This window comes from Lepidochelys olivacea, assembly GCF_965140295.1.
Source record: "Lepidochelys olivacea isolate rLepOli2 genome assembly, chromosome: 8".
Taxonomy (NCBI): domain Eukaryota; kingdom Metazoa; phylum Chordata; order Testudines; family Cheloniidae; genus Lepidochelys; species Lepidochelys olivacea.
The window spans coordinates 15,384,860-15,925,708 of NC_140418.1; the positions used below are offsets into that span (position 1 = coordinate 15,384,860).

Sequence of the window (540,849 nt, forward strand, 5' to 3'; positions counted from 1 at the left end):
GCTCTTTGGTGAATTCAGCTTGTAGTAGGGGAGCCTCAGTGCTGGTGCACTGTTAGCCCAAAGTGAGCTCAGCACCTGTAACTAGACTTCTAATGAAATCAAAATTAGCTCTGATATTCCACAGTGGAGAGAGGAGGAAGTGAATTAGCATGTAAGGCCCTCACCAAGGGGCCCATGCCACCAAGTATTAATACTTGTCCCCAGCCTCTCTCAATTCACAGTTTTGGAACCCATGACCCTTGCCTAGCGAGTGCCACTTAGTTGATGGTGAGTCCCCTCCACCATAACAAAAGGCCAAGTACAGTTCCAAGCACAGTTCCCATAATCAGGGTAATAACAATTTATTCTTCCTGCCCCAATAACAGAGACACCTGGGATCCCACAGCAGCCAAAGTGACCATTTGGGCAGCTATGGCCTCATTCTAGGCGGGGTGGGTGTGCCTATGCAAATGAGATCGGCCCCTGAAGTTCTTTTCCACAACTTGCCACACCTCACCACCAGATGTCAGGGTGGAGCTCATCCTGACACTGCTTACATCCATATGACAGGTGTTAGTCACAACACAGATGCTACTGTGATGAGCACAGTATGATACCTTATCTAGAATAGAACAGGGACTGGAACATGCTCAGTGCAGGCAGAATCTCTAGAGAATTTAGCTGTCAAACTCTAACAAACTATTGGGCATAGAGGAAATTAGTTCTTTCAGAAACTCAAAGCTCGGCCAAATTTGGGTGAATTTTCATTAGGATGACTAAAAGCACATCCCTGACACCAGTGTGACTCCCTTGCCAACTTCTGAGTGCTTGACTTTGCAACCTCAATAACATTATTTGAACCTTTTTTTGTGTGTAATAGCCCATCCTGCCACAATCTATTAGAAAATGTAATATGCCTTAACTGATTTCTAATTGGTATAGCTAGATTAGTATTTATTTATTACTGTGCAACGCATAATCTGGAACCCACTGAAATGCAAACCTATTTCAAGAACAAAACTGCTGACTGTAGCCATTTGCTACCTGTCACAGGGGAAAGTAATATAGCCAGAATCCCCTTAGGTGTATGCCTATCAAAGGAAAGGTCAGCTTCCTGTGAAGCAAATGATAAAATGCAGCCATAATGTAACTGCATGAAATAAAAACCTGTAACAATACGTTTTACCTTGTACCGTAATTATGCACATTCATTACTGTAGGAGTGAATCACTCCCAAATCAGTTACTGGCAAAAGTATATGTTTTTTCAAAGAAAAATATTTCCCATGGATTTCCCCTTGGAAAGTATTTGTTGGGGTTTGTTCATGCATATATACATGCACGCACATATAAAGATATATAATATGGGGAGAGGCGCACGCAGGACTGGGCTTCTTCTAGCCATGCCTTTTTTCTTTTGGCAGCACGCACTTTTGTGGAGTGCTGCTACAGGGTGCTCTCTTCATTGCAATGCACCAGCCTGGAGCAGCAAAGAGAGACGATGCTGCTAATTTAGCCTAAATGTCCCCTATTATTCTGTGTACCAGCTGAGCTCACATTTGTGTCATTCCTTGTGATGTTCTGTCAGGAAAGGACAATCAGGTTGTTTCCTAGTTAGAAATGTATAAGTAGGGGCAGAGCGAGCAGATCGAGGGATGTGATCGTCCCCCTCTATTCGACATTGGTGAGGCCTCATCTGGAGTACTGTGTCCAGTTTTGGGCCCCACACTACAAGAAGGATGTGGAGAAATTGGAAAGAGTCCAGCGAAGGGCAACAAAAATGATTAGGGGTCTGGAACACATGAGTTATGAGGAGAGGCTGAGGGAACTGGGATTGTTTAGTCTGCAGAAGAGAAGAATGAGGGGGGATTTGATAGCTGCTTTCAACTACCTGAGAGGTGGTTCCAGAGAGGATGGTTCTAGACTATTCTCAGTGGTAGAAGAGGACAGGACAAGGAGTAATGGTCTCAAGTTGCAGTGGGGGAGGTTTAGGTTGGATATTAGGAAAAACTTTTTCACTAGGAGGGTGGTGAAACACTGGAATGCGTTGTCTAGGGAGGTGGTGGAATCTCCTTCCTTAGAAGTTTTTAAGGTCAGGCTTGATAAAGCCCTGGCTGGGATGATTTAATTGGGGATTGGTCCTGCTTTTGAGCAGGGGGTTGGACTAGATGACCTCCTGAGGTCCCTTCCAACCCTGATATTCTATGATTCTATGGCTTTTTGCCATGTTGAGGTGCAATGAGGAAGGATCTGAGAATTTTCCCCCTTAAATATCATTTTCTTTTGAACTAATTTCTTATGCTTGTGTGACCGGGGTCTCAGTGGGGCCAGCTGAGGTCACTCAGTTAGGATGAACTGCAAAGAGTGGGGCAGACAAACCCCAAAGCTGGTGGATATTCCAATACTTAGATTTACCAAGCCAGCATAAAACAGCTTCTTTACTACCTCGGGTTTCAGAGTAACAGCCATGTTAGTCTGTATTCGCAAAAAGAAAAGGAGTACTTGTGGCACCCACAAGTACTCCTTTTCTTTTTACTACCTCACCGGTTGCCCAAAAACCAACACGACAGTTCCCTTAAAAAAGTGACCCAGTCTCAGGGTCTCAGGCCTGCATCCAGGTACCCAAGTCAAATATGATGAAGATTTCTGAAAATCATATATCATATAAAATAAAAGGTTCTACCAATCCCAAAGGATCGGACACATTACCTCCCAGGTTAGTGAATATTCCAGTTCTTACCCAAATACATGCATACAGCCAATTCTTATTAACTAAACTAAAATTTATTAAAAAAACAAAAGAGAGAGTATAGGCTAAAAGATCAATATACGTATGGACATGAGTTCAGTTCTTGAGGTTTAGATTCACAGCAGAGATGGAGAGCTTTGTACCTACTAATTCAGAGATCAAAAGAGAATATTAACATTTAGATGAGTCTTGGGTGAAGTAATGTCATTGAGTTTTGTAGTTGCAAAGAGATCTTACAGAAATAGTTCATAGGTTATAGTCCAATGTCCAATATCATTGCAGTGTGTTCCAGCTTAGGACTGGGATATTAGTCCTTATGGCTTATACTTCCCTCGTATGAAGCCTCAAGCAGATCTGAGATGACAGAATCAGGACCCAAGGGTCTTTTTGTAGTGACCCATCCACTCCCAGTCTTTATTCAGGGCTAATTTGATGGTGTCCAGTTTGCAAATTAATTCCAGTTCTGCAGTTTCTCATTGGAGTCTGTTTCTGAAGGTTTTTTGTTGAAGAATTGCCACTTTTAAGTCTGTTATTGAGTGTCCAGGGAGATTGAAGTGTTCTCCTACTGGTTTTTGAATGTTACAATTCTTGATGTCTACTTTGTGTCCATTTATTCTTTTGTGTAGATGAAGTGGATTTTAGCCCATGAAAGTTTATGCCCAAATACATTTGTTAGTCTCTAAGGTGCCGCAAGGACTCCTGGTCTGTTTTTGCAGACTAACACGGCTACCGCTCTGAAATGTATTGTTTATTCACCCAACAGGCTACACTACTCCATTCTCCCTTCCAGCACCTGCTGCCTGCTCCCAACTTCCTCTTAAAAGGGTTTTAATGATTTTATGTCCATTTGACCCTAGGCTCTGGCCTTGGGAAAACAAATCTGCTTAATTGGCTGGAACCAGTTAGGTGGGCGTTTCCCAATTAATAGTCCTCCATTGTTCTCCTAAGGACCCTTGGTATTCTCTGTGGAGGAATCTGATCTCTGTCATTGTTTTGTTTCATGTGTGTTTTTTCCCAAACAGTCTTCTTTGATTTAACTCCATGCATTCATACAGAATAATATCAAGCAGATAAACTGATGTGCAGATAATAATCATAAGAATATTGTAGAGATCTCCCTCATTCTCCGCTATTGGCTTTCTACATATCATAGGCAAATGGTAATTCTGGTAATGTTAAATGGCTGCTGTCTGATAATCACATTTCCTTGAAAATTCTAGTGACACATAAGATAACTGAAAGATGGTAATGAAAACGCCCTTTTTTTCCAGTGTTCTGTGTGGTGTTTTGTTTTTTAAACTCTGTGCAGTTTCTGGGTAGTCAGTGTTATTGGGTTCCCGTATATTGTCTCTCTCTTGCTGAGAAGACCCTTATAAATATCACCAGAGCCGGAATAATCTGTATAAAAACTGTTTTTAAATAATTAAAAAATATACATATACTGAAAACAGACTGATCCAAATTCAGCAAAGTACTGAATGAGGTGCCTAACTTAAATGACTGTAGTGGGACCACTTACATTCTTTAGGTTAGGTTAGGTATATGCTTAAGGAATTTGTTGAATCAGGGCCACCATTTGAACAGTGCTCAAACAGGAACTGCAATGTTTTAAATGAGTCCATTTAAAAAAAGTCAAGTTGACACTGCCCTTTTGACTTTGCCCCATAATAGTTTTGTTCCAACTCTCCAAATCCATTTGATTATTTAAGTGATAAGGCTCAACTTCAACTTACTAGCCCTGTATCCACCTGCTAAAGATTGACAGAGATGGTTAAATACCCCAGAAGTAATGGTGGCAGTGTTTGTTTTAATAGGTTTTTGCAAATGTGTTTTCAACTGACTTAGGTACTTCAGGCTGAAAGACGAGCACTTGAAATGTTTATTTAAGCATGCCCTTGAAGTATCCCATTGACATAAGGTTACTTCCGATCAGTTTATCTGATCTCTAGAGATGATTGTGAAATAATCAGTGGATTTAAACAGCTCTGGTATGGTTTTGGATCTACTGACAAGTTTAACAAATATCACCCCTTTGACCTGCCCCTTCCATAGGGTTTAGATACCATGGCACCTTAGAAGCATCCAAGCTAGATTTACCTATGCCTTTTAGCACAAGCGTCTCTTGCAGTTGTATTCTTGCCACCATGAATCACTGACTAGGGGTAAAAATGTTAAAAGTGGCTAAGTGACCTAGGTTCCTAAATGCTTCAATCACTTGTCAAAATGGAATGTAGGCTCCTAAGGGCCAGATTTTCAAAGGTATTTAGATGCCTGAAGATGCAGATAGAGGCCTAGTGGGACATAAACATCAGAAACACATAAGCAGGTTAGGTGACTAAGTCCTATTTGAACCTGTCCAAAGTTTAGGGATATTTGGTTCAGTGCAGTGTCTGGGATTTTTCTTTCTTTGTATATTGTGCATAGAGATGCGGGAAAAGTATTCCCACTGAGTCATTATTACTGATAGACTTTAATTAGAATGTTGTCTGATTCTGCGCCTTTCCCTGACAATGGCATCTTCTGCCTTGAGTATACTATACTTCATAATAGCAATGCCTCAGAGTGGTAGGAGACTCGCACAACTAAATCACATAGCAAGAGTAATTCAGCTCTCTTTAAGGAAGAAGATAGATCATCATATGACCAGAACATAAAAAGAAGTGGACCAAAGCTAACCCAGAAGAGAGAGGATAATCGAGGATTTGCTGTGTCCAGATTCAAGGAGAGTATTGGGAATCTATTACCTCTTGGGTGAAACAAATAAAAGGATCTAATCAAATCATTTCTACAGAAAAGCATGCATGTTGAATTCTGAACCATTCTGGTAGTAATGTTTATGAGGGTGGCCATTTGTGGCCAGGCATAGAAAGTACATACAGAAAATTAAACATGTTTTTGCAATTCTGCATGAACATGATATTTAAAAATCAAGCCCTGCTTATCCTAAACCATGCTCTGATGGCCTTTGGTGTGGTCTTTTAGAGATGTCAGAGCTGTACACCAACTCCCAGCCAAATTCAAACCACAAAAAGAAATAAACTAAGACATATTGATTATGAGTTTGTTACTTAACTTCCAACAACACAACACTCCCCTGCTGTTTTCCAATCTCCTTTCGTAGGGCTATTTTGTGCTACAAAGCAGTAACGTGATAGAGTGGCTCATAGGAGCACTGCATTAAGCTTCTACCACTCAGTCCTTCTTTGGTGGACTTCAACCCCTCTCTGGATGCTGCTTAGTTATCTATGCCAGAGACAACTCACCGCTGGGTCTCCTAAGAATCCTGCAAAAATTTTGCCCTTGGAATTGACCAGATTGCACAAAGTGGCAGGGATTTTTCCAAACTTTTCTCAGAGGGAGTGGATCCTCTGAATTCCCCACATGTTCTTTATCCCTGTCCCAAACTTCCAGCTACACAAGTTGGATGCTTGTCAAAATTTACCAACAAACTCAGTACAGCTCTCAGGGACGCACTGAAGCTATTTCCAGGAGTTTGTTACCCAGTGGTGCAGCCTCTTGCCTTATTGTGGGTGTAAGAAAGCATTTTTCTTTAAATAAATGAATGGACTCTCTAGTCTTCACTCCTTTCTGCAGCATCTGCCAACCTGATACATAGCATATACTGAAGGCTACATTCAAGGATTTGTTTAGGAGACTAGCAGGGTGCCATCCCTGAGCCTGGCCCCTTGTGGCACAGCATGGCCCTGCAGCCACCCCACCCTCAGCTCCCCCGTGGTTGTTGCAATAATTTGCTCACAAGCCAAAATACTTCCAGAGAGGGGTTGAAGCCAGGATTTAGGTGGGAAGGCTATGACAGATACAGAGGCAGCAGTGGGAGTGACCCATGTAGTGGAAGACACAATGAAGATGACTGGATGTGGAAGCTGTGGTATGTACATGATCCTGGAGGGGGTATCTGGTAAGAGTTTTGTCTGCATGAAATGCCGTCTGATAGAGCTGATGGAGGAAAAGATCCAAGGATTGGAGATGCAGGTGGAAAGTCTGGTTGAGTTTAGAAGGGGGTTCGAGCAGATTATGGAGTAAAGACATGAGGTAGCTGAAAGGAAAAGCTCAGATTTGCAGATGGAAGCAGGACTGAGGAATTCTGAGGAGAGACTGCTGGGTGAGGAAAATGGACAGTGGAAGCATGTGACTAAAAGAACCAGGCAGAGGAAAAGACGGGCTAGTGAAGGAGAAATAGAGCTCAAGAATAGGTTTGCAGAGTTGGAAAATGAAGGGGCTCAGCAGGTGGTCACTGAAGGTGGAAGGGCAAGGGAGAAGAGAAGAGCAGCTAGTCCTATAGGAAAACGGGAAGAGTCAATGGAGACTACACCAAATATGAGTCCCAGAAGGATATAGGATGGGTTGAAGAGGATTACAAGGGAGAATAGGAATAGAAAGAACTTGGGAACAGGGGATAGACTGGAGAATAGCAGCATCACCAGCAAAAGACAGGTCTACGTGATCGGGGACTCTTTACTGAGAAGAATAGACAGGCCTGTAACCAGAGCTGATCCAGAGAATAGAAGGATGTGCTGTCTTCCAGGTGCTAAGATACGGGATGTAGACCTGAGGTTGAAAAGGATCCTAAAGGGAGCGGGAAAGAATCCCCTAATTATCCTTCATGTGGGAACAAATGATACCGGTAGATTCTCGCTGGAACGTATCAAGGGAGACTATGTTAGGCTGGGGAAGACGCTTAAGGAAATCGGGGCTCAGGTGATCTTTAGTGGGATTCTGCCTGTTCCTAGAGAAGGGCAAAAAAGGTGTGACAAGATTATGACTATCAACAGATGGCTCAGGCAGTGGTGGTATAAGGAGGGCTTTGGTATGTATGGCCACTGGGGGGCATTCATGGACAGAGGACAGTTCTCTCAGGATGGACTTCATCTGAGTAGGGAAGAAAATAGATTTCTAGGATGGAGGTTGGCACAACTGATTAAGAGAGCTTTAAACTAGGAATTTGGGGGAGATGGTTGGGATATGTCCAGGTAATCTCCACGCCGGATTTTAGCATTGAGAGGGAAGAAAACAAAGTAAGAAAGGATACAGCTGTGGGTAGGAGAATGGACATAAGGAGGAAGGGCAGTGTGGATACTAGTCTAATAGGTCATACTGGCTGTAGAATGACCATGCCTAATCGGGTACAGAATGTGAACGAGGCCAAACAGCAAAAATTAAGATGTTGGTACGCCAATGCGAGGAGCCTACGTAACAAAATGGAGGAACTAGAGATACTGGTGCAGGAAGTGAAACCAGATATTATAGGGATAACAGAAACATGGTGGAATAGTAGTCATGACTGGATAACAGGTATTGAAGGGTACGTGCTGTTTAGGAAAGACAGAAATAAAGGTAAAGGTGATGGAGTAGCATTGTATATCAATGATGAGGTAGAATGTAAAGAAATAAGAAGCGATGGAATGGATAAGACAGAGTCCGTCTGGGCAAAAATCACATAGGGGAAGAAAACTACTAGAGCCTCCCCTGGGATAGTGCTTGAGGTGTGCTATAGACTGCCAAGATCTAATTTAGATGTGGATAGAGTCCTCCTTAATGTTTTTAATGAAGTAAATACTAATGGAAACTGCGTGATCATGGGAGACTTTAACTTCCCAGATATAGACTGGAGGACGAGTGCTAGTAATAATAATAGGGCTCAGATTTTCCTAGGTGCGATAGCTGATGGATTCCTTCATTAAGTAGTTGCTGAACCGACTAGAGGGGATGCCATTTTAGATTTGGTTTTGGTGAGTAGTGAGGACCTCTTAGAAGAAATGGTTGTAGGGGACAATCTTGGTTCAAGTGATCATAGAATATCAGGGTTGGAAGGGACCTCAGGAGGTCATCTAGTCCAACCCCCTGCTCAAAGCAGGACCAATCCCCAATTGTTGCCCCAGATCCCTAAATGGCCCCCTCAAGGATTGAACTCACAACCCTGGGTTTAGCAGGCCAATGCTCAAACCACTGAGCTATCCCTCCCCGCCCCATGAGCTAATTCAGTTCAATCTGAACAGAAAGATAAACAAAAATAAATCTGCAACTAGGGTTTTTGATTTCAAAAGGGCTGACTTGCAAAAATTAAGGACATTAGTTGGGGAAGTGGATTGGACTGAAGAACTTATGGATCTAAAGGCAGAGGAGGCCTGGGATTACTTTAAGTCAAAGCTGCAGAAGCTATCGGAAGCCTGCATCACAAGAAAGGGGAAAAAATTCATAGGCAGGAGTTGTAGACCAAGTTGGATGAGCAAGCATCTCAGAGAGGTGATTAGGAAAAAGCAGAAAGCGTATAGGGAGTGGAAGATGGGAGGGATCAGCAAGAAAAGCTACCTTATTGAGGTCAGAACATGTAGGGCTAAAGTGAGACAGGCTAAAAGTCAAGTAGAGTTGGACCTTGCAAAGGGAATTAAAACCAATAGTAAAAGGTTCTATAGCCATATAAATAAGAAGAAAACAAAGAAAGAAGAAGTGGGACTGCTAAACACTGAGGATGGAGTGGAGGTTAAGGATAATCTAGACATGGCCCAATATCTAAACAAATACCTTGCCTCAGTCTTTAATAAGGCTAATGAGGATCTTAGGGATAATGGTAGCATGATAAATGGGAATGAAGATATGAAGGTAGATATTACCATATCTGAGGTAGAAGCGAAATTTGAACAGCTTAATGGGACTAAATCAGGGAGCCCAGATGATCTTCATCCAAGAATATTAAAGGAATTGGCACATGAAATTGCAAGCCCATTAGCAAGAATTTTTAATGAATCTGTAAACTCAGGGGTTGTACCGTATGAATGGAGAATTGCTAACATAGTTCCTATTTTTAAGAAAGGGAAAAAAAGTGATCCAGGTAACTACGGGCCTGTTAATTTGACACCTGTAGAATGTAAGGTCTTGGAAAAAATTTTGAAGGAGTAAGTAGTTAAGGACATTGAGGTCAATGGTAAATGGGACAAAATACAACATGGTTTTACAAAAGGTAGATCGTGCCAAACCAACTTGATCTCCTTCTTTGAGAAAGTAACAGATTTTTTAGACAAAGGAAACGCAGTGGATCTAATTTACCTAGATTTCAGTAAGGCGTTTGATACCGTGCCACATGGGGAATTATTAGTTAAATTGAAAAGATGGGGATCAATATGAAAATTGAAAGGTGGATAAGGAATTGGTTAACAGGGAGGCTTCAGCAGGTCATACTGAAAGGTGAACTGTCAGGCTGGAGGGAGGTTACCAGTGGAGTTCCTCAGCGTTCCTAAGATTTGGGACCAATCTTATTTAATATTTTCATTACTGACCTCAGCACAAAAAGTGGGAGTGTGCTAATAAAGTTTGTGGATGATACAAAGCTGGGAGGTATTGCCAATTTAGAGAAAGACCGGGATATCATACAGGAAGATCTGGATGACCTTGTAAACTGGAGTAATAGTAATAGGATGAAATTTAATAGTGAGAAGTGTAAGGTCATGCATTTAGGGATTAATAACAAGAATTTTAGTTATAAGCTGGGGACACATCAATTAGAGGTAACGGAGGAGGAGGACCTTGGAGTATTGGTTGATCACAGGATGACTATGAGCCACCAATGTGATATGGCCATGAAAAAAGCTAATGCGGTCTTGGGATGCATCAGGCGAGGTATTTCCAGTAGAGATAAGGAGGTTTTAGTACCATTATACAAGGCACTGGTGAGATCTCACCTGGAATACTGTGTGCAGTTCTGGTCTCCCGTGTTTAAGAAGGATGAATTCAAACTGGAACAGGTACAGAGAAGGGCAACTAGGATGATCCGAGGAATGGAAAACTTGTCTTATGAAAGGAGACTCAAGGAGCTTGGCTTGTTTAGCCTAACCAAAAGAAGGTTGAGGGGAGATATGATTGCTCTCTATAAATATATCAGAGGGATAAATACCTGGGAGGGAGAGGAATTATTTAAGCTCAGTACCAATGTGGACACAAGAACAAATGGATATAAACTGGTCATCGGGAAGTTTAGACTTGAAATTAGATGAAGGTTGCTAACCATCAGAGGAGCGAAGTTTTGGAATAGCCTTCCAAGGGAAGCAGTGGGGGCAAAAGACCTATCTGGCTTTAAGATTAAACTCGATAAGTTTATGGAGGAGATGGTATGACGGGATAACATGATTTTGACAATTAATTGATCTTTAAATATTCATGATAAATAGGCCCAATGGCCTGTGATGGGATGTTAGATGGGGTGGGATCTGAGTTACTACAGAGAAGTCTTTCCTGGGTATCTAGCTGGTGAATCTTGCCCATATGCTCAGGGTTCAGCTGATCGCCGTATTTGGGGTCGGGAAGGAATTTTCCTCCAGGGCAGATTGGAAGAGGCCCTGGAGGTTTTTCACCTTCCTCTGTAGCATGGGTCACTTGCTGAAGGATTCTCTGCTCCTTGAAGTCTTTAAACCATGATTTGAGGACTTCAATAGCTCAGACACAGGTGAGAGGTTTATCACAGGAGCGGGTGGGTGAGATTCTGTGGCCTGCATTGTGCAGGAGGTCGGACTAGACGATCATACTGGTCGCTTCTGACCTTAATATCTATGAATCTACTTAAAGTAAGTTCCCCCTTTATGAGGTCTTATTTGCTAAGTCTTTTCAGAATACAGACTCTTTGGCCCCTCAGTCCCAAGGTACCTTCTCCATGCTTCTGGGGCCCCAAAGACCTCCTTCTTGAGGCCTGTGCTGTGATTCTGCAAGATTTTGCTCCTTGGTTCAGAGCCCTGACAGCCTTCCTTCTTGCAGTCTCCTTTCTTTGTCTTCCAGGAGGCTTCTCATTTGTCTCCAGGGTGGACTGATTTAACCACATGACCTTCCTGTCAGGTGACTACACTAATTTTCCCTATCTGGGGAGGAGAGATGAAAGAGTCATGTGCAGGGATGGACCCATTACCTCTTAAAGAAGCCAATCACTCTTTGACAGAGACCTTCGTTAAAATATTGGCAGTTCTTGAGTTTGAGGGTGGGCATATAACAGCGGGGCTGTTGGCTTTTACCTGTTCCAAAAGGCCTGAAATTTTATCACTGTATGGAGGCACATCTTGTAGCAGGATTGTCATGTGGATCACTTCCCCTCCCACTTTAAGAGCCGGAAAGGACGAGGAAAAGGAGTCAGCAACATGTGACTAGCCAGGTCTCCATGGCTCATCAACAAATGTTCATGTTTTGTAGGCCACCAGTGGAGAACCTCTGATCTCTTGGATGGCTCTGCTAAGTGCAGTTATGGGCTATTGCTACTGGTATGTCTGCAGGCAGTTTCTCTCCTGCCTCACAATGCACTCAAGGCAGGCACCATAGTGTACATCCTGTTGTTGCCTATTGCTTAATCTGTGCCTCCCTAAAAACTGACTCTAGCAACAACTTGACCCATGCTTCTCAAAAACCAAGAGTCTAATACACAAAAGTGATTTGGCAATTGCTAAACATGAACACGTACAGAAACAAATTTGTTGAGAGGCAGAACAATTTTATTCACAATTTAAAAAATAAAATATAGAATAAATACTTATCCACAAAATACATATACCGGTAAAATGTAATATAATTAAGTTAACTTCACAAAAGAAGTTTCTCTTATCTGAGTGAGCTGAGCACACATATTATTTCATATTATCATAGGAAAATACATAAATTTTCAAAGTGATTTAATGCTTATGAAAGTTGTTGAGCTGATGGCTTAGGAGACTGAAGTCCTCCATTTCCCCATAGAATCGGTGGAGTGCAAGCTTTCCCCCATCCAGCTTCGGCGTTCCATCTCTTTCCTGGAAGACCTCCTCTGGTGTGGAGGAGGGAGTTCAGTCCTGATGGCTCATTCAGTCCCTGGCTTCTCTGCAGAGACTTCTGCCAATAGTTGGTCCAGAGGTGGTAAGTTTTATAACGTGGCAGGTGTACTTTAACACAGTCTGTACCTAATCTCCATCAATGGATGCTGTTGCACCACCTTCAACATCTAATGTAGTCAAATCTTCTTGATAAGATGCTGCAACAAGCTGAGCACTGTCTACACCAATACCTAAATCATTGCTAACCGCTGTGATTTTTTACTCTTTGCTGATCATTGTACAAAATAAGCTCTACAGCCAAGTCTAGAGAGACCACCAAACAAATAGCAGGTGAAAATGAATTTTGCTAGCTATCCTAAGTTCATTTCAAACCAGTGACTAAGGCCAAATCTACAGTAGAAAAGTTTTGCCAGTGTAGCCATGCCGACTAACCCTCCTAATGTAGACACAGCTTGTATCAGCAAAAGAGTGCTTTAACCAGTATAGCTTATGCCAGTTCCCTGAGCAAAATAAGTTATACCAGAAAAAGCACTTTTACGCTGGTATAACTTCATCTTTATTTTTGGGCTTCTTGCTTTCCTTGCTTTACCACTGTCCATGACTTTTACAGGTAAGCTGTCTATCAAAGATGTTTAAAGAGAGGAGCTTGGTGGTATTATATAGTCATATAGCAATGCCACCTGTGAAAAGATTACTTTGAATCTGGTTTATGACACAAGTGTACCTGATTTTAGTGATGTCACCAAATATGGTTGTCCACGTCATACACTATATACTTGTCATTACATCTGTTTGTCCACATCATAAAACCACCACAGAGCTTGCTATGGTTGTTGATATCTGCTTCGGCGATTCCTTGAGTTGGCATGGGGTGTGCCGGTCATTGTCAAAGCAGGTTGGCAGAGTTATGTGGGAAAAGCACACTGAATAGGATAGTCAGACTCATGATAAATTCCATCCCTTCCACTATTATTTTTCACCCTGTAAGCTTCTGGGGTGATATCCAGGCTTCAGATGCACGACTACAGCAGCCATGTATATGGGGAATCAGGAATTCTGGCCTTCTAATCCCAGTTCTGACAACGACTCCTTCTGTAGTTTTGGACAAACCACCTAACCTTTTTTCCTAAATTTCTCCATGTATGAAATGTGGCTCTTTTAATTTTCTTATCTACCACACAGCAGTGTCAGAAAACTTAATGGCAAAATACTGCTGACCTTACCCATTTGGCAATCCTATTGACTCCAATGGGATTATTCATATGACTCAAGCAGGATTTGGCCCAGTTATTGGAACCTGAGTTGAAGATAAAAAGCACCAAATAAGTGCTAAAATAATACTAATACTTTAATAAATAGCAAGAAATAGGTACAAAGGCAGTTTCGCCCAGAACTTGCATCCTGAATAAAAGACATTGTGCAAGTCATTGAATTGCTTGTGAACAAAATAGAGGGCACTGTACAGTATAGTTGTGGATTGGTCCTGCTTTGAGCAAGGGGTTGAACTAGATGACCTCCTGAGGTCCCTTCCAACCCTGGTATTCTATGATTCTATGATCTTCATTTGGGGTTTTGTTGATATAAAAATATTGCAAAAAATCACACCCCTAACTGACATTGCTATACAGCAGTGGTGGGCAACCTGCGGCCCATGGACTGCACGCAGGTTTGTTTACATTGACCCTCTGCAGGCACAGCTGCCCGCAGCTCCTAGTGGCCATGGTTTGCTGTTCCCAGCCAGGGGGAGCGGCGGGAAGCAGCGAAGCCCGTACGGACGTGCTGGCTGCCGCTTCCCACAAGTTGCTCACCACTACTATACAGGCACAGGTTGCCCACCACTACTATAGTGGCACATGTTTCTCATGTAGGCTTGGCCTTAAACTTGAAAGGTTCACCATCCCCTCCATTCGGTCCCCTCATGGAACATATCCCCATAAATAGATAATCTTTGCAAGATTAAAATGCAAAGGAAGTATATTTATACCACATCTTATCATCATCGTCACTGTATATGACTCAAACTTTATACCTTAGTTTACATAACACGAGTTCATGCAGTAGTTCTCATAAGAAGATAAGTCATATAAATATAATTCGTCTGTGAATGTGTATATAATATTCAAACATACTTTATACTGCATTTGTGGACACCTCTAAGCCACTTTTACACCAGTTACATTATTGTTTCTGTCCTGACGAATGCTCTTCAAAATACCAGAAAGCAAAAATACGTTAGACACAGTAGTCCAAATTCATCCTTTGTGTATCTGTGCTGAAATCACAGTTATACCAAGGTGAGTTTGACCCATTAAATGAGATAAAACAGGTATTCTGAGCTGGGACATGGGAATATACCACACTGGCATTTCTGTTTCTGCAGCATTAAAATTCCATTTAAAAACAAAAATTACGTTCTTGGTCCCGATGGTTGCAAAGGTAATATTCCAAACACAAATCAGTACAGTGCCTGAGGAGGCGATAATATACACGTCTCCTACGTCTTCAGACAGAGAAAGAATAACTCTACAAGAAATATAAATGTCCCCTGTTCATTTAAATTTGTGTTGACTGTAGAATCTAATAACATCACTCTCAATGTTTTGCTGTTAGGTATTGTGTTTTGATGAAATGTTCTAGTTGGTTTATGAATTTACTCACAGTCACATTTTCTGTATCACAACTTTCCTGCAAAATGAACCAAAAATTGGAAATTACCTAATAAATACTTAACAGTTATAGTTCTTTATATCTTGAAAACATTGGACAAACATTCACGAGTCCTTGCAGACCCCGCAGTCATGTACGTACGCGCATAAGTACAGCAGAGCCCCGTTTATTCGATCTAATTGGGACAGGGGCCAGATTAGATCATCAAAAATTTGGATAACCTGGAGAATGGGCAAAAAGCTTTCTAGTTGTTATTTTAAGGTGCAGAGTTGCTTTTAAACTAGTTGACTCCTCCCAGAAAAACATTAAAACATAATTACAGTATTTATTTATTTACAGTATGCATGAACCAGTACTCCTAGTAAAGAGTACAGTACCAGTTTTTAAAAATGCAGCAATGATCATTTTAACTTGCAACAACAGCAATCCTGTACTGTTTTTGAGTTGCTTGAGTTTATCATTGCTGCATTTTTAAAAACTGGTACTGTAGATGTAATAGTTCATATACGCTGTAAGTGAAGGGGGGGTGCGCTAGGTTTTATTGCTTTGTAACGATCCCGTGTATGCACTTTGTTAATACAGGGAGCCGGATAATGGCTAGTCGGATAAACGTGGCTCTTCTATTCTGTACTATGATCCCTTTCTGCGGAGGGGTCAAACTGAGATGTAGAAAAAGGGGGACAGAAACACAGTCAGACAGAGTAGCAGAAAGAGAGAACTGGAATTCATGAACTGCTTTAAACTTTCAGTAGAAAGAGATAAAGAACAGATAAAAGAGAAAAGACAACTAAATATTTGGTCTGACTACAACAAACTACATTGAGATCAGCTGAAGGTGGAGTCATGAGATGTTTAGTGGCTTGTCCATGCTACAGCAATCACAATGCAGAGTCAAAATTTGCCATCTCATTTTAAGCAGAAGTCCCCATTCAACACAACTTAAAAAACAATGGTATGGTATGACCCCTAGAAGTTCCTGATCAATCCATTAAATTATGCTGCCTATGAAGAATGTGTGATCTCTGGAAGAATAAACATAGCGAGGAAATAAAAAGCTACCTGTGTTTTCATGTTCTTTTGAAGTGATGTTTTTAGCATTTTGAGGTTGAGAAAAAGATTTGAGAATTTTTGCATTCCAGGATGTTTTTCCAGGCAGTCTATCCCTTCAAAGATTGTGCTGACACAATCTGCAATCTGAGAAAAAAAAGTTAAAGGAAAAGGATGTTTATTCCAAATGAGATTGAAGAATTGTCAGCTGTTAAATGGAAATGTGTGGTTAAAAAAATATTGACTTAGGTTTCACACAGCAGGGTGGCAAATGGATTGTGAAACTGGCTCTGATATTTAATGGCCTGATTTTCAAGTAATTTAGGCAACCAATTGTATACCTATACCTAATTGTATACCTTATATGTATATGTACCAAGACTGCAGGCACACATTAAGTACAATGTGCAAATGGCTGATCTGGCATGCATGATTTTTTGTAATTTCTTAAGCAAATTAGGTGCATGATTGCTTGAAAACAGGGTCCTCACTGCGTTAAGGTCAGATGAAATAAAGCAGCTACCTCGGTTTCCACCACAGGAGGTTATGGCCTTGTGGCTGCAGTTTCAGTGTAAGGCTCTTCACATATTTGCAATTGAAACTGACTGATAAAATATTACATTGAGTGAGAGAGAAATTAAATTCTCTTGAAATTAATCAGTACTATGGAAGTAACAACATTACATACAGAAAACTTTTTAGGAACATTTCACAAATGTGTTTAAACCAAATGTCTACTACTTGGGGGAAAATGTTAATATCTAATAAGCATACACCCTAATATCTCATTTTTTTTTACAATTACTTTATTAAACACTCTCATGGATGTCACTATAACACTAGCTAAACAGTATTAAAACTACACTAAACATTTTGAGGCTCTGTCGTTTTGTGAATTTTACCGAGAATGTATTTGTGTGTGCAGAACATATACACATATGTAGGAAATGCAGAACATATACACATATGTAGGAAATGTGCTGACATTTTAATCCTTATTTCCCTTTTTGTTTGCCTTTTACTGTGATAAGTATTTTATAATGTGGTTGACATCTTGGACCTGGATTAAAGCATCGACTCATTTAAACATGTCACTTCAGAAAATCAATTCTATACAAAATGTGTGTATGTATATATAAAATATAAAAACAAACTGTTCACTGTCCTTGCTTTCTTTTCATATCACAAAATATTTTCTTTGAATTAATGTTTATTCAAGGTTTATTTGGAGCAAGTGCTTTTTAATTTCATGGTAACTAATATAATAACTGCCTTAAAAAGGCAAATATTCATTTGAAAATTAAATTGAAAGAACAATCCATTTTTCTAAACTACTGGCTGCACAATTTTAGGACATTACAACTTAGTAATGTGTACTCTTCTAATATCATGAAGCTCGTTTTAATCAAATTTTTACTTACATTTTGGTGAACTGGGGTTGGTATCCTGACACTCTGAAAGAGAAAATAGCAATTAAAGTCTTCAAATACTGTTTTCATAACACTTATAAAAGATGTGGCATAGTATTATTAAGTTGGTTAACATCTTCACATCTCAGTAAAAAGTAAATACAACACGGATAAAAATGACTACATGTATCAATTCTCAGAAAGGTTTAAGTTGACAGTTACCTGATCTTCTTTCATTAAATTTTTAATCATTTTTGTTGATTTCAGAATTTCTCGAACTGTAATAGAGTCAGGAGCAGCATAGATACTCAAAGCTAGCAAAAGAAAATATACATTCAACGTCATTGTTCTGAAATGCTCAAAGAGGGTCTGAAAACGCATACTCCTGGACTTATATACACTACCATTTTATGGTTTCTCTTTAAGGAAATGAATAATTTCTCTTGATTTTTGAGGTTGATAAAACAATCATTGTGTGGGACTTTTTAGAACAAAATATTTCCAGTAAATTTTTTTCACCTTCATGTTCACTCCTTACTCAAGTAAAACCTCCAAGGAAGTGAGTAACAAAAAATGTCAGGAGCTGGATCTTTGTTCTACATATTATCATTTAAATAAATAATGACTTGACCTGTTGTTGAACTGCTGCCACTCTGATTAATTTCCCAAAACACAAAGCCAGCCCATTCAGTAATGAGCGGAAGAACACAATAGTTTTGATATGTAAAGAGGCTGTGGTAAAAAGGAGTTTTATGCAAAACACGTGGAATGTTGCCCAGAAAAAAAAAGTAAGGTGGCAAAAGCCATTTGTGAGAGTTTTGCAAAATTCTATTAGAATATCAAAAAATCCACAAAATCTCACATTATTTTACAAAAATTAACTTACAGCCCAGAAGTTGGAAGGGGCAGGAAAATATGAAAACTCCAAGAGGCTGCACTCTATGTGGTGAAGAAGCAAAGTGAAATTCAGATATATAGTGCTTTCCATCTCAGGACTGATCTGTCTCCTTCATAAATCTCCAGCAACTCTACTACCTAGGCCAACTGGACATTCTCCCAGTGTAGGGCAATCCCCAAGGTGATGGTAATTCAACAGATGCAGCTTTGTGCTCTGCCCATTCTCTTTGCTCCAGTGTATTTATCTATCTTAGGTACTTATGTGGCCACTACCACAATATATTTAATGTTGTTACCCTCACAACACCTTTGTGAGGTAAGGCAGTGTTGTTATTCCCACTATACAGATGGGAAACTAAGGCACAGAGAGGATAAGTGATTTGCCCAAGGTCACACAAGAAGCTTGTGGAAGAGCATGGATTTGAACCCTGATCTCCCTAGGCCTGTGTCCTAACCACTGGACTGTCCTTCTCTAGGGAATATGTAGAGGGTACTCCTTCAGCCCAATCCTTTTCACCAGCCACACTCCTGCCAAGCACCCTGCTCCTCTATTGGAAGGGGTGTGGCTCAAGGACTGTTGGGTTCTGGCAATCCTGAGTTTGTGGAACCACCCCTTTGGGGTCATAACCAAGTAGTCCAACTTGTAGCAGAGCTCGGGTAACTACAGCGCTATGTCTACACTGCAGTCATTGGGTGTGATCACAGCGCATGCAAATATCCCTGAGCTAGCTTTAATCCAGCTAGCTCAGGTACAGGAGTAGTGAAGCTGTAGCAGAATCAAATTTCACTTAATTACCCAGGGTCCCAAGTGGGTTTGTCGAGCCCATGTTGCCGCAGCTTCGCTGCTATCAGCTGCAATCAGGGTGCAGCTTCTGCAGACACATCTGAGTTGTGCTAAGAGGCAAAGCAACTGTTAATTGTCCCCAGGACCCAGAGTACAGAAAGCTGGTTTACAGCCACCTTTGCGCCCATTTCCTCAGCTCTGCCAAGCACAACTTGGGTACAGTTGAGGCTTCATCTCAGGACATTAAGCTTCAGCATTGTCTTGGTTGGACAGTGGTCTTGGCGCCACCATTGCTTGGTGGGGTGGTTGGGATGGAAAAACTGCAGTGGTGCTCTGGAGACATGAATTTATCCTCGCAACACCCCAGAGAGGAAAGGAATTATTTTAATTGGGATCCCCATCTATTTGAACCTGAGGGCTGTTGCAGTGGCTGGTTTGGTGATCCCTTGTTCTGGAGGAGGAGCAGTGTATTTTATTTACTCCTGCTTTGAGCTGGGGTCCAGGATTTGGCCCTTCTTCTTCATCAGAAGTGGCTTTGAAAGGAGCAGAATGTAAAGAAGCAAGGCCACTGGTTTGTAACTGTAACGTCACCTAAAGCAGAAAGAGCTCTTATGCAGGAGAGCAGTGAGCAGCATTTGGAAGGTAAATAGACGTTCAATGGAGAATGGACTCCACTCTCACTGCTAGAGGTGCTGCTTTCCAGGCATATTGGCAGGGGCAGCTGAGCTGGGTCTGTACTAATTTAAGTCCAGCACACATTGTGGATCAAAAGTATGAATCTCAAATCTTGTGTTGTTGGTGTCCGAAAGAATCCCCTGCTCCTCAGACAGCCAACCCCCCACCTCGCTGACTTCTTATTGTGATATGTTGAGTTGCAAATCACTGTTCGCACGTCAGAACATCGTCCAGAAGGCAAGAGTGCAATGCTTAGACATAGATATAGACAAAAACAACAGTGCAATACAAGCAAGTGTAGACCCTGGTCTGGCCAACACTTACGCATGTAAGTGAATTTAAGCATGGAGACAGTCCCGTTGAGCTCAGTGGTGTGTAAAGCTACTCAGATGTGTACATGTCGGTAGGGTCAGGGTCTTAAGCACCAGCACCACTAGAAATAGGAAGCAAAAAGAAATGTTTCCAAGTTGAAAGGCAGAAAAGGGGGATACATTCTAGATACCGGTGGAGGCTGGCATTTTGGCCCTTGGTGAGCCAAAGAAAATGTTGATTGAACAGTGATATTATATAAGCTAGTGAATTAATCAGTGACCTTTGAAACTGGTATCAAATGGAAAAGGTCACAACTGGTAAAACATCTATTCTGGGGCTGGTGAGTGATTTCCACAGCTGATAAAACTGTCTGACATAAAGGAAGAAATCAGATAATGATCTGAATAAAAAAATGAAACAGGGTTGAAAGTATTCAAAATGCCAGCTAAATGCACATGATGCCAGCTGTATGGGCACCTGTGGCAAACTGCTGTGCGAAGTCTTGGATACAGCACTGAATCACACAATAGATATTCAGCGGAAGTACATCAAAGAAGTTTGATGTACTTTGTATAATTGAAATAAGAAAATACTTAGCAGTCAATTAATTAAAATCTGACACTCTGTTTTATTTCCTAAGTCTCCCTAACTATAAAGACAAGACAACTAAAAGTAAAGGGCCCAATCTTGCTAGCATTAAAGGTAGGGCCATTTGGCTTAAATAGAAATATGGTTGGTCCCCTAACACATTGGTCTGACCCTTTAAGTCTCTGTTGCCTAGGGCAGCATGGTGTGCAAGTTTCTTGAAAATCTAACACCAGTGTGTGTGGAAGCTACAAGTGTCATATTTTCAAAAAAATATATCAGGACAGTTTTGTGATAACATTTTTTGGAGTCATGAAATACTCAAGTGCTCCTCATTCTAGATCCTTACTTTGAAAGCTCCACCCAAGTCATCAGTTCATTCGAACTCTATTGCAATGTTGCCACCTGGCACATTATGACAAGCTTTGGCTTTGAGCAATGGTTGACATGAAACGGGCTTGCTACATGACAAGAATGAAACAGGGCATATGAAACATAAGCACTTCCGATGAAGTGAGCTATAGTTCACGAAAGCTTATGCTCAAATAAATTTGTTAGTCTCTAAGGTGCCACAAGTACTCCTTTTCTTTTTGCGAATACAGACTAATACGGCTGCTACTCTGAAACCTGTCATAACCAGTATGTCTCCAACACATCTTTTGTACAGTAGAACCTCAGAGTTATGAACAACAGAGCTATGAACTGACCGGTCAACCACACACCTCATTTGGAACTAGAAGTTCACAATCAGGTAGCAGAAACAAAAAATTCAAGTACTGTACAGTACAGTGCTGTGTTAAACATAAACTACTAAAAAAAATGGGAAAGTTTGAAAAAAAACCAAAAGATTTGACAAGGTAAGGAAACTGTTTCTGTGCTTGTTTCATTTAAATTAAGATGGTTAAAAGCAGCATTTTTCTTCTGCATAGTAAAGTTTCAAAGCTATATTAAGTCACTGTTTCAGTTGTAAACTTTTGAAAGAACAACCATAAAGTTTTGGTCAGAGTTACAAACAACCTCCATTCCCGAGGTGTTCGTAACTCTGAGGTTCTACTGTACTCATAAAACCCCTCAAACCCTGAATGCTTTGACTGATGAACTGAAATACCAGGACATTGCAGGCATTCAGAAGGAAGTTCTTGGGACCTTGGGGCATCATGTGGAAAACAGGACTGGTCTGATAAAATCATGACACACAGTTTCTTTATCCAGGCAGATACAATTAAGGCTAAATGTTAGGTGTAGTCAGTAGGCCGTGGAAAGTCTCTGCTCACCGTTGCCTTGCTACTTTACTCTCCAATGACCAGGTGTACGTTTGAAGCTCATCATGCTAATGAAGTGCTTAGCTAAGTGTTCACCTCTTAAGCTTCACTCCTGCTACTGGGCAGCCACCAGCAGCATCCTCATTGATGCAGGGCCTGGGTCCTTTCTGTTTTTTCCCTTGCTGATCACTTTTTATCCTTTGTGCCTACACATTCTGCACTCTGGTCTTGCAGAACGCAGAATCAAGCCCCTTTAATTGTTAAAAGCGCAGTTAAGGATGTTGAAGAATGACCTGATAGTTACTAATTTTGGACTATACAAAGGGGATGAAAGTAAAATTATTTACGGGAACTGCTGTCAGGCTACCATGCACTATGTAAACACTAAAACCTGTAGCTGGAATCATTACATGAAAATTGCAACTGTCTGCAATGGCAGTTTTTGCTCATTTCATCTAGATAACCTTAGAGTTATGTAGATAAGATAAAGTGTATTCACTGATAAAAAAAAACCCACTTACTTAACAGACAGTTAAGATTGCCCAGGGATATCTTGTGCCTTACAGAATATTGATTTCAGCACAACTCAAGCCTCTGAAAACCAGGAAATAAGGTTGCAGAACATGCCAATGCAAACTTATTTCTGACCCCCACAAAGCTGCTATTACCACTGGCAATCATCTTCATGCACTCCAGCAACATCAGTGTGTTAGATGTAGCTGTATTGAGTGGTGGAGGGATTAATTGGAGAAGCTTGGCAGAGCTGTGACTGTGATATGAGGTGACATGGGGTGGGGGCCTGCCTCTCAGGGGAGGAGGATCTGAGTGCCTCTGTCTGCCCTTCACCCTATGTGTGTAATGAAAGGAAACAGATGCATGTGTACTCTGAGGGATGCAGTTTGCCTTATTTCAATGCTGAGTTGTGCAGTGTGTGTCAGTAGTGGTATCCAGGAATTTCCTTCCTGTGGGGGATTGTCAGCCGTGAGATGGGGTATGAGAGTGGTGTGAGGACATTATGATGGGTGAGGAAAAGTGCTGTTATGGAAGCCTGTGTGTAAGGGTGACGTTGTTAGCACGGGCTAAGGTATTGTGCAACATAGTAGGTGTGGGGGTTTGTGGAACAGCTTCAGTGTCTATGCGAATGGCAGCTGTGGGTAGCTCCTGCTCAGAACACCGAGACGCAAGTTTTGCTTTAGCAAAACGAAGGCTTTAGACTGTTCTCCAGTCATCATGCTCCCCATTCCCAGGCAAAGGCAGAGTGCAAGGATGTTTTTTTATGGATGTATTGGGTGGAGTTAAGGTTATGTCAGCATGCACCTGACTTCTTTATTTTCTACTTCTCTGAGGTTTGGTTTTGCTGAACTTGATGTTCCAGAAGAGCACACGATTCTCAGGGCAACCTTAATTCTGTGTCAACAAAATTTAATGTCAGTGAATTGCCTAATTTTCTTTTTGTTTGTGTTTTTTACCAGAAAGAAAAATGTGTTTTGTAGAAGTTGGTAGTCATTTAGGAAGTTGTAGTTCACATAGGTTTCAGTAGAAGTGTTGGTGAAGCTAGCTAAAGAAAGGATGCTATGTGACTTCTCCCCCCATCCTATACACTCTGTTATGGTGGAATGGTGGTAAGGGTCATGCTTTGAAATGTTTGGAGGGGGGATTGGCCAAGAAATCCAGAGAGAGAAACCACAACATGGTCCATCTGCTGGTTGCAATAATATTAAGCATGTGAGTGAAGACTAGGGTGTCTGTCTCCTTCTCCATTCCCTTCTCCTACCATACCCACAATATAGTTTCCCCTCCCCGCCAACATTTTCAGCTAATTCTCCCTTCCTGTCCTAGTGTTGTCAACTTGGGATTTTTCTCATGAGTTATGGAAATTCAGCTGGGGCTGGACCTGGTCTTGATGTGACACAAGATGCTCCAACCCCACACAGCAATGTCGGGGCTGCCTTGGGGGGAAATCCTTCTGATTGGCTGTCTTCCCCACTTGCCCACCCCTGGGCAGTACTTTCTCTCTCTCCCTTTGGGAGCTGACACTATTCTTACAAGAGATGGGGAAGGAGGGAGCAGAAAGCCCAGGAGTTCAGAACAACTCTGCACCCAGCCCCCCTCCCCTTCCTATGAGTAACAGCAGGCTCCTCCCTGCTTCACCCCCTCCCATTTCCCTTCCTGAAACACCCATCCCAGGAAGGGGGAGAAGAAATCCCTGCTGCATCTGCCCCCACCCAAGCTTGGGGGGATAGAACTGATGTGGGAACTGGAGGACAGGATAGATTTGGAGACTATGGCAAAGAACTAATTGCTGGGCAGGCAGGGGATGGGTAGATGTGGGAGTGAGAGTTCCTGCAGCGAGGCTGTGGTGACCACCATTTCAAAATGCAAAAATGGGACACATGCAGGCCCCATGGCCAGCCTCCTGCTCCTCCTAGTCCCCCCTGAGGCCCTGCCCCCTGGCCGGGCTGGAAGCCTTAACTGGGCAGTGGTAAGAACCACCCAAGGAGTCTGGGCTGCTGTGGGGAACCCTGGACCCTCCACCGGCCTTGGGCAAAGGGTCAGGTGGCCAAAAGTAGCCCCCAGCCCATATCCCTGCCCCCCAGGGCATGCTGCCCTTGGTAGGTTGAGGGTACAGGACACCCGGGCTCCCTGGGGGACTCTTACTACTGCCCGGCTTAGGCTTCCGGCCTGGCCAGGGGTGGAGGCTTGGGGGGAAGAGGAGGAGAAGGAGGTGGAGCCTCATGGCAAGGGGGGCTATGGCCCACCTCAGCCCCCACCGGGAAGAAGCTGGTGCTGCCCCTGAGCCTTGGGCAGACGCAGAGCAGCACCACAGGGAATCTAGGATGAATGCTGTCCCAGAGTATTTCAACTTTGGACCAGGACTTGAAGTGTACATTCTGAGACTGTCCTGCCCAATTAGGGATGGGTGGTCACCCTAAGCAAGGCCCAAAATGGCCTTTCCCACTAAATTTGAGTGAGTGGGCAATACTAATTGTGACACACATGCATGCCCTGGAGAGGAGCAGGATGAGTTCCAAAATCAAACAACAGATCAAAAAATACCATAATATAATCTTAAAAAAAGAATATAACCACTCATGATTTTGGGGCCAATCTTATTGTTTTTGAGGTCTGACTCTTGAGGTTTGACCCTTTGGGGTTAACAGTGCTGAGGTCCCTTTAAGCCCTTAGCACTTGAGAAGCCCACTAGCTAGGATGTAAAAAGCTGCTTCTTCGTATCTGGGGCTCTCTGAGGCTACAAACTCCTCTTAGAGGCAGCTGGTTACTGGAGGAGGCTCACATAGTTCCTTGGTAACATAGGTCAAACTGTGCACCAAGAGAGACCCTGCAGCTCCATGATGCTCCTCCACTTCAGCTGGGCGCCCCGTCCCCCCACTCTGGCCTGGCCTCCCAAGCTATCGAATCATTGTAAGGTAGGGCTGGAGGGGAACTCGAGAACTAGTCTAGCACCCTGTGCTGACGCAGGACCAAGTAGATCTAGACCATCTCTGACAGGTGTTTGTCTAACTTGTTTTTAAAATCCTCCAATGATGTGGCTTCTACAACCTGCCTTGGAAGCCTATTCTAGTGATTAACTATCCAGATAGTTAAAAAGATTTGCCTAATATCTAACCTACATCTGCTTTCTGCAGATTAAACTGATTATTCTTCATCCTATCTTCAGTAGACATGGAGAATAATTGATCACTGTCCTCTGTGTACCAACCCATAAGATATTTGAAGACTGCGATCAGGTCCCCCTTCAGTTTTCTTTTCTCAAGACTAACCGTGCCCATTTTTTTAAAACCTTTCCTCATAGTTCAGGTTTCCTAAACCTTTAATCATTTTTGTCACTATTCTCTGGACTCTCTCCAATTTGTCCACATCTTTCTTAAAGTGTGGCACCCAGAACTGGACACAGTACTCCAGCTGAGGCCTCACCAGTGTCCCACTCCCATGTCTGACATACAACACTCGTGTTAATATCCCCCAGAATGATATTAGCCTTTTTTGCAGCTACATCACATTGTTGACTCATATTCAGTTAGTGATCACTATAATCCCCAGATCCTTTTCAGCAGTACTATCACCTAGCCAGTTATTCCCCATTTTTATTTGTGCATTTGATTTGTCCTTCCCAAGTGTAGTACTTTGCACTTGGCTTTATTCAATTTCATCTTGTTGATTTCAGACCAATTCCTTAATTTATCAAGGTCATTGTGAATTCTAATGTTCTCCAAAGTGCTACCAACCCCTCCCAGCTTTGTGTCATCTGTACATTTTATAAATATACTTGCTACTCCATTATCCAACCTATTAATGAAATTATTGAATAGTACCTGACCCAGGACAGACCCCTGAGGGACACCACTAGATATGCCTTCCCAGTTTGTTAGCAAACCACTGATAACTATTCTTTGAGTGTGAACTTTTAATCAGCTATGTCCATTTTACAGTAATTTCTTCTAAACCACATTTCCTGAGTTTGCTTATGAAAATGTCATGTGTTAAAAGCTGTGTTAAAAGCCTTACTAAAACTGATATATCACATCTATCTTGACTTTAGAAAGGTTTTTGACATAGTCTCCATAACCCTGGCCCACCCAATTTGCGCCCCTTCTCCAAGCAGGCCCCATCACCTCCCACTCCAGCTAGCCCTCCTCCTGCCATGACTTGTGGGGTTGGCATGTACTTTGACTTTGTATTTTCTGATTTTCAAAGGCTTAAATTTGTGAAGCCTTAACTCTACATTTTCTGTTTTTTGTCAGTCTAAATTTAGCCTCTCTCTACATTATGGAAGGACACTAGAAACCACTAGACAACTTTAGCTCTGTGTTAACTACATTTTTAGGCCTTTAATTTGCATGGTTTTTAAAAAGCACCCTCATTTACCACAACCTAGTTGTCTCCCTCCACGGCCTTTGGCTCTTTAGCAATGATTACCCTGGACACAGAATGCACTGGCTGCATGATAGTCCCTTCACTGCGTCTGCATCATCTCCTGTTTGTCTTGATGTCCATATAGTCTGGTTCTCCTTTCCTAGCCATCTTCTCCACTGAGTGGGAGGTGTCAGCCTGGGAACCACAGGCTGAGGAACTGGTGAGAGGATGCAGGGACTAGAGTGGAGTCAGAGGAGACAAGGGAAGGATAGGCCAGTGGTTAGGATCAGGGACCTGGGAGACCTGGGTTCAAATTAATGCTCTGTGACAAACTTCCTGTGTGACCCTAGGCTAGTTATTAAGTCTCTCTGTGCCTGAGAGCCCCATCTTTAAAATGGGGATAATAGTACTGCCTTAATTCTTAGGGTGTTGTGAGGATAAATACATTACAGATTGAGAGGTGCTCAGATACTACAGTGATAGGGTGTCATTTAAGAACTTATAATTGATTGATGGGTATGGGGTTTTTGGAATGACAGAGCTGAAGCCCCCAACATCCACCACTGCACAGTCCTGACTCCCTGCTTTCCACCCCATTCTTTCCTGCACTGTTCCAACACTTCCCTCATTGCTCCAACCCCAATATCCACCCAACTGTTCTAGGCAATGTCCCCATTCCACAATCAGTGTTTTAACCTTCTAATTTCCTGAGAAGTGACCCGTGAGCAATTTATTAGTAAACTTCCCTCGTCTTTTTGCTTTTCTGTCTGACAGGTCTTTTCTGAATCTTCCACCTTTTCCTCTTTGCAGTTGGTGAATGGGATCGGCATATGGGGAATGCGGCTTCTGAAATCTACCTCCGAAATTCTTCCCACCTAAGTCCTCCTGCACCATATCTAGGGGTGCTCCAAGGTGCTCGGATTTTAATTCATGTCCTTGTGTTTACTGTTGAGGATTTGGACCACATTCACTATGGCGCGCTTCCATGATGTCTTTTACTCCCAATCTGAGTGGGAGCCTGCAGCCTTTCACTGGATCCCAGGCAGGCTCTTTAAGAATATCCTTAGAGAGTGACTTCAGGCTTTTCCTTCATCCCGTGGTTATAGTCCGCATCCTGGCATCATGTACTTGCTGAGAGGTTCCATTCAATATTTTCAGCAAGCTATTTGCCATTACAAGTGGCTACCTACCTCTTGTGTGCCTTGGGCCAGGTCTACACTAGGAACTTTTGACAGCTTCATTTAGGAGTGTGCCTATTTTTTTCTGGCAACATTTCTATACCGGTAAAAGCGCTAGCATAGGCACAGTTATACCAACGTACTTTTGCCAGTACAGCTTATTTTCCTTGCTAAATCAGTATAAACTAAACTTGCAAAAACACTTTATTGCCAGTATAAGCGGCGTTTACACTAGGAGGGTTTGCTGATAGCTGTACTGATATAGTAAACCAGCAAACATTTTTTTAGTGTAAACTTCATCTTGAATCAGTTCAGCATAAAGAGGTCTTTCTTGGCATTTTGGAAGAATTGAAATGGAATGCTGAATGAATAATGAAACGAATAATGAAACATTTCGGTTTGAATTAGTTCAGCATTTAACTGCATCTGCTACAGTGCCTCATGGAAGCTGTCATTCAAGTGTCTCATGCCCCTTTTCTCCTCTATCGGGCAGACTATGTGGCTGGACTGTGTCTCCCATGGTGCCCTGCAGTCTCCTCTGGCTGAGCCATCACAGTACACCATGCCACCACAGCACTTAAGGAAGATGCAGTTTAATGATGAGCAAACTCAAAATGAAACATTTTGACTAGGGCTGTCAAACGATTAAAAAATGTATCACGATTAATCATGAGAGAAAAAAAATCATGATTGATCACAGTTTTAATCACACTGTTAAACAATACTAGAATACCATTTATTTAAAAATTTTTGATGTTTTCTACATTTTCAAATATATTTATTTCAATTACAAGACAGAATACAAAGTGTACAGTGCTCACTTTATATTATTAGTTTTGATTAAAAATATTTACACTGTAAAAAGAAAAACAAAAGAAATAGTATTTTTCAGTTCACCTCGTAAAAGTAATATAGTGCAATCTCTTTATTGTGAAAGTGCAATTTACAAATGTAGAATTTTTTTTACATAACTCAACTCAAAAATAAAACTAGATAAAACTTTAGAGCCTACAAGTCCACTTAGTCCTTCTTCTTGTTCAGCCAACCGCTAAGACAAACAAGTTTGTTTACATTTACGGGAGATAATGCTGCCCGCATCTTATTTACAATGTCACTTGAAAGTGAAAACAGGTGTTTGCATGACACTGTTGTAGCCAGTAATGCAAGGTATTTATGTGCCAGATATGCTAGACATTTGTATGCCCCTTCATGCTTCGTCAGCATGGAAGCATGTCCTCTGGAATGGTGGCCAAAGCATGAAGGGGCATACAAATGTTTAGCATAATTGAAATCAATATATTTGAAAATGTTGAAAAACATCCAAAAATATTTAGAATAAATTTAAATGGGTATTCTGTTGTTGTTGAACAGTGCAATTAAAACTGCGATTAATCGTGATTAATTTTTTTAATCAAGTTAATTTGTCTTGAGTTAACTGTGATTAATTGACAGCCCTAATTTTGACACTTCTAAATTGAATTTTTTGGGCACTTTTTGTTCTATGAAACGTTTCAGTGTTTTGACAAGTTTCAGTATCTTGATTCTCAGCAAGTACTACAGCCAAATCTTCCTGAATGATGAATAGCAAATCATCTCAAACTGATAATTAGGGAGCAATGAATAAGAACTCTGCAGATAATATGGTAGACTGTAGTAATGAAGGGACAAAGAATAATATGTGGGATATTTTGATGGTTGCAATATAAACTGATAGTACTCATTCACCTGGCAGAATCAGAAAGGGAAACAAAAACAGGATGGAATGGTGTGGGGTTTCTTCATAACAAGGAGCAATCTTAAAAGAGTAACATTTACTTCAGAAAGGCTTGAATGAAAAATAAATAATACATATGGTAAAGGTCAGCTGAATGCCCTTGCTCTTTCCCCTGGTACTAGACCAAGAAGATGTTAGATGAAAAGACAAAGATTTAAAAAGATAAAAGGAAATAGGTTTTTTTGTGCAAAGTTTAATTAACACACGAAACTCATTACCACCTGATATTTATTTTATGTATCTATTTGTCCGGGTTACTTACACTATACATAACACTGAAGTATCAGAACACTTTTATGCTCAGTTTAAAACTAGAGGATATTAGAGTATGAGTTATCCAGACAGGATGTTTGTTCGGTACAAAATCTGTCTGTTTTATATTTCAGCAATAAGCAGGTAAAAATAAGGCAAGGGGTATTTGTAATCCAACACATCATACTTTCAAGTGCACACAGTAGTCTTACCAAACTGCAGGTGACATAACACTTCTCAAAAAACTTGCCCTGTGCTGCAACACGCACAACACAATTCAGTGCGCCTAACACCCTCAACCCTCCTGCTCTGTGTCTATCTTATGTTTTCCTAGCAAAATACTGGAGCTGGCCTCTCCAGCTGTCCAGCCACCTCCTTGTCCACAGAATCCTTGATCCATTCCATTCTGGTTTCCATTTCTTCCACAGCACTGAACCACCTTCCTCTACTCTGCTGCTTCTGGTTCTTTCATATTACTTATCCTCCAGGTGTTCACTGAAGCATCTGGACCACACCTTAAATGCTTTGCAACTTCCTAAATGCTTTAAAGTTTCAACACTACTCTGGTCTTGATGGCTCTCTCCTCATTTGGGGTTGTTCCCTTCTCTCCACCTCTACCTTTGTCTCTAGTTGCAACCTCACCATGGACAGTAAACTGCTCCTTAGTGGAACTGTCCCAAGTTTTTGCATTCCTCCTTCACATTTCTTCCCATGTGGGCCTAACATTTTACAATTCAACTCCAACTGCCACTTTTATTCTAATGGGACAACTCTCTCTTTCTCTTCAATTCTCCATTGACTTCCCTCAAATCTGTCTTCACCAAAACACCTGTCTCCAGCTTAGCTTTCTTCAGCTGAAAGTCCCAAGATGGACATCCTCAGCTCTGATCTTCATTTTGCCTATCTGTAATCTTGGAGTCATTTTCAAATCTGAGCTTTCCTTTTCTCCTCACATTGCTGCACTCTGCATGTCTGCCTATTATGATCTTTCCAACACAGCCTGAGTCAGCCAACACCTTGATCCTTACTCTGCCAAGTCACTTATTTACGCATTTGTTACTTTTTGCCTTTCTTATAGTCTCTCCTCTATGGCATCCCAAAATCACACCTATCCCAAGTCCATCCTGCTTAGAACTCTGCAGATGCCCTTTCATCCATTCATACGAATGTCACATCATGCCCAACCTGAAAGACTTCCACTAGCTCCCTAATCACTACAAAAATTAATTTAATTGTACCAAGACTCTGCATTGCAATACTCCATTTACCTCTGTGAATCCAATTGCTTTCTTTGCTCTACTAGTTGTGACAACCTTTCAGACCTCAGGTCCTGCTTTTGGCAGAGGTGGTTCCTTTTCTGTTGCTTCACAGGTTATTTGGAACACAAAGTCCACCTCCTTTCCTACCCCAGTTCTAGTCTCCACCTTTTCTCAAAATGCAACTCAGAGCCTCCTATTCTGTATTACCAACATCTGAGTAGCTATTGGTCAGTTCCATCATGCCAGTACTTAGTATTACCCATGACTGGCGTAAGAAAATCTGAAGCAGTCTGCAAACCTTTTTGATTTAACCCTCCAGATGCAACATGCTTTCTCCAGCTCTTTCCCTCCCTCTATTTCAACCCCAGTTCCTGAGCCAGTTGGAGGGAGAAAAGGGATCAGGTGCAGCATGGCATGGGGAACAAATAACATATAGAAAACTGATGTGTGTTTGCAGAGTTTTAGGGGAATCTGACTCTCATTGTTGCTGCCTATGGCACACTCACCTGCTTCTGGCAGTTTTCTTGGTTAACAATCTGATCAGCAGAACTGATGGCCTAAAATTATTTTGATTTGTCAAAAATTGGAGGCCACTTACCCAATGTACCTCATGAAAGAAATTAATACAATTTTTCTAAAACTAGATGGATCAGTTTGATAGGGTGCTATCCCTTTAAGAGGAAGGGGGTGCTGGGAACCCTATCCAACATATAAAATGAGAGAATTAACAGATTGGAGGGAGTCTGGGTCAAGGTCTGGTAAAATATGAAGGCACTGCAGTATGGGATGCAGGCCTCTGTGAAGGGAGCCTGGTCTGGAGGCGCAGGTTATATCTAAGTTGTTGGGTTTTTAAATTGTTGCTATTAAACTGGGATTTGCTCTTCTATTTCTTGAGTCCTTCCATTTCTTATTCTGGGATGCATGTGACCCTACATCACAATTATTAATCGGTGACCTATGTGGAAGAAATTTCAAAGTTCAAATTTCAGATTTTTTTCTGTATTCAGCAGCCCTGAATTAACAAGTATACTAAATATCCAGACTCTAGCCAAAGGGTCTTTAATTGATTAAAATCATGTAAGACTGATTACCTTTTGATGATCCTTTTGCTGGAAAGGATGAAATTGAAATTTGAGATCATTTTATTGGTACTCATTGGCTCTGTCTGGAGTGGTTCACAACTATGAGTGACAACCTCAGGGCAAACACCTCAAACTGTTGATATGTTCTATAAGTAGATTTCATCAACCCAGCAACAAACGTTAATTCGTGAAGCACTATAACAGACTGACCATGGAGTCACAGACTCCAGTGTACCTTGCCACCCAGGCAAGCTGGACTTAGTGATAAATGGTCATTTACACCAAAGATCACAAAATATTCAGGTTGCTTCAAGTCCCAAGTGACCAATCTCTTACCTCAGGTCAATTTGTACTTTTGATCTCACCCCAAAGAAAACTATGAGTGATAACCTCAGGCCAGACTGTAGCTGAACCTGTAGTAAACTAACGAAAGGTTTATTAAGTAGGAAAAAGCAATGAGAGTTATTTACAGGTTGAAGCTGGCAACCATCTATGGTTCCAAAAGGTGACAGAGATGTAATCTGTCAGCACTGAATGTCTTTTAGGGCTAATCCAGGTTGACCACAGGGATCTCTTCTTTTTTTTCCTAGCCCCAGCCCTATCAGAATTCATACAGTAAAGACAGAAGAATTCTCATGTCAGAGATCTTTATTTCCTTCTTCCAGAATTTAGGTTGATGGGAGAAGCTTCCTTACACATAGCACCTTTACGGGTGTGAGAAGGCCATTAGCCCATCTTTTTATCATGATTCTTCACATTGGCCCACTTAGTTTTGATAGTCCTCCTTCAGGGGCGGGAGAACCACTCCTCTTGCCTGAGTTCGCAAGTTCAGAGCAGGCATTTTTACAGTTATAAAGCAAAACGTACATATTACCTTATTGCTTGGGATAGATACATTACAAGTAAGATTAATATATGCAGCAACTTACAAGCATTTTATAGAGTCTAAACACACCCTTACAATGCCAAAAAAATTCTCTAGATTAATGAGTGTGAAAAATACCTTTGCCTTTGATTTCAGAAATATTCTCTAGTATGTAAAATGTGGTAAATTTATTTTTATTTTTAGAGTATCATTTTTAATTATGATTAGAGAAAAAAATCCACAGATTATTCATCTCACACTGTAGTTAGTGTATGTAAAGCAATATCTTTATTTATGAAAATAAATCATGAATACAGAATTCATTTTATAAAAATACTAACTCAAAACTATTCCAAACAAAATTTTAGATAAAACTAGTACATCCAAATTAAACATTAAATTTATATAATTATTTATTATTATTCTAATATAATATTTATATTGTAGTAGTGCGAAGACTTAAGATCAGAGCTCCATTATGCTAGTTTCTCTACAAACAGATACGAAGGCATAGTCCCTGTCCGAAGAGTTTACAATCTAACATAGTTTGACAATAAATATTAGTCTGGAATTATATAAAATATGAACATTCTGTTTCCACAATAAATATGTTGACATAAATATACAGTTGTTGACATAAATATACTGTAACAGTGGTTTTCAGCCTTGGGTCTAAGATTTCCAAAGGGGTCTACACCTCAATTCGAAATTTTTTAGAGGTCCGCAAATGAAAAAAGATTGAAAACCACTGTGCTATGACATTGATACAATAAATATACTGAGCCGTAATGGGTGCCATAGAAATGCATTTGGGCCTTGATTCAGGAAAGTACATTGACAGCTGTGGAAGTGAAAGGTAAGTATTTTCTGAAGTGCTTTTGTGATTTGAGGCTGTAATGATTAGGCCAGTTTTTATTATCTGTTTTCAAAGATGTCAACAGACAGAACTCTGAATTCTACCATCTAATATGCATTTTAAATAATTTTCATTTACAGGATTTAATTTTGACCATTTAAAAAGATACTAAATACTAAAATACCTCATGAAAGAATAAGATGGAATTCATTATTTTAGTTGCCCCTTTCATTCTGTAACATAGTTTGAATGCTATGGCTTTATATAAGTATAAAGGCACCCTCTAAAATTAAATAAATAAATAAATAAATAAATAAATGCACTATAAATTTAAGTTACAAACATTTGGTATGTTTTAAATATTCACGTTAACGTTGTGTATGTCTTTATGTATTTCCATGGTAATTTTGCAATATTTTCTTAATACTTAATGTTACCTAAAACATACATCCAACTAGAATGGGTTGCTCGTCTCAGTTCACTGGGATTTAATGCAATTAAATTCATTCAGTCTTTCAAAGAACTTTTTATAGAAATGCAATGCCCTCTTCAGTCCTGCTTCTTTTGTCTCACAGCTTTTAGATGGAACCTAGAAAAATTAAAGAGTTAATATTTTGCTTGCTATAAACAGTCAACATTTTTTAAAAAAAGAAACATTGGTTGAAACAAAAAAGCAGCACAAATTAAGAATGACATTTTGTTCAATGTAAATTTTTCAGGAAGGAGAGAGAAATCATCTACATAAGTAAACAAAGAAAATAAGACCTTGGAAAAACAGGAATGTTTCTTTTTGGGTTATTTTGTGTGTCCATTTAATGGGTTTTAGTTGACCTTCACATGTCGTTTTGGTCTTTTAGCTAATCTCAAGTGCACCTTTAGTTTAAAATCTAATACATCTTTTAGGGGACTAAGAGTGTGATCCAAACCCCATTAACTTCTATGGGATTATTCACATGCCTAAAGATAAAAATGGGCAAAAGTGCTTTGCTGGATGGGAAACAGAGCACTCAGTAGGATCGAGCCCTTAAGAGTTTACAATGATAGTTGAGGACAAGATGGAACAGGTAGGCGAAACAAACACATGGGGGTGAGAGATGAATCTGGTCAAACAATGATATAAATATGATTTTGTATAGACTAGCTGTCTGCACAATTTGTAGGTACAGAGGATAAAATTCTGTCCCTTTGTAGTCAACGGGAATTTTTCCATTGAGTTCAAAGGGGCCAGGATTTTGTCCAGGCTTGTTTTGGATTTGTTAATGCAAATAAGCAGACCTGTAGTAGTAATCTCAGGTTTCCACCTGTGTAACCATTATCAGAAACATACCAATAAACTTACTTTATCTCCTTTCTCTAATCTATACATCAGATTCTTCATATTGAATTGCATCAGATAAAGATGTTCCTTCGCCTTTGGCTCATCGTTAAATTTTTCTGTTAATTTTTCCAGATGTTTCTCAGTATTACTAAGGTAATCACGAGCACATTTGCACTATAATATAAAACAATGACAAAATTATACTCTACTCAAACAAATTAAATATTAATCACTCACACACAACTCAGTAACCAACTATATGCACTGCAGTTCACATGCTAGACAGACTAAAGCCCCAAATCTGCAAAGATTTACCACGTGCGCTTAACTTTATGCACATGAGTGTTATGTTGGATCATATTAAAGAAGTTCTGTATTAAAATCACAAATGAGTTTCATTCCCCATAGTTTAAATTCCAGGGTATTACTAATTAAGAGGTCTCTTGGGTTTTGGTCTCTTATTTTTTACTGTTTCTCTCCCTCTCTGTGTGAAACTTGCAAGCTGCTAATTGTGTTAGTACATCCTAAGACAGAGTCTGTTCTCAAAGCAATACTTTGTAACAACTACTATCACACAGAGGGAGACTCAAAGCGATACTTTGTAACAACAGAAACAGCACCCAGAGACTCCCCGCCCTTTTGCTGTATTTATTTCGCTTTGTTAACAATTGTGACTAAAATAGAGATAGAGGATGTATGTGGATGGATGCTTGGTGTGGATAATAAATGAATAATCAGGGAGGTGCCAGCCTAGGAGTTCAGTATTGATCGGCCGATGAATGCGCAGAGTGGAGACAACGAGATGACCCCCGGAGGGCAGACTGGAATCCACCCAACAGCCTCAAGGATGGGAGAACCGAAGAACAAGATAACATCTGGCAGCACGGAGCCATCAGGAATGTGCCATCTGCTGATTGAGTCAGCAACAGCATGTTGAAGCAATTCCCATAGACTGGCATAGGAATAAATTCCTATAAAAATGGACTCTAGAAACTGAGAACTTTGGGGTCTGATTCTGCAAACCAACTTCCAGGAGCATCAGATGCTCATCTGACAAGGCCTTGCTCCCTCCTCGTGTCCAGGCCACCTGTCCAGTGTCTTAGCATGCGCAGCTCTAAGGCTGGTAACTATGATAACAACCTTGCAGAACCTGTGTGTGTGTGTGTGTGAATGAATGTGTGAATAAATATGAAATTGAATGAAATGTTATAGCTATAACTAACTGCTTACTATGATTCTTTCTGTATTCACAATAAATGTGGCATTTTGCCTTATTCCCTTTAATAAGATCCTGCTGGTGCTTATTTTATTGGTATAACATGAGAAGTTCCATTAAATTCAATGAAACTACTCACATGCAGAAAGTTAGGCCAATGAGTAAATATTAAAAGGATCAGGGCTTTTGAGGCTCAGTCTTGCTCCTACTGAAGTGAATGTCAAAACTCTTATTGATTTCAGTGGTAATAGGATCAGATTTTTCATGGCATTGTTTAATAATTTACTGTCCTCAACATTATTGGAAGTCTACAACCATTCAATTAAAATGTAACAGAATTAATAATAATAACAATAATAATAATAATAATAAATGGAAAATTTAAAATATACTTGTATCTCAGATCATAATTAAACCTTTCAAATATATAAACTGCATTTAATCTACAGTAGTCTATATTAATATAATTTTTCTACTAAACTACAGTACATATCTGCTACTTTCACTGAGTTATCTTCTTTTTAACAGTGTGTTACAGATAAATATCAATAATTTGCATTAGGTGGATGTCCATAATATGAAATAATTATAACAATAAAAAAACTTTTAAAAAAATTCTTACCTCACAATTCTTTAGTATTGGAAGAAATATCTAAATTTTAAAAAAAAGGAATATTGTAAACCGATGCTTTTAAACATACATTGCCATTGTTCATTATCTCTAGCTTCATATCATCTTCATCTACATTTCTATTTCTGAACTTCCTTTGGGTAAGCAATTGCCGCACTGACTTCAGAAAAGGATTCAACACACAGTACCTTGAACATTCAATTGTAATAAACAAGAAACCATGTCTGTAAACCAGAGTTGAAAGTGGCGAACTTTATGCTACAATGCAAAAAAGCGAAAGAAAATGAAGGGGAAAAGTTAATGGCCCACCTGCTTTTTTGTCAAATTCACAAAAGCTTCCAAGTTTTCTTTAAATTCTTCTATCTCGTTGCCCACAGAGAGTGATAGGCAACAACTCAACAAGAACAAATAGAGAAACAGCATTTTCACTTCTAGGAAAGCTTATATTTGATTCATGCATTTTTGACATCAGAACCTGTTTATATATATACTCACCTACACCTTGCATATTAAATTAACTGTGTATCATAAAGGGAAAATTTTCTCATGTAGGAAAAGGTATAAGTACAGAGTCGTAATTATTTTACATATTGTGGGAGGCCTCACTGTGGGAGACGGGGGTTTCCTTTCACTCTGACATCAAAAAGGGAAAAATACCTTTGCAGATAAGATTTGTCATTTTGCTACATGATACCAAAAACTTTTACAAAGGAAATGGGAGTATTCCTCATGCTGTTAAATATAGATGTGTGATTCTGCTCATGCTTTCACATCACAGACGTCACATTGGAAACCTGGACACCTGGGGAACTCTTGTGTTTGGTTTATTTTAGATGAGATCCTCCATTCAATGGAAGATTTGATTGCCGGATCAGTTGTAAAGCTGGTATTCTTCCTTGTAAATAATAATAGCTCATTTTAAAAGCCCAAAGAATCTCTGAGCATTTTATAAACTTTACTTTGTTAACTCTCATTATCCTTTGTGAAATGTACTAGGTATTATTAACCTTACAGATGGAGAAACCAAAGCACAGAAAGGGTTAGCTGACCAAAGTCAACTAGCTAATCCACGATAGAAATTAGAGTAGAAACTAGCAACGAAAGCTCCCACTAGCCCTAAAATGTGTGTACAGAGAAGTCTTTCAGTTTTTCAAGGGAAGGTGCATGTGCTGAAAAATCGGTGGAGTCTGCATAAAGAACAAAAACTACCATAATATGTTTGCCAAGTGCTTATAAGAAGACAAAAATTGGTCATAAAAAACTTGCTAAAAAAGATTAAACACATACCTCTGAACAACAGGATAGAAGAGTCACCCTGTTTCTGTACTACAGAAGGTACTCTGAACTTTTTCCTACTTTATAGATTCCTTTTAAAGGCAACAGAAGACGTATGTCACATAAACAAGTCAGCCGAGGCAGAACTTATTTTCTGGATAACGTACTAATTTTATGAATATGAATAGATACTGCTTTGTCTTGCAGAATATGGTGGCTAAAAATATTTCAACTGAAAAGCTATGTTTCTGACTCCCATGATTAATTCTGAAATTCAGCAAAATAAAGATTCACTGAAGCACAGAAACTCATTAATTGAATGAAAAGACCTTTTGGAATTCTTAAATATAGGAGTTATTGCCTACACCATTGTCCACCAACAGGATATCCTAGGCTCAGCTAGAGGGCAGCAGTAGGTTTGAGCTACTGGCAAGGAAGACCAAGATCAAAAACATTTTTTCTGGTTAGAAGATATTTCCTTTTCCCACAGTGTAGAGCTGAAACAGGAACTGGTGTTAATTATTTGTTTTAATATTACAATTAAAATAAAATGTTTCTTCTAGACAGATGGGGAACACGTGCTATGTCACATTTGATTATTATTTACCATCGTCTTCTCGATTCCAGTGGCATCTACAATGTGCTAAGCACTTTCCAGACATTTAAGGTGCTTGCCCCAATTTGCTTACAATCTAAGATGACTAGCATTATATGCGGCTTTTGGGAGAGGGATAAAATGTGCAATATTTTTTTAATAGATATAAACTAGCCTTCTATCTACCCATCATCAGTTGGCAGTTTCTTGTCGGCATCATGATAACAATGGGTCTTGAAAAGGAATTTGAAAGAAAAGAGGGTTGTGGCATTATGGGTTCATAATGAGATGGTGTGGAAAAAATATGCAAAGACAGCTGTTGAACATGAGTTTCTGTGGACCTCTTCTCCCATTATGATGTCTCTAGCCTATAGAGAAAAAATCCATATCTAAGCCTTTAATTGTCCATATTATTTACTGCAAATGTATTATTGTTATGGCTTTTAGGCCATACTCATCATTGTGGCAGTCTGAAATTAGGGGGCACAACTCCACATTAATATCTTGATATGACTATAAATCTCTTCAGCTTTTTAAACTAAAAACCATTTCTGGAAATCTGAACTCTGTTCTGAGTGCCAGCCAAAGGAGACTGCTCAAGAATAATGCAATGCACTCCTACTATCTCATCCCTCAATGACTCCTATACTGAGTTAGGTACTAAGCTTCATGTTAATTGGGAGATAATATATTGTCATTCAGAACAACAGAAAATGCTAGAATGAATAAAGTCTCTCATGAAAGAAACCTTGGTAGGAGATTATTAAAAACAGACCATCACAAAAAGCAATGTGGAAGAACTGTACCCCTGGAGAAAACAGAGAGACAGCAGAGTTGTCCAGCTATACCAAAAGGAGGACAGGAGAGATTTGATATGGGTTTAATCAGGCTGCAACTTTATTATTAGATATCTGGGACTACCAGGCAGATAAAAATGTACAATGGAGGTGACTCCACTTAAAGGTGTGGTGCAGGTAATGGCATTGCGTTGTGTAGCAACCAGATCATGATCAGACAGTAATGACAAATAAGCACAAGGGTGTTCTGTGTGTGCTGTTCCTGCCCTTGACAGCTAATGGGTCTGACTTTTACTTACACTTGGCTTGGCAGAATTCAATTTTTATTTTTAAGCATTTTTTATATTTTTATCAATTTAAGTGTTCATAGCTGTATGAAATTATGGAGTGGTCAGACAGTGAGGGCAGTCAGAAAATAATTATTTAATGACAGTAGATGTTGAAATTCAAAAAGTTTAAGCTTTATAATCATTAAAACACAAACTGTCATCACATGTCAAAATATACAAAGTATGGTAAATATCCTTAAATCAAACTCTAAGAAGTTCTCAAGCAGTATTTTTCTTACTTTGCCTGTCTGTGAATTTTGATTATTATCACTGGAAATATTTTTCATTGTTTTGTGTGTGTATGGTGAAATAGACATTTGCCAATAAAAGTCTAATACTTCAAAGCCTATTCAAACTCCATGAATACCTTTTCACTATCACTCACAATGATTTCATCAGTGGAGTTATCACGGGACTAGGCTCATAGTCATTGCCTGAATTATCAGCTACAAAACTAGTCTCAGGTCAGAACTCATGATGAAGTCTAAACCAACTTCATCTGTCATTTATCTGTCAATCACTTAAACCAGAGATGAGTCTGATGGAAAGTACAGATTCAGAAAGTTTGGGGATGTTTAAATGTAAAAGGTTGGTCCTCCCATTGTAGAAATAAGGACCAGTTGCAAAACTCAGATCCATCTTAAGATTTCAAACCTTAAAGGATGTTGAGATCCAGGATTTTAGTTCAGGTCCATCTCTAGAACAGACTCAAAGTATATTAAATGTATGTAACAAACTATATTCATGAAATGTTAAGGTTACAAGTTCAAACACCAAAAAGTCAGCAAATGCAAAAGCTAAAGTTTTCAGAGGTACCCAGAAAACCACAGGAGGGGTCTAGGGACTTTTAGCCACCCAGGAAGTGGGTGAAGCTCCTTGCAATGGAGCTGGAGGTGGCATCTCTTCTTTTTCTCCCCATTGTGAGCAGGGTCAGATCTGAAAGTTATGATAGTGACTTGAACTCTTCGTTCTTTATCCCAGCAACCGTTGACAGGAACCAGCTGCCTCACTGCTTCAGTATCTGTCACTGTATCCAAAGATTGACAAATACATTAGCAGATTGTTACTGTTACGACTTCTCCAGGTGTAGCTCCTACTTTGTGTTTTATAAATATCTGTTTATTTACTAAAAGTGGAATCCAAATTATTCAATATGTCTTAGTTATGACAGTCCAATACAGACTGCTGCTCATATGGAGAGTTCACTGTTGTTATTTCTTGATTTGTTCTGTGCATGTGAGATAAATAATTCAGACTGAAAGTATCTGTTAGCTGTTTGTGTACAGGAAAACATCTTAGATTCAGCTGCAAAATTCTATGGGAGGGATGAATTTTGTGGCAATAGAATTACATAGGGTCTAGCAATTCCCCATTGGATAAATCAGGGAGCAACTTTTAATTGTTTCTAATTTTCTTATAATTTAGTTGGGTGTGTGCTTGTTTTCCAAATAAATAAATATACTAGTTTTTTAGTGACAACTAGAAGTTTTTTGTTTTGTGAAGACTAGAAGTGATTTTGTTCAGTGATGAGCAACAGAAATCTTAATTTTTTTCAGTGGAAAAAGTTGTTGAGGTGTTTTTGTTTTATTTCCTTCTCCAATAACCCAAACATAGCTCCACCTTTTTTTAAAACATGAAAAAATTCAGCCCACAAGAAGACTTTCAGAAAGTTATGAACAACTAAAAACAGGGATTTGTAATGGAAATGTTATTGCAACCAAAATTATAGTGTTTAGGAACATAAAGATTGCCATACTGGATCAGACCAATGGACTCTCAAGTCTGGTATCCTATTCCCAACAGTGGCTGATACTAGCATCTTCAGAGGAAGGTGTAAAATCTGCATAATAGACAATTATACAATAGTGTGCCTATGGGGAAAATAGTTTCCTACTTGAGGTGGTTAAGAAAAGGCTATATATCTAGGTTTTCATACTGCAGTAGTGGTATTTTAGCACCTAAATAATGCAGTGATTAGTGTTAAATAAGAATGTAAGAGACAGATATTTGTACTAAAACATGAGGGTTTAGAGCCCTTATAATTATTTATCCTATGTAACGTAACTGGAGGTATTCTTAAATCCATCTTGTTTAGGTTCTTATGCCATGCCCACCACCATGACATTACTCATCTAAATGTCTGATCCTTTTTTGAATCCTATTAAATCCTTAGCTTCAATAACACCTCATGGCACTGAGATTAATAAATTAATTGCACTACACTAATCTCTAAACACTATTTATTTTCCAGGTAGATTTAAAGGACAGGTTGTTTTTGTCCCCAAAATTAAATTTTAAAATAATAATCCTACAGCAAGATACATTGCCATATTGTATTCTAATCCTACAATAAGCACTAATATTTTTAATGGGATTTTTGTGGTTTTTATATGAATTTATAGACTTCTCATTCAAGTTCATAAATCGCCAACTCCTATAATACTGTTTAGACTACAACCTGTAACCATTTCCTGGCTCAAGGTTGTCACTGAGGGAGAGCAGCTGCATGGCTTACACTGACATCAGCGTCATGGTACAACCACTGCTCTGCCACGGATGTGCAAGCCCAGGCCATGAATGTAGAAAAAAGTCCCCTCAAACACACACAATTACCAAGAATATGGTTGGGATTATTTTGCCATGTGAGGTGCATAGCTCAGCTCTGATGCCACTCTTACCCACCGACCTGGAACATCATTTATTTTAGGTTTTAATCGGAATAATTATCTTGCCAGTATTGAAGTGCTGAACAGAGTAAGTGGGTTTAAAAATAAAAATAAAAGTGTGTTCTTACTCCTCTTTGGTTTGATCACTTGTACTATGTATATATAATTATCAGCATACAACCTCCTAGTTTAGTTAGACTTTCACGAAAAGGAGGGACTGTGCTGGATTCTGAAACTGGACAGATTAGAGCATATTCTGATCTCTAATGTGTTCCATAACCTAGGGCCAAATGCAGATAACATCTAGCCTTCATTTCTTTAGTGAGGGAAAAGTGCTCTGGTATCGCTGATGTGTGAGGTAGTCTTGGAGAGTGGGGGTTGTACATGATAAAATAATCTAGTTTCAGCCTATTAAGGTCTTTAAAGATTTAGACCAAAAAAATGAATATCAACCAACACAGAGTGCAGAGCACTTGTCCAACGTGTTCCTTGTGCCTCACCTGACTCAGAAGGCTGGCTGCTGTGTTTTGGACAACCCAAAGCTTTTGCCTGGCCTTGGTTGCTAAAGCCAAAGTAGTGAGAGTTCAAGCCCTGAGGTGATTTGACATCAGGGAGGCAGCATGTACTGATCTAAAATAATAATTAGTTATGTAGACAGCTTTAACACACCTATTCTCAGATCTTCAGAGTTGGATTAAATAACTTCTTTCAATAAAGAGCACCCGCAGCCCGGTCAGCCCCTATCAGTAACCCAAGGCTGGCCCTGAGACAGGTGACCAAACTGCTGTAGAAAGCTAGTTAAGAAATTGTAGTTTTTATGGGAAAAAATATTTTTCACAATTTCTCATTATTTTTTTCTGTTGTTCTTTCCTCTCCCCTTTCTCTTCTTCCCTCCCATCCCCCATATCCATTGGTGATATGAAAAAAGGAAAAAAGGGGGAAAGAAGGGAATGAAGGAAAGAGGGAGAGAAGGGAGATGGGGACTGACTGAACAAATGGACAATTCAGAGAACAACAAAAATATGGACATGCGGGGTGTGAGGTGGGTAGAGTGGGGGGTTGCTATGGGCATGGGAAGATGCAGGGGGTGTGAGGAGGGTAGAGTGGGGGTTGATATAGGAATGGGGAAGAGGCGGGGGGTATGAGAGGGCAGAATGGGGGGTTGATATGGGAATGGGGAAGATGCAGGGGATGTGAGGTGGTTATAGTAGGGGTTGATATGGGCATGGGGAAGATGTGGGGGGTGTGAGGTGGGTAGAGTGGGGGGGTTGATATGGGCATGGGAAGATGCGGGGGTGTGAGGAGGGCAGAGTGGGGGGTTGATATGGAATGGGGAACATGCGGGGGGGTGCGAGACGGGTAGAGTAGGGGGTTGATATGGGAATGGGGAAGATGCGGGGGGGGTGAGGAGGGCAGAGTGGGGGGTTGATATGGGCATGGGGAAGATGCGGGGGGGTGCGAGGACGGTAGAGTGGGGGGTTGATATGGGAATGGGGAAGATGCGGGGGGTGTGAGATGGGTAGAGTGGGGGGGTTGAGATGGGCATGGGGAAGATGTGGGGGCTGTGAGGAGGGCAGAGTGGGGGGTTGATATGGGAATGGGGAAGATGCGGGGGGTGTGAGATGGGTAGAGTGGGGGGGTTGATATGGGAATGGGGAAGATGCGGGGGGTGTGAGATGGGTAGAGTGGGGGGGTTGAGATGAGCATGGGGAAGATGCGGGTGGTGTGAGGAGGGTAGAGTGGGGGATTGATATGGGAATGGGGAAGATGCGGGGGGGTGAGATGGGCATTGGGAAGATGCGGGGGTGTGAGGAGGGTAGAGTGGGGGGTTGAGATGGGAATGGGGAAGATGCGGGTGGTGTGAGGAGGGTAGAGTGGGGGGGTTGAAATGGGAATGGGGAAGATGCGGGGGTGTGAGGAGGGTAGAGTGGGGGGTTGAGATGGGAATGGGGAAGATGCGGGGGTGTGAGGAGGGTAGAGTGGGGGGGTTGAGATGGGAATGGGGAAGATGCGGGGGTGTGAGGAGGGTAGAGTGGGGGGTTGAGATGGGAATGGGGAAGATGCGGGGGTGTGAGGAGGGTAGAGTGGGGGGGTTGAGATGGGCATGGGGAAGATGCGGGGGTGTGAGGAGGGTAGAGTGGGGGGGTTGAGATGGGAATGGGGAAGATGCGGGGGGTGTGAGATGGGTAGAGTGGGGGGTTGATATGGGAATGGGGAAGATGCGGGGGTGTGAGGAGGGCAGAGTGGGGGGTTGATATGGGAATGGGGAAGATGCGGGGGGTGTGAGGAGGGTAGAGTGGGGGGTTGATATGGGAATGGGGAAGATGCGGGGGGTGTGAGGAGGGTAGAGTGGGGGGGTTGAGATGGGAATGGGGAAGATGCGGGGGTGTGAGGAGGGTAGAGTGGGGGGTTGAGATGGGAATGGGGAAGATGCGGGGGTGTGAGGAGGGTAGAGTGGGGGGGTTGAGATGGGAATGGGGAAGATGCGGGGGTGTGAGGAGGGTAGAGTGGGGGGTTGAGATGGGAATGGGGAAGATACGGGGGTGTGAGGAGGCTAGAGTGGGGGGGTTGAGATGGGCATGGGGAAGATGCGGGGGTGTGAGGAGGGTAGAGTGCGGGGGTTGAGATGGGAATGGGGAAGATGCGGGGGGTGTGAGATGGGTAGAGTGGGGGGTTGATATGGGAAAGGGGAAGATGCGGGGGTGTGAGGAGGGCAGAGTGGGGGGTTGATATGGGAATGGGGAAGATGCGGGGGGTGTGAGGAGGGTAGAGTGGGGGGTTGATATGGGAATGGGGAAGATGCGGGGGGTGTGAGGAGGGTAGAGTGGGGGGGTTGAGATGGGAATGGGGAAGACGCAGGGGTGTGAGGAGGGCAGAGTGGGGGGTTGATATGGGAATGGGGAAGATGCGGGGGGTGTGAGGAGGGCAGAGTGGGGGGGTTGAGATGGGAATGGGGAAGATGCGGGGGTGTGAGGAGGGTAGAGTGGGGGTTGAGATGGGCATGGGGAAGATGCGGGGGTGTGAGGAGGGTAGAGTGGGGGGTTGAGATGGGCATGGGGAAGATGCGGGGGTGTGAGGAGGGTAGAGTGGGGGGGTTGAGATGGGAATGAGGAAGATGCGGGGGGTGTGAGATGGGTAGAGTGGGGGGGTTGATATGGGCATGGGGAAGATGCGGGGGTGTGAGGAGGGTAGAGTGGGGGGGTTGAGATGGGCATGGGGAAGATGCGGGGGTGTGAGGAGGGTAGAGTGGGGGGGTTGAGATGGGCATGGGGAAGATGCGGGGGGTGTGAGATGGGTGGGGGGGGTTGAGATGGGAATGGGGAAGATGCGGGGGTGTGAGGAGGGTAGAGTGGGGGGTTGATATGGGCATGGGGAAGATGCGGGGTGTGTGAGATGGGTAGAGTGGGGGGGTTGATATGGGCATGGGGAAGATGCGGGGGTGTGAGATGGGTAGAGTGGGGGGGTTGATATGGGCATGGGGAAGACGCGGGGGTGTGAGGAGGGCAGAGTGGGGGCGTTGATATGGGCATAGGGAAGATGCGGGGGTGTAAGGAGGGTAGAGTGGGGGGTTGATATGGGCATGGGGAAGATGCGGGGGTGTGAGGAGGGTAGAGTGGGGGGGTTGAGATGGGTATGGGGAAGATGCAGGGGTGTGAGGAGGGCAGAGTGGGGGGGTTGAGATGGGCATGGGGAAGATGCGGGGGTGTGAGGAGGGTAGAGTGGGGGGGTTGAGATGGGCATGGGGAAGAAGCGGGGGTGTGAGGAGGGTAGAGTGGGGGGGTTGAGATGGGCATGGGGAAGACGCGGGGGTGTGAGGAGGGTAGAGTGGGGGGGTTGAGATGGGCATGGGGAAGATGCGGGGGTGTGAGGAGGGCAGAGTGGGGGCGTTGATATGGGCATAGGGAAGATGCGGGGGTGTAAGGAGGGCAGAGTGGGGGCGTTGATATGGGCATGGGGAAGATGCGGGGGTGTGAGGAGGGTAGAGTGGGGGGTTGATATGGGCATGGGGAAGATGCGGGGGTGTGAGGAGGGTAGAGTGGGGGGGTTGAGATGGGCATGGGGAAGATGCGGGGGGTGTGAGGAGGGTAGAGTGGGGGGGTTGAGATGGGCATGGGGAAGATGCGGGGGGTGTGAGGAGGGTAGAGTGGGGGGGTTGAGATGGGCCTGGGGAAGATGCGGGGGGTGTGAGGAGGGTAGAGTGGGGGGGTTGAGATGGGCATGGGGAAGATGCGGGGGTGTGAGGAGGGTAGAGTGGGGGGGTTGAAATGGGAATGGGGAAGATGCGGGGGGTGTGAGGAGGGCAGAGTGGGGGGGTTGAGATGGGCATTGGGAAGATGCGGGGGTTTGAGGAGTGTAGAGTGGGGGGGTGAGATGGGCATGGGGAAGATGCGGGGGTGTGAGGAGGGTAGAGTGGGGGGGTTGAGATGGGCATGGGGAAGATGCGGGGGGTGTGAGGAGGGCAGAGTGGGGGGGTTGATATGGGCATGGGGAAGATGCGGGGGTGTGAGGAGGGTAGAGTGGGGGGGTTGAGATGGGCATGGGGAAGATGCGGGGGGTGTGAGGAGGGTAGAGTGGGGGGGTTGAGATGGGCATGGGGAAGATGCGGGGGGTGTGAGGAGGGTAGAGTGGGGGGTTGAGATGGGCATGGGGAAGATGCGGGGGTGTGAGGAGGGTAGAGTGGGGGGGTGAGATGGGCATGGGGAAGATGCGGGGGTGTGAGGAGGGTAGAGTGGGGGGGTGAGATGGGCATGGGGAAGATGCGGGGGTGTGAGGAGGGTAGAGTGGGGGGGTTGAGATGGGCATGGGGAAGATGCGGGGATGTGAGGAGGGTAGAGTGGGGTGTGAGATGGGCATGGGGAAGATGCGGGGGTGTGAGGAGGGTAGAGTGGGGGGGTTGAGATGGGCATGGGGAAGATGCGGGGGTGTGAGGAGGGTAGAGTGGGGGGGTGAGATGGGAATGGGGAAGATGCGGGGGTGTGAGGAGGGTAGAGTGGGGGGGTTGAGATGGGCATGGGGAAGACGCGGGGGTGTGAGGAGGGTAGAGTGGGGGGGTGAGATGGGCATGGGGAAGATGCGGGGGTGTGAGGAGGGTAGAGTGGGGGGGTTGAGATGGGCATGGGGAAGATGCGGGGGGTGTGAGGAGGGTAGAGTGGGGGGGTTGAGATGGGCATGGGGAAGATGCGGGGGTGTGAGGAGGGTAGAGTGGGGGGGTTGAAATGGGAATGGGGAAGATGCGGGGGGTGTGAGGAGGGCAGAGTGGGGGGGTTGAGATGGGCATTGGGAAGATGCGGGGGTGTGAGGAGGGTAGAGTGGGGGGGTTGAGATGGGCATGGGGAAGATTCGGGGGGTGTGAGGAGGGTAGAGTGGGGGGGTTGAGATGGGCATGGGGAAGATGCGGGGGTGTGAGGAGGGTAGAGTGGGGGGGTTGAGATGGGCATGGGGAAGATGCGGGGGGTGTATATGGGCATGGGGAAGATGCGGGGGTGTGAGGAGGGTAGAGTGGGGGGGTGAGATGGGCATGGGGAAGATGCGGGGGTGTGAGGAGGGTAGAGTGGGGGGGTGAGATGGGCATGGGGAAGATGCGGGGGGTGTGAGGAGGGTAGAGTGGGGGGGTTGATATGGGCATGGGGAAGATGCGGGGGTGTGAGGAGGGTAGAGTGGGGGGGTTGAGATGGGCATGGGGAAGATGCGGGGGTGTGAGGAGGGTAGAGTGGGGGGGTGAGATGGGAATGGGGAAGATGCGGGGGTGTGAGGAGGGTAGAGTGGGGGGTTGAGATGGGAATGGGGAAGATGCGGGGGTGTGAGGAGGGTAGAGTGGGGGGGTGAGATGGGCATGGGGAAGATGCGGGGGGTGTGAGGAGGGTAGAGTGGGGGGGTTGAGATGGGCATGGGGAAGATGCGGGGGTGTGAGGAGGGTAGAGTGGGGGGGTGAGATGGGCATGGGGAAGATGCGGGGGTGTGAGGAGGGTAGAGTGGGGGGGTTGAGATGGGCATGGGGAAGATGCGGGGGGTGTGAGGAGGGTAGAGTGGGGGGGTTGATATGGGCATGGGGAAGATGCGAGGGTGTGAGGAGGGTAGAGTGGGGGGGTTGAGATGGGCATGGGGAAGATGCGGGGGTGTGAGGAGGGTAGAGTGGGGGGGTTGAGATGGGAATGGGGAAGATGCGGGGGTGTGAGGAGGGTAGAGTGGGGGGGTGAGATGGGCATGGGGAAGATGCGGGGGGTGTGAGGAGGGCAGAGTGGGGGGGGGGGAGATGGGAATGGGGAAGATGCGGGGGTGTGAGGAGGGTAGAGTGGGGGGGTGAGATGGGAATGGGGAAGATGCGCGGGGTCTGCGGTGGGTCTACTGGAGGCTGATGTAAGTTTCGGGGTTGCAGGTGGGAGAGGGTCTGAGATCCGTGTGGGAACCATTGGTGCCTGGCTAGGCTCCTGGCCACGACCGTTCGCACCGGGCCCGGGTGGCCGCTCTGTGGGGCGCGTGACCGGACAGAGCTGGGCGGAGGCCGCGCGCTCAGGCCGGACACAGGCAGCTCAGCTGGGCGGGCTCCCTTCTTGAATTGGGCGGGGCCGAGCTCGCTCGCGCTGGAGGCCGGGCGTCAGAGGGCGGGCAATCACCAGCCTGAGCGGCGTTGCGGCCTGTTGTGAGGTGACCTGGGGCGCGTGCCAGGCGGGGGTCTCTGCTGTGGGGGGCGCCGTGCCCTACCCGGGCTGCGGCTGTTTCCTGAGGGAATGGGGGCCACTGGGAAAGGCAGGTGAAGGGGAGCGTTGGGCGGCCGCCCCCCGCCACGGCGCTAGCTAGGCGCCGGGCTGGGGTATAATGTGTTTGGAAAGGTGCTCTGGACTCCCCGCCCCCGGTCACCGCCACCCCTGGAAATGCCCCGGGCCCACCCCCTGGAACCAGCCACCCTTGGAAATGCCCCGGGCCCACCCCCTAAAACTAATCTCCCCCCCGGAAATGACCCGGGTCCATCCCCCCAAAACGTGCTACCCCCTGGGAATGCCCCGTCCCCACCTGCCATCCCAAGAAATGCCCCGTGCCCAGCCCCAACCTGCCACCCCGGGAATGCCCCGTGCCCCCTCCCAACCCGCCATGCCCACTCTCCTGCCCCTAGAAATGCCCTATGCCCACTCCCAACCCACCACCCCCAGAAAGGTCCCTTGCCCACCCCCCAAGCTGCCACCCCGGAAATGCCCCATGCCCACCCCCTAACCTGCCATCTCCAGAAATGCCCTGTGCCCATGCCTCTAACCCACCATCCCTAGAAAAAGAAAAGGAGGACTTGTGGCACCTTAGAGATGAACAAATTTATTTGAGCATAAGCTTTCGTGAGCTACAGCTGCTACTCTGAAACTCATCCCTGGAACATGTCCTGTGCCCCCCACTATGCTCCCAACACACCATTCCTAGAAGATTCCCCCTGTCAGCCCCCACCTTGGTAACTTGGCATCCCTGGAAATTACCCCACCGACTAACCTGCCATCCTGGAAAATTCTCTGTGCCTACCCCTCCCCAACTCACCATCAGTAGAAAATATCACATACCAACTCCTATCCTGGTAATGTACCATGTCTGGAAAATGCATTGTGCTCCCACTTACCCTGATAACCTGCTTTCTCTGGAAAATGCCTAATGCCCCCACTCACCCTGGTAATCTGCCATCTTGGCAAAATATCCTGCACCCACTGCCGGTGTCCTAATCTGCTATGGCTGGAAAATTTTCACCCCCACCGTGGAAATGTGCCATGTTAGGGAAATTCCTTTCGCCCACTACTATTTTGGTGTCTTGCTATCTCCAGGAAATTTCCTGTGCCCACTCCCACCAGAGTAACGTTCTAGAGGATACGGCATTGGACTGGGTTTGAGGAAACCTATGTCCTGTGTGTGACTCAACCATTGTCCTGTACTGTACTGTGATCTTGGGCAAGTCACTTCACTTTTCTGTGCTGCAGTTTCACCTCACATTTGATCTATCTTGTCTAGACTGAGAACTGTTGCAGCAAAAATTGTTTCTCGCTATGTGTTTTTTCAGTGCCTAGCACAATGAAGCCCTGATTTTAGTTGGGGTTTCTAGCAGCTACTGTAGTATAGATAATCGTGGAATTGAATAATAATAACCTGTGGCATCAGGAGCGATCTGTTATTGCTGAGAAATGTCTTTTTTTCTACTCCCCGTCTGTTGCTGCAGTAAATTGCTTGTCATGGGAAATAACCTTTCATTCTCAAAAAATATCATGCTGCAGTGATCACTGACAGGGAATGATGCACAGGGCAAACTGCTCCATGCCTCACCTAATGAAATAATAGCCAAACAACTAAAATGCACATCTTGGTTTCATCCAACAACTCCTTTCTCTGTGTTCATTATCAATAATCCCTTTACTCTCCATCTGTAGCTCACGAAAGCCTATGCTCAAATAAATTTATTAGTCTCTAAGGTGCCACAAATACTCCTTTTCTTTTTGCGGATACAGACTAACACGGCTGCTACTCTACATGGGCTGCGACCCTGCTGCCTGTACTGAGTTCCACTGATTTCAGTGAACTCCATATGGCTGCCAGGGCCAGCCTGCATGATTGTAGGTCTAGGCCTGTAAATCTATCAAAGATGAAAACATCTTATAGCAGTAGGACCTTATGTGAATTAAAATGTTAGATTGTGGGGAAGGGGGTTGGGGAGGGAGATTACTGTAGAAAAACCTGAAAGCCAGTCCATATGTGCTTGAGTTTTGATACTGTGTTTGTAGTGCAACAGCAAATTTTGAAATTTTTCAAGAAAAAGTGTTAATTTCTATAACTTTTTCTTATTGACACGTTTTGAGCAAAAGCTCATAAAATTCAGTTATAGTTTTTACTATAGTTAATTCAGGATATTTCTTTTACTAAACACTCAGGAAATGTTAAACATTTTTAGGCTGACCATAGTTGTTTAGTTGTAATGGGGAATAAGTAAAGAATGGTAAGTTTCTTAACTTACCAATCTATATTTTGTTTGGTTTTTCACTGTAAAAGAGAAAATCTCTAAACCAAAAATAAGATTTTAATTACAAAATAATTTAAAGGAGTGTCTGTAATCCACACCTTCAACCATTATCAAAGAATCTTTGCTCTGCTTTCTTAAATTACACATAACATACTTTTTTTTGATAGTACAAGATTTTTTGGGAGAATGAGATAATGTTTGGTACCTAAATCATCACGAAATTTAACTGTTTATTTTGTAGGATTTTGAAAATTAATTTTTGGGATTCAGAAAAGAAGAATATTCTACAGAAATGTCTAAGATTGATAAGATGAGCATCCTTGGAGTGAGGAGTTTTGGGGTAGAGGACAAAGACAAACAAGTTATCACTTTCTTTAGTCCTTTAACCATTTTGGTGGGGCCAAATGGTGCAGGAAAAACGGTAAGACTTTTGTACAGTGCAAACAGGCTTCATGTCATTATAAATAATTACAAACTCATACAAACAAGAGTGATTGTTTATATGAATTTATAATTAATGAAATTATAAAACCTTAAACAGTTCGCATTTTGTGACACTTGCATAATTTGGGCTCCACTTTCAGGCTTGCATTCTGCAACGAGCTTTGCATAGGCACAGGATTCTGCCTGCATGGTGCTCATTGCAAGGTCAGAGCCTTAGTTGTTTTACAAATACCTGTTTATGCACTAGGTATTAGAACCATATAAATTAGAGATGGGAAAGATCTGTTTAGTGTTTCTCAATGACCAGTCAGTCTGTGGACCGGCACCAATCCCTGAGAACTTCCTGACACAGTTTAGGAAGGCAGCAAACCAGTCCCTGGTATCCAAAAGGTTGAGAAACTGCATTAGATCATCTAATTGATCTCCTTGCCAATGCAGAATTATGTCATATTGTACATTTACTAGTGTTTTGTCCAATCTAATTTTAATCCACTATTGATTGGAATATCTCCACCTGAAGGTCTATTCCACAAGGTAATTAGAGCTATTGCCCTGAAGTTTTTCCCAATACTCAGAACACTTATCTTAATTTCATCCCATTATGTTTCTCCTTTCTTGGTTCTCAGGTATTTAAAGACAGTTACTCTCTTGCCTCTTTAGTCCAGCTTTTTACTTGCTCTAAATTGATATTACTGATACCTATTTATTTCCATTTTTGTAGACTATCATTGAATGCCTTAAATATATTTCCACTGGAGATTTCCCTCCAGGCACCAAAGGACACTCATTTGTTCATGATCCAAAGGTAGGAGTCATGATGGCTAGCTTGTATGTCTAACTGGTAGTAGATATGACAAAATATTTAATGAACATTGGATTGTGCCACAAATGGGGGGAATCCAATAAGAGTTAATTATTTAAATCACCCATTTTAATGTAATACAAAAGCATGGATTGAAGTTGGGAGGGAGAAATTACAAGAAATGAGTTGTCAACCTTAAATTTCTTGGTTGTCTTTTTTCTCACAATCTTAACATTACAAACTAGATTGTTTTGCAGTTAAATTTACCTTTTAATTTACTTTATGAAAGATTTCCACATGTGTATATACAACATCTAAGATGTTAAATTGTTTAAATCTTGTTTAAAAATGCTAAATTCATGTTTGCAACAGTATTTAGTTTCAGTGTGAGAATATCTGTTTCATTATTCTCTGGCTATGTTTTATAAGTTTTAGTTCCCAGAAAATACTTATACAAGAATAGGTAACATGTGACCTGATCACTTTTTAAAATGTCTTTTGGTACAAAATGTCTGTCAAATAGTTGTTTGGTATTTGGTATTTTCTTAGTCAGTATTGGTAAATGGATGGTTTTAACTAAAATGTTTTGAACATGGACTATTCCTTCCCAGTTACTGATATTAAATAAATAAGATTTTATGGGAATATAATGTGGACACGTTGCATATGAGCTAACCTACAGTATTAGAGATCTGCTCTCTGCATGATTTAGGCCCGGATCCTACCATGACTTGCACACTATGAGTAGTCCCATTGACAGAAATGAATGTTTGGTGTCTGACTTGGAGGAGGTTATTTTTCTGTTCTTTTTACTTAAGGGAAGGCCCTCTGATGATAACTGTTTATCAGATGGGTGTGGGGGAGTGTTTGCATTTTAGGATATAAGAATAGCTAAAGTGCAAGGTATGCATAAGAATCCTGGATAACCTCTAGGCCAAAAAATGATTTTGAGTGAAATCCTGGCCTCATTGAAGTCAATAGCAAAACTCCTATTGATTTCAGTGGAGCCAAGATTTCACTTACGGCTTTGGAACAGATGCTTGGATGACCACAAAAGTTTTCTTTGTTAAATAAGTTTTCATATTTTTTTTCCTGCCAAAGGTTGCTAATGAAACAGATGTCAGAGCTCAGATTCGACTGCAGTTTCGTGATGTTAATGGAGAGCTTACAGCTGTTCAGCGATCCATGGTTTGTACTCAGAAAGGCAAGAAAACAGAGTTTAAAACTCTTGAAGGTATCATTACCAGAACAAAGTAAGTTGTAGGTTTTTTAAACATTGCCTCTTAGTTTGAGTGTCCATTTGCTTTGTCTGTATCTTTTCATGTAAGAAAAGAGATAAGTGGATAATTTATTCATTCAAACCTTCACCTATTCTTTCCGATTAAATTAAGTCTAACAAAAAGTTACATGTAGTCCCACTGCATTGTCTATTTGTTTTATGTGTTACAAGAAATCCCTAGATTTAATGGGTAAAACTTTCAAAATGGCCAAAGTCTCTTTGGTTTTCCATGGACATAGGCGCCTAAGTCACTCAGTGATAGTTTAGTTCTGAAGGTGGTGTTTATGCACTACATTCACTTTATGTCCTGTTGGCACTGCAGAAGTAAATTAAAGTAATTTTGTGGGGAAATAGTTCCGTTCCAACTCATTCCAAGTACCTATCTGTTTGTTTGACTCTCATCTCTGACATTTTTTTAAAAAGATCATTTGTTTTGCACTGATCACTATGTTTTTTGCTCCCTCTGCTGGCTATGCAGTCATAGTTAGCAAACTGGTGCTATATACATGGCTAACATGACATTAAGTTACAGAAAGATAGCTTGAAATCAAAGGAGTGCTGTATCAAAATCCATTTAGTTGAAAATGAGGTATTCAGGGTTAAAAATGGAAAAAGTGAGAGAAGAATGAGGGGCAAAAAACATTTACCATTGTAAAAGTAATTATTTGTGACTTAGCATCAAAACAGGATGGGTTAGAATGTTGAAATTATACAGAATGTTATTTATTTTAGAAAAAAATCATAACTGTACAGCAACCAGTAGTCATCTTATTGTTATGCACTTTCTTAATCTATGTACACAGGCATGGGGAAAAGGTCAGTCTCAGTTCCAAGTGTGCAGAAATTGACCGAGAGATGATCAGCGCTCTTGGTGTTTCCAAATCTGTGATTAACAATGTCATTTTCTGTCATCAAGAAGAATCCAACTGGCCCTTAAGTGAGGGAAGGGCCCTGAAACAAAAATTTGATGAGATCTTCTCAGCAACAAGGTTTACTTCTTTCCATAACTAACATAATTACAGTAAAGTACTCCTTCCATTTAATTATAATTGTTTAAATGCTCACTAAAAATGCTCATTCGTAAAGCTGCATGTGCCAATAGAATTTGAAATTTACACATGGTTTTCTTTTTGAAAGGTATATTAAAGCATTGGAAACTCTTCGTCAGGTACGTCAGAAGCAAAGCTTGCGGGTAAAAGAGTGTCAGACTGAACTGAAATATCTAAAACAGAATAAAGAAAAAGCACGTGAAATTCAAGATCATCTTAGTAATAGGGAAGCTCAACTGGCTGCTTCTAAGGAAAATGTAAAATCTATTGAGAATCGACTTGATCCTCTAAAGGTAATTTTATTTGTATGATCATGTAATTCAAGATTTTATTGTAATACTGTACATATTCACTAGGGGAGAGAGAGTAAAGGTTGCTTGCTATGGGAATTTCCTGACTTCTTTGTGATTAAAATCTCTCCAGTTTAATGTTGTATTATCAGGGGGATTTTTTTTGCCATTTAACCATAAAATTCAGAGCAGAACTTAAGGCCATTTTCATCATGACAAATAATGAAATTGTATGAGTAGAATTTATATTCAAAGATGTGGTGGAAATGATCTGTTCTTATCTTTACACCATCTTGGACCAGTTTATTTGTTCTTATATTTAAATTAATTTACATCCATTTGGAGATTTTCAGGCCAAATCTTGAAAGCAACATGTATCTTTCCTTTCTTAAGCTGTCTGGTTTAGTTACAAAACTTTTGGGAAAATGCAATTTTCAATATTTACTCAAGCACCTCAACAGCTGATTTTGGAAGATTGATTATACAACCTGCATAGTTTCACAGGGTGGCATATTTTCATATCTATTACCTTCCCCTCAAATAATATATTAGTACTTGAATATACTGTCAGCACAGGGTAGAAAAGCATCTGTGCAAAACCCTCTCCCTGCCTCTAAGTAAATGATACCTTGAGCCTGTATTTCCCATGATGTCATGACACATTCCATAGCTACAACCAATGTAGATAAATTATAGCAATTCTTGTCTCAGTAACTCTTCCATTAGTAGTACTGTGCATGTTTTTCTGGGATACCCTAGTGCAGCAGTTTTTAACCACGGTATGCAGAGAACTGAGTGTTAGCTATCTTTAAAAGAAGTTAAAATACATTAAATACATTGCTTTTATATTGTGTTGCATCTACATAGACAGTCACGTCAAGTGTGTTTAAGATGCTTAGATAACCATGCAATAGGTGAGGTCATTATTTTTTTACACATATCCATGAGGGAACAAGGTATCCCTTGCTGATGGGTGCAGCCTGTAAGTATGTGGCCTACATATTCTAACTGGCCACAGCAGGAAAGGAGGGAGTTACAGAAGCCTACTTATTGTCATTAGCAGCACATTTGATCACTCCACATCTAAAGTGATTGAGCTTCATCCAAAGATGGTGTAGAAGGTCAAAACCAGAGGGCTGGACTGTTGGATGTGTTATAAGATAGTCATTGGCTATGTTTGAAGCTTGTTCTTACCCCCTAGTATGCCACCTGGGAGTGATATTGAGGATCCTTAGGGGAATTGTCCAAGCGCAGTGCCATGAGCTGAGATGTTGGCTTGGTGGATTAAACAAATCTTTAAATGGGTAGATATGGAATGTCTTGCACCTTAGGGAGCAGATTCTGCAAGGCTACTTGTTGCCTGAAGTCAGGAGGGACAGTGTTGTCTCATGGGGCTTGTTATATGCATGGTTTCATTCAGCTGAGTGTCTAGGAGTCCTGTGTGAAGTGAGATGAGACACACCAGGGAGCAATACTCCGTTACAGAATAGCACAAGGTAAGCCCAGGGTTTCTTAGTGTTTTACTCCTGGGGGAATTCTGCACCAAAAAATGTAAAATTCTGCATATTTTATTTGTCAAAATAATGCAATATAATCACACCAGTTTCACTTATTTTGGTAATTTATTTAAACTATCATACAGAAAAAATCACAATAACTGTTCAGTATTTCCTAAACACGTGAAAGTTAAATTACAAATACTTGGTAACCAATACCCTGCATTCCAGTTGTAATCCTGGATTTTCATTTAAATTACATTACTTTTATTTTGGTGTTTGGTGTTCTGTAAAATAGAATGTTGCTTTAAATTGTTCACTTTCACACATGAAAGTCATACAGTTTTGCTAATCACTGTTGTGCATTTTTTTTAAATGGAAAAGTAAAATAGATCCTGAGCTGTAACCTTACCCCATTCATTGTGCCTCTCTGGAACAGGAAAAGCGAGAAAGCCCATACTCCTTCCTAGCTGAGGACTCTATAAGGCTCCTTTACACCACTCTAGCAAGGTAAAGGAGCCTTAATTGACTAAGAATGGGAACAATCAACTAACAATGGGAACATTAGCAGCCTGCCTGCTTAGGGCTTGTCTACACTGGCAATTTACAGTGCTGCAACTTTGCCGCCCTCCCCTTCCGCCCCCCCCCCCCCCCCCCCAGCACAACAAGTTTCAGCGCTGTAAAGCGCCAGTGTAGACAGTGCACCAGTGCTGGGAGCCACACCCGTTGTGGAGGTGGTTTTTTTAGAACACTAGGAGAGCTCTCTTCCAGTGCTCTGCCGTGACCACACAAGCCACATTAAAGCGCTGCCAGTGTAGAGTAGCCCTTAGTTGTTACATTTATGCTCTGCCTCAGGGACAGAGCCTGCTTCGCACAGCCCTACACCTCCAAGCCCAGGACGCAGCAACGGTGAGCGAGAGGGACAGAGTGAGTCTCTCTTACTCTTTCGCATGCAGGCACCTGCCCAGTCCCACCCCCATAACGTCTCTGCCGAATGCACGCAAGCCCAGCCTCCCTCCTTCCCCTCCACGATGATCTGCTGGCTTCTCCCAGCAGACGCGCCTGGGCTGCCGCAGAAGGGACGTGTGTTCCCCACAGACTTTTTTGCTCCCACATTTTTCTGTGAGGGAGTCAAGAAATCTGCAGACAGTATGAATTCTGCGCCCCTCCAGGAGTAGTGTTTGTGCTTTGGCTTCCCAGGTAGAACCAGCTGATTTGCTGATCAGGCTGTTGTCTTTATTTTCAGCATCGTTTTGGAAAGGTATTCCTTGAAAATCAGTGTACAGCCCTGTGTAACTGCTAGATATACAGGCTTTGGGTCATGGTCCAGCCTTTGTCCATTCAGGAGGCTGTTGAGCAGTTTGTAGGCTTTTATGTGGTGTAGATGGAAGGAGCTGGAAACTGTCTTTTTGGTATTAGGTTTAAGTCTCCATCTTTTACGATAGTAGGCCATCTCTTTCACGTCAACATTCAACACTTCTAGGTGACTGGAATCCTGGTACTGTACTACCAGACAGATGTCATGACATAGATAAAATGCTTGGCAGTGGTATTGGGAAGGTCATTGTGAAGAGACTGAAAAGTGTTAGTGTTAAAATTGAGCTATAAGGTAAACCATTGTTTTGGGACCTCTAGGAGCTGGGATGTATTTTTTTTGTCCAAGCAAAATTTTAAATTAGCAACTTCTCAACAACAGTTCAACAGCCATGACAACCTGCTTCAGTGGGACCTGTGACAGTTTGTATAATAGGCCTGTATACGAGATCATGTCATACTCAACAGTAAGGCCTAGGAATACTGCACCTGTCTTCTGCCTGTTCTGAAGGCCATTCTCAGTGTGGGTGGTGAGTGCCAGCACTTGATCACTGAGGTTATCATCAATGGTGGGGGAAATTCTCTGAAGAATAAGCTTTCAAATAATTTGTTAATATTACTTTTCCATTTAAGTAATGACTGTAGTTGCTGCAGGGATGCTGTCTAATCAGGAAGGGGAGGTGATCCACAAGATGATGTCTTGATTAACATGTGGGGCAAGGTCTGAAAAGATTTGAGAACCCTTGTCTTAGTGTCTAAAACTCCTTATAAACTTGTAGGTGCTGGAAATGACCCATTTTTAAAATGCAATATATTTAAATAGAAAATTTGATTATAAAATCCATAAACTGTAGTGAAGCCAATTTACTTTAGCAATCCTCTCTTCTCTTTTTTTTCTTTTCTTTTCTTTTCTTTTCTTTTCTTTTCTTTTCTTTTCTTTTCTTTTCTTTTCTTTTCTTTTCTTTTCTTTTCTTTTCTTTTCTTTTCTTTTCTTTTCTTTTCTTTTCTTTTCTTTTCTTTTCTTTCAGAACCGTCTCGCAGAAATTGAACAGAATCTTGCAAAAGTAGTGAGACTTGACAATGAGATTAAAGCTCTGGACAGCAGGAAAAGGCAGATGGAAAAAGATAACCAAGATTTGCAACAGAAGATGGAGAAGGTTTGCTTTATAAATCCTGTGTGTCACCATCCTTCATCTTAAAAAATCAGAAGCAATCATGTATTACAGAATGAATAGTACATTTACTATAGAATGAACCATAAATTTTACAAAACTTGTGTACCCATAGCCAGAACAGTGTTTTGTTCCGTTGGTTTTATTTTCCAAGCATTTTTGGTCACAATTGTTGTAAAACTGAATACAGAAAGGTGTGAATGTTTTTAGTGTACTCAACGGAGTATTCTTCAGTAAATATATAAATAAATATTATTTTTTTTTAAATCCCCCCACTAGTAAAGTCTCAGTCCAGGAAAACACTTAAAAATACAAACAGTCCCATTCAGTTCAGTGGGACTACTCACATGCTTAAGTGTTTTTCTGGATCGGGGGCAAAGTTTATAAAAACTCAGTAAAAAAAAGTACAAAGAAACTATGAAAGGTGGTGGCTGTGGTTTTAAAATATACAGTTTGCTAAGAGTATTAAGCAGTTAAGTGTGGCTGACCCTCCTAATCAGTACTGTTTTTATTATCAGTCACCAGCATTGTTGATGTTTTCAAGCAGGCAAGATGCAATAGGTTGTTGTATAATGTAGTTAGGTAGTAATACAGATATCAATAAATATTATTCTGCATGTATGATTTCTGAGCAATTTACGACATTACAAAGTGAATTTTCAGTATGCTGTGGCTCTCAGAGTGAAGAGCAACCAGACAGCCACGAGTGGCCACCATCAACAAAAGTGACCCCTAAAATAAATGGTTTAAATATAGCAAGTAGCTGTTAGAATACGTCATGAAGATGTGTTTTATTGATTTAGTAGGGAGATGGGGATTAAAACTGTTATTATTACCTTTCCCTCCAAGATCTACAGAGTAGAATGAACTGCTCAGTGTGATGAACAATGGGGTGAGCAATTTTATAGAGTAGTAATGACTTGTCATGACCATATGTAAATGGCATTAACTGGCAGTGGACAGCAGAGCAACCCAAACTTGACCTACAAGTACAAGGACATCCCTTCTCATTAACATCACAAATATTCCTGTTTTCTCTCCCCTTTAAAATAGCCAGTGAAAAAGTTAGTGGTCTTTTATTATGTTTGTGCTAATTATCTGAAATTATTTTGACAACTAGAAAGAATTTGTCCAAGAGCATGTATCACAAAAAATATGTATCATATTGTTTTATCAATATGAAAAAAGGAGAATCCCTGTATTGGACCCAGATAATTTTACTTAGTTCTTGTGGCTTACTCCTGCAGTAAGAAGTTTATTAAAGCTAACTCAAAATACCTTTTAGCACTGCAGTTTGAGTAGTCTTATGGTAAAAATTACAAATCGGGTAATATTTTATCTTTTTATTTTGTGTTTAACCTTTGGAAAATGTATTATATAGTTTATAAGCATGTGCAAAGTATTTTGTTACAAATCAGTTTAAAAAGCTAACTTTTTAATACTGCAGTATACTCTGACTGCATAGGTTTTTCAAGGAACAGATGACCAACTAAGGGATATGTACCAGAACCATCAGAGAACAGTAAAAGAGAAGGAAAGGAGATTAACAGACTGTCAACGTGAGCTGGATAGAGCAAGCAAAGAGTGTCAGAGATTTAACAGAGAGAAATCAGAATTACTTGTTGAACAAGGTATAATAGGCTAATTTAAAAAAAAATAATGCAGAAATTATCTAATATAATATAGACACTTGTAAAAGGATGAGTGACAGAATTTCCATGTTTGAGCCAATGAGAATCTTGAAATGTGGTATACTTATTCAGTATTGGCTGCTTAGTACAGGGGGTCAAAGTTCAAATTTGAGACTTTGATCTTCACTGTCAGAGATAACCAAAAGGTCATTAGTCTTCTCCATGGGATTTCAATTGTACACGTGCCCTTTTGATCAATAATGTTGACGTTGATGCACTCATTCATTTATGGACTTTTTGTGGAAAAGGAGCCATTTTGGGCATTTCTGTTCTAGGTCACCAAGAAGTCATCAGTCTAACAATTTACAAAGCATATGTTTGGTCTGTGAGCTGGTTGCGTTAGCATGAGTCCTCCAGTTTGGAGGAATTGAGATCTGTCACCAATTGTAGTTAATGGATTTTAGCCAAGAAAATTGTTGGGAGGGAAGCGAGTGCACCATACATACCCAAAGGGTTGACTTCAGGCAAGTTGTATTTCATGTGGTTTCTTTAAAAATCCCTAAATACCATGCATCATGTTCTGTATAGCTTATTAATTATTTCAAGATACATACATTAATTACAAGTTTTACGAAAATATCTATAAACAGAAAGTGTTGTCATAACTACAGTTATAATAATATCAATATTTGATAGTATAGTTAATAATGATCTTTGGAAGGACTATAAATGGAACAGGATTACTAGGTTAGTAAGAGCATAACCTTTAAACGGTGGACATTCCTTCTTGGTGTTGTGGTAATTAACCCCTTAGGTCCTGTGTTCTTGATTCAGACAATTACCAAAATTCTTTAAAAGGACAAATTAACTTAATACACATGGTATGGAGGGAGGTTATTGCTTTTCTACTTAAAACAATTTTAAAACCTATATACTGAATTTTATGTGGATTTAGAAAGAGAAGAAATTAATATGAGCTGGCAATTTTAGTGCAATTTTCATAATTACGTAATTTGAATGACTGAGGCCACAAAATAGGCACTTAGAAAAGAAAAAATTATCTTAAATATTGGTGGCAGCTTATCTCCTGCTGATCTGCCACTGCATTTCTTTGCCCCACCTACTAACATTCCTGCATTAGAATAAATGGGTTTTTGTTGAATTGGTCAAAGAAAAACATTTTGCTTTTAGGGTTTTTTTTTTAAATCTGTACAAAATACAGACTGAGAACTCCAATGCCTTGTTTCATTGCAAAGCAAGTAAAAGCTGTGATCTGCTGTTAAGATTTACTAGTGCAAACTCTTCTGCCTTCATGGAGTCTAAATGTAGGTCTTGTTGAAGACAAATGGAGCCTAAAATAGGGGAATAATAAAATGTTGCAAAATGTGGGAAAAACGGCAATGCCAATAGACCTTAAAAGGGCATTTTTGGGTAGTTTAGATCAGTGATTCTCAAACTTTTGTATTGGTGACCCCTTACATACAGCAAGCCTCTTTTTACATTTAACACTATTACAAATGCTGGAGGCGAAGTGGGGTTTTGGATGCTGCCAGCTTTTGATCCCCCCGTGTAATAATTTTGTGACCCCCTGATGAGTCACGACCCCCAGTTTGAGAACCCCCTGGTTTAGACACAAAATTCAATTTTAATGTCCTTTTTTAAAAAAGGAATTTACAAGACTGTAGAAGTGTTTTCATGATTTTTTAAAAGTCAGTTAATATTTTTATTTATTTTAGAAAAATAACATGAGACTTGAAATCTAGTCTTTAAAAAAAGAAAAGTTAAATGTTGTTTTGAATACTGCACGAGACAGACATCCCACTTTCCTGGGATCACAGCAATTACATTTTCCTATTTTAAAAAATTGGAAGTGGAAGGGAATTCTCCCCTGCTGCTGTGTAAAAGGCCCACACAGACTGTGAAAACTGAGTAAAGGTTCAATGCTGCAAACACACTCACAAGTAAATGAGGATAGTCCCACTGAACTCAGTTGACAGGTTCAGCCTTATTGACTACATGGGGGGGAAGTGACAAAATGCTGTGAGATGTACAAAGTAAAAAACAGGGGAAAAAAATTTCTCTAATGTCTGTCAGTTCTAGAAATCATATAAGTTACTTGAAACAATAGTAGGTAAAAATAAATTTTCCAACAGAAGTGAGTTGGGTTTCTTGTTTGTTTTTGGATTGTTGTTTGGTTTTCTCCCCCTTAGGACTTGTTTGTATACAGAAGTTACATTGGTTTAACATAAATCAGTTAAAAAAACAATTTAGGTAAACTGTTGCAACCCACTGTGTGGGCATACCTGCGTTGATTTAAACCTGGTTGTATTTTGTAGCTTGTTTCTGTCAATTTACCAATGAAGGCTAAACCAATAAAAGTCATGTTTAAATTATTTTAGCATCCATACACAAAGTGGCCCTGATAAAATCAGTTTAGCAGCACACCTTTAGTGTGAAACTATGTGGGCACAGCAGACCTGACTAAAAATAAAAGTTACCCTAATTAGCGTATGTTCGTTGTCCAAGTTAAGGGAAGTTCAAAAGTAAATAGCTAGCATAAATAGTGATAAGTAAGCTAAACTGTTTGTGTTAATAAATCTAAAGTGGCATCAGTAACATAAGAAATGAAACATATTTCTTTAAAAAAAGACTTTTTAAGAGTCTCTTCAACTATAGAAACTGCTAAAATTCAGTTATTGATGCATGCGATTTAAAAAAATTCAGTAGAAACATCCCTTCCAAGTGATTTGCATATTGAACATAATCAGATATAAGCAACATATGTTCTTGATGTATACACTTCTAAATGTGAACCTTATTTTTTTTGTGTGTGTGTGCGCGCATGTGTGTACAAACATATATGTGAAGGTCGTCTTCAGCTACAAGCAGATCGTCACCAGCAGGACATCCGAACCAGGGATTCGTTAATCCAGACTTTGGCAGCACTGTTGGAATTAGATGGTTTTGAACGAACACCTTTTAATGAAAGGCAAATTAACAGTTTTCACAAGCTTGTGAAAGAGAGACAAGAAAGAGAAGCAGAAACTGCCAGTCAGTTAATGGTAAGATTTTTGTCACCTTTCTTTATGCATTCTCATAATTAATTCTCATAATATCTGTTTTCATGATGCATGTGACTTGATAGCAGTAGAGTCATCAGAAGTCATGTTCTTTATTTCCTAGTCAAATGTTCACAAGGGACCTACATTACCATTACATTAATCCTTATCTCACAATTAGAATAATAGAATATCAGGGTTGGAAGGGACCTTAGGAGGTCATCTAGTCCAGCCCCCTGCTCAAAGTAGGACCAATCCCCAACTAAATCACCCCAGCCAGGGCCTTGTCAAGGCTGACCTTAAAAATCTCTAAGGAAGGAGATTCCACCACCTCCCTAGGTAACCCATTCCAGTGCTTCACCACCCTCCTAGTGAAAAAGTTTTTCCTAATATCCCACCTAACCCTCCCCACCCCCCACTGCAACTTGAGACCATTACTCCTTGTTCTGTCATCTGCTACCACTGAGAACAGCCTAGATCAATCCTCTTTGGAACCCCATTTCAGGTAGTTGAAAGCAGCTATCAAATCTCCCCTTTTTCTTCTATTCTGAAGGCTAAATAATCCCAGTTCCCTCAGCCTCTCCTCATAAGTCATGTGCTCCAGCCCCCTAATCATTTTTCTTGCCCTCCGCTGGACTCTTTCCAATTTTTCCAATTCTAGTATTATACACACAGTTGTCAACCGTTTTTAGAGTATGCTTGGTATTAGAAGATGCTTCTGCCAGGAAGACCTTGCAAGGACACCTTATATTGTTCAGGTGCTGTTGTTTTTTTAAATTTACACGCAGTGTAACTTATCATAAGCTCTAATGTAGTGAAAAAACATTTAATACTTGGATTGTAAGTTCCCTGGGGAAGGCACCATCTTTTTGTTCTGTGTTTGTACTGTGCCTAGCACAGTGGTGTTCTTACCCATGACTGGGGCTCGTAGGTAGCACAGCCGCCAACTTTTCATTGTGCTGGTGGGTGCTTAACCCCTGGCTCTGCCCCAGGCCCTACCCCCACTCCACCCCTTCCATCATTGCCACAGCCCCGCCTCTTCCTGCCCCTGTTCCGTCCCCAAGGCTGCCCCCTTTCCCCTCTCTCCCCAGCCTCCTGCACGCCACAAAACAGCTGATTGCTGTGGATGGGAGGGATGCGGAGGTGCTGATTGGCGGGGCCTGCTGGCAGGCAGGAGGATCGGGGGGAGGGGGAAGTGCTGATAGGGGGCTGCTTAGGACCCACCATTTTTTTCCCACCCACGGAGTCAGCACCTATGTTAGGTAGTATGGTAATACAAATAATATTCTGCTTAACATGAATGTCTAGAATTGGCTGGAAAAAATCCTCCTTGCCTATGCAAAATTTTGAATTTTGGAAAAAAAACTTGTCCCACATCAGGAGAATCGAAATGGAATTTTTCAGTTTGTTCAGAGGACTGCCCGACTCCTGCTAGGATGGCTGACTCCCCAAACACATGGTTCTTTGGGCTGCTCAGCTTAGAAGCTTGCTGCCCAGGCATTCAGGCATCCCCAGCTCCCAAGCTCTCTGCCAGGTGAACTGCTGAGAAGCGAGGGAAGTGGGTAGATGAGCTGGTGGGAAACCAGGCAAGTTTTTGTTGGAAACCTGCCTGGTGTCTGTCAAAAGATTTGTCAAAATCAACGCTTTCTTGCAAAATGATTTGATTTCAACGACTCGGTATTTTCCAACAGAAAAACATTTTTGTGGAAAATTTCCAACCAGCTCTATTACTGTTCCAAAATATTTCAGTGTGTTGCATTAGACAGGTGCCAATATGGTCATAGTGATCTACTTATAGAAAAAAGTCTGTAGGGGGCTTTGTATAAAATAATTCAGCTGTAGATAATTGCTTAGTAACTGTTTTGGATGGCTTCTTTGTTCAGAGAGAATTTGCAGAAAAAGAAACAATGAAACAAAAACAGATAGATGAAATAAGAGATAAGAAAACTGGACTGGAAAAAATCATTGACCTGAAGTCAGACATTCAAAATAACAAACAGCTTGAACTGAAGAATGTGAAATATGAACTGAATCAGTTGGAGGAGTCTTCAGACAGGATTCTGGAACTGGATCAGGAACTCATCAAGGCTGTAAGATTTTCTATTTGAATAATTTAAATAAATACACACCAGAAAGCATATTTGGTTGTCTTGTTGCTTTTGGTCACATCAAGTATTGCAGATGCGGACAGCAGTGATATAATGAAAGAACCTGATCACCTCTGCCATCCCCAAAACCGTGAAATCTATATCATGTTCTTTGAGAGTAACCTAGATTTTACTTGTTGGAATCAGTCATGATTGTTCTTGGACCCTGAAAAGAACATGGTGCCATGATTTTCACAGTTATAAACTTATAACAAGCCATCCCTATTCAAAGGCAAGTTGTCTAATTGCTGCCTCCTTACTTGTGCCTTTTTAGCCAAATGTTTGTACTTGTTTGCTTATAGCTGAAGAATTTAATGCATCATGGAATTTCTCCACATAGTCTTTCCCTTAAGTAAAACTCTTAAGTGTACTTTATCATTCAATGGATGCCAAAAAGCAAAGACCGAACAGGATGTGGATGAGGCACATTGAAGCTATATTCTATCTATCTAGCACCTTAACAGAGGAATGAAAACTCATTTTTCTTCTTACGTTAGCATCCATCAGGGTAGTAGATGAGCAGTTGGGGAGGCTGTACAACCTTTTTGGAGTCTTAACATCCATGTCCTCTTTTCTTTGTTTTACATCCCTTACTTACAGCCCCATTTCATAGCCTTCATCCTTCTGTCTGGAGTCCTTTCCGATCATGTAATTGTCCTTCCTTTATCCATCAGAGTTATTACTGTTGAGTAATGAAAATCCCTTCCTCTTGTCTCATTATCAGTCTGACTTCATTAGTCTTGTTTGAATTGGCATAATTATAAATCACATTTTAAAAATAAATCTTTGGTTGATTTTATTTTTCTGTTTAGGAATGTGAACTAGATAAGGCTGAGAAGAACAGCAATGTGGAAGCTCTTGAATTGGAGGTACATAAACTTCAGAATGAGAAAGCAAACCTGGACAAGGTCCTTCGGAAATTGGATCAAGAGATGGAACAGCTAAACTTGCATACCACGACAATCACTCAAATGGATATGTTGACGAAAGACAAAGTAGCGTATTTTTTTTTATTTTCCTAGTATCTTCCTTATTAAGAAATGTACATGAAGTTAATATCTTTCATTGAGGCTTTATGAGGAGCAGTTATTTATCAGAATCTTACATCATTAATTGCATAAAAAATTGTGCATTTGAAAAAAGATGTAACTTTATAAGTACACTGAATAAAATAACAGTTTGTGAATATAGAAAAGTATATTTTAAGTGTATTTTGTTCCCCAAGGTGGACAAAGAGGAGCAGATCAGAAAAATAAAATCTAGACATATTGATGAATTGACCTCATTGCTGGGATATTTTCCTAACAAAAAACAGCTTGAAGATTGGCTTCATGCTAAAACTAGAGAGATTAATCAGACAAGAGACAAGCTTGCCCAACTTAAGTAAGTATTCATTTGCTTGATTCTGGCTTCAGAATTTAATTTCTGAAGTTAGTTCATTTTGAAGATGGAGATTTTAATCCATTGTTTCTGTTACCTTACTACAGATATGTCTTGTTTGATTTATTATTGTTTGTTGCATCTTAAAATTAATGCGTATATAAGGTCAGAAGGGACCGTTATGCTAATCTAGTCTGACCTTCTGCATAACACAGGCTAAAAAACCTCACCCAGGAATCTCTATATCAAGCCCATAATTTCAGTTTGTAAAATTATTGAGTCCCAGTCCTGCAGTGGGATACATATTGACAGACCCCCTTGCAGAATCCAGTTGAAGTTCATGAGACTCCATATAGATCTGGTTATAAGATTTGAGACTCAATGATACTGCAAAGTTCAGAATCATGAAATATAATGATCAGTCAAGAAATATACTTTTCTTGAAGAATAGAATGACAATTTGGTTTGGGTTTCATCCCCTTATGGTTGTAGAATAATGTTTTATTCAATAATATAAGTCTGATTTTTTTTTTTATATTGGAAATATCCACGTACCAGGTACGTTCTGTAATGGACTTTGTTTATAACTGTTAGGAAGCAGTCTAATTTTAGAATTTCTAACAAATATATTTTTGCATATGTAACTTAGCCCCCTTTCACAAGGATACTTAAGCCAAAAGCCAGTTCAAAATATTTTTAGAAAATGGGTTAGTATTAGGGCTGTCAATTAATTGCAGTTAACTCATGGAATGAACTCAAAAAAATTAATCGTGATTAAAAAAGTTAACCACGATTAATCGCACTGTTAGACAATAGAATACCAATTGAAATTTATTAAATATTTGTGGATGTTTTCTACATTTTCAAATGTAATTGAAATCAGTATAACACAGAATACAAAGTGTACAGTGCTCACTTTATTTTTTTATTACAACTATTTGCACTGTAAAAAACAAAAGAAATAGTATTTTTCAAATCACCTAATACAAGTACTGTAGTGCAATCTTTTTATTATGAAAGTTGAACTTGCAAATGTAAAATTATGTACAAAAATAACTTCATTCAAAAATAAAACAATGTAAAACTTTAGAGACTATACGTCCACTCAGTTCTACTTCAGCCAGTCGCTCGGACAAACAAGTTTGGTGTTACAATTTGCAGGAGATAATGCTGTCTGCTTCTTGTTTACAATGTGACCTGAAAGCGAGAACAGGCGTTCGCATGGCACTTCTGTAGCCAGCGTTGCAAGGTATTTACATGCCAGATATGCTAAATATTGGTATGCCCTTCGTTGTTCAGCCGCCATTCCAGAGGACATGCTTCCATGCTGATGATGCTCATTAAAAAAATAACACGTTAACTAATTTTTTGACTGAACTCCTTGGGGGAGAATTGTATGTCTCCTGTTCTGTTTTACCCGCATTCTGCCATATATTTCATGTTATAGCAGTCTCAGATGATGACCCAGCACATGTTCGCTTTAAGAACACTTTCACTGTAGATTTCACAAAACGCAAAAAAGGTACCAATGTCAGACTTCTAACCAACCCAAGGTTTAGGAATCTGAAGTGCCTTCCAAAACGTGAGAGGGATGACGTATGGAGAATGCTTTCAGAAAACTTAGAAGAGCAGCACTCAGATGCGGAAACTATAGAACCAGAACCACCAAAAAGAGAAAATCAACCTTCTGCTGGTGGCATCTGACTCAGATGATGAAAATGAACATGTGTCAGTCCGCACTGCTTTGGATCGTTATCGAGCAGAACCCATCATCAGCGTGGATGCATGTCCTCTGGAATGGTGGTTGAAGCATGAAGGGACATATGAATCTTTAGCACATCTGGCACGTAAATATCTTGCGGCGCTGACTACAACAGTGCCATGCGAACGCCTGTTCTCGCTATAGTATTCCTTATAGATTAGGTTTTCAGCCAAAACTAGCAGGAATTTGTCCAATGTGAATTTGAGATTCAAGCTAACCTAATAGTTTCTGGGCTATAATGGTTTGTAAGCTTGTTTCAGTGCCCTTCTTTAATATAAGAATTCACACATTCCTGTTTCAGTAAAGAACTAGCTTCAGCAGAACAAAATAAAAATCATACCAGTATTGAGTTAAGAAAAAAAGAAGAGCAGTTGTCCAATTATGAAGACAAACTTTTTGATGTTTGTGGAAGCCAAGATTTTGATAGCGATCTGTACAAACTTCAGGATGAAATTGAAAAGACTTCAAAGCAGCGAGGTAAGTTTAGGTATTTCTTCACTTTCTTCTAAGCTCTTTTTAAATTTAAATTCCAAATCTTAAGACAGTAATACTGCCTGTTATATGGAGTAGTGGGTCCTTATCTTTATTTGTGAGATGAGCAATAGTTAATATAAAATTTTATATAAGGCCCAACCTGAAGGTGCCACATTTAAGAATAAAATTAAAATCAGTTTTCCTTAGTTTTATTCTTTTACTTCTATATTGCATGTAAACAGCCACGAAAACATTTTCGTTATCTCAGTGAATTTGCTACCTTATTACTTTATTCTTATAAATTTACTAATAACTACTTTGACGTAGTAAATATGTAGGTCCTGATCCTGGATTGTGTCAAAGCTGGGAGAATATTCCACTACCTGGATCTGCCAGCTATACAAACAGTGCAAACTAGCAGCTGCTGTTTGGCCATAGACTTGGCTCGTCGTGCCTAATGTTAGCAGAAGAGTCTAGTAGTATTCAAAGAAAATTACAGTCACTTTCACAATTCATTTATAAGAGAGAGCAATTTAAGCTAAAATATTCCATTGTTCTGTTAATTTCACAGGTTTCAACTTTGTTTCCTTTTATAGTGCTACAAATTATTGTTGCAGATTTGGTTATTCACTGCTTTAATTGACAAACTTTAATTTATTCTTTTAAAAACAGCTATGCTTGCTGGAGCCACAGCAGTTTATTCACAGTTTATTACACAGCTGACAGATGAGAACCAGTCATGTTGTCCAGTTTGTCAGAGGGTCTTTCAAACAGAATCAGAACTGGAAGATGTAATTAGCGATCTGCAGTCCAAGTTACGTCTTGCTCCAGATAAACTGAAGTCAACAGAGTCTGAGCTTAAAAGAAGAGAAAAGAAGCGTGATGAAATGATGGGGCTTAAACCAATAAGGTAAGGTACCATGCAAAGTATACTGCACCTCTTGTTACACACTTTTAAAAGGAATCATATTATTCCAAATGATGATAGTTTCTGTGCGTTACAAAGAACAAGGATAAACGTGAGGAAAATATTTTGAAGTAGATAATTCAACTCTCAAAACACTAACCCTCGAAAGTGTCATTACATCAATATATAATAACCAAGAGCTTTGTCCTCTACTCCGTTTAGACTGTACTATATGTTTGACAATTCCAGTACTTTCACATTTCTGTTGAGGGTTAGGCAGAGGAATTGGTTAAGTGTTGCTTCTTCAGAGGTCATGTCCAGTATAAAAAATCCTTCATTTTTTTTTTCACTTTTTAACATCTATATAATTAAAATGGTGAAATTATTTATGCTGTCACTAAAATGTCTTCATTCTACTTCATGTTAAATATGTTTGCCATAAGTGCTGAAGCAGAGGCTATGTTGCTGAAAACAAACTGTGAATCAAGCTCACCATTTTACAAACATTTTGTTACAGGAGATATAAATCAATTATTTTTATTAATCTTTCTGTTTCTGAGAAGGTTTTGTGAATTCAGACCTTCTGGAGCAGAAGTTCTGAACTTAGGATCTGCGGGGACATCCTAGTGGGTCCCCAGTACCTCCTCTGTATTGCTGAGGTTCAAGTGTGTGTGTGTGTTTTCCTGCCTTTTTTGGAATCCATCCTTGTATCCATATACTGCTAATCCAGGGGTTCTCAGACTTTTGTACTGGTGACCCCTTTCACACAGCAAGCTTCTGAGTGCAACCCCCCTTATATATATAAAAAAAGTGTTTTTAATGTATATTTCGCACCATTATAAATGCTGGAGACAAAGTGGGGTTTGGGGTGGAGGCTGACAGCTCGTGACCCCCCATGTAATTACCTCATGACCCCCTGAGGGGTCCCGACCACCAGTTTGAGAACCCCATCCCTGCATGGATTGAATTTTATCCCTTGACATTAGATATTTCTAAGGAGCAGTTTAATTGTTGTTGTCTTTGAAATTTACCAGATGGCACCAGATAGCAGTTAATGTTGAAAAAAAATCACCAGATGGATTCCTGCAGATCTCTCTACAAAGATTAATTCTCCTTGCTTCAAAATTGTCTGCATCTTTTCAACTGGGAAAAATGTATCACACAGGGCACTTTGAATTACTCTCCTTTTCTTCTCTCCCAACTCTCCCAAAACAAAACTGAAAAAAAGTTTAGCATTCATGTCAGTACCAACAAGATTTGGGGTTGGGGTGGAAAACGCATGAATTTTGCAGAGGTGAAGGATCTCCAAGCTCAGGAAATGTTGGGAGCCAGTTTTCTAGTAGAGTCTGGTTAGCTCAGGGTTGCATGTGACTTAGTGTGTAAGGGCAGGGGCCGGGGGGGAATACACAATATAAAAAGCTGAGATGCTTTTTCTTCACAAGGTGGTAGTATTGTATAGTGGTTTTCTGTAAGATCTGAGACTAGCATGAGCACATTGCTTTGATAAGGTTTCTTGGCTTTGAACTGATCTTAGCTGACTGAAAGGATAGGATCTGTTACCATAGGTTGATGAATGAGATAACCAGATAGGCAGGTTTCAGTAAGTGACAATTTCTGTAAAATAGTTCCATCTGCTCCAATTCTAAATCATAGCACAAATTACACATTATATTGAACTTAAGCTACTATTTTTAAATGGGCAATTGTTATTATAGATTTATATTTTATATTAAGGCAGACCATAGCTGAACTTAAAGAAAAGGACATACCAGACTTAAGAAACAAGCTACAGAATGTAAACCGAGATATTCAGCGCCTAAAGAATGATGTAGAAGAACAGGAAACTCTCTTAGGTACAGTTATGCCTGAGGAGGAAAGTGCCAAAGCATGTTTACAAGATATAACACTTATGGAAAGGTATCAGGTAAGTTTACTAGATTTATTAATGAATAAAATAACACTCCCTTAGTGCTACCTTGGTATGCAGTCCATCACGGTGCCTCTAAATGTTGAAGAATCTCAAAGCCAATAGAGGAAAAAAAGGATTTAAAAAAAATAATACCAAACTTATCATATGTTTTGGGTGATGATAATATTATATACTTGTATAGTGCCCTTAATTTCAGAGGATACTAAAGTGCTTTACAAACAATTCACAAGCATCACTGGGTTTGTAGAACTCCATGGTGGAAGTAGGTGAAAGATCTTTTTCCTGTGTTCTCCAAGTGGGAACACAATCGCTTTGGAAGCAACTCCTAATTAGTAACTGAACTGTCCTTTACACCCCTAACCTTCTGCCACTCTATTCCAACTCTTCCTGCATCTGGGCTTCATACTATGTGACTCTCCAAATATTGCCCATTTGCTATAGCTCCATCCACATACATGTGGGGGCAGCATTTGCCTCATAATTAAGTGAAAATATTCATGCAGCACTGAATAAGAGAAGATAAATTCAAGAATGTTCCTAACTCTGACTGATTTTTAAAAAAAACAATACAATAGCTGACATAGTTTCAGCTGTGTCAAACCGTGGCACAGTGTTTAAAGGTGTCAAATGGGCAGGAAATAAAGTCCTATACTTCTGCACCCTGTATGATTTGAAGTAAGTCATGTTGATCATACTGATTTAAAATTCCCTTAGTTCTGAATGCATCATTATATATTTATTACTCTGGCTACATTTTTCCTTTCTTTGTTTCAACAGACCTTAAGTGTAAGCTTTTACAATTGTGCCTAATTTAATAAAATGGACTACAAAATTACATCATCTATTTTACACACTGAATTTTTCAGATAGAAACCTTTGTGTGAATGCTATTTTCCCGTGCACATCTGAAGTTCTGAATTTGAGAATATTTAGGTGTTCAAAATAAATTATGCAATTTTGGAATCTGCGTTAAGAACTCTTTGCAAATTTTGTCTATAGTATAAACTCATTTTCTAATAACCTCGTCCATTTGTACATTTGTTTTAAAAATAAATAGTACATTTTAGATTAAAACACATTTTTTAGTATAAGCTGCTCTGAATTTGAAGTAGTATAAGTGCAAGATTGTTTTCTTAAAGTTATTAAATACAGCAGTCAACAGTACAAAAATCTTAACGTTTTTTCCTGTTATTTTCAGACTGATCTCAGGGATGTTGAACGAAAAATTGCACAGCAGGCCAATAAGCTGCAAGGGGTAGACTTAGGTCGAACTGTTATACAAGTAAGCCAGGAAAAACAAGAAAAAAAACACCTGTGGGATACAGGTAAATCATAGAATTAAACTGTTAGTTTCCCAGCCACTATGCATTTTGAATATTGAAAGTAACTTTTTAAAACTCTGTATTTTAAAGTATATGCTTATTTATATTTTTAATGTTTTAAAGCAATAGTTGATGATTATTTAAGATCTTTTAATGAAATCTTATGTCAGGCATACTGCTTCTCATTTTTCATTGGAATGTTTTGTGTGTTATGATCTGTCATCTGATACTAAGAGTAAGATTTCAGTTAGTGCAGAGTAAAAGGTGTTTTGGTTAATGTAAGGTTGATTAAATGTGTTTTTTTTTTTTTTAATTTATTTTTCTACAGTTACTGGTAAAATTGAGTTAAATCAAAAACTTAAACAGGACCAGCAGACTCAGATCCAGCAGCTAAAGAGTACAGTGAATGAACTTAAAGCAGAGAAGCTACAAATTTCCAGTAATATGCAGCGTCGACAACAACTGGAAGATCAGACTGTAGAATTGTCCACTGGGGTTCAGTCTTTGTACAGAGAGATCAAAGTAAGAAAATCCAATAGTAATTTATTTACTTTTGCGGAAATACTGTTAAATATTTAATTTAACTGGGGTACGCTAGGATTAACTTTATCCTATTTTAACATTATCAGTTATCATGGAAATTAAGATTTTTTTTTTTTAAATTTCTCATCTTTATTTTGCCACCATATAAATTTGGGGACCTATAGCACTTGCTTTATCGGCATATTCACAATTTCATTAACCCTGAAAAAATAAACATACTTCCTTAAAAAAACATTCCAGGTCACAGAAAAACCATGTCTGTTCACATTCGTGCATGTTTTTTTTTTTTTCACAATTTTAGAAGCAATAACATGAAACAATCTCTAAGGCATTGAGAAGATAAGGATGGATTTCTAATGGAAATTAAGCATCTTGGCCTTTTTTCCCCCAGGAGGCGAAGGATCAGCTATTTCCTTTGGAAGCAACTTTAGAAAAACTTCAGCGGGAGAGAGTAGATCTAATCAACAAAAAGAACACAAGTAACAAAATAACACAAGAGAAGGTTAGACTACTTATCACATGTTAGTAAAATATATTTTGCTTGTTGGGATAGTAGAAATTCAGTCAATTAAAATTACACACTCTTTTAGACAAAGGTGCAGGGCCTTTGTCATCAGGAAGTTTGCCTTGTTGAGAATTGTGGTGGATTTACATAGTAGAAGATTAATGTGAAGCAACCTATCAAATGTGTGAGATTGTTTAGCATTTATATTGGTACTCATTGCCAAAGCACCTGGCTACTTTACATTTCTGACAGCAATTAATTAAAAATCAATAAAATGTAGTAATATAATAAATAGCCTTGTTAGGGGAAAAAAGCTCTGTGTAACAACAGTCATAAAAAATAACTATGCATCTATCTGCTAGAAAATATAACATTTTAATGTGTTTTGAAAAATATGGTAATGTGAGAGAAACTGGATAATACTTGGCTTTTAAAAACTAAATGGTTTCACAGCAAAGTAAACTTTAGCTATGATAATGATCTGCACTTTGAAAATGTTCTGTACTTAAAGTTTATGCAGTTCTGTGAAGTATATATATTTCTTAGACCTAAACCTATATTTCATTAGATACTTTTCTCCACAGATAAATGAGATCAAAGAGAAAGTTAAAAATATCCATGACTATGTGAAAGAAATTGAGAAATATATTCAGGGAGGAAAAGAAGACTATAAAAAGGTAATTTTATAATAAAGAGAATAAAAATACTCTTAAACTTTATTTTTTGTTAAACTAACAAAATTTCCTTTTTGTGTAGCAAAAAGAGTCTGAACTTGATGAAGTAAAAACTCAACTAGCTGACTGTGAGAAACAGAAAGAAAAAATAAATAAAGAAATGGGAACAATTAGACAAGACATTGATACTCAGAAGGTAGGTTCCGATTCGTCTTGGTTTATGATAGAGCATATACTGAATGGTTAGGCCTTGATCCTGTAGGTGGGTCCAGGCAGGTGGTCCCTAGCACCCAGGCAGAACTGCGGTGACTCAGGAGTGACCTTCGCTGGCACAGGGTCTTCCCACATAGATCAATTTGCCTGATCAGGACCTTAGTGAGAATAATTACCATGTATCAGCCCAAAAAATTGCAAGATTTACACATTCTAAAGTAGATGCATTCTTGAAAAGCGGGGTCTGTAATGTTCAGTTTACGTGGTAGTCCAAAAGAGATAAGTATATAGTGTAATTAACAGCCTACATTTGCAGAAGTGACTAGTAATTTTGTGTCTAGAGCCTTCTGGGTAGGAGGGCCCTTTAAGGATACCCAGAAATCAAGGCATCAGAAGCAACTAGTCACTCTTGAACATGTTTATTAGCTTGTACCTGTGCTCTTTCAATACTTGAAATTCTTTGATGGTGTATTTAACAAATACTACGTATATTCTCAAGCATGAGATTGGATTTATCTCATTTTTTTCACTATGCTATGTGTTTAATCAGAATGAAGTATTATTGTGACACCTAAATTTTATTTATTTGCAAGCAAAAATCCCACTGGCATGTCTGATATTTTATTATTAATAATATTCGTTGTAATGCCTAAAGGCATTTTGAGGCATACATGGTTCATGGAAAATTTCATCTCCGATGACTTATCTGTCAGAGCCATTGATTAAAATAATCAAAAGCTTTCATTTAGTTGTGGAAAGTCATGTTTTTTGTAAAAACATGGAATTTGAAAAATGCATTAATCTGTTAAACCACTTGACTTTATTTGACTTTAGATCCAGGAAAGATGGCTAGAGGATAACCTTACATTAAGAAAAAGAAATGAAGAGCTAAAAGAAGTTGAAGAAGAACGAAAGCAAAATTTGAAGGAGATGGGGGAAATGAAAGTTCCACAGCTGAAAAAGTAGGGGTATCTTATCTTTTTTAAAAAAAAATAGCATCTTAAATGTTAAGCGGGCATTTTCAAGAAGTTGATCACATCTTAACAGAGAATTGTTTCATGGACAACCTTTCCTCCACTCACACAGACCACTTCCCCTCCAAGTTCATGCTTGCGTAAAATCCCTGTGTCAACTATAGCATAAGCTAATTGCTTAAATTAAAAAGTGGTGCTAATTAAAAGTACATTAAATATTTTCCTGTCTTTTTGTGTGTCATTTAGTAGTAGGAATTAAGAGGAAGGCCAGCAAATATTCCAGAAACCATAGTTTTGAGGACTGCTGCTTTACAAAATCTCCAAAGGTCCAATCCTACAAACACTTCTTACATGAGTGAAGTTACGCGCATGCATAAGTCCATTTGATGTTTGTGGGACTCCTCATATGAGTAGTCACTCACGTGTGTTTGCATGATCTAACCCAATGTAATCATATATGCTTTGTGACTACTGTGGCAACCAATCCTGCAAGTAGCATTTCAGATAGAATTATAAAATAACAATACCACCACTTTTATATAACACGTCTAATACAGCTTAATATTTTATGAGCAGTGTATCTTTTCCGATAGTTTTGTAATATGAAATTTAAAATGTCATGTATGATTGTCTCATTTTAAAAAATGTTGCTAGGGAGAGTATCTTTGCCCTCTTTCTTGTTGCTGCACGTTGAATGGTTTCAATGATTTTTCCATTATAATTCCAATCAATGGGTGGGGAATTAATTCACTTCTCCAGACAAGTATATCTTGTCTTCATGTCTTTTTTTTCATGCTCAATCCTGCTTGCATTAAAGTCAATGGCAGATCTTCCATTGATTTCAGCAATTTTGGTATTAATCCCTTGGGATTGTATATTCTTTGGGGCAGTAGCTATTTTTTATATTTGTTAGTACAGTGCCAAATGCAGTATTGGCACCTAACAAATTATCAAAATAATAATCTTGTTGCTGAGCAGCAGCATGAATAATTAGGTCCATAATGTCAGACTAGTTATTTTATATATTTCTAGCATTCCAGCCTCCAACATTGGTCATTTGTTTTCTCTAACTAGATAGTGGCTTTAAATTTATTCTGTAAACAAATTTTATCAAAAATGTTTTCTCACTTTTTGCCAATATTAAATGTACTTCCATAGTACGCTTCCAACTTTCAGACCAATAAATATACCTTAGGCCTGGTGGATTAATTTCTAGTACTTAAGTTTGTATACAAAATGTTACTTTCTGGCATAAATAGGGAAGTAGGGCTGTTTTTTAAAGACTTCTTTGTATATGAAGCCTTAAATGCTGAACACATAATATACCTTGATTCCTCTCTTATTTGACAGTGAACGACAACGTCTGGAGGAAAAAATAGAGGATTTGAAAAGAAATCACAGTTTGGCATTAGGTCGGCAGCATGGATTTGAGGAAGAGATCATTCGGTTTAAGAAAGAGCTTCGAGAATCTCAGTTCAAAGATGCGGAGGAAAAATACAGAGAAATGATGATTGTTATGAGAACAACAGAGCTGGTAAACAGGGACCTAGACATGTACTACAAGGCACTTGATAAGTGAGTATTTTAATATGATGACACTCCCTAAACGTTTAGAGACTGTTTTACACTTAGAAACATCACACACCTCTCTCATGAGCCTAAAACTAAAATAATTTTTGAAATGCAATATTATCTTTTGCAGTGCAAACTATGCCACTAAAGCTGACTTATCATGTGTAGCTACTGGGGAAAAAAAAGTCTGATCAATATTCTTTTCTCCTGAGATGTAATTTTAAAAAGACATTGTCAAGCCCAAGGTTGACTGGGTCAAAATTGGTTAGGTTTTGATCAAAGCAAATTCTTCAATTTAATAAAAATAAATTATTCATATAGTACACTTAGGAACAACCGTGTATAACAAACCATTGGTGAACACAACAGGAAAGGGAAGAGTTTTGGTATGGAAACAGCTTTCAATTTCAAGCTTTCTAGGATAAATTCAAAATAGTGAGTAAATTAATTCTTAAAAATTCTTGACATTCTTGAAAAATACCATGATTCTTTCCCTGATATAAAATCAGTTATTTAAGTTTAAAGTTCCTATAGAAATATGAGGTATTTCTTTTTCAATGGTTCTATAATATTTATCCTGAAAACTTGCAACCGGAACTTCTTTATAGCTAGAAGATAGGATGAAGATAGCTGCATTTTCTTAAAACAAATTTTATTAATGAAGAAAATAATTCAGCACATTGCACAAGATTGGAACCATTAAAATGTCCCCAGAAATTAAGGTATATCTGTCATCATGTCATCCACTCCATTTTCATGTATGCAATCCAGCTGAACCAGTTAAGTCATAACAAAGTTGTCTTCCTAACCCTCTCAGACCCATTTCATTCCCAGTTCTTTAGAGAAACTCTTTGGGTCTGGATGTACATGTTAGGAGGTATGGGAGAAGATTCATATCATTATATTCATTCACTGGACAGTTTTGCTGAACCTAAACGATAATGCAGGATCATTCTGTTGGCCTTTTGTGTAGAACTCTCTCCGTGCTATGAAACCCACTTTCATGGGGCTCCCCAGGGAAGCTAAAGGCAGAGGTAACCCAGGCAGCACTGTTCCCTAGCAGCAGAGTTGTCTGGGAACCAGAGGAGGATCCAAAGGTGGTGTGGAAACACAGGATCTCCATGCAGATTGTCCTGTTCTCCTATAGATCCTTTCCCACATAAAGGAATTTTTTAGGAAACTGTATAAGGAGAGTCACACAGAAGTTTCATTTTCTTATCACTCCCTCTGATCATTGGCACGCCTCATACCGTTTTTTTTTACAGGGGGAATGGGGAGGGAGTAAACTTTCGACTCAATAAAGATACACAAGGTATAACTGTTATGGATAATCAGGGATGTTTTTCTCTCATTTAGCCCAAAAAGTCAAAAATAACAGTTATGAGCACGGTGGAATTTGGTTATCACACCCATTTTTTCCTCTTCTTTTCTATATAAGTTCTTGTACTACCTTCATTACCATAGTATCTTAGTACCTTCTAGTCACGCACTAAGCAATATGATTAGCATTTGTCACAAGTGCTTTCCTCTTTCTAACTCTCTCTCATACCAAGTGGAGAATTATGTGTGCAGTGTAGTGTTTTGACTTGGAGGGGTTTGAGGGTTTTTTAATGTATGTGCTGTGTTTTCTGTTAGAGAAGAAAAGATTGAACAAGTGCTCCTTAGAGTAGAGTGTGGTGAGGTTTGTGATGGTCCTTACTTCCTGTGGGAGTCCTTACGTCCTGTCATTCAAGTCTCAGATTGACCTCATCAAGAAAGACTTTTCTCTTGCACAGAAGATCTTTCTCTTCTGGTAGAAAGCTCCATTGTCCCCAAGAAGCAGAACTGTTGATCGCAGTCTTCAATCCAGAGCTTTAGTTGATCTTTTTGATACGCTCAGCTGGCCTAGGCTATTGAGTACCTTGCAGATAAGGATTGAGAACTTGGTGTTGATATTCTATGGGAAACCAGCATAGAGAGTGGAGAACAGGTTACATGTGCCTGTGGTAGCCCGTACTCCTAAAGAGATGTGATGAAGCATTCTGTACTAGTTGGAGTTTCCTAAGGGCTTATGGCTTCATGCCCAGGGCCTATGTTAAATGAATGTAAAGATAAAGCAAGCTGTTGGGGACTGTTTTTCCTCCATAATTTTTTTTTAAAAGCAATAAACTAGTTTTCCTTTCTACTGGGCTTACAATTTTTCATCAGTAAAGGTATTCTACATGTTTGTTTTACAATGGAATTTAAACTACAACAAATATTCTTTAGTGTTTTCTGTATTTTACAAAGATTTAGAGACACAGAGAGCACAGTTTGGGGCTAATGTTATGATACTAACATATTATAGTAAATTATCACAATTATATTAGTCTTTTATGGATGCACTGCGGATGTATAAAGGTTAGTCCTCCATTGATAATGACTTAACCAGAGATGGTTATATATTGTGATGAACAAGAATTAAAATTTAAATTTATTACAGTTCTATTCAGTACATATTACCTCGTGTTTTTTCTGCGGTGTTCAAAGGTTGATTTTCAGTGAAAGTATACTTTCTTTACATGTAAATTTTTTCAGAATATGAAATTAGTGTAATAGAAGTAATTTTATTACTACAAAAATTAATTTCAGTTAGATTTGTTAATATTCCACTATAAGCCTCTCCAAAATTCATTAAATAGTGAATGTTGAAATTTAGTGTGCAACCTTGCACACTAAATTTTTACCTTGCAACCTAAATGGACATGCTCTCCAGGAATTCCCCTGCAGGTTTCCCTTTTAGAGTTCAGAACTCACTTGCATAGTATAGATTCTATTGTGTGTCTGTTTAAGGCAATACAGGAAATCCAGTCATGTAATTTCAAGAAAAAACAGATAAGCATCACTTATTGGTAATCTACAATAATCAGTGAGAAGAAATGTTGCCTCTAATGGTCAGAGTTTGAAATCTCTACATGTAGGCTGGGAAGGTTTTATGTGCACTTTTGTGTTGTCAAGTTTTCGCTGTAAGATTTTACATAGTTTTATTGTTTTGAAATTTGAAGATTGGTAATAAATATTGATGAGTAACAAATTCCTAAGTCCTTGAGAATGTTTTGAAGTTTTTTCCTACATTCGTGCTTAGCAATTCCTATTAATGGCATTGGGAATTTTGTATATCCCAACAAGAGGTAGAGAATGTTTCTGTTGATGGGCAGGTGGGAAAAATAGTTTTTTAAAATAGTACATTTTATTGCCCCAGTTTAAAAAAGGAAAAAAGAAACATTCATGCAAATGACGTGAGCCAGCAATCTACTTCTATTTCCATGTTCTTATCTGATATTATAGCAAAGCACCAGGTTGAGCACTGCTTTCTGTTTAAAGGTCAACTCAAAAATGCATCTTTCCTTCAGTGCTTACTTCTTACAGGTCTTTGGTTCAATGTCAAAAAAAGAAATGATTCAACATAAAAAATATACGTTTGATATTATTAGGTGGGGGATTCAAATGAAATATAGGATTAATAAAGTTCTTATGTCAGTTTTACTACTGTAGAACAAGGTGGGTGGAATTTATTAGTAGAATTAAGCATTTCCAAATGATTGAAACAGTATTCTTGGTAGAGCCAGAAGGGAGGAAAGAGTCCTCTGCACTCTGTAATCAAGAAGATACTACTCTATGTCCCCCTCAATACCTGCTACCTGCAAAGCCCAACATATTATTGACTTGACTTCTTGACTGCAGAGTGAGTGCCTGAGTTGACTTTTGAAGCCTAACCCCTTCAAAATACTAAAGGGGCAAAAATGTTTCTTTTTCTAGCTAAAAGGGAGAAAAAGAGCACACATTCCTATATACATGTCAACCAAAGACCCAAGTTTATTTTTTATCCTTTTTGACTGTTAATACAAAAAGCCTTCCCACCATAAGAATGATGCTCACTAATCTGACGTTCCCTTCCACCGAATAAACTCCTACCAACAATAATAATAAAAAGGAAACTGCTAATATCTAAAAAACCAAAGGAAAAAACCCATCCACCTACCCCAAGCAGAGGTTTTGCCTTGAAAAGGGAAACATGTCAGAGATTACATTAAATCTGCTATTGACTTCACCTTTGCCATTGGTTTTACTTTGTAGGTACTCAGATACTATGCTGATGGGCAACAGTATATAACACCAAGATAGATAGATACTCGCAAAATCTCTGAAATTACTTCAGGTTTTAAAATACACTATAAGACAAGACAAAGATGAGAACAAATAAATAATAGTGTGAATTAAGAAATCCTTGACAGAAAAGATTGTTGTTTGGTCAAAAGAGTTGCCACAGGGAAGTATTGTACTATAACTTTTCTCTGTGAGGAAAATTATTAGAATTTATAAGGGACTGTACATTAAAAATACTGTTTAGTTTAGGGGAAGGTTCAGTGCTCTGGGAGCCAAAAGATCAGGAGTTCAGATCTCACCTCTTCCATTCCCTGCTATTTAAATATCTGGGCATTCCATAGCCTTACTAATAACATCAGACTAGATTATCATAATGGTCCAACATGGCCTTAAAATTTATGAATGTATGAAACATATATCTAAATTGAACCTCTGTTTTTTTTAAAAAAATGTTCTGCCAAGCTTTGCTTCTCCATCCTTATGAGATAGAAACCAAAACAATCAAATATCTGTCCAGTTTTAAATATTTTTCTTTGCCCTCTAACATTAGTGATTTTCCAGTCTTGTCCAAAAGAATGAGAATTTGTCAAAATAAAAGGAGATGACTGAGTTAAAAAAATTTTCTTCTATTGCAACCATGTTTTCATTTTTATTTTAATTTGCATGTTTTTATCATTTTTAATATACACTTCGGCTGGGCTAAGAGGCAGGGATGGTGAACCATCGTGTGTTGGTATAGGGTTGCTTGCTCATTCCGCTGTAGTCAGTGCCTACAAGTTTGCCTAGTGACTGATCCATAATTTTAAACTCTACAGTGCATACTGAATGTAGCCCAAGCTTCAGATGTTCTTTGATTGTGGTATGTTATATGATGTTCATTAGTCTCTTGCCAGATCTCGTTCACTTCTAAAAGGATTTTATTTTATTTGTGTTTTTAAAAATGAAGGCATATTTGTGCTTTTAAATTCGATAAAGATGGACATTTTTAGTGAAGGAAGACAAAATTATTACAAGGTTCACTTGCAAGACTGAAAAATCCCTAAATGTGACTTAAAATACCATCCTGTTTGCACATGGTGTCATTCCCCACTCTGCTAGTCTGCTTTATTTTTGTATACAGGCAAGCTGTATACAATAAATATTTGAGTGCTTCAAAAGTAGGACTTTGGTAAATTTCAGTACCTGCAATAAATGGATAGAATGGGGCAGGAGGTATAACGACATGTATATGCACACTCTGTCACATGCATATATATGTGTGCCTGCGAAGCAAGACATGGCTGAGAAGTCTTTCTGGGATTTTCTAAGCCCACCATCCTTGATGATATCCCTTTGCCTTCCTGTTGTGCCTAAGTATTGGATGGTTTCCAAATCAGTACATAAGAATTACCTGTATGCTTCAATATTTAGAAATGCTGGTTGAGATTTTCAAAATCTAGGATACTTAACCACACATCTCTGTTCATTTTAAATGAATAGCTAAATTCCCTGCATTTCTTTGAAAATCTGAACCATTATGTAGAATCAGTCATAAAGGTGAAAGGCGGTGCTATTTTGTTTCTGTACTGTCAACATTCTGTTCCTTTCATAAAAAAAGTAAATAAAAACTAAATGTTAGCAACATACTAAAAGAACAAAAGAGTTTCTGTTTAATAAAATTGTAATTAGCACCATCCTTTTAAAAAATTACCCCTCTAAGAATCTGAGCTGTAGACATGGTATGTCTGCCAGAATGACAGACATCAAGCACTATAACCAAAAGGTAATGTAACTAGAAATTTAGAATAGAAAGTTTCTTTCAGATCTCTGTTTATGGTAGTTGTGATCTCATTTTTCTGAAGGAGAAACCAAAAAAGACGAATTTTGCAAACATGTATGCATTTGAGTAACTTCATATATTGAACTCAGTGAGGGTACTTACATATGTAAAGATAGTCACCAGCATAAGAGTTTCCAGGGTCAGGGCCTAAGTCTATATAGCTCATAACTTTCGGAATCTTAAACAGGTGTCATTTTTGTGAAAGTTAACTGAAATTTTTTTAAAAATGTGGTGCACCCATAACTTTGAATTTATTTTTGCCACTTTAATGCTAACCATAACTTACTAACCCTAATGTAACTTAATCACAGTTGCTTTGTAGTCACTGCAGGTTTGGGGAACCTTTAATTTTTTTGGTAAAGATTTGAAATGTAGATTTTACATGTGAATTATGATTATATTACAAGTTGTTAGTAGTCCTGTTCTTCAGTGAATGAATGCACATGTAAGAGTTTGCCTACATGGGAAGTTACTGCACTTCAAGTGAGGATGTCAAGCTATAGTATTACTAGTTTGCCATGTGGTACCATCTCATGTGAACACAGCCACAGCGCAGTAAAAGTCCCAGAATGTGGTGGCTTAATATACTGCTGCGTGGCAAGCTGGTGTGCTGTAGATTCACATCCTGGATTGCTGTGCAGTAAATTGCCATGTAGACAAGCCCTAAGAAGAGTAGTCAAACAATTTTGCTTCCATTGCTCCAATGTCTCTCAAGATGAAAATATATTAACATTAAAAAAATAAGAGGTTGCGTAAGAGAGGGATTATTTACTTGTTTGTAATGTATTTATTGTATAGATATTTCTGCTACACTCACGACTATAAATTACTATTTTAAAGAGCATTTGAGTACCAACTATTTGCTTAGAAGACATAGAAGGAAAAGTGGTTCTTGCTCCAAGGAGCTTGCAGTCAGCCGCAGTGCACAGTTACACCCAAAGCAAATAGACTGTTTTTTTCACCCTTTCTTAGAGCAATAATGACATTTCACAGCATGAAAATGGAAGAAATCAACAAAATCATTCGTGATCTTTGGCGAAGCACCTACAGAGGGCAAGGTACCTACATTATTTTTTGTAGTTTCAGTTTATCGATATCAGTCTTCAGGTGCTGTCTAGTAGGTATAGAATGTTCTATAATAAAAACTGTGTACTCAAAATATAAAAAGCTAAGATATCAAAATAGAGAAGGTGCCATTCTTCAGAATCTGCATCTGTCCCCCTTTAGACTGTGAGCAGATTGTAGTAGTAATAAAGAATTATGTGGTTAACCATGGTTTGGTTTAATCAGAAGTAATTCATTCTCTTCACATATTTTCCAAAGTTCAGACATCCTTCCAAAGAAAAAACTTTTGCTGGTTAAGCATGCTTCTTTAGTTTTGCCTGTTTGTATAAATTAACCTGCTAATGTCAGATTCATCTGATGGCACGAGTGTTCTGAATATTCTTTGTATAATTATATTGCCTACAGTAACACTCTCTCTCCTTCCCAACTCTGTTTAACTATTGCACATTTTACCACCTCACTGTCTCAATCCATTGTTTTAAAACATGTTTTTATAATGAAATTGCATTTTCTTCTCATATTAGATATCGAATATATAGAAATTCGTTCTGATGCAGATGAAAATGTTTCAGCATCTGATAAAAGGAGGAGCTACAATTATAGAGTAGTCATGATAAAAGGAGATACTGCTTTGGACATGCGAGGGAGATGCAGTGCTGGGCAAAAGGTATATTACGGCATTTTATTTAAATGCACATTCGAGGAACAAGCAGTCTGTGGGAGGTTTGGATGTTTGGGAGAATAGGCGTATTCTGGATCTTTAGAAGCGAAGATAAGGAAAGGGGAACAAATGGCCTAAAATTAAAATGAGTGATTCAAAATATGTCTAGCTGCTCCATGGCACTCATGCATTGACAGGATATTCTATGAAAAGATGCATACAGTTATCAAGCTAGTGTGGGGAATGCCCTCAAATTAATCTCTTGCTGAAAGCAATTCTGTCCCTTTTTTTTTTTTTTTTTAATAAAAATTCCACATGTTATGTTTTGAGGAAAATCTAAGACTTGCCAGACAGCAGTGTAAAGATAAAACTAAAAATACTGTTGCAGTAGCCTAGGATGTTCCATGAGAGCCCTTTGTAAATGAGTGGAATGTGTTCATTTCTTTTTCTCCTTAGGCATTTTCTGAGAACTAGTTCATCAGGAAATATGCCTACATCTGTGGTCACTGGAAAGCATCCTTTAGTAGAGTATACCCCTGCTACAATTCCCATTGTGTCTTTATAATTTTTACTTGGTCATAAGGTCACATGAGAACCTAATCAATCAGGTTTAGTAACATAGTATCAGCCTGAGTAGTGGCAATTCAAGTGTCTCAACTTCAGAAAAATAATTCAGTGGTTCAGTTGCCCAAAAAGGGACCAGGTCCACTAAGATATACAAACAGATCTCAACCATCCAGTGTCAAAAGGTGTGAGAATGGATCAAAATAAGTGTGATCACCTAATTAAAGACTGTATCTTAATGCATTCTTACATACACATGGAATTAAGTTTCCTGAGATATACTTAATTCTGTTATTTCCTAAGTTTTAGGTACTCCACTTTCCAACCTTCACAACATTCTTTTAGCATAGCTTTTTTGAATTAATTGTTTAATTTAGATTAGAATTTTTTCATTTTGTTCTGTCTGTTAACAGTGAATGAATCTGTTAATGGACATTTACAAACATCTGGCATGTTGTCTTTTAACTCTAAGGCCTGCTGCTGGTTTTTCTTGGTGTTATAAATTGAACAGTTATGTACATCAGTGCTTTCTAATAACATACTGAAGAGTGAGTTTTTATTTTCTTTCAGGTGCTTGCTTCCCTCATTATTCGTCTTGCTCTGGCAGAAACATTCTGCCTCAACTGTGGCATTCTTGCACTGGATGAACCTACCACCAATCTTGATCGAGAGAACATTGAGTCTCTTGCACATGCTCTGGTGGAGTAAGTGACTTCAGCTTTCATTGGGAGTCTTTTGGGATGGATGTCTTCTGAGTTTTAATAGACTTGAGCAAGGTGGATTCTTTGTTATAAATAGATTTGGTTTTACACTACTGTGTCTTCATTGACCTATAGAGTTTTAAGTAAGAACAGAATCAGGTCCAGCATTTGCAGTAGTTTTGCCACTGGTTAGAATTTTTTTTTTTTTTAAATCTTGCCCAATGGCTTGCTAATTCTGTACACCTCTTACCATATTTTGGGCAGGAAAAGCTTTAGATTCCTGCTTCTTTGTTTGGAAGAGAAGAGAAGAATTGTTTCAGTTTTCCTTCATTTTACACATAGCCAAGAAGTAACATGAACGTTAGCTGTTAGATTGTTTGACAGTTTATGCTCCTTGTCTTGGTGCATCCACATTAGGGCTACCACAGGAACAATGAAGAGCTTTTTAGTCATGCAGTTAATATGGGTCACAGCTCTTTATTCTTTTATCTTTGCTAAGAGTTCACTACATCCTTGATACTCAGAGCCTAAGAGTATGAACTGTGAAGCATTTTACTAATGGGCAGATTCATTAGATGACAGGAGGAGAGCCTGCATTTGTTTCCAATAGATTCCTGTTTTTGCCCAAATCGTTAATCACATTTTCTTATATATGAAAAATTAAATTAAAAATGAAGAGATAATAATTAGGATGATACCTTTTTTATTGAATACAGTATTGATTAGAATACTGCATTAATGTTGTTTTAGAGTTTTTTATTTTGTGTATTTGCAAGTTATGTAAAGTTAGCATGCAACTTCCTTAAAAGTGTCCTAAACTTCAACTCTTTCATAGGATAATAAAAAGCCGCTCGCAACAGCGCAACTTTCAGCTTCTTGTCATAACACATGATGAAGATTTTGTGGAGCTTTTGGGCCGTTCTGAATATGTGGAGAAATTCTACAGGATAAAAAAGAACATTGACCAGTGTTCTGAGATTGTGAAGTGCAGTATCAGTTCCTTAGGTTCCTATGTTCATTAGAACTTTGAAGTAATTTTATATTGTAGGATGACTCAGTAACACAGCAAAAGTTAAGTTACTGGATATGAAGAAAGGAACTATATTTTCTGACACTGAAAAAATATATAGCTTAATGTTTAAATTCTAGTTAAGTAGTGTCAAACTATTGTACTGTTAAACTCTGCATCTTTAAAAAAAATCTAAAATATACACATTTCTGTGCTTGTTTTAAATGTAAATACAAAAATATGGAGGATTTTGAATTATTACAAAATGCTTAGAAAGCACTATAAATGTACCTGGTGCTTTAAAAATATAAATAAAGACATGTTCTTCAAGTATGTGTCAGCATGGATTCCTCTAAAGGTGCACATGTCTCATGCATGCAAGGTCAGATTCTTTTGAATAGCAGTGTCTTTTAGGGCTGTGTACGTGCCCTGTGCCGCATAAAGGGCAGAGTGTCCCACCATCCCTCAATTCCTTCTAACTGCCTATGATAGCAAGATGGAACCCAGCAAGATTCCAATTTTCTACTTTTCAGAGCTTCAAACTTGTCTTTTTTCAGTTAAATTGATGAAGAAAATTTATCTTCGCCCTTCTTCCATGTTTTCTTTGATTGGATGTCCCCCATTCCTCCCCAAAAGGAGGGACGGGCAGATGGACACACCCACCTACCCACCCTTAAATAGGAGGGCAAGATACTGTATGCCAACATGGTTGACACTAAACCATCAGAGTTCAAATCCTGCCTATCCTGCGATGGACTCATCCCCGCTCAGTCATTGATACAACCTGTGACTCTTCTGCCTGGAGAGAGCCATATCCTGGACAGGTGTTTTGTGTGCAGGTTGTTTTTCTCCAGAACCTTCACATTAGGGACATTCAACTCAAGTTACACGTGCTCAAGGAACCAATGTGGGCATGCTTGAGCAGTTGTCCACTTCAGACCCAAAGTAAATGTCAACCAAGGTGGAACCAAAAGAGCAGATTGGCAGAGGCCCTGGGGGGTTTTCACTTTCCTCTGCAGCGTGGGGCATGGGTCACTTGCTGGAGGATTCTCTGCACCTTGAAGTCTTTAAATTATGAGTTGAAGACTTCAGTAGCTTAGACGTAGGTCAGGGGTTTTACAGGAGTGTGTGGGTGAGATTCTGTGGCCTGCGTTGTGCAGGAGGTCAGACTAGATGATCATAATGGTCCCTTCTGACCTTAAAGTCTATGAGCAAGCATCAGTCAGTACTCCCCCAAGCAGACACCATATCCCGGGATCAGGCAGTGAAAGTAAGGAAATAAAGAGGACATAGTTAACACCTGCACAATCAGTATCAACCCTGACAACCTCGGCACCAGTGTCCTAATCACTAACAACCTTGACACAGACTACCTCAATAATGGACCTGGCACCTATGCCACTGATACGGAAAGGCAGTGCGAGAGACAAACCTGCACAGACCATAAAGGTAGCTCCAAACAGCACGTGGGATCATCCCACAAGGAAGATGTAAAAAATAACTCCTTCAAGGACTGAGCCTCCCAAGTCCTCTAGCAAGGAGAGTATGGCACAGGATGAAGGAGGCCTGGCACTGATATTAGTGCTGATGACTGAGCCAATTACAGGCTCAGTTACTTCCCTCAGAGACTCCAGCATCCCCCACTCCAGAGTGGCAACCAGCTCCAGAATTGGTGCAGATGCCACATTATGGCTGTCATTTGAAGTGATTTATTTGTCCTCACTCTTGCTAGCTTACTCCTTCCTTGCATTGAGCAGGGATGCCTTTCCCCTCCCTTCAGAGAGCAACCCCAAGGACAGTGCCACAAGTCCTTAATAAGATCTCTGTGCCAGGCAGGGCATAAGTGACACTGGGCCAAGCAGCCTCAAGCAAATCAGTACCCCATGTCACCTTAGCTATAACTGACTTAACTGGGGACCATCATTGCATGTGCCCTGGAGCAGATGCCCCTTTCACGCATCCAGGAAGAGGAGGAGATCCCATTCTCCAACAGCAGGCCTCATCTGATGAGGCAGTGACAACAGCTCCTCCCCTAGGAGCTGGTGACTTCAAAGCATTCTTCTGTCTGACATTGCAGATACTCTGGGCATTGAAATAGTAGTAATATGAGAGAAGTCCCATGTGCTTTTGGGGATGGTTTTTAAGTTTGATAACTGCAGCCAGGATTTCCCTCCCCATAGTGTGGCATACTGGAGCCAGCTAAGGGACTCTGTCAGAATTCATCCACTCTCTTCCTCTATCTAAACAGGTGGGGAAAAATTACCAGATGTCTCCGAAGGGCTTTGAACTTTTGTACATCCACCAACTCCAGGATCTTCAGTGGTGTTCACAGTCCAATAGAAAATACATGTCATCACAAGATACACCTACGGACAAAGTCGCAAAGAAATTAGATCTGTGTGGGTACAAAGAGTGCACTTCTGCCTGACTCCAGCTCCAGGGATAGAACTATCAAGCCCTGTTTGCAAAATATAACATTTCTCACCTGGGAGAGGGTTACTCCCTTCCTGTTAGAGATCTCTGACAGGAGAACAACAGGGAGGAGTTGCAAGAAATCATAAGAGTGCCAAATGGTTGCTAGAATGTCACTGTGGGTGGCCATGGACACACCCAGCACAGTTGATGGCTGTGGCCATCATGATGAGATGAATCTCTTAGTTGTTAGCATCTGAGTTACTCAAAGAGATACAAGTCACCTGCCCTTTGAGAAGTTGGAGCTCTTTAGCAAAAGAACCGATGGTGCTCTCCATTCTCTGAAGGTCTCGAGGAGTATGTTACTGTTAGGGATTTTCATACCCTGCCTTCCAGAAACCATAAAGGTATCAACCTTGGCAGAGGATGCCATTTTGCTCACAAGGCTGACAACACTGGAGCCAACCCAAAGCCTGCCACTACCTTTGGGAGCTGCCTTTCCCATTTCAGCCAACCTTGATCCATTGTCCTATTGGATAAATGGGTGTTAGCATGGCCATGCTATTCATTTCCACCAATTGAGCTGCAGAGAAAAGAAAAAGTACCTTCCTCCCCAAACCTTTTCCCCATTTCCAGTGGTAACAAGGTCTCTAATATTCACTCAGGTTCTTAAGTAAGCATTAACCTCTGTGAAGGAAGCACGCAGTCCCTACCCACCTTGCTCTACAACCTCCTGTAATAGTTTGACCTAAGTCCTGTTCAAGAGTTCCTTGCATCTCCTCTCCAAGACCCTTGTGGACAGAGAAGAAGGGGGAATGCCTTATAAGCTCTAAAGAGAGTTTCTCATAATGAAAAAGCAGTAGTGTCACCCACAAATCTAAAGGTGTTTGGGGAAAAAACAACAGAAAACCCAACAAAAACAACTCCCCAAACATACAAACACAAGGAAAATGTCCTTGGCAGGGTGTGGCAGGGTGCAGAGAGTCTGGGCCATAGTCGCTGACTCTGTGGGTGCTCCAGGGCTCAAGCACCCACATAAAAAAAAACAGTGGGTGCTCAGCACACACCAGCCACAGCTGTTTGACTGTGCCTCAGGGAAAACTAAGAGTCAGCCCCTGTTGTCAGGACCCCTGGCATAAGTTAGAATATGTAGAGATCACCAGTAGCAGTGCATCATGCTCAAGCTCTGCTACCTTCCCACCCTCCCCCTCACAATACGCACATCCTATGTCTCCAGAAAAGGCAAGTGGGTGCCGTTAAAACCAGAACAACTAGCCATCCCCAGGATACTTTTGTGTTGGAGCTACTTGTCAGATTTCCCCTACGATTTCATGTCTTGACACAGGGAGCTCAGGACTGTCTGATCCAAAAAGAACAGTGTTTGTCTCAGGCCACTAGACAGTTCATTTCTACAACCCAACATCTCTGTGATGTATGTACTGCTCCCCTTCTCTGCATTTCTGGAGATGGTTCAGTGCTGCAGCATAGTCTGTCTTATTGGGATCCAGGCTTTGCCCGCCCACTGCTAAAGGATCCCCCCCCTAGCCTAAGAGGGAAAACCAAATAATTACAGGGGACAACTAATGAACAAGGACAGAAGTGCGGTCAAAGGGTCAAACGAAGGGAACCGGATGGGGACACTGAGCAGAGAACCCTGGACAGCGCCCACTGCTCCTCAAAGGCGTCAAGGGAGTCAGTGGATGCAGCCCAGAGGAACTCTCCCCAGAGGCATGAACGGACGGTGGATCGGAAATAGGCCCCACAGTCACAGGAGACTCCATCGGCCAACCTCCTCACCCTGGTTTTATAGATGGCCACTTTAGCCAGGGCCAGGAGGAGGTTGACCAGGAGGTCCTGTGACTTAGTGGGGCCACGGACAGGGAGCGACTAGAGAAGGAGGTGAGGGGAAAAGTGCAACCAAAATCTTAACAAAATATTCGTGAGGAGCTGGAATAGGGCTGCAGCCTGGCGCACTCCAGGCAGACGTGTGCCAGGGTTTTCCTCATGCCGCAAAAGGGGCAGGTGTCCAGGATTGGGGTGAACCGCGCCAAGTACACGCCCATGCTCACGGCCCTGTGAAGGAGCCGCCAACTGATATCCCCAGCGGGCCTCGGGACCAAGATGGAATATAGGCCAGCCCACTGGGGCTCTTCACTCTCTAGAGGTGGCAGGAGGTCCTGCCACTTTGTGTCGGAGCGGGACACAAGGGTGAGGATGTGAAGGGTGTGGAGCACAAGCATGTATAGATGTTTCCTTGGCACGGTCTGGAAACGGACCAGCTGCAGCTCGTGTAGCCTGCAGCATAGTCTGTGCTGGGCACATCCCTTTCTCCAGCTTCCCTCCAGAACTTCTGCCTCTAGGGCAGCAGTTAGTGGCAGTTTTCTTTGCTCCCAACCATTTCCTATGGCAACGTTTAGTTTTTAGGCATTAGCAAGCAATTTATAACTTTTTTTTCTTCCTTTTCTCCTGGATTGGGTAATTGGCAGTGTGGTGGCCTCATCCACCTGCATTTGCCACTCTTCTGCCTCCCACTCCCCTCAGGCAATAGCAGAGCCAGAGCACCAAACAGATGCCACATTTGGTTCTGGCCTTGGACTGCAGAGGCCCACTCCAGACAGCTTTTCTCCTCATTCATTACTAACGGCAATGCCCTCCACATGTGGGATCTGGAGCCAGTCCAGTGTCATTGTTTGAGACTGCAGATACTAAGCCTTACTTTTCAGCTCAGGCCAACAGAAGAGTTCTTCCAAAACTGTCAGAACACTCTAACACCTCATTAAGATAGCTTAATGATATGATATATTAATTAACCTTAATGCAATTAGAGATTAATAAATTACAAGGCTAGAAGGGATCGTTGTGATCATCTAGTCTGACTTCCTGATAACACAGGCTATAGGAGTTCCCTGAATTAAATCCTGTTTGAACTTGAGAATATTGTTTAGAAAAACATCCAATCTTGATTTAAATTTCCAGTGATGGAGAATCCACCACAACCTTCACTAAATTATTCCAATGTTAATTACCCTCACTGTTAAAAATTTGCACCTTATTTCTAGTCAAAATTTGTCTAGCTTTAGCTTCCAGCTACTGGATCACATTGTATGTTTGTCTGCAAGATTGAAGAGCCTTCTACTATCATATTTCCATTCCCCACTTATGGGACTATGATCAAGTCACCCCTTTAATCTTCTAAATATAATTTCCCCAATACTAATTTCCCCCTACTGTTGCTCACACCTTCTTGTCAACTGTCTGAAATGGGCCACTCTCATTACCATTTCAAAAGTTATTTTTCCTCCCTTGGTATCCTGCTGTCAATTGAATTGTCTCATTAGACTGACCTCACGCTTGGTAAGGCAACTCTTATCTTTTCATGTATTTATACCTGCTCCTGTATTTTCCACTCCATGCAGCTGATGATGTTGGTTCTAACCTACGAAAGCTTATGCCCAAATAAATTTGTTAGTCTCTAAGGTGCCACAAGGACTCCTCGTTTTTGCTGATACAGATTAACACCACTACCACTCTGAAACCTAAATAGATTGAATTATTCAAGACCTTCACTATAAAGCATGTTTTCCAATGTCTCAGTCAATTTTATGGCTCTTCTCTGAACCCTCTCTAATTTTTCAACATCCTTCAGAATTGGACACGGTATTCTAGTGGTAGTTGTACCAGTGCCAAAATACAGGTAAAATTATCTCTCTATTCCTACTTGAGATCCCCTTGTTTATGCATCCCAGGATCACATTAGTCCTTTTGGCCTCAACATCTCACTGGGAGCTCATGTTTATAGGATTATCCACCGTGACAGTCTTTTTCAGAGTCGCAGCTTCCCAGGATAAAGTCCTCCATCCTGACCTGCATTTCATGTTCCTACGTATATAACTTTACATTTGGCCTTACTGAAATGCATGTTGTTTGCTTGCACCCATTTTATCAAGTGACCCAGACCACTCTGTATCCGTGACCTCTCCTCTTTATTATTTACCACTCCCCCAATCTTTGTGTCATACACAGACTTTATCAGTAATGATTTTATGTTTTCTTCCAGGTCACTGATAAATCTTAAATAGTGTAGGACCAAGAACTGAACCCCCTGGAACTCCATCTGTTTGATGATATTTCCCCATTTATGATGACATTTTGAGACCTCTTAGTTCGCCTGGTTTTATTACATTTATGTTTGATGTTGATTTTGTATTGTTCTAATTTCTTAATCATAATATCATGCAGTACCAAATCTAATGCTTTGCAGAAATCTAAGTATATTACATCAGCACTCTACGTTATCACCCAAACTTGTAATCTCATCAAAAATGTCCAGTTACTGTGACAAGACCTGTTTCTATAAACTTGTGTTGATTGACATTAATTGTATTCGCAAAAAGAAAAGGAGTACTTGTGGCACCTTAGAGACTAACCAATTTATTTGAGCATAAGCTTTCGTGAGCTACAGCTCACTTCATCGGATGCATACCGTGGAAACTGCAGCAGACTTTATATATACACAGAGAATATGAAACAAAACCTCCTCCCACCCCACTGTCCTGCTGGTAATAGCTTATCTAAAGTGATCATTAGGTGGGCCATTTCCAGCACAAATCCAGGTTTTCTCACCCTCCACCCCCCCACACAAACTCACTCTCCTGCTGGTAATAGCTCATCCAAACTGACCACTCTTCAAGTTTAAATCCAAGTTAAACCAGAACATCTGGGGGGGGGGGTAGGAAAAAACAAGAGGAAACAGGCTACCTTGCATAATGACTTAGCCACTCCCAGTCTCTATTTAAGCCTAAATTAATAGTATCCAATTTGCAAATGAATTCCAATTCAGCAGTTACCAGCAGGACAGTGGGGTGGGAGGAGGTTTTGTTTCATATTCTCTGTGTATATATAAAGTCTGCTGCAGTTTCCACGGTATGCATCCAATGAAGTGAGCTGTAGCTCACGAAAGCTTATGCTCAAATCAATTGGTTAGTCTCTAAGGTGCCACAAGTACTCCTTTTCTTTTTGCGAATACAGGCTAACACGGCTGTTACTCTGAAACCTGTCATTAATTGTATTACCCATCTTTAATTCTTTATTAATTGAATGATATATTAGTTGTTCGTTATTTTGCCCAGGATCATTGTCAAGCTGAGTCCATTAATTTTTTTAAAATATTGGCACATTAACTTTGTTCCAGTTCTTTGGAACTTCTCTGGTGTTCCAGACTTACTGAAACTCATTAATGGTCCAGAGAGCTCCTCTGCTAGCTCTCTTAAAATTCTTGGATGGACATTATCAAGAGCTGCTTATTTTAAAGTGTCTAACTCAGTGGTTTTCAACCTGTGGTCCACAGACTCCTGGTCTAACTTTAATAGTTGCTGTTTAATAGCCTCCTGAGTTACTGTTGGAATGGAAAGTGTTTCTTCATCATCATCATGATATGAATAAATCATCTGTTTTCCCCCCAACTACGGAACAGAAATATTTATTTAACGCTTCTTCCTTTTCTGCATTATTATTGACGATTCTACCATTTCCAAATAGTAATGAACCAATTCCATTGTTGAGATTTCTTTAGTTCTTAATATACTTTAAAAACTTCCTCATTATCCTTAACTCTGCTATTCATAGATTTTTTTTCCTCATGCCTTTTTCTTTCCCATATCAATTTCTACAGTTCCTAGTTTCTAATTTATATCCATTGCTATCAATTTTCCCCTTTTTCCATTTGTTACATATTGTTTGATTTTTTTTTTTTTGTAGCTGTTTTCACTTCTCCTCTAAGCCAGGTTGGGTTTATAATCAGTGAAGTCTTCTTTCTCAGTTGTGTTATTGTGGCTCTTTGGTCATAATTGTTTTCAGGTTTTGAGAAATTTGCTCTTTTAAAGCGTTAAGTGTATGTATTGCTGGTTTGGGCTTTTTCCTGTTTGCACATAACAAATGTGATCAAGTCACGATCACTTACATGTAAGTAACCATGTATGCAGTGTTGTTATAGCTTTGTTGGTCCCAGGATAATAGAGAGATGAGGTGGGTGAGGTAATCTATTTTATTGGACCAATTTCCGTTGGTCAGAGAGGCAAGCTTTTAAACCATACAGAGCTCTTCTTACAGTCTATGTGGCTTGAAAGCTTGTCTCTTTCACCAACAGAAAGTGGTCCAATAAAAGATATTATCTTGTCTCTCACATAAGTAACCACTCATTTTAATTCTTTGATTAATTCCCATCTATCAGTCAGAATAAGGTCTAGTGTAGAATTTCCCCATATTGAAGGCAATGCTCTTTCAGTGAGGAAATTATCATCTATAATTTTTAGAAATTCCAAGGTTGTTTTAATACTGGCAGCATGAGACTGTCAGTATATGTTAGATTGAAGTCCCCTAAGATAACACAGCTTTTTTCCCTACATATTATAGAAAGATGCCTAAGAAGCTGGTCATCTTGTCCTCTCATGATTTGATGATCTGTCGCAGACACCAACTAGTCCTTCATCTTGTGCTTTATCTGTTAAAATGTTAAAAAATCTGTTAAATCTCCCTTTAGAGAAAATCGTCAATTTGTTACAGATTGTGTTCTGGTTGTGTAAACTACCTCGTTTACTAGTATTTGAGGTTTAGGATTTCCTTTGATACTAGCCATGGGAAAAGTAAACCATTCTAGCTTGGATGGAGCCAGATTGATAGTTTCACGTGGCCAAGGAAAGAATGGTTTTTAGACCTGGCAGACTTGGTGTTGAAATCCTCACTGCATCTAACAGTGAGCCTTGACATCCTTCACTGACATCCGAAGGATCCTGGAATTCCAGCTGTTCTGATTTCTCTTTAGGATGGTACAAGCAAGGGACTTCAGCCCAGTACCATAGTGCATCAGATGTTGGTCACAGGATAGTCCCTGCCTATCTTACAAGTAGGGTCCTTGGGAGTTTTAGGCAAAATACTTAAGTCTCAAGATTTCTCAGCTTGCTCAAACTGGCTAGACTTATAATCAGACCAATCTTTCCAAAGTGGGATCTACCACTGGTACTAGCAGCTCTGACCACCCACCCCTTTGAACCTTTAACAATGGTCACACCATTCTATCTATCTATCAATCAACACCTGCTACTTGGTCACAATCACATCTGCTAGACAAGTCTTGGAATTAGCAGCTCTATCCATGCAAGAACCCTATTGTAGGTTCTGTGATGACAAGATGGTTCTTAAGGACTCCAGAATTTTTCTTACCAAAGATAACAGTGGTCCTCCCATTGTTCTGTCCAAATTCACAGCATCCTATTGAAAATATATCACATGGTCTGGATGTATGTATTAAAGATCTACCTCAAGCACACTGAATTGATTAGAGGATCTGGCTCCTTGTTTGAGTCCTTTCACCCAAAGTGCCCAGGTTTTCAGGCATCCAAACTATGCTGGCCAGATGGATTAAGTTGTGCATTGTGGAGGCACACAAATCATCAAGTGAACCTATTCTTGAAGGTATTGAGGTGCATTCTACATGACCGCTGGTGACTTGGGCAGAAGGACCTTGTGCTGCAACTGAGGAAATCTGCAGTGCAGCAGCTTGGTGCTCTATCAACACCTTTTATTAAACGTTACAAGGTGGATTTTCTATCTTCTACACCAGCTTACTTCGGAAGGAAGGCGATGCCACCACTGATCCAAAAATAACTGCCAAATCAGGCATTTACTTTCAAGGAAAGTCTTCTCTATTTGTCTGTTTCAGTCTCCATCCCTATTTAATGTTGAGTGCTTTTGCTACTTCCCACATATCACAGAACTGTGGCATCTGGGCTGCAGAGTGGGAAATTTCTTATTCGATAATTTCCTTTCTGCTAGCAGCGTCTCCCACAATTCTTCCCTCCCTGGTGTGGCTTCGTTAGCCAAGGGACATTTTAATTTTTTATGTCTACAGTATGTGGGCCAGCTGCATAATTTCACTGATTAGCATTGAGGTTATTGATTCCAATCATATTCTCGGAGCTCTGGAATAATGCTTCTGATGGGAAGGTAGAGCAGGAGACATGGCAAGCATGGGCTTCACTACAACACAACCCCCTCCAGAACTGCAGAGAAGAATGAAAACAGCTTTTATGCCACAGAATTGTGAGAGATGCTACTAGCAAAAAAGGTAAATATTAGGTAAGAAATTTCCCATTTCCTTGGCTCAAGGAGCTCAGGGCTTTCTTTTAACAGTGTTGTTAGCTCTCCTGATGTTATCATGAGTCTTGTGGTATTTGGTATTTTACTTAAAGCTACCGCTGCTGGAACCAACAGATTGCATGAGAATCTCAGGGTTTGCTTGTGTTTTTTGTCTTGTTTTAAGTAAGTTTCTAGCCCTCATATTGGCAGAGAAAAGCTGGAAACCAGAAGGGAAATAAAAAAAATCAAAATATATTATTTTTTAAAATATCCAGGGATTTTTAAGCCAATGTCATGATTTTGGGGGTCCTGACACGTAGTTTTTTAACACTTGACTTTGGCAATACTGTTAGTTACATAGACTCATACTTCCAGGCCAGAAAGACCATCATGATCATCTAGTCTGACTCCTGCATGTTACGGAAGTCCCCAAATCATGATTTAAAGATTTCATGTTACAGAGAGTCCACCATTTACTCGAATTTAAACCTGCAAGTGACCTATGTCCCGTGCTGCAGAAAAAAGCAAAAAACTCCCAGGGTCCCTGCCAATCTGACCTGGTAGAAAATTCCTTCCCGACCCCAAATATGGAGGTCAGTTAGTCCTGGTCTACACTACGGAGTTAGGTCAAATTTAGCCACGTTAGGTCGATTTTAAAATAAATACGTCTACACAACCAACCCCGTTCCATCAACCTAAAGGGCTCTTAAAACTGACTTCTGTAATTCTCCCCGGCGAGGAGAGTAGCGCTAAAATCGACCCTGCTGGGTCGAATTTGGTGTATTACAGACGCAATTCAATGATATTGGCCTCCGGGAGCTATCCCAGAGTGCTCCAGTGTGACCGCTCTGGACAGCACTTTGAACTCCGATGCACTAGCCAGGTACACAGGAAAAGCCCTGGGAAATTTTGAATTTAATTTCCTGTTTGGTCAGTGTGGCGAGCTCAGCAGAACAGGAGACCATACAGTCCCCCAGAATCGCAAACAAGCTCCAGCATGGACCAAAAGGGAGACACTGGATCTGATTGCTGTATGGGGAGAAGAATCTGTGCAGGCTGAACTCCAATCAAAAAGAAGAAATGCTAATATATATGCCAAAATCGCACAGGGCATGGTGGAGAGAGGCTACAGCGGGGACACACAGCAGTGCCGTGTGAAAGTTAAGGAGCTCAGGCAAGCCTACCAAAAGACAAAGGAGGCAAACAGTCGCTCCGGGTCAGAGCCCCATACATGCCGCTTCTATGATCAGCTGCATGCAATTCTAGGTGGGGGGACCCTACCACTACCCACATGTGATGAAGGCGGAGGAAGTCAACCCTGCATACCAAAAGGCTTACCATGGCTGCCTGGAAACTGAAATCTGTTGCTCAGCTGTGTGTGATGTGTCACCATACCAGCAGGCGCTCCTTACTACTGTCCAGGCTGCCTGTGTATGGCTTCATGAGCTATGGGAGCAAGGGGTAGGCTGGGTCGCCAAGGATAACTATTGGCATTTCAACATCCCCAATGGTAATTTTCTGGTCTGGGAAGTAAGTCCCTTCTTGCAACTGCTCAAACAGCCCTGAGTTCCTTAAGATGCGAGCGTCATGCACCTTTCCCGGCCATCCCACGTTGATGTTGGTGAAACGTTCCTTGTGATCCACCAATGCTTGCAGCACTGTTGAGAAGTACCCCTTGCAGTTTATATTCTGGTTGGCAAGGCGGTCCAGTGCCAAGATAGGGATATGTGTTCCGTCTATCACCCCACCACAGTTAGGGAACCCCATTGCAGCAAACCCATCCAACATGACCTGCACATTTTCCAGAGTCACTAGCCTTGATAGCAGAACATCAGTGATTGCATTGGCTACTTGTATCACAGCAGTCCCCACAGTAGACTTGTCCACTCCAAATTGACTCCCGACTGACCGGTAGCAGTCAGGTGTTACAAGCTTCCACAGGGCTATCGCCACTCGCTTTTCAACTGTCAGGGCAGCTCTTATCATGGTATTCCTGCACTTCAGGGAGGGGGAAAGCAACTCACAAAGTTCAAGGAAAGTGGTCTTACGCATGCGAAAGTTTCGCAGCTACTGGGAATCATTCCAGACCCGCAACACTATGCGGTCCCACCAGTCTGTGCTTGTTTGCCAGGCCCAGAATTGGCGTTCCACTGTATCAACCTGCCCCACTGCCACCATGATGTCCCAATTGCTACAGCCCGTGCTTTCAGGAACGTCTGTGTCCATGTCCTCATCACAATCATCCTCGTGCTGGCATCTTAGCTCGGTTCTGCACATACTCCAGGATAATGCGCGAGGTGTTTACAATGCTCACAACAGCAGTGGTGAGCTGAGCGAGCTCCATGTTTGCTATGGTATGGTGTCTGCACGGGTAACCCAGGAAAAAAGCTGCAAAACAATTGTCTGCTGTTGCTTTCGTGGAGGGAGGGAGGGGCAACTGACCACATGTACCCAAAACCACCCACGATAATGTTTTTGCCCCATCAGGCATTGGGAGCTTAACCCAGAATTCCAATGGGCAGTGGAGACTGCGGGAACTGTGGGACACCTACCCACAGTGCACTGCTCCAGAAGTCAATGCTAGCCACGGTATGGAAGACACAGTCCACCGACTTAATGCGCTTGGTGGGGACATACACAATCAACTGTATAAAATTGATTTCTAAAAATCGACTTCTATAAAATCGACCTAATTTCTTAGTGTAGACATACGCTGAGACCCTGAACATATCAGCAAGACCCACCAGCCGAACACATTGGGAAAGAATTCTCTGTAATAACTCAGAGCCCTCCTCATCTAGTGACCCATCACCAGCCATTGGGGATATGTGCTACTAGCAGTCACAAATCTAGTACATTGCATTGTAGGCAGTGTCATCGTACCATCCTCTCCAGAAACATTTCACACCTCAATCATGAAGCCAGTTAGGTTTTTTCCCCCACTGCTCCCCTTGGAAGGCTGTTCCAGAATTTCACTCCTCTAATCGTTAGAAACCTTCATCTAATTTCAAGCCTCAACTTGGCCAGTTTTATTTCCATTTGTTCTTGTGTCAACACTGGCGCTTAACTTAAAGAACTCCTCTCTCACATTCATTAGGCATTTCTGTGTTTCTCTCAGTAACATTGTGGGGTTAATTGGCTCTCCTCCCCCATTCTTTGGTGGCAGGTTTCCCTCCAATTTTCCTTTGGCCTTTTCTCTGCTGGACAGGCTGTCACAACAGAGGACACTCTAGAGAGGTCCCTATGGCCTGCAATCTCCTATAGGGCCTACTATGTCTGTTGGGCTCTTTTATTGCAGCGATGTGACTGTCTCTCAGGACATCTTGGTTCCCTTTCTGGTTCCATTTCAATGCCTACGAACTGCCAGCTGTCCAATCAGACTTGTATTCTCTTTCCCTCCTGAAGAGGGAATACTACTTGTGAGAACAAGGGAAACATATACATCAGGTATCATGCTCTAAAACTGGCTTGTTTCCATTATATCCATCATTTATGTTTTCTCAAATATTAATGATTTGTGGGTGCTACTTGTGCTATGCCCTATGTCTACATGAAGTCTCCACGTGTAATAAACAAGGTGCAACTCTGGTACTACAGTAACGAATGCTATAGAAATGCCAATAAATAAATTGAATACATTCACACTAAATAGTAAAATAAGTAACAGTATTCCCCTACTAATGCAAAACCAACACAAGTCATGACTAATTTTATTATTTATTATGGAGCAAAAATAGTGTGCTAAGCACTTTCAGACAGATATGAAGACAAGGTCCTCGCTCAGAAGAGATTTCAATCTTTATTTTAGAGTTCTTCAGTTAGGGAAGTTGGAAATTCTCCCTTTGCTCCCAAAACTCTGTTCCCTGACTCTTGAAATAAAATAATGACTTAAGGAAAAGAAAAAATCCCAATGGTTCTTCTAGGAACAAATACTCAGCATAGTCTCTAACTTGAAAGTTCAGTTTTTTTCATGCATAATTATAGCCACTAAAGTTTTTTCATGCCCTAAAACTAAGAATTTCATATTCAAATAAGGTAATTAGATGGCTAAAGTACTCCATTTGTGTGTGAGCAAAAGCAACTTTGCAAAAACTCAGTCACAACCCAAAACTTGGATACATAAATATAGATGATGCTTTTAAATGTTTAACCTTTTAATATCTCCTTGTAACTGTGGAACAGTTTATTATTTAAACAACATTTAAATATCTGACCTAATCTATTTCAGTATGACAATTCTGTGCTAACTACTTGGCCAACATGTATCTAACCAATATTTTATCATCTATTTGTACATGAGAACTGAAAGGTTCAACTTTGGCTAACTTGATACAATTTACAATTCTACTTAGTCTCTCATTCCATCAAAATTGACCTATCTAAAATAATAAATACCTATTTGGATTTTTCTGTACCAATCATTTACATTTGCTTATGTAGCCAAATGATTTGCTTACTAAAAATGTTACTGTGGTATACTGCCAATATACTTATCAAAACGGCATATAAAATCAACCACTGATTAAGAGATACTACACATGCTGACATGAGATATATTGTGACTCATGTTTGGTGCTATTCAGGTTATAAAAAAATTCATTTAACTCCTGCATCATCTCCTAAAAGTAAAGATCAGTGCAACAATCAAGAACTCTAGAAAAATTCTTCCTTCTGTAAGGATCTATACTCTCTGAGGGCTTGTCAACACAGGAAAGTTATACTTGTATTGCATACTCAGAAAAGTCATAAAATAACATTATTAAAATTACAAAATCAAGCACTCAAAAGTTATGGAATGATGTATGCATTCATAGATTCCAAGGCCAAAAGGGACCACTGTGATCATCTAGCCGATCTTCTGTATTACAGAGGCCATAATATTTCCCCAAAATAATTCCTTTTGAACTAGAGCAGCTCTTTTAGAAAAAATTTCAGTCTTGGATTTAACAATTGCCAGTGATGAGAATCCTCCACAACCCTTGGTAAATTGTTCCAATGGTTCACGACCCTCACTGTTAAAAATTTACACTTTATTTTGTGTCTGAATTGTCTAGCTTCATCTTCCAGCCATTGGACTGTGTTATACCTTTGTCTGCTGGATTGAAGAGCACATTTCTAAATATTGTTCCCCATGTAAGGATGTATAGATGGTAACCAAGTCACCCCTTAACCTTCTCTTTGTTAAGCTGCATAGATGGAGGTCCTGGAGCAGTGGTCGCACCAATGCCAAATATAGAGGTAAATAACCCCTCTACTCCTACTCAAGATTCCCCTGTTTATGCATCCAAGGATTTTATTAGCCCTTTTGGCTACAGCATCGTACTGGAAGCTCATGATCATTATGATAGAGTCTTTAACTACATGATCGCATGCTATTTCTTCCAAAAGACCTCATTCAGTGCCCAGAATGGACAGTACTCAGTGAGTCAATATTTTGTTTTATCTTCATTGTTCAATATGTGGACACATGACTTATTTGCTATAACTTAGTCAAAACCTGCAATGAAGATAGAATTATTAATTTCCTCGTGGGCTTCACCAACAGTAATTAATATTTCTTCACATAACCCCTGTGAGGTGAAAAACATTTCACATGAAAATTTCACCCAGCTTAAGTTCTAGGTGCTCTGAACTTCTGGAAGCCGTGACCCAGGCTCTCAGGTGGGGGCACCCAGAAAATGAGGAACATACAGTTAGTGATCACCCAAAAGGGCTTGCTCAGCATCTCATAGTAACACTGTAGCAGAGACAGGGATAGAATACAGTTCTCCAGGGAAGCACTGATCTGCCTTTATCATGGGACTCCCTTATCTCTTCCTGAAGTCCCCTGCCTCATTCAATACACATGTTCCAACTTCTGTTGGGGGTCATACAGACAACAGCCTCTTTTACTATATTACTCTGATTCATGACCAGAGTAGAGGGAGCTCTCACTCACCTTCATGTCCAAGCTCAGTGTTTCCCTCAGCCCCACTCGAACTGGCTTCCAGTCCCGCCATCATTTCCATCACCATCTTCCAATCTCTGTTTCCCTGACTCCCACTTCTAGCCTCTCTGCCCAACTGGTGCCACGCTTCCCCTCCCAGTTCCAGTTTCTCTCCCTCCACACTCCGGTTCCAGTGTCACCAGACTCCTTGTCCTAGTCTATTCCTTTCCCTACCCACTGATCCAGATTTTGTCCTCTCTGCATTCAAATCAAACAGCTTCATCTTCCCAGTGGACACGTGGCTGGGTGGGGGTCATCTAAAGGAGAGACAATCTGGCCCAGAGCAGCAGTTACAGAGAAAGTCCTGAGCCCCTGTAGCCCTGGGTTTGGCACATGCTTGGTTGCTCTGTGGGGATCGCTAAAGGTGCAGGCTGGTCACACATAGGAGCTGTGAGAGTATAGTTCAATCAGTCTGGGCCAGTGTGTGCAGTATCCAGCTACACACAGGCACTCTGAAGAGATGGATCATGTACAGTCCAATCAGTGCTAGGAGTGTGAGAACGTAGCAGGCTCAGGGAGGACAGTTTTTTGGAGATTTTAGTTGTTAAGCTCTAGCAAATCTCCACTGAGCAAATGCAAATTTTAAAAGGCTTGGAATAGGGCCAGATTTGGGGATGGCAAAAGGCACATCCCTGAAACAAAGGTCAACCCCTTGCCAAAGTTCAGGTTCCTCCACCGAGGTATAGGAGCACAAAAGCATTTCAAAGAAAATGTCTCAAGAATTTTTTAATATGAACCCAAGAACATACGTTTCCTTAGCTTCATTCTCCAAAATGACTGACTTGTTCTGGCTGAAATTTTTAGAAATAATTTCAGTCTGAGGCAGATATCCAGCATGGAAAACTTCAGCCCAAATGTTTGAAGTTTGGCAAAGTTGTAAACAGAGTCTTATATTGGGAAGTGGTGAGCAACCTTACAATAATAAGGTGGTATGTGAAGTTATGTTGATATAACTCCCCATGTGGGCACACTTATTCTGATTCCAGTAGGAGTCCTTTTTCCAGGCTTAGTTTATAAGTATCCACACTGGGAGTTATACTTGTATATTTATAGTGCTTTAACTACACCTGTGTCATTATATTGGTATAACTGGAAAATTTTCCTATGTAGACAACCCCTGATATAAAAAAAGAGTCATGGAAAGAAGTTCATGGAAGAAGCAAGTCTTCATCAATCACTGGGGAAGAGGAGGATTACTAGTGAGGTGGTAAGTGACAGCACTGTAAAACTTTGACTATTATGCAGAAGGAAAACCAAAGCTTACTAACAGTGTAATTGTTTAACACATCCAGCTTCCTTGTGCCAGCTTTCCATATACTGTACCGTAACTTAAGCAATAAGATATGGCTCTGGGTTATTTAAACAGTAAAGGCTCATTTCAAGATAGTTTCATTGCTGTAAGGTTGTCTCGTGTGCTCAGGGGGAAGTGAGGAGTTGTCTCTCATCAGTCGGAATGGAGACCTTATTAGGCATTCAAAGCTATCCCTTTATTTTCAAGAGTGTCACCATCCAGAAGCACAAAGAGCCTTAATTGGGAGCCCCCAAAGGCTCTGTGTGCAAATTTGTAGGGTACAGAGCGGCTTCAGCTTCAACTTTAGTGCTACGCACCTTTCAAAAGGCCTTCGCTGTAGGTACAGTTTAATTTTCCAGTCTCTTTCAATGGGGCTTCATGCCCTCGCAAGCAGCTGCCTCTCTTGGGCAGAGAAAAACGGGAAAAGTTCGTCAATGTTATTAATTATTAAGCACTGACACTGTGCTTGGCACTATGCAGGACACAAACCAAGACAGTGTGTCCCAGAAGAACAGACAATCTAAAACAACAAATTATCTGATATTTGTTACTGGGCGGAGAGAACCACAGCAGTTTTGCACCACTTCATAACAGGAGTTTTGGCTTATTACAGGCAATGCTGCTCTCAGGGTGAATCCTTAGTCCTTCTGACATATCACAGTTGGTCACTGTGAATTGAGGGACAATGATGCCTTGCAGTTGGGAAAAAGCAAGAGCATGTGTCCACTTCAGAAGCAAAGATCCTGTTTTCACATAAATGTGTTTAGGAGTAAAGAGGAAATGAAATATACGTCACATTGGTAGATACGGTTCTGAACAGCACGCTAAATTGAATGCTTTCTTGCGCTTTCCAGAGCCACTTTTAATGGACTTGAGCTCCCAAGTTTGGATCCAGATCAGAACCCCTTCAAAGTGCAGGCGCGGTTGGATTTTGGCTCAACCCATTGTAGAGATTCAGCATGGACCAGTCCTGAAGTTTAATCAAGCTTCCCATTTTCCCCAGATTTGGGGGTTATATTGGTTTGGACCTTATCTCTGCTTTTAAAAAAATAAGCTAATTTTTTTGCACTGATTTAAATTAAATTGATCATGCTCTCACCCACCTACTTCCAGCAGCAACAGAAAGCAAATGTTTTCTTTCTGACCCTTCCTCCCTGTTAGTGAACATGGCCTAAGTTTTGGGTTTTTTTTTCATGAAAGCCAAATCCATGTGAAATTTGCTTAGTTTCATTTCAAAAGTTTTTCACCCACTCTGTAATGAGCAAAAACCCAGATCTACCATCCAAGGCCATATTTCAACAGGAAAGAGCACATCTGCGTGCACGTAAATGCACATGCATTCGTGCACTTATGTTTGCTTGCACAAATTGCTGTTTAATGTTTCAATACCTAAATTTGCATGAAAAGCCTGGGAAGGGAAGCTTGGAATGAAGACGGACCTCAGTTCCCCTTCGCTGGAAGTGACTCTCTGTGGCATTCCCAGGATAGCATAACATAGAGTCCAAGGTGGAAGCAAAAAGAATCGACACTTCTCCATCAAACAAAAATAGAATTGTAAATTGTTGCACAAATTCAAGATGGGTGGGGGGAGACGATGCTTTACCATTTTCTTTGGGGATATGGCTATACTGCAGTCAGTATTGGAGCAGTGAAGCTGTACAGGATGGTCTTCAGTTCAGACTAGCAACCCAAGTAATTACCCCGGGTTAGAGGCAGCTTTGTACCGGCCATGCCAAGGCCTATGCTGCCATGGCTTCACTGCTCGAGCACCTGAAGTAGCTAGATTAAATTACACCCCATGATTGCAGTGTAGACATACCCTTAGTTGCTGAATTTGCTTTAGTACTTTCAGTAATCAGAGACTGATCTGTAGAACGAAGTTTTGTCTTCCTTTTCCCCCCATCACACCACCATACTGGGTCAACTGATAAGCCCGCTTTTCTTCCACCTTGAGTATTTTGGTAACTAAACCTATAGATTAGTGCTGTTTCTTAGAATCTCTCTCCGCAGGCTCCCCTGTTGCATTCCACCCACACTGGCTGAACTGACATAAGTATGGTAGGCTTTCCCCAGCTCTTTAACTGTTACAGTATCTAGAATCGGATTCTGTCATCTGTCTGGTAAAAGATTTTATCTCCCTCCTGGGTGATAGACCCATATTTACCACAGTTAGTTGTTGTGCTTTTAGTACTCCAAACTCTTTGGAGACATTCTCCTAACAACCCCAAATCACTCACTTTCCAGTCACAAATGTGGACAAATATGACAGGCACCTTTCCAGAGTTGGCACCATCAAACTCCCATGGAATTTCTGCATTCTTACATCAGGCTTGGGCAGTAGGTTTTTAGATTGTAAACTCCTTGCATCAAGAACTACCTACGTCTCTTCTGTGCCATTGCAATCACTGTGCAGGGATTTCACTAATAAGAATAATATTGGAACAAGACTCCTTTGGACGTCTTGAACAGCACGGGGGAACAGAGACTGACTTTGACCACTTAACTGGAGAAATCTCCAGAATGGGGAGTCTCTGGTAGGCATACACCTAACCTAGTCAATTTCTAAATCTCTAGCCCTGTGACCTCTGGCTGAGAAGGTGGGGTGGGCAGGTAGAGGAGTGACCCAATGCTTGGCTGGGTCTGAGCTAGAGCTGGGTGGGAAGTGGATTTTCCATTTTGCGGGCAATTCCACAGTAGTTTTTAATTTTTTTCCATTCCAAAATGGAACAAAAACAGAAAATTCTCAATTTCCCACAAAACATCATTCCAGTAATAATTTAGTTTTGGGTCAATCGAAACACTGGACAAAAATCAAAATGTTTCATTCCAATTTTGACTTTATTTTATACAATGCAATTAATATACAGACATTAACTAACAGCTGTTTCAAAATGGCAAATCAAACCATTGCATTCCTAAAAGGTCAAAACAGAACATTTCAGTGTTAATAAAATGCCTTTTTTTCAATCTTTTTCCAATACAACATTTCATCAAAACCGACCTGTTTCCACAAAGCATTTAATTTACACCAATGCAGCGTTTTCTGACAGCAGAACATTTTGTCAGATAGTTTCCAACCAGCACTATGATCTTTAGGGCAGCTTCCACACTCTAATCTGGGCTTCAGGCTAGGGCTGGGCAAAGAACTAGGTAATATAATTAGCTCCAGAACCCACAATCCTCCTTTTTTATATGCCTAACATTAAGCCAGATGCGGTAGAGGATATGCCATAATGAAGGCTATGATTATGTCATGGAATCCGTGACTGCCAGAGATCTCTGTGACATTTTCTGCCTGGGGCTGGAGCTGTCAGCTGACAGGCTGCACAGCTTTCAGCCGCTGCTGGCGGCAGGCCCCCAGCAGCTCCTAGCCCCTGGGCAGCAGGGGAACCCCGCAGCTCTCACCTGCTGAGGGTGATGAAGGACCACCCATTGCTCCAGCCACCACAGCTGGTGAGGGGACCCCCCCAGAGCGGCCAGGGGAGCCCCCTTCCTCCCCATTTGGCCAGGGATATTTTTAGTAAATATCACAGACAGCACAGGCTGCTGTGAATTTTTGTTTATTGCCCTTGACCTGTCCATGATATTGACTAAAAATATCCCTGACCAAGTCTGAGCCTTAGCCATAATGCCCAGGTGTAAAAATGAAGCCAGAGTTCTTAGTAAGTAACAAAGCACATGTGCCTTTGGAGACTTGTTTTTCTAAAACTGTGTTAGAAAGCATGTAATGACTTACGTCTGTTCCTGAAAAAGTTTCGTACCATGGAATACCTTGACTTCTCTTAGAATAATGTGTCCACCAAATACTAGTCTATAATATTCAAAGTTCAGGCTGAAAGGGAAATACCATTCTCCAACTTAAAACTATTACATATTAGCCAACACAGAACTCGGGCCGCTGAAAAGAGTTGTGGATGCCCCTGGTTTAGCTGTTGCAGATATTGTGATAGACTTGTATTCTGTGTCCAGGTCACAGAATATAGAACAATTTAAAAAAAAAAAACAACACTTCATGTGTTAGACCAATTTCTAGGTCATTGCAGATGTTTAACGTCTTGATAAGTATTGAGGGTTTCTTTCAAATCCAATTTAGGCTTTAAAAATAAAAAGCATAGCTTGTAGCCACCTGCATTAAAACAATGCAGCTGTTTAAATATGTTTCATATACTAGACAGATAAAACTGCACCTTTTAAGCATTAGAAATGCTTGGGAAGGAATTTAAAATTAATTGGAACTGTTCGTTAAGTCTTCAGAAGTGATTATGTAACCCCCTAGTGAGTGTATGTTATAAGTCCCCCTGTGTGCCCAGGCCACAGAAGTTATAAGTCTGTTACAGTCCCAGCTAGAAAGCTAAGTTCAAGCTATAGCAGTGCATGCTTTTAAGTCGCAAGGTCCCCAGTTTAATCCATGGGGTGTTGGCCAAGACAACAGCTGTCACACATTGAGGAAATATAAATGAAATAAAATTTGATTAAAGTCATTGTAACAATCTCACAAGAACCATTTCAATATATTCTCTTGATAGAGGCATTTTCAAAGCCAGTCATCAATTTTTTTTTACATTTTCAAAGCCAGTCTCCCTCACTGGTCCCACTTTTGGGGATGTGCAAGATGACATTACTGTCATACTAGGCTGAAGCCATCCAGAGGGAATTAACACAGCATTATCAGCAGTAGGTAGAGCCCCAGGTGAAATAACACAAAATAAAATGGAAAAACAATGTATAAATCAAAAAAACTGACCCTGCAGCAGTAGCTCCTGCAACTCTTGGCTGGCAAGGTTGGGCCAGTTCCCTGCTCTAGTTGTTGCAACTTCACACTTGAGGTCGTAAGGCTGTTCAGGTTTGGCCTGGCTGCCCATTGCACATGATGGTGGAAAGGCGGCAGGCCAAACCTGAGCAGCCCTGTGACCCAGGCACCAGGTTGCAACACCACTTACTGAGATGTGGCCCAGCCACCCCCCTCCCCAGTCATAAGGATAACCAATATCACTATAAAGGTTTTAGTAGTGTCTGTACAAGCCTTAACATTTTTGTTACAAAGTAATAAAATTCTAACATCAAACAATCACAAAAGCCTATCTTCGAAGTGCCTAGCTGCCGTTTTGCTCTGCAAAGTGACTTGGGAGGGTTCTATTAGCCAGACAAGGTGAGTGACATAATATCTCTTATTGGACCAACTTCTGTTGGTGAGAGAGACGAGCTTTCAAACTGAGCTCTTTCGGGACCATGCCTCATCGCCAGTAATAAAGATTACAGCTGTGCCAATAACCGATTTTTTGGTGTGCTGGCAATATCGAAAAAAAAAATTCAGTCAAGCCAAAATAAGCTGGGAAAAATTGGTTACATTTTGATTTTGAACAGTTTTTAATGTTTTGTGTTGCTTTTCAAATACAAATCAAAGAAACTCTGACCCAAAAGTCATTTTGAACCTAAAAATAAAAATGTTTAATTTCATAAATGTCAAAATGAATTTTTTTTTAACCAAAACTGTGTGTTTTAACCAAATCAGCCTGAATTCACAAAATATTTCAGCATTATCAGCTCTTTATTTTTTTGTTTAAAAAAAAAAAAGTTTTGGCTAAAATTTCCCACCCGGCTCTAATAAAGATTCTTCTTTGGATCTCCTATAATAAGCTTGCAGGAGACCTGAAGAAGCGCTCTGTGAAGCTCAAAAGCATGTCTCTTGCACCAAAAAAAGCTGGTCCAATAAAAGATTTTACCTCACCCACCTTGTCTCTTTCATTTGACACTTGAACAGATGCCTTAATAATGCTCTACCCTGAGGAAAAAAGCTGACATCCTCATCTCAAGGACTAAACTGGTAGAAATGTTGGAAAATAAAGAACAAAAGTTTGAAATAGTGAAATTCTAGTGACATGGACTAAATGGGAGAAATACTTATAGCATTTGTAATTTGTTTTGTGTGCATGTATTTTAAGAGGGTGGTTATGTTTTCATTATATTTGTTTTTATTTTGCTGTGCACTTTGGAGGGAATCTTTTCTGTAGTTAAGATTATTATAAATAATACAACAGAGTATATGCATATTAATAATAGACTATATTGCTGTATAGTAATGCATTTGGTTTTTAAGCCATCTAACATATAAAAGTAAGGTATGTATTATATGTATATTAATAATGGGTGTGATCCACAGCTTTTGGTCACTGGCAATTTATTGTGTGCATGCAATTTAAGAGGTTGGGGTTTTATTAAATATTATTTGTTTTTATTTAATGGGGGATGATACATAAAATTATTTTAAACAATAAAAAATCAAGGATTTGTGTGTTGCTAAGAGTATATTATTACATACAATAATGGACATGGTTTGTCAGATAATGTTTGCTATATGTAGGCTGTATTTTATATGCATGTTGCTATGCATATTAATAGATATGTATACTATATCACAGAGTCTAAGTTTACAGCCAGAAATAATTATTCACTAGATCTGATAAAAGCAAAAATGATTTTGTGGTTCGGAAGTGGACACAGAGCAAATATGCCAAATCATGAGTTCCCCATCAAGGTCTACCTGGTAGATGGTTTGGAAAAAATGATTAAGAGGAAAACACTTTTTTTACATGTAAATACGTGTAACAAATAGCAAACTATTGTTTTCACTTAGTATGCAGTGATGTTGTAACCGTGTTGTGATGTTTAACTCCTTATCAGATCAAGTGACATGGGTTTGTTTAAAAATAAATCTCTTTGTGTGTCATCAAAATCCATACAGCAGAATAGTTAGTTTACGTCATCATCGTTTCCTCTTATACACTATAAAATAATTTGCTTGCAAGGTGCATAAACGTTGAGAGCGCTTCAAACGGTTCTAACCAGGCAATACAAAGAGTTGTGACCAGGCAATCCAAGATGTTCAGTTTGTTAAAGGCAACTTTTGCTCTTTTCTGTCTGATAGATCATATTTCTTCCCGACCAATGATTAGTACCTCTATCAAGTCTGCTCGCCAGGAAACCAGCATGAAAGAGATGGTCAAGAGAATCACCAACCTAAGTTCAGGAGCTCAGGTAAATATGTCTAAATAATGTTTTTCGTTAATGATACCTAAGGAAACGTATCAGCATTTTGTAATTATTGGTTTCCAGTGCATAATATATACTTGATAATTATAGGCCAGATTCTGCCACATATTTTCTTCCTTGGAGCTGTTAACAGAAGGCCTCATTCTTGCAAACATCTACGCTTTACTGCAAGCACATAAGTAGAGCCATTGATCTCAGTGGGATGACTAGTTTCCTTCCAGTTAAGTACGTGCCTAAATATTTGGGCCGAAGGCATTATTCATTGTGAATACAGGCAGCAGAATTTGTCTGTCTCACCTTTGTAATTACACAGCTGATACTTTGTGTTCTGTTTAGATACATTTTTCTCTTTTGCTCTAGCAAACAGTAATAACAACTGTTACAATATTAACCTATGCATATGTAGTATCTATATTTTGAAAATGGGCAGGATTGAAGGAGTAATCTGATTGGCTAATCAAGGTTGTGATGATATCCTGAAATACAGTTTCGATCTTTTGCCTGCTAGCTCCTTTTTGCTTGTTTGTTTGATCACGCAAAGTCAAAATCGAGGTGAAGTCACACACTCCAATAAGGAGAGAGGTGTTTAAATTTACCACACTTGGGTCACTCTTCTGCTTTGAAGTCAGACGCCCGAGGCGTGTTCTTATCCCACAGCAACTGCAGCCCGTGCTTTGCACTGCTGGAACATTTGAAAATTCCATCCTTAATGCTTAACATCGAGGAGTTAATTTTAGATCCACTTGAGTCCATGGGAGCGACACCTGTATGACTGAGGACAGGACTTGCCTCATAGCAATAATATCAAACCGCTATGAGGCTAGAACAACTAACTGGTGGTGTAAGAAATAACACACAACAGGATATGGTATTTTGTGTGCTAGGCAAGGTGCCAGAGATCCCGAGCACCTGGCACCCAAGAAGTCTGTTGGACTCGGAACAACTACACTGCCCAGATCACTAACTGAGGCCAAATGGAGATGTGACTAATTAGACAATAGATGAGAACTTTGTGATGTTTATGTGAAGTTGAAAAATATTCAGTTTATTTAAGACTCTAGTTTTAACTTATTTCTTTGGTTTGGTTTTTTTTCTCCCAAAGGAAATAATAGGGAAATACTTTACACATAGATTGTTCACAAAGCTTTGCTTGATTGTACTGGGGGTGGGGTTACACTAAAAGCAGAAGTCTGCTGAAAACTGCCAGACACACACACTGTTTTGCTTTGAATCACTCTAAATTCTTATTCTGATGGCTATCATTTGTATTGCTTTTCCAGATACCCTGCAATAATACCAGAGTGATGAGGGTCAAATTCACTGATCCAAAGGTAAGAGATGATATATATGTATACAGAAAAAATATTTAAGACACAGACAGAAATAACTAAAGATTTAATTGTATATATAAACAGTATTTGTATTCGTTAGCGAACAGAAATTAAACAAGTACCACTAGCTTTTCGTCACACAGACTTGCACTGTTTTACTAATTTGGTTTAAAAATACAACGTTAGTGAAATGTCGACACAGAAATCTGCAGCAAAGACTTGTTTTACATGAGCCAAAATGGAGACCTCAGTGATTAACATGTCTAAAAGATATACCAGTTGGTAGATGGTGCGCAATTTCCGCTAAGTTTTCTTTCATATAGCACAGGGATGACTTAAACACAGGCCATGTTTAAAACAATACCCAGGCCTGACCATTCATAAATGCTCATCAAAAGCATCTTGTTATCGTCTGATAACTGCCTAGCGTAGCCACTTCATGTCAATGGAACTGCTCTGTGGCTACATACGGTCCTATAAAGACTACACCGAATATATGTGCATAACCAAGGTCATTTATCATATAGAAAGGATTTAGATGAGATTAAAGAGACTCTGTAAAGGGTAACTAAAGGGATTCTGGTTTAGGGAGTCAATGGCTAATTTCCCATTGATTTCAATGGGAGGAGATATCCAGAAACCATTAGCTGGGTGTGACCATTTATAGCAATTGCAAAGGTTTTAATCATTTTTCCTGCTGTCTTGTGTTTTATAGGTGCCTGAGTCTGAAAAGTTGTGCCAAGCCTTAGAGGCTCTGAAGAGCGTCACTAAATGTAAAGATTATTACGAACCAATCCTAAGCAATTTGCTCAGTCTGCATGAAAGAAACGTAAGTATCTGTTGAAAGCCCATAATATAGTTCAGAATGTGTTGGCCAGGCATTTCTGATTATACTCTCATTTCTGATTATAGTCTCATGCCTCAGCTCTATTTGTTATACAGCCAATTTTTATTTTAAACCTGTTCTTTTTTTGCAATTTAATTGCACTCGGAGTCGGAAAGTGAACCTCAAACATTCTCACAACAAGCTAGTCCAGATCTTAAGAATCAGTTTCAGGCACATACAAGATTTTATGAGGATGGTAATAATCATGAATGCATAGCAAATCCGGTGCTGTTAGTGTCATGGACATAAATGTTGCTCAGAGCATTCAAAGAAAGGTTTCTACCTATCTTAGAATGGCTCAGATTTGTGATAGTTGTGAGCCATTCAGTAATGGATTAGAAACGTGTCCTCTTAATGCAAGTAAAGTAATGAAATAATATTCTGCTTCCTTCCCCAAAACACAGATAAAAACAACCTTTGAATCTTTATCAGATTGCGGAAAAACATATTCAGTAGCCTATAAAGGGCAGGCCCTTTACTATCAGTAAAGCACTTGGCACATTGGGGATGTTATATAAATGCTAATGCTAACCCTAATATAATAAATAGGATAGGGGCTCCCTTGTTTCTGAACTTGAAGGTCTTCTCTCATCATCCTTTCCTAGAAAGGCAAAATTCCTGAACTGCAGGTTCGTAGTAAACCCCTCTTTTAATTGAACAGAACATACTAGTATTATTTATTATCTGTAAAGCTCTGTAGATCTACTGGTATCTTATTGACATACAGAGAAAGTCCGTGACCTGGAGAGCTTAACGTTTACATTCCAAGTTCCAGTCATTGTCTCCACAGTCAGTAGGGGCAGGCGGTTATTTCGCAGAACTGATTTTGCTTACGTATTTGGCTCATAAAGCAAACAAATGGCCATTTGTTTTTTAAGTGATTTGAAAATTGCTGGTAGCTTTGTCTAACCATTTCTGACCTGGTTTCTTTAGCAGAACTGCTCCTTGGAAAACGGAGATGAGATTTATCTGAGAAACTTCTTGCCTCAGCTGGGAAACTACACCCAAGGACTCATCAGAAACTTAAGAGTCAACTAAATTAAACCAACATTTGATCAGGCTGCTGGCTGCAGATGACGTTTTAAAACCAACTGCCCATTAATCTCTGTTCTAATTGCTCTTAAAATAGGTTGTAACGCTGATAAATGCAACATGCTCTTCCTCAGCCTTGGACAGGTGAGTGTCCATTGATTGGTATGCTAACCCGCCCAATGCCAATGCGCCATTGAATTGTAAAGGGGCCAGCACTAAAATTAATTTGCGCTGTCTGTCAAACGTGAAGCTGCCTCTTCCGCACTTGTGCCTCAATTCAACAAGGTACTTCGCATATCATGCCTAACTGTAAGCATGTGACTTGTTCCATTGACTTTAGTGAAACTGCTCACGTGCTCAGGGTCAGGCACGTTCTTAAGTACCTTGTTGAATGGGGATCATACAAGTGGCGTAATTGTGGGCCTATTCCTCAAGGTACACTGGCATGGTTAGTTTTGTCACTCTATGCCCGGAGACATTCTGCTGAGGCACAGTGTGTGTGTGTGTGTATAATATATGTGTGTGTGTGTGTGTCTCTGTGTGTACCTAAAATAAATAACTAAAAGCTCAGTGGCAGGAGGGAGCATCAGTCCCTCCTTGCCCTTGGGATTTCTATACCACTGGAGCCAATAGCCTCCTCCTGACCTCAGCATCCCGTCAGCCTACAATGGGCAGGCTTGGAGCTCCTACATGGCCACTCCATTGTCAAGGCCACACAGGGGGCTTTCTGTGTGACCTCTGCACTTGGGTATATGTCATCTCTATTTCATAAAAATGCTTTTATTGCCATACTAAATTGGTTGGCGGTATTCCCCTGGAGGAGAAGGTGAGCTGTGATAGGGGAGAGCAGACTACAGAGCATAGGACCTGATTCAAGAAACTGTCCTCCTTCAGAAAGGCACTTATTCACATACTTAATTTAAGAAAAAAGAAAAGGAGTACTTGTGGCACCTTAGAGACTAACCAATTGATTTGAGCATGAGCTTTCATGAGCTACAGCTCACTTCATCGGATGTATTCACTGAATTTGTTAGTCTGTAAGGTGCCACAAGTCCTCCTTTTCTTTTTGAGAATACAGACTAACACGGCTGCTACTCTGAAACTTAATTTAAGGACATGCTTAAGTGCTTTCCTGAAACAGAGCCATAATGGGTAGGGATGTCATTTATTTGTCTGATTTTTGGAGGCAGAGGGTGGTTGTAGCTGCTTGTTATTCCCTTTGATAAAGTCAGCGCATGTCACCATCTTCACAAAGGGACCAAAACTACAAAAAAAAAAAAAAAATCAGAAAGTCCAATAGAAATATTTTCAAGACATGTTTTTAAAAACACAACCTATGAAAGCATTTCACTGGGGTTTAAATGTTTCCTCTACAGTGCCCTGTTGAGCTCAAGTTTGTGCCATGCATGAGACTGTCTTAGATCCCAAGGAGACAGCTCTTATTAGAAATACCTGTTATGCTGATGGGAAAGCTAAAACTAGAAAGTGAAATTGATTATAATCAGACCATTTTAGTTTCATTCTCTAAGCTGAGAAAAGTGGAAGTGTTGAACAAAATAACAAACAATCAAGGGGTGGGAATTCTTTCAGATGTAATAATCCAAGTATTGTTAGTACAAAAGGTAAATATTTTTTAATATATGACTTTAATATTGATAGTGTCCTTTTAAATCATTAATAGTAAAAATCCAGGATTCTGTACAATTTTGACAGTTTATTGGACTGCTTTGATGCTTTTAGTAGTTCAGCGGTACAATATAGTTTGATTTTATTTATTATTGTATTTTATTTAAAGGTAACTTATTTTATAGTGTATGTTCTAAAAATGATTTGATCAAGACCAAAGTCCTGATTTAGGAACACATATGCTTAAATTTAACAGCGACCTACAATAAGAGGCCAGTGCTTAGAATTTGCATTTTACATTTTAACTTATATATTTGTATTCTGTGTATTTAAAATCCTGCTACCTCATTCTCAGGGCATTATTTTCCAGTTGCCTTCTCAAGACAGCAAGTGAGCCTGTGCTGAGCCATAATTTATTCTTCTTCCCTATATTTAAACTATTTGTATTACAAAAGAGTTGTTAATATATTCAAACTGTCATATATAATTGTATTTTATTTTTTTATGACAAGTTGCTACTGACAATATAAAATATCTTGGTTTCCAAACAAGCAATAAAAGATTGAACAAAACATTCTGCAAATGACTGACTGTATTTGATATTATTCTTCACGGTATTTTATTAAGTAGCTAGGTTAAAATGTGGCAAAAAAGCAGCAACTGCCACATATGTGTGAATGTAAACCTCAGACAGAGGAATGGAAGGGGCCGATCCTGCAATTTCCATATACTGTTTCCAATTAAGTCATGTGATTAAGGGCTGTTGGGCTTGACCTTATTATAATGAATGTTTGAGCCAAACTGAAGACAATATACTGTGTAACAAGGCAAAACAAAGTGCAAAACAATGAAGTCTCTGGGCTCCAACTTCTTACTTGTATGGATTAGTACATAAGAAAGCTAATTTTGTGCACCAAACCCTTAAGCAGTGCTTAATTTGTAATGAAAGGGCGGCTGGAGCCCAAGCCATTTGTTGCTGGGGCTTAAGCAATATTTTTGCTTTCATAACTGATGCGGTAAACCCAAAGGTTCTGGGGCTCAGAACTGCCAAGCCTAGAGGTGCCCGGGGTTCAGCCTTGGTAAGCTCTGGCAAAAATTAAACACTGCCCTTAGCATGCAAGTTGATATCACTATTGACTTCAAAGTCCCCTGGAAGGACCACTGAGGGGATACAGGAAGGTGTCAGGCAGGACTATAGGGTTGTGTAATGGAGACAACCAGACAGAGAAAGCATGTAAGGGTTATACTTATATTGTAAGGTCTCTGGGGCAGGGACCACCTTTTTGTATCGTGTTTGTACAATGCCTCACATGATGGGGTCCTGGTCTGTGACTGGGGCTCCTAGGTGATACAGATAATACAAAAAAGAAAGGGGGCAGCTTTTAGCAATTTTAAAGTTGTCTTGAGTGGCAGAGATCTTGACTGCAGCCCACACAGTTACTCTCTAACCGTACGTGGTAATTCTACAAATTAGCAGAGTATGAAAACAGACAAGAATTTTTCTATGCATGCTTCCTTGAACATGTTTACCGTAGCTGGTGTTTCCACAACACAACAACAACAACAAAAAAGTCTGCTTTTAGCAAGCCGTTTAAATCTGTCGTTGGGGCAGCACAGCTTATTTTCATTGGACAAAGGGCCCATTTAAATGATAGGTAAAGTGAGCCCATTTTCAAGTTCACAATGAAATGTAAAACGGCCCTCAAATTCCATGTCGGGTTTTTTTTGTCTCTCATTGACATATTTCATGTTCTACTTTGTGGAATCATCATTTTTACCCCACACTGTAACTCGGAAGTTACAATTACAAACTGGCAGTTAAAATTGCTAAGATGTTATCAAAGAAAGCGTCAAAAAAGCAAAGCAAATACACCGCAAGCCACTCTTCAATGGAGAAACACTTCCACAGAAGGCCTTAATAACAGCCTGGCACAATGCTTGATTTCAAGATGCATGTATTCCTGTATTCCCACACCTCCAGCATTACCATTACCTGTGTTAGAGGAAGAAGTAACAGGAAAAAAAGGAAGAAAGACACACAAAAGCCTGTTATGAATGACAAACTAAAGATTTCCAAGGACTGCAACTCAGAGACCCTATCAGGATCAAATTATTCCCTTGGGACAAATCACATACTTGGCAATAAGATACATGTGTTGCACAAATAAATCCTCATCCCTAAAATGTAGCAGAGGATGGACATATACGTCACTGAAATTGCCAGTTCATTAACCCACATAACCATGGGTGTGGAGGACAGTAGTCCATCAGAACAATGACTAAATACCTTTAAAAATCTGGGCCTTTGTTCCTACGTGTGTGGCTTTCACGTGGCCCTATTGTTAACTTGCACCCAGCTTACCAAATGATTCAGCTTGTTCTGTATCAGTGATGTGTCCTCTTCATTATTTACCACGTTCCCCCCCAATCTTTGTGTTGCTGGCAAAATTTATTAGTGATGATTTTATGTTTTGTTCCAGGTTATTGATAAAAATGTTAAATAGCCAAGAACAAGGACCCCACTAGAAGTACACTGGCTCAGTGATTATTTTTCCCCACTTATCATCACATTTTGAGACCTATCAACTAGCTAGTTTTTAATCCATTTAATGTATCCCACTTTGATTTTGTAACATTTTATTTTCTTAATCAAAATGTTGTGTGGCACCAAACCAAATGCCTTACAGAAGTCTATTGCCTCAACACTATTATCTTTTATCAACCAAACTTATACTCTCATCAACAAAAAAAGCTCATCAGTTTGACAAGATCTATTTTCCATAAACCTGTGTTGATTGGCATTAATTATATTATCCCCATTAAATTCTTTATTAACTGAGTTCCATATCAGCTATTCCATTATTTTGCCCAGGATCAGTCAGGCTGATTGGCCTATTTCACAGATCATTGCATTTCTCTTTTAAAATATTGATACAACTTTACCTTTCATCCAGTCCTCTGGCACTTTCCCAGTGTTCCAAGACTTACTGAAAATCAACATTAGTGGGACAAGAGCTCCTTGGCCAGCTCTTGTAAAGTTCTCGGCTGGGAGTTTACTCCAGTCCTGCTGATTAAATATTATGAGGCGACCATTAGCACTAGTGCTAGACATTATGTGCAAGCTATGCATATACAACTCTGCTAGTTCACTTTAATCACTTCAATCCACTCCTTCTTCTAGCGTACTTCTGGGTCCACCTGAGCAACAACTGCCAATCAAGCTGAACTGAAGTTTTCTGGCATGTAGAGATAGCAATGAGCCTACCAAACCTCTTTGTCATTGGTAAATTACAGAAATCTACTATTTTTTGTACTCGGAAATGAAAAATGAATGTATTAATTGACTGTCTCAAAAACCAGGCTATCCCTGTTTGGATTCCTGTTATGTTTAAATAAAAGAGGCTTTAGGAATCAGTTCACCTGCTGCCATTGTCCCTTAACTTTCCATTGAAAGCAATGGAATCTTAGGATGTAGCTGATACATGCAACAGCAAACAAGTGTTTAACTTTCGTCACAACAAAATACCAAACTGGATGTTTTTAAATCTGCCATAGGGCTAGAATCCTGGGAGGCCTAGTTCTGCACTCTGCTGGCAACAGTATGCAGAGCTGACTCTGGGCTTTTCACTAGCAAGTGTGAGAGCAACATTTGGCTTATATAATTATTTAGAAACAATTCTATCAGAATTGCTACTTGTATTTTCCATACGGTAGCAACAGCTTTCTCCCCCACCCCCAGAATCCTCTTCTCAGCATCATCATGTCTAACTTCTCACACTATTTACAGGTACTGACTTATCCACACACTGGAAAGAAGTAACCAATAATTATGTCATACAATCATTGTCAGGGGACATGATTGGAAATGAAATCACATGTTCCAACTGGGGCTGCATTGATTTTATTGTTAAACAATCTCACAACTGACCCAAGAATTTATTCATAGAGATTTAGACTGTATCCATACTATGTAACTATATAATTTAAATGCCTAAGTATAATTAATATTATACATCGCATCCTACTCCATGGAAAGCACGTGGTAATTTTTTATTTTTTTGTATTCTAGCCCAGTGATTTTACTACTGCATAGGTGATGCAGTTTTCCGTAGTGCATCAATCTGAGGCATTTAAAGGTTACTTTTTTTCTGTCAGTTTAGCGGAGCAGATGATTGAGTCTTAATTTCATAGCTTTCCATTATGATTGGTGAGTATCCGTGCTCAGTGATAGTGATCAACTGACATCTTAAAACAAAATATTTTTTTTATTTAGCAGTTGGAAAAAAGCATCAGAGAAAAGGGGATTTTAACTTAACAAAAAGCCTGCATGCATATTTAGGCTCATCTAGTCTCAGGCTTCATACAAGCTAAGTTCGACAGGCTTTCCTATTCAGTTACCGGAACAGAACCATGTTACAGTCTCCTACCAGCTCAAATCTTCCTCTGAGTCTGTGGGATTCTTGGTCTTGTTTTCCCCCTTATCCACCCTGTTCAGACTGTCTTTTGATGCTCGACCCCACCCCACGACTACAGGCTAGAGCATGAAGGCTGGCTACTGGCTCTGGCATTGTCTCTTTAGTGTAAGCTATTGCTAGGAAATGACTAGAAAGTGCCTCCGCCCTCTTTCCTTATGTTGGTAGATTCTGCTACCCAGACAGACTCCTGGGGTGAATGATCCATCCCTATCTATGGTAGACACAGCATGGCAGTGACAGACAATATTAATCATTATTAAAATGCACCCCCCCACACACACACATTTGTCACTGTACTTCTGGTCAATAGAGATACTGTGATCATAGGGTCCTCCCGCTAGACTGCTTTAACCTCTCATTTTATCTACCTTCGATTAAGGAATAAACACACAAGACCCCCTCATAACCATTCAGATTTCAGAAGCCCTTTGGAAGATCTTTTTTAGTCAGTGACTCTCCTTTCATCTGAGGCATTTCATGACTAGAACAAACACAATGACTCTCAGTTCGTCTGCCCCTCAATTAACAAAGCACACGGTAGCTCTTATCTAGCATCTCATTGAAAGTTGCTATTTGAGTTTGAAAAATACCAGTTAGCTATAGCAAAACTCCAAACTTTCCCAGCGCGGCTCTATGCTCAGCATTATTTCCGGATGCGACACCGGTGTATGATGCTGAGGAAGGTATTGTCTGAATCCCCCATAGTCATTGGCACCGTACTATTTTCACAGCCTGATTTTGTCCATAACACTTAGTTTGCCAGCCTCTCTCTGTAGCTGATTTACAATAATTGCTTGCAGTAAATGTGCTGGGCTGAAGGCGAATACGTGAAGCAAGCCAAAGTAGTTGCTTTGATTTGCGATTGTGTGTGTGTATGTGGGAGGAAAACTCTGAGTCCCATCTGGCTAGGTGCTGAGGGCTCAACTCCCACTGACTTCGATGGGAGTTTGTAGTGACTTGACCATCTTAGTGGAGTCTCACCAGAATCTGTCCTAGGTCTGGTATGAGTCACTATTTTCATTAATAAGTCAGATGCTGGAGTGGAGAGTATGCTTATAAAATTTGTGGATGACACCAAGCTGAGAGGATTGCTAGTTCTTTGGAGGGCAGGTTTAGAAGTCAAAACGACCTTGACAGATTGGAGAATTGGGCTGAAATCAACAAGGTGCACGTCAATAAAGACAAGTACAAAGTACTAAAGGAAAATCAAATGCACTACTTCAATATGGGGAATAACTGGCTAGGCAGGAGAACTGACGAAAAGGAGCTTAGGGGTTACAGGGGATCACAAATTGAACTTGTCAACAATGTCATGCAGTTGCAAAAATAGGCCACTATCATTATGGGGGTATATTAACTGGAGTGTTGTAGGTAAGAGATGGGCAGTAACTATCCTGCTTCACTTGGCACTGGTGAGGCCTCAGCTGGAGTTCCGCATCCAAGTCTGGGTGCCGCACTTTAGGAAAGACGTGGACAAATTGGAGAGAGTCCGGAGGACAGCAGCGAAAACGATAAATGATTTAGAAACCCTGGCCTGTGAGGCGATCTTAAAATTGCTGGGCCTGTCCAGTCTCAAGTCTGCTAACAGGGTCCAAATACGGTCTGGTCTGCTGTAAACAGGCGTGGGAACAATTGGTCTTCATATTAGCAGCCGGTAGGACAAGAAGCAATGGACTGACTCTGTAGTAGTGGAGATTTAGGTTAGCTCAGTGGGTCTCAACCTATTTACCAGTGTGGGCTGCGTATGCAGCCCACAGTGCATTATGTGGGCTGCAGGTTGTGAACCACTGCGTCAGACACACACTGGCCCGCCCAGCCCTGAGCTGCCAGCCTGCCCTTTCCCCTTGGTGGCAGGCCCGCACCTCACTGACCCCCTGCCCAGCAGCCCCCTGACTCCCTATACCCAGTGTTCCCCACCCAGAGACCCCCTTCACAGAGTGGGGCCAAGAGTGGGGATGCTACGGCACAGGGCCGGGAGCAGAGCCCCAGGTAAAACCTGGGCGTGTTGCACCACCCTAGTTCCTGGGCCTATGCTGCCAGCACCCTCCTAAAATGCCCCACCCCTCACTGCCCAGAGACCCTCCAGAGACCCACTTTCCTGCACTCTGCCATACTCACCGGCCCCCACTGCTGGCAGGGCTGCCTGATGCTGTCACCCCCTCACCCGCCCCTGCCCCCTGCCAGACCAGAGAGGCAAATTTTGAATTTATTTTTTGCAACCAGCTGGACTGCAGCTGTGTGCTAATTGGGCCACATGCAGCCCACGGGCTGAGAACCACTGGGTTGGCTATTGGGAAACACTTTCTAACTATCAGGCTAGTTAAGCACCAGAATAAGTTTCCAAGGGAAGTTGTGGATGCCCCATCCTTGGTGCTTTTTTACGAACAGGTTAGCCAAACACCTGTCAAGGCTGGGCTAACTAAGGCCTTGTCTACACTACATAATTTTGTCAATGCACATTAAGCGGCACGCCTGTCGGAGGCACGCGTCCACGGTTGGTGCTCTAGCATCGACAATGAGAGCAGTGCACTCTAGGTAGTTCTCCTACTGTGCTACTCACCACCTTCTGCAGCTAGGAGTTGTGGGAAGGTGGCATGGATAGCAGTGCATCATGGGTGTGGGCTCAACGTCCCATGATGTCATGTTTTTTTCCATCCCAGCATTCCATGGCCTTCTGACTGTGTTTTGTGGCATTTTTCAATGCCCCCTGTTTACTGTGCACCCATCATCGCTGTCTGAAAGGATGGATCCCACACTGCTCTCATGGTCACTGTTATGAACACATCACGCATAGTCATGCAGTATATCATGAGCTCCAAAGCTGACCCTGCTGTGTGCCATGGAAAGAAACACCACCAGATTACTTTTGGCATTCATGGAGCAGCTGAACATGGTGGACCATCACTTTTGGGCTGGGGAAACATGCACTGAGTGGTGGGATTGCATCCTTATATAGGTCTAGGCTGATGAGCAGTGGCTGCAGAACTTTCGGATGCGTAATGCCAGCTTCCTGGACATTTGTGCAGAGCTCGTGCCAGGACTGTGGAGCAAGGACACCAAAATGAGAGCTGGCCTCTCAGTAGAGAAGCACGTGGCAATTGGTGTGTGGAAGCCGGCGACTCCGGACTGCTGTTGGTGGGTTGCGAATCAGTTTGGAGTTGAGAAGGCAACCACTGGGGCTCCAGTTATGCAAGTGTGCAGGGCCATTAAGCACATTCTGCTACAAAAGACTGTGCCTCTTGGCAATGTGCGTGAAATAGTGAATGGCTTTGCATCAATGGGATTCCCTAACTGCGGCAGGGTGATAGACAGGACCGGCTCTAGGCACCAGCAAAGCAAGCATGTGCTTGGAGTGGCACAATTCCAGGGGTGGCATTCCGCCCACCCTTTTTTTTTTCGGTTGGGCAGTTGCGCTCTCAGAGTTTGGTGTGGCAACAAAAAAACCTAGAGCCAGCCCTGGTGCTAGATGGCATACATACCCCAAATTTGGCCCCGGAGCATCTGGTGATGGAGTACCTCAATAGAAAGGGATATTTCTCTATGGTATTGCATGCACTTGTGGCTCACCATGGGAGTTTCACTGACATCAATGTGGGGTTGTCCAGGAAGGTGCATACCGCATGCGTCTTCAGGAGCACTGGCCTGTACAGAAAGCTCCAAGTAGGGACATTATTTCCAGACAAGAAGATTCCAGTGGAGGATATTAAAATGCCCACAGCAATCCTGGGAGACCCAGCATAGCTTTACACCCAATGGCTCATGAAGCCTTACATGGGAAACCTGGACAGCAAGGAGTGCTTCAGCAGTTGGCTGAGCAGGTGCAGAATGACCACAGAATGTGCCCTTAGCAGATTAAAAGTGCGCTGGTGCTGCCTTTATGGCAGGTTGGACCTAAATGAAGAAAATATTCCCATTGGCATAGCAGCCTGTTGTGTGCTCCATAATATTTGTGAGGCTAAGGGGTGAAAAGTTTCCCTGGGGTGGAGCATCTGGCTGCTGAAGTTGAGCAGCCAGATACCTGAGTTATTAGAGAGGCACAACGGAGGAGGGAGGCGGGATGGGCGTGCATTATTCGAATCAGGGAGGCTTTAAAGCAACATTTTGACAATGAGCACCATTCATGTGTCTTTCTATATAGCTCTCTGCCATGCTTTGTTCACTTACTGCTATACATGAAAATTGTGATGATTCCTGACTGGGATTTGTAGTCAGCAAATGATCAAATTGCCACTATGTATTACTACCAGCAGCAACCCCCATGTGTAGGAGACAAATAAAGATTCGTTATCTTTCAGAGAATTTGCTTTTATTAAATACCGATTAACAACACATACAAAAGGCTTGGTGGGAAGAGAGATAAGAGTGCAGGGCAGGGCCGAGTAGGCTCTCATAGTTGTGCGTAAGTCCAGCTTACATTCTGAAAGCTGTCGGAAGGGGTGGAGTGAATGGGGTACTGAGACGTTTTGGGAAGTTGCAAGGAATGTTTGGGAAGAGTTTGGGGAGTGCATGGAAAGCAGTTCTATATTAGCTGCAGGCATGGGGGCGAGCATACTTGTATTCTGCCTGGAGCATGATTAGGCACTTCAACATCTTTGTTTGCTCCTCCATCACTTTAATCATCCACTCCTGGTCCTTTACAATGCGCTCCGCACTCTCCTTTCTGTTCTGCCTTTCTATTTTAAATTTTTCCTTCAGGGGCTCTCTCCACTCCCTGCGTTCTCTTATTTCGGCCTCTGAAGATTGGTGCATCTCTCAGAACATGTCCTCCTTGCTCCACCTTGGTGGCCTCCTTATCTGGCAGAGATGCTCTGCTGGTGTGTAAGGAGTTCCCCTGAAGGCCACATCTGTAGCAGCACAAGAAATGATACACAGAAGCACGATTGTTAGTTCACACACAGCATTGAATCATTATAGTAAAATACACCTTTATGTACAAACATACAAATCACTTTCTCACTATCCTTGGGAAGCATACATCGGTTAACAACCTAAACATGGTGAGTTAACCCCGGAGCAGGGGGTTGCGTGTTCAAGATGGGGCAGAGGGTCTATGTGTTTTTTTAAGCAGATCACTGCAGGCCACTAAAGACAATATTGTAAATGCTGCCACCATTTTCCACAGGTAAGAATCATTTAAGCCGATATCTGACTCCTGAGGGTAAGCAAAGATGCAAGGGTACATCTCCTGCACACATGCAGCTTCAGACCCCGTCCCTATGCTGCTCACCTGTGTGCCACTTTGGTCCCTGCACCAGTGACTGCTGAGTGATGCAGGAAAGTTTTCTACACTGGGGGAAGGATCAAAGCATATGTGCCACATCATTCCCAACTCAACCGCCTCATCCATGACTGCATCCTCAGGATTGAGTCCACTGTCTGTCATCTCCAGCCTAGCCGAATTTAGGGTTGCCAAATTTCTAATTGCACAAAACCAAACATCCTTGCCACACCCCTGCACTGCCCCTTCCATGAGGCCCTGCCCCTCCCCTTCTCTGAGGCCCCACCCCCATTCATTCCAGCCCCCCCCATCACTTGCTCTCCCACACCCTCATTCACTTTCACTGGGCTGGGGCAGGGGGCTGGGGGTGTGGGAGGGAGTGAGGGCTCCAGCTGGGGGATGTGGGAGCCGAGTGGCAGCCAGAAATGTGGGGTTCAGGGTGTGGGAGGGGACTTTCACTGGGCTGGGGAAGGGGGTTAGGGTGTGGGAGGCAGTGAGGGCTTCAGCTGGGGGGTGCAGGCTTTGGGATGCAGGATGAGGCTCTGGCCTGGGGCCAAGTGGTTTGGAGTGCATGAGCAGGCTCAGGGTTGGGGCAGGGGGTTGGAGTACAGGAGGGGGTTTCAGTCTCTGGGAGAGCATTTGGGTGCAGGAGTGGGTTCCAACCTGGGGCAGGTGGTTGGGGTGAGGATGGGAGCATGGGGTTTGGGAGGGCGATAGGATGTGGGACAGTGTTACAGACTGGGGCAGGGGGTTTGGGGTGCGGCCTCTGGCTGGGCAACACTTACCTCAGGTCAGTCCCAGTCAGCAGCACAGCAGGGCTAAGGCAGGCTCCCCGCTTGCCCTGGCTCCGTGCTGCTCCTGGAAGCGGCCGGCATGTGGCGGTGTGGCCAGACAGCTCTGCATGGCACATGCTGCTGGCGCCCGCAGACGCCGCCCCCCCCCCCCCCGCAGCTTCCACTGGCCACAGTTCCCAGCCAATGGGCGCTGCAGAGCCGGTGTTGGGGGCGGGGGCAGCACGCGGACCTTCTCTGAGTACCTCTAAGCCGAGCGGCCGCAGGGACATGCCGGCTGCTTCCGGGGAGCTGTGCAGAGCCTTGGCAGGCAGGGAGTCTGCCTTAGCCCCACTGCGTTGCTGACCAGACTTTTAACAGCCCTGACAGTGGTGCTGACCGGAGCTGCCAATGTCCCTTTTCGAGCGGGTGTTCCAGTCGAAAACCAGACTCCTGGCAGCCCTAGCTGAAGTATCCATGGGGCTCTTGGCAGTGGAGGTGAGGTCACTGCCAAAGATGGCGTCCAGCACCTTATAGAAGTGGCTGGTCTTCAGTGCAGCACCGGAGCAATGGTTTGCCACCCATGCCATCTGGTACACCTGCCTCAACTCCTTTAGCTTTGCACAACACGGATGTGTGTCCCATTTGTAGCCCTTATACAACAAGCCATGGGAAATCTGACTGTAGATATCCAAATGCCTATGGCTGGAGCGGAGCTGGGATTGCACAGCCTTCTCTCCCTACAGACCCAACAACTCAGGTGTGCTCCAAGCAGGAGAGCGTTTGCTGCGCGGAGCCGCCATGGTCAGCTGGGAAGATGCAATGTGATGCCACACAGAAAAAACAGGAAGTGGAATTTCAAAAATCCCTGGGCCTTCCAAGCAGGAGGGGTGGAGGCCTGAGTTCATGGGTGCAGGGCAGTGGAGTTCAAACTGCTGACCAGAGCGGTCAGGATGGGCATTGTGGGCCACCTCCTGGGGGCCATTTACAGTGACAAAACCAAGCGCGGCATCAACACTGACACTTTGTCGCTATAACTTTGCTGCAAAAAGCTCTAGTCCTCTCATCAGAGGCAACACATGGTGGGGAAGGGGCATGACAAGGTTCAGTTTCTGCCGGGGTTCACATCAGATCTCGTCGAGCAGCAGCCTTTCACCACTGTGCAGGTGGGAATTGATGGGCACTGCTTCCAGCCGCAGAGGGGATGGGGGAGAAGGGATGACCTGGCAGCGCTCATCCCTTCTTCCCGCCAGCAGCTGGAAGCAGCTCCCGTTGCTCCCTGCCTGCATAGTGCCAAAAGGCAGCTAATAGCTCCAGGCTGCTGCGGGCCACCAACATAATCCAGTCACTCCTGTCCCCTGGGTGCAGAGTGGGCAGGAAGGGGTTAAGCCCTAAAGAGGCATTGTGGACTGGGGCCCCAGGGAACCTGACTGCAGGGGCTTCAGTGGCTAGGAACACAGCCAGAGGTGGCTCAGCGGGGGAGGGCGCCTAGAGGACGGAGCAGCCCATGCTCCCTGGGGCCAGGACCAAGGATGCGGGGGCGGGAGAGGGGAAAGAGGACGCTAAGCCCCTGCCTGGGGGGCTACTGTGGAGCTTGCCGGTTGGGCTGGAAATCGCTTCCCCTCTCTACTCCAGCACACATCTGAGGTGTGGAGAGGCGCCCCCATGCCCGCCTGTGTAGTGTCCAGCTGGTGCTGTGCAGGGCTCTGGGCAGTTCTGGCACATGCAGGGCTGCCTTCCCTGGGTGCCGGCCCAGCCAAAGGCAGTGGGGGAGGAAGGAGCCTGCCGGGCAGGCTGCAGGTGAGCTGAGAGCTCCCACCAGGGGCTGGTTCTCAGCACAGTGCTGGGAGCAGGACACACCCCGCCGGGAGTTTATGGAGGAGCAGTGGGGATGGTGGGGGGCGAAGAGGCAAAGCGGGAGAGGACAGCGTGGCGGGGAGCTTGTAAAGCACCGCTGGGTGGGCAGCAGAGACTACACATGGGGCCATCATGTGACCTCCAAATCTTTAAATTGCCCACCCTGCACTGTCAACAGTTATGAATCGCTGGCTCTCATCCAGGTAGTTTTTATCGGCAAAGCAGAAGAGTTTTGTGCGTGAAAGGAGCATTGCAGCGTGTACCCCTCCACTGTTTTGTCAATGAAACCTGAAGTTTGTCACCAAAACTATGTAGTGTAGACAAGGCCTAAGACAGGCTTAGCCTTGCCTCAGCTCAGGGGCTGGACTTGATGACTTCTTGCGGTCCTTCCCAGACCTACATGCGTCTATGATCCCAGCTAGATTGTTTAGCTAAAATAATTCGCAATGATCAAGTTAACACTGTTGATATTTAAACTACCATCAGTAGACTTGGCAATTAACACCACATTGAGATGCACAGAGCAGCTAGCACTTCTCTTCAACCTATCCTTCAGCGTTAGAGCACTGATTCACAGTCAGAAGGGTTTCTCTGCAGTTACAGAACTACCTGTAACAGTTGGGTGACTACGCAGCCAAGATTTTTATAGTCTGATATGGCATTTTTTTTTGAGTCGGTTACTGAATATTTAAGATGTCTGTAGGGGCCTGATTTAGAGCCCTCCACGGCTTTCCCTGGATTATGGTGGGTTTTGCTCTACCCATTGACATACTCCCTAAAGGTGATTATTTTATTACTTTTTTGTTCTGATCATTTACTGATCATTTATGGAAGTAAGCAACAAAAACATTATAGATGTGGCAGCAATGTTCATGGTACCTAGGATGCTTCTTCCCCCATCAGGGTACCTTTAATTCACCATATCAAGATAAAAATATAATAGGAAATGTCCTTCCTTTTTATGTCACCTTTTTCTATAGTGACCACTAAAGGATCTTTTTTGCACCAATTTAAGACACTGTAGATAGATAACGTTATGCAATGACCATTGTGAAACAAAAATTTGCTTTATATCAATATTTGTAAATATTAACATTAAAGAGAGGGAGCGAGAGCAATGAAAGAGTAGACAAGGTAATTAGAGGTCACTTCAAACCACAAAATTGGGACAAAGCCCCACTGGTGGTCAGATATGGGATGTTGGTTTGGGCTTATCTAGGCTCTAACTTTGCTTAACAACTGATTATACATCGCCTGGTGTAATGAAATTAGAAAAACTGCAATTTAGAGTTATTTGTATGCAATTACAGCATACAAATACCCTGAAGTGACTCCTATCAGTTGTTATCGGCAGGACGGAAATTTCCTATGATCAATTCAATTGTAAGATTAGAAACAAAAGTCTCATTTTTCCCTTTTATCTATATCCTGGAAGCAGATATAAGCTCATGAACAGTAATGACTTAGCCAGTTGTGCACAAAAATCTATTTATATTTTCAGTGTTTTTCCGGCAGCTTCAGCAACTTCATGCCTATAAGTAGTGACACTTTTTCCAGAATCACACAGCAAGGTATTGTAAATAAATCCTCTTGATTCACAATTGCTAGATATTTGAATAATATATAATCAGACATGGGTGTAAGGTTTCCAGTTATTCTAACTTGCTTCTGCTTGTTAGCCTGCAACAGTCATATGGTCCTGGGAAGGCACAGAATCTGCTGGGTCACCTATTTAAGAGAGATCATCAAGATACTGGACAACATTACGAAGCAGAAGGTATGTGAATTCTCAAGAGCGGTCCTTTCACTATTTGATGGGAGGGACAAAAGACTTTATTCAGATTCTGTAACTGCTGAAGTAAAGATAAGCGCTGAGCTGACAGTGGCAGGCAAAAAAATTTGTTAAGCAAACTAGACTGAAATCATCCTCTAGTACCTCTTTGAGGAGAGCAGATAACCCACAAGCTTATCCGGGGGTTATCGGCTTGTCTAGCCTGATGTCTCCTCTCTCTCTCTTTTTGCCTTGATCAAGGTTTCCTGTGGTGAGATGAACGTGACAAATATTTTTGCAAACACAAAGGTAAGAGAAAAATAAATCATCCTAAATTCAGGCATAGCAGATGGTTGTTATGGGCTTCACCAAGAAACCCTGTTCAAAGACTGTGTAGCTGTACCAGTGCAGGTGGAGCTGAAGAGTTGCCTCTCTTAGCTAGGGAACTGGACAAAAATACACCCCAACATATGGATGATGAACAATTCTGTTTCTCATTCTGCTAGAGATAAAACTGAAGCGAACACCTGAGTTAGAGTTGAGGCCACTATTCAGATAATAAAGGGCAGAAGCTTGCAGGCCTTCTTCAGGCAAAACCCTTCCTCCTGGAGGTTTTCAGAATTTAGCAGAAACTATTTCTGATAAGAAAGTTTGTAAGCGTTCTGTTCAGCTACTTTCAGTGAAGAGCAATCCCACAGAGCAGTGGTGTTGACAGGATTGCTGGGATTACAATAACTGAAAGGCTTTGCAGGCTCTTTACCTTTGCTGGCACAAGAGCACACACTGCAAAACTAAAAAGAATTGAAACTTCATTTTTCTTGGAGCTCTGTGTGTGTGTATGTCTCTCTCATACACACATGCCACATCATCCTATATTGCTATTTCTGGTTAGGCAGAATATCCCTTTAGTTGCACTTATCTGGAGGAAGCTTGTTTAGTTAGCACATAGCGATTTAATAGCAGATAATAAAGTCTCAGATGCTTTTTTGTCCTCTGAAAACTGCTGCCTAAGTCAAGTATCTCTAGCTTTACCGTTCCTGCATTCATAGAAAGGTGATGTTCTATACTGCTGCAGCAAGGCAGCTCATGATCCTACCTGATCTCATCTGCTCCCTTATGGACGATGCCCTCCACACTGCTGAACCCCTCTTGTGCTCCTGGGCGGGGGGTGACAAGCCAGGCACTGCACCGCTTGTGCCCCACTGAGCTTGGCTCTGAACTGCCTCCAGCTGGACTGGCACATAAGGGAATGAGTTGCGGGAAGAGTCACTGGATGCTGGGAACACCAGAATAGGGGTGTGGAGAGGTGGCAGGAGGATCCGCTGCAGAGAGGCTGCCATGCAACCTGCTGTCTCCCTGCAGTTTGTATTGGGGACAGGGAGGTAATGTAGATGTCAGCCTCGCCGCCCGTTTGTAAAAAGGCAGGAATGGTATGGAGAGGCAGAAATTTCACCCAGAGCCTGTGTCCCTCCCCACTCCCAGGCTTCACTTTTGACACACACCGTTTTATAACAGATCTTGAAAAGTTTTCATTCTCGTTCAGTGGCATTGAACATCGGCTCCTTCATGGGGGATGATCACTGAAAAACCACTGGGATGGTGAAATTAGGGAAACCACCGTTCACTCAATTGCCATGGAGTTTATCGATGTTGTCAATACGTTTTTCTCATAGTCATATTTATTCAGGATGATCTAACAAACCAACATTCCTTTCTTTCTAATCCAGTTTCTGGCGTCTACAAGTTTAGTGAACATACCCCAAGTTCCAACCTGTCCATCCCTCATCCTGGTAAGTCACATCCAAAGAGTACTTTAACATGGAAGCTTTGGCATCAAATACTAAGTCTGCTCTGGGCTATGGAAAGCAGAGTCCAGCAGGACATCCTTACAGAACAGGGTAGCAAGTGAGATCTTCAAGCGCATCAGGCTCTGGGTAGAGATGTTGCATCGACACACCTGTAATGTAAATCATCTCTTTTAAGGTGTTTCTAGCTTTGTCTGAATCTGTTCAGATGCAGCTAGCGTCTATTGGTTTTCAGCCCTGGAAGAGGATGGCTTCTAAAATTGTTTATAAAAGTCAAAAGGACTCTAATAGCTTCTGCCACTTCAATTACTTCTAAACTGCCTCCTCCCAAAAATGTTATAGTTAACTTAGGTGGCACTTTTCCTATTTGAAGCATTTGAGGAATGTTAACAGACTATCCACAACCCTCCCCTCTGAGCTGGGCAGTATTATGCCCATTTAACAGATGGGAAAACAGAGGGAGTGAGGTTAAAAAGTATATGCTGTCCACATGCCTGCCTATTTTCCCCTTGGAGTCCTCAATTCGCAATCTCATAATCAGATAGGATGACCAGATGTCCCGATTTTATAGGGACAGTCCCAATATTCAGGACTTTTTCTTATATAGATGCCTATAGCCCCCCCCCATCCCCTGTCCCGATTTTTCACACTTGCTATCTGGTCATTCTATAATCAGATCATTACGATGTATCAGTTGACATTGGAAAGTGCTCCTTGCTTATGCCTCCCTTGGAGTTGGTGCAAGACAGGAGCTCCTGAATCAGGGCTTTCACTTCACCACTCTTAATGAGAGAAAGGCTAACAACGTAGAGGCTGATCTGAGGCATTTTATTTAGTCTGGAGTGTTAAGAACTGCCTTTTTTTCCTGAAAAGTTGGCACTTCCTTCTCTGCTGCTAGCTGAAACCAGAACTTGTAGGCACATATTACACACACACACAGACAGACAGACAGACAGTGTGAGCAGGAAGTAACCGTAACTTTTTCAGATCTCATGGTTTTAGTTCAGGGTGCAGTTTTCTTCCTTCCTTAGAATCAGAAGTGGATTGCATCTTCCCAGCGTTCATCAGCTGCTAATAAAGTTTCTGCTACCACCGCGCAGTTATGTTTATCACCCCGTGAGAGTTTCTAGAAAAGGAATACACTTTTTTTTCCTCTTTCTTTTAGAAAAAGGAGACATTTGATATTTTATGCAAAGCTGCAACGGTTGTTGAAAACGGCCGTTACTGCCATCCCTACAAGTTTCCCTTGGAAGGCATTTATGTTAATTTAATACAGCTAATTCAGAAGGTGAGTAATGTCCTTGCATCAGAGCCAGGCTTTTTGGCCGGGGTATGTACACAGTGGTAGATTAACCACTGGGCCAAGAGGGCCCGTGCCCAGGGGCCTCAGCCAATTGGGGGGCCCCTAGAAAAATGTGTGCTCCTGTGCCCTGACCCACACCGCCCAGTGCTCCTGTCAGGGAGCGGGGTCAGGGCACAGGGGCTCGCCCCATTCTGCCTGCCTGCCTGGCACTCCTGCCAGGGGGCGGGGCAAGCGCCTGTGCCCCGACTCCACTCCCCAGCAGGAGCACAGAGTGGGTAGAGCAGGGCAAGCCCCCACACCCCGACCACAGTCAGCGGGGGAGGGGGAGAGGGAGGGGGAAGAGAGAGAGAGAGAGAATGCAGGTAGAAGAGGTGGGGAGGGCCCCGCACTTTCCCGGGGCCCCACAAAAGCCTAATTGCTTCTGTACATACATCACCTAGCACACGGGGATTCTGGTCCATGACTGGGACTCCGAGGCACTACCCTACTAGAAATAATATGATCCTGTGTTTTCAAATAGGATACATTTTAGAAGTACATTCATCATTTTTCACTTTTGAGGGAACCTCACACAGAGCTCAACCAAGTGTTTTTCTACTGATTGGCTGCTTGCATGACGTTTTTCACCAAGTCATGGGTGATTCAAGCAAATCCTGATGAGTAATTCATCCATTCACATACACTTCATAATTTTGTATCATTCAAGCCACATTTGGCTACAAACTATGTGAGAAAATCCTTCTCAGAGCAGGTCTAACCACAAGAAAGGTGTTTGTTCTTGCCACCAGTTAGCAGCTAAAACCACCACCATAAACTAAGTACCTCAGCAATTGTACTAACATCTGTGATATGACCTTTCCTTTATAGGTACCCTGTCCGGTGAAGGCAGACAACAATATTAAGTTGAAACATTTTCTAGAGAATCTGAAAGATTTCTCCAAAAAGATAATGAAAGAAAAACTACAGTAGAATTAGAAGATAAAATTTTCCGTTCACAAATGTACAGTGGCATTGTATTATTATTATTAATAAAGATTATTTATGATTAACCTTAAAATAAAGTGGTTTTGGATCAATGTTGCTGATGTGTTATAGGAGACATTTGTTGGTAACCATTTGTAGAGCATCAGCAATGTACTTGGTTTATTCAGAAGACACAGCTATAAAGACAGTCTCTGCCTCATGCATTGTACAATGTAAAGCAGGAATGTGAGAGAGCCAAAATGCGCTGGGAGAAAGATGAAGCATTTTTTCTTCTGTCCTCTTCTCTGCTCACCAACCACACACAACATGGGAGCACAAAAGACACAAGCACATGTGTGTGTAGGGCTTTATTAGGGGTCTGAGGGAGGACAGTGTTTCTTTCACACTGGAATTGCAAGGTTATTACATGCCCAATGAAGGAAGGGAAGGTATGAACTTGGGAGAGGGAGAAGGAAAGTAGGACGAGATGAGGATCAGATGTTTCATTTCGGTATGGTGGACAAGGGCAAGTCTGCGAAGGAATTGAAGGAGGGTGTGGTGTGGGAGGAGCAATGGGTGAAGATAATTTAGCAGCTGCGTTTTGTTAGGCCAGGAAGGGAGTGCTGAATACTACAACGAAGATGGTTTCAGTAATCAAGGAGGGAGGGAACCAAGGCACAGTGACTGACAAGTTTTACTGTTACCCCAGAAAAGGAGGATCAGATTTTTGACAATTGTGTGGTGCGAGCAGTGAGAATTGGTGCTAGCCCAGATGCTCCAAAAAGAGCTATAACTCCGACAAGAGGTCAGTGTTAGTGACAGCAAAGGAGAAAGGAGGAATTAAGCCTGGGAGGAATGATAAGGAGCCATGTTTGGTTTCAGCTGGCAAAGGGCAAGAAAGAATCCAAAGCATGTGAGAGTCAAATGGATGGTGGGAAGCAGTCATTAAAGCCATGAATAGAATATTCATAGAGTCTATTTTGCAAATCCGATGTTCAGAAATGTGATCTTATGCAAGCAAGCTACAGGGATGGCATAAACCTAAGGCCAGCAATAGCAAGCCAGTGGCTCAGAAGTACATAGACGTTGGCTACGTGCTTCAAAGGGCAATATCAATTCTAGAGCCATGAGGTGGTCACAGGTGATTTTGCAGAGTCCTTCATACAGCAGACCTCAGATTTCCTCTTTTGAGTGCTCAACTCAGTGCAGCGCATGCCATCACCACCCCACTTTAATACTATCAACAATTCAAAGAGGAGTTTGTGACAGCAGCAACAAAGGGCAAGAAAGGAGAAAGACCAGAGGGCCAGAAGGGGCAAGAACGAGAAGTCTGAGCTGAACACCCCCAGACTCCTGTGGCATTCAGAGCAGGAGTTTAGTGTCAAGTCTTTCTACCAACAAAATGCCTGACGCAGCAGGTTGCACTTAACTTCAGCAAAAAGTGTGGGAGATTTCTGATGAAACACAGCATGCAGTAGCTTTGGAAAGTCCCTGTACTCCAGTAAGGTTCAACTGGTACATCAGCTGAGTCAGAGTATTCTCAATGGAACTGCTCAGTTATCTATCGAAACCCTTTATCTATTGCCTGCACATAGCCCAAGAAAGATTTTCTTCTGCGAAAGGAAAGCACTCTAATACACAGTATTGTGTGTGTGTGTCAATAAGTCATTCCTTACAGCAGAGGAAATGGAACTTAACTTCTAAAAACCTCAGCTAATTTTGCAGCAGCCTCGCAACACTGTTTAGAGTATGCAAGTGTGGTTATTAACACCAAGAGCACATTTTTAAAAACATGAAATCAAGAGCAGTTTCAAAATGCTCCCCAATCTGTCATCTCATCTTCTACGTGCAGGGACTATTTTTGTTGTTGTGTACACAAAATGCATAGGCCAATGGCCCCTAATCCAATCACAACACAAATAACTACTACAAACGGGGACAAGACTACCTGCCATCAACTCTAGCCTCTCGCCCCCTTTCCCAGGAGGGCATATAGGCATTACAGCATAGGAGGTGAGCAAGTGCAAGGGATAGCAGGATGGTCTGAAGGGAGAAAGGAAGAATTTTCTGAGGTGAGAACACTATTCCAGAGGATGCTGGCAGTGAAGCTACTAGAAGTGGTGGATTACCATACCAATCAATCAGAGAGTGGTCTCCAAGGACGACAGCTGGAATCCATTTAGAGCTTTAAGGATAGATTTTCAGTAGTGCTCAGAACCCAGCTGCCCCTCCAATAGATTGGCTGGGTAAGGATCAATTTTGAAAATCTGGCCTGTATACGGAAAGTGTTGCCTTTAATCTATGAATCAAGAAATGAATGGGCAGCCAATGCAGCTGACAGAGCAGAGGTCATGTGTGCCCAGCAAGAATCACCACTTCAAAGGTGGGGCAACTCTATTCTGCACAAGCTAAAATTTCTAAATGGTCAAATTACTCTTTCTGCAGTCAACACAGGTGGAAGATTGCATTTGTGCTATGGTCAGATCTCGGAGCAAAGCAGCATGAAGCCAGCCTAGTGGTGAAATAGAAGACTTCCCAAGAGCACCAAGATGGTGCATGAAGTTGTGGTGGGAATTCAGTAGGTAGCACTTGACTCTGAGTCATGCCAGGGTGCAAGTAGGGGCCTTACACAGCTGCAGGAGCTATCTTTTGGGCTAAAGCCTAGATAGTCTGACCACATGTTATTAAAGATTTCATGACACTTTTGCTAAAAGTAGATGTAATAAATGTTAGTTTCTGGACAAATTCTAGGGCAGGTAATTCTATTCTTCCTAGTTAAAAGTCCCCTGAATTTAAATTGGACACAATCTTCACTTCTGCTCCTCAACTGCATACAACATTACACAATTTAAGAGCAGCTAGGTTCCTCTCGAGAGCATGCCACATTTCAGTAGTGGGTAAGATTTTTTTTTTTTAAAAAAAAAGCTCTAGCCCAACCAGGAGTTTTAGGTTTGAAGCAAGAATCACTGGGTGAAATTTTATGTTGATCAGACCAGTGCTCATGATGATCCCTTCTGACCTTAAAAACCTATGATCCTTATTGCTTACTTCCCTCGCAGGGGTGACTGACTTAGTTAAGACTAGTAAAACATTTGAGATCCTTGGAGGAAAGATGCTCCAGAAGTGCAATTAAATGCTATCATATTTCAAAGCTCTATTGCTGATCTTAGCTACCGTCCTTCTAATGACCATTACATGGATCAGTCAATGCAGAGTAGTAAGAAGTTGTGTACACAGAAGAACAGCCATACTGTCAGACTAATGGTCCATCTAGCTCAGCGTTTTGTCTTCTGACAGTGGCCAGAGTCAGACGCTTTAGAGCAGGGGTAGTCAACTATTTTTTGTTGAGGTCCAAATTTCTTGGTCAAGGTATAGTTAAGCTCCACATTCCAGAGAACGTTTTAAAAAAAATAATAATAATAAGTAAAAAAGATTTCAGGGTCAGTTCAAAAGCATCTGGCGATCAGGACTTGGCCTGCGGTCTACCTATTGACTACCCCTGCTTTAGAGGAAATGAACGGAACAGGGCAATTTCCAGAGATCCATCCAGTTCCAGCTTCTACCAATTGGAGGTTTAGGGACACCTGGCGCATGGGGTTGCATCTCTGAACATCTTGACTAATGGCTATTGTTGGGCCTATCCTGCATGACCCTATCTAAACTCTTTTTTGAACCTAGTTATACTTTTGGCCTTCACAACATCCTATGGCAACAAGTTTTACAGGCTGACTGTGTTGTGTGAAGTAGTACTTCCTTATGTTTGTTTTAAACCTGATGCCTATTAATTTAATCAGGTGACTCCTGGTTCTTGTGTTATGTGAAAAAAGCCACACTGATAAAAAGATGAAACATTAGAGGAGTTCAAATTTTTATTCCTTGGCAAGAACATGCACACACAATACTGGTATGTACAATATAACAAATAAAATTTATACATAAAATACAATGAATAATCAGAAACAACACTTCCAAAAAGTTAGCAAAACAATAAATAGGGAGTAATTGTACAACTAGAATTTCTTGCCTATATACAAATTGGTGAAACAGAACTAAAGAGAAATAGCTATAATTTAAAGTGTGCAGACTACAGTATAAGTCAGTGAAAGGCACTAAGGAAGATTTCCCCCCCATTCTAGCAATTCCAGGACCAGGAAAAAATTAAATGCACAATATGCTCTATTAAAAGCAATGTTAAGAATGTAACAAACTGACAAAAGACCCAGGAAATGTCAGTGTTAAGGCCAACACTTCCTGAAGAGAGGAAACTGGGAGGAAAACTGACAGACACAACCACACAAAAGAGCATGAGTTAAGGAAAGACTGAACTGAGACCAGAATAGCTGTATTGGCTAAAGCATAAATTTAAAAAAAGATTTAAAAATGAGTTTGGACAGAATAAGCCTGCAGATAATCCAAGAGCTGCAGGGTAAATCTGTAGCCCAGATGCATTTTTAGCAACTTTAAAAATAATGCCCATACTCAGACAAACATTCAAACCTTTCAAAGATCAGTCAAGCTTCATAAATATAAACAGAACCTACTTAAAAACATTTCATTTCAAAGTTCCTCCTTTTTAATAGCAAGGGATTTTGTTCTCCAAAGCCGAAGCTGTGACAGCAAATCACAGCCAGCAAGTCTATCATGGAGCATGCTGGTTTTATGTGCAAATTGGTATAAAAGATAGAAATGACACAAGAAGCTTCCTTTTTTAACAAACATACCTACAGAAAAGCTGTCCTCTTAACTACTGTTGTACAAGTAACATTTGTTTATCAGGGACTTGTCTTTTACAGATCTGTTCCACTGTAGCAAATGCACTTTTAGACTTAATCATTTAATGTTTTAGTATGGGTAGAATGGCTCACAATGGCACCTTCAAGGTGCCATTAATGGTCTGTCAGACAGACAGACCATTTGGTAAGATCATTTTTAAAAAGCACTGATTAAGGAGGAAGTGTTTATTTGCCTAGTTGCTGGATCCTACTGCAACAAGGTCATAATGGTATTAACTTTTATCATAAAAACCAAGGAACTCCAGATCTTCTATTACTGACATTGGCCCCAATTCTACACTGAGCACATGGCTCCAGAAGCCCACATGAAGCTTGGGCTTCCTGCGGCTGCAGAGGTCCTCTTGCACGGACCTGGTGACAGCCTGGGGCCATAGCAATGACTTCTGAGCCATTATGGGCTCTCTTCAGTCTTTTTAGCATGTATGACAAGTATAGAAGTTACGTAAATTAGGATGTTTACTAAGTTTACTGCACATTCACAGTAAGTTAAGTTTAAGTACCAATACTTAAATTTTTCTTCAAGATGAGAAGTACACCTCATTTTGGGGGAAGAGCTTGATGAATTGCCTCTTATTTAAATGCTGTGCTATAAAAAAAGAAATCTTGTCTAAACTTTAAAATGACAGTGTCAATTGTTTTTTAAAAAAAACCCACGCAACATAATAAGTTTTGCTCCTGGGTGAAGACACTGAGTATGCCTACCCTGCAATTAAACACCCACAGCTAGCCCATGTCAGCTGACTTGGGCACACAGGGTTTGGGCTGCAGTGTTGTAAAATTGTGGTGCAGATTTTCAGGCTAGGGCTGGAGCATTCCCCCTCGCAGGGTCCCAGAGCCCGGACTCCAACACAAGCACAAACATCTACACTGCAATTTTACAGTCCCCAAGCCTCGCGTTAGCTGACACGGACCAACCCCGTGTGTTTAATCGCAGTGTAGACACACACATCAAAAGAAACAGATTTTTTAAAAAGGACAACAGGGCTTAACCAGAATGCTACTGAAATTCTCAAAGTTAAATATGTCCTTGTGAGACCAAATTTTAACTGCCAGACTGTGCATCTTACACTTGCATAGAGATCCACAAGACAGAGTTATTGGTCATAGTACTAAGAAGACCACATTGTATTTTGATGCATTTTTAAATATTCTGCACACTACAGAAAGAATATTTCAACTAACTGTAAATCTTGTTACCAGAACGAATGCATGACACCCGCAGTGGAACAGTGCTATGCTTTTGTTTAGGGACTCCACCTTTTCACATCAGCAGTCACAGCTTTTTACACTCCATGCAACATTGTAAGGTTATGCTGAAGTTACAGACATTAATAATAAACGGGTTTATGAAGATTGAGGACATCTGTAACTGATGTGTTCCTGCACTAGTTACAGAACATACACAAGACAAAGGAAGAATTTCTCTTGTATCACAAAAGCAATATATTAAAATGTTAAATGTTTCGTAGCAGCACAGTATTCAGGGGGATCAAATGAACTAGTAAATCAGCAGCCACTCAATGCAAAGGATAATGATTTTAGAAGAAATTAAGATACTGTCTCTAAGTGTAACGGAAAACAAAAGGCTACTTGGGTGTAGACAGGACCGACTTTTGTGCGGATGTTACTACTACCTGGAGATTGGAAGTAAAGGAAGCACCTCTCTATTTTAAAATATAAAGGGTCCAAATTCATCCCTGATCAATAGAGCATTGCCCCCAAAATATTAGGGCCAAGGGTGCGAAAGCTAGCTACAAGCTCTGAAAACACCTAGCCTGAGCTATATTATGGGTTTGTGGCATTCTCTTTAACACATTAGGATTTTATCTTCTCCATCCATATTGAGAGTAGAGCAATTCATACAAAAAATGCAAGGCTCAGTTACAATCAGAGAGATCAGTTACACATCCTCCACTCAGTGCAAGCGCAGTCAAGGTGCAAAGCAGCCTTTTAAAAAGTAAAACATATTCTCTTGCATTTTCTTCAGCGATGGCCATCCTCAGAAAAGTAGTCAAAGTTGTTGCCTAGAAATTGTGTGCATTTAAACAGTAAATAAAAGGACAACAGCACTTCAAATAAAATGAAACGAAACAGTTTTGTTTTCATTTGCATTGAAACGAAACAAAACATTGTCCTTGCCCAATGTTCTTGAATTTGTACAGTTTAGGTTTTCAGAACAGTCACTCTTTATGCAACAATATACAGTAAGTCTACATATGTCAGTTACTAAAGGAACAGAAAGACAGACAATTAGTCATTTAATGTATGAAATTCAAACAGCAGCTACAAATAGGGAGTATTTAAATAGCCAAGGAGGGGGGCTCAGTATTCAGATTAAGTTATATCATGGATTTATACCCACTACGTGAAAACATACAACAGTGCAACACAGGACAACAGCGTAAGCCGCTAGTTTATGTACAAAGCAGGACATAAAACAGAGTTATTAGGATTTAAAGTTCAGGATCTATCCACCACACTGGGCTAATATTTTTAAAATTTAAACACACCTAAAGTTCTTGCTTTCTATACATTTCAACAAGGTTTACTGCCACTGGTTTCCCTGCACAACACAAAGAATGGTGTAATATATTGACAATTTTGCAACAACACATATATTGGTTTAACATATGTTAATATAACATACAGTATAAGGGTAATTAGAGAAACAAGTTCATTTTTGTTTACTGATGAGGCATTGTTTGGTAGCCCCTTCTGGTCAAATTGTGCCAGTTCTTCAATATTTTCTAAAGAACTATGAATTTTAGCAAAGCATTACAAACACACATTAATCTTTACTCTGAAGCAGAATGCAAAACACCTACTGAAGCAGAGAGTCAATGACGGCGCCTGGCTTTGCTGAACGTTTTCTGTTCAGAGAGGAGGAGTGGAAAAAGACAAACACACATTAGTAGTCTACCCAAGAAAAGAACCCAAGAAGGGGTTACATTTTCCAAATCTAAAGTATATAGTATTAACATTTACACAAGTTTGGTTTAGGTAGCCTCTAAAAATAATATGCTAAAATCTCAACAACGGCATATTTAACATTTTAGAAGGCCAACTCAAAGTACAATCTATCTAGGTTTACATTTGGTCATTCATCAGCACCACCCTCATTTGGACAGGTAACTTATGTGTACTCTCACATGTCACTTGTGAATCTGACCTCCAAAGTCTATGCATGCTAGAATAACACACATCAAGTAGCCAGAGGAGAGGAATGTAGCAAGAACTACACACACAAATGTTTAAGGTGTTAAAGTAGGCCACTTCTTAAGTCACTTAGACTTGATGTGTCTTTAAGAGTCAAATTTACCACACTTTATGCCTCTTAACTTGACCCCAAAAGTTAATGTTTCTTGCCAAAGCCAACTCTCCCATGATAAAAAACTACATAGCATGCGCAGTATGTTTTTTCTATTGACTATAAATCTTCACGCACTACAGTCAGTTAAAAAGTGTACCTTAAAATCTGGGGTATGTGTAACATGACTGAGTAAGCATAATGTATGATGTTTGCTGACTTGGTGTTACTGTCCCAATCTTAATGCTGGTGGGCTTTTTGTACAATTAACCCAAACTGGAACCAGAACTAAACTTAGCAACTCCCAAACCTTGACTCAGACTGAGTCTCTACCTCATATCACCTAAGGAACTTTATATTCCTTTGTGTAGGCTTCAGTGATTTTAGCATTGTTGAGGCATGTATTCATATATGTCTCCCATGTAATTCCATTCTCCATTTTATTTAAATACCACTATTTATACTATGAAAAATCTTATACCCCTTTTTATAGTTCTCTGCAGACATAGGACTATTTAGTTTGAAAAAGTTAGTTTTTTAAATGTCAAAATTATTTAAAAAGGGGGGAAAAAGAAACTGTCAATTTTTGAAAAAACGGAGGAGAAATCAGAACCAGCTCTAATAATTTGAAATCTTGGCAACAGAAAATTGCCCTTAAATCAACAGAGCATGCTTTCCAAGTATTATGGCTTTTGATCAGCATTCACTATAGTTCAATGATTTTCTCTGTGGAATGCATTACAGCACTGCTCAAAGGGCCTGGGGTCCTGCTGTTCATTCCTTAACTCCCATTCAAATTAAAGGGATGCCCAAATGCAGCCTGCTGGACTGATCCCCAAAATAAACCTTTAGTTAGGACTTAAAACACTTCACTTGGAAGTTCCCAACCACATACAAAACCATTTCACAAGAACTCACCTTCTATTAGTTTTAGGCCTTGATCTTCCTTTTGAAGTCCTCGGCCTCTCTAACTTCATCAAAGACTGCCTCAGGCTTTCTTCTGTGTAAGCTAGATAAACATGGGAAAGATCCACCTCAAAGGGCTAGGGAACGAATACACAGAATCCATTTTATGACTGTTAGTATATGTTCTTCTATAACACTTAGCAAGTGCTTCATCAAAACACAAAGACTATAAAAACAGAGTTAGAAAGTTTTACAGCAGGAGATGCAGCACATATGGTAGGGCCCTACGAAATTCATGGTTGTTTTGGTCAATTTTATGGTCTCAGGATTTTAAAAATGGTAAATTTTATTATTTCAGCTATTTAAATCTGAAATTTCACAGTAATTGTAGGGGTCCTGAACACACACACGCACACAAAAAGTTGTGGGGTGGTCACAAGGGTTTTTTTTTTGGGGGGTGGGGGGGTGGAGGCGAAGAGGAGTTGCGGTACTGCTACCCTTATTTCTGCACTGTTGCTGGCGGCGGTGCTGCCTTCAGAGCCGGGCAGCTGGAGAGCGGTGGCTGCTGGCCGGGAGCCCAGCTCTGAAGGCAGAGTCACCGCCAGCAGCAGCGCAGAAGTAAGGATGGCACGGTATGGTATTGACACCCTTACTTCTGCGCTGCTGCCTGCAGAGCTGGACCCTCAGTCAGCAGCCACCACTCTCTGGCCGCCCAGCTCTGAAGGCAGCAGCACAGAAGTAAGGGTTGCATAGTGTGGTATTGCCACCCTTACTTCTGCCCTGCTGTGGGCGGGGTGCTGCCTTCAGAGCTGGGCACCTGGCCAACAGCTACCGCTCCCTGGCTGCCCAACTCTGAAGGCAGCACAGAAATAAGGGTGGCAATACCACGACCCCCTTGCAACTCCCTTTTGGGTCAGGACCCCCAATTTGGGCAACGCTAGTCTCCTCCATGAAATCTGTATAGTATAGGGTAACAGCATACAAAAGACAAGATTTCATGGGGGGAGACTATATTTCACGGTCCTGGACACATTTTTCAAGGCTGTGAATTTGGTAGGGCCCTACATATGGGTATTCATTGGCTTGTACACTATAGATCTATACAGTTTGATCCATATTTAAGAAGAGACACTTACATCTTTTTCCTTTTTATCTGGTACCGGGGTCTGTTTTCTCATGTTGTTCCCTGTATATGCAACACATTTCTTAAAGAAAGAGAAAGATTCGTTAGCAAAGTCAACTATATTATAAAACTGATTGCATGACGGGGTAGGTTTATATTTGCTTCCAGCCTCAATTCAATTAATCTGGGAGTTTACAAGATGAAAGACACACTTTGCACCTTTTACCCATCATGACAGTTAAGATTAGCTTGGATTAGAGCTGAATGAATAATTTTTTAAAAATCCACTCATTTCAAACCAATTTTTCTCTCTCTCTCACCAAAACAAAAAAAAAAAAAATATTCAAAAATTTTTAATTTGGGTCAAATCAAAACATTTGACATTTTTTGTCTTGAAATGTGGATTCAAAACATTGTAAAAAAACAGTTCATTTTGACATTTCCAACATTTTTGTTGTCCAGTTTTTTGTCAAATTCAATCCCAAATTCACGAATAATTTTAGTGCTCTGAAAAATGCATTTTCGTATCTTTATTTTTTTTTTTTCCTTCCTGCTCAAATGCAGCTGGGATGTTCTTTATAAAGTGCCTGAAGCAGAACTTCCTAGGACTAGTGGCTAAATAGAACATCTATAGCTCTGCCACTTTTACTACCCTTGGCAGTTTGCCAGTCTAGTGAACTTCAGACCATGATGCAAGATAAATATATATACACAAATATATATTTCTGTAAGATTTCAGATGATCTTTTCTGTTCAAGCAACATGGCTGGTAATATTGTTGGTGACAGCTGCAATGGCTTTGATTAGCTCACATCAATGAAACACCAAAATCCTCAGAAAAGACCCAAACAAAAACCTGCCATAACATCTGGGATAAGTAACAAACCGATCACAGAGATCTTGCGGTCAGTGTCTTAAACAATGGACTTTCAGGGAATTGTAGTAACACTGACTCTCCATTATGGCACAATCTAACTAGTCAATGAAAACTGTATAGCTAAGGTTGGCGAGTTAGCCTGAGAACCCTCGCTTTCATTTCATACCCCTTGAGAACCTTTGCATTGCACTAGTGTAGCTACCTGCATTTTCTATCAGCTAAGCTTACCAACTGCCATTCTCCAATGTCTTCATTCCAGTGAACATAGTTTTCAATCATTTCCTTAGAAGAAATAAGAAAAATAATTGTTCTAGGTTTGTGAACTTTAACTCTTCATACACTCTAAATACATCTTCCATAAGGCACACCCAAGAGATCATGGGCAAAGTGAATTTAACAACAGCATTAAAGCCCTGTTAAACATGGCTCCTCCTCAAGTCAATTTAATCAAGGCTGATTCATTGATGTGGATGACCATACCCTGTTAAAAAACCACACCCCACACTGAAGGCCATGGCCTGTGAGGATAGGTCTACACTGCCATAAAAAAATCCGTGGCAGCAAGTCTCAGAGCCTAGGTCAACTGACTGGAGCTAAAAATTGCTGTGTAGATGTTTGGTTTCAGGCTGGAGCCCAAGCTCTGAGACCCACCCTACTTGTAGGGTTTCAGAACCTGGGCTCCAGCTGAAGGCTGAACATCTACACTGCAATTTTTGCCCCGCAACCTAAGCCTGAGTTAGCTGAACTGGGCTAGCCATGGCTGTGCATCTTTTATTGCAGTGTAGACATACGCTTAGTCTGAATCACCTGTTCCAGGGCATATTGGAGTACCCTGCACATGTACAGGTCTCCAGTCATTAAGATAGTTGTCTGGGTGTGATATTCATAAAAACAAAGGAAAAATGCTTAGTGTGTTTTGTACTGGGTGGTGAGAGATATTTAAATTGTCAGGTTTCAGAGTAGCAGCGGTGTTAGCCTGTATTTGCAAAAAGAAAAGGAGTACTTGTAGCACCTTAGAGACTAACCAATTTATTTGAGCATAAGCTTTCGTGAGCTACAGCTCACTTCATCGGATGCATACTGTGGAAAGTGTAGAAGATCTTTTATATACAGACAAAGCATGAAAAAATACCTCCTCCCACCCCACTCTCCTGCTGGTAATAGCTTACCTAAAGTGATCACTCTCCTTATAAAATGTGTGATAATCAAGTTGGGCCATTTCCAGCACAAATCCAGGTTTTCTCACACACCCCCCCCCCCCCCAAACCCACTCTCCTGCTGGTAATAGGATTTGTGCTGGAAATGGCCCACCTTGATCATCATACACACTGTAAGGAGAGTGGTCACTTTAGATAAGCTATTACCAGCAGGAGAGTGGGGTGGGAGGAGGTATTGTTTCACGCTTTGTGTGTATATAAAAAGATCTTCTACACTTTCCACAGTGTGCATCCGATGAAGTGAGCTGTAGCTCACGAAAGCTTATGCTCAAATAAACTGGTTAGTCTCTAAGGTGCCACAAATACTGCTTTTCTTTTTATTTAAATTGTCAGATACAATGAATCTCAGGCATACCATAAACTGGTGAGCCAAGAGAACACTACAAAGAAAGTTCTAGGTACTGTCATGTTGTGCGTCTTTTAACATCAAATACTGCTGCTAACTTCATCTTCATCCAACTGTCCCTAGACCAGAACGGGTCCTGAAACATCCCATTAGTCATTCTGGAGAATGGATCAATTTTCATTCATTTTCTTGTAATGAACTGATAGCCCTGTTTTGGGGGGATCTGCACCAGTTTTAACACTTTGCCTTTGGGTAGGCTACATAAGCTGGCTTTGTGCCTTGTAACTCCTACTCCCTTTTGATGGGAACTGTTCATCCTCAATCGATAATGCTTTTTATAGTAGGAGGTCCAACAGGAGATTTTCATTTCTGTGAAGAGCAGAGTGAAAGATGAATATTTAGGATGCGTTGGCAGAGTTTGAGCCTGTAGTTCCCTGTTGATGTAGTCATCAGCTATTTGTAACCACTGTTGTCCAAAAGCTACTCAGTCCCAGGGTGAAGTTACCACAGTGGACAATTACAGGTATACATTTTCCTATTGTAGAGATGGCCTTCAATTTTAGAAAATACTTCAGATCTTTTAGACAGAGGGTGGAGAGGAAGTGGATCCTCCCCAGATAATCAAGTAATTGCTTCACTTTATCAGTATACTCAACCAGGCTTTTCAAAGCATTACATAAAGACTACAGGGAGCAAGGTGACTGGTGAAGTCATTCTGCTTAGTGAACAATTGTAATGCTCACCAGAAACCTCTGTCTTGGTATTTTCAGAAGATTGACTCCGTCACATCTGGGGTCTCTGATTCTCATGTTTTTGACAGTGATTTAAAACTAATATGGAAATGTGACAGAGTTGTGCCTGGTAGCACGTTCATATAACTGTGTTGGTCTGAAACCTAATTACCTTGATTTTCCTTCTAATTAAATTCAATTAGAGGTTTGCTGTGTTTTATAAATACTCTTTTACAAATATATACATAAGTTAGAATCTTAAGTGGCTCATTGTTTTTTGTGCGATGCTATTTAACACCTACTAGCTCTAACAAACTGGATACAGAGATGAGGTGTGCTGAGTCACTCCCACTACTGATGGGGACAGAAGGAATGCTGGAGGAATCAATGGGTGTGTCTAACATTACTAAAAACCCCAAATCCAAGACTAGGCTTCCCTTCCTTTACCTGGTAGTCCTGAGGAATGAAGTTATCTATGATGAGCATTTGAAGACGAAGCTCCCTGCTGAGCTGCCGAATATTCTCCAGCAATCCTTCAATCTCTCTCTGATGTTCCTGTTGCAGATCTGCCATCTATGGACAATAAAGCAAGCCATCAGGAAGCTAGAAGTAGTTCAAACATGAAAGCCCTTCAAAAAGTTGTTGGCCTTTCATCATTCCACCTCCATTTAAATTCACAGGCAAAATGAATTCATTTATTATAAACTATCCCCAAGAATTGATAAATTTAAACATACGAGCTCAGACTGGCACTTTTTGCCTACAAGACTTCTGCAAATCCCTGCTCTGCACTTGTTGGAAGAAACCAGGAGCAGAGCAGTCTAGGTATACCCTGTTGAAGGAAGGGACCTGCACACCCTAAAAAAAATCCCATTATCCAACAGACTACTATGCAGCTCAGGCAACTGCAGGAAGCAGCTCTCGGCCTGAAGACCTCCTGCAGCATGGGCTACAGGCACCAGCCAACAGACATTCTGAGCTCCCACAGGTTGTAGGGAAAGGGAAAGAATGTGGTAACCAGGTGGCGGGTGATTGGGGATCCTGGCCAGAAGGATAGGATAGGGGAAAAAAGCTACAGAAAGGAGAAAAATATGCCACGGAGATGAAAAGTCACAGGAGAGAAAGAAAAAAAAACAACAACAAAAGTGAAATTCCAAGGGAGATACAACTAAGATAAATTATTAATCCCATATTCTGTCAAGTGATTACATTACTCTGAAAGAAAAGATAAGAGACTATTCAAGTCAAGCAGAAGCAGGCAATTGTGCAGAGCAAGTGTGTTGGCAACTGATGATTTTATAACACGTTTAGCGATAACTGGTGATTTTATTAAAGCTCCAGCTCCCAGAGTCATATGAATGAGACCCTCCGCTTTCATTTCAAAGAAAAATAATTCTCGCCTTCATTAGGGTGACCAGGTGTCCTGATTTCATAGGGACAGTCCTGATATTTGGGGCTTTGTCTTATATAGGCGCCTATTACCCCCTGCCCCCGTCCTGATTTTTCACACTTGCTGTCTGGTCACCCTAGCCCTCGTAGATTCAGAGAAAAGCTTGAAGATGTAACCCCCAGAGGCTCAGATTACCAGCGTTCAGTTAGTTCTCTGAAAACATACAAACCAAGAGGTGCTTTATAAAGACACTGGTAAAGCACTTTTCCAGGGTTACATAGTGTAGGGCACATATTTACAAACTAAGTCTGTTTTGGAAATACTAACTAAACAACTCTTTTGGACACTGACCTCTGATTTTGCAGCCATTAGCATTGTCCAGACTTTCTTCAGCTTCTTGGTCTTGCCCTGTGCCTCTTCCTGCAGGCTGGTGTACTTCTCCTCAATGTCCAGGCGCTCTTGCTGTTTGCAACATTTAAAAACAAAAGGCAACACACAATTTACTATTGTTAAAGAAGCATTTGGCTGTGGTATAGCCAGAGGAGAAACTACTTGGACTAAGTGAAGTGCCGGCTCTGCCTACACTGATCTGTATCACACACGCCCCACTGTTTTTACGCGCTGCTATAAAGCTCGTCCTTGCACACACTTCTGTGCCAGAGAACTGCCTACCCATTTCAGGTGTCAGTCTCTAGGAACGTTGGCATCAGCTCCTGCCATAGCTTCCATATCAAGCGTGCACACAAGGCTGAGAGAGACAATGGAAGGTGAGCACAATCAGTCCTGTCAGTTAAGATCATCAGCACTACAATAAGGAAGCTAATCAAACCTCTTTTTCCTCAAGCTCTTTGCGAAGCTGCTCAGCTCTTTTTCTTCGCTCTTCAAGCTCCATGTTAGATTCCTCTAGAAGTTTCTCCTGCTCCTCAGCTTTTGCCAGCAAGTCCACACCTCCCACAATCACCTTCTTCTCCAAAGCTGATAACTTCTCCAGCAGCGACTGGTGTTCCTGTCTGATGAGAGAGACAGGGAGTGGAACACCATGTATTCCAGGCTCTCTCTAGTGGTGGGGCCTGGCCTGAACAATGGGTCTGAACTGTGGGCAGGAGAGGGCCTGAACACTCATCTCACTTTCGAGACTGCAAGAAGAAGAAAATACAAGTTACTGGAGAGAGCTGCAGCTAAAAGTCAAACAGGGCAGCTGACAGTGAACAGTCTCTCCTGCTGCAAATCCTCCCTTCCACCGGGGGCTGCTGGGGCACGGAGATCAGGGAGACTGTCTCCTCCTCCACTTTCAATGCTCCCTCTGCTGGGGCTCAGGCAACGTGGGGACCCAGGAGGAGAGAGAATAAGAGGTGGCAGCAGCAGCTGTTTACCTCAGGGCCTTGGTGGGAAGGAGAAGAGAAAATAATCACACATGGGGCCAGAGTAAGACAAGCAGGGATCATGGAGGCTTCACACAGGAGTCCATTACCTCTCCAGCCCTTGTCCCACCAGCCATGTGCCTGGTGCTCTGCCCTGAGGCCCTGTGAGAACTCACAGGTCACTTTTCAGCTCCAGCCTGGATCAGTCTTTCCACATCAAGATAAGTTCTGTGCCCAGAATCAACCACCTCCATCTCATTAAACTGTATGGCAGTAAAGGCTGTTATGATGGTTCTTAGTATTTGACTACTTCATTAGCAGTCAATACATACAGGAGCTTGTCCAGCTTTTTCAAATTTGGATTTTATTTTTTTTTAAAGCTGGCTGAAATTTTGAAAAAAATTTAAAAAATGCATTTTTTTTTTTAAATTGGATTTTCTGACCAGCTCTAACCTACACAGGAAGCTCATTTGCTTTAACAGCAGGACAGGAGAGCATTCATTTTGTGCATCCCTGCTTTAATCAACCAATTCATTTGAATTTCCACCAGTCACACATCCCTAATTAGATCTGATTACTGAACTGTAAAAAAAAATTGTTCTTATGATACAGTACTAACTGGGCTTTGAGCAGATCTTTCTCTCTCTTCTCCAGTTCAGCCCTGGCTTTGTTTCTCTCTTCCTCTTCCATGTCAAGCTTGGTTTCAAGTGCTTTTCTCTCTTCCTCAATCTTGGCTTGCATCTCTACCATTTTATCTGGGGAAACTTTCTTCTTGCCTTTGGAAAGATTCAGGTTAAGGATGAATTATTTGATGACAAAAATAAAACACTGTCTTTTATTATAGTGAAGATTTCTATCTTGTCATCCGATTTCAAATTAAATGTGATTTTCAACAAAAGTTAAATAAAAATATTTCAATGGCAATATATAGTTATACCCTATCTCTGCACCTACTGGAGTGTATAATAGTACTATTCAGTGCAAATGGATATTTAATAGATGCTGGTGATGCTTCCCAGCTCTGTCAGGAAACCAGCTTGTATCACATCACTGTCCAACACAGGCAACTTTTATACTAAACGTTTTAGAGTAGCTTTGTTATTAAGACTTCAACAAAGCCATCCAGTGGCACTTTGGAAACTGGACAAGAAGAAAAACAGTAACTGACTTATATGAAGAAGAGTTAGGTGCACACCAGACTAGTTCCATCTTAGAAATCTAGTGACATTTACAAGCCACTCAAGCCCTGCTTTTGCTATTTATTGCCACTGGGGACACAGAAGTATTAAGCTAATATTAGTGTATAATAGTAAAATCAAATTTAAAAAAAGAATAAAACCGTTGTGAAAAAGTCTGCCATCTTAAAAAAAAGCCAGAAGTTTGAGACCTAAATTACTTTAAAGGGATAATGAAAAGTTAGTCTGCACAGTTCAATACAGAGTTTATTTTTTAAGCAAACTTTAAAATGTAATCACTTCTCTTTATAATTAGATGCTCAGGTTTCTTTTTGTAGCCTGTTAGGAGAGTTGAGTTCTAAAGCTAAGTTCAGAATTCCACTTTCCAAAAATTCACACTGGAAGAAATTTTCTCCAAAATACCCTTCTGTACTGCATTCCCTATGGAACGTCACTGCGAAAGTTAGCAGTAAGATCTTTTAAGACTGTATTGTCCACAATGAAGAACTACAATGTGCAGAGAAATGCAGAAAAGCCCGATTAGATAACAGCAGATAAGGGATGGACAACAGCTTGTGGACTCAGATTGTCTTTGTAGCAGTATCCATTCAGAGATTCTGGGGTGGTGCGATTTGTAATGGTCTATAAAGGTAGTACTTTGACCACTGGTAAAAAGTAAAAAACAAACCAGTTTTTTACACTACACCTCCGTGATTACAATGGAGGTAACTTGAGCAGCTAACTGGTATTCAGACTGAGTTCAGTAGCCCTATAAGGTCATCTGAAAATAATTCAGAATTCTAGAACAAAAAGAATGGCTCCTATAAATCATCCTCCAAAACTCAGAGATCAACATTAGTTGAAAAATAACTTTGGATTGGGAAGATCTTAATTACAAAACTGCACAATATATCAATGCATATGAACATGAACAGGTTTCAGATTAATTGCACGAGGGGTCGCAGAGAGCATAGCAAGATACCAAGCTAATTTAGATTTCTAGAACTTTTAGTGTGTGGAAAATACCCTTTATTTACCCTGTTTTGATTTTTCCCAGCTGCATTCTAACAAAATCTAGACAAAAGAAAACTAACTTGAATGTGTGAAAATCCAATAGCAACAATTTACCGCTACTGCAGGGGAGAAAAAACAAGAAAAAAAACCCTGCAGAATACCCTGCCAAACATCATCATTCGGTAAAAGGCTCTCCACTGCATATACACACACAACTTTTGTAAAGACACTGAAACATCACCTCATTAATTTTTAAATTAGGGCTGTCAAGTGATTAAAAAATTAATTGTGCAATTAATCGCACTGTTAAACAATACTAGAATGCCATTTATTTAAATATTTTTGGTTGTCTTCTACATTTTCAAATATATTGATTTCAATTACACAGAATAAAAAGTGTACAGTGCTCACTTTATATTTATTTTTGATTACAAGTATTTGCACTGTAAAAAAAGAAATAGTATTTTTCAATTCACCTAATACAAGTATTGTAGTGCAATCTCTTTATCATGAAAGCTGAACTTACAAAATGTAGAATTAGGTACAAAAAAACCGCATTCAAAAACAAAACAATGTAAAGTTTTAGATCCTGCAAGTCCACACAGTCCTACTTCTTATTCAGACAATCGCTAAGACAAACAAGTTTGTTTACATTTGCAGTAGATAAAGCTGCCCACTTCTTGTTTACAATGTCACCTTAAAGTGAAAACAGGTGTTCACATGGCACTGTTGTGGCCAGCGCCACAAGGTATTTATGTGCCAGATGCGCTAAAGATTCATATGTCCCTTCATGCTTCAACCACCATTCCAGTGGACATGCATCCATGCTGAGGATGGGTTCTGTTCAATACCAGTCCAAAGCAGTGCAGACCAATGCATGTTCATTTTCATCATCTGAGTCAGATCTCACCAGTAGAAGGTTGATTTTCTTCTATGGTGCTTCGGGTTCTGTAGTTTCCGCATCGGAGTGTTGCTCTTTGACGGCTTCTGAAAGCATGCTCCACACTTCGTCCCTCTCAGATTTTGGAAGGCACTTCAGATTCTTAAACCTTGGGTCGGTTAGAAATCTCACATAGATACCTTCTTTGTGTTTTGTGAAATCTGCAGTGAAAGTGTTCTTAAAATGAAGCTGTCTCATCATCTGAGACTGCTATAACATGAAATATATGGCAGAATGCGGGTAAAACAGATCAGGGGACATACAATTCTCCCCCAAGGAGTTCAGTCACAAATTTAATTAATGCATTATTTAACACGTGTCATCAGCATGGAAGCATGTCCTCCTGAATGGTGGCCGAAACATGAAGGGCCACACGATTGTTTAGCATATCTGGCACCTAAATACCTTGCAGTGCCAGCTACAAAAGTGCCATGCAAATGCCCAATTCTCACTTTCTGGTGACACTGTAAATAAAAAAAAAGAGGGCAGCATTATTGCCTGTAAATGTAAACAAACGATTGGCTGAACACGAAGGAGGACTAAGTGGACTTGTAGGCTCTGAAGTTTTACATTGTTTTGTTTTTGAGTGCAGTTATGTAACAACAACAAAAATCTACATTTGTAAGTTGCATTTTCACGACAAAGATTGCACTACAATACTTATATGAAGTGAACTGAAAAATACAATTTCTTTTGTTTATTTTTACAGTGCAAATATTTGTAATCCAAAATATACACCTTGATTTCAATTAGAACACAGAATACAATATATCTGAAAATGTAGAAAAACATCCAAACTATTTAATAAATTTCAATTGGTATTCTACTGTTTAACAGTGCAATTAAAACTGTGATTAATCACGATTAATTTTTTTGAGTTAATCGCGTGAGTTAACTAAGATTAATCCACAGCCCCATTTTAAATACACACACCCACACCCACCAGAAATGGGGGTGGGGAGGGGGAATTATGTAGGTATTTGGGTGTAGTATATAATTTCATGGCAGGATGTGTGACAGTAATTCAGGAACAGGACAATCAAAATAATTTGGTTTAGATTCCATTTGCTTCTCCTGTTGGCCCGATGGTAAGAAGTAGCAACATGTAGGTTCACAGCCGCAATATGTTGCTTGACCAAGCTTTGGGCAATATCCTTTAGAAGTTTGAGCTTTCTGTGAAATTCTATATAGAGAAATCCTTAAGCAAAAAGGTCAGGGACAGGTGAATGAAGGAGCCTTACCTGTCAAAACACATTCTTAGATCTTCTCAATTTTAAAGAATGAAAGTTAGATTGAGCAGCAAGACCGTTTACAAGCTCTGTATCGGTACTATATCGATCACAAATCAATCACACCAACCTGCTTGATCTTGCATTAAGAGGAAGTAGTAAGCAAATCGCAGATAGGCAGCATATGCATAAAAAAGGGAGGAAAAAGAAAAACATTACTGCTTGATTGTTTTGTTATAAAGATCATCAGTATCAGTATAAGGATTAATCTAAATCTGCATCTACAGACAGAAAAAATCAGCAGAATAATCATTGAGAAATAAGAGGCCATTAAAGCAAATATTTGTGTTACGATTTATGGTTGGCCAGAGTAAATTTTCTGAACCAAAGGATACTTTTTTTTTGCATATTCAGATTAATCTTCAAACCATTCTTGCATTCTCCTATTCAGTTCAATATAACGCAGATTCTATATATGACATTACGAGCCTGCCGCAAAGATCATGCCCTAAGAAACATCCAAGCGGGCACCTACCACCCTAAAGTAAGACTGAGTTATGTTTTCAAGGTAGCCAATTTTTTTTTTACATTACCTGTAAAACCTTAGCACACAGAAAGAAAGCTTGCTTTGCATTTTAGCGAGATTTCCAAGTCAATTCTTTGTTTTATATGATCAACTGCACATATGGGATTTCAGCACAAGATTTCTATGTTCAATTAAACAGGATATTAGTAGGTTAATTTGCAGTAACTGATGCTTCCATAGAGGTATATGGCTAATTTTGGTTATTCAAGCAGGTGTGATCAGAATGAAACAGGAAAAGAAAAAGAAAAAAGATAATGCAGAAGGAAGACGACATGCAAAAGATCCACACAACATATGAGGACAATTACTATTTTGACTGTAGAACAAGTAGTGTTTATTCTACCACTGACGGTCTGAGCCAACTTCCACCGTAATAAATTGGAGTCTCTTCACTGACTGATGGGAGGTGGACTGGTCCCCAACTAAGTATTTCAGTAGACAACTTGCCATTAAGTGATTTGCCCACACCCAAATATTCTGGTTAAAAGCAAGTTTGGAAAAGCAAATGCATTTCAATGCCTCCAATAAAGTAAACCACTAGAGGGTTTTTACATTACATTTTAAGCCTTCTTGACTGTGACAAGTAAATGGGATTTTGTATTTTACTATTGGTGGAAAAATGTTAATACCACCAATAAATGAACAGTTTAGAAACTAAGAAGCTCTCCTTTTTAGATAAAACTAGAAGATATCAACACCATGAACTATCAGCCTCTCTCTGCCTAAGAAAGGGGAAAAGTGTGACTCGGGCTTGCAGAAGTAAGATACAAACTAGTGTTAGAAAGTTCCCACCAATCTGAAATTAGGGCTTTTAAAGAATATTTTGAGTAAAACAGCCATCATTAATTAATTAATTCTGGTGTTTATAAGGGGACCAAAAAGCCCTGTTTGGAGCCAGGGGCAACTAAGCCAATAGTTTCTTCATCCAGACTATTGGCCCCTTCTCTGAACAAAGAATGACAATGATGCCCAAGCAAATGATGATTTACAGTGACTTGGATATCTTTTCACAATAGACAATAGAATTTACTTGCCACCCTTAAAGATCTGAATCCAGATCTCTTTAGATCAAAGGACTGTGAATTAATCAGATGCTATCTAGCCCCCTTTCCAGATTATAAATCTAAAGTAAGATTTTGATTGTTCCACTGATTTGTTCTCTGCCAATGTCTCAATAAAGAAGGAAGCCAATGAAACAAAAACTGGAATTGGATTTTCCATGCTATTTCCCCCCACTCTTTACAGTTAGCTCGAACAAAGCACTAACTTGCCTTACATTTTCTCAAACATTAAGCTAAGTTGCACGTTGAACAATTGTTTAAAGCTTGAAAGCAGCAAAAGAAAAGCATGCTTTAGCCAATTTATAAACCCACATTTTTCTCTTAAATAAAAAAAGTGGCAGGGAGCAGTGTGGCATTTACAAAATGGAGTGCACAGGTTATGGAAAGGCCAAAGCTTTGTTAAACGACTTAAGAGCTCCCACTCACTAGTGAAGGACTTATCCAGAGGTTTCTCTATGACAGAGCATGTGGAGTCTGAACTACTGGTGCTGCTACTGCCTGGAAAACAAAAAAGTAAGACCCACGGAAAACCCAGGAAATAAGGAACAAGAATATGAAGAAACACACAGCTAAAAATTAGTTCCAAAAGAAAGAAATCCAAAGAAGCCCAGAAGAACCAGCAAACTGGTTTGAAAAGGCAAAGTAATACTTATGTTTGGAAGCATTTGCTTGGATCCCACTTCGATTCGCTCCTGTAAAGCCACCATTGTATACTCTAAAATGTAGGCTATAGAACAACCATATTTCAGCAAAAATCCATCCTGACCATGTCTAGTATGAGACAACAAAAAATCACTAGCCATATTGGGTAATTGCTCAAAATGAAAAGTGACCCACATGCCTATTTTCACTTTAATTCTACAGATTATGAAAAAAATATTATGCACCATTCATTCTGTTATCAGGCACATGACTCCAAGAAGGATTTGTCCTATAAAGGGTCATAATACCTGCCTGCAAAGGGGCAGTTACTAAAAAGAAGCCTGTTGATCAGGTCACGAAGGTAACTAAATCACAAGAGAACACTTGACTCACCGTGCTATTTGGAATCGACTAGTTTAACGCAGCAACATAAGTAGTGGTGGTCAGCTTTTTTGCCACAAGAAATGACCCTCGCACAAGAGACAAGTGCTAGGCTACAGACCTATTAAACAATGGTATAGGCAATGAATTTCTAGAATCAATGAATCGTAATTGACAGGAGATAGCACCATACAATCCTCTGAACTGGCATACGCTGAAGATTTATAGTACTTAACAATGAAGGGCATATTACTTTACTGAGCTAAATTCTGCACTCAGATAACCTTCTGGATTTGCACCAGTTAATCCGAGAGCAGAACTTCAGCCCCAGAGATACTTCTGTAATTGTACTGAAGACCAGTTACAACAATTCTACTTTTTGCCCTTATGGGCTGATAACCCATTATGAACATCAAGTAGAGTACACGTAAAAGTAAAATCATCTAACCAATTGAACGCATGTGAACAAAACAGAAAGGCCACTTGTGGATTTTTAAAAACACACCAGGTAACCATGCCAACAGCACTAGCAGCAACTTGACTGAACACGATAAACAGCTATAACATGAACATTACCCATCAAAAACAATCCCACATAAGCTTGAAATGACTTGTTTAAACCATACATCATACTGTAGATTTAATACGATTATGTTGCAATACTGATCATCAGTAATGTGACTGAAGCCTCCTTAAACACCAACAATGAAACAAATTGTAGAGAAAGCTGCAGAATTTAGGCTCAGGACAGAGTTCTGGGAGTTCACTGTGGCAAGAAGCACTTTTTACATCTGAGTAAACCTTTAAACATAAAAAGGTTAATTAAAACTGGCATTTGAGCTTGGGGCCCCTCTGAAGAAAACAGACAATTTGTGACACTAATGAAAGACAAGTCAAATGTAACAGATTCCTTCCAGCATTAAGTCTGGAATTCTGTTTAAACACATTCTACACTTCAGACAGGAAAGAAGTCTGAGCACTAAAAATAGTTTAACGAACAGGATGAATTTAGCTTGTAATATTAGAGCCCATTCCTACAGTCTCTACTCCCAGCAAAGAGAAATCAATGGGAGTTCCTTCATCTCTTCCATATACACAGCAGGCTCTTATTAGACAAGGCCATTAAGTTTCCTGTTTTTTGTTTTGTTTTGTTTTTTTTTTAGAAACTGCTCTCTCTCCTCTTGCGGTAGCTCGTTAGACTCTCTCTCCCAGGGTTGCCAACCCTCCAGGATTGTCCTGGAGTCTCCAGGATTCAAGGATTAATCTTTAATTAAAGATTATGTCATGTGACGACACCTTCAGGATACAGCGAAGCAAAATTGGCAACCCTACTCCCTCCCCACAACTCCATATCCCAGAGGCAGTTCTGTTGTGTGGGTTTGCTATCAGTCTCATAGACATGCGCACAGTAACAAGCCATACATGGCCACCCTGCTGTAACCAGGGAACCACCACGTAAGAGAAAGTTACTACAAGCAAAACTACCTAAGTGGAAGCAGATGCTATATAAAGGTATAGCAGTCTAGCTAGACTGACTGCTTCAAATGGCTTCGTTTCTACAAGAGGCATGATAATTGCAGCGGGCAGTAGAACTTTACTACAGTCTCAGTTAAGTTCATACTTATGCAAAGTTGCATACTGATTCCTTCATGCAAAGAAATTTCCGGAGTCAACTTCTTGACGACTAAGGACGAGAGAATTGGAGCATGCGAATACCTTACCCCTTCGTTTTTTACGCTTTTCCCCATCCTCTCCAACCTCCCCATCTTCTTCTTCTTCTTCATCTTCATCTTCAGAACCACTGATATCAGAGCCAGATATCTCTTCCCCTAAAACACAAATATATGTTTCCAAGGCACTCTCTTTCACAGCATATCAGACAATTAATTATAACAGCAGCATTTTATCTACCTTCAACTTTATTTGAGCAGTGTCTTGGCAGCAGATACTAAGTGACTGTACAGGCAATGCAAATTTGGGAAAGATCTGGGTTTTTCCATTTGTTTACTCATGTAATAGGTACATGTTTCTTTTTCAGAATATAAAATCTGATAAATATTAAACCAGCAATCTCAGTAAAGCTTACAGTCCAGTTCCAAAATATGCTGACATACCAAAATTCTACCTATAATTATGTATTTTAGAAAGTTCGCGATTGGAGTCTAATATTGCAGCATTTGTAAAGCACAAGTGCTAAGCATTATTATGCTACAATTCTCCAACAAGGTATTATTTTACCTCTAAGCACTTTAGATGAAGTTTGAAATACAGAGAAAAATGGCTACAGTGTTCATAAGGAATAAATATTTACACTTTAAGCATTATGCCATATAGATTTTTTTTTAAACTGTCCAGAGTCTCTCAGTTGTTTTCTGAAAAGATGACTCTCTGTTGTAACCAAGGTATGCTTTGGTATTTTTAATGTTTCAACTTCAATTTGAAACCAAAGTCTGTCAGAACTTTAAAATGTAATTCAGTGCAAAAGTTCAAAAGAATAGCACAGCTGCATCCTTACATCTATGAGTGTCAGTTTCTGAGCTGTACGCTTTAATCAGACTTCCATTTGCAAGGCATTTATTCTGCGGTGCGGGGCCCAAAATTAGCAAAGGGACTCAACAGGGGTTGAAATAATGGGTTAAGAACAGTGGGTGGGAACACTACTGTACTTTCCATGTCTCTCTCGGATTGAAAAGATTTCCAAGTGGAAATCCGAGTGGAAATCTCCTTCTCTGTGCCTTCTCCCTTATCCACAGTCAGTAGGATACTGATGTGTCCGTATAAACACATGGAATCATAGCTCTGCTCTCTCAGGCTATATGCTGCCAAGGACCCCACCTACGAAGAGGCTGATTCTCATTTGTGGGATGTGAAGGGCTCAGTTGCTCACAGAGCCTGTGGAGCCATATGGTTTTGTAGCTTTACCCCCTTATTCTTTAGAAGGAGACTTAAAAGCCATCTCCACAAGTTCACTTTGATAGTTTCAGAGGCATTTGTTCCCTTCCCAAGCACTTTTTTCTGCTAGAAGGAGAACATTTACCCCTTTGTCATTATGCTTTTTAAAACCCCAGTTTGCACTTGTCCCCAGTCCGACATTAACATAACATGAATGAGGAGGAAGCAGGAGCGCGCGAGAGGGCAGGGCTCCTGTCTCATACTGAGAAAGAGGGACGATCAGCGAGTTATCTCAAGTGCCTATACACAAATGCAAGAAACCTGGGAAACAAGCAGGGAGAACTGGAAGTCCTGGCACAGTCAAGGAATTATGATGTGATTGGAATAACAGAGACTTGGTGGGATAACTCACATGACTGGAGTACTGTCATGGATGGATATAAACGGTTCAGGAAGAACAGGCAGGGCAGAAAAGGTGGGGGAGTTGCTCTGTATGTAAGGGAGCAGTATGACTGCTCAGAGCTCAAGCATGAAACTGCAGAAAAACCTGAGTGTCTCTGGATTAAGTTTAGAAGTGTGAGCAACAAGGGTGATGTCGTGGTGGGAGTCTGCTATAGACCACCGGACCAGGGGGATGAAGTGGACGAGGCTTTCTTCCAGCAACTCACGGAAGTTACTAGATCGCAGGCCCTGGTTCTCATGGGAGACTTCAATCACCCTGATATCTGCTGGGAGAGCAATACAGCGGTGCACAGACAATCCAAGAAGGTTTTGGAAAGTGTAGGGGACAATTTCCTGGTGCAAGTGCTAGAGGAACCAACTAGGGGCAGAGCTCTTCCTGACCTGCTGCTCACAAACCAGGAAGAATTAGTAGGGGAAGCTAAAGTGGATGGGAACCTGGGAGGCAGTGACCATGAGATGGTTGAGTTCAGGATCCTGACACAGGGAAGAAAGGAGAGCAGCAGAATATGGACCCTGGACTTCAGAAAAGCAGACTTTGACTCCCTCAGGGAACTGATGGGCAGGATCCCCTGGGAGAATAACGTGAGGGGGAAAGGAGTCCAGGAGAGCTGGCTGTATTTTAAAGAATCTTTACTGAGGTTACAGGGACAAACCATCCCAATGTGTAGAAAGAATAGTAAATATGGCAGGCGACCAGCTTGGCTTAACAGTGAAATCCTTGCTGATTTTGAACACAAAAAAGAAGCTTACAAAAAGTGGAAGATTGGACAAATGACCAGGGAAGAGTATAAAAATATTGCTCGGGGATGCAGGAGTGAAATCAGGAAGGCCAAATTACACCTGGAGTTGCAGCTAGCTAGAGATGTTAAGAGTAACAAGAAGGGTTTCTTCAGGTATGTCAGCAACAAGAAGAAAGTCAAGGAAAGTGTGGGCCCCTTACTGAATGAGGGAGGCAACCTAGTGACAGAGGATGTGGAAAAAGCTAATGTATTCAATGCTTTTTTTGCCTCTGTCTTCATGAACAAGGTCAGCTCCCAGACTACTGCACTGGGCAGCACAGCATGGGGAGGAGGTGACCAGCCCTCTATGGAGAAAGAAGTGGTTTGGGACTATTTCGAAAAGCTGGACAAGCACAAGCCCATAGGGCAGGATGTGCTGCATCCGAGAGTGCTAAAGGAGTTTGCGGATGTGATTGCAGAGCCATTGGCCATTATCTTTGAAAACTCATGGCGATCCGGGGAAGTCCTGGACGACTGGAAAAAGGCTAATGTAGTGCCCATCTTTAAAAAAGGAAGAAGGAGGATCCTGGGAACTACAGGCCAGTCAGCCTCACCTCAGTCCCTGGAAAAATCATGGAGCAGGTCCTCAAGGAATCAATTCTGAAGCACTTGGAGGAGAGGAAAGTGATCAGGAACAGTCAGCATGGATTCACCAAGGGCAAGTCATGCCTGACTAATCTAATTGCCTTCTATGACGAGATAACTGGCTCTGTGGATGAGGGGAAAGCGGTGGACGTGTTGTTCTTTGACTTTAGCAAAGCTTTTGACACGGTCTCCCACAGTATTCTTGCCATCAAGTTAAAGAAGTATGGACTGGATGAATGGACTATAAGGTGGATAGAAAGTTGGCTAGATTATCGGGGTCAACGGGTAGTGATCAATGGCTCCATGTCTAGTTGGCAGCCGGTATCAAGTGGAGTGCCCCAAGGGTCGGTCCTCGGGCCGGTTTTGTTCAATATCTTCATTAATGATCTGGAGGATGGTGTGGATTGCACCCTCAGCAAGTTTGCAGATGACACTAAACTGGGAGGAGAGGTAGATACGCTGGAGGGTAGGGATAGGATACAGAGGGACCTAGACAAATTGGAGGATTGGACCAAAAGAAATCTGATGAGGTTCAACTAGGACAAGTGCAGAGTCCTGCACTTAGGACGGAAGAACCCCATGCACCACTACAGACTAGGGACCGAATGGCTCGGCAGCAGTTCTGCAGAAAAGGACCGAGGGGTTACAGAGGACGAGAAGCTGGATATGAGTCAGTGTGCCCTTGTTGCCAAGAAGGCCAATGGCATTTTGGGATGTATAGGTAGGGACATTGCCAGCAGATCGAGGGACGTGATCGTTCCCCTCTATTCGACATTGGTGAGGCCTCATCTGGGAGTACTGTGTCCAGTTTTGGGCCCCACACTACAAGAAAGATGCGGAAAAATTGGAAAATGTCCAGCGGAGGGCAACAAAAGTTATTAGGGGACTGGAACACATGACTTATGAGGAGAGGCTGAGGGAACTGGGATTGTTTAGTCTGCAGAAGAGAAGAATGAGGGGGGATTTGATAGCTGCTTTCAACTACCTGAAAGGGGGTTCCAAAGAGGCTGGATCTAGACTGTTCTCAGTGGTAGCTGATGACAGAACAAGGAGTAATGGTCTCAAGTTGCAGTGGGGGAGGTGTAGGTTGGATATTAGGAAAAACTTTTTCACTAGGAGGGTGGTGAAACACTGGAATGCATTACCTAGGGAGGTGGTGGAATCTCCTTCCTTAGGAATTTTTAAGGTCAGGCTTGACAAAGCCCTGGCTGGGATGATTTAGTTGGGGATTGGTCCTGCTTTGAGCAGGGGGTTGGACTAGATGACCTCCTGAGCTCCCTTCCAACCCTGATATTCTATGATTCTATGAGACTTTTAAAATTAGTACATTTCAATTATATATAGGTCACATCCAAACCTAAACCAAGGAGAAAAGAAAAGATGAAATCTGCTAGCTTATATTAGCTCTAAATACCATCTAGTGGACAAATCCAATACTTAACTGAAGAAAAGCTCTAGCTTGCATTCAGCATAGAAATACGTGCATGCCATCTATTTCTATTTATGGGTGATTTTTGGGTTTCTTCTTTTTACTTGAGACTAATGTAACAAACTCATATGTAAAAGCATGGGGACTTCAGATGTTATTACAAAACTCCTGAAAAGCAGACCATGGTAAGTCTTTAAAAAGGAGACGTGTGATACAGGAACAGAATAACCTGAAGGTACAGAGAACATTATTAGGAACAAGGGAAGTTACCTTCCTCCAGCTTTTTTTTAAGCTCTTCAATTTCTTTTTGAAACTGACGGAGCAAGGCATCCTTGGGATCTTCATTAATTCTGGCCTTATTCTTGATGTTTTTGGCACGGTTGGCATACCTGAGTGTGCTGATAGTCTCATCATAATTATAGTCTGCCGGACCAATATTTGCACACTGTTACATAAAAAAAAAAAAAGGAGTTACTTGTGTAGATGGGATTTAGCACTACGTAAAAGCTTGAAAGACACAAATACAAGGAATTGCAAGACCAGGAAATGTAAAAACAGACCCACGCCCTGTACTGCAAATCCCTTACTGTAGTTTTCTGCCTGCAAACTGTACTTTTCTGCTGCCTCCAGAGCATGAACAAAGTCCTGCCACGGGATGCACAAGCACAGCTTCCATTTGACCCTATGCGTCTGGGTACTCTTGTTCTGGTCTATAGCCTCCCATGTCCATGAAGTGAATTTTATGTTCAGATAGATGTAAGGCTAAAAGCTGTACAGGATGAGAGTATGTTAACAGGACTGTTGTATACGAGAGACACAGGAGGTAATTGTACTGCTTTATAAGGTACTGGTGAGGCCCCAGCTGGAATACTGGATCCAGTTTGGGTGCCACATTTTAAGAAAGATGTGCCAAAGTGGAGAGTCCAGAGAAGAGGTACAGAAAATGACAAAAGGTTTAGAAAACCTGACCTATGAGTAGGGCCCTACCAAATTCGTGGCCATGAAAAACGCGTTGTGGACTGTGAAATCTGGTCTTTTGTGTGCTTTTACCCTATACTATACAGATTTCATGAGGGAGACCAGCAGCGTTCCCTTTAATTTTTCCCCATGCGTATGAGGAATGAATTTTATTATGTGCACAATATGGAGGTTGTGTACATAACAAAATTCATGTGGCGGGGGTGAGGCTGAGGGGTTTGGAGTGTGGGAGGGGGCTCAGGGTGCGGGCTCAGAAGTGGGGCTGAGGATGATGAGCTCAGGGCTGGGGCAGAGGATTGGGGTATGGGGAGGTGAGGGCTCTGACTCTGGGTGCAGGCTCCGGGACTACGGGAGGGAGGGAGAGAGAGAGGGAAGGAGGAAGAGGACTCCCCCCAGCTCTCTCTCGCTGCAACAGCACCTGGGCTGGAGAGGGGATGGGGGAAGAGGCATCTCTCCCCAAGGCAGCTCTGAGGCTAGGCCCGTGGGATAGGCGCCTCTCCACTGGCCGCAGCAGGTCCGGGGCATCTCTCCCTGCCGCAGCCCTGAGCACCTGTGCAGCGCTTAATAGGCTGCTGCGTGGCTTAGAGGGAACTTAGAAAACCAGCATTTCTCAAATTGGAGGTCCTGACCCAAAACAGAGTTTCGAGGGGGGGGGTCACAAGGTTATTTTAGGGGGAGGTTGCAGTATTGCCACCCTTACTTCCACGCTGCCTTCAGAGCTGGGCAGACGGAGGGTGGCAACTGTTGGCCGGGCGCCCAGTTCTGAGGGCAGCGCCCTGCCAGCAACAGCGCAGAAGTCAGGGTAGCAAAGCCAGACCGTGCCGTCCTTACTTCTGCGCTGCTGCTGGCAGTGCTTCTGCTTTCAGAGCTGGGCTCCTGGCCAGCAGCTGATGCTCTCCAGCTGCCCAACTCTGAAGGCAGCACCGCTGCCAGCATCTGAGCAGAAGTCAGGGTAGCAGAACCGCAACCCCCGTTACATTAACCTTGCAAACCCTCCCCCCCGCTCCTTTTTGGGTCAGGACACCTACCATTACAACACCCTGAAATTTCAGATTTAAATGGCTGAAATCATGAAATTTATAATTGTTTTAATCCTATAACCATGAATTTGACCATGACTTTGGTAGGGCCCTACCTATGAGGAAAAGTTAAAACTGGGCATATTTAATCTTGAGAAAAGAAAACTGAGGGGGACTGAAAGAAGTCTCAAATATGTGAAAGGCTGTTATAAAGAGGATAGTGAGCAATTGTTCTCCATGTCCACTAAAAGTAGAACAAGAAGTAATGGGCTAAACCTGCAGCAAGGGAGATTTAGTTTAGATATTAGGGAAAACTTTCTAACTATAAGAATAGTAAGCACCAGAGCAGGCTTCCAAGGGAGCTTGTGGAAGCACCATGATTGAAGGATTTTAAGAACAGGTTGCACAAACACATATTAGGGATGCCCTAGGTTCTTGGTCCTGCCTCAGCATAGGGGTTGGACTAAATGACCTCTCAAGGGGTCTTCCTGCCCTACATTTCTATGCACTGATGAAAGAGCAAAGTCCAGAAATAAAGAAGGGTAAATACAAACGTCAAACTATTCCCATGAGAATTTTGCTTCAATTCCACCTTAAAGATATAAACCAGGTTACTGGGACATTGAACTTTGGCGTATCCCATTCTTACCATCATGGTTTTTGAGTTGCCCCCCAGGGAATCCTGAAGAAGTCGAGTCAATTTAGAGTTACGATAGGGCACATGAGTACTCTTGCCATCCACCAGTGCAGAAATAACATTCCCAAGAGTGGAAAGTGAAAGGTTAATTTTTGTGGCCTCCTTTAGTCGTTGCCCAGTAGCTCCAGTTTTTGTCTGCCTTTCTGATCCCTGGTGAAAGGAATACACAGGTATTTAGAGGGTGAAAGGACAGGATCAAGCAGGTCTTAATGGAATCTTTAGACTCATGGTAGCACTGAACAGTGCACAGCAAAGAGACATAGCTGGAAAAATGGAATGTACCATTCTCATATACAAACATTTATTTTAGAAAAACAAACTGTAGCTAATACACAACACTGCATAACACCCTAATGGTAAGTTTTTAAATATGATCTTCTGATTCCCCCAATCAATGGATATGAGGGAAAAGAAACATCTAGTAACTTATAAACAATTACACTTTTACAAGAAAAAAAATGTAATGGAACCATCTAGATGCACATAACACACTTGAGCGACCTCAAAAATTTGACTATTTTATCCCTTGTCCTCCCTCGGCCATCCTCTTCACTGGGAAAGTTATGCATGTCTAAGGAAGGCCCCAATCCTGCAATTTATTTCACATAGGCAGATCTTTGCATTCAGGCAGAATTGCACTGATTTAAATTGGGTTCCACAGCAGTCTGTCCCCACAGAAACTCGTACTGCATCTGGGCCTTACATCGTAAGCTCTTTCAGGGAGGGGCAGTGCCTTTTCCCTGTCTTGTTAAGGGTCCAGCATAACAATCAGTAACCATCCCACAACTAGCATTTTGTTAAATCTGCACATTACTACTTACCGCTAGATCTACAAGGTGCAGCTTGCCCATACGAACATGCATGTTTCCATCAACACCTTTCTCGCTGCATTCAATGGTAATAGTGAAGATGGCATGGGAACGGGAGCTGTGCTCATTCATATTAGTGGCACCAACAGAACCTTTAGTTAAGAGACCCAAAACCATCAGAATTAACAATGAACTAAAAGGTAAAACAGTCCCTAATCTGAAAACAAAGAGGCCACAAAGCAGTTATAATTTACAGATTTTATAATCTTACTTAAAAGAACTGAATGCATTTCTTGTTTAACTTCAGAAAATGACAAGACTTAATAATTAGTGTAGAATAATTATCTCAGCTGTAACACCCAACATTTTGCAGTGATTCTGATGCTGCTAATAAGTGTGATGCATCTCCCCTCAGACCCTGTGGTGAAGGAATTTTTTTCTGGGCTTGAAACTGCAGCATTCATCTTTAGTCCGGACGTGCAATCATTCGAAAGACAAGCAGAGGTTTTGCTTCTAGCTGTATCTCTGCATATGCCTTTCAAGGCCCAATCCCAAAAGGCACTAGGCAGCCTCACACCCATTCATCTCCTTTGGAAAATACAACTGACCTAGCAAAGACTGCAAATCCAAGAGAGATGATGCTCAGTACCCATTAGGGTCAGACCATTAATCCTGGCTGATTGAGTTGTGTTTACGAATAGTAAAAATATTGCAGTTTTCAATGTAGTGGCAGTGACAGTCATTAACCCTTGCTTGATTTGTACATTAACCTATAGTGCTTCATTCAGAAAGTGTCCTGGATGTTAAAATGAGCTGTTTTGTTGCTCGGAGAAAACATGCAATCGCATCACCAGTTTACAATACTACAGAGCACAACACTGGTCTAATGTTTCTCAGCTGGGCAAAGGTGAGAGGAAGAAAAGGAGAATGAATGGGCAAGTTCAAGACCCACTAGGAGTCCCAGTGGTCTCCTCTTGCTTTGCTGAAGTCTCACAAGCTCAGTTACAGCCCCACTCTCACACCATCAAGACTCCACATTGGAACAAGCCTTCCAGCCAAGAAAAGCTGCTGTATAGGGCCTGTCCTACCTTCATTGGCTGCTTCTGAATCACAGGACTTAGCAAGGAGTCATCCCTCTCACTGCTCAGCTGAGAGTGCTGTTCCTGAAGAGTTGTGAAGACTGTACCCAGGTCCGAAAGTCAGCTGTCTACCTGGCAATGCACAGTGCTACACTAAACTGTGCTCTGGACAAGAGTTTAAAACCCTAATGAGTGCTACTTACGGTTTTTGTGGCCTAGTGTCATGATTCTATCCATATCATCTGCATTGTTTACAACATAAGCTGAAAGATCTTTGATATAAACTCCCACATCAGGTCTCTCTTTAACCTAAACAAGAAACAGATTTGTTTGGGCACTTCCAGGAGGTGCACAGAGATTATTTTTGGAAGCTGTTCTCTGTAGTATTCGCATATACCAGTTATCATAACGTAATGCACTAGTGTACTGCTATTTCTAGAAGCATAGCTTCTGTTCTATACAAGCATGACTTATCAGAACCATACAAGCCTATGGATCAAGAGTGTTGTAGCCTTCTACTGCCCCTTCTCCCAAGGCAAATCAAATGGAGGGAACACCAATCAGGAGGAAGCCTCAAATCTCCATAGAGATCGTAAAGAGGGGTTCAGAGAGGGGAGTAGGCACAACACATTCAGAGGCAGAGAAAGCACTTGGTCTAATCAACTGTTTCCTGGCCCCAGAGACCACTGAGAATTTCTGAAGTATTTAATAAATAAAAAGCTGGCTTGTCCATCTCTTATTTCTTCTCTCAAGAGAAGTACTTCAAACAAAGGTTTCAAGGCATTGCTACAATAACTGAACAACATACCCCACATGCCACTCTCCTATTCTGTACAGATGACCACATCTTTTCTCCTAGCCCTGGGAAGAGTTTTTGTGAAGTCAGCTAAAGAGCCATGGTTTAGAGCAGGGGTCTCAAACACGCAGCCCGCGGGGTTATTTCCTGCAGACCGCCAAGCAGCCCGCACCCCACCGGCCTACCTCTAGGCCAGGGGTGGGCAAACTACAGCCCACAGGCTGGATCCAGCTGGCGGGATTGCCCCCCCGTGGCCCCGTGCTGCTCCCTGAAACAGCCGGCACAACTTCCCTGCGGCCCAGGGACAGAGGGGGTTGGGGACAGAGGGCTCCGTGCATTGCCCTGGCTTCCAGGCACTGCCCCCCGCAACTCCCATTGGCCAGGAACAGGGAACTGCAGCCAATGGGAGCTTTGGGGGAGGTACCTGGAGGAGCCACAAGGCAGCACACAGAGCCCTGTGCCCCCCATCCCCCGGCCACAGGGACATGGTTCCAGCTGCTTCCCGGTGCGGGGCCGAGGCCGGCAGGCAGGGACCCTGCCCTGGCCCCAGTGCATGCTGCTGCCACCCTGGCACTGCTCTAGGTAAGCGGCACCAGGCTGGAGCCTGCACCCCCAATCCCTCCTGCACCACCTGGGGGCGGGGAGGGGGAGTTGGGGTGGGGACTTCAGGGAATAGGTTGGAATGGAGGCAGGGAAGGGGTGGAGAGAGGGGCAGGGACAGCGATGGTGGGGTGTCAGCGATGCGGCCCTCGGGCCAATGCACTAGTCCTCACGTGGCCCTCGTGGTCATTTGAGTTTGAGACCCCTGGTTTACAGCCTGGGGGTCTGCAGACCATGTCTAAAGGGTCCATGAAAGGCTGTAATTACCAGACAACAGTGGTTTTCAACCCATGGTTGCTGGACCCCTTGGGATCTATAGACTATGTCTAAGATGTCCAAAGGTATCCACACCTCCATTTGAAATTTTTTTAGGGATTGCAAATGAAAAGATTGAAAACCACTGGTCTAGAACCAGAGAGTAAATATACCACCCTGCAAACTGTTGGCTCTTATAAACAGGCTCATAACTCACTGAGCGATCTACAGACAGTCTGTCAGGGAGCTCCCAAAAGTCTTTGGGATGATGATAAGACTGTGAGAAAACTGGCCATAAAAGTGGGAGAAGTTCCCTGGAGGGAATCACAGGAAAAGCACCAGTGTAAAGGACAAAGGCACTTTGGCCACTGAGTTCATTTGACAGCAATACAGGTACTGACTAGAATGTTTTTGTATTTTGAATATTTTCAGCTATTCTTCCCCAGATTCTCCTAAGGGGAATTAGTCTAGAGTGTGAGGGAAATAATGTTACATTACTAGACTAAAGGTTAAGTGAGAAGAAGAAATGAGAAAAGGCAAAATATTGATAGGGGCAAAAGGTCACCTTTGGTGCTAAGGAAAACTTTTCTTCCCCTCCAAGGTCTGTCTGTTCTTTTAATACTCAGTTCTTCTTGAAGAGACAATTTGTTCCTTTAAAATGCAAAATGTCAGTGATTCAAAACACTCCATCCTCACCTCTAGCCTCTGCGTCTGGTCTTTTCCGAGCAGGTCACGTACTTCTTCATTGTAAATTTCCAAGTAAGACACTCGAACCAAAAATCTAAGATTAAAAAAGTCATTTATAAACTGAAATATTTGTTAAATGTAACTGGTTTGATCTCAGCGTACAAAGAAAATATGCAGAGTACTAATACAAACTGACAGCTTACTGATTCATAAACGAAGATGTGCTTAAGCACAAGAGGTGAAATCCTGGCCCACAATTAAGTCAGTGGCAAAACTCACATTGATTTTAACAGGGTCAGGATTTTACCCAAGATGTCTGAAAGTTTGTGCTTCCATCTTTTGCTTGTCTCGGGGACGGGGGTGAGGCAAAGGAAGAAAATTTGTTCACCTTGTGTCCCCCTCTGCCTTTGCAATGTGACCAAATATATGGGCAAATGAATTGGGGATGATTCCTCTAAGTTCAGGAACAGCTCGTACACCTTCCATGGTAAAAGTTTTGCCTGTGCCAGTCTGTCCATATGCAAAGATGGTGCCTGCAGTACAAGAAAAATATTTATAATGAATCGTAATACCAAAGATGGCAGTTTTTAAGCATTACCTTGGCACTATCAAAACCACCAGCAACAATGAGTTAGAACTTTCCAGCTTTTCCAATACACACTGTACAGGCTTACAGGAAACGTAAGTGTTGTACAGTCTTTGCAAACAGGGCTGAACTACCACAAAGGACTAATGTGTTATTTCAGTCAAGCACAACGGCTCTAGGAATATGTCTCACACAAACCGTCAGACCTAGGCCAATCAATAATGTATTTATTAACAGGGAGAACAAATATGGAAATGTAGAATGAATGACTCTTCGTTCAGGCACATTTACTAGTTTCCTTTAAATTTAAAAAGTAGATTATTTCAATCTTTGTCTTGTACAAAGGCAAAGAAAAGTAATTAACTAGACAAGGGTAACTCATGTTCTGAAATATGTACAAACCTGTTAAGACAGAAACATAAGTTTCTTTTCAAAAGGGTAACTGGCTACAGAATGGTGTCAACCTGCCTCAGGGCCACTCCCCATGGGTGGGCATCAGCATTCCCTCAACCACAGCTGTAGCAACCTCAAACTGATTCAGCATAGGCCCCACACATGGGCATTTCACAAACCAGGATACAGATTTTCAGAATCATTTACAATTTGGATTACATCACCAATCTGCGAGGCATGAAACTTCCTCCTTCGCTTGTATCAGAAAGACTTACCAGAATCATGGACCCAAGTATTGCAAAAATAAGTTTGGCTCCTAAGTCAGATTTTTGCTTTGTTGCAGCTACAAAAAACCCCTGGCCAAAAACAGATACTTAATTCTACTCTACCTTTACACACAGCCTTAACAAAGCTTTTGTCTTAGCATTTAAACTTCAGGAAACTTCCTATATTTTACACCTATACTTACCCCAATACAAATGAAGTATTTCTCCTAGATCTTTAAAATCTTTGCAACTTACTATTATTTATAACTGTCTATTTGGAAACAATTTATTTCCTTACCAACATTTTTCTTCCATTATACATACATGCCAAGTTGTTACTGCAGAGTTGCTCACACATGCAGGGCTACTGATATTTTACAAGAAAAAAAGCACTCGAGAACCTGGGTGTGCTAAAAAGATAAATAAAATGCAAATCCTTTACAAATAGAAAAAAGTAGTTGAGATGTTTGGCCCACTAACCTTGCCAGTACCTGATGCTCACAATGTAACTGATAATTATCTGTTACCAATTATAGAAGCACAACCACTGGCAACAGGGAACTCAGAATTGTGAATACCCTTATTGGATTTTCTATTTTAAGTAAAACGAGGTTATTGTTAACTATATGAATGATATGGTGCTTTTACCTGCAGTCTTTCTTCAGATAAACTCTTACTAAAATCAGATGGAATTTTGACAGCATAAGGGATCCTTAATTTTTAGGACAATAAGGGACTTACCATTGTATCCTTCCAGAACAGAGTCAATAATTGGTCTCGCAGTTAAGTTATAGACATCAAGCTGTTTACTCTCTGGTCCAAAAACTGTATCAAATGTAAATGTCTTTGGAGGTTCGTTGGAAGAGTCTGTTTTATGAACAGTAATGGTTCCCCTCATTTCATCCACATTAACTGCCATCTTGTAGCACATTACTTTCTCTCTTTCATTGAAAGGTCGGCATCGGACAACAACCTTGACATTATCACAGCTCTCAGGCTTGTCCGGCTTCTCAGATTTGTTGATCTACACACATGAAAAACAAAATAAACATCTTCATGTGTTACAGTGTAAGATGTACAGATGTGCTTAAATGTACACACTGAGTAATTATATTACATATATTTAAGTACGAGCAAGTCTTTCAGGATCAGGGGCCTAAGTGTTCAGAACAGGACTGATTTACAACTGGAGCTAACAGAATAAAGTGCAACAAAGAACTAATTTGATTAAATTAACCTTTTTCTGTTCACAAGTTGTACATGGTTTGTGAAATTCAAATGTATTAGTCATTCAAGATTTGTGAATTTCAACAAATGATTCTTCGCTCGCACGCTTTGTTGAAAATATTTGTTCATTTGAAAACATGTTCACTGTACTGTTTAGTTACATTGATATTGTTTTTAGTCCCTGACTGAAAGATGTAAGTAAGTAATGAACACAAACTGCAGATTTTACAATCAAATATACTGTTAAACATTTGATTTTGAACATTCACATTTTGCAACTATGTACACTAATAACACATGTAAGCTTGAACATTCCCAGAATTCAAATACAGAAGGGTCATGAACACAATCAAACAGATATTTCTTTTGAAGTGAATATTTGCAAAAAGTCCATATACACACTTCGTTCAGTTCTACTTCAAGTGTAACTTGGGGGACCATATTTGGGGTGCTGGGTTTTTCATATACTCCTAAAATACATGAAAGTTTTCTATTCTGCCATCAAGAATTTTGAAATATGAATTGTAAGCCAACTGTTACACAATTTGAGGTTGAAAACTGCTGATGAAAGACATCTATCACTCATCTTAATACTTACAATTGCCCAGTGAGTACAAAAAACCCTATCGCTTGATGCTACAGAGGTTGCTAACTACCAGCCAGCATCTAACTTTTGCTAAGCAAGCTAATCAGGATGTTAGCATTTCGAGAGTGGGGTTGGTTTGGTTTTTTTGCTACTAGTCAGCAGCCAATATTCTGGATTGCTGTCAAGCTTTAGGCCAAAGCACTACTGAGGCAGCATTTGTTCTGCTGGTAGATGAGCTCCTCCAGCCCACAGACAAGAGAAGTACATGTACTCATCCTGTTGAATGGGTGATCAATTATTGTTCCATCATAGGACCAGCAGTAAGAGACACTCCCTGATATGGCCTACAAAACAAGTGGGTTATAACGGGCAACAGTTCCTCCATCTCCAAAGACGTCACCTGCATCACTCCACAAGACTCAGTCCCTTCTCCCATTACTCTTTATGAAGCCATTGGGAGAACTAGTTAAATAATACTGGTGATCAGCACTCAGATGAAAAACTGGCTAAAGCTGAACCCAGTAAGACTGAGGAGAAGGAAGTAGCTTCAAAAGAACGTTCTTCTTGTATAACATTCCCCACTCAACCAAGGGCATCTGTCCTCAGATTGTTAAATTGGTTACTGTTATATTCCACTGGAACAATGAAACCACTAACCAATAAGAGAAGGGTGAGAAACACAGCTTTCTGAGCAGTTGAACCTAGCCTATGGAGGGTACTTCCACAAGGGATAAGAATGATTAGTAAACTCAGCATTCCGAATTAAGCATACTGGCATCAGAACACAACATGTAGGCAGAGCATTTTAAAAAAGAAAATCCCTATATATTAATCATGCTATCTCTCCTATAAGTTGGAAAGAGAAAGATTTCTATTTCTACTCTGAAATACTTATAAAGAGCTCACATGCCAAGCTAATAGGGGCCTTATAAGTAAATTAGATCAAAAATCTTATCACCAAAGACTAAACCTAGTAAGAGCCACAGGGTGGGCAAATGTAACAGTTACTTTAGGTTATATATTGCAGTTCAGAGTCAGCAGAGGAGTCTAAAAGTAAAGACTTTAAGTGGAGATAGACTCAACAAGGCTAAAAACTTGCAGGTCCTCTGTCTGCAATCCAGTCATAAGGAGAAACCTTACTATTTAACTGAACCATTACTATTAGACAATGGTAAGGACTGCAGATCAGTAGTTCTCTGCTACAGTGAATATCACGTACTTTGAAATTCCTTGAACTCTCTAGCTCCCTAACATAAAAAAAAAAAATCTGTAACTAGTTGAGATATCATACGAAGAAAAATAAATTGCAGAGCATACATCAGACAGTACATGGGGCACCAATCATTCTGGCTGCATAGATTACCAAAAGCACCTGTCAAAGGGTATTGGAAAGGCAGGCATTTTGGGCCTAGGAAACATATTACCTTAAAAAAAAAAAAAAAAAGCAAGCCAAAAATAGCCTTATCACCATTAGAAGCTCAGGTTGATCGTAATAAATGTGCACAACAATCAGGATGACTTTGTGAATAACAAATAGAGACCACAGGAGGCACAACAGTGTGTTACTATCTATAATAAATTGAAATATGCATGTTCTGCAATCCAGTAATAGGAATATAGTATTTGCCATACTAGATACAAACCACTCACTCAAGAAGCCTAGTATCTAGCACTATCCAATGCTTCAGAAGAAGGTGCGAAAAATCTCTACACTTTCATTGTACAATAATCTATTTGAGGTGTGGAAGAAATTCCCTTTCTGAACCCTGCAACAACCAGTTTATGCACTGAACTTTGAGATTTGTTTGCATACAGAACTATTAGTAAAAAACATATAATATACTAAACACAGCAATTGGCGTGGAGGAACTTAGTTACAAAATAGGATATGATTTGAAGCAATAGTAGAATATTGCCCAGATCTTCCACCACCCACCAGGCCTATTCATTATAAAAGCATCCTGCCTGTTTATAAATGCACATGATTTAAGCTTCCCTGTGTCAAACTTCAACCACCACCTTTGTCTAGCACTTCTCTGCCCCTCCCTTCTCTCAGATCCCAGTACTCAGCAACACCCCAGGCCAGCACCATCCCTGTTACACCCGATCAGCACCTGCCTACACCGTGAACCCTAGGCCTAGGGCCCCAAACCTAAGGGCTCCAGAGCCTTCCTGCACCGTGAGCCTAGAACATCCGACACAAGCTACCCAGAGACAAGCACTTTACCAGGGCCCCTCTGCATCCTTCACCTCCGAGTGGGCACCACTCTCAGGCCAGACCCTCCCGTACCCTGCACTCCATCTCTCAATGCCAGGCCCATGATCCCAGACCTGCTCCACAGACCCAGCCCAGAGCCCCACTGTACTCCATCCCTCAGTGCCAGGCCCCAACCTCAGACCCACTCCCCAGACCCAGCCCAGAGCCCCCCTGTACCCTACACTCCACCCCCCAATGCCAGGCCCCAACCTCAGACCCAGCCCAGAGCCCCCCTGTACCCTACACTCCACCCCCCAGTGCCAGGCCCCGACCTCAGACCCACTCCCCAGATCCAGCCCAGAGCCCCCCTGTACCTCGCACTCCACCCCCACCCCGTGCCAGGCCCCTCTCCTCAGTCCCTCCTCCCCGGTCTAAGGCCCCCCGTACCCTGCGCTCCATCCCCCAATGCCAGGCCTCGACCCCAGATCCACTCTCCCCCCCCGGTACCCCGCATGCCCCCCCCAAGCCGGCCCAGGCTCCCCGCTGCTCCCAGGCCCCGCGCCGCCCTAGCAACGGCACAACACTCCGTAGCGATGGGGAAGGCGGGACAGCGGGCCGGGTCTGGATGCTCACCGGCATCCTGAGCGAGTCCCTGCGGGGCGGCTCCGGTCCGCACCCAGCTTCTCCGCCCGAAGGGGAAGGGCGGGCTCAGCGTAACCCCGAACCCGCTACAGTGTAACAATAACAGGGGCGCGAGAGCCGCGGCGCCTGCCGCTCCTGGCCCCACCTCCACGCGCGAGTGACTGGGCGCTCAGCTAACCCCGGCGCCATGCGGAGGACGCTCAACCAATGGGCTTGGGGATGGGGTGGGGCGCCTCTACCCCCCGCGCGGCCATTGGTGCAGGGTTCCAGCCAATGAGGGGAGAGGCAGCGGCTGGGCGAAGCGGCCTCACTGCAGCAGCCGCGCCCGGTGCTTCGGGGGCTTTGGCTCTGCTGAGGTTGGGGGCCGGGCCGGGGCCACACGCAGCCCAGAGTGGAGGCTGGATCCAAAAGCAGCCTCCTGGAGCAGCAACTGTCGTCACCATATTGCATCATTAATAATAATTGGTGCTAATTAACTAATCATTCATGAGTACTGATCTAGGGGTTCTCAGCATGCTCTGCCCAGTTCAGGAGCTGATCCTGCAGTCTGATCTGCTCAGGTGTACGCCATACGCCCACGCAGACTCCAGCAAAGGGGCCGGAATCTGGCATTATCTGGCCAGCTGAGGATTCACTGGTCTATACAGCTAGCTTCTATCTCAGCCTCCTGACCCAGAGACAGGCCTGGTTGGAGCACTGCTACATTCTGGCTATTCTGACCTGACAGGTGGCCTCTTTGTGGGACTTTTACCAGCTAGCCAAGGTCAGAGCAAGTTCCCAAGTTGCTCGAACCAGGGCAGCGGTGGCAGAGCATGAGGGGCACAGAATCAGGGAGCTATAATAACCAATTCTCTGATGGCCTCCTCTCTGCTCCAAGGAGCTGATCTCTGCTACAGCAAAGAACCTGGCCTAGTGACTGTAGATGTTAGTGTTCACCATAGTCGGGTTATTAGTTTATTTGGTAGAAGGCTCTGTTGTAATTATGGCTACACTATGACATGTACGGATGAGAAGCAGTTATTACGCAACACCGTGAAAGGGTCTGGTCCTGCAAGTGCTTTCATGTTTGCTCAGCACAAAATCAAGCCTGGTCTCCTTCCTCACAAAAATACTCTCACTGACTTCAGTGGGGCTTACTCACATGAGTAAGGTGAGCAAACATTGAGACCAATTTTCTCTTAAGGGAGCCATTGTGAAAAATGAGAACACAGTATTTTTATACTGAGGACCAAATCCTGGTTTTAGCATACATCCTGAGTACTGGGGACTGGGAAGAAACAATTCCCTCATAGGCTGCACAGTAACTGTAAAACAGCAAAACCCTGCTGTGGTTTTACCCCACAGATCCTAATTCCACATAAAGAAATGGATCTGATTCTTTTCCAGTCTCTTCCCATCCTTCCCCCAAAATCCATAAGGAGTTTTCCCCCACGTTGCCTGCAAAGCAAATCTCCTGTGTACTGTCTTGGAGTCCTGTACCACCTGCAGAGTAGCTGCACAGGTGTAACTAGAGGGACCACCATTTACAGTTATAGTGGGCAGCCAAGGAGAGGGGAAGAAGTACATATGGGGCAACTCAGCCTCTGATTTTATACATCTCCAAAAAACATCAATATCAGAAGAAAGGTGAGGTCTGTAACATTTAGCAACTGTGCACATTTGCCCTCAGGTTATATGAGAAAGTGGAAATATGGCAGGGGTCCAGACTAAGTTTTTATAAGAGGATGGGTTAGACACCTAATATAGTATTATACAACTAGCACTTATCCTGTGGCATATGCATGGGAACTTGCACATAATTACAGGAGTGTGTACCATTTCCTCAGACCTATAGGTGCTGTCAAAAGTGAGTCAAAAAGGTGAGAATAAGTAAGTAAAACAATCTCTTCACAGCTATTTTTCATTATGTATATAGTGCCACAATGGTATATAGCACTTGACAGTGTGCAAAGAATCCTAATGGAGACATTTAGCCCTCCCCTCCAAGAGTTTATAACTTAAAAGCAAGAAGAGATTCAAATACAGTAAACAGACAGAATGGTGTGTGGATGTCTCCAGAGAGCAGCTGAGGCTTTGAAAGGGCATGGCATATATTAGCTGGGGGTCTACTCCATATGAAAGTGCTGCATAAAAGAATCCAAAATTAGGCATGGAGGAAAAAGACAAGGGAAGCAGTCAGGGGAGAACCTTGGGTGGAACAAAAGGAGCCAGAAGGAGGAGAGAAAGGCAAAAGCAGTTATATAGAGCTACGAGAGTGAAGAAGAGACACTTGGATTGTCTTCTGAGAAGCCAGGGCAAAGATCCAATTCCTACAATCCTTGAGTAGCAGGTAGGGAAACTGCTCCAAGCAACCGCATTTTGGCTGGAGCTACAGAAGAAATTGCACAGGGGTACACCAGAGAAGGACTCTGAAGGAAGTTGTTGTGGTCAAGGCAGTAGTCAATGCAAGGAAAGGAAAGAGGAAGGGACAGATTCTGGAGATATTCTAAAGGAAGAAAAGGTAGGAACTGTAGCCCAGTCTTGTATTTTTTCCTCTGCCAAAACTTGAACTGACTACAGTGAAAGCAAGATTTGGCCCTATGGTAGCTAATGGACAGATTCAGCCACCCTTACTCATACTGAGTGGAACTTTGAAATCAGCTGGCCTACTTGTGGAATGAGGTACCACCCAATTCAAGTAAAAGTGACACAATTTGGCCCTGAATGTGTGGGAATTAATTTAAAATATTTATTATGATATAGGTCTTAGCTTTTCTTTCTTTTTTGCTGAACATATTTTCCATTCGTATAACACAACATTTTAGTCACTACCACAATAGTTTTCAATCACGGGCCCATGGGGGTTTTAAGACTGTGTCTAAGGGGTACGTGAAATGTTGTCATAGTGATTTTCAACTTGTGGTCCGCGGACCACTGAGGATTTGCAGACTAAGATTTCCAAAGGGGTCCGCACCTCCATCAGAAAATGTTTAGGGATCCGCAAATGAAAAAAGGTTGAAAACCATTGGTCTACACCGTGAGTTTACTGGAATTTGTTTCGTGAGTGATTTCTAACATATGGCCATCCAAGGCTTGGGCTGCATGTACATTGAGAATGACTCATAGACTTTAAGGTCAGAAGGGACCATCATGATCATCTAGATTGACCTCCTGCACATTGCAGGCCACAGAACTTCACCCACCCACTCCTGAAATAGACCCCTAACCTCTGGCTAAGTTACTGAAGTCTTCAAATCATGGTTTAAAGACAAGTTACAGAGAATTCATCATTTACACTAGTTTAAACCTGCAAATGACCTGTGTCCCATGCAGTAGAGGAAGGAAAAGAAAATCCATGGCCTTTGCCAATCTGACCTGGGGGAAAATTCCTTCCTAACCCCAAATATGGCTATCTGTTAGACCCTGAGCATGTGGGCAAGATCCTCCAGGCAGAGATACCTGAGAAAGAATTCTCTGTAGTAACTCAGAGCCCTCCCCATCTAATGTTCCATGTCCAGCTCTTGGAGATTTTTGCTACTGGCACTCACCAATGAGTTACATGACACTGTCGGCAGTTCCATCATACCATCCCCTCCATAAACGTATCAAGCTCAGTCTTGGAAACCAGTTAGATTTTTTGCTCCCACTGCTCCCCTTGGAAGGCTGTTGGTTAGAAACATTCGCCTAATTTCAAATCTAACAAAAAAACAATAGCTAGCTCTTCACCTCCCTTGAACCAATCTGCACCCCCATAATCCTTCCCCTTTCTTAAAAGCCTGGGAAAACAGGCAGCCTTGCAGTGCATTCAGAAGGGTATTTAAATTGATACTATTATATTTTCATAATAAAATGTCATTAACAAAACTTGCTTAATGAAGTTCTTTGTACAACAGCTCAGGTGAACTTAGTGTGGGCCAATTTTTGCCCAATTCCTATTAAATCCATGAGTTGTTTGGCCCAACCAGTCAAATCCTAGCCTTTTGAAGTTAATATCAAGACTTCCATTGGCTTCAATGGAAGCAGGTTTTGGCTCTGATTTTGTTAATTCTGTGTGTGTTTGAGAATCGATCTCAGGGTAGTGGCTGAGGCCAAATGTTCCAGGCCAGGTGTCTATGATTATGATCGTATCAAAGAAGTGTTCCAATTTTGAAGGTGTTGCAGCACAATGATACTTGAGCTGTGATATTCTACAAGTGCCTGACACTCTTTATGGGGCCTGATCCAAAGCCCACTGAAGTCAAAAGAAAGCTTCCCTTTGGGTCGGTCTACACTCGCGGCAGTTGTAGAGTATGGACTTTGCATGTCCAGCTAGCATGGGTATAAATAGCAGTGTCGAGAGTGAGGCAGTCCTTAGGTGAGTAGACATGCCAGAACCCATGGGTACAATGTACCCTGCACGGCTCTCTAAATGCCCAGCCAGTGCATCCCCCATCTACACTGCTGCTTTTAGCAGTGTAGTATCCCGCTGTCCCTCCACTGCCAGAGCCTTTCCTCGATGCAGTGAAAGACTCTGACAGCAGAGAAAGGTTCTTGCAGGAGGAAGGCACCAGGGAAAGGCGTCTTTCCCGGCTGCTTCTTCTCTAACAGAGCCTTTCCCTGCAGCATGTAGCTACACATCACAGTGAGTGTGGACGCTGTGTGTACCCTACACACTGCCACAAGTGTAGACAAGGCCTTTGACTTCAGTGGGAATTGGATCAAGCCCCTGTGTAGGCTCCTCTTCCCTGTAAACTCTTTAAAGTGTCATGTGACTCCCGGATCAGCTGTGAACACAATCTGGTGGCTGCCCTAGGAAAAACAATGACAATTTGAAACAGGTAGAAGGAGGCAGAAAGAAATACATACATATGAGTGGTAGTGAACCAACAGAGGCAGAGTTCTCATGCTCCATCTGTCAAGCTGCCCTAGATAATACAGTTCATATCACAACCTTTACTCAGCTCTTTTGGTGGCTATATATTGAAGTGGATTGTCCTAGTGATTGGAGCAGGACCCTGGCTGCAACACTGGATAACTCAAGTTGTGAACAGCTACAACATGGTTTTGTCTTCGTCTGTGGATATATATGGTATAACCAAGTTAAGGAATTACATACCCTAAATAGCCACCAGGTTTAAAACAAAAGACCTACCAACATATAACTCTTATTTGTCAAGAAAGACATCTGCACCTGAATGCAGTTCTGAGATGCAGAGAGAGGCTAGAGCCTGCTATGCTAGTGAATGAAATTGAGACCCAGAAACTATTAACAGAAGTGGAATTGAGGAGTCTGTTTTTATTTTCCAGACTGAGTAAAACACAAAACAAAAAGACCATAAACAGTGAGAATCAAATGCCGTGTTTAAAATGTGTTCCCAGTTTAATATAACAGAAGGTATGGTCAGTAACAGACTAACAGTTATTAAACGTGTGACACATAACATTAAATATAGACACTCACTTAGGTCCCCAATCCGGCAAACACTTCCACATGTGCTTCGTTTTTATTACCCTGAGCATCAGTGGCACGACTCGCATCACTCTCCAGACTGCGCATTGGTTCCTGCAGACGCGTTTGCTTTTTGCTAGTCGTGCCCGCTATGTTTTCGGAAGTGTGGACCCGGGCGTCAGCAGCGGAATCCCTGCCACGGCAACTCTCGAGAGCCCAAACAAAGGCCGGTGAGTGGCCGACGGCCACGCTGGCCTGGATACAGCGGGTGCTGAAAGCCCCCAGGGTACCCAGGGAGGCTGGGACAGTCCGAGAAGCAGAGGCGGCTGCCAGGCTGACACCGGATCCCGCCTCCAGCCGGGCGGGCTTGTTCCCAGGGCCGCAGGGCAGGAGGAGTTGCGGGCGGGCGGGCGGCGAGCTGCCTGCTCCATGCGGAGGCTCACGTAGCCCCCGGGAGGGGGAGCTGTCCTCCTGCTGCTGGGCTGGGCACCCCCGGGACCCGGCAGGGGAGGGCGATCTGTGCGAGCCCAGCTCCCGGCAGGGGAGAGGCGGAGCCTGGCGCGATCAGAGCCAGCCCCAAAGGCTGCGCAGGCTCCGGAGCCTGTCAACAGAGCGGTTCTCCCCGCTGGGTATCCCTGCCCGCGGCTCGTCCTCCGGGGCAGGGCAGGGCTGTCTTCCCCGCGGGCTGGGCGGGGGCCAGCAGCCCCCTTCTAGCATGATCCGGGGAGACCCCTCTGCCTGCACAGGCGGAGCCATTTCCTGGAGCTGAGGCTGCCGCAGCCGGAGCTGGGGCTGGACACAATGGGGGGGGAAGCGGCGGAGTGAAGGGCTGAACCCCACCGTGCAGGCGGCTCCCCAATGCCCTGCCCGCGCGGCCCAGGAGACCCGCAGCGGCCGATCCAGGGAGGTGAGCCCCGGGGAAGGGACGGGCACGGGTGTAGCTCTCGGCGGGACTGCCCCCCTCCCCCGCCACCGGCCCCCCTGGTACCCAGTGCTGGTACCCTGACTCTGATCCCAGCCCCCACCGCGTTCCCCGAGATTCCTGACTTGGGGCAGCCGCTCCCCGGCTCCCAGGGCCGGTGATGTGGTTACTTGTGTAGTTAGTTGCCAGCCCATCACATGATCGCCCTCCCTTTTGTTTCCGAAATGAAAACGAAAGAGGGATGGTGGAGTCGCTGCCTGCCTTGCTCCTGCCCTCTGCCCCTCAGCCTGGTTATTTTGTGGGTGCTGAGTGCAGCGTCCAGACAGAAGTTACCCCCCAGGGCGGGCTCAGATTGTGCTCCCAACATAAGGGCCTAGGAACGGAGTGGGAGAGGAAACCCTGGCCCAGATGTGTTCCCACTAAGATCCAACAGTCAAATTCCACTCCACTCCCCTTCCTTCTGGTGCCTTTTCAGCATTAAAAAAAAAAACTAGAGCGAGAGAGAAACAGACAACTCCAGGGACCCAGGATTTTTTGCCCCCATCAGCTCTACAAGGGAGATAGAGCACAATGAGAAGTCAAGTGCCAAAAGGTCCTAAGGGCATCCCTGGCACCAGGTCAAAATCATGGACAGTCCACTGGGTTCGCCCAGTTACAAGGAGACCCCCCTCCACCCTACATCTTAACACCCTGAGACAACCAGCCCCCCTGAGTGGGTTGTCATATAAAGGGGGCTTTGGGCCAATGTGTGACGAAGGGGGAAAACGAGCGCACAGGTACAAGATACTCCCACCCTTCCCAGGGCCTGATATCCAAGTTAAAATGGGGTGGGGGGTTGTTAATGCTGCTCTAAAGCTATCCCTGCTCTGACTGTTTTCGGAGGGAGCGGATGGCACAGTACAGGCAGTGGCTGCTAGCCATGGCAACACAACGTGAGGCCCACAGCTGGAGACTGATAGGATTATGGAGATCTCTCTCTCCACACCCTGGCTAGGCTCACAAGTGTTTAGAGAGGTGAGAATTTCCTAGGGGGTGCTAATTTCTTCAATCCTCACCCCTCTCACCCACCTTTCCCCCAACCATGTCAATCTCCCACTGCTTCCATCTTCTTTCTGTTTTAAAAAAAAAATAGTCAAGCTTACCTTATTGCTGCTGCTTCCAGATCCAAGGTTTAGCCCACTCAGGGAATGGGGTACCCTGTGCGACAGCATGTCCCTGTGATTGGCTCTGCCTCATCAGTGTGACTGGGGATCCAGAGTTATGGCCAGGGATTCCTGACCTATATGGCCTACCCAGGCCCATCCTCGTCATCCTGCTGTCAGCCCTGTGCAGAGGATGGTGTGTCTGAAATGTAGGTCTCTTATTCTCATGCGCCATTTGGGTAAATGCTGCCAGCTGCACCTCTTTGTGGAAACAAAGGAGGCAAAGACAAGAGAAGGAAATGAACTGTTGAATCATTTGATCCATTCCCCTGCTGTGGCAGGATTACTCTGTAACATGTCATTTTAAATAATGTGGTGCTTCAGGAAAGGCAGAAGATTGCAAATGGATTTTGATAAGAATCATTTGTAAATGTAAAATGTGAGAGATCCTTTCTGTTAATCACTTGGAGTGCCAAGTTTGCACATACAGTATTTTGGGAAGTATAGTTACTTATATTGCCACTATTCATTTTTCTGTATTAAGAATTGCTTCTGTTTAATTTTAATTGTTATTAATTTTTTTTTAAACCAGGAACAGGGATATGTAAGTGTGTATCAGAAAGTGGCCTGACAGTTCTTGTTTAGAACTCTCCTTTTGGTTAAATTGGCTTCAGTTCTTGTTTCAAACTCTCCCTTTGGTTAAATGTTACGGCTTTCAGTTCTGATGCTCTTTTATACCCAGTGCTAATTAAAGCCAAAGTCATGTGCATTATTTTTGCCTTTAGCAGGGGAGGGGAAAAACATGTCATGGAGTTTCAGCTTTGGAAATGTAGAGTAGTTTCCAGAAGATTCATGGAGGCTTTGAATACTTAACTGAGCTGCTGAAAATAGTGATAAGAGCTTCTGGGAAGCAAAGATGAGGAAGCCAGGGTCCACAGGTCTTTATAGAGAAAAGAAATCGAGAATTTAATATTAGTAAAAATCAACCTTGGGTCCAGTTTCACAGGTGAAACACTATGTCCAGTGCTCATGCTCTTTCCTTTCAGCTACTCATGTGGCACTGAATCTTTAATTTCACCTTGACAATGAAGTTGACATTTCTTAATACCCAAGTCTAACTGTTTTGTCTGGTTAGAGGTGGTGATTTTTCTAAAGCAATGCTGTTAGTTTAAAATTTTGTTTTTAAAAATCAAATTTCCTTACCTGTGTTACCAGTAACAGCCAAGATTAAAACAACAAACAGAATTTTTAAAATCTAGTTTATTTTTCAGTAGCTTTCATTTAGCATCTTTGCATTGCTTTCTGCTTGACTAACGGAAACAGACTCACCAGTTTCATTTCAGGTTCTCAGTCACTAGCACTAGACTGTAAAGTTTAGATTCCAAACACTGCAATCAAAGTTTTATCTCGTTTTAAGCAAAACTCTTTCCCCTGGAATTATAAAACCCATTGAAAACAATTTTGTTCTTAGGTTTTGTGTGAAAACAAAGCAAAAAAGGATGTTGAACCTGTTTACCTTAAATTAAAACTTTAGACCTCTGTTTTCCAAAACCTTTAATGTAGCAGTTAATAGGGTTTTTTTTTTTTTTTAAAGCTAGTTGGGAACCTCATTTCATTTATAGAGTGCGTGAGCTCAGTAGTAGGTAGTCTTCCATCAGAAGGCTACTGCAAGCATTTATGAAGTCTATGAAGAAAAGCCCTTCGGCTGCATAGTTGTTCAGTTATCTGAGGTTCTTTCATCATGGATCTGCTTCTGCTTCCGTGGAAGTTAATGGCAAAATTGTCGTGAACTGGCATGAAAGCAAGATTGGGTCCTACCTCTTAACATCTTTGGCCAATAGACAAGTAGCAGGGACATTCTTTAGCTAGTTCTCAACATTTTAAAGTTGAAGAAGCCACTATGAAAAAAATCCTCATATAGTTTTAAGGAGTTGTGATAATGTTTTATAATGTTTCAGTTTTCCTTGGTTTAGATAGCTGTGCCTGCCTGGGAAACTGGCCCATCCACTCGTTGCCATGAAGTGTACCAGATCTTCTGAGTGTCAGAGACTTCCCTTCCTACTAGAGGATGCCCTAACAAGAGAGGCCAGGAATTGGAAGGTGCCAGTTTTTTGGAATTTCACACTGAAGGTATTTTTTTGTGTTCTCTATGGAAATGCATTAGGATTCCAGAAGGTTTTCTGCAAAATACAGCCCCAATTCTGCTATCCGATCCACATGTCCACATCGCATATGGACTAGATACCAGGATTGGGATCTGTGTCTGTCCAGATTTCAATTTAGTATAACAAGATGCACAATATCGAAAACACAGTTGATCCAAAATAAAATTTAGAGAATATCCTTGCATAAATGAGAACCTGGGAGTCGCAATCAGATGACAGGGGATTGTGTTTATTTGGTGTTAAATAGGTCATATACGTAAGTAGTCCTAAAATCTACACTGCTTGATCACTTTTTATTCCGCACCCTCCAATTTCACTGAGATGAGAGTAAGAGAGGATGCTCTGCGATCTAATGATTAGGAGTCAGGAAACTAAATTCTGTTCCTGGCTCTGCCGTTGGCTCACTCTGTTACCTAGGGAAGCCACTTAACTTCGCTCAGTTTTTCTGTTTGTCATATGGGGATAATAATGCTTACCACATTTGTAAAGTGCTTTGAAATCAAAGTGCAAAATTGCCCTTGAAAAGCATTTCAGACTATGTCCCTTCTCTTCACAATCTAATGGAAGTGCTAGATAAGTGCAAGGTATTAGTATTTATTTTATTAATCAACCGGGCACTATCATCTGAATGGATAATTTGAGATCAATATAATACAAGTTAATGGTGGACATTGTTATCTGAATCATCCCCTAATTTATACTTTGTGCCTATGACACAGCTCTGGTTGCTTTTATATTAACATTTAAATGCATACCATAAATCACTTACAATAATACAATGTCAACAAGACTTATTTTAGTCTGTCCTCTCCTCGGAACATGTCCTCAGAAGAAAAGCCTCTGTAGGTAGATAGGTTTTGCGGCATGTTCTCTATGGTAGCAAACTTGGCTTCTATCCAGTCCAGGGATAGAGCAAATTTGAGAGACAAGGAGCTGCACAAAGAACCTGTAGATGTACAAATCAGCTCAAGCCCTCAAGATGATCTCTACTGTTGGACTAAGAGTATAACTGAGCTGTTGATTAGAGCATTTAAACAGATGGGTTTTTAAATTCTATTCCTCCAAAGTAAGTGTGGTGTTTAACAAACCACCAATTGTGTTTTAACTTTCTTCCTCCATCTCAGGGGACAGATCTCTCTCCATCACATTATGAGAAAGCAGTTCTCTGGATTGCAGAATTGAGCTCCCAGTTCCAATTTTACTCTGAAACGTTTGCCTTGGCTATCAACATTCTTAACCGGTTTTTGGCATCAGTAAAGGTAGAGATTCTCTTTGGAAGCTTTCTTTTATGATTTTATTATTAACCGGGGCTGCCGCGAATATTTAATTAGGATTCAGTTTGTACACAAATCTAGCTGGACTGTAGGTATTTCAGAATCACTCCGATAGTGAACCTCTAGAAAGCACAGAACTCAGATAGCAATCAAGGCCCTGGCATGTGTTAAACTTTAAGTCAGTAGGACATAAGTAGGAGCTTAATTTAAGCACATACTTGAGTGCTGTCCTAAATAGGGATTCCACCTGAATTATAGTTCAAATGTAGTTATAAACATGAAGACTTTGTGTTCGTGCAACTACGTTTCACCACTATTTTACACAAACTACGGGCCTGATGGTTCTGCCTTTGGAATCAGTGGCAAAATTTCTCATTGGCTTTGGTGTCAACAGGACAGGACCCTATCTTATGTATTATTACTCAGAGTCATAATCGGCATCAGGCAAAGGTTCAAGTCTAGTATACAGTACCCACCAATTTACAATAAATAAATGGAATCATCACTTTCTGACTGGTAGCACTGCAGGTTAGGGCTGACTGTATTGCATGATCTAAAAACGGAATGCCGTGATACCTGCACTCAGGAGGGGATTCCTTCCATTGTAATTTTTCATATCTTTGCTTTGTTTGAGCATTCCTTTATTAATAGGAACTTCAATTTAGGTGAAAGTAGTTTTAATGCAAACTAAAGGTGAAGACTTGGGCCTCTCTGTCTGAATGACCATTGTTTATTTTCATCTAGAACGTTGTCTTCTGTGCTCAGTGTTTTGCTCTTTCCCCTGCAGGCACAAGTAAAATACCTTCGGTGCATAGCAGTTACCTGCCTCGTCCTTGCAGCAAAAACCAATGAAGAAGATGAGGTCTGTATGTTTTATTTAAATACAGTAAATCAACTTCTGGTCATTCTTGGAAGTCATTCATGTTTCCAGGCTTTTACCAATTTATCCTCTTTGTCCTTTGGTTAGCTAACCTGTAAAGTGGGAACAATAACACTTGTCTTGTCTTGATATTACTTAACCATCATTTGGAAAGTGTAATGAGTCCCTTGAATGAAAGATGTATATTATTAAAGCTCTGTCCTTCACTTGTGCTGCAGTGGTGGGAAATTGGGAGATTAAGGAAGCCAAGACAGGGTAATAGTTCTTCAAAGGAAGGTTAGAAGGTATGTATTTTCCTGAAGGTAGAAGATGTGGCTTGACTTCTATCCAATTAAGTTTGGAGCAGATAACTCAAACATGGGTTGGTTCCCAGTCCATTCATTAAACACTTAAATCAGCAACTGCTTACCTGAAAAGAGATAATCTCTGTGAGATAATTACCCAGTTATAATCATGTGGCTAAAACCTCTTGCAGCATTTTGAAAGCACACCTCAAAAATCATGTAAACCGTTTTGGACTAGTTCCATTTCAAATTTGGAGATTAAAAAAAAAAATCGAAGGCTTGTAATAATAGCTCAAAATTGCCTTCCAAGAGCATAGACTGCATCCTCTCCTCTTCGTTATCTAAATGTGGCCAAAGCTTTTATTTTTCAAACTGTAATGAAAGGAGAAGAGCTCTGGGCTCAAGACCTTTTTAAAGGTCATGAAGTAGAAGAACTCGGTATTGTAAATGCTGGAGTCAGAAGTGTGTTTCTCCTTGAACATGTCAACATCCTTGAAATGCTCTGCAGAGATGCTCATAAGCCTTCACACAATACATACCGTAAGGTTGTGCTTTGCAATATTTTCCCAGTGTACAGGAGAAGTTGAATCATTGGCCACAGGAAATAAGATAACCACAAATAAAGAAAAAGCACAGAGAAACAGGCTAGCAGGAGGCTTCAGGGAGACCGTCACAACAGCAAAATAATAAGGCTGGGGAAGCAGTGCTCTTGAATCTCGAATTTCATATTAAACAGGGTCACATTCCCTCTTGGTGTTGTCAGGAGGTATTTAGAAATCGGGTAACCTGAATTTAAACAATTCTTGGCTCCTCAAGGCACCCATGTGTTAATCAGATCCCTTTGCATGCACAGACAACAAAAGGTCGCGCACAACGTTGTGTAGTAAGGTGGCTTCTTTATTATTATTATTCTTTTCAATTTTCACAGGTAATACCATCAGTGAAGAAGCTTGCAGTGCAGAGTGGTTGTAAATGCTCTCCAGCTGAGATTTTGAGAATGGAAAGAATTATACTAGATAAGCTTCACTGGGATCTTTACACAGCTACACCTATGGATTTCTTAAACATTGTAAGCACTAAGAATTTTGCAAAAGTCTAAACCAGTTTTGTTTCTCGTTTAAGGAAACAGCTCTTTTACCAAATAAGACTAGAAAACACAGATGCACGTGCGCTCACCACCCCCCTCCACAGTGACTTTTAAGCCACACATTCTTAGCTATCTGCAAGTCTTTTGAAGAATGTTACAGTGCAAAATGTCGATTTCTTTTAAACACTGCTAGTCAAAACCTTTAATTTTTGTTTAAAAATTATTCAACCAGACCCCCATTTTTAAAGGACAACTAAAATGGACTTTAAAAAGATTCCTGTACTGCACAACTGTACTCCATTTTTATTTCTATTTTTTTAAATACACACTGCAAAAATATTTCTAACTATTTCCATTCTATTAATACTGTACATACAAAGCTGTCAGAATTTTTGCTACATTTCACACACAGGTCCTCTCAAACCATCTTTTGCCCCCCACTGAAACTTGACCACAGTTTTGGGCAATTAGACCATACGGATCTGGCACTTAGTCACATTATTTGCTAAACACTTCATAGAAACAATTACACTTTTCTTAAATAAATGATCATGTGTTTATAAGGCAAAAATCACATGTTATGAACATACCCTGGGCTCTCTTTTTATGGTAATGGATGGATATTTAAACCATATTAAGCTGCTGATTGTTTGAAAACCACCTATCATAGCCAGGTGCTTGGACTATGAATTTACTGAGGAAACAGAAGCATTACAACTGAATTTACTCCTATCTGCTGGCCTGAATACCACTTGTCTTTTGTTGGCAATCAGGATAATGCAGTGACTTCAGAATTTGTTAGAAAACACAGACCTTTTACATTCATTATAAGCTTTAAAACAGTGTGATGGTTGGCAAGTACAACACAAACCAAGTAACACATGGTAACAGGGAAAATATTTCTACACTTCCTGATGTGGATTGAAATTAGTTTGCACTTCTGGTCAATAACATATGAAACGTACAAAGTTCACTGTTGACCTCTGCTTTTTTTATATATATATATGTATGTATATATTTATCTTCTCTCCAGTTCCATGCCATGGTGATGTCCAACTGGCCCCATCTACTAAATGGGCTGCCTCAGATGAATCCTTCCCGCCATGTTGCGTTCTTGACCAAACAGCTACAGCACTGTATGGCATGCCACCAACTATTGCAGTTTAAGGGCTCCACATTGGCTTTGGTGATCATCACCTTAGAGTTGGAGAGGCTGACTCCTGACTGGTTTCCTGTTATTACTGATCTGCTAAAAAAAGCACAGGTAGGAGTCAAAATGGCCTCAAACCACAAATTTGAGGCCAGCACACAGATAAATGAATAAAGCTTGCGGCGTATTTACAACCAACATTGCACGTTTTTAATGTACTTCTCAGGAGTGCATGTATATGTCAGGGTCTGTTCTCCCTTTGATACCAACCCCCTTAGTGTTAATAGGAGTTAGGTACTCCTGGAGGAAAGAGGGCACTGCATTTCGTTACAGGGGTCTTTTATTGTGAAAGGTGGGTCAATCACATTAGACCCAATTTTCGAGACATTTCAGTGCTCATTTGCTCTCAAAGAGGAGGAGGTTCTTCATTGTTCTCAATGGGAACTGCTGGGTGCTGAGCAGGATTGAAAATCTGCTCGTTTATATGATTTAGGAATGCCAGGATCTTTCAGTGCATTTACTTCAGCTAAAAACAGTCTGTTGAACATATGGATAGATGAAGGCCACACCCTATCTCCTGGGCATTTCTGTTTGTCTTGAAATGGAGACATTTTCTCTTATTTACAGAACACATGTGCTCATTAAGAACATGTGCAGTGAGTATGGAGGTAGTCTGGGAGTCAAAAAACCTAGAATCTGTTCTTAACTTTGCCATTTGCTCATCATGTGACCTTGGGCTCATCAGTGACTGAACCCCCTACATCCTAGTTTCCTCGTCAGTAACATTAGGATAATGATTTTCACCCACCTTTTGTAAAATTCTGGAGATCTACTGATGAGAAGCTCTATAAATGCTAAGCTATTATTATAAGCCTTGAATACTGGAAAATTTGATATTGGTTTTTTCCTTTCACTGAGCTTACTTAGAATTGCACGTCAATTAAAGCTTTCACCAGAGGACAGAATAATTTAACAAACTTTTGGAGAAAAATGGTTCTGTATCTTTCATTGCAGGTTAGTAGCGTCAAATTCATCCATTGTAAAGAGCTTGTGGATCAGCAGCTAATGCATTTACAACCATCCAATGCTGTTTATATCTTTAATCCTGCCAACCAAGCCATCCAAGCCCATCCAGAGGAAAAGTTACCCTACTGTTATTCTGAATGGAAGAATTCAAGTCAAATTAGTTCAAGGGTCACTGTGAGTCAGCCAGTTCCAGCAACTTTCACACCTACTTCCGTCAAAATTCATGAAGACAGCATGGAGACAGATGAGTTCTATGATGGATTCAGGCACCTATACAACGAGGATGGTGTCCCAGAAGGTGGAAGGGTCAGCATCGCTGGCTCATGCAATAATCTGAGGCAAGGAGAAAGTAGTTCCCCTTGTCCTCCATTACAGCCACCTGAAATTAACTAGGGGAGGCCATAATTGTGTAGGAACTAGCAAATGCGGTTGCCAATAGGTCAGATGAATGGAATGCTAGATGCTGTCAAATGAAAGCATTCCTTGTTTTGGATAGAGCAATGCCAAAAACATTAACTTGCCGCCTTTTAAGTGTGTCCTAAAACAATGTTTGCTACTTCCCCACCATTTTTGTATGATCGGAGCATAAAGCTGGGTTAAAACCTCAACAGCTATGGATAGCTGAGGTCATACAACTCAGGGATCTAAATTCAGCAGATGGGGCTTCACACTGCACTCGGAGGAACTGATGAAACTACATTCCTTGGGCAGCTATTATTTAGGCTCTCTCCCAGCATGCATTGTGACTTCAGCCCTTCCAGGCTATAACATTGTTCTCTTCTACCAGCTGTTTCCATAATTTGAACAGCTGTAGGTGAGTTGCCTTGTGGGGAAGGGAGCTCCCATGGCATGGACGATTAGGTCTATTGAAATATTCCTAGGTGGGACCAAACTTCTGATTTAACAGTGAACAAAAATGTGTCATGAGAACAGACTAAGCCACAGTGTAGGAAATTCCAGTTTTACTTAAGGGCTGATCTTGAACTCAAAAGATGCTCTGAGTGCTCTGGCACCTTTCAGAATCAAGCTTTTAGGACTGATCCATTGCAACCAATGGAAAGACCCCAGTGGGCTTTGCATCAGACCTTCACAGATTATGTGGTGCAATTGAATTTTGTTCATATTGTAGCATGCGAACTGTCTCTCTCTTTTTTTTTTTAAAAAAAAAACACCTTTTCTTTTACAATGTATATATTTTTAAAAACATTTGGTTCTTTGCCTTAACTACTAATTTCCACAGTGAGGCAGTTAAACTGACTTCTGTAGTTTGTAACAGTTTTAAAGCAGCCTGGCAAATGTTTTAAAGGATGAGTCCTGAAAGAGTGATTGTTACTTTTTTATTTAAAACGGGGGCCAGCACTTTTAAGTTAATTTTTTGTTTGTATACTAATTTGAAAGTGTAATCAGAATAATACTGTAGGGAAAACAGATTAGGCCTTGATCCTGCAAGTTGTGGCCCAGTATGAAAGCTAGTTACGTGCCTTTGTATGAGTGCAGGTAAGGGGCTTCAGGCATAACTCATCAGAGTGAGGGCCCCGGCCCATTCACTCTCAGTTGCGCATGGGTGAACATGGGGTGGGGCTAAGCAGAGACCTGAATGTAAGTGTCGTCCTAATGCTACTAGAGGGTTTACCCAAGCCTCACTCTAGCTATGCAGCAGCATTCTCCTTAATGAAGGATGAGGTTTCCTGGCAATCCTTGTCCTGCTCATCTCTTTTTACCTTGTGCTTATGTGAAGCATCTCCCACAGCTACGCTGTGCGGGCTCAAAACTGTTAGTGGCTGAATTAACAGATTTAGTTTTAGAAATGTTCTGGTAAAATGTTGACAGCGTAAGCACCGTGGTACGGTCAGCTTTGTGCATGCGTGCACATGCGCGGGTGTGTAAGCCAAATTTCTTTTAAACTGCAAAAATATGTGCTAAATGTACCAAACAGTTGTTATCGCAGGGTGATGAATTAATGCAAGCGAGAGATGTGTGTATGAGTGCATTTGGACAACCACTGGAACCCAGGATGGAGTCATACAGCAAGGCAGGGCTATCACAAACTGTGAATGTTGCGCTTTATACTAGTTTAAACCACAGCTCTCCGTACAGGTTGAACAGGGTGGTTTGCCAGTCTGTCTCTTTGCAAGGATGTAGTAAATAAGTTTTCAAATTGGAATTAAAAAAGGATGCACTGTACCAGAAGAGAAAACTGTTTACAAGCCTTTCCACGCATCTCGAGGGCTAGTTTCTGGAGGGACTTGGAATGTTATTTATTAATCCTGCCAAAGTCGCATAAGGAACGTTTTCATTTTGTGGTAGGACCCCCCGAAAAAAAGCCAAGAAGAAGAAGAAAAAAAAAAAAAGCAACGCCTTCCTTTTCTATCACAAACTGTGACTTGACTGCCTGACTTTTAAAGAGGCAAGTTATCTTTTGTAGTTTTCATTAAATAAACTGTAATCTAAATTCTGGCTTTCTAAGTGTGTTCCTTAAGGTTAAGAATGTAATAAAATTGGAATAGGGTCACAATCTGCCCTGATGCCACTCCATGCAATCCCTTGAAGGTAACAGGGTTGAGGGGGTGTTTGTCAAGGGACAATTTGGTCCCAGGGCTGTTTCATTTTGTATGCTGTTTCTTATGCACCCTCAGTAGCATAGCTGTAACTGACCTAAAACACTCAGACACATTGCACATCTTCCTTCCTGTCTAGCTTTGAGCTTGTGGGTAGTTTCCTGCCCCTCAGCTGGACAATTCATCCTACACTATTTAACAAAGCCAAATTTTAACCTTTCTGTATTCTGGTCCACGGCACTTATCCCACTTTGTATACGGTTTCTTCATTCTAAAAGGCACACTCACACTGAAAAGCCTATTCAGAGGTGTCACCATTTCCCAAATCAGGAACATGACTTGACACTAAAAGTGAACAGCAAAATCTACAGAGTGCCCATTGCAACAAAGGTATTCTGGCAGCTCTGTACCTTTGGGAGCATGCATCACCTCCTAAACACATATTCTAATGTTACAGCTGTATCATAAATGTACTCGTTAGACTTCTGCACTTCCTCAACAGACAAACAAAATGTCACTAGCCATGGCTATGTTATCTACATAAAGATCATCCATTAGAACTTATAAGACTCCATGGTATATCGCTCAGACATACTTGCTGTTCTTTTAAGGACAGAAGAGCTACTGCAATGGTCTGACCCGAGCTATAAGGAAGACAGTATTATCTTGGGTGTATGCGGTGCATGTAAATTTTCACACCTGTAAGGGAATACCGTCTGGGCTTGTTAGCACCTCTTCCCTTATTGACTGAGCAACTAATCAGCATGGGAAGGCTGTGTATACTGTTTAGTCAAGCGTCCTAAGGATCAGTAATACCAGAATTTAGAATCATGTTGCCAAGTTCGATTTCATGGATCAGTATTTTCCTTTTGCCACCCCCCTTCCCCTCTTTTTTTTGGTACAAGTCCACATCAATCACAGATTACACTCATTCCAAGCAAGATTTGCACTGGTCTCTCTTCACAGTATTATAAAGGACATCAGTGTATTCCGTTAATTAGCCAAATCATTGTGGCAATAGCAGCTATGGCTAAACTGTTGTGTATCATTATCATATTAAATAACCACTTTATTATAGAGGTTATACCTGCCATTATAGAGGTTATACCCTGGGCAGAATTGTACCGATTCAGCCAGCTTTGCACTGGCTTGTGAAGGTCTGGTGTGGTTAGAGCTGATTTTGGCAGGACCACTATTTGCCAGAGGCTTGGCATGTACATATTTATACCTAGGAGTAAATGTATATTCAGTGGTGCTTACTCAAGACTATCAAAGCTTCTGCTAACCAAAAACAGCCAGTAATGTATGTTTCTAGCAGAGAAGCAGCTTGGGCTTTAAGACTGAGCATAGGACAGACAATCAGGAATGCCTCATGTCTAATCCTGGCTCTGCTACTGACTGACCATGTGATCTTGGGAAAGTTACTGAACTTTTGTGTCTGTTTCCTTATTTTATTTGGGATAAAATACTGATTTCTCTGTCTCATGGAGCACTGTGAGAGTCATAATTAATGACACTCATTTGTGGAGGGAGTGGGTTGTTCTTTAGTGGAATGTTCTCCTATGCCAACGTGTCACACCAGGAAAGATCTGGATGCAAAATATTATTGCAACATACCGTACGAGAGAAGCGTCTGGTTTTCTTCTCTCCTACACCACTGCAGCTCTATTGACTTCAGCAGAGTTACTCCTGATTTACACTGGTATAACTGAGAGCAGAACCTGGCTTCAGGGGTATTATCTCTATATTTTAATACAAGGTGAAGTTTTAGTGGTGGAAAAAACTCTTTCTGAGCCCTTAGGCGTGTTATTACCACCTATTTCTGTAATTAGGGAAACAGGGAGAATTTGTGGAGTGGGGAGGGTGAGTTGTACCATGGTTGATTCTGGATCCCCTTGCTGATGGTCTGTATGGATGGCCTAGCCTGGGTTTCCACATCAACAGTCCTTGTAAAGAAATACCACCGGCTAATTATAGAATATTCCCAAAGAGCAACAGTAGCTCAGCAAGACAGAGCACCTTGTCTGGTAAGGTGAAAAGGCTTGGGTCCGCTCTCACCCTGAATGGAGTTTTTCAGTCGTGTGGACACACCCTCTTCTTTTGAATGGTGTATTTAGCAAGCAATTTTTCCTGGTGTGAAACAACATTTAATGACACACTAAGGGCGTGTCTACACTACACAGCTTTTAGAGACAAGGTTTTTTTAATACTAAAATATTCAAATATGCACACCTCCACACCAGTCAAAAACAAAACAGTCCAAAGTGCATCTGGACAGTTCTAAGTGAGCTCCACAGTGACGGATATGGGCAGGACCTATGCCAAGGCAGCCCGGTGGTTAATTAAAATCCTGGATAATCAACATCAACTATCAAAGATGGGATCTTTTTTGCCTCTTGCCTCACCCTGGTCAGACCTCCCGCACACCGAAACACAAAGTAACAAGTACCTTTTACACAGACGTGCCATAACATAGGAAATCATCTACTATAAGTAATTTGTGGGACTGGTTAGCCTGTAAGCAGTTTCCTGATAAATCCTTCAGATACTGTTGTCTTCCAAGCAGTTTGAGATTCTGAATCAGAATCAAAACATGAACGTGAACTGAACATAGAAGCACATGCATACAGAGTGAAATAGTTTCCCATCAATGTGGTCATGTTTCTCCTTCATTAAATGTGTGCCACAGAGATTGGCTATATACCACAGTTAATAAAGCATATTACAAACAATCAGATCTAAATGTAGCATCAGGGCATTTCAAATAATATTCCAACCTTTGATCACTACTTGCTGCATACGTCGTGCAGTTAATCTAAAAGAGAAGGTAATTTACAATTACACGTATTAGGAAACTCCTGTGGTCAGACAAAGAAGAGATCCAGAAGCAGAGCAATGAAGAAGGATTTGAGATTCAAAATTCATTTGCCCTTACACAGGTTTCTGAAAAAAACAGAGGTGCTGAAACTTGAAGCAAAAGTACATGGCTGCAATGAGCTAATATTTTCTCCCTTTAATAACAGTAACATAAGAACAGTCATAACATTTAGTCCCATATCCTGTTTACAACTGACCAATACCAATGCTTCAAGAGAAGGTGAAAAACCTCAAAATAGAAAATTATGCAGCAATGTGCCTGTGGAAAAAGTTAGTGGTTGGCTTATGTTTTGAAGCATGGGAGGTTGATATTTTACTTACAAATTTTACCCTCCTTAGCGTAACTGACAATATCATATCAACGCCTAATCCTTGTTTGAATCCTACTATGCTCTTTTGTCTTAATAGCCTACAACAGCACGTTCCACACGTTAATTATACTTTATATAAAATGTTTCCTTCTACATCAGTTTAATCTGCTACCTTGGGGAGTTTGCTTTGGTCATTGCTGGGGATCGCAGGGTATGTGCCTGTGACTTTCAGTAAATGTATCTCTGTATTGAGTGTATGTAAAAGGCACCCCAATGCTCTGGTGATGGGAGCGTTCATGACAATGAGAACTCTGGGCCCTCTCTGGAGCAGGCGGCATACATGCACTATCCCTGTCTCAAGATGCACACAGTCGTTTGCTCATTAATCCAAATTCTGGACCCATTCTGTTCAATGGGCACTTCGCCACAGACTCCAAGATCTGGCACATTGTGGAGATCACAGAAAGCTACGTTTCTTTCCATTCTGTGGCCCAGCTCACTGGCTCCACTTGGCTCTTTGCACCATTCAAGCGCTACAAAGGGAGTGGAAACCTTCCTCGAGACACCTGCCAGGGACTGCCCTCAGATGAAGGGAGCCCCCAGCAGGCACAGGGCCAGCATAGCTAGCTCCTGCCCCTGCCCACTCACAGCCCTATTGCAGGGCATGTGTTGGGGCAGGGAAAGTGGCCAGAACAGGATGTGCTCTGGCTATCTCCATCTGGTGTATAGCTAGGAAAGTTGAGAGCAGCACCAATGTTGCTGTAAACCTGCACCCCAGAGAGAGAAAATCAGGGAGCTGTAACCAGCTCCCCAGTAGCCCCACTCTGTTTCTATCAGGTTTTTATTCTTATCTATTTTAAAGGAGACAAACAGGGTAAAGCAAACTAGATTTATGCCTAAGGTTATGAATTGGGACACATGGCTTCATTTTTTCACTGAACATATTTAGGTTTACTATAAAGTACACTTCTAAAGTATATATTCATTTCACAATTCATCTTTTTATTAAACCTACCTTTGGTGCAATGAAGATTATTCCTGTAACTAGTTTATGCAAGTGTTTAAACAAAAATGAAAAATGGGCTTCTGTATATTTCTATACTTTTGGTTTGGTGCAGAGAAAGTGCAGCCTTTTACCAGTATTTGCTTTTAGGGGAAGTGGCCCTCTGGCATAAACATATAACCTACAACCATGAACTCTACATTTTTCAGATTTCTAGCTTTAGGCCCTAGTGCATAAAACTTAACCCTGTCATGAACTAATTACATTTAGTTGTCCTTTAAAATGGTTCCACTATCACTCAACGCATCAACAGATTATTTGCAGATAGAGAAGGATTCTGGAATTGCAATCCAATATTACCTGGAACTGAAGAATCAGGTGCAAACACAGAAATTGGGGACAACAGAAGTTTTAGGAGAGGATTTTTAAACATGAGGCATATGTGTTATCATTGGGAAAATTGAACAAATAAAGGGATTCTTTTGGCTATAAAAGTTTTCACTGATAATCTACATTTAAAAAACTATACAAAATAGTTATTGCTAAGAAATATTAGAATCCATCTGATGTGTTAAGGACATTAGAAACTTCTCTAATTACAATCCAAAAATCAAATTAAGAGGAACAAATCAAACTCCCATTACTGTACAATGGCAGCTTAAGCAGTAAGCTGAAAATCTGATTCATGCTAACACACCAAGATGGTTCCTCTGCTACTTGGAAACTTTAACAGTGTAAATGCTTATGACTACTTTGTATGGGTTCTTAACCCCAGAGATGATTAGTATCTGGTTTTAGTGCTTGTCATGCATTAGCCGTAATTAGCAATTTATCTTTTAGTGAGTATCTTAGATTTCATTTATCAAGAAACCTGTTTCAAAAGAACTTGTCCAAATCAAAAGATACAGTATGTCTTAGTTCTTGCTATATACTCTCTTCTGTGCAATATACTGCAAGCATAAAGGTGAAAGCACCAGTTAATTTCTTCTGCATGAGATGTTTTGGCCTTAATAAATCTTCTAATTAACATGTCTTCCTGATGTTATGGAGCAGGCACTGGGAAGACTAAAAAAGCTACAGAAAGAACAAGAGAGAGTCAATATTTAAGTTGCAGGTAAATTGCATCAAGTGTAGAGAGCACAAAAGGTCAAAGTAGCACAAAACCTAAAGTTGCACATAGGCTGGTAACATGCAGCGCTAGGCATGCACAAGGCACCCCTGACTTGAACGGGGACATATTTGCGGAAGATTTCATGTTGGAACTGGGATTTTTAAATCAACTGGTAATGCTGGAGAAATCATCCAAAATAAAGATATTCCACAGAGACAGAAGGAAAGTGGAGCCCGTCTCCCTTGTACACAAGTTTAGCCATAACTGAGGACCTCTGGAGATTAGCTAGTTCAATGAAAAAACAATTTTCTAAGATTAAGTACCAAGAGGCCAAACCAGTCTGTGCCTTAGAGACTTTATACACTTAACCACTACACACTCCTCCCTCTTAAATACCACAGAAGTGGGAGGCAAGAAACCTGGGTTTTGCTGCAGAGCCACATATAGGTTTGCTGTGTGACCTAGGTACCAGTTGTTTGATCTCTTGTTTTCTATCTTTCCCAGTCTATAAACTGCAGATAATACCTACCTCATCTGGGTGTAGTGAGGCTTAACATTCACCATTGTCTGTAAAAAAAGCTTTGAGATCCTTGGAAGGTGGTACAGAAATGCAAAATATTATTATAAAGGTTACTTCTGTGGGAGAGAGAAGCCACCCTGAGAAATATTTTACCAGGTCACAAAGTGTTCACCATTAATTATTACCAATGCAGCTACTAGAGAACTATGTACCCTCTTCCTTCACTCCCTTTACACATAGACCTTATAGGCCAAAGTTTCTTAATTTCCAGTTCAGGATGTGGTTAAGTCACATTTGCTGCAACTTCCATCTGCTTGGGATTCTGTGGGAAGTGTACTCATCTAATTCTAATAACTCCAACACTTAACAATTCCTAACTCTGTGATCCAGGCTGGGCTCCCAGGCTGGATGGCAATAGTACCATCAAGGCCATCAAAGGTTGGTCAATGGTCATCAGAACACAGCACATGCCTTCCTTCTTTCATCCATATCCATTCAAATCCCCAAAACACCAGCTATTATGGAACACTTTTTATTTTTAAAGCTCTGGGTTTCAGGACAGCTTTGGCCAAAAACACAACCAGAGCTAGTGTCACATGTTAAGTCAAAGTCTGCCTGAGGCTGGAATTAAGGTTGTTACTTCTTAAGCGCAACCGTAATTTCTGAGTCCAGTAGCTTAGGACAAACAGATTGAGACACTAATTCCTCAAGTTATACTTGATTTAAGAGTTAGCAGGGCCCCATGGAAGATACATTCAGAAAAGGACTCCAGTTAGATTTTTAATTAGCAAGTCTCTCCAAAATAATTTTGTGTATTTGTTTCCTAGGTTTGCTGAGTAAACTAAGGGCACGTTGTGCCCCTGCATAAATGAATGTTGCTTCCATTAACACTGAAAGGAAGTGTCAGTAGAAGACCAGATTCCCCACCTTTTCATGGAGATCCTATAGTGACAGTTTGGCCAACTTTACATCAGAGAAACATCTGATAGATCTATTCTTAGAGAATTACACAGTGGAAGACTGTTTATAAGCATCTTGAAAAAGCAGCATTTGCCCAATAGGAGAGAAACATAAGTTGGTACTTAAGAATTTTCCCCAAGATAGAAAAGCATCTCTTTTTGTACACCATATGATACATTTACTAGTTAGCTATTTTTATTTCATCGAGAGCCCAATTCAAAGCCATAACAGAAAACAAATACTGTATCTGGATAAGCGTGCAATCATTACACTATTATTTCATTAGGATGCTATTAGCAGATGGAAGTTTTAGAAAAGTACTGTCAAATAAACGACACCACAAAACTCAAAATAAATGTGAGATTTAATAAAAGAAATAAGTACAAAGTGAACAGAAATAATTGAAAGTCAAAAAACAGTACGAATGACAAAGTGAATGAATGCAACACTTTCTGAGAAGCATGTTAACTTTCCAAAAGAGCAGTTCCACAAATTTCTCCATATTTTTGCCAAATTAAAAACAAAAAAACCCAGCACCCACTTCTGTGTGGAACCTGCTCCATGCACACATAAAACGTTTATAAAATTAAGAGACATCCAAAATACATTTTAACTTAAAAAGCAGAAAAAATACATGGTAATGGGTGTTTAAATGATAGGAAATGGATAACTTTTCCATTAATGCCAGCATTTTACAGATGTATGTTAAAAAAATAACCAGAAAAAATATTCTAATTGGATTGCTCATTTTGGGTATAATTTCTGAAGCAATCGTTATTTTCTTCTAGCCTACAACACAAGAGGTAAATCTTCAGCCTGGAGTGAGATTAGTGTCACATTATATTGATAACTTGTTAAATAAAAAGCAAGTACATAACTACCTTAATGCACCAAACATTTAAATTTGGTCTCAGGCAAAAATGAAAAATCAAGTACTAACAAAAGAAGAAGCATATATTGACTTCTGTTGGGGGAGAATATTATGGTCTATCAATTCAAAAGGTTAATAATGACCAAGGGAAAGTTGAGGTCAGTATTTAACTAAAAGGACAATGATGTTTACCACAACATGAAGTCAATGTATATATAATAATAATAATAATAACAATAATTAATAATTAATATATCATTACATACATTCTGAATGTCTTCAGAAATATCTGGAAATCTCTCTCTTATGGCCATGGATATTAAGTTTTTATTTTTATCATCATTTTTTTTTTTAACTAACATACTAAGAAAACAATAGTTAAAGCTCTAGGAATAAAAGTATTCTGATCGCTGATGAGCCAATCAGGAAGAAAATATTTGCATAGATGATCTTGTTGGCTGCAGCATGAGATCAGGAGAAAACTACTGTCTGAAAAGCCAATCATAATGCATTCATTTGCATGTGTGATCTAATTAGTTAACTTTATTCCAACTCTCAGTAATGTTGGCCTTTGAGAAGGTAAAATAATATAAACCAGAAGCTATTACTTTACTCATGTGATTAGTCCACTGATCTTTATGGAACTTCTCACATGAGTAAGAATACCATGATTTTCTACTAATTTGCCACATGACTATTTTCAGCCAATCATGTCCTAGGATTGTCGTGTATGTAACAATATGCTATATTCTTTGAGCATCTATTCTAAAAAACATATTAACCCTCAACATTTGACAGTTATTCTTTACAATATATTTAGTTTAAAGAGGCACAGCCTTAAAATTAAATGGTCAGATCTCAGCAAAGTCCTGAATAAGTGTTAATACTCTCTCTTAACTCTCTTTCTTTTTAAAATGGTCTGTCTTTAAAAGTACCTGTATAATTTTTATGAGGTTCTTACTTACAAATATCAAGTAATACTGTGACATGATTTTCAATATATTCATATAAAAGGCCAACATCTGTAAGAAAATATTTCAACACCTGAGCATGTATTAAAAAAGCTGCTTTATCAGGATATGCAAGTTGAAGAACCTCAGTATACAATACAGCTAAATGCTACCTCTGAACAGACCTGCTAAAGGCTCAGATTACAAGGCTATACACCATTTTTTAAAAGTCAAATAAGGAATTTGCCAGCACATTTGTTTAAAGACTAAGAGATCTCTAAAAATGATTAGAAGAAATGAATGCTAAATAAAATGGACATGCTCACAATCAACACCTAATTAGCCAGTGTTTGCTGAAACGGTTAACCAAAACTCTAAAGGCACTAAGTGGGAGATAGTATAAAACATTTGTTTTCTTTTAGCCCATTATCAGAAGGAATTTTTGAGTCTAACTATTTTTAGCTAAGACAACTGTGTCTAAATGAAAAAGGGACAATCTACCTAACACACCCACAGTCACCAACTGCCTTGCCTACATCATGCAAAGGGTGGGCCATTGCCCACTGCTTGAAATAGTATTGTTCCCTATACAGCCCTGTGGGCTAAACAATGGTTTCCAAATATCAAAATAGTGTTAAAGAGAAAAATTTGCGAGAGGAGGGGACTAATGGGACTTGGGAGTACTTAGCCCCGCTTAGAATCAGGCTGCTTGTATTCATTACACATCTGTTTATGGGTATATTTTTTACACTGGAAACAATTTAAAAGTTCAAGATGAATGATCAAACATCTTGACAGCAAAACACACTGGTTAAGTTACAAGTGGAGGTACAAAAATCCCATCGTTCCACATAATATAACATACCCTAAGGAAAGGAAAAATTTCCTATTTAAATGTTCCATGTTAGCAGTAAAGAAAAATCAAAACGTTGTCACAGGACTTGTATTGCCACTCTCTTTATATTATGCATGGCACAAAGTGTTTAGAGAAATTAGGTTTTTTTTAAAAAATTACCTGAGAGTAGGTTACTCAGCCTAGAGCACTTGGGACCTGTTAGGAAATTCAAAGTGTTGTTTTCAATTCTAAACTTATTCAAGTTGTGACTTTTGTTAGAAAAATAAAAGTGTGTTCTTCACACTACTCATAACAAATGTAGAAAAAAAATCAAATCAGGAGCCCCATTAAGCAGTAAAAATTAATGTAATCTGTAAAGTAACTATTAATTAGTAATATTAGTTCTGATAAAACAATTATGGTCACTTTACAAGTGAATGTTTGCCCATCAGGTCTGAAACAAAATAAGCCTGCTCATTTTCAGGATTAGTTGACTTTGTGTCAGAAAATTTACACAGTATGACATTTACTTCCTTAAAAACTATTCATAAATTCTGTACAGATAACAATACATTGTTACACTGTAAACACTGAAGAGGCTCATTTTCTCTTTCACTTTGGTCCACTCACACAATGTTATGACAGAAGTAACACAAGGTAGGAAACTCGCGCAACTTAACACATGAAAGTACAAAGTCCACTCTTGGCCTGCGTGCGATTAACTGAAAGAAACAAAACATAAAACAAAAACAGCATGGATTAATGTTATGGAAATTAAACAAAAGCAAACTCTAGAGAAAACATATACAATGAAGAAGAGAGACCACAGATCTGGCATTTCAGGACTTGCTAACTGCGTCCTAAACTAAAGGTGGTGCAAAGCATAATCTGGCTGACAATTGCATTTGTGAAAGCCAGCCTCCTTGTTGAAACATTTTATCTGATTATTTGCAATCCTTAATCCCCGATTCCTGATTTTAATAATCAAAGCTATGAAAAAAAATTAACTCTATAGAAATTTAAAATCAAATGTCAGATTTAATGAGCCATCTTACAAGAACTTCAATGAAACAGAATTAATAAAGCATTTCCACCAAGGATTCCTATTCTATCTCCCCATTCCTTCTCCCTGGGCTTACTTATCTCCTGCTCCCAGAGGCCGAAAGAAGATCTATCTGTTCAAGAACAGGCGGATGGTCCTCTGTTCAGACACCACTCCTACATCCACCAAATGGGTTGAGGAAGCATCCTTTGTGGCATTCTCGGGTCCTGATTTCCCAATCCCTGCACCTTGGGTAGTCAGTGAGCGTAGAACACTACCATTATGAGTTGGTGGCATTTTACTCTCTCCTTTCACTGGTGTAAATGACTACACAAGTTCAGCATAACAGAACTGGACCGTCAGCCTTTGTCAGTTAAGGGAGCAGGAATCCCGTCTCTGCAAATCCAACCCAGGTCTCTTGTGTGATAGTGCTCTGTACTAACTACAGATTCAGCTTTATAGAGTGTCAGCCTGACTGAAGTTTTCCACACACATACCCCTTTCCCAAGGTTAATATGAAAAGCACTGCTCTAAAATCATACTAAAATATGTGACAACCCAACAACACAATCAGGAAGAGGCATCGAAGCAGGTTTTCAGTAGTATCCACCAGAGGTCGCTGTTTGCACAGGTAAAAGCTATCAAGGTTCCGGCACTTTGCTAGTTATGCTTTTGGTGAAACATCCCAAATTAAAGACACTGGATAATTAGGAATTTAAACACACAGCTCCCGTTAATTTCAGTGGGTCTTGTGTGGCTAAATCTCCTAGTCCTCTTGAAAAATGTTTACTACTAAGCATATTATAACTTGGGCTGGGCAGGAAACTGTTTTTCCATTCCAGGAGACTTTGAAAAATTTTCCCATCCCAAATCAGGATGAAAAATCAATCTCAAAATTTTCATGGACAAATTTTTTTAAAAAATGGTTTCTTGGGGGGGGGTCAATCAAAAACATTTGAGTTAATTAAAACATTTCATTTCAACTTCAACTTGTTCTCTTTTTTTTTAAAAAAAAAGTTTAGCATAAATTAAGTTACACTTTGAAAGGAAAAGTCATTTTGACCCAAAAAAACAAAACTTTTCGTTTAAATAATGTTGAAAGGGGATGTTTCAACAATTTCAGAATGTTTTTTCCAACATTTTTTTAAGTCGGAAAACTCATCAAACCGACCCTTTCTTTTCTCAAAAAATTGCTGGCCAGCTGTAATTATAACAGTCCCCATAGGGGCAGAGCTGGGTGGGATGGGTTGAGACATAAGGCTACATTAATGCTCTTCCACACTCTCCCTCCTGTCTCCACATGGATATGCAATAACGGTATTACCAAAAAAAAAAAAGGATGGAAATACCATTCCAGACAAAATATTTAAAAAGTAAGAGCATTGGCAGCAATGGTGAATGGAACCTTTTCCAGCTGGAGATTCTTACGTTCCGTACCACGCAATCCTGATTGAGCAGAAAACGTTTTGCTATTCTGTACAAACAGCATTCTGGAACTTGCCCCCATATTCATTGTCTCACAATGACTTCTGCAGCAGGTGTACAAGTAAAAAAAGGTGATATTTTTCAAAATGCCAAACTGAACCTGGAATCTGAGACTCAAGATAGAATCTTTCAGGTTTTTTAGTCACGGTTAGAGCCCCCACAACTAGAACTTCTTTATCAAACTTCTCGATGCACAAACCACAAAAGAATCCAGCTCAGTGTCCCGCCCATGCGTTCAGAAGTACTTACGTCAGCCAGAATAAATAGTCTGTAATTTATTCAGTCAGATTCTTACTCAGTTAATCTGTTGTCATTTTTACACAGTCCCATTTCTGACTGTAACCACCTTGTAATGACAGTGGCAAAACTCAGACTATTCAGTCATGTGCTAATAACGAGGGAATTTCAAATCACATCTCAGATCGATTGCTAAATAATGAAGCATATGATATCTATTTCTAAATGGAGAGCTAGATAATGCATCATGAATGAGATGCGAACCCATCTGGCTTCTGCCTGGCCAGAGTATGGCCACCAACACTACTGCTGATGAGGAATGCAATTAGCTCATGTCCCATATTCAAATAAATTAAGTCAAAGTATATGTAAATTAGCATGTTTGTGTTTTTTTAATGAGATAATAAATACTGCAAAATTATGAGAGAGAGAAGCTGAGGCAGCAAGTGCTAAGTCACCCAGGATTTAAATGTTTATTTTAAATGCACGCATGAATTTGGGTGCTCGTTAAACAGCAGGCAGGCCTGCAAACTCCCCCTCATACTTTAAGGTACCTCCCTCTTTATCTGCAGCATCCTCTTCTATTACATTGACTCACACAATCAGGACAAGATGCAACTCAACATGTTATTCCTGTATCGATACAGCTCTCGAGCAGAGCTGGTCAACAAGGCCACACTGTGTACTGCTAACGATGATTAATTATAACTCCCAGGTCCTGAAGGCTATGTAATCAAATCAACACACTAAGCTGTGATGGCCTGAACTACATTTAGTAGCATCCTCCAGTCACAAGATGTACAGAACATTATGCAACATTCAGAGCGGCAACAAAGGCGGCTATTCAGCCATGGACTATACGCACTATATCCAAGGGCAGAGTATCAAGTCATTCTGGTCTTAAAGATTCTTTATACTGTAAGGACGGGGCCAGATTCTGATCTTTCTTACGTCAGTTTCAGTTTACACAAGTGTAACTGAGGACAGAATTCGGCCCCTTGTCTTTTGTCTAAAAAGCCCCATGACGTTATTCAATCATTTTCATGCAAAATCATGGCTGACATTTGAAGGTTTGAAATAAATTTAGCCCAAATATCTCAAGAGATGCACAAGCACGTGGGCCTTAATTTGCACTACATTTGAATGGACAATCCTTTCATTATAATATAATATTTTATAATCAGTGCTTGTATTCTAGCTGCAGGTCGGACGCGCACAAAGCATGCAGGACAGCACCAGAATTGGTTTTTACCAGGAAAATGTTAATCCAAAGTAAACACATTAAATAATAGAAACAGTCTTCCCTGGGAGGAAACAAACTATCTACTGAAGTGTTATTGCATACTGTACTGTAGTTAGCATCACAGAGATAATATATTCGCTTGTAGCACAATATTTCCTAGGCAATCTCAAACCTGAAAGCCCTGTTGTCAAGAGTAAACTTGAATTATGATTGCTACACCTGTTCTTTATCTTTCCATCATCAAAATTATCAGTTACTGTTACCACCAGGTTGCTCTGGATCTGATGGAACATAAAGAGAATATTTAAGTTCCTCTTGCAGGAGAAAACAGCGTAAGATGTTAGAACAGCGGAGAAGTATAGCAGTTTTTAGGGTGACCCCTTTTCCATTTTGTTCCCTACCCTGCACTCACCGAAGACAGACTTCAATGGGAGCAGGAGCAGACCATTTGTTTCACTTGTTTTCTCTTTCCCCCGTCATGCGCATAGGGCTATATTCTGAAAACCGTTATTCCGACTGATGAGCACCCTTATGCCAGAAGCAGTACCACTGACCTCAGTGGGAATGCTAAGAGGCCAGTCACAGAGGTACCAGAGTCTGGCCCATAGGGTAGAAGAAAAATCTTCCTCCTATCTAAAGGTCAGTGATTCAAAATAGGCAGGAATGAGACCCAAGAGGCCACGATGCATTCATACCGTCCCTTCATTTTTAGCTGCCCTTTTTTCTTTTTTTAACTCTTTACTGTCCAGCAAAGCCAACAGCCCTTCAGCATCCTACAGACACAGTCCCAAACCCTGCAGCTCACAATAATGTTATTGCACTGCCTGAGGCCAGGCCTGAAGGACACTGTACTATTTGTTTTTTCTGGAATCCTCCTCTTCCCTCTCCTGTGAAAGAGAGACAACACATTTCCCTGAGGCTAAACAGGCTAAGCCAGTCCCTTGAACCGGCCATCAAGGAGGTGGGCATAAATGTCACCTGATTCTCATTTTTAACAGGCCTGAAAAGGGACAGGTCCATTTTCTCTCCAGTCACCAAGGCTTCTATAGGGGGCAGATATAACCAGATCCTTTCAGGAGGATTGGAAGAATGCTGGTTTAAGATTTAAAATCCCCTTTAATTTACTAGCTTTACAGCTTCATTTGTGTGGTGTTTTATTGTGTTTGTTTCTGTCTAAAACGACCAAGTTGTTGAAAGAATAAAATGTTTTGAATGGCTGAAAAAGGTTCAAATTAAACAGCTTACTTTTTCTTGTCTTTATCCTTCTTCAGTGGCTGCTGTGAAGTAGCTTGCAAGGACTGAGACTGCAGGGTTTCGACTGCTAATTTCCGCCTGTTGAAGGCATTCATCTCCTCCTCCAGCTCCCTCCTCTTCTCCTCCACCTTCCTCTTCTCTTCCTGATGTATCCTCTTTAAATGCTCAAACTTTTCGTGTAGCTGGTAGAAGACAGACTCCATGAGCATTGCCTCCACGACCGTCTGCTGGGCTACTGCCCCAGGCCCCACTTCTCACCATGGAGCAGCAATCACAGACTCTTACGGCTGTGCAGAGTCCCACTGAGGTCATAGAGCTTCAACACAAGACTCAGGGTCTGACATTGCTGCTCTCTCTGCAAGACAGGGGCCTAAACTACCTGCTTTTTGCATATTACTCGCCTTTGCACGTAAAGGGCAAGCCAACATGACAACCTCAACATTGTCTGTCTCAGTCTCTCTCTCTAGCCACTCATTATAATGTATAACAGCAAGAGGGAAAGGACGTCTTAGGGCTAGGGCACTGGATTAGGACTCAAAAGATAGAAGTTCAGTTCCAGGTCCTACCACAGGCTTCCTCTGTGATTTTAGTCATGACAGTAAGTGCTTGATTTTCACAGCTCCTGCTGGCGTCAACCAGAGCTGTGGGTGCTCAGCTCCTCTGAGAAGCCTTAATTTTCAGAAGCATCGAAGTGGCTTAGGAGCCTATGACCTCACTGATCCTCAATGGGACCTACGCAACTATTCCCATTGTACAGAATGGGGAGGGGGGAGGCACAGAGAATAACATTTCCAGAAGAATCTAAGCCCTCACTGACATTCAAGGGGACTTACGCTTCTAAGTCACTTAGGGTATGTCTACACAGCATTTTGGAGTGAGCCCCCCCGGGCCTGGGTCAACAGGCTCCGGCTAGCCGGGCTTGCACTAGTGTTCTAAAATTAGTTGTATATACAGCACTTTGCAGCTTGAGCTTGAGCTCTGAAGTCCACCAATCCAGTAGTTCTCAAAGTTTTCTACTGGTGACCCTTTCACACAACAAGCCTCTGAGTGCGACCTCCCTTATCAAATAAAACTACATTTTTAAATAGTTAACACTATTATAAATACTGGAGGCGAAGCGGTGTTTGTGGATAGAGGCTGAAAGCTCAGGACCCTCACATTATAACCTTGTGACTCCCTGAGCGACCCCCAGTTTGAGAATCTCTGGCCTACTCCCTAGGTTTCAGAACCTGAGCTCCCACTCACTCCCGCTTGCTTCAAAATGCTGTGTGGACATACCCTTAGGTGGTTTTCAAAATGTCATCCTCTGTGCCTCCCTCCCCGATCTGTACAAGGGGAATCATTCCCTACCATGCCGGGCTACTGCAGGAATAAATTCATTAACGTTTGTGAGCTGTCCAGATCCCACGGTGATGGGGCCCACATAAGCATCTAGCTAGATACCATTGCGTATATTTGAGACCCACCCTCGGGTGCTGGTGTAGGCTACTCAGGGAGTTACGTGACTCTGATTGCTGTGCTCAGCTCACAGCTTTCAAGAGCTCACACTTCATCCACATCTGGACCTCAGAGCTGAACGGTGGTTTGGGCTCGTCTCGCAGATCTCTGATACACCCACCTCTCTTTCCTTCTCTTTCAGTTCTGATTCAGTCTCCTTGACTTTGTTAACAAACATTTGCCTCATTTCTTCCTCTTTCTTCTGCAGTTCACCAAGGAACTCTTTTCTTTTGGTCTCATATGTTTCTTGAAGGCTGGATAAAAAGCAAATGCGACACTACAGTATTATTCAATAGTGACTAGCAAGGCTATGCCCTTCTCAATTGCTTGAAGGCAGAGGGGACGGAGAAGAGAAAAAACATCTTAATCAGCCGAGAGGTTCAAAATCAATGTTAGCAGGTCTCAGTCTAGTGGCCTGATGTTGCAAGCTCTCTGCCTGTGGGGATTCCAGTGGATGGAAGGTTTGCAGGATTACTACTGGAATGCTACTGGAAGTGGATTGGGAAGATGAAGGTCACTCACCTGAATGGCTGGCTGTCAGGATCTGTGTCCTTGAACCCCATCTCCTCCAGCTTGCACCGTCTGTACAGCTCATAGTGGCGGGTGTGAGTCTGTTCCCGAAGATCTTCCATGTTGACCCGAATCAGCATTTCTCGCAGTTTCACAAAGTCACAGTGACTTTCATTCTCGACTGATTAAACAGAAGGGAAGAAATTCAGCAAACATGGGGGAGATTGAGCGGAGGGGAAGATTGCAAGGATACGGGCAGGATATTTTAACCCCAGTGAGATCCTCTCTCAGGGAATGTGTACCTCTGGTGCAATGGGCGAAACTTTCCAACAGGAGAGCATTGCAGAAGCAGGGCCTTTCCGTTTAGGAATAATCTGCATAGGCTGGAATCTGCTCCTTACCAGGGTGCAAGCTAGGGCTAGGACAGCATTTCCGAGAGCTAGGGTCATGAGCACAAAGGAATTAATGGCCGTTCAATGGGAGGACCTATGGGACTTGGTGCCTCGCATACACTGCTGGTCATGGAAATGGGTGTCACAGAAGGATGCTAGGGCATGTGCACAAAGGTGGGTGGGAGTGGTTCTGTCACCAAGACTCTGCCCCACTCAGGGAAAACAGGAAATAAAATCCAGAAAAAATACATTTCCCTTCAACCTGGGTCTATCTGCCGTTCTGAGCTGTACATTTGGCAGCACGGGGCTCAGGTGAACGATCCTGCCCAGACTGCCCATCACGTGTTTTGAGAGGGACTCCATAAGGAGGAGCAGCGCTCGAGGGAGGGCACTTGTACTGCACTAATCATCCCAGCACAACACTGAGTGAACGCCTCTGGAAGCAGCCTGAACAAGCTAGGGAGGGTTACAGTCCCCCACCTAGACATTCAGCACACAGCCACCATTGCTGGAAGGGGCACTGGAAACAAGAGAAGCAGAAAGACCCTCAGGAGCAGCTGGAGTTCCCATCCTGCTCTGAGAAGAGCTCCCACACACTGTATAAAGCCAACCCTCCTTCCAAGGCTTGAGTTTCATTGGTAACAACAGCTCAACATAAACTTCAGTCTACGCTTTCACCCTAAAATTGGCTGCTCCTAAGGTTTTCCCTGCTGGAACTTCTCTGACCCAGAGCTTAGTTCTCTCCGCTCATGAAAGAGACTCAGAACCTGCTCCAGCCTGGTTGGAGCAAAATGAATGCACCTGCCGGTAATGACCCAACCATAAGCACACTGCACCTTCAGGCAGGGTTAAAGCACCTGATAACTTGATTCAACAAAGGAGCCCTGAATGGTGATACAGAGTCCTCAGGTCTCTTGCCCTGGCGCCCAACACGCTGACGTGGTGGTAGGAGGGAGACATGCAGGAGAGAGCGTGAGCATACACACACACTGAGGGGCTTCACAGCTCTGAAACATGCCCTGCTGTTGACTTTCTTACCTTGCACCACCCCCCATGGGTACTGACGAGCTCTCACCAGCTTGTTTCCAACTTTCACCTCCTCAGTGCTGCCCACAACAGCAAAGGGCAGATGAGCCTGAAACAGAACCAGCCCAGGGATTCAGTGCACACGCTCGAGTCTCTCACAAGCATCAGTCTTACAAAGCTGCCATAAGCCTCTTCTCGCTCAGGCACAAAATCTGCTTCAAAATCATTTCTCTTGAGCGCAGAATCTTTGTTACTCAGAGTGAAAACAATCTCCACTCTGAAACGGCATAGGGCACCCTGCGTGCCCAACACCTGCTTGCCGTGGAGCTCTGCAGTGCGACTTGGAGCCAGAGCATGGCACAGCAGGTTCGGGTACCGGCTTTGGCACTGAGTCAGTTAGAGATTTTATTAATGCCCTGGACAGTTACTTCCAAACTACAGCTGTTCCCAACATATAAAGCATCACTGGCTTCCATGGCGAGCAAGTAGAGGCCCCTCCCTGCCAGATTGTTCTTATGGCTGTAGCAACCCCAGTGTGCTAAGCCCTATCCGCACACAGAGGGTGGGACAATGCCTTCTTTGAAGAACATAAAAACAAAGACATTTGTTAGTGGCGATTTGCACAGCAGCTCACATGAAGGCACAGGATGGGACATTGGCAGGACACATCACACATCTTAGTTATTAGAGACATGGTGTCGAGGAGTGTGTGTGTGGGGGTGGAAATCACAACATGTTTAGGGAACATGGCATCAAGACGACATCATCAGCTTCGTAAGCGCAGTAAAGGAGGCCATTGGCTGAGCACAGACAGTGTTTGTTGGACACAGCCCGCAGAGTAGCTCCCATCTTCCCTTCTCCCAGCACAAATGACTGAATGTCTCCTTACAGAGAGAGCTACAGACACTCAGTGCCTCGGTCCCATCCCAAGGCAAATATCAATTAGAGAACATGTGTTACATTCTCACTACTCTCCTCATATCACCGCTTCTTTCCTCTGTCGTGGTACTGATGCTGGAAGCTGGAAAGTCATGCTGCAATAAGTGTTATGGCACTTACCAGCACAGAATGACCACCCAGCCACACACTGCACCCCCTCCTGCCTAAGCACCAGACAACTGATCTTCCCCAAACACCAGCACATGCAGGGTTTTACTGTGATAGATACAAGACTGGTTCGATTACCTGCTGGTCTGCCAGCAAAGCTCTCAGTAGTCAATGGGAGCTTTGCTGGAATAAGGAGCACAGAAAACACTAGGAGCTAGGTATTATAGTAGTACCAGATGCAGGTAGGTATTATGCTCCCAGTTACAGCCAGTATCCAGAGTTCACCACATTGTTAAACGTACTGCAATCTTGGTCCGCTTCCCAGGGATTTCAAAGGGGAGGGGCTAACAGAGGTCCTTAATTATTAGAAGGAAGTACACTCAAAAGCAGAACTCATGGGGAAATGTTCCCTCTTCCTTTCCCCATGAACAACTTTGATGAAAGCAAAAGAATGTTCATTTTCATCAACATTTTTCTGCATTTTTCAGTTTTTTGTCAAAAAAAATAATAATAAAAATCAGCAACCAAAACCCAAAATATTTCAACCAATGGGGCAAACATTTTTGTTTTATTGCAAATTTGTGCCCAATTTTTTCAGTTTTGGGTTGCCAGAACCCACCCCCCGACCCAATTTCCATTTTTATTTTTTTGGTGAGAGACCAAAACATTTAAATCAAAAATAGAAATTTACTGTGGAAAAAGCCAATTTTAGTTAAAAAAAAATCCAAAACACATCATTTCAGATGAAAAATTTCAACCAACTCTACTCAAAAGCGCAATTCAGATTTCAGATAGCCCAGTTCATGGAAATTAGCAAGACTCACACTCACTTAAACCAGGGCTGAATTTGGCCTTTAAAAAAACCAACACCAGAGCAGAGTACAATCATCCCTATTTTTCTTTTAAGTTGGACTCAATCTATTTAGCTTCCTTGGTTTAGGAGACTCTAAACTAGAGCTGGTTGAAATTTTTAATTCAAAGCTTCCCCTCCCCACCATGAAAAATGGCCTTTTTTAAAAAAAAGAAAAAAAAGAAAGAAAGATGAACAATTTCGGCACAAAGTTTCTGTTTCAAAATCTACTGAGTCTTCAACAAAACATTTAAACTCAAAAACATTTCAGTTTTTCTCCTTTCCCTTCAACTCTTCTTCATTTTCTCCTTTTTTCATTTTGCTTCTGAAAAAGGGATGGAAAAAACTCCCAAACTTCAAAAAACTGAACACTTTTCTCTTTTCTCATCCCTAAAGTCAGAAAATTTCTAATTTTTTCTAAACATTTAAAAACCAAAAAAATTTGAAAAGCATATTTTGACTTGCTGCAAACCCAGCCTTGAAATATCAGCATGCAATCTATTTTAGAGCAGAACATGGCCTCTCATAAGAGCTGTATGAGATTAAGTAACAGTCACACTTTAATTAAATTCCTGTACAGTGAGGTTTAAAGGCACAAACAAAATAGTCTCTTCCTCTCTTTAGCAGTAGCCTTAGGCCTCTGTCAGATGCACTGCTCATCTTTAAAACAGATCTAGTATCCACACAACCCCCTTGAAGACTCACTTTAAAACGTGTCGTTGTCCAGCAGTTTCCTTTGTTACAATATTCAGAGGAAAGGCAATAAGCAGCATTACTCACATTCATTACGGAGTTGATCTCTGTGACAGCTTCGTCATCGGTGGGGAACTGATAGATCTGCACTCCGTTACTGACCAGCTCGCTCATTATCTTTATCTTAAACTTGTGCAGCTCGCTCTTGGAAATGGTGTCTGCTTTGGCAATGATGGGGATAATATTCACCTATAGTGGGAGTAGGGGAGAAACCAGGGGAACCATTATCGGGCAGATCTGAGAGCAGCAGCCAATCATTGTTCCTAGCTGAGCAGCATATTGATGGGTTTTGAGCCGCTATAGCACTGACCCTCTTAACAATAGCTGTGCCACCTGGACGGCCACCTTAAATTTCTTAATATGCCACACACTTTGCATGTAATAAGATAGGCAGCAGCCCCAGTACAGCTAAGCACTGGATGGTGTAGGATGCCACCATCTAACTATGTTTTCTGCAACAGTAACTCCTGGAGAAGTTAAAGGACAAATGTCCTGTGATTAATGTGGACGACGAGTAGATGAAACCCTCTGTAACAAGCAAAAAATCAGACAAGACATTATCTGGTTTTAGCCTTAGCCCAGTGAGTGCTGGGACAGGACTTTGGTAGTTCCCGTAGGCGTAGCCATGATCAATAAAGCTCATACTTTTGTGCTTCACTCTTGTCTTGTTTAGGCCATTTCATCTCTGAAATGTTACAGACAGTGTGAAATGAGACAGTGTGATTCAATGGGGGAAGAGCAGGGACTTGCTGTCAGAATCTTTGCAGCAATTTATTTTAACACTTGCTAAAACTCTCCTTGAGTGCCACACTGTGTGTGTCTCCAGCAGATAAAGTGAGTGACTGGGAAATGACACTCAGCTGTGAAGTGCCAGCGTTCTTACGCTTGGCGTTACTTAACAGTGTTTTCACATCAGCAGCTCACACCCAAAACAAACACCGTACAGTTACCTCCCGCCGGGTTCTGCAAAGCCATTTCCCACAGCTGCGCTAAACTCCACAGGGAGAGAAAGTCATTCACATTCACTGTATAGCCCAGTCTAGCAAAACCTAGGGCCGTTTTTACATTTCTCAGGCAGGAAGCCATTTCACTATCATCTAACACTGTGCAGAAGTCTGCAGGTTTGGGGTTAGGGTGGAAAGTCCTCTCATGTTCTCCCTCTGGAGGGTTGGTGAAGGAGAGAGCACTAAGGGGGAGGAAGGGGAGAATTGGGGGAAGTGAGAAAACAGGCTTTGCTTTCTCTCTGGGGGACCTGGCACAAGGAAAAGCAGCCAGTTGTGAATGATTTGTGATGTCTGGGGCTTTTATAGGCCACCCTTGGAGGTGCTATGTGTCTGATGCTAGACCGCACGGAGTCTGAAGGCAGCTGGAGATGCGGGGGTAGGGAAAATCAGTTTACAGACCTGTCTGTGTCCTCTGGGATACAGGAGGTGGCAGCTGTTGGTGGTGAATGGCAAGTGCTTCCTGGAAGTGGGACCCGTTTCAGCAAGTGCTTCTAAATAATTTCTCTCTGCCCAGAAATGCCAAATTCCATGTTACAAACCACCACTGAAAAATTCTTCACTGGTTCCATACTCCAAACAGGGAAACACCAGACTCCAGACAAATTAAGGGAAAGTCTGATCTGTCACCTAATGTTTTTCTCCTTCCCACGTTTTTGACCTACAGAGGTTGGAATTCAAAACTGCCGCTTAGTCTGTCTATCGACGGCCATTAAAATAAACGAGGCTGCTCTCCCAGCTCTGAATCTCTTTGTAGCTTGCTAGGTGGCTTTCCACAGCTTTCATGTCATCCCCCTGCTTAACTTGCTGGTAGAAAAGGAGACCACTTATTGGATCAAAAAAGTGACCCTATTCGCTAGCTGCCCCATAATGATATTTTCCCATATTAGGCTTTTGTAGTGATGTTTCTACTCATGAAAGTAAACAACAAACAGCGCTAGCTGGACTCTGGCAAATTCTCCTGCCCAGCTCCTACCACATACCTCAGTCCTGTCCTCTGAGATCTTTGCTACTCAGTCCCAAGCTTCACGTGACTAGAACCAGAGGTTAGGAAGGATAGTCCAGTGGTTAGGCTGATAACCTGGGACTTGGGAGAATCAGGTTCAATTCTCTGCTCTACTACAGACTTCCTGCGTGACCACGGGCAAGTCACTTAGGGCTTGTCTACACCAAGGCCAGGTCTTCACTAAATACTTAGGCTGATCCAGCTACGTCACCCAGGGATATGACGTAGTTAAGCCAAACTAAACCCCAGTATAGACAGCGCTAGGTCGGTAGAAGAATTCTTTTGAGGAGATGGATTAACTACAGCAACAGGAGAACCTCTCCCCTTGCTGTAGTGAGCGTCCGCACTACGCAGCGCAGTTGCAGCGCTTCTAGCGAAGACATAGCCGCAGGAAAGTTAATCCGAGTTAACTGCCAAGGTGGTTTAGTTAAACCACATTAAACCCTTGTGGGGGACACTCTGATTCAGAATTAGAGTGTCTTTAGTTCAACTGAGCTTAATTCATTTCCAAAGGTTTAACTAATCCACTTTAAATTCACACCATTAGTTAATAAAGATTAACTTTCCGGAATGTCCTTGCATAGACAAGCCCTTATTCTTTTTGTGCCTCAGAGCCCCATCTATAGAATGGGATAACACTTCCCCACTTTGCAGCAGTGTTGAAAGGATAAACATATCATTCAGACACTATGGCAACAGGGGCCTATGACAGACAGACAGCCTGGAAAGCAGTCTGTCCGTCTTGTTCCCGTTGCCAGTGGCCAAATGTCCTTCTTGTGAAAAAAAACAACAACACAACGGGCTATCTTGTTAACCATCTGAGCAGAGAGAGAAAGGACTGAGTAGACCCAGGACTCCCAGTGGTGGTCTCTCCAGGTCTGGTATGAGGCCCATTTACCTGTGTGGAAGAAAGAATGACCTTGGGAGGAAAGCCCAGGGCAGACTGTATGAGGTTTTGCACCCTCCAGCATTTCTGTCAGTTTGTGCTGACAATTAAGCAGGGCTTGTGCTTTCAGAAACATTTTCTAGTCATTCCATTTTTGGACAGTTTAATCAGCCTGTTTCCCAACATACCCTCTTCTCAACAACCCAAATCCTCCAGGGAAAGGATCAGAACCTGGGACTCTCTCTGACAATACATCCCATAGCAGCTAAGGAAGGGTTAAAACATTGAAACCCAAACCAGGGATCAATTTGGCTCAGCTCTCTTTATTAGTATTAAATAGTCTAATCTGACCACATAGTCAGAGACTAGGGTGACCAGATGTCCCGATTTTATAGGGACAGTCCCAATTTTGGGGCCTTTTTCTTATATATGCACCTATTACCCCCCACCCCCGTCCCGATTTTTCACACTTGCTGTCGGGACACCCTATCAGAGACAACAGGTCCTCCTCTTCTAACAGCATTAGCTAGGCTCAGCCTTTTACCTATAACAATGCAGGAGGCAAAGGGCCCCACACAGTTTGGTATGCCCTTCCAGTGGGGATGAGGAAGCAGAGATTGTGTTAACAGCTGTTTCCCCTGGTATTTTCCGGGGCCCTTGCACTGCTCAGATAAAGTGAAAGCCAAGGCTCCTAGGATTTGGTTCTAATCCCCGCTGATCAGATTCTGTTTGCCTTGAAAAGGCAAATCAAGGAGAATCCTCTGCTCCACAATTTAAGATCCAAGAGGCTTTTAAATAGATGACACGTCCAACAATCAGCAGCCAATACAAATATGAATGCCAGCAATTAGCTAACAGCAAAAAGATAATGGTATTTCAGTTAAATTAGTCTTGGATTATTCCAATTTTTCCTGACACCTGGCAAAAATATGTACAGCTGTTTTTTAAAAAAAAGGGCATCAGGAAGGTATCAGAAAGCATCCTGTTACAATGATTATGTCACCCCCTTCAAACTGGGTTTCACTTTCCAAGAACTTGTCTACTAATGATCTATATGGGAGGCCTGGATGAAAAGCAGGAGGTAACCCCCGCACACACTCTCCCCCTCCCCTGTCCTCTTTGTCTATTACTCTCTTCCCCTACTCTTTTCCCTCTTGACTTTGATTTCCTTCATTTTATTGTTTTTTTGTTTTGATGCGTGTCATAAGAATCCCTGTGCCGGAAATACTGCTGTTAATGCACAGAGGAATCCATGACCATGTAAAATATCTTGGTCTTTTCTGATGGATAGTTCTTTTTGGTACTTGCTTTATACGGTGGCTTCTAGAATTTGTTTGGTCTGTTGTACAAAAAAAAAAAAAAAGATTGAAAAAGTCTAATAAATCAAAAAGAACAACGAAACTCCATTTGTTTTAAGTGCTGTTGAACTTGATCCACCCACCAATGTACATCATTCTTCTTACAGTGGCCTTCATGTATCTATTTGCAATATGAAGGACACAGCCCCAATCAACTGATATACAGTTTAGCTAGGAGTCAGAGCCAAAGTCTCATCTGACTCCTGACTAAGTTTATAAAGCCAGCACAAGCCCATCTCAACAAAGCGAACACGGCTGAAACAGAAAGAGGTTTATCCTTCCACTACCTGAGTAGACCCTAAAACCACAACGCTAATAATGCTTTGGACTTACACAGGGTTTTCATTCAAGGATTCCACAGTGAGTTACAAACAATAATTGAGCCTCATAGAGCCCATATGGGGTAGGTAAGTGTTATTCCCATTTTAAAGACAGAGAAACTGAGGCACAGGAGTTTACCATCTGGTTTTTAGCTCCCAGTAAAATTGATGGGTGCTCAGTACCTTGGTAAAATCAGGTTACAAGTGTCTGAAGTCATTGGCAGAGCTGGGAATAGGATCTGTGTTCTCACGCTGCTGCTCTAACCTCCGCATAGTCTGTGAGAAGGAGTGATTATATGTAAGGGCAGCTCTTACTGATTCGTTCTGATCAAACCCCTACTTGCCAGGCCTCAGAAGTAAAGCTTTCTGAGATCTAATGGTAACCCCCTTCATGCCCCTTTCTGATGTGATCCAGGTATTCACTGTGTATTCAGAATTCCTAAAAAGGATGTAGCCTTCACTCAGATGTCATTGGCTCATTCTACAGTGTTAAAGCTTTGGAATAAAAGGGCTATAAAGCACTCCATTTAAAAACATTGCACTAGAGGGCCAGCCCTGGGTCAAATAGGATCCCAGAGCGAAGCAGTAATTGTCGCCTCTGTCCTCACCCCCAACAAAAATAGGGAGATGAATATTCCCCAGCTCCAATGGCATCTCACGTTACTCTGTACCCAGGAGGTCATCCGACTGATCTCGCCCACTTTGCCCTTCCACAGCACTGGGTTGCTCCAGTGTAATAAAACCAAGGCCTAGGCCATAAAATATAGTGCTGTATAAGCAGTAGTAAACTACCAGGACACCGAACAAGGCTGGCTAGTGAGGGTTGCTTCAAACACATTCTGCAGAGAGCAAAACTCCTGCACCTTTGAATTTAGTTTTCATTAAAGTGCCATTGCACCCTGAAAAGGGACTGTGGAAAACTGCACCTTCTTACTCCTCCATTCTGTAAATCAATAAAAATATGTTTTCCTAAATTAGTAGAAGTGAATACATTTTTACTTCTTTTCACACTCCTGTTAGCACCGTAGAGTCAACACAGCTGGATTCTATTTTAGCTTGTGCACCAACAATCAAACCATTCCCTAAGTTCCAGTTACACCTGAAGGCAATGGAGTTGTCCAGGTGTCACTGAAAGCAGAGTCTAGGAATGCACAGAAACAACTAAGGGCATAAATTGAACCTCTCTGATTGGTGATGACGTGCAAGTAGTAAAGAGTCCATCTGGGATCTCCGAACTCAGGTAGGGCAAGCAGTTAGTTTTATCTTGTAAATGGAGCATGCTGATTGGGAAATCACGGAGAGATGATAAACATGGAGCCCCAGGATGCCAGTTTTACAGAGTCACTTTCTAGGGCAGAACAGCACTTTAAATGAATAACTCAGCGTGTTTATCTGTGCCACAGAGAGATGATTTTTTTTTTAAAGTTCTTTTCTTATTTCCCTACTCGCACCAAGGGAAAAGCTAGACACATTTCAATTCAAATATGCCTCTTCTTGTTTAATAGACATCCAGTCATTTATTATTTACCTAAAATCCAGCTTTGAAGATGTTTCTGGCTGCCTGGAAGTAATTAGATACAGCAGACCACAGCTGGCCATGAGCTCAGCTGCAGAACAAATGTGGTATTACGGCACGATGGAAGACTTCATGCAAAAAAGCCTTAGCCCTAGAGGAATCTTGAAAATTCAGTACTTAGAGCAAGACACATTATTAAAATTAACATAGGCAATCAATCAAAACTGTATACCCAAGACCTGACCTCAGGCTGCTGATATGGTACTGCAGAGGTATAACAATCAGATCCCTACCCAAAAAACCGAAGCCCCTTGCTAAACAAGTCTTAGAACTCAAGCCAAAGTAGGATCCACACCATATGAGAGAGAGGAGGATGGTCTGGTGGGTAAGGGGCAGGACTGGGACTCAGTAGACCTGGGCTTTGATTCCTAGCTCTGCCATAGACTTCTGACCTTGAACTTGATCCTCAGAAGATCTCACTGACATTAACACCTGTTGTGATTAAACCCTTAGGCTTTGTCTACACTGGAACTTCGTCGGCAAAACTTTTGTTGTTCAGGGATATTAAAAAAAACCACACACCCCGAACGACAAAAGTTTTACTGATAAAAAGCACCGGTGTGAACAGCGCTTTGTCAGCAGGAGCGCTCTCCTGCCGACAAAGCTGCTGCTATTTGTTGGGGGTGGAATTTTTTTGTTGGCAGGAGAGCTCTCTCTTGCCGACAAACAGCAGCTACACTGCGGGCCTTTTTGCAGCACGGCAGGAGCAGCACAGCCGTGTCACTCAAAGCTGCATAGTGTAGGCATAGCCTTAGTCTTCCTGATTCCTCAGCTGCAAAATGGAGATGACAACATTTACCAGCCTACCAGGAGAGTGTTGAGAGACTAAATTAATGAAAGCTTGTAAAGCACTTTGGGATCCTTGGATGGAAGGTGGTAGTGAAATGCAAAATATCTGTACAGGCTTGGATTCAACAGAAGAAAGATCACCAGTCTCCCCTTTCCCAGTCATCATAAGCCTAGGTAATCATTCCATGCAATACAATCAATGTCGGAAGGCTTCAGGAGGGGATGCAATGGAACCATGTCAGTGTGGTTTAGCCAAGTGGCTTAGCCACCTTGAAAAAAATACTTCTCATATACGCCCAATTACAAATGATTAATTTTGGTATGATCCTAGCGGAAGCAGGGGAATGGTCTCACTATAATTTTTCCTAGCTTCTATACTACCCCGCTGGAATCCGATAGAATCCCCGGCCCAACTCCCTTTACCCAGGTGCCTGCCGGACCTCCTCTTTCTCTCTCCCATGCAGCAGAGTCCTTCTAACCCCAAGAACGCTGGGCCCAGGATCCGCGGGGGGCTTAACCCCCAGTTTTATCATGGGTCATTCAGGACAGAGCCTAGGGTAGCTCCACTCTGGGGTACTCTCTCCTCACTGTCCACTTCTCTGCCCAGTGATCACTATTATTGAGTTTTAACCACATACGATTTATTAAACAGCAATTATAAACAAATAAAGATCTGCCCACGTGGCCAGCTGGCTGACGTAGAGGGCTGGCCTCTCCCTATTGGCTCTGGGGACCTGTCAGTCCCAGGATTCTGACTCCTCTTTGGGCCTTCCCCTTTATCCTGGTATTGGGAGAGGGCCAACCAAAAAAGCACTAAGTTTCAGGAAGGGGCCAACAGCCCCTTTACATAAGGGCCAATTTAAAAAGGCAGCAGGAGATGTTAAGGGAAGGGAATGCACAAGGAAAGGAATGTAAAAGCTTAGTGGGACCGCCACCATCACAAAGGCACCAGGGAAATCACACATGGGCATTCTTGCAAACATACTCTAGAGAACACATAATGCTGTCATCACACCAAGAGCCAGAGTTTATTAGGGGAAAGTTTTCAGATGCCCAGTGATGTTAATGTAACAGCAACTCAGGGGTGCTGGAACAATTTGTACAGTGGGCGTGCTGAGAGCCATTGAACTGAACTGTAAACCCTGTATATGATGGAAACCAATCACATGACCACTTGCCACCTAAGGGAGTGACTGCCTGAGGACCTATGTAACGAAATAGAGATGTAACCATTAGCTGGACTATAAATAGACCTACTTTTTAGGATTCGTATGACCTTGCTAAGTTATTGCCCTTAGAATACTTTGAGAAGGCAGTATGATACAGGAGTTAGACCATTGAGACACGTAGGTTCTATTCCTGCCTCTGACTTTGATCTGTTGTTTGATCTAGGGCAAGTCACTTATCCTCTTTGACTTACTTTTCCAATGTGAAAATAGGGACAACAATTCAAAAGTGCAGCCGTGATAAGTCAAGTCCATACGTAAAAACATTTTTCCTCAACAATTGCTCCATCTGTATATCCAAGGGCAAAATCTGTTACCTTTAGCAAGAAGTCTCAATTTTTACTGCTTTCTGCCCCAGTTATCACTACTGACAGGACAATACAGGTAGCACTGCAGTGGGACAGCGAGCTGGAGCCTATCCTGGCTTGCATGTCAGCAAACCTCCTCTCTCCCCACTCCCCCAAAAACCAACAATAGTTAACTCTTCAACTGGAGACTCTCTCGTTTTCACAAGAGATAATGAGCCAGAAACAGCCCAGCTTGATTTTCAGACCACAAGCAAAGTTATTACAGCGATGGGTGCAGCAGAAAAACTTGAAAGAGACTATTTTCAAACTAATGTCTAGTTTTTCTTGCAAAAAGAGCAAATTTTATATGGAAGCCATTGAGAAGAAATGAACACAGAACCCCATGAAAGCATCTATATGGAGTCACTGATCAGGCAGATCCATGCTTTAACCAACCTAGCTCTCAGAGCTGTTATGAGAATTCATCAGTTGATGTCTGTGAAGTGGTTTGAGACCCATGTATGGAAGATGCTATGCATTAATATTGCTTTACATCTAACTGAAAGCATACATTACTTTTGAAGAGTGGATGCATGCCTTAAACGCCTTACCTTGCTATCCAGCTTCTTCATTGTTACCAGATCTAAGGATTTGAGCGAGTGCCCAGTTGGAGTGATGAAGTAAAGGCAGACGTGGATTCTTGTGTCATGATAATTAAAGAGAGAACGACGGATTTTCAGCTCTTCTTGCAAGTAGTTTTCAAACTGCGTGTCAATGTAATCAACTACTGGCCTGTAACTAAAAACAGATGCCATTAGCAACCAGAATGCTGCAGTTTAAATGAAGTTGACAGTTTAAAGTTATCATGCATTCTCTCAGCCCCATTATTTTAAAACCATCTACAAAGAGGCATAAACAATTTTAGCCCTCCACTGGCAACGTGTAGAATGTTATGTTCACACGTGCAACTTCTAATCAAAAGGCGTATTGTATTTTCAGAGGCTGTATTGCAGCACAAAAGGGATTAATGGTGGTGGAACTATGGAAAGCAGACAACTTCCATACATCAAGCTTTGACCAGATTTCAGGTGTAAAGTATCTCGATATAGTAGCATAGCAATACAAAGAGGAGAATCCAGGAATCCTGAAGAGCCTTTACCACTGGATAGCCATGGCAGATTATAACTACTCTGAAAGGAGGCCAATTGAAATTATTACAAGACGTCTTACAGGGACTTAGACTCATAGACTTTAAGGCCAGAAAGAACCGTCATGATCACCTTGTCTGACCTCCTGCAAAGGTCATTTGATCCAAACAAGGTGCATGGGCAGTTAAATGGGAGTGGGTGAGAAGAACCAATATCACAAACTGATCATTGTTATAATGGGCAATTCCAACTATTCCACAGTTGGTTTGGTTTTTTAACTAGATTTGTAAGAGTTTACAGGTTAGCTAACCAAGCCATCTGAAAGGGAAGAGACTATTATTCCCTGCTAAAGACAATGGGACGAAACCTAAGATGTGCTGAGCATCTGCAATTCTCATTGACTTCAAAAGAAGCTGCAGATGGTCAGCACCCCTCAGGATTTGGCTCAGTAAGTTTTTGAGTGAGTTAACTAGATCTTTGATTTAAGACGCAGTTCTGTATGTTCCCCACTAATCCAGCCTCTTTCTGACTCATGATGTGAGTGAGCTCCCCTGGGTAATACGTTTTGGATTGATGGAGTGATAACACAACAAACCCCCCCACCGTCACTAATAAAAGGACAGATTTTGCACACAACAGGATTCCTCATAGAGTAGGAGACTACTCAGCCTGAGTAAGGGTGGCAGAATCTGGCCCAATGCTACAAAAGAAGAAGAGGTTTACGGCTTCTTCAACAAGTCTGGAGGTAAGAATTGCTCCTCAGCGGGTGTCCTAAGACAGCCATGTTGATTACAGACATTGGGTCTGTTCGTGTGTGTTTCACTGAATTAAGCAAACAAGTCAGCAGGATTACACTGGATTCTTTAAGACAACTCACAACATGTTACAGTTTTCCCTGCCTCACTAACCTCACTCTCTCTTCTTAGCCAAACTCCCTCTAGCATTCTCCCATACTTATTACAGCGGCTCATTCCTGTCCTCTTCAGTCTAATGCGGCCATAATCAAGACTCCTCATAATCCAAATGGGAAAATTGGGTACCCAGTAACAGAGGCTCTGTCTGTAACATTCTGTTACATTCACAGGCTCTGTCTGCAGGGAGAATCACATATAGCTACATGTTAGAACACTAGAGGCTGGTGCAGAAATGGCAACTAGATGGCATGTGACCTGCCTTTCATCTTTATTAATCTGGTCTCCAAACCCCACTGCATCCACGATTGTCAGTTTTAGGTGCACGTTGCTCTCCAGCAAGTCATAGGTACGCGGTCGTAAGCGAACTGCATTCTCGTAGTGACTGGCCTCCTCCGTCTCAAAGGTGGTATTGAAAAGTGTGTTCATTAGTGTGGATTTCCCGATGCCTGTTTCACCTAGAAAGGAAGAGTCACCAGTTTATTGCAGAGTGGAATTCGTAAAGGGACTTCAGAGTAAATTAATTACAGACCACAACAAAAATTAAACTGAGAGAGATTACTGCAACTCCCCCAAGTTCAGAGAGGCATAATCATTGTGATGTTCCTACTGCCCTATTCCCAAAGGCCTCCAATTCTTATCTTATCCAGCACATTGCTTCTGTATCATCCGAATATCTCAAAGAACATGCAAACAAAATCAAACCAAACGTAACCAGAACCCTCTGCTGCCTCCAACCCAGATTTAGAGCCCAAAATGATGAAGTTAGGGAGAATCATAGAATACCAGGGTTAGAAGGGACCTCAGGAGGTCGTCTAGTCCAACCCCCTGCTCAAAGCAGGACCAATCCCCAATTTTTGCCCCAGATCCCAAATGGCCCCCTCAAGGATTGAACTCACAACTCTGGGTTTAGCAGGCTAATGCTCAAATCACTGAGCTATCTCTCCCCGCAACACAAAACACAACACAACTTACAGGACGTTCAGTTCTGACTGATTCTTCAACTCAAATGCTTCTGTTCACATGTTACAGTGTACTTGGCTCAATTTTTGCATACCTTTTATGATGTACTCACAAAGCAATAAGGAAAGGTTTCAGAGTAACAGCCGTGTTAGTCTGTATTCGCAAAAAGAAAAGGAGTACTTGTGGCACCTTAGAGACTAACCAATTTATTTGAGCATAAGCTTTCATGAGCTACAGCTCACTTCATCTCCATGTACTTAATACAGTTAACAATGCAAGTCAGTGCAGTGTGGTCTACGTTCCATGGGTCTGTGACAGAACTACATGAAATGTCTGCTTAAGTCTTCGGATTCTGGTTTTTTCATAGTGAGGTTTTTTGTGTGTGTTTTAGCAGTGCCCAATGTATTTGGCTTTTGGCTTCCTTTGTTTGGCCTTTTCACTTGTCTCTCTTTGGGGATTTGCACAAGCGGGGCAGGCGTGTTCTCCCTCTGTGAGACAAAAGACTATTTCCACCCTCCCAGGATTTCAGATTTTGACCATTTATGAAACAGAGGAAGAGGAAGTTATTCACCTTGTGCAGTAATGATGGTTCTTCGAGATGTGTGTCTCTATGGGTGCTCCACTGTAGGTGTATGTAGGTGCCCGTGCTCCTCTAATTGGAGATTTTTGGTAGCAGTGTCCCACTGAGCCTGCACATGGGCCCTCCATCCCTCGTTGTCTGCCTTGAGGCTGTTTAGTACTGCCCCGGCGAACCCCCCTCACTTCCTTCTCTACCGCAGAGCCCTATAGGGAACTCCGAAGTAGAGAGGAGGAGGGTGGGTTGTGGAGCACCCATAGGGACACACATCGCGAAGAACCATTGTTACTGCACAAGGTGAGTAACTTCCTCTTCTTCTTCGAGTAGTGTTCCTATGGGTGCTCCACTGTAGGTGACTCCCGAGCAGTACCCACTGCTGGAGGCTGGGACTTCAGAGTGGAGTCTTTTACTACAGAGAGTACTGTGGAGTCGAAGATGGTGTGAGTGGCCAAATCTTCAGTGATTGCACAATGTTCTGTGGAAGCATGGGCAGAGGCCCAAGTCGTTGCTCTATAGATTGCTGAGATAGGGGCATCCCTACGGAATGTGACTGAGGTAAAAACTGACCTCTTGGAGTACATATGGACTCTGGATAGAAGTAAGTAGCACCTTCGATAAGTGATTAATGCAACTAGAGACCCATCTGGATAGTCTTTGAGCCGATATCACAGAGCTTTTGGATCTTTCTGTGGATGAAAGGAAGTGTTTTGGGGGATTTCCTGAAGTCCTTAGTCTTGTCCAAGTAGAATGCTAATGTCCTTCTAATATCTAGCATATGCACAGTTATCTCCCAGTTGTCATAATGTGGTTTTGGGAAAAAACAGGGGGACGGATCTGTTGATTCATATGGAAAGTGCAGAGAAAGTAGGGAGAAACTTGGGACATCGCCTTAGAGTTACTTTGTCTTTTTTAAAAAAAAAAAAAAAAAGGGCTGTGAACGATAGATGTGCTATCAGGGCCGCTATTTCTCCTATGGGCCTAGCTGAGGTGATGGCAATTAGTAATGGTGTCTTCATGGACAGGTGTGAGAGAGAACAAGTTGCCCTGGGACTCAGAGGGAGGTCTAATCAAAGCCCTGAGAACTAAGTTAAAAGTCCCAGGCTGGAGCAGGTGGTGTCAAATGTTGGAAGAGATTCCCAATGCCTTTAAAGAATCTATGCGTTAGTGGGTGAGCAAACACCAAGTGGGAAGCTGATTTCACCGCGAGATGAACCTTAAGAAAGTGGAATGAGAGTTTTTTTGTTTTGTTTTGTTTTTTACACTCTGTTGCTGGATGGTGCGATGGAGGCTGGTGTCTGCCAGATGACTTTGGTAGGATCTAGAATCGCCTCATTAATTGGGAGGACAATTCTAGATGAGAAGGCGGTGTGCAGAATTTCCAACAACTTGTGATGTGTATCTGCCACCTCCTGTAGGGGAATCTGCAGCTTGTCTGCCACCCTCTTTTCTTAAAATCTTCACCTAGTGATGAGGGGTGAGCAGCACAGCCTTGTCTGGGAGCGATGAGGAGAAGTGTGCCGGAGGGGTAGCTTCCTCTTCAGGTTCTTTTTCCTGTTCTGAAAAAGCTTCCTCCTGCACTGACTCAGATGCTCTGGAAAGCCAGGCTGTAGCAAACCATCTGGTGGACTCTCCCTGACAGACACCGGGGATGGTCGCGACATGTGTGTGTACGTCGCCCAAGAATTACAATATGACCTTGGCGGGGGTGAGGGAGGAAGGTGGGCATGGGCAGTGGGCTTACCTCAGGGGGCCCGTACCGCGATTGTAGGCTGGCTTGATGGGATTGGGAAGGACCCTTGTAGTGTGACAATGGGCCACGATGAGGGCCAGGGAAATGATCTCCTCCTGGCCAGTGTCAGATTCTTCAGTGGGTAAAGGTGGCGCTGACTAGGGTATTGGCAGTATACAGCCCGGTGCCAAGAGCGATTCTGGGTGCCAGGACGTGCTTGATACTGGGGTCCTGGTACCAAGTAAGTAAGTTTGGGGATTGCGGTTCTTCCCCAATTATCAGGTCTCCAGGGCACCAGAGCTCATGTAGTACCATGGGTTCATTTGGTACCACAGAGGAGTGTCTGTGGTACGCTGTCAGTACCGATAGTTGGGCAGAGCACTCCCTAAATGAGAGTTTTGTTGTGCCCAGTACAGAAAGTTTGTTGGTGCCACTATTTTAGAGATGATAAGGTAATTGTCTCTCCCTGGGTACTGAGGCCACAGGTCTCCGGAGTACCAGAGCATGTGCGTTACCATGGGCTCACGTGGTACCACAGAGGAGTGTCTGTAGTATGTTGTCAGTGTCGATGGTTGGGAAGGTGCAGAACACCTCCTAGATGGGAGTTTTGTTGCACCTGGTACCAAAGGGTTTCTCTGTGCCGCTCTTTTAGAGATGGTACCATTGCCTGAGAGCCTGACTGCTGGAGCCCCTCGGTGCTGTGGGGACGGTGGGGCAGCAGAGCTCACAGCAGGGCAGAGCTGACAGCAGGAGACCCCTTCTCGGGTGCCTGCTTCAGAGCTGTGGTGCGGAGGGTGCCGCAACAGAACTCACAGCAGGGTGCCCCTTATCCCTCATCGGTGCCCTGCTTCAGAGCTGCGGGTGTCGTCCTACCGAGGTGGCCGCTCTACTCCCAAAGGAATAAAATAAAATAAAATAAAATAAAATAAAATAAAATAAAATAAAGAAACACTAGCCTAACTACTTTTAAGGAGAACAAAGGTAACAAAACAAACACTACTTATGCTAAAAGAACGAGGAGTGCTTGTGGCACCTTAGACACAAACATATTTATTTGAGCATAAGCTTTTGTGGGCTACAGCTCACTTCATCGGATGCATAGACACAGATAAGGAAGGGACAACAGCTCATTCCGTCTGAGGCCAAAGGGAGAAGGAAGTGAGGGGGGTTCGCCCCTGCAGTGCTAAACAGCCTCAAGGCAGACTACGAGGGAGGGAAGGAGGGAGGGCACTTGCACGGGACACTGCTACCAAGAATCTCCGATTAGAGGTGCAGGGGCGCACATGCACCCACAGTGGAGCACCCATAGGGACACTACTCGAAGAAGAATACATCATTTTTTTAGCAGATAGGGCAAAATCCCTCCCTAGAGTAAAAGCATGAGATAGTGAATCTGGCCCAGAATGTGGGAGGAAGAGGCCAGGATTGAGAATCTGGAGTGGTCAGAGCAACCTCAGTTGCTTTTTATTTAGTCCTGGGCTGCCTGTTTGTCAATGGGCACTTCCTGAGCGTGCCTGTGGGAATGGAGAGTTTGTGAGTGCGCACAATCAACTAAGCAACTGTCTTGCCACATGCATGCCTAACTCCCCGATCTACATGTGCATGCAGTGAGCATGTGCAAAGAAGGCACCCTGGAGCTCAGGCTTCTGTGGGTATATCTACATTCAATGGAGGTGTAATTTCCAACTCAGGTAGATGTACCCATGCTAGCTTTCATCCAGCTCACGTGCTAAAAACAGAAGTGTAGCTGTGGCAGCACAAGTGGCAGGACAGGACAGCCACCCCGAGGATAACCCTGCCTGGGACCCTAGGTACTTATTTAGGCCACTATCCCCTCCTGCCTCAGCAGCTACAGCTGTCTTTTTAGCACACTAGCTCGATCAAAGCTGGTGTATGTACGTCTACCAAAGCTGAAATTTACACCTGAAGCTCAAGTGCAGACATACCCTAAGTATGGAAACCAGGCCTGTTAGTAAGTACTAGAGATGGTTTCCGGTCATTTTACATTAGCAAATGCTGCTTGCGAAGTATTAAGAAATCTTCCTATGCAACCACTCTGCAAAACCTTTCTTTAAGTCTCCAATCAAAGCCAGGTCAACCCTAACAAATGCCCAGAGGCCTTAAAACTGCTTGTTCCTCAACTATACTCTTAATCCTTTCATCCCCAATGTGCCATTAATAAGGGTCAAAGGTTCGTTGGGCTCCCACTGCACAGAAACCCTTAGCCCCCTTCCCTTCACAGAAGTGGACCTGCTAAGTCAGCGTAACCTGCCAGCCAACACACCTGTTACTCTGTTGTGCACGGCTGGTCTATGGTTGCAGGTCTGCCCTGGGCCAGCCAGACTGCCTGTCAGACGGCTGCTCCACATGGCCTCTCCCCCTGCTCTGATCTCCTAGCAGCTGCTGCCCCCCATCCAGCCATCTCGAGAGTGAAGATTAGAGGCACCATGAGTTCTTCTTCAGGGATGTGAAGCATGGATGTGAGCACACGCTACCCACAAGCCACACCCCTACAGTTCACAGACATGCTGGAAACGCCCCAGTCTGAGGCACAGGGTATCAGTACGTGCTGATCAGCAGGCAAACGCATGCAGCATTGAAACAAGGGAAAAGGGAAACACTGCTTGGCTGTTTTATTTCTTAAGAACCAATGCAAATCCCATTCAAATGGCTTAAAACACTCCTTAGATCTGGCTGGGTATAAATAAATCTTCCAAAAACATTCCCAGGCTGCCCGTTACAGAGAGCAGGAAATGGTGCTGCATGGCGCGAGAGTGGCTGCGAGGCCACACATCAAGCAGAACCAGCCAAGGTGGAACCACAAGGAGATAAGCAAAAGAAACGTTGCCTCAGGCACCCATCTGAAGCCACCCAGGCAAACTTCTGAACAAGCGATAAGCTGCTCAAAGGCAAAGAGGGGCTGGAATGTTTTGAAATATGAGTTAACAAAAGCCTCAGCGGGCTGGAGAGATCTGGTGATAGAATCCGGAGAGGGTGGAATGCCTAAGCTGTAGAGATGGTTTCCTCCTATAGATCTCTTGATGTGCAGAGCTTAGTCATTTCCCCCTCCCCCAACATTGCATTGTTGCCCTTATGCACAAGCTCCAATCCACATCAGCATGGTTTGTGGCAAAGGTAAAGCAAGACTAACAGGCACTTGTTTGGAGCTGGGAGTGGGGACAGTTAAACCAGTGTCACATGTTTTGGTCTTGCAGGCCTCATACCAAGTGCCATATTGCTGTACTGTCTTGGCAGAGCATTGCCCAGGAGCAAGGCAGCAGAGATCCGTTGGTTTAGAATCATCCCCCTCTCCAAATGTATCATCTGTGCAGGAAGAGCTAGAAGAAATCTCCGCCAAGTTGAATAATTTAGACAAGCAGAGGGATGGAATGTGAAGTCAAATGGGGATCCCAGAGACAGGCTCAGTGGGAAGAAGACTATAAAAGTAAGAAAATTAATAAAGGAAAGTTGAGGGGAAAATTTTTGTCTGTGATCCCCATATACCTACAGGCACCAAGAGACACCTAGAACGGATCAAGAGCCAGATTCTCTCCTGAAAATCTGCCTGACAAGGCTTTGAACTGATACTCTTTGTAAGTAAATGGGTTTGCGATGCTCTCCAGATTAGCCTACAAGAAGCCCCTATTTCTAATGAACGAGAAGGCTATGGAATTCTGTTGGCCAATGGTGCAAAGAAAAACCAAACAAAACGGTGTGAAGTGGCTTTGCATTTTTGGCTTATTGACTGGGCACGTGGACAGAACCTTTGGATCAGAGGGTCTCTCCCAGGCCAGCTTCCCCAGATGAATAATGATCACATGCACTGCCCACACACCAAGGCAAACTGTACAAGATATAATGGCTAAATTATAGTGCTACATTTTCAGCATTGACGGGCCACCATTTTAACTTTACTAGGCATGTCCCTTCCCGGCCATCACCTTTTGGAACCGATAAAGAGAGTCTAAGGTTCACCAATCAGTTGAGCTGAACTGACATGGTTATGGGAGAACAGGATAACTGGCAAGCTGCTAGACTAGAGAGGTACCTAAGCCTGATACAAGGTTTTTATTTTAGGCATAGCAGGTTCTGAAACCCTTCTGTTCCAACCTTGGAGAACAAATACTGCGTGGAATATTTGTACTGTAGATAGAATGGTGGAGAGCCAAATATTGGATCCCCCAACAATGGCTAAGTGCCATCTGAAGGAGACAGAAACCAACTGATGATCCAAGCCCACCTGACAGGGAAGTCATTTGGAAAGCTCAGGGCTGACCTTATCCAAAGTCTGTTAGGAAGCACTGACTTTCTCCCAGCAGTCTCCTGTCCAGGTTGGGTCAGGACTGAGAGGAAGAATTTGTAATGGCAGTCAACAGCTGTAATTGGTTCTTCTCCCTTTGCCAGGGAACTATAGGAAATTGATGATCTCTCCCAATATTTCATAGATTTAAAGACCAGAAGGGGCCACTGAATCATCTAGTCTGACCTCTTCCCCCCTCAAAAAATAAATGTGGCAATTACAAATCCATGGTCTTCTGCTGCTGACACACTGCTTTTGAAGAAGGGCATTACAAAACTCAGGGTAACATCCTTGCTTGACATTAAACTCTGGGTACAAGCAATGCTGTTTACTTGGGTTTTGTATATGAAAAAAAAAAAGTTGTAGATAGGGAGTTCCTAAAGGGGTCAGGATCAGAATAAAGGAAGTATTCCACTGCCCACTCTATGTAAAGCTGTATCCAGTCTGGGCAGGAAGAGATCTTGGAACACATTCCAGATATTGAAAATATCACTTCCCCTGCCTTGATCACTGGTCCAGAGCCAGTGCTGGGAAGAATTCTCTGCCCCCAAAAGCATTTCAACTGTTATTGCAGGTTGCAGTACTTTAAGCCTAAAACAAAAGCATGCCAAGCAAACAAACAAAAAAATCATCTGCAAGCCAGCACCCCAGGCATCACCGGAAAGGACTGGCTTCAAGCAGTCTGTGTGGCATCAGCTACTAAAATCATGCACAAATTGAAAGAGAAAAAGCAAAATGATAATGAGATTATTGTAAGGTCTGTTCTCTAGCAACCGGTCAGCATGCTTAGAGATAAATGTTTTATGCTGAAGGCAAACAGGAAATTCCATCCTTCTTTGGGGACAGAAATGGGTCCAATTCAAAACCCTGGATTCGCCCACCCTCAAATTCTGGGAAAGTTCCAATCAGGACCCAGCTCAGCTATAAAGCATTACTATTTCTAGCTGTAGTGCTAGTGATTCTTAAGCCTGCTATCAGCCACTTCATTTCCCCATCCTCATATCCATATGTCTAAGGCCCTACCAAATTCACGGTCCATTTTGGTCAATTTCATGGTCATAGGATTTTGAAAATCATAAATTTTATTATTTCAGATATTTAAATGTGAAATGTCATGTGGTGTAATTGTAGTGGTCCTGACCCAAAAAGGAGTTGTGGGGGATCACAAGATTATTGTAGTGGGGGTTGTGGTATTGCTACCCTTAGTTCTGCACTGCTGCTGGTCGGGCACTGCCTTCAGAGCCGGGCAGCTGGAGAGCAGCGGCTGCTGGCCGAGAACCCAGCTCTGAAGGCAGAGCCACCCCCAGCAACAGTGCAGAAGTAAGGATGCAATGGTATGATATTGCCACTCTTACTTCTGCGCTGCTGCCTTCAGAGCTGGGCCCTCCATCAACAGCCGCCACTCTCCGGCCACCCAGCTCTGAAGGCGGCAGCACAGAGGTAAGGGTGGCATGGTATGGTTTTGCCACCCTTACTTCTGCCCTGCTGCTGGCGGGGCACTGCCTTCAGAGCTGGGTGCCTGGCCAACAGCCACCGCTCCCTGGCCGCCCAGCTCCGAAGGCAGCGCAGAAGTAAGGGTGGCAATACCATGAACCCCCTAAAATAACCTTATGACTCCCCACCCCCTTTTGGGTCAGGACCCCCAGTTTGAAAAATGCTGGTCTCCTCCATGAAATCTGTATGGTATAGGGTAAAAGCACACAAAAGACCAGATTTCATGGTCCAAGACACGTTTTTCATGACTGTGAATCTAGTAGGGCCCTTCATATGTCCCACATCAGCTCAGGTAGAGAAGCTGATTCTGTTTATCCTCCCATCACGATCTGGCTGCAGCTAAAACAACCCATGAGTAGGGATGGACAGGAAATTTTTTTTTCATCTTTTGAACATTTTTGAGAATTTGAAAGATCTCCCTGTCCCAAATTTGGTTGAAAAGTCAAAGTATCAAAAACTTTTGTGGACCAACAATCCAAAAAAATCCCCAAAAACAAAAACCCAGTTTTGGCCAACTGAAAAATTGTGTTTTGATTTTTTAAAAATATTTCATTCCAATTTCAATCACTTTTAAAAATCTAATTAGCTTACATTTCAAAACAAAATTGAAAAAATGTTGACATTTTTGGAACTTTTGAAAAAAGTGTTTCAAGTTGTAAAATTCATCAAAACCCTTCCCACAAAAAGTTGCAGGTTAGATGAACTGGCATTATTGACCAAAAAAGTTTAATAATAAATAAAATTATTATTATTAATAACAAACAAATAAATAATAATAATCCCTGCCCAGCACTATATATGTGGAATATTTCAACAGAAAAAAAACCCCTTCAACTATCTTTACAAAGAGGAACACTGTTTCCCTCATGAAACAATAAAATATGACATTATGTTAATGGCAGTCTGGACTTCTGAGTGCTATTGCAATGGCTGCCACCTTGGCCAGCACACTCGGGACTGAATTAGGGATCTCCAGAGTTGCTACAACAACAGCTTAAGAGGATGAGAGTCCATTACAGCCCCAGCTAGAGAGCTTTAACTCTGGAGATCTATTCCGAGGGGAACCTGTAACACACACTCACAAGTGGTTTACACTGTTCCCAGATCTACTGCAGACTCATTGTTACACCTTCAGAAAGCCATTTAAGGACAAAACTTGCCAAAAGTGCCCACTAATTCTGAGTGCCTAGTGCCTGACAGGCCAGTGGCAGAACACCCACAACCCCAACTGATACTGAGCACAGCTGAGGGAGCTCAGAGCTTATGAAAAGCAGACCAGAGGCATCCAAAGTTGGGTCTACAAAGTAAACTAGCGCTTATGACAATTTAGGCCTATGTGGTTTGCTCCAGGTCACACAGTGAGTTTGTGACAGAGCAGGGAACTGAACAAACTTTGGCCTTAACTTCTCAGCATTTTCGATGTAAAATGCCAGTAACGGTACTTATCTGCCTTTGTGACGTGCTCCGACATCCATGGATCTGATGTGCTACTAGATTATTATTTATTGTATTACTATTACTAAGAATTTCCCTAATTTATGGTAAACTCTGCTTACCCACACAGAGGATGTTGAAGCTGAATCCTTGTGTGACAGATTTGCTGACAAGCTGATCTGGGAGACTATCAAATCCAACGTGGCCCCCCAGGGAAAGATTCCGCTTCTCTTCATTCTGTTAAAGCAAACAGAGTCGATTGAGCAAGAGCGCATTAAAAGAGAGTCAATAACACAAGGGCCAAGGAATAAAATCACAAGAAACGTTACCATTGTACTCAAGGCAGAGCGTGTTTCCGAGTCACTGAGGTAATCCTAGCACTACCCGCACAGAGGTTTATTATGTTTTGATATCCACATTCCAGACATAGTGGTAATTATAGCCAAGCATCAGTAGAAAAAATCTAATCTTAACAGGGAATTTTCTTAAAGAGGCAGCTGTCTGAACTGAACTGCTGAACCACTCCGGAAGAAAAAGTCGGGGCAAGATTCAGCTGCGTCCAGCTTGTGGAGAATAAAGCAGGAAAAAACCATGTTCCCATGTTTTATTGATCACTTCCCTCCCCCTTTTGTGTTCTGAGAGGTACCTGCACTGAATTATGTCAGAGCTAGTCTGGAGCTCCTTCAGAGCCCTTGATCTTTTTCCTTTGGCTTTGCCTTAAGCAGCTTTTTTCAATCACACTTCCAGGGGTACATGTTACAAGGAAAGACAAATGAACCCTCTCACCTCACCATCTGTGACCACACCAGTTCCTCTTCTTCTTCAGCTGTTCCTGTCTCTCCCATCCTCCCCCCATGCACACACCTTGCAATCCCATCTGTCTCCTTCCTCCCCAAGTGGAAGAAGAAGCTGGTCACTTTTACTGGAAGCTTGGTTTAGAAATAAATAAATAGGATCAACACAGGAGGAAATAACTCAGAGTAATAAAATGTCTCTCTTAATAAATCACAGATAGACAGAAAGGCATGAAGCCTTCAGTCTGCTCCAGCAGGGGTGCACATTCTACTACCAGGATTTTACTCTGCTGTGCCCTGGGGTCTGAGTAAATACACACAAGCAAGAAAGTCATCAGCCCAGCAGAAGACACAGGCCAAACTCCTGATGACATAACCAATCAGCTCCAGGCTTCAATAAACTAACATTTGTTTACACAGGGGCTGAATTTGGCCCGGAGATTCCACAGGATTACTATTCTTCCTTGTAGCTTTAGTCTATTGGGCCCAGAAATTGACAAACATGCTTACAGTTCTAATCACCTTGCAAAGTTGACCTCTGCCTGGCAAAGGCATCCAATGGAATGCATAACCAGGACACAGAGAATTCACACAGACACTGCCTGCCACTGCACAGAGAAAAGGGAAAAAGAAAATTGGCTCAGTTGAAAATCCAGAACCACTGTTACTAGTTACGAAAGTACCTAAAAAGGCTGAGCTCAGCCCTGGGATAAACAGACAAGTTATTGGGCTCAATGCAGAAGTAAAGGGGTGCAGTGCTGTGCCCTGTGTTACACAGGAGGTCAGTCTACAGCAGGGGTGGGCAAACCTTTTGGCCCGAGGGCCACATCAGGGTGTGAAACTGTATGGAGGGCCGGGTAGGGAAGGCTGTGCCTCCCCAAACAGCCTGGCCCCACCCCCTATCCGCCCCCTCCACTTGCTGCCCCCTGACTGCCCCCTTCAGAACCTCTGACCCATCCAACCCCCCCTGCTCCTTGTCCCCTGACCACCCCCTCCCGGGACCCCATGCCCCAAACCGCCCCTCCACAGGACCCCACCCCCTATCAAACCCGCCCTGCTCCCTGCCCGCCCCCCATGACCCTTATCTACACCCCCGCCCCGACCTCATCCCCTATCCAACCCCCCCATTCCCCGTCCTCTGACTGCCCCGATCCCATCCACACCCACACCCCCTGACAGGCCCCCCCAGGACTCCCACGCCTATCCAACTGCCCCCTACCCCCTGATCACCCCCCACCCGAATCTCCACCCCATCCAACTGTCCCCCGCTCCCTGACTGCCCCCCAGGACCTCTTGCCCCTTATCCACCCCACCCTCCTCTTACCATGCAGCTCAGAACAGCAGGAGCTCGTAGCCATGCTGCCCCACAGTGGCACACCACAGGGGCGGGGGGACAGCAGGGGAGGGACCAGGGGCTAGCCTCTGTGGCCAGGAGTTCAAGGGCCAGGCAGGACGGGCCCACGGGCCGTAGTTTGCCCACCTCTGGTCTAGATGATCTAATGGTGCCTTCTGGCCTTAAAATCTATGGGACATTGATTCCACTGGAATCAATGGACAAGGGAAATTGCATCCAGTATCCTTAGTTCAAATGATTCAGAACAGAACTGTTGCAAAGTGTTTATGTTGTATATATGTTTAGATTTACAATCAACTTTCACCTTCTCTCCACACAGCCAAGTAATACTACCAAAACTAACTGAGCAGACCACTGAATTTACACACTGGTTTTTCTTTTCATTTTCAAGTTGCGTCTAAATACAGTTAGACCTAATGGAGAAGCAAATGTCCAGAAATGGCATTTTAGGGTACTGCTTATTCAGTTTCATCCTAACATTTCCTTTGTGGAATTACACGTTTGCTGTTGTGACATATTTAAATGCAGCCATTTTTTTTTAATTACAAGCACGGAGTAGAAAAGATAAGTGTCTACTTATCTGATCAGGTTTTTCTGAGCCTGTTCCCATCCCATCCCTCATTACTCTGCCCTGATGGTTCAGTGTGTAACACAGCCAGACTACAGAAGCCATACACTTAGAATAAAGTTAATAGGCTGTCATGTTTTAAAATATATTCCCATGGGGGAGGGGAAAGCTCCAAAAGGAGAAACTTGAAATTCATTCTCTCTGTGAGAGCAAGATTCCTAAACAAAAAATTAACTTGTTTAATTTCATCTGAAGTCAAAGTTGTCTTCAGTTCTGCCTTGGGAAGAATAAATAAATATTCTCTTTATTTAAAAAAGACTTTTAATTAACTTTTAATTTAACTTTTAAATAGCTGAGGCAGCTACCACATTTGAAATAAGACTGAACCTTCTTTTCTGTGGGTGTAGATCTGTTTTTGTTACTGTCTTTCAGACGAAAATTATCACAATGCTCTCCCTGGAGCAGAAAGACAATCTGACCATCTCTCCCTTAGAGAGAGATGGTGTCTGTTCAGGCTCAAATGTGGTCAAGTGCTTAGACACCAGAAGTATTTCCCATTGTTTATCAACTAATGTACCATGGGGGCCTTACTCAGGGCACAGTGACACTTGGGTAACGTACCATGGGGCCCCTTATCCAGCGCACAGCAACCCCTGGGTAACATAACATGGGGCATCTTACCCAGAGCACACCAACCCGTGGGTAACAGGAGAGTGATAGAAGGCAGATATATTAGCCCCAGATTAAGCAGGTCCTTTTTCCCTGGGTAAGGTAACGGGGAGGTTCCAGAACAATCAGGAACTTGCTGGAACCAATTAAGACAGGCAGGCAGGCTAATTAGGACACCTAGAGCCAATTAAGGAGCTGCTAGAATCAATTAAGACAGGCAGGCTAATCAGGGCACCTGGTTTAAAAAGGACCTCACTTCAGTCAGTGAGAGGAGCACAAGAAGCTGAGAATGAGAGGGTGTGCTGCTGTAGGACTGAGGAGTACAAACACTATCTGGCATCAGGAGGAAGGTCCTGTGGTGAGGATAAAGAAGGTGTTGGGAGGAGGCCATGGGGAAGTAGGCCAGGTAGTTACATGATACAGGTGTTACATGACAGCTGTGATCCACAGGGCCCTGGGCGGGAACCCAGAGTAAAGGGTGGGCCCGGGTTCCCCCCATCCCTCCAACTCCCTGTTGGATACAGGAGGAGTGACCTGGACGGTGGGTCCCACCAGAGGGGAAGGTCCCTGGCCTGTCTCCCGACCCACTAGGTGGATCATCAGAGACTGCAGGGATTGTTCTCCTTCCTTTTCCCCATGCTGGCCAGTGATGAGGTTAGCTGAGTGAACAGCAGGTTTGAGCCACTTGCAAAAGTGGCCAACTGAGGGCTGCCTTGAATCTCTGAGGTGAGCAAATCTGCCAATAAGCGTAGGACCCACCAAGGCAGAGGAGGAACTTTGTCATACCTCCCATCACATTTCGGCATGATTTGTAGTCTTGGCCCAAAGAAGGTATAGCGGGCATACATCCCATACCTGAGAACCCCCTGCCTGCCAATGCATTTCAGGCCTGAGCTGCCTGTTAAGGCCTGGTCTACACTATGGAATTAGGTCGACATAAGGCAGCTTATGTCGACCTAAATCTGTAAGTGTCTACCCTACGACATCAGCCAAAGGGCAATGGGTCTCCAGCTTTGAGCCTCGCGCAGGGGTAACAGCCAACAGGTGCTGTAAGTAACGTCGTGTCTACATAGATACTGCGTCACCCTAACTACGTCAACCTAAGCGCTACGCCACTCGTGGAGGTGGAGTTATTAGGTCGGTGTAGTGGGCGACTTATATCAGCGGGAACAACGTTGTAAGTAGACCCTTACAGAGTCTGCCTTACGTTGACCTAACTCTGTAATATAGACCAAGCGCTAGACAGGCACCGCAAACCTGAAATGCATTGGCAGGCAGGGGCCTCTGTTCCCAGGCATGGGATGTATGGAGAGTCGGGAGCTTGCCCACCACCTGCCTGCACTGTGTTTGGCCAGTTGTTCTTGGTCTATTTTCATAAGCAAAAATTAATGCACAAAATTTTTCAAGAAAAATTACACATTTCCTCTCCCCTGTCCCCTTTCTGCGCCTTCCTCAAATTGCTGTTTACGTTTTGTCCAAGTGTTTTCTCTGTCTCTTTTCCTCTTGCTTCTTACAAGGAACACACTGTAACAGGGACTAGCAAAAGCACCATCTGGACATGTAAAGAACTCCTTGAGGCTTCCGCCCACATTCACTCCAGCCTCTCAAGGCTGGCTTCCCTTTTCCCCTACCCACATCACTCAGAGAGAATCCTCCCCCGAGTTGGTCACACAGGTTAAGATATTGTCAGGTAAAGTCATTCTGATGCAGAGACAATGCGGCAGGAAAGCACATTACTTCCACAGAAAATGGACTGTTATGGTCGTGCGTGGGGGGTGAGGGGGGTCAATCAAGCCTAACATACACCAGAAGTTTAAGATGCTTTCCATAATCACCACTGTCTGAAAAGGAAATAAACAAGGCTGCCTGAGAGCTATGATTAGAATAAGAATGCCCCCAAAAGACTTGAGAGAGGTTCCTAGGCAACAGCCGGCATCACTATTACTGATTTTAAAGCAGGCTCTAGCAAGGCCAAGCTAAATCAAAAACTAAAACATGCTGAGGAAAGGGAAGGAGAAAAGCCAAATCCCCAACAGCCTTTCTTTTGCTTCTCTTTGCAATGTTTAGTTGCAGGGCAGTAGTTGTCAAGAAAGGAGCTGCATTGCACATACCCTGTTAAAACACTGAACCTCTAAACTGGTGGTGAGGTTAAAAATTCAGTGAATTGCAAAAATGTGTCCAGTATTGTTGTGATGTTGTTGTTTTTCTCTTTTTATTTTTTTCAATGGTGACATAATCTGATCCAAATCCAAGATCCTGTTGCCACTGAGGGCAAAGCAGAAGTCAGCTGAACTAATGTGTGGAAAGAAAACTACCATTGCATTGCTGGTACAGACTAACACGGCTACTATCTGAAACATTGCATTGCTGTTATCCTAGCACTGCTGCAGCTATCTAGGAGGCATTACCAGTATGGCAAGGGCAGTTGATTTGTTCCATTTCTATGGCAAGCCTCTAGTGGCTTTGACTGGAAAGGTAGCTCAACCACCAATTAAAAAAAAATAATCACACTTCAGTTGAAGAGTGTGTGTGTGTGTGTGTGTGTGTGTGTGTGTGTGTGTGTGTGAGAGAGAGAGAGAGAGAGAGAGAGAGAGAGAGGTACCAACAAAAATTAATATAAAGGACAGAGATTAGAGAAAAAGGAATATTTTTCTTTATTTTTTCCAGTTCGCTGACTTTGTGCTCTTCACAGCTCTTTGTGTAGAATCAGTTTCCCTGTATAGTCCGTTTCTCTTGTTGTTTGGATAGATCTTTCATATAAACAACAAAGGAGAGGAAGACATTTTTAAAAAAAATATAGGAAACTGATTATCAAAGTACCATAACTAGTGCAGGGCTGGTAGAGTACCTGAAACTATTTGTATCTCTTTTTTAAGATGGCTAGATTTCAAATGTACAGTCTTCAACACATCTGCTTTCACCACACTAGCAGGTTATCTCAGTGACACATTAATGCAGTTCTAACAGCAATAAAGGTGGGTACCATCAGCTTGAAAGTGACACAGATGATCAAACAGTACCCAAAGGTGTCTAGGTGCTTCACGGAAGAAATACACAACTCCTACCCCAAAGAGTTTACAGTCTAAATTGTAGGTGTGACAACTAATAGAGGTGACAAAGAGTAAGGAGGCAACAAGGCTTTTACAGAAGCCAAAAAGACTAATAAAAATGTTTCTTTGGCCCTGTTTAAATCCAGTGGAAACCGTATTTTATTTGATCCCCCTGCCAAATCTGCAACCCAGACAATGCAGAATTGAGCTAATGCAGAAGAGTCAGGACATGAAACTGACTAGCCTGTTTTCACTGCAATGGAAAATGGAAATAGACAGTATGAAAGAGTGAAGTTAGATATTTAAACTGTAATAGCTATGGTGTACCCCACAAGGAAAGAAATCAGACCCTGATCCTACAGCTCTTCCTCAAATCATTAGTCCCATTTGACTAGTCCACAGCAGCTGCATCTTCTGTAATGCTTCTGTTCTTTGGTACCAACACCAGCTAAGGAGAATTACTACTTTAATTCACAAATATACGCAAGAGGCTGTGCAGGGAGAGGTCTAGATAAGCTTCCCCACTTCTGACAAGCCAGGCCTTCCAGGGGCTATGGAGATGCTTTCTCCAGTTTATTCACATCCCAATCAGCTTGCAGTGGGTCTGTGAATAATTCTGAGGCTTTAGCCTGTTCCTCTTAGATGAGAAAAAATACTTTTTTGTAAACTTTGCAACATGGTAATTATTAACTTAGTATAGCTCTGTGATACACAGATTCCCACAATGAAAGACCTTGCAGTGTTAAATAACATCCTCCCAGTCACTCAGTACCCCAATGACAGGCTGCCATCAGGATTTTACTCAGAGCCTTCCAACGTGCTCTTTGAAGATTTTCTATGCCTTGTTTTTGTTCGTCTCTAAGTTGCCACAAGGACTCCTCATTGTCTATGCCCTGAGATATTCTTTGGAGTTTTAACAGGGACAATAAGGGCTTATTTGTATTAAGAGCCTATGATTTGGTGGGGAACGAAAGAATTATCAGAAGATCGGGATCAAATTCATTAACAGCTCCAAAGTCCTTTAAATATTTTAACTAAGCCAATCATGCCAGAGAATCCTTGAGTGAGCTGTACAGCATACCATTTAAACTGCACAAACAGGCAGCATTAGTTTCATGATACTATGGCTGAGGATGCCAGAGGAAACTTCATGACACCAACCATTGCCCACAAGGAAATGGATTTCTTCCTATGGTTTGATTGTTTGGTCACCAGGACAGGGACCCCACAGGTGAAGTACCGAGCAAACTTTGGCAGTATAAATAAAACCATTAATAACAATAAATTTGCAAAACACTAGGGATAACTGATCAAGACAGGCCAAGAAACATACCATTTCAAACCAGTATCCACTCACTTAGCCATCTGAGCAGTTATATGCCTCACATACACAATGCAGGTGAGGGAATATCTTTTATTGGCCCAACTTCTGTTGCTGAGAGAGGCACACTTTTGAGCTCCCTAGAGCTCTTCTTCAGGTCTGGTCATATACAAACTGACATTCAGACCTTTGCCTTGATTATAACACATCCTCTGCAGCAGCTAGAAGATCCCACCTACTGACTTTGAAGGCTACAAAAAGGGACCCAGGGAAGAAGGAGGAATAGAGTCACATTTTCAACCTACTACTTTTAGTGCATCCACGGCCCCACCAACAAGACATCAAAGCCTCAATCCTATGGATTTAAACAGTCTTTAAGGGCTGGTCTACACCACACAGCTTTTAGCGACAAGGCTGTGTCAAAAGTCAGAGTGTGTAAACGCCCTTTGTCGGTACTTTGTCTGCACTTTTGCTGACAGAATGCTTCCAGCCCCGCAAGCGGCGTTAGCTCTGTCTGCAGGAGAGCGCTCCTGCCAACAAAGCCGCATTCACACTGCCACTTGTGTCAGCAAAACTTTTGTCTTTCGTATGGGGGCTTTTTAAAGTACCTGTGACAGACAAAAGTTTTGTCGACAACTTCGCAGTGTAAACATACCCTAAAAGAGCTAAGATTTCATTAAGGATAGAGTGGAAAAGGTGTTAAGTATTTTACTACAAAACAGAGACTGCACGCTTAAGTAAATACAGTTGGGTGTGGGGAGGTGTAGTGTATCAGAATTCAGCTGTATCCCCTTAAATAGTTTGCAAGCTGTCTACTGGTCCCCACTGTCTTCTATGTCTCAGAAGCCACCAGAGAGGCAGTGTGCATGTGTAGTCAGGCCTTAAACACTGTATATAGTCAGCAGACACAGCTATTTGGACCCCATTTTGCCTGTGTGGCTCCTTCCTGTTATGTTTGTGGTGTAGTTTGCTCTTTACACCCAGGAGGAACAGTAGGGAGGGATACCTTCTTTGTCCCAACCACGGTCAAACCACTGATGACAGAAAGCAGGTATTGCTATAAGGCAGTAGCTCCTCACATTTTCCTGTCACAGCCTCTTCCTCCTCATGTCCTGGATGCCATTTCCTTGGACAGCTGTCACCATCTCTCCTTTTGCCCGCCACCCAACCATTCCTCTATTTTCCCCCTCATGTATTTTTGCATTCTCCCTCCTCTTTCCCCTGCTCACCTGAAATCTCCCTGCTTCTCAGGAGGAGCGAGGCATCCATCAGCAACTTCCACAGACTGAGATGCATGCGCTCTTGCGCTGAGAGGAGTATCATGGAAGCAAAGCAAATGCAAGATTGGGCTGATGTGCAGCTACCTGAGTCTGCACTTCTGTACAGGTGAGCTGCATGCATGTGGCCAGCTGCATTGAGGGGCCTATGGAGCAGCAGGGAGCATAGGAAGATGGCCTTCAAGGAACAACCTGGGCAGGACTATTTTCAAGGCCTGTAGGGTCAAATTCTGTGGGTGTTGATTTCCACTACGATCTTAGGAGCTGAGAGCCTTCAGCACTTTGTAGGATGTAGCCTCTGCTCTCTACAGTCACCAGCTGGCCAGAAACCATATCATTAACGGAAGGTGAACATTTTGTCCTTCTTCGTCAAAACAGAAAGTGCCCAAGGAGAGGCTGCAGCAGAGAAAGGTCAGAGGGACCAAACCAGGAAGCTTTTGAATGAAGGGGTGGGCATCAGCCATTCTACATACTAACAAGCTTCAGCTAGCAGGAAAAGGTAATAAAGGAACAGAGAGAAAAAAACAGCAGCAGCCAGTTTGGTTGTGGTTCTTTAATGAAGTCAGATGTAGTTTTCCTGCTTCTGAACTCTTCCTGTTTTCATCCCCAAATGAGCATCAATTTCAAACTACATCATCCCATTTTCCAGCCCCTACTCCCCAAAAGCCTCTTTTCACTGCAACATGTGCACTTTATAAGGAGTGCCACCATCAAACCAATTCTGCTGTCTCTCGCGTGTACCATTTCCCCAGCAGGCCACTGGTGAAGAAAGGAGTCATGATGTCTTATGCCTGCCATGGATCTGACTGACCCCTATGGGTTCTCAGAAATGCAGTGTGTGCAGGTAAGTACTCAGAAGGGATTGTCAGCAGAGACTCACCTGAAAAAGTCCTCCTGCTTGACTTGACCTAAAAATCTGGTCTTTGCCAACTGCCAGTTTTAATCTTAACCTCATTTTAATGAGAAAGGCTGTTTGACAACTGACACTTGTGTTTTTAACAGGCAACAGCCCTGATGTTTTTTAATGATTTTGTTTTCTTCTCAACGCGGCAGCTCAAAGCAAAAAATAAGCAGGTGCCACATTCCCAATTTATTTGGTTAAGTCTGATGCCCAATATGTTCTTTAAAATCTTAGACCCAACTCTGGCAAACACTTAAGCACACGAGCAACTTGCAAGTAAAGTTTTGAGGATCAAGACCTCATATTTAAATCCTGCAGCTGTTACTAGGGCAAAACACCACAGGAGTGAGAACTGTTGGGCTTGGACCCTAAGGGATTATATAAACGTGGCACTTTCTTGTTTCTAAACTCCTCCCCTCCCCCCTTCTATGGCAAACTAAAACATGTGAAACAAAGATAAATAGCAGGCAGTTTTCCCAGGCAAAGCAGCAAAGACATAGCAAAAAAAAAAAAGGTTCTTTTTCATAATAAATAAAAATGGCTTTATTTTAAGAAAGTCACAAATTGTAAATTTAATAGATAAAGGGTTCACCTCCAATGAGCCCAGCCCTTGGGAACACTCCCTGCAGTGTCGTCATGGCTTGGAAGAATAAAAATCAGAACAAAATCGCTGACCGCCTTCACTCCAGCCAAGGTGTCTAATTAGAACTAGGGCTGCCCATTTTGGTTGGCCTTATTCCTGGAGATTTAACCCCATGACATAATCTTTAATTAAAGATTAATCTTTAATTCCTGGAGACTCCAGGCCAATCCTGGAGGGCTGGCAACTCTAATTAGAACACAGTTGAGGTTGCAGCATTCCAAGAGCTAATCCGATAATTGGAAGAACGAATGGTTGGTCTGGAACAGAGTCCTCTAGTTTCAATGCCAGGAAACTGTGACAAGTTTCACTGACAGCCATGTTTAAAGCTTGCATCTCTGAGCCTGTTTACTGCTTTCTTCAATAAAATACTGGAAGCCAACCCCACACAGTCACTGCATGGTGCGTCGCACCGAAGGGCTTCTCCAGCTTGGAAACTCTCATTGACAGAATATATTTTCGTTTACAGAGTGCCCTGGGTTCTAGGGAAGTAGTTAAGAGTTACATGTGCATAGTGCAGAATTTGGCCCTTAGAGCAAGAAGCAGCCCAAGAACAATAGCCTGGATTCAAACACCATCACACCAGGAGCTGAATTTTGTAGCTTGGGTATGCTATAAAATTGGCATTGTTAGCCCAGCACCCATCAGTACACCATAACATCAAATGTATTATGAGGTTTGTTCTTTTGTATTACAGTAGCACCCGGGGGGGGGAGGGGCAGAACAGATGGAGCAAAGAGTTTACAGTTTAACCAAACTACACTGTGAACAGGGATACAAGGAGAAACTAATGTTAAGGAGACAGATTGCAGTTCTCAGCCCTCAATTATTCAAAAAAGTGAGATGAAAAGAAGGAGGGAAGTTATACTTTTATATACAAAATATCCCTTAGATGCCGTTTCTGGGCCCAAACCTGTGAGGTTCTGAATACCCTCAGCACAATTGGTCCTTGCTGGGAATAGAGGATGCTTAGCAGATGGCAGGATCAGGCCTCTTATTAATCACAAAGCAAATGACTTTACCTTCTCATTCTCCACTCCCTGACACAATGGTACATGCATCAAACACTCTGATTAATGCAAAAGTCAATGGCATTGATTAAGATGCTATCCACTTGTCTCCCAAATGAAAAATGAATGGCACAGGGAAATTACTCATTCCTGCTGCAGTTCTGCAGTAATTCAGGCCCCTCCAAAAGAATCTTAATTATGACTAAGTGGGGGGGAGGGAGGAAGATTACGCAGAATAACTTGGCTAACCTTTTGACAGGTAAGTGGGCAGGGTGAGGCAATCTCAGAGGCTTACTCATTCTGTAACGCCTTACCTTTGTCTGTCTGTCCTTCCCACCACCCACAATGCGTATCTTGACCACACAGCTCCCTGCTGGTTTGGATGTCAGATCTGTGCAAGAGCAAGAGATCATGTTGCCCTCTAATGGCTGCAACCTACACTGGATACTAACCCTAATATAACTACAACAATACTACCATATATGGAAGGCATGATCGTGAGAGGCATTGAGAGCCCACAACCAGATCAGACCATCGTCACATAGGGTCCTTTCCTCTGACGATCTCCAAGTGCTTTACAGAGAGAGAGATGTTAATATCCTCACTTTACAGATGGGGAAACTGAGGCACAAGTCAGTTAAGTGATTTGTCTAAGGTTGCACAGGGAATCAGTGTCAGGTCTCCTGACGCCAGCCCCTGGCTCCAAACTTTGGCTTTCAAAGTTAATGCTAGTATATCAATAATATGCCAGATGATTTTCTTTCAAGTTTCCACCCTTCTGATCCTACATCTTTTCCTTTTGTAAATCCCCTCGTATGTTATTAAAGAGACCACCCACCACCTGACACTTTTCAGGGGCTGAGCAGCAGGAACCAATTCCGACTTTCACGGAGTAAAGCTTCTTTATCTTGGCCTGGCCGATTAGGAGGAGTAATGGCGAAACCACTGTCTGACCTTTCAGGAGCACGTTTATGATACTAGCAATGCTCAGACTAAAATTCATAACAGACCCAGGATTTTTTTTACAGATTAAAACGTTACCTTCCCTGAACCCATGTGCTGAGCACTATTAAAATATTATATTACCGCTCTGTCCAGCAAGTTTGACAATATGTAAGAACGCTGGTTAGAAAATTATAGCATCAAAGAGGTAGTAAAATCACAGCTCAGGATAGGTTAATGATGGCTAAGAGGTGCTGAGGCAGACAGCACAGCAAGTACCTATTGCAGGGTTTAGGTAAACTATGCATAATCTTATAGAGGCAGTTGATAATCATAGTACTGTTAGCTGTGGCCTGATAAGCACAGTTCTCAGCATTAAAATTCACCATATGATGAGAGATTGATGGTACAAAGCTAGACAGAAGAGATGAGACTCCCTGACCTTTGTGATGCTAAAAGCTGTTATGTCTAATAGCCATGCAGGTGATACTAAGTCTCAACTGGGCCCCAATTCAGCAAAGCACTTAAGCACCCACTGAAGAGTCACTGAAGTCAGTTAAGTGTTTTGTTGAATCAGGGCCTGGTATTTCAAAGCAAAGGCAAAAGTCCGATGGATCAATAAAAGCATTTAAACGTGGGGTTTGTATTCATTATTTGTATTATGATTACAGTCTGCTGCATTTGAGCTTCTCTCTTTTGCCTCAGCACAGAGTTTGCTGGTTTATTACATGGCTAGCAGAGAGGAAAGCATGTCTTTGTATCTGCTATTCTGTGCTGAAGAATCAGTGACATTCTCCTACCAGGGGAGGTGCTAGCATACAAATGGGCCCCCAGAGTTTTATAAATTGTGCTGTCTAGCCCTGAACAGATCTAATTGACATGATGGTAAAATATGTACCTTGACAGTGTATTCTAGAGTTCCTATGGATTCAGAAAGACCTCAGCCAAGGCAAGGCATCATCAGCTCATCATCAGGTTCATTCTGGGAGCCCTCATTAACAGAACTACTCATGTAAGCAGTATCCCCAACCACAAACGTTTGAATCAATTCTGAAGCACTTCGACGAGAGGAAAGTGATCAGGAACAGTCAGCATGGATTCACCAAGGGAAAGTCATGCCTGACTAATCTAATTGCCTTCTATGATGAGATAACTGGATCTGTGGATGAAGGGAAAGCAGTGGACGTGTTATTCCTCGACTTTAGCAAAGCTTTTGACACGGTCTCCCACAGTATTCTTGTCAGCAAGTTAAAGAAATATGGGCTGGATAGATGCACTACAAGGTGGGTAGAAAGTTGGCTAGATTGTCGGGCTCAACGGTTAGTGATCAATGGCTCCATGTCTAGTTGGCAGCCGGTATCTAGCGGAGCGCCCCAAGGGTCGGTCCTGGGGCCAGTTTTGTTCAATATCTTCATTAATGATCTGGAGGATGGTGTAGATTGCACCCTCAGCAAGTTTGCGGATGACACTAAACTGGGAGGAGTGGTAGATACGCTGGAGGGTAGGGATAGGATAAAGACCGACCTAGACATATTGGAGGATTGGGCCAAAAGATTTCTGATGAGGTTCAACAAGGACAAGTGCAGAGTCCTGCACTTAGGACGGAAGAATCCAATGCACCACTACAGACTAGGGACCGAATGGCTAGGCAGCAGTTCTGCAGAGAAGGACCTAGGGGTGACAGTGGACGAGAAGCTGGATATGAGTCAACAGTGTGCCCTTGCTGCCAAGAAGGCCAATGGCATTTTGGGGTGTATAAGTAGGGGCATTGCCAGCAGATCGAGGGACGTGATCGTTCCCCTCTATTCGACATTGGTGAGGCCTCATCTGGAGTACTGTGTCCAGTTTTGGGCCCCACACTACAAGAAGGATGCGGAAAAATTGGAGAGAGTCCAGCGAAGGGCAACAAAAATGATTAGGGGACTGGAACACATGAGTTATGAGGAGAGGCTAAGGGAACTGAGATTGTTTAGTCTACGGAAGAGAAGAATGAGGGGGGATTTGATAGCTGCTTTTAACTACCTGAAAGGTGGATCCAAAGGGGATGGACCTAGACTATTCTCAGTGATAGCAGATGACAGAACAAGGAGTAATGGTCTCAAGTTGCAGTGGAGGAGGTTTAGTTTGGATAATTGGAAAAACTTTTTCACTAGGAGGGTGGTGAAACACTGGAATGCGTTATCTAGGGAGGTGGTGGAATCCCCTTCCTTAGAAGTTTTTAAGGTCAGGCTTGACAAAGCCCTGGCTGGGATGATTTAGTTGGGATTGGTCCTGCTCTGGGCAGAGGGTTAGACTAGATGGACTCCAGAGGTCCCTTCCAACTCTGTTATTCTATGATTCTATGAAAATCGGGTGCCAGGCCCTACAAATCAGGACATTGGCTAAAATAATAAGGTTCTGACAATAATAAATTTTGGTTTCCTTGCTTGGATTTGTCTTCTGACTTTTGAACCTGAAGGGGTCACATTTTCAAGCTTTTTTCTGAACCATGAAGGTTAGAAGCTTACTTTTCATTCATATAAAAACAGAGATTCTCACCTTATCATCTGACTCCAGAAGCTGGAGATTTATGAAACACCACCAAATATCATGGGACATGATAAAATCACCAGAGCTGGTACACTGCAGAAAGACTCTACTAGGTTTAACACACAGTTTCCTAACAGGGACTTTTCTTTTTCCTTCTTCCTTTTTTTTTTTTTTTTTTTGGGGGGGGGGGTCCAAACAGGCCAGAAACCATGTTCTTAAGCAGCTGGCCCACAACAATGTTTAAACATGGTTATTTGTGCAATGTGGCTGTGGCTATGAAAGAGCTGCTCAACACGAGGCATACCGCTCAAGTGCACCTTATTTGACAGAATGTCACGCATTTCACTTCCAAATTGCCCAAGGCCCACACAAATTGAGTGACCCCCTCACTTTCATTGTGGAAAATTATTGACATCAGAAATGAATGATCATGACACAGAAGCCATGGAGAGAGCCCGTTACACGACAGGACTGGATCTGGCTGTATTTTAAGCTTCCTGCATTAATAATTTATTGGTGCCACTTCTTTCTGGCCTCTCTCACAAATGGCCTTGGCAAGGCGAGAGGTATGAAACCGGCATATACCATCCACTTCTGGATGAGAGGATGTAAACTCTGCCCCCTTCTGCTCACCCTGACTACGTCCCTCTGCCCTCACAAGGCCCCCCAACTGCAACAAGGGCCCTCTGTAGGGTCCAGACAAGAGAGACAAGGGAATGGTGCCATGAAGGTACTGATCCCCCCTCCCTTCCACAGAGACGGGTTCAGAACCACACATGGAGAAACTCAGGGAGGGTAGGGGGTGATCTGGCCCTATATTAACAGCTGGATCCTCTAGGCAGCTCTGTGAGACCTCTTCCTTACCAATTCAGTGTTGCTATTACCCGGGTGATATTACTATCCTGCATCAAAATTCTCAGCACGGTACTGCGTATTTGCATTTCCTTCTCCACTGAGGCCCACAAGCACGCTCCAAAATAAACACTGCAGATTTCACATTTGAGTTTTGACATCACAGTCACAGTATTTCTTCGTACAAAGGAGACCATGTAAGTCACTTGATTCCCGTTGCACAGAACTCATGACAACAAAGTCTTCAATGAAGCTCCTGGCCTGCACTGCACTCTCCAGAATTAAAAATCACACACAGGAAAAACAATTCCTACCCAGCCCCACTCTTCCACTTTAACCCTTTTCTTAAGAATGTCAAGAATTTTCACAGAACACTCACGCCATTATTCAATATCTCCCCCAGCTTCAAGATGCCCAGACTTGGCACCAAATGTCATTAAAGAAACCAAACATAGAACAACAAAATCTATGTTAAATAAAATTAAACACAGTGACTTAAAATTGCACAGGCAAGAAAAGTCAGAGTTTGGATCCTCCTCTGTCCATAAAGTGACACTAGCAAAAGATGAAAACAAACTGCACCCACCCTGAAAGTCTGTGGGCTGATTTTCAGAGGTTCATAGCAACCCCAGAGCCCATAGAGGTCATTGGGAGCTGCAGGTGCTCAACATCTTTGCAAATCAGTCCATTGTTGTTTATTTTTCACACTGCCCTTCCTATACCATAGGTCCCTAATCCTGGACTACCCTAGACAGGCTCCTCCCAGGAAATAAACTGAATAAAGTGCTCTGTTTTCTGAATGTTTAATTCTAGGGTCACCCAACTATGTAAGTGTTGTTATCAGGCTCATTTAACAAACAGAACTCCGTTCTAATTTGACACTTCTTACGCAAACAAAACTCCCAAATTGCTCCCCTTTGCCTAAATGGTGGTGTGATTTCTTACGCCACTTTGTAACAATGTTTAAATAGCAAACCAAAAGCTGAGCAATCTCAGAACCAATCTAGAAGCCTGGATTTCTATATATGCCTGCACATCAGAGCGCTTTCCTCAGCTCTTGCAAGTAAACGGTTGTATTATATACACACACTTCTATTGTTGTATTATATACACCTTTGTATTATTCTTCTATTGTTCTACAACTCCTATAATTGTATTATATACAACTGTTCCCACGGCGTTTAATCAGCCTTTCACCCCCAAAGCAGCTCTTCACAGAATTATGTGGATTGCTATTTGCTTTACAACATCGTCTTGGGGAGGACGGGGTTGTTAAATTTTTTTTATAAGCAACATTTATTGTGTCAGGTAAACTTCAGCTAGGGTATACACTGCTGCTCGTCTCAGCTTACATACTGTACATCCATCTAAGAACAAACACTACCTACAAATACAACACTACTTCAGCTTTCTACAAATGAACTGACCAGCTCTGTCTTATATTCCCCTTTAAATCCTTTAACTGATAAAAAGTGTATGGCAATTTGCTTTCTAATCTCTTACTTAGCCATTCAGTTGCAATGTTTGCAAGATCTAAATCACGTTAATTAAACAAGGATTAGATGTACATTTTGTCATTGCGACTGAACACCCAGAAGATTGCCCTACATATGAGCTTTGAAAAAAAATGCCATATCTGGGCTGCCTGTCAGTGATGCTAGGGAGACAAGGTGGTAAGAACAGAAGTTGGTCCAATAAAAGATATTACCTCACCCACCGTGTCTCTCTAATATCCTGGGACTGACACAGCTACAACACTGCATACGATATCTACCATGACATATAAAGCTGCGCTCAGATGCCTCTCTCATCTTTTATTGGACCAACTATAAGTGGCAAGAAAATCCAGTATCAGGAACACAACATTTAAACACGCTACAAAAACTCCTCCACAATATTCAGTTTAAGATTTAAAGACAAAACCACGTAGAGCAACACAATCTATAGGATACAGTCAGCTCAAGCTTCACGTACAGGGGTAAAAACAAAAACCTCATCTGAATAGATATGTTCTCATGAAGGCTTCTTTTATTTTCTAAATAATTATCCAAAAGCTGGGGGCTTTGGTTTTTAGTTTAAACTTTCCCATATAATGGGCACAATCCTATTTCTGCTAAGTCAGTGGCAGAATTCTAATGGTCTTCAATGGGGGCACAAGCAGGCCCAGAGCCCCAGAACACCAAATCAGGAAAGCAAGAACCACAGAACATATTGTCTCCCCACACAGGGCCTGACTCAAAGCTTACTGAAGTCAGTGGAAAGATGCCCATTGACGCAACAAACTTGGTTCGGTCACAAAGTACACCTGTAACTCCATATATTAGAGACATCAAACATATGAAGAAAGAAGATACCTCATGATAGATATTTGTGGATAATATCTTTTATTGGACTAATTTCTGTTGGTGAGAGAGACACACTTTTGAGCTCTGTGTAAGCTCGAAAGCGTGTCTCTCTCACCAACAGAATTTGGTCCAATCAAATATATTACCTCACCCACCATCTCTCTCGAATATCCTGCAATCATCACAGCTAAACCACCACTGCATACAATATCTATCGTGTCATATAGAGCTGTGCTCAGATGCCTCTCTCATGTTAAAAGCAAAACTAAAACAAACCACTGTATTTTCTTGTTTTATCTGATATTTGGACCCATAAGCTATATTTTCAGGATCTGTATGAGCAAGCCAGGTGCTCCACATAGAAAGTCTTTTGCAAATACAAACTTTGCCTTTGAGAATGAAGAACATCAGTGGAAACAGAAGGAAACTATGGAACCAAAAATGAAAGACATTTCCTTGAAGGGATGAGAAAGTTCAACACTTCAGCTGCATAAGAATTCCATTCTCTCACAAACTAACCTCTGACTGAGAAGGCAAAAGTTAGAACAGACACTCTTCCTCAGTTCCTTATTTAAAAAAATACCCATGCCAAGCCATCTAGTAAATTACCCTCAGTTTTGTCTTTCAGATATTATTTACACAGCTCCTTAGGCGCCTTAGTTAATTAACCCTCACAGCCCTATGCAAGGGGATAAGCATTATTTCTGCCGACCCCATCCCCCTCAAGTTAGACACAGTAAGTGACTTTCCCAAGGTCACACAACAGGGCAGTGGCAGTGCTGGTTTGTAGTCCCCTGGTCTAACCACTAGACCACATTTCCCTCCCAACCATCCTCTCTCCTTACTTTGAGCAATGGGTCTGCAAGTGAATGAGACACACTGCCAAGTTCCACCCAGAGCAACATGAATGACTGTTGGACAAACTGAAAGCAGAAGTTTGGCCCACAACCTCAAAGAGATATTAGTGGGCAATTCTACACCACATAATGGTTTGGTAAAGGTTAATGGCATTTTTAAGGAAGTGTCATCGAAAGAGGAGAAGATAACTCTGATTCATACTATGTAATTATCCAGCTGCTCTATTCTGCATGCTGAATATTAGCCACAAAGATTATTTGTTTTAGTTACTATTTAAAATAAACATGGCTAATTCCTGCATATGTTTCCAGAATTCCTTGCCTGTTTATAATGAATTCCATCATTCAATACTTTTTTAGGCAAGGCAGAAAGGGATTTTGGTAGGGGGTTACTCTTAAGAGAGCCAATTAATTCTAGCCATCGCTGGGTTTAGTTTCCAGTTCTCATGACACAACAATCCAACGCACAGTATCTCCAAGAAATTTCCATTTCCAGCCAATGGACAATTCTATGTGTGTGAGTGTGAGCAAGATTAATTTTCTATCGATTTTCATAAAGAAAGACAATGAAAAGTACAAAAAGGTAAATGACTTACAGCTTGTATATGTTTCGAAATACCTCATGTTTCATATGCTATCCCAGTAGAATTATGCAATTTTACAGCTTATCAAAGCTGCGAGACCAGACAATACAAAGTCAGACAATACTACACAGATGTCACACGTTAGGGTGGAGTTAACAGTGATAAAATAGGAGAAGACATACATGAATAGGCAGAAGAAGGAAGGAGGTGGCTGTGGTGGGGGAAATGAGGAGAGAAAAAGCAGAGGGGTTATATGGAATGGAAGTCTAGAACTGTTTTAGCCATGTCAACATTTTATACCCAAACATATCGAGAAATCGGGTCCAAATCTCTTTGAATTCATATAATTGTTCTCTATGGTGATAAGCTATTCTTTCTTTGACTGCTAACTCAGACAGTCCAAATACCACTACTGTATGCTGTGTTTTGGTGCTTAATGGCAAATATCAGGAATACAACAAGTAACCTAATCTTGGAGGCAAGGCTATACATATACACCAAAACCACTTGGCTCCAAGAGCTACCTCAAAATCATCAGGCTAATAAGATGACTACTACATATCCTATTAACTGAGGCCTTTAGAAAGCTGCAAAATACCTTTAATCTGAAGAGTCAATACAGTTCAAAAAGCATCTAACTGCAAAACTGAAATAGAAGAAGAGAAATTCAACATAGTCCTTCAGCCATGATACTGCAGAATAAACCCTTACGCTACAACGCCTATGGAAGATGCAGAAAGCAGAAATAGTTCTCTCAGGGCCCATTTTTGCAGTCCTTATTCAGGCAAAACTCCCACTGAACCCATACTGTACGCCAGGCGGGGTGGGCAAACTATGGTCTGGGGACCGCATCCGGCCCTCCAGACGTTTTAATCTGGCCCTGGAGCTCCTGCCGGAGAGCCGGGTCTGGGGTTTGCCCCGCTCTGTGTGGCTCCTGGAAGCAGTGGCATGTCCTCCCTCCTATTCATAGGGGCAGTCAGGGCACTCCACATGCTGCCTCCCGCCCCAAGCACCGCCCCCACAGCTCCCATTGGCAGGGAACCACAATCAATGGGAGCTGCAGGGGTGGCACCCGCGGATGGGGCAGCGCACAGAGATGCCTGGCTGACCCTCCATGTAGGAGCCAGCGGGGGGACATGCCGCTGCTTCTGGGAGCTGCTTGAGGTAAGCGCTCCCCTGCCTCAACCCCCTGCCCCAGCCCTGATCCCCCTCCTGCCCTCTGAATCCCTCAGTCCCCACCCGGAGCACCCTCCTGCACACCCAACCCCTCATCCTCAGCCCCACCCCAGAGCCTGCACCCCCAGCTGGAGCCCTTACCCCCCGTACCCCAACCCCCAATTTTGTGAGCATTCATGGCCCAATTTCCATACCCAGATGTGGCCCTCAGGCCAAAAGGTTTGCCCACCCCCGCTGTACACTAACTGAAGTGAGCTGGGAGAAAGGGTGGGATTAGAGTCCAACAATTTTCTGCCCTCATTCACCAGGGCATTTTGTTGGAATTCACATCATTTAACAACCTGCCTAAAAGGGCCCTTTTTCTAGGGACTGATTTGATCTACCTCTTCTATTACTATTAAATGGTTCAGCTTGAGTACAAACTTCGAAGGCAGCATACGAGTTCCTTGCACACCCTAGGGCAAATGAAATTCAGTTGCAAGGAACATGTCACACCGAATCCACAGTTTAAAGTTTCCTGGGTCAGATAATGCAGAGGTAATGGAGCAGGGGCTTATTGTGGCATGTCATTTAGTAATAGTTCAGTCAGAACTCAAGACTGGATGGGAACAGGCCCACGCACCTAGGAGCACCTTCTGTACAAACTCTCTCATCTTTCCCTGCGTCTCCAACTGCTCCCAAGTAAGTTAGTGCAGAGCCGGATGGGTGGGAGACAGCAGGGGTGTGATGTTTCTGGTTCTAAGGCACGACAGTTCATGGGAACTTCTACTGTAGCTGTTTGACATCCCTGAAATTTCATGTATGTGAGAGACATGCTTTTTGGCTACAATAAGGAATTTCAACTTCTAAACAAAGTCACCCATCCAAGTACTGACAAATCCGCCCGCCCCCGGATCCTAGTTAGCTTGGGAGTTTATAAGAGTTCATAGCACAACGGGGAATATATTTGGCAGAAACTTTACAGATCCCATTGTGGGATGGGCCTGCACACAGATTTTTTTCAGAAAATAATGTTTCCCTATAACATCATTTCAGAGAACATTTGCCACCCCTTCACCCTTTGCTCCACCCCAAAAACATCTGTCATGTTTCAGAGCCTACACAGCTATGTATGCCAGCTGGCAAGCTTCTGAAAGGGAGACTTCAAGGCCTAGACCCAAGACTTGAGGAGAAGGTTCAGGAGAACAGAATTGCTCAAGTTCCTCAGCTCTCAAGCAGTTCTACAAGTTAGCATGGGGCGCTCCTGTTATCCAACATCCCATTGTTTCAGGGTCCTTTTGCCTCAGACTTTATTGGTTTTATTTAAGATCGGCCCAGCTCAAGTTCTGGATGCATGTACACATTTTATCAGTCAAAAATCAATACAAATGTCTTTGACCAATGTCCAAATTAAAAGCCCCCAAATCAAAACTCTCTCACTCCCCCTTTACACACTTGATGAAGTTGGAAGTGATATGGTGCAGATATCCTGGCCCTGAATGAATGGGGCACTATTCTCCCTGTTTCATGAGACTCGATTCCTTCAATGTATTGCACAATTGGAAGGAATAAATCTGGTTTTTCACATACTGTGTTCCATTTCCTCCTCTCCCACTCCAAGCAAAGAGGCATATGGGAAAGGGATAGGGAGATTATCAGGAAGAAATATTGTAAGAGCACAAGAACAGGCATGATGGAGAAAGTTCCACAGACACTAATGACCTGATCCTCAGAGGTGGTAGGCACCCATAGTTCCCACTGGGGTATATCAAACCTTGAGATGAAGGAAACAGGAACAGCAGGTACACTGGGAGGAAAAGACAGAGAGCCAGTTTTCCTGATTTTAGCTGGAAATAACATTGGTATAATCTTCCCAGAGATAATGTAGCTCCCAAAACGTTACCGCTCCTCACAGTGCTGGAGATTCGCTGACATCTCACAGCCACAAACCAAAAAAGGGGCCCTGTCATCTCACTGCATCCCAGAAAGAGAGAGTTGTTCTTCAGGTTTGCATATGTTATTGCTTCTCCAGAGGGCATGCAGGGTTCAGATGGTTCTAGGATTCTCCAGTTCGTGTGTTCTTACTCCCACTGCCTCAGAGCTCGCAGGGATCACACGTATTTAAAAAGATGCTCCCAACTCCCACTTGGAGTAACATATTGTTTCTGTATTACAGGAGGAAGAGACACATTGGATTTGCACTGACAGAAACAGCAATACATTTGGAAAAGCTGATACTTTTCCAGCAGACATTTGTTCCGCACATACAGTTAAAACACTCTTCTTTGTAACCTGACAGATTGTGGGTCAAAGAAGGATGAGCTTGTGCAGGCCACTTGGGGACAGACTGTGGGTCAGAAGTGCAGCCAGCAGTGCCAGCCCCACTGGGAGGAGAACAGTGAGGAAGATCATTTCCCATCCTCACTCCTCAGGCAGGTACATACCCCAGTTAGAAGATCTAGCCAGCACATGGAACGGAATACGCTGCACATTCCAATTCAGAGTAGCAGATCTGCAGCTGCACTTGCTCCCTGATCTGTTAACAATTTTAAAACTCACTTCTTTCTGAAGTTCCTATTTAAATAATCTCTTCCAAACTGAGCACAAGGTCAAAGGTAAACACTCAAGTTGGATAATAAGAACAGACTAGTCTGTTTCTCTCTAGGGCTCCCAAGTCCTAGCAAAATGCTGCAATGGGCAGGGTTATAAAATCTGCAGGAGAATGTCTGAATCCAAATAAAAACTATTTTCGCTGGAATTGTTTAAGTCATGGGAATATTTCTGAAATGTTATTTTTAAAAATATCCAACCTAAGTTTGGGGCCTGCATTGCCCCACCAGTGGCCTTTTCATTGGCAATTGTTCAGTCCTAAACTGGATACATGCAGCTTTCTCCCTTCTATGCTCAGTCTGTTCCTCATGCCCACATCATTCTGTGAGGCCACACGAGCCAGTGTTTGCCAGCAGAATCCTTTTCATGGGGAAGAACTATGATATCTCAAACACCAGACTGTGAAGTGACTACATGCAATAGGCAGGAGGATACCAGCTGTTAAGGAGAAAACTCCTGTTTAAACAAAACCAGCAGTGAAGGCAATGTAGAAAGTTTTGCAAGACTCATCCAATTCTGGTGAAACCTTACAGATACTTTAAAGGTTTTTCCTGGTGGTTTCTCAAGGTCATTAGCTACACAAATGAACAGGTGACAACAATACAACAAAGCTCATAGTTTTTCCAACAGGCAACAATCGCTGGACTCTCTTAAATGTCTGCCAAAATCGAACAGGCACATGAGGTTAGCGGCAAAAATTCCACCATCCTGTCACCATTGGGGAAGACACTCCATTTTCCTCTTTAAAAGTAACAGTTTCTCTGGCAAGATTTTAAAAGAAGGATATTACTGGTTTCTACACAAACCACCAAAAAAATTTAAAAAAAAAAATCTAGCTACATTAGTTTCAGGACGATTGTGCAACCATTAAACTGCATATACAACTCAGGTCTACCTATGCGCAAATGCCCAGTTATTATTCCAACTGGTCTCCAACATACAGAAATCTCCAATCTGTGCAGTCACAGTATTTGCACATGTAGATTAGGGATGACATTCTCAAAATCCAGGGCCTAGGGGACTGACAAAACAACAGATGCCCGAACATCCAGTGTTAAGGCTGAATATCAGGCCTGACACCTGCGCTCTAACTCATACTAATGCGCCATTCTGAGGGCACATGACTGCCTGAATTAAGGTCAAAGTGACTTACTGCATTTGCACCTATCAATTAATGTATTAGTGGGTTAATCGGACCCTTCACTATGCTACTTGTTGAAATGAAATTTGCCAGGCTTTTTGGCTTACAAAGGCCTTGAAAAAAGTGGGACTATTTTTAATTGTGGGTCTCCACATTTTGTCCCATTTTGAGCTCCATTTACTCTACTCCTCTTCTTCAGTGCCTGCTCTCCCACTTCTTCCCCTCCCATCTGTTTAAACTCTTTCCAGGCCCATTGCATTTCCCTGTCGTTATCCTCCTTCTGCTTTGCTCCTCGCATTTTCTGCCCATGGTGATTGGCTGTTGCACAGCACAGCAGATATACTGACATCCTTTTACTACTGCCAGTGGCTGTGGCAGCACACAATCAAACACATGTCACCTCTTAAGCACAGGATGGCTTGGGGGACTGATAATGAAATTAATACCTTTCATGTATAGGATGTTGGTTCAAGTGCATCCCAGCTCAGTAACATTGGATGGATATTTAGTAATTTATATGAAACGAACTGCTGGTCTCCGTCCAATTCCCAGGGGAGAGATATCCACATCACAAACCAGCTGGGTGGTTTTTATTTGTTGACCATGTCAATAGACACTCTAGGGTAGCAATGGGCTCAGAGGCTGAACTATCCTCCCCTATGTAGAGCAGGTCCTTCTGGGTCAGGGCTGGAGCCCACTGATGGAAAGCCAGTGCTGCCAATGTCTGTGCTGTAGCTGTTGTGTGGCTCAACAGAGGACTACAGTTTCCAGGGCTGTGAAACCAACATATCTTACAAGCACTATATTTACAAGAACAAAAGCACTCTTGAGCACTGATGGTGTGATTCTGCAGCCTAGAATGAATGCAGTCTTAAATGCAGCTTTCTGTGGGTGAATTTTCCTTTCACTTGTTTTTGTTGATTGTTTCTAATATTACTACTTCAAAGGAACTTCATTGTGTTGGAGCGGTCTGTGAAGACATGGTGGAGAACTATACTGGAGAAGTATGCACTTGGAGAGTTTTTAAATACAGATTCTTAATTTGAAGAATCATAACATTGTGAGGTGTCAGTGTCAACTAACTGATGACACCATTAGACTATACAATCACTAGGACTATTTAATCAGATTTTTTTTTTGGAAAGTTATATATATAGGGTTTTTCCATGATGCTCCTCACAGTATATATGAGAACATGCTAATTGTGTAAATAAGGACTCTGGATTCTGAGCTTAGAGCATCACAGTCATTTTGAAAGAAATTAGCCTCACTGCTCCTTGACAATAGGGAACTATTATCATCTGTACTTTACAGTTGAGGAAGTGTGCCATAGAGAGGTTAGGTGTCTTGACCAAGATGACAACATCTGTAGCAGAGCTGGGAGTAGGACTCAGCTCTCACAACACAACACTTTAATCACACAATCGCCCTTCTTCCATAGGTGCTGTCTCATGTAACAGAGCATCTAGGCAGGTCCACTGTCAACATGGGGAGGAAATGGGTTGGGGCTCTTCCTATATAAATTAGAAACTGCACCAGTGAGATATTTAGTTCTCCCCTCCCTGTTTCTTTCAAGTATAAAATGTTCTCTCCTGCTACTTGGGCAATACTGAGACCACCTGACCTGGCATCCCTGGCCTTTAGATAGGGCCAGATTTTCAAAAGAGGTCAGTTACCATTCAGGCACCTAAAGAAAATGAATAGATTTTCAATGGCAGCTGCTGGGCACTGATTGTTCTGAAAATCCAGCCACTTCATGTAGGTGCCTAAATGGGAGCTGAGTTCTTTTGAAAATCTGGCTCTACCTAAAGGTCAACTATTTATTATTAAAGAAAGGCTCAGTCCACAGGGTGCAGGAATGAACCCTATTTTCTCAGAAGTTCAGTGAGTGCTGCATCTGGTGTTCCAGCTTGATCCCATCTTCAATTATTATTGATTCGCTTTAAACCAGGTCAGCGTTAATGTCACACATACGCAGCAAGCTAACATTCTAGAAATTCTTACATAAATATCAAATGGGAAAAAATTACATCCCCTTTCCATGTAAATGATTCTGTTTCCATTCTCTACTTCTACCCCATCCCCGCAAAAAAAGTCTTGAAACATCTAATTTTAAAAAACAAAGCTGTACTTGCATTATGTGAACTTTAAACAATTTACAGTTTTTCAATTACATTGACAGGGGATTTCTCTCCCTGTGCCCCAAGTATCACTTTTAAAAATTCACTCTCCAGCTGAGAAATGTTATGCCAGGTTGCAGAGCAATGAAGCAGAGCTGAAGACTCTTGGTAGAAAGGATTTATTATAGAAGGAACTTATCTGTTTTAGCACAACTGACACGTCTATCATTCAAATGACCGTTGCTTCCAGCCCCATTTATTTAGCAACATCAAAATGCAAAATGGTGAGTTTAAGGAACTATGCTATTTAATGTGGTGAAGACATTTTCCGTTCTCAAAAGGTAGAAAGATCCATCATCAGCCTGTTTATTTAGAGTACCCTTCCAACACAATTTTAAGCCTGACAAAAAACAGCTTTAAGCCAACAGATTTCTGTCAGATCAACTTCTGGTAGCACTTATCCAACATGTATTGCCACCCTTCTATTCCTCACCTAAATCATGCTTCAGATTTATTATACAATATTCTTTGTACATTGACTCAAGAACAAAGATAAAACATAAGTACTCTTTAAAAAAATACCTTCAAACACAAGGCCAATTTTTCTTTGTGCCAATTACTCTTTATGGTAATATATACTGTTAGCTATGGAGAGCAAGCCTTTGGCAGTGTTTCAAGACATTGACATAAAACTGGTATCCAAACAATTATTATTATTGTAAACAAGGCCTTAACTCACTTTATTTATTTTTCTCATCCCTATATAAATGCATACCTATGAACACATGAGTATTCAACTTCCTTTGCAAGCATTTTTGGCATCACAATGGTATTCACAAACTATAAACTTCTTTATGAATCATTTATGCATCAAGCCACACATTGAAACTATACAATAGGCTGGATGGAAATTTTCTTCTGGAAGTGGTTGTATCCTTAAATCCATTGCAGAGTGACCATTTGTTTGCTGGAAGCATATTTCTGCATCTATCGAATGAAGCTTCAATACCAGCATCTGCCATTTGGCTCTGAACCTATGCCCACACTTTATATTGTGATTTTATGTATGTAACATCCCACCTGTTCCCTACAGGTCTGTAATCTATTCTTTCAAAACAAGCATATCAAAACACTGAGGTGGTATTTGTAGAAATGTTGCAATGTTTCTCTAAAACTTCCAACGTAACATTAAGACACACACTAAACCATAGCTGATTTTGTTTATAAAAGTGCAGGTCAAACTGTAAATTAATTTTATCATCCAGAAGCACCCACAAGATTGGCTATAGAAATATCCTTTGCTTCTTTCTTGTTTAGATGCCAACATTTACACAATTAAGGATTTGCAAGGGCCAAACACATCTGCCAACTAAACAAACGTTTGCTATATTCTAGATAAGATAATGACATGCACAGGAGTTCAACAATCAGCTTTTTCTTTTATTCTGAAGAAAACAATTATTTGTTGTAGAAAACAATGAATAGGAGGTATAGCTGTACAAAACAGAAGCATCTCATGGGGCAGGGGAAACAGAGATTTAACATGTTTTTTTATAGGGATAAATGAAAAGTAACACAGAGCAAGAATGAATCAGCACTACAATATACAACACAAGTTAAGGGCCAGATTTTGTCTTCCTTAGGTTGATTTAAATGGAACTGCTCAAGAAGCAGTGTGGTACTTAATGTGAATTACAGAATATAGTACTTACAAATATTTTACCCCAGGACAAGTTCAAATAGGGCATGATTCAGCCGCCCTTAATCATGCCAAGCAGTACTTTACACCATGAGTGGAATAACAGAAACAAAGGATATTTATCTATCTCCAGCCCGGTGAGATTGTATCAGAGGGACTCCCCCCCAGAGCATGAGAGTGCGCCGGGTAAACGGGCAGGATCGGGCCCAGAATGATCTGACTGCCTTTCGAGCCTCCTGCTTGCTGTTCTGGCTCTTTCATTACTGGATGGAGACGCTCCACCTAAATTCAGCGGGACTGTCCCTTTGTTGTGTCACAACTTGCGCAACGTAACAGAAGAAAAAACCTTTCGGGTTTGTAGAGTTAAACATTGCAACACGTCTGCAAATACCCAGCTCTCCACAGACACAGGCCCTCTTCTTGAAGGCATTCGACTGATCACCTCCCCGCCCCGATCATCTCTTCCAGCTCGCCATTCCCCACTCCCAGCGAAAGCCCAACGGGAGATCAGCTCCTGACCCCCGCGTACTAGCAACGCCGGGAGCCCCGCTGTCACCGCCCCCTCCCCTTGTCCCTCCCGCAGCCCGAGCCCCAGAGCATCCTCCTGCAGCAGAGCCCAGCCCGGGCTTTACACCCAAACTGGGGCTCAACCCTCCAGCCCGCAGGGCCGGGGCTCGCTGGGAGAACCGCTGCTGGGCACGGGGAGAGCGGGACCGTCCCCGCGCGCTGGGCTGGGCGCCCCGGGGAGAGAGGGGAGGTCCGGGGCTGGCGGAGAGCCGGGACCCCCGGCCGCACGCGCGCTGCAGGGGAGGCTGAGCCCGGCTCCGGGCTGCGCTCCCCTCCTCGAGAGCCAGAGGCGGGCAGCGCCCGCCGGCGCGGCCCCAGGGGGGAAGCTGCCTCCAGCGCGTCTTCCCCAAACTTCCCGGGCGCCCCGGCACAAAGCGGCGACTGACACATCATCTCCCGCCCCGCCTGCAGCCCGCGCTGGGGGCGCGCTGCCCGGAGCCCCCGCGCCCGGGGGCAGCGCCGAGCGGGGCTTCGCACTCACACAGAAGCGCTCCAGGTCCGTGGCCGCCATGGCGGGAGCGGGGGGGGGGGGGGGTCTCTGGCCGGGAAACTGCCTTGCCGGAGCCCCGCTCTTCTCCCCGGACCGATGCGGCTGAATGAATCCAATATGGCCACTTCCTGGAAACTCCCCTTTGCAGGCTGGAGAGGCCACGGGGAGCCGCCCTCAGCCCCCCCCCCAGCCTGCGGGGGGAGGGAGTCAGCGAGGGAGGGGGGCTCAGGGCCACCGCAAAGACACCCTCCCCCGCACCCCTTCAGCCTGAGGCTCCCCCGCAAAAGGGGCCGGGGGGGGGGCACCCGGGCGGTGGTCGCCGCTGCTGTGCCGCCCCGTGGGGGGATGCTGGGAGTTGTAGTCCCGCGCCTTTGCGGACCCTGTGCCAGAGACAGATGGATTTTGGTTCAGGGCGCAGCCAGGGGCACCCGTGTCACGAGCTCCGAGGGCCCAGAGCCACCTTCCCCTGGGGAGCCCCGGAGAATCCCAGCGAGCCTGAGTAGAACTGAGGGAGCCCGGCCCGCCTCCCTCCTTGCTGGGATGCGCGGGCCGGGTTGGCTCTCCCCGGGCATGCCAGGAGAGAACGTGCTCCTGCCACAGGAGGCGCGAAGGAGGTTCTGGCAACTGAGCTGTAACAGTGAAGCAAACAGGTGAGGAACCCGGAGGTGAAGGAGTCTAGTCACATCACAGAGAGGGGAAGTGCGCTAGAGTAAGACTTTCTGCGGGGGTCTCCCGTTGCATCTTGTCTTGCTAGACTGTAAATTGTTTGGAGCATGGAGAGTGGTGACTTGCGCAGGGCTAAGACTTAACAAATAATGCATTGTAATATTATCAGGTTTCAGAGTAACAGCCGTGTTAGTCTGTATTCGCAAAAAGAAAAGGAGGACTTGTGGCACCTTAGAGACTAACCAATTTATTTGAGCATAAGCTTTCCTGAGCTACAGCTCACTTCATCGGATGCATAAAGTATTTTCCACTTTACGCATCCGATGAAGTGAGCTGTAGCTCACGAAAGCTTATGCTCAAATAAATTGGTTAGTCTATAATATTATCAGCAGGACTGGTAGTGTAATGCCGACAGACCCCGGTTGTCAGCTGCGGGATCGAACTGGGGACCTCTGGAGCTGAGTGAATGAGCCAAAAGCCAGCTGGCTCTTAGCTAAGGCTGTAAAGCAAACTCACTTAACTCTCTCTCTAATGGTCTCATTGCCACTGGATGGGACAGAACACCACACCCAGGATGTATGTGGGTTACATACTTCCCCTAGTTGAGGAAGCACATCCTGAGCTTCAGAGACTTCCCAGATGAAATCCTGGACGAGCCCCCACTTGTAATGCTGACAGACCCCGGTTGTCGGGATCAAATCTGGGGCCTCTGGACCTTAGTGCATGAGCTTCTACCACATGAGCTAAAAGCCAACTGGCTGCTAACTAAGGCTGTAGAACAAACTCATTAATCTCTCTCTTTAAGTGGCCTTGGTGCCACTAGATGGGACAGAACACCACACCCAGGAGGTGTGTGGGTTACAGCAGCACAACCTGTTATTAAGATTGCCCAGCACATCCCATTATAAGACCCTGTTTTCAGTTGCTTATAACTTTGCCAAACTTTAACCATTGAGGCTGAATTTTTTCATTCCTCATTCACTTCCCACTTGCTGCCTCAAAGGAGGCAGAGATCAGACAGTTCTCCCCCTCCCCAGCTGATGCCTAATTTTTTTAAACATTCTGTTTCATGTATTTTGTTACCTGTTTCTGTGGCATGCCTAGCATGCTTTTGGGTATTTGAGAATAAATAATTATGTACCCACAAAAGCCGACTGCTATTAGCAATGTCTTTTAAAAGAAGCTAAAACAATAGCAGCTTTTTTAGTGCCTCCCATAAGAGGATCTAAAATGCTTTACGAACATTATTGAATTAAACCTCTCCACCTCCCACAGTTAAGTATGTAAATATCACCACTAGTGAAACTTTCACAGAGCTGCGCACTCAATGAACAAATTAAAACTGAGACCACTGTTGGTTCCATCGCTGTCCATCTCATGGTTATCTTGTACTCCCCCAGTCTGTTTGTTGTATGCACCTGTTACCTCTCATCTTATACTTAGATTGTATGCTCTTTGGAGAGTGACCATCTTTGTGTTATGTGTGTTTTACATGTGTTATCTGATCCCTCACTGGGGCCTATGGGTACTACCACAATATAAATAATAATAATGAAGTAGTGTTAGATTATACAGTAATGAGCCGGTTTGCTGTGGTACAATAGGTGTATAAAATCTTGTGTTAATCAATATGATCCTTTATTCGTCACATTGTTCCTGAATCATTTTGCAGGAGATCAGACAAGCATGTGACTGGAGGAATAAAACCACAGGATATGAATATCAGAGGTAGCTGAGATAACTGGAGTGAGGGGGGCAAGGGTCATTAGAAATAAGCATTCTAGTCTCTATTACAGAAACCAGGTCCTATGATGAAAGTGCTAGGATGTATTTTCCCTGCAGCAATTTGGAGGTATTTTCTAATTAGGTATCATTTGAGTGAGTTGCACTGTGGATTACATCAAAGAAGTATGATAAGCCCACTGCTCTTTGGCAGATATATTGCTTTGTCTTTCCTGAGCCCATCTCCCCTTTGTACATTCACTTCCAAGCTGTTTCCTGTGTTAATCTGCACTCTGACAGCAAGGCTGCCAAGATGTCATCTTTATGGGTTCTTTCCTGAATCTAGGGTTTATCAAACACATTTATGGCCTGATCTTGAATACCCTCAACCAGGTTCATAACTTTATGCTTGTCAGTAGTCCCACTGACTTTAACGGGACTAACTGTGGGCCTGATCCAATGTAGTCAATGGGAGTTATTCCACTGATTTCAGTAGGTGTTGGATTAAGTCCAAAATTGCTTGCATACAGGATCAGGGCCTTCATTTGTATTTTTAAATGTAAGCTGAAAAAATGTAAGCCCATGCCCTTTTTTGCTTCTTTTGTGCTGTATAAAGTAGGCCTGCTTAGTTTATTTTCTCTCCCCTCTCTGTCCCCTCTCCAAAAAAAAAAAAGTTCTGTTCTATAATTTTAGTACCTTTGAACTTACAAGGATACAAAGTATTATCTTCCCTGTGTTGCTAGAGCCTTTGAGAATTGGAGTGGAAACTTTCTCAGCCCTTGACCAATGGCATAGGCTTGCTGAGTCCTTCACCAACAAAGCTTTCCCCTCCCATTTGTTTGTATGGAGTTTGAGTTAAATAGATGTTAGAACAAACCAGCAAAAATCCCACTAAAAGTCCCCTCCTCTTGCAGATCTCAGGTTGTCATCTCCGCTTGTCTCGTTCCCACAGGTTCTCCAGTCCTCCAAGGAATCCTCAGGGAAAAACAGGGAAGTCAGGACCTGATACTTCTAATGTGCACAAAAGGCAGATTTCTTAAAAGGCAAAGAAAACCTTGCAGACCTTCTTTATTACATCATAAAGAAGCAAAAATAAATTAATTAAAAACCCGCAAACTTTTTTTTCCTTTTCTTTGCAGGTGATTTTTAAGGCTCCAATTTACCAAAGCATTTAAAGTACTTGCTTAACTTTAAGTATACGCTTAATTCCCACTGAAGCCAATGTCTGTGCTTAAAGTTAAGCACATACATAAGTGCTTTGCTGGATAGGGATGCACTTAGTAAATAAATCAAGATTCTTTCCCCCCAGTAAAAAGAAAACTGCCCCAGTGGGGCTGCTGCCACTGGGAAAACTGCCCAATGGGTCCAAGGCCCATTAAAGCCAGTGGATAGACTCTATTGACTTCAATGGGCTTTGGCTCACTCCCGAAGAGAGTAAAGATGGAGAGGCAGGCAGGGGAAAAATCCAGAGACATGGTAACTGGGTCAAGAGACCACTCTATTGTAGCTGCATCCTGTGACCTGATTGTATTTGTAGTGAAGATGGTGCCTGATTGTTGAAACATTTTCCCTTTCTGAAGTTGATGTCTCTTCTCATTTTCTTTGGCTGCACCAAAAGGGGTGTCGTTGAGAGGTGCTTAGCCCCATGATCAGCACAGGATAAATGCCTAGAGAGACAGATAGACAGCATGAGGATTTTATTTTTAACACCTTATTATTTCAGAGAACACATTGTTCCTAAGGATAGGGAGCCTGATTCTCTATTCCTGTATACAAGCTCTACAGCAGTGCAACTCTGTTAATTTCAATGGCTTTATGTTGATGCAGAACTGGTGTAACAGACAGGAGATTCAGACCCATTAGGCTTCAAGACATCTATCATTCTGCAGATTGTTCTTAAGCACTCAGGAATTAAATTTATATTATTATTGAGTTGGGTGGGCGTTCCTGCCAGGATCTCTAACTCTGGTGGAGTATTTCTGCCTACTGAACATAATGCTTACTTAGGGCTAGATTGTGGATTTGCCACAAGCCCTGAGTAAGCTTAGCTACCTCATGAACAGAACAGTGAGCCACTAGTGAGCCAAAGATTCACATTTGGGTCCCTAGTTCCTTCCTTGCCCTGGGAGAGGGGGAAGGAATCTGCACCAGCCCTTTCCTTGGTGCAGCTTTCCTCTTTGCCCCAATCAGATGTGCTGGCAGAGGCATTGAGAGTAAGAGGGACAGTTTTCTCCTCCGGCCCCCTCACATTGTGACCTAGGATGCAGGTAGCCCATGCAGGAGAGAAAAGGAGGCACTGTATGGCCTTTTACTCCCCTGTGCAGGCACATTGAGCAAGTGACTGTCCTGCCCCTAATTTCCTAGCTTTCCCATTTATGCCATACCAAAGCCACATGCAGCCCTTTTGTACACGGTCACCTATTTTTCAGGGCTGGATAAAACCCTTGATCTTCCTATGTCATCTGCACTGGCCGAGATGGGGGCTGGATTTGATTTCTTCCACATCATTCAACACAGGCCAAACAAGTAAACATTCTGTGGACCTTAAATGATTCCTTCTGCCTTTGTTTTACTGCAACATGCCTTAAACTGGAGGGCTTCACAGTCATAGCTTTAGCTTCAAGACTGCTGAGGAGCTGAGCGTCTTTGAATATCATTAGTAATCATGATAATACTTTGTGTTTATACGGCCTGATTGTTCAGCGGTGCTGAGCGCTCATAACTCCAGTTAAAGTCAGTGGGAGCTGCAGGTGCTCAGCTCCTCTGAAAATCAGGCCCATTCTTCCCTCCTCACACACCTTGAGTTGTATTTTACTCCTTGGAGCAGTCCCAGCAAATTGCCCAAGGTCTGAAAGCATGTAACCAGCATAGCGGGGAACAGAACCCAATCCCCTGACTCCTAATCATAAAGGGCCACATTCTCCCACCCTCACTGAAGCTGATGCTGTGAGTAATCCCAACCATTTCAATGGGTCGAACTCAGAACTAAGGGGCTATTTACTGTGGGAATGGGAGCGGGGGGCAGAGTCAGCCCCAAGGAGATTCATCTGTGTGGAACAGCAGGCAGTAATTATCTGGCAAATATCATGTAAATGCTGTCTACTCTTGTCCATTTAGTAATGTTCTTTTGAATTGGCCCTTGAGTTGCAGTTGAGCCTTACTCCTTCATCGGATAATGCCTTTTATCTCTAGATGTTTTCCCTCCTTCCCAGACTTTTGTTTGATTGTGTATTCATTGAAAGTTACTGCATTTCTCTCTGGAACAAAGGAAGAGCTCTTTGCCTTCACATAACTCACCCTTTGTTTCACAGGGAAATATCAACAAGGAAACTGGAAAATTGTGGCTTTGGTCATTCTTGTTGGATTTCATATAGGAGAAAAATCTACCTTTCCTCACTGAAGGTACAAATTTCATCAGTGCCCAGTGCCATACAGCCCAAAGGGAAATCCACAATATTCTCTAAAGCAGGATTCTCCTGTCCAACACTCCTTATGCTGGAAGAAGATTGGAATTTTCCCTGCCCATTCATCCTTGCATTTTTCCTTCCTCTTCTCGTCTGTATTGCAATATGATGCCTCACCTTTCTTACAGTTCAGAGCAAAGTCACGTGGCTTCTTTGTTACACAGCTTTACAGTTCCTGTGCCAAGGAGCAGGAGCACTGGACTGGCAAGGCTTCCACCTTAACCCTGAAGATTAAACAGACAGTACTGTGATTGCAGAGCCTGGATATGGATGCTGGATATTCCACTTCATTTTCCGGTGTTGCATCATTTGAATTGTTGCAACCATGCAATACTATCCTCCTTCTACTGAGGATAATGGCAAAATGCCCACAGTTAGGTGTGTTTGCTAACATGGCAATATTGATGGGTCCCTAGGGCTGCGATGTTTCACAAACACTTCCCAGTCAAATACATTAAAAGAGGGACAATCCCCTAATGTTTGTGATATAAAGTTAGAAAGCTGCAAAGTTTGGTTTAAAATATAAATAGCAGAAAATTAAAATATTTTTTCTGTTTTCTGTACTTTTCTTTTGTCCTAGCTGGTAAACTGGAAACACCAAGATGTTGCGTTGTGCAGGAGGTCAGACGAGACTATCTTAATGGTCCCTTCTGACCTTAAAGTCTATGATTCTATGACAGTTGGCTCGAAATCATCTGAGAGGCAGCCTGCAGTGTTCCATAAATAACCAATCCAAAAATACGTACTTTTTAGGTTTTTGGCAAAAGGAAAAAGAGGGAGGCAAAATTTCCCTTAAGGCTGGAATTTTCAAAGGAGTTAAGTACCACAACACCAATACAGTTCCAGCTGATTATTCTCTGTATTAAAAGATTTTGCCGGAATATATTTATGGTGGTATTCAAAGACATCATCAATCAGCATCATTTTTGTAACTCAATCTACTTCTTAATCAGTTATGGAGAAATAAACTAAACACCATACAGATAGAAAAGCCCAGGGGACTTGTCTATAAATGGATAACCTTTACCAGGTCTGAACCACTTATCAATGAACAAGATTTTGCCATTCTACAATATTAATTAATGATGCCCAGCTCTTATATAGAGGTTTTCATCTGTAGGCCTCAGAATGCTTTGGAAAAGAGATCAGTCTCCCTTTTATAAATGGGGAAACTGAGGCACTGAGCTGTGCAGTGACTAGCCCAGGATCACCCAGCGAGCCACAAATGGACATTCTTTTTTTTAATCCAATTAAAACTGGAAGTAGCTGCATGAACCCAAAAATAGTGTAGTGAGGATTCCCCACATGACTACACAATTTCCCATCACCCCAGGATTACTAATTATTATTATTATTAAATATTTATATTATAGTAGTACCCAGAGGCCTCCAAGTGGGCTGGGGGCCCCATTATGCTTGGGGAACGTACAAATACAGAAATGAAGCAAGTCCTGCCTTGAAGAGTTTAAAGTCTAAAGACTCTAAACACACAACCAGACAAAGGCTGAGGGCTAGGGACACAACATACAAACAAATGAGCATGGGTCTGAAATGGTACAGCTTAGTTAGTCAGATATATTGTATTTTGTTTTAATTGGTGCAAGGCATAAGTACCAACCTTCTAACAGACACTCAATAAATGAGAGTTTGTGAAGGGAAACACACTTATTAACATAATGATAACCGGGGTGGGGGGGGAACGAGCATGTGTAACTGACGCTTGGTCTACACTACCGACTTATGTTGGTATTATGCATTGCTAGAGGTGTGGAAAATCCACCCTCCCCAAGCAATGTAGTAATACCAGCCTGACCTCCAGTGTACACAGGAGAGCTTCTCCTATCGACACAGCCACATACTCTGACAGGAGACACTCGCCTGTTGGCGTAGGTAGCTTCTTCATTAAGCACTACGTCAGCACTGTAAGTGTAGACAAGCCACAGCGCAGAAGAGAGTAACTTGTGGAAAGAGTTTATGGGACAGAGTAGTTAAAGTGGGGAAACCTATTCAGCGCCATCACAATGCAAGACACATTTCCGCACATTTTTCCAGTGCTTTTATTATCATCATATGGCCCTATGCTCCCCTCCACTTTGGTGGGTGAAGGGGACACCGCATCCACTGATCCCAGCTGAGGAACATGGAAAGGAGGGGTATTGCCTCTGTAGCACATTTTCCCCATCCCACAAGATTACAGGTCTCTGTGTGGAGAGAGGATGGGCTGGGATGAGACTAGAGTGCTGGTTATATGTGGAGTCCCCCTAAACTGAGTAGTAAACCTTCATAAGCTACTGCAGATGGGGTTCTGGTGGTCAGGGGACAACAACTTGCTGGGTGAGGGGAACAATGCAGAGGCAATGGGCAAAGATACAACAGCATCCATGTGGCCCTCTAGGTATCCATGGCTTTTGAGATCCAACCTGCTGTCACTTTCATGGGAGCTGTCCAGACAGCAGGCCAGCCCACAGGCGTGCTCACGCAGTCGTCAGCACCCGTGAACTGCATTGATTTTCAGAGTTCTCAGTGTAGAGGCAGCCTAAGCACAGATGCACCCTGCTTGACTTTAACCAGTGCCAACAGTGTCTCCTTGGAATGCCACCAAATTCTCCACAAATGTTTGTAAAATAAGGCAAGTGGTTCCAAAAACCCTATCGTCCTTAGTTCTTCTCCCTTAGCATATTCCTCTTGTTCATGCTCTGTGAGACAGAACATAAGAAGTGAAGGATAGGCACAAGGCGAGAGGAAAGGTTTGCAACACAAAGGATACAGAATGAATTCTTAGGCTTTCATATATCTGTATTAGATTCTAATAACCAACCTTTAAAGCAAGTCATAGCAATTAGTTTTGGATGCTTATTTATTATTAGATCTCTGCGGTAAGCCAGCCAGCATCGTGGGATTGCTATAAACAAAAAGGCATTGCTAATGCAGGGGTGGCATTAGTAAAATACCATACACAAGAGACAACACCAGCAAAGTATATGGTTACTGTGCAAACAATAGGACAGGCATGGTGAGGCAATGTTAGGCTTGAAGTAATCAATGTAGGAACATTACAGAGCTACAGGCTCTGCTAAGAATAACATGGAATTAAGTGAGAGAACATTAGTACAGTACAGCACAGCACAGACACTTTGAGGAAAAGTGCCAGCTGTTGTCAAGGGATGAAATATGTTTTCAGATGAGATTTGAAGAGATAGAGAGATAAGGTGAAGAGATACAAAAAGGATATTCCATGCAGCCAGTGGGAGTTTCAGAAGAAGGCTCTTGAACCAACAGTAATATGGGTGGAGGAAGAGAAAGGAAGACAGTGCCAGATGAGTAGAGGGATGGGGAGCAGAGAAAGATGAAGACCATGAGGAAGGCTGGACCATGAATGGTAATAATATGCAGGGCTTAGAAATGGTTTATACTACATAGTTTCCAAGTTTAAGACACTGGAAGTTAAACACATTTATTTTCCCTTTCCCATTCATTCTTGCACAGACAGTTACTTTTATCTCTCTGCCTTCCCAACATGCTGACTCCATTTATTTTATGTTCAGGCTCCTTTGTTGTTTTCCAGTCAAACTGGTGGGTCATTCAAGAATCCATTTCATGAGCTGGTTGGGAACAAAGTGATCAAAAGAAAATAAGCCTTAAGGAATGGGTGTTATTTACTCTTTTCTAACAAAAAGGCCTTTGGGCCCAATCCTGCACCCAGTGATGTCAGGGGAAAGTTGCTTGAAGTTTTCTGAACCACTTACAAAAAATTAATAATTTTAGATATTAAAAAAATGCAATTAGAAATAACAGATGTGGCAATGTATTTATAAAACTTCCTTCTGAAATACTAATGAAAGTGGGTTACGGAGATTGTTTAGCTATACAATATAGTTTAATTCATATGTTTTTTCTTATCTTGTTTGCAGAGAAGAGGGTGTATAACTCAAAAGGATCACAATTGATCAGATGTTCAAATATCATAGAATCATAGAATCAAATCATAGAATATCAGAGTTGGAAGAGACCTCTGGAGGTGATCTAGTCCAACCCCCTGCCCAGAGCAGGACCAATCCCCAACTAAATCATCTGAGCCAGGGCTTTGTCAAGCTTGACCTTAAAAACTTCTAAGGAAGGGGATTCCACCACCTCCCTAGGTAACGCATTCCAGTGTTTCACCACCCTCCTAGTGAAAAAGTTTTTCCTAATATCCAACCTAAATCTCCCCCACTGCAACTTGAGACCATTACTCCTTGTCCTGTCATCTGCTATCACTGAGAATAGTCTAGATCCATCCCCTTTGGATCCACCTTTCAGGTAGTTAAAAGCAGCTATCAAATCCCCCCTCATTCTTCTCTTCCGTAGACTAAACAATCTCAGTTCCCTCAGCCTCTCCTCATAACTCATGTGTTCCAGACCCCTAATCATTTTTGTTGCCCTTCGCTGGACTCTCTCCAATTTTTCCGCATCCTTCTTGTAGTGTGGGGCCCAAAACTGGACACAGTACTCCAGATGAGGCCTCACCAATGTCGAATAGAGGGGAACGATCACGTCCCTCGATCTGCTGGCAATGCCCCTACTTATACACCCCAAAATGCCATTGGCCTTCTTGGCAACAAGGGCACACTGTTGACTCATATCCAGCTTCTCGTCCACTGTCACCCCTAGGTCCTTCTCTGCAGAACTGCTGCCTAGCCATTCGGTCCCTAGTCTGTAGCGGTGCATTGGATTCTTCCGTGGAAGAATGGAAGAATGGAAGCTTCTTCTGAAATATAAACATCTGGCTTTATGAAGCAAAGTAATTATATGTAAAGCTGTGTCATTGATTTGATAATAACTTAGACAAAAATCATTATTTTAGCAAGTAGGGGCAGAAGTAAATCAATGAAACCGTTAACTCAGTCCAAGCAATCTCCACATGGCTGGAACTAATGTTCTATGAGACACAACTTTGCTCAATTACCTTCCAAAGTTAATGGAGTGAGTGAAATTGGAGTGGTGTTTACACAGATTAGACAGTGGGAATTCCAGCTGCTCAGCATCTCTCAGGACAAAGCCCTAAAAGCTCTACATTTTATCTGAACTGTTAGGTAGTTTAGCTGGTACAGGCACTGGTAAAACAATGGGTGGGACTGTATTCCTCAGGTAGCTGCATTTCCCTGGGGAATGAAGCATTTTTTAAAAAAAATACTGAAAAGTGGTTCTCTGCTGTGCCCTCCTCCCCACATGCACACACATGTGGGTAACTCAAGCAGCTGAACTGATTGCTCAGAATTTCCAAAATAGGATACATTCCCCCTTTGGGGGTTCAGGCCCTACAGGTAAAGAGGCAGCCCAAAAAGGATTCATTTTTTTCAGCGACAAGCAACCCAGAACAGAGAGTTAAAATCTAGGCCCAGCTCCTGTGCTGGTAACAGCCCACAGCTCTGCCCTTGTGGAGCCACTTGCAGAACTGGCCCCAACTGTGGGTTTTTAGGTGAGTCACTCAGGGCTTGATCCTGGAGGAGTCAATGGGAGCTGCCAGTGTTCAGTACCTACTCTATGCCTCGATTTCCCTACCTAGGAGATAGTGACAATATTTTTCGGACACTACAGGGTGTGGGACGGGAGTCACCAGGCTGAATTCGCTGCTGTCTGTCAAGCTGTTGATCCTCGGCACCGGCTGCTGATTGGCCGCAGTTAGGCGGTGCCCAAAGACGACGGTGATGGGCGCATTTAACCATACGCCGAGCAGATCCGGGGGCAGGGGCTCCTAGGGGAGTCTCCGCTCAGGATGCGGGTTTGCACAAGCCCCGCAAGGTGCCACCCACACGGTGCGACGCGCTCTGCTCATGCTGCGGCCAAACCCTTCCGCTGCCAAGCGCAGCCCTGGGGGCTGGGGACCGCGCCAAGCCCTGCGGCTGGTGGCCTCTGCTGCGCGGCTTGAACAGCGGGCAGGACCCGCCCTCACGCCGGCCGGAGCCAGCGCGCCCCGGGGCAGGCACAGGGGGCGCCGCGGGCCCTGCCTGGGAAGCCGCAGGGGTCACACTCAGGTGCGTCTCGCCTACAAATCCCAGACACCTCCGCTCGCGGTCCCTTCGCCACCCCCGGCCGGGCTCGGCTCCCACCCCAGCGGGGAGCGACTGCCGAGCGGAGCCGCGCTCCCAGCCCGGTGCGGGGCATGGCCGAGCCGGAGCCGGAGCCGGAGCCGAGCCGGGCGGCCCTGCTGGGCTTCCTGCGGGAGCATGGCGGGCAGGTGCGGAGCGCGGAGCTGCGGGGCCGCTTCAAGCCGCTGCTGGAGGCCGGCGAGCCCGGGGAGCGAGCCGCCCGCCGCGAGCGCTTCACGGCGCTGGTGAACAGCGTGGCCGTGGTGAAGGAGCTGGACGGGGTCAAGTTCGTGGTGCTGCGGAAGAAGCTCCGAGCCCAGGCTGGGGGGGAGCCGGGCGAGGGAGCGCAGCCCCCCGAGGCGCCTCCGGAGGGCGCCGGGCAAAGCGGGGCAGGCGGGCAGGGGCCGCCCCCTGCAGCCGCCGAGAGCCCGTCCCTGAAGCCTGTGTCCGAGCTGAGGGGGCTGTTCCAGAGCCAGGACGGGGAGACGCCTGGGGCCCCCCCGGGGATGCCCGGGGCCCCCAGGAGAGGGGCCCCCCAGAAGCCCTGCATGTTGCCAGTGCGCTGCCCGCAGCCGGCCGTAGGGGCTGAGGAGCTGCCAAGGCAGCAGGAGCAGCCTGGGCACAGAGCCAGGCTGCAGGTGGGGACCCTGCTGGACCTCCCTGAGCCCGCCTCTCCCAGATCCCCGCACATGAAGAGGAGGCAAGTGGATGAGGCGGGTGCCAGGTCGCCTCACCTGCGAAGGGTGTCAAAGACTCAGAAGGTGAGTGAAGAAACTGGGTGCATTGCTGCCGTTCCCCTGGAGTCTCTGGAGCACGAATGGCTGGTGAAAGCCACCGCCGGCCAGTGGTCCCAGCGGCTTCATGGCCTCTTGCTGAGCGATGCCAATCTAGCAGGGAAAAGGGACTTCATGTCTGGGTTTACAGCTCTGCACTGGGCAGCTAAGAGTGGGAACTGTGACATGGTGGGGAAGGTCATTGAGGTGGCCAAGAAAGGTGGCACTGAAATTGATGTGAATGCCAAGTCCTATGGAGGTTACACGCCCCTCCACATCGCTGCCATACATGGCCAAGAAGAAGTCATTACCACATTGGTCAAGACATACCGTGTCAAGGTTCATCTGAGAGACTACAGTGGGAAAAAGCCACACCACTACTTAAAGGAAGGGTCCTCTTACGCAGTCAGGCATCTGCTGGGTGATCCTGACCTTCACAACAGTGTTGGACATGCCTTTCCAATCAAGAAAAATCCAAAAATTGGTGCCTCCATCTTGAGCTCCACCAGCACCTTCCTTGGAGTCTTATCTGAGGACATGTCCTTCTATGATCTAAGCAGGGGTCTGAAGAAGACTTCTTCCTTAAATAAGCTCCTTAATGCATCTGCAGGCTCAAGGAAGAAGCCTAAGACTAGGGGGACTTTCCCGTCTTATTCTTCTCTTGTCGAAGCCGTGGAGGAAGAGCAGGAGGAGGAGGCCACAGTGAAACACAGACCAGTTTCTGAGCTGTTCTTCAGTCACTAGTCTCTGTCTTCTTGAAATCAAAGTAATGCAAATAATGTATAGAAGTTTTCTTGGGCCCAGATCCTCATGGATATTTAGGCTCCTAACTCCCATAGAAATGAATGAGAGTTAGGTGCCTAAAGAGCTTTGAGGATCTAGGCCCTGGTCTTCTTTCACAGAAGCAGTCTGTGTCTTCTACCCCCCCTCCCCCCCCAAAGGTGTTTAACAGTCCACTGTGTAGGGTCTGAATTCAAAGCTCATTGAAGTCAATGGCAGTCTTTCCATTGATTTCAACAAAGCTTGATCAGGCCCACAGAAAACAAGATTCTCTTAAAAATGCCATACCTACCTATGTACTGATGCATTAATTTAATCCACAAAGACTCCCTAACTCTATGCCTAATGTCTGAAATAGTGTTAAAAAAAAAAAAAAAGCAGTGTGGACAGGTTACAAGGCTTAACATACAATCTTCTTAATGTACAAATTCCTCCAGTGAGTTTGTAATTCTTTGAGGTGGAAAGTAGGACTAGGGTAAGGGATTGTTGCACATTCTATTTACACCTTGATTTTAAGATAGATCAAACCTACTTTAAAATGGCTTTTTATCCTAAAGGTTTAAATAACAAGGTACATAATAAGGAAGATGGATAATTCTGTATGACATTTACAATTAATTTGGTAACAAATAGATAGTGACAAGGAAAATCTGTTTGTTTTTAAAAGATTATTTAGTGCTCTAACTTTTTAAAAACAAACTTCTCTGCTAGAAATGCTAACTAGCAACTATTCTAATTGTTGTCTAACGTATTTTACTATGTGTAGAATACAAAACCATTTATGCAATGAGAAAAAGCAACCCTACCAATTGAAACACTAACCTGTCTACCTCAATTTAAATGCTAGATTACCATTGTTGGCTTTAGTATTTTTTTTTAGAACTTTCTGACCACAAAACAAATGTTACCAACTAGCTATTTTGATAGTACTGTGAACTTTTAAGTGTGATGGTAATTTAACAAATGCACCTTTAAAAGAATCTAATAGACTTTTAAAATGTATGATAGTGGGACATTCAGGTGAAAAACTAACTACGGGAAATTTTCCTCAGACTATAGATTTTTATATATGGATAGCCAACTGGAAATACAAGTTTAGGTGACTATTTTTGTGTTGCTTGTCCTATAAATGTTAAGTGTTGTGTTTGACCCAATTACAATAAAGAGTTATAAAACCAAGGTTTAATGATGTTAGGTATTTCATAACAAAATGCCTGCATGACCTCTACTAAAACAATTTATATCTGAACAGTGTGAATCAATGACCTAAACCATTTTTTCCCCTTGTGTCTCTTCCTTCTGTCTGGATGTTCACACAGTTCAACATATAATTCCAAAGAGCATGTGAATTTTGTGTTTAGTGCCATGTGATATTTCCAATGAGTGTAATAAAGTTGGTTAAAGTAAAACTAACCTAAATAAAATTTCTTAATGTGTCTGGTTCTGTGTATACAATCATGCATTTTGACTTAGTTTCAAAGTTTATGGTGAACCTAAAGGGACCAGTTAGTCCCCTCTGTTAAGTCCCTTTGATGATTTGTATTTATGTAAAAAGAAAAGGAGGACTTGTGGCACCTTAGAGACTAACCAATTTATTTGAGCATGAGCTTTCGTGAGCTACAGCTCACTTCATCGGATGCATCCGATGAAGTGAGCTGTAGCTCACGAAAGCTCATGCTCAAATAAATTGGTTAATCTCTAAGGTGCCACAAGTCCTCCTTTTCTTTTTGCGAATACAGACTAACACGGCTGTTACTCTGAAACCTGTATTTATGTAGTACTTTTTCCTCAGCAGATCTCAAGGCTCTTTGCTACAGTAGGTAGATATTATCCTATATTCTAAATGGAGGGGCAGATATTCAGGTGTAAATGGGCTTAGGTCCATTTACTTTGGAGTGATGTGGAGTCATACCAGCTGCGGAGCTGGCCGAGTGTAACAAGCACAGTGAGGTCAGCTGACTTGCCTAAGGCCAGAGAGAGTTAAGGGGGCAGAGTTAGGAACAGAATCCAGATCTGACTCCTGTGACCAGTCCACTGGACCACAATAATTTTCTCTTTAAAAGTGGAAGCTATTTAAAAACCAGCATACAGTTCAACCATAGGAGGACAAAGCTGATAGTATAATTATGTTTGCTCTGCTTGTTAAATCCCCATTAGGTGGTCAAGTTTCTGCAGTGCCACACTACTTGCATGCTCTGAAATTCTTTGCAAGTCAGTAACTTTTGGAATGTTTTGATTTCAGCCTTGAATTAAACCCAAGACTTCCTCTTTCTGTCTGCATAACAACAGGCTTTGTTGAAACATTCCACAAGCCATACTGCACTACTAGTGCCGACTGGAAAAGGCATCTTACTCTCCTCCCCACCTTCTTTTGTTCCCCTCGTTAAAAATACTACATGGAGTGTGCCACATTCATGCCAAGTGGAACTCTTGATTCCAGGGACAGCTTTGGCCCGGTTTATCTCAGAAGATAATGGATTGTTTTGCATGGGCCCTGCTCATATATTGAGCTAATCAAGTGGGTAAGCAAATGTTAATGACCAAGTGCCTCATGATTTCTATGTTTGGCATTGGTAGAGTAAAAAAAAAAAATAGCCAATTGGTTCTGTAGCTGATGGTGTCAACATGATCAATATGATAGATACAGTGCAAATGCAAATCAAACCCCCATTGCTCCAGAAGAAAAACCCATGCAATGAATACAGCATAACCCTATATGAATTTCTTAAGAATTCCTTATAGACCACCTGACAGTAAACACCTCGTTCTGTTCCTTCAGCCCAAATGGGCACACTGCAAAGCCTGAGATATTGCAGACATGTTGCAAAGGAATGGCACGTTAGCTAGTAAAAATATTCAGTAGCTATATGCATGAAAACTATCACTTGAGTGACGCAGCCCTTTATCATTCTGAGGCTAAGTGATAAAATATGGATATGCTCAATCCATGTTCATATTTTATATTGGAATCTTTTATACTGTTTTTGAGAAAGTGTCCTTTCATGTTCTCCTGCAGATAAAAAGCATACTTGCAGTAAGAGTTTCTTAGAACAACAAACTGTGCCTATATCTTCAATGAAAAAAAGGGAAAAGGGTGTATGTGTTTTTTACATCAACATAGCTGTCTTGATGTAAAATCCAAGTGGAGACAAAGCACCCCACATGGAGGCTATAGAGTTGTCCGTGACTATCTACATCTAGGTAAAAGCTACCTGTGCCTTGTGTAGGATTTTACATTGAATTAGCTAGTTCAGTGTAAAAAACATGCTTTATTTTTGCAGTGAAGACAAAGCCTCTGTGTCATTATTATAATTCATTTGGACCATGCTCAAGGGTGTGTTAAGCACCTTGCAAAACAAACAGGGAAGAGTTTGCAATCTATAAAATAGATGGGTGCAGGCAGGCCAGAATTCCATCAACAAGTTTATATGGTGACTCAGTTAGTTCATGCCTACCTTCTTAGTAAACAAATTTTTTAAACCCTAGATATTAATTACCCAGGCACTAGTTAGTGTTCCCAATACCATGTGACTTCCACAAGTACAAACAGTATTCCGAGGTATTAAGAATGAACCCATTGTAATTCTATGGAAATGAATTCTAGTGAACTATAACTTGAATTCAAACCAATGGCTCTATTGTTCTGCATTTCTTCTTCATGTGCTACAGTTGTGATTGTAAAGGAGACACAGTATTTAATTCCCAACAAATCAGAAAGGCACATTTCTTGGCAATGATCAAGGTTATATCAGTTTTATTCTTCTATTTGGGGACAAAATCTTGCCCTTTGAAGTTACAAGCAGATGGATTTTATAGCTCTCCATTATTTCAAATTACTCTGGGGTCAAATCTAACAAGCCCTATTTAGGCAAAATCCCCACTGAACTCAATAGGAATTTTACCTGTATGAATGACTGCAAGATTTGGTCCTTGATGCTTTAATAAATACATCATAATACAGCACATACTACACAATAAGGGAAGGCGGGTAGCTGGCTATCCCTTAGTATCTGATGGTACAATTAATTACATAATGATATCCTCACTGTAAATATAAATCAGAATCTAGCATAACATTTTATAAACATGTAGTCACACTGAGCTGATTTACTACAAAATTCATAGTGTGACACCCACATCAGGTGAGTTAAAACTAGATTATGTTTTAGTTGAATTGTACTCAAGGTCAGAAAGAAGTAACATTTGGGCTATGCTGCTTAGTTTGTTTTCCCCCCTCAACATAGATATTTCAGCCTTTTCCAAAGAATGCCAGTAACTCAGAAAGTCAGTGCTCAGATAGGACACTGAGAGGTGCTGTTATGCAAAAATACAATAAACAAACCCAGAAGATAGATAGCTCCACCCAATAGTAACTACCCAGAGTGAGTGCAGAAAGGCTAGACTTTGGCCTCCAAGACAAAGCTGTGTGATAACAACACAATGACGTGCTCCCAGTGTCAGGTCCCTAATGACCTATTGGGGGATGCTAAACATCCCTCTCAAAATCAGGCTGGTTCTGTGTAAATCTTGAGAGCTTGCCTTGGAAAAGAACCTCTTAAGGAAGATTTTAGCTTCAGGCTAATGACTGTACTAGAAGCAAGGAATTCTTGTCAACAGAGTATCAGTTCTGGTGTCATCTTCCTTGGTGGCATTTCACAACACATTTAGGCTAAACATTTTTTAAAATGTCTCCCTTTGGGGTGTCTCCTTTAAAAAAAAAAACATGCTGACCTTGAAACACACAGGGCCAGATGCGGAAAGTTGCTGGATCCCCCACATCTCTAGCTGGATTCAGTGGGAGCTGCAGGTGGGAACCCGGAAAGAGTTGAAAATGTTGACCTTAACCTGTCTGCCTTTGTTTCCCCATCGGTCAAATGGGATAATCCCTGACTTGCAAAGGCATTGAGGGAGGAGCGAGTACTTTTTAGTCAAGTGCTAATCACTGTGATTGAACTGTTTCTTTACCAAGTGTGTTTAGATACGGTGCGGTAGAAACATAACATGAGTAAGAGCCTCCTCCTTGTCCTGTCCATTACTTGCCCCTCTCCTCTTTTCTCCTCCTCTCCTTCCTGCTCTGCATACTGCCACTCTGGGACCTACATTCCCTTGCCTCCTGATTTACATATGAATCAAAGTAAAACCGCATCATGACAGTTACTGATGTTTCCAGTGATTTGTGTTAATGAAGAAATGTCCAAATTAAGATTGCACTAACATGCCTTTGGCACAGACGCAGTTTAGGCACAAAGAGCCTGTTGTTTGTTTAAGGGGGGGAGATAGAGCACGTGTTCTGTACCATACTGAGGAACGTTCATTTGCTATTAGTTCATTAATGATAAAAAAAAAGTGGGGTAAAACCCGAGTGCACCTTGTGTTGGGGTCTGCTGCGGGGACAGCATGTTAATTAATGTTTGTACATCACTTGGAAAATGCCATTATATAATGGCTGGGTATTATTATTCAGCCCCAGCAGGGGGAGCTAGAGTCACATGTTCCTCAAAATGATACCCCTTACCCTTTAAAGGGCAGCAGTGCCTGGCTGTGAAGGGACCCCAGTCCTTGGCGGGGTGACTGCAGTGTGGGGTTTTGAGTGTGGCATGAAATCTGAGGGAGGGAGCAAATCATTGGTGGGGGTGGGGGTGGGGGGATCCTGACAAATAAGCCAAGCCTTCCATGACATCCCAGGGGACTTCTGTCCCTTTCTCTCTCTCCCTCTGTATGACCTTCCTGTCCTGGGCATGGATGTGGGGGCATTAAGGTTGAAGTGGGCCCAGACCCACCACACATTTCTGGAAGGGTCCACCCCCATGCCCATCCTGCCTGGCTTCCTCTACTTCCCCCTTCACACAACTATTCCTCTCAGCCTAATCTTCCACCCCCAAACAGCAGAGGAGAGTAAAAAAACAAGAAGACTGAGCAAGATTTCCACCACTGCTGCTCTAAACAACCTTCCTTGTTGCTTCAGTCAGTTACAGGCCAGCTATCAACCAGCAGCGAAAGTATTTACAACGGTGACATTTTAAATGGTCACCACTAGTCTTCAGCTTCTCCAGCCCCTTGAGACGAACAGGGACAGCCCACAACTTTTAGTTCTCTTGTTTCTCTCAGTCTGCAGACTCAGGCAGACTTCAGTGCATTGATTTACACAGGCTGGAAACTTATGAAAGCCTGGATACTGGAACACAAGATGGCAACTTCTGGGGGGAAAGCACTGGTTTGCTCAGCTACCACAAACCAGCCCACTGGTCAGTACCTGCCTGTACCCTGAATGCAGTAGGGATAAGCCTGGGGATGGGCAGTCCCAAAGATCAGTCCATACCTCTCAGTTTATTCCTGTACTGGAGCTACTCTCTGGCTGTGTGCAGTGTTCAGAGAGGTGACGTTAGCTGGGCAGAACACAGCGGTTTACATTCCAGGGATGTGTGACCGATTCTCCACTCCCTAGTGCTCCTGTAGTTACCTAAGTCTGTGCACAGTGAGTTTCAAATGCTACCAACTCAGGGGCTCAGGATGCAACCACAGGGGAGGGGAGCCTTTATGCTTCCTTAGTGCTCTCCAGATTCTGGGCTACTCTGGGGACTGAAATGGCCCTGGGGCTGCACTCTGGGCTGCCAAGTAACACCCAGGTCACTACAGGCCCTCCTTCTGCCAGTCCCACTCCTGGCACTTCTCCTATGTTGGGGCTTATGCGGGGGGACAGCACAGTACAGTGGCCCTACACTGTGTGCGTGATAGGAGAAATTCTCCTTTGCCAGTTGCAGCTTCTACCCACTGCCAGAGCAGCATGCAGGGGATAGAATCTGTCCCCAGTGTTTTGTTCCCACCGTGCTCTCATATGGCAGAGCTGTAAATGATGACACAGGACCCTAGGCAGGGGAGAATCAGGTCCATAATCTTTAAACCAAAAGAAGCTAGAAAATTTGAGTGAAATCTTAGCTGCTGTAGGAAGAAACAAAACAGCAGAGACCCTGCACTAGCAGCGGGGCACAGGAGGAGTTTATCTGTGAAAGAATTCTCACCGCCTCTCTGCTCAGACAATCCTGAAAGCTGTAAGATTCCCACCTACGGTTAATAAGAGACAGAACTAAAGGCTTAATATTCAAAATGGATCCACATAAGGTTTTCCTAGGCAGACACGTTTTATATAACAGGATATTGTATTTCTAGACCTGTGCATGAGGGAGAGGTTATGGGTATTGCTTTTAAAAATATAATCAAACAAAAAAGGTTTTAGTGGCAATAAAGCACAGATGAAATTAAACTTCAACCAGCAATTGATCAGCTTTGGCCCTTAGGTAGTTTAGGTGTGTTTCATGTTACTAGTTTAGCTTCCTGGGCCTAGTTTTGTTTGTACAAGTCTGAGATGTTTTTCCCCTAAGGAGCTACTTGTTTTGACAACAATAACACAGGGCCTATATGCTAGCATAGGCTCTTAGGCTCAGGGGACCACTGGCACCAAGGTTCCGAGCAGGGAGGGAACTGGTGCTGAAGCTACTGTACCCGCAAGGTTCCCACATCACAACAAAGCGCATTGCCTAGTATTACATCAGGAAACTAACAGGGAAGAAGCATAAGCCAGTAGATTCCAACTTTAGCCCAGCACTAATCTTTACTCTGTCCTCCACGCGCTCACCCATCCCAACATACAGACTCACCTTCTCCCCAACACTTTCTGCTGTATAGAAAACAGTGACCCTTTCCTATGGTCCACTGCAACCATCATGCAATGCGTCAGAAACCCCAGCCCACCCCTACCTAACCTCAACATAACAGGCAGGGTCTTCTCCTACCCCCCAAATACACTCCTCATTCATACCAGAGACCTCTCCTTCCTCCCATTCACTCATTTTCTACAAGTGACAATATCCATATGGAGACTAGAGGAGACAATATAAGCCACAGGTGTAAGTCACAAGAGCATTTCCCTGTGGGCAAATGACTTTAGGGGCTAATGCTATCTAGCTTTGATACTTAGATGACCCCCATTACTAGAGTATTTGAGCACCTCTCAATGGTTAATGTATTTAGCCTCATGTACCCCTGTGAGGTGGAGAAGTGCTATTATCCCTATTATACAGCTGGGGAACTGGAGCCCAGAGAAGTTAAGTGACTTGCCAATGGACATGTAGAAAGTCTGTGGCAAAGCAGAGAATTGAAGCCCTGTCTCTTGAGTCTCAGCCTAGCAGCCCCCAACTATTGGACTATCCTTCCACTCTAATTCTGAAAGGTGTTGAGCATTTCCTGAGATTTACCTTCCATTGACCTGAGGGCACACAGGTCTGAGCCACAGAAAACTGATCATATGAGAAAGTAACGGTCTTTTGCTCACAGGATGATGACTTGTTAGTTAACACCTTCTGTCTGCCTTTGTAGGCAGCTCTGAACTCCTCTAGCAATAATCTTCCTTTCTGGATTTTGCTCTTTTTATGAGAAGATTTACTTGTTGCATAGAAAAGCTTACCAGCAGCTTCACTAGGGTCTTTAGAAGCGACTTTACCCCACTGGAATTCATTTAAAGAGGTTTTTCATCATACTCTCCTCATCCTGTTTAATTTGGCGCCCGCAGTATCCTTCCTTCTGCTAGCTGACTTCAGAGACAGCCATATCTAAGAGCTAGTTATCAAGCTTTACAGATTTAAAGGGCCTGCATCACTAATAATGCTGTTATGGGCACATGTAAGTGAAGTTACTTCATGTCCAAGAGGAAGGCTTTAGCGATACAAATTTGTGTTGTGATCCTTAGTAGATTCCACAAGCCAGACCAGGTCAGATCTGGAACGGGAGCCCTTTGAAGGTGTCAGCCTCTCCCCAGTCAGGATTTTGAGGCATATTGGCAAGAACAGGGGGGAGTTTGCACTGCCATAGTCCACACTGTACTTGTTCTGCTGTCAGAGGACTTGAATCCCCAGGGGTGTTAGCTTGATCCCTTTCAGTTCACTAAGTTCAGCTTTGTAATTATTACTGTGATGAACAAAATGGACTGATTTTAGATTAGAACATTAAGGTGCCCTTGAACCAGACAAATTAGATACCCTCTGTTCATATCAGCATTATGTTAGTAAATCCTTTTCCTGTGAGCAGACAAGAGCTCTGTGTGTGAGCAGGAGAATGTGTACATGTCGTATTAAGGGAATGCTGCACATCAGCTGCTTTCCCTGCCTGGGACAGCTACCCAAAACATGACTGTCTGGAAGGCTCAGCATTCCCTCCCTGCTCCTTTTGTCTCACACCCCTCTTACATTAAGAAAGAAAAGTCTCTGGATTGTCTAAGAACATAGCTGAGGTTGGATCCAATCCAGGAATTTAGTGTGAAGAATCCATTCAGCTTTGCTGTGGTAAATCATGTATTTATGTATTTAAACCATGCCGGCTTTCTCGTTCTTGAGAATAAACAGTCGACAAAAGAGAATCAAAATGTTATGTGACTTGAGCTCAAGGCTGAGCTTGACTGTAGACTCGCGAGAGATACAGGGCCAAGCCCTGAACTTCAGATCCCAGCTCAACCTCCCCAGGAGTTTGGATCAGTGCTTTGATCAGGCTCAGGCCCATAGTGAGGATTGCCTCTTAGGGCCCAACCCTGAGAGGAGCTGAGTGGTCTCAATTTGCATTGACTTCAGTGGAAGATGATAGTGCTCAGCATTCTACAGGAGGTTCTCAGCATTTCAGAGGATTGGGCCCTTGCTTTGTAGCCAGAGCACACTTGTGATCTGTCTGTGTGGCTTGTGTTTGCATTTTGCTCAAGCTGCCTTATGCATCAGGGTGCCACTTCTGAGCATAGTAACAAGTGATCTGCTCTCCTCATGGCTTTTCAGTCCCAGAGTAGCTGGAATACCATGAGGAGACCAGTTTGCATGATATTTTGTCCCATAAATAGTACCCCAAAGAGGGTGCAGGGAGACCCTTTAGAGAAAACACTCACAATTGTTGTAGAGTTACCAAGACATTCGGGTTCCTGTGGAGCTCAAATGAACAATCCTGGAATGTAATGTGCTCGGGGAGCGGGATATGGGATGCTATCATTCTCTCTCTAAATGACAGAGCTATTGCCCTATTTCTTCTTAGTGAAGCAGGTGGTCTCAGCATAGCCACTCCCTCAATATTTACCAGTACAATGGTGATGCAGAAACAGAGCAATATGTGCAAGCTTCCAAGATTATTGCTACATGATGGTTTGTTACGGGTTCCTCACCCCTCCCACATGCTTTGCCTTGGCTAGTTTCTTCCAGTCCCTGCAAGCCCTGGTGTGTGTATCATTAGCTGCCATATACCAGATTCTGCTTAGATAACATAATGATGGGGGGGGGGGTGGACGTGCGTTATAAATACATAGAATAGCAAGGACTCATTTGCCTCCCAAGGACATTGACGCAAAGCATTTGATCACCACTTAACCCCACCACCAGCCCCATCCTTTATATCTCCAGCAAATGAGACTCACCTCCAGAGTGGGAAGGAGCAGCCATCTTGGCCATGGAAGTGGAAGCTGGTGCCATTTTCCACTTCACAGCAGGAGTTGCCATGAGACAGGGAAAGGGTAAGTGATGAACTAGAAGTTGTTCTTGAAGTGGCATCTTCCATGAGGTAGCTTGGGATAGGGAAAAGTCATGACCAGAAAGCTTGTTAGAAAACCCCCTCACGTTAATATTTGTGAAAGAGGAGCCTTGTTATTCTCTAAACCAAGCCTGTACATTCACACAATATTTTAGTACATGGCTTCAGCCACAAGGGGGCTCAGCTTCTGGGGGCTTGTGACGTTTTAGCTGTCTCTGTTATGACAAGTCAGATGCCTTCAGGGGCAAACGGTAATGTTCATTTGTTGCTTCTTGAGTGGTTTTTGGGTTGCCTCTGGTGCTAATCTGAGAGGTTGCATGACTCCAACTGCCTGCTCAGTCTTTCATGTCTAATTCCTGGGCTCCCTTCTGGGCATTGAGGACTAGTTGTGCGATAAGTGGCTCTGCTCTTGGCTTAGAATTAATTTACATTCAGAATGTTGCTATGAGTTCCCAAAGCCAGGGGTATCATTGCACTTAATAATTACTGTAGAACCTCATTAATTCACACTAGTGCCTAGGATTGGGAGACCCATTTCAGATCCTGCAAGGAATTTAAGACTGTTTCAGTCATCTGTCTGTCTAAAGTGGGGCTCCATGCAATGAGGCTTGGCCAAAAGGAGTTCATTGCAGCCTTTGTGCATCCAGGCTTGATTTAGCACCCACTGAAATCAATTGAAAGATTCCTATTTACTTCAGTAGGTGTAAATTCAGCTCCCTAGTGAACACATTGGTTTTTTTTTTTTTTAGAATTGCCATATTTATTTCCATGGCACCAGCATAAGCCTGACTCCTATTGCTAGGCTCGTGCCAATACAGTGATCATTCTATCCTGCAGTGGTCACTAACGCTTCTTGCCCTCCCCCACCAACCTGCTCTCCTAAGGAGAGAAGGCTTTTCCCACCTAACATTATGCCTGCCCTGCCTCCTCCCCTCACATCACTCTCTGCAACCAGTACTTTGTATCCCACTTGCGTTAGCTGTAATTAGTTGCTGCCCACTATGCTAGTACCTATTATGTTTGTTTTATGCAAGTAATGAAACCTTACTAAGGCAAGCTCTCACTACAGGGCACTACTATTAACTCTTTCTTGGGCAGTGGGCTGAAACGACCTCTTTGGGTTTTGTGGGGAAAACCAGGCCTGCAGATTAACCAAGTGAGAGGTAGCAGGCTTCAGCTGGACTTTGATTATTCTGTCACTTTGTGAGTTCTATAGGACTGCATTGGGGATTTGCTGCAGTGCCTCGTTCAGCCCCTCTGGCAGTGAGTGGATTCCTTCTTGACATTTTTCCCTATCTAACTTCCTCTTTGGGTAAGAAGCAGTCCAGCAGGTCTAGTAGTGGTCAGGTGCCAGTGCCCTGCAACTCTGCAAACCAGTAATTTTCCAGTGCTTTGAACAGGGGTTGGAATGAAGATCAGAGGCACTGGGACTTCCTTAATCTACTTGGCAGAGGGAAAGTCACTATCTTTGCTGAAGAGAAAAAAAATGCATGTGAAGCAATCCATAGCCACCACCCAAATTAGAGGTTACAAGTGGAAGGTTAATATATGTGGTGACGCCACTAGGAATGTATGGGGGAGGTATTTATTTGCACTGTACAGAGCTTTAGTTGTGTGCTGGTTTGGGGCAGAACGTCTATTGACTTCAGGGGAAAGGCTTGCACAATCGGGACCATATTCAGCATCTACAGCTTCAGAGAACTGTTGGACTCTGAAGGCAGTAATGCTGGGTCCTTTTATGACCTTGTTTCTTCCTGCTCCCAGCTTTTACCTAAGCAAGCCAGAGTGGAAAAAAAACTGGATGTAGATGGAAACGCTGGAGGGTCACGGTTTTCACAATAAAAGGCTTCCTTACTTAGAGCTAACTGCTACCTTGCAGAGATAATGCTTGTGAACAAATGAGAGGCTGTGGACTGCCATTGGGTCAATGGGTGTGGAGAGGGAGAGAGAAACTTTCCTACCTCTTCTGAAAATGTCTATTTTCAACATTCCCAACCTCCTTCCCCTTTGCTGGTTGTGGGGACTTTTTCTTGACACATACCGGAACTCTCCATACCTTAGAAGAGCAAAGCCCGCGAGACTCAGGGGCATAGCACTATTGGGATGAGGTGGTGTTTGTATTTTTCTTGTCTACTTGAAAGGCAAAGCACGATGAGTGCTAGCAGCTGATTGCTCTTTGTGGGAAGGTTAATAGGCCTTTACACCAATGTTGAAATTATTCAGGGCTGGGCCAAGGAGGTTTTTAAAAAAGACTCTCTAACTCTCAATAAGGTCAGACGAAATGTATATCCCCAGCTGTACCCCTAACTTTAAAGCAGAACACTCCAGCCCACAGTGGGAATTTTAGATGTACAAGGAATGTAGGACTAGTCTCATATGGGCAGCCTGAACTACACCACAGCTATCATGGGGCTTAGGGCACTAATCTAAGAACTGACCTCCACACCTCCTAATGCTCCTCAGAGGCAGTTTCCCCTTTGTCTACTTAAAAGTTGTTTTCATATTTCATCAACACTTGCACTTTTACACTTTCCTGAAACCTAGACAGAGACATGACAGAGGAATTAGGAAAAATAAAAATAGCACATACATGGCACTGTAACTACTTTTTAGACAACAGATTAGTTGTGGTATTTGTTCATTAAGGCCTTGTCATATCAAAAAGTTTGGTAGTTGTAAAGATAGGTCTATCAAGCATTATGTTCAAATACCAAAATATTAAGAGTGAGAATTTGCATAGTACCCAAGCCAACTGCACCTCTGCTGTGAGAGACCAGAAGGATACCCTTTTAATTTCTGCTAGTTTTAAAGCTACATCATTGCCTCAGGATGCCTTGAGAGGGATTGATTGAGCTACTGTTATTTATACCAAGCAAGTTCCCATTTTTAATATCAAGCAGACAGTTTACATCTCATAAACAACTCTCTACAGTTATATTCTTGGACTGGGAAAGGGACTATACGTTTGATTTCCATTCAACAGAGAGATCACCCATGTGGTAGCATTGCCAACTGGCACATGGGGCAGATGCCAGGCATTGTTCTTCACCACTTCCAGTGGTTTAAAACTTTTATTCATTCTAATAAAGTTAAGCTTGAACTACAGTGGTTATCCTGGCAAACATCTCTGTATAAGGAGCAGCAGTTGAAAGAAAAAAAGCATTGCACCTTCAAATCAAACTTTGTGATATGTATTCATACAAACAATTCAATAGATTTAACAAAAATATCCATAATGATCTTTTAGAATTGTCCATTCCTTGAACATTTAATTTGTAGGGTTTTTTTTTTTTTAAAGTCCACTTCTGAAGGGGCACTGTCATGTTAAATCTGTATATAGTAAAAGGTTTCTTTGGGTTATTAATAATACCTTAGATTATTGAGACCAAGGCCCGGATCCTGCAAATATTCATGCATGTGCTTAACTTTGAGCAGTCCCACTGAGTTAATGTACATGATTGTATGCAGAATTGGGGCCTAATTTGCTTATTGCTATTTCTACAGTTTCTTTTGTGTACTTCCTTCATCCTAGACAGTTAAACTGTACTAATGAGTTAATTTCAGTCTCATGTTCTGATTCCAGGGCTATAATACCTGAGTTGCAAACAGTGCAGGAGAAATGTTTCAATCCAAACCCAAAACTGATTTAGTTGGAATTTTAAAATATTTACAATATTTGTATTACTACTTAGGTTTGTTTTTACTGAACGTAAATATGTGGCTTGATTCACCTGACAGTGGGGAGATGGAGATTTTTAAGGTACCTTGAACTTCGTGTTGTTGGTAAATCATGTATTCATTTCGAAATGCTGTTCAGGCGAGGTCATTTAAGCATGAAGGGTCTAGTTTTCCTCACACACTGGCTTCATCCTGGTGGAACTCAACTGACTTATGTGGAGTTACGCCTGATTGTGTGAGAGGAGAATCAGGACCAAAATGCTTTTGAAAATAATCTACAGCTGTTGTATTTTCTGCTATGTCTGTTACATTATCTATTGCACTGAAATACTCTTGTATGAAGACCTTCTGTCTGTCTAGACATGAAGAGCAGCATCAGATAGGAAGGCATTTTCTCATTGATACCTATTCTTCCATTGTATAAAGATGTACATACAATAATATACAAGGATCTCTGTGAATGATGATGAGTGTTTGCTACTGACAGGTAATGAAACAATAATGAAGCAGATGGTTGGAAAGAAATGTGTTATTTCTCTGTCCATAATTCTATATTTCAGCATAACCAACACTCCAAAGCACTAACATGGCTTAATAAATTTTTAAATGCATAGAAATATCATCTGCATTTAATTTACACTAATCCAGTTTTCGGGAAGGGGGAGGAAAGAAACATTTTAAAATACCACAGTTTTGATAAATTGTGCTAAAATATTCAGTTGAAATGCATAACATACTGTACCTTTAAAAAAATCATATAGAGTCTAAAATAACTACTGACTTTCCAAATTCTGCTAATACCAGTACTGAGTTCACTAAAATTAGTCACATGACTAAGGCAGACACAATTTGGACTGGACATAAGACTGGAATAGTATTTTGGGGCCAGATTGTACTACTTGCCGTGTCGCCAGCTTTCACAATTTTATCACAAGTCTCATGCTACTTGGTGGTTTTCTTCAAGTCCCAGCTCTTGGAATCCTGTGCATATGAGAGAATCTGGTTTTATTTTTTTAAAAAAAGGTCTGAGGTTACAGAGAAAAAATTATTGCAGATGAAAGTCTGAAAACGTGGCTTGAGTGTATTCTAATACTAAAGTATGGCAAATTAAAAAAAACAACAACAACCACCAGAATTATTACCTGTTAGAACATAATTTTAAGCCAGTTTCATGACTGGGGAGAGCGTGATGCATTATTTTTGAATGCTTGGGGTTGGCAATATTGCACTTGGCTCCTCGTGCGAAGGAGGCCCTCATGTGGACAGGGCTTTGTGGATTGCAAGGGTCAGGCTAGGATGGGACCCATTCCCAATTCTGCAAGAGATCCATTGCAAAAGTCCATAAAGTCTAAAGCTTTCAGAGTTTTCTGTTAAGCCCCTTCTGTGCTGTGGAACACTCCTTTAGAAGATTGCAGGGGAAGAGCTCCAGGAAGATGGGCAGTAGTAAGCTTTTGTACAGATGGCTCTGGGCTGCAGTGGATTCCCATCAATCCATGTAGGTCATCTGAAGCTGAACCACCTGACTGTTCTGTGGGGGAGGCTCAAAACCCGCCCCAGCTCCCATGTTGGAAGTATGAGTAAAACTCCTCAGGGGTCCTCGCTGAGCTTTCCTTGCCCCTGGCTCTCTCCTGGTTGTGGGTATTTCTGGAAGATGGTGACATCGAGCTCTCTTGACTGTGAAATAAATATTCTGTTGTAAACTTTAAGTTATTTGGTTTCAGCTCACTGCTGTCTGCTTCCTAGGCCAAGCAGTACTGTGCCTTATACGAAATAAATTTAAAAGACAGGCAGCATACTGTACGTGCGTCACAGACTTTCAAGAATTGAACGCAAGGCTTATTATCTCAGCAAAGGCTGTTTGTAGCATCGCAGGGTATTTTTCACTCTGTGTTGTGAAACCTGCATGCAAGCTAAGCTTTAAAAGCGATTCCCTCTGAGAAGACCTGTGCCTTTTCGAGCACAATTTCGTTGGTGTCTGGGCTGTATCGAACCATTTATTGTACAGCTGCATACTAAGTAACCAGACAACCCTCACATTCAGCAAGTTATGTGACAAGGCAAGAACTGAAAAATAATGAGAACATGTCTTTTTTAATTACTCATCTCACTTCAGGATCTGGAGGACTTTTGTTCAAAATGAGCCAAGAGGAACAGATTTTATTACTGATATCAATTCTACAAAATAAAAGATTAACCTTTTCATTACTGCTAACAAAGGCAGGTAGGTGAGGGGCAAGGGGAATCACCTTGCGTGCAGGGCTATCTCACATAATTTGTTCTTAGTATGCCCTTACTGAAGTGCCAACATAGAAGAATGCCACCACACTGCAGCTGATCCCAGAAAAGCAGATAAAGCTGGAGCAAATCAGGAAAGGGGGATGGGTGGAGGGTTTTTGGGGCAGTGTAATATGGAGGATCAGAAATCATGACCTCTAGGAGTGGGAACTTGCTCAGTCTGGTGGCAGAGGGGGTATCTTGTGCTCATGCTTTAGTAACCTCTGCTGGCAGGTATGAGGGTTGGCCAGTCCCAGAGAGCCACCTCCACCTGTGATTGAGTGACGTATTTAATGGTGAGGAGCAGTATGTATAAGTGGAGAGGGAAACCTCAAGGCTCTGAAGGAAAAAAACCCACAATATTTGGTAGGGGGAAATAAAGGATGATAATTAATAGTGAGATTTATTTGCAACACGGTTCTATGAACACTGGCTGTGCATGTATGAAAGTTCCATGGGCATCAACCATGAAAGTTTTCTATGCTGCATCAGACCCAAGGAGCCTTTCTTTCTGATGCAGGGGATAAAACTGTCTCCCTTTCTCAGTATAACAAATGTTGGTGACTTCTGTCACTTGTGAAAACATCAAGACCTGCCTTCCCCTCTTGCCCAGATCAGGAAGAAGTTCCAGTTAGATTCGTGAACTTTGATGTTCAGGGAACCTACAGCTGATACACCTAGTGATGAAGGAGTATCTATCTAGTGGTAAAGGAGTATTAAATGAAACAATTTCAATACAGTAATATCACTTGAAAGACCTTCAATACACATTATTTTAAAAGGACATTGTCAAGTAACTTTCCCCGCCTTTTAAAGTCTTTTTTTTTGTACTCATGGTTTACAAAAACTCTTTGAAATTCAACCAGTTTGTATCACAGCACAGTGGTTTTTCATGGCAGGGTCCATAATAAGTGCTGGGTGATTGGCACTAAGTGAAGAAAAACAAACAAACAGTGTAGCAATAATTTGAAAAACAGTCACCTAGGAAGCACTGTGTGGAGTCTGCAGATAGCGAGGGTAGGTGCCATTTTTGGATTTACCATTTTTGAGAGCATCACTTTATGTCAACTTCACCACTAAATACTTCTCTGTGGCCTGCGGGAACCCATGCCCACAGCTCTTCTTGCAGTCCTCGTGAGTTTTCTGTTGAACATCCCACCCAGACTCAGATGAAATAGCCATTACATTCTACAGCTGCAGAGTCACAAAAGGCCGGGGGACTTACTGCTGATTAAAAGAGTTCAGTATTATTCCCGTGACAATATGTTCCATTATTACATGTCACTTGAAGGTATTAACTGGGGACGCTATCATTAAATTGTCAGAGGAGTTTCACTAAGTGGCCCATGGCATTGTGCTTTGGAGTTGTTTATCCTCTCTCTTTAATTCACAATTCAAAAACCCACATAATTTCTTATTTTGAATATTCAACCCACCCACAAAGAGGAAATATTTTTATGAGTCTTTTATTGAGATGATGTCAGTGTGGAAACGGGCAGATGACAGGGAGAAGGAAAAATGTCAAATTAATAAGGGTGACAAGTCTCATCAATCTGCTACATACTGTAAGATTTTGTCATTCAGCTCATCCAAAGAGGAAAAACCCTTCCAACATGTCCCTAGACCATCTAAGGACTTATCAACACTATGACACTAATAGGAATTCATCAAACTGATCCATGTTCATGTCTTAGCAGCAATGCAGTGAATATGTACGAAGTTCCAACACAATGCCCGAATCCTCCATTCCTGGAAGTGGATGGCCTGTTGATGTGGCTCAGAGAAGGATGCTCTTCTCTAGGCTCTCCAGCTGCTCCTCGAGAAATTTAATCTGCTCCTCAAGGTCTTTCTGCTCTATCAGTAAAGAGGTCTTCACTTGAACAAAGTGTTTGTATTCCTGGAGTTGCTGGTCAGTCAGGTATTTGGAAAGGATACCAGAAACCACTCTTTCCCTGCGATCCAGGTTTTCTTTCAAATCTTTTGCATCTTCCCGCTGTCTAGACAGGAGGTTGTGCCGTTCATGTAATGATTGCTAGTAGGGAAAAAGCAAAAGCAGCATACACCATGAAAATCAATAATTTCTGACAGACTCTAGATCTTCATTCTGGAGCCAAAGTGTATTAAATTTAATTACTTCCCCTTGTGGCTTTAGATTCTGGATGGCTTCTCCTAGACTGCATTACTGTCCCTTATGGCTTGCATGGTAAAGGTGCCTGGCAAATCCCATCAAGATTCACTTTTTATGTTGCCCACAGGAAGCAAGTCAAAGGTAGTAATAATATATTTAAAATCCTAATTATCTCTGTGTGTCAGGTCTACCCTGCATCTGTCTTGTGTAGACTGTAAAACCTTTAGGGCACAAAGTGTTTGTATTTGTGGCCTGAACAGAGCCAAATATAGTGTCAGTGCATAACAAATTATTATTGGTAATAATAAACTATATAAAAGAATAAACTATAACTATTAATGTACCTGGAAGAGAGTAACCTGCTAAACAAGAGTAGCTACTAAGCGAGGATGGCTTTTAAAACAGTATATATTAATTTGTTTAAGCCTGGCCTACATTAGGGAATTTTAACATTTCCGCCATTGCGAACACTAGTTCAGCTGGACTGGTTTTAGTAAGATTAGCAATGTGGGACGTTTTCAGTACCATATCAATTAAACCTGCTCAGAACAAGTCTAATCAACTCCATGCTAAACAGGACTGTTTGTGCCTGAGAGGCGCGGGCTCCCAATGTTGTTAAAGCTTGTGCAGTTGAACGATTGGAGATTTTTGTAAAAATTGTAGACAAGGCTTTAGAGCACTTTATCCAAAGTCCTGAGTAAAGTACCCTAACTAATGTGAAGAGCTCTCAGTGCAGCTGGTTTAGGGGAACTACCCCACTAGAAATTAACTGTTCGCTGGGAACATCTATAACCAGTTCAGCTTAAATGTGCTTTGACTGAAGAGTAGAGGCCAGGCGTCACCTTGTTTTAAGCTGTATTAGCCAAAACCAATTTAAAATATTGTCTAAAACCACTTTTGCTTCCGTGAGCTCAACTCCAGGGCAGACATATTCTGAATCTCCAGGGGGCATCACATGATAAGATTCTGGTGGTGAATTTCTGAATTTGGATTGATTGTATGCATTTGATAATGTAAAGAAAAATGACCCACAAGAATTCAAAGCTCTGCAGAAAAGGAGCAGCGCTGCTCATGGGGGTAAGATCACAGAAGGAACTCTGTGCTCGACTTGTTCCTCATTTGGGAATCCGCCACGTAGGTAGTATTGTGGAAAGGGGCACGCCTTATTTAACAAGGACAGCAGAAAAAAGTATCTCTTAGGACATAATGGCTTTGTCTACGCTATGGAAAATAAAAAGCAGTGTTTCTAACTCAAGTTAGCTAACTTAAGTTAAATTCCTATTGAAGACAAGGCAATTTGTGGTGTTCACATGAGTTAGCAGGTTGAGTTAAAGACTTTGGGGGATTTCACCTCCAGTTCGGAACATACTTTTTTCCCCCTAGTGAAGACAAGGCCATTGTGTTAAATAGGATTTCCAAACTCAGAAGAAATGATCCTCAGTGGAAAACATCTGGAATACAGGATTTTGTTCTACACCAACAGGAGACGTTTAAGTGGCTTCCCAGATCCCCAATCCCATATACTGACAGTTTCAAAAGCCACAACTATAGTTCAGCATCTACACAGTGCTTACCTGTTCCCATCACCACCTTGCACTCCTGCTTTAGGTAGGAGCCTAACTTTTCCTCCACTGAGCAATTATCGTTTGTGAGGCTCACTCTTTCTCTGCCATGGAAATACGCCAAGCCAATTATTAACTACTACTGGCAAAGCCAGCCATGGTTCAGATCTGCATCTAATTTTATCCAGAACTCTATAGAGTTCTGAGACAGAGAAATAGATCCAGTGAAGATCTATCTTGAAAGATAAGTGTGAAAGAAATAAAGAGGCTAAATCTCCAATCCTTTTGTGACTCACCTTCTCCTCAGCATCTGTATTCTCATTGATTTTCCTCATGGCATTTTGGACTCGAGCGAGGCGGCTGGACAAACAGAGCAGCAGGCTCACTACCTTTTCCAGATCACCAATGAACATCAGGTAGCGCTCATACTCATTGGGCTTGCAGACATCTTGTACCATTGCCTCTAGCTCTTTGCCACGCAGAGCATACTCCTTGGTTTCGGATAGGACAAGTTCCCTTTCTTCCCAGAGGGTCTGCAGTTTGGATTGGATGCTAGAAATAAGTTCCTTCTGCAGGGGAAATAAAAAAAAAATTGGAAACTTTGTTACTAACTCCCAGAATCCAAACTGCTTACAGACACTGGCTTTTTCCACAGATTGTCTCCTCCAGATTTTAAACTTTTTTTTTTTAAATACTTTCAAGCCTGTACAAAAGACAGTTACAAACAAGTTCCAATGACTTTATAAACTATATTATTATTTTCACCCCCAAGAGTGAAAGTCTGGTAGTTGCCTCAATAAAGCCAAAGAGTTTGCATAACATACCTGGCAAGGGTAATTAAGGCCTGGTCTACACGGGGCGGGGGGGGGGGGGGCTAGTTAAGTCTGTCTAAGTTACACAATTTCAGCTACGAAAATAGTGTAGCTGAAGTTGTACTTAGAGCTACTTCACTGCAGTAGATCGACAACTGATGCTCCCCCATCGACTCCACCTGCGCCTTTCACCCTCGTGGAGTACCGGAGTTGACGGGAGAGCGCTCGGCGGTCGAATTATCGCGTCTTCACTAGATGCGATAAATCGACCCTCACTGGATCGATTGCTCCGGAGGTAAGTGTAGACATGCCCTTACAGGCAAAAAAGGGAAGGAGGATAAGGGTTATAGTATTAAGAGCATATAATTACTCAGTAAGACATGGACACAGTGTGATGGTTCCATTAAAAGCTAATTCAACTCACTTCCTGTAGTCCATATAACAGGACTGAATTCTATGGGGGGATTTGAATGAGGCAAGGGAGGTAGGTTGGTGAACAGATTTGGGGAGGGTGTACCATCCACAGTGGGCAGCATGAAAGAAGGCTCAGAGATGAGTGGGAGAAGGATCACACCAACTTTCACTGAAATGCAGCCAACTCTGACAGAGAAGGGAGCATCCGCTAAACAGTGCGTAGGGAAGAATACCACATCCACTGTAGGAAGAATTTTAAGTAGGCAGATTATAATTAATTTGGCCATATTTCTACAACTAACAAGCTTAATTCTTTTGAAGAGTGATATGGGTTATTTTTAAAGAAGCACAGTATTTCTGCTTTAGGAATCATAGTCTCTTATCTTTTTTTTCTCTGCACATGTGAAAGCCAATAGACAGATGCTATCAACAGAAACTGCTGCTATCAACAGAAACTGCTGCCAGTCCCCTAAATGTAAAGATCATCTTTCACTTAGATTGCCAGATGTAATCAATTTAGGGTTCAGATCTGGTCTCAAATACTGTACAATTTTGAATCAGCTAGTGTACAGAAGCTAGTTTTGCAAGGAAGCGTTCAGCTCAGAGTCTATCCCTGATCACTCTCACAGTGGATGTCTTTGGCAGATGAATAAAACAGGACAGAATTTATCAGTTACAGTCAATATACCAAATTCATCATGACTTTAAATGGAGTTATAATAAAGATGAATTTGGCCCAGAAAGTCTCAATGCACTTTGAAGTACTGATATGGTGTTAAAGTATGTTGATAAAAGTGCTTTCTCTAACAGTACACGTACCAAATGTATGACAATATCTTAGTTACTGTAAGGAGACCCACACAGTCCTTTTCACATTCATATACCTACTTTCTTGGAAGTGATGTCATCAAGGTCATTTGAGCCATCTCTGTTCTTAATTAGGATTTGGTTCATGTTAGAATTGGGATCTTCTGTACTCGGACCTGCACTGTGTTCAGTTTCAGAACATGGTTCTGTTGGACCATCAATACTTTTCCTGCTCCTGAAGCGGAAAATAAATACGTTAACAAATGTTTAGAGCCTAGTTCATGAACAATGTGGTTCCTATTCACATGTGTTTCTAGATTATCCAGAATCATTTTCCCCCCCCACTCAGGGATATTCTAACCTTTGAAAATATCTGGAGCATAAGATTTCTGACAGCCAAGAATTATCATGTTCCCTTCTAATAACTCCAGAACTACTTTGGGAATCTCTCATGAAAACATTTCCAGTCTGGCACATTGCATGTGATACAAAAAAGAAATCCATCCAGGGCACTAGCATAGCTATTCAGGGCCCTATTTCCCAGTCAGAATTCTACCTCTCTTTCTTATGTACAGCTATGACTATTTCCTTAGACCTTCCTTGGTGTGACAACCAGAAGATGGGCCACAGAATTTGTTGCTCATTTAAAAAAACAGAATCCCCAGGTATTCTGATGCTCCAGTGAACGAAGGAGACAAATATACATTGAGACAGAAAGGAATATGTAATCTCAAACTACTTACTCATTTTCCAGGACAGGCTGCACCTCTTCTCTCATCCTAGCTCCCTTATTTCTGTGTGATCTGTCAGACATTGAAATATTAACAGGAAAAAGGCCCTCCAGGAGGTCTAGAGCAGTTTTTCTAGTAGGATGAGGGATAAGGATATCAGCCAGAGAATTGTCTGTGGCAATTATCTCCATAGCAAGTTCTTCATATCTCTGGTCTTCAGGGGATTTCAGTCTCCTTTTAGGAAAGTCTGTCTCCTTTTCTGGCAGGACACAATTCTGGCTGTTGTACGCTGCTTTTTCATTTAAGGCTGAACTACTGATTTGATCTCCTTGCTCGGACTGAGCTGATGATGCTGTGTGGCAATTTATTTTTTCCTGGGAAAGTGCAATATCATTTGACTCTAATTGCTGCCGTGGGGTTCCCTTTGAAGCCTTGCCAGCCAGAGATTTTACACTGCATTCTTTTTCCACCTGAGTCTCTTCATTGTCTCCTCTTCTAGGGAACAGGATAGGGATTTCAGGAGTTAGTTCCTTGACATCTGGACAACATGAATTCACAACTGTACTACTGTCTTTATTCTCCTCATGCCGACCTCCAAGACTGGATTCCTCTTTCTCAGGAATCTGGTATCTACAGGAAAGAAGAAAGAAGTTGCATTCACTGTGGACGTTCACTGCTCCACCAGAAGTTCTGGCAGATCAGGGCATAGATATTTTCATGTCTACCTTTTTCAAAGTCTCAGAGCTTCTGAATCTGTGATAAGTGTTCACTGTGCTTGCGGGCCACAGGGCAGGGCCAATGCTAGATATGTGCTAATTGTACAGGCCCTCACATTTCTGGGGTCCTCAGTTAATATGCAGTCTCCCATTTCCAGCTCCATCCCTTCGCATTACGCCTCCTTTGAAAATATTTAAAAACCCCGTTGTACACTGACTCCTTGAGATGAAAGCATAATACACAAGGAAGCAGAGCCATTGCGGCACTGCTTGCTATCATATTGTGCCAGATGCCACAGGAGAACAGACAAAATACCAGGAATGTGGTTTAAGGGCACAACTTTATTGAGTAACACATCTGGGAACCAGCTGCAATAACTTGTCCAGTGCAGGTCATCTTTTCTTTGTACCACCTGGTGGAAGGCTGCTGTCAGCCCCCACAACTCCTTTAACCTTGTCCCAGCACTATTACTGGCAGCCCATTGCCCTCCCCTAATATGAGGGTAAAGGAGGTGGAGAAGAAGGGGTTGTCTCCTCCCTGAACAGACGTTAGGAGCCCAACGCCATTCCCCACCTTCCTCCTAGTTAGGAGCTCAACTAGGGTGTACATTCCCATCGGGTACATTGATGATGCATTTAATGGAGTATGGTTTTTCCTGCAGAGCACCTTCTTGCTGTGTTCCCACTGAAAGCCGTTAGCTAGAAATTTGGTCCATTCACAATAGTTTCACGGGCATGTGTAAAACACCCCCAATTTTACTAATGTCTTTGTGAAATCTGAAAGCTTTGGAAAACTGTATATTTAAATATCTGAGAGCTGCAGTTCAGCTGAGTGCCCAGCTCCACAGGCTTGGAGCTAAATTCCTGCTGATCTCTTAGGTGCTGCAGTGCTGTTGCTTTGCTCAGCTCCTAAATGCCACAGGAACTGACTGACAAGGGAGATCTGCTTCTGTAATTGAGGACTGGCGCTTCAAACAGTGCAGCCTCAAGAGGCATAACTGAACTATCCAGAGATTTGATTCACCAGAGTTCAGAAAATCAGGATTAGACTTTGCCCCCTGTAGTGAAGGGAAGTATTGCTGCCCCCCAAGTATTTTCTTCAGAACAGTTTTTGTGACCCAGCTACAATATTGTGAATGGAAGAAACTTTACTGTGTACCTTCTATTTATTTCTGCAGCAAGTGCCCTCTAACCCAGAAAGTATCACCTGAGTTTAGGTAGCCACTCCCTCAATCTGTTCTTCATAAACAACACTCATTTTCTAATTCTAACCCTTTATTAAAAGAGAGGTATAACAGCTGACCGGTTAATATTTTTCTCTTTTTAAATGGGCTGAATGCAGATATGGAAGCAGAAGGCAATAGGCAAAGGGGAAATTGTTCAGTGTAGCTGAGCATGCTGGCCCTTTAAACCTGAAAGGGGCAAGAAAACCCTGTTCCAGAAACAATTAAACTAAGGCTCAGGAAATGGTCAAAGCAGTAATGGGGAATTAGTAGTTGGATGAGAGGAAAAACCCAGGACGCTGTCCCTTTAAGGGCCTGGGACCAGGAGCCCTGAAGTGTAGTGTGGGACAGGTCTCCCCTCTCTCCCAGCCAACTAGGAGGAGCTCTCTGAAAGCAGGCAGTATATATGCTGCCTTCTCTCTGAGAACAGGGGAGATGCTGACAGAAGAAGGAAGCCAGGGCCAGAAGGCTGTGCTCCTGCTGGGAAGGTCCAAGAGTGAGGGCTTCATGAGGAGCAGAGTGGGATATAATAGGAAAAGAGCTCTGTGTGGTAGAAGGGCCAGAGCTGAGTATAAACATTTGGGTTGGGGAGATGGTCTTAATTTTGAGGATTATTTTGAACTCTTTCTATTATATACCAAAACTTCAGACTTGGAGGGAGGAGGGTGTTAGCCACAAAAAAGACTGTGTGGGAGTCTTAAGGGGACTGAAGAGGGAAACCAGAGGTAAGCCGCAGTGGAGCCTGGGCTGGCCGCGAGGAGGCGATCAGGAGGCAACAATCCTGGTACATGCAGCTGTTGAGGTTTTGTGGGTTGTTGCTGCGTATGGGGGTGGGGAGGTAACACTTGTTTTGTAGATAAAAGCGAAACATTTATTTAATCCATTCAGTCAGTAGTCTTAGGAGTCGAGGCTTCTCCTTTTGTGCTGGTTTCCTCCTAAAGTTTTGGGCTTTGATGTAGCACTTAAAACAGAAGCTTTGATGGCAGAGGCTACTGACTATAGGGAATAAATAATTGTAGTCATACTGCATTTGCTATATAGAATAACCACAGCCATCTTTTTAAAGTACCTTTAAATCTAGATTTTGTAACAATTTAGGTGCACGGATGAACATACAAAACATTTGTAGTTTCTGCAGCCAGTTTGCATGTGCAATTACTGTTTGTTTTGTGTATGCATGTTATTGCATGTCCAAGTGATCATGATGTTTGCACATGCAATTACCAAATTCATGGTTGCATTAATGCACAAATTAGTTAGCACATAAATGGCCAAACTATGTGGATCTCTGGCCATTCAAATTTCTTAATGAGTTTATTATATACAATGGCTTTTTCACAGACACTATTTTTAACTCTATCTAAAAATCTGTGATAGCTGAATGGGGTCTTATGAAGAGGGAGCACGGAGGAAGGCTGTAGAGATAGGCATAGAGATATGGCTGCCTGTCCTTTCTGCTTGGTATGGTTTTGTACTGTGATTATTTTGAAGATCACATGTCAACAGAGCAATAATTTAGAAATAGAAAGGTTACCTGGCTTTTTGTTCTGCTTTACTTTGCTTTCCCTCCAAGGCAACTTGCAAAGACAATACAGTCAGGAGAGATTCTGGAATGTCTGTCCTTGAAACTAAAGTATCACTTTGTCCATAGAGACAGGAAGGCTTTGATGTTATTTCTAAGCCATTGGTGACGGAGTCATTAAAGAAAACATTGTCCTCTTCCACAGAAGACAGGGCCAGTGGAGAATGAAGAGGAGACTCTGAATGTAATAGTGGAGATTGCAATGTGCCCAGGGAGGATACACACCATGGGGATAGATTTTCAATACTTAAGGAAATGCCATAGGGCTTTGTTGTGCTAGGAAGCCTTCCAAGTGTTTGGACCATTGTATCTGATCTCTTGAGCCCCGCAACGTCTTTAGTATTTGTTTGTCTGGGCAGATTTCCTGATACAGACTTGGTGCTGTGCAGATCACTTTGATGGTTTGCAGCTGAGCTGTTTTTACCACGTTCAAGTCCAGGCACTGGCAAGATGTGCAGGCTTTTCATGTGATGAAGCTGATCTGTGCTTTGGCTCAACAATGAAAGTCTTACAGTTTCTGAAATTCCAATTTCTTCCATAGACTTTCCCCTTCCTCTGGCTGTACAGACTCGCTGTTTTTCATCTCTAATACAGTCTTTTTCCTCCAGCAAGTCAACTTCATTCTTTGATGGAAAGCTAAAGTTTCAAATCATATTTCACATTAGTTAATTACTAACGCCACCCTTTGGAGGCATTTTATTTATTATATGGAACTATTTAATGCAGGTAAAATACAAACCTCACAAGACCTTGAGCCAGCATTTGTAGTCTAGGCCCACCAATGATACTCAATTGCTGGAAAAATCATTTTGTCAATCAGGGTTGAAGAGTGTGCCAGCCCGACGTTGTATTGTAAAGTTTGAGTCATGGCATTGTATCAGTGTGATGCTGTTGTGTTATGACTCGGCATGATCTCATAGTGAGACAGCATCATGACAGGATGGCACAATTACTTCATCCCTTTCTTCCACCACCTAAGGGTGTGTTTACATGGAGATGCAGCACACAGCAAGATGGGGTGTAAATTTACAGCTGTGTGGACCCTGCTGACGCACACGGAAAATTCCACTGTGCACTTTGATGCACTCTATGTAGCGTGCAGCAGGTGCGTGCATTCTATTTTCACAGCCTGGGTTGCTGTGCCCTAAGGCTCTGTGGAGACAAGGCCTAAGAACAGCACTGTAGACATGTCAGAGACTCCTTGGGCCTGAGTGAGAGACCTGGACTGCAGGGTAAATGCAGCAACTGTAGTTATTACGAGAAGAAAGTGGTAGGTAATGGGTAATAATGGGGGAAAAAAACAACTTCAAATGGGATTATAAAATAGAAATGTTGCCAGAAGCTGGGTAACTTCTGGATAAATGCCTTGAAGTTAGCCAGTTCCTGTCTGGAGGGAATGAGATCCTTCTTGTCAGCAGGGTCAGTATTACATTAACACAGTACGCACATTGGGACAACCGGAACTCTCCAACAAGCAGGAAAGGCACACGTGTGAGGCCTGCAAGATAATCTGCTCTCATCTTTCGGAGCAAGTAATATCCAAACATAGTAAATCTGCACCAGTTTCACTGACAGGTTTGGATTTGCCACCAAGGTTCAGCGGAACACAGCTACAGTATTATATGGCACAGTGGCAGAACTTGGTGGGTTGGGAGGTAGAGGGAGATATTATTGTACAGTAGGAGGCTATGGTTTCCTCTATAAATGTAGTACAATGAAACCTGAACTTAGTCACCTGAATTAATAGCCAGCAAAATCAGTCCCTACAGGATTTCCCTCCTCTCCCATATTCACTTGCCCTGTATTAAGAGTTTCTGACCACACATAGACTCACCCACACTTCCAGTTGCATCAAAAATAATCTGCTGAAGTGAAGCTGCTCCACCGGAATCAGGAATCTCAGACAGACCACTGAAGTCCTGCTGAGACAGGCTACCCTGTATCAAGCAGCCCCACTACACAGAATGGCCAAAACAATGGGAGTCCTAATGGTGGGTATTAACAAGCAGTTTTTGGTGTCATTTTTTTGGTTGAAGCAAGACTTGATTGTTCCTCTACCAATTCTTCTAGGCAAGCGATATTGGATTAAAGTACTAGGAGCTTTTCTATGTAAATATTTATTAAAAATGTATATAAACTCCATGCTTTAAGCATTCTGACAGGATCTCTGTGTTGTTCTTCTGTGGACAGGTCTGGCCTACCCTTTAGGTGCTGTTTTTGGCAGAGATCAGATGGTGGAGCTATGCACTCAAGTGAGGAAAAGAGGGGAAGCTATGGTGGTTTGCAATATGGAGTCTTTTACTGTAAAGAGCTTCCAGCCCTTTTCATGCATATTTTGTGTACATTTTACACCTTTTTTGTTCCACAAAAAGGCAAAAATTATTTTGAAGGCTACCTAAAAGGAAAGAAAATGATTTGGGGAATAAATAACCCTATTCTAAGGATGTGGGATTGTAGGATCACTGAGAAGAACCAGAGAAGTGCTGAGCACCTGTGACTCCCACTAAAGCTCCACACCTCTCAGGAGCAGGCCCTGAAGTGATCTCTCGTCAGGTAAAAGCCTTTAGACGGGAGATGCATCTCTGTGGTGCAGTGGCTGTATTATGCCTGGCTAACATCACGTGGAGGTTGGAAGCGACTCAGCATTTCAGAGCAGGCTGCCAGGCAATATTGCCTTTTCTGCGCTGCTACAGCAGTCCCTGGTGGCAAAAGCACAGAGTTGCTGCCTTTAACCAACATTTCTCAAAAAGAAACTCCCGTCCCTCCCTTTTGGATCTTCGTAGCTGGGAAATAAGATATCATTATTTCAGCCATCGCCACGTAGGCAGCACAAAGGCTAAATAGAAGAAGGGTAAATAAAAGAAGCAGAGTAAAGACAGCTGTATTGCAGTCTATTTCCCTATAGCCAGATGCATAATAAAGGACTAAATCCAGTGGCACTTACTTTGTTTTCACTCAGTTTTTACTCAGATAAAACTCCCCATAACAAGGTAAGGACAGACTGAAAACTGGATGAGGACATCGGGCTTAACCTAATAATAACAACAACAACTTGGCATGTGTATAGCACTTTTCATCTCTAAAGTGTTGTACAAATATTAATTAACTGATCCCCACAGCACCCCTGTGATACAGGGAGGGATTGTGATCCCTCACAACCTTCACTAAAAAAACCTCAGACTGAGGGGTAGCTTGGAATGGAGGGAAAAGCACAGAGCTGGGGGATCAAACTCCAGATTTCTCTGCCACTGACTCCTTTTGAGGCATTGGTTAAGTCGAATCACCTCTGTGCTTTGGTCTCCCCACTTATAAAATAGAGAGAACACCTCTCCTGTACCTCAGAGGTGTTGTGAGGAATAGCTAATATAAGGTAAGTGCTTAGAAAATAAGCAGTGCTTTTAATGTCTGAAATCCTTTTGTCTCTGAACTAAGCATGATTTCCTCCATGATCTTTTTTAAAAGATTAAAATCTCTAAATAGTATTTTGTACATTTGGGGCCCAAGAAGTGCTGAGGGCCTACAACCCCACCGGCTTCAAATGGGAGTTGCAGATACTCCACACCTCGCAGGACCAGACTCTACATTTACAAGTTTCTGAGGTAGATTTTCCCTGACTTTGGCAATTATTAAGGCCATGATGATACTATCCATTTCTTTTGGGAACATCCACCCTAAAATGACAGCGCTTCCTTGCTGAAAATGCAACACTGCATTTTATTAGCATGGAAGAGCCTCCTTCATTGATGTGTCAGGTTTCAACTGAAACGCTGTGAATTATATGATACCAGTGTCAGTCTGAGGGGCTACGGAAGTTCATGGATTCATATATCAGACCACTTCACAGGTGCCTGAATTACCACTTAATGAAAAGTCTCTCTACTTAGGCCCTGTCCACACAAAGACAGAAGCCATGCTAGAAATAGCTGTATCTAAACATGGCTGATGGGAGCAGGGTTTTACCAGCACTCGTCTAACAGAGTGGCTGTGTCTACATTCAGGACTTTCACAAATTCTCCCACTGTTGCTTTAGCACTGGTGCCTCTCTGACTGTAAATAGCAGGAGGAGCATCCGACCCTGCTCTGAGCTACACTCGCACTCTGAACAGTTGTTAGCACTAGTGGAGTTGAACTGGTTCTACAGAATAGAGGTGAGAGGTGTCCACAAACAAAAACCTCATTGTAGGCCAGGGCCATGTGACCAGTTTTTTTTTAAATTCTGTTTTACGCCTGAGAACTAAACTAGAATTCTGTAACAAGGCCATAAGAGAGACAACAGATTAAACACGTTTGTTAGTAGCCATGTGGGTATTTGGGTGGGGATTAGACTGAAGCATGGTTTAATAACACCTTTCTAATCCTTGTGCATGCTTGTCAGGGAAACCGTTCTAGAACCCTTCTAGCAAGAACTGTGTTTAAACACTGTTGTTGCTAGCTAACACATGTTTATTTCCAACATTGGCAGGACCTGTACTTCCAAAAAAACTAGGAAACAACAGACTTCAGTTAGGAATCAATCACATTATAGAGCATCAAAATTAACATCACATTAAATTTACTGTATTGCAAAGAAACATAGTGAATGTAGCTGGTCACTAGTGTTTGAAAAAATTTCTAAATCAATGTTCATCTGGGGAGGGTAGAGTAGTTCTCACAACTTTACCTGGGGATGCTGGGATAGTTTTCACAACCTTGAATTGATGATGCCGGAAAAGTTGTACATCTATGAAGGTCCTGAAAACGCAGAAGACTTAACTTGAGCAGCATTGTAAATTCTTATTGCTTTTGTGTACTCAGCACCTCCCCAAGCCTACTAAGGTGGAAACTCAACAGTAGCTTAGATAGCAGTTTACTAAGCATTTTAAGTGTTTTGTTTCCTTTCAGTCATGTAATTCCCATCATTCTCTCCCAAGTTAGCATCAGGTTTTTTTCCCCTTTAGAAAAATATATGTTTGTTAGGATTCCTAGATTTACAAACAAAATTGGGATATTACCAGCACTTCTCCATGACAGGAGAAGTATCAAGGAAGGTACATTTTACATGCCTAAGTAGAGAAATTTTACACAGTGCTCAACCCTGCCCCACAATCTAATGAAGCCCAGACAGTCAATAATCTGTTTCATGGTTGTTGAATCATAGAATCTTTTGGATTGGAAGGGACTTCTAGTGAGTTGTCCAGCTCATCCCAGTGTATAATAGTGGTTATTACTTGCACTTGGATACTACAGTGAGTGGTATCCTACAGATACATCATAATCAAATTGATTCCATTATCCTTCAACTATCCAAAATTGATGGGTTTTTCCAGGCTCTGAGGCAGTCAGTTAGGCACACACTAGACTGATTATCTGTAGGTTCTTCGCAACTGTGTATCAATCCCCTCTGCTTATCGGAGAATCTAGTCTATCCTCCAACCCAGAGGTAACCCACCCATTCATGGCCTTCATAGGTATTGTTCTGGGTTACTCTTCACAAGGCTAAGCTCAAACATGCTCACAGTTTGAAAAATTCAAAGCTACAGCCATGGGAACATGAGGTTGAATGATCAAATAGACGGCTAATCTTCACCTGTCATGCTGATAGACAATACAGGAACAAAATATTGACTCTACCTTTGCTTGTCTACAGTTCTGAAAATAGGCATCTTTGGTGGCAGTTTCTTATCTCAGTGGCAGTTCCATTAGCTAGAAGACGCTAATGGCGGGGGAAAAGGCTCTCTCTTCTCTTTCCCCTTTGCCTCTGTTTACTTTCCTTATCTGTCTTTTCCAGAAATATTGACATATATATTGTCCTCCAAATTCTGGCACTGAAAAGTGCATATTTCTGCCCTGACACTGGGACAATGTTCGCTGAGCATGTAGGAAATAAAGCAAATGGCCAATTTTACCTGTTCCAACAGGCTTCTAAAGTGTTAGAGTCTGCCAGAAGCCACATCATCATATTATTTAAACTCAAGGCTGTTGTGTCAAGAGCAAGGGCAAAAGGAACCATCCATAAAGACTCAGCATTGTAGTCTTTTATGGTGTGTGGTGAGCTAGCTGTTGGTAGCTAAGCAATGTTGTTCTATATATGTAAATATCTATATCACATGCTCTTCACGACAGTATCTGAGGTATCGGATGAGAACCATTGTTTTATTTTCCTAATTGTGGTACCCGAAGTAGCCCAGAGATCTTCTTGCTATCCCAGAATGAGTAATTTTGAGATCTAAACAGTGTGTGGGAAGTCGTATTATGAGAAGAGATGAATCTATGGAAGGTTCTCTCTCTTCTACCAAATGGAAAGCCACCAACCTAGGAAACAGAAATCTCAGTCCTATAAAACAGATTTCTAAATAAACAGTGATGAACACATATTCATCCTGTGCGAGTCTGCAGTGTCCATGAATTACTTCTACCTGAGAAAAACAGGAAATCTAATTTCATCAGGATAACTATCCAAAAGTATCTGTCTAGCTATCTTCAGTTTTTTTAAGTGGCTGGGTGTGAGGTTTGAGAAAACTGGGAAGGATGCAAAGTTGCAATGTATAACTAGACAAAGCTCAGTGGTTTCTGCTGAGTTTTAGTTTGAAAATCTGGGTTCAATTAAAAAAGTCAAAAGTGAAACTCAGGTATAGGCAGGAAGACTTCATAAGAGCCAAAAGAGACAGACAAACATAAATACATACATACATAAATAAAATATTTGCACTAATTCTGTCAACTGGAACCCACCGATTTCTATATGGCTTTGCTTTTCAGGGCAAAAACCACTTAAAAGGTGTTCCCTCAAAAGACTTATCTGGGAGAAAAACGTTTCTTCTAGTTTCCTCATAGATACTTAGGATACAGCAGGCTTGCAAGCTACCCCTCTACCTCCTTGGCAGCCTACCCAAATTCCTCTCCTAATGGTCAAATCAGGTTCAAAATCCAGAAATCTTTCCTTGTGGACTTTTCAGATGAATTTCTACCAGCCCTGTTTGTTCTACCAGTCCTGAAAGAGCATGTAATACTTAGCATGTAAGAGCTTTTATCTATGGCAATGCACTTAAGTTTTCAACCTCCAAGCAAACTTATTAGCAACTTGTTTTCCATTAAAAAAAAGAAAAATCTACAGTTTGTCTGCAAAGCACTATGCATGCCAATAATTAACAACCATTATTGTCATTTAATTAAACATAATATTTTAAAACATTTTTGGTAGGATGGCTTTTAGAACTCCAAACAATTAATTTTATATTCTCTCTTCTAATCTGTTCCTCCAACCAAACTCAAAACATACGATTTGCAAACAACAGTGAGGTTTCCTATAGAATAACAAACACAAAATCCTCCTTTTTTTCTTCCAGGTTTCAAGAACAGGCTATAGCTCACTAAGGGTCAGATTATTAGTTTCTTACTTCCATTGGTGAGCAATGGGGACTCATGTGAGCAACTACTCACCAGTATAAGCAAAGGGTTCACAGTCTGGCCAAAAACTGGAAATTACCTTGTAATATCTTTCATACCTGTGCAGGAGAAGATGACGATTTTGATCGTTCTCGACCTTTGCTGGATGCAGAAGCCCCTGATGGAATGAGATTTTCAGATGAAGCACATTTGCTGGTGCAGTTTCCGTCTGTTTCCCTGACAGCAGACTTGGGTTTTGAATGTGCTGTCTCAGTAGCCGAAGAACTAGCACTGTGTCTGTTGGTCCAGATCCCTGTGGCAATTAAAGCAGGGGAGGGTTCTGGAATTCTTTCTGGAGAGAGAAATTGGCAGATTACCTCATTATTTTGGGTCTTTCTGGTAATATCTGGTTTGGAAGTCTTGCCCTCAGCAAGCCTCTTAGCATTTGAAGGCCTCTTCTGCAGGGGCGGTTTGTGCAGAGCACTAGCGGGCCTTTGTGCAATCTTTCGTTCCATGTATTCAATAAGTGCAGTATGCTGGATTTGCTTCAACTCGGTCTTGGAGAGATTGGAGTTGGCAAGCGCACTCCCTCGGTTTTCCAGAATCTTTCTTCTGGCTGCCATTGCATCTTGTTCATTAATTTCATCCGACCTGACCCCGGTGCTTTCCGATCTTTCAAGATCACCCTGATCTTGCTGATCGTCCAGTTTATTGAGCTTCTCAGGTTCGGAATAGCACAATTTCTTTTGTTCTTCTGTTATCCTTTTTCTTCCTCCTATTCGAGCAGCTTGTGGCCTCTTTGTTTCTTCTTCTTTGCTGCTGTTTTCCAGAGACTTGGGAAGAGGAATCAACTTGGCATCCTCATTTGCACTGGATAAGGACAAAGATCTGAGATGTTCAATTGACGGTCTTTTGGAGGGTTTCTGCTTCAGCCTTATGGGCAAGCTCATCTGTAAATCCTTTCTTTTGAAAGATGTTTCTCTCAGGACCTTTCTTTGAGCAACTTTAAGTTTTTCCCTGTAATCATTCTTGAAACTCTCATCCACCGATGAAACAGAGCTCCCCAGAATTACATCATCAGTCTCATTAATGGTATCATCCCCTGTACACTGAAGGTGGCGTTTGTTCTTTTGAAGCTGGCTAATTTCTCTTTCTATCTCTATAGGTTGTGCAGAAACAGGGTGATTGCTCCTTGGAGAGGTCTTAGGCAAACTCCCTGAGTCCTCATGTTGCTGAGTGTCATTTTTGTGACTCAGAATGTTGGTGTTTTTCCCACCAGAAAGGTAATAAAGGAGAGGAGTTGTCTGCCTGTTTATTTTTTCACTGGCAGAATCATCCTGAGGCTGTCTTTCAAGCTTCTTTTGAAATTCAAGTTGGTGTTTTCTTTGATGAACAGGATTTAGGGTGTCCTCTTCCTTTGGGTTCATGTTAAGGTCAGGACTGCTATTGTTAGATTGTGTTTCACTCTGGAGTCCATTTGGAAATTGAGATGGGGAGTCATTGTTTGGTCTGTAATAAGATGTTTGGTCAGCACTATCAGAAAATTGCTTATTTCCAAAATCCAATTCCCCATGGTGAATAGGCTCTGTTTCTACACCTTCCAAGCTGTAGGACAGTGGTGATTTCTGCATTTTGATATGTTGATTGAGAAGTAGTTCCCAAACATCATTCCTGTTTTCTTCTTTGGAGCCAGAGCACTGATTCTTGTCCTCGGAGCTGTTCAGTTTCTCAGACACATCTTCCCTTGGAAGAGGACTGTCCATGTATTTTAAGCCTGCCCTACTCTCCAATACATCCTGATCCAAGCTTGAATACTCTTCAGTCCAGAATGGGCACTGAATGCAGGGAAACTGTCCCTCTTGTTGGCTGGATTCTGAGACTCTGCTTTGCAAATCTGCTTCTCTAAAGAGTGGTTCGTGTACTCCACAGGCAAAAAGATACTGTTTGTTCTCTTGTGTATCATTAACAGCACTGAGGTTGGTATGCAGTGGATGAGAGGACTTAGAGTTCATCTCCTCAGGAATTTTATAAGCTTGGACTGAATTCTGAGTACAGAAAAGATTTGGGGTCTTAGCCAAAGAGTCAGACTTTAAATATTCTTGAAAAATAATAGACGAGGGTCTGATGAAAATATGAGGCTTGTTTTGCTTTGTGCCATCTTGGGATGGATCCCTCTCTTTGCTTTCCTCAGTCATTAGCCCCTCATTCTTTGACCTGAATACCCAGTTTGTCCCTGAATCAGAGGGGAGAAGGACATTGCTAATATCCTGAGCACAAGTAGCTAGTTGCACACTATAGTCAAAATGATTTCCAGAATTAGATTTCCCTCTTGTAATTTCAAAATTTCTGGTAGCTTTATAGCTATGAAGTCGTGCTGGTGGTGATGGTGGACGAGGGGGTAAAGCCAGAGGTGATGGTGGCTGACATAAAGTCCCATGGGTAGGAGTGCTTCTGTATTGCCCATTGAGCCCAGTATCGTCGGAGTTGTGATGACTACCCAGCTCCAGTGACTTGTGCTGATGTGTGGGTTTAGGATCAGAGTTTATTGCATTAGGATTATAAATTCCTCTTACATATTCCGAGTCCATATATGGCAATCGCTCTAAGGGCAGACAATAGTTTTCATTATAATATGGTGGAGAATGATATTCTGGAACGTTTGAGCCACCAGAGAAAGAGCTGTAAGCAGAATCTAAGAGGTGGTCTAAGCTGCTGATGGACTTAAGTGGCGAGAGCCTGTTTCCATAATCAGGTGAGACCACTGGCTCCAACAGTTCTGCAATTTGGCCAGCTTGCTTGAGGTTCCATCTTTCGATCTCATTCCCATAGGAAGCCATATCTACTATCAGCCAGCTCCTCCAGGAAAAGAATTCAGATTAAGTCTCCCTGCTTGTGACTCAGCACATTTTACTGTAGTTAGCACATTTCATGTGTAGGTAGATGATCCTGGAGAGAAAAACAAAAACATTTTGAAAAACAGCCATTGAGAAGGATGATTACAGATTTAGACAGAGCCGTAACTAGGCATTTTAGTACCCCGGGCAAGCAAGCATCTGTGCACTCCCTACTGTTTTTTCCCCTTCATTTCCCTGCCCCATTTTCCCACCCCCATGACTTTCAGCCTGGGAAGCTACCCCACTCACCCCACCCTGGTTACAGCCCTGGCGTTAGACTATGTACTAGATCCTCAACTGGTGTAAACCATTTGTAACCCCATTGAACCTGAAGTAAATCAGCGTAGCTCTATTGACATCTGCTGAGACTCTGGCCCTAAATATAATCAATGGGGTCTGAGTGTAAAATTTACATTCAGCATATTTCAACCAAATTGTTTTTATAAGGAGCACAGATAACATGTGACCTCTAAGAAGTGGGAAAATCCTGGGATTCCATTCTTTCTCCCATTGTATCAGCAATATCTGGTGTAAGTTTCATGTAGTACTGGGGCGGGGAAAGGCCTTCATTAGTCACTGTGAAAGAGGGAGTCCAGTGATTTAAGCACAGGTGTGGCAGCCAAGATCTCCTGAGTTCTAATTCTAGTAGCTTAACTTTTAAAAGTAAATGTTAATGTCTGTAAAGTGTGACTGGAATGTGAAATGTGTGTATTTAAATGGGTTACATAGAAAGAAAACACGTGCGATGCTTGCTTCTAAACATAACTTTTGTGCTCCAGCTCCTCTTGAATTCCACTGCGCAGGAATGGCATTTTTAAAAATAAAATAAATTACTCCCAAAGAGATGAATACTAGATTTCAATCCATTTTTTGGAGTCTGATCCATTAATGGTGACAGGTTTCAGAGTGGTAGCCGTGTTAGTCTGTCTCAGCAAAAAGAACGAGGAGTACTTGTGGCACCTTTAAAGACTATCCGATTTATTTGGGCATAAGCTTTTGTGGGCTAAAACCCACTTTCGTGTCAAAAGCTTATGCCCAAATAAATTGGATAGTCTTTAAGGTGCCACAAGTACTCCTCGTTCTTTTTGCTGATCCATTAATGGCTCCAGGTTCATGCTAATGCTTGGCAACTTTATCCAATACTTTCCATGAACTGGTGCGTAAAAGAAAAGGAAATGTACAGGGGGGTCATTTCATGCAACACTGAATACAGCAGTTGTTATAACAGCACAAGTCAACTCTTTAGGACAGAAAGTGAAGAATATCTTATTAATTTGAAAACAGAAAATTTAGGGCGGTAGAATGTAATTACTTGAGTTAGAATTTTGGCAGGATGCTAGGATTATCATCCCAGCTATCACAAAAAGTGCCCTGGGGACTTTTGGATAAAGCAGAGATGCAGACCATTTTACCATTAAACACTGCACCTGCAACTGGACAGCTCCCCCAACACCAGGCTTGGACATAAATTCATTACTGACTCAAAGGGAAAAGCAGCTCTTTCTAAATCACTAATATGTTTTCCTGCTAGTACCTTGAAGATCTTTTAGGGTATGTCTACACTGCACTACAAAGGCCTGCGGCATGATTGGCCTAGGTCAGTTGACTTAGGCTCATGAAGCTCAGGCTGTGGGCTTACAAAATTGGAGCCTGAGCTCTGAGACCCTGGGAGGTGCGACGGTCTCAGAGCCCAGGATCTAGCCCAAGCCCGAACATAGACACTGCAATTTAATAGCTCTGCAGTCTGAGCCCTGCAAGCCTGAGTCAGCTGATCCAGGCTCTAAGATTCCATTCCGTGGGTTTTTTAGCACAGTTTAGACATATCCTTAACCAGGTACTGACCTGGTCTGATGTGGAGTTTGTGAGGGCTGGTGAGATTACAGTGCAAATTGGTGTGGCTGCAGGTGTACTTGCCCTGTTAACCTTTTAAGATGCGTGTTTGGAACCTGGAAGCTTGTATGACTTCCTGCAAATTGTAGCTTTATAAAACTGAATCCGTTACTATATTTAAGGTATCACTTATCTATATCTGCTGTTTGTTCAGAACTGAAATGAGTCTGATTCTGACGTTACACAAATTTTACACCAGTGACACTCTGGTGGCATTATTCCTGATTTACACCAGCATACCTGAGAAAAGAACCAGGCCCATTCTCAATGTACCAAACTATAATACCTCCTAAATCCTTTTCTTTTTGTCCTGCTATGCTTGTTAGTCTAAGATACTATCTGTTAGGAACTGGTTTTCAGATTAACTAATTATTATTCCTTCCTATAAAACAATTCTATTCAATCACCTTTATCAGTATAACTGTCACTCTTCTTTCTAAATAAGTAAATCCAAGCCTGGCTAGCGCACCAGCCCCAATCAAATGAATGTCTTTTGTCAGTACCTGGGCTTTACATAAAGATTTACTGTACATCTGGTTTGCATGTCTCAAACCTTATTCTGCTGTGTTAATATTTAGTTACATTAGCCAAACCAAAAGAGAGGGCTATATAAACAAAAGGAAACTAATGCAGATTTCAAAAGGTTCCTGTCATATTTCTAGGTGTATTGATATTTAATGGTACCAAAAACAGCTGACATCAGTAGTGCTAAAGAGTAATTCACCAAAACTCAGCAGTCATCAGACCGTTTGAAAAATGAAGAGTCCAATACTTTTGCACAGATCATGTCCATTATTTCTCTTTCTCAGGGCTAGTCTTCATTGGAACAGTTACTAGAAGGAGCCTAGTAATGCAGTGAGAATGCAACAACAGGCTAGAGCTCAAGTTAGCACCACTCATCAACTGCTAATCCAATCGCTCTGTGGGTATGTCTGCCCTTGGCAGAGGAGGTGTAAATTCCAGCTCAAGGAGACATACCCACACTAGCTCTGGTCGAGCTAGCACCCTACAAGGGTGTAGCTGCAGTGGTGTGGGCTAGCCATGCCAAGTACATATCCAGGCCTGCTGATGGGGGAAGGGCAAAGGGGGCAAATGCCCAGGAGCCTGGATGACTTAAAAGGGCCTGGGGGCCCGTGGCAGCGGTGGCCAGGAGCCTTGGGCCCTTTTAGATCGCCTGGGCGGGCCACAGGGCTCCTAGGCACGCGCAAACACTCCAGGGCTGGGCCCCGCGGGCCGGCACGGGGTAGGTCCCTCAAGTGACGGGATGTCCCGGAAGTGACAGGTTCATCTCTTCTGCCCCAGTCCCCACCCCCCCTTAAGGACAGCCCTGGCCCTGAGGCCTGGAATTTCTGTCGCCAGGCTTGTACATACCCATCCAAGATGCTAGGCATGTACTCAGGCAGCAGTCCATCCCGCCACTTATGCCACTCTATATTAGCATGCTAGTTTGATCAGCGTTAGCGGAGGTATGTCTCCCTGAGCTGGAATCTACCTCTCCAGCTCCAATGGTAGACATACCCTGCACTGCTAATCCAATCACTCTGTGTAGCTCAAGTGTGGCTTGCAGTATGGTTGCTCTCACCCTTGCGCCTACTCATTGCTCAATATTCATAGAATCCTAGAACCATAGGGTTAGAAGGGACTGCCAGGATTATCTAGTCTAACCCCTGCCAAGATGCAGGGTTTGCTGTGTCTAAACCATCTAAGACAGATGGCTATCCAGCCTCCTTTTGAAAACATCCAGGGAAGAAGTTTCCACAACTTCCCTAGACAGGTCTTTTCCATTGTCCTACTGTTCTTACAGTTAGGAGGTTTTTCCTGATATTTAATCTAAATCTACTAAACTGTGGTTTGAACCCATTGCCTCTTGTCCTGACCGCCATGGCAAAAGAGAACAACTTTTCTCCATCTTTTTTATGGCAGCCTTTCAAGTATCTGAAGACCGCTATCATATCCCCTGTTAATCTCTTTTCCAAAATAAAGATACCCAATTCTTTCAGCCTTTGCTCATATGGTTTGCATTCTATCCCTTTGCTCATCTTTGTTGCTCACCTCTGGATCCTTTCCAGTTTATCTACATCCTTGTATAAATTGATGACCAAATTAGGCACAGTGCTCCAGCCGAGGCCTAACCAGTGCAGAGCATAGAGCGGTACTGTCACCTCCCGTGACTTGCATGCTGTCATAAAAATAAAAGGAAGGGTAACCACCTTTCTATATACAGTGCTATAAAATCCCTCCTGGCCAGAGACAAGACACTTTCAAATCAGAAGGGGGGGAAACAAAGGGTTTGTCTGTCTGTGTGTTGCTTTTGCCAGGAACAGATCAGGAATGCAGACTCAGAACTTCTGTAAAGTTAGTAAGTAATCTAGCTAGAAATGCGTTAGATTTCCTTTTATTTAATGGCTGGTAAAATAAGCTGTGTTGGATGGAATGGCTATTCCTGTTTTTGTGTCTTTTTGTAACTTGAGGTTTTGCCTAGAGGGATTCTCTATGTTTTCAATCTGATTACCCTGTAAGGTATTTACCATCCTGATTTTACAGAGGTGATTCTTTTACCTTTCATTAAAATTCTTCTTTTAAGAACCTGATTGATTTTTTTTATTGTTCTTAAGATCCAAGGGTTTGGGTCTGTGTTCACCTGTACAAATTGGTAAGGATTTTTATCAAGCCTTCCCCAGGAAAGGGGGTGTAGGGCTGGGGGGAATATTTTGGGGGAAGACTTCTCCAAGTGGGCTCTTTCCCTGTTCTTTGTTTAACACGCTTGGTGGTGGCAGCATAGGGTTCAAGGACAAGGCAAAGTTTGTACCTTGGGGAAGTTTTTAACCTAAGCTGGTAAGAATAAGCTTAGGGGATCTTTCATGCAGGTCCCCATTTATGTACCCTAAAGTTTAGAGTGGGGAAGGAACCTTGACACATGCATGTTAATGCAACCAAATTGCATTTGCTTTTTTTTTTCTTTCTTTCTTTTCTGCGCAACAGCATCGCATTGCTGACTCATGTTGAGGTTGTGATCCACTGCAACTCCCAGGTCCTTCTCAGCAGTGCTGCTCCCAAGTCAGCTTTCCCCCACTCTCTATTTGTGCATTTGTTTTTTCACAAATGTAAAAGTGTAGCACCTTACATTTGTCTTTGTTGAATTTCATTTTGCTGCCTATAGCCCAGTTCTCCAGATTATCAAGAGCCTTCATATTAAGCATGTTCTTAAGTGTTTTGTGGGTTTGTATTTCATGGACCCTTTCCAAAGTCATCTGAAGTGGTACTCTTTCCATTGACTTCAATGGGCTTTGGTTCAGGTGTTTAATGAAAAGAGTCAAATTAGGGTCACTGTCAAGAATACAGAATAGTCTTATCTCCATTGCAGTGTCTCTCAAGGTAGAACTCCATTATTGCCCCTAACCTGACTCTAGTCCACACACAAAAATCTCTAGCTCAAGTTAAATAATACTTTAGCTAGCTGGCCCATCCGGGGGAAAATGGATTGAAGCTTGAGGGCTGCTAACGCTGGAGCTAGTAATGCAGTGGGGAGGCAGCTGCATGGCACAGCTTGTTAGCACCAGCTGTTAATCCAATCGCTCTGTGTAGCTCCCCTGCGATTGCACAGCGTGGTCATACTCACTCTTGATTTAATGTTAGCTGGGATTGGTTTTAACATTTAGGGGGTTGCGTACGTCTTTATAAAATCTGTTCATCTAGGAAAGAATTTTTTAAACACGTGTCTGTCTCAAAAGTCAAGAGGAAAAATGAATTAGAGAAAAGGAGGGGATCGAGTGAGGAAGAGAAGGGAAACAAAGAGCGAAAGCAAACTGAGCAGAGGAAAACAAAGTGATTAGAAGGAGAAAAACAGAGGGGAAGTGAAGTGAAGAGGAGGGGGAGATGGAGAGGGGAAAAAACAGGTATAGTGAAGTAGAACCCAGGAACAGAGAAAGGGTGAAGATACAAAGACAGAGAAAAGCACAGAGCAAGAAAAAAAGGATAGGACAGGGAGAGAAGCCAAGAATGAGATAAACAGGGAGAACAAGAATATGATTAAAAAGAGAAGAAAGGAGGTGGGTTGACAGGAGACAGCTGGAGCATACAACAGAATAAGTTGTCCCTACATACATTTCCACCTAGTCATCCAAAAGGAACATGCACAACTGATAATTTTTCATGGTACCTCTTACAATGCCATATTCTACCACTCGTAGCAACACTGTACTTCAGTGTCAGAAGTGGATATGTTTTTTACATTCAAAACAAATAAAACTAGAAGGAACTAGATTACTCTTCAGGGACTAACCCTAGGATACCAAGACTATCTCCTCTAGGCCACTAGTTTGAATCCAGCACAGGTCAGTAATGAGTCAACTTTTGCATATTCGCATCCATCACAAAAAAACACCATCAAAATAGGCGTTAATTTTACAACATGTTGCTAAGCTCAGCAGAGGCACACTCGAGTGAGCAGTGTGTCAGATATGGCTACCCACCAGATTGCTGTGAGGGGAATCCCATTTCTGGTTTCCCCTGGTATTTCAAACTTCCCTGGGTCTCAGCAAGTTGCACACTGTTATCTCCCTTGGCCTCTCTGGCACACTACTGGTGCACCAATTCTGTCTTGTTACCTCTTCAAAGAGTCCCTCAACCCACCTGCCTAGGCCTCCAGAAAGAGCACTGATCCCTAGGGTACCCCAGTAGCTTAAACACACCTTCTCCAAGAATCTCACTGAAGATGTGAACCTTCTGGGTTACAGTTTAACTCTCTCAGGAGGCACGTTGTGGCTATAGCACATAACACACAGACACTTTGCCCAGAGTTATACAACACAGTTGCTCTTCACTTAATCACACATGCAATACTCAGATCCATACAAAAAATAAACCTTACACACATTTTCCCTTTCTAGCTTCCCTTGAAAGAGCAAAGGCCGCTTCTGCCCATTATAAACTTCCAGTCTCTTCTGTCAGGTGACTCCCTGGGCAGAATGAGCAGGTGATCACAGAATCTTCCCAGGTGACTTCATTGTTAGGTGATCTCTACCCTGTTGAACCAGTTCTCCTGGTTGGCATAGAGTGACCAGATGTCCCGATTCTATAGGGACAGTCCCGACAGTTGGGACTTTTTCTTATATACGCACCTATTACCCCCCCAACCCCACCCCAATTTTTCACATTAGCTATCTGGTCACCCTAGGTTGGCAGCCAGTCTTTTGTCTAGAACTATTACATTTCAGAGGTATGGCAGGCACATAAATTAACGTTAGCCCTCTTTTGTTAGCCCTTTGCCATCCACCTTTGGAATTTCAGTCCACCACGGAGGCAAAGGGACACTAGAGAAGGCAAAGCACTGCAGAGTCAAAGTGGAGTTTGCAGCTTGGCAAAGATACACACAGAGAGTTCATAATCTCACACAGAATTCACCAATGGCACAGCCAGTTTTCCCAGATCGACACTGTGAGCCATGAAGACTGACGTGTTCACTCATGCAGCAGCGCTCCCTCTAGGATCTGGCTGAGGTGCACCAGCAGCTGCAGTCCCTGCCTGTGCTTTATCTATTCAGAGGTAAAACAGAGGACCCCGGCCAATCCAGCACTTTTCATCTGCACTAACTTTACTTTAAATAAAAAAATTAAGCTACCCAGCCCAAAGCATAGTGGGCTGGCTTTGCTCACAGGCTTGAAATACATGTGGAGTAAATCATTTCTAATGCAATACACAAACACAAACAAGGGCCAGTATACTGTCCCAGGGGACACACTGGTAAGTTGCTCCACAAAGACTCATTGAGAAGCAAGTACTAGTTCATGCCTTGTTTGACGGGCGTCATAAAAGCCGCTCATTACTTCAGTTAAGCTTTCATGCCACTTATCCTCTAACTTAAAACTCTACATCCTGTGAAATCTCTCTTAACTGATAGCAGAGGGACCACCAAAATTAAATGCTGCTAGAGACTCAATCTGTCTTCACAGATTGTGCTGTCAGCAGCAAGATATACATCATAAAGAGAGGCAAATACTTTCAGCATTGGGAGACTCAGAACTCCCTTACAGACACTTAAATGCAATGGAAAAAGCAGCAGCAGCTGCTAAGAGTTCACATATAATAAATGTTCTGTACATGAGAGCAACTCTGCCAATTGTTTAAAAAACACCCTATGTTTATAGGACCAAATATGGAGCACCTGACATTGACACAACACTATTATTATTTATGATGCATGGGGATCAAGTACAATGAGCAACATCTCCGCAAGCAGTTCACTTAAGCAGATAAAGCAAACTGGCTAAAGACATTTGGAGCTATTAAACATAACAAATATTCACATTAGCTAACCCACCTCAGCACAGAACCTCTTGGATGTATTCACAGAAGGTACTAAAGCTTGGCAGAGTCAGAGAGGACCCATCCAGTGACCCAGTTCAGTATTTCCCCTTTAAAACTGCACTTAAACCTGATGATCACAGTGATTTTAATTAGTTACCAACATAAAAAGAAACCAGATTCTTCAAAACCTTCCATGCCAAGCTCCTTAATACTGACCCACTTTCCAAAGAGATTCAAATTATATCCAAACGCAGTCAAAGTTATAGATGGTCTTCCTTTCTGAAAAAAAAGTCAAGAACTAACCAGAATTTTAATCTACAATCCCCTATGATGCACATTTCCAGCTGGCAGGGGGAGAAAGATTTCACTGGTGATGCTGCTGTTTGAACAAAAAGCCTCACATTCCTGGCTTGTTTCAAAGACAGTCCTGGTATCATTCATTTTGAACCAAGAGAGAAGGTGGAGAGCAGCCAAGCAGAGGGGCAGCTACAAGTTAATTTATAAAAGGAACTTGGACTTGCAAGGCACAGTAAACAAATTAACTAGCTTCTGGTAAAGCAATGGCAGAGCAGCAGCATAGTGTGGAAATTTGTGCTGGGTTCTTTGGGAATAAAATTGTTTTCATGCAGAATAATGCAAATGGGAAATAGAATTAACCAAACTATTTTTAAGTCTGAAAGATCTACTTGACTCTTGGAAGAGCGCTGGCTTTTTTTAGAGACAATCCAAACAGACACAGAAGTTAGATTCTGGCCCTGAATAAGGGGCCACCATGTGAAAATGCCAAGCATAATAGGTTTACTAATGGCAAAACTCCCATTGACTTCAGTGGGGTAAGGCTGGAGCCACATTTAAGAAGTTCAGGAAGATAAAACACTGGATATCTGGCAAAGAGCAGAGTCCTGGAGCTTTTGAAGCTGCGATAGAAAGAAAAATAGACACAGAAAGTTTGCTTTGGAAGTAGGGGAAGCACTGACACAGCAAGGCCATAAAATTAGAATCAGAATCTAATGCATTTACCTTCATACCAATTTTAGATACTGTTTACATGCATCCGATGAAGTGAGCTGTAGCTCACGAAAGCTTAGGCTCAAATAAATTGGTGAGTCTCTAAGGTGCCACAAGTCCTCCTTTTCTTTTTGCGGATACAGACTAACACGGCTGCTCCTCTGAAACCTGTTTACATCTGTTAACTTAGCAGACTAGGAATCTTTCACATGGTGCTGACAAAGTGCGCAAGAGGGGCATCATTTGCGAAGTGCACAATGTGCTGCACTCCGACTGCCTTGCGTAGACCCTGCTGCAATACTCCAAAAGATATCTAGTTTGTGTTGGTGTAGTTCTGTTTGAAACTACACTGGGAGTTGGGCTGTGAGGGCCTAGAAGACTTTAATACAAACTCTTAGGGCAGTGGAGAGGCCAAAGGGTAGGATACAATGCTGACAGTGGTCCCTGCCAACTATAAAATGTAGGAAACATCTGTGAGATGGGTGCATGCCTATATGAAAATAAGTGTCCAGCAGGTCAAGAGAGACAAACCAATCTCCTGGATTCAGGAGGGTAACTCAACTCCAGAAGGTAAGTCAATACTAGGGAGAAATCTCTCTCAGTACCACTCAGCAAAGGTAACTCAGGTTCTTCAGGATCTAAAGGACTTTGTGGGAAAAGGATGATGATACCTGAATGATACCAGGAAGCCTAGATAGTACTGAGGGGTAGTCTGACCAGGCACTCTCCCACCATGGTCTGAAGACAATTTAGCCTTGCTCATAGATGAGTCCTTGTGTTTCGGAGACACGGATCCAGTATTGGTATCGATGCTGCTCAAAGTTGTTTACCAGATGGCTTCTCAGAACCTGGCATGATCTTCATGATCTTTTTACCTGGCGCTGGGGTCTTGGTATCAGAGGAAGTAGAAGCCTCAGAAGTACCTATCCCAGGACTCAAGGTCGTCTTAAACCCAGTCTAAAAGGGTGGCTTTCCCCTTCTCTTGGATTCTCATTCTAGACTATATGGTCTCTTCTTTTTTGGCAGTCTGGATGACTCTGAAGGCCCCCTGTCCCCCCGGGTCTTCACTTACCACAGCAGGAATGGTCATCGGGTCTCTCTGAGCAGCCGAAGCCAATGTACAGGAAGGAGACTCACACCCCACAGTTCTCAGAGAACACTCCATCAACAATAGTTTTAGTCTCTGTCCTCCCTAAGTTTTTGAGACCTGCTTTTGAAACCTGAGCAGACCTTACACTTGCAGGGAACATGAGCCTCTCCAAGGCCGCAGAGGCAGCTTCAATACCTGAAGAGAAAAGACCTGTCTGACTGGGCTTGAAGCCGTGGTCTTGGGCATAAACTGTTAGGAGAGGCTGCAGATTGAAGCCTGAGATAGAACAAAGACCCAGACTGGGCAAAATGAAGAAGGGAAGGGGGAGAGGGTAAATGAGACACCTGTTACACTCTTGGGCTCTTTTCCCCTAAATCCTGAAATCGGAAACTTCAATCTGAATGTGTTTTAAACAATTATGTGGAGCTAAAACCCCTCTGCAAAAGGAAAAAGGAAACACATTCAAAATGCAACTGATATCAAAACGATGCTATTGTTTTCCTAAGCCGCTGAGTGGCTAAGCCGCCACATAGAATGCAGTCTCTGGGTCTTAGACATGTCCAAGCAACCCTGTAGTACACAATTCTGGAACAATGTACACATTCGAGGCATGTAGCATATATTGTCGTTTCCTTGTCGGAGGATTACAATGACATGCATTAAATTAAAAAACGTAAGAAAAACAGCAGATGAAGTCAGGTGCATTAGTAGTGTACCATTCAGAAATCTAAGGAAGAAATAAAGTCACTAACCATTCAAGGTACAAATTTGAAATGGAAAGTTAAGGCCAACTTGATTTCCATTGGTTATTATTTACAGTATGTATTACAATAGTACACAGGGACTCCAGCGTGGCCCCTTTGTGTAGGGAGAGACGGTCACTGCCCTGAGCAGGGCAGTCCCTAAGGGTGTGCGGGGCCCGGAACAACTCCTCCCCACCCTCACTCCACCCCTTCCCCCAGGCTGCCACCCCCGCCTCTTCCCCCAATCCCTGAGAGTTTACCATCTGAATAAATGAGAAGACAGAGGGTGGCAGGGGAAACAGAGCCACAGAGGGGAAGTGACTTGCCCAAATGTCACACAGCAGATCAGCGGCAGAGCTGGAGTAGAACCCCCATCTCTTGAGTCTCAAGACAGTGTTCTCTTCACTAGACTATGCTACTTCTGAATTGGCCATACAGTGCTTAGCACAATGAGGCCTTGATCCTTGATTAGGGTTCCTAAGTACAATAGTAATATCAATAATAGCAGGTCAATGCACAGAAGCTTACACGGTTGTTGTCCATTCTGCATTTCTTCTGTGGACAGTAACTCTGCTCAGATCAGGTATGGATAACACGGCGATAAAAGCATGTACCCTGTCCGCATTAGAACTCCTACTGCCACTAGTGAGAGTGTAACAATGAGAGATTTCCTGAAAAATCCTACTGAGTATACTTGTGCAAGTGATTCTCTTGTGAGTAAAGGATTCAGGCTCTGGCACCAGTCCTAAGGCATAGTACAGTTACTCATGGAGTACTCTACTGCTGTTAAAATATTAGCAGCCCAGTTAATCGGTCATAAAAACATTTTACATTTCTGGCAAATATCTCTGTACAGAGGGAGAATGGTGACCCTAAGCTGCAGCCAGTTAACAAGGACAAATCTTATCCTTCCTTTAAGGACAAGTTTTCTTCCTCTCTTTAATTTGCTCTTGTTTGGGGTGACCTTCCTTAGATTATGTTGGTTACTGTTAATGAATCAATTAACTTTCTTGGCAGTCTGTACAACACTTGTCCAGACTAGACCAAGGCCTCTCTGAGTATTAGAGATTTTTTTATCGTGTCTCTAAATTCTCCTGACAATCCAGGGAGAACAACTCTCCTTGCACTAAACAAAGCATGCAGTGCTGCTGGTTTAGTGACATTGTAAATTCACAGGCACAATCTTTCCATCAGAGCAGCCTGAAACAACACTTAATAAATATGACGCATGGTTTGAACCCCTGAGGCAGATTTCCCCTAGGTCGAGTGATTCATGCCTGTGAATAGGTTTAGTAATTGTGGGGCATCTATGCTCACTTTGGGATGACCATTCTAGTCTTGGACACTCCTACTTTGGAACGGACTTTTCCAAAATGAAATGTCAGGTCAGTCTGTAGCATCCAGAGTGGGTCAGGTCTGTGGGAGAGGTGTCAGTCCATCCAAAAATCAGGGGAATTACCAGAAACTTCAATGATTCAACGTGTATCTAGAACAAGCTTTCTGGAGTGGAACAAGGTGTCTCTGGGTATTTCCCTCTCTCCCTTGCTGAGAATCTCTCTGTGTCCATGTTTTCTTTCAGATTATTTGTCCTACTTTTTTAATCCTTTTTTAAACATTTCATTTTCACTTCTCTCACCTCCATTCCCCTCTTTGTTCCCTTCTCCCCTACATTTTCACACCCCTTGGACTTCTAGCCCCCTTCCAAAGAGCAGAGGTCCCACTGGTACTCCAAATGCAGCTAATATGATGTGGGCAGGTGGCAAAATGAATTTTTAGGGGTCATCTTCCAACTGCAGCTGAATTGATGTCCCTAGCAGTTAGTAATTAAGTACCCTGCACACTGTGTACACTATAAAAAATAATTCATCCTGTATCTTTAGCATTTAACTGCATTTCAGCTCGGTCCGACTCCAGTACCGTAAACAATGGAACCTTATTACATTTGTTCCTAGGTGATCAGTGGGAGTTAAACTCACATAATAAGTGTTGTAAGTTTGAGCCTTATTTAGTGAAGTCATTTTTTTTCCTACTGACCAGCTCCATTCTGGACCCAGTCCTGCAGCCGTTATTAATATGAGTACTCCTCTTGACTCACATAAACAACGGCTACAGCTAGGATCAGGCCCCAATCTAAGCAGAGGCTTGCATGAACCAGAATAGCAAATCTACACAGTAGGATGCACAGATACACATGCGCTTTTCATTCCTCTTCACTACACACTGAGTTCTAGTACATGAGAATTTATTCTAAACAGATTGTAAATCTCTTGATTAATGAAATAAAAATCAATCACATCTGAATGAAAGAAATATTTCTAGTGGTTGAGACAGGGAAAGTTGAGGAGCTATTTGCCCCATCCCCAGAGTGTATAGGTTGGGGTTTTTTGCCTGTACGTGCAAAACTGTCCATATATGTGCATGTGGAGTTCTTTAAACAGAGGAGAGTCTTTGGCAAGCTTAGTTTTATTATTCGAGTTGAAAGTATAGGAGAAGTGACTTACTCAACAGTCAGTGGCATGTTCCATAGGCACTGACTCCTTGGGTGCTCCGGGGCTGGAGCACCCCAGAAAAAAAATACTTGATGCTTAGCACCCTCCAGCCACAGCTCATCAGCGACGCTGTCAAACAGCTCATCGGCGGCTGGGGGAGAGGCTTGGGGAGTGCAGAGAGCAGCAATCCAGAGGGGGCCTCAGGGAGGGGATGGAGCTGGGGCGGAAAGAGGTGGAGTGAGGGCAGGGCCTTGGGGTAGGGGTGGAGTGGGGGTGGGGAAACACCCCTGGGGAAAAGAAACTCCATGCCTATGGCCTGTTCATCTTGTATTGTGTATGCAAAGGGAAACTGACCTATTTTAGGGCCCAGTCCTGCACAGTGCTTGAGAACTGAGCATTCTCAGGTCCCACTGAAGTCAAGGGCTCTTCAGACAATCAAGCCCAATAACAATCAAACTTCTCACGGGGAGGCTCAGGTTTGGCTTTCGTTAGATGGAAGCAGGTGGCAAACCATGAACGTAGATGTTTTAATGGACTCTGTAACCCCACTTGATGAATATCATTCAACCACACCTTTTCCCCTTCTAGCAATTAAATACTTATTTTCAACTTTAATCTAGTATTTCATTAATTAATAAAATGCACATTTCCACGTAGTGTGTTTTACAAAGTAGGAAGTAGCAGCACTTGGAAATGAGAGTGTTTATCCCAATCAATGAGTAACCAATCCAACGCAGCAGCTACATTATATAAACTCTAATCCCTGACATATTTGGCCTTCTCTGTCTGTGCAATCTTATTGACTTTAAGCAACAGCTGTGTCAATCCCAATATAAAAAACAAACAAACTGCAGTTTAATGCAGTTAAACCTAGTGGAAAAAACCCATTGCAGACAATGAGCATGATTCGCCTTGGCTTCAGTGGCATTGCACTTAATTCCAACCATTGTGAGTGAGAAGAGAATCAGGCTCAGAAGCCCTAGAAATTACTACAATAGGCTCATTGTAACGGACAGATTAAAACATTTTTAAACCCACCTAGACACCCATCCCCGATATACTGCAACACAAAACTGAGTAAAAAGAACCAGTCGGAGAACACTTCAATCTCTCTGGTCACGCAATCACAGACATGAAGGTCGCTATCTTAAAACAAAAAAACTTCAAATCCAGACTCCAGCGAGAAACTGCTGAATTGGAATTCATTTGCAAATTGGATACTATTAATTTAGGCTTAAATAGAGACTTGGAGTGGCTAAGTCATTATGCAAGGTAGCCTGTTTCCTCTTGTTTTTTCCTACCCCCCCCCCCCAGATGTTCTGGTTTAACTTGGATTTAAACTTGAAGAGTGGTCAGTTTGGATGAGCTATTACCAGCAGGAGAGTGAGTTTGTGTGTGTATGGGGGTGGGGGGGATGTGAGAAAACCTGGATTTGTGCAGGAAATAGCCCAATTTGATTGTCATGCACATTGTGTAAAGAGTTGTCACTTTGGATGGGCTATCACCAGCAGGAGAGTGAATTTGTGTGGGGGGGTGGAGGGTGAGAAAACCTGGATTTGTGCTGGAAATGGCCCACCTGATGATCACTTTAGATAAGCTATTACCAGCAGGACAGTGGGGTGGGAGGAGGTATTGTTTCATATTCTCTGTGTATATATAAAGTCTGCTGCAGTTTCCACGATATGCATCTGATGAAGTGAGCTGTAGCTCAGGAAAGCTTATGCTCAAATAAATTGGTTAGTCTCTAAGGTGCCACAAGTCCTCCTTTTCTTTTTGCGAATACAGACTAACACGGCTGTTACTCTGAAACTTGTGGCACCTTAGAGACTAACCAATTTATTTGAGCATAAGCTTTTGTGAGCTACAGCTCTTCAAGAAACTTTCCAATGTTTCTTAGTGGTGTTTCAGTATGAATGAATTTGAAAGAAAAAGTAGGTTTTCTTTTCCTCTCAGAGCACACAAAATCTACTGGGGTCTGATCCCGAGAGCTCTCAATTCCCCCTGGGTAGTCAATAGAGGTCAGGGGCAACTACCCCCTTGCAGGAGGCTCTCAACACCAGGTAGTATTGGAATCCTGTTTAGCACAGTGCTTCTCCCTTCTAAAATACAGGCCTGATCCTGCAGACTCACAATGCCGGGTCTTTTTACAGACTTCAGTGCGAGCTGAGGGGCCTCAGAACTTCTTTAGAGACACTCTGCACCTGCAGTGCCTATGGAGTTCAGTGGGAGTTGCAGATGCTCAGCCTTCAGTAAGGGTTTTGCTCTCAAATGGCTTTCACTGTTGTCTCACTAGACTTGATGTTTAATAGCACAAAGGCCGCGTCAGTGAAAGCAATCAGGACACATGGGGGAATTATTCTAAAACTCTGAAAAAGGAAATCCCAACAAATTGTCCATTCTGGGCGGGGCTTAGTGGCCAGGCAGAAGTAGCACAGGACATTAGATACTAAACAGATGGAGCCCAGTGATCCATGGGAAATCCTGCCCCTTATGTAGCAGTTTTTGGATCATCCCTGCAGCATAACTGCCCCTCCATCCCACTCTCCAGTCCCTCTGCCTCCAACGACATGGCTTACCACTGATTCATACTGCTGTTGGGTCACCTGCTGTGCTGTGTACTCCCACTCCTTTCGAAGGAATAAACTTAATGGAGTGGAAATTATTGATGCTCTGAGCAGCATTAGTGTTAGTGAACTTATCCGTCTGAAAATACAAAGTTTCCTCAGGGCATCAAGATCCCATCTCGAGCAGTTGTTACCCTCAAGCCAAGCACAGCTCCTAACCCCAACAATTTTCATGTTCCTCCAAAATAACCTCTGAGATCTCAGGAAAAAGGGGGAGGATGTGCCGCAGCCTTTTGCAAATTCCAGCTCTGTTTGACTAGGTTTTCTGGTCTTTTGCTTTCCTTTCCTCTCCATAGTGCACAGCGTGAGGAAGCATACAGCCCATAAAGTATTTGCTGCAAAAATATAATCGGATGGTTTTGTCTGTTACCAAATATGGCCCTAAATTCAGATAGCATGAGTTTTTGAGTATTACAGAAACTGAACTACATTAGACACCCAAACTATAATGATTAAAGAATCCATCACACACACAATGCAGTAACTGAGACACAGCAAGTTTGTTTTACGCGACTGTATTCATTAAAGAGTAAATGGCTTACAATAAGCAGAACAGAAAATGATCACATCCAATTCCTCCCTTTGTTTTTGTCACTAACTACGTACTCTGTATCTGAGAGAAGTACATGGGAGGGGGTAGTTCATAGCAACTCAAGTTTGCTAATCTGATTTTCTGCCCTGACTGCCGCATTTGAAGTTAAAATTATAAACCACCATCTTCAAGCATGCGAATACACTGTGTCGGCCAAGAACAATGCATCCTGACAGTCTGCAAGTAAAGTATATTATACTTGCAAAATCCTCCCCTGCCCAAAATGGTTTCCTATTTGAAGTAGAACTTCAGAGTCACAGACAGAATTCATTGTTCAACCAGCAAGACAAACATTATCAGATTAAAAATTAGCGAATGCTGGACAGTTACAAAAGCTGCCCTCATAGCCTTCAACACAATCCACAAAGCCAGCCCCATGTTGGACAGCTGGTCTTTGATTAACAGCATTTTTTATTACTCTAATTTATTAAACATTGTTGCGTGGTTGAAAGGTGCTATATAAACATCAGTCATTACCCTTAAGAAATGTAGACTAGAGAGTATAGCAGCGGATTTGGATTCAGGACTCCTGGGTCCTACGATAGCTCTGGTCCTCCTATATGTACTGTATATCTGCTATTCTTTAGGGAGCTTTATAGTGGTAAATTTCATATTCACACCTGAACACAGCTACACTTACACTATAAAATAAAACAAAACACTACAGTATTTAAGAGTAATGACAGACAACACCAATATGCGAAGCTAAAATGGAAAAACAGTTTCTCACTGTTTTGAAAAGAATCCTTTGTATATAATGGAATTCACCCTTGAAGCTTAGCCTATAGGAAGGAATTTTTAAAAATTCTTTCAGCTCCTCCAAACAGTCTACTAATCAACATTACATTAGTGAAGAGGAGTCCCTACTTGTCCCAGACAAAATTCGATGTCACTGCTGAGACTAAGGCACATACCCTGCAAACACTTAAGCATATGCAAAACTTTATTCACATGAGTACTCATACAGGGGTCACTCTGCTTGCAGGATCAGGACCTAAAACTGTAGTGTGACTCAGTAACCAATAGTTTGAGAAAGGGCTCTTGGGGCGAGATCCACCTGTAAAGCAACATGGAAATTGGTTTCTTGTTTATCAATATGATCAGAAGTATTTGTTCATATTTTGGGAAATACAGGAAGACTTCAGGCCAGATTCTCAGCTGATGTAAATCCGGTGTAGGTTCTCAGTTGATGTAACAGGTTTGACTCCTGGGGGAATTCTGCGACACTGCGCAATGCAGAATTTTGAAGAAATTAACATTGCGTGTGCAGAATTTCCTTTTCCCCACAGAAATGGGCTGAAGTGCTGCTAGCCATCACTAGGGGCTGCTGGACTCGTCAGAGCACCACTTGCACATAGAAGACACTGCTGGGGGGAATGGGGAGGGAGTTAGAGGGCTCCTGGCAGCTGCAGTTCCCAGCATGCCCAGAGGGAAGGAGAGGGCGGTGCACAGGAAACTCTGTGCAAGCCTGGGACCAAGCATCCGGTTGTTTCTACTGCTGGATCCCTGGGCTTGGGGAGAGGGAGGGCACAGGTGTCTGGGCAAGGGGGGGGCCCGCAGCTGAGCTCTGGGGGGCAGTGGGTTCGAATGTATTGGCTAGGGGGGCCCACAGGTGGGCTGTGGGGAGGTGGGGTTGTGGGTGTCTGGCCCCCCGGCTGGGCAGAGGGGGGGGAGATAAGGGGGCAGAAAAAGAGGAACTGGGTTGTCATTGGAACTTTTTTAACTCTCTACTCCTGGGGGAATTTTTGTGTGTCTCTATATTGTTACAGACATACTTGCTGACAGGTATTTTGAAATAAATTACCAAAATAATTGCAACTGGCATGATTACGTAGTGTTATTTTGACAAATAAAATTGGCAGAATTTTTAAATTTTTGGTGCAGAATGGCCCTGGGAGTAAGGTTTACAGCAGCAAAGAATCTGGCTTTTCATGTTACAGTTAGGAATGCACTGAAAGATGAACACATATTAACCAGGCAAGCTGCTCAGTGGTTTAGGGGAAGGGAAATCAACTGTTCCAACCTGGTTAAGTTTAGGGGTTGGTAGCTACTGTATAATCAAAGTAAAAAAGCCTTTACAAAGGCTGCAATAAAGTCAGCCTGTGTATTGTAGCCAAAAATCTACCTTAGTTATTCTCTGGTCATTATAAAGACGGTGCTTGATTCTTCCCTCACACTGTTGTCAATCTGCAGTAATTCCCTGAAGCAAGTGGGGCTACACAGGAGTCAAAGAAGTATAAGTGAGAGGACAGTCAGGTGCATGGTTTCCCATGGAGAGGGACGTCAGAGAGAATAAATAATTGTCCAAGACCAAGATTTATAGATAAATCTGTTTGCAGTCACTGAGCAAAAGAATATGGCAAATTTCAGCTTATTTCATTGGTGTTTGGTGAATGTTCCCCCCACATACTCATGCAGCTTTGCTGTGGCATGCAGGTACAATGTTATTGGTTAAAGTTAGGGAAAGGCACAGCATGTCCGGTAATCTCAGCCCTTTCTCAGCCTGCAAACTCTCTGGGGCAGGGCTTGTCTTTTTGTTCTGAGTTTGTACAGCACCTCATGCAGTGGGGTCCTGATCCTTAACTGGCACTCTCGCACTACAAATAATAACATCAGTACATGAACAAAAAAGAAAGGATGTTGAGGGATAAGACTGCCTCTTTAAAACCAGCTCCTGGAAATAAGAGAAGAAAGAAAATTTTCCTATTAATCTGCATAAAATCACAATGTGCAACAGACCTCAGAAGAATGTGAGCGATAAGCGCGTGAAACACAAAGCAAACACTGTTACTAACCTGCCCACATTGTGTGATTTACATGATTGTGAATGACCCATTTCTTATCAAGGGACAAATACCAGGGTAAATATTAGACCAAATTCTTCAGATTCCATTCAGTTGCACAGTCTGCAGCAACAAGTCCAGGTATCTTACAGACAGAGGCGCTGTTAAATAGAGTCACCAGTCACAGTACAAAAATCACCATCACGGTTGATACTAACGGACAATCTTATTGGATATCTCAGCCAAGAGGCCAAGGACTGAATGTGCTCAGGAGCCTTCGCTATCTCAGACTTCCTGGGCAAGTCATTTGCATGCCAATTTAGAAGCTACATGTGCTCAGCATCTCTGAAAATCAGGACACAATCTCTTTGCTTCTTAGTTTCCACTTCTGTAAAAAGGAGATAAAAATATCTAAATGCTGCTATTGTTGTTGTTATTATAATCAAGGATTTGAACCTCCAGGGCCTTCAATTTCACTAGCAGCAAATTGACTTAAAAATTAGAAGTAACATAAGGAAACACAGCTGATGATGACACCTACTCTGGAAAGCTATATATGTTCCTTGCCAGTTATCCATATCTGACATGCAAAATTGTCATCTGAAGGTATTATATAGTACATAGATTCATAGATATTAAGGTCAGAAGGGACCATTATGATCATCTAGTCTGACCTCCTGCACAATGCAGGCCACAGAATCTCACCCACCCACTCCTGCAATAAACCTCTCACCTATGTCTGAGCTATTGAAGTTCTCAAATCATGATTTAAAGACTTCAAGGAGTAGATAATCCTCCAGTAAGTGACCCATGCCCTATGCTACAGAGGAAGGCGAAAAACCCCCAGGGCCTCTTCCAATCTGCCCTGGAGGAAAATTCCTTCCCGACCCCAAATATGGCAATCAGCTGAACCCTGAGCATATGGGCAAGATTCACCAGCCAGATACCCAGGAAAGAATTCTCTGTAGTAACTCAGATCCCACCCCATCTAACATCCTATCACAGGCCATTGGGCCTATTTACCATGAATATTAAAGATCTATTCATTGCCAAAATCATGTTATCCCATCATACCATCTCCTCCATAAACTTACCGAGTTTAATCTTAAAGCCAGATAGGTCTTTTGCCCCCTCTGCTTCCCTTAGAAGGCTATTCCAAAACTTCACTCCTCTGATGGTTAGAAATCTTCATCTAATTTCAAGTCTAAACTTCCCAATGACCAGTTTATATCCATTTGTTCTTGTGTCCACATTGGTACTGAGCTTAAATAATTCCTCTCCCTCCCAGGTATTTATCCCTCTGATATATTTATAGAGAGCAATCGTATCTCCCCTCAACCTTCTTTTGGTTAGGCTAAACAAGCCAAGCTCCTTGAGTCTCCTTTCATAAGACAAGTTTTCCATTCCTCGGATCATCCTAGTAGCCCTTCTCTGTACCTGTTCCAGTTTGAATTCATCCTTCGTAAACATGGGAGACCAGAACTGCACACAGTATTCCAGGTGAGGTCTCACCAGTGCCTTGTATAAACGGTACTAAAACCTCATTATCTCTACTGGAAATACCTCACCTGATGCATCCCAAGACCTCATTAGCTTTTTTCACGGCCATATCACATTGGCGGCTCAAAGTCATCCTGTGATCAACCAATACTCCAAGGTCCTTCTCCTCCTCCATTACTTCTAATTGATGCGTCCCCAGCTTATAACTAAAATTCTTGTTATTAATCCCTAAATGCATGGTGTGCAGGAACAAAGGTATTGCAAATCTGCTGCTTTTACTGCACTCTCTGAAGTCTTGCAAATGTCCTGAGCAGTTTGGAAAAGGACAAGACCAATGACTGATGTCCAGATCTCTTCTACTTTTTAGGCCAAATCTTGGCTATCCTTAATCAAGCAAGATTCCCACAGACTTCAGAGGGAATGGTGCCTGAGCAATGATGCTGGAATGTCCTTTTGGCAGCTTCTTATCTTGCATAACTCGATGACTACCTGTTGGATAAGGAGGTGTCAGAGTAAAGGGTTTGGTGGCCAGTCCCAAAAGGTATTTTGTTCTAAAGATCATAGGTTTGATCTCTGGCCACGGATTTAACAAGGAGGATCAGAAATTGCTGCTCACAACAATGGTTTGAGAGAACAATGCTCAGCATCTAGCCGAGTTTGATTTTTTAATAAGAACAGTCAGTCACCATATACATCTCTATCATCGCTGAATTCAGTGACATTCCTTATTCAGCCTCACAAATTTCTTGCAGTTTCAGATATCTTGATTCTCATCTGCACTAAACAGTTCCTTATCTCTGAAAGCACTTCCAGTGGGGAATGTTCTAGTAAAATAAATCATTGTCTCTGCTCCTTTCCGAATGCTCCTGTCATATTCTTCACATCTTTCCCACTCCATCCCTTCTTACCTCCCCATCTTGACTCCCACCCCCATGTTCCAGATCTAGTTCATTTGATCCTGTAAATTATTGTTGTCATGATTTTGTGTGTTACTTTTCCAGGCAACCAGAATAGACTCACTATGAAAACATTCAAGAGCATTTTTAAAGAATAGACTCTTGAAATGTCAGATTAAAAATATACATGATCATGTATATTTTTAGATTTAATCATGTTCAATCTGAATCAAGAATTTTTTTAATCTAGTATCAGGGAAGGAATCGAAACAAAAACTCAATCTAACGAGAGGGGGAAAAAAACAAAGAAAAAAAAAGACTCCCACCTTTAGATGACTGACTCCCACTAATTTTCCCCAAGACTTCCTGTTTCTGATATTCCTAAAGAATTTCTCCTTCTACCTTAAACACTACTCATGTAAAATGATCACTAATAAAAGGAACATGAAACTTCATAGGCCTAAATCTCGACTTACTTCACTGGCATAAATCAACCGTAACTCAATTTAAAACCAGTGTAAGTAAGAGGAGAATCAGATTTTCTGTTTCAAAGATCTGCTTTGAAAAATTATGTGCATCTAAGAATCACCTCTCTCCAGACCAGTCCTGCAAATTAAAGCCAGTGTGGCCGTAATGTAACACTCTGCATCTGTTTAAGAAAACCAGGCTACAAAGATTCATTTGTTGGCAACACTAACTTGCAACAGCCGAGCCCGTTTTGTTTTATTTAACTTACTGGATTGTGCAATGCCCAAGCCTGACTGCAGAGCTATTATGTTTGAGATTGGATGGGAGCAATTAGGGACCTTTGATTCTCCCTCCCGTCCCCTGCCTCCCCCTTTTATGAAATTTCTGGATTCTATTCTCAGTTACCTCCTGTCACCTCTGCTTAGGACAGAAGTTGGCCTTTTCAGTGCAACAATAAATTATTTTAGTTTTTTTTCACTCAACTTATTTACATGGCCATTCTAAAAGAGGTGAAACTGGGATAAATCCAACATGTTCAAAGTCTGGATTTTACTGATAAGGGACTTGTTCTTGACTACATCAGGGTTATATTTCAAAATAATATGGAGTTTAGCATCAGCATTCCATAACCTCCCACTAGAAAGGACCCAATGGCATCACATAAGTGACATATTTCATCTGGTTCAGTCATCAAGCATGCTCCAATGGGTGACCACAGAACACAGATGCATGCCTACAGAGTATATATCAAACAGCTGCAGAAATGCAGGGCTGCGATGTAGCTGGTGATGTGCAGTAAGGGAACTGGAAGCCCAGAATGAAAAGGTGAATTTAAGGCCAAACGATCCCCACCCAAATCTGTGCTTTGGTAATAGGTGCCTTACATAGATATCTGAGTGTAGCCATACATTCCTAAGACTCTCAGATGCAACCTTGCCCTGAGCAATGAAGCCTGAGCATTTGAGCCAGCCTAACAGCTCCAAAATGGTTGGCACTCTCATGGAGTTCTATGTACATTAGCATAGTTATTTCCCAAATACAGGTCTCCATTTTATTCACTGAGCAACTGAGGTAATGAATACATGCACTGACTTCATCCATGGTTCTGCTCAGTCAATTGTGCTGACAGGTTGGCTTTGAAAAACAGATCTCAATAACAGTCTTGTTGCAAGTCTGCACTCCTTCCCTCTGTTCATAATCTTGACTGAGTACAACAGCTAAACGGAGAGGAAAGAATCTTGCAAGCTCTGTTCTCTAAAAGATCATTAGAGTACACCCAAAGGACTATTTCCTCCTTGATGCAGTAGTATAGTTCCTATATACATTAATGTTCAACAAGGAGACAAACCTATTGGTCTTCATGGAGAGAGGAAGCTGCATCACAAGAGACTCTAAACTAGAGCACATTCTGGAGGATTACCAGAAATAGCAGTCTCAGAAGACCTGGTTGATGGCTGCCTCCTCACTGGCAAGCAGGCATGATTGACTATGGGAAGATCAGGAAAGGCTATGAAATTCCCACAATCCCTCTGAACTACTTTGACATCTGAACGTATTGTCCTGGGATCCCCAATGGATTCCGTATTAAGGCAGGACAGTGGGGTAACGAACAGGCCAAGCTTGAATATGTGAAGTCTATGCAGCTGGTTGAACATTCCCTTCCATTGACTGGACTAAATGTGCTATTTGGCTCCAGGAAAATGAACCCCAGTAAAGGTCAGTCAGCACAGCCTATGCAGAACCTAAGAGATGGATTGAAAATCATGTTCATTAGAAGCAGAGTATGTCTGTTCCAACCACATCTGGTACTAGCAGATTGCACACTGTCCTTTACAAAACAATGATCGCCACCACCATCCCCGGGGCATATTTCCCAGACCAATCATAGTCGAGACATAAGGTATAATAAGAAGGATCTTGGATTAGAACCCGTCTTTCTGGACTTTTACTAGAGCTTGGGGTGAAGAAAGATGCTTTCTCAAGTCTGTGGGAGAGAGCTGGCAAGCAGAGAACTGGGATAAAGTGATCTGGTTTTATAAAGAATAGTAAATTTTCCAGCAGCTGTGTATATTTTCTTTAGTTGGAACAGAAAATTACTCTGAGAGACTTAACGACTGGCTCTATCAGTCGAAGAGGCCCAGCAAAGAGGAGGTTGCAGATTTCAGCTTTTCCATATTATCATTATCCTTTCCACAGACAGAAACTGCCGTCAAAACATAAACATTCTTCTCTCCTCCAGTTTCAGGATGGATAGATAGAAACACATTCACCAGGCGGATTACGCATAGTGTCCAATTTCTTTAACAAGAGTCCTGTTAAATCAACCCCCTGCGGCCCTGCTCTCACCACAGAGTCCTACCACATGAAATCCATGGTTACTGAGGAACTACTAAAACCATGGCATTAAGACTTGATAGAGATGTACTATGGGGATGATCCTACTCCCATTAAAGCTAACAGGAGTCTTTCCATTGACCTCAATGAAGTTTGAGATTGGACATTATGAGCTTCATTAATCTGGACTACAAGGCATGAGCAGTCACACTGCCTTGACTCCACTCAGAAAGGGCTTAATGTAAAACCTGGGATAGAGTCTCTTGTTTCATTATTCAAAAGGCTTGGTGCCTTCTGGAATCTGGGGAGAATGTCCCCAAGACATTATTTCCAGCTTATTTTAGACAATGGATGGGATGGTAAACACATGTGACAGTTAGTGGATTCTATAATATCTGATGGAGGAGGAGGGGAGAGAAATGAATATATATTCTATATATATAAAAGAGCAGAGGTGTCTGAACACAGAGTTACAGCTAACAGAATACAGTGGATGCCAATTAGTAACTAGTCAGTTCCCAGCAAAAGGTTGCTATTATCTGAAAGTTGCCAATAAGCAAAAGGCAGGTTTATGTGGCTGCAGCCAGGGAAGGAAGCATAGGAACATATCTTTGCACTTCCTTCCCTGGCTGCAGCCCCACAAACCTGCCTGCAGCCGGGGCCTTTTCTGTTTTTGGAAAAGAGCTGTCAATAAGCGGCATGACAGTTGCTAATATCCAAAACTTGTTAACGTGAAAGTCAATAGGATGGGACTGATTCTCAGGAAAAACGTTGCTAGGAGCCGAAAGTTGTCTTTATCCGGACGGCTAATAACCGGAGTCCACTGTGAAAACTAACAAGTTTAGTCACAGCACAAAAGAAGACACAAAGGATTGGGGTTTTAGTGTGTGAGATTTAGGAAACTGGATATACAAACCAGGTCTGCTGAAGACAGTTTCCTGTCTGCATCTCTCTGAGGTTTTAGTTTGCACATGCTAGCACTGCTCACAATAAGATAGAGTACGTTGCCTTTCTACAGCACCTCTTCTCAGAGGCTCTCACAGCATTCTACAAACACTCACTGAACCAACCTCACAATCCCACAGTGAGGACAGTACTATCACCCCAGTTTTTCAGAAATGGAAACTACGGCAGAAAGAGGCTGAGGCCCAGATCCACAAGGATACTTAGGCACCTAAATCCCAGTTTTAGGCTCCACAAAACACCTGCTCAGCTGCCACCAAACCCTGCAGGTGCCAAAACTAACTTGGCATCTATGTGTTCAAAGTAAAAGTCCCCTAGGTTCCCTACATGCCTAGGTTTCTGCCACTGAGCATGCCTCACTCTAGACATCCAGATGCTTGTCTCCCACCTAAGAGCGAGCCATGAAGCCAAGGGAAGATAGGTGGGCACACACCTGTCTTGCCCGCAGAGCCCAATCTGGTAGGTATGCTCAGAGGCCACCTACTGCATCAGATCCCATCAAAATCCGGCTGAAGGAAAAGGTGACAGTGCTGCCACCCATCTTATCTTTTAGCCCAGTGGTTAAAACACTCACCTGGGATGCGGGAGACTAATTCCCTCCTCTGCCAGAAGGGGAGAATGGATTTGAAGAGGGCTCTCCCACCCCTCAGCAGAGGGCTCTAACTGGGATATTTTGATGTGGGGCTCCCTCCATCTCTCCTGTTGAAGCTGTCCCCCTGTGGATAAATAATTAAATAGTCCTTTGTGCTGGGGGATTGGATCCTGGGTGTCCCAGGTGGGTGCCCCAGCCAGCAGGCTATAGAGCACTCTCCAACTGTCTCTGGACAAGTCTCTCTTTCATTACTTATCCACAGGGGAACAGCTACAACAGGGGAGCCTGTCGGAGCCTCACTTCAGCCTGCTGCTTAGCTCTGTGGTTACAGCATGCTCCTGAGAGGTGGACACCCCTTTTCAAATACTCTTTTTCCCCTTTGGCAGAGGGGGCGAGCAGGGCCATCCCATGTCATTGTGGTGCCCTATGCAGTCCCCCCGCTGGGGGGGCATACCCAGGCCTCTGCGGGGGGCGGAGGGGCTCTGCCCAAGGTCTGTGGGGGACAGGGAATAAACTGCCCTCCAGCACGAGCCAGCAGAGCAGGTTGGGGCCGGTCGCTCCACTTCCTGCCACACGGTGATTGCAGGGCAGGCCTGACTCCGCACTCACGGGACTGCGGGAAGTGGAGTGACCCGGCCCCAGCCTGCTCCACTCTGCTCCCCTGGCTCCCAGCCTTGGGACTTGCAGGGCAGAGGGAAACCGCTCCCCAGTACTCACCAGCGGCATGGCTGGGAGCTGGCAGAGCGGGGCTGGGCTGGGGCCGGGTCGCTCCACTTCCCGCCACCCCATGAGTGCAGGGCGCACCCGACCCCTGCTGCAGTCCCCCGGGACGTCCCTCAGGGGAAGAGGAGAAGTGGGGGCAGGGCTGAGGCAGAGCAGGGGTGGGCAGAGGTGGGGTGGGGGCGGGACAGGGGCAGGGGCAGCTTTCCTGGCTGGCTCAGCCGACCGGGGAATCGGGCTGGCTGCTGGAGCTGGAGCAGCACGCAGCTGCGTAGGGCACTAGGAAATTCGGGGCAATTTGGTGCCCAACATTTCCTGGTGCCCTACGCAGCTGCATAGTTTGCATATGGGTAAGGACGGCCCTGTGGGCGAGTAAACCTGGGTCTCCTACGTCCCAGGTGAGTTCTCTCTCCACTGGGCTAAAAGTTATAACAATGTGAGGCTGGTGCTCAACTCATTCTCACATGAAATGACTTAGCCACCTGACTCCAGGAGAGGGGTTCCCCATTGTAGATCACTAGCAGAGATTGGTGCCTCCCTGCAGCTGGGCCATAGGCACCTATCTCGGAGACAGGAGCAGGGTTTAGTCTACACCTCTCTGGCTGGCATCTCCCACTGGCTCGTTTTGTGGATCAGGCTATAAGGCCCCCCCCCCTCTCTCCTCATTCATTATACTGGGACCCCAGGCACCTAACTCAGGCTTTGAGGGTCTCTTTGTTGCTTCAGTGATTTCCTATATCTAAACATTAGGGGTTGTGATGCTCAGCATCCCTTTGTGGATCTGGGCCTTAGCAACTTTCCCAAGGCCACAGCATGAAATTACAGCATGTTTGGAAAGAGAATTGTAGTATTACTGGGTAGCTTTCCCTCCTTCCAGTCCTGTTCTTTAACTACAAGACACGTTTTGTATAATTTGGTAGCCACACAAGTGTATTTGACTTGTTCTTTCAAAGCCAAGTTGCCAGCCTACAAAATGCAATTATTAACAATAATACTGAGCACTTATTTAGTGATTTGTACACATTAAGAGCAATGAATAAACATTAACTAAATAATCACATTTAGTGCCTAATGGAAACTAATGGCTTACTAACAACCTCACTGTTTTGACAACTACCCCTTTCCAAAGTCTCTCTTTCTTCAGTGTATTTCCTCCAGTTGTTAAACATCATTATAAATGTACTTGGACAAGAAACTAGTGTAATTATCCAATGTCCTCTGAACATTCAGTAGAGAAAGAAAACAAAACCACCAAACCCAAACCCAGATACACACACACTACAATAGAATGGTACCTGAGTATAATACTTGTCAGAGGAATGTATTTTCCCACATCCCTCAGTTCTGTAAACTTCATAATCACTTCTACCTAATCTCTTGCTACACATTGCTATCAGTGGTTTCCACAAGAACAAATGAAACAAAGTGTTCCACTAGTTAAATCTACTATGAGAATATCAATTCGATAGGACAATGCAGGTTTAATAACAGGCTGCAGCCTGCAAATAACTCTGCAGCACTGGCTATAACTGGAAACCAGGATTAGACAGACAGAACAGTAAAGTAAAAAATAAAATTAAATACAATTTTAAAATGTGGTGGATGGGGGACAGAGGTGTCTGTGAGAGAAATGTAGGTTTGTTGCAATGTAATTTTGGAGCTTCGCTGGAGATTTGCGATAATAAGGCAGACTGCGTGACTTAGCCAAAGCCTAGCCAGTTGGCCTTGCCCTGCTTCTTAGAACCTATGGGTTTTTCAGTAGATAGAGGTAGGGGAAATCTCATTCATCCATTCATGTGGTTTACAAATTAATCTCAGAGGCAACCCAAGACATTTCACTCCCGGTAATACTTCACATGGCTGTAGCAGCTTCTGTCTAAGCATCTGAAAGGACTTTACAACCATTAATTTAGCCTCACTATACCCTGTGAGGTCAGGAGCTATTATTATCCCTATTTTAGAGATTGGGAAACTCAGGCAGAGAGAGAGTAATCCCCAAGATCACACAGCAAATCAGTGGCAGATGTGAGAAGACAATTCAGGTGTCATCACTGCATAATCAACCTATAAAATGGAAAACATCACCCTCTGCCTGCCATTTCAATGCCAAGACTTTGCAAGATAAGAACCCCTCACTACTTTTTTTGAAACATTTTTATGTACATTTTCAAAATTCTTCCTCTCCAAATGTACCAAGTTACTTCTGAGGAACTTGCATTCACCTTTATTTTTCCAGCTGCTCAAACACTACAAAGGGTAATTCTCAGATAGTTTCAACTATAAACAATGTTTCCTGGAGCTGGATTTTCTATGAGCTGAATTCCTCTTGTGTGCCAGTGCAGGGACTAGGGGGCAGGCAAATTGCGCTTCCCTCATCCTGAAGCTGCCCTAAATTTATAGCTCAGTTCTCATTGTTCCTTGCAGCAGCTAGGCAATAGCTGGTTTCAGAGTAGCAGCCGTGTTAGTCTGTATTCGCAAAAAGAAAAGGAGTACTTGTATCTCCTCACTGTATTTTCCACTGAATTCATCCGATGAAGTGAGCTGTAGCTCACGAAAGCTTATGCTCAGATAAATTGGTTAGTCTCTAAGGTGCCACAAGTCCTCCTGTTCTTTAGGCAATAGCTGAGGCATAGGAATTCCCCAGCCACATCTCCCCCTGCCCCCAGCACATCTCTTGAGCCAGTGGTTCCTGGGGAGGTTGCAAAACCAGCTTAGTGCTTACCAGAGAGGCTACTTATGCTGGGGTTAATTCCCCAGAGGGACTACATAGCTGCATTGCAGCCTGACTTGCGAGGACACAGCCAACTACAAAGGTGCCATAGAGCACTGATGAATTGGTCTCCACACAAAACAAAGTGTTTTTAACCCACAGTGTAATAAGCCCTTGTGAAAAGAAAAGGAGGACTTGTGGCACCTTAGAGACTAACCAATTTATTTGAGCATGAGCTTTCGTGAGCTACAGCTCACTTCATCGGATACATACTGTGGAAACTGCAGAAGACATTATATACACAGAGACCATGAAACAATACCTCCTCCCACCCCACTTTCCTGCTGGTAATAGCTTATCTAAAAAGAAAAGGAGTACTTGTGGCACCCTAGAGACTAACCAATTTATTTGAGCATGAGCTTTTGTGAGCTACAGCTCAGTATTTGTGTGTGTGGTTTTTGGATGGGGGTGGGGGGGTGAGAAAACCTGGATTTGTGCTGGAAATGGCCCACCTTGATTATCATACACATTTTAAAGAGAGTGGTCACTTTGGATGGGCTATTACCAGCAGGAGAGTGAGTTTGTATATGGGGTGGCGGAGGGTGAGAAAACCTGGATTTGTGCTGGAAATGGCCCAACTTGATGATCACTTTAGATAAGCTATTACCAGCAGGAGAGTGGGGTGGGAGGAGCTATTGTTTCATGGTCTCTGTGTATATAATGTCTTCTGCAGTTTCCACAGTATGCATCCGATGAAGTGAGCTGTAGCTCACGAAAGCTCATGCTCAAATAAATTGGTTAGTCTCTAAGGTGCCACAAGTACTCCTTTTCTTTTTGCGAATACAGACTAACACGGCTGTTACTCTGAAGCCCTTGTGGGTTCCTTTGGGCATGGCCTCTACATTTAACCTGTTTTATAGAAAATTTAAAAAAAGTACTCATATGCCTCAGCTGCAAGACCTTCTCTTCACTATTTATCATGTACCTCGATTCCTTTTACCATGCAAATAAACGCATACTCTCAGATTTGGGCCCAGCCCTGCAGGCATGAGATGACCCCCAGTGATAAAAACCTGCAAGCAGAGCTCCTGCATCTGTACTAGCTTGAGCAATATAGGAGATAGAAATGCCCTATTAGATCATCTTTCTCCACCTTGTGCACAGGATTGTTCCCTGCAGTCTTGGGTTCATGAAACAGTGTCGGTTTCAACAACTCTGAAGTTTAATTTTTTCTGGTAAATTTCATTCTAGCCTTGTAGATTTAGTCCAATCATTTGTCACTGTCACAAGTTTTCCAGTGAAAAAGGTCAAGACTCTTGTCATCAACAGCTTCTGCCCCCAAGTGGGTGATACCTCCTGTGATTGCATGCCCCTAAAGTCAGCCTTGCTCTTGAGGCAAAACACTTCAAAACGTGGCTTTAATAGTTTCCAAAAGTGTTTCCTGCCCCTTGATCTGTTTTCCTGTGGGCAGCCCCAGCAAAGCTCTCTTTGAATGATAGCAAATGGATTCTGGCAGCAGGCACACTGGAGGTAATCAGAGAGCCAAGTTACTCCTCAATGGGTAGTATGGACAATGTACTTCTACAGAAAACACAGTTTCCTTTTCCCATTCTCCTCACTCTGTCCTTCTGTTGCAATATCTTTGTAATTACCCCATTACTCTGTCCTTCCTAGGGTAGCATCACGGGGCCCCCAAACCTTTTCACTTTATGGCCTCACAGAACCACCACTTTCTCGCACAGACTAAGAAGGAATCTCTTAGGCCCTGGATCAGCTGAATCTACACTCTGCCCAGATTCACAGCAAATGAGACACTGGGCAACACGGAGTAACTGCAGCTCCACTTTCTGTTATTCAGTATCTGCACAAAACAGATAGGGATGTACATATCATAGTGATTGATGCATTCTAAATAGAGAGATTAGACAAGATGGAGCCACCTAAAATACTCACACACACTACACTGGTATCTGATTATTCGCCAAAGGCGGGTCAATGGACTGAATTAACCCTCTCAGGCTTTGAACCTTTGGTTCCAAGGAATCTAGATTGTTCATATGTTATAACCTCCAGTCTTTCACTTCAAAATACTGAGGTAACACATTAGGGTCATATTCCAGGATCAGTCTTTGGAAAGATCTGAAAGACGATGGCTGAGAAATTCTAAAAACAGGACTCGACACATCTTTCAATGGGATTCAGATAGGTGTCAGGGAAGTGGCTTCCTATGCTACCATGTGACTTGGACGTCTCATGTAAACAGTACAGCATTATGCAGTTCATAGAGATTAAATACCATCCACATTCTGAAGCCATTTTCTTCTGTAATTTATCTGCTCAACAAGTGGAAACTGTTCTTTGATTGATTACCTTCCACCATGCTCGGTGTTGGTGCTGCATTGGAAAGGAAAGGAAAGCAAACAGCAACCACAGATATTTCATTATCTTGCTAGTCAATTATTAATTAGAGTTTCATTTTTGGCCATCCATTTGACCAGTGATCATAACTCCTGCACTATATGTTGCTTTGCTGGGTGAACAGAACTGAAAACTTCCATGAACCTGGGAACAAATCAGAAGAAGCAGCTGGAAGGAACACTCATCGGGAGCTAGTATGCAGTGGTTCTATTTGTTTCCCATAGAAATGTAGTTACTCCCTGTGACGTCGTGTTCAGGTCCTTTGTCACTCCAGAGAGAGGACTCTGAAGATCTACCATCCTTGTCCCATGGTTTTCTTAGGAGGAGGCTGCACCAAGCCAGCCAACAGTCTTGGGTTTCAGGAATTTTTTTCCCAGGCAGGGTTCAAAGGCAGCCATGGGAAGCATTGCTAGCTGAGAGTTGATTGAATGCAACTGAAAGTATTTCATCTCAGCTAAGAAGAATGTGCTACTCTCTGGGATGAGGGTTGGGGAGGAAGGGCAAGGGATTGTACATATGTCAGGACAGGATGCTCTGGGGAAACATAATAGCTACCCTCTATGGTTTGCCTTTTAAGTTTACTGTTTGTAAAACTGTATGGAAGGAATGCAGTTGGAAGCTTGATTAAATCAGAACCCCTGCAGTAAAACCCTAATTTTCCACAGCCAGGGCATAGATTCACTCAAGAGCTATACGAAAGAAAAACAATCCCAGTCCAGTACTATATTACACAATATAGGCTCCTACTCTAAGAGGATAAAAGTGTCACACTTTTAGGTAGAGGCCATTCATAAAATAACCCAAAATAGCCAATCCAGTAGCACTATCACTCCTACTTGAACTGTCAAATGGTTAATTACAGAACCTCCTGGGCAATAAGGCTCAACTTGTGAAAAGCACTAATGTCAAGGGAAAACTGGAAAAGAACATCCTTTTAAACATCCTTTAAACGTTCATCCCCTTTGTGGCTAGATTTAATTTTTTATAAAGGGCTCCCTGGAGCAATTCTGGTCTTGTTTTTAAATTGACTTCACCACATTCTCTGAGCAGGCGATGGTGAAGTCACTACAGTAAAGACTGAGAACACTGTTTATAGTTTAGTGAAGAGAAAAAGCAGGCAGAGGATGTGGGTTATTTTGATGCATAAATCATGCTGACCTCTGAAACTGCCTGTCTGTTGAGTGTAAAGGGCATATAGGAACTTCCTGATTACAGCCCTGGGTTTGTTAATTTGAGATTTTTCTGGAAGCAGCAATCCAGGCTCTTTTAAAAAAATAAAATAAGTCACAAACTACCAAAAATCTGTTTCCAAACAGCCACAATTTATTACCAGTAATTTTCAAGCACCTACAAAAGGGATGACTGACTTGTCAAAGCTTTGCAGACACAAAGACCGAGATCCTCAAAGCTATTTAGCTACCTAACTCCCACTGAAATCAATGACAGTTAGATGCCTACATACCTTTGAGATCTGGGTCAAAGGCCTATCCTACTCCTGGACCTTCCTGACTAAAAAAAGGAATAATATACCCAACAACCAAAGCTGGAAAACACAGAGGTGGAGCTCATTATTTTATAGTTTTAAAATCTCTCTTCTGAAAGCTTTTCAGGAGTATGCACTGACAGTCTATCCCCCAGTCAGGGAAGATGGATAGATCAGTAGTCTGGCACCATGCTGGGTCTTGGGAGAACTGGGTTCAATTCTCTGTCCTGCCATAAGCTTCAAGGTGCCCTTCAGTATGTCACTTATGGCCAGATTTTTACAGCTATAGTAACTCCTCGCTTAACGTTGTAGTTCTGTTCCTGAAAAATGCGACTAAGTGAAACGATGTTAAGCGAATCCAATTTCCCCATAAGAATTAATGTAAATAGGGAGGAGTTAAGTTCCAGGGAAATTTTTTTTCACCAGACAAAAGACATATATATAACACACACACAGAGTATAAGTTTTAAACAAACAATTTAATACTGTACACACAAGGATGATTGTGAAGCTTGGTTGAGGTGGTGGAGTCAGAGGGTGGGATATTTCCCAGGGAATGCCTTACTGCTAAATTTCAGAGGGGTAGCCATGTTAGTCTGTTTCAGCCAAACCAATGAGGAGTCTTGTAGCACCTTAAAGACTAACAAATTTATTAGAGCATAAGCTTTTGTGGGCTCTGACCCACTTCTTCAGATGTATGGAGAAGCGGGTCATAGCCCACAAACGCTTATGCTCTAATAAATTTGTTAGTCTTTAAGGTGCTACAAGACTCCCCGTTGTTTTTACTGTTAAACGATGAACTAGCAGTAGGCTGAGCCCTCAAGGGTTAACACATTGTTGTTAATGTAACCTCATACTCTACAAGGCAGCACAAATGGAGGGAGGGGAGACAGCATGGCAGACAGAGACTGAGACACACACCCTGTGTGTAGGGTGACCAGATGTCCCAATTTTATAGGGACAGTCCTGGTTTTTGGAGCTTTTTCTTACATAGGCACTTATTAGCCCCCAACCCCATCCTGATTTTTCACACTTGCTATCTGGTCACCCTACCTGTGTGTGTGTGTGTGTGAGTGTGAGAGAGATGGATGCACATTGCCCCTTTAAGTACTCTAAGCCCCCATCAGCTCGCTCCAAAGGGCTGCTCTTCCTGCAAGCAGTGGACAAAGCAGGCAGCTGCCAAACAGGAGCATCGAGCAATTTTAAACGAGCACATTCCCTAATTGATCAGCAACATAACAACGAAACAACTTTAAGTGAGGAGTTACTGTATTTCAGTGCTTTTCTTCCAGCACCAGGGATGAAGAACAGCCTCTCTGAATGGAACGAAGGGGAGCACTGGTCATAGATTCCAGTTTGTTCAGCGCATGCTGTGAGCAGGAAGGCTCTGAGGGTGGACAAAGTGTTGCCTCCATGAAAAGGAACTTGAGTCTGGCTGCTCTGTCCTTTTTGGGATGGGGCTTAAAACCATTATGAATGTGACATCTGTCACTAACCCGTGATTCCCCCAGGCATTTAAGACAGGAGGGGTGCAGATCACTCACAGGCACAGGTCTGCTGCAAGAGAGACAAGACTTGAAACCTGGAGACCAAGGCATGACCCTAGCACAGGTACACAGTTGGGAACTGGGGAAACCAAAGTCTTAAAAACTAAAACCTAACTTTCTAAATATAGCTTTACATGCTCTAAACTAGGCAAAAAATGGGTGCTTGCAAAAACACAGGCTCCAACCACCATCACAGGGGGTAAGAAGGAACTTCGGGGGCTCAGTGGCAGCTCCGACCCTTATACCTTTGCACAGTAGTGTGAGGCAGCAGAGGGTGCTCATGCTACCCTGATGGATGCTGCTGAGGGGAAAAAAATATCCAGCAACTGTGCACAAGATGTGCACACACCTACAGTGGAATGGACATGGGCAATCACTCGGAGAGGAACAGAATTTCCTACCTCACAGGATGTTGTGATGTGGAAACTACAGAACCTGAACCACCAAAAAAGAAAATCAACCTTCTGCTCGGCATCTGACTCAGATGATGAAAATGAACGTGTCGGTCCGCACTGCTTCGGATCGTTATCGAGCAGCACCCGTCATCAGCGTGGACACGTCCTCTGGAATGGTGGTTGAAACATGAAGGGACATATGAATCTTTAGCACATCTGGCATATAAATATCTTGCGACATTAGCTACAACAGTGCCATGCAAAGGTCTGTTTTCACTTTCAGGTGACATTGTGAACAAGAGGCAGGCAGCATTATCTCCTCCTGCAAATGTAAACACACTGATTTGTCTGAGCGATTGGCTGAACAAAAAAATAGGACAGAATGGACTTGTAGGCTCTAAAGTTTTACATTGTTTTATTTTTGAATGCAGGTTTTTTTGTACCTAATTCTACATTTGTAAGGTCAACTTCCTGATAAAGAGACTGCACTACAGGACTTGTATTAGGTGAACTGAAAAACACTATTTCTTTTGTGAGCTACAGCTCACTTCATCAGATGCATACTGTGGAAAATACAGCAGATGTTTTTATACACACAGACCATGAAAAAATGGGTGTTTATCACTTCAAAAGGTTTTCTCTCCCCCCACCCCACTCTCCTGCTGGTAATAGCTTATCTAAAGTGATCGCTCTCCTTACAATGTGTATGATAATCAAGGTGGGCCATTTCCAGCACAAATCCAGGTTTGGTTAGTCTCTAAGGTGCCACAAGTACTCCTTTTCTTTTTGCGAATACAGACTAACACGGCTGCTACTCTGAAAACTATTTCTTTTGTTTTTTTACAGTGCAAATATTTGTAATAAAAAATAAATATAAAGTGAGCACTTTGTATTCTGGGTTATAATTGAATAGATTTGAAAATGTAGAAAATATCCAAAAATATTTAAATAAATGGTATGCTATGATCGTTTAACAGTGTGATTAATTGCTTGACAGCCCTAATTGCCTATTTAAAAAAAAAAAAACATAAAAAAAGACTCTGGCACTTCTCAAATATTTTTCACCCAATGGATGGAAAAGTGTTTCACAAGTATTAACAAGTAAAGCCCATAACGTCTGTGTGTTAGCTCCAGTCAGTAAGAGTTACAAGTATCACTTCAGTCACTCCTGAAATGCAGCCATCTCTAAGACAGAGTGCAGTTTATCATATCGTTGTTTAGGGCAGGAAGTGAAGAAGAATGACTTTCTAGGATGCGGACACTAACCATTCCCCTGCTCTTACAAAAACTGTCACAGCATCTTCAACGATCACCAATGGTCAAGGTGTCTGTCTTGCATCTTATCCTAAAAAGACAGTACTTCCCACCACACAGCACCTGCTAACGCCCTGCAGAAGCATTGGTTTTTAGTAACAATTCAGAGGGAGTACCACCACCTTTTGAGTCATCAGCACTGTTTCCTGCAGCAGCTTGGCATTCCTGGGAGATGAACCCACCTCAGTGAACCAGGCTCAGAATTGTCAACCCCAAGGGCTCAAAAATCGTGGGTCAGGCCCTAAAGATCAGAAGATTTGCTTAAAAACACATGAGATTTTGTAAGAGTAATATATTTTAGGTTCTTTTTATTTGACTTAGGGTTTCTGACCCTTTGGGGTGCGCTCGCTTCACGTTTTCAAGCTTCTCTCTATGATCGTGACAGCTAAAAAGTAGATTTTTTTAAAAAATGAAAGCCAAGATTCTCAGGCAATCTTTTCATTCCTGCAACTCAGGCTTTAAGAAAAAACACATGAAAGTTTGCAATCAAAATTGCAAGAGCTGGCAACAATGCATGCTTACTTTGTGAACTCTGACAGGATCACAGCACCACAAGGTGATATGGCAGTATTACAACAGGCCAAAAATTGCCTCTTCAGTCTACACTATAAATCTATTACCTGAACTGTATATCTTTCGTATGTATTCTGCACTCCTACTGTGTTACTTCGAATGACACTGACATCCATTGGTAGAAGGAGCGTAGAATGTGCAATCATGGTGTACAACAGATCTAGGAGAAGAGATTTTGCCCACCGTACTAGCACTTTGCACTGAGGTAGTTCTTTATTCTGTTCTTTATTTCCGTCACCTCTGTTAAGTTTTCAATAATTATAGACATGTCAGCCAAATTTTAAGTCAAAATGACTCCTAACAACATTGACAATTTTTCCTCCTTCAACTTCACACACAACAAACTGGTTGCTACCCAGCCTGATGAAGAAGATTTTAATCAAGCATAAAGTGAAAAAGGAGCAGGTAAAGAGAATTAACAGGCCAGATGGGCACATAACAGGAGAAATTGTGAAAATAAATGAAAGAAAAAGATAATCCAATAAGTACTCTATTCAAGATATATTTCATTACCCCATAGCACTCAAAATCTTATGCACACCTGGCTGTGTAACCTGCTTTAATGTATGCTCAAGAAAGCAGAACTCAAAATGAGGGTAAAATGCTGAAAACACAAATACCAACCGCTACTTGTAAAAACCTTAAATCACCCACTGGGGATATTTCCTTAGAATGTTATTTTTGTTACATGGCACCAGCAGGGCTACAGATGGCTGCTGAGAGTGTTGGCTTCGAAAACTAGGTCAGCGGATACACAAATGCAGAGTTAAAAAAAAAAATTCATATTTTTCCCCCAAGATCATCCAGATAACAGCAGCCTGACAGCCGCAGAATAAAACTGCTGGAAAATGTCTCCTAATGACAGACATCACAGATATGGTTACACTGACTAGTGAATCAACCTAGTTAGTAGGGCGGAAAATTGAAATACTGATCTCACAGACATACTTATTCTTTTCTCATTGGAATCCTTCCTACTCGAGTTAATCCCCGATCACTGCATTAGAGCAGGAGAATGTTGTAGTTATTCAGTATTTTCTACGAATTAGTTAATGTTTGTACAGGACTTTGTAGATGTATGGCAATATTAAATGCCCATTATTTTAACAAGCCTTGCAAATGCATCATGGGCCAAATCCCAAAGGCTCTCACTAGGGTTTTAAATCATTCTTCACTCAGGCAAAGCTGCAAGGAGAGTTTGTCCCCATTAAAATAGACTAACAGACACAAAGTCTACTCACCCGATTTGACTGTAATGATGACCACAACAACAACAACGAGAATTATATTATTACAATGGTGACTAAATGCCCCCCCCCCTTGAGATAGGGGCCCAATTTGCTAGCCACTGCACAACCATGTAGGGTATGTCTATACTCACACTAGCTCTCATCGAGCTTGTGTGCTAAAAACAATAGTAGTAGCTGGGGTAGCACTGGCGGCAGCTAGCGGTGGCGTGGACTAGCTGCCCCGAGTACTTATCCACTGGGCTCAGGCAGGTTTGTACTGAAGCATTGCTAGCCCATGTCACCACTTGTCACTGCCCCGGCTACACGAATATTCTTAGCGCTCTAGCTCAATGAGAGCTAGTGCGAGAAGGTACGAAAGCTGAGAATTACACCTCCCAGTGTAGATGTAGCCATAGAGACACACCCTGCCCCTGGACACTTTGAAGTCTAAATGGATGAAGCAAAGGGTGAGAAGAGGAAGAGAGGTACGGAGAGGGGAAGTGACTTGCTCAAGGTCACACAACAGCTCAGAGCTGGGAACAGAATCCAAGTCTCTAGACTTCCAAGAGACAGTGCTGCCTTCTTTTCCTCCTCCCTGGTGAGTATTACCCAGGCACATAGGTGTAACTGAGAATAGGAGTGTGGATTTGCAAATGCACTGAAAGTGAATAGAAGAGTTTTGACCTATAAGACCACCTAGTACTCTGGGATGAAGGCAGGGTTGCCGACTCTGCTCCTCTGGCTGGCACAATGAAACCTTTGCCAGTAAGAGGAAGGTTCATCTGTGTGAGAGACAGAACTTTCCTGGGGTTGGTCAGACTGTGGAATGAACTACCCCAGGAACGAAGGACCATCATAAACCTCTCCACCTTACGCTCCAAGTGCCAGGTGCATTTGTTCACCCTGCCTTCTCTAACATAATCACACAGCAAAGTGACATTAAAAAAAAACAACTTTGTAAACCAAAACACTCCACTGCATACACAATTCTTTCTCTGGGTAGAAGATGAGAAAATAAGCCACAGGAGACAGATATCAGGATGTGTCTATACAAGGGCTGGAAAGTGCTTGAGGAGATATAACTGCACTAGCTCTGATTGAAACAGAAGTATATAGGCAGCAGTATGAGTGCTGGGAGGGGCTAGCAACCCTAAGTACAATCCTGGTCGAGACCCGTACTGGGGTGACTAGACCGTGACACTGTTCATGCCACAGTAGCTACTTCTATTTTTAGCTTGATCAGAGCTAATGCGGGTATCTCTTCTTGAACTGGAATTTACACCTTCCAGCTCCCGTGCAGACCTCCCCTCAGACACATCACTAAATGCATACTGGAAGGCGCTCAGATACCCTGGTAATGAGCATATAGAATAGAATAGACTGTGACAATGATTTTATGAAGTCTGCAGATTTTATGAAGTCCCTTTACCTCAGTTCATGTTCAACTGTGTTTAAATTTGGTTTTCCAAGACAACACCATTTTAAAAACTGAATTGGGTTTATCAACCAGAACATGAACACCAAATCCTTGTGTTGTTTTAAATACTTGTCTGGTACTGAAGTGGTTCATGAATCTTTAAGTCTGAACAATCAAGTCATGTTTCAAAGTCCCATTAGAAAATAAAAACAAACATCACACAAGTTTCCCACATGTTCCTTTTTAAGGACATACAACTTGTGTTCTATTGAAAGCAAAAACCTAAAACTTATTCATTCTTTATTAGCTTCAGCTGGAGGGGCTGCTCATTCCGAAAACTGCAGGACAGTGTTTTATACTTTAATATTAGCCCCAGAGTCCTGCCTTCATTGTTACAGAAGACAAAAAGATGAAAGAAATATTAGAAAATTTACAACTTTAGGCTGCCTTAACTACTGGTCTATAGGCAGTGGAGTAACTACTCACATTTGAAGATTATGGGTAGAAGCACAAGGTTTGGGATAGTACATATTATGGAGTTTGAAGTGATTTGGTAAAACAGAAGCCACTTGATTCATCAGGTGACCAAAAGATCAAGGACATTTAACAAATTACATTTCAGATCATCTAACCTTGAAGTTGTTGCAGCTCAGAAAGTGTAGGGTCCCTTAACTTTCCTATATGGTAGCCAATAAAGCTAATACTTACCCACAATGAGACTGCTAGAATATCATGTGCAATTCTGGATGCTATGTTACAAGAAAGATGCCAATAAATTAGAGGAACTTCACAGAGATCAATAAGAATATTAATGGATTGGGAGGGATTGGTTTATTATATATGATCAAAAGAATAAATTAGCCTAAATGATGGCTAAAGGAAAATATAACTAAGTACAAATGTTTGAAGGGCTTAAATCCTATTAAAGAGATCACATTGTTTAAGCATTAAAATTAGTGCCATGACACTGGGCAAAGGAAAAATTTAAGCCTAGAATGTGACAAATTCCCTCTTGAGGGAACACATCATATATGAAATATCAGGCATTACATTTCATTTGATACATACTGTGAATCCAGATCATCATAATTTGTTGGAGGAAAGTGCCCTATTCCAAACAGATGTGATTTATTTGCTATATGGATAGTTTTCATTCATGCAGCACTACCTGAAGGGAGAAAGGATGAGTTTAGCCTTCATAATCCACCTGATATGGTGACTAAGGGCATAAAGATAGAACACTGTCTGAATGAAGGAGTTGCAGCTGTAGCTAAATGTGGACAGGAAATCAGACTGAAGTTCCCAGAGGAGGCAGGTAGCTTTGAAATTATATAATTTGTGATTTGCTATAATTATTTGTTGTAATTTTTAGGAAATTTCATTTTTACCTTTGGCCTCCTCAGGATGATAGCATTACGGGCCCTCAACCTGCAGAGTGCTAAGAGCTTCATGTGAGGTGCTGAGACTGTCAACTCATTTTGAAGCCAATGGGACCTGACATCTCCTACTGCATCACAGGAGACACTCAACGTTTTACAGGATAGGACTGTGTAAGAGCAATGATTTTGCAGCTCTGTGTCGCCCTGTATGAGGCAGCACCATTCAACCAAGCTGCTTCTTTTGTGACAGCTATCTGCTAGTGTGCACTTCAGGGGCTCAGACCGATGGTGTTGGCTCTGGTCCTCCAACAAAAGGAAAAAACAGATACGTGTTCCTCTGTGATTTGTTTTATTTATACTGTTTCTGTACTTATAGGGCCAAGACTTTCAGAGGGAGTTGTGTTTATTGTCACATATGCATACACAACTGTACACAAATGAACACAGACAGACTATGTGGTTCTCAATCTCTTACACTAACTAAACAGACTGTCCTACCTAATGTAACCACACAGAATCTCAGTAGTCTTTCAAACGGAGTAGAGAAAGCCCCATCACTTGCGTCATTTAAAACTAGCCTAGGTGAAGGTGCAACATGGATAAGCAAATTTCTGCTCATAGCCTCAGTCCTGAATCAGTGGAACCACTGAGAGAGGTCTCTGTGGCATCCAAACCATGGCAGCAGGGATACCAAAGTAATGGCAGTTGTAGGTGTTGTGATGTGACCACTGAGCCATTGGCAATTGGATGAGATCACCAACTTGAAATGCAGTTTAGGGCTAGGTTCTGCTCCCATGGACATCTAGGGTCAGGCCATTATTAGGTAAGAAGCAGAGACAGAACGGCCAGCCAGCTATAAGAAGCTGTTATTGCCTAAAAGTCTGTTGCCTTCCCCTCACCATCCCACCTTTTCTTCTACAGATAACAGTATTATATGTCTGGGACTTAAATGTAATAATAATTCCCATTTCAGAGAGTCAATCAGGAAACATGTCTGTAGCTAAGTACTGATAAGAAACAGTATTGCAAAACTCTAATAAAACACAGTCCCTAGCAAACTGCAATCCATTTGTTTCTCTTCCAGGGAAAAGAGTGAAACAAGTAAAACAAGAGAGGGATGTTTTAGTTCCCAGGAGACAAGGACCCAGCTGAAGAGACACAACAACAGCTAAGGCCTGCTTTTGTCATCAGGTATGCATTCCTTTCTTTGTATACTAAAAAAAATAAATAAATAAAGAGGGCTTCTGTTGGTATGTTGATATAGTTACACAGCAAGGGCAGAGCCAGCTCTCTGTTTTCTCTCACAACACTCAGGCACAATGGTGTCCTTATTACAGGGAGCCTAAATAAATAATACAGCCGTCAGACATAAGAAAGGGAAGGAGCATTACAATATTAAGTTCCAAAACCAGAATGGGGGACCTTTTCCTACTGAGCAAAGACGACTTAGCCCAGTATGATTTGGAAACCCATCAACTTAGACAATGGTCTGATCTAGCAGTTCTTTCACGGGCAAAAATTCCATTGTCCCAATAGGGTTACACCAATTACCCCAACTGAGGATCTGGCCCATTTGCTTGAATTCAGGGTACTGACTGAAAGCAGAAGTTACCTACCTTACATGTTTTTTTGTTGGTGCTTCCTTGACTTCAGTGGGAGTTTTGATTGTACAAAGACAGCACTATCTGGCCCAACCTCTCTCTCTTGAATGCAGATCTGACTCATTAATCTTTTGAGGACTGCGGGCATATCTTCACATTCTGCTAAGCGTTCATTTGGCTGGTAGTCTGGAAAATGCCAGTTAATCATTTAAAGTTTGGAATCTCTCTGAACTTCAGAAGACATTGGGAGGGCAGAACAACATATAAATCCATTAAATTCCCCACCTGTCATCTTTGTGACCCTGACCTTTAAAATGGGATTTTGTGTGTTTAAACATTTATATTTTACTAAGAAGAATTTCTTTTTACTAACTAAAAATTTCACTGTCAGCCAAGTGCCTGATCCAGTAAGAGTTCTGAGTGCTGAAGAAATACAAGATTAAGTCCCAAGAATGTTAACTCATGGATGGTAAAGTTATAAATAATGAGGAATAAATAATATTAACAGAAAAACAAGAGACATAAGGATTTGACTTTTATGGAAATTATTTCTTACATGTCTGAAATGTAAGACACATTATAATTTGTTCACTGTATTTTTAGTTTCATAACTTAACATGTCTGAGACTAATTATATTAACAAGAGAGGGAACACTACAGTTCTGTAGGAGATAGACTGGGAAATTAAGGTTGAAAGCCTCACTTACTTTCTCATGTAATAACAGACATAATGACAGAAGATTTTATATCCAATTGACAAACCTGGCTAAACTTGTAAGTGTTATCAATTAAGTGGAAAGAAACAAGAAGGATTTGATCAGATTTAGTCCAACTACCTTTTGTGGAGGTTTATGTTTAATACATTTCAGGCAAAATTTTCAAAGAGCATGTGAAAAACTACCTGGGATTAAAAATGCTATCCAAATAATTTAAAAATTAATAAATGTATACATTTTGAAATGTAAAATTTGGCAAGGACATCTGTTAGCAGGAACAACGTGAGGTTTTTATATGTGCAAATGGATAAATATAATAAAAATCATACTTTGTACTTAAACAGCACTTATGTATATATCTTAGAGCACTTATATTACATAGGGAAATATAAATTCAGAGTTATAAAACAATTTGTCCAAATTCAGATAGTGAGTCAGTGGCAGATCTGGGAATCGACTGCATGCCTCCTAACTCCCAATCCCATGCCCTGTCTACATTGCTTCCTCCTAGACCAGGTAACTATGTTGCATACATGTTTTGTGACAACATTTTCAGAGGTCCATTAAAAATAAGCCCCAAATCTTCAGACTCAAGAGACTTAAGACCGAGGCACTCAAATCCAGATTTATGTACTGAAATAGAGGGTTTTCAGAAGTGCTGGGCAAACTCCCAATGAAATGCTATTGAAGCATTGTGAAAAGTCACACCATTTATTAGGTGCCTTAATATGGATTTAGGTGCCTAATTATATATCCTGTGTCTGTGGAAGGGCTTCCATATGTTTTCCACATTCTATGGCATGAGGTCTGCCATTTGGAATATGAGAACAGCTGGGGAGAGAGGAAGGGTTGAGGAGGAATAGATACATCATTGAATCATTCTCACCCATGTAATTCTAAGCTTGGTTATGTCTCTGCATCTGTCTGCTGTGTGTGATTCCTCATCCCCTGCTGGAAAACACCATATGACTGCAACAGGAGCCAGTCTGACTGAGTAGCAGAGCTACTTGTAGAAAAAAATAACATTCTCTGGCTCAAACAGCTTATTTCATTCAAGATATTGTGAGCTATCCTCACGAGACTTTGGCTAAAACTATGGAAATTAGCATTAATATAATATACCTGGAGTTCTGTAAGTCATATGACTAGGTACTGCATGATTAAAAGTCTAGAATGATACAAAATTAACATGGCGCACACATGGAATGGATTAAAATCTGGCTAATTGCTAGGTCCCAAAATGTAGTTGTAAATGGGGATTCATCACAGCGTTTCTAATGGGGTCCCATAGGAAGGAATCGGTTCTTGGCCCTATGTTTTTTAACATTTTCATCAGTGACCTGGAAGAAAACAAAATATCACTGACGGATGGACACAAACATTGTGTGAGTGGGAAATAATGAAGAGGACAGGACACAGTTACAGAGCCATCTTGATTACTTGGTAAACTGGGCACAAGCAAACAATTTGTGTTTTAATACAGGTAAATGTAAATCTAGGAACAAAGAACGTAGGTCATTCTTACAAGATGGTGGACTCTATCCTGGAAGGAGTGACTCTGAAAAAGATTTGAAGGTCATCGTGGACAGTTAGCTGAACATGAGCTTCCGATGCAACATCATGGCCAAAATGGCAAGTGAGATCCTTGGATGCATAAACAGGAAAATCTTAACAGGCAGAGAGGTTATTTTACATCTGTTTTTGGCACTGGTGCAGCTGCTGCTAAAACATTGTGTCCAGTTCTGGTGTCCACCATTCAAGAAGGATGTGGATAAATAGGAGAGGGTTCAGAGAAGAGCCATGAGAATGACTGAAGGACTAGAAAACCTGCCTTATAGTGATAGGCTCAAAGAGAGAAGGTTAAAAGGTGACTTGATCACAGTCTACAAACACCTACATGGGGAACAAATATTTAATAATGGGCTCTTCAGTCGAGCAGAGAAAGGTATAACAGGATCCATTGACTGGAAGCTAAAGCTAGACAAATTCAGACTGGATATAATGCATACATTTTTAACAGTGAGGGTAATTAACTGTTGGAACAATTTACCAGGTTCATGGTGGATTCTCTATCACACCCAATTTTTAAATCAAGATTAATAAAATAAAAAGATGCTTAGTTCAAAAGGAATGATTTGTTTTCAAAAGTTCTATGGCCAATCTTATACAGAAGGTCAGACTAGATGAGCACAATGGTCCCTTCTGGCCCTGGAATCTATGAAACTGGGTTAAATTCAGGGCAATCACATGTGTTGTGAACAAACGAGATTTATATTTGTTCTTACAAAAAAAAAGAAAAGAAAAGATAAATATCTGTCACTCTTTTCTGTGGGGAATTGAAAGTAGTTTAGTATCTGTCACCCCTTCTATCTTTTGCCTCTCTGCTGAGGCTACAAAAGGGAAACCAGTTGTTATAGTGGCTTTTCCTAATCCCCTGTCCATCTAGTCTTTATTCATAAAAGTATGCTGAACACTTGGGACAAAGTTCTCCTTTCAAAACAGATTTACTGTGACATTCTTAGTACCTTTTCCAGACCTGAAGAAGAGCTCTGTGTAAGCTCGAAACCATGTCTCTCTTACCAACAGAAGTTGGTGCAATAAAAAGATATTACCTTACCCACATGTCTCTAAATTACACACACACTTGCAAGAACAAAAGCACACAAGCTCAGGCTGTTGCCAGGGTCCATGGCAGAAGGCTACCCTGACTAGCTGCATAGCGGACTACCCTGAAAACATGCAGAGATCTGACTCCACAGGGCCTATAGCAAGAATCATGTAAGGGTAAATGAGGGATGGTACACATTCTTATGCAGCAATACTCATCACCCTATGGCCTCTGCACACAGACTCCCGAGTATTTGACTCCTACCCTTAGGGGAAGAGATTGCACCAGGGAACATGTTATGCAGAAGGTCAGATTAGATGATCTAATGGTCCCTGCTGAACCTGTGGTGGAGTTTGTAAGAGAATAGGGGGCTTGGCCTTTACAGGTTTAGATAGCAAGACAGACTCTAGTCTTTTGGATGGATGTATTTCTGCAGGCTATTCACAGCTGGAATTTGGACTTTTTTGGCAGCACACCTGGGCATGTTTGGCACCCATTTGGGCAGAATCACACCTGTTTTCAGAATGTGGCCCATAATGTAATTTTCATTCCATGAACTCCAAAGGAAGTCCAGGCATGGAAGAAGTGCAGACATTCACCTTGTAGCTAAGAGATCTATATGTGGATCAGAGCAGAGCCTTCACATTGCAATCAAATTGTCTTACAAAAGAGTCATATAAAATGGCCTTCTTCAGCAGCAGAGAGGGATTTGAAGGAGGGAAGTATGGACAGGTGCAAATTAAACATTTGCCATTAGCAGAAAGACCACACTATTTGTGGATTAGACAAAAACATGAATAGTATGAGCTCAGCTGATCTTTAATTGGAAGGGCCCTTAAACATAAATCCCCCAATAATGTGGAGCATGTGCATAGAGCTATTGTGGGGAATGAGTAGAGAATCTTTTAGGACTCAGTGGAACAAATATTCCTGATGCAAGCTGAGCTGTTAGTTTTTGAAATTCTCATTTGTCATACAGTATAGCAGAGAGTTTATGTTCTCTTGAGATATCACACAGCTGATTTTCTGGAGCGTGCCAAAGTGGGGTGGGTACCGCATACCATAGTCTGGATGAGTCTCCTTATCAGACCAGCTGGATATTGGCAATATCGTTTCCTTAAAAGATTTACAAATGTGAAGAGCCAGTGAGGTCTGTTTGGAAAATTTAGAAAAGGGTTGTTTCTCAGAACCCCTGTTTGTTCAATGGGATAGTGTCAATGATATACAAAGCAGCAGAGAATCTTTCATTCTTGTTTCTTTGCAAAATACTATCTTAACTGGGTCATGCTGACTAGTAGCATTTTAGACTGCAAAACACCGATCAATAGCAATAAAACTGAATCAAAAACCCCTCAGATGAATACCACACACTTGGACAGCAGTCAGAAATCCAAACTCAAATTTTACAGATTAAACATAGGCTTATAATGGGTCAAGCCAAAATTCTGGGCCCCAAACCCCTAAATTCTAGAGCCTTCAAGAATTTCTGATCTGAATTTTGTGGCTTGATGCTATCTCTATTACCTAGGCCATGGCAGAGGCAACCTTAATTCTGGCATTTCTTAACTTCTGAGTGCTTGACTTTGCCATCTTAATAATATTCTCTTGACGTGGATTTTGTGTGTGTAATATATAGTAGTACACACACCCACACTCTTTTAAAAAAAAAAAAAAAAAAGAGTACTTGTGGCACCTTAGAGACTAACAAATTTATTTGGGTATAAGCTTTCGTGGGCTAAAATCCATTGCATCAGATGCATGCAGTGGAAAATACAGTAGGAAGATAGATTAGATAGATAGAACATGAAAAAATGGGTGTTGCCATACCAACTGTAACAAAACCAATCAATTAAGGTGGGTTATCATCAGCAGGAGGGGGGGGATTTTTGTAGTGATAATCAGGATGGCCTGTTTCAAACAGTTGACAAGAAGGGGTGAGTAACAGTAGGGGGGGAAATTAGCATGGGGAAATAGGGTCATTACACAAAGTAAAAACATCCACTCCCAGTCTTCATTCAAGCCTAATGTAATGGTGTCCAGTTTGCAAATTAATTCCAATTCTGCAGTTTCTCATTGGAGTCTGTTTCTGAAGTTTTTTTGTTGGAGAATTGCAACTTTTAGGTCTGAAACTGAGTGACCAGGGAGGTTGAAGTGTTCTCCGACTGGTTTTGGAATGTTCTAATTCTTGATGCCTGATTTGTGTCAACCTCAGCCTGGACCATTCCACACAAGAGATCCACTTCCTGGACATGACAGTGCTAATAAGCGATGGCCACATAAACCCCACCCTATACCGGAAACCTACTGACTGCTATACTTACCTACATGCCTCCAGCTTTCATCCAGACCACAAATCAAACGATCCATTGTCTATAGCCAAGCTCTAAGATACAGCCAGCCGCATTTGCTCCAATCCCTTAGACAGACACCTACAAGATCTCTATCAAGCGTTCTTACAACTACAATACCCATCTGCTGAAGTGAAGAAACAGATTGACAGAGCCAGAAGAACACCCAGAAGTCACCTGGGTCAGGACAGGCCCAACAAAGAAAATAACAGAACGCCACTAGCCGTCACCTTCAGCCCCCAACTAAAACCTCTCCAACGCATCATCAAGGATCTACAACCTATCCTGAAGGACGATTCTTCACTCTTACAGATCTTGGGAGACAGGCCAGTCCTCAATTACAGACAGACCCCCAACCTGAAACAAATACTCACCAGCAACCACACAACAAAAACACTAACCCAGGAACCCACTAATCCTTGCAACAAAGCCAGTTGCCAACTCTGTCCACATATCTATTCAAGGGACATCATCATAGGACCTAATCACATCAGCCAAACTATCAGAGGCTCGTTCACCTGCACATCTACCAATGTGATATATGCCATCATGTGCCAACAATGCCCCTCTGCCATGTACATTGGCCAAACCAGACAATCTCTGCTCAAAAGAATAAATGGACACAAATCAGACATCAAGAATTATCAAAAATAATTCAAAAACCAGTCGGAGAACCCTTCAACCTCCCTGGTCATGCAATTTCAGACCTAAAAGTCACAATTCTCCAACAAAAAAACTTCAAAAACGGACTCCAATGAGAAACTGCAGAATTGGAATTAATTTACAAACTGGACACCATCACATTAGGCTTGACTAAAGACTGGGAGTGGACGGGTCATTACATAAAGTAAAAACAATTTTCCCATGCTAATTTTTCCCCCTACTGTTACTCACCACTTCTTGTCAACTGTTTGAAATGGGCCATACTGATTATCACTACAAAAGTCCATTCCCCCCCCCCCCGCTGATAGTAGCCCACCGTAATTGATGGGTGTTGCCATACCAACTGTAACGAGACCAATTTTTTCATGTTCTCTGTGTATATATATCTTCCTACTATATTTTCCACTACATGCATCTGAGGAAGTGGGTTTTAGCCCACAAAAGCTTATGCTCAAAGAAATTTATTAGTCTCTAAGGTGCCACAAGTACTCCTCGGTTTTTTTTGCTGATACAGACTAACACAGCTACCACTCTGAAACTCTTTTCCAAGTTGTCATAAAATATGCCTAAATTCTTTTCAAGTTAATAAACTCTTCATACAACAAAATTTCATGACAGTTAGGATTTCTTGGCTTGTAACATAGTGGCTAATTTTCTTCATCTTATCGTTGTCATCTAAGGGTAGTTCTTTCAATGCTGTGGGGAGGGACGGTCATATTTTAAATTAATTTAATACAAATCTGCAACAATGGAATGCATGTGGTCAAGTTAACCTAATTTGTGTATGAGAGGAAAATGAGGTATCAGTTATATAATACCATACGCATGGTCTTACACTGTGCGGCATACAGAATTTATATTTTCTATCTTATGATATCACCCAAGAGCATATATCGAACTGAACTGGGGCATTATAAAAAAAATTTAAATGCTGTTTTTTATAATTGTTTATTTGTAATTCTAGATTGATTTGGACTGAACGACCATGACAGCTTGGAACCTAAAATAGTGGGCCAGATCCAGGGCTGCTGTAAATAGATGTAACTCCATTCACTTCCAGTTTACACCTGCTGAGGATCTGGCCCAACTCTCAACATATGGAACTATTGAATGCCAAAAATGCAAACACTTTAAGGCCATAACATTACCATCCTGCTGCCAGTCAAAGATTTTCCAGACCACCAGAAAACGTGCTGATCAGGCTATTTATAAAGCACTGGAACGTGTTAATTTTTTTTTTAAAAAATGGATTGCTTTTGCCACAACAAAGTTAACATTTCATTGTTCTCGTTTTGTTTTTTAAACTTCTTAAGGCAAAGTTACAATACAATGTTAACAAACTACACTGGATCAAGTTCTGTACAAAGGATTCTGGCCTGCTGGCTGGGGAGCCCTCTTCCTCAGAGTATGGCAGAAAGGGTGACCACATTTCTAAATATCTATGTAACTCTGAGGTTCTCCTGGACACCTCGGGAATGGAGGTTATCCGTAACTCTGAAATGTCTGTATCTCTGAACAAGACGTTATGGACTTCAGCTGTGGGGAAGGTGGGGTGTCAGGGTTTGTGACCCTCTGGAGCACCAGGGCTCAGAGCTTTAGATCTGGGGGAAGTGCTGGTGCTCGGGGCTTCAACCCCACAGCGCCGTTCCTGGCTTCTTCCTCATGAGGGGTGCCAGGGTTTAGGGCTTCAGCCCCATGTCTCCATTCCCGATTGAAGCCCTGTGAAGGGGCACTGGGGCTCAGGGCTCCCCATGGATCTGCTCACGATTTCAGTGGGAGGCATCGGAGCCTGGAGCTTTAGCTACGGGGGGAGCGCTGGGGCTGAAACCTCCCACGGAGCTGAAGCTCTGAGCCATGGTGCTCCCGAAGGTTAGAAGCCCTGGGGACCCTGAGCCTCACCCCCTGCCCAGAGCCCTGACCCCCCCAAGTCCACCCTGCGGCTGCAGTCCTAATCCCCACCCTCGCAACTGAAACCCTGAGCCCCAGGGCCACAGGCGTAGACTTCCTACAGGCCCTGGGGGTGCTCAAACCCCCCACTCCACCCCAGACTCCAACCCCCACTTGACCCCTTCCCCTAAACCTCCACCCTGCCCTGCCTCTTCTCACCACCACTCGCCCCCACCCCGCCTCTTCCCCCCCTGTGAACGCACCCCATCCCCACTCCTCCCCCCAGTGCCTCCTGCACACCACAGGACAGCTGATCACGACAGGCGGGTGGCACTGGGAGAGTTGGGCGGGGGGGAGCTGGCTGTTGGTAGGGGCTGAGCACCCAAAATTTTTTTTTCCCCGAGGGTCCTCCAGCCCTGGAGCACCCACAGAATCGGTGCCTGCCCAAGGCTAAAGCCCCGAGGCAGTAAAGTATTTGCTTGTGTGTGTGTATGTATCTGTCTGTCTACACTGCTGCCTGATTACTTCCAATTCCAGAGGATGTCTGGTTGACCGGAAAATCCATAATTCTGGTATTCGTATCAGAGTACTTGGTGTGAAGGCTTTTCCATCACAAAGACAGTCCACATTTCATGTTATACCACAATTCCATAGAAGGGGGGGGGGGTCACACAATTCCAATAATCATAGAAACATAGGGCTGGAAGGGACCTCAAAAGATCATCTAGTCCAGCCCCTCCACTGAAGCAGGATTAAGTACACCTAGACTATCTGTGACAGGTGCTTGTCTAACCTGTTCTTAAAAATTTCCAATGATAGGGATTCTACAACCTCCCTTATAAGTCTATCCCAGATCTCAGCTATCCTTGTAGTTAGAAAATTTTCCCTACTTTCTAACCTAAATCTCCCTTGCTGCAGAATGAGCCGACTACTTTTTGTCCTACCTTCAGTGGACATGGGGAATAATTGATTGCCATCCTCTGTATAACAACCCTTAACGTATTGGAAAACTGTTATCAGGTCTCCCTTCAGTCTTCTTTTCTCAAGATTAAATATGCCCAGTTTTTTAGCCTTTGAAGATGTATATTCCCTTTCCCATATAGGGACCCAGATCAATTTCTTTGTCCTAATCCCTCTCTGATTATTTCATCTGGGTTGTTTTCTTATCAATATCTTCTTCAATCAAAATTGTGATTATATAAGTTCTAGCTTGCTCAACTGTGATTAAAGTTCTAGACAGAAGTACCTCATATCCAGATTTTATAATAAAATATTTAACTTGTAAATATTGAAAATATGGGATCTTTATATTATTTACATTATTACATACCTCCTGGTATGATTTCAAATCAGGACCCAGGAACAGCTGTCTGAATTGAGTAATCTCATTCTCAGCTCTTACCACAAAGAATAATCACTCTGATATTTCCTAGAGAGAAATTTCTGATTGTTAATGCAAGTAGCTAAGAGAGAGGGCTTCGGTGACAGGAATTTAGAAAATTTGTCCAAAGCGGCTAAAATGGCCTGGATGAATGGGTGACTTTTTATTTTTGGTGACCTACATTTCTTTTTAACCCAACAGTTAATACAAATAGCTATAACTGGACCTCAGTCGTGTTCAAGTTTTACCCAGTATTTGGATGATCTACTGCTAACCCAATTGGTCATATCTTTTAACTGTGATGCATAATATAATGAAATAATAATACACCAAATTAGGGAAAGCTAGTCCACCCCATTTTGTAGGCTTATAGAAAACTTTAGAACTTTATGTTCCAGATGAATTTTAATAATGCATCCTGCCATGTTTTTAATGTCATATCAGAGATACAAACAGGAATGCACTGAAGCAAAAATAGTAATTTTGGGAGGATATTAATCTTTACTATATCTAACTTACAGAGCCAAGAAATTTGATATTTGTTCCATTCCTCCAAGTCTTTTATTATTTTATTCCACATTGGAGGGTAATTTGCATTCAAAAGATTTTTAAAGGCCTGATCCAAAAGCCCACTGAAGTCAATGGCACTCTTTCAATGGGCTTTGATAGGCTTTGAACCAGGCCCTAAATCAGCCAGGAGGAAATGGAGAAGAAATATCCAAAGCAATTCATCTTTCACATACTATTGAAACTAATGTATCCCTATTTTCAAGAAAGTTTTACATTTCTACAGATTCTACTGTATAAATGGTGATGAAAAATGAGCAAAGAATACTGATGAACTGAAGAAGGTCAGCAGACAGAGAATGTAGGTCTCCTTAATTGTATGGTTCCCTGCTACTCTAATCAATTCTAGGTATTGGAATCAGTATTTTTGACTTGCCCTTAAAGGTTCAGATCTTACACGGCTGTAAACTGGCATGATTCCATTAATTTCAGAAGCTGATTTATACCAGCTGAGGATCCAACTAAACTCTCCTGGTGAACAAATTCAAACATTATTGAAAAGTTTATAAAGGCATTACTTACAAATAGGAAAAAAGGGTTTATGTCTATTATTTTAAAGGCCTGAAAAGTTTTCATTATCTTAACAGCAGCTCTTCCCCCACCTCCAGGGCCTTAAATTAGAAATTTGGGTCTTGTCTCCCCTAGAAAACTCTATGGCTAATTGGAGAAACAATGAAATTATGACATCAAAATACTAAAGAAGTGAAACCTAGTCACATCAATCAGAAACTGGTTTTTAATTAAGACTATTTAAAATGTATGAGGGATGATTAGACTTGACATTAATGATATTTCTAACCCGGGTTTTTTTCCTTTGCAGGTCACTTTTAAAGATAGTGAGCATGCTCACTGAGGATGGACTCTTCAGAGATTTTAGCTGCTAAAAATTAAAGAAGTCTCTGAGTACATGCAAACTGCAATTTTCTAAAGACTTATAACTTGGCCAATTTGGGCAGATTTTCACAAGGGACAGCAAAAAGCACACCCCTGACATAAAGACCACTTCCTGGGGAATTTCAACTTTCTGTTCCAAGGCATGGGATTACTAGATCTGTTCAAATAAAAAGTTGTCATCATTTTTTAAAAACGGGCAAAACAGAATATTTTTTTCCCTAGTCCCTTTCTCTGAAACTATTGAGCTGTTTTGGCTGAAGTTTAAAAATAAAAATAAAAGTCAATCAATCAATCAGCCTGAGGCAGACACAAGGCATGGAAAATTTCAGCCTAAATGGTTAACATTTGGCAAAGTTGTAAGCAAATGAAGACAGGGTCTTCTAATGGGAGGTATCAAGCAACCTTAATAATAGGAGGCACTACCAACCCAGCCTATAATTCTGCCTATTGTGGGCCAAATTCTGGTACCCTTACTTAGTGAGGCTACTGGTGGATTTAAAGTGTTATTCAGCATTAGAAAGATATCAGGATCTGGCCCTCTTGTACCTAAACACCAACTAATGCAAAATGACAGCCTCAGTATGCAGAATGTTCATAACAAGAGTCTTGAGTCTATAGGTTTTGCATTTTGCCCTCAATTTTTATAAATATGATCAGTTTTATGAAAGACCTGCGCAATTTTGCATGTCTTTTCACTTGAAAAATAGGACCATTTCTAAGTGGGAGGGGAAAAAACCCACTTTCACTCAAAATGGATCTCTTTTTAAAAAATATGTACCAAGACATTTTTAAAGTTTGAATTTCAATATTTTGTTTTGACATTAAGTTTCACATCAACATGCACAATATTTGAAATTCTGGGTAGTTTCTTTTCTTTTTTTTTTAAATTACCAGTTAGTGAAAAAAATTGTAAAGGACAAAATAACCCACAGCTCTATTAGGAGTTGTTTTCTGCTATACCTTGTGAAGAAATATTTGTTATTTCCACACAGCTCTGCTCAATCCCTGCAATACCGACATTAAATGCTGCTATAGAGAGTTATTTCTGAGATAAGCATCTTGTTAATGGGTTTCTGCACAACAGGAACAGAAATTTCGAGGCCATTATTGCCCCTGTGATTTTTACAGGAAATAATTGGGTAGATCAAGACCTTAAAACAAAAAATAAAGGTTCAAATCAGCTACTGAAAGGAGCATATAAATAAAACCACATTGTTACTCGCCCAACATGCTGTAGTAGTAGAATTCCAGCACATTCTGAACTATAAAAGGATTCTTTTCTCTTATAAAATATAATCTCACTATATAATGTCATTTTTCTAAAACCCCCTCTGTTAACAGACAATATTACATTTTCTGATAGTGTAATTACTCGTTTAATACTGCAAAACTGATCAAAAGGCAATGCCTAGGAAACAAACCCTATTTCCACACACACACACACACACACACTTTTTAAATTTCAGTTATATCTGTTTACAATAGGGGATGAGGACTTGGCTTGTCATTTATATTCAACAGGTTGGCTTAAAACATCGATTTTCCCAAACATTCCAAAATTTCCCTAACATTCTGAAGGATCACTGAACTTCACATTATTTCATGACATCGGTGGTCTTCCCCCGCCCCCATCACTGCATTCATCTAGCTCTGTAGGTTTCCGTTCACCGTCACAAAGGCAAGTTACCTCCCGAAGGGCACCCACATTTACAGCAATTAGAACCAATCCGTGCTATAAATATAGCTGGGTCAGCATCATGAGCGGCCATCAGATCAGTCCCCAGCTTTGTCAACAATGATTGCAAAGACACAACAGCCCGGAGCCCTGGCCGCAAACAACCATAATTACCTGCATCCCACCACTTGCCCAGGCTCCCTTTGTGCTTCCCGTGAGCGAGCTTGGCTTTGTCACTAGCTGCTGCAGACAATGCCGTTTCCCTTGCTGTTATTCCTTGACACAGGCAGGCTTAGAAGCAACACATTAAACTCTTCCAGTTTCTGCGGTTCCCCTCGCTACTTTTAGACCGTAAAGGTAACTGGGAGGGCTCCCTGTCCAATCAGATGAAGGGAGGTGGGGTTAGAATAATGAACCTGCAGCTCTGGCGTCGGAGTAGAAGCATTTCAACATGACCCAGATCTCCTCCTGCAAAAGGGGGGAAGAAAACAGCAGCCAACACTGGGCACAAGAATACCAGGCAATGTATGCCACTGATTACAGTACTAGTCAAGATTGAGCTGGCAGTTATAATCTTCAAGGTACAGAAGCAGTATCTAGGACAGCCAGGTATTCATAACACCTTCACTGCAGAGATGGAGCAGAGCGAAAGGGGGAACCTCCTGTGATTTGTCTTTTACTTAAGAAGCTGAGATGGATCCAAGCTAAAATCCCCAGAACTGAATGCCCCAGACTTTAGCAGTGGATCCGAAAGTTGTGGTCTAGCCCCAGCTCTGTTAAGGTGCCGTCTTAACAGCATCCAATCTGAGCTTGTGCCTTCCTACAGAGATTGCTTTCCTTTTGGATGGCGGACAGTTAAGACTTAAAGGAGGAGCAGCCTCAGAATCCATAAGCTGCGCCACTTCCGTAAAAGTGGAAAAGCTTTTTATTATTATTTTTCTCTTCCCAGTCAGCTACAGATGATGCTATGGAAACTCTCCTGGATTGATTACTTCACTGACTGTTTGAAGTTACTAATAGGAATTTTTATATATTAACATTTAACTGCAGCTTGCATTCATCTTACAGGTGTGGGATACGCCACAAATCCAATGGCAGAATTGCTGTATTTATCCTCAGATTTATTATCCCACTAAGACAGGGGCGGGCAAACTTTTTGGCCTGAGGGCCACATCGGGTTTCCAGAATTGGATGGAAGGCCAGTTAGGGAAGGCTGTGCCTCCCCAAACAGCCAGGCATGGCCCAGCCCCTGCCCCCTATCTGACCCCCCCTGCTTCTCGCCCCCTGATGGCCCCCCTGGGACCACTGTTCCCTCTAAGCTGTGTGCGTGTGCGAAACACCACACGCACAAACATTTGCACAGAAGCACAACAATTTGCACAGAAGATATTTTTTGCGCACACGGCCTGTCAAAAATTAGAGGGAACATTGCCTGGGACTCCTGCCCCATCCACCACCCCCTGTTCCCTGTCCCCTGACCGCCCCCAGACTCCCCACCCCTGACTGCCCCCCACCGCCCCATCCAAACCCTCCTCTCATTCCTGACTGCCCCCCCAGGACCCCTGCCCCAACCAACCACCCATTCTCCCTGTCCCCTGACTGCCCCCGGAACCCCTGTCCCTGACTGCCCCCTGCCGCCCCATCCAACCCCCCGCCCCACCCTTCCTGACTGCCCCCGGGACCCCTGCCCCCTCCTGTTTCCCGCCCTCTGACCACCCCAACCCCTATCCACACCCCTGGCCCCTGACCACCCCCTCAAACTCTGCTGCCCTCTATCCAACCCCCGCTGCTCCCTGCCCCCTTACCGCGCTGCCTGGAGCACTGGTGGCTGGTGGCATTACAGCCGTGCTGCACTGCACAGAGCACCGGGTCAGGCCGGACTCTGCAGCTGTGCTGCCCCAGGAGCTCGCAGCCCCCCCTCCCCGAGCATGGCACCGGTCGTGCTGTGAGCTGAGGCAGCGCGGGAGGGGGAACAGCGGGGGAGGGGCTGGGGGCTAGCCTCCCGAGCCAGGAGCTCAGGGGCCGGGCAGGAGGGTCCCGTGGGCCGGATGTGGCCCACAGGCCATAGTTTGCCCACCTCTACACTAAGAGATAATAAGGCCCATGCTGAATGAAATCAGAATGGAAGAACTGTGACTCTCAGTCCTGATACTGCTAATAACTAGTTGAGCATTTCCCTTTGCTCAAATGAAGGGAGCAGTGGGATCTGAATTTATGGCAGAGTTTAAGGTAACAGGGAGCATCCCTTGAGCACAAGCACATGGATTAGTTAGGGAAATACATATATTCTTAGCACATGAAAAACATCTAACGTGAATTTACAACCAAGAGCCAATTTTTATAAATGGAATCTACAAAAGAAATGCTGACAGACTAACAATATCATTAATGACTCCCAGTCCCATGGTCACTGGGAAAACCTAGAAGATTAATTAGTACAGTGGTTTTCAAACTGTGGTCCATGGATCCCTGGGGGTCCGCAGACTATGTCTAAGATTTCCAAAGGGGTCCGCACCTCCATTTTAAATTTTTTAGGGGTCCGCAAATGAAAAAAGGTTGAAAACCACGGATTCAGTAGAACAGAAGAGTTGCATTGCCTGGGTACCACTGAAGGCTAGGGATGTCTGAAAGCGAGCAGGCAGAACTAGTACAAAGATGTCATTGGCACCAATTCACAACAGTGGATAAACATCAGACGGGGTCAGAATCGAAACACGTACCCCGTGAAGCTTCCACTGATGGGCCCTGCTTGCAGCTTTTGCCCCTCTTTTACATATACACAATTGCTATATCTAAATAAAAGAGCTGCTTTCCTTTTTGTGAAGATACCCAGGGGGAAAAGCTCTCTGTCTGAATCATTAGGGGTTGACAACAGGAAATCAAACTTATTATGTTGAAGACCATACAAGTGCTGAAGGAAAAGGTCTCTAAGCACTACCAGTTCCCAAGAAGTACAATGCTGCATCTTCCAGTGGTGTCCTGTGAGAAGCAGAATAAACTCCCAGCTCAACGGCAGGACCTGGCACAACTCCTTCTTTAGCAATTCTGCTTAAACAGAGTGAATGAGTGCAATTGTAAACAATCCAAAAGGGCACAATTTCCTCTGTCATGCATATCTAATGCAGCCTAAGTAACTGGGCATCTTTGGTCAATGCACTAAGATTCAGTGTTTAAGAGGAAACAGGTGAATGGGATGGGTATCTGCCCAAAATTTACTCAGGGTCCTCCTCTTCCACTAGGCTTTTACATAACACTGTAACGGATTCTTTGTGGACCATTCTCTACTTCTTTTGTTCCAAAGTTCTAGGCAGGAATACAGAGGGGATCTAGGGAGTACAGAGGGGATCTCTCCAGAGCACCACAGTACCCAGTGGGAGCACGTTCACCCCTTCTGAGTATATCTAGGACTCCAAACAGAAATATTTGGTAGATACAACTTTTACAAAATCCATCTCACCCTATTACATTTGTAGTGCACACAGGTTGAGGGACTAGCACATTTAACTAATGCAAGTTCAGTGGATGAGCTACAGAAATTCTACTTTAATAAAAGTCCCATTACACTAAAAGAATAACTTTCTATGGGACTGGATGGCCAATAGTATTAGTAAATGTTCACAGAGCCTTTCGCCCTAAGTAGCTGGTTCAAATCAGTCTAAGGGTTGATAATGACTGAAAGATGTTATGCTATGATAGTTATTCAGTGGCTTGTGTGAAATGAGTCTGTGACCTCAGTCCAGTTCCTAGTGGACAGGTGTCCATGTCACCACTAGTTGTTGGTCCTTGCAGACAAGCCAAGGAGTAAATGGGCCTGGAAATGAAACTTCTGTATCTTTTTATGCTTTTCAGTGCATGGATTCTATGGGGATATGCAGTCTAGAAATACTTTGAATAGTAATGGTCCCTCCAGGACAGGGATGCTTCAGGAAGCTGGAACTGCTGCAGTAACTGTTGTGTGGATAGAGAACTGTTCTATGCAGCTGTCAATCTGTTATTTTTCAGAAGCACTAAATTCTCATTATTTTAAAATTAGTATCTGATTCCCAACACGGAAAGAGCTGTTAGATTTCATGTGATTTTTGCTTAACAAGCTAAAAATATAGCAGTCTAATGAACTGCCTTAACGTGGAGTATCCCACAGTCTTCCTTAATGAATTTCAGTAGTAAAGTACAGTGTAACTGAGATGTGAATTAAGCCCTTGATATTGAAGAGCTCTGTAAAAACATACTTTGGAAACACACACCTCCACTGTTGTAAAACTGAAGAGGTTTGATAAAGACAACACACTTATATCCATACTGCTACTGACAGTCTAGTATCAGAGGACAAAGTTTCTTCTGGTTTTCAGTGACTGAAACTGCCAAGCACCTCCTTGCTAATCATATGTTTTCACAACCGTATAAAGTGAAACTCTTCCCATGCTATCACTTATTACGTCACTAAACAAAACTATTGAATCAACAATACAATTGATACTCTGTCCAAAGTGTCCACAAGGTCATTTATTGTAAATGTTATTTTGGTCAAGAATTTACAGTAATTCTAGACAAAGTGACAGGTAGGCAATATGGGCTGAACAAACAAATGGGTTCCAGAAACTCTGGAGTTCAATCCCAGCTTTGCACTAACTTTCTATGCACCCTTTGGCAAGTCATTTTGCCTTCCTGTGTGCCACAATTTTGTTATATGTAAAGTGTGGAATAATAATAACCCATGATATTTTGTGTATCTGTTAATATTTGTACAGTGCTTTCTGTGATGTAAAGAGCTACAGAAGATATGTTTACATACATGTAAATAACACAGCAAATTAGAGGAGAGACTTTGCCGTTGGTGAGCAGATCCTTATCCAATATAGAAGTCAGTAGACTGTTAAACATGAGGAATTAACTTAAAATCTTATTGTTAGTAAATCTAAATATTAGTGATGAAAAAGGACTATTAGATCATTTAGACCCTGTAACTTTAAGCAGATATATACAGGAAAGAAGAGATACCTACTGTGAACAATGTAAGTTCAACTGTGGCTACCTTATTCATTAACATTTGAAAAGTCTGTTAGGTACCATCGTATATAATTCTTTTAAAGCATTGGGTAGAGGATGTTGGGAATATAATGGTACCTTAGACTAGTAGTCAGAGCAGGGAATGGGAGTCAAAACTTCATTTATTTTTTTTATTCTCAGCTCTCTCACTGTGTGACTCGAGGCAAGCCACATGACCTCTTTATGACTCAGTTTCTCCAGCTATAATTCCTGGCTCAATCTCGTTAAATAATTAACATTAGTTATCTCAGATCCTCAGATGATGCCGTATTACTGCAAATTATTTTTATGAAGCTTCAGTACTAATCTCCCAACCTTCTCTAGGGTAATCAGTTATAGCCAGACTCTGGAAAGAAACAATCACAGAAGTTAGAGATGGAAAGAACCTAGCCAGTCTGCCAACCCAAACACTGAAGGTAACTAAACAAAATGACAATTAATCTTACATTGTCACAGGTGGAGACACAAAAGAAATTGAGTCTTCCGCAAAATGACAGAGGAGCAACTATCACACCTAGAGGGTCCAGAACACTAGGAAGGGTTGTGATTACAGACTCGGGGACCATCCTTTGGCTATCCTTGACTGATAGGTAGCAGGTATTTAAGACTGAGCCCTATGACCTTACTTTTTGCACTCATTGACTTCATTTACCTGGGATAGTAACTAATTGCTCTTATTTTAGTGGCCACAAAAGTGTGCTATTTCTGTAAACAAATAGAGCATCAAAATCTTTTGGTGTTTATGGTAACAATGAGCTGTCATAAGTAACAAAGAATATTTCTCCTTTTATTTCTAAACACGCATTTCTTTGAAAATTGCCACGGCTCACATCTGTATAGCAACAGCATGATTACGACGTTTGTGGGGATGTAGTAAGTTAAGCTTCTATAGACAATATTAATGGACTCTGCAGAAAGCACCTGACATTTCTTGCGTTTCAAAGTCCACTGAATCAGCTCAGTGAGCTAGAATTAAAACCCTTGTTTATCATGGCATAACATCTGTACCTGTGACTCATGCTTTTGCTGTCTTGAGGAAACAAACAAACCTCAGTACCTAACTACCAGGCAAAGCCGCACATTCCTCAGTTCTCATTTACAGGAATTTAAAAATTATTAGCAGAAGAACTTACTGACCAGTGTCGTTAGTGTGCTTCTTGGTGAAAAAAATACAGGAGGACATGGCTCCTGTCCCAAGAATCTTAAATTTAATAAAAGACAGAGCAAAACATTTAAAATATGTAATGCATTGGAAGACCAGATAATAGTCTAAAAATGGTGTGGAATTTTTTAAAGGGACATGATCAACTCTAATTTGGCTCAGATTTTGAGTTTTATTTAAAAAACTCCAATGCCTCAATATCACAAACACTCATGCATATGAGTGACGACTCATGTAAGTAGTCCCTTTACTTCAGTAGGACTACTCACTTGAATAAGAGTTAAGCAATGCATGACTGCTTGCAGGGAAAGAGATCCAGCTATTTATACAACTTCAGTCCAGCAAAATTGTTTCTATGTCTGTTCAATTCCATTCTTTTAAAGAAACATACATTCCTCTGTTATGTTTACCATCCAAACTTTTCAACATTGCACTAGTGCAGGAAAACCAGAAACTGAAACCGACTAGAACAGAAGGGAAGCTCACTAGTCCATTATCATGGAAAACCTAAACAATGAGCATAAGCGGCAAAAAGTATTTGCATCTTTTTTTTTTCAGTTTTAATAATCTAAGCTCTTGTTACTATCCTACTTAAAGATGTTTGCACCTGAACCTGAAAATATATAATATGGCCATAGTGCTTACTACCAGGTCTAATCCCACTGACTGCGGTTGAATCACTCCTGATAAAAACAACAACATTAGTAAAAACAGATGTGTCTGCTGGATCAGACTCAGAGGGTTTTTTAAAAATGTTTTTTTAACTTGAGCGTGACCCTTTAATATGGATAGACTTTGAGGAAGAAGCATGTTTCTTAGGAGGAATATCTGCTTGCTCTTTTAGAAGTAAAATTGTTATAACCCATAAATTCTACTCTTTTCCATTTTCTTTGTATTAAGAGCTCACATCTTGCTTCACCTCCATTTCTCACATCCCCTCGGTCAGATGCTGAAAGACTATTAAACTTAAGGGAGATGAAGGAAGTCTTCAATCCAGATGTCAGTGGGAGGAGATCATAGGCAATACAGTCTGTGATCACTCTGAGGAGGGAAACTACTAGCTCTTAATCCTCACTCCCCTATACTGATGGAATATTTAGATATGCATGGATCAGACTTTTGAAATACTTTGTATGTTATTCTACTGGTTTTTAGTTGACATATTTGTAAAGAGAAACTTTCAACTCAAAAGAGAACTTTTAACATCATATGTTGTAAACAAACCTTTCTTCTCCATGTTACTAATAACACCTTACAAGTATTAAAACAAAAAAATACAGTCTATTATTTTTTTAAAATAGTGTTTTTTAAAATCCTTTATTCTACAGGTCCAAAATTATATGGACCACATGCTGTTTATTTAATTTTGGCCTTTCTCTTATCTTGAGCAAAGAAAGTCATTTGTCAGTATAACTTTTGTTTATAATCAGTTTCACTTTTCATGTTCTTTTTGGACACAAACCGCATGTAACCACATGCAAGGGGCAAACCCTTGTGCCAAGGCAGAGCTCCATTGACCGCAATGAGGCTCCACTGAATCTGCATGAGTGACAGGAGGATCAGGGCCCTTTGTTGCAAAAGCTGCAGGGCAATATTTCTTTCTTTAAATGAAGAAAACTGATGAACTGGAAATTTAAAAAAAATAATAATGGAAATATTTTTGTTGGGTTCAGTTTTTGTAAAAAACCAACAAACATATTTTACAAGATCTTAATCTTGCACTTACTGACAGAGTTAATTATAGTCTGCTAACTTTTTTAAAGCACTTCCCTCCGTGTTTCAATTTTCTTCTCTTAGTAATTTAGTGCTCATGAATGTCATGTCTCCAGTAACTAAGCATGCCTTTTTCAGTTAACTGCAATGATGACTTTAGTTAGATAAGAACAATAGCAAAATGAACCATTAGCACAGGGAGAGATGTCCTTGATTTCAAGCTACATCTAGCCTCACGTATCATTTATTATTATTCTTTTTGGTTCACTGTCCATATTCAGCTGCTTCCAGGTGACCAGTCTCTTTGAATCCTGCCTCCAGAATGTTGTAGGCATTTAGGTTTCAGTAACCACCATTACAACGGATCTTGAAAGCTCCACACACCACAATAATACACACTAATTACCAGAGACTGAAGCCCTCTACTTGTGCACAGAATGGCTATAACGTGGTCAGCAGCAGTGTAAGTTTCCTTTACAGTGATCTGCTAATAGATGACATTCTGTGCTGCACTTCTTACAGAACTTTCAGCTCTGTGGGAGAAAGCCCCATGGCAATTTTGAGACTGTCTTTGCATCCTCTTTCCTGGGCTGTTCCAGGGACAAGTTGTGATGAAGTGGGGTTTTATTCACCTTGTTATGTTGCATGTAGTCTTACTGTCCTATACTAATACTGCGTATACCTCAGTTTCCCTGTGTATTGAACCAATGCTTAGGTGATGGGCATTGGGTGTGTGACTTTCGCTGAGGCCCTCGAGCAAGTGAGGCTGCCCAACTCTACGTGTAGACAACGGCCAATGCCCTTCATAACCTGAGACCCAAGAGGGGGATGCGACCAGGAGACAAAGGCCAGGAGGAGGAGCAATGGGCGGGTTGGAGGTGGGGTTGCTGGAAGCTGGGGGACTGCGTTTTTTGGGACTGAGATGGGGAAGTCCAGGGGGTCTGGCCCAGGGTCTCCCAAGATGGACTTGGCTGAAAGTCACTGATTTCTGTGCTGACAAGTTCTGTTCTACGCTGTGTTCCTGTCAATTAATAAACCTTCTGTTTTACGCTGGCTGAGAATCTCTGCTGACTGCAGAGTTGGGGTGCAGGGCCCTTTGGCTTCCCTAGGAGCCCCACCCAGGCGGACTCACTGCAGGAAGTGCACGGTGTGGAAAGGGATGCTGAATGCTTCGGGGCCAGATCCAGGAAGGTTGAAGCTGTGTAAACTTCTTGCCCTGGTGACAGTATGCTCAGAGAGAGGAGACATGCTACCCCAGAATCCTGACTGGCTCCATATGGAATAGTTCCAGAACATCGCGCAATGACTCCATGACACAAGTGCAGCCCACTGGATGAAGTAGACAATCCAAGGGCTGCCCTAAATTATGGCTGCCTCCTCAGGAAGCCATGACCATGGCAACACTGCTGAGAATGCCTGTGATATTATGGGCCAGATTTTCAAAAAAGCTCAGCTCCCACTTGTGAGGACTAGGGGGAGACGAAGGCCAGACTGTCAAAAGAGTTCAGCCTAGTAGATATATGCGTCTTAAAACTCAGAGTAGGGAGTTGCTGTGCTCTAAGCACTTTTGAAAATCTAGTCCCAATTGTGGGTACTGAATACTTGAAAATGTAATCCCTAGATCTTTTGAAAATCTGACTCCATGTGATCTAGACCTGCTATGAACATGGTTAGACAACACAATGGTTAAAATGCCAGCTGTAGTTTATATTCACTGTTGCTGCCATCAATGGAGCTGCACCTTGGGTAGTGCATTGGTGGAAATTGGAAAAAAGGTGACAGTGCAACCACACCATATGGTCCACTCAGTCCATGTCTTCTCTTTCAGGACTGCTAACAAAGGGGCTAATTAATACACATGGTGTATTTTGGTGACTGGGACACTTGACCACCGGAAGGGCAACTCATTTCACACAGGCCACCAAACAATGGCAATTTTCAGGGCACCTCTGCCTAGGTCTAGATTCACACCTGTAACCTAGGTATATAAGCCTCTATAGCTCATCACTACTTCCTTGAGCCATCCAGTCCACCTGACAGCTACAGTTTTAAATATGTATCTTTTTAAACCCCTCTCATCTCACAGTGCAGCGTGTGCATAAGAATATCTGAGATTTGACTAGGATCCACTATCTAGAATTATAGTAAAAGATTTATTATTATGTCAGTACCTAGAAGTTAAGAATTGTTGGAGTGGTTTGAGGCTAGCATGTTGGTTGATGGATGCTATTTAAAGCATGGAAGTGTAAACTAACCCATAAAACAAAATGTTTAAATTTTAACTGACCTTAGAAGTGGCAGTGCTCTCCTCTTATCATAACCTGATCAGATGTGAGCAGGCAAAAGAAACAAGGTTACATTATTCTGGTACATAGAGGGTTAGCTGAATATAATTCTGATCAGTTTTATAATTAACCTTCCAATCTGAGTGAAAGTATGCCAGCCTGACATTTTGTAAGTTAATTAAGCTTTCTCTGAGCTAGTTCTCCTTTCTTGGAAACAGTGAGATAGGAAAGTTAAATGATGGGGTGACATTTTACCACACTACTGATAACATGGCTCTAATTAAAAACAACTGACAAGAAAGGAGATTCTCTCAGGTAGTATCCTAATAAAACAAAAAAAATCCCAATTAGACATGTTCAGCAACGGGCAGCTCTATACATTCCAGAAGTAATCAACAGTGCTCTAGCAGAGGTCCTTAGGAGCACATTCCATAGATAGCCGGTAGTGATCGAAAAGCACCCTGCTTATTTGGATGCCTAGATTTCAGATTGGAGGTAGAAGGGCTTTACTTAGGGATTGAAAGGTAATCTGAGGGCACTATACCCGCAATTACTTTTCTATTCCATATCTCTAAGATTGGTATTAGTATCTGCAGAGAAGTCAAAGGCAAGAAGCATGTTAACAGCAAATGATAGCTATAAATCAGTGACTTTACACTTTAATTAATACTTCTATTGGCACGATCAGGTAGTTAAGGGGGAAAAAATTGGTTTTGTCAGAGCAAGGATTTTTTTTTATTTTGTTTTTATTGTAATTTAAATGAAAAAAACTCTGTTTGGAATTAAACATTTGCCTTCAGTGTTTCCAACATAGACATCACAGTGCTGAGCCAGGGCAGATTTATGATAAAGGGAAACTGGCTGGGAATAAAACTACAATAGGTGACTTACAAAACAGAAACAAATAGTATCCATGGGGGAAAAGAAGTAAGATTTTTAACATTCATTTATTTTTAATTATCTCAGGTATTACTAGTGAGTTTTCTGTTTTGTTTTAAATATATTGAGCCAAGATCAGGCATGGATTAAGTGGGTCATTGACTTCAGTGGAGTTGTACCCACACAACCCATGTCTGAATTTGGCTCATTCGTTATAAACTGACAGAAAAGTACAAGTCTTCTACAGTATATAGTGGAGAACATCTTAGTTGTTTACAGCCACACATTAAATATTTTAAACTGTTTATTTTATTCCTGTTGATTTATATAATAGTTGCCACAAACATGAGAACTACATTCTAAATGTATGCATTTATGATGCAGCCCTATTACAGAATTAAATGTAGCTGGAAATATTTTTCTGGAATCTGCTCAGCTCAGTGAAAATCTCATGTAATGAGACCTGAGCAGATTTTATGTGAACTTGCCTAAGAGTCCTGATCCAGTAGGTGTGCACAGATCTTTGGCTGAATGCCTATCTTTCCCAGTGTGTGAATCACTCTGGGGCTTAGTCAGGAGACAGTGTCTTGATACAGATCATAAGGCAGTAGTGCACAAGCTCAGGTGCCTAGAGTGAGGCTGTACATACCAACAGGAAACAACCGTGACACCGAGTGAGTTTGGGTACCTACTGGGTTAGGCAGAAGCTGAGTGGGGTTTGTGGATTACAGTGGTGCCTAAAAACAGGAATATGGTATCTAAATACCCTTGTTCAAATGTTCATCCCACCCTAAATGCCAAAGATCACACAAGAAGTTAACAGGGCGAGTAGGGATAGGAATTCAGACATTTCTATCTCAGAGACCCATGCTTAGAACACAGTGTGTTCACTTTTAGTCCCTCTCATGACTAGTATACTATCACTACTTAGATCACCAGAGAGATCTACCTATAGAACACATTCATACCATGCCCAGAGTGTACCAGAGTAGCTAAACATCAGATTTCAAATTAAAGAATTATTCATGAACGACTCTTGTTTCCTCTTTCACCCAGTTACTCTGAACCTTTCCCTCTACTTCTCCTATTCCCCATTATCTCAGCTGTGGTACTGTAAGAAACCCAATTTCAGTCTTTCTACAGGAACCTTTTTCTTACCAGCTCATTAAAAGATTATCACTGAGGTTTATTTAACAGTTACCTTTGGGTGGGCATCATTACTGTGGTAAAAACACATTTGAATGTCACAGCTATGTTAGAATCACAAAGTTGCTTTGGGGTGGTAACTACAGCCAGCCAGAATAACCACTATTCAACCATCATTTCTTGTGGTCTCTTTTGGAAGCTAGAGAGGATAAACATGCTAATTAATTAGCACCTTTTATAATTAATAATGGTTTCCATGTGAAAGTGGGTAAACCGTGAGAGTGGGGTGCTTGTTTCCAAAATGCCTACATGTGCAAAGATTCTAGCCTGAACTCAAATGGCCACTTGGATTCACTCTCCAGCTGTAGGTCGCTCCCTTTGGTGTAATCAGAGAGATGCTTCCTTCCCACTCACACCTGAACTATATTTAAGAGGCCAGGGGTGGTTCTTTTTCTCTTCTGGTATATAACCTGTCATGGGGAGAGAGTTTTTCTGCTATGACCTCCAGCATCATGGTAATTCCCTGGAGAATCTTCATCTGTTTCTATTACTTTATCAGGTTGCTTTCTTCTGTTGCTCTGTGTTCCCCCAGCTCTAGGGATGAGGTAGTGTCTGAGAGGACCCCTGAGCTGTTGCTTGCTCCTGAGGAGGAGCCCCTTGAGCTACCGCCAGTGTTGCTACTGCCACCGGGAGTGAGAAATGGCTATGCCCTCCTGCCACCCCTTCTCGAGGTGCTGTCTGACCAGAGACCTCACAGTTGGGAAAGTGAGGCCTCAAGACTCCAACCAGATTCCAGAGCCCTTAGGTATATGAAGAGGTTATATAAGATGTCTGCCACAAAAGAAGGGATCCCAAAAGCCAACAAAAGTCACCTCTATAACACTGTCTGGCTCCTCAGTCCATGTGCTGAGTGCAAGCACCACCACAGGGACCAAATAAAAGGTAGGTGTTTTGGGGGAGGGGTAATTAAGATGCTTTTCCCCCTTTCCTTCAATGGGGTAGAATAAAGAAACCCCTAGTCTCTACAGAGGTATTAACTGTTAAATCTACTGAATGACTCTTCCCTTGCATTGAATGGGCTTTTCTATAATCTGCGTCTCCTTAAATGGTGTTTAGGCCAGGCTTCTCCATAATTTAGACCTTTGAACCTACATAATACCCACATCCAAAGCTATATTGATGCTTACTCCTAGCTCATTTTAGCACAATCCAGGATGGTCATTTTAAGGTTAACTCTGATCTTTTTTGCACCCTTTGAGTAAAGTAGGAAAAAAAAACACTAAAATTTGATGGATACCTTTTGTCCTTTTACTGACTTTAAAAAATGATTGCATTTTACACAATCTGCAAGTGACATTTCTCAGTAACAATATCTTATTAATGATGTGTTGGGATCCCATTACAAGAGGATTTTTCCAAATTAGTCCACTGTTTCCCCTGTACTTTCTACCGGAGAAAAACCATTCCCTTCCCCCACTTCATGAATATCCATATTTGCAAAGCATGACTACAGATGAGTTAATTTCAGGGCTGACAAACTGATGCAGCTGGGAAGCTTCAAGGAGAAAATGATGGTATAGGGTGGGATGAAAGATGTGGTCTGATCACAAGACTGGCAACCAGCAATTCTTGACTTCTAATCCGACATATATGGCTGTGGATGCGTTATTCAACTCTGACTCAGGGGTTCTCCATACATTAAAAAAAGTCTGGCTAAAGATGTAAATCTTCACAATATATTTTAAGGCAAAGTGCTCTGTAAGATGAGATTTAATAAAAGCAATTAGATTTATTGATTATGATCTCCCACATAAACTGCAGCCAAAGTACTGTTTTAGGTACATTGCTATAAAATCCCCTGTGTAGCATGGTAATATAATGCTTAAAAGCAAAAACTAATTATGGGTGTCTCCTTTTAAGATGTCTTCTATGTTACAGTGATTTAAGTGACTAAACTTGAACTAACTCATCTCAATGTGAAGCTATGCTAAAAAGAGCAAACAATTTTAGGTTTAGTGGAATGGAGAACAGCATGAAATACTGTGAGCAGCTACACTAAATAGTAAAGCCCTCACTTAGGGAGACCAGTACTGCATATATTCTACCTCAAAAATAAAGTTGCAGAATTAGAGGTGGTTCAGAGAAGGCGAACAATGATTAGTAGCATGGAAAAATGCTCCAAATGAAACAACTTGAATTCTTCCCCTTTTACTCGTCTGCTTTCTAAGGTAAACATGATAAAAGTATTCAAAATAACAAATGGTATCGAAAAAAGCGATCAGGAGCATCTGGTCGCCCTGTTTCATAATACAAGAAAAAGGAGACAGTTGAAATTGAAAGGTAGCAAATTGAAAGCTGAACACAGGAAATACTTTTACATGCAATGCCTAACCAGACTGTAACACTCATTATCACAGGATGTGATGGAGGCCAAGAATTTAGCAAAAGTCAGAGGGACTGGATATCTATATGAATAAGAATATCCAGCTTTGTTTGTAATTAATAGGGGAAAAATGTGGAAGGGTTATAATACTTCAAAGCCAAGGGGTTAACTACAACAGGTTAGGATGACTTTCATGGAGGTAGATCTTCTCACATCTTATTTTAGGCTTTCTTGCACAATCTTCTGAAGGGTCTAGTACTGGAAACTCTCTGAATGACGGTTAGACCTATAAACCAGGGGTTTAACCCAGTAGGCAATTCCTGTCTCCCTGTGACTGACACTAAGAGGACATTGTCAACAATCTTGTTTGTATAGCTTCCTCCTCACTCCTAGTTTCTAATACCTCTTAAGCCTGCAAAGATTTTTTTTCTCTGCCATTGCTACCATATTTACCTTTCAATTCTCCTTTCCTTACGCTAACAAACACATTTTTGCCTGCCCCCCTTTTTTTATGAAGTATCACTAATGTTGATGCAACTGTGGGAACAATGTGGGAAGCCAGCAGGTCAATCCACCACTTGTTAATTTGTATAGTGGTGTATGGGTTTTTTGTTTTTGTTTTTTTTGGCAAATTGATGCATTTTCTTTAGAGTAATAAGATTTTGGAATCCTTGTGGACATTCCCTGCCAAACTATCAAATTTAAGTTCAATTGAGTTTTGGGGTCTAAATTATTTCCCCCCTTTTAATGACTTATTTCTGTTTGATTATGTACATTGTCAATTTCTATTGAAAACTGTTTAATCTCTACAGAGACTTTGTTTCCTTTTTCAGAAGACCTGCGCTCAGTGGATCTGCTTTTCAATCTGGATCGCGTTACTGCGCTGGAGCATTTACTCAAGTCTGTCTTGCTCTACTCCTTTGACAGATCAGTTTTTAGTTCTTCTGCCATTACATGCACGTGCCACTTAGCTGTTGAGGAAAATGATCCTTCTGGTAAAGTGTGCCCCAACGTACCACAGTCAATTACTTTTAATCTGCACTTCAAACTCAGAAGACACAAATGGGTTGAGATTGATGTGACCTCTTTTCTTCAGCCTCTAATTGCCTCTAACAAGAGGAGTATCCATATGGCTGTAAATTTCACTTGTCTGAGAGATGATCAACACCACAACTCTAAACACGAAAATTCCTTTAATACGGCATTGGTGCCTCCTTCTCTTCTATTGTACCTAAATGACACCAGTGAGCAAGCTTATCGTAGGTGGAACTCCCTTAGACATAGAAGGAAGAATCCAATGTGGTTCAGATGGAGAAATAATCCACTTGCAGATTCCATGGAAGAAATCGGAACAGAAAATATGCAGAATAAAAGGGCATCTCGCCACCGAAGAGATGATGTGAAAGAGAACCCATCTGCACCAACTTATAATTTGAGTGAATACTTCAAACAATTCCTGTTTCCCCAAAATGAATGTGAGCTTCACAACTTTCGACTAAGTTTTAGCCAACTAAAGTGGGACAAATGGATAATAGCACCACACAGATACAACCCTCAATATTGCAAAGGTGACTGCCCAAGGGTGGTTGGGCATCGTTATGGCTCACCTGTCCATACAATGGTACAGAACATCATATATGAGAAATTGGACTCCTCTGTTCCAAGGCCCTCTTGCATTCCTGCTGAATATAGTCCCCTGAGTGTCTTGACAATAGAGCCTGATGGTTCTATAGTCTACAAAGAATATGAAGATATGATAGCTACTAAATGTACTTGTCGGTAACATTTAAACACCACTTTACTGCTACTTATTTCAGAATATTTTCCCAATACTCTAAGCCATCTGTAGACTTGACCAACTGAATGTCGTAAGTGTAAGTAACTTCTAAACAGATATGCTAACAATTCAGCATGGAGTCTGTGGTGGGTATTTGCATAATGGCATCACTTATTTTTGTAGCCCCTTGTAACTATTTGGAAATGTGAAATTAGAAATTTAAGGAAATTAAATAAAATTTCCTTTTATATGGAGAAATAATCCATAACTGAAGTCTTGTACACTTTTATCAAAGATATAATTCTATTGTAAGCTTTATTGCTATGGATAAAAATAAGGGGAATAAACACCTGTCATGTCATGGCATTTGTGTGGTTCTTGTTCAGTCCTGCTTGCATCCAAAAGACATTTTATCCTGATATTTTTGGCAAGTGTCTGGGCACAGAAGGAGGCTTTAGTATTTCTGACTTTCTCAATCACTCAATTTTTAAATGTACTTTTAATGATTCAAACCAGTTCCCTCTCCTTAACCTTGAATTTTGTCATAGTAATCTAAGGTAAATGGACAACCTGTTGTCAAACTGCTATGGCTTTTTTAGAGGTTTGTGGTAAGTGAATATACTACTTATCTAGAGAACATTCTGATTTTTGTACCAGAAATTCTAACTACATTTCTGGGCAGTAACTAGTTAAAAAAAAAAAATTCTCATTCAATCATTTAAGAGAATTGTTTCTATAGTTCCCAGGAAAAATTACACTCCTTACTGATGGGTTATTTAAAACTAGCATTTAGTAACTCTTTTAATATTGTTGCTTTTTCTATTCTGACCAGCTATGAACAAGAAATAACTGTTCAGACTGTGAACTGACCTTTAAAAGTGAAACCATTCTTGGTGGAACCAGAAGTATGCAATCAGGCAGTAGCAAGTACAAAAAGCAAGTAGCAAGAAACAAAGCAAGTACAGTACAGAGTTTAAACTACTAAAATAAGGGGAAGATTTAAAAAAAAAAAATTGACAAGGTGAGGAAACTCTGTGCTCGTTTCATTTAAAATAAGATGGTTAAAAGCACCATTTTTCTTCTACACAGTAAAGTTTTAAAGTTGAATTAATTCAGTGTTTAGTAGTAAACTTTGAAAAAACCATAATGTTTTGTTCAATTACGAACATTTCAGAGTTACAAAAAACCTCTATTCCGGAGGTGTTCATAACTCTGAGGTTCTACTGTATGTATTGGTATTCCTAAACCTGAATACTCTGAAATTAAAGCAATTAAGCCTGGCCTCTTTTTTTTAAGTACAGTACATCAAATAACTTAATGTTCCCTACTCCTGTGGCTCTCCAGGGCTAAATCTCTGGTCCTGTTACTATTCTAAACATCTATTCCCATGAACTTCTGCTGTAAACATACTCTGTAATGGAAATCTGCCCCAAGAACTCTAGACAGGAGCAATTTAAACAAAATCCATTCTAAAACTTAAAATGACTTCAAATTAGTCTTATGGGAAGTAGCTGCCTGTATCCCCCTTTCACCTGGCGTGGTTTTACAATGCCTTTCTAGTTCAAAGCTTGCTCCTTAATAGTAGCTGTTTAAAATGACACTCTATCAAGTATAAAGAGACCCTCTTTTTACCATAAAAATACTTCAAAATCTATGTTCTAGAATCCTGCTAACTAGTTCTTGGTGACACAGTGAGTTAGAGTAATAAACTTTCTACTGGGAGTTATGCAGTTCCAACTCTAAAGCACAAGAGGTAAATGTGTAATTTTTGTGGACATGGGAGAGACAAAAAGGTAACTATCTAGACACTATTACCAAGGCAAGACATGTTCCCTATGTGTACTTACTATAGTCATGAGCTGCTTTCTGGAAAACCAACCAACTGTTGTACGTTATTGAGAACTTAATAACATGGACCGTTCAGCTGTTGCCAACCTGAGGCTTTACAGCACTTCACAACCCATCCTCTCAAAGAAGTATTACTTAAATTTTAAACTCTTTGGGGCAGAAATGTCTTTATGTGATTTGACAGGGCCTATGACAATGCTGTCCTGGTTTGTGAGTAAGGCTCCCAGGTGCTACAGTAATACTAATCCACATTCTGTAAATGGGGAAATAGGCACAAACAGATGAAGTGATTTAATCAAGTTCAGAGAAGAATCTGACTCTATATAGTGAGGTAAAGATCCTTACTTTACCTCTTCATTACAAATAACACCCAATATAAAAACCAGTCTTGCAAAATCCTAGTGATAAACTACAGTGTTTACATAAAGCTTGACATGTGATGAGGCCATGGCTATCCTGCTTGCCATGGTGGACAATCTGATGCTTATCAGAAGACTTAAACAAACCTTCATAATACAATTAGCAAAGACACTGATGCTATAGACTCTTACTTTTGTGAAGTTATTGGGCTGAGTTCGGCAAATAAAAGATGATAGCAAATCCTAATTGTGCAATGGTGTAGCTGCTAGGAGGAAGAAGTCCAGCCTCATCCTTGCAACTGTTAAGGTTACAGCTTGAGGCAGGAAAGCTAAGCAACCTGAGATTTTACTAACTGGAATGAAAACTTACTTTATATATAACAAAAACTAACTATAACATTATTCAGCCCTAACCTAAATTTTAACCACTAGAAAAATTGTATGCCAATATATCAATGGATTCTATTTACTAACACCTCAGGACTACGGTGGATCATCAAAGTACTTTGCACATGATTTCAAACTGGTATGAGTTTTGACTGTAAATTTCTAATCTCTGGCTAGCATGACCCTTCAGTAGCAGTACAATATGCTGTCATGTATGAGAGCCAGGTATAAGAATTAAGCTTGCTTATTTTCACTGCCCTGCTCATCCGATTGGTTCTTGCATTCTCATTGCCTGGGCCAGCAACAATCTTTCTGGATGAATCATGTGGTGTTGACAGGCTTCTTAGTGAAGATGATGCAGGGCCTTTGAGGGAGGAGGGAAGCGCTTGGAAGATGCTGAAGATGAAAGAAACCACACACTCTAATTAAGGGAGAAATTCAGGAAACTCCCACAAAACAAGCAAAACTGGGCTGAAGAAACAAGACCTGTCTCAAATGCAAACTCAGGGTCTGGGGCTATCAGGATAATTAACCTATTGGCCGTAGCAGCGGCTGCTACTCCTGTACCCCCTATGCATGGATCAGTATGACCTATCTGGAGCAGGAGAGAGGCCTAGTACCTTGACCTCAGAGTGATGTTAAAGCCCCACACTTTATGCCACACACATCCCTGGCTGCTCTCTACAAATAGCAAAAATAATTAATCCACTGTGAGATTTGGGGGGTTAGACCTTGGTGTCAGAGTAACCTCAGGAGGGGTTATTCCTGGGGGAGGGGACTAGTACCATAGAGATGGTGTGTGGAGTAGTTCCCAAGGGGGGAGGGCAGTGATGGGGGGCCAGAGGGACCCTGGAGACGCCACAGGGATAGTGGAGGGAGATAGAAGGACCCTAGAGACCCTGTGAGGTAGTGGGGGGATGAGACTAGGGCGAGCCCGTGAGGCTAATAGAGGGGCAGAGGGACCCTAGAGACTCCGCGAGGGTAGTGGGGGGGGGCAGAGGGACCCTAGAGACCCTGTGGGGTAGTGGGGGAGCAGAGACCATGGTGACCCCGCAGGAGTAGTGGGGGGGGCAGAGGGACCCTAGAGACCCTGTGGGGTAGTGGGGGAGCAGAGACCATGGCGACCCCGCGGGAGTAGTGGGGGGGCAGAGGGACCCTGGAGACCCTGTGGGGTAGTGGGGGAGCAGAGACTATGGCGACCCCACGGGAGTAGTGGGGGGGGGCAGAGGGACCCTGGAGGCCCTGTGGGGTAGTGGGGCGGCAGAGACCATGGCGACCCCACGGGAGTAGTGGGGGGGCAGAGGGACCCTGGAGGCCCTGTGGGGTAGTGGGGGGGCAGAGACCATGGCGACCCCACGGGAGTAGTGGGGGGGCAGAGGGACCCTGGAGGCCCTGTGGGGTAGTGGGGGGGCAGAGACCATGGCGACCCCACGGGAGTAGTGGGGGGGGGGGCAGAGGGACCCTGGAGGCCCTGTGGGGTAGTGGGGGGGCAGAGACCATGGCGACCCCACGGGAGTAGTGGGGGGGGCAGAGGGACCCTGGAGGCCCTGTGGGGTAGTGGGGGGGCAGAGACCATGGCGACCCCACGGGAGTAGTGGGGGGGGCAGAGGGACCCTGGAGGCCCTGTGGGGTAGTGGGGGGGCAGAGACCATGGCGACCCCACGGGAGTAGTGGGGGGGGGGGGCAGAGGGACCCTGGAGGCCCTGTGGGGTAGTGGGGGAGCAGAGACCATGGCGACCCCACGGGAGTAGTGGGGGGGGCAGAGGGACCCTGGAGGCCCTGTGGGGTAGTGGGGGAGCAGAGACCATGGCGACCCCACGGGAGTAGTGGGGGGGGCAGAGGGACCCTGGAGGCCCTGTGGGGTAGTGGGGGAGCAGAGACCATGGCGACCCCACGGGAGTAGTGGGGGGGGCAGAGGGACCCTGGAGGCCCTGTGGGGTAGTGGGGGGGCAGAGACCATGGCGACCCCACGGGAGTAGTGGGGGGGGCAGAGGGACCCTGGAGGCCCTGTGGGGTAGTGGGGGGGCAGAGACCATGGCGACCCCACGGGAGTAGTGGGGGGGCAGAGGGACCCTGGAGGCCCTGTGGGGTAGTGGGGGGGCAGAGACCATGGCGACCCCACGGGAGTAGTGGGGGGGCAGAGGGACCCTGGAAACCCCTGGGGGGGAACGGAGGAACCGCAGGGGGCACTGGGGTAGGGCTCCCGGCCTCCCTCGCCCTCCCAGCCTGCAGGGGGCGCGGCCGCCTGCCCGTCCTCTCCGCCCCTCGCTCGGGAGGCGGGGCCAGGCCTGCCGGTGACCCCGGGTGGCGCCCCGGAAGCGGAAGGGAGGCGCTGGCAGGGCCGCGAGCCCGCAGAGACGTGACCTCCGGGCGTCCGAGCGAGCGGCGGCGAGCGGGCCTGGGTGAGAGGGGAGCGGCCGGGGCCGGGGCCGGGGCCGGGTCCATTTCTCCGCTGCTGGTGACCGCAGCGCGGCTCCCGGGGCCTGGAGGCCGTGTAGCACCGCGGCCCGGCCGGTGTCGCCCTGGGGCTGAGGGGGGCGGCGGCGGCGAGTCTCCCGCTCGTGCTGTGGCTGCGCCCGCGCCCGGAGAGTGACTCCCGACGCACGGTTCGGGCCCGTCCCCACCCAGCCGGACCTTGTTGTAACCCCGGGGGGCTTCTGAGGCGGAAGGCGAAGTAACCCCGCGTATCTTCCGCTCTGCGCGTCCCTCCTCTAAGCGGGTCCGAACCCCAGCCAGGCGGCTTGACTGAAATCACCCCATGGAAAGCCTCGAGTTAAGCCCCTGGTTTTAACCAGCGTTTCCATGTGTGCCTCGGGACAGTTTGTAGAGAGGGGCGCATTCGCGTCCCTGGATGGGGGGAGGGAGAGCTCAGTGGCTGGCGCATTGACCGGCTAAACCCAGAGTTGTGAGTTCAAGCCTTGACGGGGCCGTTTAGGGATCTGGGGCAAAAATTGGGGATTGGTCCTGCTTTGAGCAGGGGGTTGGACTAGACGATCTCCTGAGGTCCCTCCCAACCCTGAGTTTCTAAATAACCCATTCAAACCGTGTCAGCTGAGTTAGAGCCTTTACCTTACATTTGCTACCCAGTGATGAGATACCTGATGGTGTCTCCTGGGGTCACAAGCCGGGTCCAAAGGCTTGTGATGACTTTGCCAGTGTCTTGCACTCAGCAATACAGCCTCTAAGTCCCCCACAGGATCAAGGCTTTAATACAGTACGTGACCCATTGTGCTGTATTTATAAAGTGTGATCCCAAAACGTAGAATTTCACTGATTCTTCATATAGAAAAGCATCCTGTAACTCAACGTTTTTGATGGAGGCTCCTGAGTGCAGCATATTTTCTATTTAAATGTTTTAAAGAGATTATAATAAGCTTGGGCCTTAACATATTTTGTATTAAATTCAGGTTTTGTTTTAAATGGGTTTATTTTTAAAAAGAAAAACTATTTAAATGTTAGAAATCCAATTTTTTAATCATACAAATCATCGATTTGGATCCACCCTGAGGAATATTGTGTTTAAAATCACTCTGTCTCCATAAAAGTGGCAAAGAATCTATCTCCATAGTAACTAGCACTTTGCTTTTGCAGTACAAGCAATTAAAAATGGGTGGCCATTTTGGAAACTTGGAAAGAGTGAGGCATGTGATCACTTACAGCTTGTCTCCATTCGAGCAGAGGGCATTCCCTAACTACTTCACCAAAGGAATTCCGAATGTATGGAGGCGATTTCGTGCAAGAGTCTTCAGGGTAGCTCCTCGTAAGTCCTAATTCCTTTATTTGAGTGAATTATTTAAACTAGTGCCTTCTGAACTGCCTCGTGTACCATATGCACTGCATTCACTAACACCAGAATTAAATTAAAGATGCTGATTGGTGTCATTTCTTCATCTATATTTCAGATCGTTGATATTTTTAAAAAGCTTATAAAATAACCTTCCTCTGCCCACAAGAATGGAATTTCATGTTAAAACTTTTATAAAAAGATCTTAGTTTTATTCCCTGAATTTGTTTATCATCAAAACTACAAATGCATGAGAGAATTTGTGGAGCAGGTATGCTGCAGAAAGGGAGATGAAAGAGAAGATGTTCTAGCTATGGAGCCAGCAGCTGTCATGGGTGGATTTAAGCCCATAGGAATGGGCTGAGAGATTTCGTGAGAAACTCTTCATGCACCATAGGGCCATTCATAGTACACACATGATTGTCTGCAAATCTAGGCATACATAATAGGATGATGGCAGAGTGCGAATACTCATCAGGATGATTTTTAGGTGCTTAACTCCTATCTATGTTGGCGAGAGCTTTAAACATCCAACAGAATCACCTTAAAACATGGTGATCTCTACACAGTAACACTTCCAGTCTCTATCCCAGGACTGTAATCAGTACAGCATAATGCAAGAAATTTTCACATTGTAACTACTGTCATGTAACTGGTAGATAGTCACTGCTTTGTTTTTGTTTTTGTTTTTAAGCTTTTGTGGTGGCCTATGTTGTTTACACCTGGGGGAACCAAGAATTTGAGCGACTGAAAAGGAAGAACTCTGCTGACTTTGAAAATGATGAGTAATACAGCTAATATAGAGATCTCACTGTATTAATGTCAGTGACCCTTGGTTGTTTCTAAACTTGTTCACATACACACACAAGGATATTTATTATAGCAGGCTGTGAAAGCTTGTTCAATAAATCTTAGTTCCTATCCTGCAGTGTTGTGTGGAATTCTTGTCTTTGACTGCTTTATATCAGCTTGTTGGCCTTGTCTCTCTCACTCGTTATAGCTGAGGTTCCCTGACAGATTTTAAATTCTGCAGAATCTCAAGTTTTTATTTTAAGAGTGTCTGGCCTTTATGGCCATTAAAGACATTCCAGACACACTCAGCGTAACTGATCCGGTGTTGTCTTCATGCAGACAACTTGAAACAATATCTTAAAAGTGAGCTCCATCACACCCTTTGTTTATCTATGTTTTGTATGCAACTTTAAGTGCATAATAAAGAGACAGTTTCACTGTTGATTTTAATGGGAGTGGAAGCCTTCTATGTGTCTCCTTTATTTTCTAAAGGAGGAGCATGAAAAGAACCAAAGTCAGGGCTTGGTTACACTTGCAGATGTACAGCACTGGGAGTTAAACCAGCCTTTGGAGACCGCAGCAGGGAAAACGCTGCTATGTGTTTACAATGTCACCGGCAAGTGCATTGGCGTGGCCACCAAGAGCAGTGTATTGTGGTAGCTATCCCAGTGTGCAAGTGGCTGCAGCATGCTTTTCAAATGGGGGAGTGGAGGTGGAGTGTGACAGGGAGTGTGTTGTGTGTATGTGGGGGGAGATACAGTGTGTTTTGGGGGGGAGGGCCCTCACACACACACATATATTCACAACAGCAGCATTCCACAGTAATGGTTTGCTTTGGCCCCGAGCAGAAAAGGATGCCAACTGTCAGAAACGAAGCTTTGAAAGGGGATATCCGCATGCCTACAGCCGAGTTCAAAACAATGACAAGAGTGGCCACTTGACTTCAGGGGACTATGGGATGTTTCCGGAGGCCAATCACTGCGCAGTAATGCAACACCTTGTCCACACTGATGCCCGGGCGTTTCAGCCAGGGTGCAGCAAGCTTTATGCTTCTCGTGGAGGTGGATTACCAAGAGCGCTCCAGCTGCAGGGTCCAGGCGCTCTGTGTGCCTTGCCAGTGTGGACACCTCAGGAGTTAGGGTGCCCAGGGCTGCTTTAAGGTGCTCTAACTTGCAAGTGTAGCCAAGCCCTTATAAGTAGTGGAAAATACTCAGTTTTACAACTAAGTTACACTGAATCCAACCATACAACATACTCAACGTTTAAATATTACAAAGAAGCACCTTCTACCTTTGCTCTATTTGCAAACGTGCTGCTGACGGCCATAAGAGATCTGGTGTGGCTCAAGGACAGTATGTAGTCCTAAATCTGTAACTCAGTCAGTGAGCCATAATTAAAGGTGGAATTTGACCCTATTGCAGAGGTCCTCAAAGTGTGGGGCGCAACCCCCTAGGGAGGTGTGGAGGACCATCCAGGGGGGTGTGGCAGGGCCCCAGCCAGCCCCATAGGGGTGGGGAGGGCACATCACCTAGCTCTGCTCTGGTCCCACCTCCAGCTGCATCCTTGGCCCCATCCCCAGCATAGCTCCCCTCCCAGTCCTGCGACGCTCACAGCTGCCGGCTGTGGTTTCATTCCCAGCTGGGGGCAAGGCTGGGAATGGAGCAGCACCTGGCTGTGGGCCCAGCTGCAGCTCTGCCCCCAGCCTCAGTCTGGTCCTGGCCCCCTTACTCCTGTCAGCGTTTCCCCTCTCCCCCAAGCTGTGGCCCCAGGGGGGCATGGACAGCTGTAAGGGGATGTGACCCTCAAAAGTTTGAGAACTGTTGCCCTATTGTGAAAATGATTACACAATAATGGTTTTATTCAGCTGGCTCTTGTATGAGCTGTCTAATTCATTGGCCACTGGGACTAATGAGGTAGTGGTGTTACCAACACAGAACACAACTGCTTCTCAGTTCAGGGATGGTCCCAGCATAAATGTAAGATAAATCTTACATTTATACCTGAGATATGTTTACACTAGGGTATATTTAGATAGTTTCCTGTCTGTAATGGCTGTTGTAGAGCTATATTTATACCCAAGGTTTTTCCTTTTCCAGCTTGTCTCTAAAAAGTAATCAGAACATCTCTTTTCTTTTAGGGGCAGTGTCAATACAGGCTCTGCTAGCTATGCTAAAAGGGCTTCACCTTTCTCAGGCCAAACAGCTAAAGAACTTCAGCTAGTTCCAACTGTTTTTCCCCTGTGGCTTAATTACCTTTTGCTTAGAGCTAGGATGAAAAGCAACCTACTGCTATGTTGTTCCTCAGGCAGCTGCTGAGAATGTGCATGGAGTGTCTCCGGCAGGGAGACAGTGAAATTATTTTCTCTGAATACATATTGCGTTTGTGATAACTATCACTGGGCCCAGAGGGCTGGATCTTCAAGCAACAAGACGGTGGATATGGAAAGGGCTGGCTTTGCCTCTCTCATACCCCATTGATAGGCACTGAAAGGAATCTTAAGTGAAACTTGTAGATTGCTTACCATTTCATTAACAGAGATGTAGGAACATGGGCTGCATTTAATACCTTAATAGCTATATTTTGCATAGTCCAACCCTAACCGAAGTGAAGAAGCTCATACTGCTTTGTCTGGAATGGATCAGCCCCATCTTAGATGTTTGCCAAGCACGTAGAAAAACCTAAAAATGAGGGAAACAGCCCTTCAGTGCTAAATCACCTTGTTGGCTCATCCTGTGCTAATGAAAAATGAGTTACCTTGTTTTTAGTTTGACTTTGGGTTTGAGTTATATTTTACTCCTGGGGGAATTCTGCATACCCGCAGAAAATCCCCCCCCCCCCCCCCCCCCCGATTACTTCAAGTCCCTGCAGCAAAGCTGTGCAGAGGGCAAGGTGGACGGGTTAGCATAGGTGCAGTTTTGGGTGGAGAATTCCCCCCCAAAGGCAAGGTATGGGGGGCACATGGGGTTACGTGCTGCTCCCCCTGCCCCATTTCTGCAAGCACAGAGTTGTCCAGCTGAAGGAGGCTACTTCTCAGCTCTGCTGACTGCAGCTGAATGCTGTCTTTTTCTAGTGCCAATTGCGCTCTCTTTCTGGGTGCTGGGAGTCTTCCTGTTTCTGTTCAACAGTGAATGCCTGTAGTGGGGCTGGGTAAGGGAAGGGGGGAAGCAAAGAAGCAGTGGGGAAGGAATGGGGGGGTGGAATAGGGCAGGGGAGGAGAATGTGGAAGTGAGGGGGGGGAAGTGGCAGCCTGGCATGCAGCAGCAGCTGGGGCACCCCTGTTAAGCAAGCCCATCGACCCCTCACCCCGACAAGCCCTACCCCACCCACACCCAGCTCCACCTGGACCCCCGCCCCAGCACCCAGACCCCCCCAATGAGTCCATCACACCCAGACCACCCCTGCCGAGCCCCATCTTCCCCTACCCAGACCCCCCTCACTGAGCCCCAACCACCTTCACCTGGATCCTCTGCAGTCCCATTGCCCCTGCATCCCCCAATGAGCCCCTGTGCATCCCCATCTCCCACTGAGCCGCCCACACTCAGAAACCTCTCACCCCACACCTGGATCCCCCCACACTAAGCCTCTCCATGCTTGGATCCTGCTGGGCTTTACCTGCCCACCCACACCTAGTGCAGAGGGGCAGGGCCCCAGGATGTTTTCTGGGCAGGCCCGGCCCTTGCACTGTGTTAGGGTCAGGTGCAGCCTCACTGCCGAATCCCTGTACTGGGGGAAGTGCGGACTTCAGGGTGATCTCCCACCTCAGTGCAGCCAATGGCCTATGCTCCTCACTGCCGTGCTGGAGCCCCATTTATTTACTGACAAATAAAATTTGCAGAATTTTAAAATATTGTGTGCAGAATTGTAATTGTTTCAGAGCAGAATTCCCTCAGGAGTAATATTTCAGTGGCATCAAAACCTAAAACTAGTGTACTGAAACAGCTACAATTTCCAAGCCACTATGGCAAACGTTGGTAGGTGATCGCTTTTGTATTAGTAAGAATGGTGGCAAAGCCCATCAAAGGCAGACTTAATAATACTAGATCGCAGTATAAAATCCTTTGCAAGCTTACAGCTTTTTTTCCTCCCTCCCTCACCCAACTCACGTTTCAAAGCTTAAATGACAGGTTTAGCCTGCTACAAGTAAAACTAATGAAAAGTGTAAAACACCCTTTTTTTTTTTTTCAAACAATGCTCTACAGTGTGATTTTACTGAACTAGTAGAGTGTCTGTATCCATTGCTGTAATGGATATCTTCCCTAGGGAATGACTATTTCTTCAAGCTGGAGAACACCTGCATTCTTTCTGCTGCAGGCCAAAAGCACTTTGCTACAGCATTTGCTTTTTATTTTTTTACTTGCTTTGTGAAGCCTGAGATTATTTCAAGCTCTGAGAGCTGTTGAGCTAAAATGTGGGCAAATTGCTGCATTCTGCTGCAGTGCATCTCCACCCCGCTCTTTGATTCACACAAACATCCTTCATCTCAAACTTAGTATCCATGTCCTTTATGGTAATCCTTATCTGGTAAAGAATTCCAGCTGAATGACAGCCCACCCCTGATGTCCTTTCCTGTTAGGGCTGAGGAAACTGCCATTACCTGTGTTTTACCTATTCTGGAAAGAAAAAGACAACCGGTTGACTTCCACTGCTATAATATTCACCTTTCAGAAGAAATACAAGAGGGGACTTGCATAAGCAAGAAAAGAGGGAGAGCGCTGCTTTCTAAACTGGAAGCTACTGTTTCGCAAGAGGGGGTGAAAGCTATATTTATACAGCTCATCAGACTTTCAAAGTCCACTACAGACAAATTAAGTGTCACACCACACAACCCATCACCACCACAAGTCCCATTTAACAAATAGGGAAATTGGCGCACAGAGGTGGTTATGTGACTAGTGCCAGCTGAGATTCTAAAAGCCTTTCCAGCTCCCTGCTTAAAGCGCTGGATGCAATTGCTTCTTGTACTCATCTCTGCTTGTTTGAAAGGGCTGCTAAGTAGGCAATATGGAGACTGGCTGCAGAATGGATTAGGGTTCCTCAGAATTATGATGAACAAGATGCAACGGCAAAAAGGGCTCAGATTCAGCACAAGCAATTGCTTCAGGCTCAGCTCTTTTGACCTGCTGTACTTTACCAACTGATCTCCATCTTAAACAGCAGGGCCAGAGACAGGGGTACAAAAGGTTTAATTCTTGCTTGCCGTGAGCGGGTACAGAGGTAGCCAGAAGCATAGGGGGGGTGGGGGTGAGGGGCAGAAAATCTGTCTGATAAGATTTCTATTTTGATCACCGGTCCAATTGGGCTACAAAATAAATGCAAGGGCTGTTCTTTGCATATTTAGGGAACATCAGTCCTACAACGTGGCATTATAATTGAAATTCCTCCCTCCAGGCTGACATCAGCAAGTATCTGCACATGAAGAAGTTGTGGAAAATGACTGTACACCCTTCTATGTTAAGGCTGTTTGACAGAGATCATTGAAAGCTTTCTGCATTGGAGCTTTCTACATCAATTGTATTTTATCTGTATTGTGCCAGTAGCACAGTAACACAGTAGCTTCAAAGGAACTCAGACTCTGCACAGCCACTATGCTCTCCAGTATCCTCAGTGTTCCTAAAATAAGTGTAAGGGAATGGGCTAAAGATATTCATTCCTACACAAGCTCTGTAATCTCTGAAACCCTTCACTAGATTGATTCCCACTGAGATAGAACCATATGTGGAGTAGATTTGGGAGCCAGGGGCGGAGTGCTTCACATGCATAGCACGATAGACGGGTAGGGCTGGCAGTGACCTCAAAAGGTCAAGTCAAGCCCCCTGTGCTGAGACAGGACCTTCTTTGGCTAACCTATTCTTAAAACCTTCCAATGACAGGGATTCCACAATCTCCTTGGGCGCCTATTCGAGAGGCTAACTACTCTTATAGTTCAAAAGTTATTCCTAATATCTAACCTAAATCTCCCTTACTGCTGAGTAAGCCAATTACTGCTTGTCCTACTTTCAGTGGACAGAGAACTGTTGATCATAGTCCTCTTACATCCCTTAGCATATTTGGAAGACTATCCAACTAAACATGCTCAGGTTTTTTTAACCTTTCCTCAGAGGTCAAGTGTTCTAAACCTTTTATAATTTTTGTTGCCTTCTTCTAGACCAGGGGTCCCAAACTCAATTTACCTTAGGGCCAGTGCCAGTCCTCAAATCCTCCGAATGGGCCAATGTCACTCATGCCGCCCAGAACCCACCCCCCAAAACTCCACCCCCACCTGCCTAAGGCTCTGGGAGGGAGTTTGGTCTGGGGTAGGGGATTGGGGTGCAGGCTCTCAGGAGTTTGGGTGCAAAAGGGGTGAGAGGTTGGGCTCTGGGAGCGGGTGTGCCTGGGGGTGGCAGGTGGGGCCAAGGCAGAGACCGGGCCTCAAAATTGCTGGAGGCCCACAGGCCGCATTGGGGAGGCTCTCGGGCCACAGAGGGCCTGGGGGCCGGGACTTTGAGAACCCTGTTCTAGACTCTCTCCAATTTCACCACATCTTTCCTAAAGTGTGGGGCCCAGAACCGGTCACAGTACTCCTCCTGAGGCATTGCCAGTGCCAAGTCCAGCAGGACAGTTACTTCCCATCTCTTACAAATGACATTCCTGTTAATATACCCCACAACGATATTAACCTTTTTCACAACTGCATCACATTGACAACTCATAGTCCATTTGTGATCTACTATAACACCCAAATCCTTTTCAGCAGTACTACTGCCCAGCCAGTTATTCCCCTTTTGTAGTTGTGCATTTGACCTTTCCTTCCTAAGCATAGTACTCTGCATGTCTTTATTGACTTTCATCTTGTTGATTTCAGATCAATTTTCTAATTTGTCAAGGTCATTTTGAATTCTAATCCTGTCCTCCAAAGTGCTTGCAACCCCTCCCATCTTGGTTTTATCCACACATTTTATACATATGCCCCACTTCATTATTCAAGTCACTAATAGTACTGGACCCAGCCGTGACCCCTGCAGGAGCACATTAGATCAGGGTAGGCAAACCTTTTGGCCCGAGGGCCACATCGGGGTATGGAAATTATATGGGAGGCTTTGAATGCTCACAAAATTGGGGGTTGGGGTGCAGGAGGGGGTGAGGGCTCCGGCTGGGCCTGCGGACTCTGGGGTGGGGTCAGAAACGAGGAATTCAGGGTGTAGGAAGGGGCTCTGGGCTGGGGGGGTGAGGGCTCCCACTGGGGGTGCAGGCTCAGGGGTGCAGGAGGGTGGGACTGAGGGGTTCAGAGAGCAGGAGGGGATCAGAGCTGGGGCAGGGGGTCGGGCTGCTGGAGTGGGGGTCATGGGTACAGGCTCTGGTCATGGGTGCAGGCTCTCAAGCAGCTCCCGGAAGCAGCGGCATGTCCCTCCTCCGGCTCCTACGTGGAGGCATGGCCAGGCGGCTCTGTGCGCTGCCCTGTCCGCAGGTATTACCCCTGAAGCTCCCATTGGCTGTGGTTGCTGGCCAATGGGAGCTGCAGGGACAGCGCTTAGGGCAGGGGCAGCATGCGGAGCTCCCCGGCAGCCCCATGCATAGGAACCAGAGGGGGGATATGCTACTGCTTCCAGGAGCCGCCCAGAGCCACGGCACACATGGAGAGGAGCAAGCTCTGGACCTCACTCCCCGGTAGGAGCTTGAGGGCTGGATTAAAACATCTGAAGGGCCAGATGCAGCCCCCAGGCCATAGTTTGCCCACCCCTGCACTAGATACACCCTCCCAGTTTTACAGCAAACCCTTGATAACTACTCCTGACTGTGGTCAACTATTTGTGTACCCAAATTATAGTAATTTCATCTAGATCACATTTCCCTAGTTTGCTTAAGAAAATGTCATGCAGTGACTGAAGTAAATAGGATGACATTCCATAAGGAGAAATGCAAAGTACTCCACTTAGGAAGGAACAATCAATCAGTTGTATACATACAAAATGACTATCTAAGGAGTACTGCAGAAAGGGATCTGGGGTCATAGTGGATCACAACCTAAATGAGTCAACAGTGTAACACCGTTGCAGGAAAAAAACAAAACAAAAACCATCATTCTGGGATGTATTAGCAGGAGTGTTGTAAGCAAAACACGAGAAGTAATTCTTCTGCTCTACTCTGCACTGATTATGCTTCAGCCTGAGTATTGTGGCCAGTTCTGGGTATCACATTTTAAGAAAGATGTGGACAAACTTGAGAAAGTCCAGAGAGGAACAACAAAAATGATTAAAGATTTAGAAAACATGACTTACAAGGGAACATTGAAAAAATTGGGTTTGTTGAGTCTGGAGTAGAGAAGACAGAGGAAACATAACTACATAGTTTTCCAAACACATAAAAGGTTGTTACAAGGAGGAGGGAGAAAAACAGTTCTCCTTAGCCTCTGAGGATAGGACAAGCAGCAATGAGCTTAAAGTGCAGCCAGGGTTAGGTTAGACATTAGGAAAAAGTTCCTGTCAGGATGGTTAAGCACTGGAATAAACTGGTCTAGAAAATAGTCCTGCCGTAAGTGCAGGGGACTAAACTAGATAACCTCTCGAGATCCCTTTCAGTCCTACAATTCTATGACTGTGTCAGAAGTCTTACTAAACTCAAGATTTTCACATCTACTATTTCCCTCCTATGCAGTAGGCCATGAAGGAGAGAAAAATAACAGTAGGCCAAGAACACAAAAGCAAACTCCTAGAGCTGTTTGCGTCTGAAGTGAAAGATTTTTTTGGGCAGATGAGAGGAAGCTTGCCTTTCATTTTCTTCTCTTTCCTGTTGCAGTCCCTTCTTTTATTATCTGCCCCAGATAGCCCCCAATCGTGGGGTGGATTAGCAGCTTGTAGGAAGCTATCTCCCAGATGTTCTACACAAGGGTGTGGATGGGAGAGCTGGCAGCAAAGAGAGAGAGTCACAGGAGGAAGACAGTATAGTCTTGCAAGTCAGGACTCATTCTAGAAAAGTCTTGAGACACCCTTTTGTCAACACAACACCTTTTAATTGGCCTTGTGCAACTCTTGGGGACATCCTTACTCTTTAAGGACTAATGTGTTAGGACAGCAGTTCTCAAACTTTAGCAACCCACAGACCCCCATTTTGATTTTTAAAATATTTGGAGGACCCCCGCCGCCCAGGCTCCTTGCTCAGCCCCTAACCCGTCCCCTTCCCCAAGGCCATAGCCCTGCTCACTCCATTCCCCCCTCTCTCCCCCACCTTCACTTACTTTCACCAGGCTGGGCAGGAGGTTTGGGTGAAGAGTGCAGGCTCTGGGCTGGGAGTTTGGGTGCGGGAGAGGGTGTGGGCTCTGAGAGGGAGTTTGGGTGCAGGCCCTGGACTGGGGCAGGGGGTTAGGGTGTGGGAAGGGGTGAGGGGTGCAGTGCTTACCTTGGGCAGCTCCCGAAAGCAACTGGCACATCCATCTGGCAGCAGCCCCGGAGGTCTCCACGCGCAGCCCCTGCCTGCAGGTACCGCCCCCACAGCTCCCATTGGCCACAGTTCCCAGTCAATGGGAGCTACGGAGTCGATGCTTGGGCTGGAGGCAGCATATGGAAACCCCCTTCTCCCCAACGCTGAGGCTGCAGGGATGTGCTGGCTGCTTCCAGGAGTGGCACAGACTCAGGGTCCCCACTTCACCCTCCATCCCAGTGCCTCCTTCACGCCAGGGAACGTGAAGGAGGCGCTGGGAAAGGGAGGGAGAAGAGTTGATTAGGGGGACCCATGAACCCCCTGGAATACTCCCGCAGACCCCAGTTTGAGAAATGCTGTGTTAGGAGAAACACTAATCCTAAAATCCATATAGGGAGGACAGGAGCTTAGTTTTAAATGGTCTCAGCTGAAAGATCCATACTCAGAGATGCCAGATCTCAAGCCATGTAGATCATCACAACAAAGGATCTGGATAAAGTCTGCTGGCTTTTGACCCTGTAATGTTGATACAGCTAATTCTCATACACCTACACCCCACTCTCCATCTTATAAATATGCTACTTTTGATCAGGAAAAGTCTAGATGAAAAAGAAATCACAGGAGTGGGAGGCAGAATATTTCCACTGCTGAGGGTTTCATCTCAGTCACTGCACAGGGCCCTGGTAAAGATTCATTAGGTACCCAACTGCATTAATTTCACCTCCAGCATTTTATTTAAAAGTATATTTTACACATAAAAAAAATCATGTGAGAGAAAGTGGGAGGCCTTGCCATAGTCTGAATAGATCCCACTCTTACGCTTTCAGAAGCGAATATTGCTAGTAGAAGTTTACAGTTGAAGCCACCCTGCTGCCTCTTCCAGCCAATTAAACACCCACTTGTGCTAACCCTCCTAGGTAAGCAACAACTGTATCATTACTTTTATTCATATACATACAGCACCACGCACATTACCTTTGAATAGGTCCATATTAACGCCCCAGAGACTAACATTTATAATTATGCATTATGAATTTTGAATGAAAATCATGAAGTTCAAAGCCCTTCAGCATTCATAAAAGGTCTCAAAACACCTCTGATGGTGGTATTATGCAATAGCTGATGTGGAGAAACTGAGGCTCACAGGTTAAATAATTTGCATAAGCTGTTTTAATGCACTAAAAGTGAGGAGCAGACTCAAACTCCCATCTTCCGCTCTCAAGCTAAAACTATTAGCCTAGACAATGCTTCCTCCCCTATTTAAAAAAACCCACAACCTTTTAAGTACTTGCAGCCATGGAAGTGAAAAGGTTACACACCTGTAGCTCCCCAGCGAATACACTGGGGCCAATAAGGCCAACCACCCTTTTTGCAGGCAGGTACACAGCCTTAGGTTTAGAAAAAAGTAATAGTTTGTATGATGAGTTTCCCCACATACTAAGTAAACGTGTAAGAAAAGTAAATATAGTTTGTCAGATAGACCGACCTTGAACTAGGTGACTTTAGTAGACATTAACTTATTACATTTCTCCTGGTCTCCAAGACGAACTTTGTCCCTGTGACAACTGGCAGCTGATGCAAGGATAGGGAATTGAGCCTATAAAAGTCTAGCTGAAAGGTTTGGAAAATTCATTCAGGAGTCCACCACCTTCCACGAATGCTACTAGCAATTGGCAGCCTAGCCAAAGAAGATGCAGTGTTTGAAAGTTATAGCTGTCTTACTACTTTGTGCAGCCCTACTCAGCCAGGTAAGAGCAGAAGGAAACATTTTCATTTAAATGGTCAGGCAATTACTAAGATGAAAGTTTATGTGCTTACATGCATAAAATGCTGAACAGTATTTAGAGTTAATGGCAGTGTGTGTCTCAGTTACTTCAGCAAGTGAAGGCAGCACAAGCCAGTGGTCTGAGGGCAGCAGGAACCAGAAACTCTAGAGCTATTATCTCAGTTCTAACACGGACAGTGTCAGTTTAGGCCAGTAATTTAGTGCGTCTGCCTCAGTCTCTTCACCTATGAATGAGGATGGCTACTTCCGTCCCATGAGTACTGGAGCGCCTTAGTTACTTTTGATATAGAACTTTACAAACATACCAAGCAATAAGAATGTTTCAATAAGAATGTTATAATCTGACTGCCAAATGAGGCATCTGTAAATAAGTTATTTGCTGAGACAGGTATTTGAAGTCCATTAAACGCAAGCTCGGACTAACTGTGGCAGGAAGCCACCGTTCCTTCATGACAATTGTATTTCAATCTTGTTTCAGGTACACTGTGCTTCCTTGCATCATCCAAGCTCTCAGCTAACAAGGCAAAGGAGGATGACACCTTTCTGGAGAGGGATTTCCCTCAGACCCATAGGAGCCAAATGCAGGGATGACAGTGAATGCGTCTCTATGCTATGCAGGTAACTACTCATTCCCACATGTTTAAGGGAAGGATAAAGGCACAGGAATGTTTCACACCAGTGTACAGGGGGAATTTTCACTGAATTATCCAATACTTGAGATGAAATTTATACAGTACAGAAAGAATAGCTGCAACAAGGGTTGGAACAATAGATTCAGACATTTTTCAAAATTAATTTTCTTAGTGCAAACTGCATGCAGAACCGTTCCTAGGAGTTCTATGGAGATTGGCAATGTCTTTTTTTTTTTTTTTTTTACTCTGCGCTACAAAGATTATATATTTTCTAATAAAGATATTGCAATTTAGAAGTGCTGGGCCCAGGATATTAGAGAGACAAGGGGGGGTGAGGTAATATCTTTTATTGGCCCAACTTCTGATGGTGAAAGACAAGCTTTTGAGCTACACGGGGCTCTTCTTCAGGACTGGGAAAGGTACTCAGTGGCACAGCTAAATACAAAGTGGAACAGATTGTTTAGCATAAGTAGTTAACACATTCTAAGGGACGATTCTTGCAGGACAGACTTAAGTGATGACTGCTTTTTAGCTTTAAAAATCAATCCCCCTTCAAGCAGGTGGTGTCATTAAAAAGCAGTATCTCACAATAAAGGATAGACATTTTAATTTAGATGAGATGGATAAGGAGCTCAGAAGTCTGAATGTGAATTAGTCTACATTACTAGACACAAACAGAACAGGGCCTCTCTGCTGCCCTCCCTTTCCCATTTCCGCCAACTACGTCTAAACAAAGACACCAAAAACCAAACTACTACTAAATAACTGAAGACAGACTCCTATGGGAGAGCCCAGGGTGGTGGCAATATGCCCAGCACCCTACACCCCCAATCTAGGAAGAGATGGGTATAGTGCTTTGGCAGTGCACACTGCATTCACAGTGGGAAGTGAATAGAAAGGATATCTTTTAGTAGATAACAGAAGTCAAATTGTTATTTTAGATGCATTTGTGACAGGTTGTTTTAGACTACAGTTTAACAAAACTGGTATGTTACCCCTCAGCCTTTCAGAGACGCAAGAGCAGGTACAGAAAGATGCATATAGCAATAAAAAGGGATTTCCACTACGCAGTAAGGCATTCAGCATTATCAGGGGTGTAGTCAAAGGACAGGCAGGTGTTCTTGAGCCAGTGTGCAAAGCAGTAAAGCAAAGCCACCAAGCAAGGCAAACCAAACCTTGTGCATTTCATCTGCCGAGGAACTGATTTCAGGTCATCACTTTTTACAATACATTTTTGAAAGAAGACTGCCCTAGAAATCAAACAATCCCTCCCTGCCAGTGTGTGTCACCGATAGCATCATTATTCCCTAAAACGTGCTTTCAGGATGTGCTGAAGTAAGATTTGAGAACTACTGAAAGAGTACACACCAGATTTACTTTAAATTCTAGTTACAGAGAGAGCTAAACCAAATGAACCATGCTATGTGCATGTGTACACTGGGCTGAGACCTACATAACTACGTCAGCCCAGGCCTTTAATGATTAATACTATGTCCTTTTTTGCAGGAAGACTCGCTGTTCCCTAAGAATTTCCCGTGAGTGAGCTGTCACTAAGGAGAAGAAAATATTGTTACCTCTTACAACGTTCAACCTTATATATAAAATATTTATTAACTATTAACTATTCTTAAGTTAGGACACTTTGAATTATGCAATAGCATATATTTAGTATTTTTCAGAAAAACGTGATATATGAAATGATGTAGGGCATTTCATGAAAGTTGAAAGCATGCACTGGTCTAGACTGCACCTTCTGATGACAAGCTCAATAAAAGACCTTGCATCTTAGTAGCTTTTTTTTTTTTAAAAAATTGTTCACATTTTATGTTTTTCTATATGATAAACAAAGATTTGTAGTTAGCAAACAGACTTGCTCTGTCTTGTGTCTAATGAACAAAAAGTCACAGTGGAGGGTGCAAGCTGGGGAGGCATTCCCGAAAGAGCGGGGGCAGGCAAACTTTTTGGCTTGAGAGCCACAATCGGGTTTCCGAAATTGTATGGAGGGCCGGTTAGGGGAGGCTGTGCCTCCTCAAACAGCCAGGCATGACCCAGCCCCCGCCCGCTATCCAACCCCACCACCCCTCCCTGTCCCCTAACCACCCCCGCTGGCCCATCCAACCCCTCCTCTCACTCCTGACTGCCCCCCGCAGGACTCCTGCCCCATCCAACCACCCCTTCTCCCTGACCTCCCCTGGAACCCCTGCCCCTGACTGCCCCCCGCCACCCCATTCAACCCCCCCCTTCCTGATTGCCCCCCAGGTCCCTGCCCCCCTTCAACCCCGCTGTTCCCTACCCTCTGACCACCCCGACCCCTATCCACACCTCCCTGCCCCCTGACCACCACTCCTAACTCCCCTGCCCTCTATCCAACCCCTCTGCTCTCTGCCCCATTACTGCATGGCCTGGAGCACCCGTGGCTGGCGGTGCGACAGCCGCGCCGCCCAGAGCACCGTGCTGCCCGGCTGGAGCCAGCCATGCCACTGCACGGCACAGAGTACCAGGTCAGCCTGCGGCTCTCCAGCTGCGCTGCCCGGCAAGAGCTCGCAGCCCCACCCCCGCCCAGAGCATTGCGCCAGCAGTGCAGTGAGCTGAGGCTGCGGGGGAGGGGCTGGGAGCTAGCCTCCCGGGCCAGGATCTCAGGGGCTGGGCAGGAGGGTCCTGCAGGCCAGATGTGTCCCCCGGGCCGTAGTTTGCCCACCTCTGCGAACGTGTTAATGTGCAGCTGGACTATGGACATTTTACCCTTTGGCCTGGTGAGCGAATAAACCAAATCATCTCTCCTCCCACTGATACCAGCCAACAGTTCACAGGCAAGCAGCCCTTCTGAGAAAGGGAACAGAGTGAGCAATCTTATTAAACAAGAACCTCAAAACAGCAGATTCCTTCAATACTCCAGTGTTCCCCACCGTATTTGGAAGAAAACAAACCTATTGCTGCCAAACTGCTCAAATCAAGTAAGAGCAAGTTTAACTGAGTAACTATTTCAGGTTTGATCAGATTAATTTTAAGTATTTCAGTGACTATCACGTTTGCATACTAATCAACAGGGCTGAAAGAAACAAGATCACTTCCACTGAATCAAGTGAAATATCAAAATAAGTCTCGTGCCACCTGCATAACAGATACTCTTCTCCCTTGTCATGCATGGCAACAGGTAGATATTGCGAGGGCGTGAGGACCCCAGAGAACTGAGTTGGAAGATGGAATACCCCTGAGGAGGAACCCTACACAAGATGCAAGCACAGTGTTTATAAAGTTTAATACAGAAAATCTATTTGATATTTATTAAACTTAGTTTCTCCAGTTACAGTTTTGCATTGTACAAAGCATTTTAATGACACAGTAGTTAAAAAGATCTTTACAAATTGAAATGTGATACCCTTTTCTCCAAATATTTTAATTGCCATAAATTTGTTTAAAAATACACATTAAACGCATGTTTCAGACACTAAACTTTCTATAATCTCAATACCACAAAATACATTGAATATACTATACAGATGTGGAAAAATCTAGTTAGTATATAATACTTTGCTCACCATTAACAGCTTTATTACGTGAAATGCACATACTGACTTAGAAATCCTAATTTTGAGCCTCAAAGTACCCTTTGAAATTTCATATGTATTGCAACAAATAAAATCACAGTTTTTTTGTTTTTTTGTAAGTTTTGGTTGAAGACCGATGCCTAGAAACAAAATGTAAGACATGGACTTGTCATGTACAAAGCATAGGATAGAGACATCCCGTCATTAACAGTACCTTTCTGCATGATTAACAAGGGCTTTGAAGTGGTAGGTTAAAAGTTACCCTCCCCTGCCCTACCCAACCCTCCTCAAAAGAAAACACAACCCTTCTTCACCAAATAATAATAATTTCAAATAAGATAAAGGATCTTTAATAAATATATAAGCACTTTATCCTCCATATACAAAATTTCTTCAAACCATTTAAAAGGGGGACAAGATACAGACGTCAGTCACTGTGCTTGAAAAAGTCATGTCTGGTCCCTGTAGTTGAACTTTCAGATATTTAATGCCAATGCAGCCAACAAATATGGGCTACAATACTTGTGTACCTAACTGCATGATTTCCTACGGTTATATCTAAAAAATTCAAGACCAGGAACATTTCATTCCAATTTGCCAGTATTGACTCCATTAATAAATATGGAGTTACATCAATTGGAATGGATGCGTTTCTGTTAAGTTTCCAGATGGAATTAAAGCAGGTAAAAAAAGTTTACATGTGGATAGCCTATATAAACTATCCTGAAGCAGCACTTCAAACTGCTCAACATAGTGTATTCAATTTAATCTCAGCTGAATATTGGAATAGAGAAAGAGCTAATGCTGTCATTCTCTAAGACTGTTCTATGAACTGGCCAGGCTCATTGCTCTAGCATCCTCAATAATTTTCACTATGAGACAAGAATCTAGTTTTATTTTTATAGCTACCCCCGCTCTTTCCTCCTAACACTGCTATGTTTAAATGGCATCACAGACAAAACTCCTTCAAAAATAATGTGATTTGACATGATTCTTTTTGTACTTCCATCTCCAGGAAATCAGTCCTCTTAGAATAGTCTGTGTTTGTCTAACAGAGTTGCTTAGCAAAAGCTTTGGCGCCTCTTTGTTTAAAGATATCTAAGATTAGCTTTGTGTTGGAAATATACAGCTTTCCATAATACTGATTCACTAGACCTAAAGTAATTCAATCTTCAACCTAAATATTTATGAAATATTTGTTAGGGCGCTAACCAATGATTTGGAAGTTACTTGCTCCCCAATGGGTAAATTAATTCAAACTTGACTTGCTCAGGCCCTTCTGTAACTGTTTTAATATAAACACTGCAATGACAGTAAATTTTTCTGCTAGGGTAAACAAAATATTAAATAAAGCAAAGGTAGTCTCTTTCTACTAGTTTGGCAAAACTACATAGTTGCATGCCTAAGGATTTATTTCACTTGCCCCAGGCAAGTATGAAATTATATTCATAAAGTACTGACTCTCTATATGTTGGGGTCATTCATAAATACATTTTAGGGTGTTTTTTTTTTTAAATCACAGCAATCAAGCCTCAGCAATCTAAAAGAATATACATTGCACTCCTGTATAATATCAAGATTCATCACCAGTAAGATGGTGATTCAGCACTCAGTTTAATAAATAATATATCAATATAATCAGTTGCACTATAATCTAAAAACAAGTATAACATACTTTGGACAGACTGAGTTCATATATATATATATATATACACATATATATACACACACATATATATTAAAGACACATACAATACAAATTGCATACTGCCGTCAAAGACAAAAAAGAGCCATCCAATGTGCTCTAATATTTCAAATCAAAATAAATCATGGGTTATTTTGTTCTGGTGTCCTGTAGGCTCATTTACAATTATAAATGATGCAACTTGTCATTTCGGAATCTGAAAATTTGACCGCAAATTCAAAATAGTTTTCATGTCTGAGCAAGCCTAGTCTGATTATTAAGCCTTTTTTAAATTTTTTTTAAAAAAAGGTTCACCACTGGGAGGACTGGGGTGGGTGTGGAGGGATGAATAAAAACTACAACACTGATGTTTGTTAAAATATAACCATATAGGGAACCCTTAGTATCAGGAGTTAAGGATTCCTTCATGGTAAGACACTGTGCAACTTGCATTAGCACTCAAATGACATGCGTTTCCCACATTGCTGCTTAAAGGTTAAAAAAGGACAGGTTTTGTTAGCCTGCATTTTGACAGAGAGATGGACGCTTATGAGCGATTTTCATTTTGTTTTAGCTACTCTATCAGGCAAAATAAAATTCTCTCTCTCTCTCTCTGAAGCAGTGGGTAAATCTCAAGTTAGATATGCTTTTGGAGTTGTCAAACTGAGTTTAATCCATTTGAAATGGCCTAAGTCGATGGAGGAGTTTGTTTTTTTAACAAGACCTGTGTATATGTCTTACACAGATAGAAAACCTGGGACAATACTCCAGAAGGATTTCACCAGAACGTATACTATTTAGGCAGGCCTCTACCTGCCAGTTCAGGTCCCCATTTTGACAGACTGTAAAGAGTCTTCTAGATTTTTTTAGACAAACATTTAGAATCCATTGGTCTGGAGCTAAGGAATACACTACACTGGTCTCTTGAAAAATATACCACGCAAAGATACTGATGAGACTCTAGTTAAGAAAAAATAATATTCCCAGAGATGAGACCATTACTGCCTACATCAACGGTAACGGTGCACATAACGGAGCAAGCTAGAAACAGCCATGCTGGCTACTGCAGCCTCATACAAAAATAAAATTAAAAAAAAAAATACAAACAATGCAGCTTCTAAGAAGGTATTTTTATATAGCGTCAAAAGTGTGCTAGGCACTTTAGAGTATTACAAAGGAAAAAGAGTTGACAGTGTCCCATTAACCAAGATGCACAGTTTGAGAGTAAAGAAAGTTCCATCTCTAATAGCGAACACAGAGAAACTAACTTACATTGTGATTCAAATAAAAAGAGTACTCAAACAGACCTGAATGTAGGCTGAAGTATAATGGGGAAAGTCATAGGTTGAATGTCTCCATTTGTATGTAGCAAACTTTTCTGGAAGTACAAATAATGTTGGAACACATAGGAAGCTCTACGAATATGCAGCTACAGTTTAGTCAAGTTACTAATTTGCAAAACTTTTTAACTCTTAAAGCCCATAGGACATACTGCAGTACTAAGTAGCGTAGAATTCTATTCCTTCTTTTGAGGTTGCCATCATTTTGGCACTTACACAACTACACACAAATTTAGTGCAATAATTTTTCTGAACATGCACGTTCACATCTGGTACAGAATAAGGGGGCAATGGGAAATAAAAACAAAGCAGCATTCCATAATACCACTCTAAATGGTTCAGAGTTTGACTCTTTAAAAGGAGACCACTGTAACAGGAAGTCAGTTTCTATGACACACACTAGGATGTTGAAAAAGAAATGGAATTTTACCAAAAGTACTGCAGAAGACCAACTCCATACAGTATACATGGTCCTGCTGTAAAACTTCATCTTGTAAACAGTTCATAAAATCTTCATCTAAAAGTAAGGCATAAGGCACACCAGACATGATGGGGCACTAAGCAATATTGAAAGAAATATAATTTTTAACCTTTTACTCAGACAACAACCACCTTATGTGGAAAGGTACTTTGGATTACAACTTCTTAAAAGCAGCCACTTGGAACTCAATGCAGGATTCTTGTTGCACCAACATACTTCTAAAGTGAATATTCTGCTCCCCTAAAACATCTAACATTAACGGGGGCCTCCATTAACATGGGGCTAAACAGAAGTTTTAAATAAATTCTACATCAGAACAGTTTCACAATGTCCCTGTGAAAGATGTGCTCTGCACCTCACAATGGCCATTATCACGTGATATCGTCCATCAATTAGCAGACCCCAAAAAGGAAAAGATGGATCTTTTTATCACTTTTTATGATTTTTGGTTTCCCAGTCAATGGAAATGATACAAACAGCTCTAATAGGAATTATTTATCTGTTCTTTCAACTGTTCAGTTGGCTGCTTCAGTAAGCGTCAAATAACGACAAACAAGGAGACAAAACTTGTTTTAAATGGAGATATAAAAAAGCACAAGATTGTCCATTTATGAAACATTTCCAGTATGCACCTATCAGAGACTGAAGCTCATTCTCACACCACTTCCATATTGCATTAAATGCAAGTTTACTGTAATGTTTTGTGATTGCTATAGTGTTAACCAAGTGTTCTGAAATTGTATTGAAAAAACAATCCAAGTTAGACATAACTAAATATCTTTCCATATACATCTCTTATATTTTCATTTAAACTGAAATATCTTAATGTGTAGAAGAATATCTCTGGAACTTTTCTCAAAATTTAGTACAAATTCTGCAATAATAAAACTGTACTTATTGAAGATTTGAGTCATAGGCATTAGGCATGAAAACCATGGTGTCCCTACACTTTAGAACCTAACAACCCTTATTTTCTTTTACAAGCACCACCACCACAAGACATTACAGAGTAACAAGCTCACGCAGTACTTAAATAAAGTGTCTACATTTAATCTCCGCTAAGTACTTGATGGGTAAGTTTATAGGAAAAAATAGCTAAGTCTTAAAAGAGCCCATAACTGGGCTTTGTAAAAATTTTTAAAAACAAATGAAAATAAATAGGATTTAAAACTGATTAGTTATGTATTATTGACTGGAATTCCAATCTCAATGCAGAGCAGTGAAGCCATATCTTAATATGTAGCCAATTTTAAAATATTTAAATAACTTAAAAATGAGAATACTGAAGAAGTCCATTAACATGATGTGGTTTGGGGTTAAACACACAGAGGAGGATGGGAGAGGTGAAAGCATTCCTTGCTTTTAGTGTCAACTAAGCAATGTGTTATGGCAGTCTTCCTTATTGACATGACACAGTGTTGTGGAGAAAATCAGAGGCAGCAAGAAAAGTGTGTTCTACTTTTGATTCCTTCAGTTCAAGATATCACTTAGCATCCAGACGCAACCAATGTAATCCCTGTCGGGTGTAACGCACTAGGTCTGTCATGATGCTCGAATTAAAGATCAGAGGGCCCATAACTTTATCCAGTTCAGCAAAGAACTCTAGAATGACACAAGAAAACAAATCAAACTATGCACACACACTCACATTGACTTCCCTTTGGAGAATGTGGTACTGAGGAGGAATCCACCTATGACATACTAACAAATATTACACATCTCTCACAGACAACACCAGGGGAGAGAGAAGAGGTGGAAAGAGGTGAAAATGGTACAGGAATGAAAGGGAAAAAAGGTTTCTTTCCATTTATTGTTTTAGAGACAATTTCCAATAGAAAACTAAACATTTTTGCAATAAAATGATTGATAGGAACAGATGGAAAAGGGTTTGCACTGAAGTTAAACAGTCTCAGAAGTGGTGAGTTCCCTCTCAGACAAATTCGCATATTCATTAAATACATTTTTAGAAATGGAAATCTGAGTCCATCCTTGTAAACTGTAAGTTACATCAAGTCCCAAAAATTATATCTGGCTATATATTGCCAGTGTGAGGCTTATTTATACCATTCAGAATCAAGAACATAGGAGAAGTCTGAGATATTACTGAAATTCTAAGGCACTAATAATCCATCTTTCCCTACAGCAAAACACCAACTGACAAAACATCCCTGGTGTACTATTAGCAGATTCTCTCAATGTGAAAGATCTATTAGCATTTATGGCACAATTCAGTACATTTCATTTTACAGTCAGATTCTGCCAAGTCTTACCTCTTTGCTCTTTAGAAAGCTGTTCAGCTTGGTCCCAAATTTCAGTGGCATAGAGAAAGTTGGATGTAACCTGGACATAGCTGGCTGCCATCTGGTGGATTCTCTGTGGAATAGTCACAGAAGAACTGCTCCCTGAAGGGTTGGTTGCCCCCGAAGAGTAATTCCCTGAATTCCCTGGAGATAGCTTCGGAGATACCGGAGATGGCATACCAACAGGTTTGCTAGTTTTAAAAAAAAAAAAAAAAGGCAAGCAAGATTTTTAAAATACAAAATGTAAATATATATATATATATATATATATATTCTGACACATCAGGCTGCATAATGTATTAATCTAGAATTATAATAGTTTGTACTTCTATAGGACCTTCCATCCTTGGATCTCTCTTTACCTACATTTAAGTAAAGAAACCAAGAAGTTTAAGTGACTTGTCCAAGGTCACATGAAATCTGCATCAGAGCTGGGAACAGCATCCAAGGCTTTGAGTTCTGTGGTTTAATCTTATGACCAAACTTCCTCACCATTTAATTTCATCATTTTATAGAGGAATGTTTAATAAATGTAAGTTAAGGAATGCACTTAAAAGAAACCTCTGAAAAAAATCAGAACCCCAAGAAAGGGCTATATTGCCATACATGTTAGATTTTCAAATTTTTAATAGGTTGAGAAATTTCAAATTTTAGAAGGTTACTTCAGATTTATATGTTCTCTGACTACACAGAACACAGATCAATACATCTAAATACTACTCCGAGGGTTTAAACAATACAAGCAAATTGCTCCCTATGTTTTCCCATGGAGTTATTGTGTTTTGAATATATTATTGCAAGCTCAAATGGTTCCAGGCCAGGCATTTTAGGAAGTCTATTGTCCTCTTAATGCTGGGTGTGTGTACGTGTGTGTGTGTGTACAGAACCCATTAAAATTAGAGTTGTGTATTAATTCCATACAGGAGGCTACTGCAGTAAGGAGTTATTTAAAATCACGCTTGGAGTGCTTTCAAGGACAGAAGTGTTTTAAAACATTTATCTGAACAATTAAATGAACACATTTAACAGTTCATCCGACACATAGCTGAAGCCTGGATCCTTGCAACAGTACAACTGGCTAATGGGACTTCAGATAAAATTATATAACATGAGTAAACAGTGACTTTATAAACCTTGCATAGGCACTTTATTGTACATAAATTGAGATATAGGAAATAGTTTTCACTTTAATTGTTGAGAGTTTGGTTCTCACAGGAAAGATATCTAGCTAGTTTATCAATCAACCACTGAATTCAGCTCCTGCAGATTATTTTCTTCCATTCCCTGTCCCCACAAGATTTAAAATGTCTAAATCAAGAAGGAAAGTAGTTAAATGTACAAGTTACAAAGCTGCTTACCTTCCCATGCCAGGTGACGGTGCTTGAGAGTTATTATAGGAATTCTGTTTGAGAAAAATAAGTTTGCGGGGTGATTTCCAAGGGCATGTTAATTGCTTATTAAAACAGGTTTTTACAAATGGATACATTTCTTTGTGCCAAGCAAAAGTCTGAACCAGTATGGGAGAATCAAAGCACTTTAAATTTGGACAAAATATTCCATTTTACTGTTGACAAACTAAGGCACCAAGAATTCAAGCGATCTGTCTATGGTACATAGCAAGCCAGAAAGAGAGCTGGGATTAGAACTCAGGTCTCCTACTTAATTCCTTCCACTAACCGCTAGACTATTGCCTCTGGTGGCAAGTTTCATATTTTTTCCAATCTTCACCTTTTAACAGCAATGTGAAAGCTGTTAACACTGGCATTGAGCAATTAGACTCTTTCCTCAAAAGACAGAAATTATATTAGCATGCTCTTCTCTTTTTAAAGCTAGGATTTCCAAAGAAGCCTACGAGCTTCCAAATAAGATGCCTAATTCCTATTGGCTCCTTGGAAAATCCCAGCCTAAATTCAGATTAAGCAATCTCATCCGAGTTTTAAATGCCCTGACCAAGTACCTCATCTGGAACAACCTAGATTCAAATAAGTGAGTAAAAGGAGGCTTTTTTTCAGCCTCTGGTAGGAGGCTTAAACCTGATCTAGATTTAAAACAGGTTTTTACTGAAAATTCTAGAAAGTCTCATGGAAGTATATGAAAAAGTTCAGGCAAGCTGGTTAAGAGCACTGTCTTTGGAACTTTGGTAAAGCTGTTAGATGAGCTAAAAATTATTTACTCAAAACACCAACTTCTGCAAATGTTGGAGAGCTGCAGTCATAAAATGTACCACTAGAAACAGAATTCCCTTAAGATCATACATGAAAGTGAAGGTTCAACTTTGTAATGTCTGCAGCCAGGAAGATGTACTTTTTATCCTCTCTAAAGAATAAACAATTCAGCAGATTTCAAAGCAGACAAAAGCTAGCTGAAATTATTATAAATGGAAAACTATTACACTAAGACCAGTAGGGTTATGACAACATTGTGGTCATGCTGCAGTAACAAAAAGTTCTAAAACACTGAACATGAGTTTACTTTAAGGGCCACATTTCCAGATAGGGGCATATCAAAGTACACGTGTAAGAGAAATCAGGAGAGTATCTTGGAATTTCCTTTTTTTCCTTTTTTTTTTTTAGAACTATCTCAGTAATATAGTAACTTTTTACCTTTAGATGTTCTGTCAGTGTTTTAGAGTATTTCAATGCACTCTCCTTCTTCAGCTTGAAAAGCCTTAAATATAACAGGGACTGGCATCGAAGACTGGGCAAAAAAAATGGCAACACGTTTAACAATGAGTGTGTGCTTACACAGTTCAATAATGCAAGTAAACAGCTAGCAGCTGTGTGTTTTTCTAACACTCTCTGAGGTATGGAGTTGTAGTTTTGCCATCAATAGTAACAATGTTTAATTAGCCAGGGAAACTAAAGATAGTCTAAGCTTGAGCACAAGACTTCAGATATACACTTTTCACTGTCTTTACTTACATAACCAGAGTCTTGCTCACTGAATTGAGAATATAACTCTAAATCATCTCCTAGACTAGCAAATAAATTAAGCCCATTACACCAGGTTGTGCTGATACAACATGCAGAGTCTGACATCATATTTCCACCCCTCACACAACATCAAACTGATTCCTGTCTTCTCTGCACTCAGGAGCCTGAAGAATTTGGAGTGTTAGTAAGGTGATTTGTTGACATATACCCCAAGCTAACTAATCAGTAGGTGGGCACAAGATCTTTGGGCTCCCCATGTCTTCTACTGCTGCTTCTTTCAACCCTACGGGTCAGCGTGCAGTTCAGTGTCAAGGCCACCTTTACAAAGCAGAGGCTAAAATCAGTGCTATAGCACCATTATCTCTTAAGCAATAAACGTTGATATTCCTGTTTCCAGAAGAATCACTACATTATTTAATACAACCACTATGCTTTATGGAATATTTAGCTTTCAGAAAAAGAGATACACTGGCAGAGAAATATACATTTAACTTGACAGCAACACTGTCAATTTCTCATAACAGGAAAACTCCACATCCACGTTAAGTGTGAGCATGGAAGCAGAGCTACAGACACACTGATGCTGCAGCTTTAGTAACGTAGTCTAACTCTACTCAAAAATTCACGAGCATGTAATAAGTAGTCCAAAAAACTGTTTTAACCACACATGCCTTTAATATTAAGCTTGTCATATCTATAGATCAGTCTTGTCACATCGCGTCCCTCTTATACCGGTCCACCCCCCCAAACCAGGAGCCACAGTCAGGAGCAGGGCTGTGGCTTCCGGAGACATGGGCAGTGGTACGGGACCGAGGCTGGGGCTGGAACCACAGCTGGGCTGGGTGCCAGGAGCCAGGCAGCACTCCCTCCCAGGCCCCCATTGAGGCTGGCCTGGACGGACCCCACTGCTCCTCCCTAAAATGTTCCTCCATGCCCCCCTAGGAGAGCGCACCCAACAGTTTGGGGACCACTGCCATAGATGGATCAGACATGACAAGGAAATCAGACTCCCATCAAAAGTATTAGCTGACTGCTCACCTTTCACTAAGATAAGTGAGAAAGAAGAACAGGTTCTTGGCACTACTGACATCACTTTAGTGATAAAACCTAAACTAAACATTTTTTTTTTTGTCCTAAATGTATCCTTTTTATTCCCTCAATATTCAAATACAGAGGAACGTTAATACGAGACATGAAAGGGAGAAGCTATGCTGGCTCTCATTATCTCAGGTAGTGGTCCCCAAACTTTTTACCTTGTGCCTTCCCTTAACCCATCTGCACACCCTTGGCCCCGGAGCCGGGACCAGAAGTGAGGCTCCAGCTCTGGGAGCACTGGGGCCATAGGTGGGAGGGGAGGCGGGAGTGGAGCCTCGGCCAGGGGCTGTGACCAGGCAGCTGGGGCCAGCAGCCAGGGTCGGGAGCAGAGCTGGATGGCGCTCCCTCCCAACGCGGGCTGGCCCCGGCCCCAGCTGCGTCCCTCAGAACGTTCCTCCACACCCCCCGATTCTAAGGTTCGATGAAAACCTCAAATACCTTGGAGCACTGAACTTACAAATTCAGTTAAAAACGAAATAGTTAAAAATACCACTGTAAGTAACCTTTGACACAGTGCACTCACTAATTTGACTCAAGATGTTTTATTACACCAAAATGTACGAACCAAAGCACTGCTAGCCTTTTATCTGCAGCCGTAGCATCTGGTGCCAAATAATTTTTCAGTTTCATAGTGTATCTGCAAACAAAGACATCAAGTAAATGACAAATAAAATAAAGCGTGATGTTATTTATCATTGCCATTTCTCATTTAATATTCTTTTAAGAAAACTATTAAGGCTTAGTTCCAGCTGCCCTCATATTTTACCAGAGATCCATAGAGGATTTACTCAAAAGTCTGGATGAGGAAAGTTTTGGAACGTTTTTTGTTTTTATGTTACAATTTGCACTAATATTAAGACTCTTAGATGAAAGGATTTAAAAGTCCTTTAAAAAAAAACAACATTAAGCCTCAAAATATGGATAAGGTGGGTAAATTTTTTACAGATGAGAGATTGCAAGTATTGGTGGCAAAATCAAGAATAGAATCAGAGCACCTGCTCCCATTTCCCCAGCTCTGATCACTAGGCTTCACTTACTACTTGCTTTATAAAGCTTACTTGATTAATTCCACAGTTTCTGAATACATAGGGAACGGGGACTTGGATTCCTGAGCATTTTTCTCCAATGCATTCCCACATTCGATGAAAGACACTACAGCATCAAGATACAAAACAGCTTTCTCAAACCTGTCAGACTGAAGAGAATGAAACTTTAAAAACAAAAATATAGAGAAGTGGGAGAGAATTACAGCACTAGAGAAGAGTACAGGTTCAGAAGAGTTAAACCAACCTAACCTTATGTGCAACCACCTGATAGATGTTTTGGGTTCTACTTACCAATGCATCTGCATTGTGCTTTAACTTCTTTGCTTCTTGTAAATAATGATCAGCCGAGTACATCCTGCAAACAAACAGAAATTCTGAGTTTAATAAGATAAAAATTGAATCCCTTTCTGTGTGTCAAGCTTTATAACTATGGGATCTTTTGACATTGCTTATTCTTCCCTCCTTCAAGTTACAGCACATATAATTTTTATCATAAAGACCTTTTGACAGTTAAATTTAGTTACTTCGGTTACTTCCAACTATTGTTTTAAGACCGCTAAGAGTCACTGGATTTAGCCAACTTATTCCACATTCCCTAGCCAAGCAAATCAGACATGTTAGCAAAGGTGTGAGCTATCTGACATGTCCTAGTGCAGAGCTCCCAGTCTGCAGATCAAAGAATAGTATTAACCAGATACGAAACTTTCAAAAGAAATCAAGACATGTTCAGATGGAGATTCCATTGTTATTTCTGAAGTTAGGTCACAGAAGCTGATTGTGGTATATGGCTGCATGTCCTAAAGCAAGCTCCAAAGAATAATTACAAGAGATCTTGAATTTTCTATTTTACTGTATTAAATGCTGTATTTGCAAGGTCATTGTCTAAAATCTGAACGAGACTGTCCAAACATGCAAATAGTTGGAGTTAATCATTCCCCTATTTCACCACAACATGAAGTACTGGGCACACCTGATTTCATTTAAAGTCAGTGTTTTATAACAGTTTATTTAAAAGTGAATCATACTCTCCTTTCTTAGAGGCACTAGTTGACACTATACAAGGAAAAAACATTTTTAAAAATCAGTTTACTGTAATGTAAAACCACAAATACTAAAATGCCTAATTATAATTATATGGTTATTGCATGGGTGTCACTGCAGAGCATAGTCAAAGCCACCCAGGTGCCCTAATTATGCATTTCCGTACCTTAATATATTTGGATTTCTTTTAAGTTTATCCTGAACTCAATTTCCTGGCTTTAACATATTTGGCTTGTGGATAACTATAACTTGCCTCTAACTACACATACGTGCTCCGAACTTCAACTCCATCATAACTTGATTTTGTCTGGGAATACATAGCAGAAGAAAAGCAAACCACTCCCATAATCAGGTTGTTTGCATATGGTCCTTTATGTTGGCCCCTAAAAGTACTTAATCCAGAAAGCAATAATTTTAAATCAACCTTGAATTAGCTGATAAAACTAGAACTGAGCCCCTGTCGAGAACACCCAAGAATTGCATGAAATATTTCATGAATGGATAATCTTGATGTGAATTTGGGATCATTTTTTACTGATTCACATTCTCCAAAATTTTTCAACTTTGATAATACAAGAACAAATGATTCCATGTTCCCACTTTTGTGAATCAGCAATTCCAGAGGCAGAGGATCCTCTCAATGACTGAGAGCAGTCACTGACCCAGGAGGTCAGGAGGGGAAGCCAACTCAGCCCAAAGAAGACAGGCAGACTGGTCTGGTGGAACGTGAAGTGAGTCTGCAGAAAGGGAGATAGTATTTCTTAAAAATGGACACAGGACAATCACATACTGTCGGAGTCCACTGCTTGCTTGTTTCAGGCTGAATACGAATACACAAAGGAGGCTATGGCTCCTGGTAGTGGTTGAGACGTCTGCCAAAATTAGTGATACATGTGTCAGGCAGGCATACAATTACATGAACAGCTTGCAGGTCTCCAGAGAATAGTACTGTACATGCATGACAAAGAACATTCCCTATACATAGGAAGCTACTATACATTTTACAAGTTACACACTGAAATTAGTGCCCTGTTTAGGGAAGAGGAAATGTAATGTGCATGGCAACTCTCACTGCTCTCACCTGTCATCAAAAACAAGCTTTGCTCTTCGGGACTTTGAGCTGTCTGTAGCTGGGGTAGATGCAGGAGGGCAGTTTGATGAACTGTTTAGAACCTTTTCCTGAGAAGAAAAAAATTGCCACAATTAGTAATTATAAAAGCAGTTAGAAATCTGTTTTAAAAAGAGATGATTGTTCATTGCTTAAGTTCCTCCTGGTGGTCTCACACTTGTTAAATGCAAACTAGGTCAGCTTTGCAGCAGGTTAATTGCCATTCACATTTACCACTTATACATCATGACTTACAAATGCTTCTCTCCTCATTGGTGCTACAACATATGTTGGGGGTGGAGCCAGACCGAGGATCAAGGAACCCTACCAGCTCCCTTACAAGCCCCCCCCACTCTGATGGGCTAAATGGATCTCCTCTAGAACAAATCTGACAAAAGGTTTCAGGCACAATTGAATGCCCCTCCTCAATTTAGTACTGGCTAACATTCATGTTTTTACTCTCCTTCTAGAAGAGGTGCTGCATGTATTTTCTGCTTTTCTATTCCTTTTAGAAGAATCAACTCTGTCACATGATTTTTGCTTTAATATTTTGGAAGTGGAGTGATCATTCTATTTTTCAAGCATTCAAAATGTGCAAGAAGCCTTCACAAAGAGACATGGCTCCTGCCCCCCAAAATCATACAACTTCAGCTCAACATAACATAGTAAGTGAGAGAGAAGGTGCGTGGAGTAATCTTGTATTTGACCAACTTCTGTTGGTAAGAGAAACTTTCAAGTGCTTCAAAAAAACCAGCAATATATAATCTCCCTTCACCCACCACCAAAATGCAGCCACTTCAGAACAGAAATACAGCCAGCTGCAGCAAATGTTCAGTGGCACATAAGACTCTACTAATTTAAGACAGGAATTAAAACCAAATTAAACTATAAGGAGATAGTAATTACCAAATTAAAAAAAAAATGGTCAGACTTGGCTCAGTGTTAATGCAGAAGAAAAAAAAGATGCCAGTAAATCTACAATATAATCCCCTATAGGCTCCTTGGAAGCCTCCCATGCATGCACTGACTAGACCAACCCTGCCTGCCTTACAAAATCTGATGAAGTCAGCATCTGAGGTGGATGTCTCAGCTCCTAGTTTAGATATTTCACTCGTTTGCTATTCTTGACCAAGTTACATTTTTCTCAGTTCCTGTCTATTTGTTGTTTCAATCTGCACACTTGGCTGTTATGATTAGTTCCTCTGACTTTGCTTCAAACATTACTGAGGTTAGCAATTTAGAAGATTTGCCAAGTACTGCAACATACCAATTACATCCCTAATGCCTCATTAGCCTTTGAGCTTCTGTTTGCTGCAGAGGCCTCAAGACAAGATGGCACCAATACGCTACAATGCAATCCAGACCCTGTGAATTATAGTCACATTTTGCCTTTGACATATTACGTTCTTGCCAACTGATAGTACAGCAGTCAGTGAGAACTGCTTATCATACAGCTAGGTTTAATACCACCATGTTTTATCAGACATCCTCAGATGTTATGCACCATGCAATAGTATCCATTTATATAGGTGAGAGCAGGCAGAATCCCTAATTCCCTCTCCACACATACAAACACAGAGACACAGTGTAATGCCACAAGAACTCAGTTTTTGCACAAGAATCTGCAATTTAGCAAACCTGAACTTCCTCCCAACCTATTAGTTTCTAGAGATTTTTCTTTGCAAAATCTCCTGTCCCACTCCATCTTCTCCCCCAACTCAAACATAAACCTTTTTATTCTCCTGATGGCAGCTAATCAGATCACCTGGCTTCCACACCAGATGAAGTCAGCAGACTAGCTCTGTAGCCCTGTGAAGAGTCCTTCCCTGAAACACACCCTCGGGGGTCAGGGAGAGGAGGATTGAACTGTTTTTTCCTTTATAGTCAGGATATACAATCTGCTAAAACCAAAATTGGCTCAATTATTTAACTGCATAAAAAATTATATCATATTGTTCCCCTATTTTACTTTTATATAAACAACTCTGAAAAATGTCACTGGAATCAAATTAAATGATTAATAAGCAACCTCTATAGTTAGAAGAGCACTAATCACATTTGTAAATTTAAGATTAGTACCAACCTACCCCCAGGATACTATGAATCTAATGAATAGCTACTAAGTTATTTTCCATTTACAGGCTTCCTTATGACCCAATTACTTGTGCACTACCACAGGGAGTAAACACCTTTAAAAACTAAATTACATTTAAGTTTAAAGTCAAAGCCTGACAAATTATTGCTTGGATTACACATTGACATGCCAGATTGCACACAGAGAAACAGTGAATATTAGAGGAAAGCATTTACAGAATAAATTCCTTACCTTGACTTCCTTGGCATTGCTAGAAGCCTTCCCTTCTGTCTTTTTTTGTTTGGAAGATGAGTTACTTTTACTGCTGCTGCTACTCTCCTTATTACTGTTGCTGCTTGATTTTAAGGAAGAAGATTGACTGACTGTTCTCTTCCGGGACCCATGATCTTGCTTGGGATCTTTCTGAAGGACAGGGGCCGCAGGAGAAGGGAGCAGGTCCTTCTCTTTACCTGCACTTTGCTTTGAAGACCTGCACAAAGTGAATAAGTACAGCTTATTTTCAGATACAGTGACAAGAATTATTTTTACCTAACATGACTGTATATGGGAATATTTATTTTTCACCTAATTTTTAATAACTGGCTTTTGGGCGAACCAGATTGAGCTTGTTTTTACCATCTGATCTTGTTCTGACTTGAAAAGGCAGCAGATTCTAGCCAGAAAACCACTTTTGTTCAACAAAACAAAACCCAACCTGTAAAGTTAATGCCAATGTTTGTGCCAACCTGTCTATAGCACTGTTATGATGGAGACTTTGTTCTGAATGTCTAGACTAAGATGGTATAGGCATGTATTCTATTTGCCCAACCACAAGGTAAAGCTACCCTTAATTCAGTCATCCAGTAAATATGTATCACCTCCCCGCCTTGACTGTTTAAGGACTATTGTTGGCAATCAATGGCAAGCCTCATGCTTGCTAGCCCATCTTCCAGTTGGGAAGATCAGGCATTTGGACAGCTATTTGCACATTAATTGCTCAAAGAAAAATTAAACACTTTTCATACCATTAATACAAAGAACATTTGGTTCTTTGCTGACAGAAGACAAATATCAGAGTAAGAATAAATTTAACAGTCCCAGCAGAGGAATCTGCAAATCAGTTTTACAGAGGCTCTGAAAAATCTTAATATTCACAACAGAACACAATGAAATTGAGTGTTACCCTGTGGTATGCAGTATTATTGTACCGTGTCGGTTCCAGAATATCAGACACACAAGGTGCGTGAGGTAATATTTTCTAATGGTCCAATCAAAGGTATTACCTGACCTACCTTGTCTCTCTCTGTTACACTGTGGTAATTCAGAGTGGCCAAACAGGTTTCTTCAGATTATTCATTACAGTGGAATATGTGATCCAGTGCATAGTTATATATTTTTATTGTGTAATCTGAAGTAGCACATATTTTTAAGGAGTTGGAAAGAAAATCCACAAAAATGAACTTGCTACTGATTAAAAGTACACTAAGAACCTTGCTAATTTGCACTTTGACTCATTGAAAAATTAATTGTATGTGTGAATAAGATTGGAAGGCTTGTATTTTGCCAATTGTAGATTAGAATTGATCTATGGTAATCACAAATATAAATGTGGCCAATTTTTTTTTTTTTTTTTTTTTTTACAAATGATCCAGTAGTTGAAGCATGGGAGAAGAAGAAGTCAAGAGACCTGAGTTCTAATCCTGACGAATCACTGGCTTTCTGCGTAATTTGGAAAAAAAAAATTAAATCTTGGTGCTGCAGTTTCCACATCTGCTGAATGGAGAATTAATCGCCCATTTTGCAAGGGGTGGATTAATTTGCGAGTGTGGTTAGGTGAAGTGCAGATTTGCTAAGTCTTACATATGTTAGTGTTATGCAGCTCACCTATTTTTAAACACTGCCCTGTGTTAAGGTAAAAATTAGGGAAAATTAGTCCCAGCAGGAAATAAACCCAGCCTGTTCCAACTCTTTATCAAAGGTAAATGCCCTTTGAACAAACTATTTTGTAATAATGAATTAAAGTTGTTAAATAATCCAACTGTTCTTTGTTAGGAGTGAACAGTGTCCCAGTGTGCCTGGTTCTGGGAAATACCAGCATACCGATTAGTTACTGTGAAAACCCCAAAGTCAAGGTAAAAGGGCAGAGTCTGAAGAGTGCTTGCACATGAAAGCTTACCCAGTGAGATGCAAACTGATTTTTTCCTTTGTAAATGGTGGCAAGCAGATACTTAGGGGGAGATTTTTAAGTACATACAGGGTGTTGCATGCCAATCTTCCCCTTAATGTATGCCAAGCCTTATAGACTTAAAACACAGCCAATTTTCCCCCTGCACTTACTCTCTATTGCTGGAGGTCTTGTGACCTGATGAAGACTTTTCTTCCAGTTTAGTTTTCTTGCCTTCACTGGCTCTGTTTTCGTCATCATTCTGAATAAAAGCAAGCACAAGAGAGCTATCAGGACAAAGTTTGATATTTACAGGTTAACCGTCCCTCATAATGTTTTATATTTGTTAAGACAATTTAGCAAACCTTTTACAACATATGGAACAGTAACACTACAGCAGATCTGAAAATCATTTCCTACGGGATGGAGCCCATGCCTTAAGATAGTTGACCACAATGGAATTACTTGTCCCAAACAGAAGGCAGTAGTGTGTAGTGAATGGCAAATGATCTACCAGTAGAACCAGGAGTGAAATGTGGCTGCTGAAATTACTGAACTACTTAAAATATAACAAACAAAAATCTGGCTGAAATAAACTAGGTTAAGACAATCTACACCTCATTATTCTGATATATGAAGGTCTCCCAATAAGAGTAAGAAATTAATTTGGTTTTTAGTCAGACTATAGGGGATTAAAAAAAGCACTTTTTAAAAAAGCTTCATTAAACATTTGTCAGTATTACTTTTGATAACAGAGTTGATGCTTCATAAAATAGTGGACTGTAAAATCAAAAGGTTTTGAAAGTGAATTTCTAACCTACCTACACACTTTCATTAATCTTCAAATCTAACATAAGCAGCAGAAGCAGAAAAACAAGCATAAAATAATAATTCTAATGAACAACTAAGCTCAAGAATAGGGTCCAATTAATAAATCTTACTGTAATGCAATCCAGTAATAGTATGCTCTTTGGCAACGGAACAGCTATAACCCAGCACCCAAAGATCAACAAAACATGTAAGCAACTGACATTCATCAGCTGTTGGATTTCTGAAGTGATTGTTGCAGAATTTCTCACACAGCCTGCCTCAGTATTTTGGGGTAGGCCTGAAAAATAGTTTGCCTCTCCCACTTGCCTCAGAAACATACTCATGTCCACCGTGACTGCACCACTAGGCATAGGGATGGTCTCAGGACTTGGAGGTAATTAGTGAGATTTGGGATACAGCCCAAGTTTAATTGGTCCCACCAAAGCCTTCTGTTCCTGATGTAGGAGCACAGCTCTTTATGCTGGTTTCTGTCCATAACAGCCACCTTTTTTGTTATATTGTTTTGCAAGGAACAACTGGCCAAATAAGAGGGGGGCCATTAGGTTTGAAGCTACTAGAGACTGAGTGCATTCAAGTGAGTGCTAGAACTTGTATAGTAGTGCTATAAAAACACCAAAGAACAACATCCTTGTAAAGTAGGTATTATCCCCATTTTTCAGATAAGAATCCTTTCCACCTTAGTTTCATTGCTTGATGCAGGGCAAAGAGGTAATTTGAGCTGGAATAAGAATGGAGGAATCCATTTGTTTTCAGTCTCATGTCAAGTTCACCAGACCATACTGCTTCTCACTCCAGGAGTGGCTGGAGATCATTTCTTGGTTGCTCAGCAGGGAAGCTGGCACAGTCGAAGGCAACTGTTTGGAAGGGAGCTTGCAGCAGCCTTTATGCCACCTTTGATATTGTGATGAATTGGGAGATATCTACATTATTCTTACATTATGTTTGACTTTGTTTCCTTATTCTATTTTCTACTGCTGCCCACTTGAAGTCAAAGAGCTGAGTCAGACCAGAGATAAGACAGAAAACTGCATGTACATGCCTTCGGAGCAGTTGAGAGAATAATGGGGCTATTGTTGGTATATGCTAAATATCAAGAGACATTGAATTGTTAAAAGATGCCCCTGGCAGAAAGGGGGTGTAAGTGGTCAGCATGTCCTGAAGCTGACACACACCTGGAAGAGAGGTAGGAGCAGGCACATTCCCTCAACAGGGCCTAGGCCAGGAGCAGTTAAGAATATGTCTACACTGTAAATGGGAGTGAACTTCCCAGCCTGGGCAGAAAGACTTGTGCTAGCTCAACTCGAACTAGCACGCTAAAAACAGAAGCGTGGATGTTATGGCTCCGGACAGGAGTAGTGGAAGTGCCCTGAAAGTGGGTGGGGTGGGGGGGAGAGAGGAGGCAAAGACGCCCTCTGGGATTCTGAGAGGAGGGAGGGTAACAGAGCCAAGGCTCCAACCTGAGCCTGAACGTCTACACCACAGTTAAACAGCCCCATAGCTTGATCCCTGTGAGCCTGAATCAGCTGACAAAGGCCAGCTTGCTGTGTTTAACTGCAGTGTAGACATTCCCTTATGGCTCCAAATCAGGGCTTCTCAGTCCCCAAGGCCATGGATGATTTCACAGAATTGCAGGAATCACACATGGATGAAAACCCAATAAATCATTCAGTCCACTCTCCTATCAAGGATCCCTGCATTTTCCTAATAATTGAAAACATTACCAGGCAAAGGTCAGCATAATAGAGTTTTTGACAATCGGATGATTGAAACATTAGTGCCAGTGCTGGTGGCAATAAGAAAAGGCTACTTACCCAACAATTCCACAAGAGTCTGAATTTCCCAGCATAAATTTCATTGTGAGCAATGAGAGTTACAATGCCAACCAGCTCTCACACAAACTCCAGTTCTCCCCCACCCACCCTGAAAGTCCCAGGAACCCAGAAGCCAGACAGATTCCCTTGCCACTGAGCTATCCATCTCGCCTCAGTAGTTAGCCATCAAGAGATGGAGACTAGATAAGTTTTCAATTGATCACTTACCTTATGCTTCCTTTTGCCCTTGGTGGAATTTTTGTCTGAGACTGGTTTTTGGGACTCTCTTGTATGCTTCTCTGGTACATTTTTCTTCTCCACTTTGGGTGGGTCTGTGTCCTTGTAAGGCTTCCCTGGTATTCTTGATAAGAGGCTCAGGTCGATCTTCACAATAAGTGGGTATCGTTCATCTGGATCACTGAGTGGTGAAAGAAGTTCCTTCTCTTCCATAGGAGAGAACATTCTTTGCCGAAAAAAGCTGTCATCCTCCTCCATGGAAGATTTAACAGGAGTCCTATTGCTCTCAGAGTATTTGGGAGTTTGTGATGAAGGAGGCAGGCTCTCGTTTTCATCAGAATCAGAGGATGAGGTATCTGTTTCTATGAATTCCCTGGATTTCTGGGAAGGTTTGCTTGAAGCCTTATATTTCTTTTTCTCTGCTGTAGGCCGAGGAGAAGATTTGGGCTCCTTCTTTATGTTGGGTTTTCTAGAGCCCTTTGTGGCTGCCTTATGCCTGTTTGAGGGCATATTTGTTACCATGTCTACTGGGGTTTCGCTTTCTATTTTAAGCCCTCCTCTGGGCTCTTCAATAGCTGCCTTCTCTGCCTTCTTGGGCTGCTTTTTACCAACAGTCCTCCTCTGTATTGTGCTATCACTCTGTGCAGGTGACTTCTGCCTGCCACGACTGCTCTCCGATCCTTTTTGGGTGGTTTTGGAATCTCGCACAGGAGTGGAGGAAATGGATTCCTTAGACACACTTTGATCCGTATACCCATTCCCGGAGCTCTGATCTCGGCCATCTTTTTTGTAGCCTTGTGAAGATGGGATATTACTTTCCACAGAAGAAGCTGGTGACACTTTATGCGGATTCACTTTGTTCAACCAGTTGTCTAGTTGCCATTTGTTTGTTGGAGGTGGCTCAGGCTAAAAAAAGAGGGAGGAGTATTAAACACTATATATTTTCTTGCCCCATTTCACTCCAAAGGCTTCAATATTGTGTTGTACACCAAGGTAACAGCTATGCAGAAAGCAGACTGTGCTAATGAACAAAGTATGATGTGTTGGAATACAGTGTGGAAGCCACACATCTTATGCCTTCACAGAGCCTTGACAAATAATTGCTGGCAGAGGATGAGAGGCGCTACAGCGGATGCTTTTGGCCCAAGCACAGCATCATGGTGTGACCCAAAACGTTGTGCCATATCACAGTTACATCAATGACTAAATGGAAGTTAGTGCATAACATGCTTTAAGCTACTTTTTTCATTGTTGTAGTATTACTGTATAAGCATGTCTGACTCCCAAGCTTTCAGAGCCAAGTGGCACGAAGTACATGTCAAAGCCAAGTGCTAAATGTGTTTGTTTTTTTAAACAGTTCATTTAAAGAATCTGATAAACTGCTGCTGAAAATCATTCAAAAAGGTTTGTCAATTTTATGCTTTATTTAGCATCTTCTCAAACTATCGCTCTGTTCTTAACAGTCAAGATTGATGCGAAGATTATTGTAGATGGATTATAACTCAAACCAGATATCAAAGCCTACCTCTGGAGATGCACTCTGGGATGGCTCATTAGCCTCACTGTCACTGGAACTACTTTCACTTTCAGAGTCAGATCCAGAACTGCTTTCAGATCCACTATGGCTGCTTGAGTCATCCCTGGAATTATCTGCTCCTTCACTATTATGCTGTGAAGGTTCAGAATTACTGGGGAAAGACAAAAAAGTAAAATAATCAAGACTATGTAATACACGCAAGTTTCACATAATTCTTTTTTGCAACAGAAAAATTAAGGTTTTGACGTCTTAATTATCCAGCAGAAAATTCTACATAATTGAGTACAGCAAATAGACTGGAAAATTACTTATCTAAACAATTGTGGCTTTATTTTTCAAGCTGTTAAGTATCTACATGTTGGAGGAGAAAAGCTGTTTAACCAATTATCAAGTTCTAATCACTTCTTGGGTTAGCACAAGCCAGATGTCTACAGTGTCAGACATGGATTTTTAGAGCAGTCAGATCAAATTAGGAAAACTCATCTGCTCAAGTGTCGTTATGTCATTTGCTGTGAACTGCTAAAAATCAACTATAAATGCTTACCTTCCAGGTGTACTCCTTGGCACTATCTTATCAGAATCCTGTAATTAAAAAAAAAAAATAATAAAACCAGGGTGAGGAAGAAGCTTCCATAAATTACATTATGTATTGTGTACTGCATGGAGACAAAAACAAAAATAGAGCTCTAATGCTCCTTCCTCATCACCAACACCACACACACTTAGCACATATAGCACCTCTCATCTGAACACACTGGAGTAGTTTACAAAATTGCATATTATCCTCAGAGAGGGAAACAGACAGATTAAATTATTTGGCCAAGTTCACACAGCAAACAAGTAGCAAAGTCAATGAACTATTATCTCCCCAGAGTCCTATACAGCCTACTATGGTTTTAAGAGTTCCAATTCCTCCCTACTCATTGCCCTGTGTTATTCATCTTTGTGTGTGACGACTGGTCACAACTTGGGTCTATCAGGGTTATTCCTCAATAGCCCAAAGTGGTTGATGTTAAGCAACGAAAGGCCCTATTTCCGTGCTCCTAGCGATTGTGCAAAATCCCTCAACAGCATTATCCTGATTTTAAAAAAAAAAACAAAAAAAAAAAAAACAAGACTGGGATTGGAAACTAAAACAGAAAATGACCCTGGGATACTAAATGGCAGTGCAGACAACCATGCCATCTAAGTTCCCGAAAGGGCTATTTTTAAAATTATATAAGATCAGTGCCAAAGATAGGACAATTTGTATTACAGAGAGTTAATATCCACTAAGGGAGAATCCAGTTTCCCAACTAGAGTGAAGATGCTACTGTAGAAGTAGTAACAGAAAAAGGAAATTTGGTGGGAGTGTTCACATACATTAGACAACCAATCCCAATCCTGAAGTTACTGGTGTGTGGAAAAATTTATGCCACGTATTATTTTGAAGATGTGCTATGTCCTTAAATGGCAGGCCACCACATGTGAGGGGAAAAAAATCAATCCTGAAAATGTCTCCTTGTCACTAAGAGTTTATACTTCTTGAGTACATTCTGTTCCATTTTATGTTGGTGAAAAGGCAATATGAAATTGCTACACAGTGAGATTTGGAAGTCTAAAGGCAAAACTGGAAGCAAGGACTCAAACAAACAGTGATTATATATTCCAAAAAGTAGTTCTACTGTACTGCTACACAGTTACTTTGAAAAATCTTGCTTTTTAATTAATGCTTACTGACAAGTGTTCAATTTACAACCAGCCAAGCACTGCAGGTTTTTAAAAAAGAAACTTAGTATTGAACACTTCAGTTGTGTCTGCTGAACTTTTCTAAAACTTTAATACTTATGGTACATACCTGTTCACCATCACTGTCTTCACTGCTGCTGAGTTTTAAGTCATCTTTCAACATACTGAATGAAAGAAAGAGGAATAAATTTTTCATATACTCTAGAAATTAATTCCAAAGTGGTGTTAGGCTATAAACTGATCTAAAATGTTACTAGGAATTTTCCTTTGTTTACAGAGTTCATTGCATGTGGGAGCACACAGAACTCAATACTAAAATGTTCAATGCTTAAGTATAAGAATCCTTTATACAAAAATATTGCGTGTCACGTTTTAGTGTGAAAGGAGAAGTGACCACTTATACGATTTCCTTCTTGCATGCAAATGATTAAGAGTATTGTTTAAATAGAATTAAGGAGGCTAGAGAGTGACACTTAGAATTCTGACATTTTATTTCACTGCTGTCACAAAAGCTGTTTCAATATACATATTTAAATCTATTTCACAATCCTAGCATAATGTCTGAATACTGGAAAGACGTACATTAATTAGGTTTCAGAGTAGCAGCCGTGTTAAGTCTGTATTCGCAAAAAGAAAAGGAGTATTTGTGGCACCTTAGAGACTAACAAATTTGAGCATAAGATGCATCCTACTTCATCAGATGCATCCGATGAAGTGAGCTGTAGCTCACGAAAGCTCATGCTCAAATAAATTTGTTAGTCTCTAAGGTGCCACAAGTACTTCTTTTCTTTTTGAGAATACATTCATTAGGGTTTTTATCATCTTTTGTTTTATTTTTGCTATTAAAGGCTTTAGTGTATATAAAAACAGTATCTTACTCTGTTTGGTTTGATTCACATCTGGAGGAAGAAAATGAGAAAGTTAAAAAATAAGTTTCCCATGCAGATACTTTCGCAGTATGGCTGTTTTAATGAAATTCCTAACATCTTGGGTCTACTCCCCAACATATCTTTTCCCCCAAAAAAGGTCATTTAATGTTTGTCTCCCTAAAGGAACAAGTTTACTGACTACACAAAGTGCAATCTTGCCCTATCATTTTATTTAAGGCAGTATAAATTCATTGCAATAAACTCTCAAGCTCTCACCCACACCTGAATCTAATGGGGGTTTCCAGCAATTGTCCACAGATCTCCTCAGAGTCCCCAGTTGCAGAAATTGCTCCAATTCCCCCACAGGTAATTTTTGCATCCACCAAAAATACCAGCCCCAACCATAAGTATAGCATTGTTGAAATACTACTATGACAAAAGAGCAAAGGAAAAATTAAGGGTGTAATCCTTCTGTTATTATCTCTTACACTTAATGCGGGTAAGCATCTTTTTTAAAAGCAACTGTGTAAAGAGGCTGTGTTCGAAGTCATATCTAGTCACAGAGACAACAGCAGGTTTTTCAGAGGGGTAGAGAGTTACTGCTTTTCTACTCCTGTTAGCACTGTGAAGCCTGGACAGGCAAGGGAGAAAGAACTGGGTTCTATTTCTGCTTACACAGTAAAACAACTGCTAATTGAAGACTTTGAAACTGAACTGGTATAACTGAGGGCAAAACTTGTTTTGCAGAATGTTATTTATTGGAGAGAATGCATAAGCAACAAGTCCAGGTCAACTCTAAGAGCTCAGCTTTGCAGGACTGGTAGATAAAGGCATATTTGTAAACTGATCAAATTTGACATGGCTGTCACAGTAATAGAATCCTACAGAACCCCACAATTTTTTTAAAAAACCTAACGTTTCTGGACATAAACGCACTTTAATTACATATATTACTCCTGGAGGAATTCACCACCACTGCGCAATACAGAATTTCGCAGAAAGTAACGTTGTGCATGCAGAATTTCCTTTGCCCCACAGAAATGGGCTGCAGTGCTGCTAGCTGCCACTAGGGGCTGCTGAACCCAGCAGAGCCCAGCCCACACACAGAAGACACTGCTGGGGAGTTGGAAGCTAGAGGGTTCCTGGCAGCTGCAGTTCCCAGCTAGCCCTGAGGGAAGGAGAGGGCAGTGCGCAGGAAACTGTGGAAACCTGGGACCAAGCATCAGTCTGTTTTTCCCCTCTGGATCCCTAGGCTGGGGGGAGGAGTGGGGGTGCGTAAAAGAGGGTGTGCAGCTATCTGGCTCTGGGGGAACAGGGGATTCATATGTATTGGCTGGGGGGCCCCTGTGGCTTGGTTCAGAGAGGAAGGGGTCAGAGAAACAGGAACTGGGTTGTCATAGGGATTTCTTTAACTCTACTCGGGGGGGGGGGGGGGGGGGGGGGGGGAGAGAGTATTGTTACAGGCATACTTGCTGACAGGGTATTTTGAAATAAATTACCAAAATAAATGAAACTGGAGTGATTATGTAGTGTTATTTTGACAAATATAATTTTCAGAATTTTGCAAAATTTTAAAATATTGTGCACAGAATTTTTAATTCTTTGGCACAGAATGCCCCCAAGAGTAACATACAGACAGCCACTTAACTTACTTTGGTGTACATATTTGCATTTTCTAGAAACAATTAACCTTTGAGCACCAGGTGTCAAATTTTCACCCAACTTACTCATTATAAAGAATAAAGTCACCAAAAATTTAAGAAAAAAAAACCACTAATCAAAAAGCTTCTAGTTTACACTGATTTTTTTTTTTATGGTTGTGTAGCAGACAGATGAAGTGTAATGTTCGGTATGTATGTACGGTGATGTAGTTTACCACATTTGTATCAACATCTGTATGATAAATGTTTGGTATTCAAGCAGAAGAAAGGGCCCCCAATTTAAGCTTCTTTAAGCATATTCCACACTGTATCCTCTGACTACAGAACATCAGAGCTCCCCAAACCATCTTTGTAACTGTCAGCAGCTGAAAGTAGATCATAACTTTACAACCCAGGTAACTGGATTTCTCTGTAACCATGAACATTTATTTTAAAAGGTCCCTCTACCCTACCTGCCCTCCTCATTCTTGTCGAAGTACTGAAACATCAAGCAACCCCAAGAATAGAAATATTATATAAGTATCCTGCTAGCATACAACAACAAAAAAGGAAAGCGGGGAAAAGCAACGTTCACACATGTGCCCTTGTGAAGCAGCAGTTAGTCTCAAATTTTATGTCTACCATCTTGGAAAGTGTCCTTTTCACATGGGCTTGGTAGCCATTTTCTGGTAATCAACAAGAATTAAGATTCTACATAAGAAAAGACAGTTACCTTTTCTATAACTGGTGCTCTTCGAGATGTGTTGCTCATGTCCATTCCATATTAGGTGCGTGTGCTCACCACATGCACCGGTACTTGAAATTTTTCCCTTGCCGGTCCCCTACGGATACCAGCTCTGGCACCCTCTGGAGTGGTGCCCACATAGCACGGTATAAGGGGCACCACCGGTTCCCCCACCCTCAGTTCCTTCTTGCCAGAAACTCCAACAGTGGGGAAGGAGGGCAGGTTGTGAAATGGACATGAGCAACACATCTCAAAGAACACCAGTTACGGAAAAGGTAACGGGTCTTCTCTTCTTCGAGTGCTTGTTCATGTCCATTCCATATTAGGTGACTCTAAAGCAGTACCACCAGAGGCGGGTCGGAGTTCACGGACGTGTAGATTGCAACACAGCTCTGCCGAACCCAGTGTCGTCCCTGGCCTGTTCCATGATGGCATAATGAGCCGTGAACGTGTGAACAGATGACCACATTGCAGATCTACAGAGGTCTTGGATAGGGACGTGCGTCAGGAAAGCCACCAAAAATGCCTGTGCTCTCGTCAAGCGGGCTCTAACAATCGGTGGCGGAACCCCCCCCCAAGGGCATAACAGGTCCTTATGCACGAGGTGATCCGATTGGAAATCCTCTGCAAGGACACCGGAAGGTCTTTCATCCTGTCTGCCACAGTGATGAAGAGCTGAGTTGATTTATGGAAAGGCTTGACACGTTCTAAGTAAAAAGCCAAGGCCCTTTGGACATCCAGCAGGTGAAGACACTTCTCTTCACTGGTCCTGTGTGGTTTGGGACAGAACACCAGGAGGATGTCGTCCTGGTTCATATGGAAGGTTTATACCACCTTCAGCAGGAAGGCCGGGTAGGGCCACAACTGAACCTTGTCTTTGTAGAAGACCTCAGAACCACCACACACGGTCAAGGCTTTAATTTCAGAGACCTGTCTCGCGGACATCACCACCACCAGGAACACGACCTTCCATGACAGGTGGGAAAAGGAGCAAGAACCCAGCAGATCAAAGGGTGGGCCAGTGAGCCTAGAGAGGACCAAGTTAAGATCCGACTGAGGGACAGGAGCCCATACCTGAGGGAAGAGTCTCTCGAGCCCTCTCGAGAATCTGACCATGTCATGGGAAAACACTGCTTTTCACCCCCTGATTCAAGGACAGACAGAGATGACTGCAAGATGCACTCTAATGGAAGAGTGCACCAGGCCCTGGTTCCTCAAATGGAGCAGGTAGTCCAGGTCAGCCTGTATGGAGGAACGCAAAGGAAGGATGCCCAGTGGGAAAACCTCATCCACTTAGCAAGTCAGTCAGTCTAGTTGAGAGCTTCCTACTTTCCAGGAGGACCTGTTGGACTCCTTCCAAACAGGTCCGCTCCTCCAGGTTCAGCCACACAGCATCCACGCTGAGAGATGGACAGACTCAAGGTTGGGGGTGTGGGAGCCAACCATGATCCTGTGACAGCAGATCCGGTTGGTTGGGCAGGGGCCAGGGAGGGCCTGCTGTCAGGCTCATAAACGTTCCGAACCAATGCTGGCAAGGCCACGCCACAGCAATCACAACAACTTGCGCGTTGTCTCTTGATCTTTGCCAGGACCTTGCTGATGAGTGGAATCGGAGAGTATGTGTACAACAGGCTCCCTGACCACAACAGGAGAAAGGCAGAGAGGGAGCCTTTGCTCAGACCTTGCCGAGAACAAAACTGGTGGAACTTCCTGTTCTGTCTGGTTGCGAACAGGTCCACCTGGAGAGTTTCCCACCTTTGGAAGATCATACAGGCTACACCTCTAGATGGAGTGACCACTCGTGGTGAGAGAAGTCCCTGCTGAGGTGGCCCGCCAGTGTATTCTTGATGCTGGGAAGGTGACAAGCTTCCAGGTGGATCTTGTGGCTGATGTAGAATTCCCATCGATGGAGTGCCTCTTGACAGAGAGCCAACGAGCATGCTCCCCCCTGCCTGTTGATGTAGAACATTGAGGCTGTATTGTCCATCAGGACTCGTATGCTTTGCCTGACAGGTGGGGCAGGAAGACTCCGTACGCCAGCCGGACTGCTTGGAACTCTGATCTTTCTGTGCAACTTCACCTCCTCTGGGGACCACATCCCGTGCCTGGAGGTCGCAGAGATACACACCCCAGCCAAGGTCTGAGGCATCCAACACCAACTCGATGGAGTAAGGGGGGGGTGTCAAACGGAACCCCTTCCAGGACTGTCCTGTGGTCGGTCCACCATCGCAGCGAAGGAAGTATCGCCTGGGGAATCGTAACCATCTTTTCCAGGGGGTCTCGGGACTGGAAATAGACTGTCCCCAGCCATTGTTGCAGGGGCCAGGCATAGCGGACCACGTAAGTGCACGCTGCCTTGTGGTCCAGCAGGTACAGACAGACCCTGGCTGTAGTCAGAGGGAACTCGTGATGAGGTTCATCAGCATGTGGAACCCTGTCCCACAGCAGGAATGCCCTGGTGTAGGTCAAGTCGAGGACCGCTCCAATGAACTATCCTCTGCATTGGCACAAACATCAACTTTTTGTCATTTATCAGAAGGCCCAGAGAGCAGCACGTGGCTTGAAGCACCATGACATCCCTTTGGACTTGAGACCCAGAACTGCCCTTGAGGAGCGAGTCATCGAGGTCCGGATAGATCTGGCGCCTGAAGACAGACACTACCACGGACGTGCACTTGGTAAACACGCTCGGTGCTGTCGCCAGGCCAAATGGGAGGACCTCAAACTGGTAGTGGTGATAAACCGGAGGAAGCGTCTGTGTCCTTGAAAGACTGCATCCTTCAAGTTGAAGGTGGCACACCAGTCTCCCAGATCCAGGGAGGGGATAAGTGTGGAGAAATGGCTATTTTCATCTTAATGGGCCAAAATCCTTCAAAAACACTTCAGAAATAGTAGTTTGGAAAACACTGAAGAGGATGTTCTAATCCTTTCATAAGAGTAACTTACGATTTCGATTGATGACCATTGGACGTTTTTGATGAGGGATTGAATCTTTCTGGAAAAAAAATAGAGAAGTACACTCCTTAAAAATGAGCAGCAAAATAAGACACTTCAAAGTTAAAAGAAATAAAAATCCTAGATTAATCTGAAGGCAAGAAGGGTTGAGTGAATTTAGCGCTTGAGGAATGGAGGTACTAACACAACTGGTGTAAGCCAGATACGATGCAAGCAGATGTTATGCAAACTTCCCACAGAGTTCCATCAATGCACCTCAACCCTGACATGCAATATACCCTTTCTATGCCTGCTTTACAGTTCTCTTAAGCAGAGCCAATCACGCTGAACGGTTCTACTTGCTTGGTGTAGTTATACATGAATTAGACTGGGACTAATAGAATTATTTCATTAATATCCTCTTACCTAGATTTGAACTAGAAGATCCAGAGGTGAAAGGCTAGCACAGCAGAAAACTGCATGAACAAGAACAGTGAGGGTATGTCTACACAACAAAGAAAAACCCGCTTCAGTCAACTTGGGCCTGCAGGGCTGTTTCCCACCCTGCAAGAGCTTGGGCTCCAGCCTGAGCCTGGAAGTCTACACAGCAACAAAACAGCTCTGCAGCCCACACCCCACAAGCCCAAGTCAGCAGGCATGGCCCAGACATGGGTTTTTCTTTGCTGTGTACACATACCCTGAATATACAAAACTGGACCAGATTTTAAGTGATTTTTTTTTTTTTTAAGACAGCAGTAAGTTTCATTTATTTTGAATGCTGTGAAAGAACAATTTGTTTTCCTTCTCTCTCAGTTAAAGATACTATCTGGGAAAACTGTAGAGCTTTCTGTATGCAGAGACATGCAGTTACTCAGCCGATACATCATGTTAACATTAGCTTGTGCATCATCCCTACTCAGCTCTCCAGTTCCCACCATTCTGACCAATCAAGGTAGGTCACTTTAAATTCCTGACTTCTGGCAGGCTGTCCAGGGCACCACAACATGAGTCAGAACTGAAGTGGTCATAATTTGGTTTTCAGTGAAATTTTTAGGAGTTGAGAATCACTCCTAGCCTCTCATTAGGCTGGCTTCTCTCCATTTTACAGTGTATTTCTATATGAAGCATTTATAGATAGGCCAATATACCATAGCAATGGGTTTTCTAATTAAGTGTTTGAATTTATTTCCTTAATTCCTCTCTTTATTGTGTGTTCAGAGTAAGCAGCTTGTCAATATACAAGAATAAGCCACTCTCTGCTTTTACTACTTAATCTGATTAATTATTCGGGGTATGAAGGGTAAAGCTTGATGGAAGTGTAGGAGTATGGGCTGTGTTTCAGTCACACTAAACGCACTACCTGTAAATAATCCATTTGAGTAATTCTCATGGAAAAGGAAAGACATATTTCAACGAGAGCTTTGTTGCTTTTGTTCAAATTCTGAAAAGTGCTCTGGTAGTAGCGGAGAGTGAGCATATGCATAATCATACCCTAGAGCTCCTGACATTACTATATTTTCGGTTTTGAATTATGCCCAATAAGGTGAGCATGGAGTGCCATAACAAGGGGAAGCTACAGTGTGGCTATTGTCCCCAGCTATATAAAAAACCTTATGCTTTATTCTACTACACATATTAATTTGTCTGCTGGATATCAGACTTTCAGAAACTGGGGTTTGAGTTTTCACATACAATTATCACTATGATTTTCAATTACCTCTAAAGAGAAAGCATCTTTCAGAGGATTACAGTAATATGACTGGGTACAGCTAGGTATTTCCTTTAGATGCCAGCAATCACAATACAGTTTAATCATTACCTTTCAGATCATATAACAGGACTTGTAAAAGAAAGCCAATTATCTGTTTTATAGTGTAAGACTGGAAGAAAATATGGAAATGCTAACTTGGGGGTTTAACCTGAGACACCTCTCTGGAAAATTTAGATTTAAAAAAAGCCAAGAAGCCCAAAGGGCATTTGGGACATTAGTCGTAACATGAAAACATTTTATATAAATATTTTTTAAAATATATTAAACTACTTTAAATACTCACTCTGCTCTCCTGTGCCAAAAGTAGACTGTTGAGACTCCTAAGGGAATAAAAAGTTACATAGGATTACTTCAAAAGGGAGCGTTAACTAATGATGAAAGTAAAGGCTGAGTCATACTGCCCCCTATACATTTAAAAGACTGCAGTGTATTAGGACTTAAGTAGAAGAGTGAAGCAAAAGCAAGGAATACGGGTACCGGATTGTTCCTCTGGGATCAAATTCCCTGCACCTACCCCAAAAGACATTCCAAACCCAAGCACATGGTCTTAGAACAGGGACTTACTTCACTAGGCCTGCCCCTATTCCCCTTCTACACCAGCCCATCTGTGTGTGCTGTCCCCCCCGTTACCCATGCAACTCAACACCTAATTTATGTACAATTATCTTAGCAGTGCTCACAAGTTAGGCCTGGTCCAGACTGGGAGGGGAAATTGATCTAAGTTACACAACTTCAGCTACGTGAATAATACGGTGAGTCGACAGCTGATACGCCCCCATCGAATCCGCCTACGCCTCTCGCTCTGGAGGAGTACCGGAGTTGACGGGAGAGCACTCTATTTATTGCGTCTAGACTAGACATGATAAATTGACCCCTGCTGGATTGATCACTGCCCCTCGATCCCAACAAGCCCTTAGACTAATTTGCTTATGTAAATTATATACCCAAATTATGGAAATCTAGCCTTGAAAATCAAGTCATGTTCATTCTAGCTTGGACATCAGCAGTAGAGACCCTGGCACCAGAAGCTGATTAGATTCCACAAAATCCAGCTCTCCCCCACACAGTAGTGCAAAGTCAATCCTGCTAAATGTAATTTAAAAAAAACAAAAGCTTGTTTTATAGTCCTTAAATAAACAGATCTGATTGAGTAGGTACAGGGAGCAGACTGCCGAATAAGAATGCCATATTTATATAGTCACCTTTTCTGACCATAACCTTGTTTCAATGCAGTCCAGCTTTGGCCCTAAAAATATGAAATAGCTGAAAATACATGACAACTTGAAATGCACTGCTTAGGAAATTGAATCTAGTATACTTAATTCAAATACTCTTCCATTAGTTTGCCAAGAAGAATCAAGTAATCAACCAACAGTGGGTTGTAACTTCTATAATAAGCCTGTAAACCAATCTCCCTAGCAATTGGCTCACTGAAGTGCTGTATGTACAAAATGGTACTCTAAACATTTTGAGCAAACAAGAGCTTTACACAACATGTTTAGATGTTCTTAAAAACCTTTAAAAACTTCTCAAATTTTTATTGTAGATGAGTAAGTTGTTGAAGCAGCAATACATAAAGGAGAGTTTTATTTCTTGGGAGTTCTTCACTGCAGGATATAAAGCTCACTGTGTTCTGCTAAAGACTTCCCTCTTCCTAAAGATAGCTTGTTTTATATGTTCTATTTTAAAAATTGCTTCTTTAATCAAAGAAAAGAGTAAAAATTTAAATTATCTCAAAATGAAGCCTTGTGACATCTTCCCAGCTTCAACAGATAACTACCAGATAAACTTTGGAAACATGCAAAAGGTTAAAGCAATGACGGATTTTTATATTTCACACTGACATACTGAATGTCAGAATGATTATCTGCTATTTGGTTTCTTTTTGCCTCCATGGCCAAAAGTAGCCAGCAGGCAAAAGTGGTAGGCTATCATTCAAAATGGAAGCCAGGATAGTAGGAAAATTATTACGCTGCCTAATTTCAATAACACTTGTAGATAACTACCATCCTGGGGTGGGCATACAAAAAGCAGTTTACATCTGTTTCTTCTAATGTACACATTGTGAATGCTATAAAAGAATGTCTGTGCAATTATCCATTTGTGTCACTTAAATATTTTTAAGTCACACCATAGCATACCCTGGGGGTGCACTTTGATTAAGATATATTTGGTTTTAAATCCATTTTCCAATAATCTATTTTGGTTTTGAACACATTTCACTTTAAGAAACTCAGACAAGCAAAAGCACAAGCTTACAGCTACAAAGTTATTTCCAGCAGTATCATCTCCCCTAGGGGACTACTTAGGAAGGGACAATTGAGAAACAATGGAGAGGAAGGAGACCATATTAATCTAATGGGAGTAACAGCAGACAGACTGGTCAGGACAGGCAATGAAGAGATTTAAGCAGGAAGCAAACTGCACTTAGACATAAAAAGCAGAGAGAGGGAAGACTGGATATAATATGGGCAGAATGGTAATGCAGGACTGAGGTAAGTTGCCAACTTGGCTCTAGTCCAGGTAGCAGTGACTAAAAGTGGTTGCCATTTGATGGCCGTTGGGTTCTATTTGAAATGAGACCACGGTCTCAATTCCACTTTCCATATTACTAACTTAACAGCAACACAATTAACCCTAATCAATGCCATTGCTGATACTCAGAGGTCAGTGACCGAATAAACTTGGAAACAAAACTCCGGTTCCCTTCCTTAGCCATCCCTCCTCTAGGTCACATCTGAGGTACTCCAGGGCAGAAGTTTACAATGCTGCCGTACTATTTGCTTTGTGGAGAGCAGACTTCAGTCTCAGACCTCATAATGAGCAACTTTCACCTGTACAAAAAATCCTTGGCTTTTAAGATGTTTGCGTGGTACGTGTCTATCTATGCACACACATACAGACAGACATTTTATATATAATACCAATATTCTGGCTTTGGAGTCTGACAGTCATCTGCAGGAAATCTACCTGAGGATGGAGCAGTAACCTCAGGCCTCAGACCATGGCTCAAACCAAATGACAGAGTGTACAATTTTCAAAAGTGACTTAAGTATTTAGAGTCCTAAGCTCCATCAAAAATTTTATCCAGATTTGTTACGAAAAAGATCTACACGGTAATCCTGTGAGGAAGCCAATTTCATGCAGCTTTGTTCTGGCTTAGGACCTGCTTTACCATTATTAAAATATGTTAAGGTAATACCAATAGGCCCAATCAGGAATCTGGGACCACCATTCTAGGCACAATTCACATAAAAAAAGACAGTCCTTCCCCTAACAATCTAAGTTGACATATTAGTCCACAGAAAAGTGCTTAAGTTTGTAGTTTGGCATGCGAGACACTCCAAGTGTTAGCACACAAATAGAATGCTGTGAAACCTAGCAGCATATTAATGTGAAGGAAGTACAGTTTCTGAAGAGATCAAGTCCTCTTAGGACAGTACAGCTTGATTAAAGTAAACTGCTGTTCTGTTTTTTTTTTTCTGCATTCCATTATGGTTTCAGGCTAAACAAACCCATGGATCACTAACTTGCTGGAATTCTTAAAAGATATTCCTGCCAAGAATGACAGGGGGTACAACATGGCAGAGGAAATTATAGACTTTGGATCTGCAGAGAGTATTTAACAGAGTTCCACATCTAAGATGCATAGTCATAGAATGAAAAAAGTTGGCTAAAAGTCAGAAGACATGGAGAAGCCATAAATGGAATTTTTTGCAAGCTGGTTTAAGAAACACAATCCAGGTTGATAAAGGTCCAAAAATGTGACCTGACTTTTTGTTCTTATACGTCAGCAAGGCCAAGTAATCTAATATAGCTTCTTTCCCCCACCCCATACAAATGATTCAATATATATGCTTGGGAGGAAAGTCAAGTCAAAGGCCCACAAGCCAAACAATTAATAAACAACCCTACAATAACAAATAGGCACATGTTAGCAAGGTAGAGAAAAAACATTCTGTAAAGAAACAGATTTCTTCAAGTATGTTGGGGTTATTACATACTAGTTTTGAATATTATGAAACTTAACTTAGTGTATTACTACTGGGTTGCCAATTTTGTATTACTCAGCAAATTAAGCTTGGATGAAATGTGTGCAAGCTTTTTAGATCTGTCATTACACTGACAAGATCATATAAGTACCAAAAGGGAACAAATAAGGAAATGATGAGACTCATTTCTGGATTTGCATCATGAAGTAAAACTAGGAATTGTTGTAGAATACTTTGTAAATTATCAGCTCACTGGATAGCAGCAAACAAGAACATACAGTACAAAGGAGAAAGACAGGTACAGGGCTGGCCCTAGGTTTGGGAGACCTGTGCAGGTCCCCCATTCTGTTCTCTACAGGGAGGATTGGACTCTGTTTGTGGGTATGTATTGACAGCAGGGGTGTGGAGGTGATGTCCATTGGTAGTCATGAGACCTGGCCAGAGCATTTTAGAGAAATATATTAGTAATTTTCACCACAGCTCAAGGCAGCTACATTAATCTTGGAGATTACATAAGAAGACAGTGCCATTCCCCACAAAAAAAAGCAAGTGATACAAGATGTTAAGAATGAAATAGATGAACATAAAAAACAATTGACAAAAATAAATTTCAAGTGAAATATACTTATAACTCAACTATTCTCTATCAGGGATCGAATTGGGTCATTCAGTGGGCTCTTACTTTCTTCTGGAGTCTGCCCGCAATGCTCCAAAATCTCAGCTTTCATTACAAAAAAATAAGTCTAGCCCTCAAGACTTTGAAGATTATTCAGTTAACATTATAAAGGTTATTTATGAAGTAACATTTGCTGAGCCTGTAAATACTGAAACAGTGCCAAGGGAAGAGCAGATTGCCCCAATCCATTTTAAGGGTGTGTTAACTCTGGAGCAGAATGATATTGCAATGTTCTTTCACTGTTGATCACACACAAGAAATGAGGGATAGATGTAAGATACAGGGATGTAAGAGCTGCACTGTCTTCTTCTAGTGATGCCTTGTTCTGGAAAGTGACACCGGGCTAACAAACATTCATTAATGTCTTTAAAAATCAGTATTTATAGTTCTAGAGTCAATGTTACCATGAGGGGAGGGGATAGAACAACCTTAACTCTATTCAGTTGGCTTTTTTAAGTGCTTAACTGTGCATTTCCATACTTTATATGTCCAAATTTCTTATAAGCTTAACCATACCTTCACATTCCCTGCATTTGTGATGCTTGACTTTGGAGATAATTACAGGATCCCTAGATGCTTTTAAGTTACTGACATGTATTCAGCCTTACGACAAGTTAATGTAGTTTTTATCTGGAAATTATATTTTCTTTTGTTTTTAATTTAAAATGTTATACATAAATACTAAAAGAGAATGTTACTGTGTGATATTTCCAATGATATGAAGATACGTACTATCAATTTAAAAAAAGGTTTTTTTAAACTTTCAAGGCCAGATCTACCAGTACATACCCCACTACAGACCAGTACAAAGCAACCAGAGTGTACTGCGCAGTTTCCCTTCTCCCTCTTGGATCCTATCCACATTCTCATGAGCGTGCGCACACACCAGTTTTCCCTTCCTTCCTTCCCTACTGAGCCGATCTGCTGCAATGAGTACTTTTTGAAAAGAACCTTTTAAGATTAATGGTCATGACAACAAAGCTCTTCGTAACAAAGTTTCTTCTTCAGCCCCTGCTGATGGAAAATAGCATTATTTACAGAAAAATCAATGAAAAACTGCTCTGTTTCAAAATGGCTGTCATTTCCCATTGTTCTCAATGGGACTGAAGCCACAGCAGCCAGATACTACTTCCCAATTTTGTTCCTTTCAGGAAGGTACAGCAGTTGAGTGAATGCAGATGGGGAAAAACAGATTTGTGCTCTTTACAGGGCTATCATGGGCACTGTTGCAAAGCCAAGATGCATTTTCAGACAAATGGTTAGTACCTATTTCAAACAAACCGCAAATGACAATGCACAGTTGAACTTAACAAGAGCTTTAAAATCCTGCAGTGCAAGTCTTGATCTTTAAAACTAGAGAAACTCCTTTTAATGTCACTCAATATTTAACTACTAAATAAATATAAAGTTAGGTTTGTCATTCACTAACCTTAGTTGGAAAAGGAAATTTTGAAGGTTCGGTTTTGCATGGTGTATGAATAGCAGTCAGAGGGGGAGGCCAAGAGTGGGTCATCTCCTGTAACCAAACCAAACAGCAAAGCCATTATATGTTAAGGTTAACAAATGTCACCTTTAAAAAGCTATACACACTTCTGTGAGAAATATTTTTACCTAAACCATTAGATGTAAAACCTAAGATTTAATATTAGAGACTAATTTGTTTTTTTTGGTTTACTATATCCATTTGACAGCATTTTGAGTATGCAGTTCCATTCTCTGCCTATATAATGCACACTTTTGCAGAGAAATCTGAAAATTCTTTAAAAAGAATGTTTGTCCATGAAAATGGACACTAAAATACATTCAATAAAGAAAATACATAGAACTGATAAGCTGCTTTTTGTTCTTCCAAAACTTTACCAGCAAGTTTAAAACAGGGACATCAATTTGTATCAATACTTAGTAAGAAGATCTAGGAAACTGAAGGGCACAACAGCAGTTGCAGCAGAAACTGGAATCCAAGTACTTTTCTCACTGATGATTTTTAGGAAGTCAGGTAATGTAAGTGGCGTTCTTGGAACACTGCTGATTCTCTTTCGTGCGCAGGCAAGTACTCCATTTTCCGCCTTTAGCAGTGTTTGTTTATTTAATGAATAAAGTCAAGAACAGGAAGAATAGACAACTTACTTTTAGAATTTCATCCACACAGGTCACGTCACCAGATGCTGATGCCTATAAATCAAAGTTCAGGATTAACTATTACATTTATACCTCAAGACTTCTCCCTCCGCCCCACCCCTTAACACACAGAATTTAAAGTTATACTTGTTTGTGGCCCAAGTCCTGATGATATTCATCCAGAATCAGTGAGAGAAGTAGCACTGCTAAACTAAAGAACCAGCAATAGTTTTAGGATCAGATATCTCCAAAATTGCAGAAATCCTAGATTTCCTAAAGCACAAAGCAGTCACATTTAGCAATGATACACAGAGATATCATAAAAATCATGTTATTCTAATCCCTTTCCTGTATCCCTCCCTTAAATATTACCAGGATTTTAACAAGCCAGTGTCGTACAAACATCTGAAAGTTTGGCTTCATTTATTTTTTAAACTATAAGTTCATGAGGCAAGTAAGTCACTGGCCACTATGTGAACCCAAGTGATTGAAAAAACATAATGGTAACCAATAACATGACTTTAGATCTGTTCTCTCATTAGCTGCATTATTAATTAGAGCATAATATGGTCTACTTACAGTTTTTGTACTTTAATAATTCCCTGTACCTCTGTCCTAATACATGTAGAGGGGGAGAGAGCTGCAATACTGCTTGTCTTAGTGTAAAATATAAATTACTCACACATTTGTGAATACTTGGCATAGATATCTTTCCTTATGCATGATTTTTAACCATGGCCAATATTTTTCTATATTGTATTTAGCCATTTATTTGGGATATCTAAAAGACTCCCAGCTATTGCTATTCAAGTAGCTAAGAGCAGATGCAATAGCATCTTATTAAAATAATTTTAAACTGTATTGATCCCCAATATGGCTGTGCAGTTGCAAGCAACCTATACTCAACACTCCAAGAGTAGCTAAACCACTAAAACAAGTTAAATATGCCCTATACAAAAAAAATATTGCTTACATTCTGAAACCTATTAAATTGTTTTTAAAAAACTGTAGGTAAATTACTACAGTTCAAAAGAGAATTTGGTTTATGCCACAATCTAACATAACCAAGAGTAAAATCCATTACATATGACTCATCAGAAAGAACAGGAGACCATAAAAGCTCCAATATGGTATGCAATTATGTAAAAACCATGACATGCACATTGGGGATGTAGAAGGAAATAAACAAAATTCTCCTTAAAATACAAAAGAAAAATGTGTGACTTCCCACTGACAAACTACAAAGTTGCTTCACTTTCCAATGAGAAGTCCTGTATTTTTATAGTAAGTTAATGGTAGTCATATACGCTGGGATTTTAAATGGCGCGCATAGAACATAGAGGTGGACAAACTATGGCCCGCAGTACCGTCCTGCCGGGCCCTTGAGCTCCCAGTCGGAGAGGCTAGCCCCCGGCCCCTCCCCCGCTGTCCCCCATCTGCCGCAGCCATGCCACCGCACTGCCAGTACTCTGGCCTACTGCTCCTGCCAGGCAGCGCGGGCAGCAAGCTCCTGCCACTCTGAGCAGCAGGGTAAGGGAGCAAGGAGGTTTAATAAGGAGCAGTGGGTTCTGGGGGGCAGCCAGGGGACAGGGAGCAGAAGGGGGGCTCGATGGGGGAGTCCCGGGGCAGGGGGTCCTGGGAGGGGGCAGTCAGGGGACAAGGAGCGAGGGGTTGGATGGGTCAGAAGTTCTGAGAGGGGCAGTCAGGGGGCGGAAAGTGGGAGGGATTGGATAGGGGTCGGGGCCAGGCTGTTTGGGGAGGCACAGCCTTCCCAACCCATCCCTCCATACAGTTTTGCACACCGATGTGGCCCTCGGGCAAAAAAGTTTGCCTGCCCCTGCTATAGAAGTTAGGCACCCAACTCCCTTAGGCACCTCTGAAAATCCCAGCCATGAATGCTGAAAAAAAATAAAACCCCAAACTCAGTACCAACTTACATCTAGTGGTTGAGAAGGTATTTTAAGCTTGGTTAGATGTGCTTTGCTGCTAGACTTCAGCTCACTCATGCTGTTGCTATGAGTCTGACTACTGTAGTGTTCAGAGGACAACTTTGGTTCCATAGACTCCTGTCCATCCATGGGCCTTACATAGGCAGTGGGCTTCTGCAACATTGAATTGGACTTGGACATTAGTGAAGGAGGAAAAGACTGGTTAGAGTGCTGTCCACTTGAAAATGAAGGTACACGGGAAGGTGAGTCCCAGTTGGCATCAGGATCCCGTGGAGATTTTGAACGCTGATGTTCCTTGCTATGATGATCACTTCCATGAGACCTGGAATGGCTGGAGCTCAATGAAGAAACAGCAGGTGGTTTTCCAGGGCTGGAAGAACGGGATTTGGAGTGTTCTGATCCGTGCTGGCTTTTTTTGCGGCTGCTGCTACTACCACCATATGAGTCACGGTCATGCCTCTGGCCACTGCCGCTAGTGTTATTGCCACCACTCCGCTGACTGCTATGTCCCGTTTGTAAACCTGAGGACCGTTTCTGCGATTGGGAAGAAGTGCTAGGTGCTGGTCCTACAGGAGTCCATTTGCTGCTCTGATGAGAGCTGGTACTGTGTCTCTGTTCACCAAAGAAACTTTGGTTTGATTTTTCATCAGGCGTTGATGGTACTGTTGGTTTGGGAATACCAACAAGCTTTTGTAGAGATCTGTCTCCTATAAGATCCTTCATTTCATCATAATTTCCAAGCATGCTCTGAATACGGTTAGACAGTTGATCTTCTTTGCTGGTCTGTGCAAAGTATAACAGAAATAGAAGATTAAAAATATATTTAAGAAGTATTTTTAAAATGAGATTCCTAAATCTAAGATATATACAACTTGGCTTAAGTAAGCTGACTTGACACAAAACTAGAGTAAAAAGAAAAGGAGTACCTGTGGCACCTTAGAGACTAACCAATTTATTTGAGCATAAGCTTTAGTGAGCTACAGCTCACTTCATCGGATGCAAACCCAAACTTCAGAATTAAGAACTTAGTTAGCATCCAAGACTATTTTGTTTAGCGTCCCAGTTTCGCCCTCTGTTCAATATTTTAATCCCTTTAAATTTAAATAAATAATTTATTAAATTTAATACATAAGTAGTAATAAATGAACTCTGCATACCAGTTCAGAGCAGAAAGAGGCTGAGATTTTTCAGTGTTGTCAAACAGAGTTAGGCACTCAGCTCCTATTGGTGACTGAGAATCCCAATGAAAATTTCTGTAGAAGTACTAAGTTATTCTCCTAATATACAAAGAACTATGTAGTTATTATTCCCTTCTGATTTCTAAAGCTAGTAATCTTATTTTTAAGATTTCACTCATCCTCTTAAAATTATTTTATCTTTACTCTCCCCCAGGTGTCTTCAAACTATACATATTTTATTCTTAAAGGCTGAAAAACCCACATAGTAAAAGACCAGTTGGCTGTGCACCACTAAGGAGCAGCCTTCAGTGGGCTAATATAACTAATAGCATATCCATAAAGCCTGATCAAGTTTAACATTAAATGCAGCTTCCTATTACCAAAAAATGGTAGCTAGTTTACAGATTAGTTTATGAAATATCATGGACTGAGTGCAGGGGGAAAAAAATGTAAATATTGTAATGGCAGAATCTTCCACCCAAACCAAGATCTATCTATCAAAAGTAGACCAGACAACTGACTGGCCAGAGAGCCTAATGCGTTGGGAACAATTAGAGGTTGGCACAAACAAAACCAACCTTATCCATTAGGCCAGTTCAGCTGTTTTAAATAACGACTGTTCAACTGCCAGACAGACAAGATGGGCTACTATATGCCATTTTCTATATTCAATGCCCCCTTCCAAACAGTCCTTCAAATCCCTCACTTAGCCAAGAACTTTCCATATAGTCCCTGGCTTTAAATCTCACATCATAGCCACCATTCTTTCAGCAGAGGATTGACTAGAAATTAACAGACAGCCTTACTGGCACAGCAGGAAAAGGGGGGGCGGGGGAGAGAGAAATCAACTAGGCCATCCTGTAGAGGCCCATGCATGCTTATTTTGATAGTTTGTGGGGAAATGGTCCAAAGTAGTTTAAGGAAGTAAGAAGCCAACAGTTAGAAAGAAAAATGTAATGGAAAGGTTTAAAGAGCCTTAATGCCACAGTTCCTTTTAAATTCTGCTATAATTGTATGGTAATAAACAATTTTTCCTTTAGTCATATGAACTAGGTAGGTTCTTCTGTTCAAAAAGCATCTTTTGTTCAAAGCCCTGAGCTAGGATCACAAAACTCTTCTAGAAGAGAGTTGTGGGGAAGTATTACTGGCCACACAAAAATGGCACTGGCACTTTTAAGAAAAGAATCTAGTAATTACTTATGCAGTTCTTACTTATGCACTTCTCAGCTTGGACAAGGAAAATGAACCACTTACATCACTTTTGTTTGTAGTCTGTTTCTAGTCAATTCCATTCATGCTCTAGCACAATTTTGCAGTATTCATTTATGAACACAGCAGTGGACATTTTATTTAAGTATCTTTCCAATAGAATTCTCTCTAGAATCTGGGCCAAAGTTGGGCTGTGTTTATCAAAGACATGAGTTCTATACAGTATAGCTTTAGGTTGACGATGAACAATTGTACCAGTGATATTACTCCTGCGGGAATTCTGCGTCACTGCATGTGTGCAGAATTCATGTCCCCTGCAGATTTCTTTGCTTACCTGCAGAAAAATGACTTTCTGACAGGGAAGCAAAGGGAAGCTGCAAGAGCAGTCGTGCACCACTCCCTAACTGCACAGGTACCTCATTTCAGGCACCCGGAGCAGGCAGTGGAGAGGTAAATCACTGCAGCCAGTGGCTCCTACCCTCAGCTGATTGGCTGGGCTGGAGACAGAAGAGGACGGGACACTCTCTTCCGCTGCAAGGAGTGGCTGTGGCTGGGGCTGTGACCCCCAGCTGCAGGAAGCTCAGCATTCTCCCCTGCTTCCTGCCCCCATCACTCCTCAGCTGCAAGGGAAGGGGTCACTGTATGGGGAGCTGCTCCCCCATCCACCTAACCCCATGCATCCGGACCTCCCATATCCGGACACCCCCCCCCAAGCCTCACCCCAGAACCCCCCTATCCTTTCATACGCAAACCCCACCACATTGAACCTCACCCCCTGCCTCCAACCCCCACCCCTGCACCCAGACCACCCCCACTGAACACCCTGCACTTAAACCCCCACCACCATACTGAGTCCCCACATCCAGATCAACATGCCACTGACCCTCAATTAGCTGCACCCAAACCCCTACCCCACCAATCCCCACTCCCCCAGCATCCTGACCCCCCTGCTGAGACACCCACACCCAGATTGCTCCACTGAGCCCCAAACACTTTCACCTGGAAGTTCCTGCAGAGTTCCATTGCCCCTGTACCTGGAAACCGCCCCTCTGCCCCCAAACAAGCCTCTGTGCATCCAGATCCCCCCACACCTAGGCCCTTCACTGAGTTGCCTGCACCCAGATTGTCCCACACAGAATCCTCTCACCCCACACCTGGATCTCCCCGACAGAGCCCCTCCACAATTGGATCCTGTCTGATTGAGCCAGCCTGCCCCACACCTGGTGCACCTTATGCAGAGGGGTAGGGCCCCAGGGATTTTCTGGGGCAGGCCCAGGCCTTCTGCTTGTCTGGGTCAGGTGCAGCCTCACTGCTGAGTCTGTGTTCCCGGGTGGGAAGGCTGCAGCGTGATCTCCCAGAGTGATGCTCCCCACTGCCATGCTGGAGCCTCTGCCTTTATTTATTGACAAATAAAATCTGCAAAATTTTAAAATATTGTGCGCAGAATTTAATTTTTTGGCACAGAATGCCCTCAGGAGTATGATATTAAGAACCTCAAATACCATCAGTAGACTAGATAGCAGGGGTTCAAAAAAAGCAATGCCATAACTAATCTTTCAGACTGAGGCTATTTCTGTAATAGCCCTTAAATGATGTTTACAGGGCGGTCTGCCCTAAAAAAGTTATACTGGTAGAACTATGTCAGTTAAGGGTGTGATTTTTGTTTTTACTGATACAGTTCTTCTTGTCCAACCCCTAACATGTGCAGTTATACCAATTCTGCTTACCAAAGTGGAATAAGCACTTATCTGCCAGCATAACTATGTCCGTACTAGGAGGCTTAACCACTTCAACTATAACAGTGAAATTAAAGCAGCAAAACTTTCTAATACAGACAAGCCCCAAGTCTCATTTCCTCACTCTACCAGAGGAGAGTAAATTGACTTTTTTTTTTTTTTTTTTTTAAAAAAGGTTCTTGAATAATAAAGAATTAAAATCATGGATGTCATCATCTTACCCTCCCAATATTAGTTTCTGCCTCCAGCACATAAATAGTGTTAGTCTATAGGTATTGAGTGTGGCCTAAATAGATCCTTAGGAGAGAATCTAGTGGGGGTTTAAAGTCATGGGTAGGGACTTTAAAAAGTTCGTAAAGAAAAGAAACCTGGTTACACCAAACCCTGAATTAGGCTCACAATAGTCAATGAATTTTAAGGAACCTGGCTATATTAAACTGTAAGAACCCCAGGCTATTAAGCAGTTTTGCATTTAAAACCAACCTGCTAGTCAAACATCCTATTCCTGGGTTTACCTGTAGCTAGTGTACTGTAGATGAATGTTAGTATGCTTAAAAAAAAAGCTAGCCACCATAACAGATCTGACCAACACTTGAAATGTTTTGGGTGGCTGGAACAAATTCAGAAGAAAACTGAAAAGTTAGCTGAAGTTTCATTATTCCTTTCAGCACATCCTTTCAATTAAAGCAGTGTCTTTATTCTTGAGTGATATTTTGAGCATCTATTAGTCCTGCTACCTAGTAACCATCCATCGTCACTTTCAAGCTCTGCTTCTTATCACTGTCACAAGAACTGGGCACTAGAAAAATTCACGTAAAAAAGACTAGAAACCAAATAATTGAAAATATGGCTTTTGCCACAAAGAACTGCATTTTTTATAATAGCATAAACTCACAACTTTATATGGTTCAGCAAAGAGAGGAGAGTTAGGTGGAAAGACTTCTTCGCCCTGTTGAATTTCTTGATTTCGCCTTTCCCTTTCTTTCATACGCAGCACATTCCGGTCTTCACGGTTCATGTTGCTATGAACAAAAACATAATTTCTGATCACAGAATGGAAATGAAGGATGAAAGTGAACAGAGCTAGTTCCATTGAATGCAGTTTGCCAACAGAATGGTTCAATTGAAGAATCCCCTTATGACAGTAGGAGATATCCAAAATTGAAAAGAAGTTTAATTAAAAACAGCTGGCATCTGTATTTGCTATAACCTGCAGTCAGCAATTAGCTTATATCTGTAAAACTGGTAGAGCTTAGGCAACGATCAAAAATGGAAAAATTCACACAGAATTCATAGGTGAACGAATCCCTACTCCTCCAAACCATTTCACCTGCATAATTAAAGTTAGAATAGTCTGGTTTAAAAAAAGAAGTATCCATTTGCCATTCACTGTTAAAAGCTTCCACCACTTTTTCCTCTTTATATCCCCTGACTGTTCCCCCATTCAGTATACAACCCCCACCCACACTCCATCCCTTCCCATGTCCAATGCTTGGCCTCTACTTTTGCTCTACCTTATTTTGCTTTGTTTTTGTCCCCAACACAGCTTCTTTGGTGTCCATCCTCTATCGTAGTTAGACCTCAGCTTTGCTCTTGTTTCTAGGTTCCCTAAAAAACGACATTTCTGCTCTAAATACATATTTCAGCAAACACCTCAATTACAGCAATATTGCAGCCTCTCATCCACTGTCCTGTCGTACAGTCAGGAACTACTGATCAGTATGGGTTAAGAAACTGGAAGATTTCTCTTTTTTAAAGAAAAGTTTACTGAAATCTGACTTAGGAGATGTCTGCTTCAACTGACACACTGCTTTAATTATAAGCAATAAGGCCAAATTTTAAAAAAGGATGTCTAAAAAGTGTCTCTCTGAACTTGAGAAAGCATCAAGACAAAGTAATTAGGGAAACAAGATTATGAATAGGATGGTACTAGTAGTGGTGTTTGTGTGTACTATTCTTCTGCACCGTCATAAGTGTAAATCAACATTCAGTTGTTTATGCAGCACCACATGTGCAAGGTGTTTACACAAAGAAGAAATTAGTGTCCCTGAAAGATGCTACAGTCTAAATAAGATGAAACAAAATAAAAGGTTACATTAATTCAAGAGACCATTATTTGACTGTTTAGACAACTGCTCAATTATTTTCAAAATGTTTGCTGAAGTATTCTATTTGAAATCTACATGATAAAACAGTTACTCTATTCTAAATAAATGAGTAGTCTTCTTCAATTTCTATTACTCAGCCTTTTAAATAGTTACTTCAGCTTACTTTCACTGTAATTTTTCTTGTCTGTATTTAGCTTCATTCTGATTGTCTCATACTCTAAGTTAGTATAATGAACTTTAAGAGATGCTGAAAAGTAGATTACGGCCAAAATATAGTTTTAAGCAATATTAGTGGAAATATTCAATTTAAAAAGAAAACTAACAGACAGGTTTTGGTTTTACTTAAGTATTTTCCAGCAGTGTCTACAACGTAAACAGAATAAGAGTGTTCCGTTCAGGCCATGTCTTGATGGGCAAAAATGATGTTTCTTAATTGTGTTAGCTTAACACCAGTCTACAAAATTGTCAGCTAGAAAACCTTTGAATGTACTATTCTGCATCTTCAGGAATGTTAACATGAATAAAAAGCCCTGATAAGCTAAAGTGATTGAAAGTCATTCATCTGTTCTTCAAGTCTGAGCCCTATAAAAACTGGCACCTGGAAAGTGAACCTGACTAGTTCACTTTGATTGTCCAAACAGACTGAATGGCAAAAAATAAACAAATTTTCTTAAAATGGTTACTAATTTAAGTTTTTGTGATAAAGGAAAGATAAGGATTCTTTAATTTAAAAAACCACAAAACACATATGATACACGGAACCTGGAAAATTCATTTCAACTTGACCATGGATACAGAACTGAGAGATAAGATCCTTCTTTGGGCTAGTATCCTGTCTTCCTATAAAAAGTATTGAAACAAAAAGATATTATAGACACAATATGAATCTCAGACTTAATTATACAGACTGTTCAGTTAAAAGTCACCTAGAACAGCTGCATTTAACTTCTGTGACTGTTGACTATAAAATGTAAATTTTGATTAAGCCTTTCAGCTTTACTTTTTGTTCCTCCTCCTAGAATACTTTATCTATATGGGTAATCTAGGCATATCTAGAAGACATACAATTACTAGAGTTTAGAAGCATATAAAGTTTAATTAACATTTAAAGAGACTTAACATTTGCAGCTATTTAAAAATATGGTGTAATGTTCACAATGTAATAATGAGAAACAAATTTTGATCAGCAATAACTTTTACAAATGAAGACCTGGAGCACCTTCCAACCTTACATTAATAATCAGGACTATCCAAACTAATGGAAATACTCTTCTTACTGCACTGAGGGACTGCAATGTGTGCAACAACTTCACATAAAAGACAGTAAAGATGGAAACCTTGGTTTGGGAACTGAGTTCAGTCAGGGGAAACACTGGAGTTAAACTGGCTCTCTCAGCTCACACTACTAGACCTATGGAGAAGAGGTAATTAGAAATATTAGACAAGCTACCTGAATGTCTCCCTTCCACTAATCCCCATCTTAAACATTATAGTAAAAGAAAAAATTCTTCACAGGTGGTCATTTGGATTGTATTTGTTTCACTGAAGCCAAGAATTTAAAAGGGATCAGATTAAATCTTCAGAGCTTCCAGTGACTAACAGCCATTAAAATCATTATAAGTTTGCATACGGTAATTATGTTAACAGATTAATTTAAGGGGTTGTTGGTTTGGTGGATTTTCATAACTATGTAAGTTATCCCAGACAGCTCCCTGGCTGAAGAAATGGGCAGGTACTATACAGCTATAAGATGGTCACCTGAGAGAAACCAGATGCAGGTCTATGCTCAAACAAAAATAGTAAACAGCAAAGGTACTTTAAAAAGCAAATGACAAAGGTATGTCTATTAAAATCAGTACTGCTACTAATTAACTGGTTTTGCAAACTCCTTTAGGTTAAGGCTTTTACAGCTACATTATAATTCTCAGTGAATTTTTTTTAAACCAGTTAAACTATGAATGTTTAATTTTGATGAAAGGCATCCTACACAGATGGTTCATTAAGTTTTTAACAACCAAAAGTGATTCTCCGGAGGCGGGGGGGGGGCGCGGGGGGGGAGAGGGAGAAGAGAAATTACACTAACAAAGCACATTAATAGACATCACATGAAACCCAAAAAAACCACTGACTAAATACTGAATCCAGCTATGTCCAGTTGTTGGGTTTGGGTTTTATGTTAAAAAGAAACTGTTTTAAGCTGAAACCTATTACCAGCTGTTTTTTTGTTTGGTTGTTTTTTTAAAGAAAAAGGAGTTGGACCGCACATTTCCAACACCCAGATCATCCTTATTGCCACCCCACCCTCTCACTGAACATCTTATCTCTCATTTTCCCAGTCCTCCTTAGCGTGAGATGGGTATGGCTTCACTGCAGTTACTCCAGGTGATTGTTAAGCCAGGGTCTGAGCACACAGGTTAGGCTAGTCTGGGTCTGAGCAGTTATACTGCAAAGCCCTACCCAAGTTATTATGTTTTTACTGGTACAGTACTCCCCCTGTGTCTCGTTAGGACTTCTGGGAGCATATCCCATGGTTCTGTGCAATCCAGTATGCTAAGCTGCCCAATGAATTGTGGGAGAATGTGGTCCCTTCTGGGGATACAAGGGGAACTGTGGACATTCACTGCAGGACTATCATCACACAAGTGCTTTAGCCCCAGTCCTTACTGCACAGTGAACAGGTTACCAGCCCAAGCGAAAGCCCCCAGGTTCTAACCCACAACCCCTCATAAGCTAGCTAGCACAGGTTGAAAGTATCACTAAACTCAGGTAAGAGGTTTATGTGTGGGGATGGGAAGGGGAATTAGGGCAATACCTGTTAAACAGTCCAGAGTAATGCTGTAGTGAAGACATACCCTACGAAAAGCCAAATCAACTGAGGCAATGCAACTGTCACAAGAAGATGGACTTATTTCACAAAGCTGTGGTTACAGTGATCATCATTAAGTTATGACAGTGGTATCTGAGGTTCCAGAGTTTTCCCCTATACTTAAAAGTAGAAATAACTGTGATAACTCCGTATGTTCTACTGACAAGAGATATAAGGTGGTAAGGTAATATCTTTTATTGGACCAACTTCTGCTGAGAGAGAGAGTGAGCGATGCTTTCGAGCCACACAGAGCTCTTCCTCAGGTCTATAAAAGGTACTCAGTGTCACAACTAGATACGTCAAACAGATAGAATATGTGCTAACTACTTATGCTAAACTCTCTATTTGATCTTGTACTTTTATAGACCTGAGGAAGAGCTCTGTGTAGCTCAAAGCTTCTCTCTCTCACCAACAGAAGTTGGTCCAATAAAAGATATTACTTCACCCCCTTGTTTCTTTAATATCCTGGAACCCACACAGCTGCAACACTGGAAACAACAACAGATATGTTGACTTTCTAGATTTGTGATTTCTGTATGCTCAAACTTTCCTCTAAATTAAACTTAAAATATAAAGACAGAATGGGGGGAGGGATAGTGGTTTGAGCATTGGCCTGCTAAACCCAGGGTTGTGAGTTCAATCCTTGAGGGGGCCATTTAGGGATCTGGGGCAAAAATTAGGGATTGGTCCTGCTTTGAGCAGGAGCTTGGACTAGATGATCTCCTGAGGTCCCTTCCAACCCTGATATTCTATTATTCTATGAATTATAAAATCATCATGAGAATAGTGAAGTGAGTGTTACTTAAATCCCTGCTGCCTGGTTATAAAGAGAACCATTTCCTCTTGTATCAGTACTTAATAATAAATGTATTGTATGAGAAATATACTAGAGACAATGGTGAGGAAGCAGGGTACACACTTATTCTGAAAAGGTTTGGCAGTTATTTCTTTCCACTGGCTCATGGTACTCCAGGCAGCCAACTAAAGACAGCTATGCAAAGCAAGTCAGAGTAACCCATCTGAATCTCAAGTGGTGCAAAGTCTTCGAGGCTTTCATCTTTCACTAAACAATGAACAGTTGTTTTTATTAACCACACATCTTAAATCTGACAGGAATAAAGTGAAGACAAGGAAGCAGGCACCCTTTTCTCCCAATTATTACTGGCAACATGGTGAAAGGGGATGGATCACTTGATGATTACCTGTTCTGTTCATTCCATTCCTTCTGGGGCACCTGGTATTGGCCACTGTCGGAAGAAGGATACTGGGCTAGATGGACCTTTGGTCTGACCCAGTATGGCTGTTCTTATGAAAGACATCAAGATAAAGAAATCTCTTTTTAGGTGTATGTCTAGGGATAGGCTTAACATCCTTTCTTCTCACCATGTCCCCCCCTACTCAACAATCAAAGAGATCGAAGAGTTCATGAATTCAGAATCCATCCCTTCATAAATTCATCATGCTCCCTCACTGACAGCAGCATTGCTCAGTCTTCTTAGACCCATTAAAGCAACAAAGACACAGCTGCCAAAACTGGGTGCCCAAATAATCCTACACACACAGCGTTACATACAGAAAAATACTCCCAACTCCAACTTTTCAACAAGGTATTAGTGGGTCTTCAAAGCAAGTCTACAACACCTTTGCCTCATATCCTCCAAAAAGTACTCATTTGCAGTCAAGGGTTTCTATTTTCTAAAACTAGTTTCATAAAGTAAGAGATTAAGCAATAGCCATTCATTTATTCAGTGCTGCTTGTTTGGCTGTGATGAAACATTTAGCCATGAACGATAAACAGTCTTTAGAGAATACACATGTCTAGCTCTTCATGTTGGACATACCCAATTTCATCAACTATATTAGACATTTTTCACTATATTTCAAACAGAAAAGTAGAAAATTCTGTCCTTTTTCTCAATACTCAAGATGTAGAAAGACACCCCAGAACCCTGTAGTTTACACTTTAGAGGCCCACTTTGTTTTCACAAATTATTTACATGGACACAGAAGAAAAAAACCCAGAAAAAACTGGAATCACTTTTTGTATTTCATTGACAGCCCAGTAGATTAATGATCACACAAGTGCTCCCATGGCTTAACACTGGAAGTGTAACAACTTACTACAAAACTTGCCACCAAGGTCTTTGCATAGGCTAAAATGCTACAATGTATGAGCTTACAAAACAATTGCTCCCACACTGAAGAACCGAAAAGATCTGCAAAACCCATAAAAGAGGATATATTCTAGAGTAGCCAGGATAAAGAGTACTACAAATGCTACAGAAAACGGATAGCCAATAGCTATATTAATTTGCTATCATAGAGTATGTCTACACTGCAATTAGACCATGGCTGGCCTATGCTACCTGACTTGGGCTAAGGGGCTGTTTAATTGTGATGTAGACGTTTGGGCTTGGGCTGAAGCCCAAGCTCTGAGACCCTCCCACCATGCAGGATCCTAGAGCCCAGGTCTACACTGCAATTAAATAGCCCCTTAGCCAGAGTCAGCTGGCATGGGCCAGTCGCATATTTTTAATTGCAGTGTAGACATACCCCGTGAAACCGTCTCTCCTTCCACAACCCACCAAGCAACAGTGTTTGATGGAAAGGTGATGGTGCCCTAGGTGAAGCAAATTTAGTGGATGGTGCTCAACTGTAGATCTCCTTCAGAGATCAAAGACTGAGCCCAACTCTTGACATTTTCAAAGAATGTGAAAAAGCTGGTTTGCATCAAGAGCCTTTCCTCAGTAATTATGCTGAAGAACAAGCCAACATTATTTCATAGACGCAGGAGAGTGAAATAGAAATAACTCCATCTGACACAAAGAAGAAAAGTATGGTTTAACAGACCAGTCTAAAGCAATCTGGTTTTTTGTATCTGGCTCCTACCTACTACAGTGATGGATTCCATGAGTGAGTAAAAAAGATTTTAAAAGGTGACTAAAGTGACCTCTCTGCATATGACTTCATTGCACTGGAAATGCAAGGTATGCATAGGTAAAACAAAATCTTGGCAAATTACTGCAAGATGGATTCAATTAAATAGGTATTAAAGTTAAAATTTAGTTTGAAACTACTGTATTTCTATTTTCTCAGCCAGGAAAAAAAACCAGTAAGTAAAACACTCCCTTTCATTGTGAAAGGGAAGGTGTATTGTACGCAAAGCAGCTTTGCACAATGTAGTGTGTACACCTAGAAAACTTTATCTAAAGTACACAGACAAGTACTGACAGGAAGTCACAGACAGAAAAGGAAGATTTGGGCTCCTCTGAACCCACCCATTTTTACAGATTGAGGGTTTGTTTTTTGTGCCTGTGTGTTTTTTTAAATACCCATTAAAATACTTATAGGAGCAAAGTTATCCTATGAAGATCCGACACTTGGTTAAAAATATTATGACCTTCACAAATAAGTAAAAGGTTATTAAAACTGGTAACTAAAACTGCAGCAAGACCAAGTAACTAAGAACCAGAGATAAATTACAGAGAACTCTGAAAATATTGTTACATATGGTTAAAGCTGCAGGAAAAGTCAATGTTGCTAACTTTGCAAAGAACAAAATACCCCTTTTATTTCCACATTCCTTTCCTCGTATTTCTTAACGAAAGGGCTGCAGTTTTCTTTAAGCTGATAAATATAGAAGCTGTATTCCAAGTAGGGGGGGGAAATCTTATTTGAATTGGGATACCTCCAACTATGAGCTTTATTTGCTCTACAAGGAAAGAATTTACTATACCAAATAAGTTCTTAAGTTATAACTCAAGGATCGCAGTAAATTCATGATTACACACATGCAGAGAGACCATACTCACACTTGGTCATAAGAGGACCTGAGCCCATAAATTCACTTTGATGAGGGAGAAGAAACACTCCTCTTTTTACTTAACCTCCACCTCTAACAAGGAGGGATCTCCCCTTCCATAAATATCTTTGGGGAAAAATATATTAGCGAAGCAAAACACAGGCTACTTCAGCAGCAAAACCCTGAATATGAAGGCATCTAATATTTGTTCTACATTATCCCTCATGTGAAAGGAACTAAAACTGTACATTCCACCATGAGATTGGCATCTAATAAATAAAGAGTTGGAGGCAAACACATTGATCAAAATGTTGATAATTACAACATGCTGTGATCTTGTCAGCACTCAAGATAAGCAGGGTTGGGCCTGGTCAATATTTGAATGAGAAGCTTCCAAGGAACAAAGAAGTGGTGATTCACTGTGTGGTGCTTTTCCCTCCAAGTTAACTCTGAACCAATATTCCAGAATGGTAAAAGGATATACTGTAATGCTGGAGACGCTCACTCCTAGAGGAGACAGAGTGGTCCTGAGCACTTTTGGCCAAGTAAAGGTTGCAGGAGCAGGGTATTCATTCTTGTGCCCTAGCCAAATTAGTTTGGGTTATTACATCCTGCTCTGTAGTTTCAACTGGATGTGGTATGCTTCACTTCCTTCCCTTAACCATTGTATAGTATTACTGTGCACTATTAAACAGCTACCATTTTTACCCCAGAAACCACTGCATCTCAGTGGTGGATGAAGTGATCTTTGTACATAATTTATCATACAACCCATTTGTAAAGGGTTCTTGGATTATTTAGAAAAAAGGAGGCCACAAATATACTACTACTTTTATTAAGCCAGTAATTCAGACTTGAAATATATATTCTAACATGTTGAAGACTAATGATGTTCTAAGCAAGGATTACACTTTGACCTAACTGTAGGAAATTAAAAACCATTAAAAATCTGATGGGGGGGGGAGAAGAGTCAAATTATGGGGCAACTCCAGCAGCACCAGAGTTAAGGCTGCAACATGGTTTCTGTTTAAAGGCAACTTGTCAATCTTCACCCAAAAATGCACATAAAAATGTTTAATACAGTGGTATGTCCATATAGAATTTATGGTGCAAATTTGATGTAGTTTGCTCCAGGGGTTCCCAATATACATGTCACCCACCAAAATTCTTAAAATCAGAAAATTATCACCTTGTGCAGGTGTTAGGGGAGAGAGGAGGCAGCAGTGGCTCCACAAATAAATCTCACTGAGGCATCAGCTTGATACCTGGTGCTCAGTACCAAGAACAAGCTCTAAAAATTAAACAGTTATATACAGCAGTTCATTCTTGGCTCTGCAGGCTGAGACTCCTCAACTGAGCTAGTAGCCCTGAGAGCAACTGGTAGCCATATTCCTGAGAGCAGCTGGCACTGGTTCTCATTCCTCTCACTGCCTCCTCCAAATGAAACAATCCCACAGCTATGAGCTTTGCTCTTCTGTCTGCTCCCTGTCCCTTGGTATGTTTGTGGGGCAGGCAGAGAAAACAGTTGCATGGCTCCCGAGAATAGGGTTCCTAGCTTTGCACTTCCTGCAAGAGGAGCAGCAGAGACATTCGCAGTCCCTCAACTGACAGTTCCTCCTTTACCCTTTGTCCATTCAAGCTTAAGAGATGCCATGAAGGAACTAAGAAAGAGTTAAGGGGCACAGCTACCAGTTCCTCTCTTTGGACTGCTGTCCAAGGTAGTCGGTTGGCAGGAGGAAGGCACTTGGAAGCTGTGCTCCTTTGAGCCATTAAGCTATCAGCTCTCGCCCTCTGTCATCCACATAAATCCACCAGGGGGATGGAGGGAGAAGAATGGCTTTCAGGAACAACCACACGACCTTGACTCTCCCCCTGCAGGGATGTCAGAAAGAAATTAACATCACAGTACTTCACATCCTTTACTATAACTGCCATTTTTGCTATGCCTACTACAGCTCCAGATCAGGACTCCTATTCATAAAGTCAAATAGATCCTCATGTGCTGAGTATAGCTCCACTGACCCAGGTAGTACTTGCTGCTGATCCAAATGGAAAAAAGGGGGCAGAATTAAGGTTGTGTGGCAAATGAAGCAGCATACTAACTGTACATTTCCTAGTTTTTGCATATTTGTGACTTATGCAACATGACCACAGTACATTCTTTTCAGGGATATGTGGGGGAACTTTAATTTGGTATTTCTTTGTTCTCTAACAATTGAGTTTAGGGTTCTAATTCCTACAGTCCAAAAGAACCTGGGAAGAAAAAAAACACTAATGTGAAGCACAAACCTTAACTCTAATTAGATTTTTTTAAGTGAACAGATACTTGAAACAACCTGATCTTAGTTTCTTACATGGATTTTAATTCATCAGACCTAAAGCCAATTGGCTTTTATAACCAAAGGATCAAATTCCTCACATCTTTTCAATTCTAGGTCACTAGTGGTTGCTATAATTAAGTACAATGGGAAGACAAACTCTCAAGTCAAATTCTTAGATGTAGCTAGGTGTTGCCCAGAGGCAAGATCAAGCCATGTTATAACATGGTTTCCCAACAAAGTTTTGCTGTTTAAGTCAAGCAATATTAAGTCTCCAAAATCCTGTTCATACATGTCCTTAACTTTTGCTTCAAATGCTGGAGCCAAGACAACATTTAAGTTTAATTATAAGAAGCTTGTTTATGCACCAAATATTAATATGACTAATATGGCTTTGACTTCTTTACACTATATAACTTCAGCTGGAAGCATCACACTTACTGCTATGAATCCTGTGGCACTGGAGTTAGGAAAGGAGTTGACTTTTCATAAACTCCACAGTAAGTTGTTTTGACTTTTGAACCTCCTTATATTTTTGTAACACAAGACCTGAAATAGTATACATCAGCTTTGAGTCTAGTCAAATCATTTCCAGGAATATAACCCCACATTCTTTCAGGTGAGGTGTAAAGGAAAAAACAAGGTTTACTTCAAACAGGTTCACTCTCTTGCCTCTGCTCTTACCAGTTCTCTGGACCTCACTTACAAGGACAGTGCTACATTAAACAGTAAACACAAAATAGCAAATCCCAGAACAGAGCAAGTCTGTCAAACACATCTGAATTTAACTTCCACTTCCCTCTGATTATGGAGATACTGCCTCTCCTCACAATTTCTCATGACATTCCATTATGTGTCTATCTTGAATTTCAATTTGTATTTCACTGTCAAGCATCCTATTGGATATTGTGCTAAAAAAACATGTTCAGTTTTGATAAAAAGTGAACTGAACACTATGTAGCTCACTTCGCTCTTCACAGCATTCATTGTCTCAAGTTTTTTTAAAGGTGGTGAAGCTGTAAGGATAGTTAGTGAACATCTCTCTCTCTTCTCTCAAGAGATATGGTCTCATTCAAACCTGTGCTCCTCTGCAGGAGGAAATGAATCACGTGGACCCAAAAGTAGATACAGCACCCTCAGGACACACCCTCAAATTTGCTTCAATATTGTTTGGCCACTAATACTGCCAGGGCCAAAATATGTTCAGGACCTGAAACAGAATGAATGTCCCTCTAGCATGATATGCTTTCTGCAGTGGTGTTTCACAGGTCTTGGCTGGCTCTGTGTACATCAACTGGCAAACTGCACTTAATTATGATTGATGAGGGACAATATTTGACAGAGTGTCAAAAATGATGCTGGCTATTTCAAAAATAGCTTCATTTCTAGTTCAGACACAGCTTACACATGAAATTGACTATTCATGCTACCTAGTCAGTTTCAAGTTGCTGTTGTCATGACAAGATTAGTGTGTAGGAGCACAATTGCAATCAGAGTGGATTCTACAAAGTACTCATTCCTCTCACTCTAGAGAGGAAAGCAATCTGAAAGAGTTAGGAAAAAGCAATCAAGTTATTTAGGATATCCTGTTGCTCATCTTTTATAAAGCTATTAGAAACAAAGTGTTTAATCGATTAAGGATATGCATGCTATAAAAATAGAATACAGAATATGCTTTAAAGGATGAACAGCTGAGCATAGTCATTTTATACTAAACAGAATACAATTTTTAATCAACTTTGTTATAAAAATGTGAAGTAAACTTCACTATAAAGCTTTTCTGAGTACAAAATTCAATTTTAAGCATTTGCAATATTTCTCAAGGCACTGCATTTCCTATACCTACTATCCCCCATCACCTCTGCTTTCACAGAAGTTTACTACTTCAACAGAAATATTCCTATATGCTCAGCAAGGTACCTGAGTTGCTACAATACATAACACCACAACATGCTTATATGCTTCTGGCCTTTTAGTTTCACTTTTTCCCTCCATCCAGGAGATCGATCATTTAAAGAATTTACCAGACTTACCATAAGGAGGTCATGTTCTCAAGTTTTATGCCCCCAAAATGGACAAACCAAATATTTGCTAAATAAACTACTGAATGACAAACAAGTTTCTTTCCTGGATGTCAGCTGTATAAAAAAATGCTACTTTAAATGGTAAATGCTGTCTAAATGACTGCCAAAGTACATAGTTCTCTTGTTTAAGAAGTGGTATTAAGGACCATCACACCCAAAGGAAGAACAAAGATTTTCACAGACCAGCAAAAGAAGCAGAAGATGCCTGCACCAAAAAAGAAATGCAGGTTTTTCCATTACTAGCAATCTTTAAATAAAGACAAACTCTGCTAAATGCAATTCACTATCTAGAGTGATGAAGTGAAGTTTCAAAGAAATAATCTGTCCAATGTAATTTGCATAACAGTGGCCAAGTTAATGTCAGAATGTTTGACCAGCCCACATATATAACTTTATATCAAGTGGTAACTTTTTTTTTTTGATGCTTCACAAGCAATCCCTCGCTTAACCTATAAATAGCAATCCACTGAAAGACCATAAATATAGTTTAGTCTCTGGTGCCTTATGTAGGTCAGCATGAGGCATTATTTGAACTTCCATGCTAAATTAATATAGTCAGAATGACATAAGGGGCTCTCCACTGTAAACAAAGAAAAGGAAATTAGGTTTATTGGCAGACTCAATCAACCCAGTTTAAAAAAAAAAGTCATATTGCCATTTGCTGGAAAAGGTTCTCAATTATAATGATACACTCGTTATTCTCTACCCAGACTTTTAGAACAGTGCTCATCACCAAATTACCTTAATTGCTTCACACCCTCAATAGTGGAATTGAGAATGCTCAGTCCCTGACTGATGCATGCCTGGGGGTTCTCATTGTGCTGAATTCCAGACTCAACTAGAATTTCTATTTTCCCAGAGCCAGCCATATAAAAAAGTATTTCTTCTCACCCTGAAGTGATCCAAAGGACAATTCTTTACAGTCTGTTGTGAGAAGACAATCAAATGTACACTTTCTTACGGAGATACCAGTCAATCCTTTGATCCAGCCAAAATGGCACTTACCACAAAACATGCCTAGAGGAGCTAGATGAGAACATAAAGGTGGCTGTATGCCACAGTTGCCATTACACTCCCAATTTACACTGGGAGCTGAACCAGATGCAGGAATTGGGGAGCAGCCTCATAGCTGCTCTAATCTATGCCTTGCTGCAAAAATACTCAAGCGTCTGTTCCTTTAGCTAGGGTTGCCAAAGTACAACACCACTGCAGCCCGTCCTCCTTCCTGATACACCCTCTATCTTGACACCAGAGAAGTGAGTGTGGTAGGGCCAATTATCTGAAGATTTCCCGCTCCCCTGTGCGAGTGCAATCTTCAGCTCAATGCTGAGGCTAACTATAATGCTGATCAGCGTTCACTACAACAGAGCATTTAATTTAAAAACTGAAATGCTAACAAATATATTTAAGGCTGTTTTCAGTAATAAGTTGGTAGAAAACTTGAAAACTGGTTCTACTGAGGCACGTCAACTGTTATTTGGGCTGGCTTTTATTTTATTTTTTAGGTTTTACATGCAGAATTGACAGTCAGCAGGCTCTAATTGCTCCTCTTTATGCATGGGAAAACAAACTAACAAAGCATCAACAGTTTACATCTAGGTTTCTTTCTCTGCCATTTGCCCAGCCTCCTTTTGCCAAACTTTGGAACCTAACAAGTGGCTGTGTCAAGTTTGCAGTAGTCAAACCAAACCTGTTTGGTGTTCAACTGCAAGATTGTTGTTTGGTCAAGAAGTTCCCTCCTGGTCACCCCAGCAGCCAAGTGGTATGCAAAGATCTCAATTTGCACAATTTCCTCAACTCAGTTCACAGGCATCATCTGGACAAAACAGCAGTAGCAACTCAGGAGAGAAGAATATTGCTGCCTCTTAGAAGTGCCAGAACTTTTGGAGTGGGTGACACATAACTGACACAGCTATTATCATCATTCTCCAGTTATTTATTATGAATTACAGTGGGGGACTCGTATCTTTTACTCACATAAGGATTAGCCTTGATTCATCAGATTAGGGTTGTCAAAGGCAGCTGGATGTGATGCTGGCCATGTCATTCCCTTGTGTCTGTTGGCTATGAAATTGACATGCCTTAATCGCAACAATACAATGAGCCACTGGCTCGTGTGAACTTTGACTTTGACTTTTGGACTACGTAGACGTGGCTTTACCTATCCACTGAGAATGAAACCATTGCTTCTGTTTCCCTCAATGGCAAGTTGGTTTTCCTGTGTAGCTAAATTACAAAACTCAACCCCTTCCTGAGAATAAAGACCAAGTATGCTGTCTAGACCAGTGCTACTCAAAGTGGTGGTCCACAGACCGGTGCCGGTCCGCGAGCCATCGGCTGCCGGTCTGCGTGCACATTGGAAAAAAAAATTGCTGGTCCCCCACATCAGATAGCTTGAGAAGCACTGGTCTAGACAAAACAACACCCTCTAGTTCTTTTTCTCCTCTCTGTGGTAGGGCCCCTAAGCAATACTGCTCTCCCTTTTTGAAGGCCTTCATCCTCAGACAACAAAACAGGTGTCAGGTCCAACCTTAAACTCTCCCTGCTTCTCCTTCTGCAAATCCACTCCCTTTGCTTTACCAGTCCCTTAGCCAAATCCCTGAGGTGGAAACTATGTCTAGCTGTCTTGCCAAATGACATCCTCTCCTCAGGGTACTTTACTCAGGCACCTTGTTGTCTACTTAGGCCACTTTCCAGGCTCTTTGAGTGGCTTTTTCCAAAGCCCATCCCAGAACTCCTTGGACTGGAGAGACCCAGGGCTCCTACCCCTTTCTAGTTTCACTCTCAGAACAGCAGGTCTAACTCCTTTCCCTGATCTCCCACATGCCAAGAAAAGGGAGCAGCATAGACAGCATCCCTTCCAAATATTTTTTGCCGTCCCGTAACACCCAGGCTGCCCTCTGGTTGACAAGTCAGTGTGCCTTCTGCAAAAACAGCATAGTGCTGCACAGAAGGTCTGTGGATGGAAAGGTATGAGCAATGGCAATGACAGTATCATATAAAGAATTTGAGCATTTTTACCACTATGATTTAACCCTACTCATAACTGATTAGATTATGGCGATAAAAATGTCCAATTTCTTTCACTGTTCCTGAAAACTGAGTTGCAAAGTATAGTGAATTACATCTCCTAACATTCTTAGTGCAGACAAGGTCTTGTTAAATGCATAAAATGTGTAACATCACAAAACCTGTAACAGTGCTCATGCATAGCAGAGTTTAAATATTCAGAGAGCAATCGCACAAGTTCTCCTTGGGCTCTTCACACAACAGAGCCAATAAATCTAATATGTTATGCTATTTCCAATAAGCTGAATTTCTTTAATATTTGAGACTTGACTGGGGTTAAGTAACCTTTTTAAGTCTAGAATTTGCCTGCCAGATTATACTTTAATATAGAAAAGTACAGCTGTAGTTTTACAGGAACATTAAGAGGTTAAGTGACTTACCCAGTGGAAGAACAGACAATATGATCCTTGGATTCTGATTCCTAGTACCCCTTGCTCTAACCACAACAAAATTCAACAAAGCCTCGACCTTTTATTTGTTGTCAGTTTTATAAGAAAGACTGGAGACTTGAGATTTTTTTTGATAAATGAAGTCAAAGTCAGTTACTCAAACTTTCCCTTTTAAATTTAAGAATGCGGGAGGGGAGGGAGTGGCAGCTGGGAAACGCCTGGTAAGGAGGAGAATGGGACCATGGCAAATTCTAGGTTGAAATGGGGAAGAGGAGAATTGTTGAAGCAGGAGACGTAGCTAGGCTAGTAGGTGGGTGGGGACGCAGAATTAGAAGCAGAAGCAGAGAGGATCTGGTAGATGGAAGAACCGTGAGTGGCTGCAAGCCAGCCAGTAGGCTACACACTGGATGCATATAGCTGAACAAGCAACAGGAGCTGCAGCTATCTGTCAGCCCGGAGTGGGAGGATGAGGTTGCAGAGCAGGCTGTAGCATAGCAGGAGAGCTGTAGTCCTCATACATGAAGGCGTTCCCAACGTGCCATTAGAAAGAATTAAAGGTTAAAACTTTCTAGCATAATCATTAATGCTAAACATCACTTGGTCACAAGTTTTGACAGCAGATTGCTACGAAACAGCAATAGAACTGCAGCAGCCATAGAGACACTAACACCATTCAGTATCAAATATTTAAAACAATGACAGGTACTTACCTCACAACATTTGTTAGAAATGTTAGTAAATATTCATTTAGCTATATAAATCCTTTTCAGTAAGCAGGTGTGACAGGTTCCGTAACAGATAGAGAACTTGTGCTGCATTAGCCAGCACTCCCCTCCACCCCCTTCTTGGTTTCCTGCCCTTTTACCTCCATTTGAGAGGTCAGGCATTCCCTTATCTCCCACACACTCCCTCTTCCAAGCCTTTATATTAAAAAGTTTTCTGACTGAATTCTAATTTATCCCTTCTGATGTCGTATCTTCCCTCACCATTTACAATCCAATGCTGATAGCTCAGATTGTTGAATATAATCCATCTCTTAGTGTAAGCTGTTATCGTGATCTTTTACACAACACTCCTGGATAAGACTGTAAAATGAAAACCATATTCTTCATAATTCAATCATTATGTCTAAGCAGCAATAAACATGGAGGTTGTATCTCATGCTGCTCTAAAAGCTATTATATATTCCTTGCATCTGAGAGTCTGTCTTCCCACCTAGAATAGCAACGGAGCTATCCATAAAATATACAGCTTTTGCAATGTATATCAATCATCTCTCCAGATCACTAATATGATTCAGCTATGAAGATCAGCAACCCATTCTCTGGCTTCCAACTTCTCGGTCAGTAGTCCACTAACTTCACGCAAAAACTCTACATCAACAGTATCCCACCCTAACTCTTTCGTTGAGCACAAACAACTACCCTGATATGCACATTTTCCTTCCCTGACTTTTGCCCAAAAAATGCTTCATACTGCAGTCTGCTATTGACTCTAATTGGTTTGTGTCACAATTAGAAACTGCTGTCCTGGGACATTCTATCGCAATAACATAGTCTAATAATTTACAGATTATACTGGCTCCTCATTAAACAGATGATTTTAAAATGTCTGATTACCCGTTATATAGCACTCAAATTTTACCTTTAATGGTCCTGTTGTGAATTTTTACCAAACAATATAATCTAAAGTTTGCCTGACTTATTTTTGTGGACAGAGCCTTTTGTGTTATAGTATTTTGTAAAGATCTTCATTGAAGTCATGTAATTTCCCCTAAAGTCTGGCTGAAAGATGAACTTACATTTGACAAACTACTGAAGCCACTGAACACAGCTGCTTTTGACTATTTGCTCTTAACTTGTTTTAGCTCTGGCAAAATAAACTTGACAGTTTTAAGAACTTCAGGATCTATAAACTCACAAGAACACGAACGTAACCCATCTTGAAATGCTTAATTTGTTATTAATTTATTAATAGGGTAGAGTTGTGTAATGCTTGTTTCATTAAATTTTGTTAATCTTAAATGACTTTTTAATGTGTCCTACAGAAAACATACACTAAAAACAAAGACAAGAAGAACTTTTTCTGGAATCAATCAAGTTAAAAAACACAAGCTAAACTTGAAGTTGACATCTGAGTAAAGTTCAGTTGAATTTTTAATTATTTAAAGTAACATTGACACTGGGTAAATATACCAGATTGCGCTCACATATAAAGATTCACCAATCATCAGTTTACTGTAAGACAGAACCTGCCAAAGCTTCAAAAATAAGATTTTGATTAAAACTGCTTTAAAATATTATAGAAAATACATGCCAAGAAATCCTTCTCATCCTGTGAAATTTCAGGATACTGCAATAAGCAAAATGGGGGCGGCACTCTGCTATTTACTGGAAGCTCCTCAAGTACTCAGCCTAAGTTATATTGATATACATGGACAGGAACCCAAAGAAAAACACTGTACTCAACCTCCAGTGGCACCTAATACTGTTTGAACTTTTAGAAAGGCAATGTTCTAAGCTTCAAGCTACCCTAGGAAAAAGACTCCAGGCTGACACTATGTGGGAAAGATCCACACTGTTGAAACACACCCACACCCCTTTGGCCCTGACCGGACACACACTAACTATTTTAGTGATGGGCCACTCCTAAGCAGAGTGCCAATCATACCATTCTGCTCCTGACTCACTGTATGCTTAGATACTGCAGCAGATAGAATTATTTACTCCTGGGGAAATTCTTCACCACTACACAATGCAAAATTTGTGCAGAATTAATGTTCTGTGCATAAATTTCTTTTTTCCCCCTGCAGAATTCGTGCTGCAGAGCTACTGGCCGCCATAGGGGCTCCTGGACCCTACAGAGCCCAGCTCACAGGACACTGTTGGATGAGGAGGAGCTGCAGAGTTCTGGGCAGCTGTAGTTCCCAGCACTTCCTGAAGGAAGGAGGTGACTTGCACAAAATGCAGAGCTGAGGAAGGGAGGAGTTGATCAGAGGGGCTGGCGGACGCCCTGGAGTACCCTCGGTTCCCTGGCATGAAGGAGGTGCTGGGAGGGAAAGGGAGGAGTGGGGATGGGGCGCGCTCGAGGGAGGGAAGAGGCGGGGAAGAGGCCTTGGAGGAAGGGATGGAGTGGGGACAGGGCCTAAAGCTGAGCAGGGGGCTTGGGAATCCATGAAAAATTTTAAATCAAAATGGGGGCTTCGGGTTGCTAAAGTTTGAGAACTGCTGCTCTAGATCCCTGGGCTCGGGGGCAGGAATAGTTGCGAGTGTCTGGGCTGGGGGTGCACCCCATAGCTGGGCTCTGTTGGGGGGGGTTGCAGGTGTCTGGGCCAGGGAGGGGACCAGCTGGGCTCTGGAAGGGGAGGGTGCAGATGTCTGGGCCAGGAAGGGGCAGAGAAACAGGAACTGGGTTGCACTAGGGCTTACTTCAACTCTCTACTCCTGGGGGAATCTTTTTTTGTTGTCTGTATAGTTACAGACATAATTTGAAATAAATTACCAAATAATTGAAACTGGCATGATTATACAGTGTTATTTTTACAAATAAAATATGCAGTATTTTGAAATATTGTGCACAGAATTTTTCCTTTTTTTGGTGTGGAATTCCCCCAGGAGTAAGAATTACAATTCTGAAACTCATGTAGTATGCAGGTATGAGGAGATGAAATACAAGTGAATGGCAAGTTCTTGTTTTTGGTTAAATTAGATTTTTGGTAAGGTTTGTGGAGTTTTATTGAAATATTGGTTTTGTACTGCATAAATATTCAACAGCTGACCATTCCATAACTATAAAGTTTGTGTTTAATAGCATAGTGAAAATGGTGTTTGGAAAGTCAGGTAAGTGGTAGATTTTCTCAGTGGATAACATCCCACTAGAGAGCTGGCTAAAGTGAGGTGAAATAATGTTCATGTTACCTTTACCTTCTAGAGGTGAATATTTAGACTAGAATTTTCAGAGGAGCCTAATAGAGTTAGGCACCAAACTCCTATCAGCTTTTATTAAGTCCTAAGTCAATTATTATTTGTATTACCATAGCACCTAAGATCCCAATTCATGGGCCAGGAAGACTGCATTCTGCTAGGTATCATGTAAACAGACCAAAAAGATGGTCCAGGCCCCAAGGTGTTTACAACAGCCTAAATCAGGGGTCAGCAACTTTTGAGAAGTGGTGTGCCAAGTCTTCATTAATTTAATGTTTCGTGTGCCAGTAATAAATTTTACATTTACAGGGGCCCCCTGACGGAACCCCGGACCGGCAGCGGGCTGAGTGGCTCAGCATACCGCCTGCGCTGCTGGTCTGGGGTCCCAGCCGCTGGCCCCGCTCATCCTGCTGCCAGCCTGGATAGACGGAACCCAGGGCCAGCAGCGGGCTGAGTGGGGCCGGGACCCCGGCTGGCAGAACCTCAGACTGACAGCCTGGGCAGTAGACAGAACCCCATATGGGCAGTGCACTGAGCCTCTGCCAGCCCCGCTCAGCCCGCTGCCAGCCCGGCGTTCTATCCATCCAGGCCAGTAGCGGGATGAGCAGGGCCAGCGGCCGGGACCCTGGCTGGCAGCAAAGTGCCACTAAAAATCAGCTTGTGTGCCGCAGGTTGCCGACCCCTGGTCTAAGGAATAGTTCATGGCACCACCCAGCTTCCATACATTATCCTACAGTAATTTTATCTTGTGTATTGTGGCATCACTCGGAGGCTCCTGATCAGGACTGGAGTCCCATTAATAGCTACTGTACACACAAAGCTATGATAGCCTAGAACTATAGGTACTGTGTTCCAAAATCCATTCCAGGCACACATTCTCCTCCTATCCCACACACCCCTACACACAAAACAAACACTTATTCCACTGCACTCATCTCATCTGCAGGCACGTACGGCATTAAGAGCATGATTTGCCCCTAAACACACAAAATAAAGTTGTTTGGGCAAATAGGTAAGTGAGAAAAACCCTGTAAAAATGGCTATTGATAAATGCTGATTGAGTAAAAGACCTTGTGTCATTAAGCCAAAAGAGAACACAATTTTTTTTTTAAATTAAGAAAAATATTGCAAGAAAGGGAAAAAAGAAAAATCCTTTCTGAGCAGCTTGCTAATGAAAAGCTGATTTACACTTAGGACTAAGTGATTATTAAAACTCTCCACTGGTAAAATGTATTTCCAGTAGAGTACTGAGTAGGGGTGTGTATAAGTGAAGCGTTACTGGTATTTTTTCCTAATTAAATATACCTGGTATTGATATTATAGGCTAAGAATTCACTGATCTAGGAACTGCCTTTTTATCCTTTTTCTTTACTCACTATCTACACTTATTTTCTGCCCTGTTAAATCAATATTTTTAATAAGTGTTTACAAAGTTATTCCAGCAATGTGGCTGAGGCGCAACTTAACATTTGGAACCCTAGAAAGAAGAGTCATAAGGAAGTGAATCAAAGGGGTTCTACAAATGATATAATAAGCTATCAATTTTCTGTTTAGTTGTGCCAATCAGATTTGATAGGGCAAAGACAAGAGCAGACATTTCCTTTCTGTAGTTTCTAATTAAAGTGTATGTTACAAAACAGTCTTATGCTTTGAAACCTTTATATGTTTACTAGCTTTGTTGTTAAATGCTTTAATCTTGTTCTCACAGATATCTAAAATAAATAAGAGAAACTTGATCTAAATACAAATTCCACACTTGTCTGATACACCTATAAAGACCAAGTCAATTTTTTTGGCCCAAGAGGTTTGGGCAAAGTAGTATACACAGCCTTCATTTTAAGAGTATTAAAATAGCTAGGAACTGATAAGTGCAATTACTGAAGTACTTAGCCTGTGCAACCATGGTGAGCACTGAACTAAGACACCAAGTGGAAAGAGAGGGCCAACAGCGATGTAGCAGCTTGTACCTACGTTGGGAACCTTTACGTCTCGGTTTAATTTTTTGAATATACAAGTTGATACTAAGGCCTGGTCTACACAAGTAAGTTTTACATACATGGCCATATCTTGTTAGGATGATTTGCCCCCTCCTCCACTCCAAACCAGCAAAGCTCTGCAGCAAAAGCCCTAGTATAGTCACAGTTATACCAGCAAAAATGTCCTTTTGCCACTATAGCTTATTCTATGCCACTTGAGGAATTGGTTTACACCCGTGGAGCTGCGCCTCCAGGGGGGGTTAATCAGGACAGCTCTACAGGTACATCCATACTATGGATACAATTTTGTCATGGTAAAATTAGTCAAAATGCACGGAGCAGTCATGGTAAAAATGTACACAAAACAGGGTTTGGTCAGGGCGCGACTGAAGCCCAAGCCCTGCTGCGGGGGGCTGAAGCCCGAGCCAAAGAAGTCACAGAATCTATGACCTCAGTGACCAGATCATTTCCTTAATTCATACCAACAAACCTATGTTACAAAGACTGAGGGCAGGATAAACATACTAGCTTTCCACTACATGCTAAATTGCAAGGCCCTTTAAACTGACAAGAAGAAAACAATTCACAGGCAACTGTTTTTTTAATTTGCCAACCAATCAGAGCCACTAGCATTACATTAAATGCTATTTGTTTCGTTAAGGCTGGAGCATGCTAGTATCTGCTGTAATTATGTAAAACAATTTCCATGAAATCCCTCTCCCCCACATTTTTACAAGCTCAGTTTCCTCAGAAAATACATGACAGCCTTTTGGGCTGAACTTTCCATGTTTGGATTCTTGTATTTCCTGACAATTTTTATTTTAATTATGCAACCCTTAACATGGTTGATAAAACACACTCGATGTAATGGTAAACAAATTTTACACAAGTACGTCCTGATATACAGCAGCCTATATTATTTCCAGGTTTTCTGTTGGAGGACGACCACTCAAGACATTATTTATACTGGCTTCTATTAGGGGAGTTGTTTTAGGGTTTTATTTATATATAGGCATTTCACTGTATCTACTACCATTGTATCTAAGTGCTGTACTTGGTGGTAAAAACAATGAGATCTGTCTAGAACAGCGGTTCTCAAACTGTGGGTTGGGACCTCAAAGTGGGTCAGGACCCTGTTTTAATGGGTTGCCAGGGCTGGCATTATACTTGCTACAGTCTGGGGCCAAAGCCCAAGGGTTACAGCCCAGGTTACAGGCCCCCCACCTGAGGCTGAAGCCCTTGAGCTTCGGCTTTGGATCCCCCGCCAGGGCAGTGGGGCTCAGGTGGGCGAGCTCAGGCTTCAGTCCCTGCTCCTGGGGTTGTGTAGTAATTTTTGTTATCAGAAGGGGGTCGGGGTGAAATGAAGTTTGAGAACCCCTGGACTAGAAGGGTAAGGCAATTCATCATCCTACCCAGATTTAACCGTTGGCTTGTACTTTTGAATCACATGGCCCTTAACATCTACCAGTTCTTCCACCATATTCCTTCCCTAGTCATATTTTAATTTATCATAATCCTGATCTCTGAAGTACTCTCTCCACCTAAGCAGGAAAACCAAGAGGATTTAAGGAAGAGAGGAAGACAAAGGGAGAAAGAAGAGACAAGAGTTTAACAACTTGTGCAGCAAGTTTCAGAATACTGATCTTTGGATAAACTACCAAAATTCTGTTTGTGTAAAAAATTTCCATCGCCGTACAATTTCACATTGGGTGTAGGTGTGTGAATGACTCCCCCCATTTTCCCCTAATGAAAGCTTTCCAGATCAATAAAAGACCTTGTTACTTGTATTGAAGTTATTCAATGATATGATACATTCCTCCTTTAAAAAATACATATACTTGCCTAATAATTCCAAACTAACAAGACTTGAGACAAGTACTATACTTCATATTCTAGTCCCTAAAACAGAGACTTTTACAGAAGGTATGACAAACATGAAAATTTAGATGTCACTTCTGTCAAACCTTGAAAACTCAAAATCAAGAAGAGTTAAGGAAAACACTTTTTTTTCCTCTAAAGAGTAGTAGCTTTTAAGTATATTCAATCCATTTCAAAAGTGTTACACAATTATTTGTCCTACCTTAAATAGATACCATACAGAATTAAGTGCACACATGACTAGTGATAAGATCTAGATGTTATAATGCCTAGAACTAAGGTATATTACTTAAAAATAGAGATTAAGGAAGATATCCCAAATTCACCACCACTTATTTTCACTGGCTTTAAAAAAGCAGCCAAATATTATGCCATAATACTGAGAGAGAAAAAATACCCATTTTTTACAAAAGGCCATTCTGAAAAACAAACATTGCTTATGAAGACAAAATAAAATAAAGAAACCTTTGCCAAAAAGGTTAGTGGTTACAATTACAATATATAGCAATTAAAGCATACCATGAAACAGTGCCCTAGCAGCGAGTGTGCCCCATGAAACATGCTCAAAGACAAGCTCTGAAGGAGGTGAGGAAGCATATAGTACAAGGGACATAGCAGTAATATTATGAAAATAAGGAATAATTCAGGCTGAATACTTCAGCACTTTGCGGGGGGAAGGGGAGAGAAGCTTCCTGACAGGGAGAATCATTAGTCTGTGGAATTGTGTAGCCTATTTAAGAGGAACTGGACAGGACTTTGGTAACTGCATAATAGGAACAATCCTGCGTAGGCAGAGAATGGACCAGACAATTTCTTTCCATCTCTAGCTCCATGATTTTGTGATCCAAAACTTCTTTTTAATATAGTTATCAATTAAATCAGTGTATTTTATACACTTCTATCAGTGAAGAATTTAATTTAGGGCATTGTAAGACAATAAAATTGTTAATTTGTCTTCACAAATATACTTACAATATCAAATGCTTCTGCTTTTCAACTCAGGAACATTTTATTCTTTATAGCCATGACGGCATCCAAATTGGTATCCTTCTGATATAAGCTACAAAAGTGGCATTTTCATCTAACGAAACAAAAGACTAGTATACTAAAGATATTTTTGTGTTTATGTTGAGGATAGTTGCAAGCACATATTCCTGCACCAGATAGGACTATACTTCTGAAACAAATCCACATGAACAACAAATAACAGTCTGAAATTAGGTGGCTGAGAGCTGTTACTGTAGGAAGGACAAGAATTCTGACAATAACAAATCTGAAGACTTTTCCCATATCCTTCAACCAGTTTTTCTCCATCTGGCACATTCGACTAGTCCTGATGGGAGCTGGCAAAACAGCAGGGCCAGGAAAGCGACATGACTTAAGATCCACCCTTCTCTCCCTGATGCAAACCACCTTCTGCTGTCACAGGTGGCTTCTTGAAAGGCACCCACATTCCCTCCATGTTTTGTCTCAATACAGGCAGCAGCAGGAACAGCTCATATATATCTGCTGGCCAGCTCAGGCAGCTACCTAATGGTCACCCTCAATTTCATGTCTGCTCACAACACTCAAGTTCAATCATGGGTGTCACCAGTTGATACTTCTGCACCCACCATGAGCAGCATGGAGCCTTCTGTTGAGCTGAAACAATGGGGAGGAGAAGAGTAGCAAACCAAAGTTAATGTAAGAAACAAAACAGAAAAAAAGATGACAAGCAAGAAAAGGGCAGAAAGGGATGTTGGGGGAAGATTGTGGCAACTGTTCTGGAGCCATGGCACAAGACAATGTGGTGACAGGGGAGCTGCCATCCAAACTAACACAGAAGTGTTGGGAATCATTGCTTCAGTCCCTAAGCTGCAGGCCACATGTCACTGATCACCTCTGATATAGTCAAGAAACAGCAACTACAGCTCTAGAAGAAAGCCAGAGCACCCTGGCAAGCAGCCACTAGTCAGAGAAAAAAAAAAGGAACTAAGTAATACAACACGTGCTAATGTTTAACCATTCAAGAAGTTTAGAGACTTCCATTGCAACATTGTTATTTACAAACATCTGAATAAAACAAATATTATGACTTAAGTAGCTCCAAAATGTAGCAAGATTTTCCTCATCATTCAGCTATTTCATCAACTATGATTTATGACTGTTCTGGTTCCGTGGATTTTTTTTTTAAATAAAATTTCTGTTCCATATTTGTCAGACAGTTTACAAAATGCTGTTTAAGTCATTTACCACAGTCTGAGGATATACATTTAGAAGCAGAAATATCTGGATCTTGAAAGGAACTGTGCCAAGACACGCTGATTTACAGACAAATATAAAATACTAATAGTGTACCTTTAAAAAAAAAATTGTCTGAAGTTCTATTAACTATTGATCCAAGATCACTGTAACCGGAAAAGAATTCACGGAAAATACAGTACTCAAAAAATTGCACTTTATTTTGTACATCTAACAGCACTCTGTAGTCAGTTACACTGTTTCCCCTTTACAATCAGATTCCCTGTTGCAACCTTTTATGATATAGAACAAAGTGACTAAACTAAACTGGCAAAAGGATTGAGGGACACTAACAGCATCTGAAATGCTACTTTTAATTCTAGATTGGACATTGTCTATCCTTTTAAGACTGGTCGTAACTATTCAAAATAAGCAGTAACAATGAATTTGCACTTCTATGTTAAATGTTACAGGCATGTTGCACAGTGACCAGAAAAGAAATCCTAATATTAAAAAGTGTTGATATATTTAAAGCCTAATAGGGTAATAAAATGCAGCAATAGCAAGAATGAAAGTCAAATGAAGCAGTATTATTATACAAGTCATTCCACAGATCCCAGTTAAAATAATATGCTGAAAGTTGGCCACCCACAAAAATAATAGTATACTGTTAGACACCAGCAGGGTGCAATATATGGCACCCATGGCAGCATCATGACTTCAAAAAAAAAAAAATGTTTCTCATTGGAGAAAAGTCTATAAGGTGACAAATCAGGCAGTTAACTCCATCAATTCACTTGACTACGCCCTATTTCACAATAACTCCTTTGGGCTGGCACTCCATTACTGTTCAGAAACATTAGAGGGAGAAAACTGGAGAACTCATCCATAGTGGGGAGGAGTTCAACTACTAGAGGAGAAAATATAAATTAAAAAACAGAACTGGAAATTTGGACAATCCTATTTCACTTCAAATACTAACATGCTATATAAGGGCCTGATCGGCTCCTACTGAGGTAAACAGGAGGTTTAACTGACATGATGGAAGCAAGACAATGCACATCATCATGTGAATGTTTCCGTCAGATATTTTCATAATAAACCAAGAGACTGAAAGATACAGTAGTTAACAAAGGAGGTGAGCCTAGGAAATTTAAAGGTCCCACACTTCTTGCGTCTAGCACCTAACTAACCAATAGATCTTATGAACACACAGTGTATTCAGTTATTTTGGACTGGCTACAAAGCACTGCTACTTTATTACCCTTAAATTTAGTATATTGGCTCAAAACTGTATGTTAAATTAGTCATCTTTTCGTTCCTATAAATGAATGAATATAAGAACTGAAAATGTAACCATTTGTGTTATAGTTATTAAAACATTTTGTTAACAGAAAAGGAAGAATATTGCCCTGACTTAAAGGCTTGTTTAAGTTGTTGTACCCTGTTTAGCCAAAGGGCAATTCAATTATCACCAAGTGGCTTTGAACAACAAACATCACCTACTGGTTCAGAAGGAAGATTTGATTGTGGCTCAGCTAATAAGCCAGAAACTCTGACTTCCTCCTACCCCACCCATTACCACACACACAAAAACTGCTTAAAATGAACGAAACCACAGACTAGGCCTCCCCACCACTCCTCTGCCTGATCCATCCCTAGAACTGCTCAGTGCCTAAAACACACAGCAAAGTGCAAGGAACAAAGCACTGACGTCAATTACTGGAGGATTAAATCTAACAGCTAGGAGAGGAAGAGGAGGCGGCCTCATTAGCAAAACCACCACCAAGAAAAACCTAACAACCTATAACCACATTTACCAAGAACCATGTAAGTTTTATTTTCTCGAAAAGAGGGAATGCCAGCACATCTCAGTAGAGATTATGTGTATGGATACACATCCATCCACCCACCCACCCGTGAGTGTTGGGGGGGGGAGAGGGGGGGTTGCTCATCTCCATGTATTAATCTAGGGATAGAGGCTGATGCCTCTTTTAGCAGGTCACATCTGACATGAAAGAAGCCATCCAGAGCTGCAGGGGACGGAGAGTGGGGAAGGCAAGGAGTGGGTGGAAGTTTACAAAGAGACCAAGAGGAGGCGCCGAGGCACGGTCCAGGAGGGAGAGGTTACTAATACTGAAGGGGCAGCAGAAAGAGTTTCAAGCCCGGGGGGGGGAGAGAAGGTAGTTGGAAAAGGCGGGGGCGGGGAAAAGGATAAAGAATAAGCGAGAACAGATACAGGGAACTGGATCTTTCCCGCCCCCGAGACGCCATGGCCCCTCAGGGAATTCCGGGGCACTCTTACCCAGCCCATGCTCGGGGCCGGAGGGGAGGCAAATGTCCCCCCTCCCTCCGCCAAAGCCCGGGTACCTCCCGAGGAAGAGGACACAGCCCACCGCCAGAGAACGGGCCTTGTCCAGACAAACACCCGGGAGCCCCCACCTCCAGCCCCAGGGAGCGAGACCGAGCCGGAGCGGCCCCGCACCGCCCCCCTCCCCTTACCTCCGTTCGCTGCTCCGCTAGGCCCGGACCATTTCCCGGCTGCCGCCACCGGCCCGTCGGGCGGGAGACGAGGAGGCCCAAAGGGGACTGAGGAGCCGCCACTGAGTCAGCGACAGCCAGGGGAGTCAGGCCCCGGGGGACGGGAGCGGGGAGGGCAGGGCCCGGAGCCGGGCACAAAGACCAGGCCCAAGGAGCGGGCTCGGGCCCCGGGGGGAGGGAAGGCAGGACCCAGAGGGGCGGGGGAGCTCCGGGAGCGGGTCACAGGCGGGGGGGGGCGCGGGCGGCGGCGGCTCCCCGGGGGTCCCGCCGCTCCATTGCGGGCTGGGCTGGGCGTGCGGCTGGGTCCCGGTGCGGCCCGGCAGGGTCGGGTCCCGCTGGCTGGCTCCTCAGAACAGTGACTCCGGCCCAGCTCCTCCCGCAGCCGGGCATTCGGATTACCCAGCAGACATCGCGCTCGCACAGCCCCCGCCGCCGGCCACGTGACCCCCAGGCACGGCCTGGGGAACCCGGCACGTGACCCGGGCGAAGGCAACAGAGACAAGCCCCGCCTCCTCAGGGGAAGGCGCCGGATCCCGCCACCTGATAGGGGCAGAGCGAAGGGGCGGAGCTTAGGCTCCCCCTGCCGGAGAAGAGGGGCCTACTTGATGTGCTGCAGCCCTCAGGTGCAGTTACCAAGATTCAGCACCTAAACATTTGAGGCTGTCCAGGTAGGGTGACCAGATGTCCCGATTTTATTGGGACAGTCCCACTTTTTGGAGCTTTTTCTTACATAAGCGCCTGTTGGCTCCCACCCCCGTCCCGATTTTTCACACTTGCTATCTGGTCACCTTATGTCCAGGCTTGGCTGCTGCCCATCCAGAACACTTAGTGCCCCTCTCCATCAGATGCCAGGCGATGCAAAATGGCAGAATGCACTGCCCCGCACCCTGAACTCTACTCCTGGCACTGGTAGGAGCCACCACTGATTGCTTCTATGTTTCAGCCAGGGCCGCCCTACTGTAAGCACTAAATAAACCAGTCATTTTATGGGGTGTATCCCCCACAATTGCATCCTCTCCATCAACTATATGTTCTGTACTGACTAATGCAGGGATTAGAAAGCAGGTGATGTTCCAGAGGGGAATTGTTAGGGTTGGTAACGGCTGGCTGTGGTTTGTGCAGAGTGGATGAAGTGATCAAGGACAGGACAGATACTGTACATAGCTGCCATTCATACATACCACCCTAAATGCAACTCCTGCTTTCCTGAGGACAGTCTGACAGTTTTTCCTACTCTACCTATGTGCTGCAACCTCACAGAACTATATAGCCTCTGTAAGCATAGGGTGTTACATCAGTCAGGGAAGGTTGGGGCATCACTCAATGGGACACAGTTAAGGTTAAGGGCAGGGCTGATGCATACATCTCTCTATATTTAGTGGAGTTTAGTGGTTTAAGTATCAGTGAACTTGATATTGTAGAAGAGGAGGAAGCAGTGCTAGTCAACCTTGACTCTACTTTAGTGAAGTTTTTGGGCAGTGAATAGATGGCAATGTTAAACTGAAAAGTTAACAGGACATTAGGAATTTGTCAACATCTGTGAGATGTATTTCCTGGTCTGATGCCTGAGATTAGACTTGAGATACACATGTGGCTGAAAGATAACTTGTGACAAGTATATCAGCTTTTGTTGGCTTTGTTCCTTTCTTTGGTTTCTTCCTTTGATCTTTATGCAATAATTAATTACCAAAACTGTAGTTAATAGTTTGAAGGAAGGACTCCCCCCATTATTTGTCAAAAGTTTACATATAGTTTTAGACTCCTTTTCCATACTTACATATGAACAAATTTAACTTCAAAATAAGATTAACAGATCTCAAAATGCTTTAACTAAAAGTCACTAGAGGACCAGCTCATTATCACTTATGTTATCCGAGACAAGAGAAGTAGGAACCTTGACAGTGTTTTCTAGGAAGATGCATTTGAGATTAACCCCCCAAAATACTGTCTTTTCACATTTCCAACATTTGTACAGATTATCATGCTACTAAAGGATTACTGAATTCTGTCTGAGGTAATAAAAGGATGACAGCATGTCAGTGAAATATGGTGTCAGGTAGCAGATGGTTGTGTATTTGTGTTCATCCTTCAGACTATATATTCACCTTGTCCTAACTAGTATTGTTTCACCAGGTGGTGAAAAGTGCTGATTTACAACCCTCAAGCATGAAGTCCTCTAGCTACAAAACATGCACAACACAGGCAATGACAGCACAACCTTTCTCACACACACTCTACCCACCTGGAGGAAACCCGTAGTACCACTGAAAGTATCATATATAGAGGTGAGAAGGTAGGTCATTGTCCCTGTTACATTCAAGTTTTGGCTTCTCCAGTGAGACTTTCTAGTCTTGATGTGGACAGTTGTCAACTAGGTTCTGTGGATCAAGAACTGGGTGAAGCAGTCATTTAACACATCAGTGAAAACATGGATCCAAAACCCCCTCCCCTTCACCATCCTCACCATTCATACTCAATTTCCATACCCACATGTGCAGGAGTACTTCAAGTCCGCCAACCCAGGATGAATTTCATCTAGGAGGCATATGGCACAAGAGAAAAGTCATTAAGATAGCCTCTGCTCTGGACTTCTTTCCATTTAAAATCTCAAATATAATATTAAACTTATTTTTGGCATATGTTCACAGGGTGTTGCTTATAGCATTATTCCTATACGTGCCAGTTCAGACATTGAGTGAATTCATGGCAGCAGCATAATCTAGGTACACAAATCACTTTAGCATCTGAGCATCTGTCCCTTTGAAAGACTGTAGGCATCAGATTTAAAGAGAGGCTTTTTTTCTTCATCTAGTAATTCTGTCCTTGTAATCCTGACCCATCTACAACTGCTTTCTGATTTTATACAGCTGTGTACTACTCAGATGAGGTCCTACTGTTTAAATATTTATACTTAGAATGTTACATTGTTGAATGCACAGAAAAGGATGGACCCTCTTCTTATTGGGACCGTTAATCACACTATGTTTGTAAACCATGTTAAGATCGTCTCATGAAAGGCACTAGAAAAAGCCAATCAATCATCATCATCAATGCATGAATTACCAGTGCTAATTTGAGTATTTGCTGTAAAAATGCTGCTTTTGGACTACCCATATTCCTTTGTGTAATCTATTTTAAAGGTGTTTTTCTGTATTTCTTTTTTTTCCCCCAATTCAGCTAATGAAGTATTTTGTTCCTGTGACATTTTATTTCATGCATATTAAAACAAATCCATCTAGAATTTCACACAATTGTTGCTACTCTGGACATCAGGGCGACTCAGAATTTTATGGCACCAGGAGAGATAGAATTCATTTCTCCTGCTGCAAAAGCACAGGCCCCCTACTCCTTGAGCTAAAGGACAAACACGGTTGGGAGGTAGGCACACAGCTGTGCACGTCTGATTCCACCCAACAGGGAACAAAAGCGCAGATACATACTAGCCAGCTAATTACAGTACTTTAAAACAGCAGTCTTTATTTAGACACTAGGTGGTTAGGTCTACACTCCCTGCACAGAAGGTAACTGTGGCCTGCAGGAGCTTCTGCACTAGTCTGGCATAAACAAAACAGCTAACTTATAATTAAAAGGAGGTGTACATTAGCCACAGTGATTCCTGCAATGTGAAGGCTCTGAAGCATCTTTACTACTGCTCAATATCCCAGGGGAGGATTCAATCTCTGTTCCAGTTCATAAAAATCCCCCCTTCACAACCCAACAATTATGGTTGTCTGTATGGATCCTGAATTTTCTTTTCTTCCTTCGCATTCATGGTAAGGTTGGTTATATGGCTACAGGGATTTTTTTAAACAGACATACATAGCATTTGTACTTAGGCTCAACATTTACACTTTGTGTGGATTTACCAGTAGTGTGTCCTCCTAATACAGATTGCAAGTAGAGGCTCTTTCAGAGTCCTCTTCCTTACTGCATAAGGTCTTACATTTTAAACAGTCACTAGTCCTGCTTTTTGTTTATTTTTAAAATATATTGAAGCAGAGTTCCGGGCCTTTGACTTCATGTCAGTGAGATTAAGACCTCCGCCAATGAGTATGATCCGATATTTATTTCTTCATTTAAAAATAAAGCAACAGGTGCCCCTCCAGTGTTCCAGTGGCAGCAGTCCAGCGCAATAGTATTTTTCAGTAAATGTTATCTTAAGCTCCAGAATCTAACTTTTCATTTAAAATTATGTCTCTATCCTGTACTGTTGCAAAGACCCCTCAAATTGTGAGCAGAGTGTAAAAAGATAAGAACATCTGCTCAAGTCTACTGCCAGCCTGACACAATAACTGTGAGACATGTGAACTGCATTTCAACAGGGTATTGAATCTGAGACTGTATTATAATTTAAATATCAACTTTATTCAAAAATACTATCAAGGAGGAAACAATATCTTAATTGCCTGAAAATTTTGTAACAGCTATAGTTAAATGTAATCTTGCAGGTTCCTATAACTTAAAAGTGCTTGCAAAAAAAAGAAATCTGTTTTTGCAGTTTATTTACTTTGTGCATTTAACAGCACTTTGTGTATACACAGTTTCTTCTTTGATGAAAATACCGTTATAAACATCAACAGAGGAGCAGGAAAAAAAAATGGAAGCATTTTTAAATTTGCAGTCCTTGATTTTTTTTTTTTTTAAAGTTTCCACTTTGACAGAATACCCCTTTTAAATCCTTCATTTTTCAAAAAATCAAGTTTATTATTTTACTGTTGATCAAACCATACAAAAATGTTGAGGGTAAATTAACTTATGAAGATCTGCACAAGCAGCTTTCAGTGGCATCTCAAGTGAGAGGAGAACAGGGTTTGGGAGAATATCTTTTTTGTATAAACTCAGTTTGACCCATTGAGGGTAGGATGTTCAGTATCATTTCTTTTTAAAGTGAAGAATTAAATTAGAAAAAAGAAAAGAAGACTAAGGTGCCACAAGTGCTCCTTTTCTTTTTGCGGATACAGACTAACATGGCTGCTACTCTAAAACCTTCTTAAAGTAGAGAAATTCCTATATATTAGTGAAAATCCTATCTACAAATCCATCTCACATACAGCCCTCTTACGTGCCCTCAGTTAGGGCATCAAAAACCTACGTCCAGCTCTCACAAATGTTTGATTTAATAAAACTCCAAACTAGAAAATCAAGTTGCCTGTGCCTTTTGTTTTTCCATCCCATCAGCAATGTTTCCCCTTGAAATATGACACTTCTCCTGAGGCCATTCTTCCACTAGACTGCATCAATTGCTTCAGTTCAATTAGCAATGGCAGTTTTACTTGTAATGGGGAGGCATTAAATTGAGCCTGTTTAAAGCAGCACAGGTCTCAATAACTACTGAGTAAATGTAACAATTTCTAGTCAGTAATCTTTGTAAATTAATTATAATTTGTGCCTAATTTAGAGCTTTGGAAGATGGTGATTAAAGAAATACCTTTCCTTGCAGAATCAAAGTGAAATAAAATATCCTTTTAAGAGCAAATCAGGACTTGAGCTAGTAAGAATTGGATGGCTGAAAGCTCTGGTCAGGCTGGTGGGTTTTGCCCTGTAAGATAAAAACGGCTGAGGATAAATAAAACAGAATGGAGCATGGATTTAAAATTAAGCAGAAATATCACATCTGAGAGCAAGTGATCTAAAATAAATAAATTTAATTAACTACATAAAAAGCTACTATGTTTTTGGCTATAAAATATTGGAAGGAGTTCCTTTCATGGCCTACCACTTAATCACTACTGAATGATATAAAGTATCCCGTGAAATAGCATACTGTCTCCTTAGACCTCCCAGCTCAGGGACCAATAGACCAGAAGTTAAACATAGGTTTCCTTAATCTCTTTAGCAGTTGTATTGTTTTGTCTTATCTCCTGCAGACAGCTTCTTGGATCGGCAAGTGTGCCCATTTTCTAAAGTTATTTTCCCCAATCTCCACCATATTAGTAAATTTACAGTATATTCCAATGAATATAAACTTAGCAAACAGTGTTTAATAATTTATTAACTTTTCCCATTAAATGGTACATTCTCTAAGATGACAAACAATTTCCTGGTAGTTTTATTTACAGTCTTCAGCGTGTTCTGTAAAACTCAGTAATGATTACACACTAAAACACACAACATACATATTTTCAAACATTTAAATAGATGCACATTTTATTCCAAAGTAATTCTACACACTACTTTTTCCATAAAAATATAAAAAATAGTTTAATTACTATATTTTACCTAAACCAGGATATCTAAGAATTTTCTTTCACATATGATGCCCTGTCCCAGAAAAAGGGAACTCCATCAATAAGAAATTGAAAAGGAGACTGCATCACAAAATTAAATGACTAATGCCATCTGCTTAAATTCACCACAACAGCAAATTAGTTCTATTTAGCAACTTGCAAAAGACATCTTGCAATATGCAGGGTTGTGATGCTAGTTTGCTGGGTTTTTTAAGCTAATATGCCTCTTTCATTTCTTTCACGAATGTGCACAAACTTCTTATGTAAAAATAATGGACTGAGCCAAATAATCATTTTATACTGCAGACTATAATGCCAGCTACCATGTGCCCAACAAACGTAAACTGACAATCTTACACTACATAATAATTTTGCAAAAATAGCAAAAGGGAAATATCTTCCTTTTGAGAACTATATTTAAAGGTGACTCATTTTTTCTAACCAAACTTCCAATGAAAATAGCTTTTTGTCCTTGCTTTGAAAATAATGCCTCAATTATATTTATGTTACTACCATTTCTCCAAGTTCTCTGACTCATATTCTGTGTGGAAAGCTAAATGAGTTGAGGAGGTGGGGCAGCGACACCACTATGGCCCCTCTCTTTTTAGGATACATTTAATTTTATAAAAAAGGCACAAAGATGAAACTCCTAAGCAGCATCAGTTATTATGATTCGCACCCCCTGCCCATAACCTTCATCTTATTCCAATGCTACTGCTGCAAGAGACATTCTTTGTCTCAGAGAATGTTACAGTTCCATGAGCTCAGGAAACAGGCAAAGTTGAAAAGACTAGCTAAAGCCTTTGTACAGTACAAACAGCATATGGATCTCTAACAAATTAGCGCTAATAAAAGTTTTATGTTGCAATTAATCTTTGACCTGGAAATCTCAGGAAAAACCATTTGAGAAAAGCTCAGCAGCAAAGTATAATATATTTCTCAGCAAAGGGACTGAAGTCACCCTCTGAGCAATACTGTGCATTCAGTTTAGCCAGATAATGGTAATGCTATTAGAGTACTACACAGCCAATGGTGTTAGAAGCTTTTATTCCTCTTCCTCCCTAACTAGTTTACAGGATTTTCTAAAACATAAATGAAGCTGCTGTAAACGGAGAGTCAGTATATGATGTATACAGCACAATCTGAAACAAGAAGGTTTTGCTCTCTGGCATGTAAACATTAGGGTTACTGGACTTTAGGTCGTATAAACAAATCTGATGACAGATTTTTAAACTAAAAAAGTAAAATTTCCTATTAAAGAATTAACCACAAAAATACTCTTTCAATAAGTCTCACTTGCCATGTATACCTTTTTATGTCTTATGACGAATATGTAAAACACTTAGAAAGTTTTAAACTGTAGAAATTTTAACCAGTTAAGCTGTTTGGCAATAATGTATTCAAAACCTCCTTACAGAATGACATTATCGTTCACTAATACCAGTCCTACATTGTCACCGAACATGGCACCATGCTATTTCTTCTTCTTTTTCTTCGGTGGCTCATCATCAGAGCTGCTGTCTGTGCTGGTGCTGCTGCTACTGGAGGAACTAGAATCTGACTCGAAGTCTGAGGAAGAGGAAGAACTACTTGAAGATGGGGAGGATGAGGAAGTGGAGGAGCTTTCGTCACTGTCGCTTTCATCAGAAGAAGAAGAGGTAGAGGAATCTTCACTCTCGGATGAAGAATCACTAGCTGAACTGATGCTGCTGTTGCTGCTGGAACTGGTCACGCTCTTAGACCTACAAGAAACATGAAAAGGACAGGTGAGAGAGTTTCTTCCCAGTACAGTGGTCACTGAACAGACCTGCTGAAGGCACAACTACAAAAAACAATGTTCATTACAAGCTTGCTTTTATAAGCTCAAAACATTCACCATTTGGGCTCAAACTTTCCAGACATGACTTTGTCTGAAGCTGGTATTTCCTCCACTTTCTTGCTTCTGTTTTGAACAAATACCCTTCAGCCATTTGAGTAATGGGACAGTACAATACATACTTCCCCATTGTAAAAGAAAACATAACTACAGGAGAAAAAGCAAAGGTTTGAAACTTGGTACAGGTATCATCCTTACTGAGGACTGGGGTCTTTGCTTGGTTAGAGTGGGAGAGAGGGAATAAAAGTTTTAAGTGATAGGAAAAAATGACTTTGGACAACAAAGGTTTTAGAAAAGCTTAATGAAGATCTGTTCCTTTGACACATTATTGTACATTCTCCCTGGATGAAATTCTAGCCCCACTGAAGTCAATGAGAGTTTTACTATTGACTTCAGTGGGTCAGAATTTCACCCAAGGGATGCTGCTCCGAAGCTACTGAGGGAGAAGGAATCCAACGTGCCCACCACTACGGTAACATTTTGTGGGATGGAGATTTTAATAACCTTAGGGAAACTTTCAGAAAAACAAATCCTTTAAAAATAGCTTTATCAAGGGCAAAGAAAAAACATGAATATGGGGGTAAATATCATGAAGGCCTGCATGCTCTGCCATTTTTCTGAATTCATATTCTGCAAACTCCAAGCTTTCATTTTGATTTTTAAAAATCAGTCATTTTCCCATTAAGATAAAGCTATTGCAGGTGTGCTACTGCTCCTAAGCAGTTTGAGATTTTGGTATGGACAATGCTACTAAGTGCCAAAAATGAACAACACAGGTTTTCCAAACATACCTCAGCCAAAAACCAAAGGTGCTAGCTCACCTTGCTCTCATTCCATTCAGTCAACTGAATGTCATTCCTAACTGGTACTATGTAAAGTGCTAGAAATATTAAGCATAGGTTCGCTTTTCTCCAGAAAAAAGGAAATTAAATGCTCTCATAAGATTAAGAGTGCTTAGTTGAAAATCACTAAGTCAGGAAATTCATAAGCTAAGGTTATAACAACTACATTAACTCTGCCTCATTGTGCACCCACAGTTGTGTCAAACTGACATACGTGGAGCCGTGTGTTATAATGTTCTGAGCCATTAACATCTTAATATACATCTGTTATCTGTATTTTTCCCCCCAAACAGCTGTTTTTTCTATTGAGGGCAGTTTATATACAGCTGCTCAGGAAGGAATCTCCAGAAAATAAGCTAATAAAAGCCACATCTTAAAGTGGTGTTCGGAATCATTAGGATGGATCACTACAATGGTAGTAGAGTGGGTACTTTCAGATAATGTCTAATAGCTATTTCCTTGACAGAAATATTTTTGGGGAGAGGGCAAGGGCCAGGGATAGGAAGCAGAAAATCATCTACAGCAGAACTTCAGAGTTACAAACACCAGAGTTATGAACTGACCAGTCAATCACACACCTCATTTAGAACCAGAATTATGCAATCGGGCAGAGGCAGAGACGAGACCAAAAAAAAAAAAAAAAAGTACAGTACAGTACTGTGTTAAATGTAAACTACTAAAAAATAAAGGGAAAACAGAATTTTTCTTCCGCATAGTAAAGTTTCAAAGCTGTATTAAGTCAATGTTCAGTTGTAAACTTTTGAAAGAGCAACCATAAAGTTTTGTTCAGAGTTATGTACCAACTCCATTCCCGCAGTGTTTGTAACTCTGAGGTTCTACTATACTTGCTTTCAGAAGGTTACATAATATATAGTCTGTTGGTTTGGTTACACAAGGGGGATGAATCGTTGGGGCAGATGAAGAAATGTACTTCCTTGAAAGAGGCAGTGATACTTTTCTTACACTGTCTAAGCCATGTGTGTAACCTTTAGATCATGCTCTAGACATTTTTTTATATTTTGTATCTGAATAGATGCATTGATTTTGAAATTCCATTTCAATAAATGTATCAATAAAATGATTTTTATATAAGGCAACCCGAATCAGATCTCTGATACTGCACACTAGATACAACTACAGATAAGTGCCTCAGAATAAGCAGTAGACCCATGGATCAAAGGAGGCAGAATCAGCCAGAGTACAAGACCAAGCGTCTTGGGGTTTGCAATCTACCTTCCAAAAGAGTTCCATGAGGGAGGTGGTAAGGGCTAGTGTGGGCACAAGAAAGCCCAAAGCAACCTAAAAGTTATGGGGCACAGTTGCAGAAGTTTTGTCATTTCGTATTTTTCTGGTTAAGCCTGTAGCAATGCTACTGGAACCTTAACTTTTGCATCTCTTAACTTCAGGATTTTAAGTATACAACAACATGCTGTGTTGAGTATTTTTGTATTTAACTCTTCCTAATGCATAGTAAGTGTACTTGATGCCTTATATGCAAATAAATGAATACTGTGGCTGGATCTGAAGAGGCCTATAACACGTGAGAAAACAATTCAAACCAAGAATGTGTAATGTTTTAAAGGTGATCTGCAAAGAAAAAAATGGGTCTGTCAATATAAAAATAAAGTCTAAAATATTTTTTCCAAAATAAAAGGACGTCTTTAATAAAAAACATTGCCTCTTCAGCTGAGCTGAGAGCTCACCCAGAAATCCACCAGTAAAACCAGTCTTGACATTTTCGATATCTCATGGTAAATACAGGCTTTTTAAAAAAGCCTTTCTGGCCTCTTACATATATAATCTCATAGAGATACAAAGAAAAGGACACCAGACCAACATTTTAAACTTGTTTGCAAGTCTCCCTTAAAGGAGGGATTTTGACACCAAGGTTGTTTTCTGAAGTGGAGCATGGGTGGCTGTTTCAATCAGCAGAGCAGCAATAAAGGAGGCACTAAGCTAGAAGTGGGAGAAGACGGTTATACCATATTTCCATTTGGGATTGTCTCACAAAAATGTTGCTCGCAGATACTGAACACATGACAGCACCTATGGCAACCACATAAAGTTCTACTTGTTTTTTATACTAACACAATAATTAAACTGGTGTAGCTGTGGGCTCCCAGCAGCGCTAACACTGCTTCATAAGACCCAATTTTAGTGTCAATGATAGTTTTGTTTGGTTGGGTTTGGATTTGTTTTGTTTACAGTCGCTAGAAAAACTTTTAGAGGGAGATGACAGTTTGGAATGGGGAAGAGAGAAGGAACAGCAAGCTGAGGAGAAGGAACTATTATTAACTGGAAAACCGTAGTCAATTATTGCACTTATTTGAAATACAAAATAATGCCCTTCTAGCCAAAGGAAGGAATATTTTTTCTACTAAAGGGAAGAGTATGTAGAGAAGGGAAGATCAAAAAGGAAAAAGTGAAGTCAGAGAATTAGAAGGTGAAGGGGTTGGAGAAACTTCAAATGCTCATAGCATGACTACTTAAAGGAGGCCAAAGGCAACAAACAACCTTCACTGCAATTTCTACTTTCCGTATCCCACACACCCTCTTTCAAATTACCCTCTCCGTAATGAGTGCAACATAATGCAATGGAATAGCTGCAGTTTTAATCTTTTCCCACATACCTTTTTTTCTTGGTCTTCCTTTCTGCAGTACTTTCTCCAGTTCTAATTAAGGGGAGGGGAAAAACAATGGCTTTGATTAATGCAGTGGGAAAAATTAAGTAAACAGGTGCATAGTGGAGTTGAGATTTATAATATCATCATCCCACTGGCAGAAAAGTAAACAGTGGGTTGTAATGACTAAAGTTCACTTGGCACATTCACTTTCAGCCATTTTTCAACCCAAGAAGACATTCCCTATTACTTAAAAAAAACTGTTGTATTTTACCCTTTTAAACATTTTTTGTATTTGAGTATGCCACACTCTCAGTTACCTTCTGCTAAGGGTTATTTACATTAAAATGATACTGTCGGTGTGAAAAGAAGATGTGTACAAGTTTTCTTTACCTAATATCTCAAATTATTAAAACTAAGTTTTCAAAATCTAAATTAGCTTTCATCATTTACGTTCTTCATGAATTTCTCTCCTGTGCAATAGAGAGAAAAAAGTCCATTTTTATTAATAATATCTAGCTATTTCACTTTCAGGTCCTCATGCATTCACACACTGATAGAAAGTTTGGGTTTCAAACACTGCAGTGAAATGCTTGTTTAACAAAATACTTTCTCCATGGGATTTCCTTTTTAATTCCGAAGGAGATTTCTGTTGGTCTTAACTTTTGAGAAAACATTTCCACAAAGTAGCAGAATTAGGCCAAATTTGCCATGACTGTTCCCCTTTCAATTCATATGGTCATATCACCCTTTCAGCCAACAGCAGAAGTAAACCACATGAGGTCTCTATTTTGCATAGCATTTAAGTATGTAATTAATTCCATCCCTATTCGGGGAGTGGAGTAGCGTGTCTGTGTGGTTAAGGTCCTCAGCTACAGTCCTGAAGATCCTGGGTTTGAGTACCAAGTATCAGAGGGGTGGCCGTGTTAGTCTGTATCCACAAAAACAACGAGCAGTCCTGTGGCACCTTTAAGACTAACTGATTTATTTGGGCATAAGCTATTGTGGATAAAAACCCCACTTCTTCAGATGCATATCACTTGACTTCACACTGAAAGGTTTCCTCTACTCACCATCTTTGATGTGATGCTGGCCACATCACTCCCTGGTACACTGTTGGCTATGAAACTGATATGCCTTAACCACAGCAGCCCATTGAGCCATTGGCTCCAGACAGCTTTTAAGCATATGTTTAACTTTAGCTTGTATTTACGTCCCATTTGACATCCAGTGGATTTAAGACCTTTCCCAAAAAGGGATTCTTTCCTTAATCAAGGCCTAATATTAGAAGCAAACTTAGATAAATAGACGCAAAAACTATTTCTGGTTTTTACAATTCAGTTACTCACATTTCACTTAAAAGATGAGCAGCAATGGATTTTAGAAAACAGAGCTCATCCATACAGATTCCGAAATAATGTTTGTTTTTTTTTAACATAATATTTTAATAAAATGGTGGTAGGTAACATCAAGGAGAATGCAGACTTGCCTACCATCACACAGACCTGCAAAATGCATGAGCATATTGCAAGATGTCAAGCATTCCTGAACAACTGGTAAAATGTCATGGGTCTGTGTGCAAGAGGAGTGCTTTCCTCACATAATCCCCAGTAGCCATACAGAGGGTTCACTAAACTACAAACCAGGAGCTCACAAATTCTAATCCCAACTCTTTTACCGATTGTTCTCCATATTTCTGTGACCTCCACAACCTTTACTAATCAGGGCCTCATGCTCCACCTTAGAGGAGGCATTTATCATTCATTCATTTTACAGCAGGCAAAGCAGGGAATACAACTCCGGTCTCTAATTTGCCAAATCGCCTCTCAGAAGAAAGGGCCTAGATTATGTGTTAGCCTAACCCATGATAACAGAGCGTAGATTCTTTGTCCCAATTTAGTGGCCAACCCAGACATAAGTTTATGAGTCTGCTACTACCTCCATGCTAATGTGTATTGTCCTGGAGCTCAAGTGGGAGAAGCTTATACTTTTAAATCCAGAACTCCCAGGTTCAAACTCTGCAGATGATCCAAACAGAGACATTATTATACATGGCTATGCAATCTCTACTCTACCATACTCAGCTCCCAGAGCCAGCAATACAAATCAGGAATCCTCATACTCTGCATTCACAAGCAGTTGTCTAACCCAGTAATAAAGTGTGCTATCTCCCCCTCTACAATCTGCTCCATAGGGGGACAACAGTAAGCTTCCCCTATCAGTTATTCCTATAGTTGCCATGGTAGAGGACGATGGCATAAATCTGAAGATTGTGGGATCAAACCTGTGTTGTTTTATTATTGCCCCACTGCTGCCCTATAGATAAACCAAGATCTTAATTTTCTACAGATGCATGAGCATTAAATCCACACTCCTCCCCTACACAGAATCACATAGCTGAAGTCCGTGCTAGTATGCAAATTAGTTACAAATATTAAAAATTGGGTAATTTACATGTATCACACAGAGTTGCACAAAACTTGGCAGCTACTGGAATGAAACCTTTCAAGCCTCCATTTGGTACTGTACTTATGTCATCATTCACTATAGAAAAGCCAGGGTGTCTGCCCTCAGGATGTTGAGGAGGTATTACACGTCTCAGCTTTGTACTACATAAAATGTATTACATTTTTAAACAAGCGGTAATTCAGTTTTCCTCTTTTAGAATCTTACAGCAACCTTTATAGAATTTTAGAAGCCTTTAAAATTCTCTTTTCATTGTCTTCATTAAGAACATTATTTGCAGTATTTAAAGTATCTTTACATTTCATTCTTACTTCACTTCCCTTCCTCACCCCAGCTATTGTACAGTACTTGATACCTAACAAGTAGGGACAAGGAAATATGTTCCAAATGTTGCATCAAAATTGGAATAAATTTAAGTGTCTAAAAGCACACAGTCATTATGTCTTAGAGGGCTTCATAATCAGAATTATTACTTTGTACTGAAGTTCCTTGATTTTAGGTCACACAACCTCCATCTAGGTTAATAACTAACTAGAAGGATCATAATGCAAAATTATTTTCACATTACCTAGTCTTGGACAACGAGACTTGTTTGCCAGTGCAAGGCTATATTAGATATGCAGTTATTCCATTTAAAAAACTACAGTTGTCAAAAAATGAAGATGTTAAGACTGACACAATGGCTTTAATTCTGGCCCTTGTAAATGCGTATTACTTTTACAACCATATTGTTCTATGTAGGTTTTTATATGGAATGTCCTAGCTTTTTGTTGGGGTTTTTTAAGAAAAGTCCAAAAAAATCATTATGTACACAGGTCATAACATAAGTGAAATAGATTTTGAATCTCATTATGCTGTAATTATGCACACCAATCAAGTTTTTTTAAAAAACCCTCACTCCCCCCACATCCCACTTTTCTCTAGAAAATAATTATTTTAAAAGTGCTTGTGCTAAAAAAAATTTTAATGCACCACCTATGATTTTCAAAGACTCATAACTGCCAAATCAAAACCAGTTTTTACTGCACCACTGAAAAGTGCATCTCATAAAATATTAGCCTCATACCAAATTTTACCTTTCTAATGCCAAACTATTTCCACATTAAACCTTTTAAAAAGAAATAGTTTAAAACATTTTTTTTATAATAAAGTATTTTCCTCTACACCGCTCATGTTTTTAAAAATGGCTGAACCATTTTTTGCTCAGACTTTAAAAGAAAATTAACCCTTCGGTGGAGCCCTTGTGTAATCCCCACACCTTCTGGATGTGATGTTCTGTCCCCTTTAGTGGCACCAAGACCACTTAGAGATTAATGAATCTGCTACTGCCTCAGTTAAGGCTTTTAGCTCATTCCTTAGAGACTCATATATTAAGCTTCAGAGGTCCCAGGTTTGATCCCCCCACCGCCAACCGGGGTCTGTCTGTGTTATACTTGCATAGAAAATTTCAGCCCCGAAAGAATAAAGATTTAGAAAGTTATAAGCAACTGACAAAGGGAAAAATAAAGTTAGAATTAAAATGCTTGGGACACCTTAAATCCTTGGGCTTCACTTGGCCAATGGCATTAAGCACTGTGTTGTCTAACCCTGCTTAAAACAAGTCTACACAACACATGGTTCAACACATCAGCAGCCATTAGTTCTTGCCTATGATAGTGTTCCTACCATTGCTACCAATAGTGAGTACCATTGCTATTCAGTATATGATAACAGCTAGGAGGATGGTTGACATAAAAATTATATGAAATATCCCTTTATGTTCAACATTTTGGAAAGCTTCTCAGTTCATTAAATTATTTTCTCTCTGAAGGCACTTTTGATTAAAAGGGTGAAATGTTTGAATACTGAATTCTTCTTCGCTGGGAGAAACAACAAAATTCTATCTAGGGGCCAAAAGAGTAAGTGAAGTCACACTTCAGATTAAGGCAAAGTCCAATTTGGCTATTTCTTCTTGGTTGCAGGTATCACCTGCCCAGGTGTCTCAGATGTCAAAACTGCAAAGCATGTAGTTCTTTTAATCCAATAAAATGTATCCCCGATATTTCTAGGAATAAAGAATTGGCAATACATATGAATTCATATCTTGCTCCCCTATTTGCTTTTTATTCTTCAAAACTAAATACAAGGAAAAACTATGCTTCTGATACACTGTTAACGTAGCACTTATGTTTTTGTTGGTGGACATTTATGGTGAGACTACAAAAATGGACACATCACATACTTTTCTAATTGTAATTGTTGTCCCCACACTTGAAAAGATGTACACAAACTGTTTTCTAAGCCCCATGTAAACACGTAATAAGGTAAGTGATCAAGGTGCCCAGAAAACAATGCCCCATTACATAAAGGCCCCATTACTTATTTTGACTTTATTCCAGTGACCCATTTTTGTTTAAAAAAAACTGTTTGACCTAAGTTATAACAGGGAGAGGCTGACCAAATAACTTGTGGATACTGTGGGATACAAATACATATATACATCCTCTGATGTACATACAGTTACTATTAATGTTAATGGGAGTTACACATACAGACTCAAGAGAATGAACACAAAAACCACACAAAGAAAACTGACCACGCTACTACAATCTCCCAAATACAGTCTATACATACTTCTGCTAATGGCTTTTAAGCTTTAGCCCAGCTGATCTTACCTTTGTTGCAACAATAGTCTGTTTTCTTTTTCTTTCAGAGCTTTCGCTAATTCAACTGTCCTTGATGGTCTGTGTAGATATTTTCTTTTCCCTGTACATTCATAGGTCCAATGTCCAAACTCTAAACACTTCTGACATCTCACATGCTGCTTGTTGGCCTCCCTACAAAAATACAGAATTTGCTTAAGAGCAAGGTTTGTATTTAAAGCTGGGATATTTAAGCACAATCAACACTGTCTATTGAAAATTACATGGTACATTTTAGCATACCAGTCCTAAGACAAAGTATTTGTCTTGTTTAATTTGAGCTTCAACTGTCTGCCTGTATTTATTGATGCTTTAGCTTTTCTCAAGTCAGAACAATCCTGCATTTCACTGGAGCTCCAGACAAGCACATGCATATGTCTGCATATAGTCAATGGCAGGATTGGGTCCTTTGTGATTACTGGAATGTTCCTGTATCAGTTATTTATCAGAATGAACACAAAGACACTTTTCTATTCCAGAACTGGAGCTCTCAATTCTCTCTTTCTGCTGAAGTGGTAAAGACTAAACTACACTTGGCTCTTGGCAAGTGGTGTGTGGCCAGTATTTTAGTTTAGTAACTCCTATTGGTTGGTTTCTCTTTCACTCTTTCCTCACTGTACTGGGAGTTCATAATTTCCCATTCTCTTCAGAATTTAAAATTCATAAGCAACTATTAAAGAGTTTGAAGAAAAATGGAAGTGGAGCAATTCTTAAGTTTCAGCCAGTGAACAAAGGTAATTCAATTATGGAAAACACAATTCTTGTCCCAAACTAACTGGCAAATATTTTGGCAGCATCTTTTATATTCCGGCACCAACTGTGTGAAATATGGTTACATAAACATAGATAAATGTTAGTAAATTGTACTCGATGTTACAATCTCCAAAGAATTTGTACCTGCCTCCATAGTTGTTTCAAACAAGCACCTAAAAATCTGTTCCTATCCATTGAGTCAGTTTGTTGCAATATTTTGGACAGCCTAATTTTCAAATCATGGGAGTCTAGTGATTAGAGGCAGGACAGAATGTCAGACTAAATAGGACACTGTGTTCCTTGTGGGAAATTGAAGAGCAATCCTACAATTTCAGCAGCCAATTAATGACTGCTATCACAAAAGATGCAACTGAGGCATGTGAAGTTCAAAGGTAACATTTTACTCTGTCCATCCCAAGTATAACCTGATTCTGGCTTTCTTGCGTGCATAATTCACTAGAGTTAGCCATGCAAAATTTTACTCACCTGCTTCCTGAGAAGGTGTAAACTTTTAATTTTTCACCATCATCATAGTAAACATGGGTGAATAATTTTGAGCCCACACTGGTAAATATTCACAGAATTTTGCAATACTTTGCTAGAATTCACAGAGGAAAAAATGCTTCCTTTCAGTTTAATATGGGTTAAATGAGACTCTGATGATATACTCATCCTGAAGAAGGGAGTTCCCACTAATAACTTTTCACTGACACAGGAAAGGAGGTAAAGTTGTTTCCTCTGTTTTATTTTTCCCTCCCACGCCTCATTAATTTCTTTAGCTTTAAAATAAAATATTTAGCATTTTAATGCGATTCATATTTACACTCCCATGAGGTAGGTATTAGTCTAATGTTACAAATGAGGAAATTAAAGCAGAGATATTGAGTGACTCACCCAAGGTCACACCACAAATTGGTGCCAGAGCCAAGATTAAAGCTAGGATTTTCTGACTCCCAGTCTTCTGCTTAGTTTATTGCACCAAGCTGCCTTTCAGCTCTGCCTTTTACCCCTCTTCCCTCAACTGAAAGACTCACTTCGGAAAGTTCAGTCCATTCAGAGCCACATATATACAACAGCCATATACTACTAGAAAGAGGAAAATTCCTAACTCCATATTTAGCATTTAGACACAGTAAAGAGGAGGAGGATAGGAGGAAGGAGGAGAGAGAGGCTATTAGCATTGATGGATGTTTTGGTTTGGTGTGGAACTATGAGTCACCTACTGAGGTACAGAAGAATGGCATGGTTCATTGGCCTTTGTCATCACTTACTCAGGCTCCCAGGTCTATCAAGTTTCTAATAGTCATCCTGTCTATAACATCCAACACCTTTTCGAGACTAAACTTCTCTGGCTTCTTGCAGTAGCCCTAAGGAGAAATGGTGCTAATTTAGATTCAATAGGGAAAAAGTAAGACTCACAATTAATTGCACACAATTAACTTTGAGAATTTAATTTCAGTAGGGAACAGTACTTTTAGTAAGTAGGCTGAACAAGATTCTAGGGCTACTGAAAGGTTTTTAAAAGTTTCATTTTCTCAAGCTCCATTTCTAGACTCCACTGAGAGAATGTCTGTGAATACTGACCTGCCTTGAGACGCACATTGCACTCAATGGTCAGCCCCCCATTAGCCTAGTAAAATAACTCTACTTGAAATTTTACAAAGGTTAAAAAAAGAACTTAAGGTTAACTAGGTGTATTTAGACTACTGAATACATGGAGTTGTAAACAAAATGAGGCCCCAAACAGCTAGTAAACCATCATTGATATATTTTATGTGGTGGATGTCACTTAATAGACAAATATTAAAAAAGATCTTTGCTCCTAAAATGTTACCGTATAGGTTTGGATGTGCTGGAGGGGTATCCAAACTAATGGAAAGATACTGCTACCAGCCCCGACTAAGAAGAGGGGCTGAAACACCTATATACTGTAGCAATATATGTTTTAGACATGCTAAGAGATAGATGAAGATTCTTATGTCGCCTGCCTATTCCTCCATGGAGATTAGTAGAGAGGGAAGATTTTTCTGCTGCATCAACTTCCTGCCAACTCCTACAGAAATCAGTCTTGTCTCAACTGAAGCTCAGAGGAGGAGGAAGTTTGGTACATTGACTACATTGACAGAAAAAAACCTGGATTCAATCTGCAAGAGGAGGTAACTAGGTTGACGGAAGAATTCTTTTGTCAATCTAGCCGCATCTACACTGGGGGTTAGGTTAACCTAACTAAGGATGCAAAACTTTTCACAGACCTGAGCGACATAGCTAGGTTGATCTAATTTTTGAACAAAACCAGGCCTTAGACTGCTGGCTCTGCCACAGATGCCATATGTGAGCAGAACTAGCACAGTTCCTCCACTTAATGAACGTGCAAACACAAACAAACATTCAGCTTTTGGTGCCAACTCAAACCAGCACATATGTTCTCTATTGGAAGACACTAGAAAACTAGACTGTAAAACCAAACAAAAACATACCATCACTTCCTGGTCCCAACACCACTCATCTCCTGACCAAAAAAGCAGACAATTCCACCCAAACCAAAATAAAATCAAAATCTAAAAGCAATCTAATCACCAGGAAAAAAACAGATCAAACAAACTAGACTGCTACAGATTTCTAACCACAGCCCTAATAGCAAATCTCACACAAGTGAAATGGACAAGACTAAGGCCTTGTCTACACTACTAAGTTTTGTTGACAAAAGGCAGCCCAAGTCGGAGCAAAGACGACATGTTCCAGGAGGTACCGCTCTTCTCCAATGCAGAGAAAAGGAAATGCAAGGAGTGGAGGGAAGCTGAAAGGCAAGACAGAAAAAAAAAATCAGAAGTTTGTTAAGGATGCTACTGAGCGGATGATTAAAGTCACCGAGGAGCAACCACAGATGCTGAAGTCCTTAATAATGCTGCAGACTGAGCAGATGCGTGCCCACCCTCCTCTGCAGCACATTCAGATCTTTTTTCCATGCACCCCTCCCCAAACTCCACCGGCACAGTCCTTTCTGCTTTCCTGGATTTCTTAGTTTCCCCTTCACTCCACTCCCCAGGACAACTTTAAAAACGATAACTGGACCCACAGCTCAGATCATTTGCCCTTCCCTGGTACCTCCTTTTCCACCAAGCACCTTTGTGTGCTGTTTCTTGTACAATAAAAGCAAAGTTTTTGAACGGTAATTCATCTTTATTTGTTTCCTACAAATTGAGATAGCAGGCACTACCAATACATACACAGGCATTCTAATCATTTGCTTACTGGAATGTAATACCCCAAATGTCACCATTGCTTCCTAGGAAAACTACATGTAATGTAACATTGCAGCACCAATCACAGAGAAATACATGATTGGTTCTCATTTTCCAAATGTTGCCTCAAAGCCTCCCCAATTCAAATTGCCCCCCTCTGACAGCTCAAAATCAGCAGCAAAGCAGTCTGCCTCAATACTCCACCTCTGAGAAAATCTTTCACCCTTAGCTTCACAAAGATTATGCAATGTACAAATTGTAGCTATGACCATGGGAATATTATCCTCACTGAGGTCTAACCAGCCATAAAGGCATCGCCAGCACTCCTTTAATCTACCAAAGGCACATCCCAGAGTCATCCAGCACCTACTCAGCCTGTTGTTGAACCACTCCTTACTGCTGTCCAGGTTTCCTGTGTTAGGTTTCATGAGCCATGGCTGTAAGGGGTACGCCGGGTCTCCCAGGATCACTATGGGCATTTCAACATCCTCTACTGTAATCTTCTGGTCTGGAAATAAAGTCCCCGCTTGTAGCTTTCTATACAGGCCAGAGTTCCTGATGATGCGTGCGTCATGCACCTTCCTGGACCACCCCACATTCATGTCAGTGAAACGCTCATGGTGATCACCAAGTGCCTCCAACACCATGGGGAAGTACCCTTTCCTATTGATGTACTCTGTTGCAAGGCGGTCTGGTGCCAAAATTGGAATGTGCGTGCCATCTAGTACCCCTCCAGTTACGGAAACCCATTTCTGCAAAACCGTCCACTATTTTATGCATATTTCCCAGAGTCATGGTCCTTCGTAGCAGGATGCGATTAACTGCCCTGCACACTTGCATTAATGAAGCCCCAACAGTCGACTTTCCGAATCCAAATTGATTCACGACCAACCAGTAGCAGTCTGGAGTCGCCAGCTTTCATACGATTACCACACAGTTCTCTACTGATAGGGCAGCTCTCATTCTGGTGTCCTTGTGCCACAGTGCTGGGGCGAGCTCCGCACACAGTTCCAGGAAGGTGGCTTTCCGCATCCAAAAGTTCTGTAGCCACTGCTCGTCATCCCACACCTGCATGACAATACGATCCCACCAGTCAGTGCTTCCCGAGCCCAAAAGCAACAGTCTACCCTCTGCAGCTGTTCTGTGAATGCCAAAAGCAATCTAAAGTTGCTCCTATGCATACCACACAGCATGTCAGGCAACTAGGAGTCTTCTTCAGTTAGGCGACTAGGAGTCTTCTTCACAATTAACTGCACTGCCATCTGCGATATCTTCATGACAGTTATCAGAGCATAAGAGAGCAGTGCGGGATCCATCCCTTCTCACAAAGATGCCGGGGTGCACAGCAAAGAAGGGCCATTGAAAAATTCTGCAAAAGAAAGCCGGAAGCCCATGGAATGCTGGGACAGAAAGCAATGCTTCACAGGACATAAAGCCCAGTCCCAAGATGCGCCACGATCTGCTCCACCTTCCCACAAGACCTAGCGGCAGACTGGACTGTGGGATACATACTCACAGTGCACTGCTCACACTGTTCATGCTAGTGCCCCAAGTGTGGACGTGCTCTGCTGACAGAGGAAATGAGTGTGAACATGCAATACCGATTTTTATGATCGCGTTTTTTGAGTCTTGACATAACTTTTGTCGACAAAACTGTAGTGTACACAAGGCCTAAGGCAAGCTCATGCTGAACATGGGATCAGTGACTATAAACTGTAAATGGAAGCTAGGAGATACATAGCACAATGCAAAACACGTACAACCAACATGTAAAAGGATAAGTTGAAATGGAGAGACTGTTCCAAAATTAAAGGGAAATAATTATTCCATAAATCATCAGAAATTATGAAACTTTCCACTGAAAAGCAAGGAAAAACTACATAATCCTGGAAAAGGAAGAAATGCAATAACACTATCCACCCCTTATTATCGCAACTGAAACAGACAAATATGACAAATCATTACAGGGAATAAACTCCCAAATACTACAGTGAAACCCTAAACAGACATTTGATGTACTTTCTCCCAGGCTTGTTTTTTGCTCACTTGGCTTGAAAGGCTAACAACAAAAAAATTCATTTGAAATTACTTTGGCCAAGATACTTTAAGGTGACCTACAGAATTTAAAAACAAAAATGTAGGCTTATGCTTTTTTGTGTGCACTTCTGTGGACGTGTTAATAAACCCGACATGACTTTTTTCTGCCTTTCTTTTGTTAAACTTTAAAATAGTGTGTTTTGTCCCTGGTTTACTTGTGGACCTCATGAATCTCCCAGACTGGTGTATTGTGAGTTCTCACACCTTAACTGAAAGGTGGGGGTGTTGAACCTTTAACATTTTGTGGAAAGAATGCCATGATTGATTAATAAGACATTGTTGTTAACAACTACTCAAAACCAGAGTTTTAAATAATCGGACTGAGACATCTTCCCCTCTCAGTCATTCAGCTTTCATTCTTTACTCTTGTAATACCATCATTTCACTAGTTCTTTAATCACCATAGTCTGCCAAAACACACAAGATCTGAATTTCTGGTGTAAAAAACAAGCAGAATATTTTCTGAACTTTTGAAAAGGGGAAGAAAAAAGCCCATTTAACCTCTTTGTTTATCAGGGGGCTGATCTGTAGTGGTACTTAGCTATCTCACACTGATAGTGAAACACTTAGTTTGTTAACATTTGTAAAGAGCTTTGAAATCCTCAGATGCAAGGAGCTAGAGAAGGGAAGAGTATTTATTATTCCTGTAAGGCTCTGTACCATGGTTAACTTAATCTTCCAATCTACATTATAGAATTTGTTTTTAGGAATCAGTGAACAGCAGGCCCGTCCCAGTTCACAGTCAGCACAGACAGGGTAGAGTCAGCTCTTTCTCGGAGGAAGTACTTCATTATCCATCCCAACTAAAGATTTACAACTTTAAAAGAATAAAAATCTGCTCTCACGCTGCGGCCCTTTAACCGTGGGACTGTCCCCCTATGGGGGTGGGGGGGGGTGCACTCCAGTGCTGCAAGGTGCACGTCAGACACCGGAGGGGCTGAGGAGTCCTGTACACTTGCAATGCATTATCTACTGCCCATCACCGCCTATACCACGGCCCCTGGCGTACGCGACTGGCCTGGCCAGCCACCGCTACCCGCCCCCCTCCCGAAGGGCTTGCTCCACACCCCACTTGCAGGCTCTCCGGGTTGGGTGAAGGCAGCGATTCTGCTCCCCACACACCTCCCGAGGGGTCCCACGCACACGAGCATCACCGCCTCCGCCGGGATTCCCCTCCGAGGCGCCCCCTCCCAGGAGAGCCCGCGTCCCTGAGGCTTCCCCTCCGAGACAACCCTCCGCTCTCCTGCCCACGGGACGCCGCTTTTCTCGGGCTGCCGCACGAAGACAAGCCCCTCGGGGATCCGCTGTCTCCGAGGACCCGCCCTTAGCCCCCGGCCCGGCGCACTCACGCCTGCCGCCGAGCGATGAGTCGGTGCATGGGAGTCGCCATCTTAGCCCCTGGCCGGAAAGTGAGGGATGCCGACGATAGGCCACCGCGCTGCATGCTGGGCAATTCCGCCCTCCTCCTCCTTCCCCATTGGGAGAGAAGCCGGCAGCTGCCTGCCACCAAGAGCCAGGCGCCTGGCGGCTAGAGAGGACGTGCGTTGCGGCCCGTCATCTACCTCAGCTCCACTCCTCCGGGCCTGCCGAGCCGCTCGCGGCTCCCTGCCGTTCCAGCGGTGCGCTCAGCTCTGTCCAGTCTCCTTCTCCCCCGGGGCCTCTCCTCGGGCGGTCCGTCCCCCTCTTACCCCCCTGTACCCACAGTGCATAGGCACCAGTTCCCGTCTCTTGTTTTCGGCTTGGGCTGGTCTCTTCACGCTTCTGAGTGTCACACTGGTGGATTTGGCTTCTTTCTCTAAGTTTCTCTAGGTCACCCTCTTTTTCTCTTCCCAGGGGGTTTCCACGTTATCACTGGCCATAGAAGTGCATCCTTAAAGCCTCTCCTAATATGCCCTCCATCGTCATCTTCTTACCACGTTTGATGCTTTAGCTTAGATTTTGATCTTACCATGTTTGATGCTTTAGCTGTAGATTTCCATGACTCAGCTCCGTAAAGGAGGACAGACGTGTTGCCAATGTTAGAAAACTGTATTTTTGTGTCTGTGCCTATCATAGAAGTGTAGGACTGGAAAGGACCTCAATGGGTCATCTAGTCCAGTCCCCTGCATTCAAGACAGGACTAAGCAATAACTAGACCATTCCTGACCAGGTGTTTGTTTAACTTGCTTGTTCTTAATCAATTCTTATGAATGAGACTCCACAACCTCTGTAGGGAATTTGTTCCAGTGCTTAACTTCCCTGGGAGTTAGGAAGTTTTTCCTAATACCCAACCAAAACTTCCCTAGCTGCAATTTAAGTCCATGCTACTTTTCCATCTCTTTTCAAGTTTATAAAAGCTGTGTGGTGCTTCTGATATTTGTTGCTTGATATCTAACATGGTGTCACTATCATTGTACATCTCACTCTCTAGATAAGTAAAATAACATACTATTTCTAGTGTCTCTTCATCCGCTCTGATGATTATTTTTGATACATGGATAGCTATATATTGTCTTCTTTTGTGGTTGAACAAACCAGCTTGCTTTGCTGTATCTGCCAAAAGCTGTATCTTTTTTTTCTTTAAGAACTAAGCATGACAATGTCATCAGCAAAAACAAGGTCATCCGATTGTGTGTTATCGTTTGTCCATAAAATTCCTTGGTTGCCTTTTGCAGTTACTTTCTTCATGACATAGTCCATGACAAGTGCAAGTAATAGTGAGGACATAATACACCCCTACCTTACTCCAGTTTTCACTGCAAATTGTTGGCTGATGTTGTCACCACCTCAGATTGTGCTTTTAGCATTATCATACCGACCCTTGATTAGTCTAATTATTTTTGCTGGTGTTCCATAATATGCCCTAATTCTTCAAAGACTGTCTCTGTGTATGCTGTCAAAAGCCATCTGGAAATCTGTAAGATTTACCACAAGAGGTGCTTGCTACTCCACACTTTGTTTTATAACATGTCTGAGAACAATACAATCTGTGCATGATTCCATGGTTTAAATCCTAAATGGTCAAAATCCATTTCACTCTGGTCCTTCTTAAACCGACACTGGGCCCTGACACCCCCATAGGTGTCAGCCAAGTATGTTCTCCGTTGAGGCCTGATCCCTATACACAACTCCTTCCTCTTGTTAATTACTTTTTCCTCATGGTGAACACTGCCCGCAGTGGGGTTGCCCGCATCTTGGCCCCTCCCACAAGCCCACATTTCCTTCTGTCTTCCCCTCCCTTTCTGGGGAAGATTCTTTTGGCCTCGCAGGGTTCAGTTATACCCATTATTGCCTCCCAGACACCCTCATTTCAGGGAACTACTGAACTGAGTGAATTTGGAATGGTAGAGCTGATTCTTTCCTGGATTAGTTTGAATGGAACATTGAAACACACAGAGAGAGGAAAAAATCCTTCATCACAAGAATGATAAAATTAAATGGCTTTCAAACTTCAATAATCCCAAAGGAGCTGAGGTTCCCTGGAGTCACAGTCTGATTTAGGATTTTCAGTTCTTAGATACCACAGTGATAGGTGCTATAGATAAACCAAAAATAGATACACTGTCCCAATTTTATTCAGGTCATGTTGCTTGCCTCTCCACACTTTATTTGATTCCTGCTGTGTTCAGGGAATGCTGTGTTCAGGGAAACAGGACTTTGATGCAATCCTATTTATTTACAAACATACACCTGACTCCATCACCAGTTTCTTCTTCTAACTGGACAAGACCCCAAATTCTTGGATAACTGCTCAGGTCATAAGGTGTAATAACTGGTCTTGTTTCCCAGAGCTTGTTCTGACCGTGTCCTTGGCTTGACCACAGAGTTCCTATGTGATGCTAGGCAGTTACATAAACCAGTGTTACCACTTTGTGTTTTTGTTGCTATATTAGGCTCTAGAGATACTGACTGTATAAATGGATACAACAGGTTTCACACATACTCACATGATATATTTTGGACAAAGAAGTACCCTTCCTGTGGGTTGCTGGGTTTTCTTAAGTTGGTTATATTTTTAAATATATACAACTAATATAGTAATGCATCTCAACTCTGAGCCAATCCAGTGTTCTGTTTTGTGCAGATTAAATCTACCAATAAGAACTCTTGACACACATACAAGCCCTTCACACCAGTTCATTTCAACCAATAGAATTGCAGCATACAAATGAGGTGGAGAAGAAGAGTAATTATTGGTGGAAGTTCCTCTGACGTTAAATGCCACCACTTTGAATTGCTTGAGTTATTGACAAATGCTTGACTGTAACCATACAGTTTGGTACAATTCATAATTATAACCTAGTTTCCTCACATAACAATTCATAATAATAATTAAAAACTAGCCTGTACACAAATGTACAAGGAAATTTAAATATGTGAAAAGTTTGCAGCTGTAGAAACACTCTGGCTTTGAGCTAGAGAGATCCAAGCATATATCAGACAGTCCTCAAATTTCAAAAAGGAGTCATTTAACTCATTAGAAATCCTAACACTTCAAAGTATTTACTTGTAGCTTTCCCAAAAATACCATCTCACCCCTACATGCATATATGTTAATTTTATCAGGCCCAGTTTTATATCTCTCTACTAATACCCTACTAATACCCTATTTCAACCAAAAAGCTAAAGTCTGCCTCAAATATGGAGCCATGATTATGGGTTCATAATATATTAAATAATAGTGATCTCTCCAAATAATGGGGATATTCCATTTCAATAAACCACATTTACCTATATAAATCCATGAATTCTATAATTAAGTGTAAATAAATACAATTCTGGTGAATCACGAGGCAGGTTTTTTGCCCCACTCCATATGGCCCAAAAGGAATGGAGTTCCTAGCTATGCCAGCAGCAGTCATACAATGTGTGCTCTATTAATAATAATAGCATCCTCTTGATACAGTGGCAACCAATTAAATGTTGCCTATGGCTGATAAGATAGTAAAAGGTTTTGTTATATATAAACATTTCCAGCTCATCAGAGTTAATTATTGTATGACTCATTCCTGAATCTAATGGCAGTTCCCAGCTCCAAACATTTCAACTGTAATGTCTAATGGCTGATTGCTGTTGCCCTATACTTCAGGTGTCATACTATATTTGGGGCTTTATCTGGCGTCTAATCCCTGTCTCCTTTTGGGTGATACCTTGTGCTAATCCTGTGACTATTCACATCCGACTCCTGCATCTTTCTTAATTTCTGATGTCCAATATCTGAGACTTCACTCATAATTATCTTCTGTAGTATCTGACTCTTGTTTACTGAATCTACTGCCAGTACCTGGTGTTCAGCCTGAATTCCTGTGGTGGTATCTCACTTCTGATGATGAAAGTAAGAAAGGAGAACTTCCTCTCCCAGGACTGAGCTAAGAAACTTCCTTAAGACAAGATAGCTAAAAGCATATCCTTGTAACAGCCCATAATTTATTATAATTTGTTTGTCTGCTGCCAGCTTTTATAGCACTTTTATACCACTTTCATCTAATCCTGTTCAGAGAGGTCTTGACAACACAGTGGTAAAAGCACCTGTCCTCTAGCTCTACTAAGTATCAGAAGGGTAGCCGTGTTAGTCTGGATCTGTAAAAGCAGCAAAGAGTCCTGTAGCACCTTATAGACTAACAGACGTATTGGAGCATGAGCTTTCATGGGTGAATACCCACGTCGTTGGAACTAACACTCCCATTGTGTCTAGCACCAGTGGAGTTGTACCAATGCTAATGCAACGGCAGGAGATTTCTCTAAAATTAGCAGCGTAGAAAGGGCCTCTGATTACAGGGTGCAGACTTTGCACAGGAAACTCACATGCCAAGCTGTTCCGCAGTATGTTGTTTGTTGCCAAAGTGTGGTGGGGTTTTACTTGTGTTGATGCTTCAATTATGCAGCTTCTAGGAGGGCATTCCAGTTTACATTCTTCTTCCACTGAGGGCCTTGCCTCTGCAGCTGCCTATGACCTGACTTGCCTCTTGAACAGCAAAACCAGAGGAAATGCACTGAAATGCTGATTAACACAAGAATCTGATTACAAACATCATCCAAAACCTAGACTAAATGTTCAGCGTCCTTACACAGCACTCAGGCCATTTGAAGGGAAGAGGATGGCTTAAGGATGGCTCAATGAACTGGCTGTGCACATCAATCCTGTCTTAGCATGCTAGGTTGCTATTTAAAGCTGCAGTATCATTAAGGTACTTCTAAGTGGGCCTTGCAGGAAAATTGCTTTCCAAAATGCTGCACCCTTTGTGTGGAAAGGTGAGACTGGGCACAAAGTTGGGGGAAAGCCTAGAGAAAGTAACTTTAGCTGCCAATCACATGAACATTGAGCTGCTCTATGGCAGTTCGTCAGAAGGAACAGGTAGATATTCCTGCTGTGGCTCCCAGTCAAAGCTTTAGCATTCTTCCACCCACCCACCCCGCACCAAACTGCCTTGCCCATATTTTTTCTGCAAATTTATTTCTCATGAAAGCAAGATAGCAGATTAATGGCCCTGAAACTAGAGTCTTCTGTTTAGCACAGAACTAGAACAGCCTGGGCAGCAGCTGTACACGTTTCCCATCACAGCCTGCAATGGACCAAATCTAAGGGTGAAAGGGCAGTTAAGTCTCCATAGACATAGATCATCTCTCCTTTGTCAAGACCGCCCTATACTAGTTCCAAGTGTGGTGGTGAATTTAGTGACAGGGATGCCTGCCCCTACGATTTGAACTGAGACCTACCAAATTCATTTTCCAAAAGTCACCAAACAAACAATAATAAGATAGGGAGAAAAGGAGAGAAAGAGAGAGGCATCTCACACAACAAAGAAGTTATAAACCTGAGGGACTAAACAGGACAGTGGAGCTTTTGGTAGTTGTAGATTGTGGGGGTAGGGGCAGGGCAGACGCATCATCAAGGATCTACAACCTATCCTGAAGGACGACCCATCACTCTCACAGATCTTGGGAGACAGGCCAGTCCTTGCTTACAGACAGTCCCCCAACCTGAAGCAAATACTCACCAGCAACACACAACAGAACCACTAACCCAGGAACCTATCCTTGTAACAAAGCCTGTTGCCAACTGTGTCCACATATCTATTCAGGGGACACCATCATAGGGCCTAATCACATCAGCCACACTATCAGAGGCTCGTTCACCTGCACATCTACCAATGTGAAAAATGCCATCATGTGCCAGCAATGCCCCTCTGCCATGTACATTGGCCAAACTGGACAGTCTCTACATAAAAGAATAAATGGACACAAATCAGATGTCAAGAATTATAACATTCAAAAACCAGTTGGAGAACACTTCAATCTCTCTGGTCACTCGATTACAGACCTAAAAGTGGGAATTCTTCAACAAAAAAACTTCAAAAACAGACTCCAATGAGAGACTGCTGAATTGGAATTAATTTGCAAACTGGATACAATTAACTTAATTTGAATAAAGACTGGGAGTGGATGTGTCATTACACAAAGTAAACTATTTTCCCATGTTTATTCTCTCCCCCTCCCCCACTGTTCCTCACATGTTCTTGTCAACTGCTGGAAATGGTCCACCTTGATTATCACTACAAAAGGTTTTCTCTCCCCCCTTCCTGCTGGTAATAGCTCATCTTAAGTGATCACTCTCCTCACAGTGTGTATGGTAACACCCCTTGTTTCATGTTCACTGTGTATCTATATCTCCCCACTGTATTTTCCACTGCATGCATCCGATGAAGTAAGCTGTAGCTCACGAAAGCTTATGCTCAAATAAATTTGTTAGTTTCTAAGGTGCCACAAGTACTCCTTTTCTTTTCACTCCTTGGAGTCAGGCCTCTCTTGGACAGTTCAGATGTTAAAATCTGTTGCTCCTGTAAGGAGTCAATATTCACCAATTTGCTAGTTTAACTGGAGTTACCAAACAGTTCAATTTACACACAGCACTGTCTTAGTTTAGATTAAAAAATAAAACAAGTTTATTAATGAAAGAAGATAGTATTTTAAGTGAATTTAGGTATAAGAGATAAAGTTAGAAATGGTTACAAGCAAGTAAACGTAAAAACACACATCTAAAGTCTAAAACTTGATCTAGTAAGTTTTTGTTCAAGGCTTTCTTTAAGATAGCCTTTCTCACCCCAGGTCTTCCAGCAAGATGGTGAATGACCCTTTCCTTGGTCAGGATCTCTCCCAGAAGCCCAAAGGTGCTGGTGCCTTTGTCTTCTTAGATGAACGAGAGAGAAGTTGGGGTTCTCTTACCCTTTCTTTTATAGTCCAGTGAACCTCTGATGTGGATTCTTCCGAGGGTTACCCTTCAAAGTAAAGTTTATGCAATCAGTAAAGAAGGTGACATGGAGTCTGCTAGTAAAGAAAGCTCCATGCTTTTCCTTCACCACCTTGTGTTTGCTGAAATTCAAATTGTTCTGTTTCCTGCTATCTCCTCCCCTTGCTTTTCTGAGAATGCTGTTTACTACTGATATATATAAACTGAGGTAAACACACATTCCTTTTTGAGGATAGGCCTGTTTAACAACTTTTGCCGAGGCAGAGCAGAGTTTTGAATATGTGCCAACACAGGGGTGGGAAAACTTTTTGGCCCGAGGGCCACATCGGCGTTGTGAAACTGTATGGAGGGCCGGGTAGGGAAGGCTGTGCCTCCCCAAACAGCCTGGCCGCTGGTCCCTATCTGCCCCCTCCCACTTCCTACCCCCCTCAGAACCCCCGACCCATCCAACCCCCCCTGCTCCTTGTCCCCTGACCACCCCCTCCTAGGACCCCCGCCCCTAACTGTCCCCCACTAGTCCGCCCCCTATCAAACCCCTCCCGCTCCCTGTCCCCTGACTGCCCCAACCCCTGTCCACACCCCTGCCCCCAAACAGGCCCCCCAGGACTCCCATATCTATCTAACCCCCCCTGTTCCCTGTCTTTATTAATAGTAAATAAATAGTAAATTAATAGTAAATAGTAAATAATTATAAAGTTAATATAAAACTTAATTAAGTTTTATATTAAATTAATTAAATTTAATTAAATTAATTAAAGTTTAATTAAAAATTTAAATTTAATTTACTTAAACTTAATTAAATTAATATAAAATTAATAGTAAATAGTAAATAATAGTAAATAGTAAATAAATAGTAAATTAATAGTATTTATTTAGGTGGCTTTTATTTAGGTGGCTAAGTATGGATTTATTGTCATAACTTCAGATACCCACAGCTGAAAATGCTGAGAGAGGGCAGGATTCTTTAAAAAGGAAAAGCCAAATATTTTCATTTGAAAAATAACAGCATTTTATACCCTTGCACTTGTCATTTTGAAGATCACCCTCTATCTTTCTGAAGGTTTCAAATCTCTTTCACACAGTGCACTGTGTATCATTTTCTAGTGGGGGCATCATTGGTGTAATGTTCCCATGCCAACGTATTGTTGCCATTCTAACTGTTTCCTCTCTGAGTTCCTGTGTGGTGAGTATTCCAAACATCGGCCTATAAAAATGTGTGATATTTTTAGACCCTGAGTTCACATTTCAGTGAATGCTAAGTATCTTTGTGTGTCAACAGTTCATAAATGTCTCCCACTGGAGTGTGAAGCATGTCAGCATAGCAAAGACGTAACGTGGGCAGTTTGTGGAAGCTTACATCATTAAATACATCACTGGAATTTATTAAATTGGTTTAAAATGAATCCACAAGCATTTCCATTCTGGAATAAAACCAGCATAATGTAATACATGAAAAGCATCTTAGTGGGGGTACTACAGGTTTCAGGCTAGGGATTGGTAACTGGATGCAGAACCTTTCATTTATTGTTCATTAGTTCAAATCCAGCCCTCGTTGGTAGTGAATGAAAGCTGTTACCAGTGGCTTCTTGGTGGCCCAGATGAAATTAATTTGGTGGGTTTCCACTCATGCCCTACTGGGACAGGTCCTTGCACCACAGAAATCATTGTAACATTTGGAATGTGTATTGGCAATCTCAGCGGGAAGTAAAGACTGAATGGGTATAGGGACTGACCTCTCCTCTTGTCCCAAGAGATGGTCCCTTCACTTCAGCATGAAGGCTCATTGGACCACATCCTTGAACCCATGCACATCCCAAGTACATGAGCTATGTGAAGTGAATTTCCATGGGGATTCACAGGAGGAAGGAATCTTCCCCCACTCTAAACCACTAAGTTGCATCTGTCAAGAATGCAGCCTGCCTACTCAGGCCGGGCCAGAGAGAGAGAAATTGATTCTCCAGGGCTGTCTTCACAAGCCTTAAACTGAGTATGTTAAAAAAAGATATAGAACATTGTCACTTGACTAGAAGGGTTCTCACAACAATTTTTTTGGTGGCCTCAGAAAGCCAACTCTTGTTGGTGGCTGCTTAGACAATTTTTCCTAAAACAATTAACTTTAGAAAAAATAAATAAATAAATTAGTATGATTTGGACATGTACCTGTGCATATTTATGTAGGGTTTTTTAGCAGACTCAGTAATAAAAATAATTTTCAGTTGTCTCTCTTCTTTATTGGACTTAAACAGAATAGAAACACAAATAGGGTGCTTTGCATGTTCTTGTCTTTTTTGATTGTTTCTTTTGCTTTTTTGGTTGCATTTTTTTTAGACTTGCTAGCTAGTAAGTCTGTTTCTGTGAAAAGTGATATTTGAATGTTTGCAAAAAGAAAAGGAGAACTTGTGGCACCTTAGAGACTAACAAATTTATTTGAGCATAAGCTTTTGTGAGCTACAGCTCACTTCATCGGATGCATTCAGTGGAAAATACAGAGGGAGATTTATATACATAGAGAACATGAAACAATGGGTGTTACCATACACACTGTAACAAGAGTGATCACTTAAGATGAGCTATTACCAGCAGGAGAGCGGGGGGTGGGCGCTCTGGGGGGGATAAGGGGAGGGGACCTTTTGTATTGATAATCAAGGTGGGCCATTTCCAGCAGTTGACAAGAACGTCTGAGGAACAAAAAGAAAAGGAGTACTTGTGGCACCTTAGAGACTAACCAATTTATTTGAGCATAAGCTTTCGTGGGTAGAAAACCCACTTCTTCAGATGCATGGAGTGAAAATTACAGATGTAGGCATTATTTCAGAGTAACAGCCGTGTTAGTCTGTATTCGCAAAAAGAAAAGGAGTACTTGTGGCACCTTAGAGACTAACCAATTTATTTGAGCATAAGCTTTCGTGAGGAACAGTGGGACTTGTTAGCTAGCTGAGAGGCAGAGACAAGTGATATTAACAAACATACAAATATCACTTTTCACAGCAGACTAACTCAGCCCTGACAAGCTGGGCCTTGGATGGGGAGGTGGGTAGGGATGCAGCAGGGGTGATGAGGTGGATGGTGAGCCTGGGGATGGTGTCCACCGCTGCAAGTCTGTGCACCCAGAGGTCAGAGCCCGTGGCAGGAGCCCACTGCCATGTGGTCAGAGCCTGCCACCCACCACCCCAGGGCTGAAGCCAGAAGCCTGAGCCCCACCACTCCCAGGAAGATGAGGAACTTGCACTGGCTGTCTGCTCCTCCAGTGTTTGTGGCTCTGGGGGGGCAGGGCCCAACCACTGCTGGCAGCCCCAGAAGAGGGGCTGCTGCTTTCTCCCCCCATCACCATCCAGAAGGCTGTGGCCTCAAGAAATACCCCTGGGGGCCACATTTGAGAAATGCTGGACTAGATGGACAATAATCTATAGACAGCATCATCTAAAGGTAGATAAGTTGTGTAGGTTTCTCTTGCATTTTGCTTAAATACATATCTCGTTAAAATGGAGATATAAGCAAATGCTTAACTACTGAACAGTAATAGTGCAATCTCCACCCCTGAATTAACACTGTCCATTCTTTCTGTCTTCCAATCTCTTTACTGATCAGTGAGTCACAGAAAAGCCATGTGTCATGAGGCGGAATGGGCCATTTAGGGAGATGGGTTTAGAACCACCTGTGCCTGATTAGCTGCCAGGTTATGGATTTGAGGCCAGGGGGCAGGTGATAGCCATCAGGTCACCTGGTCCTCAGAGCAAACCGGAAACCAGCTCATTTAGGGGAGTAACCTGGAAAAGGCCCAGGTTTAGGAATAAGGATTTGGAAGGGAATTCTCAATGCCAGCCAGTTGGAAGACACCTGCTGTGTAGGCAGAGACAGTGAAACAGAGATTTTAGGGGGGATAGGGAGCATGTTGGACTGTTTCTGTTTTGAAAAATAAATGCATCTATGAAGAAAGGAATTGAAATTCTGCTACTGTTGAGAGTTATGTCGGTGCTCTGGCCAGTGAATTGGCCTTACACGATGCAATTATATAGCAAGCAAATATCAAGAAGTAGAACAGGCATTTTAGAAGTATTCCAGTAGCTATTGGACCTGGGAGTTATTGTTTCAATACTCACTACTTTACATAGTTCTTTCTTTCTTGGGAAGAGGGGTCATCCAGTCTTGACATTTTATGAAATGTGAAAACATAATTCATAAGCACTCAGTAAACCATCTTTCAAGTGTGAAGGAGATTTACAGAAACCAGGGTAAGAGAAAACATATCTTTACAACTGTTCTTTACCTACAAATATTTGAGATACTTGCACTGGGTGAAAAAGACTTTCATGTAACCTTTTATATCACAAACAGTGGGGATGTTCTGAGAACTGTGTCCTATGCACTATATGATTCATATTAGAGTGTGAGGAAGCATGCTACTCCAGATACCCTGAATTCAGGAGATTGCAAACTCCACTTGTGTTTGAATGTCCCAGAATAGCACTATGAACTATACATTAGATGACATGCTTAGACTATTTATAGCAGTACAAAGATTGTCTGTGACTGATATTAGCTATGACTTATTTTAAGAACATATTGAGTTTTTGGCCTGCTTTAGTGAATTGCAGGGCATGTCACTGTAAACAAGGTCTGGGGCACAGAGGCAGATTTGCAATGTATAAATATTTCTGCTTAAAGTATCTGTTGAACATGCAGGCTATGGAAAATGAAGGTGGGCACGCAATCCGCTAGGTAATATTTGTAGGCTATTATTTATTTGTGAAATTCCCAGAAGGTCTTGTAACATCAATAGTGAGGAAGAGTGTACCAAAGAACTGATCATGCAAATTAGAGAATAGGAGCATAAAGAAGGTGGGATGGGAAATTAATGAATATTTATAGTCTTTCACTGATAACTTTCTACTGAAGAGCTCTGCTGGAGAGGTCCAGGCTGATTCTCCCAGATGTGGTATTAACAAACCTCAACCAGCCAAGGGATGTGCTCTGGAGAGGTGCTGAGTTTTGAAGTCACTGGGAATTTTGCCCGAGTAAGGACTGAGTAAAACCTAAGTGTCTGATCCATCTCTTGTTAAAGTCAATGGGAAGACTTCCATTGGTTTTAACAGGACTTCAAAATTTGTCCCAATATTTAGGACAAATATCCACTTCAGTCTGTAAATACTGGTAAAGATTTCTTCACAGTGGACATGAGATGTTGAGAAGAGCCTAAAGAGGATAGAATATTAATGTAAATATTCCCCTCACCTTCAGCAGGTGAGTTTATTGTGCCCTACCACAAATATTCTCTAGTAGTTTGGGCACCTGTTCTTCCACATGTCTCTCACACAATCTTCATGAGCAAAACTTCTGTCACTTAACTGGCAACATTATGTAACACAAAATAATTATGAATTTAAGATTAAATATTCTGTTCAGCTTTGCATTATGATCTATTTGTAGGAAACATTGTATGTATTATCTCTTGTAGCTGTGGGACCACTGATATAGGACAGCGACATGGCATTATATGTTTCTGTAAAAGACCCCCTATTTATGTCTTTCTAAGAGTTTATGTAGCATGTTGTCTGTTTCTAAGTATTGTACGGGGCACTCTGATTCTATGCATACCCTGAGGACCACCTCCTGAATAGTCACACAGCAGAGTATGCAGTTCTCAGTATTATTTACTCCTTGTATTACAGTACAAACTAGTGGCCCCAAAAGAGATCAAGGCTCCATTGTGCTGGTTCTAAGAGAGAGTCTCTTCCCCAAATAATTTACAGTATAAATAGACGAGACAGACAAAAGTGGAAGAAAGGAAGTGCTATCATGCCCATTTTAAAAATGGGAAACTGATGCATGGAGAGAGTGAACCCATATCTCCTGAGTCCCAGCCCAGAGCTTTAGTCACAAAACCATCCTTTATTCTCTGGAGATTGGCAGGCTGGACAATGGTTTGACTGGAGATACTTATTCATATCTAGGATATAGACTATGTCAGATGAGTAGGTTCTCTGCTCTTTCTTCTCTTACAGTTTGTCAGCAATGGATCTTCATAATGCCTGGGACTATTACATAGATGAACTACTTGCAACTCAAAGCAATGAGATGGCATTCAGCATGTAAACAGTTTAGAGGCATTTGGGGCCAAATTGTCTCTTTAGCAGGAAATACCCATGAGTTTCAGTCCATACATTCTCCATCTTACATTTGCTTGAATGTAAAAGCCGCTGATCAATAACTGAACTGACAAAATCTTGAGAATATTGTAGATATAGTTACCATATTTTGAGGCCTTTGTTTTTTGTTTACCACCATCCCTTTTAAATTTCTGTCTCCGTCTATAGAAACATCAGCCATTTTCTCCTCAGAGCAGCTTCATTCTGTTACAGAGGAGACATAACACACTGTCCTTTTGTATGGTTTCAGAGTAGCAGCCGTGTTAGTCTGTATCCGCAAAAAAACCAGAAGTACTTCTGGCACCTTAGAGACAAACAAATTTATTAGAGCATAACCTTTCATGGGCTACAGCCCACTTCACCGGATGCATTGAATGGAACATATAGTAAGAAGATATATATATACATACAGAGAAGGTGGAATTTGCCTTACAAAGTGTAAGAGGCTAATTAATTAAGATGAGCTATTATCAGCAGGAGAAAAAAAAAAACTTTTGTAGTGATAATCAAGATGGCCCATTTCAGACAGTTGACAAGAAGGTGTGAGGATACTTAACACGTGGAAATAGATTCAATATGTGTAATGACCCAGCCACTCCCAGTCTCTATTCAAACCCAAGTTAATCGTATCTAGTTTGCATATTAATTCAAGCTCAACAGTTTCTCGTTGGAATCTGTTTTTGAAGCTTTTCTGTTGCAGAATTACCACCCTTAAGTCTTTTACTGAATGGCCAGAGAGGTTGAAGTGTTCTCCTACTGGTTTTTGAATGTTATGATTCCTGATGTCAGATTTGTGTCCATTTATTCTTTTACATAGAGACTGTCCGGTTTGGCCAATGTACATGGCAGACGGGCATTGCTGGCACATGATGGCATATATCACATTGGTAGATGTGCAGGTGAACAAGCCCCTGATGGCGTGGCTAATGTGATTAGGTACTATGATGGTGTCACTTGAATAAATATGTGGACAGAGTTGGCATCGGGCTTTTTTGCAAGGATAGGTTCCTGGGTTAATGTTTTTGTTGTGTGGTGTGTGGTTGCTGGAGAGTATTTGCTTCAGTTTGCGGGGCTGTCTGTAAGTGAGGACTGGTCTGTCTCCCAAGACCTGTGAGAGTGAGAGATAATTTTTCAGGATAGGTTGTAGATCTTTGATGATGCACTTGAGAGGTTTTAGTTGGGGGCTGAAGGTGACAGCTAGTGGCGTTCTGTTATTTTCTTTGTTGGGCCTGTCCTATAGTAGGTGACTTCTGGGTACTCTTCTGGCTCTGTCAATCTGTTTTTTCACTTCAGCAGGTGGGTATTGTAGTTTAAAGAATGCTTGAGATCTTGTAGGTGTTTGTCTCTTCAGCAAATGCAGTTGTATCTTAGAGCTTGGCTGTAGACAATGGATCGTGTGGTGTGTCCTGGATGGAAGCTGGAGGCATGTAGGTAAGTATAGCGGTCAGTAGGTTTCCGGTATAGGGTGGTGTTTATGTGACCATCGCTTATAAGCACAGTAGTGTCCAGGAAATGGACCACTTGTGTGGATTGGTCTAGGCTGAGGTTGATAGTGGGATGGAAATTGTTGAAATCATGGTAGAATTCCTCAAGGGCTTCTTTTCCATGGTCCAGATGATGAAGATGTCATCAGTGTAGCGCAGGTAGAGTAGGGGCATTAGGGGACGAGAGGTAAGGAAGCGTTGTTCTAAGTCAGCCATAAAAATGTTGGCATACTCCGGGGCCATGCAGGTACCCATAGCAGTGCCGCTGACTTGAAGGTATATATTGTCCCCAAATGTGACATAGTTATGGTTGAGGACAAAGTCACAAACGTCAGCCACCAGGTTTGCCGTGACATTATCGGGGATACTGTTCCTGATAGCTTGTAGTCCATTTGTGTGTGAAATATTGGTGTCCTTTTGTATGGAGACTTTCTTTTTCTTTTTCCCCTTTATCTGATGTAGTTTCTCTTTGTATATGTAAAAACAGAAATGAGACTATCCCACCTATTTCCTTATCCAGAGTTATTACCATGTAAGAACAGTGTGCAGGCCTCAGTTCTGAAATAGCGTCATTATGCAATTTGCTGATCTCCAAATTAATTAGAGTATGCAGGGTATTGGGGTAGATCAGGACTGCATATGTACAAGCAGTTTATACATTTAAATGATATTTACTTGAGTGAAATCATTGTACTTTCACGGGAAAAGAGAGCAAAATTCAGCCTTTGTGTAAGGAGGTGAAGTTCCCTTTGAAGTTAATTGAAATTGTGTTTGTTTACCCAAGGGTTGAATTTGGTCCAGATAATTTCTTAATATACCAGGTCATTTCTCTTTGCCCTGCATCCCACTGTCAATAATAATTTAGCACCAGTGCAATAAACCTTATGCACAAATGTGGTAGGCGTCTTTCTTATTATAGCAGTGACAAATAGGCATACCCTCCATGACTTCTAGCATGGCAGAGTGTACTCAATGTTGATTTATCATGCTCCAGCTTCTCTGGAACAATTATATCCCGTGACAGAATTATATTTCCCACTTAATCACAAAATGAGAACATTGCAGTTGTGTAGAGCAATCAACCAGGAAACATGGGCTGCCTATCATTCGCTTTGCTACTACTTTACTTTCATGGTGCTCTAAAACATTTTCCCACTTTAATAACATAAAATAATTGACTCAGTCATAAAGTGCACTTCTCAGAAGTTCATATTTGTACATCAATTACAAAAATAATGCAACTTAATCTTCCCCTGAAAACTATTTAAAGAATATAAATTGCCAAGGTGGATTGTTCAGTAGTCACAGAGATAAGGGGGTGGGAGTTTTGGCTAAATTACAAAGCACAAGGAGCGAGAAAGAAAAGTAGAACAGACTTAATCAAGCAAAGAATATAAGTTCATGAATGGAAAATGAAGCCCCATTTTTAAAAACACTGAATACATCAGTTAAACTAACCCATGGGTATGTCTAACTTTCACCAACAGTACCGTATGCATGGCCACAGACAGCTTCACAATGAAATCTTTTCAGAAAAATTTCTCCAGTGTCTATCCCCCTGAACACCTAGCACACTTACCTTCTTCTTACTCAAAATATTTAGTGCACAGTGGTTAATGTAAAGACATTCTCATTTTCCATTTGTATTTTAACTTTCCAATAGCAGAGCTGTGATAAACTCGAAGGTCTTGTTCCAAATCCATGTCTGCTATTCAGCTAATGCCTCATGGAGGTGAGCACAGGAGCAGTAGGTGATGGTAGTGAATCTGCACCAGCAATAAACCCATTTAGGGGAATGGAATTAATTTCCTTCTACTCAGCATATGAGAGGCCCTTGCCTCAGCTGCCAAGATTTTGCTGTGACATTAGAGTATTGGATTTGAATTGAAAGTGGCACAGATAAACATCAGCAACAGTACATCTGTCTGTTACAATTAATTTTGTATGATGCCTTTTCTTAAGACAACTAGGCTTGTAGTTCTTGCACACTCGAAACTCTCACTGGATTTCCTGGGAATTTAGATGTTCATGGAACGCAGGATTAGGTCCAAATTTGAAAATGAGAAGTAATAAAATTTGGCTACATTGACACAAACCCATTGGCATAAGCAGACTATGATGAAGCAGACCCTGTTTGTGTTCACTGGGTGCTGATGAACAGGGGTAAAGCCCATAATAATACATGTGCTGTACTTTTGTATGCTGAAGTAAAGAAGATTATCACAGTAGCAGGGATAGCTGCACCTCTGAACCCCTCTCTGAGTGCACCCCTACAGATGTCAAGCCTTGTGACTTAATCTCTCCTGGGGTAGAATCACACAGTTCCCCCACACTTAGACAAGGCTTTGGACTACAGTACGCTGTGTATTCACCACGCTTACCCAGCAGGTTATACTGGGTTTGGCATTTGCCGTTCTCTTCCCTTTGGGAGCCTGTGGCCAGTGGTGAATACACCACATAGCTTTCTTAAACCAAAGTATTGTTTAATCTTAAGAGTAGGAATAAAGCAATTAGAGAAAAGGATTTTAAAACAACAAACAGTCAACATGTATGTCTATCTTACCTAAAGCCATACCATCCTTTTATGATGGGCCAGGCAGGCTTAACTTCCACAGACATGGCGGTTTGAGCAGCTACCCAGCAACAACTACCTTGAGAGCAACTTTCTATGCATCCAGAATTTCTTTGTCATCTTGATTCCTGGGCTTTTCACCTTGCTTGTCAAAAATCAGTTTGGAAGGCTACACAGAGGGTCTAGTCTAAGACCCATTGAAGCCAATGGCTCTCTCATTGTCCCATGACCACCCTGAAGTGTTTGTTGGGAAGTGTCTTACCTTAAGCCATTGAGTCCTTCCTGCCTGCTTTTCCTTACAATCCAGTATTAAACTGCTCCAATATATTCACACAGTAAATATCCCAATAAGCAGGTCAACATATAGTGTTCATAAATAATTATAGAGATGCTCCACATCTGTCACAAATTCAGGTTTCAGAGTAACAGCCGTGTTAGTCTGTATTCGCAAAAAGAAAAGGAGTACTTGTGGCACCTTAGAGACTAACCAATTTATTTGAGCATGAGCTTTCGTGAGCTACAGCTCACTTCATCAGATGCATGCCGTGGAAACTGCAGCAGACTTTATTTATACACAGAGAATATGAAAAAATACCTCCTCCCACCCCACTGTCCTGCTGGTAATGGCCCACCTTAATTATGCACATTGTAGGGAGAATGGTCACTTTGGATGAGCTATTACCAGCAGGATAGTGAGTTTGTGTGTGTGGTCTTTGGGAGGGGCGTGAGGGGGTGAGAGAACCTGGATTTGTGCAGGAAATGGCCCAACTTGATTATCATGCACATTGTGTAAAGAGTTGTCACTTTGGATGGGCTATCACCAGCAGGAGAGTGAATTTGTGTGCGGGGGTGGAGGGTGAGAAAACCTGGATTTGTGCTGGAAATGGCCCACCTGATGATCACTTTAGATAAGCTATTACCAGCAGGACAGTGGGGTGGGAGGAGGTATTTTTTCATATTCTCTGTGTAGGGTACTGCGCTAGGCATTAGGAGACCTGTGTTCTACTCCTGACTCTACTACTGACCTATTGTGTGGCCTTGGGAAAGCTGCTTCCCTGTTCTGTGCTTAGGGGTACATCTCCAGCAGCTAATGTGTTAAAATGCAGCTTGCTTTGACTACACTAGAATTATAAAATATTTTAGCTAACGTTTCAAAAACAGACCTTTTATCTTAGCCTACACAATCCTTTGTGTTTGTACAATGCCTAGCACCAAAGGGCCTCAAACTTGGTTGGGGACTTTAGATGCTACTGTAATACAAATAATGTATCCCGAGTTTTGGGATTAAAGTGGTTTTAGACACATTTATGCACTTGGCCCTTGCCATCTGGAGTACAGCTTTCATTAATCTCCCTTACTCATTGACTCTCCATCTATCTTCAAGTCTCATCTGACAACATGTCTTTTTCTCTTGCCTGTATGGCTCTCTCATTTATTAAAGTTGGTGGCTCTGTAACTATTGGCCTGCTCATGATCCCATTGAAGGTAATGGAAAATTTGCCCATGATTTCAGTGGGAGCAGATTAGGCTCTATATTTAGTTCAGTAAAATGTTCAAAGATTCAGTTTGTGTGAAAGATGCTACTTTAACAAAGTTGTATTGCACAGATTGCACCAAGCAAAATTTTAAAGTTATGTTATGTTCGCATCTCACTGCTTAGGAATTCACTGTAGTGCCATGTATATTAAAACGAGAATAAATCACCAAATGCTTTCTGTTTTATTCCAGGTGGAGAAAGCAGAGAAGCCCTGCTTCATTGTGTGTCTATGTTTACTGGTGTTGCAGGTTAAGAGCCAGATTCAGTATAAACTCAGCCTTTTGCACCATGGCAGCCTACATAACCCCCACTACATTTCATTTTTTTCACGATTACGGAGTCTGCTATCGGTTTCCATGATAGATAAAATGGATGGAATTTATATTGAACCCAGCCGTAAAATGCCAACAGATTTTGAACATACAGTGGAAACAGGTCTTGGAAATCTTCAACGAGACCCCAACCTCCCATAGGAAGGGACTTGCTCAGCCATGTTGCAGCAAAATTCACCATGGGAAGCCTTTGTAGACATAATTTCTCCTGGAGCCACATGAATTTCTTTTTTTTTCTGCTTTCTGAAGCTAGATATTTGTAATTATAAATCATCCAAAACAGGATAAATTAATGCCTGACTTAAACATGCACAGTCCCAATGGAGTTATCCTTGCCTACACTTGCGCTGAATTTGTCTCATACTCTATTATTTGACGAGGAGTATAAACTTATAGAAACACAGTAATAGAGATGATGTCCAAGGGAACTTGGTGTTACTGCTCCTATAAGAGGTCACACATTCTTAACTTTAAGCATGTGCGTGCATCCTATTTGTGAACATATGCCTGAATTTAAACACGTGTTTAAGTGCTCTGCTGGACAGAGATGGACTGCTGAGTCAAGACAAGGGTGATCAGAATTCCAGAGCCAAAAAATAAGAATGGTTAAGTCACTCAATCTTTACATCCTGTCTTCTTCTACTATGCCTGAAACAGCCTTTCATTTAACATATGCAAAGCACTCTCACTCTCCTCCTTCGAAAACTCAGGTCATCTGCTGTTGAGGCAGGCCATCTAAAAATGGCCATGTACCACTCTGCTTTTGTACTGTACAGTCCTATCTTGTCCAGGACTATTTCAGCTTGTACCCATAACAGTAAGCACTTTGTGGCAGAGAATACTGCCTGTTCTGTACAGCTCTCCAGAATTCAGAGATAGGTACATCTATGGTGAAATAGAATCTATAATGAATAAATACTACAAATAATAGGCCAAATCCACTCGTGTCAATGGGAGCTTCAGGGACTCCGGACAATCTAGGAGTTGGCCCAATAATAAATTACTAACAAAAGCTAATAATTAAGAATTTCATCTATGGGGGATTTCCAAATGCACATGACTTCAGTGCAAAGCCAACCACTATGAAAAAAGTAAAGAACATTTGTAGTTTGAAGCATCTGTAGCCCATAAGTGATTCTTAGACAGACCAAAAGAGCATGACACAGTGGTGTGAAGTTTGAGATTTAATGGAAGAAAAAATCTGCACATTCTCAGCATGCATCCTGGACATCTGCAGAGATTTGTGATGGTGATGATTTCCTGCCTTTGAAATGGGTCTAAGCCCCACCTTACTTTCTCTAGCTAGGAAAAGTAGGGCAGTAATGTCAATAAGTAGGGCATTGACTACCTCAGGACAAGCACAAAGTAGATTGTCTTGCTGGAAAAGTAGGTCAAGCCAACCTCCTATTGGACATCTAAACACCCTAGGTCAGAGGTGTTAAACTCATTCTGCAGAGAGGACCAAATTACATTTTAATTGCAATCTGTGGGTCAAGGTAAATATGTAGAACTCAGTACATCCCTTAATCCAGGAGTGGGCAAAATTTTTGGCCTGAGGGCCACATCTGGGCATGGAAATTGTATGGCAGGCCACGAATGCTCACGGAATTGGGGGTTGGGGTGAGGGCCCTGGGGTGCAGCCAGAAATGAGGAGTTCAGGGTGCAGAAGGGGGCTCCGGGCTGGAGCAGGGGGGTGGGGTGCAGGTGTGGGGGTGAGGGCTCCAGCTGGCGGTGTGGGCTCTGGGTCCGAGAGGTTCAGAGGGTGGGAGGGGGATCAGGACTGGAGCAGAGGGTTGGGGTGCTAGAGGGGTCAAGGGTGCAGGCTCCGGGTGGTGCTTACCTCAAGCAGCATGTCCCCCCTCTGGCTCCTACACAGAGGTGCGGGCAGGCAGCTCTGCGTGCTGCCCCGTCCACAGGTGCCACCCCTGCAGCTCCCATTGGCCATGGTTACCGGCCAACGGGAGCTGCAGGGGCAGCGCTTGGGGCGGGGCAGCGGCAGCGTGCACAGCTCCCTGGCTGCCCCTATGCATAGGAGACGGACAGGGGACATGCTGCTGCTTCCAGAAGCCACCCAGAGCCACGGCACGTGCAGAGCGGGGCAAGCCCCGGACCCCACTCCCCGGCAGGAGCTCAAGGGCCGGATTAAAACGTCTGAAGGGCCAGATGTGGCCCCCGGGCCATAGTTTGCCCCCCGCTGCCTTAATCCACAGCAGATCTCTCACTGAGGTTAATGAAGATTTGCACAGAGATCAAGGACAGAGCAGTGCCTTTGTATAATAAGTAAACTTTTAGTTGTTATTATTATTTATCATTTAATCAATACCTTATCATTACTGCATTATCACTCAGTGGGCAAATCTACTCTCCTTTAGGTCACTCCTTATCCCTACCCTATGTTTCTTCCCCATCCTCCTTTTTCTCTCCCTCGTCTCTGTTTTTGGGTCTGTCTGCACTTTGAGCTGGGCATGAGATTCCCAGCTTGAGGAGACATACCCATGCTAGCTCTGATCAAACTAGTGCACTAAAAATAATATGCAGCTGTGGCAGCACAAATGATGGGAGGGGCTAACTGCCACAAATATGTATCTAGCGCCTCTGACAGGCACGCACTCAGGGCAGCTAGCCCCTCTCACCACTGTGGCTACACTTTGGTTTTAGTTACACTTGATCAGAGCTAGTGCAGGTATGTCTTTTTGAGCTGGGAATCACACCCCCAGCTCGAAGTGTAGACATACCTTCAGTGTCTCTTCTTCTTCTTTCTGTATTTGTTCCCAGAAGCAACTTCCAGTTTGCTTCCTCACCCCCCCAACCAAGGACTTCACTCCTAACCCCTTTCCCTTTTCACTGTTAAGATAAGCAATGAAGAAGTTAATGCTTACATTTAGAATCGGGAAAGGGGTTTTAGATCTCCCCATGAATAACGGTAGGCAGGGAAGTTCACACTTCTCAAAGAAATTCTTTCCAGCTGTTTACAGACTTAGGCAGGTATCACAGTATTGGTTTATTCTCAGTTAACATTTTAAATGTTATTTTTGCAACCATGAGGGCTAGAAACTTCAGGCCAGATTCTGATCTCAGTGGGCTTGTCTTCATTAGTAATTTGACTATAGAGTTATGGCTCAATTGTTCCTGTGAACTCACCTCCTCTGCAGACACAACACTCCCCTCAATTACATATTGCTGGTGGAATCACTCAAGGCAGATGGCCCTGTCAGGGTGTATAGGGCACACCTCAAGTGAGCTTCCCTTGAATGCTGCTCACTCAAGCTCTCTCTGCTGTAGATGCAGATTAGCTCCAGGACACAACAATCAATAGGCCTTAATCCTCCAGTTCCTTCCCACAATTCCCACAGTAACATAGCCTTTATAGCAGCTCTATTGAAGTAAATGGTTTTACAACAGAATAATACTGGGATAACGGAGATTGGAACCCAGTCCTTATCTCTTTTTTTTAAATAAAATATTAGGTACAGCAGATTCTGAATATGCCACATAAGTAAATCATGCAGGCCAGATCTAACCCATGAGTCAAATGTTTAAAGCCTTTGCCCTCAGTGCTATTTGTCAGTGATTCACAACTGTTTGTGGTCTGCACCCCACAAAATGGGCAAACAAACAAAAATTCTACAACCCATCATATCCGATAATCCTTAAAAAGTACTGAGAGATTTGCATCCTGAGATGAATTTTCAGCTTCTTTGTGGCGTGGAGGACCAATGGCAGTGAGCTCGCAACATAAAAGTGGTGGAGGTGATTCTCTGACTGCCCTCTCCTATCGCCGCAGCAAGCGTTCAGTTCCATGGCAGCGTTGTTCCAAAAGCCTATATGGCCAGCTCCACAACCCCGGCCCTTGACATGCCTTTGGAGTGCTTAGTTGTATACTACATATAGTTTCTTCCAGGCTGGTGTTTGAAAAACAGCTTCAAACACCAATGTGAGATATATACATGTATAGTCAGAAGGTGAGTTAACAAAACAGGTTCTAAATTTACATTATTTCAGAACAATATAGTTGTGCTGATGGTTTTTGTAATAAAACAAAAAGAATCAGGACTCCATAAGGATCAGTACAAACTGATCATATGTTAGAGGTTGCTCTAAATCAGGAGTTCTCAAACTGGGGGTCAGGACCCCTGAGGGGGGTCACGAGGTTATTACATGGAGGGGTCACGAGCTGTCAGCCTCCACCCCAAGCCCCACTTCACCTCCAGCATTTATAATAGTGTTAAATATAAAAAAGTTTTAATTTATAGGGGGGGAGGGGAGTTGCACTCAAAGGCTTGTTGTGTGAAAGGCGTCACCAATACAAAAGTTTGAGAACCACTCCTCTAAATTATGCCCACAGTTGGGCAAGCCTCCAGCATGCTCCAGAATATGCCAAAGCTATCTTTTCCCATGCTCCCACTTCTTTACCACACTCTGCTCAGCTGGAATGGGAACTGGGAGAAGAGTGAATTAATACAACCAAAGGTATTAGAGAAAATAGGATGAATTTTAGCAAGTATATCTGGGGGGAAAATGCTAGAGAGAAAGTAGGTCCATTAATAAAAGAAATGGGGAAGTAAAATCATTGATGGCTCTTAAATGGTTGAGATATTAAACTGCTCTTTTAAAATATGTCAGTAGAAAGGACAGTTAATAACAGAGTTTGTCAGTTAGGAAGTAATGAAGACATTGTAAAGACAGCTATTGATAAGGAACAGCTAAGGGAATATTTAGAAAATATGTACACATGCAAATTAGTGAATCCAGAAGATGTATTGTGGACAACAAAGTAGTAAGCAAAGACGATTAAGATCTATTTCCACTGTAGAAAGGTTTAATCACTTTATTTTATTGAAAGAGAATAACAAAACAAAAAGTGTAAAAAAAAAAAATAAAGGAAGGAAGGAAAGAAGAAGATCAAAACAGTTGAAAAATGAGGGCGGGTATCTTACAACTCCCAGATCTGAGAACAAATGTTATTTCAAGATGCCTTTTTTGTGGCTTGTAATATTTGGTGATTTTCTTAAAGTCTGAAATCCTGGAATTATGGGATTACCTGAGAATCTCATCTTTAATTTATTAAAAAAATAAATTTCTAGCGCTCCTTTTTTTTTTTTAATGACTATCGTTTGTATTCAAGTATGACTATGATTGGAAATCAGTTTCCACATGTAGGGTTCAGGAGACATGCCAGGGCAAGTTGGTGTCTACATTTCCTCCTACTGTAGGCCAAGGTGGCACAACAATATTCTGTTGCTCATTCTGCTTCCTCTGTAGCAGAGTGCCAAGCTTGCCTGTCATGGGCCATATCCTCCTAGGCCATTAAGTCCAGCCCAGCAGACAGTATGTGCCACTTGATGCAATCCTGGTAGTGGAGTTTGGGGCAGCCAAACTTCCTACAGCCTTTTTCAAATTCAGTGTGTAGAACTCTCTTAGGCAGTTGATTGTTATCCATACATATAACATGGCAAACCCAGGTCATTTGCCTCCATGCTAGCATGGCTGCCAGGCATAATACTTCATTGTTAGTGATTTTGTCAGATCATTTGATTCCCATTATGCTGTGTAGGTGTTGTTGTTGCAGACAGTTAAGTTTTTTGATACGCTGACGATAAAGGGGGCAGGTCTCTAATGAGTATAGAAGACAAGGAAGCACAACAGCTCTGTAAACTTGGCATTTTGTGGATACTTTGACTCCCTGTCTTGTCCATAGTCTTTTTTTTTTGTAGACGACTGAAAGTTGAGACAGCTGACTTTAAGCGCGCTGGAAGTTCTTTGTCAATGCTGATGTCATCAGTAACTATGCTACCTAGGTAGCAGAAGGATTTGACATTGTTTAATTGGCAGCCGTTCAATTTTATTTCTGGTGGTGATGGAAGTGATGGGTTTCTGCCAGGAGATAGTTGGTACAGGATTTCTGTTTTCTTTACATGAATACCGAGGCCAAAAAGGGATACAGAAAATATTGCAGATCATTCTCAGAAAGGGCAAAAAATGCTGAGCTGTCACCATACAGTAGGTCCATTATTTCACTTTGCTGGGATTTGCTTTTGGCCTTGAATTGGTGAAGGTTTAGAAGTCCTAGTTACAGAGGAAATATTGAAAAAGTGACCCAGGCTCAAACCCCGAAGTCAAATAAAAAAGAATCCAAAATGTATTGTTTGAAAATCTAGTGAGTTTTTAAGCCAATCTCATACATTTTGGAATCTGATTCATGATTTTTGAACACTAGAAGTTGACAATACTACTTTCTTTTTCTTACCTCTGTACTGTGTAAGTACCTGTCTTAATTTCTTCTAGCAATAAATGCTAACTCTATTCATTAGAACAAATTCTGTTTTCTGCTCTGGCTCCTTAACAACACTCTTTACAGTATTTATTTCAGGGGTGAAATCCTGGCTCCATCGAAGTCAATAGGAGTTTTGCCATTAACTTCAGTTGGATCAGGATTTTATCCCAGAGCAACCTAGAGTCAGCCAGGCCAGACTGTTATAGGTTAGTTGGTTTTAGATTGTTTTTTTTCATTGGTTTTATATATTGTTCAGAACATTCTGTTTTGGGTTTGTGAGTTATTTCCCCCCATATGCATCTGTTTCTCTACTCAGTTCCTGGCTTAATCCCACCATACTGTCATAGCAGAGGGTGAAGAAGTCACATGCTACAGACAGGTGTTGGAAGGTTGTCATAGCCTCAAGTACACTGGTATTAACACCCCCGTGATGTCAGTCTGGTGATGTATCTCAACCCATCTCCTCGCAGGGGATCTCATTATCAAAATGAAAGTGCAAAAAATAGGAAAGGTAGTATTTTAACTTTAAGTTGTGACTGTTGATGTGTGGTACTATACACTACACACAGAGTCACAGGAGCAGCTTTGTTCTTTGATGTTGCACTTTACGCCTAAGGACATGTAAGCTTAAACATTTCATTGGTATTTTTTTTCATTACCACTATCTGCAATTCGCAGCCCACTTACAGCTGCCAAAGTGGTGTAACTGAATTTGTTACAAGGAATTACAAACATCCAGAGCTAAGACTACTCAACGGTCTTTGGGGTAAGAGCCCTTCCTGCTTTAAATATTGTGAATTTCTCTGCCATGTGTTAGACCTATCATTGTAACATTGAGCAGGAAAGTGGTGATGTGAACACAGAGGTAGGGAAAAGGAAACATTGTGGTCATAATACATTGCATTTGTATGTTTTATCTCAGAATTAAAAAGCACTTCCCAAACATTAATTAAGCTTTATGACACTCTTGTGAGTTAGGTAAGTATTATCATGTCTATGTTAAAGATGGGTAAACTGAGAGCCTGCATAATTTTTCAAAAAGAAAAGGAGTACTTGCAGCACCTTAGAGACTAACCAATTTATTTGAGCATAAGCTTTCGTGAGCTACAGCTCACTTCCTTCTCTCTCCCTAGTCTGTGTCTTTCTTTCTCTTACTTTTGTATTTCAGTGGGGAGTAGCCTTTCCTCTCACTTGTCCCACTAGAGCAGCCAGTCCCCTCTCTACTCTCACCAGGGAGCATCCCATTAGCAATCCTATCTGACCAGGGGAGCAGCCTGCCCTACTGGAGAGCAGCTTGTTTGCTCCCTGTCCTGTCCCACCAGAGAACAGTGCCGAGCCCCCAGCCTGCAATCCTATCTCACTGGGAGAAAGCAGCCAGTCTGCCCTCCTGTGGTACCAGGGAGCAGCTTGTCCACTCTGTTGTTCTACCAAGACCTCAATTATATATTTATCTAATGAAATCCATCTGACACTGAAGCTTCTGGTTATAACACAGTCATTCTCCAAACACAATTAAGACATAGTTTGTCTTTGCAGCATAAATGGGGCTAAGTTGTGTTTTAACCACATTCTCAAAATGTGACACAGCCTTGAATTTTTGTATGACTAGTCAGAAACATAATCAAAACGTGATACGGACTAGTCTGCACAGCAAGATCCAACTATGTTTTAACTGTTGGGGACTGTTATGTCTTACCTGGGCAACCCCAGCATGGCAGAATGTTGACTTAATAATACTTATCTAAATAGCGCTTTTCATCCATTGATCTCAAAACTGCTTTACATTGCAGAGGGGATATAGGAAAAGGTAAAACATTTATAATTAACTCCTTAGTTGCTGTATAAACTTGCCAGCTATGTCAGGCCAAATGCACCTCCATTGCTATCCCGCTTATACTACCAATATTCTACTGAGATTTCAACAGAACATCGGTAGACAATAGACTCTTCAGGGAGTTCCATCAAGTCCAATGGGACTTACGGTGTTATAGTGGGAAAAATGAGGGAGGACTCAGCAGAGATTTTGATGTGTTAGGGAAGAACTGCTGATGAGGTGTGCTGTTAAAATCTTTCTTTCTTCTCAAGTATACAATAGTGGTGAGCCAAAAAATGATGGTATCTCAGCAGACAAGGGGTCTTTATGTTGAAAGTGCAATGGTCCTGCCTTGAATAGTCTTTGAATATTGCCAACACCTGCAATTTTATCATGTCTCATGGTATCTGGTGTTTTTCTTAAAGTCCACGATCCTGGAGGCAAGTGATTTCATTTAACAAAACTGTAGATTTCATTTAACAAAAACAAGTACTTTTCTAGCCTTTACGGTTGCAGTGAAAGAATTAAAAATGTTGTTTAAACAACAGAATGCAAATACTCCCTCCCAACATTTATTATTTATAAAATCATGGTTTTATGCCGATTTTATGATATTTGTATGCTTGAGGAGGGCAGTATTGCTTTATACTTGTGATAACATTCTGACTATGGTCTTTCATAAAACCCAAAAGAATGCAGGTGATGGGTCTATAATACATGGACTTTCAGTGTTGCTAACTATCACAATTTCATCACAAGTCTCACAATATTTGGTGTTATTCTTGAAGCCCTAGCTTCTGGAAACATGGGATTACATGAAAAAAACAATTTTCTTATAATGAAAATATAAATACATTTCTAACCCTCATGGTTGCAGAGAAAAACTAGAAAATGTGCATTCTATGGGTTCAAAAACCAGAAGGCAAATAAACAGAACCCAAAATTCACTGTTGTTTTTTAAACACATAATTTGGGGTGGACATGGCCCATGATTTTTGAGCACTTGGGATTGGCAATTCTGCTTTTACAGAATATAGTTTATTCTAAGCAGATGCTTGATGCATATTTTGGCAATGCTTGTTGAATTTGTCATTCCAATAGAGTATATTTGAACTGAACTGTCGATGCACTTCCCAAGATACACAAACAAGGGAACCCAGGCAGACCCATTATATTTGGCCATGGCATTCTTACTTAAGGAATATCAGGACTCATAGAAACTATCCTTAAATCACTCACCACACAAACAGCCACCTTCCACCAGGACACATCTGACTTTTTCCAGAAATTCTGCAACATTAACAACCTCCCTCAGAATACCATCCTTGCCACAATTGATGTCACCTCCCTATACACCAAATTCCCTTGCAATGACAGCATCACTGTCTGCCTCAAATATCTACAAGACAATGGACAACACTCACATATCCATCCCAAACATCACCAAACTCATTCATTTCATCTTCACCTGTAACATTTCACATTCAACAACAAACACTTTGGCCAAACCATGGAAACAATCAGGATAGCAGGATGGCTCCCCAATATGCCAACCTCTTCATGGGATACCTCGACAAAGAATTTCTGGACACATGCACCACGAAACTAATGATATACCTGAGATACACTGATGATATTTTCATCTGGACAGATGATCTAAACTCCCTCAGAGATTTCACCCTTCCACCCACCCATCAAACTCTCTCTAAAACACTCCCATGGAAGCATCTACTTCCGGGACACCATGATCAGCTTCAACAAAGGAACCCTATAGACAGCTATATACAAAGAAACCCATGGATCACCACACTTACCTTCAGAGATCCAATATCCATCCCAAACACACCAAGAAATCTGTTATTTATAACCAGGGCTTCAGATACCACAGAATATGTTGAGGTGAAAGTCTTGGATATATGGCCTAACACATTTAAAACCAACCAGTACACATTTAAAACCACCAGAAAAGAAGATCTCATAATGGAACAGCCACCTAAATCCGCCAAGAAAACCTGCTTCAATATGGAAAAAAAACCCTTCCAACTGCACACCCCTAGTTGTCACCTGTCACCTCACATGGGGACACAGACAAGGTATCATCAAACAATTACAACCCACACTTGATGGGAACAACATCCCGAAAGAAATCTTTCCCAAGCCCCCTCTTCTGGCTTTTAAACAACCTGCCAACCTCACCAAGTTTGTCATCAGAAGCAGACCAGAACCCACCAACTCAAAGTGGCACCCTACATTGCCATAACAACACAGGCAAAACCAGCAGACACATCTCCAATGCTATGATAATCAACACATCTTTCAAGATCCAGGGGTCCTATACATGTCTATTATGACTTGTGGCATACCTCTTCCAGGGCACTAATTGACCTAATAACAATTATGAGGGTGAAGTCAGACAATCACTTTGCTCTCAAAAAAACTCACATAGAAAAATGATAAAAGACAAAAACACCATATTACCCGTGGGCAAATACTTTTAATAAAACAATCACTTCATATCTGACACCCCAATCCTCGTCCTCAAAGGAAACCTACACAATACTTTCAAAAGATGAGCCTGGGAGCTTAAATTCATAACTTTGCTAAACAGGGCAAGTCTACACTACACTACAATCTTGCATCGGCACAGCTGCACCGAGGCAGTTGCGCCGCTGTAGCATTGCAGGTGAAGACGCTCTAAGCTGATAGGAGAGAGCTCTCCCATTGGTTTAATAACTCCTTCGCCACGAGAAGCTGTCTACCTGGCGGGTTAAAGTCTGTATAACTATGTTGCTTACACCCCTGAGCAATGTAATAACTGTATACTGAAGTGAGTGTTTAATGTAGACCTGGGCTAAAAAATGATGGTTTTAATAAAGACACTGGATTTATGGTTTATTACAGCAATCTATAACCCACTAACCCTCCTATAACTGCACAGGTGTTAACAAGCCAATACAGTATGTGTTAGTTCAGCATAAGCAGTTATCTGTTCCACCTTGTATTTAGCTGTGGCATTTCTGAGTACCTTTCCCAAACTCAAAGAGCTCTGTGTAGTTCAAAAGCTTCTCTTCCACCATCGGAAGCTGGGCCAAGAAAAGATATTACCTCACCCATCTTGTCTGTCTGTAATGTTGCCTATGATCCTACTCGTACTCTGGATTCTGGCTAATCCAGATTAACTACATTCAAACCTGTATAGGTGAGGGGAGTGACCGTGGCTTTGCACCA

General features: G+C 42.0%; 11 protein-coding genes and 1 long non-coding RNA gene across 28 annotated transcripts; 7 read left to right on the top strand and 5 right to left on the bottom strand.

Annotated features, from left to right (window-relative positions):
- The first annotated feature begins 49,697 nt into the window (after positions 1-49,697).
- RAD50 (RAD50 double strand break repair protein) lies at positions 49,698-89,243 on the top strand. The gene is made up of 26 exons (XM_084637724.1): positions 49,698-49,778; positions 52,355-52,534; positions 53,279-53,362; positions 54,461-54,612; positions 55,442-55,627; positions 55,776-55,980; positions 59,816-59,944; positions 61,425-61,590; positions 64,459-64,652; positions 66,533-66,739; positions 67,609-67,791; positions 68,022-68,179; positions 70,240-70,415; positions 71,085-71,322; positions 73,054-73,243; positions 74,448-74,574; positions 74,900-75,093; positions 75,506-75,616; positions 76,204-76,296; positions 76,376-76,489; positions 77,341-77,468; positions 78,831-79,055; positions 85,969-86,054; positions 86,586-86,728; positions 87,857-87,990; positions 88,823-89,243. Exons 2-26 carry the CDS (start codon positions 52,406-52,408, stop codon positions 89,007-89,009), a joined length of 3,939 nt encoding a protein of 1,312 aa, XP_084493850.1. The 5' UTR covers positions 49,698-49,778; positions 52,355-52,405; the 3' UTR covers positions 89,010-89,243.
- Positions 89,244-140,799: 51,556 nt separating this feature from the next.
- On the bottom strand, positions 140,800-179,086 carry KIF3A (kinesin family member 3A). 3 transcript variants are annotated; one of them, XM_084637012.1, is made up of 19 exons: positions 178,940-179,086; positions 175,038-175,320; positions 173,440-173,584; positions 173,061-173,145; positions 170,917-171,022; positions 169,647-169,786; positions 168,778-168,975; positions 166,402-166,576; positions 161,706-161,813; positions 159,388-159,459; positions 153,576-153,732; positions 152,425-152,605; positions 151,947-152,057; positions 150,653-150,778; positions 148,140-148,193; positions 147,048-147,116; positions 145,924-146,048; positions 144,524-144,568; positions 140,802-143,722 (listed from the first exon to the last, which is right to left on the bottom strand). In XM_084637012.1, exons 1-19 carry the CDS (start codon positions 178,943-178,945, stop codon positions 143,710-143,712), a joined length of 2,199 nt encoding a protein of 732 aa, XP_084493138.1. In that variant the 5' UTR covers positions 178,946-179,086; the 3' UTR covers positions 140,802-143,709. The 3 variants fall into 3 exon arrangements, with proteins under 3 accessions (XP_084493139.1, XP_084493138.1, XP_084493140.1); XM_084637013.1 differs by having other exon boundaries at positions 140,800-144,568; XM_084637014.1 differs by lacking the exon at positions 159,388-159,459.
- Positions 179,087-184,267: 5,181 nt separating this feature from the next.
- CCNI2 (cyclin I family member 2) lies at positions 184,268-192,337 on the top strand. Its single transcript, XM_084637677.1, has 5 exons — positions 184,268-185,262; positions 188,393-188,549; positions 189,709-189,843; positions 190,646-190,720; positions 191,951-192,337. Exons 2-5 carry the CDS (start codon positions 188,436-188,438, stop codon positions 192,119-192,121), a joined length of 495 nt encoding a protein of 164 aa, XP_084493803.1. The 5' UTR covers positions 184,268-185,262; positions 188,393-188,435; the 3' UTR covers positions 192,122-192,337.
- A 748-nt stretch (positions 192,338-193,085) lies between these two features.
- Positions 193,086-268,256, bottom strand: SEPTIN8 (septin 8; the record flags this gene model as incomplete). Of its 6 annotated transcripts, none has more annotated exons than XM_084637673.1 (10): positions 268,089-268,256; positions 238,745-238,859; positions 228,388-228,583; positions 226,678-226,858; positions 217,645-217,806; positions 214,980-215,076; positions 213,562-213,730; positions 213,161-213,293; positions 211,534-211,724; positions 193,086-193,358 (listed from the first exon to the last, which is right to left on the bottom strand). In XM_084637673.1, the coding sequence occupies exons 1-10, from the start codon at positions 268,116-268,118 to the stop codon at positions 193,193-193,195; spliced, it is 1,440 nt and encodes a 479-aa protein (XP_084493799.1). In that variant the 5' UTR covers positions 268,119-268,256. The 6 variants fall into 6 exon arrangements, with proteins under 6 accessions (XP_084493799.1, XP_084493797.1, XP_084493798.1 ...); XM_084637671.1 differs by having other exon boundaries at positions 226,678-226,864; XM_084637672.1 differs by lacking the exon at positions 268,089-268,256 and adding an exon at positions 239,939-239,957.
- A 250-nt stretch (positions 268,257-268,506) lies between these two features.
- On the top strand, positions 268,507-372,544 carry LOC311525493. 2 transcript variants are annotated; one of them, XR_014712793.1, is made up of 4 exons: positions 268,507-268,747; positions 360,855-360,961; positions 371,768-371,842; positions 372,362-372,544. It is a non-coding gene; the product is annotated as an uncharacterized lncRNA (long non-coding RNA). The 2 variants fall into 2 exon arrangements; XR_014712794.1 differs by lacking the exon at positions 371,768-371,842.
- Positions 279,175-282,961, top strand: SOWAHA (sosondowah ankyrin repeat domain family member A). The gene is given in 2 exon segments (XM_084638004.1): positions 279,175-280,015; positions 280,018-282,961. Coding segments are annotated over 2 exon segments (1,770 nt in total). The 5' UTR covers positions 279,175-279,762; the 3' UTR covers positions 281,535-282,961.
- On the bottom strand, positions 296,313-374,458 carry SHROOM1 (shroom family member 1). Of its 2 annotated transcripts, XM_084637668.1 has the most exons (9): positions 374,285-374,458; positions 361,387-361,557; positions 315,533-318,359; positions 312,709-312,779; positions 308,001-308,684; positions 304,540-305,157; positions 303,878-304,031; positions 302,060-302,332; positions 296,313-300,105 (listed from the first exon to the last, which is right to left on the bottom strand). In XM_084637668.1, exons 3-9 carry the CDS (start codon positions 318,248-318,250, stop codon positions 299,851-299,853), a joined length of 4,773 nt encoding a protein of 1,590 aa, XP_084493794.1. In that variant the 5' UTR covers positions 318,251-318,359; positions 361,387-361,557; positions 374,285-374,458; the 3' UTR covers positions 296,313-299,850. The 2 variants fall into 2 exon arrangements, with proteins under 2 accessions (XP_084493794.1, XP_084493795.1); XM_084637669.1 differs by lacking the exon at positions 361,387-361,557.
- A 12,380-nt stretch (positions 374,459-386,838) lies between these two features.
- GDF9 (growth differentiation factor 9) lies at positions 386,839-390,507 on the top strand (the record flags this gene model as incomplete). Its single annotated transcript, XM_084636914.1, has 2 exons — positions 386,839-387,283; positions 389,558-390,507. The coding sequence occupies 2 exons, from the start codon at positions 386,839-386,841 to the stop codon at positions 390,505-390,507; spliced, it is 1,395 nt and encodes a 464-aa protein (XP_084493040.1).
- A 4,856-nt stretch (positions 390,508-395,363) lies between these two features.
- UQCRQ (ubiquinol-cytochrome c reductase complex III subunit VII) lies at positions 395,364-397,800 on the top strand. Its single transcript, XM_084636915.1, has 3 exons — positions 395,364-395,497; positions 396,687-396,855; positions 397,574-397,800. Exons 2-3 carry the CDS (start codon positions 396,702-396,704, stop codon positions 397,666-397,668), a joined length of 249 nt encoding a protein of 82 aa, XP_084493041.1. The 5' UTR covers positions 395,364-395,497; positions 396,687-396,701; the 3' UTR covers positions 397,669-397,800.
- A 10,883-nt stretch (positions 397,801-408,683) lies between these two features.
- Positions 408,684-413,292, top strand: LEAP2 (liver enriched antimicrobial peptide 2). 2 transcript variants are annotated; one of them, XM_084637531.1, is made up of 4 exons: positions 408,684-408,812; positions 409,329-409,468; positions 410,989-411,017; positions 412,637-413,292. In XM_084637531.1, exons 1-4 carry the CDS (start codon positions 408,756-408,758, stop codon positions 412,672-412,674), a joined length of 264 nt encoding a protein of 87 aa, XP_084493657.1. In that variant the 5' UTR covers positions 408,684-408,755; the 3' UTR covers positions 412,675-413,292. The 2 variants fall into 2 exon arrangements, with proteins under 2 accessions (XP_084493657.1, XP_084493658.1); XM_084637532.1 differs by lacking the exon at positions 412,637-413,292 and having other exon boundaries at positions 410,989-411,270.
- A 101-nt stretch (positions 413,293-413,393) lies between these two features.
- AFF4 (ALF transcription elongation factor 4) lies at positions 413,394-486,527 on the bottom strand (the record flags this gene model as incomplete). Of its 5 annotated transcripts, XM_084637526.1 has the most annotated exons (23): positions 486,393-486,527; positions 458,772-458,865; positions 458,153-458,279; positions 453,123-453,917; positions 451,195-451,239; positions 450,497-450,583; positions 444,683-444,719; positions 442,641-442,689; positions 437,319-437,339; positions 436,550-436,604; positions 435,257-435,294; positions 434,701-434,863; positions 433,167-434,081; positions 430,470-430,558; positions 428,385-428,622; positions 426,032-426,129; positions 424,201-424,264; positions 423,922-424,058; positions 423,429-423,500; positions 421,439-421,532; positions 420,194-420,237; positions 418,806-419,026; positions 413,394-418,137 (listed from the first exon to the last, which is right to left on the bottom strand). In XM_084637526.1, the coding sequence occupies exons 3-23, from the start codon at positions 458,273-458,275 to the stop codon at positions 418,019-418,021; spliced, it is 3,504 nt and encodes a 1,167-aa protein (XP_084493652.1). In that variant the 5' UTR covers positions 458,276-458,279; positions 458,772-458,865; positions 486,393-486,527. The 5 variants fall into 5 exon arrangements, with proteins under 5 accessions (XP_084493652.1, XP_084493654.1, XP_084493653.1 ...); XM_084637528.1 differs by lacking the exon at positions 437,319-437,339; XM_084637527.1 differs by lacking the exon at positions 458,772-458,865 and having other exon boundaries at positions 486,393-486,483.
- Positions 486,528-492,119: 5,592 nt separating this feature from the next.
- On the bottom strand, positions 492,120-510,680 carry ZCCHC10 (zinc finger CCHC-type containing 10; the record flags this gene model as incomplete). Of its 3 annotated transcripts, none has more annotated exons than XM_084638007.1 (4): positions 492,120-494,400; positions 498,007-498,048; positions 503,118-503,279; positions 510,380-510,579. In XM_084638007.1, 4 exons carry the CDS (start codon positions 510,385-510,387, stop codon positions 494,133-494,135), a joined length of 480 nt encoding a protein of 159 aa, XP_084494133.1. In that variant the 3' UTR covers positions 492,120-494,132. The 3 variants fall into 3 exon arrangements, with proteins under 3 accessions (XP_084494133.1, XP_084494132.1, XP_084494131.1); XM_084638006.1 differs by having other exon boundaries at positions 510,359-510,579; XM_084638005.1 differs by lacking the exon at positions 510,380-510,579 and adding an exon at positions 510,586-510,680 and having other exon boundaries at positions 492,121-494,400.
- Between the last annotated feature and the right edge of the window lie 30,169 nt (positions 510,681-540,849).

What these genes read in the sequence shown, in the direction of transcription:
- RAD50 (XM_084637724.1), top strand. Translation starts at nt 52,406, where the DNA reads ATGTCTAAGATTGATAAGATGAGCATCCTTGGAGTGAGGAGTTTTGGG. An exon ending in ATGGGGCTTAAACCAATAAG is followed by an intron (nt 71,323 to 73,053) that starts GTAAGGTACCAT and finishes TTTTATATTAAG; the next exon opens with GCAGACCATAGCTGAACTTA. An exon ending in AAGCACCTACAGAGGGCAAG is followed by an intron (nt 86,055 to 86,585) that starts GTACCTACATTA and finishes TTCTCATATTAG; the next exon opens with ATATCGAATATATAGAAATT.
- KIF3A (XM_084637012.1), bottom strand. An exon ending in TGTTCTGGAAGGATACAATG is followed by an intron (nt 173,585 to 175,037) that starts GTAAGTCCCTTA and finishes CTTGTACTGCAG; the next exon opens with GCACCATCTTTGCATATGGA. An exon ending in TGCACCTTGTAGATCTAGCG is followed by an intron (nt 168,976 to 169,646) that starts GTAAGTAGTAAT and finishes TCCTTTCACCAG; the next exon opens with GGATCAGAAAGGCAGACAAA.
- CCNI2 (XM_084637677.1), top strand. Translation starts at nt 188,436, where the DNA reads ATGAAGTGTACCAGATCTTCTGAGTGTCAGAGACTTCCCTTCCTACTA. An exon ending in TTTGGAATTTCACACTGAAG is followed by an intron (nt 188,550 to 189,708) that starts GTATTTTTTTGT and finishes CCTCCATCTCAG; the next exon opens with GGGACAGATCTCTCTCCATC. An exon ending in GGTTTTTGGCATCAGTAAAG is followed by an intron (nt 189,844 to 190,645) that starts GTAGAGATTCTC and finishes TTTCCCCTGCAG; the next exon opens with GCACAAGTAAAATACCTTCG.
- SHROOM1 (XM_084637669.1), bottom strand. Translation starts at nt 318,250, where the DNA reads ATGGCTTCCTATGGGAATGAGATCGAAAGATGGAACCTCAAGCAAGCT. An exon ending in AAAGCAGAACAAAAAGCCAG is followed by an intron (nt 305,158 to 308,000) that starts GTAACCTTTCTA and finishes TCTTTCCTGTAG; the next exon opens with ATACCAGATTCCTGAGAAAG. An exon ending in ATACAGATGCTGAGGAGAAG is followed by an intron (nt 300,106 to 302,059) that starts GTGAGTCACAAA and finishes TTTCCCTACTAG; the next exon opens with CAATCATTACATGAACGGCA.
- UQCRQ (XM_084636915.1), top strand. Translation starts at nt 396,702, where the DNA reads ATGGGTGGCCATTTTGGAAACTTGGAAAGAGTGAGGCATGTGATCACT. An exon ending in AGTCTTCAGGGTAGCTCCTC is followed by an intron (nt 396,856 to 397,573) that starts GTAAGTCCTAAT and finishes TTTGTTTTTAAG; the next exon opens with CTTTTGTGGTGGCCTATGTT.
- LEAP2 (XM_084637531.1), top strand. Translation starts at nt 408,756, where the DNA reads ATGCAGTGTTTGAAAGTTATAGCTGTCTTACTACTTTGTGCAGCCCTA. An exon ending in TGCGTCTCTATGCTATGCAG is followed by an intron (nt 409,469 to 410,988) that starts GTAACTACTCAT and finishes CCTTTTTTGCAG; the next exon opens with GAAGACTCGCTGTTCCCTAA. An exon ending in CTGTTCCCTAAGAATTTCCC is followed by an intron (nt 411,018 to 412,636) that starts GTGAGTGAGCTG and finishes GCATGGCAACAG; the next exon opens with GTAGATATTGCGAGGGCGTG.